The sequence below is a fragment of the Lissotriton helveticus genome, chromosome 12, assembly GCF_964261635.1.
Source record: "Lissotriton helveticus chromosome 12, aLisHel1.1, whole genome shotgun sequence".
In the NCBI taxonomy this organism is placed as follows: Eukaryota; Metazoa; Chordata; class Amphibia; order Caudata; family Salamandridae; genus Lissotriton; species Lissotriton helveticus.
Genome location: NC_136073.1, coordinates 494,324,223 through 494,900,938, shown reverse-complemented (window position 1 = coordinate 494,900,938; position 576,716 = coordinate 494,324,223). Strand labels below are relative to the sequence as shown.

Sequence of the window (576,716 nt, the reverse complement as noted above, 5' to 3'; positions counted from 1 at the left end):
GTATCAACCACTTAAAACTGAACCCCAACAAAACTGAACTACTACTTTTCTCCCCGAAAAAGAACCTGCCACCAATCCAAGATTGGCTCAAGAATTTGGATGCTCTAAACTGTTCTCTAACACTGTCCAACACCGTTAAGTCCTTAGGTATCCCTCTGGACAGAAACATGCTTTTGAAAGCCCACATCAATAACTCAACCAAAGGAGCACTGCTCACACTAAAACACCTCAAGAAAATCCAACCTTTCATCCCCTCTGAAGAGTTTTAGACAGTAGTGTAATCACTAGTCCTCTCAAAACTGGATTAATGGTAATGCCATCTTCACAGGAACTCCGATAACTCACCTGGCCCCTTAAGTTCAGTTCTGAACATGGTAGCCCAGCAAATAACAGGTTGCAATCGGTTCGAGCAAATCACTCCGGCCCTCAAGAGCCTCAATTGGCTCCCAATCTAAGGAAGATGTTTCTACAAGACTGCTTTCATCACCCACAAAGCCCTTCACACACATTACCCCAACTATCTGGAGAACAAACTTTCGAAAGCTGGAAGAGCCAGATCTCTAAGGAGCTCCAATGCACTTCTTCTCAAACCTCCCAAACTGAAAAAGAAATCCTCCCAGACAGGTTCTTTCTCTGGAAATGCTCCCATGATATGGAACTCACTCCCTAGTGACCTGCGCTGCAACACCTAATTTTCATGTTTCAAACAGGACCTTAAACACCTACTGCTCAACAAATACTTTAACACACACCCGAACTGAGCTATGTTCCCAAAGCTCATACACGCTCTGCTTTGACCAGTTGTAGTGGTTAAATTAGGGTTTCAGCGGACCACTATGTCTTGTACATCTTTTAGCTCAAGTGATTCCTATGTCTGCATATTGTAACTACTGCTGCGGCCAAACGATTTTCTTTATCTGGTTTTTTGCATGTACTTAAATCTAATCATCTCGCATTATATGTAAAGCGCTCTGATACCTTCGGGTATAGCTAGCACTATAAAAAACGTATAAATAAATCAAATATAATATATAAATATCTAGGTGAAACCATAATGGAGCTAGCAAACGAGGTCTGCCCCAGTGGAAGTCCTGAATTATCCTACGGACCACTTATCACTTATAGATTTTTTTGATAGTAAAGACACTATGGAGACATATAGGCTTGCACTTACATCTCTACACTCTTAATATACTGCACCCTGCCTCCTGGGCACAGGAGGCCTTCTCAATGCATGACTGATATATACTGAAAGCAGTGCATTTGACTGAGCTACACATGGTGAGGGCACTGCTCCTGCAGTCTACACTGGCAGGCCTGTTGTCAGTAGTTTGCTGGGTTGCCCAGGGTAGAAAAAAAACATGCTGCAGCCCTGGGGACACCTTTACCACCTATGCCCTGGATACCCAATGTACCATATACTAGGGTCTTATAAGCAGGTAAGGTTTCTGTCAATTGGGATTGCCAATTCACGCAAGGCAGAGTAAAAAAAGTAGCATGTAGTAGTCCAAATGGGGCCCAAAACCCCTGTTTTCCTACAAACAACAAATGGAGTATCCTTTGTCATACAAGAACAGTTCATTCACCATGTGGGAACCCAGTCGGAGTTTAGTGAAGCTGGGGAAATCACTTTCTTTTTTTAGTATGACCCTCACCCACTCAAATAGTGGCATGCTTCATTATTGGGTCCATCCTGGCCACTAATAGCCTGGATGGGCTCAACCATATTCCAGACTGCTCTTTTGATATTGTTTCTACCTAAGAGACTATAAACAAGTAAAAATACCTCAAAAAGACTTAGGTATCTCTTTATTGTTGATCCAAATGGGTATGAGTTAAATAATTATCTTTTAGTGGGGTTCTTAGGATATAATGGTCCCATGAACCTGCAGCTGCCACTTGCCCGTGGGCCCTGTGATATAGCAACCAAGGGGTGGAGCTCAGGTTAATTTAGTGACTTTGAGCTTCTCCCTGACATTTAGTGATATCATTCCTTGAGGTGAGTCATCTCTTATCCTAAATAATATTTTACTTTATTGTGGGACACAATTGGACAGTTTTAATCTGTAGTAATTAACTGTAGAATAAAAAGTGGATGATGCAGTCCACAAACAAGGCTTCAGCCTTAGAAAATCAACAACCGATTTTCCAGAAAGAGTTATTTTACAATGATGGCCATACTTTCATATTAAGAGCATTGTCTGTGCAGGGGTACCAGATCCAAAGTTTTACAAACAGCTACCATTCATAATAAAATGAGGTTTACAACAGAAGGACAAATAAACCTGCAAAAGTGATTTACCCAAGCTCCTGTGCACATCATGTTACTCTTTTCTCGCTAAAATGAAGCATTAGATGGCTATGTTTGTTGCTTTATTATATATTAGTAAAGATGGAAGGTGTGGCGCACAGCAGTTTTTAGAAGGAGTTTTTTTGTGCGTTTTGGCAATGTTGTTAAGTTATGGGTGCTCCAACAAGTGGCGTAACCGTCCGGGTACGTCGTAGTGGATTACTGGTTGAGTACGTTACAGGGAGTGTAAACGTATCCTTGAGATTGGGCACTCCAATCGGGTTCGTCAAAAAAAGACAGACTCCTTTATGATGATCAATTATTTATTCCAAGATTTCATTTCCTTGGTTCACAAAAGTTCAAACAAATCGGATATTTCAAATGTACTTCATTGGACCATATGGAGGTCATTGTTGGTAGGTTTCAAAAGTGTGCTCCGATGCATTTCGGGCGAAAGAATGCCCTTTGTCAAGGAGCTCTGAAAACACAAATAGAACGCTTTTACGATGCTGAACGGAGCTCATAAACAGAATAACATTGGGGTAGATTGTATTAACCGAGGTATGCGGGGGCATGCACGGATGGTGTAAGGTGCCACAGTGTTTTAAGTACCTTATAAACCATAAAGGGTATTGGCAAAAAAAATGCAGGGGCCTGCAAGGATAATGTTGGGTGCCACAGTGTTTTAAGTACCTTATAAACCGTAAAGGGTGTTATTAAGCGAGCAGGTGAGTTGGAAAGGCGGGGTGATGAAAGGAACGTACTTACAGATCTTTTTCGTAAACCCACAGACCGAAACAACACTGTACATCATACTAGTTTTCACCAAAACTCTCTCAAAAGAAACTTGCCATTCAGTCAGATGTTACGGGTAAAACGGATTGTATCAGACCCCGAAGCTTGCAAAAACCAAATGGAAAAAATTGCCATAAGGTTCTCCAACAGAGGTTATCCACCAGAGATCATAAGAGAAGCCATGCAAAAAATATCAACCATTTCACGACAGGAAGCCCTCAAAGGATCCACGAAAAAAGTTGAAAATCGAATAGTTTTGGCTTCTAGATACTCCACCTCTAGCAACACATACAAGAGCATAATTCTCAAACACTGGCACATACTGTCATCTGAACCGGATTTTGGCAACCTTTTTGAAAATTCACCAATCTTTGCATACACTATGGGGCCGATTCCGATCCGGTAAAATCCCCGTCCGTACGAATCGTATCCGGAGCCGTTTCCGTACGACTCGTACGGACGCCGTACGACCGGACGATTCCGATCCCGATCGGCCGACCAGGACGCGATTCGTACGGTACACGTCGATTCGTACGGAAAAGCGCACGATCACCTACACACCGTACGGCGCGTACCCCCCATGATCACAGGGGTACGTGCTGTACCCCTGTGATCATGCGGGGTATGTGCCGTACACCCAGCGTACATGGGGTACGTGCCGTACACCCACCGTACATGGGGTACTGTGCGTACCCCATGTACGCTGGGTGTACGGCACGTACCCCGCATGATCACAGGGGTACGGCGCGTACCCCTGCGATCATGGGGGGTACATGCCGTACCCGGGGGGGGGCGTTCCGTACCTTTTTCGGCGCGAACTCTGCGTTTACGACTGTTTTCAGCTCCCGTAGGAAAAGGGTCGTACTGTGCGTACCCGACACGAATCGTACTTGCTGGGTCGTAAAAACCAGCCGCGAACCGTAGTGATGTCGCGTACAGCGGGTTCCGAGTGAGACTCGTACGGAGATTTGATTCGTACAGAGTCCTGTACGACTCGTACGGAGTTCGGCTCCTGGTACGGATCGTACTTCGTCGTACGTACGGGACGTTTACGGGTACGATTCGTACGGGGAAAAAACGCTCCGTACGACGATTCGGAGCGCATTTTACCGGATCGGAATCGGCCCCCAGGTGTGCAAATCTGAAAGAAATCCTGTCAAAGAAACCCATTGAACAAACCTCTCACACCGGAACACGTCCGTGCCACAACTGCAACAGTTGTAACAACGTCATCAAAGGCAACAGCATAAGTCACCCCATGAGAGGATTCCCAATTAAACTACAAGTCAAGTAGATGCAACTTGCGATTCTACCAACTTGATATATCTATTGAAATGCCCTTGTGGCATGATATATGTGGGTAAAACCACCAGAAAAATCAAAGTTCGCCTAAATGAACATAAATCAAACATCCGTACCAGTAATCAGAAATCAAGCATTGCAATGCATTTCAATGAACTTCAACACAACGTGGCCCAATTTAAGTTTTTGGTGCTAGAAATCATTCGCAAAACGGAAGGCAGAGATAACAACAAAGTACTCCTTCAACGTGAGACAGCTTGGATTTACAGACTCCAGGCGATGAAGCCATATGGTCTTAATGACCGAATCGAACTTAGTTGTTTCTTGTAGTACCTCCCTTGGTACATATGTGTTTCACACTGTATCTTTTGTTTATATATTTTGCATATATAGCTTGAGCATCTACATTGTACATTATTTCATCCTCCCCCAACCAGCTCGCACCCATTCTCTCACACCATCTCAATATGGCCGACACGCTCACAATCCTCATCTAGTCCTTCTTCTGTTACCATTAACCCAACACGTGATCCCCACTTCGCGAGGTGTTTTCTCCACCAACTCCGCTGTACTCCGCTACTTTCCCGCCAGTCTACCAGCCACTTCACTGAGGTTTCCTGTACCTATCGTCCACTACTAACCAAGTAAGTTGTACGCCCTGATCCACAGCCCAATTTAACCCGATCGCCTCGGGTCTCACACTCCTCTTTACACGCTCTTCCGCGTTTTCGTTTCAGAGGCTAAATGACATTCTATTACCATGGAATGTAAGTACGTTCCTTTCATCACCCGCCTTTCCAACTCACCTACTCGCTTAATAACACCCTTTACGGTTTATAAGGTACTTAAAACACTGTGGCACCCAACATTATCCTTGCATGCCCCCGCATTTTTTTTGCCAATACCCTTTATGGTTTATAAGGTACTTAAAACACTGTGGCACCTTACACCATCCTTGCATGCCCCCGCATACCTCGGTTAATACAATCTACCCCAATGTTATTCTGTTTATGAGCTCCGTTCAGCATCGTAAAAGCGTTCTATTTGTGTTTTCAGAGCTCCTTGACAAAGGGCATTCTTTCGCCCAAAATGCATCGGAGCACACTTTTGAAACCTACCAACAATGACCTCCATATGGTCCAATGAAGTACATTTGAAATATCCGATTTGTTTGAACTTTTGTGAACCAAGGAAATGAAATCTTGGAATAAATAATTGATCATCATAAAGGAGTCTGTCTTTTTTTGACGAACCCGATTGGAGTGCCCAATCTCAAGGATACGTTTACACTCCCTGTAACGTACTCAACCAGTTATTATATATTAGAACATTGGAATTTTGGGTGCTCCATTGAAGACAATGGAGTGCTCTTGCCTTCTAACGGCTGGTAGAAGTCCAGAGCATCAACATTCCAATGTTTGTTCAGAGTTGTTTCTGTGAACAAAGGCCTCAGGGTTCCCGAGGGGATTTCAACCCCCTTGGGCTTTGATAGGCCTTTGTTTTACAAATTAGAACATTCGACCCTCTAGGGGCATAATATTCTAATAGCCTTAGAGTCCTCTGTAAGGGGCTTTACCAGCCATTAAAGGACTGTTCCCTTGTTAAATGATGTTGCGGGCCTTTAATGGCGGGTAGAACCTGCTACGTTTGAAGAGCAGTAATACCACAAAATGTCTCTTGGTGCTATTGAGAAGGAAAATGAGTAGCAGAAGACTTCTAACCTAAACATTTCAGCAACTGTTCATAGTGAATTGCTGCAAAATGTAAACAGATTGCCTTGTTAACTTACATGTTAAATAATTGAGTGTGTGCTGCATAAATACTGTCCCCAGCCATAACACATACACTATGTATGTATCCTCTCCAGCTAAATGACTGAGACCTGTTTGTTTTCTTATCCACTTTGCAGTGTGAGATCGACAGACACGCATTGTTAGAGGTGTCCGCTTAGAATCCCCAATGTCTCAGGTCTCCCAGCCTATGTACATATATTTGTATCCATAGAGTTTCCTTTCTATTTCATCTCTTGCATCAGCTTAGCACCCCATGTTTACATGTTCCATTTTGCGCATTAGGCTAGACACCTTCCCTATGATTGATCCTTGGCTGGTTGATACCTGGCATCTCTGAAACGTTAGTCTCATTACTTTTGCCCTATCGTTTTTAAATGCTGCCATTTCTTTTTTCGACTTATGAGCTGCCCATCTGGGCGATTCCCTTTTCCTATTCTCGAGATAGGCCACATTTGTATAGTATCTGTGTTTGTTTATTTATCTCCTTAGATGTAGACCGGATTGGCTTGAATATGCGCCATTGAGCACCTTGTCCACGTAGACTGGACACTCAGATCAATTGGATCATCTTGCATTTTAAATTCCCCCGTCTCTTAGCCTGAAGAGCCCTCTTCTACGGTATCCATAATAAGCTATTGGTAAGCCCTTTTCCTCTGCACGGGATCGCTGAACGGGCTCTTGTATTTCCCAGATCCTTTATACTTTTTTACCTCCCATTTTTTTGTTTGGATCATCATCCCAGATCCTGTTTGCTCTTTCAGATCCTGCTTGTTGAGCTGGTCTCAACTAACTTTTTCTACTGCAGTTTATTTATCTGAAGGCCACTTATCAAGGTATATTGTGCATATGTTTGTGTATTAACCTTCTGGGCTAATATTTGTCACTATATTCACACTTTTAAACTTCACGCGAACTTGGGTGAGTCTCTCTCAGTCTTCTGTCCTATTCCTGTGTGCGCATTTCTCCCATTGATTTATCCATATCTGTTCATGACCAGATGAATATTTTCCTTTTTCCTCCGCTACTACGGCTTAATTTCCCCTGTTAAAATACGTTGCTTACGTTGGAATTGTATTCCTCTGACTTATGTAAACTTTATTCATGTGGGATGATACCTATTGTCTTACACTACTCCATTATCTCCGCAGGCGCATCTTTCTCTGTATCCCACATTTCACCCGGTCGCCCTGATGAAAATGTGACCCACATTGGTTTGGACACCGAAACATGCGTTCGCGCTGAAAATCCTCGTGCCTCCGCATATGTTCATTGCCCACAACTAGAGGACGCACAAGATTTACTTATGTGTCGACCTTTTTCATGACCTTGAATTGAGTTGGATCTTTGACCACATTACTAATGATGAATTGCTCTTGAGTGTTTAGAGTGTATGAGTATCCATGTATTTGTAGTTGTGAGTATGTTCTTTGAGTGTGTGAATGTGGGACTCCCTTTATATGTTTTGTCTGCATCAATTAAATGATGTTTTATGTTATTTTTGCAAACCTTAACAAAACACTGTAAATGATAAAAAATACAATCTCTCTTATCTAATTCGAGGAATTGTCCTGTTAGTTAAGCGATGGTCTAAGATATTAGTGATTTTACAAGCACCCCAACATCATTTCCAGGCAGGTTTGGGTCTCTCTTGACTGTTGGTTTGGCCCTCCATGAAATGGACCAACAAATCTCAGAAATAAATAATATTGTGAAGATGACAAAGTCAAGAAGAAGTGGAAAACAAGATAAAGTCTTGTGTAAACGGTCTTTAACATTACCCAGACTCACCTACTTACAGATAATAGGAGTACAAAATGTACTACAAAATCCTATTATAAAACCATGGTGCAGAGTTTACACCTCCATCTCTCCTCTACCTATATGTGTGTAGATCTCTGCCCCAACTGAGGAGTCTCTGCACATGTAGATATATGATTTAGTAGTAAATGTGGGAGGACACATGGGAGTAACTAGTGAATAGAGTACTGTAAGAAATAAACTGGAGGTTTAAGGGAGGAGTAAAGCATGTCTTAGGGATGATCAGGAAGGTTAATGGAGGGGTTAAGGGAGTGACATCAATGCCCCTGCAAAAGAGTAAGCCCAGAGCTGTTCACAAACTGCACTTCTGTAATCACTACAGCTATAAAGGGATCCACAAAAGTAATAAAGGGCACCTTCGCCGTCCCGGAGTGAGCCTATAACTACTAGTATTGTAAATCCCTCCTATAGAAAATAATAGACTAATGAACTCGAAACAAAACCCCATAGAGAATAATTTTAAATTAAACTAAATTGTTTAAAATAGTCAAACACATATAAAAGTTAATGTAACAGTACAAGTTATTTAAATATAATGATATTAATTCTAAATTGCATACATCACTTTTAATAATTATTAATACATAATAAAAATAAATATTTTTTATTTAGGTGGGAATATATTTTTCAATTAATATAAACTTCAGAAAAAATATTTTAATTTAATTTAATATAATTCCTTTAATTAAATACTTAATTGAACAGTTATCAATATCATTAAAATATTGCATTTGTTTTCAAGTGTAATACACCTTTAAACATTTCCCTATACTTTTCCACGGGGAGACTCCGCATTTGGGCCAGAGACCCGAGCAATTATTGTAATAAAATAAATGTTATGAATAAAAATTTTTAAAAAAACAGAATTTTAAATTAGTGATAAACTTAAAAACCCTGACCTAGACTTACTAGTATTTGGCATAATGCAAAGCAATAAGGCACAACACAAACAACATGGGACTAAGTTACAAAGAATTGAGTATACTTGTGTGAATTTTTAGAGTCCTTGATGAGCACAATCCACCATAGGGTTCCGGAGATACAGATTTTTAAAGTTTTATCAATTTTAATTTACCCACATACAAGCATTTGTGAATTCAAAGTGTGCAAACATTTGAAAAGTTTGTAACAGTTAGTTCAACTACTCCGGCCTGGCTTAGATGACCAAGTCTGCCAGGTAGAAGGTTGGGGGGCCACTGCGGTAAAGTTGGACATTTATCTGGCCACCAGAGCATTTTCCAGGCCAGGTCCAGCCTTTACAACACAACCACCATTGACAATAATTGAGTGGTCTTGATGTTGAGGATACAGGATGACAAGATACTTAATGATGCTCCGATTGCTGGGTGCCTTTGTGGTGATTCCTCGTGCCACAGGTCATGTGGGGCGACTATGGCCACAGAGGTCGAGGTCCCACGAAGCTGCAACTTGTGGTTGTTAAGGAATCTGCAAAAAGCCTGTTTCCTCACACAATGTATCAAATTAATGATGTTATTAGACTCAGCCTGATGCCCGGGTCGAAGTTAATGTCACTTCTAAAATAAAGCAACTTTTAAAAATGTGCCACTCTGTGATCCAGATGGTGCCGTTGTCTCCCACAGGCACTGGCCCACAGACAGCTTTCTGACCAACTAGGGAGTAGTGGGAAAAAATCACAGGCTTAGAAACAATATCAGCCCACTGTAGAGAGAGTTGTCATATCCCCTTGCAGGAAGCAACTCAGGGTGTTAGGCCAAAACACAGGCTTCAAAGGCAAAGTCACCTTTGGTAGGCAAATGGGGATAACACTACCAAGGGGCTGCACTTTATTCAGGCAGACAGGGAAGACCAGTGCCCAAACTGATTTTGTTATGGATGTGTAGCCCCCAGGAAGCAACACCTCTAAGGTGGACTACCAAGCTCCTCACAGACGAGGAAGGTTGCCGACATCTTAGGAGGAGCAGAATAGTGAACTCTGGGATTGTTGTTTAGGTGCTGTGCATTACCAGAAAGTCATCACGAAGAAGGAGGGGCCCTGGTAGCCTATTGGTTAGTGACTGTGTTGTCCCCTCAAGGCACTTTCCCGGATCACATCAGAACTGGAACAAAGACTGAATAAGTAATGCCCTGCTCCCCCCTAGATTGCACAAAGAGACGTTGCAACTTTTGTTGGATAGCACCTGTTGAACCTTGGGCTAGTGAAGTTAGGACTGTGCCTGTTGCTCCTGGCTTGGGGAAAATACACCCCCCCCCAGCCCCAGACCAAAGCACTGGCACCAAGGTACATTTGGCTGCCCCCTGGGAACAGCACCAGGGGCACTAAAGCTGAAAAATCCCAAAACTGCAAGTTGGTAGGAACTTCAGAAGAATCTGTGCTGACTGCCTCTGGGCATCCCAGGAGGCCAGTAATCACTGGTTTTATCTTAAACCTAAGTCCGCTGGATCAGGGAGTATCGTCAGAGTACAGATTAGCGACACAAGAGGGACACTAGCCTTCACTAAAGGATTTTGCTTTGTCTATTATTTTCATAGAATTATAGCTCAGCTGCAGCTGGTCTTCTACAGTCTCAAATAGGACTTCATGGGACCCCAAACTATGTGGCCAAAGCGCCCTACACGACCCGTGGATTGGGAAATTAACAAAATTACCCTCCCCCACTGATTGCATAGCAACAAGAGCATCCTAGAGCAGCTTCTAATCCTGTATCCTCAGCATCAGGACCACTCTATTAACTTATTTGGGGGTCATGTTGCACAGGCAGGACCTGGTCAGGAAAACACTCTGGTGGCTGAGTATCTGTCCAAATCTACCCCATTGCCCACCAGACCTTCTCCCTGTCATCATCATCATTAGTTTATTATTGATCAAAAATACCTTCTCCCTGTCTGATTTGCTTGCCAAAGCCAGGCCGGAGTAGATGAAATACTGTTGTGTAGGTCCTAGGACCCCCCAGGACCTGCGCGTTTTGGATGACCTAAACTGAGGGCTTGGTGTGCAGACAGACTCTGGACACCCCACAGGATGAGTCAGCTGTTAGACCAGCTAGCTCTACTGTGCCACTACCATCCCCCTGTATTCCCCAGTGGTGTAGGTAGTTTCTGGCAACCATTAACATGACAACCCTGATCCCTCAGGTATCATGGAAACAATGCGGTATCTTTCGCTCAGTCACTCGTGCTTACTTTTCTCAGAATACACATAGAATGATGATTGGAATTGTTTCAATAATTATTTATTGGTCAAGCGTCAGTCTAGTGTGAAAGATATGTGCTTAGGGGGACCAACCATCCGTTATTTTAGTATGATGTCTATAAGGGGTACATAATTTGGACTCCCCAAATTAAAAATGCCTTACAGACACCATACTAAAATCAAATTGAGGAATTTCAGGAAGGTATGCTGTTCCCTTGCAAGAGGCCCCCTGAGTTTAAAAATTTCCACTCAGGTCCTCTCGCACTTATCTTTTAATCAGTAGATTGAGCCTGCCTGCAGCGGCCCCTCCTGGACCTTGCAAAGACTATGGACTGGCCCATTGTCATTCTCAGACTGCAGCCGATTATCAGAGATAGAATGACAATGGACCCTATTATAGTGACAGCATGTGGCGTGCCTTCTCCTGCACAAATCTTGATTGCAGAAAGGGCCTGATGTCGCTTTGCCAAGGTGGCGCACATACTGAAAAACTGTGAGGTGCACGGTTGTTTCAACCTTATATAAACCTTTTTTGACTTGTACTTATTTTGGTTGTCTATTTACTTATATACTATTGTGCGACCTCCTCTGATGTGTCTGTAAAATGGATGTATGACATTACAACGCATGCTTTTACCACGCATGCCTTTACAACGCAGTTTTTACAACGCATCCCTTTACAACGCATAGCGCTTAGGGGTGCTGGATAGTGAATAGTTTAATTTACTATTCCAACTCCAGTCCCCGTGGATAGTAGGGAAGGTGTTGGATAGTAAATTAAATGTATTCCCTATCCTAGAGCGCCCCCAGTGCTATGCGTTGTAATGAAATGCGTTGTAATAGGTGCGTCGTAAAGGCACTGCGTAGTAAAAGTTGCGTTGTAAAGGATGTTTCCCCTGTAAAACGTATGTTTTTGTCCTGAATTTTGACCTTCTGTCCTGAATTTTGGTCCTGAATTTTGACCCTTTTTCCTGAATTTTTACCCTGACCGTCCTGAATTTGCATCCATGCCAGTTGGTCACCCTATATTTGCTGCGACAATCAAAACACAGGAGCAGACAAATGTGATCACTAACACCAACATCGTAAATAGTAAATGCATTTCTACCATAGTGCTAGTAAGATTAATAAAAGCAGATTATATAAAACAATAGCATTTGTGTACTCCTACGTTCTTTACCCTACCTAAATGGACCTAGTCTAGATATGTAGGTGAAGCCTGTGTATGTAAATGTCAGGATAGGTCCCAATGGAGCCAAGAATCTCCGGGGGAAGTACTAACCCCTCCCCTGAAGGTTTTGAATGAAGGACCCCGTCTCTGTGTCGAGGATGGCACCATGCAAAGGATGTCAGGTCTCTGCCAGTCGAAGGAACAGCCTACAGAGTCTAGCTTGGAAGGAATTCGCCTCTCTCTCTGTAACGGGTAGAGAGGGTCTTTTATACTAAAGTGGTCACTCCAGGGTTTCTTCTAGAATCAATATGTTTTAAATACATTCACTAATCCTCTGCTAATCCTTTTCTAAACAAACATGATGATGCACAGCTGGCTTTTGACGACGGATGAAAAAAGTGGTGACTCTTAAACAGAATAATTCTGCCGTGCTTGGGGACATGTTTATGTACGTCAGGTACATGGATTAGGATAGGGTACCAATAGCCTCATGTCGGAGAGACAGAAGTAAGCTACTAGGTAATAGGTCGCCTGTGTTAGGACCGTTATGTTGTGTGGATGGGATAAAATGTATGTAATTGGTATGTACATGATGGGACTATCCTAAAGGACATGACACTAGTATTTTCCAAAGTTTGCAATAGTTTGCAAACTTTTGATTGACCAATGGTTGTTTGTGGTTGAATTAACAAGTGATAAAACCTTTAAAAACAGTATCTTTTAAACCCTTCATTGATTTTGCTTGACAAGGGCTCTAAAAATTCATACAGATATAATCTATTGTTATACATTAGTGTCATGTTTCTCTTGTGTTGTGTGTCTTTCTTATTTTGTTATTTGGTACTGTTAAATGCTTTGTACTAAGTGCCTTTGTGCTTGCCTTGCTGCTCGAAGCCATAGCTACCCATGGTTGAGCTTAAGCTTGTGCAAACGAGCCTGGCTGAACGTAAGACAGTTTTTGCAAGTGTATTCCATGATAAGACTACACAGCCACACCATATACTACACCCAAATCCTCACAGCTTTCAACACCGAGTTAGGAAGTTCCATTCAGTAGTTAGCAAGGCAAAGGTGCCAGCCGATAACCCTGTGTTAGCCAATGGGGCTACTACCTTTTCCACAGCAAAATTACAACTTTAAGGGTTTTGCTGCTAAGACGCATATAAACATACATGTCCTACTTAATAATATACAGCTCTCTGCCTTGGGGCTCTTTAGGTCTTCCTTAGGGGACATTTACGTATATTGTTGAGGGATTGGCCATTAGTTTAAATGCCAAGGTTGAATTATCAGTGTTACCACTGCCCTTCCAGTCTGAAGTGGCAGGCTGTGAGACAGTTTGCACATTGTCACACACAGGGTGGCAAACAGTGCAGCAGCCCTGGGTAGACACTCTGCCTTCCATGCCCTAGGTACCCTGACTACAATATACTTATAAGTAAGTCAGTACTTGCCAATTGAAGATAGCCAATTCAACGTACACCTTGTAATGGGTTAGAACATTGCCACTGAGATCTGGTTTGGCAGACCTCAGGGCACTCTAAGAGTCAAAAGACCAGAAGCTAGTAGTCCAAATGAAGACAAAATGTTGGTGGAGCTGAAAAAAGCAAGTTTATTTACAGTCACACACAGGTCGCACAATCAGTGCTGCTGCCCTGAGGGGACACTCTGTCTTACATTCCTTGGGTACCATATACTAGGAATGTATAAGTTAGTCAGTCTTTGCCAATTGGTGGTAGCCAACTCAACATGCACTTCCTAAGGGGTTAGAATACTGCCACTGAGGTCTGATTAGCAGGCCTCGGTACACTCTCAGAGTTAAATAAACAACAGCTATTAGTTCAAAGGGGCAGAAATTGGTGGTGAGACCTGCAAAAAGTGTATTTCCTTATAAAAGCTACCCCAGCGAATATATCCAGGAGAACTCAGCCCCACTGTTAGTGAGAATCCTTGACTATTCAGCCAGGAAGGATATAGAGAAATTGGATGGCCATTGCAGGGCCTACACTGCCTCACATCCTTCTGCCAGGGTCAATTCCTCTAGGGAGCTGACCCACCCATACTATGACAAGCCCCAACCTAAACTGGACCTAGCTGAGATTCTGCCTTCACTATCCTTATCTCTTCCCTCTGCTTGGGAGTGGGACGTACCTACTCCACCTAACTCCAAAATAGCTAGGGCAACACCTAACCCGTAAGTATGATCTACTGATAAAGGAGGAATCCCAAAACAGTGGTATCTAGAGATACAATTTTGAAAGACGCCACTAGCTGAAAGATAATATGAACTTTGTGTGAAAAACTCAACTACAACTAGCAAGACTCTATGGGGTAATGGTGCTGTTACATGCAAGCAGTGCGTTCCTGCACACATTCACTGATAAAAGGCTCTTGTGAACCCCCTAAGCTGACGAGCTTGGATTGCCTGCATGCTATGAGCGGGATTATACCTTAGAAAATTGGCAGCATGTCCAGCAACCTGTAAATATATTCTCTACGGATGAGGAAGGAATCCCGAAACACTAGTGTATAGAAATGTGACATCGAAAGACGCACTAGCTGAAAAATAATATGAACTTTATGTGAAAAACTGAACTACAACTACCAAGATGCTGTGGGGTAATGGCACTGTTACATGGAAGCAGTGTGTTCCTACCCACTTTCACTGATAAAATGCTCTTGTGAACTACCCCGAAGCTGACGAGCTTTCAAACACATGCACGCTATGAGTGGGATTATGCCTGAGAATATTTACAGCATGTCCAACCACCCATAAATATTCTCTACTGATGAGGGAGGAATCCTGAAACATTGGTGTCTAGAGATGTGATTTTGAAAGACTCATTAGCCAGAAAATGTTATGAACTTTTTGTGAAAAACTCAACTAGAACTTCCAAGACGCTATGAGGTAATGGTGCTGTTCCATGCCAGCAGGGCGTCACTGCCCACATTCACTGATAAAAGGCTCTTGTAAACCACCCTAAGCCGATGAGCTTTGGATCGGCTGCACGCTATGAGTGGGATTATAGCTGAGAAAATTGGCAGCATGTCCAGCAACCTGTAAATATTCTATAATGATGAGTAAGGAATCCCGAAACACTAGTGTTTAGAGATACATTTTTGAAAGACTGCATTAGCTGACAAATAATATGAACTTTGTGTGAAAAACTCAACTACAACTACCAATACGCTATGGGATAATGGCGCTGTTACACGCAAGTAGTGTGTTCCTACCCACACTCAGTGATAAAACGCTCTTGTAAGCCATCCCTAAGCTGACAAGCTTTGGAACGCCTGCGCAATATGAGTGGCATTACACCTGAGAAAATTGGCAGCATATTCAACAACGCGTAAATATTCTCTGCTGATGAGGTAGGAATCCTGAAACACTGGTGTCTAGAGATGTGATTTTAAAAGACTGCATTAGCTGAGAAAGTATATGAACTGTGTGTGAAAAACAGAACTACATCTACCAAGATGCTATTAGGTAATGACACTGCTACATGAAAGCGGTGTGTTTCTACCAACTTTCACTGATAAAAGGCTTTTGTAAACTCTCTCTAAACTGACGAGCTTTGGAACACCTGAAAACTATGAGGGTGTTTAAACCTGCGAAAATTGGCAGCATGTCCAACAACCCATAAATATTCTCTACTGATGTGGTGGAATCCAAACATTCTGGTGTCTAGAGATGTGATTACGAAAGACAGCATTAGCTGAAAAATAATACACACAAATCCTCACACCTTTCAATACCCAGTAAGGTAGTTCCATTCAGTAGTTAGCCAGGCTAAGGGGCCAGCGGGTAACCGTGTTAAACCGGTCCTAGGATGCTTGTTTCCGGTCCAGGGAGGACCTGGCTTGGCAGTTCGGGCTGGACTGTTCACATGAGGCACAGGGTCAAGACTGATTTGCATATGGCCAGGTCTAAACTAGGATGGCTTGGTGAGCAAAAGAATGATGGATTTAACCCAGATCATTTGACTCGGGGAGAATGTTTTGATTTGTCCTGCATTCCGTCCATCAATTGTGTGTCTTTTGCTTTCTCGCCCTAAATGTGCTGGGTATGCCTAGAGGCAGGTCCCGGGCTCACTGTGCCACTGGATTCAAGCTATCCTAGCTGAAGAGGGGTGAAACCCCGAAACCGGTCCCAGCATGCTTGTTTACGGTCCAGAGAGGACCTGGCTTCGCAGTTCGGGCTGGACTGTTCCCATGAGGCACAGGGTCAAGACTGATTTGCATATGGCCAGGTCTAAACTGGGGTGGCATGGCGAGCAAAAGAATGATGGATTTAACCCAGATCTTTTGACTGGAGGAGAAAATTCTGATTTGTTCTGCATTCCGTCCATCAATTGTGTGTCTTTTGCTTTCTCGCCCTAGGTATTTATCTATGTCTTCCTTTCTACATACTTAAGAACAGTACCCTTGGGCAACCTGGAATCCTAGGAAAGCCCTGAATTTACTTCTGGTTCCTTGTTGCTGCCAACATGTCCTTGGTGTTTCAACCCTAGCTTGACCCTTTTCTCCTCTATGGCCAGTTTACTTTCTTACAAAGGCAGCTTCATCTCCCGGATCTCTAAGAGGCTTAGCTGGGCTTCTAAGTCCTTGGGCTTCCTTACGGAAGTGGAACTCTTTACACTCCCGATGTGGACTCATACCCCGCTTGAATTGTGGGGCCCACACTGTCATTTTCCCCCTCTGTTTCAAGGAGACTTCTGCCATCTTCTTCATCCCTACTGTCAGGGGTGATCTCATCTGCTAGTTAGGTTTGAGCTCCTCTGGCTTCCTCCGAGGCTCTCAGGGCCTTCTTGCGGTCCTCTTTCTTGGCAGTGATACCAGGGTTGTCTTTTCTATCCCTGCACAGTAGCCTCAAATCATTGATCCTCAGTGTAGGCAGGATGGCCACTTTGATTTCATTGTTTTCCATCTTTGAAGACTTTGCAACACTTTATGCCACTTTGTGAACATTTGTGTTTGACTTTTAGCTTCTGGAAAACTGAGTCTTGGATATGCAGAACTTATTTTAAAAACTTTTTCTCAGTGTCGACTTGGTGAATCCTTTCGGTGGTTGCTAACTTATTATTTGTCAAGTACATCAAAACACAAGTTCTGGATACCACTGCTAGGCATTATTTTGAGAATTTGAGTGTATTAAATGGCATGGCTGGATGTCCTTACTGTGCAATGCACTCACAAAAATTGTCTTGAGTGCAGTCAGACTTGTTTGTAAAACCTTAACCTCAATCCGGGGTGGCTACAGCTGCGAGAAGCAAGGTTTAAGCATAGGAACTAGTGTAAATCATTTAACAATACCAAATTACAATGTAAGAAAGCCACATAATACAAAATAAATCCAAATAGATTACATTTTAATGGATTTTTAAAGTCTAATATTAGAAGAATCCACCAGAGGGTTCCAGAGATACAAACTTAAATGTCAGTTTTGATCACAAACAAGCACTGGTAAAAGTAAAAATTCTAAACTTTTGAAACGTCTGTAAGTGTTGAGTTTGACTACTACGGCCCGGCTTGGGTGACAAAATCCAACAGGTAGAAGGTCTGGGAGGCCAGTAAGGAGCATTTGTATAGTGACATGGCCATTAATGTGTTTTCCAGCCCAGTTCCATTATTTACAGCACAACCACCTTAGGCTTCAATGGAGTGCTCCTGACGCTGCAGATGTAGGATATGGAAGATGCTCAAGGATGCCCTGAGTGGTGTGTGATCGACAGGGATGCATTTTCGGTTATTCCATGGTACACGGGTCAGGTGGGGCAATGTCTTTTCTTCTATGTGTGGCATATAGCAATGCCAGAGTGCATTATTTTGCTTCCTTTCAAGTTTTTGGGAGCCTTCCTTGGACGTTATGATCTTGGTAGCCCATCCTAGAAGTGTGGCTACCTGCGGCCTACATGTCCACAGGAAAACCGGCTTGGGCACTGGTCTCCCCTCTGTTCGCACTGCCAGTCTGTCATCCTGAACAAAGGGCAGCCCTTCAAGAGTTTGATTGCAATTTGCCCACCAAGGGCCGATTCGCCTTTGAAGCTCCCTTTTTGGGCTAACATCCTAAGCGGCTTCCTTCGATGAAGAGGTAACACCTCACCCAGTAGCACGTTCCTATTGTTCTTAAGCTTGAGATTCATTTACACTACTCTCCAGGAGGGCGAAAAGCTGCCTGTTGGCCAGTGACCTTGTGAGGCCACAGGTCGGACTGTCTCACAATGTGACAAAGTTGTAAGAGTTGCATTTATTTAACAGTGACATTACATTTGACGTACGAATCAAGTTGGATTTAATGCCAAAATTACTTTGACACCTTACAGTACACAGTTAGGTAGTTTCTTTCAGAAGTTAGCCGGGCTGGGTTACCAGCCTGCAACCCCGTTTTAGCCAATGGGGTCACTAACATCTTGGAAGGTGACAGTCCCTGACTGAAATGCTGCGTGCTAGTTGTGCTCGCACGAGCTTTACGCTAGATTTTTAATGACAAATATCGTGTTGCTGCTAAAATAGTACTGTTACCATTAGGGACAGGATTTTAAAATTTACAGGAGGAAATTGAGTATTGTGTTTGTTTTAATATAAAATACTTTCTGTGTCTGGTAGAACTTACGCCCTCTCACCCGCACTATAAAAGCACTTAAAACGCACTCCGCTGCTTTAGCGGGATTCGGGACTCGGGGAAAACTATTTACCACTGCGCCATCTTTGTTAGCGCTCTAGTGGTTGGCCTGCCTGCAACTGCCTGTCTATTTAGGGAGGGCAGTGCCGGCACGCGATCATCTTGGAAGGTGACAGTCCCTGACTGAAACGCTGCGGGCTAGTTGTGCTCGCCGAGCTTTACGCTAGATTTTTAATGACAAATATCTTGTTGCTGCTAAAATAGTACTTTTACCATTAGGGACAGGATTTTAAAATTTACAGGAGGAAATTGAGTATTGTGTTTGTTTTAATATAAAATACTTTCTGTGTCTGGTAAAACTTACGCCCTCTCACCCGCACTATAAAATCACTTAAAACGCACTCCGCTGCTTTAGCGGGATTCGGGACTCGGGACTCGGGGAAAACTATTTACCACTGCGCCATCTTTGTTAGCGCTCTAGTGGTTGGCCTGCCTGCAACTGCCTGTCTATTTAACAGACCAATGCAGACGCGAATGCGCGCAGCGAGTGCGCGCAGCGAAGCGCTGGAGATGCGCCAGAGATAAGCCTGTCTGCGCCCGTCCGCGTATCGGACGCGCTCAGCGCTAAGAATGCTGCCGGTGTAATGTATTCCAGGGAGTCCCTGCTGAGTATAGGAGAGAGGATAAAGGGTGGGCCTCAAAAAGATGGGCCACAGCCCTCCGTTACCCTAGGGTGTGGGCTAATTAATAGCCGATCCCTGGTTAAACACCACCAGGAGGTGGCAAACCTATTAGAAAACATGGATTTAGACGTCCTTTTTATCACAGAGACATGGACGAGTGTGAACTCTTCGGTGGAGCTGGGCCTTGCTTGCCGCGACGGGTATAAGATGTTTCACAAACCCAGGTCCCAGGGAAGAGGAGGAGGGGTTGGGGTGATATTCAAGGATAAGTGGGACCTTTCCCCCCTACAGGTTGATGATGTTGTAGGGATAGAACTACTGGGCTTCTCCCTACAAGCACCTAAAGGAAGGATGCTTACTGGCATGATCTGCTATAGGCCACCAGGCCTGGATACACAGTACCAAGCACTCTATGACACTATCGCCGCCCTCGCGCTGACCCACTCTGGATTGCTGCTCCTAGGGGATTTTAACCTATGGGACAATGGGCCCCTAGGGAATCACCTGAAGGATTTACAGCATATATGTGGGAACTGGGGCCTAGACCAGCTGATACTGGAACCAACTCACTCAGGTGGACATGTACTGGATTTGGTATTCGCAAACCAGACGGAGACTAAGGTGATTGATACCTTACCTCAATGCTGGACCGACCACTTCCTGATCCATTTTCAGATCACTGTACCTATTCAAGGGAATGGAAACACCTGCCCTGTAACCTATCGCAAGGGACGGGACTGGTCTAAACTATCTATAAATAAAATAAATCCCACTTTTACCAGTAAAACTCTCTTTGACTCCAAGGGTTCTGTGGACCAGAACTATCAGGTCTACTGCAATCATATCATAGACACTCTGGATAAGATTGCTCCTCTGAAAAACATAAAGAACAGAAGGAAACCTTCAGCCCCCCTGGTTTAGCAAGGAGCTGAAAACCCTGCGCAATCGGTGCAGACAGGCAGAAAGGAAGTGGCGAAGACTCTACCTAGAGTCTGATAAATGGCTGCTAAAGATAGAGCAGGCTATATATAAAGGGGCCATTGCTAAAACAAAGGCGCTCTTCTATGCCACTACCATACTCCAATCACCTAATGGCACCAAAACGCTCTTTAACATCATAAGAGACCTGTCTAACCCGGCCTGCATGAGCAATGAGGTGGTTGCAACTCAAAAACTGTGCGACGAAATCGCCGTCTTCTTTGAAGAAAAGATTGCTAAAATTGTGGGGGGACTTGCCCAGGGTAAGGCTAGCAGCCACGATTTATCACCTCAGATGGTTGAGGAGGAACCACGGGTAGTACCATCTATGGAGAGCTTTCCATCTCTTACAGAGGAGCTCTTCACTAGCTTGGTGCTTGGTATATCCTCAGGATCCCCGCTAGATCCGCTTCCTCATAGGATCTTGAAGGAGTATGGCCCGGAACTCTTCCCTTGGTTGCATTTGATCTGCCGCCAATCCCTGGAGGAAGGAGTAGTACCAGAGATATGGAAACAGGCAGTGGTAACCCCCCTACTAAAGAAGCTCTCGCTGGATCCAACAATCCCGGCCCACTTTAGGCCCATATCTCTTCTGCCCTATCCCATAAAAATTTTGGAAAAGGCTGTCAGTATGTCTCTGTCAAGTTGTCTAGAAGATAACTGCCTACTGGATAAGGACCAGTTTGGATTCCGCCCCGGCCATGGGACAGAAACTGCATTGGCAACCATGTTGGACACCCTGAGAATGCGAGCCGACTGTGGCAATTCATCAGTACTAGTACTGCTGGATATGTCGGCCGCATTCGACACGGTTAGCCATGCAGTTTTGCTAAGGAGGTTAGAGAATCTGGGCGTGAAAGGTAAGGCCCAGAAATGGCTACAATCCTACCTGCTGGGCAGACAACAGGTAGTGACTTTGGCTCCGTTTGCTTCCCCTAAATCCCAGGCTCACCATGGAGTGCCACAGGGCTCGTCGATCAGCCCAATCCTTTTTAATATGTATCTCCAGCCCCTGATCCCCATTATAAAATCGTAAGGGAACGATTTAATCAACTATGCTGATGACACCCAGTTGGTGTTCTCCCTGGAAGGGAAGCATGCGGTGACCATAGATACTCTCCAGCGACGCATGGGAAAGGTCTCTGGCTGGCTTAATGCAAAATCCCTCCAATTCAACGAGGGGAAAACGGAGGTAGTCTACTGCTCGCCGGCCAAATTGAGTCAGCAACTACCTTGTGAGATCAGGCTCTCGCCGGGAGCCGACCCCTGCATCCCAGTTAAGACTGTGCGGAACCTGGGTGTATTGTTTGGCGAAAACCTCCAATTGGTATCGCAAACTAATAAGATAATTAGTGTCTGCTTTGGCCTGCTAAAAGCGCTCAGACAGATTCTCCCTCTTCTGCCTGAAGAGACCCGACCTCTGGTGGTAAGGAGTGTAATCTTGGCTAGACTCGATTACTGTAACTCGTAATACCTGGGTGCCCCTTTATACATCTTGCAGAGGCTCCAGAGAGTCCAGTCGTTTGCGGCCAAGTTGGCACTCAACAGACCTCGTGGCTCTTCTTCCACAATGGCGTTGAGAGATCTACACTGGCTGCCAATAAGAGACAGAGTCACATTCAAATCTTTATGTATTGTCTATAGAGCGCTACATAGCATGGGTCCTCTTCCATTGGAGGAAAGACTCACATGGTATAAGCCCACTAGGTCTCTGCGCTCCTCCAGTCTAAGCCTGGCAGCCACCACCAGAGTCAGACGTTCCAGGATGGGAGGCAGAGCTTTCTGTACAGTAGCGTCCCGACTATGGAATGAGCTGCCCCAGAACATTAGGCAAGCCGACTCCTTGACAGGCTTCAGGAAGAGCCTAAAGATGTGGCTATTTGCCAAAGTCTGAAATCCCGGCGTCTATCATCCAGCTTTCTAATCTGTTAATTCCATCTGACTAGTTTTCTCTTCCAAAGCGCCAGGATACCCGCAGGGTGACAGTTGCACTATGTAAGAACAACATACAATACAATACAATACAACATTTCCACAGCAAAACAACAATTTAAGGGGATGTGCTGCAAGGTCATATATACACATACCAATATACAGTACCTTGCCATAGGGCTCTCTAGGCCTTCCTTAGGGAAGACTTACACATATTGTTAAGAGAAATGGTGGCTTTGCCATTGACTGGAATGGCAAAGTCAAACAGGCAGTGTAAACACTGCCCTTTCAGTTTGAAGTGGCTTACTGGTAGCTTTTTTGTATCTTGTCACACAGAGAGTGGCATAATCAGTCCTGGAGTCCTGTGTGGACACTCTGCCTTACACGCATGAGTACCCTGGATACCATATACTAGGGACTCATAAGCAATTAGGGGTGGCAAATTTGACATATAATTTGTAAGAGGCTTAGAACACTGACATTGAAGTCTGGTTAACAGGCCTCAGTGCACTATTAGAGTCGAAAAACCAGCAGCCTCAGTCCAAAAATGTATGTGGGGGATGAACATGGAAAAAAAGGAATTTCCCTAAAAGTATTAATTTCAAGATGTTTATTTTAAATTATAAATGTGCGATTTTGTGTTGTAAATTACCAATAATGCATAGGAAAGGTGAAAATAGACATTAGAATCCTTATATGTATAAAAATGAATGCGAGGTAAAAGCTTTCAAATGCCTTATATTATATTTGAGGGAAACAATGGAGCATTGAGCAAATGTCTTCTTGGAAGGGAAGACGATATAAGTTTACCCGTGCAAAGAAGCTTGGCCTATGGCAGATGCAGGTGGAGACCATCAAAAGCTCGTATTCTGCCCTGGAAATGAGCCTTCCAGCAAAGACTCTTTGAATGCGGTCATGCTGAATCCAAGAAATATTGGCAGATCATTTCATAAAAAAATCATTAATTTATTATCCTTCCTGTGCAAAATTAAAGCACAGTGCGCCAGATATATGAACGCATTTTCTGGACGCAAACCTCGGTAAATCGCAGGGGTTACAAGGAGAAAATGTGTTTTTCAAATGTATTTATCGATTAAGTAACATTATTTGGTCACCAAAGCGCTAAATGGATTTAGCAAAAGGTTACGAATCACTATCTGGAAGGGCATGATTAGGGTGTCCCTTTCAAATAGTGATTTCTTATGGTGTGTATGTTATGTGACTGAAATCCGGTTGCAAAGTTTAAATATTTTATCAACTACTAACCCATTCACAAACGAGAAGAGGTCCCCAAGGCTTCGCTTCCCCTTTGTGAATGGTCAAAACATTTTTTTAGAGGAGGCAGAGGTTCAAAACACTTTTTTTTAAAATGCATCCCATGTTCCTTTAAGGAAATGGGCTGCATTTAAAAAATAATTGCTTTATTTAAAGAAGCAAAGATCAGTAGGAGTCTAAAAAAATGGTGCACTAATTTGCCATCACTTTCTGTAAATTCTATCGTAGCACATCTTGCCCAGTGTTGCAAGTCAAGCGATAAACATTGGAACATTTTTTTATGAGAACTTCAAAAAAATAACTCCCTCTTTCTAATCTCGAGGAATGCCCAAAGCGAGGTATAGAGGTTTTGGGGTGGTCCTTGCCCCAAACAATAACTGCAGCATATAAGGGGTCTCGGGGTGAACACGTATGTAGCTCCCCGAACAGTATCTTTGAACAAAGGCACAGTGTAGTGAAATTTCATAGGAAGCAACACATTGGGGGTCATGTTTTAAGTATTTTACCTTGATTACTTTTTCTGTTAGGTGATATTACATTTTGCGATTAAGAGCACAATTAGAAAGGAATGAGATTTTTTCAAGCAATATAAGTCAAATAGTTTTTGAAAGTGCTATAAAATTGATGAAACTGAATGTAATATGCAGGTTTAAACCTAAGGCAAAACCTCCTGGTGGAGGGTGCACACACAAAAAATGATCCAATGATTACGCACGCACGTGTATTTAAGCGGGGACACAGTATATACCGCTCAAAGAAAGTTTCCAACATACACGTGTATGAGGATCATATTTTGGGAGATACCACCCCCTCGACCTGCAAAACCAGGGTTTAAGCAGGACAAGTGATCCTTTCCCCTTCCTGATTATAAGTATATACAACGGAGACTGAAAGGATTCTCACTCTGCCTCCCCCACCCTTATGATTATTCGCATTCCCAGATTCACCATGAGCTGTGATCTGAGAATGCTTCAAAATACTACACCTTCCCAGGGGAGGTATAACAAGGTGAAATATCTTTATTTCTCCTCGTTTTTATCTCTTTCTACATGTGCAGCATTCTGCACCACACATTGAAATAGGAAAACACATCTAAGTATTGTTTTGTGCAGGAAGGTGTCCCTTTCTGCATATAAAAAATCCTGCCTACAATGCAGGCACCCTTGTACCATGGTGCAAGGGGGCCTGCGTTGGCACTAGGCAGCCAAAGTGCACCAGTGCAAGCAGAGAAAAGGCATGCGCCATATCTTGATAGATATGGTGCATTCCTACCACTTCCCTTTCACGCAGTGCATGTTTTGTAAAACAATGATAAATATGGACCATTATTTTCATCATTAGACTTTGACCCAGACCAAAGAGAGGAAGGGATACCAAAGCTCAAAGAGAAAGATAGGGAAACAGTAATAAACGGAGATAGCAGGAACGAAAATTAAACTGAAAGATTAAGAAAAATATACAGGAAGAATTAAGTGGTAAAAGAAAGAGGCATGGGGTTGTATATTCAAAAGTAGACAGTCTTGATATTTGACAGGTATGCATTCAGTAATGCTATGACAGCCTCTTAAGAAACACCTTCGATTCTGCACTAATATCTTTACAACTATATAAGGCTTGGACCCCTTACCAGTGACAGGGAGTGGAAGCTATACATTTTGGGTCATGACCATTACTTTGTGCAGGCCATTTTCTGGTTAGGTGACTGCTTGTAAAGTGTTTACAAACTGAGTGGACATGTGAAAGGCAGTTCAATTCAAATCGTGAATGTTAGACCTGGTATCATTGGCGTGAGTCTCCCTTCCATTTTTTACTGATTGCCTTCTCTGTTTTTGATCTGTTTTGCTGGTTAGATGCTTTGGGCACTGTGCCACTGCTATTCCGTGCCCCAGTGCAAATGCTCCCGATGTTAAATTGATGGATTGATTAGTGACTCCATGATTGGGTTATTTGATTTACTTGTCAGACCCTCGTACAGTGCACCAGGTTTGCCTAGGGCAAATGCTGCTGGTGGGCTTGCAGCACTGGTTGTGCCACCCACAGAAGCAGCTTGTAAAGTGTGTCTGGCCTGCCATTGCAGAGCCTGTGTGCAGTCTAGTACTGCCATGTCGACTTGGTAAGTGCACTCACTTACCAGTCCCTAAACCTTCCCTTTTCTTCATATCAGACACACCTAAGGTAGGCCCAAGGGCAGGGTGCATTGTAAGTATAAGGTAGGACATGCCCTGGTGTGTGTGGCATGTCCTAATAGGGAATTACAACCATTTTCGTGTTTCACTATTGCAAGGCTACCTGTTCCCAATAGGGCAGAATGGGCAGTTTGTTTATAACATCTTATAATCCTAACTGACCCAGAGAACATGGTAGAAATTCGAATTGAGTATGCCTGAACTTTTAGTGAAGTTGGTTTTACCATTCTGTGTTTGAAAATACCACTTTTAGAAAGTAGGTATTTTCTTGCCTTACCGCCCAGCCTGCCTCTGCTAGCTTGTGTATTATGTGTCTGGTTTTATGAGGGACAGGGGTTCGGGGACTCCAGGAGACAAGATTAGTCAGCACAAAGCTGAATAGACCTATCTGCATGCAGATGGGTGGGAGGAGTTGCACCTGGGTCTAAATGGGGCTGTGCCTGCTTTCCACAATGCTGGCTCTACCTCCTGTGGTATGTCTGATGACCCTGGCCCACCCAGCCAAAGGAAAGTAGGAGTCATGTAAACAAAGTGCTCCAGGACTGCACAGAACTGGTTCGGACTAGGTACAGTCCCCTCTGCCTTCAGAGGACAAAGGATTTTGCAGTATAAATATTGAAGCCCAGACCCCAAGACTTTATATCACTTCTGGAACAACAAGACAAACCTCTGCCAAGGAGAAGAACCAAGATAGCTGTAGGAGTTGGACTGTCCCCCTGCCAGTGTGCTGTGTTGCTGGGTTGGCCTACAGTGGTGTCTTCAGTGCCGTGGAGAGGAGAAGGAACTTTCAAAGAACTTTTATCATCTTGCAGAATATTACTCCAAGGGCTTGATTTGAGCTTGTCTCCTGCCAGAAGTCTCAGGTATACCAGACTTCACCCCTTCTGTTTGCCTGCATCTGGAACTTGCTGTTCTAGCTGCTACAAAAGGAAACACCGACGCCGGCGAGCGACGCCATCATCTGCATAGAGGCCGTGAGCGCTGCTTCAACTTGAAACGTAGACCCGACGCCGACCGCCGCGCCACACCGATGCCAGAGAACGACATCGTAAGCCTGCCGTAGCCGTGAGCACTGCTCAGACTTGTGACGTAGGCCTGACGCCTGCTGCTGTGCCACATCGACTCTGAAGCCAACATCATAGCGGAGCCGATTGTCGACGTGGATGGTCAAGAATCCATCAACATCGTGACATCGTATGGAACCGTGGTTTTGGCGCCATCGTGACGTCACCTCCTCTCCGGTCAGGAACTGACGCCTCCCCTGCCTGCACAAGCATCCAGTACACCAACGCATCATCTCCCCCAAAGCAAGAAACCGACACTGCAAAGTGCCAAAGACTCCGCACCTCTCCGACGCCGTGAGCTGTCCTTGTTTTCGCTTTTCCAAGGTACTGTTCTCTGTGGGTCTGTTTTGACTCCGGGACCCACTCCGCGCCCTCACGGTCGGTGCCGTACTTTGGTATTTCTTTGACCTTGATGCCGTGATAGCTCCAGTTGGGGTTATCTGTTGCTAGTGACTGCTTTTAAGTAAATAACCTATTTTTTAACTAATACTACCATCTTGAAGAATTATTATTGAGTACAGTATTTTGGATTTTTGTTGATTATTGTCTTGTGATAAGTCTATATTTGTGGTGTCCATCTGTACTGTTTTCACTGTATTACTGAATGTGTTCACAAATGCTTAACACACTGCCTCTGAGATAAGCCTGTCTGCTCGTGCCAAACTACCAAGGGGGTGAGCAGGGGCTATCCAGTAGTGTAATCCCCTTACCCTGACTTAGAAGCAAGGGTCCCTATTTGGTCAAAGATGTATACCATTGCCAACTAGAGACCCCCAGTTCTAACAGTGAAGAAGTCTGAATCAAAAAGGGAAAGAAGGGTCCCTCTTTTTGGCTTCATATGCTGCATGACTAGAATGATTAAAACCACCCTGTCTTTACAGTGACAAAAGGCATGTCGACTTCTCACAGTTCTGAAAACTAAAAAGGTGCGTCTGGGAACTAACATTTGCTGAGGTATAATTCTGGTAATGTTGGTCCAAATCGCGGTTGGCCTGAACTTGTTAGTTTGCCTCGGTCCAGCACGCCCAGATATCCGTAGTTGGCGCTATGTGCTTTTTGATGCTATTTATTACTAAACAAATTAAATGTAATCACTATGGTTCTACTGATTGGATTTCTGTCATTTTTGTGCAAAATAATTTATTACATTGGTTTGGGATTTGTCTTGTTTTGTGTATTCACTTAATTTCTGTTTGTGTGCTGCACAATTACTTTACCCATTGTCTTGCTGCTTTTTGTTCCAAGGTGTCCAGGACTAAACACAAATTAATTTAGTGACTTTTTTTTGCTTCACTCTGCAAGGAATTGTGGCTGTTGCTTTACCAGGGCTCACACCCCAGTCAACCAGCAACCCACTCTCTAACATTGCAATTGCCCTATTCTCGTAGTCTGCATAACATATTACATTCTGTAATTGTTAAGAATCCAAAGGAAAACATTTTGATATGAATAATTTGTACAATTTGGCTATGTGATATCAACTTTACTCTGTCTCAAATGTATGACACGGAGTAGTTCACCCATTATGTCAGGGATCTACAGTATTTGTTTGTATATGGATGCCTGCTTCGAGTGATTGAATGCTTCCTGCTATGTCCTTGTTATCTATCACTTCTGTGCTAATTGTATTAACTCCCAACCCTCAACTGCATACATTGCAAGGCAAAGCATGGATGATAAAATGGTCTGCTTGAACAGCCATTCTTTCAGATTGACCACTACCACCTACAGGGCCATATCTGTGGAAATAAAAGAGAGAAGCAATCATGTTGGAACATGCAGGATCACAACAAAACAATGCAAAAAGAGCTGCCATATAATAAATACATTATAATACAATCAGCCTGTGCAATGTGACCTATCTTCATCGAGAGAACACAAGAAAACCTCAGCCAGTTATATCCTATTTAGGCCTTGTCAGTTAGACACAGTTTGAGTCCTGTTGCACAATGAATATTAGACCCATATCTAGGCTTACCTGTCATTCTTAGGGCATAGAAAAATATGAAGGGGATGTGTGGAATGCTTGCATATAGTCTCAGGAGATGGTAATCTCCACTTAAGCTACCGCTCAGAAGAACACAAAGCAACAGCTTAACTCTAATTACCTACTAGCACTGCTTTGTAAGGGGTTAGAACACTGTCACTGAGGTTTGGTTAGTACGTTAAACAGACAAAATATCGATTTCAAAATATCGAATGGACAAAATATCGACTTCAAAATATAGAATGGACAAAATATCGAATGGACAGAATATAGTCATCAAAAATATCGTTTTTAAGGTAAGTACTGTAATATCGAATTTTAAAAACTATAGAAAGTCAAAATATCGAAGGATATATTATAGGTTATTAAAATTATCGAATTTTTAATAATATCGAATTTTTTATAGTGTTTTTATGTTATTATATGTGTGAAAGGTGTGTATTTATGTTATAATTTATTTTAATTAATGAATTTTATGTTATTTAATTTTTGCGTAATTTAATTCTGTAGCGGGTTGTGGGTTTATAGGGGAATAGGGAGGGAAGTAATTTAATTATAATTAATTAAATATGTACATTTATTTATTGGTATTTATTTCGAGTTAATTGTTAATTAATTTTATTTGGTAATTAATTACATTTTAATTGCCAACTACTTTTATTTAATTGATTAATTGATAATTATGTTAATTTTACTAATTTATTTTCTGTAGCGGGTTGTGGGTTTATAGGGGAATAGGGTGGGAAGTAATTTAATTATAATTAATTAAATATGTAAATGTATTTATTGGTATTTATTTTGAATTAATTGCTAATTAAGTTTTTATTGCTAATTAATTAATTGTTAATTTGTATTAATAGGTAACTAATTGTAATAATTTATTTTAATTTGTATTTTTAATTGATTAATTATTATATTATATTAAATTGGTAATTATTTTTAATTAATTTTTTATAGATATTAATATATCTATTTTTTTAAATAATATATGAAGTATTTACTTTCCCTACTGTTGCACTCACTGGAGTGGGAATAGTAATTTTTACCCCTACGCTATCCAACACTTTCCCTACTGTTGCACTCTCTGGAGTGGGAATAGTAATTTTTACCCCTACGCTATCCAACGCTTTCCCTACTGTTGCACTCTCTGGAGTGGGAATAGTAATTTTTACCCCTACGCTATCCAACGCTTTCTCTACTGTTGCACTCATTGGAGTGGGAATAGTAATTTTTACCCCTACGCTATCCAACGCTTTCTCTACTGTTGCACTCTTTGGAGTGGGAATAGTAATTTTTACCCCTACGCTATCCAACTCTTTCCCTACTGTTGCACTCTTTGGAGTGGGAATAGTAATTTTAACCCTACGCTATCCAACGCTTTCCTTACTGTTGCACTCTCTGGAGTGGGAATAGTAATTTTTACACTTCCGCTATCCTACGGTAATATTATTGCATATTTTTTATATATAATATGTTACTATATATATGTTTTAATAAATATGATTGTATTTTTTTATATAACTTTAATTAATTATTTAATAAGTTTAATGTAATTTAAGTATTTTTAAGTGTATTTTAGTTATTAATTTTGAATATTTTTTTAATTTAACATTGTTTTTAAGATATTCGAGATTTTTCCAAACTATGGGGCATATTACCAACGTTAAGCGATATTTATCGCTAACGATGCTTAGCAACGAATTTTATAACGCTAAGCATCGTCAGAAATTATCGCAGATAAACCTTGCTATTATTAAGGTTTATCGCAAATGCGATATAAAACGGCCGCAATGCATGAATATCGCTGAAAAGTCAGCGATATTCATGCATTACCGAGCTAATGCTCTTAGCCATGTTATCCACCTCCCATTGGATAACATGGCTAAGAACTGCTCAGGGCAGGTGTTAGTTTTTGGAGATATTCGCGCTTAGCGCGAATATCTCCAAAAGTTGGTAATAGGAGATAGCGATGTTAGCGACTGTTTCCAGTCGCTAACATCTTGGCACGCCCACTTTGCATGTCATTAGTGATAAATATCACTGACATGCAAAGTGGGGCCCAAGATGGTCGCTATCTCCTACTAGCTGTCGCTAACTGGTGTTAGCGACAGCTAGGTAATAGGGAGATCATTTTATCTCCGCTTTCTTGGCTTTTAAAGCCAAAAAAGCGGAGATAAACCCCCTTGATAATATGCCCCTATATTTTTTTAAACAATATTTTTGACTCAATATTTTAGTACTTACCTGTTTGTAGATAGAAACTCGAGATTTTGTCTGTCGATATTTTGTCGTCGATATTTTTGGTAGTCGATATTATGTCCGTCAATATTATGTCAGTGATCCTGTTAGTACGCCTCCGTTGACTCCTAGAGTTGAAAAACCAGCAGTATGAGTGCAAACATGTGGGGGTGAGCATGCAAAAAGAGGTATTTCTTTACACGGCCCCCTCCAGATGAAAGGTGATGAGCACCAACCCTTGTCCTGGTGGTTCTAATCACCAAAGTGGAAAAACCTTGAAAACCCGACTGCATTGGCATGGCTAGTCATAGGTCTGTGTTCCACTGTAAAGCACATATCCTGCAGGGAGATGGACTCTAATAGTTTGGGGTTTTCTCCTTCTATTCGCATCAACCATCTCAGAGGTCTGGGGTCAGTTTGAACTCTGAAGTGAGTCCCAAACAGGTAGGGACTCAGCTTCTTCAGTGACCATACAACAACAAATGTTTCACTCTCAATGGCACTCTAATGCTGCTCTCTAGGTAGGAGTCACCCGCTGATAAAGACAACTGTTTGGCCTTGACCCTGGTCATTTAGCTATGACAACACTGTCCTAGTTCCATGTTCTGAAGCCTTAATTTGGACAACAAATTCCTTGTTAAAGTCAGCTGCCTTCATGACAGGTGCTGAGGACAAAGCCTCCCTAAAGGTGTGAAAAGCCTTTTGACACCGTCAGTCCTTATGACCTTCCTTAGCTCTTTCTTGGAGGTTAACTCTGTTAAGGGTGTCACAATAGTACTATACCCTTTCACATTCTCCTGTAATACCCAGTCAGGCCAATAAAGGCTCGGACTTGGGACTGTGTTTTAGGAGCCTCCCAAGCCAGAATAGTATACATTTTGGGTTGGGAAGGTTTTCCTTGACCTCCGCCTACGTGGTGGCCCAAGTACACTACAGACCCTTTCACTGTCTGCACTTACTGGCCTTGATAGTCTGCTCTGCCTGTTGAAGGGCTTGAAGTACGTCTTTCAGGTGTGCCAGGTGATCCTCCCAGGTGGAACTAAAGACAGCAATATCATGCAGATATGCTGGATTAAAGCTTTCCAAGCCTGAAAGTACTCTGTTCACCAACCTCTGGAAGGTGGCAGGTGTATTTTGCAAACCAAAGGGTATCACTTTAAACAAAGTGGCCTTCAGGCATTGAAAAGGCAGGCCTCCCCTTGACTCCTTGTTTGTGGGTTATCTGCCAAAAACTTGAAGTCAGTTCTAAGATGCTCAGATATTTTGGAGCCCCATACTTGTCTATGAGCTCATCAGTTCCTGGTATGGGGTGGGCATCAGTCTTGATGACTGCATTGAAGCTTATGTAGTTCACACAAAATCTCATGTCTGGTTTTCCACTCTTGGGATTTGGCTTGGTAACCTGTACTACTTCGCTAGCCCATGTACTATTAGAGGACTGATTCACCCCCAGTTCTAGCATCTTTGCAACCTCAGCTTTAATCCTAGGGTTGCCCTGGTCTGACAACCAATATATTTTGCTTTTGATAGGTAAACTGCCACCAGTATACCCATCTTTGGTGCAGCATGTTGTCAACTCTTAGGGTCAAGGAAATAATTTCAGCAAACTGATGGACCAGGTTGTAGCAGTCTTTTTGCTGTTGCTGGGACTGAATGGAAGATAGGGCTATTCCATCCACTGACCCATCTTTGACATTGGTTGACAGTAGGTTTGGCAGAGGTTCACTCTCCTCCTCTTCTCCACCATCTGTCACCATGAGCATTGTGGTATCTGCTTTGTCGTGATGAAGCTTGAGCCTGTTTACATGTAACACTCTGTTAAGATTCCTGGCAGTTAACAAATCTACCAGGTATGTGCCTTCAATCAGTCAAATAACTTTATTTGGTTTAAAAAACCATAAAAGTAAGACATTCGTATACAATATATACAAATATTTAATGTCAAATTAATAAAATAAAATGTTATTTGACTCAAATAAACCACAATTTCTCATAAAATTATTAGAATACAGAACTCTAAAGTTCTACAAATATAAATGGGAGACTTCAGTTTTGATTCATACTGTTTCCTTATTATGAAAGCATTCCTGATAAAATGTATTACTACAGTGCGAATTGTTTCATTCGATACGGATAATAAAAGATTAAAACCCTCCTGGTAGTTACAAGGACGAGCTTTTTTAAAAAAAGGAATAAGGAACCGGGCCCTTGGATCCCTATAAAGTGCACAGAATAGAATAAGGTGCAAGGTGCTTTGTTTTGTTTAATTGCCGCACGGACAAGGAGAGAGGTTATTGCACCAACCGGCCTGTTTGGGGAAGGCCATTAGAAAGTGTAAAGCCGAAATCTAGTCAAGAAAAATCTAAAATGTGTGTTAGTGGTGAAAGACAGTTAAAATTGGGGATGCAAAAGGCGCTGGTTAATGTATGGTTGCAGCCCAACTATACTCCTGGGTTTATCATGCTTATTGCGAAATGCATTTTTAATGGTTTGCTTCACGTTTGAGTCTATGCTGTCCGGATTGTCATAATAATGCCCAAGGCCTATTTCTTTGAACTTTCCCTTTACATACCTGAGCCATGGAATGGCCTCGGCATTGTCCTACATCATGCATTCCCTGACAATCTCTTTTATTAGCGTTAAGTCTTCTGACAGCCAAACTTTCGCCCAGAGGATTAATGGGGCAATATTAATCCGATCCGCAATAAAATCAACCCCTAGCTCAGTATGACAAAATGCTGAAGGGGCACTTTGGGGAATCATCGGTAGTCCCTTTAGGAACTTATTCTCTAATATCTGGAGTTTTGTGCTTTGACAGTATCCCCATACTCCCGGACCATAAGTGGCAATAGACAAACGTTTTGATCTATATAAAGTTATCAGTTCCACTACCGGCTTATGGCCCAATTTACTCGCAAAGCGGAAGAGACCCTCCACTGCACAGCTAGTGTTCTGTACTCTGGATGTAATAAGCTGTTCCCAATTCAACTTTTCATTAAAGAAATTCCCCAAATAGTTAAAATTTGAAACCTTGTCAATTTTCTTATCATGTGCCTTCACTCATCCTTCCCAAGAGAGGGTAAGACCCAGTCAATTTATTTTGGAGGGTTCTGGGTGATACAGGCTCTAACACCCTCACCAACTGCCAGCCACATACTCACCCATGAAAGACTTCTCATTATACCAGCGCTTGCTTAACAAGCTCTTGGCTGGCCTCCAAGTCCCTGTTTGCATTCTTCATGTATTCATCCATTTTTGAGTGAAGGTCTAACACATAGTCCAGTATGTCCTGTTTGTGCTCTTTGAGAGGCCTCTCCCAATCTTCTGTAACCAAATTTAAAAGACCTCTTACAGGGTGTCCATGGAGTAGCTCAAATGGGCTAAAACCTACTGATGGACCTCCCTGTAGGCAAACAGTAGGCATGGCAGGAGAATATTCCATCTCCTTCTGAGTTTTGTCAGGTAAACCCATGGCCATGCCTTTCATGGTCATGTTAAATCTTTCTACAAAGCAATTGCCTTGGGGATGGTAAGGAGTAGTGAACTTGTAGGTCCCTTCACACTTATCCCATATAGCTTTCAGATAGGCAGACATAACCTTGGTGCTCCTATCTTATATGACCTCCTTATGGAACCTCACCCTGCTAAAGATGCCAAGTCGGGCTGTAGCCACTACAGGGGCAGTGACTGTTCTAAGGGGAATTACTTCTGATGATTTGGTGGGATGGTACACTATCACCAAGATCAACCTATTTCCAGAGGCTGAAGGTGGGTAAAGGGGACCAACAACATCAATCCCCACCCTCTCAAAGGGAGTCCCCATCACAGGCAGTAGTCTAGGTGAGCCTTTGGTTTGCTACCTGCCTTGCCACTGAACTGACAGGTAATACAGGAGCATCCAAAGTCCTTTACCTTTTCTGACATCTGAGGCCAGTAGAAATGATTGACCAGCTTGTCCCAGGCCTTGCTCTGACCCAGATATCCAGCTAAGGGGATGTCATGGGGTAGGTTAAGGGGGAGTTATCTGTACTGTTGGAGTACCACCACTCTCCTGGTTACCCTTAGTTTGGCCTTCCTTGCCTCACTGTACATGATTCCGTCCTCCTGGTACACCTTATGGGTACCACTGATATATCCTTCTTCCTGTTTGACAGCAAAGTATCTCAGGCCCTCAAAGTGGAACAAATATTTTGTCCCTACCTCAAGTCCTCTCTGGAGGGACCACTTTCTCCCTGGAGTTCTGCCAGATCAGGCAACTCTTACAAGGAGTGGAAGTAGCCTTGCTAGACTTCCTACCTTTCCTCTTGGTACCAGGGCTTTGGCCGGTTTTTCTAGGTTCCAGAGTCACTTGTTTTTTCCTCAAGGCCCTTTGTGCTCTAGTGGATACACACACCTACTCATGGAGACCCAGAATTGCTGCATGTGTCCTTCTCTCCACCTCTTCCCATGCAAACGTTTTAAGGTCATTGCCCAGCAGACATTCCACTGGCATGGCAGGGGACACAGTTACTTTCCTATGGCCAGTAACCACACCCCACTCAAAGTCTACCACAGCTATGGGATGTGCCTTTCTACATTGACAGCATTGAGTACCTGATACACCTCATCAGTGATGATTTGACCAGGTGAAACCAGCTTAGCCATAACAATGTTAATGCTGGCACCCGTGTCCCTCAAGGCCTGGACTTCAATACCATTGATTCTTGGCCACTCTCTATACTTTTTCCATTCTGGCAGGCAGTGAGTCAAGGTTTGAATTTCCTCCCCACCCAAGAAGACTAAGATTGTTTCAGTGTAAACTCTGCAATGCCCTTGGGATTGTTACCAGTGGGTGACTTCTTGGTGCATTCAGAATCACCCATCTTGTGCCCTAGCTGTTGACAGTCATAGCATACCACAGTCTTTGTTGGGTCATAATGCTTTCCCGGGTACCCTCTCCCCTCTTACTGGGATGTGGCTCTGGGCGCCTCTTCTTGGGTATTTTCTGGGGTCTCTTTGGGCTTCTCTGACTTTTTTAACTTGGTCTTATCCTTACCCTGAAGGGGGGGAATCCCCTTTTTTTCTGTTCACCACCCTGGGACGTTTTGGACACCACAGTGCAAATCTGTTCATCAGCCATCTTCCCCAGTTCTCTAGGGCTAGATAGCTTATAATCTACAGTATCTGCTCTTTTACCAGCAAATTGAAGAGCCCCTCTTAGGTCTCTACCCTGTTACCATTAATTCAGCCTTCCAGTGCCTTCACAGGGGTATCTACAAAATCCACCCAGGTCTGGGTTGCTCCCCTTGGGAGTGTTCCTCACCTTAACACCTTGGCTGCTGGAGCGATACCCCTGCTATGCTGGGCCATAATAAAAACGGGTGTGGTCATGGCGAGCTGAGCTCGTCATGAGCACCTGAGAGGTATATGCCATGACGAGCTGAGCTCGTCATGAGCACCGAAGGGGTTAAGTCTGTACGCCTCCCGTGTGAGACCAAATAATTTGATGAGTATCCCCTTCATGTGGGTGTAAGACTGCCACCTCATCCTCCAGGGTCAGCAGTGTGCCTCTCCCTACTGTTGGTATGATTTCCCACAATAAGGACTCTCAATGTTGTGCACCTACCCTTCTTATCCTAAGAGCTCTCTCATGGAATGCCAGCCACTTGTCTACGCAGTCCCCTTCTACATACTTATGAACAAACCCTTTTGGCAACCCAGGATCATAGGCACCCTCTGTAGTCACATCTGGTTCCTTGCAGATGCTATCATGTCCTTGGGGTTTCATCCCCAGCTTAGCCTTCTTCTCCTCCAGGGACAAACGTCCTCCTTCTAGAGCCAGCTTCCTCTCCCGAATCTCCAAAAGGCCGAGTTGGGCTTCTAAGTTCTTAAGTGTCCTCAATGAGCTTGATCACCTTTCAATCACTGACAGAGAGTTATTACTTGAATTAATTGTGGGAATCAAACTATCCTGGTCCCATTCTGCTTCAAAAGGATTACTGCCACCCTCCTCATCCCCACTCCCAGGGGTGATCTCTTCTTCCAGCTGGTACTGAGCTCTCCTTGATTCTTCCTAGGGTCTGAGGGCTTCCTAAAGTACCTCCTTTTTTGCAGTGATTCCTGGAAAAAAATGGTGCAAATTCTATCCATGCACAGCATCCTTAGGTCATTTATCTTTAGTGTTTGCATGGTGGCCATGTCGATACCCTAATTCTCCATCTTTGAAGTTTTTGCAGACTTTGCAACTTTTTAACTTCTAGAAAATGGTGCCTTTGGTATTACAGAACTTGGCAATTGAGAAAGTTTTTGCTGAATGTCGGCTTGGCAAGTTTTCTCGGTAGTTGCTAACTTATTAATTGTCTGGTATAGCGAAACAGAAGCTCTGAATATCACAACTAGGCACCAATGTGAGGATTTGGGTGCATTATATGATATGGTTAAGTAACCTTATCATGGAATACACTCACAAAAACTGTTGTGGGTACATTCAGGCTCATTTAAACAACATTAAGCTAAAGACTGGTTAGCTATGGCTTTCGAGCAGCAATGCTTGTGCAAAGAAATGTAGTGTAAATCATTTAACAGTACTAAACAATGAAATAAGAAAGCCATACACCACAAAAGAAATGCAACATCAATTTATAAAAATAGAGTATATTTGAATGCATTTTTTGAGTTCTAGATGGGCAAAATCAACCAGAGGGATCCAGAGAAACAGGTTTTTATAGATTTGATCAATTTTAATATCAACCACAAATAAGCATTGGTCAATAAAAAGTTTGGAAACTTTTGAAAAGTTTGCAAAAGATAGTTCAGCTACACTGGTACAGCTTGGGCAGCTAAATCTAACATGATGGAGGTCTGGTGGGCCAATGGGGTATTTTTGAACAGTTACCTGGCCACCAGAGTGATTTCAGTCTAGTTCCAGCCTTTACAGCACAACGGCCATAAACGATAATGGAGTGGTCCTGATGCTGGGGATGCAGGATGGAAAGATGGTCAAAGGTTGCTCCAGTGATGGTGCGGTCAATGGGGCAGACCTTGTGGTGATATCTCGGTCAAGAGGTGATGTGGGGCGACTTTTGCCATAGAGGTTGGGGTCACACAACACCCTCTTCAAGACAGTAGAAGACCAGCAGCTGCTAGACTACCGGTCTCTGAATAGAGCGATTGGAGCAAAATTCTTTGGAGAAAGATATTGTCCCTCTTGGGTGACCAATCCGGACTCTGACAGCACTCCCTGGTCCGGCTGAGTCGGGTGCAACTTTCGGCCATCGAGTGTCGGTTTCATGGCATGCCCAGTGGCGGCTAGCGGCAAATCTTTTCCATGGCTACCAACTTGCTGGATTGGGCTTCTTCAGCTCTTTTGTCCCTAGAGATAGTTCCAAGGGATCAGCAGTCAATCATTTGAGTCACTCTCTTGGTCTGGGGATCAAACTTTCCTTGAGCTAGGAGCCGCACGCAAAGTCCAAACTTTGCTACCCCAAAGTGCAGAAGGTGCAGTCCAACAGAAGATGCAGCCTCTCTTTGTTTGGTTCCAAGGGCAGCAGGGCAGTCCTCATTAGTCTACTTCCCAAATCCAATGTGATCTGACGTTCAGGGTAACAGGGGTGCCATATTTATCCAAGGAGAGTGCCCAGAGGGAGCCATGTGGTCACTAGCCAATTGGCTACTAGGTCCCCTCCCTTCTGGTGATGATTTTCTGGCAATGTGTGCCACCTAAGAATCCCAGAATGCACTATTATGCCCACTCCATGGTGTTGGCATCCTTCCTTGGCTGTTAAGAGCTTAGTAGGTCATCCTAGAGGTGTGGCTACCAGGGGAAAACACACCCACGGGAAACCGGTTTGGGCACTCAGCCTCCCTTTCTGGATCTGTCTCCAGCCAGTCTACAGGAACAAAAGGCTGGGAGTTATATCGCCATTTGCCCATCAAAGGTGGCTTTACCTTTGAAGTTTGCCTTTTGGACAAATAGTCCGAGTGGCTTCCTGCAAAGGGGGGGCAATAACTTACCCTGCGGCAGGCTGTGTTTGTTCCTATGTTAAAGAGTTGTTCACATGACTTCCAAGGTGGGTAGGAAGCTGTCTGTTAGTTATAGCCCGTGTGAGGCTACAGAAACACAAGGGGCGCAGAATGGCAACTTTCTAAAAATTGCCTTACTTTAATAGTGACATTAAATCCAACCTGGGCATCAGGTCGTGTTCAATGCCATTAATAATTTGATACCTTACATACCCAGTTTGGTAGTCCCATTCAGAAGTTAGCCAGGCCAGGGTGCCAGCCTTCAGCCCTATTTTCACCAATGGTGCTACTAACTTCCACAGCAAAATGACAATTTGAGGGGTTTGCTGCAAGGATATATACATATATATACATACACACATACATATCCCTCCTACCAATATACAGCTCCCTACCATAGGGTTCTCTATGCCTTCCTCAGGGGAGACTTACATGTATTACTAAGGGAAGTGGTGCCTTTGCCATTGATTTGACTGGCAAAGTAAAACAGGCAGTGAAAACACTGCCCTTTCAGTCTGCAGTGGCAGGCTGCAAGCTATTTGGTACCTTATCACACACAGGGTGGCCCAATCAGTGCTGCAACCTTGTGTGGACACTCTGGCTTACATGCCCTTGGGACCCTGCCACCATATACTAGGGACTTATAAGTCAGTACTTGACAATTCAGGATAGCCAATTCGACATACACTTTGAAAGGGGTTAGAACACTGGCAGTGAGGTCTGGTTAGCAGAACTAAAACAGTAACTGAATCTGAAAGTAATACCTGGGATTGAGTCGAGGGAAGGTGACAAATAATTTAAGGGAAGAAGTAACTGTTCAAGCCAACTGCTTTTGCTGCATGGCCCCTCTCAAGGACTATGATTTTCATTTCACAGTCAAAGGGCCTGCTTTAGAAGTTGGGGGATTCAGTCATTTCCATCAGGATGGAAGAGGACATTAACTCTGGCTTTCTGAGGGTACTATGTCTGCCAAATATTCAGATGACCGCCGCCTTGCAATCATCTCTGTACCTTTAAGTGAACCACTATCATGGCGCTTCCTTTAAATGTACTAAAAGTTTGGTGTATGGCTTCCTTCAGCTTTGATCGACATGAAACAAACTTTTGACATTTATTTATTTATTTATTTTTTAAACTCACAAAGTGAGAGTTGGTATTTGAAAATAAAAAAAATGAATGACTCCCATTTCATGGATTGGGGGGTGTCATTCAGTTCGGTTCAATAGGCTTTATTTGACAATTTGCCATAAAAGCGAATAAAATGTAACAACACAGCCATAAAAAAATTGAGATATAAAAATAATTGCAATCCAATATGAGAACTGAGGTAGCGCAGCACACCAGAATAAAAATTCTTAACCATCAAAACAACAGGTTTGGTCCTCCTGGAGGATGAAGAATAAAAATGGGTGCATACATGAGCTTAAAAAGCCATGGGGCATATTAGCAACAGACAGCGATAAATATTGCAAAGCGCGCTTAGCGCTTTTATATTTATCGCCGTCTATCGCTGGAATATATCCCCTCGTGAGCGCGTTATCAACAACGCGTTACTCCAGGGCGATAACATTCCAGCGATATCCAGGGAAATGGGCCAACATTGCTGGAAAACCAGCGATGTTGCTCTCAAAACGGCTATAGACTTCCCATGTTAGGTATGCCTTAGTGAGGAATTTAACAGACGTTAAATTCCTGCGTTAAAGCATAGTTATCGCGAAGCTGCCTTAGCTATAATTTCCCATGTAGTATTCCAAGCCACGCCTACTTTGCATCTCATTTGCGATCTTTATCGCTGGGATGCCAGCATTGGGAATTCAGACAGATTTATTTTTGGATTTTTGATCCCACCCAGCCAATTAGTTCTGGAGGGTCATCTATTTTATTTTAGTTTTTTTATATTTTACACCATTTCATTTATATATGTCATCAAATAGACAGTCAATGAACAGTGAAAAAATACATATGAACAAGTGAAATGTGCAATAATATACAAGTGCTGTACAAGTGCTCAAAAATCAATACAGTCAGTTCATACAGGCAACACCAAAAGCAATAAATCAAATACCTAACACTAAATTCACATTAGGAACCAGTCCTTTATATTAGGTACAAAAAGACAGGCGGACAAACAGTTCAAAAGCACTGCCTGCCTGTCTAACTAAGCCAAGGATAGGAAAATAAATTGAGGGGTTACAAAGCTAGGGATAACACTGTATAGGTTTAAACAGCCCTAGTGGCACCCTTATTCTGTTTCCAAGGCTCAGGGTCAACGCTTTTGGAACCACAACTTTAGTAAGGGTTCTGCTCAGGACACGGAATGGATGGAGCCGAAACTGGGAATGATAATAATGAAGGAGAATGGTGTGAGGTTTGTGCACCGCTATCAAAATGAGTTAAAAGCTCAGACTCAAGACTGAGAGGAAAAATGTAAAAAGGTACCTGGGGATGACAGGTCAATGTCACTCATAAGTAGTTGCAGTGTAATGGAAGGCCTCACGTGTACCGCGGTTCTGTAACTGGATAGGAATATAAATCAGAACAACTCTATGCGACAGATGTCAAAACATTTTGATCGATAGGTAGAGCATAGACAGAGGCCTACCTGTGTAGAAGAGCGTTATTTACGCAAGTAAGTGGAGGAGTATCAAGAGGGTCCGTGATTTGTAGGCGGATTCCGGCAGGAGCCAACCTGAAGGGAAGTGGAAGGTGTTTTTGTATATTCCCACTCATTCTGGCTACATCAATAAACAATGGAGTTTTTAACTAATACCGGCGTAGCACTCACTGTTTTGAGGACGACCGGCGCCGTGACTCAGGGATCTCCCATGCGTATTCAATTGCGTCTCAGTTCGTCAACATTGTTCAGCGCGGATTCGCCTAAAAAATGCCCAAATCTGAGTTTTAGATACACCTGCGCTTCCTTGCTTATTAAAATAAACGCGCATCGGCAATGTGAACAGGAATCGTACTCACTGTATGGTGTAGGCAGGTCTGCTCTCTTCACTCGCGGGCGGCGTTTGGCATTAGCTCGCCGCGGGTGTGGGATACTGAGTTAAAGGAGCCGCTAGAGGTCGCGTGTTTAGCTGGGGATGATGGGACATGTAGTCTACATAACCGGCAGACTTCTTCAGTCGATGCCACTTAGAAATCCTGAGAAGGCCTAGACATACACTGCAACATTTTACTTAAGACATAACGAAACATGCTGGAACCGAAACCACAACGGACGGGTATATCATAGAATAAAACATTGTGCAAAGGCTACAGGGTGTCGATGAATAGAAACGGGGGTAGCTCACAGATTATTTATTTCAGACAGATCATTGAGTCCGGAGTTGGCTGTATCAAATTTCAGTATAAGGTATGCTTCCCTCTGAGATAGTTGTATTTCTGGGTCACCGCCTCCACCTACTTTAATAACTGACAGCACAGTCCATTTCAGTTCCTCCACCTTGTGATTCTTCTGTAGGAAATGCGCCACCAGCGGGGCAGTGAGGATTTTATTGTTAATTCTGGACCGATGTTGGATAATCCTTTGTCTGACTTCCTGTGTTGTTTTGCCAATATACACCTTTTGGCATGGACATTGAATGGCGTATACCACATACTTTGTTTTGCAATTGGTATGTTCCTCGTGCTGCCAAAATTTCTTTCCATCTGTAAATAGAGAACCCTCCACTGTAAGGTTACACACCGAACAAGTGCCACATTTTCGGTGACCCTTCACTGGATTCACGCCAAATATTGAGCTCTGGGTGTCACGCTTCTTTTGGGGTCGTGTTGATGTGATCTGTTCCCCTATACTGCGATTCTTTTTAAGTGCGCATAGGGGTGATCCAACGTCAGGGAGGACCTCTTCGACTAGATGCCAAGAATTGCGAATGATTTTCTGAAGGGGGTGTGTGTGGGGTCCGAATGTTGATACACACACCATGCGCTGCGTTGGTGGTCTGAGTCTCTTCTCAAGCAGATGCTCTCTGGGTGTCCACCTTGCTCTCTTCGTGGAATGCTTGAGAAGCTTCCTTGGATAGCCTCTGTCCTGTAGTTTTTTAGCCAGTGCTTGACCATGAATATCAAAATCTTGAATTCATGAACAATTTCTTCTTACCCCAAGAAATTGTCCATAGGGAAGATTGTTCTTAAGACTTCGAGGGTGGTAACTTTTGAAGTGTAGGGCGTTGTTTTTATCCGTCTTCTTTTGGTACAGGGAGCAGGCCAACCCGTCCGTTGTTGCCTTGACTTCCGCATCTAGAAATGGTAATGATTTGGAGTCGTAAGTGAGGCTGAACTTGATGTCGGGGCTGCGGTTGTTGAGCCAAATATGGAATGACTCCAACGATTGAATAGTTCCGTTTCAGACGCACCACACGTCATCTATATATCGCAGCCACTGCTGGATATGTGCCTTGTACGGATTGCTGTTATAAATGAATTTCTCCTCATATTGCCCCATGTAAAGAATAGCCATTTCAGGGGCAAAAGGACAGCCCATCGCTGAGCCTTTGACTTGTAAAATCAGGTCGTACTCAAATGAGAAGTAATTTCTTTTCAATGCTAGTCTGGCAAAGGCTAAGATTAGCTCAGTTGGAACCCGATGTGTGCGCGGCCTTTTTTCCAGATATATTTCAAGGACATCCAGTCCGTCTTGTTGGGGGAATTGCGTATACAGTGACGCGACATCCATTGTCACCATCAATTGCTTGGTGGGGTCGAACTGTAGCATTTCCACTTTGTTGATGAAGTCCATTGTGTCACGAAGATACGATGGTACTTGGACTACTAAAGGTTTGAGGAAGACATCAACGAACTGGGAAATTGGCTCTAAGACGGAGTCACACCCAGACACTATGGGCCGACCAGGAGGTGTCGTGGCGTCTTTATGGACTTTGGGCAGGAAGTATAGATGGGGTACCCGAGGATATTTCTTGATCAGATACTCTGATTCTTTAGGGCCTAATATTCCTTTTTCTTTTGCATCATTGACCAGTAGCTTAACTTCCTGTGATATTTGGCTTGTGGGGTCCTGTGAAATCTGGCGATACCAATCCTTGTTGTATACGTGGCTTCTTCCTTCCGCTTTGTAGAGCTCCTTAGACCAAAGGACAAATTTAAAAGATTAAAAAGAATCGCAGTATAGGGGAACAGATCACATCAACACGACCCCAAAAGAAGCGTGACACCCAGAGCACAATATTTGGCGTGAATCCAGTGAAGGGTCACCGAAAATCTGGCACTTGTTCGGTGTGTAACCTTACAGTGGAGGGTTTTCTATTTACAGATGGAAAGAAATTTTGGTGGCACGAGGAACATACCAATTGCAAAACAAAGTATGTGGTATATGCCATTCAAGGTCCATGCCAAAAGGTGTATATTGGCAAAACAACACAGGAAGTCAGACAAAGGATTATCCAACATCGGTCCAGAATTAACAATAAAATCCTCACTGCCCCGCTGGTGGCGCATTTCCTACAGAAGAATCACAAGGTGGAGGAACTGAAATGGACTGTGCTGTCAGTTATTAAAGTAGGTGGAGGCGGTGACCCGGAAATACGACTATCTCAGAGGGAAGCATACCTTATACTGAAATTAGATACAGCCAACTCCGGACTCAATGATCTGTCCGAAATAAATAATCTGTGAGCTACCCCCGTTTCTATTCATCGACACCCTGTAGCCTTTGCACTATGATATACCCGTCCGTTGTGGTTTCGGTTCCAGCATGTTTCGTTATGTCTTAAGTAAAATGTTGCAGTGTATGTCTTGGCCTTCTCAGGATTTCTAAGCGGCATCGACTGAAGAAGTCTGCCGGTTATGTGGACTACATGTCCCATCATCCCCAGCTAAACACGCGACCTCTAGGGGCTCCTTTAACTCAGTATCCCACGCCCGCGGCGTGCTAATGCCCGCGAGTGAAGAGAGCAGACCGCCTACACCGTACAGTGAGTACAATTCCTGTTCACATTGCCGATGCGCGTTTTTTTTAATAAGCAAGGAAGCGCAGGTGTATCTAAAACTCAGATTTGCGCATTTTTTAGGCGAATCCGCGCTGAACAATGTTGACGAACTGAGACGCAATTGAATGCGCATGGGAGATCCCTGAGTTACGGCGCCGGTCGTCTTCAAAACAGTGAGTGCTACGCCGGTATTAGTTAAAAACTCCATTGTTTATTGATGTAGCCAGAATGAGTGGGAATATACAAAAACACCTTCCACTTCCCTTCAGGTTGGCTCCTGCCGGAATCTGCCTACAAATCACGGACCCTCTTGATACTCCTCCACTTACTTGCGTAAATAACGCTCTTCTACACAGGTAGGCCTCTGTCTATGCTCTACCTATCGATCAAAATGTTTTGACATCTGTCGCATAGAGTTGTTCTGATTTATATTCCTTTCCGGTTACAGAACCGCGGTACATGTGAGGCCTTCCATTACACTGCAACTACTTATGAATGACACTGACCTGTCATCCCCAGGTACCTTTTTACATTTTTCCTCTGAGTCTTGAGTCTGAGCTTTTAACTCATTTTAATAGCGGTGCACAAACCTCACACCATTCTCCTTCATTATTATCATTCCCAGTTTCGACTCCATCCAGTCTGTGTCCTGAGGAGAACCCTTACTAACGTCGTGGTTCGAAACGCGTTGACCCTGAGCCTTGAAAACAGAATAAGGGTGCCACTAGGGCTGTTTAAACCTATACAGTGTTATCCCTAGCTTTGTAACCCCTCAATGTATTTTCCTATCCTTGGCTTAGTTAGAAAGGCAGGCATTGCTTTTGAACTGTTTGTCCGCCTGTCTTTTTGTACCTAATATAAAGGACTGGTTCCTAATGTGAATTAGTGTTAGGTATTTGATTTATTGCTTTTGGTGTTGCCTGTATGAACTGACTGTATTGATTTTTGAGCACTTGTACAGCACTTGTATATTATTGCACATTTCACTTGTTCATATGTATTTTTTCACTGTTCGTTGACTGTCTATTTGATGACATATATAAATGAAATGGTGTAAAATATAAAAAAACTAAAATAAAATAGATGACCCTCCAGAACTAATTGGCTGGGTGGGATCAAAAATCCCAAAATAAATCTGTCTGACTTTTCTGTTCGTTTAGTATATTTGAGTGGTCCAAGCCAGTCCAGACATAGGACCCAAACCTTTGTTCTTGCCCAGCATTGGGAATTCGGCAGCTAAAATGTGCTAATGCATGTTAGCCCCGCCTGGTTGATAGGGCGTCAAAATTATCGCCGCTTTAGCGGCAAAAAGTGCTGCTTAATAAAATGCCCCCACAAGGGAAGTACTAGATTACACTATTATTTTTCCATGTCCCCCGCCTCCAGGTTTTTCCGGGAGGTGACGAAAAGGAAAAAAGGCATTACAACTTCCACACCAAATAGTTCTGTAATTTTAGGCCCACATGCATCATTGTGTATTTTTGCATTTCTTAATTTGCGAAAAATAAGGAATCGCAAATTAAGAAATGCAAAATGATATGCATCAATATTTTCGGTATTCTTTTGGGATTCGGTAAAAATCGCAATTTTTACCGAATCCCAAAGAAATACCGATTTCTTAACTTAATTTTCGCAATTTCCATTGATTCCTATGGGCCAAAAGGCCCATAGGAGTCAATGGAAATTGCGAGTGGCACTTAGAAAATTTCATGGGTGCAGGGGGGGGGTCCAAAGGACCCCCCCATGCACCCCTGAAATGTATTGTTGGCATCATGTTGCACACACACATGTCCTAAGGACATGTGTGTCCGTAACATGAATGTTGAAAAAAAAACATTTTACACATTTTACACACTTTTTCCAAATTTACCGAGTGGTTCAACCACTCGGTAAATTTGGCACCCTATTTGCGAATTTTCTCTTTTTAAAACAATGATGCATTGCTTTTAAGAAATCGCACATCTGCGACTTCTTAAAAGCACCCGCAATTTTAGAATTCGCACACATGTTACGAATTCTAAAATTGCTTCATGCATCCCAAAAAGCACTTTTGCATTCGCAAACGGCCGATTTTAAGGAATCGCACCGTTTGCGAATACAAAAATGCTTGATGCATGTGGGCCTTAGTTCCTGGGATTCAGAAGACATTTTCCAAGAACTCTGTATTTGTCTTTGTGTTTATTAAGTGCATAAGGGTCATCCCCTCACAAAACAATAACCTGATGTCCACCTTATACGGTTAAATGTAATATACTCTAATGAAGGGCAGTTATGAATATAGTTAACAAAAGTAATGCAATACAAAATAAAATTACAATCAATTTATGAAGTCATGACACTCTTTCTCATTTCTAATTATTCATGGAATACATCCAAACCATATATAGAAAGCTATTTGTAAAGGGAGACCAGAGGGAATATTTTGTATAAAAAGGATCTGACTAAGAATCTTGCTTCCTATCAATTTTGGGATTAAAAATAAACTTCTGCCTAGTGCATTAAACAATAATATTTTGTTATTGTTCTGGTTAATACAAATTGATTGCATTACTATAGAATTAATCTGCTATCTTATTCTTAGCTGGAAGATTTCCAATGTTTAAAATATACCCCCAAATAAAATGTTACAACATCGAAAGTAAACTAGATTTAATATATAAATAACTTTATTCCAATGTAACAACTAAAAAGTTTTTATAGCCGAGAACAAAATAAATGACAACAGGCCCAATGTAGACTTTACTTGGCCTGGAAGCATTAATCCACTGCATAGGATAAGCTATAAGGAAGCTCCTATTAAGGAAACATAAAGTGTTTGTGTTGAACTCACAAATCTGGAAGCAGTAAAACCGTTGTCACAAATAGCATTTCATAAACCGATTGTCAATACCATTCTATTTAGCTGTTGACTATAAAAGATTACTTTAATGATGCTCATAGCAGTGGACAATGATTTGTTAAGCATAGACGGAGGGCCAATGACAAACAAGAAGTAGAAGCAGTTGAACATTAAAATGAGGCTCTGTGGTGTTGATGTCACATATACCTGTTTATGTTACTGTAAAAAAACATGGCTCTTAGCAGATGCCTCCCCACCACTATTTGCCTCCATGTGGACTACTAAATGTGGGTTTTCGACTCTTACAGTACACTGAAGCATGCTACCCAGGCTCCAGTGCCAGTGCTCTCTCTCGAAAACTGTTATGTGTGAATTATCAATGCTAATTGACAAGGACTCTGCCCCCTTATAAGTTCTAGTATATGGTAACAGTGGTACACAGGGCTTGAGTGGTAATGGGGTCCCCAGGGCTACAGAACAGTTTTGTGCTATCCTAAGTGACACAAATAAACTACTGACAGAAATCCTGCTAATGCAGACTGCAGGAACAGTGCAAGCTGCTTGAACCTGACTGTGACTTCACCATGTGTGGCACAGTCAAAACACTGTTTTAATCATGTCAAACGCCCCTAAGAAGGCCTCCTGAGCCCAGGAAGCAGGGTGCATTATATTAAAGGTGAGGACATATAAGTGCAGTCATATATGTCCCTATAATGGCGTTCCCCATTGGAAACTACCATAAGTGATAGCAGTCCAAAGGATAACATGGGCTGCCACCCGGGCATTCTCGAAGTTGGCAGCTGCCAAATATGTCATGTTGGTATTTAATGATGTGCCTTCTTACCCCTGACACTAATCTCTTGCCTTGGGTAACAAGGGATGCACCCAGGTGGCTACCTGAATGGTTGCTCACTTGGTTGCTGCGGCTTCTCTGTGCTCTGGATGGCAAGCCTGTATTTTCCTGTGCATGCTGCCACCAAGCAAGCTAGTCTCTTGGTCCGAAACAGTAGAACATTGGGGAGTTGTGCAAATTATGCAATTGCATGTAAAATAGTGGTTGCATGTAAAATAGTTCCTTGTAAAATAGACAATTAAGGTACAAACTGAGTCTTTGTAAGAGTTTAAGTTTGTATTGTGTCCGGGTAAAGTCAAGTTCATTTATTAGATGATATTGGCAGTGCATTTCAGTGTGTTCTTCAATTGCTTTTATAGTTTCAGCCTTTTTTCTACTACGCTAGGGAACCTTACTAGAAGGCAACTCAGTTTTATGTGCTCTCCAGAAATGCATGCTTTTACCGCTTGTCTACATGTGTGTATTCTTCTATGGTTGAAAAGTGGCCTCAGCATTGCCCTGCCTTCGCATAGTAGTTCCCTGCATATGCACAACAGATGTATAATGGCTTGCCTTTCCTCCCCACATAGTTGGCAGCAAGTGGGTAATGAGAGAAGTTGCCAGGGTGGTAAATGAAAAACGGAATGTAATAAGCCTGGACCATACCGCAGGTATGTTTCCTTGGAAAGTTTTGTAAAGTCGGTGTCTAGGTAAGCTTGAGGAGTTGGTTTTGTGCTTCTTTATCTTCTAACAAGGAGACTCACCTTACAGTTTTGTTAACCAGTTTTAAAAAACTTTCAAGTGTCCCCAAAGACTCCCAAAGGCTCCCGAACACCAATCAGATTGTACCTAGTGGTTTTTCCCATTGACCGGAATGTTACATTTTCACAATTATTATGGATTTATTTTCTAATTCTTCTAAAATCTATAATTCCATTTATTTTGGTGTCTAAATTAAGGAAAAAATAAACATTAGCTTTATAAATTGGTTTTGGGTTTCTCTTGAGTCATGTCCGTTGCTTATGGTCCATGTTGGTACTCTGAAATGCTTAACATATGTTCCTCTAGTGACGCCTGACTGCTCTTTGCCCCACACCCATAATTGAGCTAAGGATTTCTTAGTGTGAATTCAAAGACGATCTTTCAGGTAGTGTTATAGTATTACCTGGTGAGGTCAAACCCCCACACCACATGATACTCCACTTTTCTACGGGAAACAGCCTTTACAACGAAACTTTTACAACAAACTACCATTACAACGCAACTTTTACAACGCAAACTATTACAACGCATTGCTCTGGGGGGCGCTCTAGGATAGGGAATAGGTTAATTTACTATCCAATAACCTTCCCTACTATCCACGGGGACTGGAGTTGGAATAGTAAATTAAACTATTCACTATCCAGCGCCTAAAAACATTATGCGTTGTAATGGTATGCGTGGTAAAAACCGCGTTGTAAAGGTAGGCGTTGTAAAAGTATGCGTTGTAACGTCATACATCCCTTTTCTACAGTTGCTAATTATGTATTCTTTAATATCTGTTGGCTTTTGTACTTTCTTTTGGATTTGAGATAGAGGTGTTGGATTGGAACAGTGCTTTACCTGTTTGAATAGTGCTTTAGATTTGTTTTTCACTTTGAGAATGGTTTTAAGAAAGCCATCGTTGTTGTCACTAATAATGCTATTTTTGTCTGTTTTGTGATCTGCAATGGGATTTAAGAGAGTGGTACAGATTTTGATTGTATCACATCTTTTAAACTTTTGTCAGGATCTCGTTTCAACAGTTAGCTTCTGTGTGTAAAGGGGTTTGATTTACCCTTGCTCTTGGTAGATCCTTCCCTTGAAGGGATTGACAGAAAAGTCAGCCAGGCCTTCAACAATAATTTTAATAGTTGTGATAAGAGAACCGGGTAAGCAGAAACATGACCTTGCTTTGTGTTGCTGTTTTTATGTGACAGTGTTACAGATTTGTGATGAAAACAGTAATGATGTGCTAGTCAGACTAGTTTAGTCAGGATATGTTCAAGGCCTACCAGAGTTGGCTGTTTACATTTTTTATACTTTGTATACACGTGTGTTACAATATGCAAGGTGCGTTTGAGTGCAGTGATGATGTATGAGAAAGAGTTCTTACGATCTATTATAAAATGGATGCCTAAGAGGTTAAATTCAATGAGGTAGTGTGTGGGCAATGGTAGAAAATGAATTCGAAATTTCAGAGACAAAGGGCCCAATTATGATGTAGGCTGTATTGCCACTGACAGGCCGTTGGTTCATCTGACATCTCAGGCTGTGGTCCAACCTCTGCACAGTGATGCATTCAGTCCGAGAGTAGCGGGTCATTAGTCAGTGCATTATCCCCACAATGGGGGTGGTGCCTCTTCCCTCTACCTTCAGGAGGTGGTCTGACCGCCTTGTGAAGGCAGAGAGAATGGGACTTTGGAGGCCCATAGCAGGGCCCTCGTCCCCCATGGCCTAAGATATGGGCCCAGGGGGGCACATGGGATGCCTCACCAAACATACATGCACTGTGTGCCGGGCACCACATGGTACATGGCGCATGGTGCATGTATGTCTGAAAACTGCCCATTCCCACTGTGGCTTGTGCTGTGGGATTTTTCTAGGGCTGCAGCACAAGCCACAATGGAAAAGAGCAGTTTCCGACCACCTGAACGGCCACCGCATTGCAATCTGACAGGTGGAACTGCTGACATATAGTTGTTCGGCCACTGCCCAAAACAATGGCAGTCGGATTCTTGTCCGACCACCAACATGATGAGGCCCAAAGTGTTTGCTATGGATTGGGGAGCCATAGAAAATGGAATGTGTTGGAATGCTTAACAAGCACAGTATCCAGTATTTTCACGTTTTCAACAGATTAAACATTCAAAACTCTCCTAAGGCCCTCACTGGCCTCGCCCTATAGATTTGTAAAGTTCAGTTTGAGTGTTGAGGTACTTCCATGAATTTGAGGTTTTGTGTAAGTACTGACTGAGTTGGTTTACATTATTGGTTGGTTGCATTAAGTGGACAATTGATGATTCATATCTTCATATATGGCTCTCCAAGTTTAAAAGGTTCACACAGTATACTGTAGAACTCCCTTGTGAAACGGCAAAGAAAGATGACCCTCATGCATTTCTTTGAAAACGAACATATGTATGGTATCTGAGGGCACTTCTTCAGGCATTATCCTGTCCGGTGATAATACTTGCCCTTTTTGGTACTGCCAAGTTTGATGGTATATTTTGTAGTGATTATGTTCGTACACTGTCAGTGCTTTATTTTATTAGCTAATATACTTATGCTGTGCTCCTAAATATTACATTTTCAGATTTCTACTGTAACATGCCCTTTGTAGTCATATAAACAGTTTTACAAGTTTAATACATATATAACGTAGATTTTTTATTTTAAAAATAGCAATTAGGGTGGAACACTTAGAAAAAAATACAAAAACATTCTTATCAAATTACAAATTTTATGATGAAATAGAGGTAATCTAATTAATATTTCACTGTTTCATAATTGTAAGGAAATTACCTTTTTTGAATGATTACCTTCAACATTTTGGACTGATGCTACCTAAAAGAGACCTCCGCTCCACTGACCTCACCCTAGCAGAGACCCCGCTCATCTGCAGAACCAGAGCAGGTGAAAGAACCTTCTCCTACATCGCGGCCAAGGCCTGGAACGAGCTTCCAGGAAACATCAGATGCTCCCCTACCTTGCACACTTTCAGGAAGAGCCTCAAGACCAGGCTTTTCGGCTGAACAGGAGCTTCACCCCCCCACCCCCAGCACTTTGAGACCCTCACGGGTCAGGGGTGTAGGGTGAGTAGCGCACTTTAATAGACCCTGTTTGATAGATTCATTGATTGATGCTGCTGGTTTTTCGATTCTGAGAGTGAGCTGAGGCTTGTTAACCAAACCACAGTGCTAGTGTTCTTACTCCTTACACAATGCATGATGAATTGGCTATACTCAATTGGCATAAGCTGACTTACTTATATGCTCCTAGTATATGGTACAAAGGGTACCCAAGACATGTAAGTTAGAGTGTCTATCTAGGGCAGCAGCACTGGTTGTGCCACCCTGCGTGTAGCAAAGAACAAAATGTCTCCCAGGCTGCCACTGCAGCTTGGAAGAACAGTTTTAAAACTGCTAGTTTGACGTTGCCGTTTAAACCAATGGAAAAGTCCCCGCTGTCCTTAACAATGTACATAAGTCACCCCAAAGTAAGGCATATAGAGCCCTAAGGCTGGAAGCTGTATATTATTAAGTCGTACTTATAATTTAAGATGTCCTTACAGAAAAACATGAAAATTGTTGGTTTACTGTGGAAAAGCTAGCATCCCCTTTGGCTAGTAAAGAGTTACAGGCTTACAGGTAATTCCTGTAACTTCTGAATGAGACAACTTAAATGGGTCCTTCAAGGTATCCAAATAATTATGGCATTAAACTCGGCTTGATGCACAAGTCAAATTTAATGTCACTTTTAAGTGAAAAGCAACTTTTGGAAAGTTGCTACTCTGTTACCCAGTTTATTTGCTAGCCTATTGCAGTTGCTGTCCACCAGACAGTTTTGTGCACCCCCTTGGGAGTCGTGTGACCGATTTCCAGGTTTAAAAACAATAGAGGCCCCTACAGAAGGAGGAGTTATCTCCCCCTTGAAGGAAGACACAGAGGGTGTTGGTTCAAAAGGAGATCTTCAAAGGGGAAGACACCTTTGTTGGGCAAATGGCAATCACACTCGAGTAGGGCTGCCTTTGTTCAGGTAGACGGGCTGGCGGCAGGAACAAAAAGAGGAAACCAGTTCTCAAACCATTTTTTCCATGAGCTTGTAACCCACATCTAGTCACAACTCTGTGGTGGACTGCTAAGCTTCTAGCATCCAATGAACGGTTCAGACATCTTGAGAGTATGCAGAATAATGCACTCTGGGATTGCCTGATGACACACATAGCAGGAAGTCATCTTGGGGTAGGAGGGATCCCGGTAGCCCATTGGCTAGTCACCCCATCATTCTCCAAGTGCAACTTCTGGGCATATATCTGGACACTTGGCTGTCTGAGCCGCAGATGACATCTGGAGAGAGGACTGAATATGGATTACCCCATTGACCCCTTGGCAAGGAAGGCTACAACAACCACTGAATTGCACCTGCTGCTCTTTGAGATAGCAAAGAGAGGACTGTGTCTGTGGTGCTTGCTCATGAAAAAAAAAAAACCTGAGTCCCAAACCGTAAGTAATGACACCAAGTGTCTATTGGCTGACCCACTATTCCAGCACCAGGGCCATAAAAACAGAAATTGCCCATTCTGGCTGGTCAGGAGCCACTCTTAAGGAATTGCAGCTGATCACCAGTGTGCAGCTAAGAAGATCTGCACTCCAGACTCAAAAGTTGTACCTGTGTCTGCCAGACCTGAGAGAGGCACCAGAGTGTGAATTGTTCACCAAAGACAGACACTAGCCCTCACCAAAGTACACCACTGGACCTACTGTGACCTGATATCTATAGCCCAGCCACTGAAGCACTTCTACTGGCTGAAGGAGAACTTTGAGGGACTCCGACCCCTATGGCCAAAGTTTCACCCCCTTATGCGTTGACCAAGGAATAACCCCAGGAAGACTACATCAACAACACAGCACCCGGAGTATCTTTCAGTATCCTCAGCATCCTATATCCCCAGCATCAAGACCACTCCATTGAAGTCCATGGTGTTTTGATGTAAAGTGTGGAACTGGACACAAGACTTCTTTGGTGGCCAGTTAACTGCTGAAATACTCCTTCCTGGCCCCCCTAACCTTTTTCCTCTTGAAATAGGATGCCCAGTCTGGGCTGGAGTAGCCGAAGTCAACAGTTTCAAACCTTTCAAAAGTTTGCAAACTTTACGGTTACCAATGTTTGTATGTGCTTTGAACTAGAAAGGTGATATTTACGTTTTACTTAAATATCTAAATCTCCGGAACCCTCTGGTGGATATTGCTCATCTACGTGTCTAAAAATGAATACAAATAAAGTGGTGGTAACTTTCCTATTTTGTTGTTTGGTGTGTCTAAATGCTTTACATTAGTTCCTTTGTTTAAGCCTTGGTGCTCAAAGCCATAGCTCCCCACGGTTGAACAAGAAGTTTTACAAATAAGCATGACTGTACCCAAGACAATTTTGTGAGTGTATTAGACGGTGAGTTTGCACAACCATACCATATAATACAGTGCAATCCTCATATTGGTGCTTAGTGGTGGGCTCTACTGTTTAGCTGTACCATACTATTAATAAGTTAGTAACCACCGAAAACCACCAAGCTGATACTGAGAAAATGTTTCCAAAGACTTTTGCGAAGATCTGAGCATCCAAGGCACCATTTTCCAAGAGTTTGCTGACTTGCAGAAAAGTTCACAAGAGTTAGACAAAGTTACAAAAGGTTTGGTAAAGGTTTTTGCTGAGTCTCCAAAGAATGTAAAACATGGAACTCGACTTGGCCATCCTACCCACACTCAAAATCATTGATGTGAGGATGCTGTTCAGGGACAGGAAGCTAAATCTGGGGATCACTGCCAAGAAAGAGGACCTGAAAAAATACCTCAGAGCCTTTTGAGGACGCTAGGAGAGCTCAAGGCCAACTTACAGAGGAGATTTGCTTTGACAGTGGGGATGAGGATGATGGCAAAGATTTCTATAATGGTGAAGGAAAGGGGGACAGAAGTGTTGCCCCCACAGTTCGTTCAAGGCATGCCTCCACATTTAGGTGTGAGAAGAGCTCCACTTCAGTGAGGGGGGCACAAGGACATAGAGACCAGGATAGTCTCATGGAGCTCCAAGAGAGGGGACTGGCCATAGAAGAAAGAAAAAAGGCCCTGGGGGAGAGAAGGGTCAAGCAGGGACTGAAGTCCCAAGGACATGGTAGTAACAACAAAAACACAGAGGTGAATGCAGGGGGTGCCTATGACCCTAGGTTGCTTAAGGGTATTGTGCCAAGGTATGTAGAGGGGGTATATGAACAAATATCTAGCATCTTGTGAGAGGGCTCTCTGAATAGGAAGGGTAGGTGTCCACCACTTGGGATCCTTGCTATGGGAACTGGTTTCAACAATGGAGAGGGATAAACTACTGACACTGGAAGATTATGTTGTAGAGTAATATTCACAAATGGAGGGCACACTCATTGAACTGTTTGGCCTAACACTTGAGGAATACAGCCAAAAATTAAGAAAAACATAAAAGGGGTCTACTCAGACATGGTGTTAGACCTGGCTTTTTGATCGGGTTTTATCCCCAGATTGTTTGCTATTTGGCCTCCTATTTTTAGCCTGCTTTTGTTGGCTCCAACAAAACAGGTCTCCAGGCACTTTACCACTGCTAATCAGTGCTAAAGTGCATATGCTCTCCGTGTAAAATGTGTTTGTGGATTAGTATTTCCCTGATTGGTTTAATTTACTGATAAGACCATAGTACAGTACACTGTGTGTGCCCAGGGCCTGTAAATCAAATGCTTCTAGTGGGCCTGCAGCACTGATTGTGCCACCCAAACACACATCCTTTGAAAGGTGTCTCAAAACTGCCACTGCAGTGTCTGCGTGCAGTTTTTGTCTGCCATGTTGCCTTGGCAAGTTCAGCCGCTTGCCAGGCCCCAACCTTCCCTTTTCCTACAAGTTAGTCACCCCTAAGGTATGCCCAAAGTACCCCCGTAAGTTGGGTGCGGTGAATGTGAAAGGTAGGACATGTCCTGGGTGTGTGACATTTCCTGATAGTGAAATACTGTATATTTCATTTTTCACTATTGCAAGGCTATCTGTTCCATAGATTAACATGGTAGTTTAATTGTAACATCTTACAGGAATAACTTTCAATTGTGACACGATGAAGAAATGGAGTTTAGGCTCTCTGAACTCTGAATTTAATAACACATCTTTTAGCAAAAATGGTTTTTAATTTGTGTGTTTGAAAATGCCACTTTAAGAAAGTGAGCATTTTCTTGCTTAGCCATCCTATGTGCCTCTGCTGGGTTAAGTATTGCATGTCTGGTTTTTAAGTGGCAGCGGCTGGGGCTGTGCATTCATTGTAGACAGCCACTGAGGTGGTTGAGGTGTGTACTACCTTCCTGGATGAGTCAGGGCTATGATGAATCGACCTGGGCTGCATTAAAGAGTAGTGGGAGGATATTTCCTTGCACCTGAATAGACCAGATCTGCCTCCACCTCCTGCCAGAAACTGGACCACAGAGGACAGAACTGGTTTGGACTGAGCTGAGAGACACTCTGCCACAAGAGAACAAAGAAAAATGTGGTATAAATATTGGGGCCCAGACCCCAGAACTGTAGATTACTTCTGGACTCAAGAGGAACCTCTGTCAAGTAGAAAAGCTGGAGAAACTGAAGGAGAATTACTGTCCCTGTGCTGTGTGCTCTGTGGGTTGGCCTGCAGTGGCTGTTTCTGCCACTGAGAGGGCAAAGAATGAACTGTGGTGTATATCCTGTTTGAAGAAGATCTCCAAGGGCTTGGTGTAGAGCTTGCCTCCTCTTCTGGAGTCTCAGGGACACAAAGACTTTGTTTCCTCTGTCTTCCTGCACCTGCAACTACTGCTTCAGTTGCCACAGAGGGAAATAACAACATCGATGCCAGCGAGCGATGCCTGTAATATAACTGTGATTCAGAAAAGGGGGTGGTGATGAACAGAGTGTCTGAATTAAGCAGACCACTCTTACCCAGTCCAAAGATCAGGGCTTGATCCATCACCGTTATTTATCTCACTGCCCCATCCCAGCTCAGAACCTGGCTATATGCAAATTAGTCTGTCCCTGGCCCAGTGCATCATGGGAACAGAGCAGACCAAACTACCAAGCCAATTCTTCACCAGAAAGGAGACAAGCTACCGGGGACCGGTTTCTGGCATTCCAGCCTCTTCGGCCCGGCTTGCTTGAATCCTGATGGTGCAGTGAGCAAGGGACTCACATCTGAGCATACCCTTCCACACTTGTGGTGGCCATCACCACCCCTTGTTGTAAATAATTTTGTCCACCCTAAGCGTGGAAGGGTATACTCAGATGTGAGTCCCTTGCTCATTGCACCATCAGGATTCAAGCAAGCCGGGCCGAAGACGCCTGAAATGGCAGAAACCGGTCCCCGGAAGCTTGTTTCCTTCCCAGTGTAAGAATTGGCTTTTGTAGTCTGGTCTGCCCTGTTCCCATGATGCACTGGGCCAGGGACAGACTAATTTGCATACAGCCAGGTTCTGAAACTGGGATGGTGCAATGAGCTAAAAAACGGTGTTGGATCTAGCCCTGATCTCTTGACTGGGTGAGAGTACTCTGCTTAATTCAGAGACTCTGTCCATCACCACCCCTTGTTGTAAATAATTTTGTCCACCCTAAGCGTGGAAGGGTATACTCAGATGTGAGTCCCTTGCTCATTGCACCATCAGGATTCAAGCAAGCCGGGCCGAAGACGCCTGAAATGGCAGAAACCGGTCCCCGGAAGCTTGTTTCCTTCCCAGTGTAAGAATTGGCTTTTGTAGTCTGGTCTGCCCTGTTCCCATGATGCACTGGGCCAGGGACAGACTAATTTGCATACAGCCAGGTTCTGAAACTGGGATGGTGCAATGAGCTAAAAAACGGTGTTGGATCTAGCCTTGATCTCTTGACTGGGTGAGAGTACTCTGCTTAATTCAGAGACTCTGTCCATCACCACCCCTTGTTGTAAATAATTTTGTCCATCCTAAGCGTGGAAGGGTATACTCAGATGTGAGTCCCTTGCTCATTGCACCATCAGGATTCAAGCAAGCCGGGCCGAAGACGCCTGAAATGGCAGAAACCGGTCCCCGGAAGCTTGTTTCCTTCCCAGTGTAAGAATTGGCTTTTGTAGTCTGGTCTGCCCTGTTCCCATGATGCACTGGGCCAGGGACAGACTAATTTGCATACAGCCAGGTTCTGAAACTGGGATGGTGCAATGAGCTAAAAAACGGTGTTGGATCTAGCCCTGATCTCTTGACTGGGTGAGAGTACTCTGCTTAATTCAGAGACTCTGTCCATCACCACCCCTTGTTGTAAATAATTTTGTCCACCCTAAGCGTGGAAGGGTATACTCAGATGTGAGTCCCTTGCTCATTGCACCATCAGGATTCAAGCAAGCCGGGCCGAAGACGCCTGAAATGGCAGAAACCGGTCCCCGGAAGCTTGTTTCCTTCCCAGTGTAAGAATTGGCTTTTGTAGTCTGGTCTGCCCTGTTCCCATGATGCACTGGGCCAGGGACAGACTAATTTGCATACAGCCAGGTTCTGAAACTGGGATGGTGCAATGAGCTAAAAAACGGTGTTGGATCTAGCCCTGATCTCTTGACTGGGTGAGAGTACTCTGCTTAATTCAGAGACTCTGTCCATCACCACCCCTTGTTGTAAATAATTTTGTCCACCCTAAGCGTGGAAGGGTATACTCAGATGTGAGTCCCTTGCTCATTGCACCATCAGGATTCAAGCAAGCCGGGCCGAAGACGCCTGAAATGGCAGAAACCGGTCCCCGGAAGCTTGTTTCCTTCCCAGTGTAAGAATTGGCTTTTGTAGTCTGGTCTGCCCTGTTCCCATGATGCACTGGGCCAGGGACAGACTAATTTGCATACAGCCAGGTTCTGAAACTGGGATGGTGCAATGAGCTAAAAAACGGTGTTGGATCTAGCCCTGATCTCTTGACTGGGTGAGAGTACTCTGCTTAATTCAGAGACTCTGTCCATCACCACCCCTTGTTGTAAATAATTTTGTCCACCCTAAGCGTGGAAGGGTATACTCAGATGTGAGTCCCTTGCTCATTGCACCATCAGGATTCAAGCAAGCCGGGCCGAAGACGCCTGAAATGGCAGAAACCGGTCCCCGGAAGCTTGTTTCCTTCCCAGTGTAAGAATTGGCTTTTGTAGTCTGGTCTGCCCTGTTCCCATGATGCACTGGGCCAGGGACAGACTAATTTGCATACAGCCAGGTTCTGAAACTGGGATGGTGCAATGAGCTAAAAAACGGTGTTGGATCTAGCCCTGATCTCTTGACTGGGTGAGAGTACTCTGCTTAATTCAGAGACTCTGTCCATCACCACCCCTTGTTGTAAATAATTTTGTCCACCCTAAGCGTGGAAGGGTATACTCAGATGTGAGTCCCTTGCTCATTGCACCATCAGGATTCAAGCAAGCCGGGCCGAAGACGCCTGAAATGGCAGAAACCGGTCCCCGGAAGCTTGTTTCCTTCCCAGTGTAAGAATTGGCTTTTGTAGTCTGGTCTGCCCTGTTCCCATGATGCACTGGGCCAGGGACAGACTAATTTGCATACAGCCAGGTTCTGAAACTGGGATGGTGCAATGAGCTAAAAAACGGTGTTGGATCTAGCCCTGATCTCTTGACTGGGTGAGAGTACTCTGCTTAATTCAGAGACTCTGTCCATCACCACCCCTTGTTGTAAATAATTTTGTCCACCCTAAGCGTGGAAGGGTATACTCAGATGTGAGTCCCTTGCTCATTGCACCATCAGGATTCAAGCAAGCCGGGCCGAAGACGCCTGAAATGGCAGAAACCGGTCCCCGGAAGCTTGTTTCCTTCCCAGTGTAAGAATTGGCTTTTGTAGTCTGGTCTGCCCTGTTCCCATGATGCACTGGGCCAGGGACAGACTAATTTGCATACAGCCAGGTTCTGAAACTGGGATGGTGCAATGAGCTAAAAAACGGTGTTGGATCTAGCCCTGATCTCTTGACTGGGTGAGAGTACTCTGCTGAATTCAGAGACTCTGTCCATCACCACCCCTTGTTGTAATATAACTGTGGGCACTGTTCATGAAGTGCACAACAAATTACCCTGACTTTCACCGCAACCTCAACTCCTGCCGACGCTGCACCGTACTGACTCTGATGTCATCGCCGAGGCCGCTGCTTGTACCAGAGCCAAGGGCACTACTTGTGATGCTTACGATGCACCGCTCCAACTCGAACCACAGCCGGGAACTCACCGACGCTGGTGATTCATCATCGCGGAGCAGATACCTGACGTGGGTGACATCCATATCCCTTGACCCCTCAATACCACTGTGATGTCACCTTCCCGGTAACAGTATGGAACCGACGCCTCACCTTCACTACATCACAGTAAGGAATTGATGCCTCACCTCCCCTGTAGTTGAAAGGATCCAATGCTGTCCGGCGCCAACGAAGCATTACCTACTGCAACATGCACCATCTTTGTTTTCCTCATTTGCCAAGGTACCGTTCTTTGGTGTCCGTGTGATTTTGAGCCAGACGGCACGCACCTCATGATTGGTGCCATACTTTGGGATTTTCATCTGTCACGACTTCGAATAGCCCCAGGGTGCGCTATTTGTTGCTACAAGCTTTATTATATAACCTATTTTTGATGATCTCTTCACACAAGTATGGTGGGTTTTTGTGGTGTTTGGTCTTGTTATGTTTGGATAAAGATTTCCTATTTTTCTAAACTGGTGTGGTGTCCATTTGTAGTGTTTTCACTGTATTACTGTATATGTGCACAAATGCTTTACACACTGCCGCTGAGATTAGCCTGTCTGCTCGTGCCAAGCACCAAGGGGGTGAGCAGGGGGTGTCTAAGGGGGTAACCCTCTTACCCGGCCTAGAAGCAAGGGTCCCTTCTTGGACAAAGGTGCAAACCATTTCCAACTTGAGACCCCCATTTCTAACACTGGTGGTCAGCGGTGAGTATTAGGACTTGCATTTGTGCCTAACATACAATGATTGGTGCCCAATCCTAGTATAGTGCAGACCATTACGCAACCACATACTGTTTTTTCTGTTTCTTTTGTCCTCCTGAAGGTATCTTTGATACTGAAACTCTGATTAGTCGTTGCACCTTTGAAGTTTTAACAAAATGGAAATCATCTTTTGCCACCTGTACACCTACAGGATGGAGATAAAAGCCTTTTGCAAGGAGATGGGGCTGTCTGTGGAGAGAGGATCCACAAGAAGAGATCTTGAGGCACACCTGTATTCTTATGAGGTCACACTCTAGGAAGTAACACTACCAGATGGTTCTGAGGAGGGGGACTTTTCTGACAGTGAGGGAGAAACAGATAAAAATGAGTGGCTTCTAGCTATTGAGCAGAGGCTGAGAGAGTTCAATCAGGAACTCAAGAGGGCTGAGTCCAAGAGAGCCTTAGCCCAAGAAAAGGAAGTGTGTGTAGCTCAAAAACTGAGCTTGGCTGGGCTAGAGTTGGAGTCCAGCTCAGATGGTGGCAGCCAGAAGGTCTTATTTAGTGCTGAGGGAGAGGTACACAAACAATTAGATGTGGCTCATGCCTTGAAGAAGGGGGTTGACATGCACCAGTGTGGTTCAGGTTTATGAGGTAGCTCCAGTGGTGCACAGTGCTCCTGAGGTGGATTTGGGAACTGGCACAGGGGATCATAATCCTAGTAGAGGGAGGGACACTCTACTGACTCTAGATGGGAGGTGAAGGGAGAGGGGTTCCCATATATTAAAAGCCTTGGTATGTGAGTATGGAGATCACCCAGAACAGTGTGGGTTGAAAGACAGAAACAGTCAGACACTGTTTTGCCAATCTCAGGAGTGTAACATGGAGTACTTGTTTAAGGCACTGGATGGTGAGGCAAAGAGTAGCTTGGTTAACACTTGTGCAGGGCTGGCTGTGTGATTCCATTGTTGGAGAGCATGTTTTAAGTCCTTGTTTTCCAGAGCAGTGCCAACAACCGGTGGAGTGCGCCTTGAGACCCTCACGGGTGAGTAGCGCGCTCTACAAATGTTTCTGATTGATTGATTGATTGGGATGGGTGAGTAGCCCTGTGTCCTGTCCCTGAGTAGAAGGAGGTGGGGGTGGGCTGGGTCCCAATGTGTCCAAACCTAAGGGTGGGTGTAGTGCTCCGCTCCGTCCACGGAGTGTGCATAGTGTTGCCTACTTCACGATTCACAAAGTAGGTGTAGTAGACAACACTACGCACACGCCATGGCGGAGCGAAGTTGCCTGCCACCCGCCTCCCTCCCGCCCTCTTCTAAATGCCCAAAATCATTTAAAACATTGTAAAGCTAATTAAAACTACTTACTTGAGATGTGGTGTCCCAGAGCTCCCTTTTCCTGGTTTCTTGCCGACTTCTTCCTGACAAGTGCAAATGCGCGGGCGCCCGCGCATGCGCATTTCTTGCGAGAAATGCACCTGTGCGGGCATCTGCTCATGCGCATTTGTCAGGAAGAAGTCGGCGAGAAACTAGGAAGAGGGAGCCCCGGGACGCCGAATCTCAGGTAAGTCGAATTAATTAGTTTTACAATGTTTTAAATGATATGAAGGTCATTTTAGAAGAGGGCGGGAGGGAGGCGGGTGGCAAGTAGTGGGGCTACGCGAAGTGTGTGGGTGGGCGTAGATTTCCCCCACTTCGTGGTGCTTCGCGTTGCCCCACTACGCCCACTACGCCCAGGGTTATCCAAAACCCAGTCCCAGAGCTTGGTTGATTCCATGAGTGAACACTAGGAGGAGGGCCTAGTCTCTACTGGGAGGCCATCCCCTGAGGGCTAATCCCAAGGTGTCAGGTGAGCAGAGGAAGACTCCTGTAGGAAACGCTCTACCAGTATTGGTGTCTGGCAGCACCACCCTAGGTGGGGGTGTGCATGAGTCCAGCGAAAGGGATAAGGGGGGAGATAGTCCTCAGTGGAAGGACCAGTGGGTCAGGGGTTGCCAGCTCAGAGGTCAGAGCTCCCCACAACTGCCTGTGGTGAGGCCACTTCTGGCCTGGAGGGTGTTTATGCCCTGTCAAGTGGACAGGAAGCTGGAGACCTGTGCTAGGCAAACTCTCGCACTACTCAAGTGGAGTGTGGTTCCCTTGGGGGGATGGATATTCTCCCCTGGAAGTCCTGGTGTACAAGACAAAGGTCCAGCCTAAGGGTACAGACCCTTGGTTGGAGGGGCAGGTCCAGGCTGTCCCCCTTACCTCGAGGAAGGGGCAACTGCTAAAAGTGCCCCTACAGGTTTGTTTTCTGGGGTATTGCTCCAGGTGGGAGGGTGCACAGCCCCAGGGAGCAGGCCAGAGTGTGGGGGAGCCCACTCCAGTCCCTTGTTCAGCCTCAGGGTACAGACCCTAGGCTGGTGTACCAGTTTCAGGATATCACCCGAGAACTGGTCAGCGAATTGTGCAGGACACCTTCCACTGGTGCCCTGGCAATTCTGGATTCTGGGTATACCGCTTCCAGTGAGAGTGTGTAGAGCCCCCAGGAGGAGGCCAGGCTGCGGGAGAGCCCACATCATTGCTTTGTCCAGCTTCTTGATACAGACCCTAGGCTGGCAAACCAGTTGTAGGATAGCACAACTGAACTGGTAAAGGAACTGTGCAGGCCACTTGCCACAGGTGCCCTGACAGTTCTGCAGTCTGCGGGTACCTGTCCACAGTGGAGGGTTCAGGACCCTGGAAAGGAGGGCAGGGTGCGGGAGAGCCCACCCCAGCTTCCTGGCCGGCTGCAGGGTACAGACCCTAGCCTAGTGGGTCAGTGTCAGGATGTCATCCCCAATCTGGCAGCGTGGAGACTGGACAAAGGGTGCCAGGCACCTGGGCTACTGCCCTCCCACTCGCTAATGCCACAGAGGTTAGAGAGCCCTGAGAGTCATGAGGCCTGGCTCTTGTCACTGACAGCTGTCAGTGGGCACTGTGGCTTGCTGTCCTGATGAACAGTGGTGCCCCCTGGAGGAGGGCAGGAGTCAAACCCAAGGGGTGGACTGGGCCACACTACTGTGCTGGTCATATGGGTACTGTCTGCCTACTGGGAGACATCTGTGAGTAAAGTAAGATGAGGTGCTGTACAGATTGGGTCCACAGGTGAGGAGGAGCCTTCCCCAAGGGTTAGCTTAGTGGGCCCCGAGAGTATGGCCGGTGAGATCCAACTGGGTTCAGCCAGGCATAGAACTGGAATGTGCCCTCGTTGTTGTTGGCCAGTTCTGTGTTCTATCACCCCAAGATGGGAAGTCCATCAAGGGATTGATTAGTCTTCCCTGGCTTTAGACTGGGAGGGAGTTGGGTTGGACCTGGCATTTTCAGCAGGTTTATCCACAGACCTTTTGCTTCACGGCCTCCTATTTTTGTACGCCCTTTTGTTGGCTCTAGGACTCTGGGCACTCTGCCACTGCTAATCAGTGCTAAACTGCATATGCACTCTGTGTAAAATGTGAACCAATGCCTCAATGCCAAAGACGCATCACCTTCCCCAAGCCAAGCACCATCTTTGTTTTCCTCATTTGCCAAAGTACTGTTCTTTGGTTTCCTTGTGACTCTGGGCCTGACACCATGCACCTTGTGGTGGGAGCTATACTTTGGGATTTTCATCTGTCACAACGTCGTAATAGCTCCAGGTGGAACTATTTGTTGCAACGACCTTTTTGTTTTGTGAATAACCTATTTTGATGGTTTCTTCACATATGTAAGGTGGTTCTTTTTGTGTTGGTCTTGTTGGGTTTAGATAAAGATTTCCTATTTTTCTAAACTGGTGTGGTGTCCTTTGTAGTGTAACACTATAGTGTTTTACTTTATGTGTGCACAGGGAAAAACAAGTTTGTTTACAATTAATGACTTTGATGCTAACAGATTACCTTAAATCCAAGGTTATCCCAGTAGGTTTGCAGGTCAGGAACGTCCCTGGAATCTTCACTGACAACCCCAATTACATAACAGTCTTTAGCTACATTGGCACAACCTTCTCCAGGCACTGGTGTGTGCTTGGGATAGACACTGCAACAGAAACCCTTAAATCTTTGGAAACTGAAATCCTGGAGATTGAAAAACAGTTACAAGATTCCAACCCTACATGAAAGTAAGAAACGGTTAGAACAAGTTGAGAAAACAATCACTGAATTCCACCGGTTGGAACAAAATAAAAAATCAAACAAGATTAAGAAAGATATCAAGGCTTATCAAGTGGAGAACACCTACCCATATTTACAAAAAGATTTTTATCACAACAGATATTACTCAAACCCACAAAACTCTAGACCCTGGGGACGTTTTAACAGGCATCAAAACCTAGTTAGTTTTTCAGATACCTCTGCCGGCTCCTCAGACACATCCGACGCAGGGGAACGCCGAAGCTCATCAAACCGAGGTGGTAGCATTAGCAGTAATTTTTTTTCCAGAGGTCATCAAGACACGGCCCGGGGTGGTCGGGGCGGCCGAGGGAAGCGGACACAACGTTGGTACAACCAACCGGGGGAACAACAAACACGACAAAAGTTATACCAGTGGTAAATACAGACGATAACACCATGTTTTACTCAGAGATCATCCCTATCTTTAATCTATCCAAGTACCAATTAGCTAACCCCGAACTCTCGCTCCTTAGAACGGACTTTCATTTGTACCTTGAATTCCACCTAATTTCTTGGAACTACAGACAGAACTACTCCGTTTTTCAGACGGATACGCTTACAAGCGTTTTTTCAACAGAACTCCACACCTTCACCAGTTTCAAACACCCCATTCAGGCCTCCCTCATCGTTCTCACCCACTTCAGGTACGATTCCTGCTGAGATTCTCCATTTGAGAAAATGGTCCTCAAGGATTTAGCCACTTTACAACATGCAAAACGGTTTATCCCTTAAAATCTATCTCTAGGGGAGAAACAAGCTATCAGCACACTGAAAAGTAATGATAGCCTGGTAATCAAAAGTGCAGATAAAGGCGGTGGTATAGTCCTACAGGATAGAAATGCCTACTGAGAGGAAATCCTATGCCAATTATCTAATACTGAGCACTACCAGAGACTCCCTGGCAACCCTGCCAAGGAAATCCAGGAATTGATTTCTAAAATAACTAAAGATGCTGTGAATGAAGGTTTTTTGACCAAGAAGGAATTTTATTTCCTTAATGTAAAATCACCCAGGACCCCGGTGATTTATACTTTACCGAAAGTCCACAAAAATGCCATTACCCCACCAGGCCGACCTATAATGTCCGCTTGTAGGTCAGTTCTTGAACCCTTGGGAACATATGTAGATTTCTTTATTAAAGATTTCGTGCCTGACACAACGTGCTATGTTAGAGACAGTATGGCTATGATAAACTTGGTCGAACATCACCCATATAACCCTGACATTGACTCACTTTGCACCATGGACGTAGAATCCCTTTATACTAATATTCCTCAAACTGCAGCTTTACTGGTCATCTAAAAAATACTTGACAAAAGCCCTCGCCCCCATGCTGTCCAAACCCTATTCATTCTTCAATTACTTGAACTTTGTTTAACAAGAAACTTCTTCTCTTTTGAAAGTAGCTTTTTCCAACAAATCAAAGGCACTTCTATGGGCGTGATTATTGCTCCAAATTTGGCAATTTTGTCTATGGATCATTTAGAAACATCATCTATCCTAACAGCCTTTCATCCCTTTTACCATGTGGCGAAGATACATTGATGATATCTTTGTCATATGGCGACACAACACAGATTGTCTACACCATTTCTTACATTGGCTGAATAACAACTGTGCAGGACTCTCTTTCACAATAACTGTTGAAAAGTACTCCATTGTATTCCTAGACCTTAACATTTTCCACTCTGAAGGTGAATTGCTCACCCGCTTGTACAGGAAGACAACAGAACGAAATACCCTTGTTAGTTACTCCAGCAACCACCCAAGGGCCCTAAGGGATTCCCTCCCTTATTCGCAATTTTTGAGAATAAGGCGTAATTGCTCTAATAAAGAGTATTATTTTAGAGAGGCTACTACTCTTGCCACCAAATTAAAAAATCTTTGTTACCCGAAGAGAATAGCCAGGAGTGCTTCAAAGAGAGCATGGTACTGCCCGAGAGAAACTCTTCTCTCCCCGAAACCCAAAAGAAACACTGAAAGAATTGCATGTGTCACCACATTCTCACTCATTTCTAATAAAATTAGGAAATCAATACTGCAGCATTGGCCAATAATAAATGCAGGTACTTTAAACATTGAGAGACCACTTTTTGTATTTCGAAAAAGCCGTAATCTTAAAGATCGTTTACTACGTGCTTCACTCACTGCCCCAATCACTTCAACAACAATTAACTCTCTATGAGGTGCTTCCCCTTTAGTTGGCCACTCGAAAAGCGGCTGTTGTAACGTCTGTGAATTCACAATGGAAGGGAAATCCTTCACTTTCAACAACATTACCGTAAACAGCCGAGCTTTCTCAAATTGTAACACGTGCAATGTGGTGTACTTGATTCAATGTCCCTGTTTGTTACTGTATGTTGGACAGACAACCCAGAAAATAAAAACAAGAATCTGCCAACACCGCAGCAGGATAAGGTGTAAGACACAGAATGCCCCTCTTGTGGAACACTTTACATCATCAAATCACTCGGAAAATGATAACAGGTGGACAGTCCTGAAAGTACTGAAACTCCCAACCAGAGGGGGCAACATGGCTGCACTACTGAACAGAGAGGAGCTGAAGTCAATAATCCTGTTCGACACGATTAGAAGTGGACTGAACAGAAATGAGGACTGGGCAACATTGCTCTAACTTGATCTTTCACGATTATCACACTGTGACCTCAAGTCCTGAAATGTCACTCCCTCCAGGGACTCTGTACTTCATGTTAGTTTCCGAAGTAATTTTCCATGCCATAGTAAACTAATATGATTTTACTTAAATCCAAATTATTGAGTGCGAGTTTTTACGAGCCTTCCTATCTCTAAATGTGGTTTTCTAGGCTTCTTAATATGTAACATAGTGTAATTTTTGTGCTGGTGAAATTGTCCCACCCTTACTCATGATCGCTTTCACTTTCATTAGCGGCTGTATTAATAATTATCATGTTAACTATCTCACTAGACTGAAATCCTTTTGTTTTTATGTACCAGCAGTTTTTTCTTGATAGGTGGGTATCGAGGATGTGGATTATTGCACGTACTTTATTAATTTCGCGATTGCAATTGTCGTTCGTCTCATCAACGTTTTTTTGCAATATATATTATGCTTAATTCTTCATTGTAATGTGCACGTAATTGTTTTAGATGACCACACTTTTACTACATCTGTCCATACTACCGCCTACCTACAGTCCGACATTAACCAGACTATACGACCGGCCCTGCTCATACAAACACGATCTATGCCTCGTCACCAGTCTTTCTTCCATATCCACTCAACCACTCACCCAAGATGGCGCCTTCCAGCCCCTTATACCTCACGCCTCGGTTCACACCCTCAGTTCCTGCCACCTTGCAAGGAACCCTAGATGCACCGTCGTCACCGCAGCTGACGGTAAGCGGATCACTTCTCACAGCGATAGATCTAACCCCACCACCCCCTCAACAATCCCTAATCCGCCCCTTTTCTTCTCCCCATAGCGGACTCCAAACATATGCCGATCGCGGCAATCTGGGACCATTGTGTTCCCCCGAGCCTCTAAGGAAACATCCTGTAATCCTCCTAGGTTCTTCCTTCATTGCATATGGTAATCCATTTTTAACCTTACAACCTTTACACTTCATGCCTATCCGCACTTGCTTAAATACCCATTCCTTTTACAGCTCCGATTTATCGCTGGATATCTAACCGCTATACCGTTCTCTACTTGAGGGGACCTCATCGCAGCCCTCAAAGTAAAAATCGCCTCAGCATGCTTGACATCCCCCAATCAGCATGCTTCACCGCTCTTATGTTCGCAATATGATGCACAGCTTAGCAATTTGCCATCAACACACCTGTATTTCGCGCTTTCTCGCCGCCACACTCTTCCATTGGTTAGAAGTGCAGTGATTGTCATCCACGCAGCGGAGGTTTTCCATTCATATGTTTGTAGATCCACGCTCACAGCTTCCCTTTAGTGTAAACGCCGTCTCACCTTGTCTACCATCTTACACCCGCAAATTTGAGGCACTCCCCGCAGGTCCATGCAAATTAGTGGCCATGCTAGCCACCTATGCACGCTGCCTCGCCATCGCAACGGGTTCACCGATAATATATCACGACCGGTTAGGGCATGTTTTTAAACAATCCTCAGCAGCATCTTGATGTCAATGTTAACCAAACCACTGATTGCTATGTTAGTCACAACTAAATGGTGCCCATGTTCTCAATATGCTGGCAAATGTATTCTATAACTGTTCCTGACAGGTTCCTCTGTTTTTCTTTCCCTGGTCTCTATCCCAACAGGCAATCTTTTGTTCATATTACCAGGCAAATCTATTGTTTTAGTCCTGATGATGATCCCTATTATTTTTGAGCTTGGGATCGAAGCGCCGTCGACATACTGATTAGTGCCATTAATATCTATTCTACATATAATTAATGTGGTTACTATGTGGGTTAGCTTACTTCATTGTATGACCAAATTAAGCTCCCATTGCTCAAACTGTTGTCTGTGTCCTTTTGTATTGTATGCTTATTGTTTACTGTCCCCTTGTCTTCTAAATATCGGGTGCAGGACTGTGTTCCGTTATATTGTTTGTGATCTTATTGTAACAAAATGTATCTTATTTTGAAAATTAAAATTCTTTGTCCAGCTGGGCATTGAAACACTATAGTACCCATTAAGGCCTATATTGTATCTGTTTTCATTTATACATGTTCTACTAAGGACCATTGTTCCAAAAAATAATCGATTGTCTAAAGGCTTAACTCCCTTGCCCTGACTAGAAGCAAGGGTCTCTACTTGGACAAAGGTGCAAACCATTACCAACTAGAGACCCCCATTTCTAACACATGGGTAGGCGTTGTGGATGTTTCTGTGAAGTTACAGGAAGGCTGGATCAAAGGTGATCAGTCAAGAATTGTACCTCAGAGAAGTTATCAGCTTCTGGAATATTCTAAGATATCAAGCCCTAGAGAGCTGGGGAAGATAGCTGGTGAATGGGTATGCACTGGAGAACCCAAGAAGTCCCAAAGTGGTCATCCCACAAAAGGAGGATACCCCCCCTTGTTTGTTAAAATAGAGTAGTAAATAGCAACAGTGACGCTAGCGAGCGATGCTGCGACCTGCAACAAAACCGTGGGCACTGATTGTGAAGTGCACGAAGCACCGCCTGACTTGCACTGCAGCTAGACACCTGCCGACGCTGCTCCGTACCGACTCTGATGCCATCACCAAGGCCACTGCCTGCACCAGATGCTTGTGATGCTCACAACGCACCACTCTGGCTTGCACCGCAGCCCTAACCTCACCGACACTGGTTCTTCAACATTATGGAGCCGATACCTGACCTGGGTGACATCCCGACTTCATTGACCCTACATCGTTGTAAGGAACCGACGCCTCAATGCTACTGCAATGTCACCTCCCAAGCAACAGTAAGGTGCTGACTTCCTCACCTCCCCTGCATCCCAGTAAGGAACCAACGCTTCACCTCCCCTGTGGTTGTAAGGAACCAACACCACTCAACTCCAACGAAGCATTACCTCACTGACGCCGGGCACCGCCTTTGTTTTCCTCTTTTGCCAGGGTACTGTTCGTTGTGGTCCTCGCAGTTTGCTCCGTACTTTGGGAATTTCATCTGTCACAACATTGTAATAGGTGGGGCTATTTGTTGCTACAAGCTTTATTTTTGTGAATAACCTATTTTGGATGATATATTGTCATATGTGTGGTGGATTTTTGTCATTTTGGTCTTGGTGGGTTTAAATAAAGATTACCTATTTTTCTAAACTGGTGTCCATTTGTCGTGTTTTCACTGCACTACTGTATGTGTACACAAATGCTTTCATACTGCGTCTAAGATAAGTCTGTCTGCTCATGCCAAGCTACCAAGGGGGTGAGCAGGAGTTGTCTAAAGGCGTAACTCCCTTGCCCTGACTAGAAGCAAGGGTCTCTACTTGGACAAAGGTGCAAACCATGGCCAACTAGAGACCCCCATTTCTAACACATGGGTAGGCGTTGTGGATGTTTCTGTGAAGTTACAGGAAGGCTGGATCAAAGGTGATCAGTCAAGAATTGTACCTCAGAGAAGTTATCAGCTTCTGGAATATTCTAAGATATTGAGCCCTAGAGAGCTGGGGAAGATAGCTGGTGAATGGGTATGCACTGGAGAACCCAAGAAGTCCCAAAGTGGTCATCCCACAAAAGGAGGATACCCCCCCTCTTCAGGGGAAATGTGAGGCAAACAATAAATAGACAGAAATTCCCAAAGAGTCTCCAAAAGATGCCCAGGTATGACAGAGCCACATCCCATTCAAAGGGGAGGGGGTACCTAGTCAAGGAATTTGATCCTGCAAAGGATGGGTTGTTTTATGACTATAAACAGCCAGGGCACAAGAGGGGAGATACTGTCTGCATCAAGAAATACCCCACTGGTAACCATCCCAAGGTCAATGCAAGTGTAGGGATGAGGATAGAATGTGTCCCTAGGAACTGCAAGGGGTACACTGAAGTCACTTTAGTCTCCATGGGTGTGGGGCGCATTGAGCCCTTAGCTCAATGGCCTGTCAGTATGGAAAAGTACAGACAGAGGCCAAGAATCAATGGGGTTGAGGTCCAGGCACAGAAGGATACAGATGCCAGCATCACCATGGTCATGGACAAACTGGTTTCCCCAGGGCAGATCATACCTGATAAAGTATACCAGATAGTCAACTCTGACAATGTTACAAAGTCCCATCCTATAGGTGTGATAGACTTTGAAAGTGGATGGACTACTGCCCTAAGAAAGTAACTGTGTCCTCATCTATCCCAGTGAAGTGTTTTCTGGGCAATGACCTTGAAACAGCTGCCTGGGCAGAGGTGGAAAGAAGGACTCATTCAGCAATGCTGGCTTTCCTTGAGTAGATATGGGTCTCTACCAGGGTACAATATGCCTCAAGGGAAAGTCAATGGACCCTGTAACCTCAAAAAATGGCCCAAGGACCTAGTAGCAAGAGGAAGGATAAAAAGTCTGACAAGACCACTTCCAAGAGTCCACAAGCCCAGAAGGAGCCTAGCCCCAAGGGGAAAGTTCTGGTGCCTAAACAGGAGGCTGCTTCCTTGAGAGTTTTCCCTGACCTGGCAGAGCTCCAATAAGCAGGTGGATCCTCCAGAGACTTGAGCAAGGGACAAAATACGCGTACCACTCTTCGGGGCTTGAGACAGCTTGCTGTCAAACAGGAGGAAGGAGAAGTCATTGAAACCTGTAAGGTGTACAGGGAGGAGGGAATCCTGTACAGTAAGGCAAAGGACACCAAACCAGGGGCAACCAGGAGAGGGGTGGTACATCAACAGCATTGAGAATTCCTACTTAACCTGGCTATGTCATTCTCCTACCTGGACAACTGGGGCAGAGCAAGACATGGGAAAGGTTGGTTAATCACTACTATTGACCTCAAATGTCTGAGAAGGGGTTTTGTATCCCCCTGTGTCATCTACCAAGCCATATGTAAGACAGGTGGCAAACCAAAGGCTCCCCTCATAAAAATGCCTGTAATGAGGACTTCTTTGAGAGGGCGGGTATTTATATTATTGGTTCCCAAGACCCACCTACTGCGTCTGGCAATAGGTTGATCCTGGTAGTAGTGGACCATGCCACCAGTTACACTGACTCAATTCCCCTTAAGAGGGTTTCTGCCCCTGCAGTAGCTAGAGCCCTACTTGGTATCTTCCCCATGGGTGGGTTTTTTAAGGAAGTCATCTCAGTGAGGGGCATTCATTTCTTTTTTGCCTATCTGAAAGCCATGTGGGATGAGTGAGCATTGACTTATGAATTTACTACCCCTTACCATCCCCAAAGTAATGGACTTTTAGAGAGTTTCAACAAGACCATGACGGGAATGATTAGGGTTTACCAGAGAAACTCAGAAGGAGATGGGATATTTTCCTGTCATGCCTTCTGTTTGCATGCATACAGGGAGGTTCTACAAAAAGGAGTTGGTTCATCCCTTCTGAAGTGCTCTTTGGACACCCTATGTGATGTCTCTTAGGCTCTTGAGAGACAGTTGGGAGAGACCTCTCAAAGAGCCCAAACAAGATATATTGAACTATGTGCTGGGCCTTCGCTCCAGGATGGCTGAGTATATGAAGACAGCAAACAGAATATTGGAGGCTGGCCAGGAGATTGTAAAGTACTGGTATGACCAGAAGTCCTCCTTGTTTGAGTACCTAGCTGAACAGTCGGTGTGGGGCTTAGGGCCTCAAGTCCCTAGGTATCTCCAAGACAAATGGACTGGCCCATACCCTACCTTGGAAAAGAAGGGCAACGTCACATATCTGGTGGGTTTAGGGAAACCCATACAACCCCAGAGTGATACATGTGAAAAGGCTTTACCTCCACCATGACAAAGAAGATATTACAATGCTCATGGTGACAGATGGAGGGGAGGAAGAGGAAAGTGAGCCTATCCCTGACCTCTTGTTGACCAATGTAAAAGATGGTTCAGTGGAGGGAGTAATTCCCTCATCCACTTTAACAGAGCAACACCAGACAGACTGTTACAGCTTGCTCAGTCACTTTGCTAATCTGTTCTCCTTGACCCCAGTTCTGACAACTTGGAAAAACCCATGATGTGGACATAGGAGACAGCTTGTTTGTCAAAAGTCAAATTTATAGACTGTCAGACTAGATCAAAGCTATTATCAAAACTGATGTTGCAAATTGCTAGAGTTGGGGGTGAATGAGCCCTCTAGTTGTCCATGGGTCAGCCCAGCGTCTCTGGTTCCCAAGCCACACTTAAAGGGAGGAACACCAGAGATGAGATTATGTTTGAACTTCAGAGGCATAAGTGCAGCTGCCCCTACTGATGCCCATCCCATACCATAAGCTGATGTGCTCATTGACAGACTGGAAACTCCAAAATATCTGGGCACCTTTCATCTGACTTCAGGTTATTGGCAGAAAACCCTCACACTAGGAGCCAAGGATAGGTCTGCTTTTTCAATGCCTGAAGGCCACTTTCATTTCAAAGTTACCCTCACAGTAGGAGCCAAGGATAGGTCTGCTTTTTCAACACCTGAAGGCCACTTTCAATTCATAGTGATACGTTGTGGACTGTAAAATGCACCTGCCACCTTCCAGAGGTTGGTGAACAGAGAATTTTCAGGTTTGGAGGACTTTAGTGAAGCTTATCTGCATGATATTGTTCTGTTTAGTTCCACCTGGAGGTTCACCTGGTCCAACTCAAGGAATGCTTCAAGCTTGTCAAAAGTTATAGTAAAAGAGTGGCACCTTTTACAGAGCTAGCCTCCAAGAAACAGCCCAGAAAAGTTATCTTAACACACCAATGTCAACATGCCTTTGACATCCTAAATGAACCTTTGTCCTCAACACCTGTCCTAAAGTCACCTGATTTTAGCAAGAAGTTTGTTGTCCAAACTGATGTTTCAGAACCTGAGAATGGGCAGTGTTGTCCCAACTGAATGACCAGGATCAGGATCAGGATCAGGATCAAGCAGTATTCTTTATCAGAAGCGATCCCCTGCCCTGATGAAACTGTGACCCTACCTTTTTGGGGCTCAGTGTAGAGGTCCGACTGAATCACAGATCTGTCAGGTGGGTGATCCAAATGAGAGGAGAGAATCCAAAACTGTTGATGTGGTCCATTTGGCTATATATTATGGACTTTGCAGTGGAACACAGACCTGTGATGGATTGGACCTGGAAGGGCCAATGCAGATGGCCCTTCCAGGTTCTTAGATGATGAGAATTACAAGGGTCGGTTGCTTATCACCTTTCATCTAAAGGGTAGCTAAATAAGAAAATGCCTCTTTTTGAATAATCAATGCCAATTCTTTTGGCTGATGATGCTTTTTGACCCTTAAAGTTCACTGAGGCCTGCTAACCTGGACTCAGTGTCAGTGTTTTAACCCCTTACAAAATGTGTGGTGAATTGGCTATCCCTAATTGGTATAAGCTGACTTACTTATAAGTCCCTAGTATATGGTACCAAGGGTACCCAGGGCATGTACGTCAGAGGGTACACCCAGGGCTGAAGCACTGATTGTTCCAACTTGCGTGTGACAAAGAACAACATGGCTTCCAGCCTGCCACGGCTGGCTGGAAGAATAGTTTTAAAACTGCTAGTTCGGATTTGCCATTTAAACCAATGGCAAGGCCCATGCTGCCCTTAACAATATACATAAGTGTCCCCTACGTAATGCAAATAGAGCTCTAATGCAATGAGCTGTATATTATTAGGTGGTACTTCTAGTTTAAGATGTGCTAACAGTAAAACTTCCCCCAATGAGCAGCCAAGAGGATCTCCACTCCAGACTCTAAAGTTGCACCCATGTCTGCAGAACCTGGGAGAGTCATCATAGTGTGAATTGGTCACCAAAGTTGGACACTGGCCCTCACTAAAGGATACTGCTGTACCTGCTGTGACCAGAGATCGATAGACCAGCTACTGCTAGACTTCTGCTGGCTCAAAGAGGACTTCGAGGGATTCTGACCCCTGTGGCCAAAGTCGCCCAACCTTATCTTTGGACCGAGCAATAACCCCAGGAAAGATCCCATCGACCACACAGCACCCAGGGCATCTTTCAGCATCCTCAGTATCCTAGATCGCCAACATCAGGACCACTCCATTGAAGTCTTTAGTGGTTTGATGTAAAGTGTGGACCTGGGCTCAAGACAGCTTTGGTGACCAGGTAACTGTTGAAATACTCCTTACTGCCCCCTCTGACTGGAATTAGTTGCCCATTCTGGGCTGGAGTAGCCAAACACAACGTTTTCAATCTTTTCAGTTGTTTACAAACTTTATGGTCACCTATGCTTGTTTGCACTTTGGACTCAAAAGCTTTGGTTTATGTTTTACTTAAAAATATATATCTCCAGAACCCTGAACCCTAAGGTGGTTTTTGCTCATCTTGGTGTCTCAAATTCATAAAAATATAATCTATTGTTTAAAACTGGCATTGGAATTCGTTTGTGTTGTGTGAATGTATTATGTGGTTGTTTGGAGCGTCTAAATGCTTTACACTAATTCCATTGTCGTAGCCTCACTGCTTGAAGCCGCAACTACCTAGGGTTAAACAAGAGGATTCACATACGAGCCTGACTGGACACAATGCGGTTTTGTTTGTGTTTTACACAGTGAGGTTGCACAATCACACCATGTAATACACTGTACACCTTATAATATAAATAATAATAACTATAGATTATTATTACTATTATTATCATTGTTTGTTATTAATAATATATTATTATTAGTAGCACTAGTAGTAGTATTTTTGTTTTCTTGTTCTTATTATCATCACTATTTACACATATAACCATATCAATATTGTTTATATATAAAAAGGCACAAATTCAAATGCATCTTGATGACAAATATTCGATGTTATCACTGGCCAACATAATTGCACTCATTATATCGACCTCTTAAGCTTGAAAGATTGAGGTGACCCTGATTGGTTATGAAAATGAGATAAATAAGTTCTACCTATCTGTCAAGTGAGTTTGTTCACTCTCTTGCTATTGTGAGTACAGTGGGGTGGCACTCAACTTGGATACGAGGGTGTAACTTTGTCGACTAGCTCATGGTTATGTATTTTGTGGTCATGTGACATCAGTACTTGCTAAGTGATGAGGAACCAAATGATAATGTGTGAGCCAAAGGTGAAACACAGATGAATTTCTTGAACAGAGAGCTCATTGAGTCTGCTTTCTAATATCACAAACTCACAAGAGCCTATCATTCTTGGCATTCACATGCTTGAGATGCATTAGACATAAGATATCACTTTCTTTAGTTTATATTGTCCCCGGGTCACCATTATTATTTTCATAATGATGAGGAATCAACGGTGCGTTTCAGGCAGATTTAGAAGGCAGGTGTCAAGTGTCTAGCTAAATAAATTGAGACAGTCAGATGTGTATCCAAATGCTTTAAAAGAATTTGCAGCCGTTTTAACATGATACTTTTATATAGATGAACTAATGTATTAATGTTTCAACTGCATTTGAGTTTGTTGTTGAAAATCCTCCTGTTTAAATAAATCCAAAAGATCACTCACGTATCAAATATCCTCATGCAGAACTCCGTCTCGTCTAAAATATGATGTGTGTATGTGTGTGTGTGTATGTGTGCGCACTCATGTGTATGCATGAGAGAGTTTGTGTGTTTGCCTGTGTGTGGGCAGGCGTGTGTATGCATTTCTCATGCATCTTCTTCTCCTCACAAAGTTGATAAGAGGGCAATGACTTCTATGCTCATCACTGTGTTTGCAATTTAGGTAAGGTCAGCTTGGTCTTCCTTCATTCCAAACTCAATAAATGGTGTAACACTAAAGGTCAGATGTGCTAGGCATTTTGATATTTGTTTGTTGCCATTTTAATGTTCAAAGGGCTCCAAGTCAGTGTTTGAGATAGTTAAAAACGTTTTCTTATTTACAAATCGCTTTTTAGGATTCTGAAATGTTTCTCTGACTCCTAAAATGGGCTTGTGGATAAATACAGATTTGGTATCTGGAAGGGGTCCGTTGTAGGCACACCATCCAAATACTGAATCGGTATCTAATGTATCATTGTTTTGCAACTGAAATCCAGTTGCAAAATATTGATATTTTACAGAAACCTCAAAAGAGGTAGTAATGCATTCACAAAAGGGAAGGGGTCTGTGAAGAAATAGGTCATCAGTTATGTGGCCTGAACAAGTAATAGGTCCACATTCTTCCTCATATGGGAACCAAATATCCCATTACAGTGCTTGACTCTCTCAAGGTAGCAGAGCAGAGCTGTACAAGGCATACTCAAGGGAGGTGGTGTAGACTAGCAATCATCATTCACTGGCAAGCAATAATAACACTTAATAAATAATTGTCTAGTCTGTGCTTTTTCTTAAAAAAAGAAAATCTACATTTATTACGACACACTACTCAACACTAAAAAGTAATTTACAAATATAAATAAGGCTTGTGGAAATAACTTTAGTAACAATGCATTTGACCCCTAAAGAGTCATGACCTCAAAATTCACAGTACATCCCGTTCACGTACAATACAGCACATAACCATATAAGGAGGCGTCAGTTTACATTAGGTCAATGATGTCCTATTACAAGATTGGTATCATATGTTATGGTAACTCTTCATTCCATCACTGACTTCAGTAACCACAGCCCCTCTGCACTTATGAATTGTCAAGCACTGCAATCATGTGTCCACATTATCTGCAATAAGGCATGCTATCTCGGCATTATCTGTAATAAAGCATGATTTCCCTTTCTGTACTTAAGATGAGTAATCAGGCATTGGAATAAGGTGCTCACTTCATCATTAACAAAACATGGCAGCCTCATAGGGAATATGAATTGCTGTAGGCGTTAACGGCCTTTAAAGTAAAGCATTGTTGACATCTTTGAATAATGCAGTATTTAAGACCATACAGCATACCACTGTTAAATAAAGAATTTTCCAATAGACCATGTCTGTGTCTTTCTTGACAACGTTTAAGCCACAGAGCTTGCAGCCATAAACTAAGTCCCTAGAGGGTGCTACACTCACTGCTGTAGAGCTCCAGGTCCAGCCTGGGAGTGATTTAAAAAGAAAGGGAATACTGGTGTGTGCAATCTTTTCTAGACTCCTAAAAGTTAGGGTCAGTACCTTTATTAAAATCATTAGGGGGATGCTACAGAAATCCTGCAGCACCCAGCTAGTTGTTTTGGCTATGGTGGTGCCCTTGAAAAAACTAGATCACTGCAGTGTCCTAGAAACAGCAGGTACATTGGTGCCCAGAGGCTTCCATGCACACCATTTTTGTATTTGAAATTTTTTAAGCAACTTTTAAAAGTCCAAAAACAATGAACAGTGTTTTACGATGCAAACTGTAATTTATTAAATTGCTTCTAGAGTTGATATTAAGTTCACAAATCATACATCACATTTGCTGACGATGAAAATATGGCGTCCTTAACATAAATAGAATTTCCGTCAATGTTGGTCAAAAACCCAATTTATTTTGGGTGGGAATCACCATTCATCGGGCGTAACTACAAATTAAGGGAAATTGCTGATTACATATATAAAATCACTTTATAGGTTCAACTTAATTGCCAGACAGGACAATGAAAGAAAAATACATCACATCTCATATTTCAATGTGAACAGGACCTTAACAATGCGTCCTAGGTGCACTGGTGACAGAGATATATGAAAATAGTGTCACAACTTCAAACGTAATACATACTGTGGTGTGAATGTATTACATATACACTTTCTGAAAGAAAACTAAAGGGTATATGTACAAGAACTGCTGCTAACTAACACTAACACTAACTCTAATACTGATTAGCGGCAGTTTTCTGAACGCAGCCTGTCACCAAAAACTATCGCCGTGTTAGTGATGTATTTACAATATGTCTCTATATGGCAATAGTTCCAGGTAGCTGCGGGGAAAACTGCAGTTAAAAATAGCGTGAAGGCGATACAAATTTCTGGCGTTACCAGGCAAAAATTGATGAAAGGACAATTGCAGGCAAAAAACTCACGTAAGTCAGCCTAACATGAGTTTTTGCCTCTAGAGGCAAAAATAGCCTATAAGTCCATTCCCAATGAAAAATAGGAAACAAAACCAATGGAATGCAGATTGGAGCAGCCAGGGCCAAGTGCTGCAAAGATCAACAACCCCCCCACCCCCCCAACAGCCAGGTGGACCAGCCAGATTCCCAGGGGAAGAGGAAATCCAGGGCTACAATCATGAAAAGAGGCGCATCACTGGCCAAAACCAGTGATGCAACACTTATCATTGTGCACTCCTTACAACACCATGGCATCCAAAACCTTGAAAGTGCGTACAGTCGCCAGGGCCCGAAGGCCTCGCTGGGCCTGGGTCCCGGAGTGGGATGTGGGGGTGGTGTGGAGTTGCTGACACGTGGTGGTAGACATTGAGGCATTATTGATCACCTTTACCTGGTGGAGAAGTCTGCCAGGTCACATGGAGACACGTTGCTGACCTGTGTGAGAAGACTGCTAGTGCCACTTGGAGCTGTGAACAGTAGAGGCGCTCCTGCAAAACCAACTAAGGGAGGTCTGTATCGCATACCACGCACCACCACTACACCGGGGTGCACGGAGGAGATAACCAATGGTGGGCCACGCCTCTCTGCATCACAGGCCGGAGGATGTTACGCTGGCCGGACACTGTGGAGGGTGAGGCTCCTTGCTGCGCTGAACTTTTATGGCACAAGCGCTGCAACTTCACACCTGAGGGGGCCCTGTTGCATCACCTACATCCGGAGGTTCCCCAGCGGACTAGGCATTGACTGCTGTACCCTGGCTTGTCACAGATTTGGAGAGAGGGCAGCAGATTGCACCACTATATCAATGCCCAGGTGAGGAGAAGGTGGGATGCGTAGCGGAGGAGGCCCTCGAGTCGAGTCGAGCCCAGGCCTAGCACCTGTGGGTGACGCACCCCCAGTGGCTGCTTATTCACTGTGGCAGAATATCATCGCCCCACTGCTTTCAAGCAATGCAAGAAGAGGAAACATAACATAAAGATAACTTACTAATGTACTCATGCTATGTTTCCTTTGCGGGCGAGGGGTGGTGGGGCTGCACGACCCACAAAGCAGGGCCGGGATGGAGTGGTATGCCCACTCAAATGTGTAGTGACTGGTATGGCCTCTCAGGCCACCCAAAGCAGTTATGTGCACATACCTGTTTGCAATGAAGGCTGCTTTAGAGCCTGCATCGACAACATACCCACCCCTCCAGCTCCTGGCTTAATGCCTCTGCACGGCACTCAAGGACAACCACAACGCTGCATTGCAGTGTTTTGATTGGCTTAGGGGAGGGAGCCTGGCTACCTGCTCCCTGTTCCTGGAAGCAGACTCAGGAGATCAGGAGCACAGAAGATGCGGGACCAGGCCTCGAGGTAAGAATTAAGAAAATATATATTTACAATCACTGCTCCCCACTGTCCAGTACCTCATGCAGCACTACATAATGGCAGCCGCTGTGTGGCTATGCACAAACAACAATTGATGGACAGAATGCAGAACAATGTAATACATTCACCCCAGTACAGAGATCTGAGCCTAAATCCATCGTTTTTTTGCTCACCATGCCATTCCAGTTTGGACCCAGTCATATGCATATCAGTCTTGACCCTGCACCCAATAAGAACAGTCCAGCCCAAAGTGCTAGGCCAAGTCCTCCCTGGACAGGAAACAAGCATCCTAGGACCAGTTTCGGGCTTTCAGCCCCCATCATCCAGAATAGCATAACTCCAGTGGCATGGAGAGTACGGGACCCAGGTCTAGGCATACCCGTCCCACTCGCGGTGACAAATGCAAAAACAACAATTGATGGACAGAATGCAGAACAATGTTATACATTTACCCCAGTAAAGAGATCTGGTCCTAAATCCATCATTTTTTTGCTCACCATGCCATTCCAGTTTGGACCCAGCCATATGCAAATCAGTCTTGACCCTGCGCCCAATGGGAACAGTCCAGCCCGAACTGCCAGGCCAGGTTCTCCCTGGACTAGAAACAAGCATCCTAGGACCAGTTTTGGGCTTTCAGCCCTCATCAGCCAGGATAGCTTGACTCCAGTGACATGGAGAGCAAGGGACCCACGTCTAGGCATACCCGTCCCACTTGGGGTGACAAATACAAAAACAACAATTGATGGACAGAATGCAGAGCAATGTCATACATTCACCCCAGTACAGACATCTGGGCCTAAATCCATCGTTTTTTTTCTCGCCATGCCATTCGTTTGGACCCAGCCATATGCAAATCGGTCTTGGCAAGCCCATCTGTGTCTGGCCGCCCCTGGACCACAGCCAGCTCCAAGGACCCTTCATCTCGAACACACCACCACTACGACGCAAGCGCCCTCCTCACCTTCAACCATTGACGCCACACCGTCTGCCATCTAGCAACACTGTAGAATTCTCTTGCACACTGCGCCTTTTGAAACTGCAAATGCACCTTCTGCGACATCAGTACAGCAGCGCCTCCTGCTGCCAAGCTGAACAACAGTGCAGCAGACCGGACCAATTGCATCCTCCTCATCGTGCAGTCCCTCCACACACATGCAACAAAAATCTGGGACCTCCTGCACGCCACCTTTTCAGATCTCGCCTTCTTCAATCAAACCTGTACCAATCTCTGCTACGGACCGGACATCGCCATCACCATCCATGACGGCTACAAATTTACTCGCACGGACCACCCCGATCGGCCAGTAGGAGGCATTGCCATTGTCTGAAAAAGTCCCACTCCGGCTGACCACGCACTCTAATGACCTGATGGGGACCATGGAACACCTCGGCTTCCAGTTAAGGACCAACCCCAACACCACCGTCCCCGGCACCCTCATCTACATGCCCCCCTGGCCATGAACCCCCATTCACCGATGCCATTATGGACCTTATCACACCCCAGGCTCTCCCATCCACTGACTACAACCTACTCTGAGACCTCAAGTTCCAACTGGACAACCCCAGTGACCAGAACACCACACCCCTCCTGGGGAACCTTGCCAAAATCGGACTCAAGCAGCTAGTCACTGCAGCAATCCACATAACCTGACACAAGTTCAAGCCTGTCTTCTCCACCAGGGGGAACTTCAACTACAGTCTCACCTCAGGACTCTCCTGTACCGACCATAATTGTCTACAATATGCCTTCACCACGCCCACCGTACACCATCCCCATCATTGACCCCCCTGTCACGGCTGGATCAAGGCCACCAAATAACTATCCAACGCTTACAGATGCCAACAACGCAGCATGCAACCTCCACTGATGGATCTCCAACTGCGCCAACACCCTGACACCCCTCAAGAATAGACATAGTAAACAACACTCCAAGAAAGCCATCTGGTTGACTCCTGCCCTCTAGAGATGGAGCCACAACATCAATCAACTGCGCAACACAGTCAGCCATGCACTGTGGTGCAAGGGTGTTTGCGTTGGCGCATGGCAGCCATTGTGCATCAACTTAGGGCAAAGACCGGATACCGGTGCGTCATTTCCTTGATATTCTTGCAGCACTATTCTTGCACCATGTTGCGCCATATTTGCAAAGTGACACATCTAGGCATATGCGTGACCTTGTAAGCCCTGTGCCACATTATACCTGCATCAGGTATGATGTATGCAGGGTGGGCGCTCCCTCGCAGCAAAGCCTCATAGGAGTGGCGCGGTGAAATCCATCAGATTTCACTGCAACAATTGTAGGATGCCACTGTATCAATACCTTACGCCTGCCTCATGGCAGGCATAAGGGTGACACAGTGCCACAGGGATAGGCTGGCCCCATGCATTGTTGGAATTGCGTCATGCTTGTGCCACAACTGCAGCAATGCACGACTTTTGCGCTTTGTTAAAGCGATGCAACACTTTTCATGAATGAGGCCCAGGAATGTGCCCTATCTTATTGATGGTGCACATTCCAGTCCTGTAGTTTTGTCGCTGGGCAGCGCAGCAGCATTCCTTGCAGCGCTCTCCAGCACCAGAATCTTCTGAAATGAGGCCCAAGTGTTTGCACTATTTTTAAGACAGGCTATTTTCTGCCTCTAACTGCACATGTTCAGGAAGGACCTCAAGACCTGGCTCTTCGACTGATACGGAGCCGCTCCCCCGCCCTCTAGCGCCTTGAGAACATCACGGCTGAGTAGCGCGCTATACAAACCCCTGATTGATTGATTGAGCTGCAGTTAGAGGCAGTTTTTGGGGTTTTGCACCATACAAGGAATTCCTTGTAAATATCGTGAAGTGGGGTTAGCGGCAGTTTTTACACGGGTGCGCCTACATTGCATCTAATTTTTGTTAACTCCTGCTAACAGAAGTGTCAATCTTAAAAATCCACGTTTACGCTAGAAAACTGCCGCTAACCAAGGTTAGGGGCAACTTGTAAATAAGGTGATAAAAAAAGCTGCAGTAACGTCAAAAAATTTACGGTACGGCGGCGTTAACTTCTTGAACATATGCCCCTAAATGTGCTAGTAATGATTAGGCTTTCCTGTTTTCAGTTTCTATTTTTGGTAAATTCTGGTGGGGTTTTTTCAGTGTTTTCAATATCTTAAAAAACAGTTGTTATCAGTGGTTACACATTTTCGCGCCACTAAAAATAACAGTAAAAGTGTTTTTCCGGTGTTTATGGAACGTTTTACTTTTATTATTGCTTGCTTTCTGCACTGAAAGAACATGGTATATAGACAGTGTACTTGTAGTATATATGAGGTCCAAATAGATTTTTGCAAATGATTCTTATTGTAGTACACCATACAATACTTCTTCAGTGAGTCTTTGGGTCATGTGCGCTCGCTTATTCCTTCCCAAGTAAACTTCTGTGAAAAGGCCCTCTCAGCATTCATAGCCCCTTGGGCTGATAACCGTCAGCTAAGGGACACAGTTGGGATGACTCTTTCTTTGATGCCACATAAAGCACGAAATGATAAATATTTGCGTTGTAGTTCCTGTGCATTAGAAACCAGTGCACCAGAATGGACTAAAAAGTCAATAGCATCCTTCATTAACTCTTAAGATTGTAAAGATGCTTCAGCATACCATCTAACAAGTGGCAAGGATCTACTACAGGGAATCACTTCAGCTCTGGTATCAATTTTGACAGATCATCACACAACATTTTTATATACGTAGCTGAATCACTGCAAATACAAACAATATCACTCCAATCTTTGTTGAACTTGGAAAGAACCTTTTTTGAAGAGCATTACAAGTGACACTGCGTTCCATGTTTTCCAAAAGTCTGGTGTCATGTTTTCACCACTATCCCAGATGCTTGGTGATATATATACTTGCCACTATACCTTGCATTGAATGTTTAAAGCCTGAGGTGTTGGCAATTCACCTACTATCAATACTGACCCACTAGATACTATGGTCTGATGTATTAAGGGTTTTTACCCATTCTCTGTGGGTAAATGTGATGAAACATATTAGGAAAGATTTTTATGAAACCAGCCATTTTACCTATCGGTGAAATAATCAAATGCAGCCAAAATATCAAATATGAGTTTGATATTTCCCGATTCTCTATAGTTTATAAAATATTTAAACTAGACCTAAAACATGAAACTAAACCCTGCATCTTTAGACCAAAGGTCACAAAACTGAAAAAGTAAAAGGAAGAAGAAACAATATTTTAGTGGCATCCCTAAAGAACAAAACTTAAGCAGAATAATGTTAGCCAGTCTTTCTTACTGCTACTTGTATAACAAAGTTACATTGTATTGACCCCTTCAGGAAGAAAACAATGACTTTCACTCACTTTTTCCGTTCTTTGAATGGCATTTCGTTTGTGGTTGTCCAGGTGTTTTTTCAGTGTTTATATGTTTTCACCGGTGAGGGCTATTTTTGTTTCAGTGGGGTTTTATCATTTATTATAGGTTTAAACCTAAAACCCCACAGCCTAGTAATGATGTATGCAGGATAGAACTCATGGAAAAACCTAGAAGTTCCAGTATGCATTATAATTGGTAATTAGTGTCGGCAGACCGAAAAGTAAAACGTGCTTGCAACACCTAGGGGCCGATTATGATGGCGGACGGACCTGAGTCCGTCCGCCACCATAGAGTAGGAGGGACCGTCCGCAGGGGCAGCGGCGGTCCCTCTGTGCAGATTAGGATGTGACCGCCAGGGTGGCGGTCACATCCTCTGTCTTTAATATTGCGGCGGGTGCAGCTTCAAGCTGCACCCGCCGCAATGTTAAAAATGCATGCACGGCATTTGCGTGCACAAAGCAGCAGGCACCGCGCGGTGCCTGCCGCTTTGTTCACGCAAATGCAGGGGGTTACCATAGGTACCCCCCATGTGCACCCCCCACCCCCCCTTCACCCAGGGGGCCTGCAACGGGCCCCCGAAGTGAAGGTCGGTATCTTTTCCACGGCGGAAAAGCCGCCGTGGGAAAGCATACTTTCTACTCCATCCTAATATGGCTGGCGGTGTCTGATAGACACCGCCAGCCATGTTAATGCTTTTCCGCTGCGGTCGGAAGGCGACCGCGACGGAAAAGCGGAGGACAGATTGCAAGACCCACCAGCCATCCTAATTTGGCGGTGGGTCTTTCAAGCCTCCGCGGCGGTTTTCCCGCATCCTCCGGGCCGGCGGTGGCTTCCGCCGGCCCGGAGGATACGGGAAATCCGCAATCGTAATTGGCCCCCAAGTTCGAGAAAAGCTGAGCCCACGAGATACCACATCTGTGGCAGACGTCGATGTAACTCAGCGACCATGCTCTGCGGATATGGCAGATGTGGGGAGGGAAGAAAGCCATAGTTGGTGCCCGAACACCATGGGAAATAGTGTGACACTATGCATTCTCACAACAGCTATGAATAGGAGTGCGAGGAGTCATACCTTGGAAAAATGGGAGCTGTGCTCCAACTCGTTAATTTCGTGTGAACCGACCAAATAAAATAACTGCAAAACAGGAAACACTACAAACACTGGTAATGAGGAGCCGTGTGAAAGTGGATTGAGATAATACCTGGAACGTAAGTTCAAGAACCACCCAGTGATTCTATTAATTATAACAAACAATAGAAAAGTAGGGCTTACGACTAGGCAGACTCCGACAATAACTGAACAATGTAACAAACCAAACTCACCGACACCTCGCAAAGAAATCAGATAGAATCTCCTGTGAAATTGGTCTAAAAATGAGCATAACAAACTTGTGTATATTGAAGCCTTACGGCACTGAAGTGCATGCTGTTTCTAGGACACTATGGTGATCTAGTTTTTTTCAAGTTATTACATGGGATCGGGCAGGGCCCTCTTCAGCAGTGCATGCTAAAGTTTGAACAAACTTGTATAAACCAGTTAAAATTGTTCATTTGAGTGCATCACAACCACTATACTTTTTACAATTTGCTCCTCTTCTTAGCTCCCTTGACATGCATAGTGTCGCACGATTTATCGTGGTGTTCGGGCACCAACTATGGCTTTCTTTAATCCCCATAACTGCCAGATCCGCAGGGCCCTATCAGTGAGTTGCATCAACGCCTGTCACAGGTATGGTATCTCGTGGGCTCAGCTATTTTTGCACTTGGTGGTGCAAGCACCAGCCTACTCACTCAAATTATTAATACTAATGCATGCTGGAACTTATAGTTTGTTCACCAGTTCTTTCTTACATACATCATTACGAACACATTTAGTTTCCTTTCAGCAAGAGTACATTTAATGCATCCAAACCACAGTATGTATTAAATTTGAAGTTGGAACAATTGTTCATATATCTCTGTCGCCAGCAAACCTAAGACACAATGTTAAGGTCCTGTTCATGTTGAAATATGAGATGTAATGTATTTTCCTTTCGCTTTCATGTCTGCCTATTGTGCTGATCCTATGAAGTGATTTCATGAATATAATCAGCATATTTTCTTAATTTGTAGTTACCCCTGATGATGGATGATTCCCACCCAAAATGCAATGGGTTTTTGACCAACATTGACAGAAATTCTCCTTTTGTTAAGGATGCTGTATTTCATAGTTGCACAAAGAAATAAAGAAGAAGCTCTAGCAAGATAGATATATTACATTCCACAGAGAAGCAAACGTGTTATTTGTAGCTTCACTGGCACTGGAATCACCCTTTAAGGATAAATCCTATGTATTCAATAACAAAATGTATTAATCATAAGAGGCATTGTTGTGCCACAAACAAGGAAGGTAATGACAATAGACTTGCATTCACATAAACAGTTTTACTTATTTGATGTTATTTGTATACTTTACAAAAATGGTTTTCAAATGTAATTACCACTATACATCAAAAGTAATTAGTGTCACAGAGAAACATTTAAGTACAGATGAGCATTGGCACCGCAATGACGGACAATGCACCATTGTTGAAAGGCGACAAAAAACTGCCATCTTTAGGTATAATGCCAAATGACTATAGACCTGCTCAAAAAGTGCGCAAAACAATTGTATATAACTATAACTCAAATGCTGGCCTATAACATCCTTTGATTGCCCTGTTGTTTCTTCCTGCTTAGCCTAAATTCCTAGGGGTTTGGGTCAACGTGTTTCGGCCTTATTATTAATGGCCTCTTCAGGACTAGGCGGAACAAATGTCACCCAAACACTTTGATTCGAGCAGCCCAGTAGGCCCAATAGGGGTCTGTTGACAAGACAGTGTCATATATATGCTGTCAGGGCTCTTGAGGGGAAGCTGTAGGCACCTTGAATGCAATCAATAATGTACCGTTAAAAATCAAAGCATACGAAAATGTAAAAAACGGTGTCACAGAGGCAGGACCACTAGTCACCCTGCCTTAGTAGAACTGGCAGTCAGAATCCAGCGATGTGATTTTAGGGCTGTCGGAAATATGGTTTGGGTCACAATAGCGATTCACAAACCGGCATATGTAATGTAGCATTTGTTAAACATCAACTCAAAACAACTTAATAAGTTACAGTCTACATCATAAAACACTGTTGATTGTTTTTAGACTTTTGTGGAAATTGCTTAAAAAATTGCACATAAAAATAGTGTACATGGAAGCCTTAGGGAAATGGTGTGCGTGCTGTTTCTAGGATACTGTGCTGATCTAGTTTTTTTTCAAGTTATTACATGGGTTTCGGATGGGGCCCTCTTCAGCACTGCATGCTGAGATTGAACAAACTTGTATAAAGCAGTTAAAATTGTTCATGCAAGGTTATTTGAGTGCATCACAGCCAATGTACTTATTACAATTGTGGTGCTCTGCCATCCTGAGTCCACCACATCCATGAGTCTTTAAGCCAAACACAAGTCCCACAAGCCACTCTCTTAGAAGTGCTGCACGGCCTCGCACAGCACAGCTTGCTTTTCCTTTTTCTTTATTTTTTTCTCTGGGGGTGTCCGGTCCAACCCAGGAACTCCATGTGCCTCCAAATACTGGGGGCAGCCCAGGGAACCAACTCCAGATGGCCTCGTTGGTGCCCCATGTTGCCCGCACTTCTGTGTTTCGACAACAGGAGCCAGCAATTTCTCCTTTCCTGCCTGCTCCTGCATACAGGGATATATTGCTTGTGAGCACCACCTGCTCCTACCAGACATGGGAATTAGGGGCAGACCCGGTCCGCCACAGCTCCTGGGAGACATGGACCCTCAGGTCAGATCCCTGGACCCATTCTATACTTTGCAGGAGCACAAAGACGCTCTTGCCTTCCTCTTGGTGGTGGTGGGCCCAGAGTTGGGGGTTCTGGGCTCCCACTGCAACAATCTGGCCCAGTGTCATCTTATCTTTGGGGAGGGGGACCCAAGCATGATCCCTCCCAGATACAATTATACGGTTTACTCCTAGCGGTGACTGCAAGGACATGGCCAACCCTGGGTTTGTAGCAGCCAGGCAGCAGCAGTCAACATGCTCCATGTTATTGCTGGAGGTTGAAGATCAAATCCTTATCCTGCTGATATCTCAGGTCCTGTATTGGCTATTTACATGATTTTGGGTTCATTGTGCACCTGGTGGCAAGCCCTAGCCATATGGAGCACTGTTCACATGCCTCGTGGCCTCCAGGTTGTTGGGCTTTGCTAGGGAGCTAGTTCTACTGGCTCCCTGTTCCAGCCTTCCTGCGCATTCTGCTCTGGTGCTTCTCTCCTCCTTGGCAAAGAAGCCCAGTTCTTCCCCCAACTAGTAGTCCTCAAGGGGTGTAAGGGGACCAGCTTCCCTCTTCCTGAGGAGAGCCTCACTGGTCCTGGGGTCAACTGTTCCTCTTCCCAGTTGTCCAAGGTTGCCTCCTCCAGTCCCAGTGTCCAGCAGAAAATCACAACCAAGAGAGAGAGAGCTCTTGTGCAAGGCCTTTCAAGTGGGGGTGGAAGGTTCTGGAAGTAAGGCACATCTGTCCTGACCTGGGGTGCCACATGATCTCTCTGCTCCTGTCTCTACCCTCCTACACAGCCTGCTGGGATTATTCAAAATGGTGTCACCCAGGAGTCACTGGCTACATCTCCTCTTGGGGCCTCAGCTCCTCCGCTCACTGACATCAGTACTGGAAGATCTTTTAATAAATTGGAAGGACCAAGACGTAATAATCGCGGGGGATTTCAATCGCAGAGGCCTGGGTTTAATCTCTGGGACACCATCAAGCAAGAAGTCAGCCCTACTGACTGAATTTCTCACACATTTTAAGCTGCACTCGACCCACAGAATACAAAAAAGGACCCAACCCGAATGGACCACTATCCCGACCTTTAGAAATGTCTCTACTATAGACTACATCTTTATCACCGAAGGGCTTGCCCACAATCTTTGCAACTTTACAGTGGATGACAGAGAGGAAAGCGATCATAGGCCCCTCCCCGCCTCATTCAATCTGGCGCGTGTACAAGCAGAATTACAAGTAGTTATTGGAACCACTACGGGGGAGGAACATCACAAAGTGCTTAAAAGAATAAAATGGTCAACCAATCTTAGTCATAGCCTGCTAGATTATGTAGCTAGAAGGGAGGACGAACTTAACCCAGATCAATCTAAGAACATCATCTACCTCTGGGAAACTCTGACCTCCGACTTATTGAATTGTCTAGGCAATAACCACCATTCAAGAAGTCGCCAATTTCACTCTGAGCCTCGCCGTGCAAATTCATGGAGCCTGTCACAGAGCAAGCGTGCTCTTAATAAGGCAATCAGGGCACAAAAGAAAGGCACTCATTTGTCAGGGAGATACTCCATAGCTGCTCTGCGAACTGACTATAAAAAGAAAGTCTGGGCCCACAAAAAACTGCAGACCGAACAGAACTGGTTGACCGTGTTCTCCTTCATTAAAGGAAATGACAACAGCAAGCTTTGGCGTTTCATTAACAGTCTGACCCCCAGAGGAGCCCAAAAGGAAAACAGCGTTGCAGGGAAAGTATGGGAACAGTATGCTAAGGGACTGTACACCTGCGAGACAAACCAGCCCACTGCAGGAAGCCTTGTATGGTCCAAGGTGTAAACTCGACCTCCATCGGATCGTTCACAGAGATGGAGGTATTAAAGTGCCTCAAGGCCATTAGAACTGATGGTGCTCCAGGCCCAAATGGGATTCAGGCCCAGGTTCTGAAAACTGTCTCAGCCTTTTTTGCATCTAGACTCACCCCTTTATTTAACCATTCTTTTGCCACTGCAATTTTGCCATCCTCCTGGAAAGGTTCCATTCTATTCCCTATCCACAAAAAGGGGGACCACACGAACCCGGCCAATTACAGGCTCATAGCCCTCCTCGACATAGAAGCAAAGTTATATGCCCGCTTTCTTCTCAGGGACTTGGAGGACTGGGTGGCCAAGAACGACATTCTTCCGCCCACACAGACCGGCTTCAGGGCTCACAGCTCCACTCTCGACAACATCTTAGCCCTTTCCTACCTCACGAAGAAGGCTAATAAGAGGAATAAGCCGCCCCTGTTCTGCTGTTTCATAGACTACTCCACAGCCTTTGACCGAGTGAAAGGGGCCGGCTCTGGGCAAAACTTGATTCCTAGGGGCTACCACAGGCTCTGCTAAAACCTATAAAAGAGCTCTATGAGGGCACCTGGGTTAAGGTGAAGCTAAGCCCCACAATAACAACTGCAAGAATTGACACCAACTCGGGCCTCAAGCAGGGGTGCGTGTTGGCCCCCATGCTCTTCAACTTGTATACTGCGGACATGGGGTCAGCCCTGAAAGATGCCAACTTAGCACCTCCAAAACTGGGGAAGCTCGTCCTGGGAACACTCCAGTATGCAGAGGACACGGTGATCTTGGACCACACTAGGGTGGGGCTCCAAAGAGCATTAAGCAGTTTGGCCTTATACAATAAGTCAAATGACTTACGGATCAACGTGGGCAAGACCAAAATCGTCATTTTTGGCAAATACCCCCACAAAAAAGAAGCCTCATGGTCACTGGGAGAGCACCGTATCGTCACTGCCCCATCCTATAACTATCTGGGCACCTGGGTCTCTGAGAGTGCCTCTGCAGTTAAACATCTGAAGGAGCTTAAACCCAAAATTGACAAAACCATTCTGTCGCTAAGACGCCTAAGCCATCGCTTGGACAGTCCCTCAGCAGATCCAATGCTGACAGTGCTTAGGGCAAAACTGATCCCTGCCATTGCATATGGGCACATAGCCTACCCAGGTGCATTCGACAAAGTGGTCAACGCGGCCCAGGCGAAAGCCTATAAGATGGTGCTACAGGCCCCTAGATCCGAAAGGAACAACAGATTAAGGCTTGAAATAGGCCTTAAGCGACCTGAGCTGGCATTACTGGGGGACCTTTTAAAACTCTATCTTAGGGTATTGAAAGCGCCAGAACATTCCTTAAAGCACTCCCTAAAATCAATCTTTGAGGAGGTGGGCTCTCCCTGGCACTCAAAGGTAGGACAAGCCATTGCAGCATTGAAAATCGAAAGAAGGAGTTTGCCTCTGCACGAAATTCCATTCTCAGCCTGGGCCCAAGCCGTTAAGCGCCAAGTCCGGACCATTTCCTTTGGACTTGATCTTGCATCTCTTCGGCAAAATCCACTAACTCAGGCCCTGGACAAATCATATATTCCAGGTAAACCCCAACCTTACCTGCAAGACCCAGTATCTACTCACGCGAGAAAGAAAATTTTGTACTTTCGCCTTTTGGCCCTCAGGATCACGGACTTCAACCCCCAATGGGCTCGTACGGATGGCACCATAGCCTGTCGTCTATGCAACTATCGTAGAGAATCCTGGCTACACTTGTTGTGCTGTTGCACAAAGCTGGCCAATGACCGCCATCGCTTGCTGCTTCCGATTTTACGGAACACGGACTATAGAACTTGTAGAGAGGCTTCGAACTGGTGCCTCTCAGTCTCCACGACCTGTCTGATAGCCAGAGTTGGGAAGTTTATACATCAGGTAAAAATGGCACTCGACTCCCACATAACGGCATTGCCTGCAAAGTAACTGGAAGCCCTGGGCCCCAGTCATCCAACCTGGGCTGGTTTAAAGATCCACGAGGAATCCATCCATCGTCTACTGCCCTTGGTGCATGAATTGACTCTACCGAACTTTCACGGGCCTCCTTTTATCAGCTGGGAAACATTGGTGCAACCTATACTTCACTCTTTTTAAAAGAACTCTGTTTTGGACAGCTAATCAGGACCAACATGTTAGTATTTTAACTCAAAGTGAGATTCACTTCTATGTGTCTATCTTTCTTTTTATCTTATACTGTAAAGATTTTAAGTAATCATGCAGTTTATTAATAAAATTGTCAAAATTGACATCAGTACTATGTCATTTCCCACCAAATCTTCAAAGGGAAGCCCCCTTTTGTGTTGGCTCCAGACATCTGGTCTCTCTCCTTTGTTCAAGGGGCTTGGACTGGACCTTCCCGGGTACAATGTGACAGCTGATTGACTGATGCAGGTCCTTCATTTCCACCAATTTCCGCTGAATGAAGCACTGTAAATTGCTCCCTTTGTATGGGGAGGCCCTTGTTCCTGCTGCTGGAGATAAATGTAATTATCTTCGTACAGGATGGCGACAAAACACCTGGATTATCTATAAGTTGTACAGTTATCATCTTTGAACTCTTAGATTTGGGTTTGGAAGGCAAGTTCCATCCTATTTAGATACATCACTGGTCTCTGTTGGCCAAAAGGAATCATATTTGTACTCTAATGTAGTCTTTCCAATAGGTGTAAATGGAATCGCACTGCAGACTAGACAGTAAACCACACTAATGTTACCTATGTGAGTTCACTTGAGGTATGAGGCCTACACCAGGCCAATACCCACACCAGCAGAGTTCTCTCTGTTTCAGGCTACCCTTGCACAGTTACCAGGCTGCTCACGATGGGAGTCTCACATGCATAGCCCTCACATGTGTGCACATGCTTGTGCACATGTGTAACCAGTCAGGTCCCGCTTACCATTAGTGCGCCTCAGTGATCTTATCTTAAAAAGCAGACACTGGTGGTAAACGTGCAATTAATTTACAGTGCATTGACCGTGGGTGAGTCACCAGTTAGTAGGCCCACCCACATAAAAAAGGTAAAAAACCATGTGATCAAAAAGCAAAAAATCCAGGTGGATTTGATGAGCAGAACTCTTTCCTTACAGGGTTTCCTTGAACCCCTTCTCCTTTTTAAATGTAGACAAATGTTTGATTAATGTAGGAAAGTGCCCTTCTTGTATGGTCACCCCCTACTTTTTGCTCCAAAAACCCTAACCCTTATTGGGCTCAACGTAACTTGTTCTGCAAGTGACCGATAGTCACAAGTGCTTTTCCCATTAATGGCAATGATTTAATTTGGCTTCTAAAATACACAACTCTGGTTATACTTATCTGCATGACTTCATTTGGGTGTTTAAATGTATATAAAGATCTGCTTTATTTTTATAAATTGGAGTTGGATTTCTTTCTATTCTTGTCAATTACTTATAGTCGATGTTGTTTCTCTGAAATGCTTAAGACTTATTCCTCTAGTAAAGACTGACTGCTCTTTGTCACTCTACCAAATCTGAGCTAAATATTTATTAGTGTGAATTCAAGGACCATATGTGGGGTATTGTGAGAGTATTGCATGGTGAAACCTATCCAGCATCACCACATAATACTGCACCTTCCTACATCTACCTATTGCCCAATTGTCGATATAGATGGAATCAATTAGGTTATTTAAAACCTCTGTAATAAAAATTATTTCTGCTGATTGATCTGTCAGGAAACTGCAATTTACCATCTTTAAACCCAGCAGCGGTCCGTGCAGTTTAGAGCAGTGGGGCAGTGGGGCTGGGTTGGGGGGGGGGGGATTTTGACAGATGATGATGATGAGGGGAAATTAATTAATTATTTGTATTTCCCTCATCTTTGTCCGTTGAAATTCCAACCCCCCAACTGGCACCCCCGCCCCACTACTCATGCCTTCACAGGCAGTGGCTTTTTAAACCTTGATTATGTAAACTACTTTCTATAGTTAAACCCCTCTCAAGTCAAGTCTGTCACTAGTAGCAGCTACAGCCATCATGACAAACCAAATCAAAATGATAATAGGTTTTCTCGTGTACTGCTCTTTGCAGCAAATCACTATACAGAGGTTCACTGACACAGATAGGTAAACCTAATGTATAACTTTTGTAAATAAAATATACAATTCGTAACCTATTGGTTTGTAGAAATCATCTAGCATGTGCTACCACCATGAAATATTTAACACTAAGGGCCCCATTACGATGGCGGATGGACTTTGTCCACCCGCCATCGTAACAATAAACGGGACCGACCGCCAGAGGTGTGGCGGTCCCGCCTGGCCCATTAGAATGCTTCTGCCACCCTGGCAGTCGCATCCCGCATATTTTACATTGCGGCAGGCTGTGCTGTAAGCAGCACCCGCCGCAATGTCAAATATGCATGTTGTGCAGAGGCATGCACAACGTGACAGGCACCGCGTGGTGCCTACCACCTTGTGAATGCCAATGAAGGGGGTACGGGCCCCCAATCCCAAAGACATTGCAGCCATGCAAAGGCCTTTTTACACATATATCATAAAATGGATGGCGGTGCATGCAAGGCGACGCCACCATATTATCTGCCTTTTCCGCCCTGCCGGTGATCCGACCAGCGGAAAAGCGGCAGCTGGTCTTTACATCCGCCGCGGTGCCCCTCGCCATAGTAATATGGCAGGGATGTCACAGGGACATTTGGGGGGTGGATTGCCAAACTGGGCCGGCGGTGGACACCGCCGGCCCGGTGGTGGCGATCCGCCCGTGATCATAATAGGCCCCTAAGTTATGTATCTGAAGCAGTATCCACTTGCAAACCAGTAAATGTAGAAATGTAATCTTGCTCTGCGGCACCCAATCACAATTTTATATCTGTTCTGGCGCAAGTGGGTTCCCTTGGAAAAAGATCCAGGTGGTAGTTGACATGACAGGAATCTAAAAAAAATATAATAAACTTAATCATTTGTCCCTCTGTGGATGGAGGTGCAGTGCATAATTTGTGCCAATGGTTGAAAAAAAAGTCCGGATGCCAACAAAGATTGCCGGTGGCCACCAGCACGACACTCAGTTCTGGGTATACAGACTATTCCTTCATCATCAGACATTGACCCCGCACTTGAAAGATATTGCCAGAAAAGGGATGATAAAGGAAGAAGAGGCAGATTAACTGAGAAACAGGGATGGAAAAGAACATGTAATAGTGACAAACAGAGAGAGGAAGTGCAGAATTGTGGAAGAAAGAGACAGGGAATTAAATCCAATATTGGTGTTAACACCAATATTCCCATGCACTGGCAAAGGGCTCCAACGAAAACCACTGGCCACCTTCACTTTGTATTATTTAAATCAAAGTAAGCACTGACGATGGGTACAGGTAAACCGATATAAAGCGTTTGCTCAATCCTGCTGTGTTTTCCAAAAGATTGGGCCTTTGGTATAAAATCATACAGATCGATACCTAGCCAGGTGTAGGCTAGAGGATAGGGAAGATGTGCTTGTGGCAAATACATGGCTTTTTCATAGCTTTACATTGTTTAACACTAGCAGCTGTAGTTTACAGCAGTTAGAAATGAGAAAAAACTGTAGCAATGAGAACAGTATGATAACGGGTTATTAAGATTATTATTATGACTGACCTCTGAAGGACAACCTTATTGAAAAACTATCACACAAAACCATGCACCTGGAAAAGCTCCAGAATTTGTAGGAATGTGTGAAATGTTCAGTGAATTTTACAGCTTCAAAATGTCACTCACTTTTATTCCTCCGGAGACTGGTTTCAGCAGAAAATATCTCTGTGCAGCCGGAAATGTGTCCTTAAACCAGTTTCCTTGCTGGTATATTTAATGTGAGATATATTTTCGAATTCAGTTTACATGATAGATGTGAACTAAATTGTAAATCCTCCAACTGTGGCAAAATAGGGTGACCCTTGTAACCCTTCATGTGTTATGCAGAGTAACTGAAAATCAAAAGAATAATCATCTGAACTCTATAAACCTTTGCACGGCCCATTCAAAAGTATTTTCTCTACATTACCTTAGCAATCTAGGGGCATATTTACAATAAAGTGGTGAAGCGTGTCGTTAAGCCAAAAAGGCTAACGACATGCTACGTCACTTTAGAAACGCTGTACTACACCATATTGACAAGAATATGGTGCAGCCCTGTGTTTACCCCTGCTCTGGTGCAATGTTTAGCTGCCTAGCGCCAATGCAAGCACCCTTGCTCTCGATTGATTATGTGCAGGAAGGTCCCCCTTCCTGCACATAAACAATCTTTAAATGCCATTTTGTAACTTCTATGTGTGTTGCTTAATGCAAAGCCCCGTAGACCCCTGGTATTAGATTTACAGTTTACATATTCCCTTCATAAAAGTAAAGGAAGCTTTGTTTGCCTACAGGGACAAGATGAACCTTAATGGATGCCTCCAGCGTACGTCTTACCAATTGAAAAAGCTTGGGTAGAATAAATGAAAGAATTTTGGGGGCTAAAGTAGTCAGGAACAGCGCTAGAGGAATTTATTAAAAAGGTAAGCTACACAAAATCGAAGTGCTCACACTTCTGAGACCTTTTTACAAGCATTATTCTGCCTTTTTTATACTGCCAACGTTTGAATTACTTTCTTCAGAAGCCCAGCATGCTTAATTCCAGCATCAATAATGGCTTCAGCCTCCCTTACGAATCAAAATGATGATAGTTGTCTCATGCTCAGCTCTTTTGAAGCAAATCACTGCACAGAGGTTCATTGGCAAGAACTGATAAACATGGTGCATAGTGTTTCTCTAACATATGACACAATGTGGTATCTAACCTGCTAGTACAATAATGAGTGGTCTGAGAGTTTGTAGAAATCACTAGCTAGTCCTATATCTGTGGACTATTTACCATTAATATTTACCAATAGGTTATGGCTAGTTAGGAAGCTAAAAAATAAAAAGATCCTCTAAAATTGCCATTCCTCTACAGAAGGTAAGGGCAATCTGGCAGTACCTCAAGGTCCGGACTCACAGCTGTTTTTGTCACTGTTTGTGGGCCTGTTTAATGGTCTGCTGGGCCAGTTTTTACTGTTGTTTTCCCTGATTTTGCCACAAAAATTGCCTACAGCAAGTACAAATGTATGTGGCCTTCCATAACTTGCAAAACACCTACACAGTTTTTGTATGAATGTTAAACTGCCATGATTTTCAGGTTTGACACATTTTAGTTATCAGGGTCAATATTACAGAATATGGCGTGTTCTCTTTGCTTTCGCCGGGCGCACCTTTCAAAAGTTGCCTCCTGCGCAAACAAGGCGAGTGTGCCGCATTATATTAAATATGGTGGCCCCAGGGCTGCCGTGAAGTTGTGCTGCCCTGCGAGCAGCCCATTCAAGTGAAATACTGAGTGGCTTTGAAGCAGCTGCTCTGTGTTTCACTGTGCAGGCTGCAATCCACCTGCACTTTTAAGGGGCATTAGAGAGCCCCTTGCAGGCGGGTGCAGTGATGACTGCACCCACCTGCATGGGGATTTCTAGGGGGTTCATAGGACTCCATTTCCCTCCTCCAGAGGGCTGCTATGATGAGGCGCACGCCTGGCACCTTCTTTGCCGCTGTACCCTTGTCTATAATACAACATAGGCACAGAGGCAAAGGGATGCCCTCATTTACATGGCATTACGCCCCATGCAAATGAGGGAACACCCTCTCTAATACCAAAGTGCCCCGGAGGCCCTCAAAGCAAGCGCACTTGTCCATTGCGTCCCTGGGGCACTTTCTATAATACTGCCACTGTTTCGCTAATGTGAGCCACTTTTCACTAGATTGGCTGGGCTTGAACTCTGTCTCAGTCTGACCCTGACTGATTTTGTTACAATGGTTGAAAAACAAAATTCTGGACCCCAAAAATGAGTTCTACCGGCACCGGTAGACTTTTTTTCCACCATCATCCATTGATCTTGAGCAAGAGAAAACCAGAAAATGGATAACAGGAGGAAGAAATATGGAAAATAATTACAAGGAGATGAATGGATGAAAAAATGCTAGAGTGACATACAGAGATGGGATGTGCAGGGTAGGGCAATAAGATCCAGGAAATGGAATCGCGACAAGGAACCTTGGTATCCGGCGATTCCAACAAGAGCTGCACTGGCATGGGCTCCTACGAACACCATAGGACACTTCCTTTTCTATTGTTTAAAAAAAACTAAGCATTGAAGAGATGTACAAATAAATCAGTATAAAGCTTCAGGTCAATTCTGCATTGTTTTCCAAAAGTTTGGGGCCTTTGGTTTAATATTACTTAGGATGATATCTAACCAGATGTAAACTAAACAAGTGACTCAATAACTAAAAATAAAGTGCTGATTGCAATGTCATGGCTTTTTCATAGCTTCACATTGGTTAATTGTAGCAGCTGTTATTTACAACACTTAAAAACAGAAAAACGGTTGCATTGACCATTACATAAAACCCAGCGACTGCATCAGGTCATTCTGATTCTGAAACTGAGCTCAGAGCCTTGCAGAATTTGTAGGACTGTGCGATTTTTATGCTTGCAAAATCCACACAATTTAGAGATTTATGCAGCGTCAAAATTGTACACAACACTACTCCACAGGAGACAGGGTAGAGCAGAAAATATCTCGATACACCAGAAACTGTTTTAAGAGATATTTTCTCCTAAAACGTGCCTCTTTGCTGGTATTTGCGATGATTTTTGAACGTCAGATATGCATTTGAGTTTCATTTTTATGTGAGACACAGCAAAATTATTTTTACAACATTTCTCAACATTTCTTGCTACCATATTTCGTATTTTCATGGGGGCATATAACTCATCCATCACAGAAAGTCTTTTCCCGATAATCATGATAGGCTTTTGATTTAGTTTCGATCTCTGCATGGTTTGGAAAAATATTTACGTTGCAAGTTCTGAACTGCAACGGTAGAAGGTTGCAAACATAGTTTAATGGGGGATAGTCAATGTGTAATGCCAAAAGAATAGAATATTTCCTTGGAAATCTAACATTAATCGAAGCGACTGAAGGTGGAACGTAAATATGACGAAATATCAGAAAAACTGCTAAGAATTTAAAAGAAAACTGTATGGAGTTAACTAGATAACCAACCAAGATGTGTGTTCCCAATTTTACCTTCCTTCAAAAGTTCGTGCATTGTTGTTTTCGGAAAGCTGCAATCTTTTCTCAAATTGTACAGCAGGAAACAACCAGGATCACATTAGTTAGCTGTTGAGCACATGGGCCAAATAGATTGCAGATTTTCTTTTTTTTATCGTGAGACCAGTCCCATAGATACTTCCCTTGTGGGCCCAAAAAAAAGTGACGAAAAAACATTTTTCTTTCTGAGTGAGACCACAATACTCTTGATCTAGAACAGGAATTTGTATTTCTTTTTGGGATCTAACAAACAGAACCCACACAATCTGAATATCGAAAAAACAAAATTATTTTTTTGTAAACTGAAACGAATTTGCATTTTTAAACATTAATAAGAGAAAATCAGAATGTGCTACATATGTGCCTTTAAACCTGTATCAGCATCAGGAAATATGTATGAACTCGTGGCTTTGACAAACCGTATTTTTGACAAACAGTCTGCGAAAGAAAAAACAGGCAATTCATATCCTATTGAAGAATGTCAAGTACGCCTGGTTTAACTCAGTAGAGTCGTGAGAATTCAGTAAGGCTACACCTTTTCTTGACTATGTTGAGGCTTATGTTTGGAGGTGTTATATAATTGATAGTCCATGTATTTGAAAACACCTGCTTCTAAAAAACTATATTTTAGGTTTGCTGGCTACATTCTGCCTTTTGTCCCTTTAGGACAAAGTATTGCAATAAAATATTCTCAGGTGTGCAAAACATAAACGCAAGTCTTATCATTAAAGTTAGGAATTATTTGCAAGATCCAAAGTATAGTGAGCCCACCATCTCCCAGCAAATTAAGAGGCTCATTTAGAGACTGGTGGGATTCCTGTTCACTGGGGTAGCAAAGGCCCCCGGCCTGCTAGCACCTGGGAGCCTGCTAGCAATATACCAAGTGCCCAGTCACTTTAGTTAGACATATTCAGAGTGTTGCTATTAACAAGGCTGGAGCACTTATAGTGAGAATTCCATGCCGGGCTGCTCCTTGTTTCTTTCCATTTTTGTTTGCTGAAACAATACCCCAAATTGAGGTTTTCTTTACTCAAACCCCAAAAATCGAGGACTATGACACATTTGGAGTTTTACTGTTCATACCAGCCATGTGAGCAGCAAGAAATGTACAGGAAGACCTGCACTAAATAGACTCGGCCTTCTTATGACTTGGGGGTGGTGTCCCAGTGGTGGACCACCCCCAATGAGTTTCCAACAGTGAAGTCATATGGGTTCGGGTGTCTGGACCTAAGAATTCGCCTCACCTTTAAAAGAGGTGGGGGGACCCCAACATTGTCAGAGCCGGATATCTGCCGTTGATAGCTCATCTTCTGCATTCATCAAGTTTCATGTAACTCCTGAAGTTATTTGTATATTCTTTTTTTAGCTTTTGACTATGTAGTGTGCAGTAGATTGTTTAAAGAGTTGAAGAAACAGTCCCCCCAAAGTGCTACTCGAGTCATGTTAACATTTCAAAAGTATTACAATCAATGCACTGAAACGTTATGGTACAATCCTAATAGCTATAAATAAATTAGAGACATTTCTTAAAACTAGAAGATTATTTGTGCTTTGTTATTTACTTACACTAAGCATTTAATAGCGAAAAAGGCCAGAACAGCTGCAACGAAGTCCAAGACAGCAATCCCAACTAATAATGGATAAGCGTAGGAAGGTGGAGTATTATGTAGTGATGCTGGTCAGGCTTCATTACGCAGTACTCTCACAATACCCCAAAGATGGTCCTCGATTCACAATAACAAATGCTTAGCTCAGTCCAGGTAGAGTCCCAAAAGATCCATCAGGCTTTCAGAGTACCAACATGGATGATAAGTAATTAACTTAACTCCAAAGAAATCCGACACCAATTTATAAAAATAAAACAGATTTGTATTTAAATTTAGACACCAAAACAAAGTCAATAGGATAAGATTAATGGGAGCAGGTTTTACCGCTTACACTGTGCTGCAGAGGAAATAAGTGCAAAAAGTCGACAACAAAGTCACCATTAGTGTCGATGACTGTTTAGCAGTTTTCCCTCGAGATGCAGTGTCGAATAATGGTGGCAGTTGCCGGACTGGCCACCAACAAACATTGACAGTGCTAAGGTCAGTGGAAAGTTAAATTGACATCCGGAGTTCAGGGGGAAAATGGTAGCCGCCTGCAACTTGTTGGAGGTCAAGACTACGTTTTCCATAATGCACTGGACCATCTAATTTTGAGTAATCCCTCAGAGGTCCGGATGGCCACAGATTCTTTGGTTCTGGTTTGTTGTTTTTACTTAGGGTGTGCAGAGGACTAGTGCCACTAGTCAAAGGGAGTCTTGAAGTGCCTTTGGCTCTCAAAGGAGTCCCTCATTCTTGGGAAACAAGTCTTTGGTCTGGGACGAGTCATAGTCATGCAGTTCAAAGAAGGTTGCTGTGGGTGCACGGTATCACGCCTCTGGTTTGTGCAGCTTCTGTTGTTGCAGACTCGGGTCTCTTCTGTGTCCTTTGTTGTAAGTGGTGCAGCACAAAGTTGTCCATTCTTTACATGTCACAAAACAAGACAGACAGTGTTCACCGGCAGCCTTGGTCAGCTAGGTAATTCGTCAATGCTCCGTAACATGGCCGAATTGAAGGGAAATATTTGATAAGCAATGTTCTGAGGTTTTTTAATTGGAAGGCCCAACAGTATAGCAGGTATAGCAGCTGGTAAAGCAAGTCCACTTTCTATCTTTTTTTTGCATAGCTTTTTCCTTGTGATTCTAGGATTCTTGCTGGCCCAGATAAAACTTGTCAAATCACCTTGTAGTTTCTTGAACCACTTTGTCTCGAAATGCAATGGTAGGGCATTAAAAATAAAGGTAAACTTTGGGAGGATCATCCTCTTTCACAAGTTTACCCTACCAATAATCGATAAAGGTAGGGAAGACCACATTTGCAAAAGCCTTTTGGTTTCTTTCATAAGCTTCAAAAGGTATATCTGGGCCATTTCTGCCAGACTTTTGACCACCTGAACTCCTAAATATCTTATCTCCCTTTTCACCTTTTTTTCCAGGGTGGCACCACGTTGTACATTTCAGGCCAGTATCTCAGTTTGTTCTTTGTTGCCTTAGTATCCTGCTACCTTACCGAAATCTTTTAATATGTGTATTATGATTGGGAATGATTCTATGGGATTTTGTGTATATATCATTAAATCATCAGCATAGAGAGCCACTTTCTTAGCCCAGTCTTGATTTAAAAAAAGGCCGAATCCTCAGGTCTCCCCTAATCCTCCTAGATAGGGGTTTGATATATAGATTATACAGAAGAGGGGCAAGGGGACAACCTTGCTTCATGCCTCTACCTATCCTAAATTGTTGAGTAGGGGACCATTAATTACAATCCTTGCTGAGGGACATGTGTATATGTTTTTAGGCATTCTGAAATTTACCCCTAACCCATTGTGACCCATCACAGCGTACAGAAAAGGCCAACTGACCCTATCAAATGCCTTGGCGGCACCAACATTCAAAACAGCTAATGGGAGATTTCTATCTGTGGCCAGATCTATGGCGCACACCAAGTCATGCATAAGATCATTTAACTGTCTCCCTTTCAAAAACACTTCTTGAGAGGTCCCGATTAGGTCTCCTCTCACTTTATCTAATCGTTTAGCCTGTATACTTGTGAATAGTTTATAATCATTGTTTAATAAGGATATCGGCCTGTAAGACACGCATTTTTGGGGATTTGTGTTAGGTTTCAGAAAGAGAGTAATTGTGACTTCATTCCAGGCGTCTGGGACCGCCTCTTCCTGTATATATACTGAGTTGAACAATGAGGTTAATGAGGGGATGATTTCATCTTCCAAGACCTTATAACCTTCGCAAGGGATTCCATCTGGCCCTGGGGCTTTCCCATTTTTTAGGTTTCTTATTGCTAGGGATACCTCTTCAGATGTTATCGGGCTGTTAAGGAGAGATTCCTTATCCTGCATGAGTTAAGTAGAGGGTCAACTAGGAGCCAGGTGGATAACTGCTTCTTAGACAATAATGTTTCTTCCTTATCCAAATTTTGAGAAAAAAAGCAGTGAAGGCACTCCCAATATCTTGATCATCATAGCAGCTTTCACCTGACCCCTCCAAAACTAGTTCTCTTATTGTATTCCATACTAATTCCCCTCTGGTCTTCCGTGTCAATAATTTTCCACATCCCTCACCATACTCATAATGCGCAAGCTTACTGGTGAGTCATTTTTTCTTCACTATGCCTTCTAGCTGCTCCACTAATTCTTTTTTTCCCCTATCAATTTGTTCTAGTATCTTATTTATTGCTTCAGGGTCATCTGCGTCATAGATATCTTTTTGCCTAGCGGTTATTGTCTTCTCTATCCCCTCAATTTTATTATCATTTTCTCTCGTCCTATATGGGGCACATTAAATAATTTTCCCTCTAATGTATGCTTTATACACATCCCAGATAACCTGTGAGGAAGAGGAACCTGTGTTTATTTCAAAGTATTCTTAGGTGTCTCGTTTCAAATTTATTTGTATTTCCTATTCGCCATTGAGGGACCTATCCACTGGCCATCTAGATTTAGGGACCTTGCTCTGCACAAGTAGTTGAAGCCTGACAGCAGAGTGATCGGATATATGGGCCGGTTGATGTAAAACCGCCTTAACCTTTTTGCTGAGTCTGGAGTCAATTAAAAAATAATCTGTCCAGGAGGCATGACCATATTTCTTATTTTGGTGTGTGAACTCTACCAGCTCTCTGTCTCCAGGGGTCTATCACCCCCAGGCTCTGCATGATATTCTGTATACAAGCCTGCATTTTTGGGGCATTGTCTGTCGGCCTGGGGGTAGATTTATCTAATTCGGGATCAAGCAAAGTGTTGAAATCCTCTGCCATTATAATGGGATTATCATCGTTATGCCATGATCCCTGAATGTAGCATTTACCCATTTTCCTTTAGGGTATGAAACTACTTTAACTATTTTTGAAAGTGCCGAGTTCTTTATCAAGATTCCTACCTCTTTAATGCTGCAGTTCCTTTTTGTTCAAATTCGGATATCCTAAATATTTTAAAAAGGTCTGCGTAAAGGTTTTGAGCGCGGCGTGTAAGCGTTGGAGCCAGGTCCAGAGAATATTGAACTTATCCTACTAAAGTCAACAGGCACCAATTTGGAAATCACCCAGGACCTTTTATGCTTACAAGACTCATTATCCACACCATTCATGGGTGCCACAATCTAGAAATGGGGCCATCTAATGGACAAGCAGAACACAATTATTTGGGACCACCTATCAAAGAAAACCAACAATCAGCTGTCTAGATTTAAATTCCTACATTTAACAAACTGGGCCCAAAACCAAGCATCCGTAGGAGTCCTGAACAAGTGGGAGACAGTGCTATGTTGCAACCTTCCTCAGACAAAAGAGATGGCCAAATGGTATTGGATGTTGGTACAGGTGGAAGATCTCCATAATACTCCACTGGAGGAAAAGTGGAAAGATGCCCTACCTAACGCTGACTTAACAACCCTTTGGCAACAATCTAATAATGCATTTTGCTCATTTGTTAAATATGCCCCATTAAAGAAGAATCATTTATTCAGTCTACATAGGGTATATTGGTCCCCCAAGAAACTGTCCAGAATAGGAGAGGAAACCAGGTGCTGCCCGAAGTGCGGATTGGCAAAAGAAGATGATGTACACATGTTCTGGAAATGCCCTGGAGTATATACTTAATGGCTAGATGTGGGTAAAGTATTAACAGCTGTTTTTAAAAGGAAAATAGAGGTAAGCTTATCTCTGATCATTTTTGGGATTTTGGCTAATATTAGCTTTATTGGGAGGAATAGAAAATCACTAGAGCAGCTGTTGTTAATCTTGATCAGTATTGCCTGCAGGGAAATATGCATTAACTGGACTTCTAGTAGTCCGTCCTTTTATGCAGCTTGGTTAAACGCGGCTAGGCAATTTTGTAGGTTAGACTGCGTAAACGGTTCAGAGAAGAGAATCAGCACTTGGGAACTCCTTGTACTTCACAATTCAAATTCTACTCAGCAATAGACGTCTAAGTGGTCCAAGGATTAGGACACTCTAATCCACAGGGAGGTGAGTGGGGCAACCTCACTGCCTCGAAGCAAAGGTTAAACATAGGTGTAGTAGGGACAGGAAAACATCCTACAGGATTTGGGCTCAAGCTTCAATTCCAGCCCCTGAATGCACCATAATAAACACATTTCACTGGATTGTCGCATATGAGGACTATCAAAAAATAAAAAATAAAAATAAAGTGTTCACGGGGATGTGACGTGAAGGTGCAGTTTGCACATGTTTATTACTTAATTCTGTAATTTAGTCAGTCATATTTCTTTATTCGGTTGCCATACTTTTTTAGGAATCATAAAAGTACATAAAACGTTTCATAAAATAGATATTAAAAACATATACAAAAGAGAGCGGGATTAGCTATAAATTCGTACAATCATTGGTACAAAAAGGGAATATTCAGGGCGAGAGAATGCTTTGAATCTAGATAAAGTGCTAGTGCATCAACAGTTAATCAAGTTTACGGCGATATTTTATACAATCCTTTAGAAAACAAGCAATACATTTGGCGCTAAATTCAGATTCTAAAAGTTGTAATACAAGAAAAGCAGGGCGGCAACTTCGCAGGCCCATAGATATCAATATGGGAGTAAGCCATCGCTTACGTGGGGAGTCATAGTATCTACAAAATAGAGCTGTATGGAATGTAGATTGTACCGAAGTTCCATCGCACGGACACACAATAAGTGATTTTGACCAGTCATGCTGCTTTGGGAAAGTTATAAAACGAAAAAAGTATTAAAACGAAACCAGGTCAATAGATATTTTTCATATGTGTTCAGATGGTACAATAGAAACAGGAAACACAGAACCGCAATTCCCTGACATTGCGGAGGAAGAAATAACAAACCCAAAAATGAATGCCAAACAAAGACGAGCAAAAAAACGCAAAGGCAGGAAACAGAAAATCGATTCTCAACGTAATGGTTTTCTACAACTCTTTGGGAACACTCCGAACATGGAACAAAGCACAGCACATCCCGAGGGTGCCACGTATCTATCAGAATCCGATGAAGTCATCGGCACACCTGAGACCTCGACCAAGGCAACAGTCATCAAAGGGCTGGAGCGCAACAGCAAAATAAAAACAATCCTGGAACCACACAACATCCGCACACAAAAAGAGCCCGGGAGAGGAAAACGAAATTCAAGCCTCCAACTCGATGAAACCAGCAATATAACCCCTGCCTCCTGCGGGAAACAAGCTCAAAAAAACAGCATGCAGTCCAGTTCGGTCCACCAGCAAACAAAAAATCATGGACCCAATAGGGGAACAAAGTCTGGGACCAACCAAGGACCGGCCATCGCAGTGATAGGTAAACGGCTGCCAGAAAGCTACCCAGCAATGACTATGGAAGGTGCATTGTCTGCAAGGAGAGAAGCAGACTCAGCTATCATGGGGACACCGGGCCTCACGTGCAACATCTCTAGACCTTGCGAAAACCCCGATCTAGCCGGGTCACCATTAAGGAACAATCACACCTCTGGCCAAGAACTAAGAATAACCACAAGTAGTACAAAGTACGTTAAAACCACTGTAGCACGACCTCGGCCCCATGGTTCTCGACTGAGCTATTGGCTGAAAAAAGTCATTGCAAAAAACTAGAGCGTCTCTGGCGGATAAATTATTCCACATCAGCAAAAATTTGCTATAAAGAAGCCCTGCGTGTTTTCCACAAATCCATAAAAAAAGCAAAACAATTGTTCTTTGCGACCTCCATTCAGCAAGCTGAACAATCCAGCAAGGAAGTTTTTAAAATTGTTCAATCCTTTTTTAAACCTCGGGCAATTGAAACTGAAGTGACTCCGTCGGAGAAACTCTGCGAGGACATCTCGGTCTTTTTTGATAAAAAGATCGAGAAAGTCTACGACACCTTCACCAGTCCCGAGCCCACAATTATGTCCGACACAAATGATAATGTGGCTTCCCTCCCCGCCTTAGCTCAATTTCATCCTATCTCCCTCGCCGAGGCTAAAAGGGAACTACAAAAATGTAAATCAGGGGCTCCTGATGACCCATGCCCGCCCAAGCTATGGAAAATGATGTCGGACTCAATTGCCACTTCATTGCTACATATCTGGAATACATCTATCAAAACTGGTCTATTCCCTGATTGCTGGAAACATGCCACACTCCTGCCTTTAAAAAAGAAACCAAACGGTGCCCCGGATGATTTGAGCAATCTCCGGCCAATCTCCCTGTTAGCAGCCCCTGGCAAAATGTTTGAAAAACTGATACAGCGCCAACTGAACAGGTTCATAGAAGAAAGAGACACACTACATGAAACCCAGTCGGGTTTCAGGGCGGGTTTTAGCACTGAGACCGCTCTGATAGAAGTGGCTGAGTCGGTCAGGTGGTCTTTAGATTCAGGAGCATCGGCTATGTTGGTGCTCCTGGATCTATCTGCCGCTTTTGATACTGTGGACCATGTGAGGCTACTGTCAAGGCTAAAAAACACAGGCCTGGAAGATAAGGCTCTGGGCTGGCTACAGTCCTATCTCACGGATCGTACCCAGAAAGTAGCCTTGGGCCCCCTTTCCTCAAAACCTAAACCCCTCTGGTGTGGTGTCCCTCAGGGCTCGGCCCTCAGTCCACTACTTTTTAATATTTATCTGGCTCCTCTCTTCTCCCTTATTGCTAATTGGGGTGTCAAGGCGATTTCATACGCCGACGACACACAATTAATTTTCCCCTTCTCGGACGTCTCAGAGGCAGCCTTCAGCAATATGAAGGGATGCTTGCGAGATGTTGCCAAATGGATGAATGCAAACAAACTTAAATTGAATGCAAGCAAGACGGAAGTCATCTTCTTTGGCAAACATACTCGGCCCCCCCCAAGTCTGTGGTGGCCCTCCGAAATGGGTATCCCTCCTCTACCCAGCACCAATGCGAAAAATCTGGGAGTAAGATGGGATGAGAGTCTCTCCTTTTCTTCACATATACAGCAGGTCTCTGCGTGCTGTCTCCATAAACTAAGAAACCTTCGCAAATTTCTGTCCCTCCTGCCTGAAGACTGTCGCAAGTCGGTGGTCCATGCTACAGTCACTTCCAGACTGGACTACGCAAACGGCCTCTACCTCGGCCTACCCAAATATCTGGTGCAACGACTGCAGATCGTGCAGAACGCGGCTGCGAGACTGCTAAAAAACATCCCTTTTAAACAGCATGTCTCTCCGTACTTGCGCGATCTGCATTGGCTCCCTGTAGCCTGCAGAATCAAGTTTAAAGCTCTAACTCTGGCGTTTAGAGCCCAAAAGGGGACCTGCCCCTCCTATTTAAAGCTTAGACTCCCCAGATACTATCAGGAGAGATGCTTGCGCTCTAATTCACGAAACCTGCTCTCCATCCCCCGCGCCAAGAGAGCCAGACTCGGAGGCAGATCTTTCTCTGCCTGCACGGCGACACTCTGGAACGCCCTACCGGTCAACATCCAACTGGCTCCAACGGAAGCCAGTTTTAAGAGGCAGCTAAAGACCTGGCTCTTTTCCCAGAATAACTAAACACTCTCTCCCCTTTCTCCGCCCATTCCTACCTGGAAAAACGATCACTCAGCGCCGGGACACCTCCTTGTGAGGTAGCTGTTCGCGCTTTATAAATGCCGGTATTATTATTAGAGGTTAAGCGACGGTCAGACGAACGACCACACGCTGAACCGTATGTACCAAATGAACATATACTTGGCCGACGGCTAAGAGTTACTGCCCCCATCTCTAGCCAACCGGAAACAACTTCAACGCGACGAGTAGAGGTTATGGGATCTAGTCAATCAACAACAGAGAGTGCAATAGGGGAAGAACAAAAAAAACCAACAGGCACCGTCTGGTTCAACCCGGACTACTTGTCGCAAGGAAGACATGACACTCTCAACAGAGGTAACATCTTAAGGCTGCTATCCCATATTCCATCCTTGACAGAATTAAAAAGCTCCGACCTGGTATCCATCGAATTTGTAGCCGATGAGGATACAGGCAAAGAAAAAACAAAAGCAACTTGGAGAACCCCTTGGAGAACCCTGGAAATTTCACAAAATTAATTGCTGAAGCTGATATCTTTAAAAGTTGGGGGATCACAATAAAACCTTATGTCAAGACAGTGTACCCAGACATTCTTGTCCCGGGCGAAAAAGCGGTAGCTCCACCTATCACGAAAACCCAAAAAAACTCGGTCCTCAGAGGAGCGGTAGGACCAGGGAGCAATAAATCTGCTGTACGCACCATTAGCACCGGAGTAACGGCAGATGAACACACACAAATACCTGGAATGTTTGACTCAGGATGGATAGCTAGAACTCTAAACAACAACGAATGACAAATCGGCCACAAGCCAAAGGAAGACGTATACGATTCACTAAAAATATGCTCATGGAACATCAACGGCCTGACTTCCAAAATAACTGACTTAGATTTCATGAATTACATCAGAAAATTTGACATTGTGGCACTCCAAGAGACATGGCTCGCAGACCCGCCCAACATCCATGGTTACGTACGTTTTTACTCAGCTGCAAACAGGACGGGAAAATATGGGCATTCCAAAGGCGGCCTAGTAACCTAGATATTGGTTACAAGTGTACTGACGGCAAAAGAAGACGGGCCATCCTCCACAGCCGCCCTGGCTGTAAATATCTGCTTGCCACAACTCAAACAAGGCATCACTGAAACCGACTTCCTTCTAATAAATGCCTACATTAAACCAAGAAGGAAAGGGAAAGCAGCTAAAGACCTTTGTAGCTTCATGGAGACACATATAAGGGAAAGACCTACACCAAATGTTGTTCTTACTGGGGACTTCAACCTTAACCTCATGGGTGCGACGCAGGATGACATACAACTAATCCAAAATGCAATTTGGGAAATCCCAACACAAGCAATCTCACAGATATCCCAAAAAACTAAACTAGGCAACAGGACACTAGAAGATCTGGAATACTTTAACATCAGGGCCCTCAATGGCAGGACCTCTGGAGATAATCCTCCAGCCGCAACCTTTCACACAACAAAAACAAGTAGCATTCTAGACTATACTTTTATATCATTACCCTTTTTTCAGTTTTTAAAATCATACCAGATCGGCTGCAGTGGGGATAGCGATCACTGCCCCCAAGAAATTATCATCAAGACCATAAAGCCCAACTTTGAGCAATAAAAAGTGCCAAAAGAGTCAATCCAAACCATCAACTTTAAAAAAATCAAATATTCATCAGCAACAGATGGAACGTTAGTGGAAAGGGCAAAACAGCACTTTGAGAGCCGCTCCGGGCATAGTGAAATTACGAAATGGGAACACTTTACAAGTACTATGTCTATGTATGCTACAAGATCCAAGCCTCAGCCACATTTGGGGGGGTGTAAGTTTCTGCAAACTCTCTCGAGAAGACAAAAGAAAAATTAAAGACATAAAGACTTCAATTTACTGTACAAAGAGGGAACTCCAACGGAAACCCATGGACATCGTAAAGCAAGATCATTTACGAAAACTAAAATTAACACTAAAAAAACTAAAATGGGAAGCAAACAAATCAGCTGAGGACAATTTATGGGCGAGACTTCACTCCGATATCAAACGGAATGATGGAGCAAGGTTTTGGAAATCAATAAATGCACTCATAAGACCTGCGCACCACGGGGTCTCATCAAACATCTCAGAGGACATCTGGGCAAGCTTTCTCTGCACCCATTTCAGCCAGTCTGAAGGAAATAACCAGCACCACGAGCCTGCCATTTATAAAAATCATACAACAACTAACGACACAAGACCCACAGAATGGTATACTCCAAATGATATCAAGAAATTGTCGAACTTACAAAGCTCCATCCAACGCCAAATCAAAAAAGGAAGAAAGGAGGGAGCGCCAGGGCCAAACGGCATACCTCCTATTCTTTATAAACAAGATGTGCCAGGCTGGGCAGCAGCCCTGGAACCCCTCTTTTTGGAAATAAGACAATTCAATACCATACCAAGATCCTGGAGGGGCTCTATCATCTCCCCAATTTACAAGGCAGGAGATAAGGCTTCCCCACTTAACTATCGACTGGTGGCATTAATTGATAACGAGGCAAAATACTTTACAGGTATCCTACTCGAAGAGCTGACGGCCTGGGCAACAGAGAGATCTTTAATTCCAGTCAACCAGACAGGCTTTATTAAGTCAGTAGGCACGATGACGAACATCTTGAGCATGGGCATGCTCATAGACAAAGCAGAATCTAACAAAATGCCCATTCATTTCTGCTTCATCGACTACAAGGCCGCTTTTGATAACATAAACCGGAAGCTTTTGTGGTCTAAACTGAATGACTGGGGGATCTTGAAACCCCTGTTGGATTTGCTCATTAACCTGCACACAGAGACCTGGGTACAGATAAAAATAGGGGACGGGTCCACCTTGTCAAGGCCATACAGACCTATAGGGGCCTAAAGCAAGGCTGCGTCCTGGCCCCCACGCTTTTCAACCAGTTCCTAGACGACCTTGTCCCAATTCTAAATGGTTGTAACTCCCACGCCCCTAAACTAGGAGGGCTCCAGCTACCTTGTCTACTATACGCAGACGACATCGTCCTAATAAGCCACACTAAGGTAGGACTTCAACATCTTTTGGATGCAACACATAAGTATTCAAGTAAGAACGATCTTACAATAAACCTGGAGAAAACCCAAACAATGACCATTAGCAAGAAAAAAAGGAAACCAACATCATGGCATTGGAATACGACAAGAATTGAAGACACCTCAACATACAAATACCTAGGAGTGAAGATCGACAACGGTGGGCAGTTCTCGGTCCAGAGAACAAGTATACGAGGGAGAGGACTTTCGCTGGCGATTTCATTGAAGTCGCTAAATCACAAACTTTCCGGCCCCTCTCTCCTACCCTTGACTCAAGTAATTCGTTCTAAACTTCTCCCAACAATTACTTACGGGAGTGAGGCACTCAGAGGAAGGGATGCCAAGACCCTTGACAATACTATAATAGCTGCATATAGAATCATTTTTAGCCTACCCAGGCAAACTTCACCCGCTCAAATCAGGCTCGAATTCGGCATCGACCAACAGCTCCTGGCAAGGCACGGAGCCTATATGATAGCCTGGGACAAAGTGAGGAAATCAAAACAAGGAACTCTGAACGAACACCTGTGGAAGGAGTTAGAACAGCATCCTTCATCAGCAGCAGCTAAGTACCTCATGGGCAGCCTGACGAATACAGGTCTAGAACAGCTCTGGGACACCCTAACAAACCACACAACATTTAAAAAATTGGTTAAAAAATCAGTCAAATTACAATCATGGTTGCAAGACAAAGAAGTCTTATCGAAAAGAACACATGGCTGGCTAACCCTCAATTCGTACACAACTAAAGCACAACAGTGCTACCTGGCAGAGGGATACTCCAAAAGTGTCAAGATGTGCTTTCTAAGGCACAGGTTGGGCCTGCTACCTTGTACTCAAAATCTCCCACGCTGGCTCAAAATCAAAGCTGACCCCCTATGTCGGCTATGCGGCTTGGCACAAGAGGACATGCTGCATTTGATATGCTCTTGTGAAAAACTACGGGACGAACGGAAACGCTGGTTAAAGCACCACTTTAATCGACAAGGGATCCGTACAAGAAGGACGGCGGTCCTTGCTTGCTTTCATCCTAATGACCCTGGCTTGAATTGCAGCTTTGTAAAATTTCTGAGGGCAGTTGAAAAGAAGATGCCAAAAAAATTAACCCATAACTGTCCCAGTTCAACTGATTTGACATCACTCTGCTGACTGTTTCACCGACTTCATGAGTTCATGAGAACACTGAGCAACACCTTACAAATACGAAGTCCAAATATTTCTTTTAAAATTTTATCAAATGTGAATATTCTAACTACTAATTCTTTTAAAACTGCAGTTTTATCTTCATTGTTCTTAATCCATTTTATATTGCAATGGTTTTAAGTAACTATGCCAAATAAAGATTACTTACTTACTGTTACTGATATGTGTTCAGATGGTACAATAGATACAGTTGAATTCCTGGTGCGGTCTGAATAATTAGAATCTGGCTATTCGAGATTTTAGTAATTTCCTGAGTTAGACGTAAGTCTCTTAGATGGGATAGACAAATAGTTTTCAAATTTTTCCTTGATGTGCTCACTAAGGATAGTGGTTGTGAAAAATAAGATGGTAAATTTAAGTCCTTCAGGAAATTACACACATATGCCAACCACGGAATTTTTCCCCAGTGTACCAACCCAATGCAATTCATTATAAGAGAGCGTGTTAGTTTACATTGGTCGGTTGTCCAAACCCGGTGCCATAGGAGGATAGGCTGGATTCTTATGTTATCAGTAATATCATCCATACCTAATTCAATATGGCAGCCATAGGTCGGAGGACTCTGTGGGACTGCCAACAGATATCTTATGAAGCCGTTCTCTACCTTGAGGAGGGAATCTGCGGCTACATGACCCCACACCCCTGCACCATATGTTACAACGCTGAGGCATTTTGCCTGGTATATTTTAATCAGTTCTTGAGGGGGACGCTTCCCTAACTTTTGAGCAAATGCTACCAGAGCAGATGTAGCTCTTAAAAATAATAATTTTCTGGCATTAATGGGCTGTCGCCAACAGGATTTGTTATCGATTAGAATACCCAGATATGGATAAACATTGGTATGTTCCAATTTACTGTTATCGATGAAAATAGATTTTGTCTTCTTTACCCTGATGCCTAGGTGCATTACAAAGGTCTTCTTAATGATCACCATTAAGTCCAGAGAAGCCATAAATTTGCTGTATCTATTGAGAAGATGTTGTAGTTGGAGGGGTGTTCTAGCCATGATCATAAAGTAGTGTTGGAATTGGACGACGATCAATTGCGGGAAGGTCCTGGCTCCCTTCTAACATTGCTGGTTCTAGATCATTAGTGTAGAGATTAAAAAGAAAGGGAGCCAGAACACAACCCTGTCTGACTCCCTTGGTCACAGGAAATGGATCAGTGAGCTCACCTTCAACACCATATCTAACTCTAGCTGATGCGTCAGAATAAAGTTCACGTAAGAAAACAACCAACGGAGGATCTACACCCATTTTCAGAAGGATTGACCACAGTTTTGAGTGTGAAACACAATGAAATGCTGCGGACAAGTCCACAAACACCAAATGTAATTGACCGCCCTTAGCCCCAACGTATTTCCCAATTAAAAGGGAGAGATTTAGTGCTTGCTCAACCGTTCCCAATCCCTCCCGGAACCCATATTGTAAGTCTGATACTATTTGGTTGTCGTTGGCCCAGTCCTTCAAGCACTATACGACCGGCCACTTTACCAAGGGAGTCCAGGAGGGAGATGGGCCTGCAGCAAGCTGGATTGTCACGGTCGCCCTTTTTGAAAATGGGAAGCAACGTTGAGGTAGACCAAGATCTAATAAGTCCAATCGATGTTGCCGCTTCAAGGCCCCGATTTAAAATTGGTGATCAAAGGTCCAGGTTATGGGTAAATATGACCACCGGTACCCCATCTGGGCCGGGGGCTTTACCAGCCTTAGAGGCTATCAGGGCGTTGATTACTTCATTATGATCAAAGGCTAATTGTATCGGGTATATTCGTTGGTCAGGGGAAACATCCTCCCCGTTGTCTTCATTTTGAAACTGATTTGCACCAGAGTTAGAGTAAAAGATTTTTGAAAAGTGATTAGCCCAAGCTTCTGCGTCCACCGCAACTTCTATTCTTAGAACACAATTTGGCTCTGATAAAAATGGGGTTTTAACTACTCGCCAAAAGGTAGAGCTATCATTCGTTCGACAGCTCATGTGGAGTTGTTCCCAAAGGCTCATTTTAATTTCCGCCCTACACTTTTTTATTGGCAAATTATAATCTTTTCTTAATTTTCTAATTTCTTCTTTCTCTCTCTCTTAGCTTTATGAAGAGCAGTTTTAAGGCGCGAGTAAGCCTTTGTGCATTCTGGGTTAAACCAACCCTTTTTTTTCTTAGTATTAGCCTTCAATTTACGGAATAACTCTTCTCTTATAATATTGAGAATATCTAAAAAACTGGACAAAATCAGCTCGTGGGGAGACTCCAAATTTAGGCAGATTTCTAATAAGGGAAGGGCTCGACTTACCACTTTAGCTGTAATTAAATTAGGGTCTACTTTTGCCCACTTTATAGAATACCCATTAATCTTATCCAAACTCAATGCTTGTTGATTTAATAGACTGGGTAAACTACTTTTTCTGGGGGCAGTCGGGACTGAAAAAATAAGACTATTAGGGAAGTGGTCACTACTAACATTATCTCCGGTTTTGAAGTTACACAAGTGGTCCTTCAAGTCGTGAGAAATTAATATAAAATAAATTAAACTAGAGAAACCCCTTCCATGAAAGGTAGGGGAGAACTCTACAGCTGGTGCTACGAATTCATTGGCAAACCCCAGCTCAAGGGTAAAGAACAGGTCGTTGAGACAATTACCTTTGGATGTATGTAAAAAATGGATTACAGGACACCAGCATTCATCCTGAATTCCACATTTAATAGTTTTAAAATCTTTACAGAGTGAGATATTAAAATTTCCACCCCAAATCAAGTTAAATGACGTCTTCATGTATTTATTCCGCATCTCCATTAAAAAATGAAACATTTCACTTAAGACATTGACTGAGTCCTGTGTGGACAAATTATAAAAAAATTAACTAAAAAATAGGGGGGCAAGTTATTCACCACTATTTTAAGGATTTGATAATTCTCTTTCGACTTCAACTCGACCATCTCTTTGGCTGGGAGGTCATTTGATATATACACTGCCAAACCTCCTTTGGGTCTCCCCGAAGTAGAGGGACGAGCACTTGAATTATAAGACTTATACCCCTGAAGGTGAATTGGGGAGGTTAACCAAGTCTCTTGGAGGCACACGATATTGTGTTTCCTGATCATTTTTAACCAAAAGTATATCTCTATTTTTGTGCGAAGCCCTGCTACATTCCAAAATATCGCCATACGTTTTAGGTTACGATCTTTTGGAACATCTGGTGCTAATTGGTCAGGGAGAACATTCAGGGCTATGCCATGGGTCGAAGACAATACAGAGGGAAGCAACTCTACTGAAGATGAAATGGATCGCCAACCGCTGCTGATCCATCTACGTTTAGAGGTTGGGGGATTCTATATGGCTTTACAGAGGCGAGATTATCATTAAGAATTGTCGTTACAGGGTGAGAACTAACCCCACCAATTGAAGATTGAGGGGAAGGAACTGACAGGGTAACTGTACGTTTCAGTCATTCATTATCGTCCAACCCTGATAGTGCATTAAATCTATTCTGGGTAAAAATCTGTTGGGGTTGAATTTAGGGACCTTGTTGGTTCCTCCAAAGATCGGTATTCGGATTCTTCCTCGTCAGGGGATAGAAGAAACGTAATGGTAAAATATTAATCCCATGGGGATCCAGGGAATGATTTGCCCCTACTCTCAGGATTTCATTAACTAGGAGAGGAGAGGCAAAGGTCATGACTATACAATCACCCCTAAATGATGTCTCCCTAGATCCCACCCATTTCACTCGCCTAACCATCTTGAGTTCTTGAAATAGATATTTACTCAGGCCTACCCTTGAGCTCAGCCAGTGTAATGATTTATTTTTTAGCGCAGTCCAGCTTTCATCCACTGGACTGGATAGTTGGGGTACATTGGCCAGTACTATGATGTAAGGAGTAGTTTCTGGGGGCAGGTCTAGGTGTTGATCTATTATGAAAGGTTTTCCCGGCAGGGAAGTACCTTGGGGAAGATGATGAACTAAGCCCGGAGGGATCATAGGATTATGAGAGGGACCAAGTTGGATATTTGATAGCCTGCCAACTGGATTATCAACCATAAAATCTGACTGCTGAGTCGACTGTTTATGAGAAATTGTGGTTAAAGGCTTATAGTTATGGAAGCTGCCATTAGTTGTAACGTCTTGATTGGATAGGTTTTGCCCTAGATTCTTCCGTATAGGAGGATGTAAAGTACCTATGCTAGTACTCTTAACGGTTGTAGAAGGGAAACTACCCTTTGTGCTATCACTGACCTTGATGGGATTAAGTAACTTCTCAGTGAGAAGTTCCTCGATCTTCGTCATCTTTAGCGTTAATTGGTCCAATCTAACCCTGACGTAAAGATCCAAGCGTTCAACAAGTGAAACCAAGCTCTTTATGTCCATTTGCTCATTATCGTTACCACTAAGAGAGTGGTTTCTATTCAGATGCGTTTTTTTCTGGCCTATTCTCTTCTTAATTTTTGAAGAGGATAAAGCTGCTCTGTTTCGTTTTGGCTGGGGATGGACAATAATTTGAGTCACATTTTTATCCTTCTCCACATGTGTACGTTCCACCAAAGTGGGATTTTTTAAACGTTTTTGAGGAGGTTGTGATGGGGAGTCGTTTTCTAAAGAGATAGTCTCTTCAGAACTAAATTGTATGCAACGATTTTGGAGTTGATCTGGTGCATTCCCTTTTTTTACGATGTCACTGTCATGTAAGGGAGAAGAGTTATGGCTTAATCTTGAGGTTGTTCCCTCAATAGATTCCTCTACCGTAAGAATTTGTTTACCAAGTACACCCACTGCCCCAAATAAGTAATTCAATAGGGTCTGTTGGGAGTTACTAATGACCCCTTTACCTTTAGATGGCTTGGGATTTACATGTTTCCTTTTCCCCATAATGAGGAACAATAATGAATCACGATTAGGTGTTAGAACCAAAAGGGAATAGAATAGTAGAGAGATATCAGATAATACACTTTGAAATTATAACCACAATAAATGGGCTCTTACAATTATGTCAAGGTAAATGGTACACCAATAAGTCTCTAGCTGATCCCTGGAATTACCACTTCATTCAAGTCTACACGACCCTTCCAAAATTAGTGTCCAGGCGATATGACAAGCCCTATAGATGGCAGGAACACAGCAAAGATGTTACATTGAGGTGGCAAAATGAACAATAGGTGAAATTAGCCCCAAAACCCAATCAGAATAACAAAAGGGTTTGAGTTAAAATTGCCATATGTAGTGGTCCATGTGATCAGGTCAATACAGTTCTTACCGGGCTTACGAACAAAGTACCTGGCCCTGCCCAGCCTCTGAGGGCCTCTGAGGGCCACAGAGGGCCCGCCCTTTGCCCGGGCTTAGCCCGGCTTACACCCGCGCGCGTCTCGTGCCGCGGGAGTTGGGGTGTTCTTTAAAGCGCCGCATGGCGCGAAAACAACGTGAGCGTCTTCCCGCCGCTGGAGCACCTGGGAGATGTAGCCCCCCCCCTCGGCGGCCGCGCTCTGGATTGACACTAGGCAGCGGCGGCGGGGGGGACCGATGACAGGCAGTCAGGAAGCCCAGGGATGGTTGAAAGGTGCTGGTAAATGTCCCACCAACAGAGTATCAGGTCGAAATTATTCCTCCCTAGGATCAGCGCGGCTCCCGCTCTGCCGCAGCTGAGGTGTTCTTTAAAGCGCCGCCTGGCTCGAAAACAACGTGAGCGTCTTCCCGCCGCTGGGGCACCTGGGGGATGTAGTACCCCCCCTCGGCGGCCGCGCTCTGGATTGACACTCTGCTACTTTGTTTCCAGGCACGATAAGGAAAGGACTTCTTCTTTCGGATGCTTCAACGGTACGCGGCTGTTTGATTCCCGCTCCGGTTCCCGGATTTCTCCGTGGACCGGCCGTTCCCTTAAGAGTGCAATTTGGGTGCAGTTTTGCCACCTAGCCCATTCAAATAAGAAAACCACCATGTGAGTCGCCCCCACAATCAACCGCGCACCGCGTTGAGGGCGCCCTGCATCCAGACACCTCTGCTTTTGCATACAGAATACTTACTCGACGCTCTGTCTACTTTCCCCTGTGCAGCCCTTGGGCTGGCTGATAAGATAAACTTCTATCCAGTCCCTGTCCTGAGGAGAACCTATATTCATCACGGTTCGAAACGCGTTGACCCCCAGCCTGTGTCAAGAAAGAAGGGTGCAGCTAGGGACTAACTAACACCACTTTTGTGGGCCCTTGCTGTCAATCTAAAAAATACTCTATCACAGGTGCTGTGAGACAGGCAGGCTAACCCATTCCATCTTCAGATCCGCCTGTCCACTGGTTTTTTAGTCATAGGACTGGTCTTTTCCACTTGTAAATGGTGCCTTTCGTGTAAAGGCTGTTTATGTTGTTATTATATTGCTATGTAATTTGTTTCAAGTTTGTTGTTGGTGTCGTCTAATCTTGAGTATTCACCTTAAATGTTTGTATATTTGTATATATTGTACATATAACTGCATGTTTTTGAACTGACTGTTTTGATAGGAAGTTCCTTTGATGCCATGTTTTTGATGAACTAATGCAAATTGATCTCAAATGACAATAAATTTGTTTGGAATATATAACCTCTAGCTACGCAGCACGCTTTGGCTGTGTGGATCTCAAATTGTCTTGAAATAATCCTGATCAGCCACCTTGTTCTGTTTATCAATTGTTGAGATCCCGGCTGGTCAGTAGTAGGATCCAACACCTTCATTTGTATACAGGCTGGATTGACACTAGGCAGCGGCGGCGGGGGGGACCGATGACAGGCAGTCAGGAAGCCCAGGGATGGTTGAAAGGTGCTGGTAAATGGCCCGGCAACAGAGTATCAGGTCGAAATTATTCCGCCCAAGGATCAGCACGGCTCCCACTCTGCCGCAGCTGAGGTGTTCTTTGAAGCGCCACCTGGCGCACAAACAACGTGAGCGTCTTCCCGCCGCTGGGGCACCTGGGGGATGTAGTCCCCCCCTCGGCGGCAGCGCTCTGGATTGACACTAGGCTGCGGCGGCGGGGGGGGGGGAACGATGACAGGCAGTCAGGAAGCCCAGGGATGGTTGAAAGGTGCTGGTAAATGGCCCACCAACAGAGTATCAGGTCTAAATTATTCCCCCCAAGGATCAGCGCGGCTCCTCAGTGATTCATGAGAATAGCTAAACTCAACATCATTAGGAGAGTGTATTTTTTGTAGAATTGGAGAATTTACTCAGGAGAATATGTTTAACCATGCTGATTAAGATGTTTTAATAAAGTATGGACAATATGGGAACCATCGTTGTTTGAATCTAATGTGCTTTCTCTGATAAAGAAACCTGACTTTCCTACTAAACATGTGATACAATGTCTGTGTAACCTATAGTAACCACATTATTCATTCTCAACCATCCTTACATGTGTAAAATACTACTGCAAGCTTACTGATAATAAAAATGCAATGTATGCACTATTGCTCCAAGTACATACTTTAAAAACGTAGTTCCCAGTCATATTTGCTGTTGATTCATTTGAATTGTTTACAGCATGGTTTATGCAATATGAACTAAAATGTATTAATTAACTTATGTTTGTTTATGTTAATTTGTGCACATGTATATTAAATGTGCACCATACAGTTTAATGGTTAACTTGACATTATAGTTTACACCTGTATTTCTACATGCTGCATTTCCTAAATATCTGTGTCCCTACTTCTGCAAATTCGACATTTCTTGCAGGTATTCACATACATTGTTAGTTTAAAGTAGATACATTTATGTACTAGAGATATATACATTGCTTTAGAAACAGACCTTAACAATGAGTACATGGGGAACTTACAGGTGAATTAAAAGACTGTTCTTTAAGGGCCTGAATGTGAGATGGAGATGTTGTTCCCATGTCTAGTGTGGGATTTTGCCTGGATGTTGCATTCTGTAATGTGGAGAATGAAACAAAGACAATGTATATTTGTCGATGACGTGACCAAAGGGGTGTCATCTACGAACTCTAGGACTAAGATATACCACACATTTCCTGGCTGACTGGAGAGATGGCTCTGGACTTTCCTTGAGGACTTTTGAATAGACTTGTTTGCTGAACTCCTTTCTGCAGACTCTATGCAGAACCTTCCTTGGACTCCTTGCTTACCGTTTCATGATTCCGAACTGCCTCTTGAATGGACTTTGATGAGTTTAAACTTTTATGTTTCTTTTGACTACTGCCCTAAGTGTGGCTTAGACTGACACTTATTACTGACCTACCGAAGACTCTTGACCGAGCTTCTGAGATGCTAATGCTTGTTCTACTTATAGTCTCATGCCTTGTACCTATTTCTTAGATATTGAACCATTCCTGTGATTTAGGCTGTGCTTGGAAGACTTAGATTACTAATGTATAGAAAAGCCAAACTGAGATTGTTTTCTGAGCATCAGATTTTAATGTTATTGTTCGGCATTGCAACTACAGAGTTGCTTGGCTGTTTAATTCTGGTCTGCATCAATTTCCTCGGAAGGCAAGGATTACCCAATGTAATTTTGTATTTTTATAATCTTTACAGTATGGTCTTAAGAGTGATCTATTTGAACCTGATTACTAATTTGTAATACACATTCTTAAACTTGACAACAGATATCTGATCCTCATTGCGTAGCCAAATGGGTTGCACTGTTAAATATTGAGTAGATTTGACGTGGAATGCTAACTCTCTGTCCCCTTAGAGCAAAAGATCTATTGGAGGACCAATATAGAAAGTAAGTAAGAAATGAGATACAAAGTTGTGGGCCCAGAAGCTATGGATCACAAGTCAGATCAGAGCTCAGGCTTGGATGTCGGGTGTATCCCTTAAATCTTAGATCTAGGGGTGTGGGTGCAAGTGGCCAATGGGCTACTAACCCCAGGGACTAATCCACCCCTGATGTGACCACATTTGGGGGTGGGGGCCACCTTTTCCACCCAGAACTGTCGATTTGGCCACTTTTATCAATGGCAGAAGCCTTCCTTAGTTGCACAGATTAAGTATCATAACTTAGAGTTGTACCTCCAGAACACCTGAGTGAAAATGTGCCTGGGGGTGAGGGGAAGGCTGTTTTCTTCTTTGGGAAGCAGCCTGTTTGCATATCACCTGCAGTGAAGGCTTTGAAGCTGACTGCCTTGATGTGCCGCTTCACTAGCCATACTGTCAAGGAGGAAGGTGTGACCTTGTTCCCACCCAAGGCCATTGTTTCTGACTCCTGGGAGAGTTTACAACTCTTGGCAGAGGGTGAGATTCCTGAGTTGGTGGCAGCAGATGCTGGCTACAGCCAGAGCACAGAAATGGCAGGTTCAACCGGATGTATGACGTTTCAATGCATGCTTTTACTGTGCATGCCTTTACAACGCAGGTTTTACAACGCAAGTCGTTACAACGACTTGCGTTGGGGGGCGCTGGATAGTGAATAGTTTAATTTACTATTCCAACTCCAGTCCCTGTGGATAGTAGGGAAGGTGTTGGATAGTAAATTAAACTATTCCCTATCCTAGAGCGCCCCCAGCGCCATGCGTTGTAATAACTTGCGTTGTAAAAGTTGCGTCGTAATGGTAGTGCGTGGTAAAAGTTGCGTTGTAAAGGATGATCCCCGGTTCAACCATGTGAGCAATCTCTGAGGTAGCCACCTGTTTTTGTGTCACATCGTCCTCAGCACGAGATTTGGGTCAGGGTTTGACGAGGCATGCTGTTTGATACCAAACATGACATATTGTGGCAGTTCCATAATGGAGCTCCTGCAGTCTGTAAAGGCAGGACTGCTGTCCTCGGTTTACTTGTTTTTTTTTTGTTTTTTTTATGTGGAGCTTACTAAGCGCTCGAATGCCGAGGCGTCTTGTCGCTGATGTGTTTAGGCAGAAGCAGGGTCTGTGCTAGATCTACACGGGAGTAAACAGCAGGGTTTTCAAGGCTTTCCTAAAAGATAAATGGTTGGGTTGTAGTCTCAGTGCCACTGGCAGGTTATTCCACAGTTTTGCCGCACAGATGGACAGGGATCGGCTGCCCCATCTGGCCATTCGGAACTTGGGGGTACAGATCAGGCCAAGACTGGCAGATCGTAGGTTTCGAGAAGGAATATAGGGCCTGAACATAACATTTCCTGACACTCACCCGAGCCCCCCGTATTGTGCCTTGTGCACCAGGCAGAGTGCCTTAAATTCAATTCTCTGCCTCACGAGGAGCCAATGTAGTGCTCTTATTCCATGTGATGTAGGGTGACCCTTAGGGAGCTTTAGAATTAATTGTGCCGCCGCCAAAAACATTTCATTGCAATAGTCCAATTTGGAGAAACAAAAGGGCCACCATTACCGTCTTTTTTTAGTTTGGGGGGGGTGAAAGGGAAGAGTTTGTGAAGGGTCTTTAGCAGGAAAAAACTGGCAAACGTTAAACTGTTGACCTGTGCCGACATGTTAAGTTTATCATCGAAAATAATTCCGAGAGTCCTGACCTTCCTGACAAGATGCGGGCATTCCCCAGCCTCTAGCGGCCACCAGAACTTATTCCATTAGGATGACGTCCTATTTGCGAACTCGATCACTTCAGTCTTTCCTGTGTTTATCTTCAAAAAACTCAGACTCATCCAATTCATGATGTCCTTTAGGCAGGAGTGAAAACTGGCAGCTGTTATCTCAGTCCTATCTGACAGGGATATCACCAATTGAGAGTAGTCGGCATACGACACAAATGTGAAACCATGTTTCCTAACCAGTGTTGCTAGTGGTTTCACATAAACGTTAAACAACGTCGGGGACAGAGCTGACCCCTGCGGAACACCACAGGGCAGATTAAAACTGTCTGATTCTAAGCCGTCCCACCTCAAACTCTGTTTCCTGTCCTGTAAAAAGGAGGAAAGGAGGGCCAGAGCCGAATCCTCAATTCCTACCTCCCGTAGTTGCCACACCAACACCGTGTGATTCACGGTGTTGAATGCGGCCGACAAATCGAGGAGAACGAGAATTGCCCTGCCCCCACCATCCACCACTCTCCGAATCCCCTCGGAGACCACAATCAGGTCGGACTCAGTAGAGTGTCTTGGCCAAAAAACTTGTGGAGTGGGATCCAATAGCCTTTTGCTCTCTAAATATTCTGTCAGTGTCTTGTTGACAGATGTTTCAAGGACTTTAGCTACAAATGGTAGACCCGAGATCAGACGATAGTTCTTAAGTTCAGTAGGCTCTAATGTGATCTTCTTCAAAATTGGCCTAATACATGCGGTCTTCCAGGCCTTGGGGCAGATCCCTGATGCCAGGATTTGGTTGATCAGGGGGATGAGAGTCTCACTGTTCCTCTCGGCAGCCAGATGCATAATAGCAGGAAGGTAGGGGTCATTCGGAGATCCAGATTTTATCGATTTTAAAAGGTTAGTTACATCGACATCAAGAAGGGGTCTAAAACAAGTTAACTTAGACTGCGCTGTCTCTACCATGGAGGGAGATCGGTAGTTGGCAGCCTGAACATTTCATGAATTGGCAAGCCTGTCATATATCAACTTGCACCTTGTTCTGGAAGAAGGCAGCCAACTGGCTACAGAAAGCCTGATCAGGTTTAAACGAATTTGCCTTCTGCGGTTTAGCTAAAAAGGTCACAGAGTAAAAAAGTTATTTGGCTGAGTTTCCTGCCTCTTGAATCTTAGCTGTAAAGTATAGTTGTTTGGCTTCCAGAATGGCCTCCTTGTACTGTTTGAGAGCCTCGTTGGAAGCATCTTTGCTCTGTCTATTGTAATCTACTCTACAGAGACGCTCAAACCTCCTGCATTCCACCTTTAGCCCTTTAAGTTCAGGGCCATACCAAGGTGTCACCGCCGGACGCTTCTTAGCTGTTCCGTTATGTTCAGGGGCAACGCAGTTTGTCACATTCAGGATCCACTCATTGAACTGGGAGGATGGAACTTCATTGTCGTCACTCAGGGGGGCACAAATAATGCTTCAGGCACTGGTGATCCCTTGAAATCTATAGGTAAAATTGATCAAGATCATGGACTGCACTTGTTTGTCTGCTTCGTCAATTCCCTAATCGTTATACTTATTTTTCACATCTACTATTTATTTATTGGAAACACTCCAGTGTTGCATAGACAAGCTGTTATCTTTCCACAAAATTATGACTGAACTACTCTGTTACCAGCATGTAGAGACCGATTTATGGCCTCCTGATTATTAGCTCCTAGAGATGGTAGCAAACAAACTTTTTCAAACACACCACTGCAATATTCTTGCATCTATCAGTCCCTGGCATAGTGTGGAAACAGCATGTTAAACTTGGCATCTTTTGGCGTGTTTCCCCAGACTTTTTGCTTTCTGACCTCCCAGTTTTGACTCTGTTTTTGTGCTGGTGTAATGATTCTGCGCACTTTCCTCACTGCTGATCAGTTGTGGAGTGCAAGTGCTCCTGTTGTAAAATGTGTTATGGATTGGTATTTCCATGATTGGCTTATTTGATTCATATGTCAGTCCCTAGTAAAGTGCACCGTGAGTGCCAAGGCCTATAACTCAAATGCTGTTGGTGGGATGTGGCACTGGATTGTGCAACCCATGCAAACAGCCCGTAAAGAGTAACTCTGGCCTGCCTTTGCAGAGCCAGTGTGCAGCCTGGGGCTGCCATGTCGACTTGGCAAGTGCACACACTGTGGTCCTTCCCTTTTCTACATGTGAGTCACCCCTAAGGTAGGCCCAAGGTACCTCCATGGGCAGGGTGCATTGTATGTGAAAGGTAGGACATGCCGTGGTGTGCATGGCATATCCTTATAGTGAATTACAGCCTCCTTCGTTTTTTTTTACTATTGCAAGGATACCTGTTCCCCGTAGGCCAGTATGGGCAGTTTGATTATAAAATCCTATAATCCTAACAGACCCAGGGAACATGGTTAAATGTCGAGTTTAGTATGCCTGAACTCAGAATGATTAAATGCATCTTTTTGTGAAGTTGGTTTTAACATTCTGTGTTGGAAAATACCACTTTTAGAAAGTAGGTATTTTCTGACCTAACCATCCAGCCTGCCTCTGCTAGCTTATGTATTGTCTGTCTGGTTTGTGAGTGACAGGGCCTGGGGGAGACTCCAGGAGACAGGGTGAGTCAGCACAGGGCTGAATAGACACATCTACACATAGAGCCACCAGAGCCCGTTTCCCCAGTGTCAGTGCTCTATTTCTAAAAGGGATATGTGTGAATTGGTAACCCCAATTGGCGAAGGACTATACAAGTCCCTAGGATATGATACCAGTGGTTCCCAGTGCAGGGGTGGTAAAGGGGGCCCCGGAGATTGCAGCACTTTTTGTGCCACCCTGGGTAACCAAAATAAACTACTGACAGCAGGCCTGCCATTGCACACTGCAAGATCTTTGTAAGCTTTGTAAGTCACAGCACTATCCCTGATATATGCCAGTCATCCCTAAATATGGCCTTGTAAGTTCAAGGAGGCAGGTTGCAATATATCAAAGGTGTGGGCATGTATTGGCAAGTTTATATGATCCTATAGTGCACGTTAACATTAAAGGACACTATATATAGGATAACATGGGCTGATAACTGGGCAAAACCGATATTGGCAGCTCCATTATGGTGACACCTAAACCTGTAGTTTTTGGTATCAAACAACATGCCTTCTTACCCCTGAAAAACATTTTGTGTCACAGGCGCTGAGCCATGCACCCTGGTAGCTTCCTTATAGGTTGCCCACCTGGTTGCCCCAGCTTCTCTGTGCGTTGGCAGGCTTCCCGTGCTTGCTGCCACCAAGACAGGATTCTCACCTCCTGCCAGGCAGTGTGATGACTCCCAGGAGTCGGGAACAAAGTGATGGTCAGGAAGAAGGTCACATCTCCTCCTTCCCTGGCAGGCCAGGGAAGTGGCACATTATAGGCGGTGAGCTTCAAAGGCTGCACTGCCTCTGATGTGCATCAGGGCTGACTCCCAGTGGAGGAAACAGCCCTCCCCCAACGTCAGGCCCATTTGCACCAGGGCAGGTGAGGAACATAGATAGTCAAGGATCTGTACACCCCACAAGGAAAGCCACACTTCCAAGTTGAGCAGCCTCGTCTGTACACTGGAAGAAGGGTTCTGCCATTTTTTGAAGTGGCAGAATAGAGTGTTCTGGGTAGAAAAGATGACCCACTCCTCTGGATGTGGTCATCCGACTGGCTACTTGCTCCTCTAAATAAAGGATTTAAGGGTCACTCCTGACACTATAACCTTAGTTCTGAACAACCAGCATCAAAGAGGACAGATGAAGAGACCCTTGTGGCTACAGCAGGACTTGCACGAAGCAAAAGAGGGATACCCTACACCTTCCGAAACACTACTGGAACTGCCTGATCAGGACTCGTACTGGGCTATCTCTCGGCTTTCTCATACAGAGGGGCCCCTGTGGAAGTGTGAAGCTCCCTCAGGCTCTCCTGACCTAGGGGCACTAGTCCCCTGCAAATTGCAGGTAAAACAACACTCTGGATCCGAAGAATTACTGGTCATCATGCCCTTTGAGGTCTCTCCTAAATCCGAATGGTCTAGTGCATTGTGGGAACTGTAGTCCTGCCGTCCACAAAGTTACAGGCAGCTACCGAGTTCCCCTGATCCATCGGATATCAAAGTAACATTCTGCTGCACTTACCACTGCCAAGGCTTGTTGGTCACAAGTCCAGCAACCGGCCCCCTCACTCGACACTGTACCTAGAGGAAACTCCATCCAACCTTCGTCCAATGTCAGCAACCACTCCATTGTCGTGTTTTTACAACTTTTTCCCTCGCAGCACCTTTTCAGCTGTAAAAGCACCTCTACCTCAGCTCCCATTCAGTACCTGGGAGAGCCAGGACAATTCTGCATGCCCCCGGGCTCCACAGGCCAGGTAAAATTGAACCGACTGTCGCAGCTTGATCCTTGGACCCACGTCACCTTTACCCTGCAAGGATAGCACGCAGATCGACCTGCAAGAGACCGATTGTCACTAGTGTTTTTTTTTCCATTGACAACAATAACATTTCACTGTATAATTTTTCACTGATTTTATTTTGCCCCAAAAATCTATAACTCTGGTTATATGTATGCTTTTCAGTTCATTTTGGTGTTTAAATTAAGATTAAAAAAATACCCACTATTTTTATAAATTTGTGTTGGATTTCTCTTGAGTCATGCCAGTTACTTATCATCCATGTTGGCACTCTGAAATGGTTAACATATGTTCCTCTAGTAAACCCAGACTGCTCTTTGCCACTCTACCAGGAATGAGGTAAGGATTTATTAGTGTGAATCCAAGGGCCATCTTTGGGGTTTGTGACAGTATTGCATTGTGAAGACCAACCAGCATCTCCACATAATCCTCACCTTTCTTCAGGGCTCCCTTTCAAGATTTGGTGGGAAAGATCTTGACAGTGATGCCAGCAAGGGGTGCACCTGAGGCCACCAGAGAAGAGGTGACTAATGACATCCAGACAATGCCATTTTGAAATGTCCCAACAGGCTGAGGGTTGGGACAGGGGCAGAGATGTGATGTTTCACCCCATGATACGCCAGAGGTGCCTCACTTCTGGAGCCTACCACCCCCACTTAAAAAATCTTGCAAATGGGTACAGCTTTCCCTAGGTTGTGATTTTTTGATGGACACTGGGACTAGAGGCGGCCACCATGGACAACTGCAAGGAGGAACCCCCTGATATCCTTCTGGACTCTGAATGTAGTTGCCACAGGACCCGTGGGGCTCTCCCCAGGATCAGGGAAGCAGGTTCTCTTATATCCCCTGAGGATTAGCTGGGGGAAGACTGGGCTTCTGCACCAAGGAAGAAAGACGCACCAAAGGATAAAGAGCAGGAAGGCTGGTGCAGGGAGCCATGGAACCAGCTCCCTGTAAATCTCACCACCGTGGAAGCCAGGATGTCGGAGGAAAGTGCTCCAGGTGTCAAGGGCTCTCCACCAGGAGAAAAATGAGCCCTAGAACAAGAAAAACTACGCAATGGAGTCCGAGATACATGGAGAAAAAAGATTTAACCTTTGATCCCTCCAGTGAGGTGACCTGTGGTCTCCTTTAGGAGTACTTTTGAGCCCTGGGAGTTGGCGTCAATGGGGCCTACTCCCCAGAGCTCCAAAGGCACGGGGATCTCAACATTCAGGCTAGGCTTTTATCATTAGGGGCCAGGAAACCCAATTCCATGTACCTGTCAACAGAAGAAGGCAGGGAGTGCCCTACCCCCCCCCCCCTGCGCAAGTAAAGTCAGGGGCCCGATACCCTCAACTCCAGGCCTCACAGAAGAAGTTTCCAGGGAGACCCGCTGCGCCCCTGTGTCATGGTGGACCTACCCTGCTCCCCGTGTCCATGTATGGGGGAGCGAGCAGCCTCCATGGAGTTCAGCACCCTGCCTGCAAGAGCGGCAAGGAAGAGAGAAGCTGCAGGCCTCACTTTTTTAATGTTCTCCTGGCGAAGATGAACTCTCAACATCTTTTGTTAATGTGAGCCCCACCTCTCTAATTTTCACTCTTTCTTATTACTCTAGGTATCTCTTTGTTTCCATCTCTCCTTCTGTCTGTCCATCTTTCTGTCTTATTCCATCCATTTTTGTCTTTTCCCCTCCTTTCGTTCGTTCATTCATTCAACTATCATCCATCCTTTTCTTTTCTACATCCATCCATCTTTCCTTGCTTTTCTACATCCATTCAGCTGACTCGCAATCCTTGGCAATAGCTAGATGGCCACCCATCTCTTTAATCTAATCTCTAACCATTCATCCATCCACCCTTCACTCCAACTACTGCCTATCTTTCATTCTTCTCTGCACCCATCCTTCTACCCATCAATACCGCCATACCCCTCTCTGTCCCTCTTTTACTTTGTGCTGTCTAGTTCCGTCTATTTGTTCAACCTCGATCCTATAGCTCCATCATACTATTCATTTGCAGCCATTTATGAACTTCTGTTTGGAGTCCTGCACCTTCAATTAAGGTTAAAGGAACAGTAAACACATATTTCAATGCTTTGTTGCCAGCTCTTAATTTCAGTCAATGATTTCTGGTGCTCAGCACCGGCACTTATTTGGTTTCCGGTGTTCGGCACCTGCACTTAATTGTCAACACCGCACTTAGGACAGTCTGCCACATAGCAGCGCTGCTCATCTAATTTAGAACTGATCAGAACAAGCTTGTTTATGAATATAATATACATTGCAATTGCTCATACCTTCCTTCCCCCCCAGCCATTCATTTAGTTTTGGGGATCTGTTATAATCTGAACTGTCGCACGTGCAGGCGAGAGAAATGGTGAGTAGTTGTTTTGGCAGCAATGACAGGGGCGATGAGAGGTGCAAGCTGCAGTGACCTCCTGGTCAGGGCCCTGTCACTTATTATTTTACAAAGTAAGCACTGTTCGTTGCACAGAACTGTACACGAAATCCCCCCCCCCGCCGCCCCCCCTCCCCAGTGCTAAAGGGTGGGGAGCTGATGATGCACCTCGATGCCCCATCAATGTATATAATATGCACTCTGTAGTGCTAGTTAGTATTCACATTTTGTGTTGTGGAACAAATCTCTACAGTGTGCAAGTGGCCTTTAAGCTGCAGGGCAGGTTGGTATAAAGCATATGAAGTTTGTGCTTTAGGTTAGACACACGACTATGCACGGCATTCTACATGCACACTTTGAGGCTTGCTTAGCCCATACAGTTATCAATGCACATCATTCTGTGCTCCATTATGCACGTCACCCTGTGCCTCATGTTGAACAAGGTTTTGTAAAACTGTTAATCTGTGTGCATTGCTGCCTTTGGAGGCCTGCTTGGCTGAAAGTAAAGAAAACACAAGCGCTATGGTGTGGGCAGCACTTATCACATCATAGCCCTATTTTGTATCAGTAATGCTCCACAGCAGTGAAGCTGCTGTACAACATGGCTAAAAATAATGACAAATTCAATAGATCGTGCATAGATGCGACCCACTGGCTTTGCCAATGCTTATTTGATATCCAGCCACATCACATGATTTTGACCTCTCAAATCAACAGGGTTGCCACGTGAGTGAAGAACTGCACGAAAACTGTGAAAGGATAGAGAAACTTTTTATTGAAAAACTTATAAAATAATTAAATATTACACATATATTTTGCTATCTTACAACATAGTCCGCATTTATTTTTACTATCATTTGCCTCATGGGAAGTAATAAAGTACAAGGAAACGCTATGACTTAATAAATATATTTATACATCAAATACAATGACACGATTTTCAAAATAGAACATTGCACTTTTCCTAGAAAAGGCTAGAATGAGGCCTCAATTCGAAGACAATTTATGACTAGGCAGAAAAAGCGGCTCCACCCGGATGTTTCCAGTCAGCAGTTCTTAAAATATAAAGGAATACGCATTCGGATTTTTTAAACCTTTACAATCGAAACTGCTAATTTTCACTGACCATTGCCTAGCATTAGTGCTCAGAAGAGTAATGGTAGATTCAAATTATACTCTCAAAAGCTGCAATATTGTGCTCGGGTGGAATTGGAAAAATATGTCTTTGAAGGCCACTCCCCAGAAAATTGCAGTAGGGCCTGCCCTGCCTCGGGTTTGGCAAATACGTTTGACGGTTTTCTTCCTTTTCAGCATTATTTTGAAAGTTTTCACTCAAAAGCCCTCAGTAGACAGTGTGGTGGTTATGCAATGTACAGAGACAACGTGGATTGCCACGGATCTTTTTAAGTTTTCAGCAAACTGTTATAACATGCCTCAGAAAAGAAAGCATGTGCCTTCATGTAGGAGGAAGTACACATTCACTGAATACGTGGGCTGATTTTTAAAAGATAAAACATCAATTTCAGCTGTTTTATTGTGTAGCTAGTTAAACTTTGTATCAGTTAGAGCTTTGTATATTGCAATGAAGTTGGACTCGTGTTTTGACGAACACCTCGAAATGCTGCAACATTAACCAGTTAGAAAAAGACACAATACACTCGTCCAAGTGTCTGTGTATTGGTAAAAGTTTATGATTTAGGATTTATATACAGATTGGTGGAGTGATAGTCTTGTATTATAAATGACAGGGCTCCAATTCCACAAAGTCTGCAGTTTGTCCTCCTATTTTAGAGGTCCACTGTGGCAGAACCTTGTTCTGAATGACCATTCAGCTCAGAACCATTGGGTCCATCATTTGCAAGCTCCATCCTTTTCCATAGGGGGGACTTCCAATGCGTATTTTTCTAGCCTGTGGCCAGCATAAGAAGCATAATGGTCCATGCAGTTAAAATTGTCAATGAGCCCACGCTCAGGGGGAGAAAATTCACTATCTGGCGAAGTAATTGATGTGTTTTTACATCAAGGCTTGAAATGGAATATAAGTGCCGGTACCCTGTAACAGATTACCTGCTTGCCTCTGAGAAGTCACAGTACTCTCTAATTAAAAGTATCATGTCACCCTTGGGAAGTGCAGGTACTCTCCCTCTCTTAAAATTAAAAAAAGTACTGGTACTCAGTACTGGACACTACCCGCCCATTTAAAGCTCTGTGTTAGCTAAATAAAGCCCTTCTTGTGTTGTTTCCGCATAGCAAAAAATGATGATGCCCAGCCGCCGTGCCATTGTGGCCTCCTGGCATGTAAGTGCTGACAAAAGGACGTATACTGCATCTGCAGAAGCACTTTTGCCAACACAATCCTCACTGTTTGCAGGGATCTGTAAAAGTATCTAAACTCAAAAATAGTGTTCCTAGCTGCTATGGGCCCCTACTTCATTAGAATCATCGCATATGAGGACCTGACCGGCTTCAGAGGCACTGTCATTAATAATCAGAGAGAGAAGTGCTGTCTTCATCTGCATGCAACACCACTGCATGGAAGGATTAGATTAACACAGCCAAAACCAAAAGCAACCGAAATGTATTGCAGGTGAATTATGTGTTTCTGATGTTTACATCTGTTGCTTTCAGTAGTATTTATAACTAATCTTCCAGATAAAAACTAGGGAGTATATTTACTAAGATTTGCACAGGCACTCGTGCAGCACAACACACATTTGTACTGTGCTTGTGGGCCTTTGTAATACAGAGTAAATATGCACTACCCTTTGCCTCACATTTTGCCATGCAAGCACTCACAAAGAAATGTAATAATTGTACCTCCTATTCTTCCTCCTGAAGAGCAATGTCAAGGTGTGAGATATCCAAAAGGGAAGTACTGTGTGCGGAGCAATAAATGGTGGAACATAGACTCACAAATTAATTGACAACATTATGTTGAGGAATGTGGCAAGTTGAGGTTTTAAACAGCTGTTTTAGTTTTCCAAGAATTGCTAACAATTTCCAAGAACACATATTATACAGATAATTATGATTTTTTTAAATTTGAAAAGAAGTAAAAATAAGTTCTTCATAAAAATGACAAAGCACAAAATTGAAAACTTGCTTTTCCAGCAGCAAGTACAATGAGCACCATTTTCTTGGTAAAGTATTTGACCCCTTGAGGAGGTGTATTTTTCAAATAATAAAGTCATTTGAAATATTGTCTCTGAAGAATGACAAATAATAAAGAGGCAGGCTCATGAATCCTCTCTGTTAATATGGATAACGACAATAAAGCAGTGTCTGGGCAGATGTGAAGCTGTAAACCTCTGAAGAAAGTGTAGTCTCCTTGTCTAATGTTCCTTGGCACAAGTCTGCAGACATTCAGTTCTTGGCAGGTTAGTACTGTTCCTTACTAGTTAGCACCCTTGTGAGTGAATGATGAATTGTTGTCACGAAGTGTCTGGATATGAACATTTCTATTCCTTTGATTCCAATCAAAAGTTGACGACAACGAAAAAGAACAGAGGCAGAACCCTTAAATATCTTATTGGTAAAATGTTCAGCCTTCGCTGGGTGATGAAAGCCTGGGTGTAAACCGGCTGATCAGAGTTTTCCTGATCAGACATTCCATAATCATGCCCCTCCCTCAGAATGTAGACCCTGTCATGGAAAATATTTAAATTCATATCACTGGGAAGAAAAAGCAAGGTTCAAATGTCAATCCTCCAATAATATTCCAGCAGCTGCATTAAGCAGTTGACAAAAACAGATGTGTAACTCTCAATTGTCCCCTGTTTAAAGGTGCTAAGAACCTATAGACATTTAATATTAAACCTGGAATCGGAAAGGCAGTTGATATGGATTTCAAAGCACATTATCAATTACAGAGTCTGCAGCAGTTTGATAGCAATAGACATAGCATCAAGTCTAGCATGAAACCTGGAGGTTGTTCAGTGCAGGTAGCAGGTAGAAAATTACACTGGAAGAAACAAAGTCTCTCCCCACTAAAAAATTATGCATGATGAGCATTTTTTAGAAATTGTAAAATTAGTCTGAAGCTATTTAGTTGAAATGCACAAAGTTAGAAAATTACCTTTCATATGAGTCAGCAAACAGGTTTGATTTGAAGTTTACACAAAATGTCTAAACCTGTGATATCTAGGTGGAAGCTGAATTGTTTTGTACATGTATGTTAGTGAGTGTGAATGTTAAGTGGTGCAGGTTAAAGAATTGTGTTTGCCCATGTGTTCGTTAGTAGCCCAGAAACAACACATACACAAAAATTGAAAGCAGAGAATGGTGGGGAAAATATTTTGTACTAGATAAAGAGATTAATCTTGGACTCTACTCCAAGGCTATCAATGTATATATACCACCATCTTTTCAATAGGGGGCATAACTAATGAGCATTGTGTTTTTATTAGTAGAACATTGGAATGTTGGGATCTCCATTAAAGACAATGGAGAGCTCCGGGCTTATAATGAGTGGTATAAACCTTCTGCTTCAACAATCCAATATTTGTCTTTCTGTTTCTCCTTTTTTAATTTACAACATTCTACCCTCAGTGGGTGTAATGTTCTAATAGCCATATAGCCCTTCTGCCTTGGGCTGTACCAGTTGTTAAAGGCCTTCTCCCTTGTTATAGGCCTTCGCCTGCTTCTCTGGCCTATAACGCGGACTCAGGGTTTTTAACAGCCGCTATAGCCCTCAGCAGTGGGCCATAAGGCATATTAAAGAAACAGCAAGATCACAAAATGCATTATCCCAACTGTAATTTGAAAATCATGAAACCTTCTCATGCCAAGTGATTGAGGTGATTATGAGTGATTGATTGTGTTTGTATCAGAAAGAGAGGCTATGTAAAATGGAGGGACCCATTTAAGGGAAAAGTGACCTTCATCACCAATATTACATCTCTTTATATCAAACCTAGTAATTGTGTTTTTAGAACCCATTTGCAAAATATGTTTGCAGTGCACAAACCTGATGAATAATTTGGGTTTTGAACTTCTGAAAGTGCAAATAATACATTTACATGACCATGGTTACTTTCACCTAACTTTTCAAGTGCTCATTTTTAACCTTGAGCATCATGAGTAAACACGTTTTCAAGCACATTGTGACTCGAGTCACTGTCCCTTTGCGCCAGGCACCTAGAAAGGCAGCATAACCAATTGTCTCTTACAGGGTAACCTGAGGACGGTATTTCCACTGGAAATATCAGCATTTAGGCTCCACAAGGCATACTTTTTCAGAATGTCCCAATGTGAAAGCTTTCATCCAACACAGCTGGTCAGAGTGCTTGAGGAGTACCACCGCAGAACTTTCTTTCAGAACTGTCCACTATGGGCTGGCTCTTCATACACTTGTATGTATTCCATGACATACTGTTCTGCTTTCAGACATTATCTCTAGCAAAATGTGAAAACATCACATCACTTAAAGGGCAAAATGTGATACTGCTAGAGGTTTTTCTTTGTGCATGATTTACAGCACTGCGTGCCATAAAATTTGTGATTGCAAACACCATGTTGAGGGACCAAATGACACCAGCTGAATAAATCCACACAGGACGGATCATCTGAAACAGAAAGAGAGCGAATTGCGTTTAGATTTTTAATGCTGATCAATATTCAATAAATATTTGCAGTAGCTACTATTTTTCAGGACCAACATTTTTTCAAAGAATAATTTGTGTAATTTTCCATTCACTAACTTCTAAGGTTTTATACTCAGCAGCAGCACTTACTTACAATGAACTTCAACTTGTTTTCCTCTCTATTGTCAGTTAACATTACCATTCGAATGTGACATACAAAATTATGTGAAAAGGAAGCAAATATTATTAAGATAATTATAGAGAAAGCAAAACCAAGAAAGCCTATTAAATATTAGAAACTTGTTCAGGGTTATGTTCTAATTTAGTATTTCAGTTATAGTTGGCATTAGGGGTAGGTTTAGGATTATGTTCAAGGTTAGTATTATTTTAATGCTCATAGTTAGGTTTAGGATTGGAGTGTGTGTTAGCACTCAAGTTATTTGTATGCTTATGGATGGGCTAAAGTATACACATATATGTGGTAGGGTCTTTGCATACTACCTATTACACTTACAGCCTGATGAGGGAAATATAATTATGGCTTTTCCAATTGTGGACAAAATGGATATTTGAACCTCTCTTCATGAAACAAATATTTTTCATCCCAAAGAAATATTTTTAGGGATAATGTCAATGTAGCTGAGTTAACATTTCAGGCCACCCCGATGCATGCAAAAAACCAAAGCTGGGTGGCTATATCATATTAGCATTGGGGCATGTCCTATTGTGTACAGTTTCCTATCTTTCAGGCACCTCTTCCAGTAATTCACTATCATCCTAAGGCATGACAAAGTTCATGAGCGATTGTAGACAGACCAGCGAAGCACTCACAGTCCTGCCTTAAAATCATACCGCATAGCCCAAGCACACAGAAATGCTCACACAGATAAATGTAGGCTCAGGCATACACACACATACTTGTACTCCATCAGTCTACTATCAGTACACTAAAGTAATTCTTCACTTCAGTTTTGCTGAAAATGCTGTGAACTGCAGCCAATGTCTATTCAAACTCACATCCTGCCACGTCTCGACACTCATCTTGTTTGGTCTGACAAAAAAGTCTGAGAATTTTCTAAGAGAATATATAGATTAACTAGATGCAGAGTTTCCACATTAGAAAATATGTAATACTAAATATCCATCATAATTCACTTTGCTTGTTTTTTGATAAAGGTGACATGGGTTTCCAGGCCCTCTTGGACCCATCTACACCGCTGATTAATGTGCATAGTAAGGTTTACCAGGCAGTTTCCAAGCATTTGGAGACAATTGTCTTTATTTCTTTCAAACAGAAGTCAGAGGATAAAGCAAGGACAATTAATTCATGACAAAATAGCTTAAGTTTGTGTGTTTTTTAGGGTCTATAAATCTGTTTTAACATTGGCAAGTCTTAGTTTTTCTCTGAGTCGGTATAAGTCTATGCAGCTGGTTCCAATGCCCACATTGACTACATAATTATTAATGACGTATTAATACTCCATGTTTGCTCTAAACAATTATCTCTTCTAATCTATTTTAAGACACACTTACTAGGTTTATATTTTAAAATTCAGACTATTTCCTTTGCAACTAATCCAATCCTTAGTTTTGGAGTTTCTCAATGTACATGTAGGAGTTGCAGCTAGCCAGTTGCTGTACTGACAGGTCCTGGCTGCATCTGATCCTAAAAAAACTACCTCCAATGTTGATATTAGTACTTTGGATGTTCCAATGAAGGCTCTGTGATGCAGTGCTATTGTAGTGGTAAGACATGCACATGCACTGCAAACAGAAAATGTCGCCCCCCCTATAAAAACATTTACTTTGCCAAATTATTATGCTTCTAATGGTTCATAATTCAGCATTACATTCACTAGTCTCTTACTTCGACTCAGATGCGGGTTTCTTCTTTGAACCTTTATTCTCTCATAATGCATGAGAAATGTGTCTGTGGTATAGATGCCATGCTCAGTTTAGAAAAGCACTTAAATCTCTGTGTGGAATCTGTGTTTAGTGGTTTCATGCTTTTATTTTTATAGCAGACAGCAGCTGTCAATGATAAAAGTTCTCATTGGTGGTTACTGCCTTTCTGGAGCAGCTGCCAACCTCTGGATGAATGTTTCAGAGGTACTCGTGCCTTCCTGCTCAGCTCAGAGTACACAGAAATGTGACATTTGGATTAATCCAGGATTCTTTCTGTTGATTTGAGCAAGCTTATCGTGGTAATGTGTTGTTCCTCGGGTCATCAATTCTGCAGATTCTGAAACGTACTTACACCCTGAAACTGTTGCCTATGCCCTGGTCGCAATTGTGCTCTGGGAATACACTGACAGCAGCAGTGTAAAGTAAATGTTTTTTCATGCCATTACTTTATTGGGAGTAAGCACAAGTTTACACTATAGCATTATCCAGGCATTTTTTGCTCCTTCAAATGTCTCGGAATTTAGTTAAGGTCCCTATTCCAACATACCCTCATCTGAGCCAAATGATTTTTTTTAATTTTTTTACTTAAAGTACAGTTTTTTGCCTTTTTTTCTGCTTTGCCCTGTTACTATATTATATAAATGTGCTCTTTGATCTACAAATAAAAAGACATTTTCTCGGGTAACTCTGTCCAGCCATTTCTTTAGGTTCCCCTTCGGCAACCAGAAGTCAAGTTTAACTTTCTGAAATTGAAGAGATTATGTTAATAGCAGACCATAGGCCGTTCGTGGTGCCAAGAGCAGTCTATTTTTCCTTTTTTGTTTGCAGTATTCCGCTATCAGTAAAGAGTGAGCTGTTTTGCATTTATTAGGCTGTCTGGCTGTTTCCAAAACTACTGAGGGCCTAATTACGAGTTCCTCTGAATATTTTGACCCAGGCGTAGACTCCTGTTTACACATGGGTCGGAATTGCGAATTTGGAAGTATTTAACGCGTCTGATAAACATCAGGGGCCATATGTATCATAGTCCCGTTTTGCGAATTCCAAATAGCGAATTTTAAGGAATCGCTATTTGGAATTCGCAAAACGGTATGTATGTACAAAATCGCTTTTTAATAGCGATTCCTTACCATTCCTAATTTGCGATTAGCAAATTGCTAATCGCAAATTACCCATTCATTTCTATGGGCCAGGAGGCCCATAGGAATGAAGGGGCAATTTGCGATTAGCAATTTGCTAATCGCAAATTAGGAATTCTTTCAAGGGTGCAGGGGTGTCTCAAGAACACCCTGCTGCACCCCTGAAAAAGAAATTTGGGGCCATATGGCGCACATACATGCCCTAAGGGCATGTATGGGCGTCATATGGCACCTTTGGTTTTTTGGAAAAAAGCTTTTTGAAAAGAATTCGCAACTTACCACCAACTAGAAGTTGGTGGTAATTTGCGAATCCGTAATGGCATTTTTTGAATATTTTTTGTTTGATACATTGCATTTGAGGAATCGCAAAATTTGTGATTCCTTAAGTGCAATCGCAAAATAAGGAATAGCAAATTTTGCTATTCCTTATTTTGCATTAAACATGTTTGATACATACCATTTAGCTAATTAGCTTGATACATATGGCCCCAGATGCGCTAAATAACTCAGCCTTTGCTAAATTAATCCAGGTGAAATTTACCGAATTTTAACAGGTGAAACCATACAGTTTTCACCGTATCATGCAGATTTTGCTGCGTTAAACACAAAAATCTGCATGTTATTTGCCATGAACTTGTAAGAGATGTTATTGATCACACCCAATAAATAACGTACCCTGTGATATTGTTATTTGTCATGTGCGGGGCCACTGGAATTAAGTGATTGTGTGGCAGCAGCAATTTTTGCATGAATAGAAATTTGCAGCATTTGCCACATAATCCATCCATCTGTCCCATGATCTGCAGATTCTAACAAAAATTTGCTAAATATTCAGCAACACATGTTGCTGCGCTGTGGATGGCCCTTTGCAAAGCTGGACTGGTCACCTTTGTTGCTTATTGCTATATTTGGGCGTTAAGCTGGTACTATTGAGGTGCAACCAGTGCCAATACAGTGTTACCAAGTAAAAAAAAATGAAATGATGAAGTGATACTATTACAAAGTGTGCCACATTATGCCACATAATTTGTTTTTCATTTATGCATACTTTACTCAACACTGCCACATAATTTGGCCCTTTCCTGCCACATAATTCGAGAGGCCCGATCATGTGCAATATATAGTGCCTTTGCTTGTAATCAGGCCCTTAGATTCTATATTTAGATTTGATGTAATGCTACAAATACTATCAAATTCTTTGAAAACCGTTGAGATTGTGAGAATTATAAAGGGCCCCTTGGCTCTATACACTTTAACTAATCTACATAAACAAAACAAAACATTTAGAAAGGTATTTTCAGCCACAAATGTATGTTAACATCTCATAAATGTCTACATTTACACCTGGCAGGAATTCATAAAAGGAATCCTGGTAGGAGAGTTATTTCAGACCATTTCTCTACTACAACTACAACTGCAAGAAATAGACAATAACATCTCACAATTAAGGGGGAAGAGGTTGGAACAAGGTGTGCATAGTCTTTTAAGTTTTTGAACTCCAACAAATTGGTTTGTTTGTGGAAATTCACAAACTCTGATCTGACTCTTTCAATCAAAAGAATTAGCTGGAGATCTTTACAATCAAAGAACTGGAGTAACTCTCCTTCAAAGAAGGGAAGAGGAATGGATCACCTCCAAACCTGGAAGAGATGTAGGGAAAGGAGGTCCTATGGTGGGAGGAGGGAGACCTGTTCCGCATGGAGAAAAAGTAAAATGTGCATTTTGCACTTGAGGCTTAGTTCCCCACTGCCTGAGTCTATACGATGTACAATAATTGTAAGAAAAAAGGGCTTTCTGCAGATGCCCCCCACTTTTTGCTTAATTTGGACTATTAGATGCTGGTTTTGACTCTGACAATGCACTGGAGCCAGCTTACCAGGCCCACGTGCCAGGGCTATTCCCCCAAAACTGATATGTGTAAGTTGTTAACCCTAATTGGTAAGGACTCTTACCCCTTACAAGTGCCTAGTACATGGTACCAGTGGAACCCAAACCATGGGTGGTAAAGGAGTCCCCTAGGCTTGCAGCACTGTTTGTGCCACCCTGAGTGACCCAAAGAAACTACAGACATTAGGCCTGTCAATGCACCATCTTTGATATATGCCGGGCACCCCTATGGAGACCCTCCTAAAGCCCAGGAGGCAGGGTGTAATATATCAAAGGTGTGGACATGTAAGTGCATGCTGATATGTTCCTATAGAGTACTTTACCATTAAAAAGCACTATAAGTGATAGATGTTCCATGGAATAGCATGGGCTGGCACCCGGACAAACCAAAGGTTGGCAGCTCCATTATGGTACTGCCTAAATATGTCATGTTTGGTATCAAACAACATGCCTTCTCACCCCTGACATGATTCTTGTGCCCTGGGTGATGTGGCATGCACCCAGGAGGCTACCTTTGATGTTGCATATCTGGTTTCCCCAGCCTCCCTGTGCTCCGGCTGCAAAGCCCGCGCTCCCCACGTTTGCTGCTGCCAAGACAGGATTCTGACCTTCTGCCAGTCAGTGTGATCACTCCCAGGAATCAGGATCAAAGGTTCAGGCAAGAAGGAGGTCACACCTCCCTCCTCCCAAACAGACTAGTGAAGTGGCACATGAAGGTTGCAAGCTTCAAAGACTACAATGTCTCTGCTATGTATCAGGGCTGCCTCACAGTTAATGAAACATCCCTCCCTCTGCATCAGGCCCATTGTCAGCTAGGCAGACAGGAACTTAGTTATGCAGGTGGTGTACACCCTGAGAAAGCTAGCCACACCTCTTGGGTGAGCAGCCTGGTCTGTACAATACAATTAGATTTCTGCCATCTTTAGAAGTGGCAGAATAGAGGGTTCTGGGTGGAAAAGATGACCCACACCCCGGATGTGGTCACCTTACAAGCAGGCTGCTGCCAGGACTAGCTACTCATTGGCTACTAGCTCCCACACCCCATAACTCCATTTAATCTAGGATTTAAGTGAGCTCTCCATGACACCCAAAACTCAGTTCTGAACTTCCTGCATCAAAGAGGACAGAAAGATGACCCACTCCCCTGGGCGTGATCACCTTAGGGGCAGGCTGCTGCCTGGACTAGCTACTCATTGCCTAATAGCTCCCACAACCCACAACTCCATTTAATCTAGGATTTAAGTGACCCCTACACGACACCAGAACCTCAGTTCTGAACTACTTGCATCAAAGAGGACAGAAGAAGAGACCCACACCAGCGACAAGACTTGCCCAAAGCAAAAAAGGTATACCCTGCACCTGTGGCAACACTCTTAGAACTGACTGAGCAAGACTTGTTCTGGGCTAACTCTTGGTTTGCTGAGACAGAGGGACCCCAGTGGAAGCTTGAAGCACCATCAGACTCTATTGAACTAGTGGCACTAGTACTCTGCAAACTGCAGGTAAAATAATGCTCCAGATGCGAAGAATGGATGGCCATTGGGCCCTCAGAGGGATAGCCCAAATCCAGATGGCCTAGTGCATTTTGGGAGCTGTAGTCCTGCCTTTCACAAAGGTACAGGCAGCTACTGCATTTCCCTAGACCACCGGATGTCAAGTTACTGTCTGCTCTACTTTCTTCTGCCGAGGCTTGTTGGCTGTCAGTCCAGTAGTGGACACCTTCATTCGGTGCTACCTTAAGAGAGAACACCATCCATCTTGCGACCGATGTCAGCAACCACTGTGCCGTTGTCTTTTTGTATATTTTTCATCCACAGCACAGTCTCAGCATTAAAAGCAGCTCTCCCATTGCTCCTGTTCAGCACCAGGGACAGCCAGGACAACTCTGCACCCCGGCTCCATAGGCCAGGTACAATGTAACTGACTGTTGATGCTTGGTCCTGGGACCCACATCACCTTTACCCTGCAAGGGTACAAGGCAATTCGACCTGCAGGTGACCGATTGTAACTAGTGTTTTTCCCTTTGACTGCAATGTTAAATGTTCTCTGTATTATTTGGCATTGCCTTTCTATCACTTCTAAAAACTATAATTCCGGTAGTATATATGCAATTCACTTTGTTTTGGTGTCTAAATTGAGATACAAATACATTTGTGTTTTATAAATTGGTATTGGATTTCTCTTGAGTCCTGACAGCTACTTAGCATCCATGTTGTTTCACTGAAATGCTGAACACATGTTCCTCTAGTAAAGCCTGACTGTTCTTGCCACTCTACCAGGACTGAGCTAAGGATTCATCAGTGTGAATCCAAGGACCAATTTTGGGGTATTGTGATAATGTTACGTGGTGAGGACTAACTCCTACACTCCATAATATTCCACTTTAGTACAATAATGAATTGGGGAAGTGAGAGCCTGTGAAATATATCCATTGACATTCCAAGTTAACCACCTGGCAACCTTACCTAGACACTGTGTTTTAAGCATACTACCAGGAATGTTTGTAAATTCCAAAACAATGTACATCTGCACTAATTCAGATAAGTATTATTTTAGAATGAGAATTAGTACTTTCTTTGGAAACTGCTTCATTTTTATGCCTAATGCATATAATATACCTGTTCAATGCTTTTCATTCTGATATTTTAATGGTTAGTTCTTCTAAGTTAATCCAGGTAGGACATAATTATTATTCATTTTAAGACAATTCGTTTTTTCATTAAGCTCATTCAGCTTTTCTTTACCCTATTATTTAAGTGCTGACATTGCTACAGTTTTATATTTTTTTGCTTTTATGATATTTGTTATGGGGTCACTAGTTGGCAGTGGTTTGAACCCTGTCCAAGTAGGGACCCTTATTCTAGTCAGGGTAACGGAGTAACACAGCGAAGATAACCCCTGCTCACCCCACTTGGTAGCATGGCATGAGCAGTCAGGGGGTAAGGGAGTAACACAGCGAAGATAACCCCTGCTCACCCCACTTGGTAGCATGGCATGAGCAGTCAGGCTTATCTCAGACGCAATGTTTAAAGAATTTGTACATACACATACAGTAACACAGTGAAAACACTGCAAAAGGCCACCACACCAGATTAGAAAAATAACTAATAGTTATCTGAATAAAACAAGCCCAAAATGACAAAAATCCAACATACACAAGTAAAGATATCACTTTCAAAAGATTCAAAATAGTTCAGTCCATAAGAAACTATGGATGCGCCACTTTTAGCAAAAAGTACCTAGGATGTGTCAAAATCCAAGATGAAAGATGCAGGGGAAGTGAGGCACCGGAAAAGCAAAGCGCTGCATCAGTTCCTTACTCCCTGGAGAGGTGATGTGGTGGTTCCTTACTGCCGGGCAGGGGAGGTGATCAGTTGGTTCCTTACTGTGAGGGGAGGAGAGGCTTCAATCTCTCGACATGTGGCCTCAGTTCCTTACTGCTTGGCAATGTCGATGAAGAACTTGGCGCCCAGGGATGATGAGTCAAAAATCCAGACGCGCTGTGTCTATGTGTCGTAACAGGTACTGTGTCGATTTCATGGCCACAAAGCAAGGGATATATGACGTTACCACGCGGTCTTTTACCACGCAGACCATTACCACGCATTTTTTACAACGCAGGATCCTTTACCACGCAGACCATTACAACGCTGGTATTTACAACGCAGGTACTATTACAACGCATACCATTAGAACGTAATTATAGGTAAGTAAATAATATGGTAAAATAATTTAATTATGAATAATATTTTTTTAAATTAATAAATTATTATTTTAATATTTAATATTTTAATTATTTATATTAATATTTATTTATTAATTTTTAAATATATATGTTAAAAATACCCCTGTACCCCAAAACCCAAACCCAGCCCTAAAACCTAAAAATACCCCTGAACCCCAAAACCCAAACCCAGCCCTGAACCCTAAAAATACCCCTGTACCCCAAAAACTGAAAACTGACCCTGAACCCTAAAAATACCCCTGCACCCCAAAAACTGAAAACTGACCCTGAACCCTAAAAATACCCCTGTACCCCAAAAACTGAAAACTGACCCTGAACCCTAAAAATACCCCTGTACCCCAAAAACTGAAAACTGACCCTGAACCCTAAAAATACCCCTGTACCCCAAAAACTGAAAACTGACCCTGAACCCTAAAAATACCCCTGCACCCAAAAACTGAAAACTGACCCTGAACCCTAAAAATACCCCTGCACCCAAAAACTGAAAACTGACCCTAAACCCTAAAAATACCCATTTACCCAAAAACTGAAAACTGACCCTGAACCCTAAAAATACCCATTTACCCAAAACCCAAACCTAAAATATTTTAAATAAAATTATATACTTACCAATACTTACGTTGTAATGGTATGCGTTGTAAAGGTACCTGCGTTGTAAATACCAGCGTTGTAATGGTATGCGTGGTAAAGGGTCCTACGTTGTAAAAGTTGCGTGGTAAAGGTAGGTCGTGGTAAAAGTTGCGTGGTAAAGGTTGTATACCCGAAGCAAGTGATGCATAGATTCATCAACCGTGCAGCAGGGCCTGTGCCAGAGTCAGAGCTTGAGCCACGGACATCAGTGACACAGTGCTTGGGACTCAGGTTATGGTGATCTTTCAGCCAAACGGCAAGCGCTGCATCAATTCTTCAGCCACACAGTGGGGGTGCATTGTTTGTTCAACCAGCATGGCATTCCTGTGTCAGAAAAACAGGTGCTGAAAGTTGATGCGGGGATTTTATTCTCAGATTAGCAGATTCTACTTCAAGGGCCGAGGAACTGGATTTGGCACCATTTGCAAGTCAGGGCTATCAGCAGAAGAGACCAGGAACTGGTAGGTGAAGTTTTTTATGGCCCTGAGACTTCTTAACACGAGGCAAGTACGCACAAGCCCTTGGAGAACCTGTCAAAACAGGTTGTAGAAAGCAAAGTCCAGTCCTTTTACTCCCAGGACAGAAGCAGTAAGTAGCAGGCCAGCACAACAAAGCGGTACAAAAGGGGGTGGTGATGGACGGAGCATCAGAACCAATCAAACACTCACACCCAGTCAAAAGATCTGGGTTTGATCCTTCACCGTTCTTTAGCCCACTCTGCCACCCCAGTTCAGACATGGCTATATGCAAATCAGTCTGACCCTGTGCCTCATGGGAACAGTCCAGCCCGAACTGCCAAGCCATGCCTTCCCTGGACCGGAAACAAGCTTCCGAGGACCGGTTTCTGGCATTCTAGCCGTCTTCAGCCCGGCTTGCTTGAATCCAGTGGCAAAGTGAGCAAGGGACTCACGTCTGAGCATACCCTGCCACACTTATGGCGGCCAAAAGCGGTACAAAAGGGGGTGGTGATGGACGGAGCATCAGAACCAATCAAACACTCACACCCAGTCAAAAGATGTGGGTTTGATCCATCACCGTTCTTTAGCCCACTCTGCCACCCCAGTTCAGACATGGCTATATGCAAATCAGTCTTTTGTACAGCACAACAAAGCAGCAAGCAGAGCCGATTCCCTCCTTAAGCATTGAACTCTTCTTCCTGGCAGAATGTCCTCTTAGTCATGAAGTGTTCTCAAGTTATGGTTTCACAGCTCCAGTACTTATACTACCTTCAGCTTCCGAAGTAGGGTCATTTTAAAGGAAAGTCTTTGTAGTACACAAGACCCTGCCTTTCCCTGCCCTGGCTCCAGACACACTTCAGAGGGGTGGAGGCAGTGTTGTGTGAGGAGAGGCACAGCCCTATTCAGGTATCAGTGGCAACTTCTCCTACCACTCTAGCCCAGGAGGACCCATCAACCTGGTGATGGGCCATCAGGATATGCAGGACACACCTTAGCTCCCTTTGAGTGACTGTCTAGAGTGAATACACAATCAGCCCAACTGTCACCCTCCCTCAGACTTGGATTCCACAGGCAGGCAGAGACACAGAATGGTGAAGCGAGAAAATGCCCACTTTCTTTTACCATTGAGGATCTTTTAAATTATGAACATAAGCAGCCTTGAGGGTCACTTTGTAATATGTTCCCATAGTTGGCTTTGCTTCTGAAAATTCTTTATCCAAATGGGCTGCATCATAACAAACAGAACTATATAAATCATATGAATTAAGATTACTCCATGTATGTACTTTCTAAAAAAAAGTCTGACTGGTGTTCAATTCAGATTGTTTTATTATTGTTTTTGTGTATTTAATGTACTGCCGTTTACTTTATGTCCAATCAATATAAAGTAGTGTGTTAAAACAGAAAGCGTTATCTTAATTTTAGACGTTCATGATATTGAAAAACTAGAAACAAGTGAAACAAGTGGTTAAATAACTTACCAGGACCAATGAATCAATGTTGGGTCCTTTGTCTGATTAAATAGATGACAACATTGAATCTGGTGGCTACTTTTCTTATTGTGCACTTTCTAAAAGTAGCATTTTCAAACACACCATCTAAAAACAAATGTCACTTAAAGATGTAGTTTTTTTAAATGTGAGGTAAGGGACCCCGAACTCCAAATCTCTAATTCTTCCCAATCTGAAGTTAAACTTGCAAGATGTGCAAGGCAGCTCCAATGATAACCTCTGGGAGAGATAGTCCTTGCAATAGTGAAAATCAAAATTAGCCGTATTTCACTATCAGGGCCTGTAAAACGCACCAGTTAATTTCCTACCTTTTAAATACACTATACCCTGCCCAAGGGACTACCTTGGGAATACCTTAGTGGTCTCCTACATGTAGTAAAAGGGAGTGTTTGGGCCTGGTAAGTGAGTGCACTTGTCAGGTCGACATGGCAGTACAAAACTGCACACCCCACACCCAAACATGCAGTGGCAGGTCTGAGACCTGGTTGCAGGTCTACTCATGTGGGAGGCACAATCAGTGCTGCAGGTCCACTGATAGCATTTGATTTAAAGGCCCTGGGCACATACAGTGCACTTCACTAGGGACTTACCAGTAAATCAAATATGCAAATCATAGATAAACCAATAAGGAAGACAATTTACACAGTGAACAACTGCACTTTAGCACTGATCATCAGTGGTAAAGTGTCCAGAGTCCTAAAACCAGTAAAAACGAAATGCAGTACACAGTCAAAAACAGGAGGTCATAAGCAAAAACGACAGGGGGAAAACATGCCAAAGGTGCCAGGTCTAACAATATTTCATATGAGTTGAGGCACAATCTAGTTTAAAATGTAAAATTCCTATTCTGTGTCTTTATGCTACTGTTTCTTAGCCATGACATAGATTATGCTGCACATTGGAAGAGGAACCTGTTGCAACATTGTGTAAGATTTGAAATGTTGTGTTTTCGTTTTGAAAAGGAGATAAAATCTACCTTCAGGAAGGTATGATTTCCCTTTGAGACACATTATACTTTGTTCTAGAATTCAGCTACAGAATACATTTATAAACGTTTGTTCAGGGAATGTTTTGTTAAAGTTTACATATGGTAAGGAAACCATAATGCATCATAAAGTCATAGCTGCTTTTCCTTAAATAAATAGTCCGGACATTTCAGTGCTTCCTACAATTAATTATGGATAGTTTGTATAGAGAAATGTTGCTATCCTGACCTTCCTATTTAAAAGTTCGTAGATTATTGTTGTGTCACCTAACAGTGCTCCATTCCTATCTGGTTTCAAGTGGAAGATAATTCTAAAATCCTAAAAGTAATATAATTTGTAGTTTTCCAATGCATGGTAATCGTGTGCAAACATTAGCACTGACAATGGAGCTGGTACAACACGGCTAGGAAAAGAGATTATCTCAGATGAGAGAGGTGTGGTGCAGCGGCCAGTGCAGCTAACTTCAAAGCACAGGGCTTATGGTTTGATCCTCGACTCAGCACCATGTGACTCTGGGCAAATAGCTCACTTAATTTCCATGACGGCCCCCATCACCTTGAGACCCGTAAGGGTGAGTAGTTGGCGCTTTACAGATGCAGATTTTTACATTTACAGATGCAAATCCAATAACTGTTATGCACCCTATTTACCAAATTTATCAATAATTAAACTTTTTATTACTGTAAAACGTTCAGCATTGACAGTCAGAGTGGGTACATGAGAATTGTTGTTGTTTTATGCTGTACCTTTAATTTGAACCACAGGGCAGAAGTTAGTATTGCAGGCTTTTGATGAACTAGGCATCTGAGCAGGCAAACAACCAGCTGATGGTCTTCCATGTCGTAGACACTGAACAGTTCGTGTCTGTATGCCCCCTCCACAGGACACTGTACACTGCCAAAAAGAAAGCAAAACATTCATACTTTACTCCACAACTTCAGATCTGCACATGACATGTAGTTAGTGGCGAGTGATCAGAAAACTGAAAATGTAATGTTTCAGCATGCATTACAGTGTGAATATCAATTACAGATGCATATGTACGTTTTTGAGATAATGATCACAACAATTTTCGCATGCACCTTTCCCGTATACAAAATGTAGCTAATTACATCATTTGTCCAAAACCTATAACGCTAGGTGCATAGAATAGTGGCCGATATCTAATTAAGAGATACCTCCTGCTCAAACCAAAGAAAGAGATATGACATTAAACATGAAAAACAAAATAAATTGCTATCAAATAGTTCTATGCTGACAATTTGTAGCATGATATTGATTTAACATCTGCTGATGTAGAGTCAAGTTAAAAAATACAGCAATATTTGTAATGTAGCAAATAATAAATAATGAATATATTAACCAGTAAATGTTGCCTCCCTGTGGAGTGCGCCACAGAAAAACACTGCATAAATATAGGAAACATATAAACACTGGTTTAATTACTACTGTTCTCTGAGCCATCTTACGAAATGATGTAAACACCAGTGGTTTCAAGGGCATTTGCAAAGGTTTGTCGTTAGGTTCTGTAGAGAACATTCTAGGAGAGATTGAAGATGGATGTGGAAAACAAAATGCATTTTGAGAAAGGAGTGCGTGAGCAGCTTTACTCTCCTGTCCATTTTCTGTAGCTTAGAGGGGCAGGAAGTATAACCACCAAATATTATTTGGACTCATGGTGAAATAAGAAAGACTGTGAGTAATTTTTAAATATTTCATTAAAAGTGGCCATGTTTGTAAACAGAAATGTCTCAGTTAATAGAGGAGATGCCTATCTATCAGAACATTCTAAATATATCATTCAAACAATACTTTTAGAATGTGTTTTAGAAAGTCACTCCTAGGTGGTTATAGCAAATATGATATATCACCTGTTGCCATGGTGAAGAATACCATCTTGACAGGCTGCTGTATCCTGTTTGAGTTGGACAGGCTCCGACATTACAGGCTTGCTCAAGTTCTATCACCAGTTTCTCTACATTTCTGCATCTTCGATGAGGGAATGCAATGAGTTTGCCATGAATTCCCTTCTCACTACACTTCAGTTCACGCCGTTGTACTCCCGGACCACACGTTGTTGAGCACTAGAAACAGAAAATGCAATGACACAAGTTGAAAAGAAAAAAGGTATGATGTATATTTTATTCATAATTTGCAGACATGGATAAATTCTAGCCTGCCTAATACTGGTAGGAAATATGTATCCATTACAGTAACTCGCAATCTGCTCAAGAGATAATTAAGCACAGATACAAGTGTGGCAAGCTTCTTATTGAACGTGAAAAGGAAAAAAGAGAATTTGATTGAATAACAAAACCTCGAGTTTTAAAGTCGGATCACTCATCGGTTGGGAGCAAATGCTTACTTTTATGTGATTCTAAAGGCTCACTGTGGTGAGACATTATTTTTTCAGCATGGGCTAAAAAGGAGGCCAAACTCTAGGCAATAGTCTTACAGCGGTCAATGAACAACTACAATTTTACCATCAAACCCACCATTTCGGACAAGTCCTGAAGTAAACATAAGAGCTACAAGCATGCAATCAGGATTGCCCTAACATCTGCCTTTAATCTGTTTGTTTGAAAGGGTGGCCACCCTTTCTAGCTGACAGAAAGGGTGCCCTTGTTAGGACAGTTATAATTGGCTGGTATCCAGCAATCATAATCATTGTGGGGAGCCCACACTTTTTTTCCTGGACAACGCTTAGTGTTGAGAGAAGTGAGGACACCACGAACACAGATCGTTTTCTCTTTTGGGATGCATAATCCAACGATTTCTTTAGTTTCCCATTTCAAATTCTGATCCTTTTTTTTAACCCAATGTCAGTCCAAGGACAGGGTATAAAATGACAGATTCTCACCAATTCACTTTTGACACCTGTTTCACCTGCTCCTGCTCCTGCTCAAATGCATACAACTAAGGAATGCAGATCCTAAATCAGTTTGTAGATATGTGACACAAATACTCATTTGCACATTTAAGTTGCTTGGTGCTAACCTGCTTTTGCAGCTACGCCCACACATACATGTCTACAAACCTGTCGCTGTCAATACATTTGTGAATGTGTGAATTCAACCACACTGCCCAGAATGTCAACATTCAAAAATCCATCTCAGTCGTGTTAAATTCCATCAGTCCTGATTCTGTGACTCAGTCTTTGGATTTTATATGCTAAAGTGCACATTTTGAAAATCTGGAATCAGCTTGGGAATGCACCATGCCATGTGAATACGAACACATTTTCCTAATCAGAGTTTTATCTTATTCTGTTAACCCCTTCGACGCTCATGACGAGCTCAGCTCGTCATGAAGTACACCTCTTGTACGCTCATGATGAGCTGAGAACTGCGGGATTTTGCATTTCTCAGCGCACAGCGGGAAAATGCGCCGCATCGATGCGGTTAACATACCCCCTTATATGTGTCTTATGATTTAGTCAGGTTTTTGTGAATGTTGAGTGATTGAATATGGATGCAACCTGGCAATATCTTCTACCTACTTAGGTGATGAACTCACACGTGAACCTGTCTCGAACTTTAACACATAAAATATATGTCACAAAGGATCAATCTAGTATATTTATAGTCTATGTGCAGAATCAGAGCATAACGTGCCACTCATTGCCATTGTTAAGTTGGTGCCAATTCTTTTCAACATCTCTGTGGACAGATACCTGTGTTCTGCAACATCTTACTCACTCAACCGCTGCCACATTGCAACGTGACTGTGTGTGCAGGCAGAATGTGTGCCCTTTGCAGACATAGATTGCAGCTGTACCACTTTTCCATTTTGAACTAGTGCAACTGTTTTTTTCTGTGCGATTTCAGGACGTGAGTTAATTGCAAATGCTTCTAGTTCAACTAGCAGCTACTTTACTTTGCCCTGCAGCAGTCCTTTTATTTATTGCAGCACAACCAGCTGTCCTTGCTTGCTGTTCCCTTTCTCTATTTTCCTTTCATGACTCCGGTGTGTGCTTCCAAACTTCCACTTTGATGGTTTTCTAAGCTTGTCTGCAAGGTTCCCTAGCACATCAATTACTGGAGCATATAATTTGTGGACCACTCCAGTTTGTGTACCTGTCTCCACGAGGAGTGCATACCGTTGAAATTGTATATTGGCGCTCCCACTTTAAATTGACGCCATTACGCCATATTGGAACAGACGCCTAAGCACTACCTTCTTTTTTCCCTTCCAGGTCCCATTGAATTTCTGGACCTAATGCTGACCTTAATATCGAAATTTGCAAATGTGCATGTGAACTTTTTTCCAACCAAGTCTGAATAGCAACTACTTAATTTTCCACACTACAACCCAAGAAATGTTTCCATAGTCATGTGTTCTCCTGACCTCCTTTTTAGGTCGAGCCTGGGCAGGGTATGTGCTGCTCTGCGAGGCATGCTGTATTCAGGTAGGGACTTAAAGCTCAACCCATATTTCTCGTTGGCTTGTGTCGTTTTCCACTGTAAACTGTGGCTGTTCATTGGTCAATAGCTTAGTAGTCTTTTTTTAGTAATGCTTTGTCTCATTTTTGTAACCTCCCGTGGCGAAACCCTGTTACGTGTGTTGTTACTCAGTAGGCTTTAATTACAGCCTCTGAGCACTATTTCCTCAAATAGCTTTGTCCTGTCTGATGTGGCAGGCAGGACACGCTCTCTCCTAATGATTTTTTTAAAATATTATAGCATGGGCGCTGGGATTTGCAATGCAATAGGTCCCGCATTTACGAGAGTTTAAGCTATTGGTATGGTAAATGACAATGCCTTTTATTTATCTGTTTTAAACACAACAAATAAATAAAAGGCATTGTCATTTACAATGCCAATAGCTCAAACTCTCGTAAATGCAAGAGTTATTGCATTGCAAATGCTTGCTCAAATTGGTTACTCTGTAATTGTTTTGAGTCAATCTCCTGAATATCGTGCATGTTTGTTCACATTGCCCTGTGTCAGGTAAACTATCTTTATGTCAGGGTATGAACATATAGACAGAGCACAACAATAGATATTTCAAAGCTGGTTGAGCCCAACCAGGTAAATTGTTTAATACAACATTCTTCTAGTACAGACTGTTCAGCAAACAAAGTTCTTGGCAGATGTTTTGTAGTTATGATATTAATGCAGCCTCAGCCGACATGTGTTTCGTCGCGTTTTTGCGACTTTCTCAAGGCTCTAAACGAAACATTATCATTCGTCCGGCAAGATCAAGCGTCTGAAATAGTAGATCAGATACGTAATACCCGGGAGTGTCAATCCAGAAGACAGAACATGAATTCTCCCGTCAGAAAAAGTTAACTCTTCAAAGTTTTCTGTAAATGCATGGGTAGAAGTGATTTTTATGAAGTCAAGGCCGAGGACCCCCGATACTTGAGAACAGGTTACTGGATAAATCCTCGGTTTTGCTCCTATACGTTTGGAAGGTGTAGTATTCCTTCCAAACGTATAGGATCAAAAAGTCCAGTGTGATTAGCACACAAAGAAATAATTCGCAAAACACACGAAGAGTTTTGTAAAATGATCAATGATGAAGACAGAATATGACCTCCAAACCAGAACCAGCCATGGACAAACAAAATCCAAGAAGCATACACATCTGATATGCCATTCTTTGGTCAATGGGATGCTGAAAAATGTGGTAATAAAACTCTACCTAGCTAGCAACAAATAGGGACAATATTAAAGAATGTGTGTTCCTGTGGAAACAGCAATTTGTGCATAAGTTCTAGATTAAATAATTTCAAAATAGACAGACTCAGATCAAGAGGCCGCTCATTCCATATAAGGCATTCCCATTTGAATTGGAGGATGTCCATGCAAATTAGAAAAATCCCTTACTCCTGTGGTTCTTGCAGAGTGACGGAATGCACCGTGGTAAAGATGATCCTTATGAACTTGCTGAATAGACATTATGATTCACAAAGGTAAACTTACACTTTTGTATAAGTTTACGACTGTTTGCTATCAACAAGGTATTTTAATAGTAGCATCTTTACGACTGCGGAGTCTCCACACATATAAAGATCTGACTCTCTTTTCTTTTTATGTTCAGAGACTCCACAGTCTGAAAAAAAATACTACTTGTAAAATATCTTTGTGAAAGGAAACACTTGTAAACTTACACAAAAGTGCAAGTTTACCTTTTCTGAATTAGGCCCTTAGTGCATATTCTCTGTGGGCTATGACACAAGTATCTATTCATTCAAACTAAATAGCCAAACTACAAGCCAACGTTTACATTTTTGCTTCAGAATACATTTACAGGGCTTCTTCTCTTCACAAACATTCACAGGTATATGCCTGGAAATTTGCATATGGCAAAGGCTTACAGGCATACATATTGGAACTGTACTACTTTCCTGGGGACCCATCGTCCTGATACAGAATTTTACAGAATGCTGCACTGAGGGAATTTAGTCTTCTGTGTAAACACATACAGATGTTTTATTTTCTCTATGGGTGAAACATTTTCCCCACCCACCAACAAAACTCTTCCTCTACACCCCACCAAATAGGGGTGATCCGTTCCACTTCCCATCCTGCTCGGTGTAGCCTCGTGCGAGTTAGCAATGATGGAACCCTTGTGACGCAAATGTTAGAGCATAGCGAAGTGAATGCTGGTTTAGAATGTTTGGATTGTGATTATGCTCAGAAAAATAAAGACCTGTTATACTAAACTCCATCTGTGGCATAGTAATTAGTGGGTACCGAGGCTGGGAAGGGCGCTGCACAAGGGGAGTTACCTCAACCCTTGACTGAAGTATCTTTATGACCATTTCATGGTGGGAAAGGGAAAAATCAGAGAATAATAATGCCCTTAAATGTCTGTTTTCAGGTATTCTTCAACTACCAATACTAGCTAGGCCTTGGAAAGCCCCACTCTCTAACCAATGAGTGGGACTTATGACTGCAGATTTTCTGCACTTCTGACAGAGAAATCTGCAGTAGCAAATCCACTTACGCTTTCTATGAAACCTTTTGTGAATTGCTGGCAGATATAAATGGAGATATTTTCAGATGTAAACATAATTTTTCGGGCTGATAATAGATTTGTAAGTAGGGCACACAGACTGCCATTGCCTTTGAAATCTGGTGCCATAAATAGATCCAACTGGGAGCGTGGCCAAGGAGGCAATGGAGTGAGACATGTCTCTCTCATTCTCCATCCTCCTAGGACCCATTGCATACTGTCTATTGCCGAGGGCTACCTGCTGCTGCTCCAGGGAGGTCCTGACCGGTGCACAGACATAATATCGACTCCAAAATATCGTTTGGACAGAATATCGAGTTTAAAATATCGTTTGGACAAAATATCGACAGGACAGAATATAGACAGCCAAAATATCGTTTTTAAGGTAAGTGAAGTAATATCGACTGTAAATAATATAGAAAGTGAAAATATGTAAGTATATAATATAGATAGTAAAAAAATTCGTTTTTATTTTTAGGGTTCAGGGTCAGTTTTGGGTTTTTGGGTAAAGGGGTATTTTTAGGGTTCAGGGTCAGTTTTCAGTTTTTGGGTAAAGGGGTATTTTTAGGGTTCAGGGTCAGTTTTCAGTTTTTGGGTAAAGGGGTATTTTTAGGGTTCAGGGTCAGTTTTCAGTTTTTGGGTAAAGGGGTATTTTTAGGGTTCAGGGTCAGTTTTCAGTTTTGGGGTAAAGGGGTATTTTTAGGGTTCAGGGTCAGTTTTGGGTTTTTGGGTAAAGGGGTATTTTTAGGGTTCAGGGTCAGTTTTCAGTTTTTGGGTATTTTATTATATTTTGTTACTATATATATATGTTTTAATAAATATGAAATAAAAAAATATTTATTTAACTTTCATTAATTATTTAATTATTATAAGTTAATTTAAGTAATTTTAAGTATATTTTAGTAATTAATTATTAATATTAATTTAATTTAACACTGTTTTTAGTAAATACGATATTTTTTACAACTATATTTTTGTAAACGATATTTTTAACTCGATATTTTTGTACTTACCTGTTTGTAGATAGAAACTCGATATTTTGTCTCTCGATATTTTGTCAACGATATTTTTGATGGTCGATATTCTGTCCCTCGATATTATTTCAGTGATCCGTCCTGACCACCCTCAGCAACTGGTGGCAGAGGATAAAGCTAGCTACAGCCTGTATTGCAGAGGCTGGCGCCACCAGACAGCCGGAGCTAGAAGCGACAATCGACGGGTGTCATTTTCTCACCAGAGGCTGCTGTGCACCCACCGCGCGGCACAGAGGAGCCCGTGAAATTTCGTGGGTGCTGTGTGAGCACAAACATCACCCCCTAGGGACGCCTGCCTCTGCGGTTGACTGGGCCTGCACCTGATCCTGCGGTGGCTGCCTTGCGACGGAGGAGGCGATGATCACACCACACCGCTGGGCGGCCCAGAATTAGACCCCAGCACTAATGACCCCTGACTGGCACAGCCAGGAACACCTGTGCGTCCTGGGGACTCAGGGCCCATCGTCGGAACCGACAGAAATACCCTGGCTGCTGGTGCAGCCAGACGGGATGGTCTGAGGGTCCCCCTCTGCGAGCCATCCTGTGCTGGCATTGCTGAGACTGGAGGGGAGGGGAGGGCCTGGCCCTTTTCAGACATAGAGGCCTGGTCTGCAGTCAGGCTGAGTGCAGCTGGCGCTAGAAGCTGACGAGCAGAGCCCGTCCTGTCCCTCACTGGAGCGAGCCCTCAGAGTTGTGGACCCGGTGAGTGGGAGATTATAGCTGTTGTTGGGCAAAGCCCATGGAAAGGGAGCCAACATGGGCCGGTCGGGCCCTGCGATGCCCTGCTTGATCCTGACAGACGGCGGGGACACTGCCTGGGGGTGCCCCATAATGGAGCCCCACCGTAACAGTGCTGAGGGTATGCAATTAAACACAGAAAGAACTCTGTGAGGGCCCAGAAGCTGTGTCAGAGGCCCCTGGAGGCGAACTGCAGAGGAGGCCTATTGGAGCTGGTGGGTTGGAGGGCAGCGCCGTTTCATGAGCAGTGGCCCCAACAGCATCATAAACTTGGTCCGGGGACTCGTAGACCTGGGCTAGTAAGCCTGGAGCTGGGGCACAGAATTAAGTTTTGCATCCCACAAGCAGCAGACTGAGGCGAGCGAGCAGATAGCTATGACCCCTGCCGGAGGTGATCTTTCAACGCCGGCCACACTTGCTGGTGGGGCCCCTTCCCTGATGGTTCTGATCCCCCATAAGTGATGTGCGCTGGAACAGTGCCCCCTTGCAGGGAACAATTTAGCTATCCTTTCTACTCCTTTCTACTTGGCAGGATTCAGAGGGAGCCGGCCGCAGCAGCCAGGGGAACACCGGAGAAGGAGACACTCTTCCCGACTGGCTGTCTGGGGCAGCCCCTAAGTGTCCCGAGTGAACGAAGGGATTGGTGGTGGTGCCGGTCGAGGGAGTGTCCCGTGAGGCTATCCCCACTGGTGTAGGCCTGCATACTCATAAGCTGCGCTGGGGAATAGCACCCTCTGGTGATCCCAGTGGCTCTCATCTTGCTATGCCACATTCTAAGGCGGTCAAAGCTACCTCGGTAGTCTCCCTGGAACAAGAATTCACAGCATGAGACGGTGTTGCTCCCCCCACCCCATTGCCTGCAGCATTGGGGGGAGAACCTTCAGCCCGATCACCCAAGGATAAATAGACCGCTTCATACAAGAGATACGAACTGTTATGTCATCACTCAAAGAAGAACTCAAATCGGTCCTCCGTGACATCCGGAGAGAGGTGTCAGAAATCAGAGACAGAGTGGATTACCTGGAGTGAATAGATGACGCTCAATCAGAGGAGCAGGAGATGCTGTGGAGGCACATTAACACTCTGGAAGATCAACACATCGAGCTGCAAACAAAGCAGACAGACTTTGAAAATAGAAGCTGCCATAACAACATCCTGTTCTTTTTGCACCAGGGCGGAGGGCATGGACATCATGACCTTTACAGCAGAGCTCTTCAGGCGGCCCAAGGCAATGATGACGCAATCCCACTTGCCCTGGATCGGGTCCACTGAGTTTCTCCGAGGATGGGGCGAGCAGACAGCAGACCAGATATTTTAACCAGGGTACATTCCTTCACAGAAAAGGAGGCGATCATGCTGGCAGCAAGGGGCAAGGCAGAACTTACTTTCCAAGGCTACATGATACAACTTTATCAAGATCTTTCCGCAGTCAACTTCCGAACTTGCCACAACTTCAAGCCTATCACGGATAGGCTGCTCACCCAGGGCATCCGCTACTAGTGGGGCCATTCCTTGACACTCCGGTTCCAGTGGGAGGGTAGATGCTGCTCACTGCAGTCATTGATGGAGGCCAGGGCGCTGCTGGGGTTGCTGGAAGACCCTCTGACCGGGGACGGGCCGCCCAGCCTGGCCCCTCGGGACGTGATCTCAAACCCAAGTGGGCTACAGTTTCTCAGCATCGCTCCAACAGGCAACACGCAAAATATCCTCTCAGGACGCCAAGAAGGACATAATCAATCATCTCCGGATGCTCTGCAGAGGACCCACCCCTGACCACTCGACTGCTGACTCTGTCTGATTACATGGTGACATAAAGGCTGACACTAACTCAATGTTTTACCACATGCCCATCATATTGAACTATTGGTGACGAAGATGGGCCCTGGTGGAGACGGGGAACCTTGATGCTCGGATCCTGTAGTTCCTTCTGCATTGCTGATGGCCGCCCCCATAGACTTTCTATTCCAGAGGGTGACTCCTCCAGCGGGATTGGAGTGCTTCGGTGCTGATCACCGCATACAGAAGTAGTCCTAGTTAGACCCGGTTGGTCTCCTGTTATTATCTGTTGTATTTTGTTTTTTCTATTGATCTATGAGGCTGGGAAGGGATGGTGTGGGAAATAGCAGATACAACATGGTCCTTAGAGGGGCCAAACACAGGGCCAGCCTCAAGCAGGGTAAATGTGCAGGGATTCATCTCAACAAGGACAGAGGGTGTGGGAAGCAGGGCTAGACTCTCTCTCCCTGAACAATATAAGTACTTCTGTCCCGCTGCCAGTCCACCCAAACACCCTCCCCTGTAAGCCCATTGACCACTCACTTGCCTTTGGGGACCTCAAACTGCTTTCCCTAAATGTTCAGGCCTAAACTCCCTTAAGAAATGGAAACAAATTTGGTGATATGTGTTTCAGCATGACCCAAATGTCCTACTGCTTCAAGAGACTCACCTGGTAAGCCTTCACCTTCACTGCATGACACACCCGAAATATCACAGGCGGCACTGGGCATACACCACCTCCAAAACACTAGGTGTGGATATCCTTTGCAAAGCTAGCTTTTACACCTCTTAGAGAGACCGGGGGCAGGGAGGAACGTTACCTGTCTCTTCAGCTACTCCGGAGTCAACGGACATTGAAGCTCCTCAATTTATATGCTCTGAGGACACAAACAATAAATTCATCTTGCAGGAGCAGCTGGGGGGAGTGGAGGTTGACTTCATAGTCTGTGGGGACTTCAATTTTGTCTGGGCCTCTCCCTAGACAGTAGTTATATGACATACCAGAGCACCGGCGCTATGTCTGCGATTCTTAAAATAGATATTGAAGACTGCGGGTTGATTGACGCATTGTGGTATAAACACCCCGGCATGAGGGATTACTCCTTCTACTCACATGTGCATGCCTCCTATTCACGCATAGACTATGCCTTTGTCACACCCTCTATCCTGTGCCACCCTCACATGGTAGAGCTCTGAGAGATCTCTATATCTGACCACACCCACTTAGCACTCACCTGGGATGCTGGTGCAACCCGGCCTGAGCACACCCTGGGCTTGCGCCTTCCTTCGCACCTTCTGCACGATCCAGGGGACATCGAAGAGATACTCAAGGGCATTGTAAATTATTTTCACTTCAGTACACTGCCTGAGAACTCACTGCATATTGTTTGGGATGGTTTTAAAGCAGCCATTAGGGGCACAATAACAACAATTGTAATAGTATGAGGGTGAGGGCGATAGGTGAAACTGGTAGAATCCAAACCAATGGTGGAGATTGAGCAGCTGGAGAGCCTGGACAAGGCAGCTCCCACTCAACTGGCCTTACTGCATGGCCAATTGTGTGCCCATTGCACAGGTAAAGCCGAGCGTGCCCTTGCGTCAGAGATACTATTAGGTTGGCGACAAAGCGGGGAAACACTTGGCTTGTAAGTTACATCACCTACGTGCTAAATCACATATCGCTAAGCGGCAAGTAGGTAACACGGGTGGGCGACTGTGAAGAGTGATAAATTAGAGGCTTTCTAGAACTATTATCAGCAACTGTACTCCGGTGAAGACCCCTCCCCATATGGCTTCACGCATTTCTTTCCGATTGTGACTGGGAGCCATTACCCTCGCAACATTCAACCCTCTTTGATAATCCTATTGCGGCAGACAAACTGCATGATGCAGTTGGTGCCCTTCCCCTAGGCAAGACTACAGAGCCCGTGCTCTTCTGTCACCTGTTCCTCCCCCACCTGCAGGAAAACCTCCTACGCTTGATCAACTTTTTTTCGCAAGACACAGGACTTACCTCACAATGGCAATGGTGGAAATTTCTCTTTGACCCAAGGTGGGGAAAGATCCTGCACAATGCACTTCGTACCACCCATTAGCCCTCCTTAATATGGACGCCAAGTTTTTCACTAAAATCCTTGCTACACAAGTCGACCCTCTACCAGGCCTCATTAACCCTGACCAACTGAGGTTTATACACCAGGGTATACAACCTTTACCACGCAACTTTTACCACGACCTACCTTTACCACGCAACTTTTACAACGCAGGACCCTTTACCACGCATACCATTACAACGCAGGTATTTACAACGCAGATACCTTTACAACGCATACCATTACAACGTAAGTATTGGTAAGTATATTATTTTATTTAAAATATTTTAGGTTTGGGTTTTGGGTAAATGGGTATTTTTAGGGTTCAGGGTCAGTTTTCAGTTTTTGGGTAAAGGGGTATTTTTAGGGTTCAGGGTCAGTTTTCAGTTTTGGGTAAAGGGGTATTTTTAGGGTTCAGGGTCAGTTTTCAGTTTTTGGGTAAAGGGGTATTTTTAGGGTTCAGGGTCAGTTTTCAGTTTTTGGGGTACAGGGGTATTTTTAGGGTTCAGGGCTGGGTTTGGGTTTTGGGGTACAGGGGTATTTTTAAGTTTCAGGGTTGGGTTTGGGTTTTGGGGTACAGGGGTATTTTTAGGTTTCAGGGCTGGGTTTGGGTTTTGGGGTTCAGGGGTATTTTTAGGTTTCAGGGCTGGATTTGGGTTTTGGGGTACAGGGGTATTTTTAACATATATATTTAAAAATTAATAAATAAATAATAATATAAATAATTAAAATATTAAATATTAAAATAATAATTTATTAATTAAAAAAAATATTATTAATAATTACATTATTTTACCATATTATTTACTTACCTATACTTACGTTGTAATGGTATGCGTTGTAATAGTACCTGCGTTGTAGTGTAATGCGTTGTAAAGGTATTCGTGGTAAAGGGTCCTGCGTTGTAAAAAATGCGTGGTAATGGTCTGCGTGGTAAAAGAACGCGTGGTAACGTCATATATCCTACACCAGCGACAAGGGGCTGATAACATACGGCTCATAGCCCATTTAGTAGAAAAACCACGCAGACTTGATATACACCTGTCTTCTCTTCTCTCGCTTGACATGAAGAAGGCATTCGACAGGGTGAACTGGACATATCTCCGAGCAGTATTACATAAAATAGGTCTGGGGCACGCCTTTATTTCCAAAATCATGGCATCTTACATAGCCCCAACAGGTTATGTCTGAGTGAACAGGGGGCTAAGAGCTTGATCTCACTACACCATGTCACAGGACAGGGATGCCCGCTCTCACCCCTGCTCTCTGCACTGGCAGAAGAGCTCCTACCTATCTGCGTGCGGGGATCGGAATGGATCAAAGGCATATCCTTTGGCGGCCAGGAGCATAAGATCAATCTCTTCGTGGACAACCTCCTCCTTACTCTTACGCAGCCACCCATCTCACTCTCTAGTGTTATAGAAAAGTTGCAGACCTTTGCAGCCATCTCTGACTTTAAGATCAATATGACCAAGTTGTTCATCCTTAATCGTAACTTTCCAGTCCCAGAGGTAAAAGCACTGCAGAGCGTAACTCCCTTTCAGTGGTTGTCAAACTCCATCAAGTACTTGGGTCTCCAAATCACCCCCGACCTTTCAACATGGTCCCGGACTAACTGGTCCTCCATTGGTCTCTTGTTCCTGATGGGCCTACAGCAGTGGAAACCCTGCTACATCTCCTGGCTAGGGCATATCATCGCTATTAAATTGAACATACTCCCATGGGTTCTGTACATCTTGCAGACACTGCCTACATCGATCCTACAGGAGGATATCCAACACCTTCAGAGGGATCTGCGCACTTTCATTTGGAATGGGAAGCCAACTTGCATAGCTCACTCACTATTGATGCGGACGCGTGATGGGGGGTCTGGCTTGTCCAAATTTGTTGGAATACTACTGAGCGGTGCATTTGAGGTACATTTCGGCGTGGGTGGTGTGCAAAATTGAAAAGGATTGGTTCCACATGGACCAAGCAGTAGCATGCCCGCCCTTATGGTACCTTGCCTTGCTGCCCAAATGAGCCTGCCCGCCCAGAGCCTATGTTGCAGCCCTGATCAGGACAGTACTAGACATCTGGGACAAAAATGCCGGGAAGAAGGGGCTCACCGGATGTATGACATCACAACGCATGCTTTTACATCGCATGCTTTTACATCGCAAGTTTTACAACGCATGCCTTTACAACGCATAGTGTTGAGGGGTGCTGGATAGTGAATAGTTTAATTTACTATTCCAACTCCAGTCCCCGTGGATAGTAGGGAAGGTGTTGGATAGTAAATTAAATCTATTCCCTATCCTAGAGCGCCCCCCAGCGCAATGCGTTGTAATGGTTTGCATTGTAAAAGTTGCGATGTAAAAGCACTGCGTGGTAAAAGTTGCGTTGTAAAGGATGTTTCACCTCATTTCCATTCTTCAATACTCCCATAACACGCAACCCTGACTTTCCCCCGGGTCTGTCGACACACACATTCCGTAACTGGGCAGATGGAGACTACAAGACTCACAAGGACCTATTTGTGGGAGGCACCATGAAGTCCTTTGAGGACTGTCGGGCTGAATTTTCACCCCCAGCCACTGCACAGCTCCAGTACCTCCAGTTGCGTCATTAGGCAATGCATCCTGGGGTGCACGCGGCATCTACTCGCCCCCTCATCCCTTTTGAGAAGCTAGTATGTGTCTTCGATTGCACTAGAGAGTTGATCTCCAAAACCTACCAGGTATTGCAACATTTGGTCCCTGACCGCACACATAAGTACCAAACCGCCTGGCACTACGCTACTCCCGGGGAGATAACCACTAAACAATTGGGTGCACTATGGGGTGATATCCCTAAAACCTATTGCAGTCTCTCCGTGCGCGAGACTGCGTACAAACTGATGTTCCAATGGTATCCTACGCCTGCCCGTTTAGCAGCTATTTACCGCACTCTCCCTAGTATATGCTGGCGCTGTGGAAAGGAAGAAGACACTCTTTGCCACATTTGGGGGTCATGCAAAGTGATTACTACCTACTCGAAGGAGGTCCTGGGACATGTCAAGGTCATTTTAGGCTTCCCATTCCACACTTACACCACATAATCATCTTAGGCATACGCGCCCCCAGCATCGCTGCTATGACACACGCTGATTGGGCGCTGATGAGCCACCTGCTGTTGGCTGTGCAGCAGCTCATAGGCTGTGCTTGGAAGCAAACGTCACCCCCCTCTGTGGCACAGTGGTTTGCTAGGGTGTGGCACCTGTGGGCGCTGGAAAGGCTGTCTCATAGCTAAGCCAACACAGACAAGAAGTTCCAACCTATATGGCAGCAACGGATAAACTATCTTACACGCATAGAATTCACATGTTTTAACCCCCCAAAATTCAGGGCCCTCCAGCTTTTTGGTCCGAGCGGCCCGCAGCTTCCCCTAGCTGTTCCTGAGCCATTCACGTGCAGTGAGAATCCGGCTACCACCCCTCCTGCGGCAACCTACACCCTGTTAACATATTATACCTGGAATCCTTTCTGACCGGCATGAATCTTGTTGGTTTGATGCTTTTAGTTTGTCACATGAGGTTATCCTGATTCTAGAAGCCACCACACACCAGACTGCTCTGCATCATCAACATAAAATCCAATAACACTCCCATAGCTGGGTGATAGGTGAAGACACAGCTCCTGGGGCTTACCGCACAGGCTGGACCTATTTTTACTGCTATATGCTTAAGGGGAACCATGTTCACGTATTTAGCTTTATATCTATCGAGGCGATGGAGCACTAAGAGTAATATGTACACGGATCTCCCCTTGCAACGCTTGATATAGCAAAATAACGCAGCCGGACCGATGTGGTTGCAGGCGATTCGCTGTGTAATTGCTATATGCAATGTTTTCTTTGTTCCATTTGACACGGATCTGCAGCCGGCACGACCAGGGTTGTAGGCGACGCAATGCGTTTCACACAGATTGTTTTAATGATAACAATAAAACTTTAAAAAAGAAAGAAAAAGATCCAACTGTAATATATCTGTTCTTGGTGAGGAAATTGATATATTTATTTTACTTAATAGTTAATTTATGAGCACAATAAGTGACCTTGAACTAGGAAAATGTTTAACGTTAGATGACAAAAATGTACTATAAGGCACGGGTATATTGATTGATTTGCAATTCCTACTCCAGGGCGTACAGTGAGTTTTGCCTAGCAGTAATGTCCTGGAAATGTGGAAGCTCCCACAAACATTAGCGTTACAGGGTATTAAGAAAATTTCATCTGACCCTTTCTGTCTCTAGAAATGGTAAGATATATTTTTGTTACAGACAGGAGTAAATCATTTTTGCAGTATGGGAAGGGAAGTGGCCCAAAATGAAACGGGGGTGCAGTGACAGATTTCTCCCCACCATAAAGAAAAATATTATTTTTCAAGTGTAGTAAAAAAGATGTGCAATGCCACTGTGTGATGACATTTCGCATGGGGCAAGTGGATGCCTCAGTTACTCAAGTGAACAGACCTTCACATAATCATAAATCAGCATTCACCCATCTTTTCAAGGGTAAACTTGAAAACCTGTAACTATAGCATGTTTCCAGGAGTTCTCTTCGAAGCACCTACGAATACATGGTATTCCTAAATATACGTCAATGTGGAGTGGTACATCTCTGGAGACAGATTTATGAATATTTGTATATGTTCATTTCTCTGTATTTTCAGATGAGTTAAAGTCAATGAAAACCCGGTTCTCCATACCTCACTCCAAGAAGATATTGCCCACTGTAGTCTTTCATTCCGAGGACACCGCGTTGTGACACAGTTCTTTTGCGTTTCCGGCTTCAGTGCTTTGTCACACATTTCTTCTGATATGGTTTTGGACATAACAAAGCTACTACTTTTACAGTTAACGTCACGGATTTGGATTCCTCTTCCGCAGGTTTTAGAGCACTACAATAAGAAGAACAATCTTTGCTTATCCTGTAAAGTCTAAAAAAAAATGTTCATTGTCGAATGACAGGCAAAATGCTTCCTTTCCCAGTAAGGATGGCTGTATGGATGGCAGGATGGTCGGCTGGATGGATGGATGGGTGGATGGGTGGATGGGTGGGTGGATGGATTGATGGATGGATGGGTGGATGGATGGATGGATGGCTTGCTGGATGGATGGATGCATGGATGGATGAATATATGGCTGGATGGGTGGGTGGGTTGACGGATGGATAGATGGGTGGATGGATTGATGCATGGATGGATGGATGGATGGGTGGGTGATGGAAGGGTGGATTGATGGATGGATGAATGCCTGGATGAATAGATGTCTAGGTGAGTGGGTGGTTGAAGGATCGATGGATGGATTGATGGATGGATGTATTTATTTCAATCAATAATAATCTTTATCGATCTTTAAAAAAAATCATAAAAGCACATAATAAAAAACACAGCAATACATTAAAGCTATAAAACAATTATCATGAATAACATATCTTCCATCAAATGAAATTCACATTCCAGCCATAATAAAACCATTACAATTAAAAATAAAACATCCCATTATTCATATCGTATTAAAAAGAATATAGACATTCCCCTTATTATCAATGTATTTATAGAGGGCATAAGTATTCTCGAAATGCACTGAGATAACTTATGAAACTGAAGTAGTTGCATACATGTAAAGACAGCCATAGATGTGTAACTACATTTGAAAAAATTAAATTCAATAACATGAAAACGACAGAGGCTGTTAAGTTAAAGAGATTTTAAGTTATTATCTCTGAATTGAAAATGATGATAGCAAGCGCCTGTTTATGAAATATGAAGGCATCAAAGAATTAGTGGAGAGACGTGATGTTCTAAAAAGTTGCATTGATTTATCTGGAGAACATATAGATGTATGCAAGAGTAACCAGTAAGAGAAAAGAAGGTACATAAAGCGTGTAATGAAATCAATGTTTGACATAAACTATGAAATAGGGGGAAGGTAACAGTTTAAACATAAGTATCTCGAACCATAGATACACAATGTTCTACAATTGTATGCAACCTGACAAATGCTTATGATAGACTTATGAACATATTTTTGAATTGGATCTAGTTATACAATTAGTAATTTAAACTGCACTCCAAAGACAGTGTAATTTATCTGAGCAGACATTGATAGGAAGAGGACTAGATTCAGCTTATAAATGGTTCCACTTATAAGTCCAATTTCAATCCTGAAAGCACAGGGACCTAGATTGTTATTTGTGGAGGGATTTATTCATGTTTAGTGCTGCCCTGGTCTGCTGTAATATTACACATAAGTAAATCCTCTCGAAGTGGCGTGAAGAGGCTCTTTCTTGGGTGTGCCTTGGATTGCCTGTGCACAATCAACATTTCACAAATCTTTTCACTGCCTAAGTTCATCCTGAATAATAGTTGGAGAATTACCCCTATCAAGGGCTAAAGGAAATCCATTTCCAATGTAAGATTTGAAGATGTGCCTGATGTTTTTAAAGATGTAAGGAAGCGATTTTCATATGCAAAACAATTTCAATTAAATGAAAAACGAAATGAAAAATAAAGGCACTTTGGCTGATACAAAGACACTTTCATATGTGCAAATAAACAGTACGGCCGTGTTTATGAGTTGAGTATAGCAAAATGTCTGAGGCAGGGCGGCTACTCCATTGAAGCAGAGATGGGGCACCCCACTGAAATGTCCCCCAAACAAAGCCTTAGAGAAGTAAAAATTGAAATATTAGCTATTCCCATTTTATTTTTCATCCACCCGTCCCGAACAGAGCATCAGGATAGGATGGGCCTGCTGAATAACATTAGCTGGGAGGAGGGTGGGTTGCCTCAGCACTTTGTGTGCATGTCTCTTTGGCCTGCCATCTTGTGATGGCCAGCAGACATATGCACTTTAAACCTCTCAACCCAGCTGTCTTCGGACAGCTGGGGCAAGAGCAATTGCAGGCCTCCAGTGTACCGTGGAGCACCCAGTTCCTGTTCAGTGGGCGAAAGAAGAGGTCCAACACGGAGGAGGTCGTGTTGAAGGTAAGTGTTTAATATTTTAATTATATTTGCCCATGCACCTGCCCCCCCCCTTCCTGTAGATACCAGCCATGACTGGTCTGGAAGGAAAATCCACTCCACTCAATCACGAGTGGTCTGTTGTTTGCATTGCAGTCAATACTTATTACATGGCCCTCACCACATCCTCAGACAAGTCACAGAGGAGGGTTAATGCTTTCCCCTGCCAACCAACAAGGTTGTGGTATACAATTGATGGAGTGAAAGCATCAGGCTTGTGGTTGTGTCCCTGACTATGGTTTCAGCACAATAAAAATCATATATTATTTAAAATCAAATAGATTCCTAGGCCCCATTGAGCAGTGGATACTGACCATCCAAAGAACAAAATGGAACTTCCACTGAATTTTCTAGGGATATAACAAATTGCTCACGTCCCAAGACTGATGTCAATTAATATGACTTGTATACCAAACCTACCCCAACCCAGAGTGTAACCAGTTTATTTATTCTCTGTTTCTTTGAGCATGCATGCCCTTTTCACTGTCCTTGTAACAATGAGTTTCTTGTTCAAGACCCAAGATGAAGGAGTTTTAGCTGCTCTCATGTAATACTGTCGCCCTCTCCAGTGTCATACCTTGTCCTTTTCCGTGTGTGTGTGTGTGTGTGGGAGAGAGAGAGAGAGAGAGAATATATATGTGTGAATTCTTGTCCTTTTTTATTGCTTGCTAAACCCTGTAACCCTGTCCAGTAGCGCAGCTATGTCCTGCAACAAAATGGAAATAAATAATGCAAATAGAATGAAGACAAATTATTTAAATGAGGCAGACGTATTTGAGATTCTTCTGGCACCAGCACATAGTTCTCGAAAAATATCAACATCTATTATTTCCATAGTCACTTTACAATTCAATGTTTCACCAAAATATCATGTCTCCAGATTTCTGTTGATTGGAAGGATGGCAATGATACTGCAGCCATTTTGCACTGGCAACGGTGAAAATGTAAATGTGGGATACTTGTAAAGCGCACTGTTACTCTAACCGAGTGTCCTGGCTCTGTAGACCTCTGGGGAACCCGTCCTGGTTTTCCCTGTGAGTTGGTCCCTTTCTGGGTATCTCCAGGGTGAAACCAGGCATCCCCAGTGGGCCGTTGTAGAGATGAGGCAAGCTTAATGCCCAGAGTTGCCGAGTGTGTTCCCTGCTTAGAGTAGGCACTGAGGCGAGAATTATCGAGTCCGTTGACCCTGGTCCAAGATCCTGCCGCGTCGGGAATTGAACCCTGGTCCCGGGCCATTCTCTGCTTACAGGTCTGCTGCCTCTAACCAGTGAGCCACACCACTCCACAAAAAAGAAGTGATGTTGCTAAAGTGGGCCAGACTGAGAATTGTTATACCTTAATACAAGGAGATATATAATAAGTTAGTAAAACTAAAATAATGGCAAAAAAGTAACAGGACTAGGTGCAAACAGACATGGGTTTTCTGGGTGGCAAGCTGATTTCCCCTGTGAGAAAAGACATTATCATACTCAGAATTCCTGTTGTAAAAAACATGGTTTCTGGAATGCGCCTGTGGCATTTGACTCATAAATGTAAGCTGGCTTTGGTTACATTTTGCTTAAATTCAACATCGTCTACTGGGACATCATAGTCTGAAACTGCAATGTAATGGTGAGTTTATTTGGGGATTGTGTTTCTATATCTCTTTCTATAGAAAGATCAAAGGTGCAAATTGTGGTATCACGCACTGTCTGCGCTTGACAAAAGTAAAAGGGTGCTGCTGGAACACCTCAAGAGTAGCAATATTTGCTTTGTTAAGATAACTGGTGAATAATGAGCCCCACCAGAGAGCTCAGAGGAGTGCACTATGATGCAGATTGATTGCACTTACTGTTCAACACTTGGTTGCCTGTCAGATCATGTCCTTTTCTGACCTTAGAATAGCCTGTCCTGTTTCCAGTGCTTAATTTGTGCTGGTGCTTTCCAGTGCTCAGCACCAGCACTTAATTGCCCGCACCGGAGCTAATGACTGTCTGCCATATGGTAGTGGTGTCTGCCAATGTAGGTACGAGAACAACAACTTCTGCTTAATATTTCAATTTCTAGTTATTAGTATTTGCCTCCAAAGCCATTCATATAGCTTTGGGAGCCTGTAATTGTATGAATTATTACACTTTTAAGAGTGTGATGATTAGTAGTGTGATGCTGCTGTCATTGGCAGTGCTGCCAGAGGCAATGGATGGTGCAAGCTATAGTGTCCGCCTGTCGAAGGCCCCAGCACTACTTTTTTTACAAATTAAGCACTGCCTATTTCACCCATAGTCTGTCCTTACTTTCTATCAGCCTTTCGCTCAATGATCTCTATGACGTATACCCAGTGTGACAATCTTTTTCATATCCTACTCATACATTTCATGCTGCAATAAAGAGGGTTAATTCAGAAGAGTGCAACAGGAGCTGTTTGTTGTGCTACGCATAGTACTTTAGTCTGTTGTTACTTTCTATCAGCATTTCCCACTACGATCTCTATAACGGACATGCGGTGTTGCAATTCTTTTCATATCCTTCTCATATTATTCCTCCTGAGAGAAAGAGGGTTATTTCAGCAGAGTGCAACATGAGTTGTTTGTTGTGTAATGTATAGTACTTTATACTTTATACTAGGAAAAACAGCATAATTTTACAAATTTCTAATGTCCCTTCTCCAACCACAGTAATTCTCGTTTCTTTCTATTTCCTTTTGTGTCTGTGACATTTCTTATTTTTTTTAGAAAGCATAAAATCCTTAACGTGGAATACCTGTGACCAGGGTCCAGCACTCCATTCTGGCGGGCAGTCTTGACTGTTGCAAGGCTGTATTTGGGTTGGTGTGCTCAGTGGGCACAGGGAATGTGGCACAGCCTCCTCCCTCTGGAATGTTTTTCTCTGAATACACTGTATCTGGCGGGATTGCTGCCCTCCACCACAAGACGTGCTGCATATGCTCCATTCACCTGTTGTCCAGCTGGAGGAATACAAAAACCAATATTAATTCACACAATAACTGGCAACATAAGCAATGATTAAGAAATCTGTCTGAGTCTCACATTGGTTTTTAAGAACCAAGAAGTACCTGTACTATAGAAATCACTCAGCGGTTCTAAGATGTAATAAATTCATATTTACTAATCTACCTTGGGTTCTGGAGTAGCGCGCTATACTTGCTGAAAAGGGCTTCAATGCTTCATCAGAGATAGTAAACACTATATAAATACAATTACAATATTAACATCTGACTCCGAGTTAGCCCTTGAGAAATGGGGAATGAAGGTCACAGTGTTATATTAAATGATAAGCTCAAAAAAGTTACGTTTTCCATTATAGAGATGGATCGACTTTCAGTATTTGCAGGTCCCCATTATGGTTTATGTTCAGAAGGCAAGTAAAGCCTTTTTTTGCAAATCGTTTAGAAAATCATTTCCCAATCTTGGGATGAAAGAGATATTGTAAACACTTCCTGACACATTATGCTGAAAAAGGTATGGATCCTGAATATCGACAATAATATCGAGGACAGAATATTGAGGGGCAAAATATCAAAAGGTGAGTATCTATAGATTTTCAATACTAAGCTCCACATACATATACCTTGATGATATATATATTCAAGGTACATAAATGTGGAATTAAGAATAGTAACTCTATACTTCCTTATATATATACTTACCTTTCGAAAATGTGTCCCTCAATTTTTTATCCATAATAATAATGTACCACAATATTCTTTTACTTGATATGCCATGGTACAGTCTTATAAAAATGATTGGAACATATACCTATAAATATGTTTTTGCTCCATATGAATGTTCATACTCAGGGGCTTATTTACGAGCCCCTTGTGCTTCTGGAGCATCACTTTTTGTGACGCTCCTGCAGCGCAAATTACAAATTCATATCTATGAGGCAATGCTCAGCCACTATGCATGGCTTTGGAACATAGGTATGGAGTAGAGAAAGGCAGTATAAATTGCTGCATTGCCTTATTCTGTGCGGATGTCACAGTGGGTTTTCCCATGCAACACCCATGAATGTTGACGCTGTCCAAGATTTACAAGATCATGTAAACCTGTGGAAGTGCCAAATTATTATGCCACCCGGGGGGAGACATAACGTGGAGAAATATTTGTCCCCCACTCTATGTGTGCTGCATTCTGCATGTATATAGATATAATCGTTAAGCACCTTCAAATAAGATATATAGCAATACACAATTAATAGAGATCCTTTCTTTAAGTTTTTGTTAATATTCATTATTTTAGGAGTCGCAGATAGTGCTATACAAGTTGGTATTCAGCTATTTCAGAGCCCTTTGTTAGGGAAGTCAAGGACAGATGTTGAGAGTCAGTATATTGGGCTAAAGAGACGTCCATTGGAGGAGTCGGACCGTAGGGGCTGCAGGGGCTATTATTGGGCAACTGTTATAAATATGTTCCTAGAGTACGGGGGTCTTTTGGCTGGTCTGAATGCAAGTCGGATATAAGTCAAAGACGGGTGGTAAGTTCGCCGGATTTTCTTGCACCTTATAAGCTTGTGACATAAGGGATTCAGAAAAGGGGGTGGTGATGAACAGAGTGCCTGAATTAAGCAGATCACTCTTACCCAGTCCAAAGATCAGGGCTTGATCCATCACCGTTTTTTAGCTCACTGCACCATCCCAGCTCAGAACTTGGCTATATGCAAATTAGTCTGTTCCTGTCCCAGTGCATGATGGGAACAGGGCAAACCAAACTACCAAGCCAATTCTTGTACTGGGAAGGAAACAAGCTTCCGGGGACCGGTTTCTGCCATTTCAGACGTCGTCGGCCCGGCTTGCTTGAATCCTGATGGTGCAATGAGCAAGGGACTCACATCTGAGTATACCCTTCCACGCTTATGGTGGACAAAATGATTCAGAAAAGGGGGTGGTGATGAACAGAGTGCCTGAATTAAGCAGACCACTCTTACCCAGTCCAAAGATCAGGGCTTGATCCATCACCGTTTTTTAGCTCACTGCACCATCCCAGCTCAGAACTTGGCTATATGCAAATTAGTCTGTTCCTGTCCCAGTGCATGATGGGAACAGGGCAAACCAAACTACCAAGCCAATTCTTGTACTGGGAAGGAAACAAGCTTCCGGGGACCGGTTTCTGCCATTTCAGGCGTCGTCGGCCCGGCTTGCTTGAATCCTGATGGTGCAATGAGCAAGGGACTCACATCTGAGTATACCCTTCCACGCTTATGGTGGACAAAATGATTCAGAAAAGGGGGTGGTGATGAACAGAGTGCCTGAATTAAGCAGACCACTCTTACCCAGTCCAAAGATCAGGGCTTGATCCATCACCGTTTTTTAGCTCACTGCACCATCCCAGCTCAGAACTTGGCTATATGCAAATTAGTCTGTTCCTGTCCCAGTGCATGATGGGAACAGGGCAAACCAAACTAGCAAGCCAATTCTTGTACTGGGAAGGAAACAAGCTTCCGGGGACCGGTTTCTGCCATTTCAGGCGTCGTCGGCCCGGCTTGCTTGAATCCTGATGGTGCAATGAGCAAGGGACTCACATCTGAGTATACCCTTCCACGCTTATGGTGGACAAAATGATTCAGAAAAGGGGGTGGTGATGAACAGAGTGCCTGAATTAAGCAGACCACTCTTACCCAGTCCAAAGATCAGGGCTTGATCCATCACCGTTTTTTAGCTCACTGCACCATCCCAGCTCAGAACTTGGCTATGAGCAAATTAGTCTGTTCCTGTCCCAGTGCATGATGGGAACAGGGCAAACCGAACTACCAAGCCAATTCTTGTACTGGGACGGAAACAAGCTTCCGGGGACCGGTTTCTGCCATTTCAGGCGTCGTCGGCCCGGCTTGCTTGAATCCTGATGGTGCAATGAGCAAGGGACTCACATCTGAGTATACCCTTCCACGCTTATGGTGGACAAAATGATTCAGAAAAGGGGGTGGTGATGAACAGAGTGCCTGAATTAAGCAGACCACTCTTACGCAGTCCAAAGATCAGGGCATGATCCATCACCGTTTTTTAGCTCACTGCACCATCCCAGCTCAGAACTTGGCTATAAGCAAATTAGTCTGTTCCTGTCCGAGTGCATGATGGGAACAGGGCAAACCAAACTACCAAGCCAATTCTTGTACTGGGAAGGAAATAAGCTTCCGGGGACCGGTTTCTGCCATTTCAGGCGTCGTCGGCCCGGCTTGCTTGAATCCTGATGGTGCAATGAGCAAGGGACTCACATCTGAGTATACGCTTCCACGCTTATGGTGGACAAAATGATTCAGAAAAGGGGGTGGTGATGAACAGAGTGCCTGAATTAAGCAGACCACTCTTACCCAGTCCAAAGATCAGGGCTTGATCCATCACCGTTTTTTAGCTCACTGCACCATCCCAGCTCAGAACTTGGCTATATGCAAATTAGTCTGTTCCTGTCCCAGTGCATGATGGGAACAGGGCAAACCAAACTACCAAGCCAATTCTTGTACTGGGAAGGAAACAAGCTTCCGGGGACCGGTTTCTGCCATTTCAGGCGTCGTCGGCCCGGCTTGCTTGAATCCTGATGGTGCAATGAGCAAAGGACTCACATCTGAGTATACCCTTCCACGCTTATGGTGGACAAAATGATTCAGAAAAGGGGGTGGTGATGAACAGAGTGCCTGAATTAAGCAGACCACTCTTACCCAGTCCAAAGATCAGGGCTTGATCCATCACCGTTTTTTAGCTCACTGCACCATCCCAGCTCAGAAATTGGCTATATGCAAATTAGTCTGTTCCTGTCCCAGTGCATGATGGGAACAGGGCAAACCAAACTACCAAGCCAATTCTTGTACTGGGAAGGAAACAAGCTTCCGGGGACCGGTTTCTGCCATTTCAGGCGTCGTCGGCCCGGCTTGCTTGAATCCTGATGGTGCAATGAGCAAGGGACTCACATCTGAGTATACCCTTCCACGCTTATGGTGGACAAAATGATTCAGAAAAGGGGGTGGTGATGAACAGAGTGCCTGAATTAAGCAGACCACTCTTACCCAGTCCAAAGATCAGGGCTTGATCCATCACCGTTTTTTAGCTCACTGCACCATCCCAGCTCAGAACTTGGCTATATGCAAATTAGTCTGTTCCTGTCCCAGTGCATGATGGGAACAGGGCAAACCAAACTACCAAGCCAATTCTTGTACTGGGACGGAAACAAGCTTCCGGGGACCGGTTTCTGCCATTTCAGGCGTCGTCGGCCCGGCTTGCTTGAATCCTGATGGTGCAATGAGCAAGGGACTCACATCTGAGTATACCCTTCCACGCTTATGGTGGACAAAATGATTCAGAAAAGGGGGTGGTGATGAACAGAGTGCCTGAATTAAGCAGACCACTCTTACCCAGTCCAAAGATCAGGGCATGATCCATCACCGTTTTTTAGCTCACTGCACCATCCCAGCTCAGAACTTGGCTATATGCAAATTAGTCTGTTCCTGTCCCAGTGCATGATGGGAACAGGGCAAACCAAACTACCAAGCCAATTCTTGTACTGGGAAGGAAACAAGTTTCCGGAGACCGGTTTCTGCCATTTCAGGCGTCGTCGGCCCGGCTTGCTTGAATCCTGATGGTGCAATGAGCAAGGGACTCACATCTGAGTATACGCTTCCACGCTTATAGTGGACAAAATGATTCAGAAAAGGGGGTGGTGATGAACAGAGTGCCTGAATTAAGCAGACCACTCTTACCCAGTCCAAAGATCAGAGCTTGATCCATCACCGTTTTTTAGCTCACTGCACCATCCCAGCTCAGAACTTGGCTATATGCAAATTAGTCTGTTCCTGTCCCAGTGCATGATGGGAACAGGGCAAACCAAACTACCAAGCCAATTCTTGTACTGGGAAGGAAACAAGCTTCCGGGGACCGGTTTCTGCCATTTCAGGCGTCGTCGGCCCGGCTTGCTTGAATCCTGATGGTGCAATGAGCAAAGGACTCACATCTGAGTATACCCTTCCACGCTTATGGTGGACAAAATGATTCAGAAAAGGGGGTGGTGATGAACAGAGTGCCTGAATTAAGCAGACCACTCTTACCCAGTCTAAAGATCAGGGCTTGATCCATCACCGTTTTTTAGCTCACTGCACCATCCCAGCTCAGAAATTGGCTATATGCAAAATAGTCTGTTCCTGTCCCAGTGCATGATGGGAACAGGGCAAACCAAACTACCAAGCCAATTCTTGTACTGGGAAGGAAACAAGCTTACGGGGACCGGTTTCTGCCATTTCAGGCGTCGTCGGCCCGGCTTGCTTGAATCCTGATGGTGCAATGAGCAAGGGACTCACATCTGAGTATACCCTTCCACGCTTATGGTGGACAAAATGATTCAGAAAAGGGGGTGGTGATGAACAGAGTGCCTGAATTAAGCAGACCACTCTTACCCAGTCCAAAGATCAGGGCTTGATCCATCACCGTTTTTTAGCTCACTGCACCATCCCAGCTCAGAACTTGGCTATATGCAAATTAGTCTGTTAATGTCCCAGTGCATGATGGGAACAGGGCAAACCAAACTACCAAGCCAATTCTTGTACTGGGAAGGAAACAAGCTTCCGGGGACCGGTTTCTGCCATTTCAGGCGTCATCGTCCCGGCTTGCTTGAATCCTGATGGTGCAATGAGCAAGGGACTCACATCTGAGTATACCCTTCCACGCTTATGGTGGACAAAATGATTCAGAAAAGGGGGTGGTGATGAACAGAGTGCCTGAATTAAGCAGACCACTCTTACCCAGTCCAAAGATCAGGGCTTGATCCATCACCGTTTTTTAGCTCACTGCACCATCCCAGCTCAGAACTTGGCTATATGCAAATTAGTCTGTTCCTGTCCCAGTGCATGATGGGAACAGGGCAAACCAAACTACCAAGCCAATTCTTGTACTGGGAAGGAAACAAGCTTCCGGGGACCGGTTTCTGCCATTTCAGGCGTCATCGGCCCGGCTTGCTTGAATCCTGATGGTGCAATGAGCAAGGGACTCACATCTGAGTATACCCTTCCACGCTTATGGTGGACAAAATGATTCAGAAAAGGGGGTGGTGATGAACAGAGTGCCTGAATTAAGCAGACCACTCTTACCCAGTCCAAAGATCAGGGCTTGATCCATCACCGTTTTTTAGCTCACTGCACCATCCCAGCTCAGAACTTAATTCAGACACTCTGTTCATCACCACCCCCTTTTCTGAATCGTTTTTGGCCACTATAGGTGTGGCAGGGTATACTCAGACATGAGTCCCTTGCTCACTGCTCCATCAGGATTCAAGCAAGCCGGGCCGACGACGGCTGTAATGCCAGAAACCGGTCCCCGGAAGCTTGTCTCCTTTCTGGTGAAGAATTGGCTTGGTAGTTTGGTCTGCCCTGTTCCCATGATGCACTGGGCCAGGGACAGACTAATTTGCATATAGCCAGGTTCTGAGCTGGGATGGGGCAGTGAGCTAAATAACGGTGATGGATCAAGCCCTGATCTTTGGACTGGGTAAGAGTGGTCTGCTCAATTCAGACACTCTGTTCATCACCACCCCCTTTTCTGAATCGTTTTTGGCCACTATAGGTGTGGCAGGGTATACTCAGACATGAGTCCCTTACTCACTGCTCCATCAGGATTCAAGCAAGCCGGGCCGACGACGGCTGTAATGCCAGAAACCGGTCCCCGGAAGCTTGTCTCCTTTCTGGTGAAGAATTGGCTTGGTAGTTTGGTCTGCCCTGTTCCCATGATGCACTGGGCCAGGGACAGACTAATTTGCATATAGCCAGGTTCTGAGCTGGGATGGGGCAGTGAGCTAAATAACGGTGATGGATCAAGCCCTGATCTTTGGACTGGGTAAGAGTGGTCTGCTTAATTCAGACACTCTGTTCATCACCACCCCCTTTTCTGTGACATAAGGGGGCATATTATCAAGACTGGAGATAAAATGATCGCCGCTTTATCGGCAGAAAACTGCCGATAAAGCGGCAAAAATGGGCTTGATAATATGCTCTATGGAATTCCAATCGAAGCCCATGTTAGATGTCTTCACATCTAACATGGACTTCGATTGGAATTCCATAGAGCATATTATCAAGTCCATTATCGCCTCTTTATCGGCAGTTTTCTGCCGATAAAGCGGCGATAATTTTATCTCCAGTCTTGATAATATGCCCCAGAATGCGTAAATCCAGAGAATCGTGGAATAGGAAGAGGCTGTGTGTGTGTCACACACAAATCAGATGACCCTGGAGGCTAGTACACAAATAAAACAGTGTAGTATTTTACAGACAATTGAAGTAATCAGAGAAAATTGCAAATCTTTCTGAAACGTACTATGCTGGGCACGGGTTAGTGTTGCACATCTTGTGTTCAGTGGGGGGCTTCGTCCTTGGATCACAAAACGACATATTCACTTCACTGTGATGGTCTTGCATACAAACTGCTTTTTTGGTAAGATGCCCTGGAAAAAAAACACAAGTTACAATACAGTACTGTCTACCCATAAATGAACGAGACGTTTAAATACACGAGGGAATAAACAATTCTGTACTTGAATCTACAGAACTGATGGTGATTATCCCAAAGCCACTACTGTTGCATAGAATTGAAACGCTCTAACTTATAATCATAGCTAAACTGATAAACTGATTTTTTTCAAAATAACCAGGTAACTTTCTTGCTGGGAATGTTTACTTTATTTTGAGTCGTGCTGTAGTTACCTCACATGGAATGCGCACAAATTTGGCGCAAGAGAGACTTTGGTAAGGGTACTTAACAGAGTTACTGGATACCACATAATCATGCCATTCCAGAGGTTTGTGATAAGTACATTGTAATATTGAATCAATGACGAAAATGGAACAAAGGCCATTTGCATAATGTTTTGAAAACAAAAACCTCGAATAACAGAGAGCAGAAACTGTCCAGCACTCAGCGCTACAGTCATTGGGCACATATGGTAGTTAGTCTGAAAAATAATTGGTATGCTCTCTCCCAATGTCTATGATTAGTGGTGTCATGAGAGATTGTATGCTGTCTATATACTTCACCCCTGAGGGTATAGAAATATTCACAGGCGGCATCAAGAGACTAGTGTACGCACTCTGCTATAAATCAAGACAAAGAAAAACAGGCTAATTGGGGAGAGGATGTGGCCTAACGGCTAGGATGGTCGACCTACAAGCTGAGAAACATGCTTCGAGTCTTGCCAGGGACATCCTTCATCCTGTGATGCTGAGCAAATCACTTTATCTCCCCGTGCCTAACCAAAATGAATATGTCCGTCTGTAACGCAGCTGGTGCTCATATAAAACAAATGTTAATTGACGCCTTGGAAAACATTTTCTACATCATGAAATTAAAAGAAACATTTAAAAATGTGTGTCAAGCAGTAGATGCCATTTTAGTGAAGAAAATAAGTTGTGTATCAACCAGAGAGCAAACGGGTAATTTAGACAATGCACATACTATATTTAATTGTGACCATTTTTACAGCATTTAGGAAAAAACTGATTTTATAGTTTCTGTACCCACCACCAGCACAAGACGCTGAGCAGCTAAGCTCTACTGTAAACCAGGTGTAGTTGTATCTCTTCTGGATTGTATTTTCTGGCCAACTCTTCTGTAAGGCATATTCCCATGCAATTCCTGGATTATTGCCTTGTAGTAGGATCTAAAAGATACATCAGGTTCTCATTAAAGTTGTGACTTAAAAAAAAATTCTTTGTGTGATATTTTGTAATATAACACTCAATACAATCACTCAATTTTCATTTGTATTGACCTATGGAAAGCAAAAAATCCTAAAATATTTGTCCAAACTCTGCAATGCAAAAGTAAAGATCTATAATTCATTGTTAAAATCAAATCAATTTAAAATAAATACTGTTCAGGAAATACCTTGGGTAATGATTTCAGTGTGCATTGGATCATACATTGCTCGTTTTATGTGGCCTGTTTGTTCCTGGCCCACTGTCTTCTTAGCCCAGAATGTCATACAACTATATACTGTGGGCCTCTTTTACTAGAATTTGACGCAGGGCAGTGCAGCAAGTCACTTTGTTACGCTGTCCTGCGTCTATTAAATACGGTGCATTCCTGTCCTTTCTGCCTGTGCTGGCACACAAATTGGTGCCTAGAGCCAATGCAGGCTTGGTGCAAGGGTATATGCGTTGTTAGCACAATTGTTTTTGTGCAGGAAGGGATACCATGCAGTTTCCTCTTTCTATGTGTGCTGCAGTTGTGCACTGGAGTCTTTTGTCTAGACCCCAGTGCCCGTGCTCTCTCCCAAAACTGTTATGTTCAACATGGTAATCCAAATTGGCAAAGACATTTCCCCTTATATGTCCCTAGCACATGGTACCAGGGGTACTCCGGGCATAGGTGGTAAAAGGGTCCCCAGTGCTGCAGCACGGTTATGTGTCACCTTGGGTGACACACGCAAACTACTGACAGCAGGCCTACCATTGCAGACTGTAGGAGCATGGCAAACCTCTCTAATTCGACTGCACCATCACTGTGTGTGGCACAGTCCAATACACTAGCTTTAATATATGTCAGGCTCCCCTAATTTAGGCTTCCTCAGCCTAGGAGGCAGGGTGCAGTATAATAAAGGTGAGGTCATATAAGCGTAGCCCCTTTATGTCCATATAGTGGCATTTTCCATTGGAAACAACTGAGTGTTAGAGGTTCATAGAATATAATGGGCTGCAACCCAGGCATTCTCAAGGCTGGCAGCTCAATTAAGGTACCACCAAAATATTTCATGTGCATTATCAAACAACAGACCTGCTCACCCCTGAAATGAATCTCATGCCCTGTTTGATGCACCTAGGTGGCGACCTTAGAGGTTGCCCAGCTGGTTGCCCCAGCTTCAGTGCGATATGGCTGACCAGCCCATGCATTACCGTGCTTGCTGCTACCAAGACATGATTCTGATCTGCCAGGCGGTGTAATCACTCTCAGGAGTCTGGAACGAATGCATGAGTAGGAAGGAGGTCACACATCCCTCTTCCCAAGCAGGCTAGTGAAGTGGCACATCAAGGCAGTGACCTTCAAAGGATAAACCAACTCTGTTATGCATCAGGGCTGACTCCCAATGGAGGAAACATCCCTGCCCCTGCCCCAGGGACGTTTGCACTGGGGAGGTTGGAAATTAGCTATGCAGGGAGATATAAACCCCCAGAAGGCTTGTCATACATCCAGTGTGAGCAGCCTAGTCTGTACCCCACAATTTGATTTCTGCCATCTTTAATAAGGACAGACTAGAGGGTTCCGGGTAGAAAAGGTGAATTACATCCCCGAATGTGGTCACCTCAGGGGCGGCCACGCTGCAACAACTAGCTACCCATTAGCTATTAGCTCCTACACCCAAACTCTCCTAAATCTATGATTTAAGGGACCCCTTGATAAAATATGTACAACTACCAATTGAAACACAAAAAAACAGAAAGATTTAACCAACCATTAAAAAATGGGAAAACAGGCACAAAAATGTGCATATGCTCTCTATTGCCTTTTTGCGAATATACTATTTTCTCTTTAATTCTGTATCTCGCTTTCTGAACTTAATAATAATAATAATAATAATAATAATAATAATAATAAATGTTCTCATGTTGTTAGATATTAGGATCAAACCATATAATTAAAATAAAAGAATGATGACTGGCCTGAAAGCAATAGTGTTAAGTACAATTACAGCGCACAAAATGCCCACATCGTCCATAATAATGTCAAAAGGGTAAGACATAAATATTTTTTTTAATCTCATGTATTATGTTAGAACATGGAGTTCTGAAATGATTATTCAGGTGTATGTTACTGCATAATACCAAATCTAACCAGATTTAAAATAGTTTACTTGTAAACACTCTTTATCAGCAATGTGATTTGAGAAATTGTTGCAACAAGGTACACCTTTCATTAAACTGGTTTAAGTTCTAAGTAGTCCTGGGTGACTTTTTTTCTTTGATTGAACTGCTGTGTAATTGCAGAATGTTAGGTTTCTCGTATGCCATGTGATTTCTGGTGTGTTATGCTATCCAGATTTGCAGAACGCACCATTACTCAGGCAGGCATCCTGGCACTGAATCTAGCCAAACCTAAGGCCTAGTGGGACTACTTGAAAAGCCAGTTCTTGAGCTTCTTGTGAAATTGAAGTACTAAGAAGGAGGCTCTTATCTGTAGCATCAGGTTATTTCACGCTTTAGGAGTTATGTAGGAAAAGGCTCAGCCACTGGATTTGGATTTCTGTATGCAAGGTATGTATGCAAATAGAAGTCCAGATAAGTGAAGATGTCTAGATGATTGTGAATGCAGATGTTGTTGTTGAGGTAGGTTGGACCAGGGTTATGTAGTGCCTTGAAAGTGTAGGCGAGGAGTCTGAATTGTGATTATTTGTGTTTGGGGAATCAGTGGAGCTCTTTCAGTTGTGGTGTGATGCGAGTGTGGCATGGGACATTGAGAATTAATTTGACCACTGAGATCTGAATGGTCTACGGCCTTCTGGTGAGATTTGTGTTGATCCTGGCACAGAGGTATCCACAAAGCTGTGCTTTTTAACATCATTTTCAGCCACAAAAGACTGCTTTAAGCAGAAAATGTCTAGCAGGCACTGTGAAACTGATGTGTGCTGCGACTTTTAGACATTCTCGATCTGGCTAATTTCCCACAAAGGTCTTAAATGCTTTTTCTACAAGATGTATGCCCTCACGTACAAACTTTATGCAGGGAATAAACAAAATGTATTTTGTGCAACAAGGAGGTTTAAAAAAATATATAAATATTACATTAAAAAATGAGAAACCACAGCTCTTGCTGAACACTCTAATGCAATATGTGGCAATAAGCAATCCTTCTGTGACTGAGATTTTTTTGAACTGAAATTAATCTTTAGAGTGGAAATATTGTTGTACTCTTAACTATGAACTGAAATAAATAGATGGGATTTTAAACTCCCAACAAAAAGGGCTAAGGTCAGAGATGTTTTGACTAGTACAAAGAGGCACTAAAGAACCCTGAGGGTATACGCACTGATGGACATTCCATCAGCACCTGCTTTTGACTGGTTACGTCAATGCTAGGTCCAAGAAACATTCAACTGCTTTTTGCAATAGACAGTTGCATTCCAGGCCAAAATAATGATATTTGTATGTATTTACACTCATCATGCTCTATGAAAAATGTGAATACCACCTTTCTAAGACTGTAATAGATTGACTTATTTCTGAGTAAAATATAAAGCATAATTTGTATTTAAAAATATAACATTGTTCCTGTGCTCATTTTTTTTAAATGTTGTTATATTTATGGTAATATTGCCTTAGTCAAACCAACTACTGTGTCAGTGTTCATTAATGTTCTTGATGGAAGATATCCATTTAGTGTTCTTCATTCTATGTATCTGCCTGTAACAAATTAGCAGTTCCAGTAATTCATAGGTAACATTTCATCCTTTTAATTACAATGATTATACTTGGCCTCTGTGTACCCTCCCAATCTGTCTACTATCTAGGAAACATGCATGGACCTCGTGGCACTACTTGCATTGATTCTCCTATACCTATACCTCACCAACTGCTGCCATTTCATCCAGATTGGAACCTCAAGACCCAGCAATCCATCCTTTTCCCCATCATCATTAATCTCTACCTAGATTCACTTGGCATTCCATACTCATTGACAACAGTTTAAAGATTCATCACTATGCCAACAATGATCACCTCAACTTCAGAATCTCCTTGACACATTACATCCTCTTACTTAAAACCTTCCTTGATCAAATTCATTAATGGATGACAAGAACCTACAACAATCTCAGCATGACTAAAACAGAATTCATCTTAATCAAAATAACCAAGTAACCACAGAGTCAAGCTCGGCTATCTCACATGAACCAAGAAAGCTTCAATCCAATACAGTCAGCAAATAGTATATCACCTGGATTCTGCTTTGGCACAAATAACTTCTGCAAATTACAGATCAGCAAGAAACTAAAAACAACATATGTTATTAAAATCTCCCTCCTAAAAAAGTGAATACCGACCTACCTGAAATGGACACCAGCCTTGATTTTCACTTGTGTGTATGGATACAACACCCTGCACTAAGGCCTCCATGACACCACCCATGTACATCTGAATCAATTCAACAGCATTGCTCCAACATTGAAAGAACTGCATCGTGTTTCCTCATCTAAGAATGTGTTATCCACAGTACTAGCACTATCACCTACAAGGCCTTCAGAAATTGTACCCCTGCATACCTGTATGAGAAAATACTCACCTCTGTCTCACAGAGTCAAACCGGACCCAGGCTATCTTCAGATTGAGATGAAATAGAAGCACAAGAAGGAAACGCCCATATTGCAAACTTTCTACATTTACACACCCGGGATCTGGAAGATCTTTCCTAACAGCATGAGTAGTACCTATTCCTGTGTAATTCAGGAAACAACTGAAGACCCATCTCCCAAAGAGCACAATTTCCCCATCTACTAGGTTTTGACTCCTAATATGCCTCTTACAAGCAGTCATGCATCACACCAAAGCTCACATCAGTTCCTCAGAGTGTGATTGCTTACCAGCAAGATGTATTGTATACAAGTACCTCTGCATACTCTTACACATAATGCTGATTCTGTCCATTCTTTTGCTGAAAGTCTATTTGTACGAAGAATTGCACCCTTGCAACACTACACATACAGTAGTCAAAGATTGTTATTCAAGTGTACACAGAAAATTGATGCATCTCTCACTAGGCGCTCATATGATGCACCATCGCAAATGGCTATAAAGCAGAAGCTTGGCAGTTCGGGCTGGACTGTTCCCAGGAGGCACAGGGTCAAGACTGATTTGCAAATAGCTGTGTCTGAACTGGGGTGGCAAAGTGAGCTAAAGAATGATGATGGATTCAACCCAGATCTGTGACTGGGGGTGAGTGTTTGAAAAGTTTCAGCATCCCGTCCATCATCTCCTTGTGTTTGCTTCATAAATCACAAGCTCCATCATTATTGTTTAGGAAATCCATTAAGATATTCCAGCAAACGCGTGGGGTTGCCACAGTCTGGTTGTTATATCAGATATGCTAGAAAAATACTATTTCGACAACAGCATATTAAGAAATATGTTCAGAAACATATTTCATACGCCTACTTTTTGATGACAAAGAACCCAATTGCACAAACGCTATGGAAAGATTATGTCAGCCAAAAAGAAAGTAGCATTCAGATATTGTTCTTTGAGCCAGGTTACAATTCTTTAAAGAATGGCTAATATATTTACTAACCTCGAAATAGAAATAATGATAGCACCTTGTCCGTTCAAGTTCACATTACTCTAAATGAATTAAAATATATTTTAAAAAGAATGTACACACTATGGGTTGGCTGAGAGCAGGGGGCTATTTTAGGTTACTTCTTTTGAGGTGGGAGGTTCACTTTTTTTTCATAATTGCTCAATGTTCAATAAAAATCATTTCCGAACAACCCGGTATTAAACGTCTACGTGTGCAGCCAAAACATTTAAACCTACACATTTGGAAAGACCTCCAGAGCTGTAGTCTACTTCACTGGCCACATTCCAAGATATTTCCAGCCAACTGGCATGTGTTTCCAAGGACTACAGCTGGCCAGCAACCCTCTTAAACATTTGCAGGTTTCAGAAGAACTATTTAATGTCTACCTTGAACAAAGCACCACCTGACTTCAGACACAACACACTTCAGCTCTGACTGCAGGGCACACAGTTTAAAATTTACAGCCTCTGAAGTTTTGAAAACCACAGACTCTCTGCCTGGAATCTGCCAGATATTCGCAAGTAAACCTGAATATAACTATACCTTTTGGTTAGGGCAGAAAAGTGGCGGCTTTCCATAAAATATGCCTCATTTCTATTGCCGTTAAAGTGCGCTTTAAAGCCAACACAATATATCCAAACTGCCTTGCATAGTGACTGTTTGTACATTTGGGAATACCTATCCTTTCATTATTATTATTTTAATAAAAGGCTATCATTTATTGGTCAGACGAACTTTAAAGAGTGCTAACAGTAACACGATCTGAAATATAGGAATTAGCCCAATGATAACATTAAAATAATGTCTTTCACTTCCACTCGGCATGAATGGAAGTTGTTAAACGAATTATAGAAAACACCTGGTTCATAAATGAAATGTTATGTTATCTTTCTGATTTATGGTTAAAAGTAAAATGTCACAATGTCCACACAATCTCACAGGGGCATGCTAAGGATGCTTTTCAGGATATCCATGTACATCTGTTTTCTTTATTCTGCATTCTTACTTTTATGCTTACGTTTTAGTGTTCTCTTTTTATTTTCAATGGAATATTATCTAGGTATACTTCTACCATTTGAACTGACTATCACCTGAATGGCTCAAAAACATGCAGCATTTTTCTTGATTTTTAATTTTTCATCTGAAATCAAGCTAGACAGACAAACAGGTGGGGACACTGCGGGCGCAACTTTCCCAGATATTCCTTGGCTCTGTGCCAATTGATACTCCTATTATCAGCAAGCCTTTAATTCAGATTGAAATCTGGCTCACAATTAATACAAAGACATTGCCACATTCTGGAAGTAGCAAGTGGCATCTTTAACACTTTGTGGAACACAAATGATCACGTGACCCAACAAAAAGCGTACTCTTCCAAAGATTACTCTGTCGAGCTTACACTCAGCAATTGATGGCCCTTGACGGTAGCATGTTATCTCATGTATCTCAAAGAGATTACAAAGTTAAACACTCAGTACCATCCCGCACTGACCAGGAGGAAAGCAATCAGAGGTTCTACCAACCAAATGCCCTCACTTTTCTGTGACATATCCTGGATGCTAGATGAAGGCTGTTTCTTGGTTAGGCTAAGGGCAGTTGTTAGAGTAAATATTGTGTTTGCGACTGGTTATGGTTATGGGTATTTCAAAGTTTTAAGTTTGGTTAGATTTATAGAATGGATTAGAGCTGTCTGCGGGTAATGACTGGTGTCAGGATTGCAGTGAATGGTAAGGACATTCTTACAGAAATGTTTAGTGGGATAGTTGTTATCAATTAATTTCCTCTTTTTGGTATTCATTATAATGTTTTGTTAATAAATGTCAATGAAAAATGGAAAAATACAATTTGAACTCTGAATTATAGATCCAGTACTGACTGTGTGCCTGTCCTTTCCAGTATTACTCCACTACATGCACATCTTATCTCAAGCCCTATATAGAGGATGGAATCTCTTTCTATATCACAGCCATTACTAAAAATTAAAAATCAATTAATGACAAAGGTACAGACTGATACCACCAAAAAAGGTTTTTAAACTCCATTGATAACCTGAGAATATCTGCTCCTTATTTACAGATTTCAAAGTGCCCTCATTCAGTAAAAAATACCTCATAAACAATATGAACATTGAGGGGTGGCTTTCATCTCTCGTCTTATGTTTATTCGTTCTCTGCAGCATCTCCTCAGTACAATCCTTTTGATAGGCTATCTTGTTTGCTTCTACGTTTAGCGAACTACCTTTTGTTTAGTCAGCACTCCATTAGAGTGCATGTGTTTTCATACTCTGTCCCTAATGTTCTGTCCCCCCTACAAATGCATAGAAGCATTTGGTAAATAAAGGCTTCTATGTTGTTGAAGGAAAGGCCATCTGCAGCACCTAATCAGCTGGGGTCTCAAGCTCAAGGTATACTTAGACTATAAATCAGCTTCCTTGGCTACTGCAGAGGATGAAATGGTTCAATCTTGTAGAATTTAATTTAGGTCTTAGAAAGCGTTTCCCTTTACATTTTGACACTCCATTTTTGGTAAGGAATTAGTTATTTTTCTTTTACGCTTTTTAAACAATATTTTATAGAAATACATTGGCAAGCTAGGAGCTCGGAATTGTATTATAAAAGCACAACCTACAGGCTTTGGCAAAGCTTGTTCATTTAGCTTTTTCCCGTTTGTGCAGGTAGGCAAGTTAATGTATAGTTTTTGCTATATAACTGATGCATATGATCTTAAAGTAGATTCTCCAGCAGTAGACTCTTTTAATGTGAGAAGAAATTGAAAACAGTGACCAAATGGCATAATCCTCTACTTAAATGGTAAAATGCAAAGCTAGTTTCTTTTTGCTGATGTTGGTTGTCTTACTGTTGGTGTTAGCGCTGGTTGTGCATTAGGGATGGAGTAAAATACTAATCAATGAATACCATTATAAAAGCAAGGAAGAGGGGTTTAGAACGGCTGTTGAGTCACGGAAAGAAGTGTTATTATTCTTCGGAAAGATAAATTGGCAGACTGGTAAACCACATGTTCATTTTCTGTCATCAAACTTATTTTTGTGTTATTTGTACACATTGGTCTTATTTTCATGGTATTTGTAGGCATCATTTGGTGAGTTCCAGTTATTTGCATGGCACCATTGTGTTTCATGTGCAGGATGCATTAATACTGATTCTCATATGTGGAAACATTTTGGAAGTTAATCCTGAAAAGCACTAGGGAGCATATTTATCTAAAAGTGATGCAGTGCAGCAAGTCACCTTGCAGAGAAAGGGCAGTATTGGGCAGTATTGTGCCGCATTTAGCACAATATGGCGCATTCCTGTCCTTTTCCCAGAGCTGGCAAACAATGGGCTGCCTAGCGAAAACACATGCATTCTTGCGCCATGTTGCAAGGGTGCCTGCGCTGCATGCAGGATTGTTTAAGTTCAGGAAGGGGCATCTGCCTGCACAAAACAATCTCCTGAGGCATATTCTTCTATCTATGTGTGCTGCCTTCACAGCAAACATAGAAAGAGGAAGTAGCAAGGAGAAATAAAGATATTTCCTCTTGAAAGGCACATCAGTAATGGTAAATCTAGTAATGCATAAAAATCCATGGGGGTTGCATGGGAACACCCAAACAATGCCCATGGAATGCCTTCCCGGGCAGCAATTTGTGCTGCTTTGCATTACTCCTGATTTATGAAGCCACTCAGGCCCACGCAAAGTGGCCTTGCGTGGCTTGATAAATCACATTTTGGGGTTGGGTCGTGCATGCACAATGTTGCCTGGTGCATAGGCAATGCAACCCCCTTCATAAATAGTGCCAGATTGCATTTAATCTGCAACTGCAATGGTTATACGGAATGGAATGGATATAGTTCGACGTGTTGATCCCACTTACTGAACAGGACGGTGAAGATGGTTTTGGTAGTCAGGCACTGCAGTTGAACGATATTAATATTTATACATCTCTAACGCTGCTCTCTCGGGGTAGTTCTGAGAAAGCAATGATTCAGAATATTTTGGATAACGAAAAATAATATACATTTGTTTGAAAAAGATAACCATAAAAGAATTAACCTGAGAATAATATAATGACAGTTCAAACCACCTTATTGCATATTAATTATACTATGATTCTTTTATATTTTTATAACCTCTGTTTTATGGTTAATCCTGAAACTTGTCTCCTGCAGGTTCATGATGTATTTGAGGAATATCTTGCACAGACCTGATGTGCTGCCGACTAGGTTTATAATAAGTGTAATCATATCCTATAATTAGTTTTTATAGCCCTTTTTAGGAGGCATAACCTTATTCAGCAAATACTATGGAACAATTGTGAGATTAAATAAACTCTGTTAATAGCTTACCTTTTGTCAATTTCTCATTATTACTTGAAATTAAATACTTCCACAACTTCCGACAATGAGACACAGACTATAATAGTTCTGTACCCTCTTCATGGTAATTTTTCAAAACACCATTGACGGATTATTCCTTAGTACACATTCACTGCCATGGGAATTATTCCAGAGAAAACTAGTGAATGAACACAAAGTGTAGTATTGTTTTCTGAATTAAAGTTGCAGACATACCTAATGAGGCTGTGAGACCTATAGCAGCCTGTTGCAGCTAGGGTGGCCCTCTTTCCAATAGTTCATTGTGGGATACTCACATGCACCAAGCAATAACTCTTTTCAATGTTTACTTATTTTACAAATGTCTACTGTATTTTCAGTTATTGAGTATTAGTTAGCCACTCTAGATTGAAGAATTGCTAGAGAAGGAGAGGGTTTTAAGAAGAAAGGAGGGACTGGCTTTGAGTCAGAGTACCTGACGGTGAGGTATAAAAGTGGGAAACATATAACCTACGACAAGGCATTACCATCTATTGATGAATTAGTTAGAGGTGGTTGAGACACACATTGTCAAAACCCAAAAATCTGACTTTAAGGAGCTAGGACATACAAACAATGTTTTATTTTTGCATAATCATGTACTTGTTCACAAAAGCCAAAACTATTGGCTTTGGTTGTAATAGTGGTGACAGTAGTTGTGGTTATAGTGCTGATTGTAAAGGTATTAGCGGTAGGCCTGATTGTGAAATTCTGCTCCGCTTGTGGACTTTTTAGAGTATCTCTCACGCTCATTCCGTGTAGCTTGTGAAATTCTGAAAACCTCAGCAGTGCGGAATCTTAACCTCGCTCACCAACATTAAGTTGGTGTGAGCGAGGAAAATCTTACTCCAGACAACCATCCGTTAAGATTTCTCAACATGGGTGGTTGTGGATGGTCTCTACCGCTCGGTTTGCAAAAACTTCTGTTCACGTTGAGGAAGCTGCTGCTCGAGTAGAACATCTCCTGGAGCGGGAAAAAGAAGCAGCATCCTCGTGTACTGCACGTGGTAGAGTTTGCACTGATTTTACAGTGCGGGACAAACACCCAGCACTATAAATCCGCAATGTATTGCACTCCGCCGCTTGCAGAACTTTGTGTAGCGCAGCGCTCCACGAGCTCCACCCAGGCCTAAACAGCAATAGTGATGATGGTAATACCTATGTAATGATAGTGATAGTAAATTCTACTGTGTGTGTGTTTTTGCCCAGTTACAAAACATATATAATGTATCTCTATGCTTGTTGATTTCAGTTCCCTTCTGCAGCACTCCTAGCGACTGGGCAGATGGGGCTCTGCTCTGAGTGTATATGAATAAACTGTTATTGGTTTGCATTCTCTACTGTCTGACCGACTCTTCATTTGTTACGGAAGGCTGAGAGGTGGTCATTAGTTACCCGGGTGACCCTAAACAGGTTACTTCCTTCAGACTAACTATTCATGGCAGTGTTGGTAATGATGGTAATAATGCTGTGGGGGAAACATCCTTTACAACGCAACTTTTACCACGCAGTGCCTTTACGACGCAACTATTACAACGCATGTCATTACAACGCATAGCGCTGGGGGGCGCTCTAGGATAGGGAATAGATTTAATTTACTATCCAACACCTTCCCTACTATCCACGGGGACTGGAGTTGGAATAGTAAATTAAACTATTCACTATCCAGCACCCCTAAGCGATATGCGTTGTAAAGGCATGCGTTGTAAAAACTGCGTTGTAAAGGCATGCGTGGTAAAAGCATGCATTGTAATGTCATACATCCATGCTGTGGTAATGGCAATGGAGGGTGTTATGGTGGTGATAATATTGGTGGTGGTATGTCTCATAATCAGAATGTGGTATTAGTAAAAGTGATCATGGTAGTAATGGTAATATGGTGATTTTAGTGTGAATCGTGAAGGAGCCAAGTGAGGGGTCAAAACCAGAAAACTAGCAGGGGTGTCTGGCAGCAGGCGACCCATCCAGCATGAGCAGAAGCTAAGTTACTGGGCTGGGAACTACCCTCTGTACATTAGTACTTGTTAGGAGCACTGTCTGAAATCCCAGTACAGATGTGTGCGAGCAGCTAAAGAGCTGCTGGTCTGGATGTTGTAATTTATAAGCAATTGCCAAGTGGAACCTCAGAGGCTGAGCACTTTGGAATAGCCACACAAAAGCAGTAGAGCCACATTAACAAGAATGGTGGGGCTGCATTGAAGCTGTAATCTCAAAAGATGAGACAACTAATTTGAGGTCCGATAATCCTATTGTGTGATCATGAAAAAGAATTTGGCAACTATCTTCGTGTCAGGCTTGCACTTGAGTCCTATGAAAAAGTTACCAAAATCCTGCTGTAGTAACAGCTATAACGAAAAGAATTGCTTTTTGCAAACAGAATATGCATAAAGGCATTTTTCATCTCCTGGAACGGAAGAAAGAAGCAGCAAACTCGTGCACTGCACGTGGTAAAGTTTGCACTGATTTTACAGTGCGGGAGAAACACCCAACACTATAAAACTGCATGTACAGCACAATGTATTGCACTCCGCCGTGTACCCCTTGTATTGCAATGCAAGCACTCCATATGAGAAAGAATGAAACGTCAAAGCGCTAATAAAATTAGATGAGAGAATAATACTCCACTGGGTGGGGACAACACCAATATAGTTCAGTTGTTGTATGGGATGGTCTGAGATCTATGATTGACGGCCACACTCTTGGTTATACAAGACAGCGTGATAAGGCTGAGAACATTTTGAAATCAAAGCTTTATACTAATCTTTTCCAATTGGAAGTGGAATATTCTTATCAGATGTGTAAAAGTCAATTGGAAAGTGCTGAGTTAACCATCTAAAGATCTTCTGCAATGCCCAAGGTTAAAATCACTAAATTAATATGAGAGGTTGTCCCCCAAGAAGGAATAATACCATGTTGCATGGGATCTACTAAGGTAGAGTTAAAAGAGGCAAGGTGATGTGACATGTTCCAAGAGTACAATTTAGTGTCTGAATTCATCAGCGAGAAGGGCTGATAAGACCACAAATCAGAGAATCTCTCTCCTTTTTTAGAAACACTGCAATATGTGCTTTCCGCCAAGAAGTGGGTACCAAGCGCCAGAAAGAAGAACTCTTAATTAGCTCATTAAAAATTAGCTACAATAATTTCTAAAAATGCTGTATAAAATTGATTTCGAATAGATTCTAGACCAGAAGCTTTGTCCAAAGCCATTTGAAAAATAGTTTTCCTAATCTCTGTTACGCCTACCGATGTATTCAGATTTGCAAGCTGGTTAGTTGTTAGCTGAGGTAGACAAACTGCCTGAAGCTAACCCTCAATCAGCTCTTGTGCAGGTGAAAACTCTTTGAAGTATGTAGGACTGAATATAAGTATGGAAAGTATACAAAATACCTAAAGTGCCTGTCATTCGCTGGTCCGACACAGTTTGGATACTAGAAATTAAAGTTTTATATATTCCCTATTTCTGAGCTGAAATTATTACAGATGTGCTATTTCTTCCATAAAAACCATATACCTGTTTAGTCCACCACTTTCGATATGCCTGGTCCCAAATCATTAAAAACACAAACAAAAACTAAATTGTTTCGAAATTCTTCAAGTGCAATTTTATAAAGTGCAAATTCGTATAGTCACCACTATATTTCAAAACAGTGATTTCCTATGCAAATTGGTATAATTTTTTTATATTCACTTCATTATTTCGAACAACAAACATTACAGATTTGAAAAGTGTCACATTAAAAACTAGACAATTGTCAATGACAATGTTTCTGTTTTTAATGTGACACCTTTTAAATCTGTAATTTGTGTTGTGTTTTTATAAGGGTTTTAAATTAATAATTGATACTTGAGTACATTATTGATCATTGAGTAATTATTTTTACACATCACAGCAACTTGTAATTTAATTTTAAAAGTTTTTGTCTTTCTCTCTATAGTGAGAATATTAGGAGTTTTGGCTTGTGACACAACAAGTACCTATACCACATGATCAAACTTTGGGTGGGTTTCGACATCTACTTGCATATCCATCTTGTTTATATTTGATCTCTTTGAAATGGGATTTTTTTTTTTGTGTTTCACGGACCCGTCCTTTTTCCTACCATCAAGGTACCTTCCTTTTATTGTTGAATATATTTCTATAATGGTCATTCATATCTTAAAGTACTACAGGTCATAATCACGCATAGCTGCAGAACACTTGGACAGATCAGCACAGCAGTGGATGAACCTTTCAAATGGTAGTCTGGAATTTCTGAAGCTACCCTAGAGCTCCTAGGCAGAGGCTTTATTGTCTGTGCTTCCAGAGCCTGGAATGATCTGTCTTTCATGCTTAGAAACGCTCCGGACTTCCTGTCTTTTCATAAAGGTTTGAAAACTTTGCTCTTTTCTCAATAATACAAATCCTGCTTCCCAGGCAATCAGCATTTAGCGCCAGGACACCCCAGGGTAACCGTGTGCTCCATAAGAATAAATAACATAACATAATATCACAAAAATATGAATACCAAACCCCTACACTATTAGAGCTTATGGGGTGCAGTAAGTATTGCATACTCCTCCTCATAATGACCACCCTATTAGGAAGGCACGAGGATGTGTCTCTTGAAAAAATAGTTAAAAGATTACAATTCAGTTTTCCTTATGGCATAGATAGCCAAACTTCAACATCTAAGGTGTCCTTATGAGAAGGAAATACAGGGATATGAACATATATTAACTATCGCAGCTATGTGCAAAGTTACCGTAGCCCCATTCCAATCAGGGCAGCCAAGAACTTCTCATCATATTGTGCAGAATAGACAGTGTCAAGTGAAACCAGTCTGCTAAAATCATTTATTTATTCTGAGAAAATCACCTAAGTAAATGCACGCACACAGGGCTTCATGGACTGCCTCAGATGTAGGGGTGTTATTTCCGCATCACAGGAGTTAACAATACCTGGGATCCTGTTAACACTGGAGGTACAGAATTAAATGGGATTTCCACCCGAGCCCTGAGAATCGCCTGAGAGATTTCCCATAGTAATGTTTCATTCTGCCCTGAACTTTCATCTGGGCTTTAGCATCCGAAATCTCTGCTAAACTAAACATATCCACAAGGGTTGATTTACTAAAAACTCTCTACATTGCACGAGAGGGTGAGATGGGGAGAGCAGCATATCTCCTTAGATATGGCACTATGCTCCTGTATCCTTAGTGCTAGCACACAATCAGGCTTCCTAGCACAACTTTGCACCAAAGTGCACAGGTATCTGCCTCATGTCTCGCTGAACGCCGGCAAGCTTTGGAATGCCCTCCCCCTTGCTCTTCGATCCACACCCGACCTGCTCTCATTCCGCAGGAAACTTAAAACAATACTATTCGTGAAGTCCCTTTAGTTCCTCCTGTGCTCCGTCACGTCTTTGTCTAAACTCAGCGCTTGGACGCCCCTGGGCAGCAACTGCGCTTAATAAATCGATAAATAAATATAAATAAAAATGTCTACAAAAACATATCAATGTTTTATGTCACCCTTGCACCAAGCAAGGTAATCAAAGGATGACGCAAAACCTAGATGAGATTTACCAAGCCACGCAAGGCCACCTTGCATGGCCCTGCATGGCTTAGGAAATCTGGAGTAATGCAGGGCAATGCAGTCGCTGTCTTGCATTACTCTGCCCCAGGGAGACATTCCATGGGTAGAGCATGGGTCTTCACGTACATCCACCCATGGATTTTGAAGCATTCCCAAACTTACCAATAATAGTAGACCTGGGAATGTTTCAGAATGCTATGCATTCCCAAGAGGAGACCTAGGGCCATATGTATCAAGCTAATTAGCATTCGCAAAGGCCGAAATTCTGCGAATTTCGGCCTTTGCGAATGCTAATTAGACAAATGGTATGTATCAAACATGTTTGATGCAAAATAAGGAATAGCAAAATTTGCTATTCCTTATTTTGCGATTGCACTTAAGGAATCGCAAATTTTGCGATTCCTTAAATGCAATGTATCAAACAAAAAATATGCAAAAAATGCCATTAAGGATTAGCAAATTACCACCAACTTCTAGTTGGTGGTAATTTGCGAATTCTTTTCAAAAAGTTTTTTTCCAAAAAACAAAAGGTGCCATATGACGCCCATACATGCCCTTAGGGCATGTATGTGCGCCATATGCCCCCAAATGTCTTTTTCAGGGGTGCAGCAGGGTGTTCTTGAGACACCCCTGCACCCTTGGAAAAATTCCTAATTTGCGATTAGCAAATTGCTAATCGCAAATTGCACTTTCATTCCTATGGGCCTCCTGGCCCATGGAAATGAATGGCTAATTTGCGATTAGCAATTTGCTAATCGCAAATTAGGAATGCTAAGGAATCACTATTGAAAAGCGATTTTGTACATACATACCGTTTTGCATTTCCTAAATAGCGATTCCTTAAAATTCGCTATATAGGAAATGCAAAATAGTTTGATGATACATATGGCCCCTAAGGAGGAGAAATCTTTGTTTCTCCTAATATTTTCCTCTTTCTACATGTGCTGCAGAAAAGCAAAAAGCCTAAAAGGATTGGTTTTTGTGCAGGAACGTGTCCCTTCCTGCACAAAAACAACCCTGCCTGGAATGCAGGCAGCCTGGCACCATGGTGCAAGAGTTCCTGCATTGGTACTAGGCAGCAGTTTGTGCCCCAGCCCAGGCAGAGAGCAGCAATGCGCCATAACTTGATTGATGTGGAGCATTTCTGCCTTCTCCCATTCATGAAGTGCAGCAGCAAGTGTTGCAATGAGTGAAATAATTATACATATGGCTTATGCTGTACATTGTAGCAGACACGCAAATTCAGAAAAGTTTGGAAAAGTTAAAATATTTCTCCTTTTCAACGTCTTCCTCAAAGAGATGTTATTGTTTGAGTGCACAACCCTGTCTACTACTGTTAGTAAATAGAGATTTGAATCAAAATCCTTGTGTTGTTGCATGGTAGCGTCTATGTACCACCCGCTAAATGCTCCCTGGCACAAAGTATGAAAAGCAGCTCAAAGTGCTTCTAGGAGTTACTTTTGGGCAACTTTCCAGTGCAAAAAAAGTTTCGGTCTGGAAAGTAACTATCAAATAAACATTTCACGCTGTTTGATGCAAACCTGTCTCAAATTGTTAGTAAATCTGCCATGGATCTCATAATTCTTGTGTGGCAGGAAACTGCTTTTACCGGCCACATGAGAGTTAAAAGGGAACCTCTTAATGAAGCCTTTAGTGCTTCTTCTGCACTGCGCAGTGTGATAGTTTACACACGTTGAGACGTGCAGGTATGACAGGAAAAGAGACAGGAGTCCAATATTCCTGCATACCTCTAACTTGCTACGTGAAAAGACAATATGTGCCCTATGCAGTAAAAGCATGTCCGTAGTTCTTTATCTAGCATAAATCCTTTCAGCAAATAGCGTCCCATTGTGTGCTATAATCCCTTAATAGATTTATATTTAAAAGAGTTAGCCTCAACCAATGTGTGCACACTGATACCCAAGGCAATTATATCTTTCAGCATGTCGAAAGAAAAAAAACAGCAGGAAGCACCGCACAGAAGTCTGTTTCTGTCAACTCTTAATCCTTCTCTTCTAGTTGCTGTTTTTTTTACCCACAGGCAAAAACAGAAAAAAAGAAAAGATTGCACATTTTTCGATCTTGGAAAACCAAGCTGTTTCCTTGAACAGACAGCATAACACTCCAGCTCCAGGTCATTATGCCTGGATAACATTGATTTATGCCCCATTTGACGAGAGTCTTACTGCTGCATTGAAAATCTGATTAATTACTATGTGCCTCACAAGAACTCCCTAAACTTGTCACTAATTAGTGTAAGGGAATATCTCCGGTTATACAACCAAAAAGATCGGGCTCCGGTGACATTTGTATGCATGAGAAATCTCACAAAAGTTTGAATGAATTTCCCCCATAGGAGACTAGTTTCTGCAGAAAATATCTAACGGGCTGTTTCTTCTTGAGTCAGTCTGTTACCGGTACCTCGTGAGGTGTGTACTCATATTCACTTTTCGCACAAGATTTTGTAAAAATTAAAAAAATGTCGTCCACAACAACGAAAAATGTTTTGTCCACCTTAAAAAAACATGAGCATATGCAATGCCCTATAATTGGGAGTTGTGATGCCCTGAAAGATTTTTCATAATGGAAAGGCATCACCAAACTTGGATATGAGCATGAGATCGCAGAATACAGAAGAGTATTCAGGTTAGGACTGGGACTTATAATCATACCCTTTTTAGATTGAGCCTAGACAGCGCTTGAGCTATCGCTTAGCTACCTCTTTGTGGGGTTCAAATCTACCCATTGTTTTTCATTTTTCTATGTCAGTGTCCTTTAAAAATCCTTGCTTGTTATTGGTCAGTCCTGCCTCTTTATCCCTCCTTTTTCTCTTCCGTTCCTCCCTCGTAGCAGGGACTAAGGGGCATATTACCAACCAATAGAGATAATTTTTGTCTCTAACTTGTTTAGAGACAAAAATTATCGCCGCACATCGGCGATTTTTATCTCAGATAAACCTTGCTATTATCAAGGTTTATCGCAAATGCGATAAAAAACGGCCGCAATGCATGAATATCGCTGAAAAGTCAGCGATATTCATGCATTATCGAGCAAATGCTCTTAGCCATTTTATCCACCTCCCATTGGTTAACATGGCTAAGAACTGCTCAGGGCAGGTGTTAGCTTTTGGAGATATTCGCGCTTAGCGCGAATATCTCCAAAAGTTGGTAATAGGAGATAGCGATGTTAGCGACTGTTACCAGTCGCTAACATCTTGGCACGCCCACTTTGCATGTCATTAGTGATAAATATCACTGACATGCAAAGCGGGGCCCAAGATGGTCGCTATCTCCTATTAGCTGTCGCTAACTGGTGTTAGCGACAGCTTGGTAATAGGGAGATAATTTTATCTCCGCTTTCTTGGCTTTTAAAGCCAAAAAAGCGGAGATAAACCCCCTTGATAATATGCCCCTAAGTGCTCTATCATTACACTATGGTGGACTATTTTGGGAGACTAGTTTTTTTCTTGGTTTCCTGCTCTGTTACTATTTGTCTGAGTTCAGCGATGGTGCCATAGCTGCTTACATTTTAATATAGCATTTCTCCCTACCACCTCCTCTTAATGCCACAGTTGTGTTAGTGCTGCCTTCTGCTCAGTTGTTTGTACTTTTTTTGCAGTTTTGGATGTCGACTGTCAGTTGCGCTTCTTTTGGTAAGATATTTGTTTGGTTTAGGCTTTCTTTCAGGGCGTATTGGGCTTGTTTTTAGTCTTTTTTTTGCTTTTGGATGTTACCTTATTGAGCTTCTCTTTGGTAAAATATTCATTTAGGGCTTCCTTTTGAGGAGAATTTGTCTTGTGTTGCCCTTCTTATCACATGTGCCACTGAAACTTGGTTCCTGCTCTGGCCACTCGGCTCTTAACACATGTTCATTGTCTTCCGTCTGCTGTATTATTATTCTTGAGGTGTGTTTCACGGTACGTGTCAGGCTCTGGTCAAGAATGTGTCAATCCGCAGTCCCCTGACACTGCTATCGATTGCCGGTGAAAGCATTCGCCCTGAATAAACTGCTCCTTTTAATGAGACACAATGTTTTATTTTATAAATGTGTTAAGGATTGGCAACCCATCCTTTTCTATTTGCTGTTTTAACCTACGGGAGCTTGTTGCTTGGACAGTGATTGGTTGAGGTGGCAGAGGGTCACCCTGGCTGGTGGTTTGTTGGATGCAATTGCTTCTTGAAGGAGGCGTACAAGTTGAAGGAGGAGCAGTGGTTGACCAGGAAGGTGAAACTGAATATTGCTGCAGTACTGCAGAGGCTAAATCCATGCATTATAGTGTTGGTAAGGAATTCATGTTTGTAAACACTGGGTTCGGATCCCCGCCGATGGCCTTTTGAAGTCTAGGAAGGAGGATGCACACTGGTGTGTGTGTGTTTGTGGGGGGCAGGAAGGAAGAGGGGCAATGGCACGGAGCAAGAACTTGTGTCCTTTTATTTAAAAGAGCATGCCTGCCTTTCTACTTTGGTCAACTTCAGCACAAAGAGAAGCCCGGAGTTCAGTTGCTACACGCTCTTGTGGGAGGTGGGACTTGGGTGGTTAAATCTGCTTGTGTTTGTGCACATTTACATTTAGCATGCTGATACCACATCACGCCTTGAACGTTTCTGAACCCAAGCAAAGCAATCGGTAAGTCGTGGCTGCAGACGCACACGGTTGTGAGGTGCTGCCACTGGTCACGCTGCCTCCCCAAGATGTACAATTGTCCCCGAAGATGAATCTCAGATCACCTGGATATGTTTTGACATGCGTTTCAGTAGTTGCGGTGTAGTGCTTTGATGCAGGAGAAGCTGCTGCCTGCATCAAAGCATTCTCTTTCTGTATTGGTAAATGTAGCTGTTTAATAAAAGTTAGTTAATTTTGAGTTTAAATGGGCGAGAGAGGTCTTCCTGTCACATTAATTGTTTTTCTTCCTAATAAGCGCCACTCTTTTTTTTCTTTTTGAATTATGTGCTTGTTTTGGAAAGTACTGCTTGTTCTACCCTGACAATAACACAATTGTTTACTGGGATTGTCTGAATGGTTTTCCTATGGTAGAGTCTTTGAGTTGTGTATATTTTGCATACTCATCTTCCTTGTTTTCTTTCTGCTTGTCTTTCCCTTCTCCCTGCATGTCTCCTGCTCCTCTCTGCCCCGATCCGTCCACCAGCGTCCCTCTTCTGTGCCGTCTCCTCATCAATACCTCTCTTTATTCACTGCCATTCTATCTGCCGGTATCTCTTTCCCTCTGTTCCTGACTGTTCTTTGCCTGTTCACACTCTGCCTTTCTGTAAACCCCCTTGCTATCAGCATGTGTGCGCCTCTCTTTGAATTTAAGCCTGTCTCACTTTGCCCTTGTATGACTACATGCCTCTCTCAAAACCCTCCCTCCCGCTCCCTCTCACTCTCTGTACACACTTCTCTCTGTACCTGTCAATCCCATCTATGCCTGTCAGGATTCACCCTCTGCCTCCCACGAGCATGCCTTTCCCTTTATCCTCTTCTCTGCTGGCTCACTCTCTCACTTGTCTCTCCTCTGATCTGGCCCATCCCTTTCAGTGACTGTTGTGGCCCACGTCCCTGCCTGTCTCTCCCTTCACTGCCAGCCAGGCTTTCTCTCACTCTAGGTGTGCATGGTTCCCTTCCTGCCTGTGCCTTTTCCTCCATGACACTCCTTTCTGTATATTTAGTTAGGCTTTCCCCACCCCCTGTGTGCCTGTCACCTTTGCTACTCATTTTTCTTTTCTGAATGGCTTAATCCCATCTAGGTCTCTCCTTAAGTGCCTTTGCGAGAAACTACTAATCTAGCCCCCAGATTCATCAATGACCTGTTTTGCGAGTCCTTAATAGCGATTATTAAGGAATCGCTATTAAAGACTCGCAAAACGGGATGCATGTACAAATCGCAATATTTCTTGCGATTTCTACTGCTTCCTTATTTGCGATTCGCTAATTGCTAATCGCAAATAAGGAATGGCTTTCCCATTCATTCCAAGGGGCCTCAAGGCCCATAGGAATGAATGAGGAGTCAGTCCTTATTTGCGATTAGCAATTAGCGAATCGCAAATAAGGAAGCGATTTCAAGGGTACCAAAGGACACCCTGTAGCACCCCTGAAATGGTAATGTACACTGGTGTTGCGCACATACATGTCCAAAGGACATGTGTGTGTGTAACATACAACTTAGAAAAATGCACTAAAGTGCATTTTTCTACGTTTTCGCTATTTACCACGTAGTTAGACTGCGCGGTAAATAGCGGCCCCATATTGCGAATTCGCAATTTTAAAAAGGTTCATGAATTGCATTTAAGGAATCTCTAATTGAGATTCCTTAAATGCAATTCTTCGCAATTTAGCGATTTATAGAATTTGCGATTGGGATGATGAATCCCAAATGCAAAAATAGCGCTTGCAAAGGGCCAGATTCTCAGAATCTGGCCCTTTGCGAGCCGATTTCGGCTTGATGAATCTACCTGTAGGTTCCCACTGTCTATCCATCATTGTGTCTGTATCCTCCCTCATACCTTTCTCTACATGCACCCTACCTCCACGTCCCTCCATTTTCTGCTGACCTCTTCTTCTCCCCTTGCTCTACCTGCAAAAACACATCGTCAAAGCTAGGGTAACTCTCTCTTTCTTACTGTTTGTCTACAATGTGCCTATTTCTCTCCCTCCCAAACGGTATTCCTCGGCCTTTATTGCTCTCTCACCTCTCTCAACCCACCTCTCACACACTTTACCTTTTATGCTCTACCTTTTTTCCTGCTTATCTCGACTCACTCATCTGTGCTTGTTTCTGTTCTCTCTCTGCCTGTTTCTGTCTCCCCTCAGCAATCTCTCCACCTCATCTCTTTGCCTCTCCCTGTTCCTCAACATTCTTTGCTACCATCTCCCCTCTATTCCCACCAGTCTCTGTCCCCAGCACCTTTGGTGCCCTTCTCCTTGTGTTCCTCTTCAGGTAAGCAGCAGTCTGTCTTGCCTGCTGATAATCTATCAGGAGAGACAGGCCTGCCTCTCCTGGTGTGCATCTGCCTGCACAGAGTAATTTTGGCAAAAACTCATATGCTTAGTCTGTAGAAACTGGGACCTGCTGGGCAAAGCAGAATGAGTATATATATGAAAAGTAACAACCTAGGCAATTAACACTGGCTTGTCATAGATATTAATTGAGAGGAAAAGAACTAATCATAATCACAGTCTCATGTTTATTAACATAATCAGAAAAAGTACATTTTTCATCAAAATTGAATAGTTAAAACCGTTCACATGAATAATGAACAAGCAACATGACATATACATAAAAATTGGCAAAATAAACAGTATCGACGCGCGTTTCGGCGACCAGCGCCTTCTTCAGGAGTAGCCACGTACTGCCTTTTTCTAGCGATCAACAGCAGAGTAATCCGTCCACATAGAATTTACGACTGTTTCAATAATTGGCGTTTGATCATCAAAGACTTATTTTCATGATAACAGTGTAAATATGTCCATCGAGACTTGATTAGAAATGATAAAAAATCTGAAATATTACAGTAACGTAGCTCACCTCCTGGTTAGTCTAATGAGGGTCGTCTCCTTTTTTCCAATCCAAGAATAACGTTGGATGCCGCCCCTGGTCAGCGCAAACTGCTCATGGAAATAGCAGCGCATATCTGAAAAACTTTCCTCACATCAGGAGGACCTTTTTATCAGACTACTAGCGTGCAGAGCGCCTTGTTTCTCACTAGACTAACCAGGAGGCGAGCTGGAAATATGATGGATCCACTCATTTTCCCCATGATTTATTTTCTAAAATGGGCCCATTATTTTTCAGAGTATATTTACATGCTACGTTATTTGGCTATATTTTGTTTTAAACTGTCACCCCTCAAGAGCTTCCAACTTCCACTGTTTGATTCTCTAGTGGATGGGATTTAAGCACTGTAACACCTATATTAATTTTGAGCTACAGTATTTCGTGGCACACGCACATGGACAAAATGCAGTCCACACCTTTTATAATAAACAGAGCATTTATTTAATATCTCTTCATGGCACTGAAGCCTTTTCATAACTTTTAGTTTTTTTAACTCAGATTTCTGAGTTGTTTCATTTCAGCCATCTGTCTACAAATCTTAAGAGGCAGTTACTAAATTAACTTTATAGTGAACGTGAAGTGTTTCTTTTCAACCAGTGTTTAGTGACTCTTTAAACCTTGACATCTCTACTTTTGGAGCCGAGGCTCTCCATTCTATGTGTCAGTCTACCTTTTTTTTGGTCCTAAATTTCACTTTACTCTAGTTCCATTGTAAACTGTACAGCTATCAAACTCGCTTTCATAATTCTTCCACATACATGTATAGAGCAAAAGCCTTGCCCTTTTTGGTACCTTCATTTTTAGCTACTCTTAATCCCTTCTCTTGAGATCACTGCCGCACAATAAATAAAAGTGTTCTTTTCGACGTTATTTTACATCTTTAATGCCCAACATCTTATTAGCAATATGCGATGTTTCACGGCTCAATTTTGGTTTCATGAGCTTCACGGCACTGGCGCTTACAGCTTTCCTCTTTAACGTGTTTTTATATAGCTGGCGTGAACGAACATGTTAGAAATTGAGTCCACTTAAAGTAAAGTGTCACTTTTCCTTTACATTGGCACATATGCTGGTACCTTACACCCGTACTGGCGCTAGAAAATGTAGTCATTGCCACGCTTGATGTAGATGCCAACCGAAGAGGTCACATATGCATATTAATCACGGGACACATACATTTTACAATCTATTACCGGGTGTGGGCTTTTCCACCTTTGGAAGTGAAAGTCTGCTTTCTTCACTGCTTTCATTGAAACAACTTGCCTTTCCGTGCTGCATTAGAACATTGCAATATATAAGTATTTGTGAAATGAACGTTACCCTGGAAGGCGGTTGTGGCGCTGAGTACCATATGTTAATTCTTACCAAACTCAAGGATACTCTATTTGTTGACCATGAGCTAATCAGTACTAAAGTGCATATGATCTCCCTATGGTAAATTGATGTATGGATTAGTGACTCCATGATTGGCTGGCTTGGTTTACTAGTCAGACCCTAGTACAGTGCATTGAGTGTGCCCAGGGCTTGTAAATCAAATGCTGCTGGTGGGCTTGCAGCACTGGTTGTGCCACCCATAGAAGCAGCCTGTAAAAGTGTGTCTAAGGCTTGCCATTGCAGAGCCTGTGTGCAGTCTGGTACTGCCATGCTGACTGGGCAAGTGCACCCACTTGCCAGTCCGCAAACCTTCCGTTTTCTTCATATCAGACACCCCTATGGTAGGCCAAAGGACAGGGTGCATTGTAAGTATAAGGTAGGACATTCCCTGGTGTATGTGGCATGTCCTAATAGTGAATTACAGCCATTTTCGTTTTTCACTATTGCAAGGCTACCTGTTCCCCATAGGCCAGAATGGGCAGTTTGATTCTTACATCTTATAATCCTAACTGACTCAGGGAACCAAGTAGAAATTCGAGTTTAGGATGCCTGAACTCAGAATGATAAAATACATATTTTAGTGAAGTTGGTTTTAACATTCTCTGTTTGAAAATACCACTTTTAGAAAGTAGGTATTTTCTTGTCTAACTATCCCAGCCTGCCTCTGCTAGGTTGTGTATTCCTTGTCTGGAGTTTGAGTGACAGGGGCTGGGGGGTTCCAGCAGACTGGGTGAGTCAGCACAGGGCTGAATAGAGAGATCTGCATGCAGATGGGAGGGAGGAGTTGCACCTGGGAGCTGAATAGGGCTGGGCCTTCCCTCTACAATGCTGGCTCCACCTCCTGTGGTGAGTCTGATGTCCCTGCCCTGTGAAAGGAAAGAAGTAGTTATGTAAACAGAGTGCTCCAGGATTGACCAGAACTGGTTTGGGCTAGGCAAAGGCCTCTCTGCCTTCAGAGGACGAAGAGAAACTGTGTATAAAAGAGGGGACCCAGACCCCAGAACTTTAGATCACTTTTACGAAACAAGAAGAAACGTTTGCTGAGGAGAGGAACCAGAGAGACTATCCCTAAGCTGAAGTGCTGCTTGGGGGATTGGCCTTCAGTAGTTGTCTGACTGCCAAAGAAAGGAGAGAGGAACTTTGTGTGTACTTTCATCAACTCAAAAAGTTATCATGCGGAATATGGTAAAAAGAGAGGTTCCCATGTTTAAGTGTGCACATTTCACTAACATTGGAATCTGATGCATATCAGTTTACTGACTGCAGTGGGTGCTACGTAATTCTGTGCACCACTGCCCAGAACATGTTAGTCTTGTCCAACTATATATGTTGTGGTAAGTATAACTATTGCTAAGGGATTTGAAGGTATATACATAAGGCCCTCCCTGCTTTCCTCTTGTCGCATAGAACTGCAAGTGCAGCTTAAGAAGGGAGGATAGAAATGGTTTGTTCGTGCTGCTGCTCACAGTAGTCCAGCTCTGAACAAAAGGGGATCAACCTTCCACAGTACTTCTACCACCCCATTAGCATTTCTTGCAAGATAACAGAGTTGCCAGGGGCCAGGTTAAGCACGTTAGTTTCATACGGCCAATATTGAAACTCGCACTCTCTTTCATTATAAAGTATCTATCACCTTACACATCAACGTGTAAAAAACCTAGATTTTCATTTCTAGTTGTGAGTTTCAATCATTTAAGACAGCAGGTGCCTCCTCCAACTGGTATAAGGGCATATTCCCAGTGTCTATGCCCTTAGACCTGAGACCAGGCATGAATCTCATTCAACAACATAGTAAGGTATAGTGAGTTAACTCACATGCAGATATCAGCTTCCTGTGAATAGTTTACAAAAGCTGAGCATTTTGAGGGACAGAATTGTCACTGTCCTGTGTAAGAAGAATTTCAAGACATAAAATACACCCATTACACATTTAATAACGAGACATTTGTTTGGAAGCATTTGCAGGAATACCATTAGCTCCCAAATGATGGTAATAAATCCTATGGGAATTCCAAATAGCAGTAATACATATAAATATTCCCGTTAGGTAAACATGTTTGTAATCTTGTGTTAGTATTTTGGGTAAGATCAGATCACAGTAGCAGCCATACGGTGGAATAAAAACCTGACTTTTATGGCGGACTGTATGCTACATACATTTTCAATAATACCAAAGCCAACTCTTGCAACCATATAATTATAAATGTTGTTTCTTTCGTTTTTTTCAGTATGACTGCATAATAGATACAGTTTTATACTTATCACACTGCCGGTCTTTCACAAATATGCTTTCCTTCATAGATAATATAGATTTTCTTCCAATGTACTTAATCAAACTGTCATTTTATTCTTACACTGGACAGGCTGGGTTGTGAACGGAAAGAATTGTACAAAGCTCTTCCGGGGAAACATCTGCTTGCAAAATACTCATGATACAGCGTTGTTGCATTTCCTTGCGTCGCCTCTCATTCAAAATATGGGACAGCCCTTTATGTTTTGAACCTGGAGTTTTAAAGCATTATAAACTTTTTCAGAATGGCGCTGTGACTAAACCCTGCTCTCTTAAGTCCCCTGTTTGTGTGGGAGCCGTGGTGCTGTGCTAGGCTGTCATAATTAATTCAGTAATACACATCAACCACCCAACAGAGATGAGAAGGCTTACTTCAAAGACGAGCGTCTCATTAGTCGGTCCAGTTGCAAACAGGCTTTCTGGTTGGTTGAAAGAACGCTGGTAATCAAAGACGGTGCCCGCAAAGGAGAACTTTCTGGGCCAATCAATGGTCCAGTCACCAGTGAGGTAATACTTTTTGTTCAGGTTACGCACGGCGAGGTAACTGGTGGAGATTTGAAGCTCGTGGATTTGAATGCTGCGGGCTCCGGCTGGGATTGTCACGACTGGGTAATACTCTGAAACACGAATGGTGCAACAAGGTCAACCGAAAATATGTTCTGGAAAACATGAAAAGCAAAATACAGCAGTATGAAAGACACAGTGCCCAGTGCTCCAAATATTGATTATGATAAGCAATTATTTTTGAAGTTTTTTATGCTGAGGACTAGAGTGCCGATCTGTGGCAAATGAGTAAAATGTTTATTCAAATAATTGAGGGTGTTACTAATTTATAGAGGAATAGAAGATACAGCATCCCTCGGTGGTGGGTGAATAGAAGCACAGAACACTGCCCAAGGACGCACAACTACCTGTGAGCTGTACATTTCTAGCTTTGGTAAATGGCGATGAACAGGAAGTGAATGGAGTCTCACTGCATTAGGTAAAGTAGATATATATTCGCCAAGGGAGATTATCATACGCTGCCACGGTGATTAGGGGTGAGAAAAAAGTTAAATCAGTGGATCGTTTTTAGCAGGGCAATAACAGGTCATCACAAATGACCAGGATGGCAGTATGTTTCACTCTGTGACTAGTTTGAGGTCTCTTTGACACTTAGTCGCCAGAGGGGCCATGTGCACCTCGGGTGACCGTGTAGCCCAAAGCTTGATATTTTCAGGCACAGAATGTCCTTATTATACAATACCTTGATTTGATCCTCACATCACTCCTGGATTGACCCTATAGGGAATGCTCCTGGCCTGTCTCTAGAGGCTGCATGCCCATGAGTCACTATCCTCTCTCCTCTCTCTCTCTCCTGAGTGGATCTTGTAAAGCTTGCAATCTGGTTGCCTGTAAGCAGTGTGATTGACTCATCAGTTGCTCTGGAGTACTCCTTACAGTGCGCTGGCAACGACTGCATTCTCCTTTGCATACCTGTGGCTTGCTGCTTATTACTCCTGGATAGACTCTTAAGATCATTAACATGACTGCATGCGTCACCCAATGCTTAATTTGCAAAGAAATGTGTGCCAGATCCCAAGTTAGTCCTCATGGGGCAACTGTGTTGGTGCACCCCACATGCCACTTTAAACTTTAGGTTTAAGTCCAAGTTTTATAATTTTTTAACCCCTTCCATGCGTTTGTCGGCCACCGGCCGTCACAAGCACTACCTCTGTAGTGCTGCGCACATCCGTTGGCCGACGCGTCCCCGCCCACTCCGCCAATCAGCTGCACCACGGCGGAATTGCCGCAGCAGTTAAGCGGTTAAAGGTAAATTAAACAACTAAATGCTCCACTAATGTACTTTGTTTATAAATTGCACACACAGCGCCACCATGTGGTCAAATCTCATTAGTAGGTACTGGTGTTTACAAATGAGTACAGGTGCTGAGCACCAGAAATCATAGGCACAAATTAAGCACTGGTGCTAACTGTCACTTCAAGGTGGATGATACAGAGCATTTGCCACAATTACCTATATCTAGTGCTTGTCATGTGCTACCGTTCCTGGGCAGAGGTTTTTTATAACCTGTTCAATCTAGCACAACAATCAAAAAGGGATTTGATCTATCTCTCACTCCTCTTCCTGATGTATGAAGCCTAGGGGAAGCGACATAAGACAGGATAAATTGACACATGCACAATGCCAACATGCTTTCCACATGGGTCGCTTTGCAATTCACCGCTGGTCTACTCATTGAGTTCTTCACATTGTAGCATGCTTCCATTCCCCCTAATACTTTTTCATGTGTATAAAGCACTAAATAAATGCAATTACAAATCAACATATTCATCAATTTCCTAGTACACACACAAAGTAAATAAATCAGTAAGTGTAGCCTAAGTTACAAATAGAAGGCAGATAAAGCATTGTAGTGGTGTAATTGTGGTATAAGAGTATCAAGAGCAATGACAAAAGCAGAAACATTCAATATATTGTCCGTAAACGTTTCAAGATGGTCACCATTATTTTCAGCACATTCATCTTTTTCTCAGATAACCAACAAAGACATCAGTTAGACTAGAGCAATAACTCATTGAGATAAAAAGGCACTCCGAAGCTACATGTACAATTGGCAAGGGTGCATATTGACAAAAAGAGCAGCTTTGTAATGGCCGAGACTACAGCATTTGCAAGTAGGATTTATGGTACAAGGAAGTTCACGGTGGCTGAGCTATTAATAAATGGAAATCAAAATCAATGGGTTGAGATCCGTATTTATTAAGCCTGGGTGAGATTTTAATCATGCCAGAGTAATCAGAGTAATTTTGATAATTTTGCATTACTCTTATGATGAAAAATTACTAAAAATCACTTAATAACAAGTAATTTGACACACACAGGAGCACAGGAACAATGAGCTTAACAAGTGTGAGCTGCTGATGGCTGATGCTGTTTGTGTTCTATTACATTAAGCGCTATTTTCTTAGTGCAAAATGCATTATTTGGTTCACTTTGGACGCGAGTGTGCACGTTATGCTAAGTAAATAGCATTAAGTGCTGGGTTACCCCTTTGCATAATTGTTTGGGGCATATTCACAAGGAGTTAACTCCGATTTATCTCCACCTTAACGCAGCAAAAGTGGAGATAGATTTAGCACCTCATTCGCAAGCTGGTTCAAACAGCAGACATCGTCAGAATTCCTGCAATAACAGCCGCAAAACCCAACACCCCGGCGGACACCACCAAGTAACACTAATGAGATGCTGAGTAGGCGTTCCCGTGCAGAAACACACAGAAAAACAACACCACCACTTTCACAACGAATTGATAGATCTGTGAAGCAAACCGAAAACATGCAATAAGGTGTGGTAGCTGTAGCTATTTAACACCTGCCTCAAGCAGGTGTAAAGACGGACGACTACCTGCAGTAGGCAATGGAGCCCAGCACACAGCCACACTCAAAGAACAAATGACACCATGGAGCTACAAATCATTCAGCTATCAGCCCCAACAGGACCACAACACCCACTGCCACCACCCCCTGGACCCGGACCAGCTCCCAGCCCCCACCCCCGGCGGACCACCACTGAGGCAGCACAGAGTAAGACACCGAAAACACACCACTCTTGTAGACCTAACGCCCGAGGAAGTTATTGCCCACTACAGGCTCAAAAGGACAACCATTCACCGCATCATGACACACATCGCCCACAGGCTGACGGTCCCAACACAGCAGAGATCCAATATCCATCCGCAGACAAAACTGCTGGCTGAGCTGCACCTGTTGGCCTCTGATATCTTCCAACTAACAACTGCCAGAGTCGGAGGGGTCTCACAGCCAGCTATATCAAAATCCTTCACACCTGTCCTGGATGCGATCCTCAGCTTCATAGCCCTGTACCTTCACTTTCCCAACACTGCGAAGGAACAGCTGGAGACAAAGCAAGGCTTCTACGCCAAAGCCAGATTCCCGGCCATGTTCGGGGCAATCAACTGCACACATATCCCACTTGTGCCCCCTGCGGATACTGCACACCACTACCGCAACAGAAAGCACACGCATTCCCTCAATGTGAAGGCAATAGTGGACCACCGGGGACTTTTCACCAATGTCGTCGCCAACTACCCAGGCAGGGTGCATGATTCCTTCATCTATCTTCCGACAGTACATCATCAACCAGCGCTTCCAGGATGGCACATATGGGATGGGACTGCTCGTTGGTAAGTACCAAGTCTACTCCCCACACATCACAATGCCTCCAAAGCACAATTCACAACTGTGGGGATGCACACGTGACCAAACCACAATCAACATGTCAAACTACACAACCACCTACCAGACACAACAACACCACTCCATGGTCATCCTGGCCTACCCCTGCACCCAATACAGACATTTCATGGGACCACAGCCACACAACAGATGAACTTGTGGAGATGCGGAATGCAGCCATGACACATTTGAAGCACTGCTCTGCCCACATGACCCTACCCCAGTCCCAAAAAAGGGCAGCGTCCTGTGGCAGTGGGCCCATGTGGCCCTCAGTGCATCTGGGGCCACTAGTCCTGTGCGACTCGTGTCATCCCCCCTCGTAATTCTGACATTGTATGTCTGAGTGCCTGATGACTGGTGGTGTAGTTGCCAGCATCAGCTACTCCCCGCTGGCTGGCTAACACTCACCCCACACACAGCCAGCACAGGTGTCACTTGATTGGTGGACCTGCCATCACATTCTGCCAAACCAAATATTGACTCTTTTCTCCTTGCCCTGATACAGGTGATCAAGGATATGCACTCTGCCCTCGGATGATGACAACCCTCCGAGACCCGGCCACACCCACCCAGAGGAAGTACACAGCAGCCCCCATAAGCACCAGGGACATTGTTGAATGCACATTTGGCATGTTCAAGGTACGTTTCAGGTATCTGGACGGCACAGGTGGGAAGCTCCTGTACAGCCTGGACATCGTGTGCAAGCTGATCGTTGCATGTCGTGTGTTGCACAACATCCGTGTTCGCACCAGGGCCCCATGGATCCCAGTTCCAGAGGTACCGGCCAATGATGGTGGCGATGGGGCAGGTGGCCCACATCCTACTGCAGCAGCAGAAGGAATGGCCCGTAGGAATAACATAATTGACACTTACTTCTCATGAGCACATCATATTGTGACCGTCCATTGCAATCAAGCGACAGTAGAAAATGTCCAAATGCACTGCATGTGTGAATAAAACATATTTGCAGGTTTCAGCTTGTACTTGTACATTTTAATGTTACTTTTCCCTGCGATTGCAGATGTGATTTGGCAAGTTGTGCACATTTGCTGAACCAGTTGTGTCCTATGTTTAAATGTGGTGGGGGTGCCTCAATTGAAATAAAATTCCATCAGGGTGAAAAGTGTGCCGGCACCCCCGCGTGGATGTCCTAACGCTGTAGAGGAATTCCCTGGTGTTTGTATTTCAAGCACCGTTGTGGGCCTTGAACTTCAGGAAGACTTTGGACGCATTGACGGGGTGCCGGCATGCTTTTCACCCTGATGGAATTTTATTTTAATTGAGGCAGAAGCGAGCAAGCCACTTGGTGAGAGAACAAGTAAAGTATTTGGTGGCAGTATTTGGACTACATTAACCACAATGCCAGTGACGACGCCCACTGGGGTGGGACTTTGAATTAAAAGTATGTTCTGCCAAGTCCGCTTCTTGCCTCATTTCCTGCAGTGATCAAGAGCTCAAGAAGCTCGAAACGCGTATGGCTCCGTGAATGCGTGGGGCATTCTGTCGATGTTGCCGCCTGTGGTGCAGTGTGCGGATACCCTGAGGTGCGCGACATTTTAAAGGGCAACCTTGTGGCATGAAAAAAAAAAAATATATATATATATATATATATATATATATATGTACCAAAAAATGCCCAGCATTTGAGGCCGCACAACACTGCGATGAAGGAAACATCCTTATTTAAAAGAAACAGGCAGCTTCCGATTCCGTGATACATCCTGTGGCCTGACGCGTTTCGATGGACTTTCACCATCTCTTCAGAGGCCTCGTGAGCAGGAAACAAAAATGACGTGCATGACTCGCCGCCCATTATATTAATTGGCTTCCCGTATGCCGAGTTTGTTGCATTGTGGGCAGCGTAGTCCATTTAAGCACTATTTCGGAAGCCAATTAATAAAATGGGCGGCGAGTCATGCACGTCATTTTTTCCTGCTCACGAGGCCTCTGAAGAGATGGTGAAAGTCCATCGAAACGCGTCAGGCCACAGGATGTATTACGGAATCGGAAGCTGCCTGTTTCTTCTAATTAAGGATGTTTCCTTCATCGCAGTGTTGTGCGGCCTCAAATGCTGGGCATTTTTTGGTACATATTTATACGGCTGCTCCACGCCGTAGAGGGATCGCACCATCTGAAGAACTTCATGGATGCGGACAGGGGGAACCCCTCCCCCTGTAAATGGTACTGTGATTTGTAATTTAACAGGCAAAGTCCGATTCGGGAAGCCTAATGGAGGGCTTGAAAAACATTTATCCTGCATTCAATCGTGGGCATGTTACCCACTGGAGGGGATAAATAGTGCTTAAATGGACTACGCTGCCCAAAATGCAACAAATTCGGCATTCGGAAGCCAATTAATAAAATGGGCGGCGAGTCATGCACGTCATTTTTTCCTGCTCACGAGGCCTCTGAAGAGATGGTGAAAGTCCATCGAAACGCGTCAGGCCACAGGATGTATTACGGAATCGGAAGCTGCCTGTTTCTTCTAATTAAGGATGTTTCCTTCATCGCAGTGTTGTGCGGCCTCAAATGCTGGGCATTTTGTGGTACATATTTATACGGCTGCTCCACGCCGTAGAGGGATCGCACCATCTGAAGAACTTCATGGATGCGGACAGGGGGAACCCCTCCCCCTGTAAATGGTACTGTGATTTGTAATTTAACAGGCAAAGTCCGATTCGGGAAGCCTAATGGAGGGCTTGAAAAACATTTATCCTGCAATCAATCGTGGGCATGTTACCCACTGGAGGGGATAAATAGTGCTTAAATGGACTACGCTGCCCAAAATGCAACAAATTCGGCATTCGGAAGCCAATTAATAAAATGGGCGGCGAGTCATGCACGTCATTTTTTCCTGCTCACGAGGCCTCTGAAGAGATGGTGAAAGTCCATCGAAACGCGTCAGGCCACAGGATGTATTACGGAATCGGAAGCTGCCTGTTTCTTCTAATTAAGGATGTTTCCTTCATCGCAGTGTTGTGCGGCCTCAAATGCTGGGCATTTTTTGGTACATATTTATACGGCTGCTCCACGCCGTAGAGGGATCGCACCATCTGAAGAACTTCATGGATGCGGACAGGGGGAACCCCTCCCCCTGTAAATGGTACTGTGATTTGTAATTTAACAGGCAAAGTCCGATTCGGGAAGCCTAATGGAGGGCTTGAAAAACATTTATCCTGCAATCAATCGTGGGCATGTTACCCACTGGAGGGGATAAATAGTGCTTAAATGGACTACGCTGCCCAAAATGCAACAAATTCGGCATTCGGAAGCCAATTAATAAAATGGGCGGCGAGTCATGCACGTCATTTTTTCCTGCTCACGAGGCCTCTGAAGAGATGGTGAAAGTCCATCGAAACGCGTCAGGCCACAGGATGTATTACGGAATCGGAAGCTGCCTGTTTCTTCTAATTAAGGATGTTTCCTTCATCGCAGTGTTGTGCGGCCTCAAATGCTGGGCATTTTTTGGTACATATTTATACGGCTGCTCCACGCCGTAGAGGGATCGCACCATCTGAAGAACTTCATGGATGCGGACAGGGGGAACCCCTCCCCCTGTAAATGGTACTGTGATTTGTAATTTAACAGGCAAAGTCCGATTCGGGAAGCCTAATGGAGGGCTTGAAAAACATTTATCCTGCAATCAATCGTGGGCATGTTACCCACTGGAGGGGATAAATAGTGCTTAAATGGACTACGCTGCCCAAAATGCAACAAATTCGGCATTCGGAAGCCAATTAATAAAATGGGCGGCGAGTCATGCACGTCATTTTTTCCTGCTCACGAGGCCTCTGAAGAGATGGTGAATGTCCATCGAAACGCGTCAGGCCACAGGATGTATTACGGAATCGGAAGCTGCCTGTTTCTTCTAATTAAGGATGTTTCCTTCATCGCAGTGTTGTGCGGCCTCAAATGCTGGGCATTTTCTGGTACATATTTATACGGCTGCTCCACGCCGTAGAGGGATCGCACCATCTGAAGAACTTCATGGATGCGGACAGGGGGAACCCCTCCTCCTGTAAATGGTACTGTGATTTGTAATTTAACAGGCAAAGTCCGATTCGGGAAGCCTAATGGAGGGCTTGAAAAACATTTATCCTGCAATCAATCGTGGGCATGTTACCCACTGGAGGGGATAAATAGTGCTTAAATGGACTACGCTGCCCAAAATGCAACAAATTCGGCATTCGGAAGCCAATTAATAAAATGGGCGGCGAGTCATGCACGTCATTTTTTCCTGCTCACGAGGCCTCTGAAGAGATGGTGAAAGTCCATCGAAACGCGTCAGGCCACAGGATGTATTACGGAATCGGAAGCTGCCTGTTTCTTCTAATTAAGGATGTTTCCTTCATCGCAGTGTTGTGCGGCCTCAAATGCTGGGCATTTTTTGGTACATATTTATACGGCTGCTCCACGCCGTAGAGGGATCGCACCATCTGAAGAACTTCATGGATGCGGACAGGGGGAACCCCTCCCCCTGTAAATGGTACTGTGATTTGTAATTTAACAGGCAAAGTCCGATTCGGGAAGCCTAATGGAGGGCTTGAAAAACATTTATCCTGCAATCAATCGTGGGCATGTTACCCACTGGAGGGGATAAATAGTGCTTAAATGGACTACGCTGCCCAAAATGCAACAAATTCGGCATTCGGAAGCCAATTAATAAAATGGGCGGCGAGTCATGCACGTCATTTTTTCCTGCTCACGAGGCCTCTGAAGAGATGGTGAAAGTCCATCGAAACGCGTCAGGCCCCTGGATGTATTACGGAATCGGAAGCTGCCTGTTTCTCCTAATTAAGGATGTTTCCTTCATCGCAGTGTTGTGCGGCCTCAAATGCTGGGCATTTTTTGGTACATATTTATACGGCTGCTCCACGCCATAGAGGGATCGCACCATCTGAAGAACTTCATGGATGCGGACAGGGGGAACCCCTCCCCCTGTAAATGGTACTGTGATTTGTAATTTAACAGGCAAAGTCCGATTCGGGAAGCCTAATGGAGGGCTTGAAAAACATTTATCCTGCAATCAATCGTGGGCATGTTACCCACTGGAGGGGATAAATAGTGCTTAAATGGACTACGCTGCCCAAAATGCAACAAATTCGGCATTCGGAAGCCAATTAATAAAATGGGCGGCGAGTCATGCACGTCATTTTTTCCTGCTCACGAGGCCTCTGAAGAGATGGTGAAAGTCCATCGAAACGCGTCAGGCCACAGGATGTATTACGGAATCGGAAGCTGCCTGTTTCTTCTAATTAAGGATGTTTCCTTCATCGCAGTGTTGTGCGGCCTCAAATGCTGGGCATTTTTTGGTACATATTTATACGGCTGCTCCACGCCGTAGAGGGATCGCACCATCTGAAGAACTTCATGGATGCGGACAGAGGGAACCCCTCCCCCTGTAAATGGTACTGTGATTTGTAATTTAACAGGCAAAGTCCGATTCGGGAAGCCTAATGGAGGGCTTGAAAAACATTTATCCTGCAATCAATCGTGGGCATGTTACCCACTGGAGGGGATAAATAGTGCTTAAATGGACTACGCTGCCCAAAATGCAACAAATTCGGCATTCGGAAGCCAATTAATAAAATGGATGGCGAGTCATGCACGTCATTTTTTCCTGCTCACGAGGCCTCTGAAGAGATGGTGAAAGTCCATCGAAACGCGTCAGGCCACAGGATGTATTACGGAATCGGAAGCTGCCTGTTTCTTCTAATTAAGGATGTTTCCTTCATCGCAGTGTTGTGCGGCCTCAAATGCTGGGCATTTTTTGGTACATATTTATACGGCTGCTCCACGCTGTAGAGGGATCGCACCATCTGAAGAACTTCATGGATGCGGACAGGGGGAACCCCTCCCCCTGTAAATGGTACTGTGATTTGTAATTTAACAGGCAAAGTCCGATTCGGGAAGCCTAATGGAGGGCTTGAAAAACATTTATCCTGCAATCAATCGTGGGCATGTTACCCACTGGAGGGGATAAATAGTGCTTAAATGGACTACGCTGCCCAAAATGCAACAAATTCGGCATTCGGAAGCCAATTAATAAAATGGGCGGCGAGTCATGCACGTAATTTTTTCCTGCTCACGAGGCCTCTGAAGAGATGGTGAAAGTCCATCGAAACGCGTCAGGCCACAGGATGTATTACGGAATCGGAAGCTGCCTGTTTCTTCTAATTAAGGATGTTTCCTTCATCGCAGTGTTGTGCGGCCTCAAATGCTGGGCATTTTTTGGTACATATTTATACGGCTGCTCCACGCCGTAGAGGGATCGCACCATCTGAAGAACTTCATGGATGCGGACAGGGGGAACCCCTCCCCCTGTTAATGGTACTGTGATTTGTAATTTAACAGGCAAAGTCCGATTCGGGAAGCCTAATGGAGGGCTTGAAAAACATTTATCCTGCAATCAATCGTGGGCATGTTACCCACTGGAGGGGATAAATAGTGCTTAAATGGACTACGCTGCCCAAAATGCAACAAATTCGGCATTCGGAAGCCAATTATTAAAATGGGCGGCGAGTCATGCACGTCATTTTTTCCTGCTCACGAGGCCTCTGAAGAGATGGTGAAAGTCCATCGAAACGCGTCAGGCCACAGGATGTATTACGGAATCGGAAGCTGCCTGTTTCTTCTAATTAAGGATGTTTCCTTCATCGCAGTGTTGTGCGGCCTCAAATGCTGGGCATTTTTTGGTACATATTTATACGGCTGCTCCACGCCGTAGAGGGATCGCACCATCTGAAGAACTTCATGGATGCGGACAGGGGGAACCCCTCCCCCTGTAAATGGTACTGTGATTTGTAATTTAACAGGCAAAGTCCGATTCGGGAAGCCTAATGGAGGGCTTGAAAAACATTTATCCTGCAATCAATCGTGGGCATGTTACCCACTGGAGGGGATAAATAGTGCTTAAATGGACTACGCTGCCCAAAATGCAACAAATTCGGCATTCGGAAGCCAATTAATAAAATGGGCGGCGAGTCATGCACGTCATTTTTTCCTGCTCACGAGGCCTCTGAAGAGATGGTGAAAGTCCATCGAAACGCGTCAGGCCACAGGATGTATTACGGAATCGGAAGCTGCCTGTTTCTTCTAATTAAGGATGTTTCCTTCATCGCAGTGTTGTGCGGCCTCAAATGCTGGGCATTTTTTGGTACATATTTATACGGCTGCTCCACACCGTAGAGGGATCGCACCATCTGAAGAACTTCATGGATGCGGACAGGGGGAACCCCTCCCCCTGTAAATGGTACTGTGATTTGTAATTTAACAGGCAAAGTCCGATTCGGGAAGCCTAATGGAGGGCTTGAAAAACATTTATCCTGCAATCAATCGTGGGCATGTTACCCACTGGAGGGGATAAATAGTGCTTAAATGGACTACGCTGCCCAAAATGCAACAAATTCGGCATTCGGAAGCCAATTAATAAAATGGGCGGCGAGTCATGCACGTCATTTTTTCCTGCTCACGAGGCCTCTGAAGAGATGGTGAAAGTCCATCGAAACGCGTCAGGCCACAGGATGTATTACGGAATCGGAAGCTGCCTGTTTCTTCTAATTAAGGATGTTTCCTTCATCGCAGTGTTGTGCGGCCTCAAATGCTGGGCATTTTTTGGTACATATTTATACGGCTGCTCCACGCCATAGAGGGATCGCACCATCTGAAGAACTTCATGGATGCGGACAGGGGGAACCCCTCCCCCTGTAAATGGTACTGTGATTTGTAATTTAACAGGCAAAGTCCGATTCGGGAAGCCTAATGGAGGGCTTGAAAAACATTTATCCTGCAATCAATCGTGGGCATGTTACCCACTGGAGGGGATAAATAGTGCTTAAATGGACTACGCTGCCCAAAATGCAACAAATTCGGCATTCGGAAGCCAATTAATAAAATGGGCGGCGAGTCATGCACGTCATTTTTTCCTGCTCACGAGGCCTCTGAAGAGATGGTGAAAGTCCATCGAAACGCGTCAGGCCACAGGATGTATTACGGAATCGGAAGCTGCCTGTTTCTTCTAATTAAGGATGTTTCCTTCATCGCAGTGTTGTGCGGCCTCAAATGCTGGGCATTTTTTGGTACATATTTATACGGCTGCTCCACGCCGTAGAGGGATCGCACCATCTGAAGAACTTCATGGATGCGGACAGGGGGAACCCCTCCCCCTGTAAATGGTACTGTGATTTGTAATTTAACAGGCAAAGTCCGATTCGGGAAGCCTAATGGAGGGCTTGAAAAACATTTATCCTGCAATCAATCGTGGGCATGTTACCCACTGGAGGGGATAAATAGTGCTTAAATGGACTACGCTGCCCAAAATGCAACAAATTCGGCATTCGGAAGCCAATTAATAAAATGGGTGGCGAGTCATGCATGTCATTTTTTCCTGCTCACGAGGCCTCTGAAGAGATGGTGAAAGTCCATCGAAACGCGTCAGGCCACAGGATGTATTACGGAATCGGAAGCTGCCTGTTTCTTCTAATTAAGGATGTTTCCTTCATCGCAGTGTTGTGCGGCCTCAAATGCTGGGCATTTTTTGGTACATATTTATACGGCTGCTCCACGCCGTAGAGGGATCGCACCATCTGAAGAACTTCATGGATGCGGACAGGGGGAACCCCTCCCCCTGAAAATGGTACTGTGATTTGTAATTTAACAGGCAAAGTCCGATTCGGGAAGCCTAATGTAGGGCTTGAAAAACATTTATCCTGCAATCAATCGTGGGCATGTTACCCACTGGAGGGGATAAATAGTGCTTAAATGGACTACGCTGCCCAAAATGCAACAAATTCGGCATTCGGAAGCCAATTAATAAAATGGGTGGCGAGTCATGCACGTAATTTTTTCCTGCTCACGAGGCCTCTGAAGAGATGGTGAAAGTCCATCGAAACGCGTCAGGCCACAGGATGTATTACGGAATCGGAAGCTGCCTGTTTCTTCTAATTAAGGATGTTTCCTTCATCGCAGTGTTGTGCGGCCTCAAATGCTGGGCATTTTTTGGTACATATTTATACGGCTGCTCCACGCCGTAGAGGGATCGCACCATCTGAAGAACTTCATGGATGCGGACAGGGGGAACCCCTCCCCCTGTAAATGGTACTGTGATTTGTAATTTAACAGGCAAAGTCCGATTCGGGAAGCCTAATGGAGGGCTTGAAAAACATTTATCCTGCAATCAATCGTGGGCATGTTACCCACTGGAGGGGATAAATAGTGCTTAAATGGACTACGCTGCCCAAAATGCAACAAATTCGGCATTCGGAAGCCAATTATTAAAATGGGCGGCGAGTCATGCACGTCATTTTTTCCTGCTCACGAGGCCTCTGAAGAGATGGTGAAAGTCCATCGAAACGCGTCAGGCCACAGGATGTGTTACGGAATCGGAAGCTGCCTGTTTCTTCTAATTAAGGATGTTTCCTTCATCGCAGTGTTGTGCGGCCTCAAATGCTGGGCATTTTTTGGTACATATTTATACGGCTGCTCCACGCCGTAGAGGGATCGCACCATCTGAAGAACTTCATGGATGCGGACAGGGGTAACCCCTCCCCCTGTAAATGGTACTGTGATTTGTAATTTAACAGGCAAAGTCCGATTCGGGAAGCCTAATGGAGGGCTTGAAAAACATTTATCCTGCAATCAATCGTGGGCATGTTACCCACTGGAGGGGATAAATAGTGCTTAAATGGACTACGCTGCCCAAAATGCAACAAATTCGGCATTCGGAAGCCAATTATTAAAATGGGCGGCGAGTCATGCACGTCATTTTTTCCTGCTCACGAGGCCTCTGAAGAGATGGTGAAAGTCCATCGAAACGCGTCAGGCCACAGGATGTGTTACGGAATCGGAAGCTGCCTGTTTCTTCTAATTAAGGATGTTTCCTTCATCGCAGTGTTGTGCGGCCTCAAATGCTGGGCATTTTTTGGTACATATTTATACGGCTGCTCCACGCCGTAGAGGGATCGCACCATCTGAAGAACTTCATGGATGCGGACAGGGGGAACCCCTCCCCCTGTAAATGGTACTGTGATTTGTAATTTAACAGGCAAAGTCCGATTCGGGAAGCCTAATGGAGGGCTTGAAAAACATTTATCCTGCAATCAATCGTGGGCATGTTACCCACTGGAGGGGATAAATAGTGCTTAAATGGACTACGCTGCCCAAAATGCAACAAATTCGGCATTCGGAAGCCAATTAATAAAATGGGCGGCGAGTCATGCACGTCATTTTTTCCTGCTCACGAGGCCTCTGAAGAGATGGTGAAAGTCCATCGAAACGCGTCAGGCCACAGGATGTATTACGGAATCGGAAGCTGCCTGTTTCTTCTAATTAAGGATGTTTCCTTCATCGCAGTGTTGTGCGGCCTCAAATGCTGGGCATTTTTTGGTACATATTTATACGGCTGCTCCACGCCATAGAGGGATCGCACCATCTGAAGAACTTCATGGATGCGGACAGGGGGAACCCCTCCCCCTGTAAATGGTACTGTGATTTGTAATTTAACAGGCAAAGTCCGATTCGGGAAGCCTAATGGAGGGCTTGAAAAACATTTATCCTGCAATCAATCGTGGGCATGTTACCCACTGGAGGGGATAAATAGTGCTTAAATGGACTACGCTGCCCAAAATGCAACAAATTCGGCATTCGGAAGCCAATTAATAAAATGGGCGGCGAGTCATGCACGTCATTTTTTCCTGCTCACGAGGCCTCTGAAGAGATGGTGAAAGTCCATCGAAACGCGTCAGGCCACAGGATGTATTACGGAATCGGAAGCTGCCTGTTTCTTCTAATTAAGGATGTTTCCTTCATCGCAGTGTTGTGCGGCCTCAAATGCTGGGCATTTTTTGGTACATATTTATACGGCTGCTCCACGCCGTAGAGGGATCGCACCATCTGAAGAACTTCATGGATGCGGACAGGGGGAACCCCTCCCCCTGTAAATGGTACTGTGATTTGTAATTTAACAGGCAAAGTCCGATTCGGGAAGCCTAATGGAGGGCTTGAAAAACATTTATCCTGCAATCAATCGTGGGCATGTTACCCACTGGAGGGGATAAATAGTGCTTAAATGGACTACGCTGCCCAAAATGCAACAAATTCGGCATTCGGAAGCCAATTAATAAAATGGGCGGCGAGTCATGCACGTCATTTTTTCCTGCTCACGAGGCCTCTGAAGAGATGGTGAAAGTCCATCGAAATGCGTCAGGCCACAGGATGTATTACGGAATCGGAAGCTGCCTGTTTCTTCTAATTAAGGATGTTTCCTTCAGCGCAGTGTTGTGCGGCCTCAAATGCTGGGCATTTTTGGGTATATATATATATATATATATATATATATATATATATATCACTATATATATATCACTATATATCACTCACCTGTACAGGAACACACACACCTGCTGACTCATCCATACAGACACTCATACACCCCCTCACTTACCCATACAGTCACTCATACATCCACTCAGTCACCCATACAATCACAATACACCCAATCACTCTTCCATGTAACCACTGACACACGCAATCACTTACCCATACAGTTACAAACACATCCATTCACTCACTTAAACAGTCACTCTTACTCACATCTAGTCACATATACAGCTACTAACACAGCCAGTCATTCTCCCATACAGCTAGTAACACATACACACACTCTGTCTCTCATACAGTCACTGACATAGTCACCCACTCAGACATACAGACACTCACACACCCACTCAATAACCCATAGTCACTCAACTATGCACTCAGTTACCCATTCATTCACTAACACACTAGTCACTCCATGTAACCACTGACACACCCAATCACTCAACCATACAGCTACTAACACACCCACTCATTCATACAGACATTCATATACACACTCCGTCACCCATACAATCATTAATACACCCAATCCACTCCCACATCTAACCTCGGACGCGCCTAATCACTCGCCTATACTGCTACTAATTCACTCACTCACTCATGCAGTTAATGACACAGCCAGTCACTCACCTATACAGCCACTAACAGTCATTCAGTCACCCATACAGCTACTGACACACACACTCAGTCTCTCAGACAGTCACTGATATAGTCCCTCACCCATGTAGCCATTGGCACTGCCACTCACTCATCCATACAGACATTCATGCATCTACTAACTCACCCATTCACCTACTCATACACCCTCTCATTCATTATTTATATCCACTCACACACTCATTTACTCACCATAAAACCACTCGCACACCCACGCATGCACTCATATACCCACTCACACACCCAGCCATTCACCCATACAGGCACTCATGTACTTACTAACTTACTCATACAGGCCCTCATACACCCACTCACTCACCAATATTGCCACTCACGGAGATAGTCACTCATAGATACAGCTCTCACACAGCTACACCCTCACCAATATTGCCACTCATGTGCCCACTCACTAACCAATACAGCCACTCACTCACCCATACACCTACGCACACATCCACTCACTCACCCATCAAATCACTTGCACTCCCACTTCTACAGTCACTGACACAGACTGCCACTCACCTATACAGCTGCTAACACAGCAACTGATATACACACTCTATCTCTCATACAGTCACTAATGCAATTACTCACTCACCCTTGCAGCCACTCACACACCCAGTCACTGACCCATACAGCCAATCATGGACCCACTTACTTTCCTGAACAGGCACTCACATACCCACTCATTCACCAATACTACCACTCACAGAGATAGTCACTAATCCATGCAGCCATCATGCAGCCACTCCTTCACTGATACAATTACCAACAAACCCAGTCACTCTAACAGGTGCACACCAAGAGAGAGCCTGCTACAGCCACTGAAGTATCTGCGCACAGCTATACAATCACTAACGCATCTAGTCTCTCTACAATGTAACTCCTGACATACCCAATCACTGACCCATACAGTCACAAACACATCCACTCTCTTACCCAGTTATTCATACATCCAGTAAGTCACCTATACAGCTAGTACACACACTCAGTCTCTCATACAATCACTCGCTCACTCATACAGGCACTCACACACACTGACTCAACCAGAAAGACCCTTACACACCCTCTCACTTGCCTATACAGGGACTAATACATCCACTCAGTCACCCATACAATCACTAACACACATGGTCACTCTCCCATGTAACCATTGACACATGCAATCACTCACCCTTACAGCTACTAACACACCCACTCACTCATTCATACAGCCACTCATATACCTACTCAGTTACCCATACAATTACTAACACAACCAGGTACTATCCCATGTAACCACTGACACACTCAATCACTCACCCATACAGCTACTAACACACCCACTCACTCATTCATACAACGACTCATATACTTACTCAGTCACCCATGCATTTACTAACACAATCAGGCACTCTCTCATGTAACCACTGACACACTCAATCACTCACCCATACAGCTACTAACACATCCACTCACTCACTCATACAGCCACTCATATACCCACTCTGTCACCCATACAGTTACAAACATACCCGGTCACTCGCTCATCTAACCACTGGCACACCCAATTACTCACCCATACAGATACTCACACAACCCTTCACTCACCCATACTCCCACTCATGTACCTTCTCATACACCATTTACAGCCACTCACAAACCCACTCACTTACCTATACAAACACGCACATGCTCATTCAAAAGCCCATAAAGTCACTATCTCACCCACTCACTCTCTCACATTCCCACTGATGCAAACACTTACACATTCAGTTACTCACTCCTACAGCCACTGACTCACTAACACAGAAACTCATTCACTCATACTCTTTCTTATACATACATACACATACAGTGTATCCTGCTTTTTAAACCAAGAATAGTGGTTCTAACAAGAACTTGTTTTTTCTGTTTTATAACATTTTGTATTATTTGGGTGATTTTTTTTGGGAAATAAAATGACAACTGGAAAAAGTATTACCTGAAAAAACAAAAAACTGTGGATGCAAAAAAAATAACAGTTGTGGTGTTTTGATAACTCCAGAACTGCGGTTACCGATTGTTCCCCTACAGTGAGTAATTTTGCAGTCCAAACAAAATGTTCCGACCCTTGGGAGTGCTGTGGACTTCTCAGGGAGACGTTGCAGAACCTCAGTAGGTATGGGGTCCCTGGTGAAATGGGTATTGCACCTGAAATTGATGCACCTGCTGCACTGCACTCCCTCTGGGCTCTGGCCGAGTGGTTGGAATGGTACATCTTCAGATGGGTCAACATAATTGTTGTGCTACACAAATATTTCTTTGACGTATACCTGGAGAAGGTCTTCACACACAAAGAGCACTTCATGTGCTTTGTCACCTTCTCCTTCTCCCCGGAGGGGATGGGGATAGATTGGTGCTTCACTGTGGGTTCCTCCTCCAAATAACTGTCTTCATCAGAGTGTAATAATGTGGTAAAGGTACCTTCAAGGGATTTTGTTGAAAAATATTTTGTGTTTATTAAAGAAAACTTAATTCACGACCCCAATGTATAGTGGTCTATGTTCAACAAAGTAACATTCTGTTATTCATTCAATTTGACAAGTGTTAATAATCACTTTAAATGATCAAAAAAAACAAAATCAAAAAAAGATAAAATCAAAAAAAGGGAGCAGAAATAGCGGGTGTATACAGAAAATATTCTTTATATAATATTCAATCAAAGATAGGGTACTTTATAGTATTTACAATGTTACAAGAAGTAAATGATACAGAAAAAACAACTCCACTGTACCAGTTGTATACGATTTTCTTCCTTGTTGCACTAAATACGTGATAATCAAAAAGAAAACGCATTTGTCGACGTTTCGGTCTCTAGAATTTGATTGCTGAGACCATCTTCAGGATAAGCGAAAATATACAAGTTGACCCCTTTATAAGATGCAGGGTTAGCGTTATTTATAATAGTCTGTCAGTGGAAATTCCAAAGGATGACAATGCATTCACAATTGGTCCCAAATCTTTCTCTAGATGCGAAGCAATACTAGAGTATGTAGAGAATCCTGTCTTCAATGGTGATTGTTATAGAGCGTCTTTATTTAGAAACTGATACTTGTAGCCTTCACACAATGTGGCAGTAGGTCTATGAACCTCTATTATTCGAGCGTAGCGTTCGTAGCCTCCGAGTATTTTGAAAGCTGCATCAGAGTGTGGCTGCTGATCTTCTGTGCCACAAGATGCCATGTTATTTTGAAACATTTTCAAAAAAACTACAACATTAATTTAAAAAAAATAAAAGCAGGTGCTGAAATAAGAACCTCCAATATCAGCAATGGAAGTGTGAAGAAAAGAAAACTGGGTGGGGACTTCCTTTCTAGAATAATGAAAAGTGTTTTGTTCAATGGAATCTCTTTATTCCATAGTCATGTGATATTCCCAAATGCAGACATATTCACAAACGTTGACGTATTCATTTGCGATTATGGGAAATAGAATAAAACAGTGTTGAACCATAAAATTGCTTGTGAAAATCTCACTTTATATTTCATATTAGTAAACTACTTCTCACAAAAATTTATTACAATGTGTGTTGATATGATTTTTAGACTTTCAAAACGTCACGCCGATTTCGCGAATATTCGAGGTACAGCAATATACGTATCTCAACTTTTTGTGATGAATTCACCAATATAAAAAAGTGTTAAGAAAAATCTGCTTCTTGATGCAGAAGAAAATTATGCTGCATTCTTGAAGCCCAATAAAATGAGGAGATCTCCAACAAAGAAGCTCTTGCTTCATATAGTTAGGAGAAAATACCCATGTTTGATAGAGATTTACCTCTTTGGAGTGTTGTTGTCTTCTCTGTAGGAGGATTCATGTTATCCCCGATTTCTGGATGAAAGCACGAGGAACAATCACATTGCAAAAATCCACATACGGTCACTGGCAATATCTCCGTATTATCCATTATGCAGTTATAGTGTGGAATACACACCTAACTTTTACCAAATGAGGTGGCACCTACTAATTAACCAGTATATACTAGTCCAGCTGAATAGAAATGTTGTGCCAAACTATGGACTTGCTGGATTAATGGGCAGGTGATGTTCTGGACCTCATGCTCATTTTGCAAAAAATGTATCCTCAATGGGAACCACTTACAAATATAAACATAGCGGGTGCCTCAGTTCAAACTCCATTTCAGTAAATCACAAACAATACTAAATTCGTGTGAGTCTGTTTATTCTAGAATTCCACGTTGAAAAACGTTATGAAATCCTAACGAAAGTGAATGCATCGTCTATTGGAGTGCAAACTCTTCTGGAGTGACTGTGATGAGTGGTTTCTTTCTTGCCATCTCCTGGTTAGTGCAGAGTTCATAGCTCTACCTTTGAAATACCCTAACTATGCAAATGCCCAAAATCCTTAGCACCACTCACACATCCACTCACAGACACACACAGGCACTCACACACCCACAAAGATACTGACACAACCACTCACAGACCAGCTCTGACACTCACACGCCCATTCAGGCACTCATGTGCTCACTCACAGACCCACACAGACTCATGTAATCACTCACAGACCCACTCAGACACTCATACACCAGCTTAGAGACCCACAGTCACTGATGCACCCACTCCCAGACCCACTCATGCACCCACTCATAGACCTACGCAGATACTCATGCACCCACTCACAGACCCTCTCAGACACTCACACACCCACTTACAGACCTATACAGCCACTCAAACACCCACTCTCAAAGGGGACAGGTTGCAGTTAGGAAATAAAATTCAAAAAATCTTTGAAATTCACAAAAAAAAGATTGCAGGGACTTTGTTTTTAGGAAATAACATAAAAAAGTAGAAATTCACTGAAAAAAAACAAAGGTACAGGGAATTTACAGTTAGGAAATAGAATAAAACACCTCATAGAAATTCACCAAAGACAAATAAAGGTTACAGTGGTATTACAGCTAGGCTCAGATTTCACTCGTACAGAACCATTGAAATTCAGCAGTTATAGTTACTTGATCTATACAACTCACATACACAAGCACACACAGATATAACCACTTACACACTGACTTACAGGCCCAAACAGCCACTCACACACCCATTTACTCACCCACATAACCACTAATAAACCCACTTGCACACCCATATAACCACTCACACACCCACTAACATACCCATACGACCACTCACATACCCACTCATACCCGCACAACCACTCACACACCCATACAACTACTCAAACACCCACTGACACGTTTACACCTACTCTCACTCCCGTACAACCTTACACCCATACAACCACTCACACACCCACTTGCACATCCATACAACCATTTACTCAGCCATTCACACACTCATAAAACCACTCTCAAACCCATTCACTGACTCATACAGCCACTCTCATACTCACCAACAGACCTAAACAGCCACTCACACACCCACTGACAGATCCATACTGCCATTCACACATCCATTCACGTAACCATATAGCCACTCAGACACCCCCTCACACACAGAAACAGTCACACAGCCACTCCAATTAAATATGTTAGAAATAGTATTATTCATAAGTAGTACAGATAGAATAGTACTTTGACTTAAGAAGTAGCTTAGTATTTATCTTTAAGTCTCAGAAATGATTACAAAACACATACACTCATGGGATGATGTCATCAGTGATGTAAATTGAAATGTTATCAGTCATGTCATCAGTGATGTCACTGACCATGTCATGAGTTATGTAATATATGAGGTCAAAAGCAGTACATTGTGGCTGTGTAAGTTATTAAGCTATAGTTAGCTCCGGTAACTATAACTGCAGAATTTCTATGGTTTTATTTATGTGAAATTTGAGCTATAACATCCCTGTAACCTTTCTTTTTTCAGTGAATATATATACATATATGTATATAATATATATATATATATATATATATATATATATATATATATATATATATATATATATATATATATATATGTATCCAACTCCAAAATGCCTCGTAAGGAGCCCACAACCTTGATTGGGCTGCCTATGCTCAGGAACGAGGCTTCCTGAATATAAACACCAGCAGTTCCTCCTTTCACTTAAACAGAAGTTCACCGGCACTGGTTGTTTCATTTTAAACTTTGTTTAATTCATGGAACTTCACAACAACAAGAGGCACACAATTCCAACGTTTCTGCTCACCAGAGCCTTGATTACGGGAAATCGCTCTGATTTTCGAATTACCCACGTGAGTTCTTTTAAAGCGCAGGCCATACATGCATGCAGCGGGGCACACTACACATTGACGCTAAGGGAATAACATGCAAGGGAAGAAAGATTATTTAGCGCTGAACATTTATGAAATTGCGCTATTCTCCATGCATTTCAAGTTGGTTATTGAATTCCCTTGCGCACTCTGAAAAAGAATACGGCTTGCGGTTTAATAGACATCATGTAGGAAATTCGAAAATCACAGAGGTTTCCCACGATCAAGGCCCTGGTGAGCAGAAACATTGGTATTGTGTGCCTCTTGCTGTTTTGAAGTTCCATGAATTAAACCAATTTAAAACGACACAACCAGTGCCGGTGCACTGATAGAACCAATAGTTGAAAATGTTCACAGGTCCGGCCCAGCACCGGGGGTAAGGAGGCACACAAGCAGGCAGATGTAAAGCTTAAACCATTAGCTTTATTTTTCGCTCATTCGTCATTAGCCCGAAGCGTTTCTCCTTCAGCCGAAGGCTTGATCAAGGCTAACGGACCTGTGAACATATATATATATATATATATATATATATATATATATATATATATATATATATATATATATATATATATATATATGTGTGTGAAAATGTTATGGTGATATATTTACATTTGCTAAAGTGTGAAAGGAGGCACAGGATTGTCGCACACTTTAGCAGCATTTTTCCACTGCCTAGCAAACCTGCTTTTTAACTATTAACCAACTAGCAGTTGAACAGCAAAAGCACAGAATTGCAATAGTTTATATTAATCTAGTTATTCTTCCTCAAAAATATTGTGTGAAAAACTGTCCCCGGCATTTCGTCATAAACCTTAAAGATCATAATTTTAATGATAAAACAGAAAAGCTTGTGCTAGCTATGTGACATTGCTTAAGTAGTTAAACCTAGTGCTGGATGAAAAACGGTAGCAAGAATAGTGATGTAAGTGCCATAGAAAAAAATCTAAAGCCATTCTTACCATTAGCTCTGTGTTGGTTCAAATATTGCCCTCTAAAAAACTTGCACGTAGAATTATCACCATTACAAACTCCACAGGCATCGAAAGCAGCATTGGAGCCAAGTGCATGATCACATCCCACCAGCTGCAATAAAGGGAAAAAAGAAATAATAAGCAACACTTGTCGAAATTGATGCTAATATGAACAAGTACTGTTAGAAATGGGGTTACTGGTTGACTGGGATATGAGTCCTGGTCAAGCAGCAACCACAATCCTAGTTAGGGTAAGGCAGAAGGAAACCCCATATTAACCTAAGCTCAACACCCTGCTAGCTTGGTACAGAGCAGTTAGGCTTAACTTAGATGCATAGGTAAAGTACTTGTGCAACACTTCAAACAGTAAAACAGTGAAAACACTGCACAAAAAGATCCCACACCAAAATAAAACAACAGAGACTTAATTTAATAAATAAAACAAGATTCTTTAAAGAATAAAGTGTAAAAATTGTGCCTAAAAGCAGAAAGCGACAACCGCAGCTATGTGTTTGCACTGGACCATGTGAAAGTCAAAAATTCAGGCCAATCACGAGGGAGTGCAGGTCGAATACATTCCCAGATAAGTCCCACTGAAGTTTTACCTTCTCATGTTTTGTGCCAAGAGTCCTGTTTGCATTGGACACAAATTCAGGGAGCAGAGAGAGCATTGCTGGTGTAGGGCAATGTGGTGAGAAGAGCAGGCTGGGCATCCCGGTTGAGTGAGCTGGAGCTTCGCGGTGGCAGTCCTCTGCAGTAGATTGATTCTTGCTGTTCAAATAGACAGCCAGACAGCCGCTTGCGCTTACCTTCGGTGCGAGTGGTGGGGTTCCGCTGTAAATAGCCCTGTTTGCAGTCGCAAAGAGACCAAAATCTTGATTTAGAGAGTCTGTGAGCCACACCAAGGGTTCAGGACCTGAGAGGCACCACTTGGGGATCATAAACATGCTGTAGCTGGTCCAGAAGCTGGTTGGGGACCCTTTTATGTCCTTAAGGCTCAAATCAAGAGACCAGCAGACTGGCCCTTTGAGTCACTCTTTAGTCCTGGGTTGAAGATGAATTTGCAGATCCTGTTTTTCTTCCCCAGGCAAGAGGGCAGCAGGTCAGCACAACAGGGCAACAGTTCTTTTAGAGCAGCAGTCAAGCAGAGTGGCAATCCTTGTAGCAGCAAAGCAGTCTTTCTTTTTGGCATAGTATCCAGAGGTCCAGATGTGTACTGAAGAGTTGGTTTCTGAGATCCTTGTTTTATACCCTGGTGCCTGGTTCTGGAAGGTAGGAAAAGTGCCAAGGCGGGGTTATTATGTCCTTTGTGTAAATGCAGAGGACAGGCTATTCAGTTGTAAGTGGGGATTTTCTCAGCTCCCTCCCCCCCACCATTCTGCCAGCAAATAGCCCTTCCAGGCACACCTAATCCCTCTATTGTGTGACTGCCTTTGAGGAATTCACAAAGTCTAATTTTCAGTTACACCCAGTCATGAGACCCAGGCCACGCTATTGGCCAAAAAAGGCTAAGTGTAGAAAAATGCCAACTTTCCAAAAATGTTACATTTGCGCTGAAAAAACAGACTGCACCACAAAATATAACTTTTCGCCCCAATACCAAAGCCATCAATCATGAACCCATTTGGAAAGTACACTTGTAAGGTAACTTCAATGTTATCCTACGGGAGAAATAGGTCTTACAGTAATGAAAAATGAATTTAGGAATTTTTCACTACCAGGACATATAAACTTAAAAGTACAGGTCCAACCTTTTAAACACACTGAACCCTGGCCTTTGGACTGTCGAGGGGTCTACCTTAGGGGTGACTTACATGTTGTAAAATGGAAGGTTTGTGCCTGCAAAAGGTTGGCTCCACCCTTTTGACCAATTGTATCAGCCTGCAAGTAACTGTATGAACTTCTCGAAAGATACTTGGATACTTTTCTCCAGCCTTAGGTCCAAAAATGGAGGTCCTACAAAGAGGATACTTCTGCTTTCTTGAATCGCCTGATCCAAATACCAACAACAGACATCAAAACATGGTGGTCGTGCACCATTGATGTAATTGCTCTTTATACGTCAATCCACCACAATGAAGGCATAGAAGTAGTTGAATGGGCATTACTGCAGGAAGAACATGTTGGAGCCAACAACGTTTTCCTATTGGAACTTTTACATGTTTGTTTATACCACAGCTATTTTTCCTGAATGGTGAATTTTATTTACAGAAGAATGGAGCCCCCATGAGTTTTGCAGGAGCACCAAGCTACCTGAACATCTTGGCCAAATTTGAAGAACAATATATCTTCAACGCCAGGTATGGCAATGACACACAGTTTTATATATCCGATGCATCAATGATATGTTCCTTATTTGGAAGGGGTGTAAGGAAGACCCTGAAAATAACATCTTCACATTAAACCAAACAAATCTGTGGATTCAATTTATTTATGCCATCAGCAATCAAGTCATTACATTTCTGGATGTATTGATCAAACTAACTTCAGTAGGCATCAGCAAGTGTTTATAAAACCAACAACTGATAGCAACAATTATTTGCTTTTCCACAGTTTCCACCGCCAGAACTTATAACAACATATATTACTTTCACAGTTCCTTTGGATAAAGAGAACCACATCAGAAAACAAAGAGTGTTCATCAAAATTAGAGGAATACAAATTTCAATTTATGGTCAGAGGGTACCCAGTTGACATACTCAACACAGCTGCACAACTGAAATCTCTAGATCGAACAAGCACAACAAAAAAACATTGTACATGGTGTTCATTTAAATATATTCCATGAAGTCCTATGTCATCAAATGCATTATTCACTGCCGATGGGAGCAATTAAATACTGGACCAGACTTTAAATGATTGTTTGCCTATGAACCTATCTTTGTATACCAGCGCCCAAGAAATCTGAAAGAAACATTCGCATAATAAAATCTGTCAACCAGGAAACATACACAGGCATAAACAAATTCAAAATTGCATCCATTGCAAAAATATGATCTTTGGAAACACAGCAGGCCATCCAGAAACAGGTCAAATTGTCAAACTTCGACATTCATCAGATTGCAACACCAACCATGTCATTTACAGCATAAAATGCCCTTGTGGCCTAGCATGTGTAGGAAAGACGGAGCTAAAGATAAAGATACGCTTAACGGAACACAAAAGCATGACACACAATAACAATAGAAACTCCAGTCTAAGAGCACATTGGCTTGATAGAAAGCATAGCATAGCTCATTTCAGATTCCAAATCACAGAAGTTATCAGATTTAACCCTGAAATCAACATCCATAAAATTCTTTGGCAAAGGGAAAGCATTTGGATTAGGAAATATTATACTCTTTTCCCTAAGGCGTTAAACGATAAAATAGAGATGTTATGCAATCTGTAATTGCCTACAATAAGGTACATGTCTAGCTTCTGGCAATGGACATTTCACTCATTTGCAGCAATAGGTTTTCTACATTGTTATTCTGATAATGTAAGGGTTTCTCCTATGTAATGTCCCATACTTTATTTTAACAGTTGTTTTCATGAGTTATATATATACTTTTGATTGTGATTAAAGTGTATTAGGCAACTGTTAGTGCCATATCTTTTTTCTCATTGTACCAGTTCCTCTTATGTACTGTCTAATCACTATTGCAACATGTTCATATTTTATGGTAAACCAGTTTATAAAAAAGCAACATATATGTTTCTATGGCAACATGCATAATAAAACAGATGGTATTATCAATCCTTCATCGCTCATGACACATTTTGACTTTGGAATGTTGCTTCTGAAATTGTATACATCTATTTTTCCACATCTTCTTTTCGGTCAGTTTTCAAGCTTGGTGACCACAATTTGATTAATTACGGCATGCGCCAAATCACTGACACTCGGGTGTTTCACTTTGATTAATTTTAATGTTCATTGTGTATAGGATGACATTAGGATGTAATTTATTTTCACTACACTTATGGGTCAGTTCCGGGTTACGCCGCACCAACCAGCTTCACAACTCATTTAAAAGGCACTTCAGACACCTGAATTTGGTCATGGAGTATTCGCTGGAGGGGTCGTTTGGTTTGTGATTAGACCGACTTCACCAGGTAAATGGCTCATGTGGCAGCTACTTTTCTATTGTTGAACAGAAACTTTTGGCAGCAGTTTAGTCACTGCATCTTTCACTTATTAGCATTTTGACAGTTACTTGAGGTTCCAGCGGTCGGGTAAACTTGGCTCTTTATCTGCATATGTGGTTGGTGCATTGGTTCTCCCATGCATCGGCAAAGAAAAACTTTTGATTCACTGAAGGCCAGCACTCACTACTTTTAATACAATTAACACATTGGCAACCAATATTGTTTTTCACAGATTTAGATCGTACAGTGAATGCATTGTGAGTTCACTGTTTGGTTTCATACACATGAGTGTATTTTCTCCTATTACGTTTTTGTTGCAGAGCAGAAACAAGTTTGGAGAAGCATCCGGTATGAACTTTGAATACTAGAATTGTCACGTCTTCAATAAGGTATCTTGAAGTTTTGGAAATCACTGTTTACTTCGATTAATTGCACCTGGTTGCACCAGGTTGTGCACTCTGGGCCTGGTTTACCACTTTGTTACCAGCTATTGACAAAGGTTTATTTGCCAACTCGAAATGGCAGTTTAAAAGTGCACATACAGACTCTGCACTAGCAGGACTGAGAGGTTTAAATTGCTACTTAAGTGGGTGGCACAACCAATGCTGCAGGCCCACAAGTAACATTTAATTTACAGGCCCTGGCCACCCGTAGTGCCACTTTACTATGGACTAAGTAAATTAAACTAGGGGAGCTAATCAAACTGTCCAGAACCCTACCTGACTGCGCCTGAGCGAGGGAGCGCTCGGAGAGTGAGAGTCTTTGCGCCAGCTACCAGCAGCTACCAGCACCGGAATCCCGCCACCAGTCGCGCCACCGCCTTGGGACTACGTTTCCCATCAGGCTCAGCGGCGGCGCGTTCCCCGACGCGGCACAAGCGCCGGGAGGGGCAGTACAAAGCTGTCTGCCCTCGGTGGAGCGGGGGGGAGCTAATCAAACTGTCCAGAACCCTACCTGACTGCGCCTGAGCGAGGGAGCGCTCGGAGAGTGAGAGTCTTTGCGCCAGCTACCAGCAGCTACCAGCACCGGAATCCCGCCACCAGTCGCGCCGCCGCCTTGGGACTACGTTTCCCATCAGGCTCAGCGGCGGCGCGTTCCCCGACGCGGCACAAGCGCCGGGAGGGGCAGTACAAAGCTGTCTGCCCTCAGCGTCGCGGGACGCGAGCGGGACGCCCGGGGCTAAGCCCGGGCAAAGGGCGGGCCCTCTTAGGCCCTCAGAGGCACGAGAAGGCCAGGCAAGGCCAGTTCCCTGACATCTAACTCGTGAATACCAAGGTACTGTGCATTTGTTTTGATATTGGGCATAGCCTATTGTATAGAGACCTCCCTTTGTCATTTTTCATCATAGTTGTATGACTTACATTGCATAGTGCTATCGCCATCTTTTGATAGTCCTCCTAAGGTACAGTTCATAGCATGGGGAAAAAACTGGTACCTGCCCCAGTTGAAGCCGTGAACACTTTAGACTCGTATCTTGTTCAAGTCGTCAGTAGTATTAATAATAAGCGTAGACAATCTCTGGGGTTGAGTCAATCACCGGTGTTGCCCGAAGCAAGTCCATCAATAGACGCTGCTAGCACCTCAATGTCTGACCAATTGTTAGCCAATTCTTCGCTTATTATGGCTGATCCTGATTCTTCAGAAAATGTCATTGAGGCCACCGATGATTTGGAGTCCTCGTTGGGTAGAAACGATTTGATAGATCTGTCAGACAATACCCTCATAGACTCAAACAGTCAGACAACCACCCAGAATGAAGACCAACAATCTCCGCAGCTAAAAACACGCGCGGTCAGAGCGTGTAGAAAGCTACCTACTAAACGAGGGGGAAAGCATCTAGGCAAGAAAAAGCCCGCAACACCTCCCCTTAGGAGGGCGGCCAAACACACTGCTGTCGAGGTGGATTCCGAGTCGAAACGAATAAGCAATGATTTTCTTTTCAATCGGATCCAAGATATGATCGACATCAAAATCAGGTCTATAATCAAACCTCTGATTGGGAAAGTGGACAAATTGACTGCAGAAGTGAAGAAGTTGAGTGGGGTACAGAATGTTTTGGTTAAAGAGGTAGAGAATCTCTCTTCCCTCGTAACAGACCTAATATCTACGGACGAAGAGGACTCCCCCACCGAAAGTAATTTACAGCCCACTCAGAATATTCAACAAGGGCTGGTTCCTTCTCCCTCATTGCTTTCACCACATGTCATGGATCAGAATGCTGAAACCGGAGCCCCTCAAATTAGCATAATCGATGCAACAGTGGTTGCGCACCAAGAGGCTCCCGCAGCAGAATTTATTGTGGAAGCCTCTCCGGTAGTTTTGGTGTTGGCCAATGTTCCAGTCCTTGTTCAAGACAAAATTGAGTCTAATCAGGGTTTAAAAGACAAAGCCCTACACTGGCTCTCCAATAACATGCACATGGCTGAAGGAGGGCTAGATAAACTGGCTGGGGACTTAGTTTTCACCAGGAGGGTATCTTGGATTGGCAGTAAGCCCAAAAAGTTTAAAGGCGACTGTGTTATTTTAAATTTTGCAAATGCCGAAGTCCTCCCAGACATTTTAAATAATGTGTTTCCACCACAACGCCGCAGTGGTTCTATAATCCCACTGACTCTCAAGTTCTTTTATGATAAGATTCAGCCAGCCACTGTGCCAAATACCATCAGGCAACACAAGTCTATTAGTATTGGTAGCTGGGGGAGGGCTACTAGCCTACAACATCCAACTGAGTGGTTCCAACCGATGGTACATCGGGACGTAGGTAGACCTAGTTACCCGTACAAGCAAAATCATCAGTTTGATCAGCAGCAGGATCTAAGAACAAACGGGTGGGGGCCAGGTCCTTTGGGATATAATCACAACGAGTGGGGCTTTAGGCCCACACTGTGGCAGAGATCGGACCCTTTTTCGAACCACTCAAATAGTTTATATCCAAGTTGGAACGCAGCTTATAACGGCTATAACCAGCCATCTAATCCATCCGTGTGGGGTATCCCCACAGGAAATAGATTTGGCCCCTTAGCTGACCTAAATACCTGCGACTGACTTGCAACAAGAGCAGATCAGCGGGGGCCCAGCAACCAAAAAACTAGTAGCAATGATATCATAACAGAGAAATACTCTAGTTCGCAAACCTGTAAGGCGGTGGCTGAGTCTAACCCATCTATAAATCTCACCAAGCAACTAACTTTATCTGGGCTTGTGGTCAGTGAGAAACTGGGTGTTAATGGAGAAAACACACAGTGTCGTGGTCAGGGGGAAACTAGAGAGGCATTTCCTTCACCAGTTACATCGCAAGGAGACCGTGAGGGCGGAAACAAGCCAGGCGAAACTATTGATTCATGTAAGGTCATAAGCTGGAATGTAGCAGGACTAAATTCTAAAAATCAGGACCCAGTCTGGCGGAGCTTCATCGTTGAACATCACATTATCGCTCTGCAAGAAACCTGGGTCACATCCAGCGATATCTGGTGGGACGGGTTTACTAGTTTCATACAACCTGCAGTTCCAGGTAGAACGGGCAGGGCTAAAGGGGGCCTGGCGCTCTTTTTTGCTCTGAACTTAAAAGGAAGCTACAGGCAGATCACCACTGATTCCGACAATATCTTAATAGTAGAAAGGGTGATCAGCAAAACCAGCAGGACCTTATACGTCAATTTTTACAATTCTGGGAATAGCGATTACGCCGGCCGTAACATTGCCAGTCTGGACAGTATTTTAAACAGAGTCTTACAGAATATCGTATCCGCTTCTGAGTTTATTTTAGTAGGTGATTTTAACATTCATTTGTGTAACCTAGATTGTAAGGGATTGGAAGTTGATGAAATGGATGATGTGGTACCATTAGGTCCTCACTTTGTACATTCTACAGAGGGTCAGGAGCTTGAAGACCTACTTGCCACCTATAATCTATTTGAACCCGACTTTGGTTTGAGAACTCCAACTTTTGTGGGTGGCAATCATGGAACGGTGATAGATTACATTTTCGTCTCAATGGGTATTCTCAACCGAACTATTGCTTATCGCACCGTAGAAACCCACTATAGCGATCACAACCCAGTATTATTGGAAGTGGCATGGGGAGCCGAGATGGGCGTCTCACCATCAATTGTAAAAGCTTCACACCCCCTGAGGACCACTGACCAAGACAGAAGGTTGAAGTGGGCAAAAGTGATCCCGGACAATTTCTACAAAAAATGTTTCCCTAAGATAAAAGAACAGGTGGAGCTTTGTCAGAATCCGGATGCCCAGGGGAAACAGATTGTAGAGGCTTTTGAGGAGATATGTGTCCAGGTCTCTAGTGACTTGTTAGCTAAACCGATTCAGGGACCTAAAGGACACAAGCGTTGGTTCGACACAGCATGCTCGAAGGCCCACAGAGACCTGATGGTGGCATTAAAAATTGTACCGAGGGCAACAGATAAAATCGCGAGGCTAAGGAAAGTTTATAAGTCAGCAATAAAAAATTGTAAAGACTCCATCAAACATGAAACATGGGAAAACCTCCAGTCAGCGGCAGTATTGAAGGATAGTAGGAGGTTCTGGGAGATTATCAAGCAGCCTTTATTCTCCGAAGATAAAAATGAACCCATGGACTGTGTGATTGCTGATGATAAATGGCTGTCTTTCTTTAAAAGTGTATATGAGGCCGACGAGGGGGATGGGGGCAACAAGGGTTTATTGTACAATGGACCCGCTCACCCTATCATCTTTAACCCACAAGAAGTTGAAAATGCACTTAAGGAAACTACAAAACATAAGGCACCCGGTCCGGATGGAGTCCCGGCTGACTTCTTTATGTATTCACCCAAACTATGGTCGACCGTTTTGTGTAATGTGTTTAACGCTGTCACTGATAACCCAGCACCCGCATCATGGGCAATATCTACCATCGTCCCTATTTATAAAAACAAAGGTCAGCGGGACGACCCAGCATTCTATAGACCTATTTCACTTTTGGACTCAACTGTAAAAGTTTTGGGAAGAGTCCTTTTGCATAGATTAAGGGAGAATGTGGAGGGCTGTGGTGGGCTCTCAGAACTGCAATATGGTTTCAGAGAAAAAAAAGGCACAATCGAGCAATGCATTAATTTGCATTTACTCATTTCAAAGTACACAGTGGCCAAGGAGGGGTCCGTGTATTTAGCTTTTATGGACCTCTCCTCGGCTTTTGACCTTGTCAATAGGTCCAAATTATGGTTGATCCTACTGGAACTAGGCATAGACAAAGCATTGGTCACATTTATGGCCACTTTGCACCAGGAACTTTTTGCAGCTGTCCGAGTGTCTAACAATGGAAGGTGTACCCCTTTATTTAAATCTTTAAAGGGGGTTCGGCAAGGCTGCATTTTGGCCCCCACGCTTTTTACGATCTATATTAACGGCCTGGGGGCATACCTGCGAGGCAGGGGCACGGACGTACCACGTGCAGGAGATACCCAAATTCCGGCACTCCTGTATGCGGACGATGCCGTGCTGATCGCCCGCACTGGTATCGGTCTTCAGGTTCTCCTGAATGCCTTTGGTTCCTTCATGGAGAAATTGGACCTTAAGATTAACGTGTCTAAATCGCACACTATGGTCATGGGTCGGGATTGTGCAACAAAGAGCCATAAATCCTTTTTTTGCAGTGGGGCTCAAGTCTCCAAGGTCACCACATTTCCCTATCTGGGCGTCTTGTTTGACCACAAAGGGACGTGGGGTCCACAGATAAGCGCAAAGCGCTTGGCGGTTACTAGATCAGCCTCAGCTCTCTTAGGTTTTGCAAGTAAGTTGGGAGCAAGACCCATGGAAGCCTTGTTAAAAATCTACAAGTGCAAACCTGTGGCCATTGCCTTATACGGTTCGCCCTTGTGGGGACATGTAAATCTTGACCCCATCCAGAGAGCCGAGAACAGATTCATTAGATCACTTTTATCTGTACCTCAGTCAACTCCAACCTATTCTATCCATAAGGAGGTGGGTTTAGCGTACTTATCAGACCTATTGAGTTTAGCGCCCCTGACCATGTGGATGAAAATGTGGTTAAATGAAGATCTTTCATTGAACCACAGTATCTTGAAGGACGTTCTATCTTTAGACAAATACAGGAAAATCCCATGGCTGGAGTATTTGATTAAATCCTTCACGAACTTGGGTCGCTCAGAACTTTTCTTTTGTCCAGAAAAAATCAGGGCTCAAGACATAGGTCTAATTAAAACGCTATTTTATGAACGGAAGGAAGCCTGCCGTGAGGTAGCTGAACTGAAGAAGCCAGCAGTCAGAGCACACTACCTTTTGGTTAGCGAACCCCATCTCGCACCTTATCTCAGCTACGTCACAATCCCTTATCATAGGTTTTTATTAATTAAATTTAGGTTTAACCTTTTACACTTTCACCTTGGTTCTTTTAACGGCTGGCAGAAGCCGGAACAAGCTGCTCCTTGCAGCTGCGACAATTTTTCGGTGCAGGACACAATGCATTTTGTCATGTTTTGTAGTCTGTTTCACGAGCAGAGAAAAAAATACTTGCTCCCCATCTTGAAAGAAGCAGGGTTCACACAGGTGCGCCCTGCTCTGCTCTTCTTACAGCTTTTGACAAATCCTAGCACTACTTTTAGCGTTGCAAAATTTTTAGTGGCAGCTGCAAGGGCTAAAGCTAAAGCCATTGGCAATTCTTTTTCTTAAAAATGCCCCCATTCAGGGGAAACAAAAATGCATCTTCTTATATAAAATGAATTCTTAAATTTGTACATAGTATTTAATATGTGTTTGTTTTTTTAGGCAGATGCTTTTTAGGAATATTGTATGTTTAAGTATGTTTCTTATGTAATTATCATATGATTGTTTTGTCTGAATGTGTTTTTTCTTTTGCGTCTCTTTGTATGACTTGGAATAAGTCGAATAAAGATATTCTGACTGACTGACTAAGTAAATTAAATATGCCAATTGGATATAAGCCAAGTCTACCATGTTTTAAGGAGAGAGCACAAGCATTTTAGCACTGGTTAGCAGTGGTAAAGTGCAGAGAGTCCTAAAGCCAACAAAAACAAATTCAACAAAAAGGTAAAGGCAAAAGGTTTTGGGGTGACCCTGTAGAGAAGGATAGGTATCACAAATACACTTAAACTGCCTATGCACATGTATGACAAAAGAAAACACTTACTTCACACCGCCCATCAATACAGATGTTATAACTGCTCTCAGAGCATGGTGTGCCGTCTTTCACCTTGTTGGACATGGCGAAGAAAAAGTCAAAGTCTTCGGCAGCGCAGTACAGTTTGCATTTATCGTCATCTGTCATAAAGTAAAAATTATTTTATTATTTCACTTGTCTGGGTGAAGCTCTGCGTTGCAAAATGAGCAATGCGTTTGTCAGTAGCCCCAGGCCTACCTAAAGTACATATAAACCCATATGATAAAATAGCGAATTAATTTAAAACACACAGATATAGAACATTGAGCCACATACTAAAAGCAAATACATTGTTCTTTGCAGTCTTATGAGTTTAGAGGGCACACTTCGTAATGTCAATTAGACAAGAACAACAGCACTGATAGCCATGGGTCATTAAGCATCTCTCTTCACTAAGATCACACTCGAAAACTAAAGAGAATTTAAAGTGTACACGGACTTTAACTCTGTGTAAGAAAATAGGAACTATGATATAATCACCACAATGTTCCTCATGATCAAATTAAGTGGGTAACACATTGTGAGGATTATTTACCCCTTTGTAGTCTATATTCCATTCTGTCAGAGCAGCAGAGGAATGTACTCTGCTACTCCAGCAGTCTATGGCCCGCCTTGTTCAGAAATCACCACCTGTATGGTGGCGATCTCTGTGCCTTCAGAAGAGCCCTAACCAGATTACCTACTCTAGAGGGACTGGAACTTTGCTGTATGGGCACCCGAGTACCCTAGGGCGTCCACCTAAAATAGGGTGGATGGACTGTGATTCTTTCAACAACGGCCCAATTTCAGTCAGCCTTCAGTCAAACGTTTCCAACCATATGAGGCAGAGACATTTTCGCTCACCCAAATCCAAACAGGGAGGGTGGACTTGGAGTTCATCCGGCAGGGTGCACTGCCGCAGAGTAAGCTGTCTGCCAAACTGTAACTAAGACCCTAATGTTCATATTATCATACAATACAAAACAGTTTCAGAGTCCTGATGAAGTGCCCATTGTTGGCATTAGAAAGGTTGCCCTCATTGTCCACAAAAAATAGGAGCACCGCTTTGGGCAACACGATGAGAAACACAGAGATGAGACAGTTCTGGTCACAGTTCACTGTTACCAAAACATTGTTCTTTGTGCTTTGTAATTCCTTAATAGTTAAACTGTAAGCATAATAATAAGGCTTGAACAATGTATCATACATGTTTTTGTTATATGCAACATGTTTTAATGCGAGGCTGTCTAGAAGTGACACTTCTACTATCTATTAAATGAAGATATTGTTTTCTTCAGTTGCTCCAAAATTATTAATGTTAAGTACTTCTAATGTTATTTAAACTAGGGATTACACAACCCCAAAGCACCCATACCTTATACCTCATCGTTCTCCATAGTTTCGTATATAGATATTAGCTTCTCTAGAGCTTTTAGCTGCTGAAATTAATGAGTCAGCAAACTTCAAATGTGCTTCAATTCCTCTCTAAGGTTATGTTACCATCTTTGGGTTTACTATTGCATCTTCTTGGTCCCATAGAGATTACATTGTGCATACTTTATAATATTAAAAACTATTTTTTTCCTTCTGACAATCTGTTTTCTATCTAAAGCGTTTTCAAATCTTCTTCAATATTGCATCCGAGTCCATGCACAAGGAAGCCTGTCCAGTTGAACCAACCAAAGGTATCTGAACAAGAACACAACTCTTGATATTTTGTGTAAAGACAAGATTTCCGGCGCTTTGTGTGGTTCTTGGTACAACACTTTTGCATCCGCTGGTGGCTTTCTTATGCAACAGGAATTGTCCTGACTCCTGAAGGGCAGCAGCTGGCCAAATCGTTGGCCTGTTGTCATGGATTTAAGCATCTTCCTCTTCAAATGCTTTCCAACTGTTTTATATCAAAACATTGACCACCTGTAATTTATACTAAGGCTAGTCGGTTCACAGTAATAGTATACCACTGAACCCAACGAAGATCGTTAAATAAGAACATACCTCTTGAAACTCTGCCTGAGGCATGATTCTAAGGTCTCCATTGGGGTCTTTGTGAATGCCACAGGCCTCCTCCCTCCTCCTGTTTGTAAGGCTGTACCTCAGTTGTGGATCATCCTCTTTAAAAAATAGTTCACAGGATGACAACAACCACATTTAACCATTTGTTTTAGCAGGTTAAACATCAAGTTCCATTTTACAAAGATTTACTTCAGTTTAAATTTAAAACACAGGATCTTTTCTGCCTTGCATTGCTTACAGAAGCATAGCCCACAATTGGCTTTTCTCAACTCATGGAAAACATAATTCAGTGAAGTACTATGAGATTAGAGGGCTCTCTTCCCCAAGCGTTGGCCTGTTTTCTTGGGTACTGCCTCCTTGAGACATATTCTCAAAGTCTATAAAATTGGAGTGATATTCTAAATAAATATATTTATTTAATTATGGCTATTTATAAATTACCACATTCACACGGCAGGAAGATCTAGCTGCTATCCAGGACTTCATAGAGTTATTCAAAGACAATATAGGAAGATTGAAGGCCTAAAAAATCTGCAAATCATTAATAGATTGATTTAGAGAATTGCCATGCAGCCCATAGACACAGGTCTCAGTAAGGTAATGCTTGTTTATGTGGAGAATATCCAAGATTTCAGCTTTTTGCTAAACTTGAGTAAAGTTGTTTAAATTCACATAATTAGGAGATGGCTGGTTTCATGGCTTGGTTGCTGCCACTCTGCAAGCTCTCCCACATAATTTTCTAATTTGGTTTACAAGATGGCAAGGAAAGTATGGGATTGCAGACACTAGAGTAACGGGAGGGTAATGTTTAACATGCTTTTTTTTACTTAGGACAGAGTGGCAATGGTTGTTGTAGATCTCGTAAGTCATACATGCAGCTTTAAATTGAACCTGCAAGGAAACTGGCGGTAGTGTAGCTGTTTAATATATTATCCCTTGTTCTCTGAAATGCACAATGCTTTAAACTTACTCTCTTCAAAGTTCATACAATTAAAATGTGCTACTTCCGGTGAACACAAAAGAAATCACAAAGTGAATAGCAAGTTGTGCAGCAATGTGCATAAACACAAATTAAAAATCTAAACTTAATAACAGACTTCCATGTGATTTTATTTCCTTACCTTCAACTTTGGTATATGGTTTCCACCTGTAGTACCAGCCACGGAATGGCTTACTGTTGTATTCAGCACATTGTTGTGCACGAAAGTCCACACTATTAGCTGGGCATGACTGAATATTGCAAAGTTGATAAATACGACTCGACCCCTGACAGAACTTGCCACCATATTGTGGTCTAGGGAAAAAAATAAATGTTGACAAATACATAAATGCATATAAAGTTAATCTATATATCAACTCACTTTAACTGCTGGTGGGCATAAGTCATAAAAAGCACATTGATTTATTGTGCAACAGAAATATAAACATAGCCACACAGCTAGAACTTCGCATTTTGGATAACTGCCCATGATGCATATCGTAAAAAAATATGTTCTCCTTCAAAAGAAGCCCAACTCGATCACTTAGAGAAGCTATTTCTCTAATGTATTGACACATACGGAAAAACGCATTGAATATCCTACCTATATGTGACTTCTAGATCCTATAGAATCACAGTGATAGAGCTTTTTTAGTTCAAACTTGCATAATTTATTTGATGTGACTAAGATCTCTCCAGGGAATAAACAACAAGCATTGGCAGAGGCAGCAGGCCTGGGCTTAATCTGGTATGCATGAAGGGTAACCAAATTGAAGCTAGCAAAAGCATATTGACTGAACTCTAGTTTTAAAGAAGTCCCTTGTACAGGTCAATGAAAGCAGTAGTGCAGAGGTGGAAAGATACACCAAATAGCCAATGCCATAAGGTGAGAAATGATTTCTTCTCTGGGCTGAGTCAAGAAGTGATTGCCAAAATCTCAAGCTAATGGTTGAATGAGAGTGGCTGAAGAAAGCCAATGCTTGACCCAACATCCCACTCTCTGTATATTATAAGCAATAGCTGTGCTTGAGAACTATACTTTTAAAATGTAGACTTAAAAATGTACAATGTTTATTCCCAACTATGCAAAGAGACGGCTGATAAACTCTGATTCTGTATTTCCAAGAAGGAAATGTAGTCTATGCAGAGATTAGTAACTTTTGTACCATATTGGCTGGGTAAAACTTTTTTGCATTTGTCCATTTATTTAGAAATCTATTTGGCTTAATTCGGAAAGGTTCCAGCTTGAATATTTACTGCAGGTAAACCCCTCCAGGTGGTTAAAGAGAACATGCTTATTGTAATCTAAGGTGTGTAAGGATATTACTATATAATTACCACTGAATAGAATGCTAGTTTCCATTTCATATATGCTAGTATAACAGATCGACTTCTATGGCAATAGTAACACTCGATTGGCAGAACTCTCCATCAAGTTAATGTTTGCTTACAGCAACCTAATTCACATTGGTTTATGCCCTAGGAAACTATCCCTTCCACTGTCAGCACTGTCCTCACACAGACACAATCAATTTTATTTTGTGACATAGTGCACATGCCTCAGGCAACATCATATATGTGTTAAATCTTGGCTGGCAGGGAACACATCAGTGCATCCCTGAGGCTATTGAGGCTTCGAAAGAGTGCAGCAGCTGCAGGATCCCAAAAACGCTGTCCCAGCTTCTGATAGGGCAATGCCTCTAGTCCTATAAAGAAGCTGGGTGAGGGATTGATGTGGGTCTTCCTCTTTATGTGCTTGGCCTTGCTGCTCTGTCTGGCTCCACGCTTGGAATTATGCTTTGCTGGTTTCGATGTTCAGCTCCGGATTCCTTCTCTGCTGCTACCAAGAAGATGCCAGCAAAGGAAGAAATATAAGTGAAAACACACTCCAGTGTTATTTCTCATTCCTGTGTTAGTGAGTGTGTGTTTGTAAGTGACTGAGAGTAAATGTGATTGAGTGAGTGTAAGTGTGTTAGTTTAGTCTGTTTCAGCGAGTCAATACTAGTGAGAGAAAATCAATGAGAGATTTTATGAGTGGGAATGAATATTTGAAAGTGCATGTGAGGGAGCAAGGAGTGTGAGTGGTTTGGAATGAGTGAGGCGGACATTGTGTAAGGGAGTGAATGAAATGGTGCAGCAGATGCCGTTGCTCCAGTGCTCGGAGGACTGAGGGGCCTACTGAATAGTTACTATTTTATTTGTTAAAGCAGATCACCTGTAAACTTGGAGTTCAAAGCAGAGCACCTTGTAATCCAACAGTGATGAGTGAGGGGGACTGAGTGTGGGTAAGAACATGTATGAGTGAAAGTGTGAATCACTGAGTGTGCATGTGTGGGTACATTTGTGTGTGGGTGTTTGAGTGGGAGTGAGATAAGTCAGAATGAGTGAGTGAGAGAGAGAGTGGAAGTGAGATAGAGTGAGTGAGGGAGAGTGAGCGAATGATACAGGGAGTGAGTATGAATGAAATTGTGTGACAGAGTGGAAGTGAGTAAGAGTGTGTTTAATAGTGTTATTTATGCCTGTGAGTCTACCGCTGGACATGGCATATGTGAGATAATTCTTGCTTTATGGAGGCACCGAAGGTAACTTGATGTCACAAGCATATTAGAGCTAACACTTGACATAAGGGATGGGACCCATTGCAAAATGCAAGCCATGGCATACTGGAAGTCATTTTTGTCATCTGGGGGGCATCTATATCACACTTCTGGTGCTGGCATACTAGAGGTACTTCTTGGCTATCATGGCATATTGGGGGTCGGAGATTGTGTTGGGTGAAGCAAACCATTCGAAAATATTGGCTCTGACAAACTGGAGGTCATTTTTGGCATATGGGTCACACATGGTATATGGGCACTATGAAAGGCAAGCTCCTGGTACCGGCACATTTTATATAATTCTTGGCATAAGAGGGCACCCATGACAAAATACTGGAGGTAATTCCTAACATTCAGGTAGCGCCCAAGGCAAATCCAGAAGAAAATGACCCCCTGGCAAGTAATTCGTCGAACGACTTTCAGACATCACCAGCTGCCACTGCTGTACTGACTGAACTATTACAAGGCGAACGCCCACTATTCCAGCTCAAGAGTGGATCTTTGTTTTCACTAGAAAGATTATTTAGAATGTTCCTAAATGTGTCTAGGGTGAATCATGTGCTAAAGAGCTCCAAGGTAGCAAGTACTAGTGGATAACCACTTCCACTATTTCAGGCAACCTATTAAAGTACGCCAAACCATTTAAACAAGTGGTATTAAAGGACAGATACACGTATTTATTGTATTTCTACACCATCTCCAAGCACTGTAGAGGTATTCAAAATTTTCTTCACCACTGCCAATCTGCATGTGTTGTGCCCCATGCACGTTCTAATTCCCTTTCCCCAGTAACCAGACAGAGCCTTGATTAAATTAGACAGCCACATGGGGGAACGTTTGCTGTCAAATTAGGAAAATCATTGTTTTAAATGTGGTAGTACTATCCAAAGTCCCAGGTCCTGATGGTTTTTCAGTAGAATTATTTTCAGCTTTTTCTTCAATTTTTGCTCCTAAATTACTGGAACTATATCATTAATCAATTATGACTGTAACATTTTTGCTAAGATTTTAGCATCCAGGTTGGAGAATGTTATTCCTATTCTTATTAATCCAGATCAAACTGGTTTTGTCAAAGGTCGTTTAGCCTCTGATAATGCCAGAATGTTTTCTAATATTCTCACTCTCAGCAAAAAATACCCTTCCTCATTAGCAGCTCTATCATTAGATGCTGAAAAAGCGTTTGACTGGATTAATTGGGATTTTATGATTCATACTTTACAATGGTTTGGTTTTGGTCCCTAGTGTATTTCATATTTTAAATTGCTATACACAGATCCGATAGCATGTGTATTTGTTAATGGTCTCTTCTCCCCTTATTTTTGTCTGCAAAGAGGTACACGCCAAGGTTGCCCACTTTCCCCTTTACTCTTTTTGTTATGTCTGGAACCTTTTCTTCAACGACTCAGAAATAACTCTCAGATTTCTAGTTTTAAACTAAAATCCCATCACATCAAACTATCTGCTTATGCAGACGATATTCTTATTTACATGTCTAACTCTATTTCCTCTCTACCACATTTTCTACAAGAAATTTCATAATTTTCTCAAGTTTCCAGATACAAATTAAATGTCTCCAAAACTGAGATTTTACCAATAAATGACTCATGTTATCAACATATGTTTGATTCTACTAATTTTACATGGTGACCCAAAAAATGTAATATTTAGGAATTTGGTGTTCCTCTAATATCCGTGATACATTATCCAATACTTTTACTGCCTGAAACTCAAAGTCACCAAATTTCTATCCTCTTGGTCTCCCTTAATTTTGTCTTGGTGGTGTAGACTTGATACAATTAAAAGATGATTGTCCCCCAGGTATTATTTATTTTGTCAATGCTACCTTTTAAAATTCTTAATTATTATTTATCCCAGATTAATTCTATTTGTACTAAGTTTCTTTGGAAAAACAAAGGTGCTCGTATTGCACTATCCAAATTATCCCATCCCAAATCTGAAGGAGGTGTCCGATTTCCTGATTTTAGATTGTATCACAATGCATTTCTGATTCGCCAATTTCATGCTTTGTCTAAAGATTATCAAGTTGTATCTAAACCTTCTTGGGTTTCTGTTGAAAGTTCGCTGTTAAATTATTTTTCTTTTCAGGGTGTGATATTTATGACCAATTGTACTTTTATTTCTCAATATCCAATTTTGAAATATTCTCATCACCTATTACATATACTTTTCTTTAATCCTTTTGACGAACATCAATCTTTCCTAGCTTCCTCATTATGGTTTAACAGACACATTACATTTTGTCACAAATGATTTTATTACAAACATTGGAAAGAAAAGGGCATTTTTTATGTTTATCAAATATTTGCCAATGATTTGATTCTGCCTTTTCGTCAAATGCAAGAGATTTTTAATCTACCTGATTCATGTATTCAACAATATAATGTTTTAGTTACATCTCTTCAAAATTGCCTACAGAAGTTCAATTCTCAACCTTTCCCAGTCTCATTTTCACCTGACACTCCTCTATATGATGTTTCCTCTAACATTATACCTAGCGCCTCATTCATATATAAAGCCTTATCTAATGTATCATGCCCTCACAATAAGTCTAAGGTTGAACTTGAATGGGAACAAGACTTATCCCAAATATTGACTATTCATCGATGGGACAAAGTATGGCAGAAACTCTTTAAAACCTCCAAGGCTGCAAACATAACACAATCTCTATATTTTCTTTACAATAGAGTTGTTATTACTCCTTCTCTTCTTCACAAATTCAACCACTCAGTTTCGTCCTCTTGTTGGTCCTGTCTTAATGCTGAAGGTTCGTTAATACTTTTACTTTTTTACAGCCCTCCGGTTATTGCTTTTTGGAAAAATATCTGGTCAAAATGTTTATTGATTTTTTCATATAATCTTCCCTTTAGTATCCATAATAAATTTTTAGGCACTTTGTCTCCAGATTTTGACCAGATTCCCTCCAAATCTATTTTATTTGACTTGCTTATTGCTGTCGCATTTAAGGTTATATTATTTTTCTGGAAAGACAATTCTAAGTTATCCTTCTTATATTGGTGGAATTTCATTTGTGATGAACACAGAATTGCTTCAGTTTCTTATGTCTCAAATCACATATAAATCAAATCTGATTTATTATGGTTACCGTTCACTACTTATTTATCTTCTATCTTGCCTCTTCCATAATTTCCTTTTTCCTATTCATTTCTCTTTTCTTCTCCTTCTCTTCTTCTCCTTGTCTCTTTCTTCTCCGATTTTTTCCTACTTCTCCCCATTTCTTTCTTTCTCTTTTTCGCTTTTTATAATAAAAAATTCTTACTGTACTTTCTTATGCTCCAGTTTTTACACAGATATGTTCTACTTAATTTTCTTAATGCTCAACTTTTCCTTGTTATTAGTTGTTTTATTATAACCATTTTGCACAAGTTCATGTAATCTTCTGCTATCTTTGTCTTAATTGCAACATTTTCATATGTATTAATTGTAAGATCTCTTACTTACTTTACTACTTGAACATGCTAGTTTTTGTACTTTCTCTGATTTCTTCCTTAATAAAAATGATTTAACAAAAAAAGAAAAATGTGGTAGTGCTCGGAATATGTGCATTGTTAGTAAAGACGCATTATGGTTCAGGCCCTTTCTGCCCTGGCATTCAACAGCAATTCCTAAAGGTCACAGAAGGTCAGTAAAACATTTGGGACCTGCCATAAACTTGAGTGAAGGAAGTTGGACCCAAGGAGTACGCGATCACAGTTTCAACCCATTTTCAGTAAAACACACCCTAAGCTACCAGTCCTGATTCTGCACATTGTACAGGTGTGACAAGATTGGAGAAACAATTTCATATCCAGGAAGGGGTACAACCTGTGCTTGTGCAATACAGAACGACCAACATCTACCAATATATGGATCTAAATTTCTTTTTAAACTAAAAAATCAAAGCCAAAAAAAAATACTGCCTTTGTCTTGCAGTCTCTCTAAACAAAAAAGAAAACACTGAACAGAGTTTCTATGATTCTTTAAATGAACAGAGCAAGATTAATTTAGTAACTTACATGAGGTATTCAGGGTCAAAAAGTGTCTAAATATACCGGGGAAGATTTACAAGAAACTGACGCATCTGCATAGATGCGTCAGTTTCCCGGCGTCAGCGCCTAATGTGATGCAAAAGTGCAAAAGTGATGCATTGCTGGAGTTGCTCATTAAAGGAACACAACTCCAGAAATGCGCCACAATAGATGTGTGAGTCCCCTTCAAAAAGCCCTGCATCATTCCTTACGCCTGGTCTGAGCAGGAGTAGGGATTTTGATGCAATGAAAGCGTAGAGTGACGCAGTGAAATCCTGTAGATTTCACTGCATCAATTCTACATGGCTTTTTGCGTGGGAACACCCACCCTGCATACATTATACCTGCCGCAGTTATAATGTGACGCAGGGCTTTACAACGTGACACCGCTCCATAGAAGTGTCACATTGTAAATGGGCCCTAACATTTACGCCACGGCTGCATCACAAAGGGTCGCAACGGCGGTGCAAAAGACTTGTAAATCTGCCCCACCATTTCCAAATGCAGATATACGCCACAATTACAAGTTGCACTGAACAAATGGGGTGTTAAATTCACACCGATAAAAACGCCCATGGAGTAACACTCTTCCTCTACCTTGCAATTACAAGATAATCTCCATGGGATGGGGAGTAACCACGCCAACCCTGTTTTACCTGTTAAAATTTTACACGGTATTCCCTTTTCAATGGGGATTGTCTTCACACTTACCACATGCTCAGAGCAGGTGCTAAATGTAAGTGGGACTACTGCAAGTTGGGAGCAGGGGGAATGATGGTGTGGAGGGTGGGGGTGGGCAGGGGAGGCTGTGATCCAGCAGAGGGAAGAATTGCATACTACCCCTGTGCCATGGCTGAGGGTTGAGCAGAGGCAGTGCCCAGTCTACAATGTACTACATTAGAACAATGGTCCCAGTACACAATTGTATAAAAGAACCACAAAGTTACTTTGAGTTAAACAAAAATTAAACGAAACATCGTATTCCTGATGTACAGTGTTGTTTAATCACACTGAACAGCAAGTAGTTCCTTTCATTGGCTGACACTTTTTAAAGCAGTGCCCCAAGGAGGAATGGTGAGGGTATGGTGAATGAAGTGAGGATAAGGAAGTGAGTGAAACAGTGTACAATTCACGTAATCAATTATTTTACAAAACACAAAGGGTCTCATACAAGAGCCTAGTAATTCACATTGGGTACAAATGTTAGATAGCCATGGTTACAGACAGAGTCACTGTGATGAATCGCTGTTTGTCAAACTGGCTAGTGTGGTAGATGTTGACGTTTCGATAGTGGTAGGTAAGTGTGTCCCTTACATCGGGGTCTTCCTCAGGACAGGAGTGTGGAAGGGGAGTGGGGGGCGGGTTACCATCAGTGGCCCATTCGTTGGGCCTGAGGGGCAGGAGGGCGCGTGGGCTCCAAACTGTAGTAGGTGAGAGCAGTAACTTCTGCTGGTACTCAACATGGACTGCATTTTGGGTGGGCCACACAGGGTTAATCTGCTGCACCTGGAAAGAATACCTATGAAGTCAATGCATAGGGCAAGAATGCGCCAAACTCAGTTGTTCCGTAACTGCAGGAAACGTCTCGGTCCGTCAGAGGGAGTCTACAATGCAGCAGGTTCTCAAAACGAATTTAATAGCTAATCCTCTCTCATACCAAGGAGCCAGCCACCGCCAAATCCAACCCCCATGGGGGAATGAAGGCCATCGCAGACTGGATGAAGACTAGCTGACTGAAACTGAACTCGGACACAACGGAGGTCCTCGGCTCCACCCCCTCCACATGGGATGACTCCTGGTGGCCGGCAGCTTTGGGAGCTGCCCCGTCACCCACCAACCACGCGTGCAACCTGGGTTTCATCCTGGACGCAACGCTCTCTATGACCCAGAAAGTCAACGCTGTCTCCTCCTCCTGCTTCAACACCCTCCGCATGCTCTGCAAGATCCACAGATGGATCCCCACCGACACCAGGAGGGCGGACACCCAAGCCCTATTCAGCAGCAGGCTGGACTACGGCAACACTGGAACCATGGCCAAACTCCAGTAAAGACTCCAACGCATACAAAACACCTCGCACGTCTCATCCTCGGAATCCCCCGCCACAGCCACATCACCGTCCAACTGAGAGACCTGCACTGGCTCCTGATCAACAAGAGGATCACCTTCAAGCTCCTCACCCATGCCCACAAAGCACTCCACAATGCTAGACCGGCATACCTCAACAAACAACTCACCTTTTACACCCTGAACTGCCATCTTTGCTCCGCGGACCTCGCCCTCGCCACTATCCCACGCATCCGCCGAACGACCACCGGCGGCAGATCATTCTCCCACTTCGCCACCAAGACCTGGAACACCCTCCCCATCCACCTGCGACAGACCCAGGACCTGCTGACCTTCAGGAGACTCCTCAAGACCTGACTGTTTAATAAGTAGCTGCTTCATTCCTCCTTCTTCTAGCGCCTTGAGACCCTCACAGGTGTAGCGTGCTCTATAAATGTTCAGATGGATTGATTGAATGGCCGAATTATCAGGCTGGTAAACCTGGGTCAGTTATAAGTTAAAGCTGCTGACTCATGAATGAGCTGTTGAGCCATCCATACAGGAATGCTGCTCTGCTCAATTCATAATGGTGGCCCTGGTGTTTTGTACTTTCCAAGCAAGTGAAAGTTCTCTTCAAAATATGCCTAATTTCATAAACTGTGATTGTGAATGCATTAAAGCTATGGCTGAAAAAATGTACTCAGATAAAAAGTTTCCACTATGAAAGTTTGAAATATGGTGAAAGAGAAATGTTGTTTGCACTTTAAATGTTCCGTTCATTGAAATTCACAATATTGCAGTGTCCAGCTTCCTCATAAAGCTGCAGCCTCAAGGGATTATATATTCTGTACTATATAATGGAGTATGAAATAAATAGATGCAACCGGTTCCTGCTCCCAGACAAATTCAATGCCTCAAATGCAGGAATTCAGAACTGGAAGCGAACGTGAAGTTGAGACATCACTTAAATCGTTCATCTAATATGAACTAACTAGAGCAACCACAAGGAACACTCTTTGCCCATGGCAATTTAATCAAGCATTTGCAATGCAATCGGTCTCGCCTTTGGGACCTTATATGTATTTAGCTGTGCAGCACATTAGCCTGGGTGCTGAAACATCTACTGTTCTTTTACATGGAGGGAAAGTAAGCATCAAACACGTGACACACCAGGTATGGGAAAACATGGAGAGAAATATTGCCTTTCAGCGGGGAAATAGTATAGTCCAAAGCTCTGTTTTTAATATAAAGTCAGGACCTTCGGTGGTCATATCACTGAAAATACAAGATTTAAATAAAATATTATTGTCTATGGATGCTTGTGGAGGATAATTTCTATGGACTGGAATCTAGAGAATGCTACAGTGATTTTTGTATTTTACAGGCCTCTGCTGGTCGTTTTCTATCAAGAAAGGTAAATAGAGGCAGTTGCCTGAAAAATAAAAAAAAGAAAGTCCCTCAGCAGACAGCAGTTCTGGTATTTTCCTGACCTCTGCTGGTTGTTTTCTATCAAGACAGTTAAATAGAGTTGAATAGAAAAAAAGTCCCTACGCAGAAGCAGACAAGTCCTAGGGCTGTTCTCCAGAGCCCACAAAGTACATACACATATAAGAATATAATAAGTGTATACTAAAGTATATACAAGAGGTCTTGAATGCTCAACCTAATAATTGTTGGGCTGAAATTAGCCTCTAAGCCAGAGCTTTCCAAACTTTTCATGTTGGTAACACACTTTTTTGACAGTTCGCATCACGGTAATCCAGTTTTAATCGCAAACCGGAGGTTAAATTAACTGCATTTTTAGACATGCATCATTTCGCGGCACGATAATTCAGTTTTACTAGCAAAGCAGAGGTTAAATTAACTGCATATAAGGGATAAAGACAAATACATATGTCATAGAAATTGCAAATAACAAAGTGTATTGGGACGCAACCTATCTCACTAAAACCTTTCATTGATATTTTTAAAAATATATGATTTGCAAGATAACTCACATACATTTCCAAAACATTTTGCCCTTTATGAGTGAGTGTTGTGGTTACCAGATCCCAGGGTTGGCCACCAAATGTTGAGGACGCCCCTTTTCTGCTGGTGATAGATACTGAATTTCAGGGGTGGCCACATTCTAGCAGGATTAATCACAAAATGTCAGCAAAGGTCGCATTGTGCTGAGGACGGGGACCCTATGCTAGGCTTCTCTGCCGGGTTCAACTGAGAGCAAATTTACAGCTTGAATGGTCTCTCTATGCCAGTGGTTTGTTACAACAAGATTCCTGGGGTTGCCAAGGTGTGCTGGTTTTGCACCTCTGCCTAAGAAGGATGGTCTATCTATGGCTGCCATGAAGGTTGATCTTATGCCTGATGTGACCCAAATGAACGGTAAGGCCACCAGAGCCGTGAGTAGCTTCAAATGCAATTGGGGATCTAATATGCCAGAGAAAGACACTATACAACAGGTAGTGACACCATAAACAGGAGGGGGACTCAACAGCAGGAAATGTCTCTGTCCGACACACACACACAAACAAAGCAAAAAACAAGCATGGGCACACACCTGACCACCAGCAAACACAGAAATATGTACCGAGGCAGAAACATGCAAACAACGGAACATTCATGTACCACTTGACTACTCCCTTACCAGTTAGTTCCACTTTGGAGCTGAGTTCCTCACTTTTTCCTCCACTCCAAACAGCATGGATAATGTTCACAAGCTACCTTGTCAGTCTCTGCAGCAGAGCCCTGGTCAATCACGTGCTAAGTGTGCTAGGCTGCAGCACCCTGGTATCGCCACTGTTCAGGCCCGCTCCCTGCACAGCATTAAACCAGCTGCCATTCTATAAAAGTCAGGCCGTTGGTTCGTTGCAGCTCTGGTGCCCCACAGGGCTCTCCTAGGGGGTCTTCTCCCCAGCTCCCGTTCTCATGGCCGACTCTCCTGCAGCCTGGGCCACAGATCTCAACAGCAGCAGTGCAGCCACATCCCTACTCCCTCACAGTGAGGTGCCCTGTGCATGTGGCAGCTGCCAGCTGATTGCGCCCACACCCCCATACACCACAAGGTGCCGTTATGCAATGCTCTTCCTCTTCCACAGAAACAGGTACTGCGTCACTAACATGCACAGTACCGTCCTGCATGATAAAAAGATCGTCGTCGTATTTTTAAATAATACAAAAAAATAGACACACATGCAACACACCCACACATGGCAAGCAACACATTGGTGTGTCGCCACACATAGTTTGGAAAGCACTGCTCTAGGCTAACAGTGCCCCATGAGCTTGTCCATCTGGAATAATGGGCAGTCATCCGTCATAATAATAATAATATTAATAAACTGTTTATTTTAATCCAGATTGTATATCCAGAGTATTTGATCTGCCCGCAAAACCTGTCACTTTTGATCAATTTTTCAAAGAAATGTCATCGAAAGTGCAGCATTTGAACCAATATTATGTGCCCAATTTCGTCTTGTTAGTTTTAAAACTTTCTTCCTCTACACTAGTGGTTGGTCTGGCATGCTTGCTTTGCTCTCCCTGTTCCATTTGGACAGTAATTTATGCCTCACCATTTTGAAACCTCACCAACTGCCACTTTAACTGAGTGGAAATGTCCACCAACTTGATGCAAAAGGATCTTGAGGAAATAGAAACTGTCTAGAGTATGCTAATTTCACTAGGATGCCTAAACTTTTGCTCCTTTGCAAAACCAGTTCTCCATTTACCGGTATAAAATGAAATGTCTATCTATGTTTTACTTCTTTCTATAATTTATTTGTTTAAAATATATGTTATGTCTATTTGTAAAGTGCACTATCACCTGTAATAGTTTCCTGTAGCTGAGCAGGTGTGTTTGCCCAGCTATGTTTATGGTACGTTGGTTAATTGAAAAGCCAGGTCTTCAGCTTCCTGTGGAGTTCTAGAAGAGAGGGGGAGGCTCTATCTCGAGTGGGAGGTCATTCCTCACTTTAGAAGCAATATAATAGAAAGCGTGTCCTCCTGATCTACTTCTGTGTAGGCATGGGATGTGTGTGAGTAGAAATCCTGCAGAGTAAATGTGTCTGGTTGGTTGATGGAAGGAGAGGTGGGGTCTGAGTTGTGTAAAGCCTTGTATGTGTGTGTGAGGAGTTTAAGTCGAGAACATTTGTGTATCAGGAGCTAGTGTAGTTCCCTGAGCTGTGGAGTGATGTGAGTTCTGTGTGGGAGGTTGAGGACGAATCTGTCTGCCGAGCTCTGGATGGTTGGTAACCTTTTAGTGAGTTTCTTGGTCAGTCCGGCATAGAGGGTGTTCCCGTTGTCTAACCTGGTGGTCACTAGGGAGTGAGAGACAGTTTTTCTAGTGTTGCTTGTGAGCCATTTGAAGATCTTCCTCAGTATCTTCAGGGTGTGGAAGAAGAATGCAGCGACAATGTTGACTTGTGGTGTGGGTATGTCCAGGTTGCCGTCAATGTTTATTCCGAACTTCCTTTCATCAGCTCTATATGTGGGTCCACATTTATCCACCTACCATTTGGAATCCCATCGTGACACACTTTTGCCAAAGATCACTGCTTCGGTCTTGTTGATGTTGAACTTGAGACAGCTGGCTTTCATCCAGTTAGCAAATTCTGTCGTGCAAGCAGTGAACTTGGTTCTTGTGTTGAGGTCTTGCCTGAGAAGGAGAGTATGAGTTGTATGTCGTCTGTGTAGGAGAGGATGTTGATGTTGTGCAAACAGATGGCATTGACCAGAGTGATCATATATGCATTGGCATGAGGATGGGGATGAGCGATGAACCTTGAAGCACTCTGCAGATGAGTTTGTGGGCTGCTAAGGAGTAGGGTGTCAGACTGACAGCTTGTGTTCTATCTGTTAAGAATGAGCAGATGAGCAGGTCCAACAGAGAGCTTGTCCTTGGATGCCAAACTCGTGCAGGCGCCTGTGAGGATGAGGTGTGAGACCATATCAAATGCTGCAGAGAGGTCAAGGAGAATGAGAGCTGCAATTTCTCCCTGGTCAAGGCTATTGCAGATGTCATCTGTGGCTGTGCTGTTTCTGTACTGTGGTTGGGTCTGAACCCAGACTGTATGGTGTAGAGGAGCCGGTGGTTGCGGATGTTGTCAGTGAGGTGTTGCTTAATTAGTTTCCATAAGAAATTTGCCAGGTGGGAGATGAGACTGTAGTTGGAAAGTGTGATTGGATTAGAAGATGGTTTCTTGAGCGGAGGCATGATGCTGGTATGTTTCCTATGTGTCCAAGAACGTGGCTCAGTTGAATGAGGAGTTGTAGATTGGTCTTAGTGCTTCTCCGATTGGTAGGAGTCCTTTGGTGAAGGTGTGGCGGGGGCAAGGGTCAGATGGAACCTCCAAGAAAATGGACTTCATGGTATAAGCAATTTCAAAAGTGGTGATAGCAGGCCTCAAGGTCAGGGTTCTTTCACCCGCCATGATGGGACGTTGAGTTGCAATGGTAACGAGATCTGGTTGAGGGTTGAGGTTGCTGTATATGGAGGTAATTTTGTTACAGAAGAATTCTGAGAGCTTGTTGCAAAGTCCTTGTGATGGGGTGATTTTGCTGTAGGCAGTAGGAGGCATGGTGAAATCTTTGATGATGGTTGAAGATTTACTTGCATTCTGGAGTTGATGTGGTGGTTTATTAACATGCTGAGTGAGGGTAAGTTTTCTGAGGATTTCTAGAAGGGCCTTAGAGTTTGAGTCGGTGTGGTCTTCTAGGTTACAATTGAGGTTCTCCAAGGAGGATGAAAGTGCTGGCTTTGATGAGGAGGGGAGAGAAAAAGTCCATGGTGTTGCAGGTGAAATTGGTGTGGGACATCTAACGCTTAGAATATAGGTGTAGGTAGGTGGTAAATAGTCTTTTGTTCATACAACCCATAAGGTTCTCAAAAGGAGCATCTGGCTATCATAAATAGCTTTTAGTTTTTTACATGAAAGAATGCCTCTGCTCACTTACAATTTACTAATAATATATTATACCTAGGGACATCGTTTTTAGTTTTGCCTCAGTAGTTTGTGTGTTTATTTTTAGTAGGCTTGTTTCACTTTTTCGGACCGTGTTCTTTGAATTCTTCGACACTGCATTTCTCCTGTGTGAAATACAAAAGCAGTATTGAATGTTTAATTAGTAATATCCAGTATCTCTTGTTTCTTAAATGGAGTCAAATATTCATTTACCTGGGGACCTAAGTCTCTGGTAGCATCTACCTGTTGTCTTAGGTGTCTGGCAGCACCAAGGAGTAACATTCAATTAGCTGTTGGCATGGTGTTTGGTAGCATCACAGATTTAATCTGCTTCCATAACACTATTCTCTTTGGGTGGCACCACATCTGGTACTGTATTTCAAATGTACCCAAGCCTATAGAGGGCATTGGCACGTGTTTTGTGTACCATATAGTCACTTTGGTACCAAAAAGAATCTGTAGACCCTTTTGTCACCCCATCCCTTATATGTATCGAGCTGGCTCACATTTGCACTTGTTTCCAGCTTTGAATAGGGACATGGCCTAGTCAGATAAGGGAATACATTTTCTCCTTACGTTCGCTCTATATAACAAATGCACATATGAAATGGTGCACAACAGGAGCGGCCCGTGCAGGTGAGAGCAGTGGGGCTGGGTTGGGGGGAATTCAATAGATGAACACTAGGGAAAATTAAATAAATAATTAATTTTCCTTGTCTTTCGAAATCCCACCCCACCCGGCTCCACCGCTGATGGTGCCCTTTAAAACCGAGCACAAAAGATCTCAGGAACGACCCAGGCAGTTACCCGCAGGTGGGTGCATTCATACATTGCACCCACTGGTAAGGGGCGCACTACAAAAACCATTATGTTCCCTAGATTTAAAGGTGTACCAGGGGTTTCAAACTGCCACACCGTCTTTCAAAGCAGCACTGTCCCAGTGGAGATGTTAGTTTGCACGTACACTGGGGACAACACTATTGAGGACGATGTAAAAATGACCAGTTTGTGCAGTGTGCAGATGCACACAACAATGTGGGACTGTGCATCATAATACTGTAATTTTGTCTCTGTGTTGCAATGTTGTTCAGTGAAAATGTTGATAGCAACCATAAAACAGCCATAATTTTGCCCATGCTAATAGCGTTTTAATTAAAAGTCTGTGTTGAAATCCGCATTTTGCCAAAGGAAATATTTAATTAAGTAACATTAGAAGGTCAATCAATGCAATTTCCTGGCAAGTTAAAGAACATTTTCACACCTAATAGTCAGGCCTTTCTTTTTTTTATTAAGGAAATCAGTTAGTGACACATTACAGTTCGTGGAACTTTTAAATTTAAATTTCACTGGCTGGTGAAATGGGTTCCTTATGAGGACGGTATTTCACACTACCTATCAGAATTAAGAACGAAGGATGTTATAAAGGATTCTTGTGGGACATGTGTTTACTTCTACGTTTCTGATTTACCTTTATTATTTTTTCCTTTACTGTAGGTGCTGTAAAGTGCAGGGTGTTGCCAGACAGTGGAGGTCGAAGCAAAGTCATGAGATGACAACATTCCGCAAATTCTCTATTCTATACTTAATTTGAAGAAGTTTGCAACTGTAAAGTCATAAGCAATCAAAGAAATATATATCACCAATTTATTTGAGAATAAAATAGGAAACATCCTTTCAGACCCGCCGTACTCTCTCTTCCTCCTCTTTTTACATTACGCCTGGTTGTGATGAGATTTATTTGCTCAAATTAATTTAAAATCACAATATCAAAGCCAAATAACATGACAATGACACAGTGCTTATTTAGACCTCCTCAGGATTTCCCAGTGGCCAAAGAAATTGATTTCACAGTTGAATGAGCCAGCTGTGCTTTGGCTCATGTCCCAACTTGGATGATTGTGACCCAATTATGAACTTTGTCTGGCTCTCAGACCAGCATTAATTATAAGCCTCATTGTTCAAAATAGTGTCTTAAATGTAGGAATGCGACTAGCAGTACACACTCATGGGTTTTGAAGTGCATAGGTTACAATGGCCTGGGATACAGTAATAAACAGAATATGTGAAATTTCCTCTTGATTATAATAGAGGCTGATTTAGTGTACAGGACGCTCACTATGGGCCAGATGTACGACCATTGGCAATTGCCCCAAATTGCGAGTTGCAATTTGAGAGTTGTAGTTGCCAATGAACAACAGTGTCTGAGACACTGTTTGTGATTTCCAATGGGGTCGCAAATTGCATGCCTCGTGCATATTAATTAGGCTGTCGCAATTTGCGCCCTATTGGGAATGGCTGGCACTTCCAGGGGTCAGCAGACCTCCATGTCTACGACTGCTTTTAAATAAAGCACATTTTTTTCTGAAAATGCAGCCCCTTTTCCTTAAGGGAAAACGGGATGCATTCAAAAAAAGAACTTCACTTTTTTGTTTCATTTTTTTAAGGGCAGGTAGTGGTCCCTGGGACCACTGCCTGCTCTGGAAAAATGTTTGCGCACCCATTCACAAAGGGGAAGCGGTCCCCTGGGGGCCCCTTCCCGTTTGCGGATGGTTTACCACCCTCTTGAAGAGGGTGGTAAACTGAAAGTGATTTGCGACCGCAATTGCGGTTGCAAAACATTCTTACATAGGGTTCAGACTTGCTATGAGGAAAGGACGCCTTCGGAACGCCCCTTCCTAATAGCGAGTCACCAACCCTATTTTGTGAGTTGCTATTTAATTAGCGACTCGCAAAATAGGGTTAGTACATGGCCCACAGGTTTTTTGCATGCGCAAACGAGTCTAAAACCCATTTGTACATTCCAAGAATCCATCGTACATCTGGCCCTTTGACACAAGTTTTCTTTTACTCAGAATTCCAAATGAGGAAATACAACTGTGATTTTACTCCGACATGATAGCATATTGTATTGAATTTCACCTTATATTTGGTATGCATCATAGACAGTCATAGAAAGGAAACATGTAAAATGTGATATAGGAAACAGTGTGAGAAAAAGGGGCTAAGTATGATAAACTGTGTTCATGATTGTCCCTGTCCCTCTGCATGGTCCTCAGAAGGATGTGAGATCCTGATTGTGACCTCGCAGCCTCCACCAATCTATACCATATGGTGCAAAGAGTGAAAACTTTGAAATGCTTAATGCGAAATGAGCATGAAAGGAGGAAGGAAACCTAAACTTAGTATGTCTGGAAAGGCTTACGATGTACTCCACAGCCACATTTAATATCTGAACACAATAAGATCACCATCGCCATTCTGTGATCCAGGGATAATATCACAAATACCCATTCTCAACTCTAATGAAACACAAGATTATCTAACCCTTAAAATGTTGTGGGGTTTGGACTTACAGGCGAAATCTCTAATTATAAATATTGGAGATGCAGTCATTTGTATGTGCAAATGAGCAGTAGATTCCAGAAATGCCAGAAAAGTGACACACTTGTTCCTGCTATGTTTCTGATATTGCAAAAAAGAAGGTAGCAGGAGGTTTAGGGTAGTCCTAAGCCTTCTTGGCCATCTATGCCTGCCACTCTAAAGGACTGCAATGCTACTATGTGACTGTTTTCCCTGGTGTAGAGTCCAGGAAACCAGTAGCAAGTGGTTTCCATTGAATCCAAGTGATGATGATCTGACTACACAAGTAGTCCGTTGAAACATGAATTTGCCATCAGGTGGATCCAATGGAAAACACTATTAAAGTTTATGCAGTCTCCAATTTGATACTGGCTACTTGTGATTTTCTATTTTTGGGTTTGCAACTTGTATAGCTTATAGAACATAGCTGATTTCTTATTTTGGCCTCTAAAGCCAATATCGTAAACCAATATGATGCAACATAATCCAATAGAACCAATTAGTATTAGGTTGTGTGAATTTCCATCCAACGCATCTGCCTTGCAACCATGACATGAAGTCATTCACACTTAAAACAGCGGAAACAGTGAATTATTCTGAAAACATGTGCAAAACTATTTCAACGATTTTAAGGCATGCAGTGTAAAGTGCATTTCATGTGCTGTATAATGTGAGTACCCCAAAGATTTGAATTTTAACTTCTATACATATAATTGTTTTCCGTGTAATGTTGTTTTTATTATCAATGCTGCAGATTATTACGGTCATATGCAGATACATCTGCACTGGGCTTTGTGTGCAAAAAGTAGATCTCATTTGCTATCCAACTTACAGGAAAACATAGGCCCTCATTATGATGTCGATCAGACCAAAACGGATTGCCTGTCGGATGCGGTCGAACTGACATCTAGTGCTACGGTTCAACCACCGCATTAAGATGCATGGCAGTCGGAGGCAGCATGCGGAGGGACCAACCGACAATTCCAATGGGCTCAAGGAGCCCGTTCGACAGTCGGTAGTAAAGTGATCCCCACTATGGGGCGGTGCCTGCCGGTGGGATTATGATGTCCCTTTCAGGCAGCCTTTCAATGCCGGTTGGACCGCCATTGAAAGGCAGTCAGAAATTTACTTTGGGGGCCCCTGTCCCTCTGCGGCCTCTGCTATGAGTCCTGGAGTGCACCTGTGGCAGCCCCCTAAACATCCACACCCCACATGCCAGGCACCGTACATGGTGCATGGATGTTTGCAAACATCCATGTTTCCAATGCGGCTTGTGCCGCAGCCCTTTTTAAGCCACTTCCCAAGTTGCAACGGAAAAATGGATGCTTCCAACCCCCTCATGGGTGGTTGCAACCGAATTCATCAGATGGAACCGCCGACTACTAGTCGGTCGGTTCCCATTCTGTCACGATGCCGGTTGGACGTTTGTCCGACCAGCATCAAAATCGGGGCCATAGTTTTGTCTTGTTTGGCATTACATTTGTATACGTTCCAAATATAGAAAACTAGCGCAAAGTGGCAGAAAAATGATGAGTGTGTAGTAGCAAACACATTCTAAAAAGTATAAAAAGCATAAAAAGTACTAAAAATTAAAAATACTTAAAACACAGTTATAAATAACCTTTGACATAAACTCGAGTAATATATTCCATTTTCTTTACATTTTCAATCTGCACACGCTCATCTCCATAAGGCACTTCAATATAACACATTTCCTACATTCAGCACACAAACAGAAGGTGTGGCTATCATGTTTTCACCCAAGGAATGCAAGCTGTGCCTCAGCTTCATTATTCCAAGGAAAAGCAAAGCTCTTCATATGCAAAAATGTCATATTAAAACAGCCATGCATTTTTTTAAACCAAAAATGCTATTACTTTATGCTACCTTCTGCCAGAAGAAAAACATTTCTACCAAGTATCTTCTTTTTAACATGTTTGAAGCATGCTTTGGATGTCCTTGCTCTTGCGAACTGTCCTCAGCCTTTGAAAAGGACGTAACATCATAGATGGACGGGAAGTGTGGCATTAAGCCCAATTCAGCTGCACTAAGGGGAAGTTAAACGAGGTAATGTTCTTGTTCTTTCCACCACAAGAGCATGGAACCCTTTACTTTGCACTTTTTCTACTGTCAAGGGTCTACAAATTGCACTTCCTGCACAACTCTTGTACTTGTTTTCGTTAAAGGATGAAGGCAGTTCACAATATGGAGCGATCTTTTGTTTAGTTTGCGAGTTTTATAGAGCACAATCTTTAACCGAAGCTATTGAAGTGCTTTACATGAGCACCAGTTACATTACACAATGTTACATTTTTTAAGGCACAGGAAGATTAAGTGATCTGCCCAGATTCACATGATACTGAGCGGGCGCTGATGATTTCAAAAGTTCGGTAAGAAAATCATGTTAAAAGATTTGACTTGGGAAATCTGGCATACGTTGCACATGTAACGAGCGTATGTGCTTTTTTAATGCATATAGATAAACATTTTCAGACAATGGTTTTACAATTGAGTTGTTAAGTGTGTGTGTGTGTGTGTGGTGTCCAGCTCGTCATAGCAATACTTATTTCTACTGCACACCCAAGGTTATGTTGGTCTCATTTTCATTTAACTCACCATAATATTGAAGCCTAATCTATTCTTCATTAAAGGTAACCCAATTCAGTGCAAACTTGGCTTCGGTTCAACATTTCATTCAGATGAACACATATCATGTTAAACTGAAAATGGAATATTTGAGCCTTTATATGATGACAATCTTTCAGTGCTTCCCGAGTCCTACAGGGACATCAGGTTGGCAAAGGTTAAATAAAAAACACCAGTAGGTGTGATATCATTCCTAATGTAAGTGCCAACATGGCAATCCCGAGTAAACATCTGTCTTTCTGTAATGAATATTACACATAGCAACATAACAGTAAAATGTACAAGGCGGTAATTGCTTTCAAAATGACATTTTAAACCATGGTACAGAGCTTTATGTGTGGTTTCTTGTAAAATGGGATTAGAGTTGCTCATTTTCTCCTTAAACACGATCATAAATCAATTTCACAATTCAGTGTTACTTCCTGGCTCACATTCACATTCCACAATCGCTTCCAGAATCTATGTAGGGAGCTAGGTAGTGGGCAATGTGTTTCACTTTAATTAAGACGCAAAGCCACAGTTTCTACATGTTAACCAGCTGCATAGTAACTATCACACAGTTCTGTGTAAGTGTTCCTATCAAATATATATAAATGGGTATTTATAAATATAAGCAATATATGTATCATTAAAAGACGGTCATATTCTGAGTAAGAACATATATACATACATTATGCAGGAGGCTGTATTGCCTGTATAAATTCACGCCCGTAATTTTCTAAAGATAGTGGAGTTGAGATCACTATTCACTTGTAATATGAACATTACATAGATATCCTAAACATTTACTACAGGTGAGTATTTAAGCGACAGTTGCTTACCATTACAGGGCTAGCAGCAAGGTCAAAACTGCCTTACAAGTTTAATACCAAATGGCACGTGGATATATATGTAAATGGACGATTTCTTATAGGTCAATTTTAATATAAGCATTCTTTATGCTTAGATTCCAGTGATTGACTGAAAAGTTATATTAAATTCTAATTATGGAAACTTCTACTAGAGTTTAACATTCGCATTCTTACACCTATCTTTGTGTTACTCCATAGCTTGAATGTAACCAGACAGCGGGCAAGGAAACAGATAAATGCTCTGCTTCCAGCAAGCAAGAGCATTTTCACTGCTCTCACTTGCTGGAAGCAGAGATTTTGCTGGGGCTAGGCAAGAGCGGTTAAACCTCCAGCTAAGCCACAGCAAATAGCTGTGTCCCGGGGTGGGCACCCCAGGACATAGCAGGAGCCAGCCTAATTTCATGTTTAGCCCCTTGGGAGGCGGCCATCCCTGGGGGCACATTTAGGTCCAGAGGGTCCGCCCGCATATATTATAAGCAGTGCCCCAGGGAGGAGGCTGTCCCCAGGGCTGCAGGTGGGCGTGCAGGCCCCCATATTCCTTTGATTACTTTTGCCCCAGGGAGGAGGCAGTCCCATGTCCCCCATCCTATTCTTGAGATATGCCCCCGGGACCTGGCCCACCCAGTGGATTAATAAACAAGCGCTGGAGCCCACGCTTTATTTCTTCCTGCAAATTCCCAAATATCACGAATTCAATGCAAATTTTGTTGAAAAAATGCTTTTTTCACTGGACCCCAGGACCAACTTTAAGGGGTCAGAGTATTTCTACCCTGCCCCCTTTTCTTTCTTTAACATTGTTTTGTGGGACTCAGCTGAAACAAGTCCGAAGATGACTGCCAACACCTCCTGGTTGAAGTGATGGCACCCAATCACAGGTCTGCATTTCGACGCACAAGCTCGTCATTGTTTGTGGAGTCCTCGCAGCCACAGATATCACTATCTTTTTTTCTTAAATTTCTCAACAACTACGAAACGGATTTACACCAATTAACAAAAACCACAATCTGCATAACCAAGTCTACCTTTCTCACAAATTTCGTGTAATTCCATCCAGTGGTTCAGGCTGTAGACATGTTCAAAATTCCTATGGGAATTAACATGGCAAACACTTTTTTGACACCCCCATTTTCTTGGTCTCCGCTTGACGATTCGCCTCAAAACTTTCGATGCGCTCCAAGAATCACCTATACACTTTTGGGGAAAATTTTGTGAAGAGATACAGGCAAGTTAAAAAAACACTTTACCTATGAACCCATGGTCTTAACTGTAACTACCTATGGGCGATCGCCAGTAGGTAAGAATCAAATACTATAAAATTAAAATTATAAAGAAATATAAAAAAAATATTTTTCAATATTAGGAAATGTATTGGAGTCTGGGAATAAAAGATGTACTATTACCACTCCAGTTTATGCAACACGAGGGTAAGCGTTGGACTTAAGAGGGGATACATTTACTATTTCCACTATAGTCTGTGGAACAGTAGGAAAGCGTTGGACATCGGAGGCGTTAAATTTACTATTCCCACTCCTGTCTGTGCAACAGTACAAAAAGGGTTGGACTTTGGAGGGATTACATTTACTGTTTCCATTCTAGTCTATGCAATAGTAAGGAAAACGCTTCACTTCGGAAGGGGTACTTTTACTATTCCCACTCAAGTCTGTGCAACAGTAGGGAAAGCGTTCGACTTTGGAGGAGTAAGATTTACTATTCCCACTCCAGTCTGTGCAACAATAGGAAAGCATTGGGCTTCAGAAGGGTTACATTTACTATTCCCACTCCAGTGTGCAACAGTAAGGAAAGCTTTGGACTTCGGAAGGTTACATTTACTTTATTGATCACCCCAGTCTAGACAACAGTAGGTAAACTACTTTACTTCAAACACATTATATATTTGAATAACCGTATTAATTTTAAAAAGTATATAAAACTCTAAATATAAACATTATTACTTAACGTAAAATATATAGAAAAATAAAAAAAATTATTAGCCAATTTAAAAAAATTCGTAAACAATGTAATATTTAAATTTAAATTAATTTAAATTAAGTAGTAATAGTTATTTAAATATTACTTAATTAAATGTCCACCCTATGACCCTACAAACCTATCAACCCACATCTAAAATATAATTTAAAAAAACGAAATCTAACACAATTCACATAATTGATTATCAATTACATAATTAACTATTTATGGTTGATTGTTAATTATTACTTAATTAACTTTCCATCCTACAACCTTTAAAAACAGCACCTCACACCTAAAATACAACTAAAATATATCATTATTACACAATATACATAATTAATAATAGTAATAATAATAATCATTATTATTTTATTAACTTCCCACCCTATACGCCTACAAACCTAGCATCCTGCAATTAAAATATAACTAAAATAAATTAGTATTACACAATTTGCATAATTATTAATCAACTAACTAATTAATAATACATCATTTATTTAATTATTATTAATTAATACATAACGAACTTCCCACCTTAAAGCCCTACAAATGTAGCAATCCGTATCTAAAATTACAAGTATAATAAATCAATATTCTATAATATACATAATACATATCAATTGTATACTTACTTAAAAATGATGAATTGATAATTAATTATTACTTAACTAACTTCCCATGTTATCCCGCTACAAACCCAACAAATCGCTACAACACTATAAATTACTAATAACAATTAAATAAAAAATTCTAAATTAATTAAAATTACAAACTATATTAAAACATGTATAACATTTAAACAAAAAATACCAATACGTAAACTAATATATAAACTAAACTACATTAAATAATAAAAAACAATATTCTTTACAACTATATGATTGGAAACGATATTTACAACAATGTTATTACTTACCTGCCAACGATATTTCTGTTCTTGCCAGCGATATTTCTGTATCACAATATTTTTTATCACAATATTTTTTTCCCAATATTTCTGTCTCATGATATTAACAATTTATTATTTATTTAGAAGTTTTGCATAGCAATAGCTTGACCCAAGGGTATCAGAGCGCTTTACAGCAGCTACAGTTATGAGCAATTTTTTTGGGGCAAAGACAAACATCTGCAGGTTACCAACTTAAGAGCATTCAAAAACAAAGTTACAATACAGATCTTCAGGCTGAGGGGTATCAGGAAGAGGAGTTGGTTGTCTTTCGTAAAGTCAGTTGTGGAATTCACGTTGCGATCAAGAGCGCTCAAGGAAGAGGGCTTTGAGAAGAATCTTGAATTTCGGGAAGGAGGTGGTCGTTCTGATGTGGGGAGGGATGGAGTTCCAGATCTTAGGTGCATTTCCCGCAAAGGATTTATTTGCGGTTTTGTGTTTCCGTGATTTCAGTGGGTTGAGTAGAAGCGTTTTGGAGCTTCTGAGGTTCCAGGACTGGCCAGCCCTTTTGAGTTTGGCGGCCAGGTATTCTGGTTTACCAGTGTGCAGAGCTTTGTGGGTGAGACAGGCTGTACAGAAGCTGGCTCGTTGATCAATAGGGAGCCACTACAGTTCCTTGAGTGCCGGAGAAATGTCTTCGAATTTCTTAGTTCCTGTGACCATTCTTGCTGCGGCATTGAGGGTGGTGGTGAGGGGACCTAGGTGGGATTTTGCTCACCCGGTCAGGGTTGCGATTCCGTAATTAATTCTGGAGAGCACCAGTGCCTGGGTGGCTTGTTTAAGAACTTTCGGGGGAGGAAGGGTTTTATTTTGTATAGCAGTTTCAGATTTAGGAACACACTTTTGGCGGCTTTTGAGATGTGTTTTTTCATGTCCAGTTTGGGGTCAAGGGTAATACCTAGGGATTTCACCGAATCCTTTGGTGCAAAGGCACCATTGAGGGCATCAATGGTTTCGAGCCATTCTTCGATTTGGGGGGTTTCATCTCTGTTAGAAATTAGGAGAACTAGTAGAATTAGTTTTCTCTTGGTTGAGTTTAAGGTGGTTCGCTGAGAGCCAATGTTGGACCTCTTTGAGCATGACATTTAGTCTTTGTATGTCTTTGATCGAGGTGGTTTCCAGAGAAAGTTGTGTGTCGTCTACATAGAGGTGGAAGGGGATGTTAGAGTTCCTAAGAAGTGTGGTGAGGGGTTCCAAGTAGATGTTGAAAAGTTGGGGAGAGAGTACTGACCCTTGTGGAACTCCTCTGTTGACGAGAAGGGAAGGGGGTCTGACTCCGAGTTATTGATTTTTATTCTTTGCATGCGGTTGAGAAGAAAGGAGGAGAACCAGTTTAGTACTGTCAATTCGGTGCCCGCTCTTTCATGGAGGACTTTGAGGAGCAGGTTGTGATCAACAGTGTTGAACACAGCCGATAAATCTAGGAGAATGAGGAGGCTGCATTGGTCTGAGTCAAGTGGAGATCGTCTAAGACATTTAAGATTGCGGTCTCTGTACTGCATCCCTTTCTGAATCCTGATTGAAGAGGGTTTAGTAGCTTGATATTCTCTAGGTGTTGGGTTAGCTGTGGAAGAACACATCTTTCAAGAGTTTTGGATAAAAGAGGAAGGTTCGATACCGGTCTGAAGTTGTTCATGTCCTCCGAGTCTAGCCGGGTTTTTTTAGTAGCGGCGTGACTTGGCCTACTTTGAGGCAGTCTGGAATGATTCCCGAGCTCAGTGAGCTATTGATGATCTTGCACCAAATAGGGGCTAGGGTAAGCTTTAGCGCTTTAGCCAGGCTCAAGGGCTCAAGGGCTGCTGATCTAGGGAGTGGGATGAGGGTTTAGCAGTGGCGATCAGATTGACTATTTCTTCTACCTGGATGGGGCGGAAGGAGGTCCAGTGAGTAGGTGTGCTCCCTGGTATGTTGCCGTGTGTTGTTGGTCTCAGGTTCTCCATGGGAGTGGCGGGAAATGTGTTGAGAGAGAGATCAATATTGACGATTTTTTCACTGAAAAAGTTGGCGAAATTGTCGCAGTGATCTTTGGACGCCACTATGTTGGATGGTGTTGGTTTGAATGTTTGGTTCCTAATGATGTTAAAGAGTTCCTTGGGGTGGTTTTTTGCATTGTCTAAGGCGGAGCAGAAGAAAGTTGTCTTTTTGTTCCTAATGTGTTTATTGTAGTTTCTACGTGCTTCCTTGAGTTGATCGCGGTGGAGGGAGGAGGGCTTGTTCCTCCACATTCTTTCTAATGATCTGAGGTGTCTTCTTTCGTCATTGATCTCTGTGGTGAACCAGGACCTGAAGGGGGTGTTTCTTGGTCTTTTTAGTTTCAGGGGTGCCAGAAGGTCCAAGGTGAGCGTCATGTTGGAATGGTAGAGAGAGGTGAGTTCGGTGGTTGAGAGGTGTTCCGTCCTGCTTGGGAGGAGCGTGCTTAGCCCGTCTTCTAGTGCACCCCGGGGGACTCGAGCTGTGTTCCTGACCCATTTGGGAGGGGCCTGCATAGGGGGTTGAGATACGGCCGGTTGGTTGATGTGGAAAAGAATAATGTGGTGGTCCGACCAGTACACGGGAATGATATAATCTATAGTGATTGTGGTTCTGTCCGAGATGATTGCGTCTAGGATCGCTCTTCTACGGTGTGTTTCTTCTGAGCAGTGTTGGGTCATACCGCTATCCAGCAGGAGATTGGTGAGAGATTGGATGAGCGGGTTTTTTGTTTCGTTCCAACGTAGGTTGAAGTCGCCCAGAACTATACTATTGTCGTTGCTGAGTGCGCATTGGGTGATCAGGTCAGAGAGCTGTGTTCCAAATCGTTGGAGTTGCCTGGAGGATGGTACAGGGGATGGCAACGAAGCGACCTGTTCGTGAGCGATTTGATGTTGACCGACAGGCACTCGAAGGTTTTATAAAGGCACGAGGAGCATTCTGAGATGGAGTGATCACTTCTGTGAATGATTGCTAAGCCACCTCCTCTATGTTCATGTCTATCTTTGTGGATTATTGAGAACCCGGGTGGCACCAGCATGTCCATGTTGGGGTAGGACAACGTGTTGAGCCACGTTTCCGTGATGAAGGCTACATCTAGGTCATGGGAGAGGATGGCTTCTGCTATTTCAGTTGCATGTTTGGAAGCAGATCTGCTGTTGATGAGCATGCAATTAATGGAAGGTTCTTCGAGTTTTGAATTGCTGGGTTGGGCTCTAGGTATGGAGGATAGGTGCGCTGGGGGTCTGGTGTCTCTCCGTGGGGGATGGTCCCTACCCACTCCAGTGATGACTTGGATCGAGGATTTAGGAGAGGAGTTCATCTGCGGGACCTGTGCTAGGATGTGTGGAATCACATTCTGGGAGCGTAGTGCGAACTTAGGGTGGGGGTATGTGGGTTGGTTGTATGATGCGGCGAGTGTGGTCGCTTCCTGAGGGGAGAGGTCAGGGTTAGATCTTCTAGGCCTATCTGCTCGTGACTCAATCCTTGATTTGGAGGGTGACGGGCGAGATCTGTGGGGGGCAGGGGTTCGGTTGGGGGGTGGTGATTCAATCCTACTAGGTTGAGATGGGGAGGGGGCATCTACAGGCTGTTGGGTGGGTAGACAGATTTTTGCTAGGGAGGATAAGGTTTCATTCAGGCCACAGACTACGATTTCGAGTTGCGCTCCATAAGGGTGAGGTGTTGCGTCATGTTATTAGAGGAGAGAGGAGGGGAGGATGGGAGGAGCTGGGTTCTGGGGGAGAGGGGCTGCTCGATATATTGCTTCTAGAGGGGTTCCGGGGAAGCGGGGTTGCTGACTCAGGATTATTGTCCCTCAGCGATATGGCTGAAGGTGGAGGGGGGTTGTGTTCCCATTGTGGTTGGGAGTAGTGTTCTTCTCTGGGCGGGTGGCATTGCTCTAGTTACGTTGAGGTTGACGGTGAGGGGGCTGTGAATCGGTTTTGCTTGGGAGTTGGACTTCTCTTTGAGGGGATGACTGTGCACTGGGTGCGATTGTGTTGGTGTGGGAGGTGGGGCTGTGGGTCCGATGTGGATGGGAGTGAGGCTTGTCTCTGGGCGGCTGGCTGAGATGGGTCGGGGGTAGGGTTGGATGATAGGAGAAGCCATAGTTGAGGAGGACGCAGGGCAGGTGGAGTCACGGTCTGGTGGGAAAAAGGTTCGGGGAGAGGGCGTGGGCGTGATCTGGTGACTAGATGATTGTTCGAAGTCTCCCGTGGGGTGGGGTCCGTGAATGGTGTGTGTTGTGGGGTGAGGCCTTCTTAAGTGAGGGGAAAAGGGAAAATTAGAGAGGGAGAGACGGTAGTGGTGTATCCAAAAGGAAAGAACCGCACATTCACTATTAACAATGAGATATACAATAAGTACTGGAAATGTAACAAATCTTCAGTTGCGAAGACAGAGTGCTGCACAGACCACTATCCCCCACTACCAAGAGAGATTAAATGACAATCAAAGATTGGCAAAATACAAATGAAGCAAGAGGGTCCAATCTAGCACATTCCTAACATCCAAATATACAAGGGCAAACTATTAAGCCTCCTGATCATTTTTTGATAAGCAAAAAGTTTTCCAATAACAGTGACGGTTGCACATCATAAATGGACAAAAAAGTTCAGTTTCTCATGTTCTTTATTCAAAATTCCATAGAAGTATGCTTGACCAAAAAGAACAGCCGACACGTGTTTCGTCAGTACTAGGAGTAAGTACTAAAGACTTTTTCAAGGCTAGGCAAGACGAAAAATAACGTTGTGTGTCACACTGGGGTTTGTCCAGACATGGCGATTTAAAATGTGGAACCATATACAAAGAAAATCCGGAACGTCAAGTCACAGTCCACGTATTGAAGAATATGGAATCAAAGCATCCTGGTCTGGGCCTGCATACATGAAACGCAGGACTCCCTCACACGTGTGTTGTAACCAAGTATGCTCAATCAAGACGAAAGAATAATCGTTGTCTTAACTAGAATGTTCCAGTAGTAGAGAGTGAGATTATCAGGGTGTAATCCGGTGCTCACATGTGAGTGTGTGAGCTTACAAAATGAGCGTCAATGGAAGAGTAATCCAATATGCTGCAGCCAAACCCCACTGCAGCGGAGATCGTAAGTAGTCGAGTCCATTTAGTAGCGGAGTCAGTAAAGCGGAACATGAGAAACTGAACTTTTTTGTCCATTTATGATGTCCAACCGTCACTGTTATTGGAAAACTTTTTGCTTATCAAAAAATGATCAGGAGGCTTAATAGTTTGCCCTTGTATATTTGGATGTTAGGAATGTGCTAGATTGGACCCTCTTGCTTCATGAGGGGAAAAGGGAGTCGAAGAACTCGAGGTTCTCTTTTTTACCTGAATTAGGATGGTGCCGTTTTCAAAAATGGTGATGGAGATGCATCCGGTTAAGGTCTGGTGTTCCAAGAGAGAGATTGTCAGTTTACGGCTGTGGGCTGTGATGGTGGTTTTGGAGACGATGAGGTGAGAGTTGAAGATGGTGGCCCAGGCTTCGAGCCTGTCAGTATGGAAGATTAAGTCCATTTTACACTGCCCTCAAGATGGGCAGTGGTATGTGTCTAAAACTAGCGTTTCGGGATGTTGTCTGATTATTCTGTGTATAAGGTGTTTTTTTGCTTTGAAGGAGAGTCTGGGGGGAAGTTATCGCAAAGGCATTCTGTCCATGGGTTGTAAGGTAGTTAGGTGTAGGACTCGGATATGGGTCCAATTTTATGGCCGGGGGCATCTTCGTTGAGCGGAAGGGGGGTAGTTCCTCTCGCGCGAGAAAGGGGGAGGGTGTCGCTTCGGGTGGAGGGTGAGCTGCTTGACTTGATGTGTAGTGGGGCAGTAGGCAGTGAAGTCTCTCAAGTGGGGTGGCCTATTGGCTAGGCGACAAGGGGTCTACAGGTGTGGCCCATTTGTGCGAAGGGGGAGAGTGTTGTGCTGGGGGGAGGGGGGAGTTGATTGACGGGGTGGAGTGTGGGGGCGCTAGAGGTGGGGACTGGAGACCTCTCTGGTGGTGGGGGGTTGGTGTGCCTAGGGTGAAAAAAAAGTCTTGGTTTCCCTTGGTTGTGGGAGGATGGTGTGAATAGGGTGAAAAGCCTTTCGTTCGGTTGTGGCTGCGAAGCAGATTGAGGGACGCTACTAACCTGGTGTTGCTGGTTCGACGGGAGACTGTTCGGCTTGGGTAATCCCGGTCAATAGCAGTGCTTCCAGGTCGTGGGCTCGGCCAGGCGACTCCTTTTTTTTGCGCCCCTATAGTTTACCGCAGTAGGGGGCACCAGTGAGCCCAGTAGCTTGCCTCCTGGATTTAGGAGATGCTGATTTTGAATTTGAGAGGCGACCATTGTAGGCGAGTCTTATTTATAGCGCCCCTCTCGTTCTTCGTTGGGGGGTGGTCGCTCCAGCCCCTGGGGGGAGGGTCGCTCCGGTACCTTGATGTTGGGGTGGGGCACCAGTGCACCTCCAACCCGGTCTCTATGAATGCAGAGTTAGAGACTCTGAGTGGCGGCCATTTTGGGGTCAGGCGGCCCCTTCACAGAAGTGTGAGTTGGGGTTAGAAGGCTTTGTGAGTCAGTTGTTTTGGGCTCTCTACTAGGTCGCCGCAGGGGTCACCTCATCTCCACCCGAAGCTGGCATCAATTTGGGCCGTTTCTGCATGTGTGTTGTTTAATTAAGCTGGTTGGGATTAGTGGGCAACCATGTTGGGAGCAGGCAGCTCCGGAACGAAGGAGCGTGGTGCTGATCGTTATTTTTGGGGTGGGGCACCAGTGCACCTCCAACTCGGTCTCTTTGAGTGCAGAGTTAGAGACTCTGAGTGGCGGCCATATTGGGGTCAGGCGACTCCCACGTAAAAGTATGATCTGAGGCTGGAAGTCTTATTCAGTTTCTTGATTTGGGCGCCCAGCTAGGTCGCCTCATGGGTCAGCTAACCTCGACCCGAAGCTGGCGTCAAATTAGGCCTTTTCAGCCTGTGTGACGAGTATTATGGCTGGATGTGACTAGCGGGCGGCCATGTTGGGGGCAGGCAGCTCTGGAGCAGTAGAGCGTGACGACAAGCCGTCGCAGCGGTTAGCGCTTGCCTGAATATGTGGCTCCACATCCGATTCCGATGTTCCTCAAGGTCGGCGCTTCAGCTGCGATGGTCCGCTGGTCTCAATAGGGACTTCTCAAGTGGGTTTTGATTATCCGCAGCAGCTCACGATGTCTTAGGTACTGCGGACCCCTCCGCCGCCGCCCTGGGTCACCTCTCCTGGCTTACCGGCTCAGGTGAGTGGAGGCCTTGGTGTTCGCTTTTTTTGGTTGAGGATGGGGGTCGCTCCGGTCACCTTGCGGAGGGGGGGGTTCTGGCGGGCATGGGACCCGGTCTCCCAAACTGGTTGAGCCATCTTCAGTGTCGATTTCAGTGGATCCAGGGTCCAGGAATCAGTCACTTATATCCGTGGGTATTGTAGCTCATTGTTTGCTTTGGCGTTCCTAGGGGGGAGTTCGGGGGGGTCACTCCGGAGTGGGATTTACACTGAATGTGATCCCTAGACCCAGAGCTCAGCCCAGCAGCTCCCTCCTTACGGTATTATGTCCAACTACCTGGTCGAAGGCTTCAAAGGGAGTTAGTGTGGGGAGGAGAGGCTTAGAACTCACACAGTGAACCAATAAACCCCATAATTAACTCACTTCTAGCCCACTCTAGAAAATGTAAGTAATGTAATACAACAACAAATCAAACTAATGTACCTCTAGATTGGGGTAAAGTTACAAGCTATACTATCTCACAAACAGGCACTTGATCAAGCACTACACCCTTTTGAAGTGTCCGCTCGTACTGTAGGACAATATCCAACTGTTCTTGGTAAGTTTTTATAGATATTGATTACGCAAAGATTAGGCCAAGTTCGGGTTCACAAATCAGTGACCAAATGGGAACTTTCCAGGTCAGTTCAAATAGTTCTTGAATGAAAGAGATGACAAAAACAAAAGGCTAACTTTCTATTAGCAGGATCATTCTTGTGGATTCAAGAGACTGTCTCTCGCTCCTTTAAGCTCAGGTCTCGAGTTATGTGCTCAATGGAGAAGTGACTGATGGGTGGTGCACTGATCAGGATTGCACAGTTGGTGTCCTCTCTGGTGTTACAGGACAGTGGATGGCAGCGTCACTCCTCACTTGGGCTACTGATGTGATCAGCATGACAAGCCTATTCAGTGAGTGCACAATATAGGAAGTTGCAGCTTCCAGACCATGGAACAGTTCTATCACCTTAGGAATGAGGATGACTCCTGTACAGTGTCAGCTTCATTCCTCACTTGGACCAATGATATGATCAGCATGGCAGGCCTGATCAGTAAGTACTCGTCTCTGGCAGTTTTGGCATCCTGGTCATGGGGCATTTCATTTCTTTTCCTTCAGCAGCGATGACAGTTTTTTGCAGCATCAGTTCATTTTCCAAGGCAGCTCCCTTTCAAATGTAATTTTGACTGTGTGTTGCTTATTGCTGTATTTGTGTTAAACCGGTATTAATGAGAGGAAAACTTTGCTTAAGACATTTTTAACTTGTGTTAAAATGACAAAATAATGAAGCAATACTTTCACAAAATGTACCGCATTACGTCACATAATTTGTTTTTCCCTGTCTCATAATTTAGTCAAACCTGCCAAACGTTTTGGACCTCCCTGTGGCACAATTACAGTGGTCCTGGCAATACTTGTATGCTCACCTTGGGTTATCATACATATCAGTATTAGTGAAGCTCTGTACCAACTCAATGGCGATGGCTAATATGTGCTGCTGGTACACTTATTGATCACAATAGTAAACATTCAGATTAACAAAGAGGAAGTACAGAACCTCAATGATGGAGTGATGTTGCTTAATAAAGTAACCTATTGGTTGATTGAACCTACAGAATTATGAACATAGAGACAACAGTATCTATGTCCACGGTTCTGAAGAGGCTTTGCAGCATGCAAGGTTGTTTTTGTACCATATTACTCTAATATTAAACAATTTGTTCTGCAAGCAATAATAATATTCATGCGCTTCAATAGTTGACAGTTTAAGAAACAGTTTATCAAATCATTGCCTACTTTGGGTTGCTGCATTGTCGCTCCTGATATGTTACTCCGCCTCCACAGTTTCGAGAGCACTCCGACCATTTAGACCAATCTGACCAGCCACCATTTATAGGTCGGGGTCCAAAGTCTCCATATTTTATGCATTGACCTCTCCGACACCACTGAAAAGAAATTAAATGAATCAGTAAAGGTTGCAGTGTATTGTGATGGACATATGAAGACACATCAACCAACTCAGACTTGTAGCCTGTGTAGCCAAGAACTGATGATTCTGCTTTGCCACCTAATTATCACCATCCATATTTCAGAAAGGCTCCAATTGCGAAATCAGTTTTTTTCTAGTATCAATGAGAGAACCAGTGGATTTGTCCAGCTTTAGGAAATGTCTAACTCAGCACTCATTCAGCACTGATTCACCTCATGGGGACTGAGTCCCCATGTCTTGTAATGGTGGCCTCAATATTTCTTGTAATGTTGCGGCCAGCAACTCAGAGCTAAAGCTCTTGCAGAACACAAGGGAGATGCTTGCCCCAATAGAGCTAGGTGTTCAGCAGGAAAAAAGCCACCTTAGCCAATGAGATCACTCTACTATTTGAGGCTGTGTGCCAGCTTGCCATCAAAACACTACTGTAAATTCCTAGAGCTAAGAGTTAGTTAATGCGACACTGGGCACTATGCCAATGAACACCCTCACTCACCAATTAAACGTGCATTCAGATCTTAGTTTCAATGTTCAATAAATGTATTTGTGTGATGGGAGCAGAAACAGACCTTCACCATGCCACTTGTAATACAAGTTTATATACTGAACATCTAATTTTACATTTTTTGTAATTTAGAATCATATTTGACACATTATTGTCATATTTCTGTTTCAAATTGGGAGAAAGACAACATTTGTGCATGATAAAAATATGCCATCTGCTCTTGTAAAAACAAGTCTGTAACATATGTTACAATGAAAGGACGATCTGTTTTTAAATGTGTTTATTTACTCACATTGTCTTACAACTTTCTTATATAGAACCAGACACAAGTATAGCTGCATTGCATTTAGCACATGAAAGGGCCTCTGTGTATGATGTTTGTAGGATAGCCACAAGCAATCAGAACTAGAAACAACGCGCTCGCCTGTCTCTTTGGAAAAATAATTGCAGAGAAGAAAAGTCATGGTGGTGGATCAAACGTCAAGACCACAAAAACAAAGAAAACAAACTGTACGTGATCAGAAATGCTTTGGTTTTTTGATTTAGAAGTTGATAAGTGATTTCAGAAGTACTAATTACACAAGGGCCTCTGTTATTGTAGACCCTATGCAGGCCCTGTGGCTTTCATTTTTCTCTACAAAGGGCAAGTAGGGAAACACACCGGGAGATAAGCATCTCCTGGTTATAAGGGTAAGCATCCCATTTAACATGAGATGTAGTCCTACAATGTGTGTCACGATGTTGCAGGCAGTCCTGCCCTCAGAAATTGTGTTGATCTAAGTTCAATCTGATGTATTAATACCACACTCTGGGATGCACTGCTCCTGAATGTGGATGGTATTTATTTTCTTTTTAATATGGAAGACTTTGCTTGTGTGCAACCCAACTATACATATATTAAGATCTAGTCACCATAGTAAATGCATTTTTTTGTTTGCAAATAACTTTGAATTTATTTGATGAATCTTCAAGAAATGTCCCCCAAAAAGTGTTCATCCACCTCATCTCCTTCCTGGAAAGTTTCAGGGTGATGTAGCAAGTGGGACTAAGAAAAAAGGGTTGGGCGGGGGCGAAACACAATTTCCTCATGTAATAGCTATTGGGATTTCGAAACAGTGCTGCAGCAAATACAGCAGAACAGAATCACACCAGATTTTGCAGAAAACTAGAACTTTTCCAGAAAGTGTGCTTCCTATGATTTAGTGTACATCCATTCAGTAGTTTTTGAGGAATTAAGGTTCAAAATGTATGCCTATCTGGACTATTGAATACACGGGCAAGTAACTCCAAATAATAGAGTGATCTCATTGGCTAATGTGTCTTTTTTTCCTGCTGGCCACCATGCTCTAGACAGAGCTTTCCAAAATCTGTGTCCCGACACGGTAATGTGTCGCCTGCAAATGGTGGGTGTGTCGCGGGATGACTGTGCAGTTACTATGCTAGACGTATGCGGAGAAAGGAGAGGGTGAGCGTGTGCTTGCGCGGCACATGCACAGTTCGCTCCGCAGTGCCATTCCCGGCAGGAGTGTTAGACTGGGGAGGAGGAGGAAACGGCAGTCTGGTGAACAATCCGGTGGCCGCCAGGCTCCACTGTCTGTCTGAGCCCCCGCACTATGAACATCGAGCCTCCGGCTGGCCTGGCCTACCTGCTGCACACTTCATTCTGACACCGTAAGTAAGGCCTTGACATTCAGCATCTTCTCACAAGTACGGGTGTTCAAGTAGGTAGACAGGGCATAGACCGCACCTTTCTGCCTGATGTATTGGTTGAATTTTCGCTGGTTCTATAAACGGTTGGCCTGGAGGATGGGTGATGTGAGGTGGGTGGAGCAGGGCTGGATGGATGAATGCTCGAAGAGTAGAATAGACGGATTTAAAGGTCAAAAGGAGACTCACTGGCATCATTCACTCGCTCACTGCCATTTGGGCTATGGTTCGAATACTCCCTTCTTTTGCACTGCCAGGTTAGGAGAGGCATGGCCCGACCTATGCTGGCTGTGCATCAGGAAGAACTGGAGCAGGCAGGCACTATACAAAGCACCGCATGCACAGCCTCAGGCGCGCAGGCACTCTACACAGCGCCGTATGGACAGCCTCAGGCGCACAGGCACTCACCACTCACTGTGTTCACAACCTTCTTGGGTTAGGAGAGGACTGATCCGGCCCAGGAAGTCTGTGCAGTAAGAAGGCCCGGAGCAGACACTATAGAAGCGCAGCATGCGCAGTCTCAGGCGCACAGGCCCTCGCCGTTCACTGAAGTCATCACCTTCTTGTGACAGGGCGATAATGAACATGCTACCTTCACTAAACAGTGCACCAACGAGAGAAGCGGCCCCCCAAAACAAAGAAGAGATAAGGGGGGGAGGGGCCCAGGAGACGGAGTCTGGGTTTTTAAGGTTAAACAAAGCACGGCACCCTTGTAAACCTGCTGGCCCTCCTGTACAATCGAACATCAAGTTCAGGGAGGCCAGATTGGGTAATTCGGCCCTAGGGACTCCCGTGGCAAACAGAATGATGGGAGTATTTTTATTTAACTTACAGCACTTAGTAGCGATGATTATCATTTATATCTCATGCCTCCTACCACTGATGTTCAGCTTGCTTCCAAACACTCCCACTTTTGGCAGATAAGAAACGTGAGGCATGAAGATTTAATGACTTGCACAGTATGACTCTATTTTATTTGTAGTCCCCGGGAATATAACTCCACTGGCCTGAGAGCTGACTGCCAACCCAACAGAAAAGCATGAGAATTCATCAAGCAAGTATTTGGAAAACATAAACCTGTTCTGACAGTAAAACAAATTTAAGCTTTACTGAAACAGTGAGTGTCTTCTAGTGCCTTCTTGAAAGGACAGAGCTGGTGTGCCTTTCACAAGTCGCCCGGAAGAGTATTTGATAGCAAGCTGGCGATAACTAGAAAAGGCTTAACCTCAGCCTTTTTCCGATGGTTGGGGGGCGCCGTAGTGGTTAATGCAAATAGTGTTTTTTTGGTGTGTTGAGCAACTAGCCTCGCAGTAGGGACATATTCACAGCTTGGTGGTATATTTCATGAAGTCTTTCTTTTTGCGTGCCTAGGATGTCAGCAGAACAAGTGATAGACAGTTTTGCCAGTCACTGTCTTTCTTAGAACAGATTCACAATTGCTTTATTAACCTTCCTCCTTTCTCAAATTTGCTTGAAAATGCACCATTTGCCCACTTTTTTATTTGCTCGTAGGTGGTTCGGGCTCACTCACTATGCTCGCTCGCATTACCGTGTCGCGAAATGATGCATGTCCAAAAAGCGTGTCACCAACATGAAAAGTTTGGAAAAGCTGTGCTCTAGAGGGAGCAAGAATCTCCCTGATGTTTTGCAAGAGCTCGAGATCTGATTTGCTGGCCGCAACATAACAAGCAATATTAAGGCCATCATTACAAGAGATGACGACTCAGTCCCCATGGGCGGTAAGTAAAAAACACAAGTCATAAGAGGGCAGGGTAGGGCTAGCCTTGTGGGGAATCTCACCAGCCCAGCCAAATAAAAATAATAAATACCTGGGGTGCCACAACCCCACATGACTCTCGCAGGAGCCAATGTGACCCCCTTACTCATGTAAGAGTCCAGTGGGATCGAAAAAGAATTAAAAACAATAAGTGCTGTGGGTGTCCTTTAAGGCAGACCAGGTCTTGTAGGTTACTCCATGCTATGCACAGTGGAAGGTTGCACACAGCAGGGGTTAGCTGCCCATTGGGGGGTTGGGTGTAGGGCCTGAAGTAACTATAAAATACGCCTTTACCCTGCACTGCTTTAGACTTCACGTATTACATCACTCATAACATGTTCTGTGACATTATTGATAACATCACTGATGACATCTTAAATAAATCATTGCTACCATCACTGTACATGGCAGTGGAGCGAGTTATAGTTACTCCAGTAAACAAGAGATGGTGAATTTCAGTGTTTTTGTGTGTTTTTTCAAATAGATAGTAAGATATTATACAAGGGGTGATAAATGTTTCTCCATTTTATAACAACATGAAAATTGCCCATCCAATTAATTTATAGCCTGCATCCTGCAGATAGTTTCATAAAACTACAAGGGATGTTGCCACTATTGCTCACCTTAAATCTCCATTCATTTGTGTCCTACCAGTTCAAATCATTCCTCATGAAGTGAGTCTCATGATAACATATAGTAATCTCTCTTTCCAAATATTTTGTATAAACCAAGGTATACATGCATGGTGGTACTTTGCAGTGACATGCACCATAAGCTGATTGCGAAAGGCATCAGATGTGTGGTTTACAGTGAGTTTTCTGCCTGTACGAAGAAACATCAGAACATGGGATTTCTGAAGTGATTTAAAGCTGATGAGTGATTTGGGGTACCCACTGAAGGAATCTGCATTATAGAGCATGGCCAAGTGCTCAAATAACGGCAATTTTATTTTGGAAATGGGGGACATCAGTATTTTTTTTATTTAGGGGAGCTATGTTTCTAATGTGTTAAGGTTACAACGAACAATTGATCTTCTCCTAAAAACAGACTAAATTCACTGGGCCCACAAACAATAACGGGCAATGTACATTGGTCAACCATGCATAGCTCAATGTAACAGCAGCAATATGCGCCAGACCCTGGAGACCTTGACCACAATATCTGACATACTTGCACCTGAGAAACAGGGCACATTTTACAGCAATTGTAAGGCCCATCTAACAGATGTGCCACCATGAAAAAATGTAGGTAGCCAGAGAAACCCAGGCACCTAGGCCCCTAAAGATGTTGCTTAAAATGCATATCAGATGCATTTTAATGTGTCCATTTGGTAAAAAAACGATTGAATTGCAACCCGGTTCCCTTACATATGCAAACTTCACATTTAAAATTGTGAAGTAAATTAATTGCACTGAGTTTGAATTTTTATCAATTATTGTTGGACCTGACCCTGTTTTCAGGGTTATCCGCCAACTTTCTGCTTTCCTCTGCCTATTTTTCTGACCTTAATTCTGTTGGTTTTAGGACTCTGGGCACGTTACCACTGCTGGCCAGTGCTAAAGTGGATGTGCTCTATTTGATATGCTAATAAGTCCGTAGTACAGTGCACTGTGTGTGCCCAAGGACTGTAAATCAAATGTTAATAGTGGGCCTGCAGCACTGATTGTGCCACCCAAATGAGTAGCCCTCCCAAACATTCCTTAGGTCAGCCACTGCAGAGCCTTGTGTGAAGTTTTAAACTACCATGTCGACTTGGCAAGTTCCTCTACTTACAAGACCCAAACCTTCCCTTTTATTACATGTAAGGCACCTCTAAGGTAGGACCTAGGAAGCCCCATGGACAGGGTGCAGGTTATTTAAAAGGTAGGACATGTGTTTTTAAGTTTTATATGTCCTGGTTCTGAGAAACTGCTAAATTCATTTTTCACTACAGCAAGGCCTATCTCTACCATAGGTTAGCATTGGAGCTGCCTTGTAACATTTTACACGTGTATCTTCCAATTGGGAGCAGACTGAAATATGAAGTTTGGTGTCTCTGGACTCACGATTTAAAAACACATATTTTAGTGAAATTGGTTTTAAAATTGCGGGACCGAAAATGTCACTTTTAGAAAATTTGCATTTTCTTACTTAAACATTCTGTGCCTCTGCCTGTCCCTAGAATACAAGTCTGGTTAAGATGACAGTTGGGTTTTGTGAATTCACTCTAGACCAGGGGTACTCATAGTACGGCCCGCGGGCCGCTTGCGGCCCGGCAAGCCTTCCTTGGCGGCCCGCGGACCTTACAGACATGTACCAGTTTTAAAAAAAAAATTCTCGAGTGTCAGTAAACACTGCCGGTTGCAGCAGCCTGGACTCGGAGAGGCTCTGCTCTCTGGGGGGTGAGAGATTCCAGCCATAGAGTGGAGCTGCAGGGGCCTCAGAAGAGGTGAAACAGAACAAAGCCTCATTAAAAAGTTAATGGTCTTTAAAGACGTGTGAAATGCTCCGGCACGGCTGTGCGCGCGCCAGGCAAGCTGTCTCATCCCGGGCTGACAAGGGGGTGGCAGGGGCGTAACACAGGCCCCCCCCGCGCAGCCCCCGCATTGCGGGGTGGCCCTGCGCTCCAGGGGCCCCATCAGTGAGCCAGCAGGCACCACACACCTGTCAGGTATTATTTAAGAATTAAAAGGTTATGCACATCGCCGTCGTTCTTTTCACCAGCTAGTTTCAGAGCTGCCTGCACCCAGGTATACTCGTGTCCGCTCAGTCATGTACACCCTGCTTGGCACTACGATGTGGTAGGAGGAGCTCCATTCAAGAAAACAGTGCGAGTCTGGTGCACAGAGTTATTGTTTTTTAATGACATGTCATAATCATTTCGTGGCGCTGGCAAGGTAACGGCGTGTTTTAGCTTTTTTTCCAGGCTCTCTGGTGGAAAACCTTGACAGACACTTGTGCTTGTTCCCAAAAGCAGTTTACGGCAGCACGTCCAATGAGGCGTCTTCCAGTCTGCCACAATTTCCTTTCTATTACGGTACTTTTGTTAAGAACTTCAGTGTATGTCGTCTTTAACCAGCAAATGTTAAACTTTGTGCCAAGTAAATCTGCACTTGAAAGAATTACTTAAATAACGTGCTTCACAACAGGATCCAAACTGCCAACTACAACTCTGAACACTCTTTTTCTTATCACGGTGCTGGACACAGGCACGGGGAAAGTGGGGGGCCGGAGTGTGTGTGTGCTGCTGACCAGCCATTACATGGCTGTCAGAGCGCGACTTGCAGAGTTGCTAAAATGCATATTTTTAATTTTACCAGCCTTGCTGCCCTTTGCCCCCAAGAAGGCATTGCTGGGGCTTGGCGGGCTCCTGGGAGGGAAAGTCAGGGGAGGGAGAGAGAGGGAGAGACAGGGGAGGGAGAGAGAGGGATAGTCAGGGGAGGGAAAGAGAGGGATAGTCAGGGGAGGGCGATGGAGGGAGAGAGAGGGAGAGTCAGGGGAGGGCGATGGAGGGAGAGAGAGGGGGAGTCAGGGGAGGGCGATGGAGGGAGAGAGAGGGGGAGTCAGGGGAGGGCGATGGAGGGAAAGAGAGAGGGAGTCAGGGGAGGGTGAGGGAGGGGGAGAGAGGGAGAATCAGGGGAGGGCGAGGTAGGAAGAGAGTCAGGGGAGGGCGAGGGAGGGAGAGACAGGGAGGGAGAGACAGGGAGGGAGAGACAGGGAGGGAGAGTCAGGAGAGGGCGAGGGTGGGAGAGCGAGGCTGGAGGGAGAGTGAGGGAGAGCCAAGGCGAGGGAGGGAGAGCCAGGGCGAGGGAGGGAGAGAGAGGGAGAGCCAGGGCAGGGCGAGGGAGGGATGGAGAGTGAGGGGAGGGCAAAGAAGGGAGAGAGAGGGAGGGAGGGAGTCAAGGGACGGAGAGAGTCGGGGGTGTGAGAGAGGGAGAGTCAGGGGAGGGAGAGAGGGAGAGAAGGGGGACGGAGGGAGGGAGAAGTAGGGATGGGGAGAGAGGTAGGGAGACAGGGGGAGGGAGCGAGGGAGAGAGGGAGGGAGACAGAAAGAGATGGAGGGAGACAGAAAGAGAGAGGGAGGGAGACAGTGAGAGAGAGGGAGGGAGACAGGGGGAGGGAGCGAGGGAGAGAGGGAGGGAGACAGAAAGAGATGGAGGGAGACAGCGAGAGAGAGGGAGGGAGACAGCGAGAGAGAGGGAGACAGAGAGAGGGAGACAGCGAGAGAGGGAGGGAGGGATGGAGGGAAGGAGAAGGAGGGAGGGAGGGAGACAGAAAGGGAGGAAGACAGAGAGCAGGAGGGAGGGAGACAGAGGGAGGGAGACAGAGAGAGAGAGGGAGGGATGCAGAGGGAGGGAGACAGAGAGAGAAAGACAGAGAGAGGGGAGGGGGAGGGAGACAGAGGGAGGAAGAGGGAGGGATGGAGACAGGGATGAAGACAGAGGGAGGGAGACAGAGGGAGGGATGGAGACAGAGGGTGAGACGGAGGGTGAGAAGGAGCGAGATCGTGGGTGTGAAGGAGGGAGACAGAGGGTGTGAAGGAGGGAGACAAAGGAAGAGGGAGGGCGACAGAGGGAGGGAGGGAGACAGCGAGCGAGGTATGGGGGGAGGGAGACAGGGGGGAGGGATAGAGGGAGGGAGACAGGGAGGGAGGGAGACAGAGAGAGGGAGGGAGAGGGAGGGAGGGAGAGGGAGGGAGAGGGAGGGAGGGAGAGAGAGGGAGGGAGAGGGAGAGGGAAGGAGAGGGAGGGAGGGAGAGGGAGAGGGAAGGAGAGGGAGATGGAGGGGGAGAAAGAGAGGGAGGGAGACAGAGAAGGAGGGAGACAGAGGGAGGGAGACAGAGGGAGGGAGGGAGACAGAGAGAGAGAGGGAGGGAGGCAGGGAGGAAGGGAGACAGGGAGGGAGACAGGGAGGGAGGGAGACAGGGGAGAAGGGAGAGGGAGGGAAGGAGACAGGGAAGAAGGGAGAGAGAGGGAGGGAGACAGAGAGAGGGAGGGAGACATAGAGGGAGGGAGACAGAGAGGGAGGGAGGGAGACAGGGAGACATGGAGGGAGGGAGACATGGAGGGAGGCAGAAAGGGAAGGAGGGAGACAGATAGGGAAGGAGGGAGACAGAGAGGGAAGGAGACAGAGAGGGAGGGAGACAGAGAGGGAGGTATGGAGGTAGGGAGACGGGGAGGGAGGGAGACAGAGAGGGAGGGAGACAGAGAGGGAGAGGGAGGGAGACAGAGAGGGAGGGAGACAGAGGGTGGGAGACAGAGAGGGAGGGAGACAGACAGAGAGAGAGAGGGAGGGAGGGAGACAGGGAGGGAGACAGGGAGGGAGGGAGACAGAGGGAGGGAGACAGAGAGAGGGAGACAGAGAGAGGGAGAGAGACAGAGACAGAGAGAGAGAGGGAGGGAGGCAGGGAGGGAGGGAGGGAGACAGGGAGGGAGGGAGGGAGACAGGGAGGGAGACAGGGAGGGAGGCAGGGAGGGAGACAGGGAGGGAGACAGGGAGGGAGGCAGGGAGGGAGACAGGGAAGAAGGGAGAGAGAGGGAGGGAGGGAGAAAGAGGGAGGGAGACAGAGAGAGGGAGTGAGACTTAGAGGGAGGGAGGGAGGGAGACATGGAGGGAGGGAGACGGAGAGGGAGGGAGACAGAGAGGGAGGGAGACAGAGAGGGATGGAGACAGACAGGGAGGGAGACAGAGAGAGGGAGAGAGACAGAGGGAGGGAGACAGAGAGGGAGAGAGGGGGGAGGGAGAGAAAGATAGGGAGGGAGGGAGAGGGAGAGAGAGAGAGATAGAGAGAGAGATATGCGTGTATGCTGGATCTGGTGGGTCAGTGGACGAAGACGTCTGCTGCAGGGGCCTGTGTTCAACCTCATGGTCAAAGGTTTTTTTTGTTGCTCTAGCCCCGCCCCCTCTCTCACTGACCCCGCCCCCACCGGTGCGGCCCTCGGCCACAAACCACACTGTAAATTTGGCCCCTGAGAGAAAGTTTGTGAGTACCCATGCTCTAGACAGTCACACAGTAAGGGATCTGAGGTGTTTCCCGCTTTTCCTGATGGCCCTTCACCAGGCTGATAGGTCTTCCTGAGCTACAGTGGTGGGAGGAGCTGACCATATATATTTGAGATTTATTTTTTGTAGAGCTCAACAAATGCCAGGGAGTGTCTCTGCGCTCCAGTCTGAAATGAAGAAATGCTGCAAGTGAAGACAATATCTATGATTACAAGGGAAGAGAGAAGAGTCATGTTTTAAGGAGCTTCCTGAAAGTCATCTGATTAGTCTGGCTCCTCATGTGCTAGGGAAGTTGATTCCAGAGCTTGCAGGTGGAGTGGACAAAGCTTCTGCCTCCCTAGGAGGCAGTGTAATTTCTGGGCACCCTGATTGTTTTGAATGATGCAGATAGAAGGCATCTTAAGGGGGAATATCAAGAAAATTAGTTTTTTTCAATAAGCCTGGCCATTGAAATGGAGGGATCTGTGTACTGTGTACAGTGCTTTTAAAAGGCACTCTCTTTTTAATTGGGAGCCAATGCAGTTCCTCTAGGTCTTGTGAGACAAAGTAAACTTTCTCGATGTTTTTAATGGCTTGTGCAGCTGCATCTGTCATCTCTGTAGTTTTTTTAGGGAGCCTAGCTTCATTCCCATATATAGGGCATTATAAAGCATTACAGTGATCCAGTTGTGATAAGACTAAGGCAATGATGACAGTTTTCTGCAAATCTGGTGTAAGGAAAGGTAGAATTTTTCTTTGGGTTTTCAACTGACTACACCCCTGTAATGTGTCTGGAGCCAGGGGCAGGAAGGGCACAATCTTGTGTACTACAAATTCCTTTCTTTGAACTTTCCCTACTTCAAGGGCTACAATGGGTATATGTACTGGATCTGTGACACTATATACTCGGGGCACTTCTGGACTGAGGACATTCTGCCAGAAAGAAGAGCTGATGTACTGCCATGAGGGACTGCCACTTTGCTGATTTCTCTGCTGTATTGGCCTGATGTCTGCTGCTTCGTGCATAGTAGTGAGAGGGCTGGACTTTGCTGTCTGCATCCTGCTTCCAAAGTTTTTCCAAGTGCTTGAGTTGAGCTTGCCTACTGTTGGAAGTCTCAGGGCCATAAAAGACTTTACCTGCAGCACCTTGGTTCCCTAGGCTGAGATCACTACTCTGCCAAGTGGTGTGAAATCGAGTTCCTGCACCCTTGGAAGTGAGTTTGCTATGCTAAACAAAAATAAACTACCACCTCAACTTAGAGTGTGACTTCGGAGCCAGCGCTTCTCTTCGACACTATGCCGCTGCCTGCACCGGAGCTGTGGTGCCCATTCAACACAATGACCATGACTTGCAACAAAGGCCCTGATGGTTGTATGATGTTACAACGCATGCCATTACAATACGTGCCATTACAATGCATACCTTAACCCCGACTTGCTGTCGGGGTGCGCTGGAAGTTGGAATAGTATAATTTACTATTACAACACTAGTGTGTGCAACAGTAGGGAAGTTTTGGGATTTTAACTCCAACACATTCTACCCACTGCAACAAGCCTTTCGCGTTGTAACGACTTGAGTTGTAATAGCATGCGTTGTAACGCTTCCATTGTAAAGGCTGTTTCCCGGCCCTGACTCCTCTGCAGCACCTCCAAAGATCTGCCGCAGCCTGAGTCTCAAGCACTGTGTCACCAAAGGTCGTGACGCTCAACTTCACAGCAGCACTTGCGGCCCCGTGGTGTGACATCTACACCGAGAAGTCTTGCCTCGTTGCTTGATCCTCGAAGCTTCATCAACCCCGCACTGCCAGCAGAACCAATGCCTCGCTACCAACTCTGCATCTCCTCTCCTATGCCTTGCAAAGTCACAGGACATAAACGGCTCAACGACTCTGCACCACCTTCAGAAACAGATGCCTCACTTGCTTCAGTGATGCCTCACCTCCGTTGTCCAATGCACCATCCGAGGTGCCAGCGACCTGCACCAGCAGTAAGGAACCGATGCCGCACTAGCCTCAACTCTCCAGCACCTCGCAACGTCTTGGTTTTGTAATTGTTTCAAAGGTACTGTACCCGGGGTCTGTACGACACTGTAATCGGCCTGCGGTCCATCGCGGTCGGCCCTGAACTTTTGGAGTCAATTTCATCAAGCACGTTAGTATAGAGCCCCTGCTGTAGATATTGTGTTTTACACGCTATAACTGCATTTACGATTGATAAATGTGTTACAGCAACAAAAGGGAACAAGACAACCGTACACTCACAACCAAGTGTGTGTGACACACCTCTCCCTAGGCACTACCTGCCTGCCATTCAAAGTTTGACTGATGTGCGAGCTATTGGCTCTCTTGGTGTGCACTTCCACTACCCCCGCTGTTCCCAAGGGGCGATTCCAATGATCAGCATAGACTTCCATCCACTATGGATTGCACCACCGAGTATCGATGTCCAACACAGTACATAGATGAATGTCCATCCAATAGTTGTATATTTTCAAATGTTCTTTATTCTTCTTTATCTTGTGAAAAAACACCAGGCAGCCAACCCGTTTTGTTCTTTTAAAAAGAACTTCATCAGGGCTTGGATTATAGCTTCCTTTAGGGATGGAGATATGAACTTTGAAAAAATGGGAAAAAAATGAAATAAAATGTATTTATCAATGTTTAGAGAGAAAGGCTATATGCCCAGGTGCTTGATGTTTTCACTCGCACATGAAATTGGATATGTATTAGGGAAAATTCATATGCGTGGGAGATATTGTAGAATCTCTCCTGTTTTGATGTATCATATATTGTATTATTGTTTATCAATATATCTTATATTGTATTATTTAGTCTCATGAACAAGGTCTCTGCGAGACCAAAACGTGTAGAGAAGTGCTGCTGGTTAAGCTGTTATGAAAATAAAATAACGTGCACTGCAGTGGATTGCTGGTCGTCATTGAAAGAAAGCTGGGAGTGCGCGAGAAAATGCCTTTGGCAAAAACGAATGTGTGTATTATATATGTATATATCTTTTTTTTATGTTTTTACAGCCCTGATGAAGTTCTTTTTACAAGAACGAAACGCGTTGGCTGCCTGGTGTTTTTTCACAAAATAAAGAAGAATAAAGAAAATGTGAAAATATACAACTATTGGATGGACATTCATCTATGTACTGCGTTGGACATTGATACTAGGTGGTGCAATCCATAGTGGGTGGAAAACTATTGATAAATGTGTATCCTAATTTCTGCATGTTGGATTTTTGTTGCTTTGGTCTTGTTTTATTCAGATAAATAGTGGCTACTTTTCTAAACTAGTGCAGTATTTTCACTGCATTACTGTGTGTATGTGTGTGTGTGTGCACAAATACGTTACACATTGCCTTCTTAGTTTAGCCTGACTGCTCTGAGCAAAGTTACTAGAGGGTGTGCACAGGCAAACTTAGTGTGTACTACATTTACCCTTGACTATAGTGTGGGACCATACTTAGACAGGCTGCATACCACTGCCAACTAGAGACCCCACATCTAACAATTATGAATGCAGGTAGGAATAGAGGTTTCACTGTTGTGCATCCTTTACAGAAAGTGTACCTCGATCTAACTCTGCGTATGGCATATAAGACCAGTCATTCATATTTTTCTTCCATCCACTACTGCATACTGCATGGGGCAATGGTTCATCCACTGGCTAACTTCACTGTCAGTGACATTCTGCTCTTTCACAAGGAGCACATTCACATTCAAAACTGTTCCCATGTGTGCCAGGAACTGTTATGGCAAACTGATATTTTAGAACAGAAAACCTTTAGTCAATGAGTCTTTTTTTATATTGGTATGAGCCTAGCAGATTACCATCAGTAAAGTTTTGAAAAAATGATGTAAACCCAAAACAAGCATTGACAAAGCGAAAAGGCAAGCAGTCAATGTCATACCTATTGACTTTGCCATCTCTTGTTTACCTTGAAGCCAATTTTCAATGCTGTTTATTGTCCATTCTCGCCCAAATGCACCTTCACATGTGAAAACATATCCAATAATAAGAGCTCTCATAATACCCAAAGCAGGGCTCCGATTGAATTAGAGCAAAGAAAGAGCACCAGGAAATTATATTATCACCAGAAGAACTAGTGAAGAAACCAATATGAAAATATTGAGAATAATGCTTAGGATTTCATTACATAAGGAACGTCTATTAGAACACTTGTGATTTGACAATATGTTGACTAGCACGTGGAGTGAAACTGAAACACTAGTCTTGCCTCATATTTTAAATAGTGGTGATTTCAGAGAGGCTAATGAATAAACCAGTGGGCCCATATAATAGCAGTTACATATCAAGGGTCAGATCTGACAAAGAAATCGTTCAGCGTTCAGTGCGTGTCCTGAAAATTACCTTAATAATCATTGAAGTGATAGAAATCTCCAGTCAGATGAAGCCAACTATTCATGCACCAAAGGACATGGAACCGATCCATCCCCATTGTACGTTGTCATGCAGAAACTGACATATTTTTGGGTACGATAGGCAGCCTCTTCACTTTGAGTTTTGAGATTGCTGATGAGACTATTAGTCGACTTGGCTCATATAGTCCACAAATTGAAACTGCCAGTTGTGTGGAGAACACGACTTCCGCATTCACTGACTACCGCATCGCGTGGGATTCTTTGGCTACCTGCTGTGCACATCTGTCAAGCAATAAATCATCACTCAAGGAGAAAAAGCGAGTGATGAGAAAAGAATGCAGAATTCAAATCTGTTTGTGTGTCCAGGCACCACGGAGACGAGAATGTTAATGCCCTAAACTCTCTTGCAGGAGGATGTGAGATGTGTGACAGATGGGTTTAAAAAAAGTGGAAAATGTTTGCCGTTTCACATGATTTCCAAAACCAAGACTTAAGTGTGATAGAGTAAGTATGTCACTACCTTAACGCTGCCTGCTAAGTTCAAAGGGTCCAATTTACAGAGCTAGTTGCACACCTAAATATACCTCAGGTGTGCAAAAAGCAGCATTTTTTTTAGGACTAATCATCACATTCCTGATTCAAGGAATTAGGAAAGGTGGATTTGTCCTTCTAATTCGATTTTCCCACAGGGCCAGTGGAGTGAGCATCTCTGGGTGGAAATGCATGCAAGAGGCGTGAAAACCACGAATATGCAAGTTTTTTAATAGTCACAAACTTTCTGCAAGTATCTTTGCAATTATGTTTGTAACCTGAAAATAGACAGTAGATAGCGGCAGATTAGCCCAGCACCATGTGACTCTGGGCAATAGCTCGCTTAATCTTCCCGACGGCCCCCAGCGCCTAGAGACCCTTACGGGTGATTGTGCGCTTTACAAATGTGGACTTTTATAGCTACATTTCAGCACGCATAAATGCGTCCTCCTTCACTCACTTCTGGAAATCTACCAGAGTCACAGATTTGAAGGTTGCTCCTGGAATTATATGATCGCTCCAAGAAAGTATGGCATTTGCCCCAAACACAGGAGTGACCCAGCAGGAGCAACTTTCTGTGTTAGCAGTCCCTCTGTGAATCACACCACAGAGAGGGGGTATTATGTTATAGCCATGGGTGCAAATTATCCTCAGTAATATGCTTCAACTCTGTTCGTATGTGTGTGTAAATCTCTCTGAGTAGGCTGGAAATGGCAAGTTCTCATACATTCATGGAACTTCCAGATTTGCTATGAATCCGTTTCTGAGTGGTTAGAAGTGATTTGGTTTGCAGAGTGTGCTATATTGAAAAGTGCAATGATGTATGTACTGCATGTCACAAATAAGGTGTACTTATAAGTTCCATTCTACAGACATTTGCTGTCAAAAACCACAGTCCAATATTGCCTCAATTAGATTGAAGTAAGTGAGGCAAATCATGTAGTATCTGCTCTTTGCAACATTTTCCACCTATTCTACAACTTGTGTGGATAAGCAAGACGTTAATACTCAGTAAAAAAGATCATGATACCAAAGAAAGGCAGTTGTTGTATAGGGTTAGTTTTTAAACACGTTCTCAGATGAAGGTTTAAAAATAAATCATCCTTGTAGGTGGGTGCTAATAAAATGTGTAATTAGGGCATTACTATTGTTCTTTTAGAATTCATGTGATCTCTATTTAGCGCCTTAAAAACTGAAGTAGTTGTCCAAGCACTGAACGCTTGCGAGGTTGATGAACTTTATGAAAAGTGGCTAATTCATTTTCGATTTCTGGTATGCCAAACTGTAATCTTATGTAGAGTATGAATATTGGCCCAAATATAATTCTGTTGTTTCCCAAGTCTTAAGTAGATTGCATAAAATATACGTTTTAAGGGTAAACAATAAGAATTGTAAAGTACATATTTGCCTACAGATGGTTGTTCAGCTTCAAACAGGCATTTGCTAACTCACCATGTTCAGACCACACACTGTACCTTCTGCAGCAGGCATGAACTTTGTTTCACATCTGTGGCCGACTCTATGACACCAGAGCGATTTGCATATGTCCTGGAAAATAAATATGCTGTTTGAACTTACAGTGACTGTTTGTATATATTCACTTTTTTTTATATCTTACAGATTTATTCAGAACATGACTAGAAAGCCAGCAGTGATGTACATTACAAGAGTACACAGTAGTATGCATCTGTGATGTGTAGATTTTTTGGGGGGCTGCAAAACTGATTCCCCGTATCCTGGGTGGCACACAAAAAGCCAACGTTATTTTTTGCTGAAGACACCCTACTCGTATCAAAAACTCCACATGGAATTGAGACCCTTCTTACCAGGTTTAACCTATTTTACTTTAATCATGGCTTAGTCGTGAACTCAAATAAAATGTAATTCATGACAATAAACCCCCATAAACATGTTAGAGGGTCCCCAAATCTGGATGGAATAAGATTGGAAAGGGTCTCGGAATTTGACTACCTGGGAGTTGGCCTTTCAAGCAGTAACTCTTGGGCTAGTCAAATCTTTCAGAGTACGTTCCTGCTCAACCACAGGGCGGGAGTCCCATTACATTTTGCAACAAATACTTTATCTTACCCAGTATCCCCTCTACTAGAGAGCTTGAGAACTCAATCATGGCTGCACCCCACATATGGCTAAGAACTATGAGACCAGAGTAATGTAAAACCAATTGGGGTTGCTGAGAACAAATTTTTAAGGTATGCACTGAGACTCCCCCAAGGTACTCCACTAGTTTGTTTTAGATTGGACCTGGCCATCGATAACTGCTAAAATCAGTCTCAAACCCATCTATTACTAATTTCCCCATCGAAATGGTGAAGTTGACCTTTTGAGAAAATGAAAGTGCAAAAATAATCTAATTAATACACCATAGAAGATTGACTGCATTGAATAGGGGGATGCATTGATTAAATTGATCCCCCTTCACTAGATCCCTCTATATAAGACTTGGGCTAGGGAAATTATCACTAGCAAAGTTCACCAATAAATGGATGCTTCCTCCAGAAGGTTGTGCCCTCTGCCTTATGTACAGCGAGCCCGAGGAAACAGAGGAATATCTCTTGTTTATTTGTCCTGCCTACATCAGACAATGCAGGCATTGGAATGTGCTGTTTTGCAGATTCCTGAGAGTTCGTCAGCATAAGACGGCTCTGAAAATTCGCAGATTTGATGCAAGACTGTGTATAGTCTTCTCTATTGTGAAATATCTTTGAGCCCATATGGCATATTAGAACCAAGAGCGTGACCCTGTTAGCATCTAACTTCGATCTACCCTAGAAGTATCATTGGCTAATAGACCGATTCAGTGTATACTGACAAGATTTCATCAACAGAGATGGCATGTACCGTATAATGTGTTGGAAGGCACTATAGCACTTTATTGCTGAGATAGTGTCTTTGACTCCAGAAGCTTAAGCCATTGGCTTAGCATGTTGTCAATCACAACTTGGAACAGATCACATTATTTTAAGCTCAATGTTTATTGATTATTTAAGCATATCCTTCCCTCTCCATTGGGGTGAATAAGGGACTTTTTACACCTGAGAAATATGCTCATCAGACATTCAACAGACCGATGTCATGATATTTTACCCTATAATTTATTATTACTATGAGTATGGCTAAAGTCCATACACAAGAATTCCATTATCAACAGTGTTACAGAGTGCTGCCAACAGCTTCACTTTGAATGTCACACTACAAATTATATAGTGAACTGCCACTGAATTGCATACATTGCATAGTAATTTTAAAGGTCATTGTGTGGGTTGGAGCAGGGACGTTTTTGAGGGGTCACCAGGGGTTGCAGCGGTGACCCCTGGCTTTCACTTTTCAATCCATGGCACTGCCTTTGCGACCCCTGGCTTCAGAGGTGGCATATTTAGTGCCAGGAACACAGGGGCAGCTTGTCCTTATGGACACCGTTTGGGGCTCTACTTTCCTTGATTTCAGTCAGTTGTTTTCTTACACTAATAGAGAATAATATAGCCAGCCGTAGAGGGCTAAACTGGCTATTAAAGGCCCACTCCAGCATTAAAGGCCCGAGCTGAAGGCACGGCGCCTTTTACAAGGGAGAGGGACTTTAATAGCCGGTGTAGCCGAGCTACGAAGGGCTATAAGGCTATTAGAACATTCTGCCATTAGAGGGCAGAATGTTCTAACAAAAAAGAACAAAGCCTTATGGGAGCGTGAGGGGAATGGAATCCCCTCAGGCTCCTTGAAGCCTTTGTTCACAGCCAGAGCTGTGAACAAAGAAACATTGGAATGTTGGAGCTCCAGGCTTATACCAGCCATTATAAGCCCGGAGCACGGCATTGTTTTCAATGGGGCTCCCAACATTCCAATGTTCTAATATCATAATATTCACTATTAATGTAATTAGAAAATGGAGTACACTTAGCTGGGATATAACCCTATCTGACAGCTGAGGTAAGTAAAATATGTTTTTAAATGTATCCTGTGTGCATACTTTGCCGGTTAGTGTGTGCTTATGTAAGAGAAAATGTGTGTATGAGTGAATGTGTGTGTGAATGTAAATATATGTGTGTGAGTGAAAGTAAAAGTCAAATGGCGTGTGATGTTGCTTCCTCTACCCCAGGCATTTCTATGAATTGATGTCCATGAGTTGCAGCCTCCTATCTTGTTTCATACTTTGATTTAGGGGAGGCCAGTACGAGATCACGCTGATCTTTGAGGCAATGCACTGCTGATCAAAATCATTCAATCTCAAATAAAGGTAGCACACTAAAGCAGCTATCTATTTAATTCATAAACAACTCTGAGACTATTATCTGCCCAAACCCATTTTTTCACCTTGGAATTCAGACTGCTCAGAACAAGAGATGCAAAAGGCAAACAAAGACAAAGCCATTAGGCTGGTATTATAACTGTGCAATAAGCAATGGCATGAATATTCAGCAGTGCATGCACTCAAGAAGACAGACAATACACCTTAAAGCATCCACGTACACAAATGTCGACATTCATAGTGTCCAACAGTAACATAGATGGAGCCATCAGTTCATATTGACAAACAAACTGGCACACATGCACTTGCATACTACATGCAGTTAGGAAGTCTTGTACACAGACACCACAGAGCGGAACACATGAAATACACATGCAGGCACAGTCACAGACTACTGGCATACACAGAGGTGGACTAATTTATTCACATCTTATCCTACTTCACATTTTTCTACTTCTTTACTCATTTCTCCTTCATTCCTTTCCTTTTCCGTCTTTTCTTTATCCCTCAAATATCTTTAAATCCTTTCCACTACTTTTTTCTCTCCCTACCTTATCATAGAAACCTCAAAACTACTCGTTTTACCGATCCAAATTTTTGGTAGATGGAAAAGTAGTAGAGTGTTGTTATGTTATGTTATGTTATGTTATATTTCTTTTGTATAGCGCGCGGCGACTCAAAAAGAGTATCCCGGCGCTTTAACAGCGAGACCTACGGCAGAATAACATAACACGACAATAAAAACAGAGAGGGAGTGAAATAAAAAGAGGGAAAGAAAGGCCTAAAGAGTAAACAACCAAGTCTTTAGACCCTTCCTAAAAGCCAACAGGCTGGTAGCGCTCCGGAGTGTCAGCGGCAAAGAGTTCCACAACTGGGGTGCCCGCAAACCAAAGGAGCGACCACCGATACGAGCTCTTGCCACGCGAGGCACCACAGCCAGAAACTGTGACTCCGATCTAAGCGCCCGGGCCGGATGGTAAAAGGACAGTCTCCTTTGGAGGTACTTTGCGCCTCCAGAGTGAAGGGCCTTATAGGCCAAAGTCAGCGTCTTAAAAATAATACGCTTGCGGATAGGCAGCCAGTGTAGGGCCTGCAAGAGGCCCGCCACACTTGCTCGCCTATTTAAGCCATAAATGGCTCTTGCCGCAGCGTTCTGCGTCACCTGGAGGCGCTGTAGTAGATACTCCGGCAGGCCCAGGTAAAGGACGTTGGCATAGTCCAGCCTGGACCCGATCAGAGCCTGCACAGTCAGTTCCGGTGTTCTTCCGACAGAAGGGGTAGAAACTTCCTTAGTACCTTAAGGAGACCGAAGCAGGTGCCCGTCACTCCCAGAATCTGGGCTCTCATCGACAAGCCCTTGTCCATCTTAACCCCCAGATTCTTGGCAACTAAAGATGGGGAGGAAGGTGGAAACATGTTGATAGGCCACCAGCCAAGCCGGTCAGGGTCCGACGTACACCCAAAGAAGAGCACCTCAGACTTCTCCGAATTGCACTTGAGGCCATTCAAGTGAAACCATCTGAAAACAGCCCCAAGGCAATCCCGGATGCTCTCCCCGTTGAAATCTCCTCCCCTCTCACAGGAGAAGAGGAGCTGTGTGTCGTCGGCATAGGACACGATCCGGGCCCCGAAAGACTCCGCCAGTGCCGCCAAAGGGGTCATAAAGATGTTAAAAAGGGTCGGGCTCAGAATAGAGCCCTGAGGGACCCCAACACCCAGTGGCGGCATCACAGTAGAGTCCGGGGGGGTCCAGACCGTTTGTCGGCGGTCGGCTAGAAATGAAGAAAACCAGCTGAGCACCGTCCCCCTGAGGCCTATCTCGTGGAGTCTCGAGAGAAGGCCATCATGGGGGACGGTGTCAAACGCCGCCGACAGGTCCAACATGACCAGCATGGCCTTGCCTCCGGAGTCCAGAACTCCTTTGATGTCTTCCGACACCTCCAGGAGTGCTGTCTCAGTACTGAGATTGGGGCGGAAGCCCGATTGGGAGGCATGCAAAAGCTCATGCGATTCCAAGAAGTTGGAGAGCACCATGTGAATGTGCTTCTCCAAAATTTTCATCAGGGCAGGCAAGAGAGAAATTGGTCTATAATTGACCAGCGCCTCAGGATCGAGGCCAGGCTTCTTCAGCAGGGGGATCACCATAGCCGGTTTCCACGCTCGTGGGACCAAACCCTGGCTCAGTGATAGATTTAAAAGAGGGTTGACCAGGGGATTTAAGACTTCCGCCATTCTAGATAGAAACTTTGCCGGGCAGGGGTCCAGGGGCGAACCGGATTTAAGCGCGCCCATAAGTCCTAGCGACTCAGCGGCTGAAAGAAGGGGGAAGACTGCCAGCGACGGGCCTGGTGAAACTGCCAGGTGCGGGTTCTCCTCTGTACAAGTTACACCAGCAGGCATCGCCAGATGGAAAGAGTCCTGGATAAGCTTTATCTTGTCAGTAAAAAACTTAGCAAGATCCGCGGCCCAGGACTTAAGGGGCATATCGTGGGAAACATTCGAGCGCGGAGCTGTAAATTCCCTCACAATGGAAAAGATTTCCTTGCAGGAGTTAGAGGCAGCCTCTATTCTCCCAGCAAGGTAAACCCTTTTCCCAAGACGAATGTCCCGCTGATATGCCTTAACCGCAGTCTTATAAAGCAGCTTTGCCTCAGGGTCATATTGGGCACGCCAAGCTCTTTCCGCCACCCTGCAAGACTGTCGGGCGATTGCCAGTGTCGCCGTGAACCACGGGGCCGAAACCCGTTTTGGTGTAGAACGGGGGGCCATCACTGGGGCAAGATCGTTAAGTCTGTCCAGTAACCAGCCCTGCACTGCTTCCAAGTCCTTCTCAAGATCCCCAGTAAGGGGGCACGGATGATCAAGAGCTGCCTGCGCGAGCATTGCCGGAGTTACAGAGTGATAAGCCCGGTGGGCGCGACGCTGTTGCAGGGACCCAGTGTTGACAGGTCTCATCGTGCCTTTGACCAAAAATTTGGCCAGCCGATGGTCCGACCAAAGCACCGGAATTATCTCCTTCGAAAAAACCTGGTCCAGGGTGTGCCCCTTCACATGGGTGGGTCCCAAGAGAAACGGAGTCAGGCCCAAGGGGGCGGTGGCCTCCAAGAGTTTGATGGTATCCGAATCTGATGGGTCATCCATGTGGAGGTTGAAGTCTCCAGCGACAATACACTGATCCGCTTTCAGAACCAGCCCAGATAGGACGGACTCAAAATCTTCGAAAAAGGTACCCAAAGGGCCAGGTGGTCTGTAAACCAACAGACCCTTGAAGGATTGGTGAGGTGCCAGGGTGATGGAAAAAGCAAGGGACTCAGAGCCCCGGATGTCATCAACCGGCAGAATGGAACAAGCCACCCTCTCCTGCACCACCAAAGCCACTCCTCCACCACCCCTGCCCTTGAGTCTGTCCTGCCTATAGATGTTGTAGCCAGGAGGAATAGCCACTGCCACATCAGGGTTGGAGAAATCCCCCAACCAGGTCTCAGTTAACATGAGACAGAGGGGCTTTTCCAGATCTAAAAGGTCATGGATATCCTGCGCATGCCTAGCCAGAGATCTGGTATTAAGCAGCATGCAGAGATGGCCAACATGCTCGATCAGTTTATTCGGAGAAAGGAACACGGTACAACTCGGACGCCAACCACATCCGGGGCAGCAACACTTACCCCTAAACCGACCGGGGAAAACGGTACGGCAATCTCCCAAAGGAGGGGGGGAAGGGCGAAGTGAGCGCAGCTCACAAGGTGTATAACGGAGCCAGGAAGACCCCACGGTGGAATCGGACGATGGTGGAGCCCAGCCCGCCGCCCCGCCCGCCTCCGGGACGCTGACGGGCGCAGACGGGCTGGACTCTGGCGTGACTCCGGCGTGAATCCGGCGCATCCGCTGCGCGTGACTGCTGCGCGTAAGCATGACTCCCTGATAAGCAGTCTGTCGCCTGCGCCACTAGACCGCACCGCCCGCGCCCCTCACCCAATATGGCCGCCACCGAAGCACAGGGCTCCTACAGCCAGCCCACAGGAGACCGGGACCCGCAAAACGCGGTGAGTCACACTATTATGGTGCAAGTGAGGGCGCTAACAATTTAAAAACAGGGGATACCAAATTTAAACAAAAAAGCAAATGTCAGAACAGGTATTTAAAACACGCTGCCAGATCGCGTGTCAGGTTAGCACAGCGCCAGGAAGCGCTCCGGTAGGTCTCGCGCCCGCTCGTAGATCAGCGGGACCAAGAATGACAAGGGCGAGCCTCCTGAGTTACCTCCCTGATAAGCAGTCCGTCGCCTGCGCCACTAGACCGCACCGCCCGCGCCCCTCACCCAATATGGCCGCCACCGAAGCACAGGGCTCCTACAGCTAGCCCACAGGAGACCGGGACCCGCAAATTGCGGTGAGTCACACTATTATGGTGCAAGTGAGGGCGCTAACAATTTAAAAACAGGGGATACCAAAATTAAACAACAAAGCATATGTCAGAACAGGTATTTAAAACACGCTGCCAAATCGCGCGTCAAGTTAGCACAGCGCCAGGTAGCGCTCCGGTAGGTCTCGCGCCCGCTCGTAGATCAGCGGGACCGAGAATGACAAGGGCGAGCCTCCTGAGTTACCTCCCTGATAAGCAGTCCGTCGCCTGCGCCACTAGACCGCACCGCCCGCGCCCCTCACCCAATATGGCCGCCACCGAAGCACAGGGCTCCTACAGCCAGCCCACAGGAGACCGGGACCCGCAAAACGCGGTGAGTCACACTATTATGGTGCAAGTGAGGGCGCTAACAATTTAAAAACAGGGGATACCAAAATTAAACAACAAAGCAAATGTCAGAACAGGTATTTAAAACACGCTGCCAAATCGCGCGTCAGGTTAGCACAGCGCCAGAAAGCGCTCCGGTAGGTCTCGCGCCCGCTCGTAGATCAGCGGGACCAAGAATGACAAGGGCGAGCCTCCTGAGTTACCTCCCTGATAAGCAGTCCGTCGCCTGCGCCACTAGACCGCACCGCCCGCGCCCCTCACCCAATATGGCCGCCACCGAAGCACAGGGCTCCTACAGCCAGCCCACAGGAGACCGGGACCCGCAAAACGCGGTGAGTCACACTATTATGGTGCAAGTGAGGGCGCTAACAATTTAAAAACAGGGGATACCAAAATTAAACAACAAAGCAAATGTCAGAACAGGTATTTAAAACATGCTGCCAAATCGCGCGTCAGGTTAGCACAGCGCCAGGAAGCACTCCGGTAGGTCTCGCGCCCGCTCGTAGATCAGCGGGACCAAGAATGACAAGCTGTTGTGGAATGTTGTGAAGGGAGTAGAGCGTCGTAGAGTGTCATAGAGTTAAGTAAAGTTGAGTGGTGTACAGTGGAGTAGATTGTCAGAGGGGAGTAGATTGTCATAGAGTGGAGTAGAGTGTCAGAGGGGAGTAGAGTGTTGTAGAGTGGACTGGCATAGAGTGTCGCAGAGTGGTGTAGAGCACAATGGAGTGGCATGGACGGTGTTGCATAGAGTGTAGTAGAGTGTTATAGAGTAGAGTGGTGTCAAGTGGAGTAGATTGCCATAGAGTGGAGTGGCATTGAGTGGAGTCGTATAAGAGAGTGGAATGGCATAGAGTGGAATGGCACAGAGTGGATTAGAGTGTTGTAGAATTGAATGGCATAGGGTAGAGTGTCATAAAGTGTCGTAGAGTAGAGTGGAGTGAAGGGGAGTTGAGTGGAGTGGAGCAGCATAGAGTGGACTAGTGAAGTGCAGTAGAGTAGAGTAGTGTGTTGTAGAATAGAGTAGAGCAAAGTAGCATTTAGTGGCATAGAGGGAGTTGCATAGAGCATCCTAGAGTGGAGTAGTGTTGTAGAGTGACATACAGTAGAGTGTTTTAGAGTGGGGTGGCATAGAGTGGAGCAGAATGTCATAGAGTGGAGTTTAATGGAGTAGAGAGCTATAGAGTGGAGTATCATAGAGTGGAGTGTCATAGAGTAGAGTGGTCTAAAGTGGCCTAGAGTGAAGTGGCATAAAGTACAGTTGTGCAGAGTAGATTGGCATAGAGTGCAGTGGCATAAAGTGCATTTGTTTTAAGTAAAGTTGTGTAGAATGCATTGGCATGGAGTGCAGTGATGTAGAGTGGGGCAGAGTGCAATGCCAAAGAGTTGAGTGGTGCAGAGCAGATTGCAGTGGCCTAGAGTGCAGTGGCATGGAGTAGAGCGTTTCAGGGCAGAGTGAAGTGGCTAGAGTGGAGTGGTGCAGGTTAGATTGGACGGGTACGGAGGTGAGTGCAGTTGCATAGAGCAGTGGCATAGAGCACAGTGGTGTAGAGAAGAGTGTAGTAGAGTACAGTAGGGTAGTGTACATTGGTGTTGAGTGCAGAGGCATAGATTGCACTGTTTCAGAGCAGAATGGCGTGGAGTGCCTGTAAAGTAGAGTGGTGCAGAGTAGTGTTGAGTGGCCTAGTTTGGAGTGGTGTATAGTGCAATGGCGATGATGCAGTGGTCGATAGTAGAGTGGATTAGGGTGCACTGGTATAGAGCAGAGTGGTGCAGAGAAGAAAGGTTTAGAGAGAAGTGATATAGAGTGCAGTGTCATAGAGTGCAGTGATGCTCTATAGAGTACAATGATTCAGAAAAGGGGGTGGTGATGAACAGAGTGTCTGAATTAAGCACACCACTCTAACCCAGTCCAAAGATCAGGGCTTGATCCATCACCGTTATTTAGCTCACTGCCCCATCCCAGCTCAGAACCTGGCTATATGCAAATTAGTCTGTCCCTGGCCCAGTGCATCATGGGAACAGGGCAGACCAAACTACCAAGCCAATTCTTCACCAGAAAGGATACAAGCTTCCGGGGACCGGTTTCTGGCATTTCAGCCTCGTCGGCCCGGCTTGCTTGAATCCTGATGGAGCAGTGAGCAAGGGACTCATGTCTGAGTATACCCTGCCACACCTATAGTGGCCAAAAACGATTCAGAAAAGGGGGTGGTGATGAACAGAGTGTCTGAATTAAGCAGACCACTCTTACCCAGTCCAAAGATCAGGGCTTGATCCATCACCGTTATTTAGCTCACTGCCCCATCCCAGCTCAGAACCTGGCTGTATGCAAATTAGTCTGTCCCTGGCCCAGTGCATCATGGGAACAGGGCAGACCAAACTACCAAGCCAATTCTTCACCAGAAAGGATACAAGCTTCCGGGGACCGGTTTCTGGCATTTCAGCCTCGTCGGCCCGGCTTGCTTGAATCCTGATGGAGCAGTGAGCAAGGGACTCATGTCTGAGTATACCCTGCCACACCTATAGTGGCCAAAAACGATTCAGAAAAGGGGGTGGTGATGAACAGAGTGTCTGAATTAAGCAGACCACTCTTACCCAGTCCAAAGATCAGGGCTTGATCCATCACCGTTATTTAGCTCACTGCCCCATCCCAGCTCAGAACCTGGCTATATGCAAATTAGTCTGTCCCTGGCCCAGTGCATCATGGGAACAGGGCAGACCAAACTACCAAGCCAATTCTTCACCAGAAAGGATACAAGCTTCCGTGGACCGGTTTCTGGCATTTCAGCCTCGTCGGCCCGGCTTGCTTGAATCCTGATGGAGCAGTGAGCAAGGGACTCATGTCTGAGTATACCCTGCCACGCCTATAGTGGCCAAAAATGATTCAGAAAAGGGGGTGGTGATGAACAGAGTGTCTGAATTAAGCAGACCACTCTTACCCAGTCCAAAGATCAGGGCTTGATCCATCACCGTTATTTAGCTCACTGCCCCATCCCAGCTCAGAACCTGGCTATATGCAAATTAGTCTGTCCCTGGCCCAGTGCATCATGGGAACAGGGCAGACCAAACTACCAAGCCAATTCTTCACCAGAAAGGATACAAGCTTCCGGGGACCGGTTTCTGGCATTTCAGCCTCGTCGGCCCGGCTTGCTTGAATCCTGATGGAGCAGTGAGCAAGGGACTCATGTCTGAGTATACCCTGCCACACCTATAGTGGCCAAAAACGATTCAGAAAAGGGGGTGGTGATGAACAGAGTGTCTGAATTAAGCAGACCACTCTTACCCAGTCCAAAGATCAGGGCTTGATCCATCACCGTTATTTAGCTCACTGCCCCATCCCAGCTCAGAACCTGGCTATATGCAAATTAGTCTGTCCCTGGCCCAGTGCATCATGGGAACAGGGCAGACCAAACTACCAAGCCAATTCTTCACCAGAAAGGATACAAGCTTCCGGGGACCGGTTTCTGGCATTTCAGCCTCGTCGGCCCGGCTTGCTTGAATCCTGATGGAGCAGTGAGCAAGGGACTCATGTCTGAGTATACCCTGCCACACCTATAGTGGCCAAAAACGATTCAGAAAAGGGGGTGGTGATGAACAGAGTGTCTGAATTAAGCAGACCACTCTTACCCAGTCCAAAGATTAGGGCTTGATCCATCACCATTATTTAGCTCACTGCCCCATCCCAGCTCAGAACCTGGCTATATGCAAATTAGTCTGTCCCTGGCCCAGTGCATCATGGGAACAGGGCAGACCAAACTACCAAGCCAATTCTTCACCAGAAAGGATACAAGCTTCCGGGGACCGGTTTCTGGCATTTCAGCCTCGTCGGCCCGGCTTGCTTGAATCCTGATGGAGCAGTGAGCAAGGGACTCATGTCTGAGTATACCCTGCCACACCTATAGTGGCCAAAAACGATTCAGAAAAGGGGGTGGTGATGAACAGAGTGTCTGAATTTAGCAGACCACTCTTACCCAATCCAAAGATCAGGGCTTGATCCATCACCGTTATTTAGCTCACTGCCCCATCCCAGCTCAGAACCTGGCTATATGCAAATTAGTCTGTCCCTGGCCCAGTGCATCATGGGAACAGGGCAGACCAAACTACCAAGCCAATTTTTCACCAGAAAGGATACAAGCTTCCGGGGACCGGTTTCTGGCATTTCAGCCTCGTCGGCCCGGCGTGCTTGAATCCTGATGGAGCAGTGAGCAAGGGACTCATGTCTGAGTATACCCTGCCACACCTATAGTGGCCAAAAACGATTCAGAAAAGGGGGTGGTGATGAACAGAGTGTCTGAATTAAGCAGACCACTCTTACCCAGTCCAAAGATCAGGGCTTGATCCATCACCGTTATTTAGCTCACTGCCCCATCCCAGCTCAGAACCTGGCTATATGCAAATTAGTCTGTCCCTGGCCCAGTGCATCATGGGAACAGGGCAGACCAAACTACCAAGCCAATTCTTCACCAGAAAGGATACAAGCTTCCGGGGACCGGTTTCTGGCATTTCAGCCTCGTCGGCCCGGCTTGCTTGAATCCTGATGGAGCAGTGAGCAAGGGACTCATGTCTGAGTATACCCTGCCACACCTATAGTGGCCAAAAACGATTCAGAAAAGGGGGTGGTGATGAACAGAGTGTCTGAATTAAGCAGACCACTCTTACCCAGTCCAAAGATCAGGGCTTGATCCATCACCGTTATTTAGCTCACTGCCCCATCCCAGCTCAGAACCTGGCTATATGCAAATTAGTCTGTCCCTGGCCCAGTGCATCATGGGAACAGGGCAGACCAAACTACCAAGCCAATTCTTCACCAGAAAGGATACAAGCTTCCGGGGACCGGTTTCTGGCATTTCAGCCTCGTCGGCCCGGCTTGCTGGAATCCTGATGGAGCAGTGAGCAAGGGACTCATGTCTGAGTATACCCTGCCACACCTATAGTGGCCAAAAACGATTCAGAAAAGGGGGTGGTGATGAACAGAGTGTCTGAATTAAGCAGACCACTCTTACCCAGTCCAAAGATCAGGGCTTGATCCATCACCGTTATTTAGCTCACTGCCCCATCCCAGCTCAGAACCTGGCTATATGCAAATTAGTCTGTCCCTGGCCCAGTGCATCATGGGAACAGGGCAGACCAAACTACCAAGCCAATTCTTCACCAGAAAGGATACAAGCTTCCGGGGACCGGTTTCTGGCATTTCAGCCTCGTCGGCCCGGCTTGCTTGAATCCTGATGGAGCAGTGAGCAAGGGACTCATGTCTGAGTATACCCTGCCACACCTATAGTGGCCAAAAACGATTCAGAAAAGGGGGTGGTGATGAACAGAGTGTCTGAATTAAGCAGACCACTCTTACCCAGTCCAAAGATCAGGGCTTGATCCATCACAGTTATTTAGCTCACTGCCCCATCCCAGCTCAGAACCTGGCTATATGCAAATTAGTCTGTCCCTGGCCCAGTGCATCATGGGAACAGGGCAGACCAAACTACCAAGCCAATTCTTCACCAGAAAGGATACAAGCTTCCGGGGACCGGTTTCTGGCATTTCAGCCTCGTCGGCCCGGCTTGCTTGAATCCTGATGGAGCAGTGAGCAAGGGACTCATGTCTGAGTATACCCTGCCACACCTATAGTGGCCAAAAACGATTCAGAAAAGGGGGTGGTGATGAACAGAGTGTCTGAATTAAGCAGACCACTCTTACCCAGTCCAAAGATCAGGGCTTGATCCATCACCGTTATTTAGCTCACTGCCCCATCCCAGCTCAGAACCTGGCTATATGCAAATTAGTCTGTCCCTGGCCCAGTGCATCATGGGAACAGGGCAGACCAAACTACCAAGCCAATTCTTCACCAGAAAGGATACAAGCTTCCGGGGACCGGTTTCTGGCATTTCAGTCTCGTCGGCCCGGCTTGCTTGAATCCTGATGGAGCAGTGAGCAAGGGACTCATGTCTGAGTATACCCTGCCACACCTATAGTGGCCAAAAACGATTCAGAAAAGGGGGTGGTGATGAACAGAGTGTCTGAATTAAGCAGACCACTCTTACCCAGTCCAAAGATCAGGGCTTGATCCATCACCGTTATTTAGCTCACTGCCCCATCCCAGCTCAGAACCTGGCTATATGCAAATTAGTCTGTCCCTGGCCCAGTGCATCATGGGAACAGGGCAGACCAAACTACCAAGCCAATTCTTCTCCAGAAAGGATACAAGCTTCCGGGGACCGGTTTCTGGCATTTCAGCCTCGTCGGCCCGGCTTGCTTGAATCCTGATGGAGCAGTGAGCAAGGGACTCATGTCTGAGTATACCCTGCCACACCTATAGTGGCCAAAAACGATTCAGAAAAGGGGGTGGTGATGAACAGAGTGTCTGAATTAAGCAGACCACTCTTACCCAGTCCAAAGATCAGGGCTTGATCCATCACCATTATTTAGCTCACTGCCCCATCCCAGCTCAGAACCTGGCTATATGCAAATTAGTCTGTCCCTGGCCCAGTGCATCATGGGAACAGGGCAGACCAAACTACCAAGCCAATTCTTCACCAGAAAGGATACAAGCTTCCGGGGACCGGTTTCTGGCATTTCAGCCTCGTCGGCCCTGCTTGCTTGAATCCTGATGGAGCAGTGAGCAAGGGACTCATGTCTGAGTATACCCTGCCACACCTATAGTGGCCAAAAACGATTCAGAAAAGGGGGTGGTGATGAACAGAGTGTCTGAATTAAGCAGACCACTCTTACCCAGTCCAAAGATCAGGGCTTGATCCATCACCGTTATTTAGCTCACTGCCCCATCCCAGCTCAGAACCTGGCTATATGCAAATTAGTCTGTCCCTGGCCCAGTGCATCATGGGAACAGGGCAGACCAAACTACCAAGCCAATTCTTCACCAGAAAGGATACAAGCTTCCGGGGACCGGTTTCTGGCATTTCAGCCTCGTCGGCCCGGCTTGCTTGAATCCTGATGGAGCAGTGAGCAAGGGACTCATGTCTGAGTATACCCTGCCACACCTATAGTGGCCAAAAACGATTCAGAAAAGGGGGTGGTGATGAACAGAGTGTCTGAATTAAGCAGACCACTCTTACCCAGTCCAAAGATCAGGGCTTGATCCATCACCGTTATTTAGCTCACTGCCCCATCCCAGCTCAGAACCTGGCTATATGCAAATTAGTCTGTCCCTGGCCCAGTGCATCATGGGAACAGGGCAGACCAAACTACCAAGCCAATTCTTCACCAGAAAGGATACAAGCTTCCGGGGACCGGTTTCAGGCATTTCAGCCTCGTCGGCCCGGCTTGCTTGAATCCTGATAGAGCAGTGAGCAAGGGACTCATGTCTGAGTATACCCTGCCACACCTATAGTGGCCAAAAACGATTCAGAAAAGGGGGTGGTGATGAACAGAGTGTCTGAATTAAGCAGACCACTCTTACCCAGTCCAAAGATCAGGGCTTGATCCATCACCGTTATTTAGCTCACTGCCCCATCCCAGCTCAGAACCTGGCTATATGCAAATTAGTCTGTCCCTGGCCCAGTGCATCATGGGAACAGGGCAGACCAAACTACCAAGCCAATTCTTCACCAGAAAGGATACAAGCTTCCGGGGACCGGTTTCTGGCATTTCAGCCTCGTCGGCCCGGCTTGCTTGAATCCTGATGGAGCAGTGAGCAAGGGACTCATGTCTGAGTATACCCTGCCACACCTATAGTGGCCAAAAACGATTCAGAAAAGGGGGTGGTGATGAACAGAGTGTCTGAATTAAGCAGACCACTCTTACCCAGTCCAAAGATCAGGGCTTGATCCATCACCGTTATTTAGCTCACTGCCCCATCCCAGCTCAGAACCTGGCTATATGCAAATTAGTCTGTCCCTGGCCCAGTGCATCATGGGAACAGGGCAGACCAAACTACCAAGCCAATTCTTCACCAGAAAGGATACAAGCTTCCGGGGACCGGTTTCTGGTCATCTGGGATGGTGCAATGAGCTAAAAAACGGTGTTGGATCTAGCCCTGATCTCTTGACTGGGTGAGAGTATTCTGCTTAATTCAGAGACTCTGTCCATCACCACCCCTTGTTGTAAATATTTTTGTCCACCCTAAGCGTGGAAGGGTATACTCAGATGTGAGTCCCTTGCTCATTGTACCATCAGGATTCAAGCAAGCCGGGCCGAAGACGGCTGAAATGCCAGAAACCGGTCCCCGGAAGCTTGTTTCCTTCCCAGTGTAAGAATTGGCTTTTGTAGTCTGGTCTGCCCTGTTCCCATGATGCACTGGGCCAGGGACAGACTAATTTGCATACAGCCAGGATCTGAAACTGGGATGGTGCAATGAGCTAAAAAACGGTGTTGGATCTAGCCCTGATCTCTTGACTGGGTGAGAGTATTCTGCTTAATTCAGAGACTCTGTCCATCACCACCCCTTGTTGTAAATATTTTTGTCCACCCTAAGCGTGGAAGGGTATACTCAGATGTGAGTCCCTTGCTCATTGCACCATCAGGATTCAAGCAAGCCGGGCCGAAGACGGCTGAAATGCCAGAAACCGGTCCCCGGAAGCTTGTTTCCTTCCCAGTGTAAGAATTGGCTTTTGTAGTCTGGTCTGCCCTGTTCCCATGATGCACTGGGCCAGGGACAGACTAATTTGCATACAGCCAGGTTCTGAAACTGGGATGGTGCAATGAGCTAAAAAACGGTGTTGGATCTAGCCCTGATCTCTTGACTGGGTGAGAGTATTCTGCTTAATTCAGAGACTCTGTCCATCACCACCCCTTGTTGTAAATATTTTTGTCCACCCTAAGCGTGGAAGGGTATACTCAGATGTGAGTCCCTTGCTCATTGCACCATCAGGATTCAAGCAAGCCGGGCCGAAGACGGCTGAAATGCCAGAAACCGGTCCCCGGAAGCTTGTTTCCTTCCCAGTGTAAGAATTGGCGTTTGTAGTCTGGTCTGCCCTGTTCCCATGATGCACTGGGCCAGGGACAGACTAATTTGCATACAGCCAGGTTCTGAAACTGGGATGGTGCAATGAGCTAAAAAACGGTGTTGGATCTAGCCCTGATTTCTTGACTGGGTGAGAGTATTCTGCTTAATTCAGAGACTCTGTCCATCACCACCCCTTGTTGTAAATATTTTTGTCCACCCTAAGCGTGGAAGGGTATACTCAGATGTGAGTCCCTTGCTCATTGCACCATCAGGATTCAAGCAAGCCGGGCCGAAGACGGCTGAAATGCCAGAAACCGGTCCCCGGAAGCTTGTTTCCTTCCCAGTGTAAGAATTGGCTTTTGTAGTCTGGTCTGCCCTGTTCCCATGATGCACTGGGCCAGGGACAGACTAATTTGCATACAGCCAGGTTCTGAAACTGGGATGGTGCAATGAGCTAAAAAACAGTGTTGGATCTAGCCCTGATCTCTTGACTGGGTGAGAGTATTCTGCTTAATTCAGAGACCCTGTCCATCACCACCCCTTGTTGTAAATACTATAGAGTACAATGGCATAGAGTGCAGTGGCAAAGAGTGCACTTGGGTAGTATGCAATAGAATGGAGTAGAGTTGAGTGGTGCAGAGTAGAGTGCAGTAGTACAGAGTGCAATGTCACAGAGTAGAGTAATACAGAGAACAGTGGTATAGAGTTCAGTGGAGAAGAGTGCAGTGTTGCAGAGTAGATTGTTGTAGAGTGCAGTGTAGAGTAGAGTGGTGTGCAGTGGCATAGATCGCATTGGTGTAGGGTGCAGTAGTGTATAGTGCTGCAGAGTAAAGTCACATAAAGTGCAATGAGGTAGTGGAGTGAGGTGGCAAAGAGTAGAGTGTTGCAGAGTAGAGTGGCATACATTGCAGTGAAGCAGAGTGGTTTAGCATGGAGTGCATCGGTGTAGAGTGTATTGGTGTTGAGGATTGTGGTATAATCAATCAATCAATCAATTAGTCATTTGTTAAGCACACTACATACCCGGGAGGGTCTCAAGGTGCTGGGGGGGGGGCACTACTGATCGAACAGCCAGGTCTTGAGCATCCCCCTGAAGTTCAGCAGGTCTTGCATCTGTCATATGCTCAGTGGGAGGGTGTTCCATGTCTTGACGGCGAGGTGGGAGAAGGATCTCCCGCTGGTGGTTGTTGTTCGGATGTGCGCGACGGTGGCAAGTGAGAGGTCGGGGTCATGCCGAGGTGTTTTGGATGCGTTGTAGTCGTTTGGTGAGCTTGGTCGGGGCTCCCACGTAGAGAGCGTTTCCGTAGTCGAGTCTGCTGCTGACGAGGGCCTGGGTGACTGTCTTTCTTGTGTCTGTCGGGATCCATCTGTAGATCTTGCGGAGCATGCAGAGGGTGTTGAAGCAGGAGGATGATACGGTGTTGACCTGCTTGGCCATTGACAGCGTTGAGTCGAGGATGATTCCCAGGTTGCATGCGTGGTCGGTGGGTGTCGGGGCTGCTCCCAGTGCCGTCGGCCACCAGGAGTCGTCCCAGGCTGAAGGGTTGGTGCCGAGGATGAGGACCTCCATTTTGTCCGAGTTCAGCTTCAGATGGCTGGTCTTCATCCAGTCAGCGACAGCCTTCATTCCTTCGTGGAGGTTGGCTATGGTGGTGATGGGGTATTTGGTGAGGGAGAGGATCAGTTGAGTGTCGTCGGCGTAGGAGATTATGTTGAGGTCGTGCTGTCGGCCGACTTGTGCGAGCGGGGCCATGTAAATGTTGAACAGTGTCGGGCTGAGGAAGGATCCTTGGGGTACGCCGCAAATGATCTTGGAGGCTTTGGACCAGAAAGAGGGAAGGTAAATGCTCTGGGTTCTGCCGGAGAGGAAGGAGGTGGTCCATTCCAGAGCCTTGGCTCGGATCCCTGCGGCGTGGAGGCGTGCGCGTAGTGTGCGGTGGCAGACGGTGTCAAAGGTGGCGGAGAGGTCAAGGAGGATGAGTGCTGCAGTCTCGCCGTTGTCAAGCAGGGTCCTGATGTCGTCAGTGGTGGCTATGAGGGCAGTCTCGTTGCTGTGGTTGCTGTCGAACCCTGACTGGGAAGGGTCCAGGATTCTGTTTTCTTCGAGGTATCGGGTTAGCTGTCTGTTGACGATTTTCTCGATGACCTTGGCTGGGAAGGGGAGCAGAGAGATTGGCCGGAAGGTCTTGAGGTCTCTTGGGTCTGCCTTGGTTTTTTCAGTAGGGCTTTGATCTCGGCGTGTTTCCAGCTGTCTGGGAAGGTCGCGGTCTCGAGGGAGAGATTGATGACGTTGCGCAGGTGGGATGCGATGGAGATGCTTGCTTTGTTGAAGACGTGGTGCGGGAAGGGATCTGACGGAGAGCCGGAGTAGATTGTGCTCATGGTCTTGATGGTGTCATCAATGCTCAAGCTGGCCCAGGCTAGCAGGGGGTCGTGGTCGATGGTGTGCGGAGTGTCTGTTGTGTTGCTATCTGTTGGGGCTGTCTGGGTGTTGAAGCTGTTGTGGATGACTGCTATCTTGCAGTGGAAGAAGGTGGCGAAGGAGTCGCACAGGGCTTGTGACGGCGGGATGTCGTTGGTGTTGGAGCTGCATTGACGTTGAGTGCAGTAGCATTTAGTGCAGCACCATAACACAAAATAGCATGGAGTGCAGTGGCACAGTGTAGATTGCTGTGGAGTGGTGAAGAGTGGTATGGTGTCTAGTGGGATAGAGTGCAGTGGCATAGAGCAGATTGTTTCAATGAGAGTGCACTGGCATAGAATGCAGTGTCAAAGAGTGCAGTGGTGCAGAGTAGAGTAGCTTAGAGTAGATTGGCGTAGAGTGTAGTGGCATAGAGTGGAGCAAGGCAGAGTAGAGTGGTGTAGAGTGCAGTGGAATAGAGTGCAGTATTGCAGAGTAGATTGGTTTAGATTGAAATGGATGAGTGTGGAGTGGTGTAGAATAGAATGGAGTGGTGCAGAGTAGAGTGCAGTGGCATAGAGTTGAGGGATGCGAGTGTAATGGTGTTGAGTGAGATAGAGTTGAGTGGTGCAGAGTAAAGTGCAGTGGCGTAGAGTGCAGTGGCATAGAGTACAGTGGTGAGGCATGAATAGAGTGGCCTAGAGTGCAAGGAAGAAGAATACAATGGAAGAGTGCAGTGGCATATAGTGAAGTGGCATAAGGTGTTGCAGAGTAGAGTGTAGTGGCATAGAGTGCAGTGGCGTAGAGGCCATTCGTTTTGGGTAAAGTGGTGTAGAGTACATTGGTGTAGTGTGCACTGATGCAGAATACAGTACAAAGTAGAGTGGAGTGGACTGATTCAGACTGGAGTGGCACAGAGTGAAGTGGTGCTGAGGGGAGTAACACAAGTGGAGTGGCACCGAGTGGAGTGGTGCAGAATGGAGTGGTGCTGAGCGCAGTGGCATAGAGTAGATTGTTTCAGAGTTGAGTGGAGTGGTGCACAGTAGAGTACAGTGGCATAGAGTAGAGCGGCATACAGGTCATAGTAGATTAGAGTGGCCTAGAGAGAATTAGCATAGAGTGTACTGGTGCAGAGTGGAGTGGTACGGAGTAGAGTGTATTGGTGTAGAGTTTAGAGTTGCAGAGTAGTGTTGTAGACCAGTGTGGCACAGAGTGGACTGGTGCAGAGTGAAGTGGTGTAGAGGTGTAGAGTGCAGTGGCAAAAGTTGCAGTGGTGCTTAGTAGAGTACCATGGGTTAGAATGCCTTGGCATAGAGTACAGTGGTGTGGAGTAGAGATGCATAGAGTGAAGTGGTGTAGAGTGCAATGGTGCAGAGTAGATTGCAGCAATGCAGTGTGGGGTGGCATGGAGTGGAGTGGCATAGTGTGGATTGGAACCGAGTAGACTGCAGTGGCATGGAGTGGTGCAGAGGAGAGTGGAGTGGGGTAATGGGAGGTATGCATGGTGTGGTAGCATACTACCATCACAGGCAACATATCTTCAATTGAAATGACCATTACATATGCACAGACATGCAGTTTATTGATAAAAGTATAAAGCACACATATTATAATGTGTGGAAAAGCCATCACCTAATGTATTGATATGGTTTTATCATATTAACATGTTTGTTTTGACAAAACTTCAAAATGACCAACAAAAATGTGCTACATTTGTGCTTTTCTAATTCGTATATATTCAGAAATATCTGCACAGTGCATTAGCAGACATTTAAATGTTGTTGTGTGCTGGAAACAAAATATAACATTGTGCAGCCTCCCTCAAGCACACCCCCAGTAGCCAGCATGATTGCCACATAAAACCTCTCACTTTGAAGTCAAATAAAAAAAAAGTAAACACCAAGCTGTCTGGAAGACAGAGCCTAACATTTGACCTCTGTCTTTGAATGAACAGCAAATGTGAAAAGATAAGAACAACAGTTAAAGGCCTGTTTACAGATATCTACTACTGGTGGAAAAATACAATAGATTGGGTTTTGGGCAACGGAAGGAACAAACACAAGATGGACAGCCTAAAACAGATACAGTCAGCAAACAGAAAACAAGCAAATGTGAGTACAAACCACAAAGCCAATGGTAAGCATTGGGTGGAAAGCATTCCCAGGGAAGCTTTAAGAATGTCCCAAAGATGTCATTAGCAAAGCAGACAGCTGCGCTGTCAGGTAGGCTTCAACCTAATGTGTGCTTGTGTAATGCAACTGGTGCTCATGTAAAGCACTCCAGTACCTGCGGGTCGAGTTTGTGCTGCATAAAACTGCAAATAAAAATCTAAAAGAAGTATTTTGAATCAGATTTAAACCTCACTTAATCAATTCATTAGTTTCTAGTTGAAATTCTATATTGCATTTCACTATTAGGCAAATGTCTTGTTTAAGGTGTCAACATCAAGTAAGAAAGAGAAAGTGCAGACAATAGTCCGCTAAATTTATATTGAAAGCAAAAAGAATGCTTCTGGACACATTAAAGACAGAATATGCCTTCAAATTTATTAGGGGTGCAAAATTATTATCAGAATATATTTTGGTCAGGAAAGCTTTCAAAGAAATTGTCAAAACTTTTAAAAACATTTTAGTATAATGTATTTGTAATTGAATTTACTGTATATAGAAGGTTAGTTCACCACAGAATCATCCAGGAAATGGTACATAATGTCTACCAAAGTGACCTCAAATTCAATAATGATTGCTTAATCAATCCCCATATGAAGGAGTAGATACATTTTTGTCTACAATATATCTTTCGGTATTTTTACCACAGGGGCCGGGTAGCCATTGAACAATTTTCTAAAATGATCGACCTTTATGATCAATATGTTAATCATACCTTCACAAAACTGAGACTGCATACTTTAGCTTTGGATCCAAACTGCCATTTACATTGTGTGTCAGCATCATAAATCTGTCCAGGTAGTTTATCAGGATACTTATAATGCCCAGTCTGTTTAGGTTCATCAACAAGACAAGATGCTTGAGCTGTACTGTAAAGGAAAGGTATAAATATTTCTTACAGTTTCTTCAGGCGTACATTTGAGTATGCATGCAATGAATAACCATTAGAATACATGAGTAATAACCAATTGCCTTAGATTATCTATAGAGCATTCGCATCTTGCCTTCTAGTCAATACAAACTGCTTCTGCACCAGGGGGATATAGATCTTTCTGAATCATTGTTCTGGTGCAGTTTATGTCACTGCTTGCCAAGCACATATGGATTTGAGTAATGGTCCAGTTCCTCAGTAAGTGGGGGTTGGAATTATAAGAGTTTCTTGTAGTACGTCTCTAGATGCTAAAATGGGGGAAGGTCATAAGTTTAGTTGGACCCTCTAGAAGCCGTAGTGACTTGATTGAGCCTGAGGAACCATAGCCAATTTCTTCCAGAGTAAAATACCTAAAAGATTTGTTGAAAAGACTTCTCTCCTCCGTATACAAACCCTTTGATCATGTTAAGACCTCTCAATCATGTTTCTGGAGTTTTGGAGTGCTAGACCAACAGTCATTTATTGAATTGGCTTGAAAATTTTACTATCTAAGTCACTTCAGGACCTCGTACCAGTGGAACAATGAACATTTTTAAGATCCTGCTGAAAAATCATGGATACGAGTCAGATTTGCAAAGCAGTGCCCCACCAAATACAGGTCTGCTTATAAAATATGACACTAGTTAATACAAGTCATACAATTACAACAAAGCATCTTGCCTGTTGTGGTGCAAGATCATAAACACATCTTTAATCTGTGAAATGTATTTCAGGAAACATGGTAGGGTTCCGTTGTTGGATATGAATGTTATTGGAGTTAACTCCATATAAAATTATAAGAATTTGTACAATTAAGTAGTCTGTAACTAGTCTACAAGCAGCCTTTTATCCAATATGTTTACCGAGTTAGTAGTGCTGGTTTTCATTGGTGAGTTGTGACTAGGGGTCAGGGTCTAAAAAGTTTCAGCACTCCGTCCATCATCTCCTTGTGTTTGAATTGAGACTCTGTACATGTCTTCTGGACTTATCTGAAGCTTTTTACACTGCTGACCATCACCTTTTGCTCACTCAACTCCACAAGTTGGTATTTGGGACTGCACACTTCCTTGATTCAATATTTCCTACCTGACCATACAGAGGAGGTTGTTTTTCCCCTTTTACTTCATCAAGTTGACCCCTTCTTTGCAGATCTCCCTAAGCTTTGTATTTTCCAAGAATCCATATAAACTTTACGTAATTGATTCTTTTGTGTTCTTTAGCTTTATTTACACTGATGTCATTCAACTGTTTTTGATGGTGGGCACACAATCAGAATGTCAAGAGCAATTTCCTGGATTTTATTCAAGACATCACTGCTTATGTCATAACTGTTTAAAGTTAAATGGCATTAAAAGGGATATCTTATTTCCACATAATCAATCCCCCATTGGGCCCTCCACCAATTCCTGTCATGAAGAATTTAGAAGTAAATATAGATTTTGAGTTATCTTTTCCCCCTTTGATCAACTTGATGACTCAATCTTGTTTCTAGCATCTGCACATCTTAAAGAGCCATTGTCACTACTTTGCTTTTCCCTGTGATGTCACCACTGCAAATGTGTTTGTTTCACGATGACAAAATTGCAGTAACGGTTTTTACCCAAAGCTTCTTACTTTAAACTAGAGCTTAAGATTTGGGGTTATGTTATGTCTTTTCTGTCCCTAATTGGCTCCTAGTTGAATACCATTTAAACACAGATCACAGTGTCATAAAGCTCTTCACAATAAAATACATTTACTTCTGACAACCATTTAAGCATTATGGCCTTTTTACTAGCTTGTGGTCCTCAGATATCCACTAATTCCTGCAATAAAATGATACCACCTTAACAGAATTGGGTTTGATCACAGCTGCACCCATCTAGACTCTCCATCAGATGAGCTGTGGATGGTCCAAATCCTGATGACATTTTAGATGAAGTTAAAGAAACAGGTTATATATCTACCAAACTGCCTTTGTTTTTCCATATTAGTGCACTGATTTCAAATGTTGCAAGACAAAAGAATGGCCACATTTTCTCTCATACACTGCATACTAGTGATATTACTGTACAGGCTAGATTAATAGCTCCATGTACATAATGTACCTGAGAAATTTGTTGAGATATTGCCGGCTGCATGCAGACCATGAAAATATTCCATTGTTTCCTGTTAGTGTAGGAGACATAATATTGCCTTCTGCTTTTCTACATAGATTTCCTTCTCCATCATGAACCATGCCAAAGCTACAAAAAAATTGTAGAACATAAAAAATGTCAAAGATATTTTAAATATGTTGATGAGGAAAATTGCAGTTGTGTGACAGGAATTTGTAATGCATATAACTAAAATAGTTACACATTTAGGGCCAGATGTACGACCATTCTGTTTTGTGGGTCCAAATTGCGATTTTTGTGATTTGTGAAACGGAATGTACTAATGTGTCTCAGACACTTTTAGCGAATCCCACTGGGGTTGAAAAGGACCTACCTCATCAATATTCATGAGGCAGGTCATAATTTGGGACCCTATGGGAATGGCCAGCACTCACAGGGATGGTGGTCTCCTGGGTCAGCAGACCACCATGTCTGTGACTGCTTTTTTTAAAAAGAAGTTTTTATAAAAATGCAGCTCATTTTCCTTAAAGGAAAAAGGATGCATTTAAAAAAGAAAAATGAGACATTTTTCTTTCATTTTTTAAGAGTAGGCAGTGGTCCAAAGGACCACTGCCTGCTCTTAAAACATAATTATGCTGCCCAACACAAAGGGAAAGTGGTCCCCTGGGGACCCCTCCTGTTTGCAACTGGCTTACGACTTACTTGAAGTAGGTGGTAATTGTGACTGTTTTGCGTTTGTATTTGCTGTTGCAAAACAATCGTCCATACCAGTGTGACTCGCTTTTAGTTACGGATGCTCTTGGCTCCCCCTTCCTAATAGAGACTCGCAAGCCATATTTTGCGAGTCAGTAATAGGCTACCGACTCAAAAAATAGGAGTGTAAATACCACAAGCCTATTTAGAGTCGCACACAGGCAGAGTTTCCATTTGTGACCACTAAAAATGGTCGTAAATCTGGCCCTTCCATACAATACACACATAAATTAGCAACATTTTATATATGGTCATTCCATTTAAAGTCTCATGGTGCAAAAAACATAGCTTACTTGTGTCCTGATTCGTGGGCAATGGTGAAAGCCAAACCTAGGCCTGAATCTTCATTGATGGTACAACTGCGATATTTACTGCACATTCCACTTATTGGAGCAAATCCTACAAAAAGTTAAAATAAAAAAGTGATGGTTATGTGTTGTTCCAAAATATGCATTCATAAAAGACCCTTCAGTGATTGCAACCCTAAGCAATATTGAGAGCTCAATTTTTCTAATAGGAAAGAAATGGTGTCTGATTGCACTTAGTGTGTGAGAAGGGGAGGAGTTAGCTTTGGGCCACATGTCTCTTACAACCACTGTGTAGTGCAGAAAACCATAAGGTATCTAGGAAACTGGTCTTCTGGCAGATACATTTTTGAAATGTTCATCTACACTCAGATTTTTTATTAATATGAGTAAACATTTCATGATTTATTTTATAAGTGCTTCTGAAGAGGTCAGACCCTTCCCCATGACAGTCAAATGATGTTTTTCCCAAGGAGGCACATGAACAGTGGCATGCTGAGTTCAGAGCACAGTGTTCTCAATCCTGGCTTCTCATGCTGATGCTCAATATTTGTCAATGGTCATCAAATCTGACGATATTATTCATCTGAAAGGCATAGAACAAGCAATAAATCTGTGATATATCCATGTCACTTGATGATAAGTCATATACTCTCCTGTGGTGCCAAAGCATATCTGTGTAGGTTTCAGTGGTTGTTTGCAAAACAGTACATCAGGCCGCACGCCTGTACACATTTTCATCTCAGCCCTTTCAAAGGCCCTAAAACATGTTTCAGGTATCCTAAAGACAAAGTTAAAGAGATTTGATTTGGTGAATAATGTTTCATCATAGAAATCTTACTGAACTGTTTTTTGCATAAATCCAGCAATTAGTTTGACTTAATAATGCTTTACTGAAGTGGACCTCTACAGCAGTGATGGTCTGCTATCTGATTCTGTCTAAACATGTCTATTAGTAACTACACTATTTTCTTTTTGCCAGTTCTAGCAGATGCACTACCACCAATGGTTCAGTCATCTAGTTGCAGATGATGTTCAGGTACTGGCAGAAGACTTGGCTAATTTGCAGCAGGCATTATGAGAACTTTTCAAAATTATCACCACATTGCCTGTTGAGACCTGGCTGGTCTCCTATAACATGCTTGTCTACCTACTGTGCCAACCCCCACTTATGTGAGGCATAAACAATATGTTTTCATTTCCTGGTTGTAGTCTGCATATGTATACCTTGCCAAAGTCATAAGCCACCTTTCCCTGAGGGAACAGAAGACTTCTGAGAAAGTGTGGAATGTCGGCTCACAACAAAAACAGGTACATAAGCCAGTGGGAAGGCATAGGGCACCCCATGACATTTTTAGAACTTGCTGGATGGCAATTTCACTGCAAGGAGCTCACCAGCAGGCTACATGCTCCCGTGGCTACCAGGGAACAAAAATATCAAAAGCGCAACAGGCATTTCCAATGCAGGTTAGTAATATTTAAAGACTCTTTGCTGTTTACCACCTTGGCAGCACACCTCAAGATCTGTAATAACCAGCACTGTAAAGGCAACGGAAAATGTATCACTGCTGCTACCATGACCCTACCATATACTACTATGCTTTTTTTACTACATTGATGGCCAGTAATGGATTATAGCTACTTACTCTTGTTGTTTAGACTGAATTGCAGTTGCCCTGTTAGACCACAAAGGCGTATTATATGGTACTATAATGTTATAATGGCATTTGAGGTGGTAGTGGAGTACTGGGAGATGCATAGTGACCCCCATCTTCCTTACATATTCATTAGAACTGCAAAACTTGCCTTCCCAATTTTAAAATAAAATGCTGTTTTAGGAAGTTACTAGAATATCTTTAAGAAAAGCACATACAGCATGTCAGTATATATAATAGCTAGTCCTGAAAGTGTCACTAAGAACATGACTTACGTCCATCACTTTAGTTTTCTCGATGTGTGTGAAGTAATGAAAAACAAAAACTGAGAAACCACATTTGGAAAACCAATTTTAAGGAAAGACAGCTTTAAAATCGAAAATTAAAGAAAACATTTTAAAGGAAATGTAATTTTAAGGAAAAATCCAAAATTACATTAAACTTGGGGAAGTTTATGACAACTGTGGGTTTTTTGGATTCAGGGAGGGGTAATGTTTAGGGTGATTAGCGGTCTTTAGGGGGTCAGTTATAACTGGATTTATTGGCATAGAAAGGGGGTTTAGGGTACAGAGATAGGTGGAATGTAAGGGTGGTGAGGGTTTTTTAGGGTTCATTGATGAGTGGTGTTTAGGTGTGTGAGGTGTTTTTATGGTTCAGGGATCGGTACAGTGTAAGGGTGTTGAGAGGTTTTAGGGTTCACAGATGGGCTGAGTTTAGGGCTGGTGAGGGTTTTTAAGGTTCAATTATGGGTAATGGCTGGGGTGGTGAAGATTTTTTGGGGTAGAGGATGTCATAGAGTTTAGGGCGGTGATGGGTTTTAAGGATTCAGGGATAGGTGGAGTGTAGACGTAGAAAGGTTTTTTTAGGGTTCAGGGATAAGTAGTTTAGGGAGATGAGGACTCTTATTGGTCATGAATGGCTGGTATTTAAGGGAGGTGATTTTTAGCTTTCAAGGAAGGGTGGAGTTTGGGTGTGCCGTGGGGTTTTGAGAGGTTTGGGATGGACGGGGTTTAGGCGTAGAAAGGGATCTTAAGGGTTCCGAAATGGATAGAGTTAGGGGTAGTGATTGATTTTATGGTTCAGAGATGGTGGATATTTGGGGTGAAAGGACTTTTAGGCTTCAGGGATGAGTGCTGTTTATATGTGTGGAAGGGTTTTAGGGGGTAGGGGATTGATGGTGTTAAGGGGTTGTGAGGGATCAATGATGGTTAGTGTTTATGGGTGGTGCTGGGTCAGCGGACTAAAAGCATCCGAGGTAATTGACAATGTAAAATACATGAATATGAAATAATGTCCCGTGAAGTAAAGCACTGAAATAAATATTTCAGACAAAAGTGTTTCTGAAAATAATACCTGCAACCCTTGTATTTTCACTTAAGAAATAAGCATTCAAAAAACAATTTTGGCCAAAAAGACTTCTATGAATTGGTTTCCATAAAAGGTAAAGGCAGTTCATTCATCTCCATTAAACAGTTTAGTTGAAATGGTTTCTCAGTAATGGTATTTCATGAAATTGCTTTTCTATAAAATCAAATACAACCTACTTTCAATACAATAAATATACATCTGCTTAAAGTATCACCTTTATCTTTTCTGTAGTGTCAACAAAATTGTGGGGCTACAATCAGATCTAAGGGAACCAAACAATAGAAAATCTAGTTGTTCGATGTGTCCCTTGAAACTCATAGAATACATATCTCCCGATGGTTAGCACTCTATGCACGATAACCATTTCCTAGACCTCAATCATTTTATATTAAAATGTTTCCTTTTTCAGCAACATATTGGCATCTCAGATGGGGTGACCAGCGTTCAGGAGTTCCCCGGACAGTCCCATTTCAGAGGACTGTCCCAGTGTCCCAACGCTTTCTTTCATTTTTAAAGGTATATGTCCCAGTTTTTTATATATGTACACATTTAAGAGCCTTTTATGTGACATATATTTGTGTGTGTGGACATATAATTACAAGGCTACACAAATAATGGGACAGGCCAGATATACGCTTTCTTTCATTTTTAAAGGTACATGTCCCAGTTTATTTATATATGTACACATTTAAGAGCCTTGTATGTGACATATATTTGTGTGTGTGGACTTATAATTACAAGGCTACACAAATAATGGGACAGGCCAGATATAGAAGTAAGCCTGAAGGCTTTAGTCCTACCTTTTAAGTGTATCCCGTCCCTGTTTTGCTTCTCAAAATCTGGTCACCCTAATCTTAGAGTCCAACCAGACATCCAAGATCTCCCAACCAAAATGACTCTACTCTACCCAATGAGATACAAAAGTGTGCAAACAGAAAAATATTGAGTACTAGGTTCCTTCCTTTGTAATGAATGTCCTTTACCTCTTTGCCTCTAAACAGGCTTTCTGAAATTAAGAAAACAAAAAAATGCATTAACATAAGTAACATTTTTGGAAGCTTAAGATTTGCTACCACTGTATTCTTACTGATATTGGGTTATATCTTGTTTGGGGAGGCGGGTAACTTGCTTCTCCTGATCAAGTAGTTTAATAAATTGTCAGTTTAATTTTTGGCACTATCAAGTAAATGTTTTTCAATGTAATTTGACCCCATTAAGTTTCCCCAGATACATTGAGGTTGGTATTTATGAATTTTAATTTACATCTTGCATCAGCATCACCTAAATGAAAATGATACTTAAATTAGTTTATATGCAGTCTGTGTTACCCTGGAGTAAAGCAAGAAAAGGATAGTCAGAATTTCATTCTGCTATGTTTGTGCTTTGCCTCATAAATAGCAAAACTACTAAAGAGGGAACAAGAATATTAAATTGAAAGTATTACATGACAATCTTAATATGAGAAAAGGAATAGAATTTCTTGTAAAAGATTCTGCCTTAATTGGATCTGGAATTACATTTTAGATGTTATTTTCTCAGCTACAGCAAACATGATTTTGGAAATAAAAAGTACTAGCCTAGTTTTATATGTTGTCATTTTTTTTAACTTTAGAGATTTACACATAACATATTATCTTTCAAATATGTAAATAGATACTTAACAGCCATAGATTTTACTCAGTAGCAGCCAAAAATTTTTTTAATGAGACAAATATAAGATTTTGTGCATTGGGACATCTTTTAGTAAGATTTGCTGCCAAGTCAAGGGACATGTTTTCAATTGTCTTACTAGGAATTAACCTGAGAATTATGTAGGTAGCAAACAATCTAGGGAAGATGAACCAAAGTAAGCTTATGACCTGATTTAGAGTTTAGCAGACAGTTAACTCTGTAACTAGCAAGACAAATATCCCTCCCTCTGTATTACAAGTGCCACAGGATATAAAATACTTGTAGTAAAGGAGTGGGGTATCTGTCACATTTGTGAAGGAGTAAACCCTCTGCCAATCTCCATATCAGTCCCTTATTATGAAACTTATACTACTGGATTAGGATGGTGTGCTGGTCTTTTTCATGAGATCCATAATAATCTTCATCTGCAATACAAATAAATGTGCCAATGTATAGTTGTAGGAATTATGTTAACATTCAGGAGATGTAAATATGGATAAAAAACAGATCCCTTGATGATTTAGCAATTTGCGCCATTAGAAGGCAGCAAGTAATTATGTAAACTTGTGTAAAAACTGAAGATTAGTTTAGTATATTGTAAGGTGAGAAGGATATTATTTGTGTATTGTGCATCATACATGTGTCTTATATCTACTTAAAGGTAGACCCATGGGGTGATGAGTGTAGTGAGGATAAAAACACCTCCATTATTCTTAAAATAGATAATTTTAAAATTGATTTTCAATTCGATCAGTAGCCAATGGAGCACTTTTTTAGGGTAGGTTTTATGTGGTCTTGTTTCCAAAGATTTTAACATAGCTTCACTGCCTTGTTCAGCATTCTTTGAATCCTGTAATGTAATTTCTTTATTGGGAAGCCCAGTCAAGACCATTGTACAGTGGTCAAACCAAAATATATGATCACCAGGGATCTCATTACCTCCACGCGATCAAGGAGTTAATACATAATTTGATGAGCTAGCATGTGTCCAATGTAAGAGAATGAAAGTATCATGTTTAATGTTGTAAAATAAAACATCAACTTTTGTGGTGTAGTTTGGGGCTATCACAGCCGCCTACATTATATATCATTCAGCACTTTCCTGCATATGTACGTAGGATAGCTGACACATTTTGTTATTTAAATTAAAGTAAGATGGTATTGCTTACTAGACATACATTGCATTATATCTTCTTATTCAAATTCCATCTCTACAGCAAGTATTTGTTCTTAGCAAAAGATTTTTATTTTAATAATGTATTTATTTTTCATTAACAACAAACCCTCCATTATTGGCACCACACTTTCAAAATGCCTTTTTTACCTAGCGTGTCACAGGGTTCATTTTTCCAAGAACAGATATCCAAGCCAGTCACTAAGATGGCATGGTCATGCCGCCTGCCATTCTTTCCCATGAGTGCGGACTGCCACTGGCAAAAATTGTTGAGCGATTGGTCGGCATGATGATTGATATTGAGTCCCACCTGTAAAGGGAAAAAGTTTCAAAGTATCAAATTCTGCAGACTGATTGTTTTCAATTAATGAAATATAGCAATCTTTGAACATCACACACTGTGAGGTGCGAACGTTGACTGGAGTTATAGAATTCTGCAGCATTGGTGTTTTATGCATCATTATTGATTCATCACACAAGACACTTAACTTGCAGATTTCCACAAAAAAAAGGTTTCCAGCTCAAATGGATCAGAATTTGCTTACAAAAACATACATTTTTGCTGGCACCGGCAGAATAGCTCCAAACGTTTTTAGGATAACATTCAATTGATGATTATTCAGGTGTTCAACTGGTACTAATGAGGTCAACTCTAGCCAAATCTCTATTCATTTACATAAAAATGTCAAAACAGAGAAATAATCTTGTCACACAATGTGCCTAATTATCAATCATATCATGCATTTTCTTTCTGCATAATTTTGTCAAAGCTACCAGATACTTTGGCCCTCTATTACCACATGAATAGAGTGGCCATGGTCTATATCTCATGCCTGCTATTTAGAATGTCATGATAAAGTGAACATCAAAATTAAGAAGAAGAAAGCTCTGTTTTACAAGTCCACAAAACATAAGCTAAATCTTTATTATAGAGAGGGGTCCAAAACACCCCTTCAGAAGGTTAGTAACTGTTTCAATATACATTATTTGTGCATAATCAGGAATGTGTGCACTACTTACTGGTTCCTGTTCCAGAAGTAAAAGGCTCACAACTATAACACTGATGTCTGTTCCGATGGTACCATCCTTAAATAAACTGGAAACCTAAATATGAATTTAGAGGCAAAGGGAGTTATCAGTTATGACTCAAAAATGTGAACACATTGCTGGGGAAAGAACACCGGGGTACAGATGCAGACACTGGGTTCAGGATATTGGGACATCCATATAAAGTTAGTGAATAGTACATGGCAAATTCAACTTCTATACAGGAAAAAGGGGCACTTACCATTTTACCAAGTAAGGGCACTCCAAAATTAAGATGGATTCTGACTCAAGGACACATAGACATACTCATGAGCCCTGTGACAAGGGAATATACTTTGAGAAGAACATTTCGATATCCATCAGAACCTCCATTACACTTTTTCAATTTGGGAAAACTGAAAATGCTCATATTTAAAGAGCATCATCTCATGACACAGCAAATAGTGTATCTCTGTCAGAACCCTTAACCTCCTCCCTTAGATTCCCTCTCTGATTGTAGGTATACCGTTAATCATGTTGATCACTCCGCTGTATATATATATATATATATATATATATATATATATATATATAAAGATATATATATACTTTTATCGAATAACTCTAGTCCTGTTAACTTAGAATATAATAATGGTGGGATATTTCTATGCATATGTTTGAATTACCTTTAGTTATACAAACGTTAAGTTCAGGGTTCCACAATGGTATTTTACCGTAATTTAGCACCCCGAAACTCTGATTCACTAAACTGCCTTCGTTATGATTTTGAAGGACAGACTGGTATAATTAGTATTTTCACTATATTCACTATGACACAATTGTATCCTCTCATGTGACGAGTATTATCCAATCACTGGCAGTATATAATGGTGTGTTCTGCAATGGAACATTGTCATGTGAATAAGGCTCTTGCGAACCGAAACGTCATGGGACTTCTCCTGCACCTTTAAATAAAATTGGAGCACTATAAATGGTCCGTGTCCGTTGGTCTTTTTCCTGGCTGGACGGATTCCAGAGCGCGAACAAGTGACGGTGTGTTTGATATATATATATATATATATAAATCAATACCAAGGAATTAAATCGCGGCACACTTCTTGGTTGTTTAGCAGTTATTTATTTCCAAACGTGACAACTCCTACGCGTTTTGAACCGTAGTTCCTGTTCACGGCAGTGTTTGGTCCAAACACTGCCGTGAACAGGAACTACGGTTCGAAACGCGTAGGAGTTGTCACGTTTGGAAATAAATAACTGCTAAACAACCAAGAAGTGTGCCGCGATTTAATTCCTTGGTATTGATTTAATCCGAGACACTGCCCTGGTCTCACCGCAGGCACCCACTGGATTGTGCTCCCGCTGCGACAGGACAAGTTGCTTCCACAATATATATATATATATATATATATATATATATATATATATATATATATATATATAAAACCTATTGGCATTCACCAGTAGGTAGCTAAAGTTAGGACCTATATTCCATAGGAACATTTTTTTTGTTTTGCTAATAACTTTGGCGCCGTTTGACAAATCCTCACAAAAGTTTTATTGTCACTCACTTCTGCTGTTGTTTAGAAAATTTTGGGGCGATTTGTCAAGTGGGGGCTGAAAAAAAGGGGAGTTCCAAAACGTTTTCCTCATGCACTTTCCCATTGGGATTTTAGCCTCAGTTGCAGCCTTAACCACTCAACGGAATTACACCAAATTTAGCAGAAAGCTAAAAAGAGTGTGTTTTGTAATTTGCTGTAAATCTGTTCAGCCATTTTGGAGTTCTTAAAGAAAAAGATTTATGTATGCTAGAGACGAAGATCCACCACGATGGATCAGCGAGTCCAAGTGCCAACTGCAATGCTGTTACTCGCTGTCACCACTTTAACCATGAAGTGGTGGCAGCCATCTTGTGACTCTGGACTCGGCCCGAGTCCCAGGAATTTGGCAAATAGAAACACAAGGGGGCAGGTTAGGAATACACTGACCCCCTATGCCGGGTGGCTTATGCCATTATTGTATCTAGCTGATGGTGCCTATCAATTTTTTTATTGATGTTATTCTACGCGTAAGCACTATATATTAGCTGTGGACTAGTTTGTTTGTGCTATTTTTCAATTTGTATGTCTTCTTACTGTCCCCTTGACCTGCCCTAAATTTAGTTATATGTGAGGGCAGTGCCAGGTCTTCATTACCACTAACACAATGGAACATTATATAGGTTTTTGTTTTTAGATTTAGTGCCCCTATCCTCATACTTTTATGTTTAGCTATTGAGCTTGGGTATCGAGACTTGTGATTTTGTTTTCAATTTCAATGTTAATATATTAGCTGTGCGGTATTCATTTTGCACGCTGTTTTAAATGTATTGTTAATATATTAACTAAGCTGTTTCTACTGTGTACTTTTATGGTTTTCCTAGTGGAATCTGATTAAAGAATAATGATTCAGATTCAGAATATGGCTGGGCACCGGGAGATGGGGTCCCCAGAGGCGAAATTGTCATGGGAGGTGGACTGCCTGCCCCTCCCACTTTTTATTAAAAGGCTGGGACCTAAAGTACAGGGTGCTGAGGAGGGAGGCTGCCTGCCCCTCCCCATTTATATAGGTGCTGGGCCCTGGGGTTGAGCAAAATGGCCTGGGTAGGTGAGTAGTGTACGTCGCTCCCACTTGTGCCCCCCCCCCCCAAACTTTGTGCTAGGTCCCGGGGATGGGGTCCCCAGGCTGAGATGGGCACAGTGAGGGGGGCATGAGCCCTCCTCACCATTAAATATGGTGCCAGGATCAGAGATAGTTGGTCCTTGGGGCCAGAAGTGGCCTGTGGAGGGGGGACACATGCCCCCTCACCATGAAATATGTTGCCAGTGTATGGGGTCCCTAAAAGAGGAGGTTCCCAAGGGTTGGCTGCAAGTGAGGGGTTGGCCACAAGGCCTGGCCACACCCTAGACCCTGCAACCAATCCCCCCATTCACAGCCAAAGGCCCCGCACAGTGTGGGGTTGGCAGCATGCAGGGATTACAAAGGCCTGGCCATACGGCCAACCCCCTACCATGCACAGTCAAAGGCCGTCCATGGCAGTATTTGGATTAACACATGTAATTAAATATTAGTTTACATTTTTTAAAAACTAGAAATTCACTGAAAAAAATAAAGGTTACAGGGACATTACAAATAGGATATAGCATTAAGAAGCATAGAAATTCACTGAACAAAATCAAAGCTTACAGGGATGCTATAGTTGTGAAATATAATTAAAAGACATTAGAAATTCCGTACAAAAAAACAAAGGTTACAGGGATGTTATTGTTAAGTTCAGATTTAACACACAACAAAACCACAGAAATTAACCAGTTAAGGTTATCTCAAGTCGCATCTATAACTCATGCACTAAGGTAACTCTAACTTACTTCCCCACCATGCATAGTTTTCTCATCAATAATTTCGTTACAAATGTTGCAGTGATATTATCAATGATGTTATAGAAGATGCCATGAGTGATGTACAATGTGGGGTAATTTGCAGTGCATGGTGGATATAGACATGAATATTTTTTGCATACTCATTTGTTTAATTTCACAACTGCCTACTTTCCTGATAATCATCTCATGCTTAGACTTGAAAAAAATAATATGCCTATCTTTTCCATTCTGGCTCACAAAAACAAAATTAGAATGTATAATTCCTTCTCGTCATGTGATACCTATTGACAACTTACTTGGTTGCTAAGGTTTGACCCAGCTATTTATATCTGAACGTTAGTTAAATTTTCTTAGCAGGGTTCATTATTAGTAAAACAATCCTTATGTAGCTGCTCCTTATGCTATGTAAGAGGCATACTTTAACTCAGATTTGTCAGTCCTTAATGTGACCTTCATGTGTTCACAAGAGGTTAAGAATTGTGAGATTTTGTATCAAGCTTTCCCTTCCTATAATGAATTCTCACAACTGGTCCTTTGATTTCATTTTGCCGAAGCTAAATAATTGATTTGCCCTATAGAAATAGCACTACCGATGTCATTTTCTATTATCAAAGTGTGTTTTTCTAATTGATGTTAACACACTGTTTTAATGCCTTACAATAACCTAAGTCCTCTTAGATGCTCAGAAGACCTTTTAGTAAGAAGATATTGTTTACCACTGTACAAGAACTTACCATGTTCATAACTGTTAAGATATAGGTGGTTACATTCTCTTTACCATGCTTATCAACCATTTTCTTATCTGCTACAACTAGAGTTTCAACATTTAGGCTTCCAGTACTTTGTGATTTGGCAGCTGATCGTCTAATCCTTGGAGACTTTCTGTATTCATCAGAGCGGATGTAAATGTCCTTTCTGGGGGGTTTAGGTGTATCTGAAAATAAATAGAATCCATTTTCAAAAAGATGTAGCTATACTACTATTTTAGGCAAATTGCTTTCTATCAGGATATTTCCAACAATAATGTATAGGTCTAAAATAATAACATTTACATTTTGAAATACTGCACATTGTTATTCAATGAACATCTTTTTGAATACATTTACAAAGTTGAATGGGGCCAAATCTGAAACAGCTTTCTGTGAATAACGATGACTTACTTTGGACCTAATTGCATCTTACTCATGAATACACCCTAGTAAGTCATACCCACACTAGGGTAAAGTCTCAACCCAGACCATAATGTGTATATTTTAAATAAAGTACAATGTCCATGAAGCTCTCAATTTGTATATTGCTAGACCTAGGTGATTTCTTAGTGTGATCAAATTAAGTGTAAACCAACCATGTTGCATCATTACCAAATTTGTTCAAAAAAAGAAAATGATGAAGATGTTTCTTTATGCCCCTAAACATCTCAATCATAAATAAATCTAGCCTTGTTGTAGGTACCGGACAACTGCCCTCGGTCAGTGCGGTATTTGTGCAGGTAGCTGGCCTCCACTCACTTGAGCGGAGGCCAGCTACCTGCACAAATACCGCACTGACCGAGGGCAGTTGTCCGGTACCTACAACAAGGCTACAGGCACCGGGCTGGGTGATTCTTCTACGGGGGCGCTGGTAAATAAGCATCTAGCTGCTACCTGGTACAATAAATGAAGAATTGATGTGCAGAGAACGCGAAGACCCAAAACCCTGACGAAATTGCCGACAAATTTATTACGGCAATGAAACATGTTGGTTTGGTTTTAATAGAGCGGGCACACAGCACTGAATAAAAGTAATTTAGCTAGTGGAGCTCTGCTCTTTTTAAACGGTGGTGGAGTCACACTTTGAGATCAGAGTGGTCGCACCTTATTGGGTCACTGACACAGAGCACATTTTTGGTTTATGTTGTCTGCACCGTTTGTTATCCTTTTCTTTGTTACAGTTGGCAGTTGCTGATGATGATAACGTGAGGACACAGACGAATACCAGTCTGTTTATTCCTCCGCGGGTGTTGCTCCCGTGAGGCACTGCCAACTCCCCCTCCCCCGTTTCTTTTTTTTAAATTATTTTCTTTAGAAGGTGCGGTGAGGGTGTGTTGTTGGCTTTAGTGCCACACACAGTTTTACACACCATTTTTAAGTTGAAACTCATGACCACAAGGGAATAATTAAGCAGTAGGGCAAGATTCACTCACGGCTTATTGACACCCTAAGAAGGGGATTTGCTAAGATTTATGGGATACAATTGTATCTACATAATATAGGGACAGGTCTTGTGTTGTTGATACTCTACATTCAAAACAACAATCAAACAGTATACCCATTGAAGAAAACTAAATGCACATAGCCAGATTTGCCACACATGGATATAAAAGAAACATGTTTTCAATCTAGAATTGCATATCCTTCACTTATGTTTCAATTCTTTTTTATAAGGTCCGGCAAGGTCACAAGTAATGCTACAAAATCTGAAATCTGTCTACAATATCCAAATCAATATCTAAAATCTTATAAAGCTTCAGTTTAAATTTACTGTTTAACATATTTTAGAAATATATACTCAATTAATAGCAAATATCCAAGTATACTTATCAATATATACTTCCATGTAGTTACTTCAGGCATTTACTTGCATTACCAACCTCATGATTCCAAATCTGAGATACGATGAGAGTGCTTGAGTCATAGAGAAATAAACCACTTTGTTGCAAATTACTAAACATACAGGAATATTGACAGTGATATCTCTAATATGTATCATTTACTAGTAAAGATTAGCAAATATACGAAGGCTGCCCACTTTAAAACAAAGCTTTTATCAAAGTTGTATGGAAGTTCAAAATGGCAACTGTTGCTATTCTGAATACCACCATTGAATACATATTCTTCTGGTTTATGTTAGTCATAATGATTTTGCAAGCTAGACCAGTGACAAGCAATTTTAATTAAGTAATAACATTTGTTTAACTATATCTAATATATTAATACTGGATTGGTGAGCACAGTAACTATCAAAACCATAATATCGATTGCACAGAATATAGAGGACAATTATTTACTCATAACACCTCAACTTCTGATGAAAGTTAAATAAATTTGTCATTGATTGTGTCTGTCCGCAAAATCTTTCAACACTGAAGTGATCTCTAATGGGTAGGACAGCAAGAATTATAAATGCCAAGTTTCCACAATCTTTGTAATTTTAGAATCAAAGGTCTGTATACTATGCTGTAAATGATAAGGAACAATAAATTCCTATGAGTCTATTACCAAATGTAAATAATGCAACTATTCAAGTATCGCATATGTGCACAGTTTTAAGGAAAGTATGTAAAGGAAAAAATAATTCGAATAAATTACCCCCAAAAAATATTTCAAAATATTTTGTCAGAAATCACTGTATGTCATATGCATTATGATCCATTCTTAATTATGTTCTAGAATATTCTGCAGTTTTAGCATGTAAAAAAAATTCATAAATACATCCTTTACGAATAAATAAGAGGCATCAAAAATTCCACATAATAGGTTCATTTAACCAAAGAGGGCAGAATTCATTGTGATGTGTGATGTGTGAATATTTGTCTTACTTTCATTATGGACTAATACTAATTGAAAATGTTTTATTGGGTACCTCTAAAAGATAAACCTTCTTTGAGATGCAAAATCATTCTTAAAAATCAGAAATAACATTCAATCAGAATCCCATTTCTTACATAATACATTTTCTAAAGTCCTACGTATGCCCCCCCCCCCCGCCCCCACACACTTCTATGTACACTGGAAGGCAAACATTCAAGATAGCATTTCAACCATAAAATTAAAATGATTAATAAAATATTTCAATATTTCCCATGACATAAACAGCAACATGAAAATGCATTCACATTTTGAACATGGAAAGTTTGATTATTTAGGGGTAAGAAGATAACATGATATAATTAGATTTATATTGCAGGACATGTTTAATCAAAAGGTTTAAAAGGTCTGTATTTCTTAATGCTCAAGTCAAACTACACATCAATATTAATTGACTATTTTTAATATTGGAAGTGAAGATCCAATGATTCTGACAGCAATAGCCTTGTTTTTATAAAACAATGCAAGTGAGCTAAAGCTTTAAATTACAGAGGTTTATCAGGGAAAATCTAGACTGGAGCTCAGTTAGCACTGATGACATGGAGTAATCAGTTAACCCGAACCATTACGACCTTCTAAATGGGGTTAACTTCCACCTATCCTTGCAGGAATATGTGAGTCCTTTTACGGAAAAGGTTTAGAAGATGTGCTTAAATCTGAAAAAAACCTTTTGTTTGGAAACTAATCTGGAGAGAGCATTTTCTCAGAATCTTAAACATTTATATGGACATATATAATTTACTGGTTGGGTGAACAGTTTTCTGAGAATACAGCAGCGGGCAGAATTACCTGCCACCCATAAATGGATAGTTGTACATTATGTTATGTTCTGTCATGTCATGTCACATCACATCACACCACGCCACGCAATGCCATTCCATGCCATTCCATGCCATGTCATATCATGTGATGTTATTATGCAGTGATAAAATGGGTCTCTTGATGTTGGACTAAGCATATGGCAATTGCATTTCTTCAACATTAGAATGGTTTGTAAAGAATGATTGAAATGTTGTCCCCCAAGATTGGTACTTTATTCAAAGTCACAGTTAGCAATTGTTCCTGCACAATTAATTTTAGAGATGTGAACACCTCACATTATGAGAATATATTCCATTATTTTCCCTTGTATCCTTTTCATAATGGTTATCTGACTTACTTTCTGTGTTGGTACATGAAGCATTGTTAGGGTACTCCTTTAACCCAAACATCGTAATTACTAAGTGAACCTTCGTCCTTCTGAAGGAGAAAGCAAAGTATGCAGAAACCAGTAGTGCACAGGGAATATCCAGGTTTCTGCAATAAGCCCCACTGGATTCAAGAATTATGTGAATGGCAGGTCTCTCTTTCACACCTCACACTTCTGTGTCAACATGGTATCACTAGCTGGGTGAAATGTTTGCAACCACAGTTGATAAGGTCACATTGCCATCTCAGCTGACCCCAGATAGTGCATAAATCATCCTTATCTGTGCAATATCTTGCTAAATACAAGCAAACAACAAAATAATAAGTTCAAGTAGAATAGAAAGTTTCCTTACATACATTTCTTGCGTCGTCCACAAAAATGCTGCTTTCGAATTGTCCGAGCTTGATAATCATTCGCCCGATTATGATACTTGCGGTCTTTCCCAATCAACAAGTCCTTGTAAGAATATTCCACTTTATTCTGTCTTATTTTATGCTCAGCTGTTCGTTTGTAAAGTACATGGGGATGATGTCCAGTGGGTGATGTATAGTTATGCTCTTCTGCCAGGTGATGTGGTAATGGAGATATCAGAAACTCCTTTTGCTGTAGTCTGATTAAACCTGACTAAAGAAAAATAAGAAATATCCTTAATGTGATTTCTAGATGATAATTTTATACAATGTTTTACTTTTGGCTGCCCCCACATTAATCAAAAAATACTTACTTAGTATACTTATGTTTATAGCCTAACTTATATGATGCATAGAAATAGAAGGGATCACCTTGTCTCTTCATACTGTGAGGCCTATAAAAACGAATATACTTAAATTCCAAGATTGAAGAATGTAAAGGTTTCTTTAATAAATAACTGTGAAGGTTTCAAGTAACATTCAGTTGTTTCTGAAATTTGACTAGCTGATTGAAGACTGCTTGCACTATTGTTGGTAAACTTTAGAGTTCCTGCTATCAATGGTGGCATAGAGCTGCCTTTCAAAGTTGCATATTTTATTTTAAGACTTAACATTTCACATTGTAATCCTTTGCTTTTTGTGTTTTTCTAAGACATCATCAACTCACTGAACTATTTTATAGGTTTAATCTCTGAATCTTAAAACAAAATCAAATCTACTTTCATCCATGACATTACTAAGGGCCTGATTACAATGGCTGGGAGACCACCACCGACAGGCTGTCAGTGGCGGTCTCCCCGCATCCAAACCAAATTTACCACCCACCGCATTTGGATGGGGGGGTGCTATGTGGCAGTCGGACCACACGCCATGGTTCCCATGGGCTCAAGGAGCAAGTCGGTTCATAGGAGGCTGAAAAATGCCTATAATTGTGGCGGTGCCTACCAGGCACTGCTGTAGGCAGTACAATGTTCCTTCCTACTGGCCCTTTGATGGCGGTGAACCTGTGATGAAAAGGTTGGAGGAAAGGGACATTGGGGGCCCCTAGCGAGCCCCCCTTACCCCAGGCCCACTGACATAGGACCTGGTGGCACCTATGGTGCCCCCTACAGATCCCTGCACCATGTAGCAGGCACTGCATGGTGCCTGCCACGTAGTGCAGGGGTATATGTGGGGTGTTTTTTTTGTACTGCAGTGGGTGCTGCAGAGCCCAGCACCCGCCGCAATACAAAACATAGGCAATGCATCCTAATTTGCCCTGTGGGACTGCCGCCTTGTAGATGGGCGGTCACAAAAACGAAATGATGGCGGAAGGACTGAGGCCAGTCCACCATTGTAATCGGGCCCTAAGTTCTCCAAGTTACAATAATTAATACTAACATAGCATTCTGTTCCACTTCCAGGTGTAACAAAACTCTTATTGAAAATAAATTAGTGTTTTGCAGTTGGTCAAATGCCACAGAAACTAGATGCCATCAAGTGTTTGCTGAGGCAAAACACAACCTTAAAGGCACATTTATGACTTGCAGTGTAAATTAAGAGCATGTTTAGGGAAAATCTTAATTACATTGTTGAAACCCAGCATATGTGATTTAGTTCTTACTAGTATACAGTATACAATGTTCATGAATACCTTTCATTCAAAGCCGTCTTCTAACATCCAGTAGACATTATAACAGATTAACAAAATCATAGCATTGTTCATATTTACAACCAAATATTTAGCAGTACATACTACAACACTGGACTCCTTAATAATGAGAATGTAATACTACTCCCCTTCAACAATGTAGACTATGGTTGTAGGCCACATTGGACATGACCAGTTGAGCTCCTGTATTGAGGTATTCGCTGGCTAAGATGCCAACTACATTGAAGAAACAATGTTGTAATTGGGCAGACAGCTTCATAGGATAGACTGGTATATAACCTCAACCACCTCTGACAGCAGTGAACTATGACCAGCCCTGTGCCACCTCTATTTTGCCTGTGTGTTTCTCAACACTATTTTTCCAATAGTTATGGACAATTGTCAAGTTTACCAAAAGAAGCTGGATCCATTAAGAGTCGCAGACCACCCACTCGCTTACCAGAAAGAGAGAGACAAGAGAAGAAAAGGGTAGGAACAGATAATAAAGAGTCAATCGTAGGCATGAGCAGGTTCAGCCTTGACACATGTGGCCTTCAGGATCTTGATTAGCACATTGAACAAAAGGTACCACATGCAAGGAATCAATAGGAGTTATATGTACATTATGTGAGAGATGGAGATTCCTGAATTGCCAAACTCTGGGGCAAATGTAGGACTGATCAACTCTTGACCAAAAAGAAACTAGTGGAGAAAATCAAATGTAGCAAAGTGCAATCAGCAGGAACAACAAACAAACACACAAACAGAGACTCCTGATTATCTAATCCAAATGACCCAAAGAATCAAAAGTGAAGTGAAACAAAGTGAACAGTCAAGACTCTGAGCGATAATCTAATCGGCAAGCGGTTAAGACCTACAACTAACCAAATCATTGACAGGAAGCTTACTATTGGGCTCAGGGGGGTTAGATTATTGCAATGCCGAAGTCTAAGAGGAAGTGATCCCTCAACCTTGAAGTGAGTATCTCCAAGCTGGATACCAGTCTAATCTATCTTTACCGATTTTCACTGATCTTCAAATTTTTTCCCCAAGACGAAAATGTGATTATATGCAAACCAGTAAAGGAAGCACAACAAAGATTGTTTTTGGTCCTGACAACTTTGGGGCATATTCACGAATGTAAACTTAAATAACAGACACTTTACTCTTACTTTTTTGTGTAACTTTACAACTTTTGGTTATTCACGAGTAATTTCTACACCTCCATGCCCTGAAACTGGGGATGGGAATAATTTACAAATGTATATTTACTACGGCCAAAAAGCAATAGTAGTAAGTCGAGCATTATACATGGACAGTCACTGATACCGCAGCACCCTTCCATGGAAAATAATGGAGACAGGAACTTGAAATCAAATGCATCGGAAATAATGTTAAAATAAAATATTTAATTTTGACTTTATAACATATGTACAAATCAAATGTTAAAAAATGATATATGTTTATAACTAAATATACTTTAATGATATTATATTGTAATACATTTTCCCTAGTATAAAAAACATGTATTTTTCTCACTTACTTAAAAACATACCTTTTTGTATGTTTAAGTGCCTAATAAGTTAATGCAAACAATTTGCTTTTGGTGGAATTTTAATACAGTAAACACAAGGAAGTGATGGACGGAGCGCTGAAACTTTTCAGACACTCACCCCCAGTCAAAAATCTGGGTTGAATCCATCATTGTTCTTTAGCTCACTTTGCCACCCCAGTTCAGAACCATTTATAGGCAAATCAGTCCTGCCCTGTGCCTCATGGGAACAGTCCAGCCTGGACGGAGCACTGAAACTCTTCAGACACTTACCCCAAGTCACAGATCTGGGTTAAATCCATCATCGTTCTTGAGCTCACTTCGCCACCCCAGTTCAGATCCAGCTATATGCAAATGTTAATACATCCTTAACACAATTTTATATTTGATTTCATGTTTTTAAATTCATTTAATAAATAGTAAAAAAAAGTTAATATTTTAAAGTTACTACTAACAACTTTTCACCTGTAGGTGGAGGTCTCCATCACCTGGTTGGAAAAAGTCTGTTTGGTAGAGTATAGGGAAAAGTGTAATATGTTATTAAACTTAAAAAAAAGAAAGAATAGATAATGTAAAATACTAATGTTAACTGCATTTATACGTTCATTGTAATTGTTGATTGAAATCAAAAGAGTGTTACAGCAAAAATAACTTCATTTATATTTACACTGTAATTATTTTGTATTTAATACATTATATTAGAAATAAATCTGAAGCTTAAATGCATAACCCCATATAAAGTAAAAAATATATTATGTATTAGATTTATTAATAAGTGTAGAAAACTAATGTAAGCATTAAATACAATGTAATTATGTTTTGAGCTACTTTAACACATTTATTTTAATGCAGCATTATTTCCTACTTGGTTTTATATTAAGTGCCTACCTCTATTATTGTCTATGGGAGGGTGTTGCTAAACCACTGCTTTTTCATGTGCAGTGCAGGACTTACTTCAGGTCTGAGGTGGAGTACATTTACAACTGCTTTGGGTCCTTTTTTGGCTGTAGGAAATTTAGAATGCAATTTGTGAATAGGAATTGACGTACTGTTTTGTGGGTGAATGCGAGTCAGTCCCTGAACCTCTCATTACTCCTCCCATAACAACCCTTATTTAGCAGTAAGTATAATCAAATTCCCAGCCACTCTGCTCTGTTCCTCTCACGTTTGCTAATAAAATGTGTACTTACATGTGTGGAGACTATTCAGTCAGGGCGGAGATATCCACAATGAAAAAGATAGAAGAGGCAGAGGCAAAACCTTTGCATGCTAGTTTGTAAATAGCATTTTGTAGTATGTTAGTAGTAGTATTATTGTACTACCGAAAATACTAGAAAATGTAGTTTGTGAATAGGCCCCTATCAGTTTAAAGGGCACTATATAAAAAATGATTCAAATTGACTATTTAATTGTATGCAAAATCAAAGATTCTTATTTAAGTACTTAGCTGTAAAAAATAAAGAGGTCATATTACAAATTGATGTTCTGTGCGTAATGTATTTTGCAATCAAGGATGGCTTCATGAGGGCATGATAATTCATCAATTAAAAGTAGAAGTTTGAGGATTCACTCCTAGTTGTCAAAGATCACAGTAACCCTAGCTTCAGTTCAATTTGCTTATTGTTATGAAACGATCTGGCAACTCTCTTCTCCTGCTACTTTCATACCGAGGTCCTTGTGTGTTATTGTGTTGCTCTCTTTTTGCTTGATATATGCAGTCGGACCACTGCAGAGACATCAACAGAGTGGTAAGTCCTGGCACCCATATCTCCCTTGCACATTCACTTCCACCTGACCTGCACCTAGAGAGATCAATCATAGGAAAATGTCAGTGAAGGAGTCTGGATTTGACAGTCGAATAGGGATTTAGAAGAAAATGCATGGGGTGCCCTCTCTGTCATGATCACTTCCACCAGCCCTCAAAAGCATGACTAAAAAAGGTTTGCAAATCAAACTTGTAGGTATAAGTAGGGGTGGCAAACTTTTGTGTTTGGTGCATTTTAACTACCACAGTTTCGTAAAATGTTCTGTGGATTGCTCACAGCTTGGTTGTAATATGATTTGCCAATTTAATTTGTTATTTGTTTAGATCTGCACTCATGCAAAATACATAGATAATAATTTTACAAAATTGAATCAAAATATACTCTTGCAATTATTAAGTAGATTACTATGGTGTTATATCATGTAATCACTGTAGTTTGGCAACATATAATGATGATTAGTTGATTTATTATAAATGAAAAAATCAACCGCTGATGAAGGATTCTGTTACAACTAGATTTTGTCAAAGTGTCACTCTTCATTAAAGATCACGAGGGATGTGTTAAACCCTCTGCCTTCTAACAAAACCATGTGGCTCCACATTAAATCTGACTCTGCTACATATTTATTTCGATGGTTCACAAAAAGAAAATATATAAATACATAACCCACCCTTCTTTATGAGTAGCCTTGCACAGACAGGGTTTCTGTGATATGATTTTATTCTCATATGTTGAAAAAAAAGGAAACATAGCAAATCTGTTCCCATTTTAGAGGTTTCCACATCTGAAATTATTCACAGAGGGCCCACTTTTTTTTTAAAATAATTGAGGCCATATGGAAGAAGGGAATTCCACATTTTTCCTTCTAAGAACCTGTCCCTGGTGAACACTAACTTTATATTACCAAATATAATTTCTATATTCGACAGCACATAGGTAGGAAAGCTGGAATTCATATGTATGTTAAATATGGCAAATGTTAGTCAATGAAAGAAAATAACACTGAGCACGTTTTTCTTCTATTGCCTTCACAAACTCAAATATTGGTTTAAAGAAGGAGCACATGCGCCAAATTTAATTAAACAAGCAAAAGCTATGTAAACTGAATGTGTTGTTAGAAATCCAATCTCCACAATTCAGCCACACAGGGACATATTTATGAGGGCTTTGCGTCATGCTTGTACCACGCACCATGGTGCATTCATGATGCAAACTTCTCAGACATATTTATGATGCCATGCAAAGCCACTTTATATGGCTTCACAAATAAAGAGCAATGCAATGTAGCGCAAATCGCTGCGTTGCTTTACTCTGTGCAAGGGAGATGTTCCATGGGTGTTCAGGCGGGTATTCCACGCAACTTCCATGGTTTTTGATGCAACCCCAGATTTGGATCAGGACTAGAAACCTGGGAATTTATCAAACTCTTACACCCCCCTCACGTGAGGCAAAATGAGGAGAAATATCTTTATTTCTTCTCGTTTTTTCCTCTATGTATGCTCTATTCTGCAGCACACATAGAAAGAGGAAAACACCTCTATGGATTGTTTTTGTGCAGGAATCTGGATCTTTCTGCACAAAAACAATCCTGCCTGTAACGCAGGTGTCCTTGCACCATGGTGCAAGCACAGGGGGCAATGATAGGAATGAACCCTAATGATTAAATACTATGCATTCCTGCCCTTTCCTTGTTAACATGCTGCACTGCCGTGTGCCACAATTCCTGTAAATATGCGCCTGAGTTTCAGGACTGTGATTCTCATATTCACAATATCGTGCCTTTGTGGTCGGAAAAAAACGATAAACCAGTATTGCCATGTTGGCTACTCTATATTCCTATGTAAACTGGGTCATCAAATGAGGCACAGCCTGTTGACAATGAAGAAAATGAGAACTTATTATTTTAACAGGAAGACTCAGAGGATCAAAAATATATTTTATATTCTCATACAACTCTTTGTGCCCAATGCTCATAACCATTTGTCTCTAAATCTATGTTAACAGAGGAAATCGGGTCTATTTACATCTGACATCTACACACACAGACACATGTCAGTTATAAATGGTTTTAGTGTTACATAATTGTATATGTAGTATTACACAGTAGTACATGCCATGCAAGAGGTGGAGAGTCAGAAGTTCTAGCATGGTTTGCATTGAAAGTTTGGATATAGCTCAAACATGTGAGTTTCTGGGCATCCAAAACCTGTTGTCATATCCCTTCACACCCTGGAAACAGTCAGCGATGTACTCCAGCAAAGGGAGTACTAATTTCCTTTCAATGGCGAAAAGTGGAAAAGAGCAACCTCACACGTTGCGAGGATGTAGAGAAAGAGGTTTCTCTATGCAAAAAAAAGTGCATTTGTACATCGGGCGGCTCTTCCACATGACATAATTGTACACATAGGTGTCATAACAGCCTTTACGAAAAATCACGACTCACTCTATAGTAATTCTGGTGCATTTTTCATGGTGACTTTTGAAATATTAATAATTCTTCTCCTGTGAGGAATAGCTCTATTACAAGGGCTGATTTACAATACTGAAAGTCGGGTCCAATGTGTCGAGGTACTTTGCTTTTTGGAGCAGATAGAAAATAAATGTGCTTTTAGTGAGAAACTACAATATGGCATTTATTTATTTATTTATGTTAGCAACTATGTTCTAGAATTTAAATTATATAAGGTTACCAGTTGGCTCCAAAATTCCAGGCACACCATTGTCCAGTACTGGGCTTTCATCTTACAGCTCACTGTTTTGGGTATACAAATCCCCCTCATTTCTCCCTAAACAGCAATTGAATTAAGAAATATTTGATTATTCCGCCGGAGCAAAAACTGGAATCTCACAGTCATCTGGAGGCCCATACACGTTTTAGATAGGGGATAGTTATTTAATTCTCCAGTGCATAACTTCCATTCCCACTCTGATTTATTACTCTGCACAACAGACTTAGCATGTGTTGATGAGGCTGAGTATCAGATCAAAATCCATTAATTTTACATGTGTTACGGGGTATCCACTGAACATATGCCCTTGAGGAGATGGTGGTCAAAGACTCTTATGGATGATGCATTTAAAGGCGATGAAAACATGTATTTTTACTAATTATTTCTCCTACAACCAGGAAACCAAAGATGGCATGTTGGTAGAATGGAAAGCATTCAAAATATTTGTGAGAGGAATATGCAATAAATGAACCTATGGTGTTAAATCATTTCTTAAGAGGGTGAATACTGCCATAGAAGACAATGTGAAGATGCATGAATGGGGGAGACAAAAAAAAAAAGCATAATGTGACAGAGCTAACCCAAGTGCATGCTCCACATTCAGAGAAAAAAGACTCACCCAGGCCAATTAACTACCAAGAACACCTGATGAGACAACACAGAGAGTTTAACAAAGTCAGCCTACTTCAGGCCTGGTTAATAAAGAATGCTTTCATCTCCATATAGCAACCATATGACATAGAAAACTGAAGGGAAGTGCCCATGAACTGAAATAAACTGTCTGTAAATATGGAAGAAACACTAAAGGCCATTTTTTTATAGTGAGAGAATATCAGTATCTTTAAACCATTGCAAAGCACAATTATAACGTTTTCATATTACCAGATATAAACATTTAAAGTGTATTATATAAGCCTGACATTTTTACTATGTATTCAGAATGCAAATAAAATAAATGAAGATTGATTTGAATATTTAAAAGACACATAGCCTAATATTAAATGTCATCAGCTACATAATACTTGTGTATAGAAAATACAAGTATCTAAATCAGTTTGTTTTTAAAAGCATAGCCAGTTACATGTTCTATGATAAACGGACGGTTGAGAGAAATTTCCAGTCTGACTTCAAAACGACTATAAAATTATTGTAGCTAAAACATTTCTTGAAGTAAAAAGTAGTTTCCAAGTAAAGCCTAATTTAAGTGTGTGAAGCAGTAATCAGAATGTTTTAAGAATTAAATGCATTCAAGTAGAACAGTGATGTCATCAGCATATAAATTATGGTACTGTGGACCACGCCCATTTCCTGAATTAGATTTTTTTATAGTTGAATCTTTAGTGCATTTTCTGACACTTTGTCCTCAGTATTTCGATTTAGAGGGAATTGGTTATCAAAAGCAAGCACCCATGTACAGTCCAATCTGTACTTAATTGCATCAGTGTTGCGGCACATTGTAGAAATGTGTCGTTGAGGACACCACACTACAAGAAATGAGCAGGGCCTGACTGAGAACCAAAACCAGCCCTGGCAAAGTGCTCGGCTGGTTTTCGGACGATTTTGTTACAGGGCCGTTTTTGCAGCAACCGGCCAAAACCGGCCCCCACCCTTGCGGTGCACTGGGGGATTGCCCGGTGCCCGCAACGGCCAGTCCGGGCCTGGAAATGAGAGACAGGCTCGGGAAAAACTAGCAGCGTCATGGATATCTCTAACTATATGAGTCTCAATAGCTAAGGTTTAGTAAACTAAATATGTGTAAACTGAAGAAAAAGAGGAAAAGGGTCAACATGATAGACAAATAGAGGTATTTGTTTCCCAAACTGAAAAACACATTGCAGGGATCAAATGTTTGGAGGAAAAATACTACTAATAAATGCATTGACATATAAGGGCAGGGGTAGTATGAAGAGCATTTTAACAGTACAATTGGACAACACTAGATGGACTGAATAAGAAGTGTTGAGGCAAAAGGCTCATGAACATAAAAGAAGTAAAAATATCTCACAAAGATGTCATGGAATCAATATTTTTCCACTAAGTTTTCAGAACCTGTTTTCATGGTGAAATATGATTTTTTATAACTTAAGTGGGAAAGTAATTTTACAAAAATGTACTCAGCCTAAATTGGATTAGATCCACTCACGCCATTCCCCTCACCTGCAGAGTGTCAATACCATTACTGGCTGGAGTTAATGACCCTGATCTCCAGCTTTGCCTCTGAGCCCAGGAAGGAGAGGGGTTGTAACCAACTGTCCACTTCTCATGAATTAACCATCTCAGAGAGGGATAAGAACACTTGGCAGAACCCCTTCACACATAGGCCAGATGTACGACCAATGAACTTTGCAACTCGCAAACTGTGGCAAATTGCGAGTCACAATTTGCGAGTCACAAAATTCAATGTACAACACTGCCTGAGACACTGTTTGCGATTCCCAATGGGGTTGGAAATTGCTTACCTCATGAATAATAATGAGGCTGTCACAATATGCGACCCCATTGGGAATGGTTGGCACTCCCAGGGATGGTGGCCTGCTGGGGTCAGCAGACCACCATATCAGGGACTGCTTTTAAATAAAGCATTTTTTTTTCAAATGCAGGAAAACAGGATGCATTTAAAAAATAAAAATGAAATTTTCCGTTTTATTTTTTAAAGGCAGGCAGTTGGTTCATGGGACCACTGCCTGCCCTTAAAAAATATTTGTGCATGCATTCACAAAGGAGAAGGGGTACCCTGGGGACCCCTTCCCGTTTGTGAGTGCTTTACCACCCTCTGAGAAGGGTTGTAAACTGCGAGGGTTTTGCAACTGCAATTGAAGTCGCAAAACATTCATACATTGTTTTTGGAGTCGCTATTAGGAAGGGATGCTTTTGGAACGCCCCTTCCTAATAGCGAGTCGCTAAACCTATTTTGCGAGTCGCCGATTCTTGGTGACTTGCTAAATAAGGTTTGTACATGGCCCCCATCATTTTTTGCCATCGCAAACGGGCCTCAAACCGCTTTGCGACCGCAAAAAACGGTTGTACATCTGGTCCTGACTCTTTTGACTTGGCAATCCCAAATGAGGATGACACGATTTGCTCCCCTTCATTTGCAGGGGCCTCACAAAAATTATGGCAGGAGTGGGGAGCCAGTTCTTGCCCTGAGAGAGATAAATGATCTCATCTTGGATAGCGATTTCCTCCTGAGGCGAAAAGCCGGGAGTAGGCCTGTCTGTTTGTTGTGCTTTTTTTTAAACATTTGAGAGTCACTTACTTGTTATTGCTGTTTTTAAAACGCCCACTCCCCACTTGTCTAGGGCACATTTACGCCCTCAATTCACCGCGTAGCGGAGTCTATCGCTGCCGCGGGACCTGGAAATTGCCGCCATCAGCGCCGCCCACTTAGGCCACGCCCCTCGCTCGAGAGGCCACGCCCCCTACCACCACTATATCTGGCGCTGATTTCAAGCGTCCAGACGATAGCGATTTCCTCCTGAGGCGAAAAGCCGGGAGTAGGCCTGTCTGTTTGTTGTGCTTTTTTTTAAACATTTGAGAGTCACTTACTTGTTATTGCTGTTTTTAAAACGCCCACTCCCCACTTGCCTAGGGCGCATTTACGCCCTCAAGTCACCGCGCAGCGGAGTCTATCGCTGCCGCGGGACCTGGAAATTGCCGCCATCAGCGACGCCCACTTAGGCCACGCCCCTCCCTCGAGAGGCCATGCCCCCTACCACCACTATATCTGGCGCTGATTACAAGCGTCCAGACGATAGCGATTTCCTCCTGAGGCGAAAAGCCGGGAGTAGGCCTGTCTGTTTGTTGTGCTTTTTTTTAAACATTTGAGAGTCACTTACTTGTTATTGCTGTTTTTAAAACGCCCACTCCCCACTTGACTAGGGCGCATTTACGCCCTCAATTCACCGCGCAGCAGAGTCTATCGCTGCCGCGGGACCTGGAAATTGCCGCCATCAGCGACGCCCACTGAGGCCACGCCCCTCGCTCGAGAGGCCACGCCCCCTACCACCACTATATCTGCCGCTGATTTCAAGCGTCCAGACGATAGCGATTTCCTCCTGAGGCGAAAAGCCGGGAGTAGGCCTGTCTGTTTGTTGTGCTTTTTTTTAAACATTTGAGAGTCACTTACTTGTTATTGCTGTTTTTAAAACGCCCACTCCCCACTTGACTAGGGCGCATTTACGCCCTCAATTCACCGCGCAGCGGAGTCTATCGCTGCCGCGGGACCTGGAAATTGCCGCCATCAGCGACGCCCACTTAGGCCACGCCCCTCGCTCGAGAGGCCACGCCCCCTACCACCACTATATCTGGCGCTGATTACAAGCGTCCAGACGATAGCGATTTCCTCCTGAGGCGAAAAGCCGGGAGTAGGCCTGTCTGTTTGTTGTGCTTTTTTTTAAACATTTGAGAGTCACTTACTTGTTATTGCTGTTTTTAAAACGCCCACTCCCCACTTGACTAGGGCGCTTTTACGCCCTCAATTCACAGCGCAGCAGAGTCTATCGCTGCCGCGGGACCTGGAAATAGCCGCCATCAGCGACGCCCACTTAGGCCACGCCCCTCGCTCGAGATGCCACGCCCCCTACCACCACTATATCTGGCGCTGATTTCAAGCGTCCAGACGATAGCGATTTCCTCCTGAGGCGAAAAGCCGGGAGTAGGCCTGTCTGTTTGTTGTGCTTTTTTTTAAACATTTGAGAGTCACTTACTTGCTATTGCTGTTTTTAAAACGCCCACTCCCCACTTGACTAGGGTGCATTTACGCCCTCAATTCACCGCGCAGCGGAGTCTATCGCTGCCGCGGGACCTGGAAATTGCCGCCATCAGCGACGCCCACTTAGGCCACGCCCCTCGCTCGAGAGGCCACGCACCCTACCACCACTATATCTGGCGCTGATTTCAAGCGTCCAGACGATAGCGATTTCCTCCTGAGGCGAAAAGCCGGGATTAGGCCTGTCTGTTTGTTGTGCTTTTTTTTTAAACATTTGAGAGTCACTTACTTGTTATTGCTGTTTTTAAAACGCCCACTCCCCACTTGACTAGGGCGCATTTACGCCCTCAATTCACCGCGCAGCGGAGTCTATCGCTGCCGCGGGACCTGGAAACTGCCGCCATCAGCGACGCCCACTTAGGCTACGCCCCTCGCTCGAGAGGCCACGCCCCCTACCACCACTTTCTGTCCCCTATAAAATGTGTAATTCCTGTACGCGCAGCAGACGCGCCGATTGCGTGCCGAAGGCGCGCCTAAGGCAAGCCCGTCTGCGCCCGTCCACGCCAGGACGGGCCACGGGACACGACACTCTGGGCTATCCCTCTCATATACTTCAGACCAGCTGCGCTCGTTGAATGCTAATTGGCAACTGAACCAAGCTACTAGGTTATACACCCATAAATTGGGTATTGCAGTACCTGGCACTATCTCACAACCCCTACCTTCCCCTATCACTACTACTACTGCCCTTCTCCTTAACACAAGATCGGCCGTTAGGCACCAGATTGAACTTTATGATCTTTTGGACTCAAAATCACCAGATCTTCTGTTCCTTACAGAAACCTGGTATAAACCTGACTCGCTACCTAGCGTCCTTGCCGCTCTCCCACCTGAATACTCTATGCTCCGTGCTGATCGACCTGGAAACAGAGCAGGAGGCGGCGTAGCTTTGATCACCCGCAAGGAGTTCCATTTTCAGATTCTGGCTTCGCCCACGCTACAAGCCGCGGACTGCCTTGTCACGCGATCCACCTACCTCAAGACCCCTCTTACATGCATACTAACGTATCGGTCCCTCAGTCGTCTCCTGATTTCCTCCTCGCCTTTCAGAACCTTCTGGCCACTCTGGTAATTAATAACGCCTCTGTTTTGGTTCTGGACGATTTTAATTATTGGCCCACCGACCCTGCCGAAGATTCTATGTCCAAAGACTTCACTCAATCACTCCTTAGTTTTAATTTCACCCAGCATGTTCAAAGCCCTACTCACATCGGCGGCCATATCTTGGACCAAATTTGGACACTCAACATACCTACCTTCCCCCCCCCAGTCTCGCCTTGTCCCTGGTCGGATCATTCTTTACTTGCTTTCTCCATGGACTTGAACCTAAAAACACCCCCTCCCATTCCCAAAAACATTTGGGCTAGGAATTGGAATAAAGTAGATATCACCTCCCTCTGCAATTCGTTAGCAGCCACCTGTCCTGATATCACGGGGTCAGACCCTCATTCCCAGATAGCCACACTTGATCGTTGGCTTACCACTACCTGTGACCCTGTAGTCCCCCTGAAGTGTATGGCTACCAACCGCTCCCATAAGGCCAACAGATGGTTCATTCCTGATCTTAAAGCCAAAAAATAAGAGGTTAGACAGGCTGAGCGAGCCTGGCGTCGTGCCTACTCACCCATCTGCCGGCAACACTTTGTCACTGTACTTAATGAGTATAAAATCTCCATACTCACAGCTAAGACCGAGTATTTTTCCGGACGCATTCTTGCGGCAGAATGCCAATCCCGTGAGATTTTCTGTACAGTACACGAGCTAGCTTCGTCGGACAGAGCTTCACCCAGAATCCCCCCTTCTCAGGCCTTATGTGAATCACTCAATGATTTCTTCATTGATAAGATAACTCTTTTCAAAGCCAATATTCCTCTCCCTTCCCCCACTTTCATTCCCCCCCAACCACCTGAAAATCACCGCTTCCTCACCTCCATTCCTTCACTTGCCAGAGAATCGCTGCTTTCCCTACTCAACCGAGTTAAGTCGGGCTCCCCGGCCGACATTGCCCCGGCGCGCATCCTCAGCCAGTTTTTCATGGCATGCCCCTCACCAGTCTTGGCCTTTTTGAACAGTTGCTTTACGTCTGGTCATGCCCCGGCTTCCCTTAAGACCGCTATAATTCTCCCAATATTAAAAAAAACCTGGAGCGGATCCCTCTTCCCCCGCAAATTATCGCCCCATATCCCTCCTCCCTTATTTGGGAAAAATAGCAGAGTCCCATGCCACCCAGGTGCTTAGCTCCTTTATTGAAAGTAGCAGCTACCTTGCACCCTGCCAGGCGGGCTTTCGCCCCCGGCATTCCACCGAGAAGGTGGTAATCTCAGTTATGGACCAACTTAGGGAGGGCCTAGACACCAACACCCCCCAAGCCCTGGTCCTTTTGGACCTTTCCGCCGCCTTTGACACGGTAGATCATTCCATTCTTTTGTCCCGTGTCAAGGCGGCGGGCATAGGGGGCCAGGCCCTTGCCTGGATAGGCTCCTTCTTGAAGGGACGTACTCAGGCGGTCCACTTGGCCGAATTCTCAGCCTCACCAAGCAAGGTGAACAGCGGGGTCCCCCAGGGCTCTTCCCTTTCCCCTCTTTTGTTTAATCTTTATATCTTCCCTCTTATTTTTGCACTCCAACAAATGGAGGTCACAGTCTATAATTATGCTGATGACCTCCAGCTTATTTTTAATTTTTCCGCTTCTTCACCCGCTGCCTCTAACTTCCAGTCGGTCCTTCTGTTTATCCGAGGTTGGATGAATGCAAACCATCTTAAACTCAACCCGGATAAGACAGAACTGATCCTGACTGGGGGCAGTGGCAACCCTTGGTCACCATCCTTTTGGCCTGTCTCCTTTGGCCCCCCTCCCACTCCCTCTCACTCTGTTAAAACCCTTGGGATTATGCTTAATAACCAGCTGACACTTCACACCCACATTAGTTCTGTTATTTCCTCTTCCTTTTTCACTTTACGCATTATTAGAAAAGTATCTCGTTTTTTTTCTCCCTCTGCACTGAAAATGATCGTTATGGCCATGATTCTATCCAAAATCGATTATGGCAACATCATTAACAATGGCGCCCCGGCCTATGCACTTCAACGCCTTCAGCTGGTGCAGAACCAGGCAGCACGCCTGGTACATGGCCTCTCAAAATCCCACCATTCCTTCCCTCTTCCTATTGCCCTTCACTGGCTCCCAATAAAGCAAAGAGCCCTTTTTAAACTTGGCTGCCTCACTTTTCAAGCTCGGGCTGGCACTGCCCCCGCTTTCATTAATGCGGCTATAACCAACTACATCCCCGCCAGAGATTTGCGCTCCTCCTCCAAATCTCTGTTAGTCATTCCTCGGTTCAAGAAGAGCCGCTCTGGCGGCCAGAAATTCTCGGTGCTGGCCCCTGCTTTCTGGAACTCTCTTCCCTCTTCTCTTAGATCTTTGTCCTCTTACATTGAATTCCGCAAAAATCTTAAGACTTTGCTGTTCCAGCAAGCGTTCAGTCCATAAACCTCCTTCCTCCCCTCAGTTGAAATCCTATAGCGCCAAGAAACTGCCAGTGAATGTGCGCTTTACAAACAACTCAAATTCAATTCAATCTAAACAGGGAGCTGGCTTAAGGAGAGCTGATGCAAAGCTATTTTAAATACAGGACGTGTGGGAATTTTTCCATTAAAGCAAAAAGGAAGCTGCAAAAGGAGACAGGCATAAGGTGAATAGGAATAGTTCTCCAATCACTGCTGAATTCACAGGATAAGACTTGCCCCACACTGCCACTTCCTAAGAACATCCCTGACATCAGAAGACTGGGCTTGAAGTAGAAGACCCAATTGGATGAAAGAAGGCTCAAGGATTCCTGCTTCATCCTGGCCTCTGGAACTGGAACTGTTCCCCACAAGACAGGTAGCTAACCTCCTGTTTGCCTGCTCCTAGGTCATAACAAACACAAGGCTCCTGACTCCAAGAGGGTCTGTCTGACCAAAGAACTTGAACCTGGCTGGATAGAGACCCAGTGCCTTGAAGGATTGACCAGGAGTAGCTGTCCCAGATTTAGAAGAAAAGTACAACTTATTACTTTTTCCTCCTCTGCTGGACCAGTGTAAGGGGCTGAGCTTTGTCAAGGGTGGATATGCGCAGTGGACACGAAAAACAGGTTTGTCATGCTCAGAGATTTTTGCCAGGCTGTAAACAGATTTGGTGGTAAACAATGCAGAAAAGTAATCCATTGTTGAGATCCTTTCCCTGACTATGGTAGCCACCCTTGCCCCGCTTGAGGATTTTGAGAATAAAAAATATGACTAAGCCTAAAGGTGAAACTTTGGGCTGGAGTAAGGCAGCAAATCTATTCGTTGGTGGCTATGCAATCGAGTTCAGATTTACCATAATTGGTAGACCTGGGAATGTGTCAAAATTGCTACGTATCCCCAGGGAAGGCGTAACAAAGAGAAATATGTTTACTTCTTCTCATTTATTCCACTTTCTTTGTGTTCTGCTTTCTGGAGCATACATAAAATGAGAAAATTGCCTCAGGAGATTGTTTTTGTGCAGGAAGAGGTTCCTTCCTGCACAAAAAAACAATTCTGTTTATAATACAGATACCCTTGCACCATGGTGCAAGGGTGGCTGCATTGGCGCTAGGCAGCACATTGAGTGAAAAGACAGGAATGCTCTGTATTATATTAAATATGATGCATTTCTGTCCTTTCCCTGTCATGTCGCACAGCAAAACGACTGGCTGGGCTGGGCTGCCTGACTTGTTGGTAAATATGCCACATAGTCTGCTACTCTTTCTTTTTAAAGACACCCTATGTTTGCTGGTATGTAGAAAAGATGTGTATGCTATACTGTAAACATGTATATGCAAATAAGCAGTTTTTAATGTAGTGTAAACACAATTGTGGAGCACTTTAATGTAAGTGACTTTAAAAATAGGCTCAAATGCTTGGTATCCTGCAAATATGTGCCTGTTTTATTATAATAAACTTCAGCATTCAGTAGATGGATCTATTACCACAAAACCCTGCTTATATGCTAATGGAAGTAAATCTCCAGAAATCCATTTCAGAAAAAGAGCTGTGAAGTTAGTTATACATTTATATGTTTAAACATGAGTTGCAGTTCTGCTCATTAACCTTCCACTGTCTGTAACAGTGGGCTTCATACCAAGCTTTAAATAATAAATAAAGATGGCAGATTGTTGGGGGACCACCCCCTTAGATGTTTTAAGACAAGACTGTCTTGCATCCATTGGTGAGAAACTCACCCAAGCCAAGATAGTCCTCTAGATTACACCTTCCACTACAGTGCTGCATGAGAAGAAGCTTAAGGATGGTGTCCAAAGTAATAGAGTGATCCAGCTGTATCAGGACTCTGGAACAGCTAGGGCGGTCAACCTCGAATCTGGGTAACTGGGTTCGAGTCTCTGCAATGACGCTGAACATCCTGTGATTCCGGGCAAATCACTTAATCTCCCTGTGCCTAACAAAAATGAATTTGTCCTCTTGTAATGCAACTGGTGCTATGTAAAGCGCTCTGATACCCGATTCGGGTCAAGTTCGCACTATATAAAACTCTGTAAAAAAAAAAAAAAGGATAAAACAAGCAATTACATGCTGCAACCAGTGTGAAAGCCCATAGTAGATTAATCTAGAAGTTTGAAGCTTCAGTTTAGTACTGAAATTGAGAACATACCACTTTCTCCAGAAAAATCAAGTAAAGAAATGAGCTGTGAGTTGGTTGAGACTGCAGGACCATCCTTGAAGGAAATTTTAACAATTAAAAAACATCTGAGGCATTGGGACAGCCACACACTTCTTCCAAAAAAACTGAAAAGAAACAGATAGAGCATGGATGTGAATTGGCAACTAAACTATTAAACATGACTAGGACACTTGATGGAGCTAAATGCCCTCCATGTGGCAAATAATTCTAAGAAATCACTTTCAGGCACTAGCTGAAAAACAGTCAACGGAAGTTAAGCCTGGTGAAAGATCAGTCACTTTCCCTACTTACCGATTATTGGACAAATTGATGTGTTCACAGGGACAGGGGATGTCAGATGTAGAAATCGAAGCACTCTACGACTCATGTTTATTTATAAGTGCCAATTGCTCAAAGAGCCCTCTTGCAAAACAGCATTTTTACCTTTATCTGATCATTACTTTAATCCCAATGCAAATTGTTTAGAAATGTTTGTGATATCGCTATATGTGATTGAAAACTTAAACTTTAATTTTTTTCACAGTGCAACACAGGATTCAATCAAAATAATTCTTAATTTTTTGATTTAAGACAAGACAATATTAAAAAGTCAACCTCCTAAGGTACAAAGAAAACAGAGACATAAGTTGAAAGAATAGTGCGTAAAGGGTTAATACAAGTTGGTATAGTCTCTTTAAGTGGAGGCAATAACAAGCTTGTTTAAGTTTCTCTTAAGTAAAGCCTTTTCCATGGCCAAACTCAGAAGAAAAATAGTTACAAAATGTATTCTCATAGGGTGGTTGGGAATGACAAAGGTTAAGGTCAACTTGCTGCCCACACAGAATAGGTATATCTCACCTATTGCATGAACCAGAGCTTAAAAAAGATTTAAGATATGGTTAATGGAGACAAAGATCTGACTCAAACTTTGATCAAATTTAAAGCTGTTATATAATCTACAAAAGGGGTTCTGACCCAGAGACCGATTTCCAGGAAATCACGAAATGGTCAAATTTTACTTGGAATTGACATGGGTCCTAAAAAAAGGAGGAATGAGGAGAATAGGAGTATTCACTGTCCTTTATATGACTGGTACACTAAGAGTAACGAATGTAAAAATAGTGCAGGACACTGGCAATATCTCCATGGTCAATATCCAAGGACAGTTATTGTCCTTACATTTGTAATTACTTTCAATAATAAAGCCAACCACTCAGCTACCTGTGATTGGATGATACTAGGTTTGAGCTATGTTTCTGATGTACAAAAAACAACAAAATTCAGGTCTACAGTCAAGCCAGTACTTTGTATTTTATTTATTAGTGTGAAGTACATACAACAAATGTACTTTTAGATTAAGGTTGCTTATTGCACTGATAAAAAGTAAAGAACTGAATAATATCTTTTTACATGATTAATAATTAACAACAACATTTCTTTGTTTCTATTTAACAAACCATAAAAGAAGCGACCGTACAGATCATGAATGGCATTTGGAATACAAAGAGCATTTCGGAACACAATGTGCAAATAAGAAATAAAAACGCTCAAGTTTGAATTAAAAGGATATTAGCATCATATGAATAAAACAGTATCCACAGAGTCCATGACTTGGGTCTCACTAACATAATTATGTGGCGCAAGTGATTCATTCATATTTATACAACTCAATTTCTAGGTTAATACCCCATGCATTAAACCCTTAAGCAAAGGGGCAAGGTGCCAAGACTTATCACAGAAACCTGAATAAAATACATAAAATAGAATCGTAAAACAATTTTAAGGATTTTAAAAGCAGCATTACTTAGTCAGAACAAACTTGACTAGTCAGCACAACCTATTTTATCTATTCATGCCAGTTAGCCTTATGGGTTGTGCCCACCTTCTGATCGCCCAAAAGTGGCCTAAACATTTCGCAGTGGCACAGGCAAAAAGAGGTCTGGCATCTCATTTTAGTATCCGTAGGGCATCCGTAGAGCTTCAGGTCCGTAATTGTCTACACACAGAAACTAGCCATTTGTTCTTGGCTTTGCGTATGCTTTGCAGGCAAAAAGTACATGACCAATAGATTCAAATGAAATGCAGAAGAAAGGCAGCCCTTGGGATGAGATCTGTTATTCTGCCAGTAGCTAGTAAAAGCATTAATTGGTAAGCTGCCATGCCTAAACAGTGTGTACAACTTTCTGTCAGCTGGGACCTTATTAATATCAAAGTAGCTTTCTAGATGACAATTAGGTTTCCGATCGGTGAAAGCATATGTAGGCTGCCAAAAGGGTTTTTCCAAAAGTTGTTCTCATCGACCCAAGCCCAATACAAAAGTTTAACTTGACTTCTTGGGTATGAAGATGGTTGGCTAATGGCCTGGGTTGACAAGCCAATGTTAGACAGTAAAACATTTACTTGCTAAATCCAGGTAATTTTATTTGCGTTGTCCAAATTTGAGATCTCGCAAAAAAGAGCTGCATAGTGTGCCAAATCAGTGGTAGAGGCAATTTATGCCAAAACAACAGTGGGCGAAGCCTTGCAAGATCGTTGATGGACTTAATACCCAGATCAAGCTTCAGAGGGAGAAGAGGTGTGCTTAAAGGAAGGGATATCAGGTTCCTAAGGAACTTGTTTTCCACAGCTGCAAGTTCGTTAGAGGATGCTCTGCCCCACAGCTCTGCCCCATAAAGGACACTGGTCACAGTCTTGCAGTTGTACAATTTGAGAGCAGGGGCAACGGGCCTGGTATACGACAAGCAATGCTCCCTACTCAGTGCACCAGTGAGCTGAGTTAGGTTCAAGCAGACCTTCTCTAAATGCCTCTTTCACGTCATTCCCTCCGATAATCTAATACCCAAGTAATCAAATAAACTAACCCTCTCCAGCAGGACATTATCCAGGAGTATATTTCCCTTAAAAGATTTGTGCGGGTTGAACATTATTAGCTTGCTTTTAGAGGAGTTAATAACCTAGTCCCTCTCATTACAGAATGCCTTATAATGATTTAAAAGTTTTTGGAGACCCATGGATGTTTTGGAGATCAATAGGGTATCGTCAGTGAATAGCAGTGTGGCGATTTTGTGGTTCACCAGAAATGGTGCATTAGCTGGCAAAGAACACACAAGATCTGCCACCTGATTGATGTAAAGGGAAAAAGGGTTGGAGCTAACATGCATCCCTGGCGAACCTCCTGCTGGATCTTAATGGGCTCGGTAAGTTGTCCCTGGTTTCCCCATCTCACCCAGGCGTAATTCCCATCATGTAACCTAACTAATATTTCCAGGATCTACAAGGGCATTCCCATATCCCTAAGCACCTGCCATAATGAGTCCCTGGGCACAAGGTTGAATGCTGTTTTTAAGTCAATGAAGGCAAGGTATAGGCTTCCCTTGCCCAAAACCACAACCTTCCAATATAACATCACTAAAGGAAATACTTGATCCATTGTGCTGGTCTTACGCTGAAATCCTGCTTGGAGTGGAGAGGGGATGCCATTCTCATTCATCCAGTCCTGGATTTTGGCCAGGACGGAACGGCAGAAGACCTTTTGCGCACAATCGATCAAACTGATCGGGCGGTAGTTGGAAGGCATCAACCCTTTCCCCTTTCTTGAAAATGTGTACTACTTCAGCCCCTTTCCATGAATCGGGGATCCTCCCGCCACCGTCTATATCGTTAGCCAACTTCATAAAATATATAGCCCAGTTTTCCCTTTCTGCACGAAAAAGGTCACCTGGAATACCATCCGTGTCAGGGGCTTTCGCAGGTACAATTGCATCCAGCCAAGATAAAATGTCCTCTCTGGAAAAAGAGAGGGTACATGCTGGATAGCTTATGTCCTGGAACAACTGATTTCCGTCATATGTTCCCTTGAGAGAATAGAGGTCACTGAAGTGTTTATGCCACTCTAGGACTGGGATGGTATTGACCAGTACTTTGTATTTTATTTATTAAAGTGTGGAGTACATACAACAAATGTACTTTTATATTAAGGTTGCTTATGGCACTGATAAAAAGTAAAGAACTGAATAAGATCTGTTTACATGATTACTAATCATGGAGATAGTCTTTACAAAGTGTTTAAATCTTGCATTTGTTAGTTAATTCATTATATAAAATATATTAACAACATGGATTGGAAACATTAAATATGATATGTTTCATACGAATGAAAGTTACAAATCAATTGTGTGTTGACTGTTTATGTTTCTAAAAATGTAGGCAAACATGACATCAACTTTACAGCCTTGATGATGTGTCCTGTGTAATCTTAGTTGCCGAAGAATATGACCACTTGTATCATCTGTACACGCTCGACCTATTCTTTATTTAAAAAAGATGAGCTTGGCAAAGGCATAAAGAAGCTACTTTAACTTCGTTTGAGGTAAATAAGGAAGTGAAAAAGGTACAAATACACAATTGTTAGAACGTGATATAGAGAGTTATGTCTTCCTAGTAGAGCAAGTTAAAACGTGGTAGAGCTTATGCATTCATCATTACTAACAAATGTGGGCTTAGTGGGGTATATTATTACTTTTACTAGTGTGAGACAAGGTGGACATGGGAGCCTTCTAAAGGTCATTTTCTGTTTTCTTCCTTTATAAAATAAATTCCAATCCATTGTTCCAGTCAGCACTAAGCACTCAATGATATCACCTGGTTTGGTCTTTACAAGACAGTTTACATGAGAATTAATTCAAGAGTATGATAGAGTACAATGAATGCTGGAGGGCACTATGGGATGACACTGTTCAAACAGAATTTCAAATTGAGTTTTCAGGAAATTTTCCTGCTCTGCATCTATTTTCTTTATTTTTTTCCTGTTTTTTGCTGCTTGGATATATCTTGTTTTGATTCATCTGACGTTGAATCACAGCTAACAACTGATGTTTTGTAATTATGTGCCTATATATGATTATCTCTACTTTTGAAGTAGTTCCTGCTCCTTCAGAGAGGCACCTTCATTTTGTATTCCACAACTCACTGGCAATATGTTCTCACTTCTCTAAAGCAATTAGTATGTTCATATGCATGTTCTCCTAATCTTTAAATGTGTAGTTTGTTTTTTTACTTCATTTTTGCTACATCTTTATTTTATGTCTACTTTTAAACCCTCTGAAATGACGACCATGTCCAGGTTTTCTTTACTGAATATTTTCTGATATCTATGTTACCAGGAACCTCATTTAAAGTGCAGTGAAGTGGTTACCATGAAGGGAAACCTGGGTGTTCTCTTGATTTTGTACCCACTGGGCACAGTATAAATGCAATACAAATAAGGCTACCTAGATTGTATTATCTAATAAGTTTTTCTATTAGCTAAAAACTGGTTGCACCCTTTATGTCTCGTATTTTACTATTTACTGTAAACTCCAGTTAAAAAACTTAGTATGATCCCAAGTACAAACGTTGTTAGTGTAGGTCTGTTATAGTGACTGAATTGGAATCTCAAGTCAGATATATAAAAAGACTGGTCGCAAAAAGTGGTTGCAAATTGCACATTGACTTTTCTGATGTCTTTAGGATGCAACTAATGTTCTAAATTGTAGCAACACAAAATCTCCATTCACAAGAGGTTGCACAACAACTTACATAATTAATATACACTCAATTATTAAACAAAACTTTATTTGGTTTTTACAAAGAAAACATAAAAGTCAAGCAAACACAGTTAAAAATTAGTATCACAGGCTAAAAAGAGGCAATACTGTGTATCCATCATATCCCCAAAACGTATATCTAAAAGGTAAGCAAATCCAGAAATAAAATGACACCTTCACAGCCCGAAAAAAGTGGAATAACCAAAATATTTTATTGAACGCAGTAAAACTATTCATTAAGCCCCCCAAAAATACAAGATGGATTACAGGGACTATGTTAAAAACAGTCTCATCAAAATGATAAAACCATCCATCAAGGTCCCATAAGATACAAAATAAATAATTAAGAGATCTCATGCTACAACCATCCATCCTGGCCTCGTAAAAAGCAAGATAAATGACAAGTGCTCTATTAAGAAAGATTTCAAAACAACACTGTGCCGAGATTTGTCCATGAAGAGCTAGTCACTGCTGGACCTGAGCCTGATTGCGGCCCTTAAAAAGCTAAGAACATCTAATACAGTATTGTTTGAAAGTAATTGTAAAAAGATAAAAGTGGGTCTAACCTGCTTAAAATTAGCTTTTTTAAGAATAGGATTTATAAAAGACTTTCTTGGTACCTCTTAAAAACTACAGAACATACAAAAATGCATCATATCCTGTGGAGACTTTCCGTCGTGGCCGCAAGGTGGGAGGCACTGCCCTTTATGTACTCCACGAGGATGGGCCAGAAGATAGCAAAAGAGGTCCAAACAAAATCTCGTAAATAGAAAATGGTTGTCGCTGCTTTTGAAACATAAAAGATAGGGCTTCGTTAAAGTCACAGTTTTCAATAAGGAATATGCTCCGACACTGCAGCTCCCTCTTGCAAATTTTCTCAGGGTTCTCAATAGATCAAACTTTCCCAAGCTTGTAAAACTTTTTCTGACATACTTGAGCCAGAAAATGAGGTTGGAATAATCAAAGACAGTCCTTCAAGATATCCTTACTAAGGGCAGTTCCCTTCTTGAGACAGATTTTCAACCACAGCGATAAGAATCAAAAAGCCAACGTGTCGGAGAGAAAGGCCAGACCTAATTCTTCGTGGGCTACAAAGGTTGATATACCGTGTGGTAAGCAGAGAAAATATCTGAAAAAAAGTGTTTTCAACAACTTGCAACGCATCATACTTGATATATCCCCAGATCTCACTACCATAAATAATCTTGGAGATACATTTAGCTTTATAAGTTTGCAGAAGGGCCCCTATGGGCTTACTAGGCGGAATTAAAAACAGTGGCAATGGCCCTAACAAAGTCCCTTGTCCTATGACTTATCAGGGGGCCCACATTGCACAATGACTTTTCTGAAGTCTTTGTGATGCAATCAATCTTCTAAATGGAAGCAACACAAAATCTCCAAGCACAGGAGGTTGCACAACAACGTACATAATTATTATTAATTCCTCACTTAGCGATTTGTGACTCCTTGTGGCACAGGGATGTTGGCCTGCAAAGAACACCAGACCATCATCCCTGTGTTTACATTCCCAAACAGGAAAAAAAATCTTAATGCAGCCTGTGTTTTAAAAACAAACGTATGCTACTTTAAAAAAAAACTATTTGCAAACACATTAAAGAAATGTCAGTGGTCTCCTCAACCACTTCCTGCTCACCCCAAGGTTGCCCAGTGAATTTCCAAAGAGCAGGGTATCTCATGGGGACAGCTTTCCCTCTGTGAATCTGTTAACTCCTTTTGAACAGTCAGCAACTTTTCTATGGCTTGTGGCTTTTAAATTCCAATTAGTTAAGCACTCATCTTTGATATTCCCTCCTCAGTGCTATTGGAATTGGCTGGAATACGTAATCTTGACTCAATTAGAGCCAGATGTATTAGCATTAGGAATTGCAATTTTCAAATTGCGATTGTTAGAAATATAATTGGAAAATTCAATTTCTAAAACAGCAATTCCTAGTGGGTCACAATTCGATCTAGCTCATAAATAATTATGAGGTAAGTCACAATTTGCCAGCCACTAGGAATCGCAGCCACTACAGGGATGGTGGCCAGCTGGGGTCAGCAGACCACCATATATTTGATTGCTTTTAATAAAGCAATCTATTTTTTTTTTAAAGGCAGCTCCTTTTTTTAAAGGAAAACAGGGTGCGTTTCAAAAAGAAAATGAAACATTTCAGTTTTTTTTTTTAAGATTAGGCAGTGGTCCATGGGCCCAATTCCTGCTCTTAAAAAATATTTTGTTTAAAATTCTCCCAGGGGTCCCATGGGGACCCCTTCCCATTTACGAATGACTTATCATTAATATTTAATTGATGGTAAAGTATTATTATTTTGCGACCAGAATTTGATTACAAAACATGAATACACACCATTCAGTTTTCGGTATTTGGAAGGGAAGCCCCTTCCAAATACTGAATCGCTAATCGGTATTTGGTAACAAACGCTAATTTTGATTCGGTAATGTGTTACTGATTGTGGCATCGCTCTAGTGTTTGGGCCGGGTGCCGGAACCGGAAGTGTAACCCCGGAACCGGAAGTCGGCCATTTTGTGTGGTGCCGGCGTATGGAGCGAATAAGACGTGCGATCCCGGCGCTCCGGGAAATAAAGGCTTACATAACCTACAGCCTGACTCTGTGCCTTCATGATACTAATACACCATCTTACAATGGCGACTAGGCGGGATACGATCCAGCTGTAGCTACGCTGGCCCCGCAGGAAAAAAAAAAGAAGAAAGAAGCATCGGTCTGCCCCACAACAGGCAGGGAAGATCCCAGTACCCACGAGGCACTGCACAGAGCCTCAGTAGGCAACCCGGAGCGCGGCAGAGGCGACGGTGAGCGTGTATGTCACCACCCCACCACGCAGCACACACAACCCAGCCCACCTGCAACAATGATGTCACCGCCATTTAGAAGGTGACCAGGAGTCTCCAGCACAAGCGGATCACCACCAACGAGGAGGTGGGTGACCACGCGGGTATCCACTGCTTTGGCAACCAGGGAAAGTAGCATCCCCTGAGTACAACCGCCCGCACCGGGCATGCTGGCGGACCAGCAGGTGAGAAGTGAGGCGACAGGCAGCACAGACAGAGGTAGACCACGTTCAAGCAACGGCGTAGAGGGAGCGACCGGTGGCGCTGACAGCAAGGAGAACGACGAAGAAGGCAGCGAGACCAGACAGGCGCCCGGCAGCCCGCCCACCCACGCGATTCCCGCCCAGGCGATCCAAGGAGGTGGCGGCAGGATGGCGGCACCATCCACCTCCCTCACCCACATGGTCCCTTTCCTCCCGAAGAGAGGAGAGCCCACGATGCCGTGGGAAGACTGGAAACGTTACTTCCTCAACTACCTGGAGGCCTTGGAGGACGAAGGTGACACCGCCTACACGAGCCAAAGGAAGATACTACTACACAATTTAGGCCCAGAGGGGTTACGAGTTTACGACATCATTGTCAAAGGCACCAGGGCCGCGACCGACCCAGACGTGTTCCAACATGCCATAGATGACCTGGACGCACACTACAGACCGGTGGTATGTGTGGCCATTGATAGACATACCTTCTTCCACAGGAAACAGGAGGGCGGAGAGACAGTAGATGAATATGTGACGGCCCTGCAGAAACTGGCCTTCACATGTAAATTTGGAGCCTTGCACGACGACCTAATACGTGATCAAATTATAATGCACACGACGAGCACGCACATGCAGGAAAAGCTGTGGTTGAACGGAGATGCTCCCTTGAAGGAGGTGTGGGCCATGGTGAAGAAGGCGGAGATGTCCAAACGATGCGCACAGGCAGCCAGAAAGGACGGAGGAGGAACACAAACGGTCTGCAGAGTCATGGTTCACAACAAGGGAGACAAACCCAAACAACGAGAACCTACAAGAGAGCCGGAAAGCAGAAGAAACCAACAAACTGGTGGAGAACACCCGAAGGCAAGCAGAGGTGGAAGACCAAGCTGCAACAGGTGTGCAAGCATGTCTCACCTGGGCAACGACAAGGTTTGCCCAGCGTTCAGGGCGAAGTGTTCGTTCTGCAACATATATGGACATTATGAAAAAGTATGTCGTAGGAAATCAAAAAAGCCCACCGTCAAATACATTGACCAAGGGAACCGGGAACAGGAAGAAATACAAGAAGAGGAAGAGGACCAGGAGGAACTCCTTTACATCTACGTCCAAGTCCTGGAAATGGGAGGCAAGGAGTCGGATAAGCCCAGACTAAACATGCACATGGGAGGGGTGCCGATCGAAATGATTGCTGACTCAGGTGCCCCTATCACAATTGTCCAGAAACGAGTGTGGGAAGAGAAGTTTATGGACGTACGACCGGTCACGTACACCGGACAGAGGATACCCATGCTAGGGTACTGCCCGCTACTGTTCGAATTCAAGGGGAGGCAAGCCAACTGCAAACTATATGTAGCAGAAAAGGGGCCCCCGGTACTCAGCTGGAAAGATCAAGGCGCCCTAGGTACACCATCTTACACTGATTTGCAATTTGCTGTTTGTACATGCCAAAAAGCTTTTGGGCTGTCACAAATAGCCTGATTCTAAATGGTCAGATTCTACAAATTAGGCTGTTTGCGACCTCAAAAAAGCTTTGCACATATCGGTCTATATGGCTTTGGTATTTAACAACAAGCCGTTTTTTGCTCACAACTCCTGTGATTTTGTGAATCGTAGGGGTTGCAACTGTAAAATGGCATTTTACATCTATCCCTTACCTCAAATGATACCAATCACCAGCATCGGCATCAATTCACCAAAATGCCAGGGATTGCGGAAGTGACATCACACCCTCCCCTCATCTGTTTGTTAACTGTCTCACTTTTTTATCTGTCATATCTGTCTCACCTGTTGCTGACTGTTTCTCACCTCTTCTTTCTATCTTAACTGTGTTTTCCTACTGATCTCCTTATAATACGTCTTCCTCTAGTTCACCTGACTTTATCACCTGTTATGTCTCTTTTTTCACTCTATTTCACCTTTCTCCCATCTCTCATACTCCCTTATCTGTCCTTTCTCACCTGTCTATGTCACAGTATTATTGATTTCTTTTCATCCCACTTTGTCTCTATCAAACACACATCCTCCTGTCTTTGTCATTTGATCTTTCACCCTTATCTCTGTAGTATCTTCTTCTTTTTATTATTCTACTCTCATTTCACCTCGGAACCTTTTACCTAGCAGGAGGCATAGATGCGATCCATACCACTTGCAACAGTAAATTATTATTTTCCAAGTTAGCTACTGTCCTCTTAGTTTAGGGGGTCGCAGGCAGAGTGCTAGGGGTCGCCCTTTCGAACAAAAAAATTGAATTCATTTTCTGTGCAGCTGCTTGCCATGAGACTTCAAGATTAAGCAACTAATACTCAGAAACAGTGCAAATGATATTCCATACAACTTTAGCGATTGCACACACAGAGGGTTCAGGGTGAGATTTCCTTCCGGAGCAAACATCTTCAATGTGCGCTGTCAGCATTGGACAGCCTTCAAAATCTAGATTGTAAACAATGAGCGGTATCTCTAAATCATTCTCATTAACTAGCGCACTAGCCTGAAGTGGGAGTCAGTCCAAACTGTGATACCTTCTTTATCCGGTGTGCTTTGACGCTGTTGATAGAGAGGATCTCTTAACAAAACATTATGTTATTCTTCACAAATTACGGTTCTTCGTTTAATGGATACTTTAAACATCCGCTTTGGACTCCAGTCACAAACCTGTTCATTTAGATTTCGTATACAAAAGAGGTTCTATTCTGAATGTGAAGCTATTGTTGAGACAAGTCTGCAGGATTACGTCCTGGTAATTGCCAGTGCACTGAAAGCAGTCAAGTTAATTGCACTGGAGTCGGTGTTTAAAAAAAAAAAATATATATATATATATATATTATATATATATAATATATATATATGTAGATATGTATATGAGAACTGGTTTCGATATCAGAAACCGGATTTAAAAATAATAGCATTTTAAATAATTACAGTAAACATTTTTTACAGTATCTGTAAAAGTTTACACTTTATTTGTATCACATCACTTAAGGGACTCATGGCTTGTTTTTTGAAAATTATACTTTTCCATATCTGTAAATTCTCCAGATATTCTGAGAACAGTGCTAAAAAAAAATACACACGCTCTCTGTTTTGGGGCCGCAATCATTTAAGTAGTACATGCTACAACCTGATGATACTTGTGAAGCATACTTTGTCAGAATGCACTGACAGATTACCCTGTGATGAAAGCACCTGAAAAAAGGTGTTTTTTACAGGTGGAAATGCTATTTCTTGTGCCTCAGGTCTGACTAAACGCTGGGTATTTTAAGTAATTTCAACAGGTATATTTCAGCACATGCTCTTGCACAATGCTTATCAAATAGAAATCTTGTTTTTAAGTTTGCTTCAGGTAAATCGATCAAGAAGGAGAGGGGAGAGGGGTTGGCCTAACGGCTAAGGCGTTCGACTCGACTCGACTGGGGAACTTGGTTCGAGTCTCGGTAACGACGCCAAAAACCCCCTGTGATTCTGGGCAAATCAAAAATCTCCCCGTGCCTAAAATGAAAGTGTGTCCTCATGTAACGTAACTGGTGCTATGTAAAGCGCTCTGATAACTGATTCGGTTCGGTTCAAGTTCGCGCTATATAAAACTCTGCAAAAAAAAAAGAAGGGGAGAACTGCTAATATGCAACATCTATCACAAAACTGAAAATCTAAGGAACGTGAAATTATTGATAATGAAAATCTAAGAAACGTGAAATTATTGATAATGAAAATCTAAGAAACGTGAAATTATGGATAATGAAAACCTAAGGAAATTGAAATTAGTGACACGCATATTGAGACTACCTGAACAGTCTCAATAATCGAATGTTCTGAAAAACCATAGAGTAATCCAGTGTTCTCCTTCCCACTCCCTTATTTAACTAAAGCTGTAGAGTTCACTATCAGTTATGGCTTTACTGTGATCTCTGCACTGACCAGAAACATAAATAAGCCAGTAGGCATAGTTACTGCACCTAAAGAGCTAAAACTGTTGACCGACAGGACTAGGCCAAAGTGTTCCATTTGGGGTATCTTCTCCTTCAGGTTAAGGGTGGGAGGCAAACAGGGGGGTGCCCCTCCTAGTACACACCATGGATATCCCTGAAGAGCACATGGTCACACTGCCAGAACCTGCCTACACAAAGGGATGAAAGCCGAGTGGATGAAGGACAGCCGCCTGAAACTGAGCTCGGACAAGATGGAAGTCCTCATCCTGGGATCTTCGCCCTCCGCCTGGGACGACTCCTGGTGGCCCCCAGCCCTGGGCACCGCACCCAAGCCAACCGACCACGCACGCAACCTGGGCTTCATCCTGGGCCCCTCCCTCTCGATGACCAGACAAGTCAACGCCGTCTCCTCATCGTGCTTCAACACCCTGCGTATGCTTCGCAAGATCTTCCGCTGGATCCCGACCGAGACCAGGAAGACTGTCACCCAGCCGACTGGACTACGGAAATGCCCTCTACGCCGGAACCACAGCCAAGCTACATAAAAGACTCCAGCGCATCCAGAACGCCTCCGCCCGACTCATCCTGGATGTCCCCCGACGCAGCCACATCTCCAGCCACCTGAGGAACCTGCACTGGCTCCCCGTCGACAAGAGGATCACGTTCCGGCTCCTCACCCACGCACACAAGTCTCTCCACGACCTGGGCCCCAAGTACCCTTCTACACGCCCACCCGCCAGCTACGGTCCACCAGCCTCGCCCTCGCAGCCGTACCACGCATCCGAAGAGCCACCGCCGGAGGAAGATCCTTCTCTTACCTGGCTGCCAAGACTTGGAACTCCCTCCTCATCCACCTTCGGCTGACCCAGGACCATCTCGCCTTCAGGAAACAACTCAAGACCTGGCTGTTCGAGCAGTAGCATACCCCTCCCCCCAAGCGCCTTGAGACCCTCCCGGGTGAGTAGTGCGCTATACAAATGGCATGATTGATTGATTGATTGATTGGTCTTTAGTTCAAAAGGTTCATTGGAATGAAGGACGAATCAAACTGTAAATATATTGTGGAGAAAGGCAGGGGAACCTCAGGACAAAATACTGGCAAAGGCAATTGCTGTCGCGCTTTGGCTTGGCAATGCAGACCTATTGGCTCTGCCATTGGCATTCACCAGTGCTATTCCACAAAGAAAAACATGATTGTTAATTATATGAAAATGGGAAGTTCAGCAAGGAACAGCCCATACAATCGTAGTTGCTCCATAGAACTCCTGCTGCGCCCCTCATGCCCTTTAACCTGCTTGATTCCACTTGGCATATGGAGCAACTACGATTGTATTGACTATTTCACCACCCACTGGGGTTCTATTTTTAATACAACCATGGCAGGCACCACTCACTGAAGAGACATTGACTACAATGACCCGCAGGCAGTGGTTCTGTCTACGCCCACTGGGGCGGGTCATTAGGATTTAAAAATGCTGAAAGGTGATGCAAGTGTTACTCGAGAGCCCATGAATAAGCGCAGGTGTGCGCGAAACGCGTCGGGCCAGGCTTAAGAACTGCTGTGAAGAGACCTGCCATCCTAGCTGCTGCTCTTGCAATAAAGCGCTGATTTAAACTTCCCTCATTGCATGTTTGGCTTCCTTTGAGGGGACACCCTTTTTGTGATGGAATATATATATATATATATATATATATATATATATATATATATATATATATATATACATACATACATATATATATATATATATACAAATCCTCTACCTCCGTTTCACCGGGACCTTTCACTGCGGTGCAAGCCAGGGGCGGGGGTCGCCCTGTAATTAATGTCTCTCACCAAACACAGCGGCCGCTGTGTCAATGCACTCCAAACCAGTTTCTCTCGGACAAATTTCCAAAACGAGATAGCGTGAGTGTTCAAATGTAGTTTATTTCTTCATTTCAATTCCAGCATATGGTATATGGAAGACATGGAACCAAAAAACCCAACGCGTTTCGGCGATTTAGTCTCGCCTTGCTCACGGGTAACTTGTATACCAAAATGAAGATGGAAAAATATGTTGCGAATGGGGGTTTGAATTTATTGAAAAAATTGTAATTATGTGAGTAATTTAAATATGATGGTAATATTTAATACAATATATTCCTATGCAATGGGAGTGCTTTATAAATTTACCCCTACAACCAAGTGTGTAAAGACTAGCCCAAGATGGCCGCCACTGTCACAAGCCACTAGTCCTTTGTCTATTTTTTCACCAATCACATGTGCACTTTGAAAAAAACTTTATTTAAAAGCTTAATTTTGGTATACAAGTTACCCGTGAGCAAGGCGAGACTAAATCGCCGAAACGCGTTGGGTTTTTTGGTTCCATGTCTTCCATATACCATATGCTGGAATTGAAATGAAGAAATAAACTACATTTGAACACTCACGCTATCTCGTTTTGGAAATTTGTCCGAGAGAAACTGGTTTGGAGTGCATTGACACAGCGGCCGCTGTGTTTGGTGAGAGACATATATATATATATATATATATATATATGGATAACTCCGTCAATCCTGTGCCTTGCTCGTTGTCCTCAGCACAAAGGTACGGACACGGCCCAAAGTTTCAAAATGCAATTACTTTATTTGAGCAATTCCTGTCGCCATAACGTTTCAGCCTTGATCACATGACGTGTGAACATAAACCACCCATTTTTAAAGTGCTCGTGCATACACAATCATAGGACACATGACATAGACACTGAAAACAGAATAAATACTGGTCAGCATTAAAGCTCAATGTATATGTACAGATATAATATATATATATATATATATATATATATATATATATATATATATATATATATATATATAAGCAGGTCAAGATAGTTGGCTAAAAACATCATTGATATCAAGCTAAAATCAGTATTTACAGATTTATAAAGTACAAAATTAGCCAAAAAAACATTATTTCCCGTGCAAAATTGTATTCGCTTACATCATGACCATCCTAGGTTGTGGGCCGGTTTGGGGCCCCTGGAGGCCGTTTTTGTTACAGGGCCGTTTTTGCAAAATCGTCCCTGTAACAAAATCGGCCGAAACCGGCCCTGGCAAAGAGCTCGGCGGCACCCACAACCCCCCGGGGGTGGGGGGGGGGCGGGGGGAAGGGGCGGCTAAGCACTTTGCCAGGGCCTGTTTTGGTTCCCAGTCCGGCCCTGGATACATATCTTCCCATTAACAGTTACAATGCTTAAATTCATTGCGGTTTGAGAGAAGGTTGCCAAATCCACTCACCTTCCTTGAAACCTATCGCCTTAGACCAACTGCAGGAGACATAGCATAATTTCAACAGTTGGCAGCATAATTACCAGGAGCTTTATAGTGCATCTAACTGAACCTAGAAATTGTGTCATTTATCATTTCATGAGAGATGTAATATGTTGGATCACAGCCACTGTATGATGGAGGCACATGTAATAGTAGGTGACTAAATTATAACTTGTGAATTTCAATGGTTTTTCAGGTTTCAAATCTATAATGTTATTTTAATGTTTGTTTATATACCTTTTTTCTGTGAATTACTGGAGATTTTATTTTACAGTACATAAAGATCTTCTTATTATACATAACATTAGTGCCACTTTAACCCTTGATTTTCAATGAATTTCCTACGTTTTTAGATCTTTTTCTAGATTTAGTGTAAGACCTCCAGGCGGGCAACCTGAGTGTGCATGGCCTTTGAACCTTACACAGTGGAGGCCGGGTGCAGGCCTGGCTGCAACCTGCTGGGGCTCAGCATATTCTTGCTGCTCACCGCTTTTGAGCATGTACAGGAGAAGATGGCAACAGGGCCTGGCCTGTGACCAGGCCCTGTGCCCATTCCACTAAAGGGCAACCAAACACTTGGGGTAGCCATCCTCCACAGTGCATGGCCTTTGGCCATGCAAAGCGAGGGATGATTGAAAGGCCTGGCCTTCGGCCTGCCACTATCCTCAGTGCCTCGCCAGGCAACCATCCCTGCCTCACATTTCACAACCCACCACAAGGTGGTCAACTTCTTTTTCTTTTGGAGGGGGGCTGCAAAACTGCTGTGATACTATAGTACCACAGTAGTCCTGGGAATCACATAGGGACTCACTAGGTATTGTGGTAACACTGAGGGACCTGTAACAAAAACTATTTACATATTTAAATCATAGAGAGATCCCTGTGGGTCTCCCCCACATGGGCCTTGGGGATCAGGGTGTAACCCCTGGCCATCATATACCCTATTTTACTATTTTCTAGTACTCTGGGACCCAGGGCCAGCTTTAGCGATATTGGCACCCGGTGTGACATTCATTTTTGACGTCCCTAAGCGCCATGACAGCCTCCTCAGATTCTCTCACTACCACCAGGCAAAACTGCCCCTCATCTCTCCAATCATAAGTTATTGCTTAACACAGCGTTTCCTCCACAAGTCAGCGCCCAGTATGACCGCACCAGTCGCACTGCCCTAAAGCCGGCCCTGCTGGGACCCAATTCCGGAGTCCTGTAGTGTGGCTACAATATGTTGTCTTAAAGTTCTGACCAGTCAATCAGAACCTTGGGACTATGGTCCCAATCTCCCTTTTCCAAACATATTTGAGATTTATTATTTTTTGCATTTTGGAACCACAGGAGTACCACAATACTTCTGCAAATTGACTGTTCAGATATCTCTAACATTTTCTGAAGTTTAACGCCCTTCATGCCCAACCTGGGCCCTCTTTAAAGGCTAATTGCTTGAAAATGGCTGAAAGGATGTACACCAAATCACAAAAACAGGCTTTCTGAATAAGGGTTTATTTGGTGTAATTCCACTGTGTTGAGCAGCAAACTTCCGTACAGGAATGAAAAAGGGAAATCACAATTTTGGACCCCCACCGTTTTTCTCGGTTTCCTCTTGACGATCATCACAAACGATTGCTTGAAATCGCCACGTGGAGTAACTTGTTTTTGGGAAAGCTTCATGCATATTCTGAAATACTTGGTTAAAATGGCTTACATATTCAGCTTATGTGAGTGGATGTAACACTCTGAGATTGCATGTTTGATTAAAAAAAAAGCAAACTCTTTGTCATTTGAATGCAATCTTGGTTTTGAGTAGATGCACAAAAAGGCAGGATGTGGTGATTTTGCTTGGCTTGTTTAAATGACCCTGTCAAATAGTTGTAAAACCATTGAATTGTCAGTTGCTAATTCTCATGTCTCTTTCATCTTGCATATTTGCCTCTGATGTGTAGGCTGTGAGCTCGAGCAGGTGGCTGAGAACAGGTATTTTTCAGTCCTGGAGTGCAGGATCAGCCACATTGGATGGTTTTAGGTTAATCTGCAGCAGTTTAAATTTTGTGTGAATATTTCCTCTGCACTTCCGAATCACCAAGCAGTGCTATTCCCTTTTTCTCCTAAGCCCATTTACTTAGATGTCTGACTTCTTAACTTGAGCAAGGGAATATGCATTCATTTTATTAAAAGGTTATTCGAAAGTCAGTCCTGGGCACACTTTTTCTCAGTTTAATGAAAACACTACTATCATATTCCTAATCACAGAGAAAGAGTAAGGCAGCAAAAAAATATTTCATCACTTAAAATATTATTGCTGATTAGGGCACACAAACCATGAAAGCACGAAATATATACAGCCTAACTAAAAAATAAAACCCTCCTGTGGACAATTTTGTTGCTGACTCTTACTCTGATTTAGCCATAGCATTACTCGTCTCCTACAATTCTCTAGTACTATGATGCAAATTCATGGCGTGCAAACACAGAACATATACTGTTACTCTCCTAATAGTCTAGATTTCATAAACTGGTTCTGAAACACGAGCAGTGTTATGTGGCGTTTGTCAGATGTGAGTATGTCATGTGTGTTAGTACATTGAACTGAAAGAAGAGCTATGAAAAGGGATCGCAGAGCCCCTACCGATGGACAGGTTGCCCGAAATGCATTGCGTGATGTTGAAGGACTAACAATTACATGTGGTTATGAAATTAAAAACGGCTGATATATAACTGATGTATTAAACTTAAAAGGATAAGGTAGTCTTCATTGCATGAGTGCAGTTCGCCACAAGGGTGATGAAACCAAGGGAAGTTGGAGGGCAGAAAATGCATGTCACCAATAAAATCAATGGCTTCATTTCATTCAGTATCAATGCAATGGCGCATGCTGACATATTTTTCCAATGTTAAAGTGCTTTTTCAAAGGGGTAGAAGAACAAGCATTGGCAAAGCCAATAAGTATTGTATTTGTGACCTAATGACTTTACCAGTGCTTTTTGTCAATGCTGTACAGCATCAACAAGATGCTGTTCAACAATGCGAAAAGAAAATAATAATAAATATTTAAAGGTGCAATGATGCCTCATTTGGTAAGCCATTTTCATCACTGATCCAAGAGGGACCAGTAAAAAAAAAAAGCGAAATGAAAATAAAGTAGTGGAAATGCTCTTTTTAATGTGGATGGGCCTCCAACTAAAATATGTAAAGGATAAAGTTAGTGGCGGCTGCCACCGAGAAGTATGGATGGGGTGGGGGTGGGCCAGATAGAAAAAGAATTGACAAATTACTTACCGTGCTGCCGGCCGCCGCCTCTCCTCCACCCTCTTCTTTTTCTGCTGAAAGCGGGAATCACACACAGGCCCCCCTAAGCCAATCACGACCCTGCTGTCACCATGACAGCAAGCAGCATCACGATTGGTCTCAGCACTGTGGTTTGGCGCTCAGACAGGGTCTCTGAGCTTGTGCATGTTCTCCAGCCAGTGTAATACAGCCTGGTTGAGAACATGCAAGGGTGCGCATGACCAGCTCATGACGGCTGGCCAAACCGTCATGCGCACATAAGTGCCCCGACCACTCCCCTCCCACAGCCCTGTCCCGCCCCGTAAACCTGCCTGACAACAGAAAAATAAAATGTTAATAACATAGTATTATTATCATTCCATTTTTCCTTTTTCCACTGCTCAAAGAGCAATGGGCCGGTGCTCCTCCGCATTAGCGGAGGAGCCGCCTCTGGATAAAGTACTCCCTGAAATACATTATAAGAATATTGCAAGTCACTTAGGAGTTGCATAACCATATAGAGGAACGAGATCGAAGGCTGAGTTGTATGATAAGGTCATGGAACTTGCAATATCCTTAACATGTATGGCAGGGGGTACTTTATCCAATATAATACATGGTCACACCATCACCTTTACCACAAACTACTTAAAACCTTGGTACATAGTTCTTTCAGAGAGAGCCCATGTTTGCAAACAAGAAGAATAAAAATAGTCCATTTAGTGTAAAATTAAACACATCAAAACCTGTTAGATATTTGTTGACAAATTATATTAGAAATAGTTCACTACAAATCCGTTTTTTTAAAAAGCTGCAGCAACTCAAAATGTGTAGAAACATGAAGAAAGATTCTAACTTCTATAATTATTTAAGCAATGCAAAAAATAATCATGATCTTTCTGCTTGTCACTGTAAGCTAGAAAAAATAGAGCAGAAGAAAGAAAAGCAACATTTAATTTGTATTGCTTTAAACAGCTGCCCCATGACCTGACCTGTCTTTCACCTTGGCTGCTGGCAGCAGGCATTGTGATGTCAGAACAAGACTGCAATAACCTATTGCAGTCGAGTTCTGATGTCTTTCTTTTATAATTGGCAAGAGAGTGCGTCACTAGGGGCTCATTATAAAGATATTAGAGATGTTCATTTATACAGGGATTGCATAATACCATGTGTTATATATGTTTATTGAGGGTGGGAGAATGAACAGGAAGAGGGTGAGGTTGGGAAGCAACATGTAGGGGATGGGTGTGAAGCAACGAGGACTGTGTGGTTCAAGGGCAAAAGTAAGACGCAAGAGAGAAGCTACACGGAAGGTGGGAAGATGCACATGAGGAAGAAAACAACAGGGAGCATGGTGGAGTTTGGCAAGGGGATTGCAAGTACATCCGTATTCTGAATTTCATAGGGTTCATTGATCTTACAGAAATTGGTAATCCAAAGTAGAAGATGGGAACTAATCTTACAGCTCAGATGAGTGGTGCAGAGTCAGAGGAATGTACAACTGCATGGAGCGACAGCCGCGGTTGGTAGGGGAGTACCTGCCGGGGCGGTGACGTGGGGAGGGGAAGGGGCAGGGTGGGGGTTAGTAATATATGGATAATGGAGGTTTGCAGCTAAGTAAACATATAAATAAATCAAACGAATTTCGTTGCGTGCACTGCATCCCCAAATGCAATGCAACGCAATGAAATTCGTTACCGACCACGGCTGTGGAGCGATTATTCAGAGGAATTGGGTCCGTAAACTTCATAATCTCCAGCAAAGTGCAAGATTCCTTTTTTCTGTCTCCTTCTCCATAGATCGATCAACACCTGCAATGATTCCTTTGTATATACCAATCATGTCGAGATTTTTGACACTTTATATTGGACAACCGGGGGGAACAAAAAAGATGTATGCTTTTTGAATTATAGTCCGTCTTTAGATGCCACCTTGCCATATGAAGAAGAATGCTATATTGACACTTTATTTTAAGGTATTCTAACAAAAATGTATTAACACCCAAAATGTTTAGCACTGTATATAAGACCTCCGCCGTACCATTTATTGTTAAAAAAATAATATTGATCAAAACCCCACCATGTGCAATGCATTCCATTCAGTCTCTTTATCAATCCCACATAGGTTAACCTAACTAAAATACTGCCCATGTCGTCTACTGTATTTCAAGAGATTGAGAGATAGTCATGAACTGTGTTCAATTAAAAGTATGCTGTATTTTCTGGGCAAACAGGGTTGCATTATGTGATTTCTTTAATAGTCAAAAGTGTAATAAATTCTGAAATAATCCTCATTTGTACGTTTTCCTCTTGTATCTTGTCTTGACTCACATTCCTACTGATTCATGAGACAGATGTCTTTATCCAAAGGATATCCCAGGAAGAAAGCACAAAGCAAACAGCTGACACCAGCATGCAAACGAAAGATGGAAAGCAGGATACTACAGTTAGGAAGATTCTGCTCTTTTTTTTATTTCTTTGGGCTCCTAGCCCCAAAGGAATATTCGAATTTTCCAGGGCATCAATCAGTCCCTGGCAGGCCTTTGTTGTTGCATCCGTATTATTGATTACATATCATATCCTGTTGAATCAAAGGATAAGAGAGGATGTGGTATGTTTGCTGTCTGTCATTGCGGGTACGTAAGCATGATGCATTGTTAGAGAAGTTAAATAGTAGCAGTGCCATACTTGTAATTGGAAGCAGGTCTGTTGTATAACATGTGTTTTCTTACTGTAGGTCTCATCTCAGTGGCAAAATACATAATTCAATATTGCAAATGTATTCAAAACTTATGTCACCAAATTGTCAAACTTTATTGTATCAAATTATAAATTGACACGGTTTCACATAACATTTTAAAATATAAATTAGCAATTGAAATATTGCACAGTGATGACCAAGTTATACAGGTTGTTTGATGTGCCAACAATATACACACAAGTAGTTAACCCTCTGAATTGTTTGTCTTAAGCGGATGCCCTACTCACTCACAGCACCAATGAGGGGCCTAGAAAAACTAATGAGCTGTAGGCAAAGGTTGATCTGACTGGCTGGGTGGACCATGGCAAACCCTAGTGGGAGACATATGCAGTGAAGATAGGCTGTATATGTTGGATGAATTATAGCAAGCAGGGTTGTCCACACTTGTCACTTCCTATTGTTTATTAGATTCTCAAGAGCAGTGAGCAACACCTGACAAGTATTCCTTGGTAAACCTTTGGAATTGAGACTGTGAATGAAATAGTGGCATTGGATGAGGAGGTACCTCTAGCTGCAATACACAAAGCTCTGTTGAGAGTTAAATCCACCATAGGAGTTCAACAAATGTGTCAGAGAGGGTGGTGGAGCACCTGTGGTTAGCAGAGGCATAGCTCTATACTGAGCCTCCACCATCTACCTGCTAATGGAACATTGTGGAATACTGAGTGGTGAGCCTGGGCACCACACTGGCTAAATGGAGAGCAGTTGTTCACCAGATGCAGGAGTGGGGCTCTATCTTCAACTTGTGGTGCAGGGACCTTACTGAATGGATGATAAGAGAGGAGATACACAAGTCTATTGTAAGAAAATATAATAAATTGACAGATGACCTGGTACGTTCAAGGGAATTGTTTGCCATAGTAAACGGCCACACCACAAAACTAAGTGGACACTAGAGCATTCCCAGCCTTTTCATGCACCCTGTTCCCTTGTGCCTCAGTGCCCTGTGTCTGGATTAGAAGTCACCCTATTTCTGTAATACCCAGTGAGTAACCCGCCAACAGCTTAAAAGGTGTATTTATCATATGTGGCACAAATACTACTTACAGGGAAAATAATGCTGGCTTTTTTCCTCCACTCTACTAATACCCCCTGCTGCTTACAGTCTCTTTTAGATTCTCCCTTACACAGTATAAATGCATCTAAGTGTTGAACTATTTTATGTTTGTTACAATGAGTAATGACAAATAAAACAATATTTTTTCTTTAACTGATTCTTACTAACTGGTAAATGTACAATATTTTCAACAAACAATATATCTCTAAGAGCCAAGTGCTGTGAAAAACCTGTAACCCTTTTCCAGACATTCTGACACAATCTAAGGTATATATTTTGGTGACAAATCCAAATCACTTAAACCTCTCCCAGTGGCTGTATGTTACCTGCCCAACATTGAACCTGCCTACTACTGAGCTCCTGTGCTACCTGTCTACCCCTGAACATGTGCTATCTCCCCACGCTTGAGCATGCATACTTAGGCATAGATTTACAAGGATTTTGCATCAGGCTTGCATTACTTTTTTAATACACAAAAAAAAAGCAAATGACTATTGTGCTCCTTTGCATTAATTTGCATCAGGGATGCATTCCGTGGGCGTTTTATGGGCGTTCCTGTGCATTCACCCATTGATGTTGATGCAAACCCATGTCTACAAGGACTTCCGAACATGGATTTGCACCACAATCCTGTGTCTTCCAAAAGCTGGTGTAAGGAGGAGAAACATCTTTCTTTCTCTTCTTTATTCCCTCTTTGCATGTGTGTTGCATTCTGAAGCATACATACAAAGAGGAAATAGCCTCAAACAATAGTAATAGTTTTTGTGCAGGAAGGAACCCCTGTCTGCACAAAAAACTGTCCTAACCAAAATGCAGACACCTTTGCACTATGGCAAAAGGGTGCCTGTGTTGCCGTAAGACATCAAAAAGTACACTAAAGCGTGGAGAGTGCAGAATTAGCATTCTTTGAACAAGTGACACAGCTCTGCTCTGCCCAGGTGATGCAACACAGTGCAACAACTTTGCATGCTGTGCTCCATTACACCACTTCATTTTAAATCCGGGCCTAATTGCCCAATCCTTAGCCCCTCTGCTTAGCACCCCGAGCCTGTGCGCCACTTGTCCACTACTGGGCCTTAATGCACCCTGTCCACCCTAAGCCTGTGCAACATTTGCCCCTCCCTGAGTCTGTGGGCTGCCTTTATACTCCTCAGCAGGATAAAAAGTGCCCATTTTTAGAGAATTGGAGCTACCCGCAGACTCCGACTCCATGTGCTACACTTAACAGTTCCCAGTGACCATTACAATTACGTTTTTGTGCATTTTATATAGTGGTTGAGAACATTGTAATGTATATTCCAATTGCTTGTTCCCCCTATGTAAAATGCATGTTACAGAAAAGTAATAAAACGACCTAAAGGAAGCTGATGGTAGCTATTTTTCAAGCACTGTCCTGTTTGATGAACAGGTTTAGTGTTTCTCATTGGGGTGTCATTTATCCTCATATGATGCCACTGAGTGCAACACATACATGTGTTGACCTCCTGATATCTGGGGAAGTGCTGAAGAAGGTTTCATCAGACACATACAGGGGAATTCATGATGTGAACGTCCAGCAAATGAACCAAAATGAAGCTTGATCTTTGAAAGCCAATTACTTTTCTGACACTCTGGCGTATATCTAAGATGTATCTAGCAAAGCTTCAGCGTCAATTTTGTACATTTCTTGTTGAGAGAAATGTGTTACATTCATGCAATTTCATATTGTGCAATGTCGAGGCCTTTTTTGCTCGCAAGAGCCTGGTTTGGGCAAATAACTTCTCACTGATATACATTTTCTGAACTGATCAGTATTCTGCCTGCATCTCTTGTTACTTTTTTACACAAGATACCAGCAAATAACAAAAAGTTCACATAATTTTCCATAATTTACTATGATTTTCTTGAAATTTCACCGAACAAAAGTGTCTATTTTTCACATTCATTGCTGCACAGGTATAAAGTAAAACTGTGACACATGGCACAAACAGGTAAAATATATCTGACAAAGTGCCTTCAACTATGGAGGAAGCAAGGCGTAGTATCAGCATGATGGCGATATTTTGAAAATCAACTGCATTTTTAGACCAATTAAAAAAGTAACAAAACTTCCAATTTACCATTAAAGAACATAGGGCCTGATTTAGAGTTCAGCGAACATGTAACTCTTTCATACATTTGACTGATATCCCGTCTGCTGTATTACAAGTGACATAGAGTATAATGCACTTGTAATACGGCGGACGGGATATATGTCACGTTTGTGATAGAGTAACACGTCCTTCGAACTCTAAATCTAGCCCATAGTCCCCTGACCTCAAAGCTGCCTTCAATGTCCGTCTTGCATACCTCTAATATTTTTGGATCATAGTAATTAACATACGACGAAATATAAACCATGTGTGAAACAGTGGTGCAACATTAGCCCCCACAGTGTGGGGGGCCCTGAGCTCCAGGGGGTGCTTCCTGGGACTGTTTCACAGACAGCGGGATACTGACCTGAGAGATCTTGACTGGGTTCTAGGGGATGAGGGGTTCCCCCCATGTACTTTTGAAAGGGGTCCCCTCAAGTTTCGTTACACCACTGGTGTGAAATGCATCATCCAAAATATGTCTGCAATGTCTTATGACAAGACAGAGTAACTAACATCTTCATGTACAAATAAAATGTTAGTTATGACCGATTCAGTTTGCGTTTGCCGGTAGATTGTGAGGATCTGGTTATTTTTAGTATCAGGGACTGCATAGACAGCTCACTGCTGAAACTTTCCCTCATATGTTTTTTGCAGAGAGTGTCTTGTCATTGTCTCTTCAAGGCAGTGATCTACTGGAACTCTTACATCTGTGAGGGGCAGTCCAGTCTCGTCATACCCTTGTCCTCACTTTTTGGGTACCCCCCCCAAATGCCAAGCTGCCTGAGGGGCTGTGAGGAGGTGGCCAGGAGCTGTGCGCTCTAGCCCTCAAGCTGGTGTGTACATTCTCTGGTTGGCTCAGGACTGCTGGACCCTACCCTTGGTACTGTCCTAGGAGTCTGATTTGGTGGACCCCATGCTAACTAGGGGTGAGTTTAGGATTCTAGATCCCCTGCCTAAACATAGGGTTGGGTGGGAGGGAAAATTGCCACCAATCCGCCTCACGCCGCCACAATGCTCTGCTTCTAAAAGGCAGAGACCAGGGGCCGGGTACCCTTTATACCCCCTGGCCATCGCGGCAGGTGGAAGTGATGCGTATTCCCAACGACCTTGCTGCTTCCAACCACCCCCACATCTTGTGAGGTGACCAGAAGTTGTCACTGCCCGCCATATAGCTGGATCAGGGAAGGCCCCAGGCTACGGTGACCCCGGGTCCTAAATGCCACTGTCCAAAGTTTTCTTAGCGAGTAAACACCCTTACAGAGTTACTTGCGATACCAGTCAAATCAAATTTACTTTGAGTAATAAGCATAATTGTGTATTAATTATGCGTATTTTGCGAAAAATGCACATTTTTCAGATCCCTATTTTGAGTGATTAATCCAATATGTTTGTGTGACCTGAATACAAGATTAAAGTATACAAAAAAGTGAAGGATGGAATGGTTGATTTAACCTCTAGACAGTTTCAGGTGTGTGCAAGCTCGAGAAAAGCCCGGACAATATGGGGAGAAGCGTTTGTTGCACCTTTGAGTAGGATTTTCAAACCGGACTTTCTTGTGGTTAGCTAGCTGTGTGTGTTTTTTAATCTCTGAGCTCTTTGCTCAGGCTGTGAAAGGTTAACTAACAGCTCTCTCCAGCTGTGGCACTTCACAGCTTGAATCCGCGGGGTTTTCATGTGTCAGAATGGGGATTTGACCATTAACCTAATCCATCTGGATCATCTGTCATTACGGCTCCGTTTCTTCCTCCCAGGTGGCAATGAAAACAGACAGGGATCTGGAAGCCCCGCTCGGTGTGCAACATTTCCTCCCCTTCCACCTCGCAACACTGCACCGCTGCCTCACAAAATAAATCAGCAGGGTTAATGGCCTATGCAAGTAAATTAGCTATAAAAACCATTCACAGGGTTTGATATGTGTCAGACGGCCCCGTGTAATCAGGAGGCCTCTGTCATCACACGGCTTCAGAGGCAGCAACAGGTAGGCAGGCCCCTCCCTGCTGCGGGCCTGCGCGAGCGCCTCTCTTGGACGTGCTTCACTAAATCCGAATTCGCCTCTCTAACAGAGCGCTACTTTTGCTGAGGTGATTTCCGCCAAGTCTCTGAACGCCCCTATGAAATGTCCTGGGCATAGCTAAGCACCTTTCCCTCCTTTGTCAATGTTTCTGTTTGAAATGGAGGCGCACTGGTGGAGGAGACTGAAATTCACTTATGTTTTGTCTCATGCAGGTGCGCTAAAAACACAGTACGACTTTCTGAAATGGGGGCTCTAAAAGTGTTCCCTGGGCTAACAAAGGGCCTTACATCCGAGTTCTTTGTTGTGGCCAACAATCAAATAAGCACATCAGAACGGTTAGGTTGTGCTGAACAAGCGTGCCCATTGTTACTCAGAATTAAGCCAATGTAAAAAAAGTAAAACATTTAAAGTGTTAAAACAAAAGTAAAAAGAACACTTCGAAGAAGAACTGCTAACTCGCAGCTTTTATCGAAGCTTGTCTTCCTTGGCAAAACAGAACATTATGGTTTACTTGCAATTCATTCTTGTCAATAATTTCCGATAGAAAAGACGTTCCAGTATATAAACAGTAGAACAACACAGCAGTGAAAAACCACCACAGCTAGAGCCTCATTTACAAGAATTTGGCGCAGGGTAGTGCTGCACGTCACTTTGCAGTGCTGCCCTGTGTCAAAAGAAAAGGACAGTAATGTGCCTTATTGTGTCCTCTTCTACTGCACTGACACACAAATGACTGCCTTTCACCAACGCAGGCACCCTTGCACCATGGTGCAAGGGTGTCCGCGTTGTAGGGTCACCTTCCTGCACAGAAACAATCAATGGAGGCTTTTTCATCTTTCTATGTGTGCTGCAGAATGCAACACAAAATCAAAGAGGACAAAAAACAAGGAGAAATAAAGATATATCACTTGGCTATGCCATGCGTGGGAAGGCGCACAGTTCTGACGCATTCCCAGATTTACGCTGTGTTGTAAATCCACAAATGTGTCAAATACCGTGGACGTTAAATGGGAACACCCACCGCATCACCCATGTCACGCTTCCCAGATGCAGTGTGAGACAACGCAGCGACTTGCGTTGCGTTGTCTAACACTATATCTACCAGGCCATGAAATGCCATGCAAGGTGGCTTTTTGTGACCTCGCAAATATGGCACTGCACTCTGCACAACCGGAATGTCAAAAAAGTGATGTTCTGGAGGCATATGAGGCTTGTAAATAAGCCCCCTAGTTTAAATAATCACTCAATATGGCAAACTAATCTGATGTTTGGTTCATTTGTGCCACAATGTTTTTTTTCTCAGTACGATTCTCAAGTTAGTTTTAGGTTAAAAGGGAAATTAGCTCAAAATTGAGCACCTTTTCCTTACAATGAGTCTGACATTTCCTAATATTGAGTGATAGGCAGACTCCCTGGTGAACTCCCTCGTATAGGCATATTTAAGAACTCTGAAATTTAAAATGCTGATCAAACATCATTTGGTAGGGTAGTACTTCTTTCTGTAGAAAGACTTTGGGGCCTAATAAAAAAAGTAATTTTGGAGAACTTGAAGTAGTGCTAAATTTGGCAATATGGCACACAGGAAATGCAGCAAAAGTGGGTAGGGTCACCCCTGGGAACTTTGACACCATTGGTTTGGGAGTGGCCATGAATTTCCACTACCCACCCACAGGCTGATGCAAGGCATAAATGTGGCATCCACATTTTCCTCCTCAGGTCATTTTCTGGACCCGAGAAAGAACAGAAAAGAACTGGACCTGCTGTCTGTGATGAGCACTAAAGGCTGGCCTGTTTTCCTTTTGTACCCAGGACAAATATGTGTACCCCAAGAGTTATAAGTCTGACCTCCTGTTCAAGCTACAAGAGGTCTTTTCTGCAACTGTTTAGCTGAAGAATGTGAACAGGACCTGCCCTGGAACTTGCTGCTGGTCCCTGCTGGAGTGAGACTTGCCCCCTTTGTGCATTGAAGGTGCTGCACCACTGGCTGCTGTCAAAGTGTTCTTCTTCTAAAGTATCCTGAAACCAGATACTTTTAAAAACGTTTGCCTCCAATGACATACAGACAACCAATACTAGCCTGCCAAGCTGATCCAACAAAGATGCATTGCTGCTGGGCCGAAAATTCAGGTTGCTCCCACTCAGAGTTTTTCTACCAAACTAAACCAATTTAATAGGACCTTGCAGAGAAGGTATCTGGCCTTGTGGTGCCTTCTTCTGCTAGAGCCTACACCATTGCCTCACTGGAAGAATCTGAGCTCCCAAAAAGGGATAACGTCCGAAGGTAAAAATCTTCAGCAGGTGAAGGCATGAAAAGTATCAGGCCAGCAAGGGACCTTCTCTGGGGTACACATTTCAAATTTCACACTTGGAGCTTTCACACCGAAAGTTAACTTTTTTCACCAAGCCCTCATTCATTGGCTATCCCATGATGTGGAGCCCTCTTCAGCCTCTTCCTGCAGCCTTGCCCTGCAGAGAATACTTTACTTCCATTTCAGAGACTGAGGGCCATGGGAGGTGAAATTCAGACACAAACACTGGGTGGCACGACGGTATGGGGAGGGCGAGCGACCTGGGAAGGCTCTGGCCACTAGAGTTAAACTTATGCGCTCGCCCACTATCATACTTGAGTTAGAGACTGCTGAAGGGTTGTTACTTAGGGATTCCACGCAAATACTTAATGAATTTGTAAGACACTATAGTGCACTTTACACCTCAACCAGAACGGAGGAGCTGACGCTGGAAGACTACCTGGCAGATGTATCGTTGGGGTGGCTGAGCGACTCCCAACGGACGTTCTTAAGTGCCCCATTTGAACTTGATGAAGTCAGGGAAGCCATCATGCACAAGAAATCGGGCACAGCCACTGGGCTAGATGGCATCCCCATAGAATTTTATAAGACGTATGTAGACTTCATGGCGCCGGTCCTGCGTGAAGTATATGAGGATGCGTTGGAGGTTGGTCACCTCCCCGCTTCCATGAGAACTGCTCTCATCACATCCCTGCTTAAGCCTGGGAAGCCCGCTATAGACCCTTGTCATTATTGACTTGCGACGTGAAGATCCTCGCTAAATTGATTGCGGCGCGCATTAGTCTCCTCCTACCAGACCTCATACTTCCCGATCAGGCTGGGTTTGTCCCAGGCAGAGCGACGTCACACAACCTCGGCACCTTCTTCTCGGTCTATGATTCTGTCCATGAGGACTTGCCAATGGCGGTCATCTTCTTGGATGCCACTAAGGCATTTGACTCCCTCGAGTGGGATTATGTATTCCGTGTGCTTGAGCGTATGGGCTTCCCTACTATTTTCATCTCCTGGATCAGATTGCTATATACACGTCCTGTAGCCAGAGTACTTATTAACGGGCAGCTATCCCCAGAATTCCCTGTCTCCAGGGGGACTAGGCAGGGTTGCCCCCTGTCCCCGCTCCTGTTTGCCATAGCCACGGAACCCCTAGCTGCTAAACTTCGTCAACATCATCGGGATCGTGCTCTGCAGTGCTTTCAAAGGCAGATCCTCATCTCAATGTATGTGGATGATATTACACTCTATGTTCGCCGCCCGGATGAGAATCTACACCCCATGCTCAGAGAGTTCATCCGATTTGGGGCCCTCTCTGGAGTGCAGATTAACTGGAACAAGTCGTGCATCTTTCCACTCACTGCCTCTACACGTAAATTCCCATTGGAATATCCACTTACCTGGTGCGAGTGGGATTTCAAATACCTGGGTATACATGTAGAAAAAGATAGGGAGGCGCTCATTCGTGCCAACTATGGCACGGTGATGGATAAAATCAGTGATAACATTTCCCGGTGGATATCCCTTCCCCTGTCCATGGCCGGGAGGGTCTCACTAGTCAAGATGGTAATACTCCCTCAACTTCTGTATTTATTTCTGAACATACCATTTCACCCCGGTGTGTACTTTTTTAAGCTGCTGCGCTCGGAATTGCTCAGGCTGGTCTGGGGTGGGAAAACGCCCAGGCTTAAATGGGAGGTCCTTACCAGGCCTTACTCGCAGGGTGGTTTCGGGGTTCCGGATTTCGAGCTCTATTACCGAACTGCCCAGGCCCACTTCGGAGCGCTTTACTCCCCAGTAGAGGGTAGAGACAAGACCCCAAACACAGTCCTCAGTACAGTGACGGCGTGGAATCATATTAGCTCGAAACTTGATTTACAGCTGCTATACGCCCCCCTTCTGCCCTTGATGTACCACCCACAACTGCCACTACTACAGGAAGCTGGCTTTCAAAGGTTATTGACAAAAATCCATGTTCAAACATGGGGTGATTTGTACAGAGACTGCACTTTCCGCACCAAAGACCAACTCTATGAAGGGATACAACCGACGCCACTAGAGGTCTTTTACTATATACGGCTCCGACATGGTTTGCAGGCTATTACACCTGATTTCCCACACGAGCCTCCTGTACTACTCCCTTTACAACACATACTTCAACTTGATAACCCCAACAGGCTTGTCTCCATGCTTTATAGATCGATCCGTGCCAATGTGGAATACGCTGCGTTGCCTGCTAGGGAGCGGTGGGACCAGGAACTGTCCGTACCCCTTACTGATAAACAATGGACATTTTGTCTGCAGCAAACAGAACGCATTTCCTCCAGCAGTAGATACAGGATTATACACTATAAATTCGTTCACAGATTGTATTATACACCTGCGCGTCTGCACAGATTTCAGCTGCGGTCTACTGACACTTGTGACAGGTGCGGGGCTCCGGGGGCAGATTTCCTGCACCTTGCGTGGGGCTGTGCTCAAGTACACCACTATTGGGATCAGGTCTTTCAGGCACTCTCCAAGATGATAGATATGACAGTGGAGCCGTCTCCGGTGTTGGCTCTGCTGGGCTATGTCGAACCACTCCAGGCGGCCCACCGCAAATATGTGGCGATGGCCCTGTTATTGGCCAAACGTAGAGTAGCCTGCAGGTGGGGAAGGGGAAGGGCACCCAAATTCAAGGAGTGGATGCGGGACATGGTGTACTGCCAGGAACAATTACATACTTACGCTGAACTGTTGCCCCCCACCTCCAGACCCACTGACATATGGGCCCCATTACACTGCTATTTGATAACGGAATCCCCGCTGGCTGATGATGATTAAGGTTTGAATGCTGGGAAGTTGCTTTGATGTTCACTAAACATGGGGGGATGTGGGGATATATCAAGTAGCTGTGAGTTCCGTTGCTGCTGTCGTGCCCCCCTCCCCCCCTTCCCCCCCCTCGCCCCGTGCCCCCCAATCATTGTGCCCCTCCATTGCCCCACTTGTTGCACCACCTAGGTGGGTGGCGTTATAGTGTTAACTGCCCTTTGCCTTAGCCGTAGGGGTTCCGCTGGTCAGCTCGCAAGACATGATGACTTAGAACGGCCTACTTGTGTACCTCATTTCATGTACTGCACGGTATTATTTTGCTTCTCCTTTTCTCAATCTCATGTCATGCTGACGGTGGATGTAGTCACGCCATCCGGCTGGCGCACATGCCTCTCTCTTTATGGGACTAGGTTATCGCACATGTTTAAGTTACTAAAAAATGTGTAAAAAATGCAAGACGAATTGATATGCTTATGATACGTTTGTACTTGTCAATGGGTTGATGTGCTATCTATATAGAACTGCTTATGCTGATTTTTGATTGTCCTTACTTTTTCGGCTGATTTGCACCGATAGCGGCCAGCGTCCGGGTTGTGGGCATCGCGCTGTGTATCCTTGACAGTACTCAATAAACGTCTTGTACCAAAAAAAAAAAAAAAGAGACTGAGGGCCGTATCTATCAAAGTTTAGCATCGCCCTCACATCACGCAAGGGGGATGTATGACGGTACAACGCGTACCGTCACAACGCGTGCTGTTACAACGCGTCCCTTACAACGCAAGTCGTTACCACGACTTGCGTTGGGGGCGCGGATGTCGAATAGTATAATTTACTATTCTAACACCAGTCCCCGTGGACACTAGGGAAGGTGTTGGAATAGTAAATTTACTATTTTTAATCTTCTAGCGCCCTCCAGCGCAAGTCGTGGTAACGACTTGCGTTGTTACGGACGCGTCGTAACAGCACCGTGGGGAAACATCCGCGTTGTAACGGATGTTTCCCCGCAAGGGCGATGCATAGCCTAGATATTTACCACCTTGTGTGGCCCTTCGGTTCTCAGTAAATCTGAAGCAAGGCAGTGCAAGTCGCTTCCCTGCATTGCTCTGCCCCAGGGAGGCATTCCATGGATGGAGTGTGGGTGTTCCCACGGATCCACCCATGGACTTTGATGCATTACCAGATTTACCTTGAGTGATAGATCTGGGAATTTGTGAAAATGCTACGTCTACCCACCGGAAGCATAACAAGGAGAAATAGCTTTATTTCTCCTTGTTTTGTGTCTTTCAAGGTGTGCTACATTCTGCAGCATATAAAGGAAGAGGAAACAGCCTGAAAGGATCGGTTTTGTGAAGGATAGTGCCCCTTACAGCACAAAAACGATCTTGCCTGCAACACAGTCACCCTTGTACAATGGTGGAAGGTGCGTGTGTTGGCACTAGGCAGCATATAGTGCGCCACCACAAGGAGAGGGCAGGAATGAGCCATATAATATTAAACATGGTGCATTCCTGCCCTTTCTCTGTCACACAACGCAGCTCAGCAAGGTGTCTTGCTGCGCTGGTTTGAATGACATTTTGATAAGTATGCCCCTAAGTCAGAAGGGAAATCTTCCAACCAGGTTGAACCTGGTTTCTGTAACTGACCCACGCTCCATCATGGTCGGTCTTAACTTGTTCCAAGGTACCAGTCAAGTATATCCAGATGACTGCAGTTGGCACTTAATGCTTTTTGTCACTATTTTCACATTTCACATTTAAAAATTCATAACTCCAGTTTCCCTTCTAGGATTTTGTCATTTTTGTACAATTCTATGGATTACAATTTACTCTATTTCCCTAATTAGTTTGGAATTTTTCTTGTTTTGTGTTTTGACATTATGATTGTTTTCACACTGCATTAATACTTTACACATTTCCTCTACGTTAAGCCTGTCTGCTCTGTGCCATAGTTACCAAAGGGTTGAGTTCAGGCTAATTTTGTGACAATTAGGGATTACCCTGACAAGGATTTGCGGCTATTATTTGAGGTGGGCACTCAGCCCCTTCAACTAATACCCCAATTTCTCACACTGCCCCAGTAAAAAGAGGCATCAGCCTATCCACAATGTCGAAAAATACTTATTCTAAATTAAAACAAATCATATTGTAACATGTGACAGGCCGAACATTTAACAGATGCTTCGAAATCTGACTTTCCATATTCCAAAGGGAGTCAAAAGCTTTGCTCTCCATGGGTTCTTCACCATGTATTAGGACTTGTGTATAATAGGATGAACTTATTCCAAATTGTTAGTGGAAGAATCAGAGACCTACTGAATATATATGTCTGACCTGCTAATAGGATTCTGCTTTGGCTGTTTCGGAACCAAACTTAAACTGAAGGCAAAGCGGGAAAGGCCTCACGTAGTGTATGCAGACTATTTTCTGCTGTTGCAAGAAGAATCACACTATTTGCACAATTCACACGTTGGAACTCTTTCTATCCTCACTTGAACCATATTGATTGACAAATTACCCAAGTTTCCCCCCACTCTACTGAAGAGGTGAAGATGCCAGGGCGTAGCCCTGAAAAACCATAATGATGTAGTAAGATTAGATTTAGGCCACATATCAATGTGAAATTATTGTCTGTATAGAAAATAGCCTTTGCCCTGACTAGGTTAAGACTCTGCCAATTCATTAATCAGACGGTTCCAGAACTTTGAGAATCCTTATGGCCATGAAGCCCATCAGGAGGCACTGTTTTTGGATGAATACCCACTGAAATGCCAAGCTGTGCCAGCTGAAGGTCAGTTAAATTGTTCTTGTCTAATCTTACATCTTAGACTTTTGACACAATGCTGTTCCAAGACAGGTTTATTAGACTCTGGCCAGGATTCGGTTGCTAGAAAGCTTTGTAAATGTAAAGTAGCAAAAATTGTTTATAAAGTGCTCGTTTGAAAAACTGCGACAATCAAATGAACTTCCAAGAAGATGGAATCATGTCAATGCTCCCAGCCTCATTACATACCACCAGAAAGCTTCACTACAAGTGTTAATATACCTTAGGAAGGTATATGGCAATGATGTCTGACCCAGGGGCCTCTTGATGTGAGTAACAGGTGCGAACCCAGTTTGTCAGAGTAACTCCACCCACACAGAATCATTCAATGCCACACACAAGCACAAACAACAAGAAGCATAAGCAGGCATGCACAGAAACATACATTTATACACATGCCAACTGGCACACATTGGAGCAAAGAACAGATACCTAAAGGTAAACACAGACATGCATAGCTATAAGCACACAGAGGCACATATCAGTTCACCTCACACACACACACACACTCATGGCACCCACATAGCTAGTAACATACTTTGTGCTGATACACCTTTCTAAACCCCTTTCTTCACTTGTTTCATGGTTGAGAACGTTTGTCAAAATTTGAAAAGGATACAGTTTCACACCTAGTGAAGGTTATCATTATACTGGTTTATGTTTTGTGATCATTCTTTGCGATATATTCTTTTGCAGTGCTCTTGGGGTCCAAAGAATCATCATCTTTGGGTGTATTGATAGTTAAGAATGTGTAGGAGGGACAACATACACACCCACAGAAGCATGCACTTGTTTTAAACTACAGTTGATTAAGCTAAACATAGAGTGCATGATAACTTATCGAAGGTATCACAGGGCTGTGTTCCATGACGACTCTTGGATTTCTCTGCACCAAGACACACACCCTGGAATGGCAGTTTGATTGGTCTTGGTGAGGGGTCTCTGGGGCGCACAATTCTTGCTGCCCAGTGGATAATCTTCAGTACCCATGCCCTAGGTACCAGGGGTACAATTTAGTAGGGACTTACAAGGGTGGCTGAAGGTGTGCAAATTGTGGTACAATTTTGGGAAATATATCAGGCACTGGGAACCTAGTTAGCAGGGACCAGTACACTTACAGTTCAAAATCACATGAGGCATCAAGCAAAAAGTGGGGGCTAACCATATTTAAAGAGGAATTTTATTACACACATCCATATAACCAGTCACATAGCCAGTCACAAACCTATACAGCCACTCACATGCCCACTCACTGACCTATACAGCCACTAACACACCCACACACACACATATACAGTCACTCACACACCCACTTTGAAAAGTTACAGGTTACAATTAGGAAATAAACTTAAAAATACTTTTGACATTTACAGAAAATACCAAAGGTTACAGGGGCATTACAATTAGGAAATACAATTTAAAAAATACTTACAAATTCACTGAAAAAAACAAAGGTGAAAGTGATGTTATATTTAGGCTCACATCACTTGTATAAAACCATAGAAATTCAGCAGTTATAGTACCTTGAGCTAACTATAACTTACGTCCCCGCAAAGCACTGCTTACGACCTCACATATTACATCACTTATGAAATAGTCAGTGACATCCCTGCTGACATCACTCTTGACATCTCAAATGACATCACTCATGCCATCACTGATATAATTATCCACACCCACTCACATCCACATGCAGCCTCTCATGCACTCACTCACATTCCCAAACCACTCACATATCCATTCACCGACTTATACAACTATTCACACAACCACTCACTCATCCATAGAGCTATTGACACACAGAGCCACTCACACACCCACTCACTCACTCATAGAGACACTCACAGAACCACTCAATCACCCATACAGCCACTCACACAGCAACACACTCACCATACAGCTACACACACACCCACGTATTCACCTATGTACCCACTCACACAATCACTCATACAGCTACTGACACATCCACTTATTCACCTCAACAACCACTCAGACACCCACTCACTCACCCATACAGCCTCTCAACACAGCCACTCACTCACCTATACAGCCACTCACACACTCACTCACACATCCACACAACCACTTACACACCCATTCAAACAGCCATACAAGTACTCGCACATTTGCTCACTCACCCATACAACCATACACACAGAAACTCACTCTCCAATACAGCTACTCACACACCAACTCACTTAAACAAACACCCACTCAATCAGTAACTCACTCCTCCATATAGCCACTTACACACCCTGTACTCACTCATACAGTTACTCATACAGCCAGTCACTCACCGATATAGCCACTGATAAACCCACTCACTCACCAATACAGCCACTTACACAGTCACTCACTCACCTACACAGCTACTCACACACCCACTTATGCACCCATGTAGCCACTTACACACTCATACAGCCACTCAGAAATCCTATCACACACAGATACACATAGTGACACAGCCACTCATATAATATGTGTCAGAAATAGTATCACTCATTAGTAGTACACAAAATATACTAATTTAACTTTTGTGGTACCTTAGTATATATGTCTAATTTTAAACAACACTAACATTAACTGGATGATGTCATCAGGGATGTCACTGACCATGTCATGAGTGAAGCAATATGTGAGGTCATAAGCAGTGTATTGGTTTTTTTTCTGTGAATTTCTAAGGTTTTTTAAATTCTATTTCGTAACTATAACATTCCTTTAAACTTTGTGTTTTGCAGTGAATTTCTACATTGTTTTAATGTTATTTCCGAACTATAATGCCCCTGTAACCTTTGGCTTTTTTAGTGATTTGTGAAGGTTTTTTAAAATTTTATTTCATAACTGTAACAAGTAACATTTAGGAGAGTGGGTGGGTGACTGGCTTATTGGTGAGTGGATGGGTGTATGAGTGGCTGTATGGGTCTATGAGTGGGTGTTTGAGTGGTTTTGTGGGTGTGTGAGTGGCTTCATCAAAGTGAGCATGCCTTTTTCTCCTTTATGGTGTGAGACGTTGATGGATATCTACAGGCCTCACACCAGTGCATGTGGCTCCGCTTTTGAGAATCGAAAAGTTTCTTAACTGGATTCTGGATATATATATATATATTTTTTTTTAAGAAGAGTTATGAAGAGTGAATCCATACACATACCACTTCAATATTTTGTCACTCAATATTCTGATCACAATATTGTGACCTTTCAATATTCTGCCTTTGATATTCACTGCTACAATCGGTGTTATCCTACAATTGGCACAAGAAGATCCTGAAACATATTCAAACTAATTATTGAGTAGAGCTGACAAGAGCCCCAAATATGGGATGTCTGGAGTCCTGTAAATTGGTCTGGACTTAAAAAAAAAACTCATACAGAAAATGTGAGGGATACATAACAATATAACCAAACTTTGCCTCAGTCTCCTCAAGCATGACCAAGCAAAGCCTGGCTTGAAAGTCTTTCACTAGCTCCAAGACGAATTGTGAATTAAATTTGAACTCCTATGCACCAGCTATAAGACTTAATGGATCAAATGACCCAGCTACGTTCAAGCCCCAAATTACATTCAAGCGAGTAGCCTTTGATTCTGGATATATATATATATATATTTTTTTTTTAAGAAGAGTTATGAAGAGTGAATCCATACACATACCACTTCAATATTTTGTCACTCAATATTCTGATCACAATATTGTGACCTTTCAATATTCTGCCTTTGATATTCACTGCTACAATCGGTGTTATCCTACAATTGGCATAAGAAGATCCTGAAACATATTCAAACTAATTATTGAGTAGAGCTGACAAGAGCCCCAAATATGGGATGTCTGGAGTCCTGTAAATTGGTCTGGACTTTAAAAAAAAACTCATACAGAAAATGTGAGGGATACATAACAATATAACCAAACTTTGCCTCAGTCTCCTCAAGCATGACCAAGCAAAGCCTGGCTTGAAAGTCTTTCACTAGCTCCAAGACGAATTGTGAATTAAATTTGAACTCCTATGCACCAGCTATAAGACTTAATGGATCAAATGACCCAGCTACGTTCAAGCCCCAAATTACATTCAAGCGAGTAGCCTTTGATTCTGGATATATATATATATATTTTTTTTTTAAGAAGAGTTATGAAGAGTGAATCCATACACATACCACTTCAATATTTTGTCACTCAATATTCTGATCACAATATTGTGACCTTTCAATATTCTGCCTTTGATATTCACTGCTACAATCGGTGTTATCCTACAATTGGCACAAGAAGATCCTGAAACATATTCAAACTAATTATTGAGTAGAGCTGACAAGAGCCCCAAATATGGGATGTCTGGAGTCCTGTAAATTGGTCTGGACTTAAAAAAAAAACTCATACAGAAAATGTGAGGGATACATAACAATATAACCAAACTTTGCCTCAGTCTCCTCAAGCATGACCAAGCAAAGCCTGGCTTGAAAGTCTTTCACTAGCTCCAAGACGAATTGTGAATTAAATTTGAACTCCTATGCACCAGCTATAAGACTTAATGGATCAAATGACCCAGCTACGTTCAAGCCCCAAATTACATTCAAGCGAGTAGCCTTTGATTCTGGATATATATATATATATTTTTTTTTTAAGAAGAGTTATGAAGAGTGAATCCATACACATACCACTTCAATATTTTGTCACTCAATATTCTGATCACAATATTGTGACCTTTCAATATTCTGCCTTTGATATTCACTGCTACAATCGGTGTTATCCTACAATTGGCACAAGAAGATCCTGAAACATATTCAAACTAATTATTGAGTAGAGCTGACAAGAGCCCCAAATATGGGATGTCTGGAGTCCTGTAAATTGGTCTGGACTTAAAAAAAAAACTCATACAGAAAATGTGAGGGATACATAACAATATAACCAAACGTTGCCTCAGTCTCCTCAAGCATGACCAAGCAAAGCCTGGCTTGAAAGTCTTTCACTAGCTCCAAGACGAATTGTGAATTAAATTTGAACTCCTATGCACCAGCTATAAGACTTAATGGATCAAATGACCCAGCTACGTTCAAGCCCCAAATTACATTCAAGCGAGTAGCCTTTGATTGACAACTCTGTAATTTGAAAAGTAGCAATGTTTCAAAGGACAAAAACATGGAGGCAGGTCCAAGAGCATCTAGGGCCCATACCCTAGAATGGCTTGAAACCCAAGCAGAAAGCAGAGCCTAACCATCACATGTTCAAAAACGTTTTTAAGGCACATACCTTCCTTCAGCATCCACATACGTAGTGGGAGAAGAATCCTGAACAGGGGGCCTCACCTAAAATTCAGTTGAACTCCACTTCCTTTCTCAATTCCACTGTGGACTCATACTCTCACTTTCAGCACTTTATAGTACCATAAGGCATTGGTCTTCAAAGTGTCGGGCATGCCCCCCGGGGGGGGGGGGGCGGCATCACGTCTGGGGGGGCACGCACTCCACTCCACCATTTCACCTTCCATTGGTGCTTCCCACGCCGAAAGTAAGTTTGCTGCCTGTGTTGCATACCCCCATCTGGATTTAGGGATCTCTTATTGGAGTAGTCATTGAGTACAGCCAATCAGCATGTAGTTCCTTCAACACTGACATCAGCACTGTTGTTCCTCAAATGAAAGGAACAGCAGCAGAGATGCCAAGAAGTGTAGCAAATGTTGCATACGTTAAGCTTTAAAATGCTTCCAATTGCTGATAAAGCAGCGCTTCTTCACTGCTGCCTTTTGCCTCATGCTTGCTGAATTTCACATCTGGTTGCTGCCCTTTGCCTCTATGTTGAAACCTTTCCCTCGAGGTTATCCTGGTCCTAGTTTGTAACCTCGCCCCTAGTGCCTTTCAGTCCAAGGATTTTACAACAGATGCATCCTTCCTGAAGATTCCATTCTCTGGCAGGTATGTGTGAAGAGTTTGATAGTGTCAGAAAGAATATTTTGCGGGACCCGTTTTCCTGATATCTTATCCAGAGGTGAGAATGTGGGATAAAAGTCAGAGCTGCTGACTTTGGAGCTGGGGAACCAATTTCAATTCTCAGAGTCTGCTCAACATCCTGTGATTCTAGGCAAACCATTTAATATCCCCGTGCTTACAAAATATGAATGTGTCCTTGAATAATGTAAAAGATTCTCCTGTAAAACACTTCAATACCTTTGGGTTATGTCCGCGCCATAGAAAACTGCAAAAAGTATATTACAAAATTTTTGAGCACTCCAGTTTCTTTGCTGTTTTCTCAGTGAAATAGGTAAATTACAAACTGGTTTATTAAAAGCCTGCTGTGGGTCTTGTCCTTCTGCTCACCATCCTCTAATGTTTCGTTTGCTTAATTATCTTGCTGATCCAGTTGCCTAAATAGAATTTACGATGCTGCCACTATCTGTGATATATCTGTCTGCGAGATGTATTCATGCAGATTTCATCAGGTCACCAACTAGACCCTTGGCAATAGATGTAACACTCACACCCCATTAAATGGCACATCTTTAAGGTATTCAATTGGTTTTTCTATCCTTTCCACCACTGCCATACATATCAAGCTTTCCTCAACCATAGACACAGGATTCGTTGAGGTTTGATTGCTCGGTTAAGTTTCATGTACTGACATGAAGGTAGAGGTCAGTTCCTGCCTATACTTTAAGCAGTGCTGATTCCACTCTTCCACTCGCTGGATCCCTACATGTTGAAATTCAGTGGCCAGGGGTTCTATCTACTTGATCGTTATGTGCATCATCAGATGGGCTGTGCTCTCCTCTTGCACTGGGTATTGTTACTTTGGCATAAGCCTGGTCAGCAGTCTTGTCCATGTCTTTCCATTCTTGAAGAATGCTTGAGTAACTTATGAATTGGCATCCCTTTCTGGTCTGATAACTGGCACTGCCATGGAATTATCCTTGATGATGTCCTCTGGGTTACAGGCACAGGAGTTCATCTCCATACAACTGTGGGCATGACATTTCAGCCATGAAGTTGCTCTCCATGCCCAGGTGGGGTTGCTCAATTCTCCCTGCAGAGTTCCGTTTCTTTTTCAGGAATCTGGTCTGTGATTCACTTTTCTAAGCACTTCATCGCTGTAGACGTAACTTTAATTGATGCCCCAAGTCTCCTCAAGCTCAACTCACTGGGTTGTTGCAGAACTTTGTTAGGTTTATGACCTTAGAAGCGGGACGACTGCCCTGAAACTTAACATTCTTCCCCAGTCCATTGCTGTGGACTGCTTGGCACAGCCAGTTTCTAGAACACTTATTTTAGGGAGATCATTCTATATTTATCCTAGGATGGCAGGCTAAAATATGAATCCCAAATTCTCTGCCTATTGTGGGATATGCCTAGCTTCAGGGTAGTGTATTTCACTTCACACTAACTACTCAGCCAATGATCTTTGTTCTGCTTATTTTGCAGCAAAGAGTGTGGCCAAGAGTGTTACCTGATAGGAGCTTGTGAGAACAAAGACACAAAAGATGCTAGTGTTTCCTCACCTTGACAATACCCAGAGGCTGGACCCACCCATGGGAAACAATGAAGCAGAAAGGGAACAGACAACTCCAGATAAGCCCCGAAAGGTAACCTGTCCTTTTTGTAACCTCTCACTTCATAGAGTAAATAGAATCACTTTCTACGAGGATCAGGGCCCTGGTTATGTTGTCTAGTGGCTCAGTTGCCCAATTTACAAATCATAGTCATGTGGGAGAAAGATCAATTGTGGCATCGAATACTAAGGGCTTGATTATGAGTTTGGTGGACAGGGTTACTCCGTCACAAACATGACAGAAATCCCGTCCACCAAATTAAATTTGTAATATATCCTATGGATCTTGTATTATGGCGGTGGGATATTTTTTATGTTTCTGATGAAGTATCCCATCCACCAAACTCGTAATCAGGCCCTAAGTACTGCTCAAGACTGGAAGTGGAGCACAACCTCAGGATGACAGCAGCAAGAATCCTTCCACAGATTGAACTTTTCTGTGGTGAAAAACAGGCACACCCCTCATATTAGTTGTGAAAGTGTTTTTATTAATCTATGTAAAATGTTGTGTTTTGTGTGAAAAATGAGGCACAATTGCAATGTTTGTTGTGCAAAATTTTTCTCGAAGACTTTTCATTTGAACTATGTAATAAGCATATGTCACCAAACCACAGCCACTACAAAAACTTTAGTTTATTAAACACTCTTACTTTATTTAATACTATTTGCCATATACAATCTGGACTCTGCGGGTGGGAATGGCTATCAATGTTGCAGAGTAGCATCTTCCAGAATTACTTTTTAGGTGGTGTGGGTGAAGGAGAGATCATCATTTAAGAAAGTTTAGATGGGGTGCTCAGCCAAAGCACTTTCAGTTAGGGGAACTGATCTGACTCCAATCTAGTTTTATCCATCATGTGACTTCAGCAGGATACTTGCTGTATAATCATTGTACTGGATGCAGCAAATTCCATATGCAGAGCCACTGAAATTTATGGAACAGGGGAGGACCTAATTATGCAGCAGGGTTTACTAAATTATGCAGCAATATAAGGCAAATTATGTAGCATAATGTAACACATTTAGTAAAAGTATTACTTCATTCTTTTGTCATTTTTACTCTTGTTAACACTGTCTGGACATATGTTTCACCTCATCAGTACCTTTATAACACCCAAATACAGCAATAAGCAACAGAATGGTCACCAGTCAACCTTGGCAAAAGGCCTTTCGCTCTGCGGCAACATTTACTACTGCAGTTTTAGTAACTTTGATCCATTTGAGCTGGAAACATTTTTTTGTTACAATCATTGGATTATGCACCAGATGATGGATTATGTGGCAAATGTGGCAAATCCAAAAATATGTGGAAAATGCAACAGTTGCAAAATCCTATAATGCCTGTGGCCTTGCGTATAAGCCACATATTTGCGCTCCTCACTGTAAGGTCTCACATTATTTGCATGCATACTTGACATAGACTCCATGGTGAAAAATCCACAGACTTCCATGTACAAATAAGTATTTAGTGAAATTCTAGGACTCCATCTTGGAATGGATAAATATTTACATAATGTGCTGTCCCTCTTTTTTACATGTGAAGTAAGGCATTTATGTAGGGCATATCCGTCCTAAGTAGGAACAACCTTTTGTACCTGGGCAGCGCATGCTAAAAGTGAACATCCAGTCAAACCTCATGTGAAACAATCAATGCTAGCTTTGTGTCCATTTTCCATCTTCTGAAAGATCCAATTCAAGATGCACTGTTCCTTTATCCTGTGCCCACTCAGCTACCCTTTGCCAATTAATAATTATGTGGACGTACTGCTTAGTAAGCCCATGTGTTTATGTCATGCTTTTTGAATTATGTCCCAAGTGTTAGCTGAATGAAAACTATTGTGTTAGTTAATTACAGCTCTTAACTTACATTTCCGTAATCAGACAATAGACACTTCACTTGATATAATGAGTTGCAGTTGCTTAGAAAAGTCTCCGTTTGTAAGAAAGCGGGTCTCTGTCCCTGCTGCAGCGCTTGCTCTTTGAAACGTGATTGATTACCTAGGACTCTCCCCAACAGCTGTAAGCAAGGAAAGGAAATATGTCATTCGTGAGTAATTGACAGGCACTAGACACCCCACTATTTGATGGTAGGACAGTAGATGGATCTCCCTGTGCTGCGACAGCTCATTCCCTCTTTTGGTGCGGCTGACACTGCAACATGTTTCAGTTTGCGCAGTGAAACATAAATTGTTTCAGTAACTAGTTCAGTGCTTCTTTGATTTAAAAAAAAAAATACATATTAGAGTCCGAACTTTTGCGAGAAACTCGTTGGAGGCAGATATCCGGGTTGTGGAATTCCATGGTAGTAGAATCTTGATTTCACTACATGCCTCTTTCTTCCACCACCATACTCTCCTTGTCTTTATCTCACTCTTTTAGGTTCCTTTTCATCACTGCTTTATCCCTTTACCACTGTTTTTCTATCTTTCCCTTTCTCCTCCTTTCCCAATTGGCTGTCTTTCTCCCTTTAGGTGTGGGCAACTGTTTAATGATTAAAAATAAATACCAGTTCCCTAAAAGGAGTGCCTTGGAACGCACCTACCACCACTGGCTCAAATTAAGCACTACAAGCTTCACTCGACATCACTCCTGCATACCTAGACACGATTGGAGTCTGCACATCAAAGAATGAAAAGTAGTCAGTAAATATTCAGTGGGAGAATTATTCTAGCACCCAGTGCTGGTATGGCCTATACGCTCGTGCCAGAAGGGCAAAGACATATGTACCCACCTTCATTTTTGGAATACATGGTCTCATATTGAAGAATAACATTGTGTGGCAAGAGGCTTACTGTGTCATTCATGTAATCATTTGTGCATTCTGCATTCATTGCCAAACCTAGCATTGTATGCAAACCAAAAACGTCAAACAAAACCAATCCCTTAAAATTAGAGTGCACATAAGGCTGGAATGCATTGTCTTACCTACTAAGCATTCTGAGAAAAGGAGGGAGATCAGAGAAACTGCTGCTATTCATAAAGTGCAATTGAGGAACTTTGTTATTCAATGCTGCATCGTGCTTGTGTGTGCCTCATTCAAGTTATAAGCCTTTTAAATTGCTACCTTTTTTTATTTTCAGAGGGCAAAGGAGGAAAAACACAGCCACTTAATAGCTACTGTCCATCTCCTTGCTCTTACAGGAGTTCAATGAGCAGAACTGCAATAGAAGGGGACTTGCTTCTTTTGTACTGCAGACATTGATTTAGGTCACACAGGTGTGAAAACTCAGCTGACCATCACTTATTCTGACATATCAATAATGCTTGCAGGGTACCACCTGTCACTCCTTCTATATGTGTGATGGCTCCATGTTTATGGGCTCTAGTAAACCATAGAGGGATTCAGTTTCTCCTCCCTAGGTGAAGGCCCTGCTCAAATGAATCCTCACCCACACACTACTTCTCCAGAGTATTTCCCCAGCTAACCTCTTTGAAGCAATTCCAAAAGGCAAGTGTTGGTGGGAAACGGTCAGCTAGAGAAGCACACGGGGTTGTTCTTCTACCCAATGCCATCCTTACTGTGATGTTAGTGCATCCACTAAAACGGCAGCAATTTTATCAAAATGTTTACTGTTTTCTACTTTTCACTTAATGAAGTAAGAAGATAGTGAATATGAGGTCATTGAAATCACACATTGCCCATGTAAAGATGCTTTGCTAATTGATTTAGTACAATACTGGAAATAGATGGTAGTAAAGGGCAATGTAAACTATTGTTTCCATAAGTTAGGCAAGCATCTAGAGAATCACTTTAGCTGCTCCTGCAATGTATACAGTCCTCAACCAATACATCGACCAGGCTCAAATTGAATGCAAATTTTAGAAAACATCATGATGTCAGAACATTGTGACTTACTTACAGTCTTACCAAAATATTGTGTCCTAAATATCGTTTACAAAAATATTACCACATTGGAGACTATTTTAGAAAATCTACACCCAATGTAGAGATATTTTTGCAAATAATATTTAGGCTATAATCCTGATTGCTTAAAATTAAATTAATCTGGGTGACATTCATACTAAATTGATTTAGTTGGGTGACAATATTTAAATACATTGCCCAGATTCTTTGCCTTGTATCTCCACTTTACTTGATGGTTATATAAACTGTTTCAAAGTTCGTTTTTTTTCTTTATCTGACTGGCGACCAGTGCAAGGCCTCATATTCTGAGCAGACACATTCTAAGTCTTTGGAACCCATAATCAAAAGAATCACCCTATATTGGACTTTTTACAGTCGATAGCTAGAATGCACGGGACTCTGAAACACATCAACAACCAGTACAAAGGATATTAAAGGACACGAAAATAGATTATGAAGGAGAATGTCAGATCTTAGGATGGGAGAACGTGCACAGCTCTGAAGCAGAAGAGAAAATTACTCAAAACAAACTAATAATGATATTCTGAACTTACCTATGAAGTACATTGTTATGTAATACAATCATCAGTTGATCTAAAATAAACACAATATTTCATTTAGTTTGCCAATACAATAGTGAAAGAAAACTCTGGGACTAATAATGTGAAGATATTTAAAACACTTTCCACCCAGATGGTTTTGTTTTCTATTGTATTGAGCACAGAGATCCTTATTTTGGCTGAACCTGTGATTCCGGTGATCTGATATATAGCTGGCAATTCTTTCAGAAACATGCTTTTTTGCTAAAAGTCACTTTGAAAGATGTGATGAGAAACTCAAAGTGTTCATCAAGAGCACTTCTGGATCCAAATAACGATAGAGAGGCATCTCAATCAGGACGGAAACCCAAACTTGCTGCTGTGTCAGCCACTGAGGAAGGGTCCTTGATAAAGTGTTTCGTATTTGGGGTCTACTTCATTGAGAGTTCTGGTCACTTCAAAATAGTGCGCTCATTGAGGTTTGTAGGGTCACAGCAAACTAGGCAAAGCTTTTCTCACACAACATAGAAGGGCATGGAGACAAGTACATTTTTCAAGGCAAAATATATCGAAGGTCCTCATTTTCCAATGGAACGTCTGGCGCAGAGTACTTTGCACACTACAGGAGGTTTAATCCCTGCTTTGCATCTAAGCTGACCTAGAAGGGGACGCCCCCCCCCCCATGGCTGCACAGACCGGAGAGGAAGACATTGGGCCTGGAATTGCACACACCAACCCGGAACTGCAAACATGGACAAAAAGGTCCTGAAGCAACAGAGGATACTAAAGCAGCTTTAATTTCCCTATACAACAAATGGATGGCTGTTCGCTCCCTCAAGAGCTCTCCAAGCCACAGCCCCCATCTCCCAAAGATGCTTGAACTCCCGAACCAAGGCTGCTTTTCACCTTGGAAGCTGTACAAGTCTGGCGGGAGCTGAGTGGAGCGTCATCGTAGCCCCCACCTAATACTTTTACCACCAAGGGATACTCGAATGGATCGTGGCTAGTGGCCACTATATTGCCCTTTCCTGGGAAGGGGATTGCACTCCATGTGTACTGGAGCTGAGTGCCCACACCCTGGACATGGATTTAGACCTGTTACTTGTTAAGCACTGTTGGCCCCTTCTGCTTTTGATTTCCCTCCCCCCTCTACTCCCAATCTCCCATGGAGGGGTGTGACACACAGGACACCAAAGCTCTCGGGGAACATGGGGAGGTTACCGTAGCTCTTTAAGGCACTCATCCTATTGTTTAAACTTCTCTATTTCAATTTGTGTAGCCTAAAGTCCCCCAACAAATGCAAAACAGACATGGTGATATCTAGCCTAGCATGGCCCAGATATCATCTTCCTACAAGAAACCCACCTGTTACGCCAAGACCATTTCCGAAAGCGTCTACACAGCTAGCCCCTCAAATTCTGTGTTCCTCCTACTTCTAAAACAGTAGGAGTGGCAATGCTTTGCAAACCACATGTAGGCATGGTCCCCTTCCTTTGTGACATGTGACCCAGAGGGCAGATACGCGAAGGCCACTATCCGTAAACGGACAAAATCGCTCACAGTGCTTAACATATATGTCCCTACCTCGTCGCAAGACTTGTTTATCCACACCATGTTTAAGCAGCACCTGTGGGAGGCCTCTGGGGACATCATATTGGGGGGTGAATGCAACCTCGCCTGGGACCCGAACAGTGACTGTAAGACCAGTTCCTACCAAGGGACAGGAGCAATGTCAGCCTTACTAAAAAGGAACTAGAATAACTGGGGCTTCTGGATGCCTGGCACTATCTTCTACCTGGCACCCGAGACTACTCCTTCTACTCAAATGTTCATGTTTCCTATTCCTGCATTGACTACTGTATGAAAATTGGTCAATACTAGCTGTGGGCCTGCACAAGTAATGGGTCGACATTTCTCCTCCAATGGGATCCAAATAACCCATCATAGCACTTGACTCTCTCAAGGTAGTGAAGCAAGGCAGTCCAAGGCCTACTTAAGGGACATGGTGTGGGCTAGCAATCACCATTCACAGATATATAATAATAACACTCAATAAATGATTGTGCAGTCTGTGCATTTTGTTTTGAAAAAGTACATTTATTCCATGCACACTACTCAATACTGTGCAGAAATTTACAGATAAACATCAGTGAATGGAAATACTTCTTAGTGACGTTGCATAATCACTTCCCCTTCCAAAGAGGGATCTAGATCAACAAATCACATGCAGAAGCATTCACTTATATTAAAATACAAGTTGAATGAACACACTTAATACTTGCAATAAAGCAGGCATACTGTTGAACATGAGTGTATGTCAGCTTCATTACTTCATTAAAACAAGAGAAAATGTCTATGAGCGTCTGAGCGTCTGGGTGATTTGTGTACTGAGCATAACTTTTAGCATGAATAATGCAATTAAAACATAGCCTCTAAAGGGCAGTACATTTATAATCTCAACACTATTAAATTGCAAACTTTCACCACTAAATAGTGTCGCGCAGCATGAAAAATCAGGTTGAACACCTTCAGGCCACAAAAAGACTACAGCCATAGATATTGCCCATAGAGAGAACAACACTCCCATCTGAAGAGTACATGCTCCAGCCGAAGGAGTGCTTGAATTACCAAGAAAGTCCTGGCAGGTTACGTTTTAAAGGTTCCACATAACCTAGGGTGCGGGGAGGTTGTGCCACTCTTGCAGCTGCCCCTACCCCTTTGACGACAATTGGTGGCATCCTCTTGGGGCACCACAAGAAAGAAACGAGTGATCCTCTTGTAAAATCAAGTGACCCCTCTGGAGCCTCGTCCATTTTTCAATAGCGCCTCTCCGATTGTGATGGGAAGCAGTGCGACTTCTTTGATCCTTTATTTTCCTTTTGTTGTTGATGGTCAGAAGATGTGTAAATGTTTTGGGTCATGCATTTGTAGCAAAAGATCCAATTGAATTTGGTTGGGACGATATTGATGGGGTGTTGAAACCTATGAAATATCTAAAGCCTCTTCTCACAGAACGTACACGTACATGTACTTGCAAAACCTGTGCTACAAAAACATGGCCCTGTCAATATGCCCTTCTCAAATGTGTAAATGTACCATGAGCGATTGCTGAAACAAATAAATAAAGTGAACTATGAAAATGTGGTAAAACAGGAGTGCCAAACATTATTTTTATTCATGCAAACAACTAGGAGGTTTTTATCTGTTCCAGAGTATAAAGGCGCACAACCTGGGTAACCGCAAGGTGGTGGTGACAGTAAGTGATCAGTATAGGCAATGAGGCGAACGGTAACCCTCACAACCGCTCTGTAAAAGGACCCCGTGGGATCCCCAAAGTAATAGCAAACAGCAAAACCCCTGCACTATACAGTTACAATTAATACTTAGTAATAGTGGTATCGAAAGCAGGTAGTGAAAAATAATTTGAGCACATCAATCAGAAATCTTGGACTTCGAGAATAGGTAAGCATTAGTTTAACATAAATCAGTACAGAAACGTTCTTTTCTTGTTTGAAGTATTCTTGTTTAATGTTCCTTTGTATGGGCCAACACGTGTTTCATCGCAGGGAACAGACTGCGAATCTTCAGGGCTGAATGTGAATACATAAAAAACACATATGTGTTCATGTTCTACTATAGAACATATTACAATAGTGACTTGGGTGTGAGAGAACCCAGGTGACAAAACGACATGCCGTTGAGTGACTCAGTGTCAATGTGAATCCATATCACTGATTGTGTGACATTTCTGTGTTGTGAGTGATAAAAAAGGGAGAGAATTCATATGAAGCGAACGATAAACATAACAGCACGTGAATACTGACCGGAAATAGGGTGAAGGAAAAAGACAATGGTGAGGAAAGTGATGTGTGTCTGACAGGGCGATATCCCAAGTGACTGGTGAAAATAATAAAGCTAAAATCTAAACATATTTCCTAATTTTATTGGACATCCTACGACAGAGTCTGGCAAAATATGTATGCCATTCATCGTTATAATTTCTAAGTGTGTTCATAATTTCAGTGCACTCCTGTTACACATGCTATCGGCCTGATTTGTGATCGGGGCACGATAAAGGTATTCAAAAAGGAGGTAGAATGAAAAATAATGATAGTAGATATATATATTTAATGTTTAGACGGTGTATCACTCCATTTGTACTGTGTCAGATAGGAGGTCTAGGGAAAGAATTCGAGTTCCGGTCAGTACGTAGATTCTGGTAGTGAGTCTACAGGGGGAATATACACTCCTCTTATGTAGCATGACAAGGAAGACAATAAAAAGGGAAGCAAAGAAAAAACAAAGAAAAAACAAAACAAAGGGACAGTATGGAATCTCTTGAGAAAAGGTATAAATATATTGTATGTAATACCAATTTTAAAATTGTTGGGTATATAACGACCGAGAATAGGGTGCAGAAATCACATGCTCTTTCTGGCGTGTTACCCAAAAGCTGGAAGTAGGTCCTATAGCTCTTTACTAATAGCGACCCCGGCAAGCAGTCTATGAAATGCTGGCAAAGTAACATTGAAAAGTAGGTAGTGCATTTAAACGTTAGGATAAAAGGTCTTACCCTCATATGTGAAAGATCAATTGTCGTCAAAAGAAAGCACCCGGTGTGGGTATTTACTGGATAACGGTATTGGGCGTTTCCAGCGGTCTGAATTCCAATTATACGAAATTTTGGTAAATCTAAAATGTGAGTATTGAAAATCATATTTCAATTCTTATCGTAACCCGTTGCATGTCAACCCGAAAAACGACAAAAAGGAAAAGGCACTCATAGTAGAGAAAGCGACCTACCAAAAGTGTAGAGCATTCACGTAGTCACCGGGAGGAGAATTAAGTAGTGGTACCGATTCGTAGGCGGATACACCTAGATCGGCAAACGACAAAAAGGTAAACCATGACAGTGTTACAAAAGTGGCCGAAGCATGTAACGTTTGGTATAATGAGTTTACACAAAGACACTCGGTAACTGCCTCACCTAACTGGTACCGGTCTCCCTATTGTGGTTCCCGGCGCCGTACACCAAGGACGGTCATGTGACAGGAAGTCAGAGTGAATTAAGTACCGGTGTCGCGCTTTCAAGAAAAAGAAAGCTAGACCGTCGATTGCCTCCAAAAATTGGCAATAAAGAGAAGAGTTACGTAGACAGTCATGTGAAGAGAAGAAATGTCGAGTGTTTTCTCTATATTAGTAGCCTCGTGTTTATTCCTTTGTGAAATCCATTTAGGATGCAATGCTCGCGAGTAAGAGCAAGGTTTAAAACATGCACGAGAATTTAAAATACCATCAGGGAATTCAAGTCGAGTTGTGTACTCGCTATGTTGCGTTATACAAATATTTCAGCTAAATTCAAACAAGCAACGTGCTTTGGGAAACGAAAGTACAACACCTACGCTATTTATTTAGGGGTGTGTATTTCAATTAAATATTTAGATCATGGGAATACTCAGTAGAGCATGTTGAGGAGTATAGCATTTATAAGAAGAGTACACTGGCACTTGTAACACACCCTAAAAAAATATATGTATATACAGACTAGGGGTACAGGTGCTAGACACCAATTGAGTGGTACTCTCTCATTAACATTTTTCCTCATATTGAGGCTGAATAGAACATAACTCAAAAGGTATAGTCTTGGTATGTCTCTATAATCGTACGAATCGAACATATAAGAAAGAGTTGTTCACGTGTGTGAAAATACTAGAGCCTATTTATTTGGAAGACTGGACCAAAACCTGGTGAAACAAAAATAAAACATAAAAAATAAAAACAAGGTGAAGTTTTTTGCGCTCTTAGTCTTTGTTTGTTTTTATTCTTTGGGGATTAAGGGTCTAGTTACCCAGAAAGAATTGTAATTCTGGGTCATAATTTAATCCATGTTCTATACTTTGAAGACGCATGATCCAAGTAGCTTCTTTGCGTCTAAGGGTTAGTTCCCGGTTGCCACCTCTTACATGAACGGGCACAGTCTCGATTCCAAAGAAGGATACTGCGAAATCCTCTGTGTTTTCTTGGCATTTGGCTACATGTAGTGCCACTGGATATTTAGGATCTTGTTTCTGGATGGCCCTCATATGTTCTGATATCCTCTCCTTTAATGTTCTTATGGTACTTCCAACATATCTTTTACCACACCGGCATTCAATTATGTATATTACATATTTTGTGGTGCAGTTGATGTTTACTCTAATGTCATATATTTCTTTGTTTGGTCCGTCAAATTGTTTGGTTTTGTGTTTCGCCCATTTGCACATCGTACAAAAACCGCATTTGTAGAACCCGTTATTGCGTTGTGTTAGCCAATTCGGGGTCATGTCAATGCGTGGGACTGTAGGACTAAGTCTGTTCCTCAATGTTCTCCCTTTGCGGAAAGTGATTTGGGGGGACATAGGAATAATGTCTTTCAGTATTGAGTCTGCTCTTAGCAGACCCCAGTGTTTGGTCAAACTGTTCCTGATTGAATGGTGTAGGGCATTAAACTCTGTGATCATTCTCACACTGGTCTCTTTCGCCTTGTTGGAAACTTTGGTCTTCAAGGTGTCTGTTCTTTTGATTTTGCTGAGTTTCTTTTTTGCCTCTGATAGAATTGTTTTTGGGTAGCCCCGTTTCCTAAATCTTGTTTCCATATCTTGTATTGTTGAATTGAGATCTTTGTCATCGGTACAATTTCGTCTTGCACGGAGAAATTCTCCAAACGGTATGGATCTAATCTGGTGTAATGGGTGAAAACTATCAGCTCGCAGAATAGCATTACAAGAAGTTGGTTTTCTGTACAGTTTGCTGTGTAGCACATTGTTTATGATATAGAATTCCAGATCCAGAAATTCTATGCGGGACTTACTGGATTTCATGGTGAAGCTTAGTTCCCAGTTGTTGTGATTGAGGTAATCAAAAAAACTCTGTAGCAATTCATCTGTGCCAGTCCAAAGTAAAATGCAGTCGTCTATATAACGACCCCAAAAAAGAATAGAGTCAGTGTATGTGCTGCCCTGGGTACCCCAAATATGGTCAGCTTCGAAAGCACCCATGAAAAGATTAGCGAAAGATGGCGAGAACTTGGAGCCCATGGCTACCCCTCTTTTTTGTCGGTACCACTGTTTATGAAAGATAAAAAAGTTATTGTGCAGGATTAGGTTCATCATAGAGATTAGCATTTGTGTATGTGCCCAAAGAGAAGCTGGTCGATTGGATAAAACTTTGGTGATCGCTTCTATGCCCAGTGTTGGATTAATACTGGTGTAGAGTGCGACAACGTCCATGGTGACTAGGGTGGTGTGAGGTTGCCATTCTAGGTCTCCCAGCAGACTGAGTATATGCTTGGAGTCCTGAATATATGAGGGCAGATTCTTGACCAGAGGGCCTAGGAATAGATCTACATATTCTGCTAGTCTTTCAGTTGGTCCCCCAATTCCCGAGACAATCGGTCTACCTGGTGGGAAGGGGAGATCTTTGTGGATTTTTGGAAGGGTGTAAAGCCATGGGAAAGTAGGTTTGAGTACTTTGAGATAAAGGTATTCGTCTTCATTCAGGAGACCATCTTCTTTCCATTTCTGTAGATGGTCATTGATAGTGTTTGTCAGTGTAACCATTGGGTTATTAAAAATTTGTACATAACAAGATTGGTCTGCTAGTTGATTCAATATCTCATTGTTATAGTCGTCGATGTTCATAACTACAATGTTGCCTCCCTTGTCTGCCTCACGAATAATAATAGTGGGAATCTGGGTAAGAGTGGTGAGGGCGAGACGCTCTCCTTTGGTTAGATTGTCTTTAAATGTGAAGGTTTCATTTAGTTTCTTGGTGTTGATTTTATTAAGGTCTTCAAGAACCCGTTTATGAAAATTGTCAATGTTATTACCACCTGGTAGTGTAGGCGTCCATGTGGATTTACCCTTGAGACCACTTGCAACCCCAAGATCCATATCGATGTTTAGTTCATTCAGGAGTTGCCCCATTTCCATAGGGCTATCTTCCCGTTCAGTAATGGACAACAGTAAATGAACAGCTTGTATGTCTTTTATTGTGTGTACATCATTCATCAAAGAATCAGGAATATTCTTAACATTCTTATTGCTGGGTGTTTTTCCTGCAAAATATTTTTTCAGTTTCAAGCCCCGGACAAATTTAAACAGGTCAATTTTAGTCTGGCAGATGTCCCCAGTAGAATAAGGATTGAAATTAAGGCCTTTTGAAAGAAGATTGGTCATGTCAGGGGTTAGTGAAAAAGAGGAAAGATTGATTACTTTTACCTCTTTGCTCACGTCGTCTATTTCCTCGTTGTTCCTGATCTTAGTTTTTTGCGATAGTCTTCGCTTGCCACCCCTGCTACCTCTGTGGGTTTTGGATTTGGTGCTGTTCTTTGGGGACGAGCTCTGTATCCTTTGCGTATGCGCTCCATTTCCACTAAAAAAGGATTGCTGTTGGCATCTGTGGTATCAGCTGTTTCTGCATCTGGTTCGCTAGTACCCGCAGAATTAAGCGATGTGTTGCTGGATGAAATGGAGCTAGGGGCAGATGTGTTGACCCCGGGTTTTTTCAGGTTATGGGATCTGATCATTGCATCATATTTCCGATCATAAGTGAAGATTCTACCGTTGCGGTAGTCTTCATCATCCCTTTTAATTTGTCTGGCTTTTCTATTTTTTATTTCTTCCTGATGTTTTAGTAAGACCTCATCTAGGATGGTGTAATTTTTTACTGTGGGTTCTGGCAAATTAAGGTCTTTGATTTCTTGTTCAAGGATCGCAATTTCCCCCAGCAGTTTTATGGATTTGCGATCTGCGCTTTCTATTAAAATATCCATAAGTACAAAAGAATTGTTGGTTACAGAATCTTCCCATTTCTTTAGAAGATCCATATCCAGATCGTCATACGTGGGAAAGATGTGAGAGCGTAGACCTCTGGGTGTTTGTTTTAAGCGCATGTATTGCTTAAGTGTGGTGGCATCCCACCATCGTGAGTTTTCTCGTATCTTAAGTTTCTCAAGTTTCTTAAATTTTTCTTTTAAACCCTCCACTCGAGGGGGACCAGAATTGGCCGAGGCAGTGTGTGTGGGCATGCCTTTGGCTAAATTCTTGAAAAGATCCGCCGCTATTTTATCTCTATCCATGTCGAGGTAGAGATATTGTAGTTGGTAAGCTATTTTTATTCATATTCAGATCACAAACATTGTTTGGTATATACGTAAAAGGATTAAAACCATTACTATTTGTTTAAAATCCATACATGTCTCTTCTTCCTATACTATAGCCACCATTTTGGAAAAAGGGGGAATGGTTGCTCTGAGGAGTTATTTTTTGTCTCTCTAAGACTACTTGACCACCAAAACCTATGTTTTGACACCAAAGTATGTAGGTCTCATGATTCCTGAAATATTCCATCATCACTGCAACACATCTGCCATTTTTAAAACTGTTGTCCAGAAAAATTTGGCCCGGAACAGCAATAGTCTACCCAAGCTAAATTACTTCCCTAATGATCCAAAAACACAATTCAAAAATGAAAAGCGCTTTACAGGGCCAGGATATTATGCAGATGAAGGGGAAATGGATGAACAAAAATTGTCTTAGACTCAACTAAGTAAAGACAGAGATCCTTCTAGTTGGCCACAGATCATCATTTTGGTCTCCCATGTAGAGCCTCAAGATCTACGAAACTTGCCCTGTCCGATCAGGCAAGTTAAAAATCTTGGAGTCTATTTTGACAAGAAATTTACCTTTGCATCCCACATTAGTCATGTCACTTCGACATGGTTCTATTTGTTTAAAACTGTGAGGAACATTTTCTACTTCATCACTTTTGAACTCAGAAAATGGTAACTGTTGCCCCTTGACTATCTAGAGTTAATTACTTTAACGCTTTATATATGAGCTTACAACAGCACATGTTGAACAAACTTCAGATTTTACAAAATGTCACTGCTGGCTGCTATTAAACATTTCCATATTTCGGTTCACCTCTCAGACAATTGTTGATTTACACTAGCTGTCACTTTCAAGGCTCTATGTGTGGCTCATAAAGCTTTACATGACTCTGGACTGGAATATTTAAAGTGTGATGTATTCCTATAGGTTCTGTATCGATCCCCCTATTCCTGACCCTATTCTGGTTAGCAAACTAACAAGTTAACTAGCAGTCATCCCATGAGGCAGAAAACCCCCATGATGCAGGAACCGTTATCTGATAAAGCCACACTACGGCACAGGAACGTGTTATCTGATTAGGTCATAACGCTTGCCATCTAATTAGACAAGCGATATTCCTCCAGCCCCTGATAAGGCATACGGAGTTCTCATAACAAATCAAACCTATGACAGACCTGGGAAAAACCCTGCGGCCATTGTTTTGATTTCACCGAGAACTTCAGCAAAAGAATGTGCTAACGACCTGGTCGTATGACATCCTTATTGACGTATCTATGTCCATCCTTACGTCAATCTCGGCACCTTAAAGGTATAAATATTACCGATATTGCCCTATGCAAACACACGCGGTGGTGACGAGATGGAGCAGCCAGACTTGCCGAAGCCCAGAGCAGAGCAGACCCCGCTGGCGCAGCCCCGCCTTCCTGACACGCTGAGAACGAGACGCGCTGCTTTCTCCTGCCGAGAAGTCCAGCACCGGCGTTTCTGGGTAGCCCTCGCAGGCAGCCTAGAATATCGAGACCAGAGACGAGAGATACCATCCCCCATCCATCCTAGATTCCAGGTACAGAACTGAATAACCCCTCGCAGAGAATTCTTTAGTCAGTCACTTGGCAAAAACAAACTTAACTTAAACTGTAACTTTCTATTCCCGCCCACGTATTAGGCTTAGGTCAGGTACACGGGGTAGGCGTATTTAGAAACACCAGTTGAGTACGTTTAGTCAAATGTATATGTGTATGTAATATATTTTATCCATTTTAAAACATCATATGGCTTAGAAACCATATCAATGTTTTTACAGTATTATTTTATACTTCTGCTTTTAATGTATGCACTTTACTTAACTATAAGTATTGCAATAATATCGATCCATTTCTCTTGTATGAGAAAAGAGACTGATCAATAAATAACACCTTTTTATTGAACACGCCCGTCTCTTCCTTTTCTCTACAATCTGATGAGACTAAGAATGCACGTACTGACTGAGTAAAATAAATTGCCTTTTGTTCACACGACTCTCGAGATACACTCTTGATTAGGGGAGAGCAAAGTTGTCATGTTCTATGGTTGTCAGAAACTAAATCCCTTCTTGTCTAATCAGGGAAGTTAATTCCTTCCTGAACATTCGAGAAAGTTTCTAGTGAACTCTGAGCTAGCTGGCAAACCCAAAACTTTAAGTCTAATATCGACAGTAGTAGACCTAGTTAACGTCTGGTCTAGGCCTATACTATTGAAGGTATTATTCCAATGCGCAGAGCCTATTGGGATAATAGGAACTACACTACATGGCGCCCAACGCGTTTGGAAAGGGCGATAAAACTAACGTAAGACATTTAGAGTAACTCAGTCGTGCTTTCTCACTCAGACCCCTTTCTCCCATAATACTCCAAAGACGTCTGGAGTGGGTAAAAGGTAATATCCGCCAAACCTCGCAGGAGGAAACTCCTATGTATGGTTCTTGGTTTAGTCAACGTTGAAGGATACACTGTTCCAAAATATTGTGCATCTAATCTTTGTTTCCATAAGAAATCTGATCTGCAAACAAACAAAATAACCTTCCTGTCGGTAAAATGGTAGACAGTGATGAGGAAAGAGAGGCAGTTAGATTAGCAACTGAACTCGCAGCAGCTGATGCTGCTATACAAGATGCAGACCAGGATATAATACTCATCCCGGTCATCAAAAGGAAATCTATAACCTTAAAACTTATAGAAAACGGACTGACACCTAGAGGTGGCACAGTCATATTCGTAATTGAGGCACACGAATATCGGCAGACAGAGGTATACTATTAATGGATAAATTTTCCAGCAGCAAATGCTGTAACAAAGTACTTCCACTATTACAAAATAGAGGAACCTCCTGAAACGTACACTCCTTTCGAGGAGGTGGAAGTACCACTCAAATTTCAAGAGCACCTGCTCTTATTTGATGGCGCCCTAAACCATAATAATCACATCACCAGGCTCGGTCCTTTAGGTAGACCAGGAGCAAGGTGGCCGGTCCTAGCCGGATACACACCACATCCAGACATCAATGGGATGTCTGTAGCAAACCTTTTAACACAGCTAAAACAATTAATAAAAATACATAGACAATTAGTCCAATATGTGATGCGGACTTCAACAATTCAGCCAGCGATTAAAATTCCACAGCTGACCCCGCACCAGGGGAACACAAATAAAATTACACCACAGAACATACAGTCCTGCCTAGGTAAAGTACCGGCTAAACGGGAACAAATACCATTCTGGTTGGCACAGAAAATCACCCAAATAGAGGCGGTGTTTCCAGACACCACCCCGCTAGAAAAACACAGGATTCTGACTATCTGTCTTCCAATGGGAATCGCACCACACATTGAGGACTGTGACACTTGGGGTACAGTCTTTGCTTCCATCTACACAAAAACGCACGGTGTTCCATCCATTTCGGTAATACCAGATGTGCTAAAACAAATTCAAGATGAATATGGTCCGGAACCCGCTTTAACTCTTGGTATGAAATTACTAAAAGACTTCAAGCAGGTCTCGGCTATATTACTAGCCAACATAAAGGGAGAAGCAGCATACGTGGTGATCCGCCAGAGGTTAAAGGAGACAGATATAGCAGACCAACCAGCTGAAATTGCCAGAATCATAGAAAAATCCTATGAGGAACTAGGTAGAGATAGTTTAGGTGGAATACCAGTAAAACCACAACTGATTGAAAATCCTGAAAAAATATTTTTTAATAATAATTCAACATCACAGAAAAAGAGCTGGGATGGAAACAAACAATCCAATCCCAAAGAAAAGAAATTCCAGTCCAGAGGAAGGTCTCCTAGGCGAAGAGAGAAATCTCCGAACCAAAGACACAGGTCACCCCAGAGTGACCCCTCTGGGAAAAGATATAACCTTAGAAATAGGGATAATATAAAAAAGCCTGATAGATATCAAGACATTGATACACGTCCCTCTCAATCTTTTCAGACTTCCTCGCAGAAATCGGAAAGAAGAGGACGATCAGAACAAAGAGAAGAGCACGCCAAGTCCAAAGACAAGGAACCTGCTCAGCTAAAAAAGAAATTACAATTTCCAAAAAAGAAGGTAGCCAGCATTAAAATAGTTAACAATGCCGAGAATACTGAGGACACAACTGAAAAACGGAGAATGGGCTCAGACAATGCTAGACAGCGCAGCAGAAGTGAGCATAGCTCGCAAAGTCCTTATGAATCATCTGGAGACAGTGGACACGAATGAATATCTTCAAGTGGAAACTGCAGACACCAGAGTTAGCAAACCTCACAAAATATACGAAATAACATTACGTATAGAGGGGGATAAGACTAGAAAAATAAGGGGACTATTTTGGGATAATCTCTCCAAGGGCTATGACATCCTTCTAGCTGAAAAAGTCTGGCCACCAGAGTTAGTCAGGGAGTGCCCTCATGGCGAAGAAATAATTATGCCTGCCTTCTCAAATCATATCCCAATTCATAAAAAATATACACTTGCTAGAAAGTGGGCAGTAGCTCTAGCTCCTGCTTTATATAAAAATCACGTAGGATGGGACGAGGACTCTCCTCCTCACAAAATCCAGTTAAAATCACAACCTACTGCACAAAGGCAGTACCCAATTAAGCAAGAAGCTAAAAAACAGGTAAAAGAAATTCTAGACCAGCTAGAATACCAGGGGGTGATTAAAACTTGCACCTCACAAATGAACAACCCTTTGTTTCCGGTCTCCAAACCAGACAATTCATATCGTCTAGTTTTGGATTACCGACACCTTAACTCATGTTGCAAAACTTTTGCAGTGCAAAACTCGCATAGTGCTGCACTAATGAATAACATAGTGCGCAAAAAATACAAAACAACCTTAGACATCTCTAATGGATTCTTTTGTCAAAACATAGCACCAGAGAGCAGATATTTGTCTGCATTCTCAATAAATGGCACTCAAAAACAATTCTGTCGGTTAGCCCAGGGGTACAAGAACAGCCCGGGAGTATTCTCAGCGAGAGTAACAGAATTACTACAAATATATGATGATGAAGCATTATCTTATGTCGACGACATTTACTTAACAGATGATGACTTGGAGACTCACTTGAAGAGAGTGAACACCATAATACTTGGGTTCGCAGCAGAGGGTTACAAATTCAACTTTAAAAAATCCAGAATTGCCCATCTGACAGTCCTATTCGTAGGATATGAATTATCAAGTGTAGCCTGGCTGACAATTTTCTAGAAAAATGTGCCGTACTCCAAGCACCTAGAACACTAAAAAATCTAGAATATGAAAGAACATTCCCTCTGCCAATCGACATTCTGCCCTTGCGACACTACGCTTGTGTAATCTATACAAACGGACATGCTCGACCCTCCGTTTGGGGAGAACAAGCATACAACCCCACATGTGAGATTACAAAAGAAGTGTGGCGCGGAGGTAAACTAAAACCTCTATTAACAAAAACACACTCAGTAGAAACTAATTCAGAACAACAGACTGAAATAATAGCATTGAAAATGGCGCTAGATAATGCGGATCGCGAATTCCCGACACTTATAGTGTCAGATTCATATTACTGCGTCAAATCATATAACAAGGATTTGCAGACATGGATTCAAAACGGTTACAAAGATGACACAGATGCACCAATAAAGCAGAAAATGCTCTGGGAACAAATAGCTCTTTTACAAAAAGAACTACCAAAGACTCACGTGACACATTCACTGAGTCATCAGCGTGATGGCGTTCACGTTGCAGGGAATTCATTGGCTGACACAGCCACAGCGGTAGCAACCAAATCGGCTTCCGTAGTTCGAAAAAAGCGTACAGTGAAGTATATTGACGGTGAAACAGTGCTGGCGGTGAAAACGTCATTAAAAGGCAACTGCTCAGCGCTACCGATCAACTATCCACTCAATTATACATACATAATCGATGCAAACTCCGTCCCTTTTGCTCGAATCCCTGGAGTGGGGGAAAGAGTGATTCCAAACATGGACAGGAGAAACTTGTTAATCGCAGACGCGCATATGGGCGAGGGTCTCAGACACCTCAAACTAAAAGATTCTCTGGAAGAATTACAATCACGGTACTGGTGGCCAGGCATGAGCCTGCATCACACCATGTTTGTAAAAAACTGCCCAAACTGCAACAGAAATCGCAGTGGGGAGAGAAACAGTGTAATACCTCGTAGTTTTACTCCAGAAAGAATCAACAATAAAAAAGAAGGGCTTGCGATTAACATATACAGGCTAGTTTCCACTTATAATGTAGATCACCAGCACTCGGCTGACGTCTGGACTGTTATACAAAGATTTGCGAGTCTAAATGGCATATACGCTAAGAGCATGCTACGTTTGACCATTGTTTTCATTCTAGCCCTCCAGCCTGAGGGGAAACATGGCCAAATGAGCATAGCACAGCGGGAATCTTCTCACTTCCTTCCTGAGGGATACGGGATGGTGTAAAGAAAAAACCAAGGCATAAAGCAATCTATAACGGAAAGGATATTAGGTTCGGGAGCTGGGTGGGTCAAACATCTAATAAGTGTCCAACGTAGTCTAAATAACTTGCCAAGAAATTCTCTGAAGGGATTCAGTCCGTACGAATTATTATTTGGAACTAGGATGTTAATCTCTGACCTTGATAGTCAGACTTCAGTGGTGAAGGGAAAAAGCTTTGATATCAAAGACCGTTTGGCTATTTTACAGGACTTAAATGAAACAAGAAAAGACCTGAGCAACATAAAGTTGAAACAACAGCCAACAACCACTGAAGAACCACCACCTGTCCCAGCAAGACCTGTCTGGATTCCAAAAGTCGGGGATCTAGTCAGAGAAAAGATCGCGGTAAAGAAGGAATTTGGGCCTTCTTACAGAAAAGCAGTTCCTGTCTTGTCTGTCAACGGGACAAGATCAGTTGTACTACCGCCGCTTGCTGGTAAAAAGGAGAACCGAGTTGTATCCATCGACCTGGTAAAACCACAATCATGTGGCCGATAACAAATAGTAGGCCAAGTGGACTCCCAATAAGTAGCAGAACACCAAGGTTTGCCACCAGTACAGAGGTCCTAACAAAGAGGCTCATCACATTCGAAACGCCTACAGAAGAACAACAAGGACTATGCAACAATGCAATGGAACTTAGACCTCTGAAAACCCAAATAAAAACATTTAGCAGAGACACACCAATCTATAATGAAGTACCAAGTGAAAATGCAAGAAAAAGAAATCCTGAACCAATTGGAACAATTGACAGAACTGCATCCGGCTACTTCATAAACTTCGATGATTCCTCTGAAGGCTTCAGTGAATCAAAGACACAGCCATCATCAAAAACCTTTAAAGACAAGACTAAAGAACTTTTGAAACAACTGAAAGAAAGATATCTGATTTCCCCATGAATTGAATTTTGGGTGGGTTTTGGTGCATTTATCCTCATACTTTGGCTCATCATGATACTAACATTGGGACGCTTCATTGAGGGAAAATATGCTAAAATGGACACAGCAAGTCAGAAAATCAACTTGATCCTCAAACCACACACATCTTCACACGTCGAGAAAAGAGAACTTTCTTCAGTCAACTTCGCAGCCAATCCTATACCGGGTGGGGTAGCATGGGACAACACTGACTACGAAATCTATGGTCCGGTCGAAATCCTGAAATATCCACACCAAATTAAGATCTCATTGAGTGACTTTGTAAAACCAAGCTCATTTGCTGATGATTGGGACTTCGAAAGCATTAATAATATGATGTCTGACTTAGTAATGACTGCTAAATTTACCAAACATGATTATTTGCAGGGTTCTACAAATTATGATAGTATGTCCTGTTATAACCACTATGGTAACCATTTTCTACATAGATCTGCACAACCTAGAAATGTTTTAAATTATAATCAATGGGAACATTGTGCAACACCTCCAAAAGGAAGCTCAAGAACCGTTTACGACAAATATTCATATTTTTCAGGTTTTAACATAAGTAATGCTGAAACATTTTATTTCAAATTGTCAAATAAGACAGGGACAAAGAACATGATAACAAACACAAAATTGATATATTCAGACTCATTCTTTGAACAAATGAATACTTTTGGTTTTGATTATTGGGACACAAATGTTGAATTGAAAAGTGTTTGGGGCACAAAAGAATGGCAAGTACAGGGTATAGAATCTTTGTTTAGAGCCTGCATGATCCCAGAACAAATTATATTTTTAAATGACACTGTTCAACAAACTACCTGTCTTGGCTTAGCCAAAATCAAAGACTTAAATAAACCGTCTATTCCAAAGCCAACAATGTACAGCAATACCTCTACAGATGAGGAGATAGACGTAAATTATGTATTAAACCAAAACAGAACACATCCAGATTGGAAACAGTGGTTGATCTGGCCCACAGATACTAATAACTGTCAAGACAGATTCCTGAACAAAACACAGGGGTTCAAAATGACCAGGCCAGACCCTAGATATCCTCAAAGACAACACCCAGGGATAATAACCACCTACAGTGTGGGCAAATTATGCCTTCAATGGCTACAAACTTCCACACTGGCAGAAATTAAGCAACACCTAACTTTACTTACTGATGGTGCTGACTTGCGTGATTTCACTATGGGACCACGCAAACAGCGTCAAAAGTGTTTCATAGCAGCCTCTGTATATGCAGCATACAATGAGGCCTGGAAGGTTACTCAAATTGAGACAGCAGAAAGAATACGGGAAATTGACCGTATTAATTTGGAAAAATCACTTTCTGTAGTGGACAATGGGTTAATGACTCTGTCCTACAGAATTTTTTCTTTGGACAGCATTGTGTCTTCAGCAATCGACATATTATCGCAAGACTTACTGTTATTACAACACGGTCAGTCCCAATTGCGTTCTATTGTACAGCTTGGCTGGACGTTACAAAATCTGCGTTCAGGCTATGTGCCTTGGCGTTTAATCAACACAACGTCACTATTCTATATCTTTAACCTTACTGATAGACAAATCAGTATGGCCCAGAATGGTGCTGATTATACAATCCTGAGCATTGAGAAACTTGAGAGATTACCAGTGACAATGTCAGAACGACCTGTCAGTGAATGGATAATACATGGGATAATAAATATTCCAATATCAACCTTCAGGTTTCTATACTGCCAAAAATATATACAGGCTGGCATGTACGAAAAATTGGGAAAAGGGTACATAAAAACAACATGGAACCTGCCCTATTCACATGCATGTGTCAGTAATAAAGGACAGAAAGTGTTTCTTAGTGGCAATAATTGTGCAATGTCACTAAGCGGTACACTTCTGTGTAACGGAATTAGTTTGCATGGAGCCTGTGAAGGGAACTCAAATAACCTTTCATGTCACCAGCAAGGCGCACCTGCAACAGAGATTGAACCATTCTTTCAAAGACTCTATAATGGGAGTTACATTCTAATTGTAGATCGCAGATGTTGTAGTCTTATGCCCGGGACTCCTTATCTTGTAACTACGACTGTGAAGGTCAAGTGCTGTGGACACTCATTGTTCCCCAGCTCCTTTCCAGACAGGGAGGCAAGGGCATGGCCCAACTTGAAAATTACTTCTATTCGAATAGATACTTTAAGCAGAATGAAAACAGTGCTTCTTCAGACGCCTACTAGGCTCACGTCATCAAAAGAAACGTATGATCTACAAGTCGCAAGGTCGACTGCAGAGATACATTCATTGTTATCAACTAATTCCCCCATACATTTCGCAGAAATCCTGAATGAAATCTTAAATATTTCTGATACCAGTGGGGTCTCACAAGTATTTAAGACAGTATTTTCGATGGCATTAACACCATTCAAAGCCATACTGGGTATTTTTCCAGATTTCGTCCACTCGATTTTTGGCGGACTTCCCCTCATTTTGGGACTGATTGCAGGAATCCTATTCCTAGTCCTTATATTTCGTTATGGCAAACCATGTCACAGACAGAACACCTGCGACAAGGGAAGAAACAATCCTAGCCATTGGATACCGGGACCGGATATCAAAAATCCTGGGACTATCCCGGCTTAGAGACCTGAACATGACTTGGTTTCTATCATTTCGACCAATGTGGCAACGATGTGTTTTACCTGTATTAAGGTGCCTGCTATGCGGAGAAGAATGCGTGTTAGACACCTGTCTGACGCTACAATCGGATGCGCCAATGGATGCAGAAACATTGTTGAGTCCAATCAAGGCTCACGCTTTGTGCTGCCCTCAAAGGCTACCAATCCTGATGACGGCATTCGTGGAAGCTTCACCACTACGATTAAGGGGTAGTGAAGTACAAGATGAAAGCAGCATCGATCAGGTACGACCTTCTGTCAGCAATCCAAATCAGAATGTCAATGGAGACAATCATGCGCACGAATGCATGGTTACACCTATTTCTGAGTTAGTGGAACTTTCCCAGGAAGCTGTTGACAGCTTTTTCGAAAGCCTAAATGATATGATGTTCTCACCAGAGCAGAAATAGAGACTTTTGAGCAAGCTCGCACATGGCGTTCCCTGAATTTGGCCTTCAACTTTAATAATAGAGTCACATGAACATTTTTCCCTCCAGTTCACGGACAACAACTTTTTCAGCAGCCCCATAATATTTTTGCATATTTTTCGGGACACTTATCTTCTGCTTAAAGTAAGAACTATTCTTAGAGAACTAAGATTTCTTAATTTAGATAGCTTATAGACGTTAGCTGCCCGCAGGCATGTTCATGAATATTTTATTCTGTGATGAAGTGGTCTCGAACTTTTTTTCTGTATTTAGAGCCATTTCATGTGTAAATTTTCATATACAAAATAGCAATAATGTATACAAATGCGTGATTACTTTAGCATTATTCTACAGCTTGAGTGCATACTATACATATGACTGCATTTTTTCCGTATATTTGATAATTTCAAAATGCATTTATGTATTTTGGGGTGGTAAGGTATACACAATACTCTACAGTATGTTGTACTATGCATAGATTAGTAAATATGACCATAGTTAGCGTGGAGTGGGTGTGATGTATTCCTATAGGTTCTGTATCGATCCCCCTATTCCTGACCCTATTCTGGTTAGCAAACTAACAAGTTAACTAGCAGTCATCCCATGAGGCAGAAAACCCCCATGATGCAGGAACCGTTATCTGATAAAGCCACACTACGGCACAGGAACGTGTTATCTGATTAGGTCATAACGCTTGCCATCTAATTAGACAAGCGATATTCCTCCAGCCCCTGATAAGGCATACGGAGTTCTCATAACAAATCAAACCTATGACAGACCTGGGAAAAACCCTGCGGCCATTGTTTTGATTTCACCGAGAACTTCAGCAAAAGAATGTGCCAACGACCTGGTCGTATGACATCCTTATTGACGTATCTATGTCCATCCTTACGTCAATCTCGGCACCTTAAAGGTATAAATATTACCGATATTGCCCTATGCAAACACACGCGGTGGTGACGAGACGGAGCAGCCAGACTTGCCGAAGCCCAGAGCAGAGCAGACCCCGCTGGCGCAGCCCCGCCTTCCTGACGCGCTGAGAACGAGACGCGCTGCTTTCTCCTGCCGAGAAATCCAGCACCGGCGTTTCTGGGTAGCCCTCGCAGGCAGCCTAGAATATCGAGACCAGAGACGAGAGATACCATCCCTCATCCATCCTAGATTCCAGGTACAGAACTGAATAACCCCTCGCAGAGAATTCTTTAGTCAGTCACTTGGCAAAAACAAACTTAACTTAAACTGTAACTTTCTATTCCCGCCCACGTATTAGGCTTAGGTCAGGTACACGGGGTAGGCGTATTTAGAAACACCAGTTGAGTACGTTTAGTCAAATGTATATGTGTATGTAATATATTTTATCCATTTTAAAACATCATATGGCTTAGAAACCATATCAATGTTTTTACAGTATTATTTTATACTTCTGCTTTTAATGTATGCACTTTACTTAACTATAAGTATTGCAATAATATCGATCCATTTCTCTTGTATGAGAAAAGAGACTGATCAATAAATAACACCTTTTTATTGAACACGCCCGTCTCTTCCTTTTCTCTACAATCTGATGAGACTAAGAATGCACGTACTGACTGAGTAAAATAAATTGCCTTTTGTTCACACGACTCTCGAGATACACTCTTGATTAGGGGAGAGCAAAGTTGTCATGTTCTATGGTTGTCAGAAACTAAATCCCTTCTTGTCTAATCAGGGAAGTTAATTCCTTCCTGAACATTCGAGAAAGTTTCTAGTGAACTCTGAGCTAGCTGGAAAACCCAAAACTTTAAGTCTAATATCGACAGTAGTAGACCTAGTTAACGTCTGGTCTAGGCCTATACTATTGAAGGTATTATTCCAATGCGCAGAGCCTATTGGGATAATAGGAACTACACTACAAAAGTCTAGGTTCTGCTGGTATGTTCCTAACAGTACACTACGCTCTGCCTTTTCCAAGAATATACGCGTCCCCATGTTCAAAAATGTTCTTTGGAGTGTTAAGAGCTTTTTTATTGTCTATTAGAAAAGCATGGAACAAGCTACCCATGCATTTAAAAACTCAGTTTAACTTGCTCCTCTTTAGGAAACGGCTTGAAACCTGGATATTTTTCAAATTAACAGGTTTAAATGTTTTTTTGTTTCTGACAGTTTGCTAGCACCAAGACACCTTTGGGCATTCACACACTTTATAAAACTAAACTTAAACATGATTGGTACATTTAATGTACCTGCAGGTCCCTAGTATATGGTACTACATGTGCCCAGGGCCTGTAAAATAAATGCTACTATTGTGTCTTTTAAAATATGCCTCAGACCTGCCACTGCAGCCTGTAGTGCAGTTTTAAATTGCCATTTCGCCGTGGCAAAATAAGGTTTTTGCAAGGCCTAAATCTTCCTTTTTAATATTTATAAGTCTCCCCTAAGGTAGGCCTTAAAGGCTCAAAGGACAGGATGTGTTGTATTTAAAAAGTAGGACAGGAGTACTTAAGCTTTTTGTCACCGCTAGACAGTGTGAAGCCTTGACAGCGGAAGGAGAAGAACTTTCCAGCACCACATGTGGGGGTGGGACTGGGAATCGCCCACACAAAGGCTGGCACCAAGTATAAATAGTTGGCCTCCAGAGCTGTCCATCAGAACTTTCCTGGGCCTGTGGAAGTTACAGATGAAGGACTGTGCTGCTGCTGAAGCACTGTCTTGCTGTCTGAGAAGGAAGATTGGACCAGCTTGCCTTCTTCCCATGCTACCCAGAGTGACTCCAAGGGTCAGTTGGCTGACCGCTTGTGTGAGCTACAGCAATAAAACAAGCCTCAGTGGCATCCCTGCAACTGTCCAGCTGACCTGCTGTACTGGTCCTGCCTTGACCTGCAACTAGACCTGCCTGAGACCTGCTGACCTGTGCTAGAACCGAGTCTTGATCCACCAGAGATCTCCCTCTAGGTTCTGGACCCTTGGCTGGCATCAGAGTGCACTCATCCCTGCCTAACAGTGGGTTCTATCAAATACGACAAAGTGCAATGCCGTTTGACACAGGACTACGCATCACAGCCCCTCACGGCTCTTGATCGGCAGCATCATCTGAATCTATGAAAAATGCAACTTGACGCAGGATTTCACTTGCATTCCCCTCATGTAACCCAATTTCATACTGCTGGTCTCTGTACAGACTGTCAGGGTGGGCAAAAAACAGGAGCGTTGCCCCAATCGATTAGCAGTAGCTGAGATTAATTCAAGCATTTAAGAGTTAAGCTTAAGTGAAATATCAATATAAAGGCAATGGTAATGTGATGCTGGCAATGTGGTGGTAACGTGCCGTGTACTGGTTGCATGCATGTTAGATAGAATGCTTTAAGCAGACACTGACACTCCAACGTCTAACGTTTTTACTATCACAGCTTCTACAAAACCAGTTGTTCGCTGTATTCTTGACAAAACATGGCTGTCTTCTTTAAAATACCATGAGCAAACACCAACAACAACAATATTTTCATTCTTCTACATTCAGCATGGAAACTGCAGTCCTATTTCCTGCACGGCCCTCTCCTGATTTTCTTCACTCAATATTCTGTCCACCTAGGTCGACCATACACTACAACTTGAGACAGGCATTTCCTACTGATTCACTTGACGGAGGTAAAATCCCTACCAGTTTTCGCGATACAGTTGTGAGCCAACGGTATACAGCCTTTACAACGAAACTTTTACAACGAACTACCATTACAACGCAACTTTTACAACGCAAACCATTACAACGCATAGCGCTGGGGGGCTCTAGGATAGGGAATAGGTTTAATGTACTATCCAACACCTTCCCTAATATCCACGGGGACTGGAGTTGGAATAGTAAATTAAACTATTCACTATCCAGCGCCCAAAAGCATTATGCGTTGTAATGGTATGCGTTGTAAAACTTGCGATGTAAAGGTAGGCCTTGTAAAAGTATGCGTTGTAACGTCATACATCCTGAGCCAACATATTTCTGTTTTAGCAATGAATTGCATGGTAGCAGATTGGAAAATTGCCCCAAAAGTGAATGATCACAACAAATGATACAAGAGGAATGCTGAACTCACTGTCGGAATAGGAGCAATCAGTTTAAATGATCCGTGGGCATTTTCAGAAAAACTGACCAATAGACAAAGACCTTATTTAGAGCCTGGTGGATAGATACTGCGTCACAAATGAGGAAGACTTCCATCAAATTTTGACGAAGTATCTTGTCTTCCAAACTGTAAATGAGACCCAATATGAGGAATCACTGTATTTGCTTCGCTGTAATTATTTCAAGACTTACTCTCAGCAGCACGTAAGAAAGCAATGCAATAAATGAACCGCATCCAAGAACTAGGCAACAAAGTAAGGAAATGCTCTTCCTCTGCACCATAAAAGACTAAACACTTCTTGAATGATTGCAACTCCTATGGTTGACAGACAAATATATTTTGATTCAATTTAAATTTCTAGCTTGCATTCACCAAACAGCACGTACAAACTACTTGTGATCACTCTTCCATTTTCATAATAGCTTGGAAGGATGACCTCAAGGATTTTCCATTCACGCATTTAAATATTTGATTCATTAGATAGAGGCCTATGCCGAAATCCCATTTCACATGGACGTGACCGCTTTGAAACGCAAATTTATGTCACTGCAATCAATGCAATAATTTTAGAGGGTTATATAGAGTTTGGTGGATGTGGGACATCTGCTACAAATTGGCAGATGTCCCGCCCTTCCAGTTCATAGTGCAAAACTTTCTATACACTCTAAATAAGGCACACGGAACATTCTAACAATGTTTGCTGCATGTCGTGCGCTAACAAAACTCTAAATACTCCACTTTGAAACTAGAACATACTTGTCTTGTTATTGAATAGCTAGTGATAATATTGAGTTAACTGTGCATTGCTGTACTCAGCTGATCAAAAGTATTGGCGATATTGCTATTTGTAAGCTAGTTTCTCAAGATTTCATATTCTTGGTTTGTGTTCAATTTTGATATATTCTTAATCTATTTGATAAGCTAGTTTGTACTACAGAAGATATGCCAGAGGGAGACAGTGTTTGTTAAATTGTTGCGAGTGTCCTTTGTAAATTCAGTTTGAAACCTTATGATAGGCTATTACCTTCTTCAGTACTAAATGTTCTTGTGTTCATATTTTTTACATTACATCAAGGATTTATTTGTTTTGTGTTATATTAAATATGACTTATCATGGTTAGGGATCTGATTACAGCAATACATTAAAAAAAGAAACACAAGACTTACAGACATGACTCATTTTGCCAGAAAAAATTGCTGAAATCATGAAAGTAACAGGTGAATTGGTGTTATATCTGTTAAAGGTAATTGGGAACATGTCAAGAGATGTTCAGTGTTGAAACACATGCCATAGAGCTAAAGGCAAGTATTTAAGACAAATTCAGGTAATTTAAAATTACATGAAGCAAGTCAAATGAGGTCTTGCATATGGTCTCTGCCCAATATGCATTAGGTAGAACTGTTTTTAAAGCTGTGAGTGATCTGAGTTGTATTATGAAATAATTGATATTTTAAAGAGTCCGAAGACAGAAATGAATTAAGGAGCATGAGTAGAATTCCTCAATCTGCCCACACTTGCTTGATCTTAAAATGGTGCAGACTTTAGCTTAGCACCAATACTTTGCAATTCATGTCTGTGACTTTACTTCACTATATCAACAAAACATTATATAGTGTCAACATTTACATTTATATTCGCATAGTCGAACAACAAACGGTAATACATACTTTAAACATGTTTTACTATCACATGATAACCATTACACAGTCAATGCTTTTATGTCATCAGCTCTCCAACATTAACTTTAATCTTAACTCTAAAGCTAATGCTAAAGTTATGCCTGAACCAAACCCCATTTCCAGCCCTTACTTTAACACTAACCCATACCACTAAGCACAATGCTGCCCTTAACGCTAGCCACAACCCTTAACCCAGACTCAACCATTAGTGCTAAACTTAAACTCTCATCTTAAACAATAATGTTAAGAGGAAAATAATTTGATAGGATAATAATGTAACTTTTAACAATGTAAATGTTGATTAGGTAAATTCACCTGACAATGTAAATGTGATAATCTAAATGTTTGACAATTTAATTGGGATTATATAAGGGGAGCACTACCTATTGCAGTTATGTCAAATCAACGAGTGTGGGCACTTTAACCAATTCCTCATGGAGCATTGGAGCATCTAGTGGCACCTCAGAGCATTGTGAATGCAAATCAGAACTGGGTGTAGAAATCAAGCCTAACAACTGATAATTGAATGCCATTCACTAATGAAGGGTGAAATGTGAAGATGTAGAGTTTTTGTTTTATTCCTAGCATGAATAGTCAAATGTAATGCATCTAAAAGACAATGGACAAAGAGCATGTGTAAAAATATTTCTCTGAAGACACTAGACAGCAATGAAGATCCTGTGAATCTTGGTACATTTAGTCCCAGCTCTAAATCCCATTTAAGTATTAGTAGTAGTGCTTATGATGAGAAGCACTATTTTCTAACATTTTCCACCTTTTAGGTTGCCCTGGATTGGTAGAGTTATAGAAGTACAGTTCCTCTATTCTGTTAGTAGAATCAGGCCACTGAGGCCCTTTTGTCATGCTTTAACAACGGTTTAGTGACTGTGATTGATGCACCTTCTGGGCTGATAGAACATATCTATCACAGTAGGTAAGTAGTAGATAGGTTTCAACTTCAGGATTAGTTAATCTCACAAAGATCCTTCAAACCAATGAAGGGTAAAAGCACCATAAGCCTACAAATGTTCATCTAAAACACTGTTAGCAATAAGACATTCCAACAATCAGTTTATCTCTGGAGCGACTACACCACCCTAGATGTTTTTTTCTGATCTGGTGGAAAATAAGAGCAATTAAAGGGAGAGGTTGATGTTTACCTTTTGATTCGTGTGCATGGGGTTGCTGATCGAGAAAACAGCACTTCAAAATCACAGAAAATGGTTCCTGAACAACCTAAAAACACTTAAACTTAAAGTAGGGCAAGCAGATCAATTTTGACACAAGAACTACTGAATTGAGGAAAAATCACCTCACTCAATTAGGATCGTTAAGAAAAAATACTTTACAGAGTGACTATTGGGAGTGCTTATTGGGGAAAAATCCTTTACCACACAGTCTTTACAACAAATAGCCTTTAAAACAAGGTTGGTACCAAGCGATGTTACCAAGCATTAATTATCAAGTAAGTCGTTACAACGACTTGCTGTAGGGGCACATTGTTGGACTGGTGTTGGATTTTTAAGTACAACACCTTCTTTACTGTTAGGTAGACTGGAGCTGGAATAGTAATTTGTACTATTCCAAAGTCCAGCACCCCCTAAAGCAAGTCATTGTAAAGACATGCATGCTAAAGTAACACATTGTAAAGTCGCACGCGCGAAACTGACTGCGTTCTAAAGGCGTTGGGGGTAAATGCCTGCCGGGATCCATCATACATCTGCCTATTGGTTCTAAAGATCATTTGAAGGTTATGTCACACCTTAATGATTCAGGAGCCTTGTGTGATAATCTCATTCAGTCATGCATATTGTGCAAGCAAAATTCCTACATTCTCTGATGAGGTTTGGCATGGAGATAGAAGCACATCAAGAGCTACTGAATGGCTGAAAAAGTTTTTGAGTAAGACACTCTGTCCCCAATGACATAAATGGAACCATACACACATCAAGGCAAAGTGTCTGTGCACATTTTAGGATATTCCATTCCTTCACAGGGATGCCACCAAATGATTGGCCAATTTGCAAGGCACTGAATGCCACTGTTTAACAATATGTCGGCTCTGAATACCACTTTTTCTCAAATTATCTATGCACTGTGAGCCAGGTACTGACATTCACCTTTAAATTTTAAGGTGCCTTATGCAACAACACAGAGGAAAGAACACAACCAGAGGAAGGAAACATAATTGCCTCTATCAAGAGAGTAGGGCTATACTCTGACACTGGAGAAAATACCTGCTATCACTACAACCAGAAGGAAAAGAACAGAAGACTAATTTGTATGTGGAGGATGTAGCTCAATCAATGTCAAAATTGCAGGCTCAGCTCTGAAATCGCTGCTTTTAGGACTCACTGCCTAATGCTTAAGAGCTGCCCGAGATAAGAGTATGACCTCTGTCTCCAACCAGAGCAATATCAAAAACACATACTACCAGCAACAACATTCACCCTATCCGGTGAGGAAAAAGCATTGGAAAAGCCAATAACTCTTGCCTTTTGGACCAATTTGTTTTACAGATGTTGTTTACTGAAGATGTGTACCATCTGGAAAAAACAAAACACTTTCTCCTGATGCTATGCAGCATTGGGGGACAAACCCAGCAACGACATGGTGTAGGAAAGTTGAATATTATGTGGTGAGGCTGGGTAGTCTCACCATGTAATTTTATTGCAATATTTAAAACATGGTCTTTGGATTCACACTAATAGATCCATAGCTCAGTCCTGGTAGAGTGGCAACAAGCGGTCAGGCTTTACGAGAGGAACATGTGATAAGCATTTCAGAATACCAACATGGAAAATAAGTATTTGACACTGCTCGAGAGAAGTTCTACACCAATTTACAGAAATAAAGTGTCTTGTCATCTTCATTTATGCAACAAAACGAATAGAACAGCATACATATAATTAGAATCATAGATGTTTGAAGTAATAGAAAATCAATGCAAAATAATATAGTGAAATTTTAACATTGCGATCAAAGGGGAAAAACCACTAGTGACAATCAGTCACTTGCGGGTCAGTTGCATTGTACCCTTGCAGGGCAAAGATGATGCGGCCCCAGGACCAAGCCAAGTCAGCCAATTACATTTTTCCTGGCATTTGGAGCCCGAGTGCAGAGTTGTCCTGGGTGTCCCTGGTGCTGAACGGGAGCCACGGGAGAGCTACTTTTTACAGCTGAAACTGTGTTGCAGGGGAAATAGATACAAAAAGACAAGAATGGAGTGGTTGCTGATGTTGGTTGAAAGTTAGATGGAATTCCCTCTTAATGCAGCATAAAGTAAAGGGGTCAGTTGCTGGATTGGCAATCAAACAAGCCTCGCAGAAAATAACTTCCGGTGGCCCAGGGGAACAGGAAAGCTGTCTGCAACATCGTGGAAGCCAGGACTACAGTTCCCACAATGCATTTGGCAATCTCTTGGAGGACCCAATTGCTGGTGATTCTTCAGGTCCATAGTGTTATTTTACCTACAGTTTGAACAATGTCTGGGGCGAGACTTGATCAAACAGTTCCAAGAGGGTTATGTAAGGGTCTCTTCAGAGATTTCTCTTTGTAAAGTTTCGTGGAAAATTATTTGTGGCCCTCAACAGCTATTTTCAGTCAATTTCATGTTTTCACACTGGCGTACTAATAACCGAAAGCGTCATCTTCGGGTCTTTACTGTTTTTCCAGACAAAGAGACGATGTGGGATCCATATCAAATAAATGTGAAATTCAATTTTCTCTTTACCTATAACCACTAGAATTTATTAAAACTTGGGTGGGAGAAAGACTAAAAACAAGGCAAAGATGTGTTCAGCGATGAATAAGATGTCCCTCACATCAAAGATAAATTCTCAATCATATTTTCTAATTCTCAGACATAATGTGGCCAGCTACTCTGGGCCCTGCTCCTTACCCGAAGACCGAGATAAAGAGCCTGGGTATCTGGCTAGATCTGGACCTTTGCTTTAAAGATCAGGCCAGGAAAGTTGTAGCCTCTTGCTATGGCATCCTTAGGATGCTTCACAAAGTGCTCCCCCTTCTACCCATCCAGGCCAAAAAGCTGATGATCCAGGCACTCATCCTATCTTGGAAAGGTTACGGCAACACCTTATACCTAGGTGTGCCGAGCTCAGTAATTGCGAAACTCCAGATCGTGCAAAACTGCGAAGCAAGGATGCTCATGGGGATCTCAAATCGTCACTCTGCGAGGCCTGCTCTGCAGTCCCTCCATTGGATCCCTATTCAGGAGAGAATCAGCTTCAAGGCCCTGTGCATTACCCATAAGTCGCTGGAAGGGAATGGCCCACCAATCAATTATTCTATGGTTCAGCCCTACCGGGCGAACAGGCAGTTGCGCTCAGGTGAGCTCCATTTGGCAGTTGTACCCAGGATCAAGAAGGCCAGAAATGGCGGCCGGCTCTTTTCTTATAATGCCGCCAGATTATGGAACTCCCTTCCTCTGTATTTACGAAAGGAACCTCACCATCTGGCCTCCCCTAAACAGTTAAAGACATGGCTTTTTCCCTAAGTGTTTTCTTCTGCCTCAGTGATCTGCTTTAGCGCTAGGATGCCTCAGGGTAGCTACGTGCCATAGAAATGCTGTTTTATTAATTCATTCATTCAATCAAAATGCATAACACACCTTCTAAGTTGGAACCACACATGCATCCACAACGTACTCCTGCTGAGAGGGGCTTCTTGTCCAAATTGAAAGAAACATTTATAAAGAGTATGTTATACAAATGCTGATTAAATTAACAACTAAAATAATAATACCACTGCGTGTTGGCTTTTGTATAATGTAAAGGACAGTGCTGATAGTTCACCTACCACATTCACACAGAGGTACTGTGCATGGTGGTTGGACAGTTAGGGTGATGAAAGGCTCCTTAGCCGGGGTTTTAATTTGCCACTTCGTGTTCATATAAGAGCAGAGACATAAGTCACCTCATGGCAAACGTTCTCTGTTAAATGAAGGCAAAATCCAGAATAAGCAGCGTATTTCTACAAGTGTCCAGTAACATTTTCTACATTCACAATATAGACCCACTGTTGTAATTGGGACGAAATATTCTCTGTTCCTTAACTTTCACTATAGTCTGATTTGATGCAGGTCAAAGCATTTGGTGGGGTTCTACAATTGCAACACAGTCTGTTGCCATTGGCCACTCTCATGAGAATGCAGCATTTTAAGCCACAGATGGCATTTTAGGATTCTCAAAGATGTGCTTTGTCAGTTCTTCACATCTAAATTGTCTCAGCTGGTAAATTCATGTGCAAATTTGCTTGAGTGGGACAAATTGTGAAAAATGGGCACCATGAGTCATTATGTTCTGTGGTGATTCATTTACCTACAAATTTGTACATATTAAATGGTACGTAGGTCAGAATGCAACAAAGTAGAAATGTGATTGCACTGCCTACTCTATCTGATCACATAATAAAGTGCATGAGAAATGATCTGGTTAGTTATATAGCTTAGAACAATATCAATTCCCCAGAGGCAAATCATTAAATCTGCAATCCTCTTTTTTATCTGTAGAAGGAGTTGGATTACAAAGATTAATGCCTGGAGCCAATATGGCATGTCAGTTAATCTATCTGTGCCTGGATGTGCCACCTCTCTCTGATCATTTATATTTCATACATTTTTCTGGAGGGCTGGGTAGGATCATTCCATGACTAATGTCCCTGCAGCAGTTATACAAAACTCCATTGAGATGTTTAAGAAACAAAACAAAATGTAGCATGTCTTGTGTGAGTGTGAATTCTCTCTAATAATGAAGTTAAATGAATTTCCTATAGGGTAGGGCTTGTGATAACTTACTTTAACCGCTTCTAGGTAGTCCATTATGACAAATTAAACCCAAGGAAAAAAGGTTGCAATCAGCAGAAATGATAGTTGAAGTTTATGTGTGTTAGTGTATGTGCTTGCATATAGGATGTAGGTTATAGGGTTTATATCTAGTGAAAACATGCCAACCTCTCCTCCTTTTGATATGGATATAATATATATGAGTGAGTTGTGTAATAGGCACACTTGAAGCCAAATTGTAAATTATGGGACCTGGGTCAGTAGCAGCTGTTGCATTTGCAGTACTGGACCTTCATGTTGGTTTTATAGAATTGGCTACAAAGCAGCTTGTGTAATAACCAAGGTGTGAGGGCGGTTCAAGACCTCATGTATTCAGATGTGAGCTTTACCTCATCTTCAATGGGCGCATTACCCAAGCAAACAAGGGAATCCTCTTTGCCACTGCATATGTTCCTTGGGAAGGAACAAACATGCCACTAGGGCTGGGTTCACGTTTTCCTCACTCATGGGGTGGTAGACATTTGTTGTCCCTCTTCTAAGAGGGATTTGTGAGGCAACAAGGATGGGTCAAACAAGTATCCAGAGACCATCCATTAAGAAGGCACATGAGGCAGTTCATTTGCAATCTTGGGCACGATTGTCCTTTGAAATTTCCAAAGCTATGTAGTTATTCTATGGTGCAAAGTCAAGGAGTGAAGAAAAAGCTGGCTAACTCTGCCTGTTCTTGAATTTCGGGCTAGGGTCTTACTTCAATGTTGGCTGCCTCAGAACAGGGATGGTGGTGCACGGGGGATGAAAAAAAATAAAATAAAGGTAACTTCACCGCTACAAACCTCTCTTCCGTCCTCCGCTGCACTCCTCTCCTCCGTCCTCACTTTGCTGCACAACGGAAGCACCCAGGCTCCCGGACTCTCCCAGCCAATCACGATGCTGCATCAGCAGCATTATGATTTGTCTGAGTGGCCTGTTTGGCCACTTAGGCAGGGCCTGGGAGACTGGACATGTTCTCCACCGGGCTGTGCAATACAGCCAGGTGGAGAACATGCTAAGTTCGAATGACTGGCCGGCCCAAGTCGGCCGGCCAAATAGTCATGTGCACTGAGGAAGTGCAAACCTCTCCTGCTCCCTGTGACGGCGGTGAGCCCTGCCCGCTCTAACATTGCTTTGAGTGGCACAGAAAAAGAAAATTATATTAACGTCTTGTTATTATCATTTTCTTTTTCTTTTTTTGCACTGCTCAAAGAGCAGTGGGGCGACGGTCCTCCGCCTTAGCAGAGGAACCGCCACTGTCTTCCTTTGAAGGGTGTAGGGGCTGCAGACCATCGCGGAGCAGTGAGGAGGTCTCCACCACTGTCATAGCATGCATAGCACAGAGCTGTCCAGGCTCACACATAAACATTGCAAGTCTGCACAGTGGTTGAGGGTGCAGCATATGCAAAATGATGATTTGTAGGATAGGATGGTCCTAGGAAGATTTGTTGCAGGCACAATAGAAACCTGTGATTTCACAGAACAATTGCTGTCATAATGCTGCCACTACTGAGATAGCAAGAACATTACAAACAGTGTCAAAGCCAATCAGTCTTATCTGTAATAACCAAGTGTAGGAAATCCGCAACATTCTATATCCATTTAGACACTTATTTTCCCATTTATTCTTCCATCGACCTTTAGTTATACATATATAAAAAAAATATATTTTTCAGAAAGACACACATTCACTGGATGATGTCATCAGTGATGTCATTTGAGATGTCATCAGTGATGTCACGAGTGATGTCACTGACCATGTCATGAGTGATGTAATATGTGAGATCATCAGCAGTGCATTGCGGGCCCGCAAGTTATAGTTAGCTGAACTAACTATAACGGGAGAATTTCAAGGGTTTTGTATGAGTGAAATGTCCAGCTAACTATAACATCTCCGAAACCTATGGTTTTTTCTGTGAATTTCTAAGGTTTTTTAAATGCTAATTCCTAACTATAATGTAGCTAAAACTTTTGGTTTTCTTCAGCGAATTTCTAAGGTTTTTTAAATGCTAATTCCTAACTATAACGTGGCTGAAACCTATGGTTTTTTTCAGTGAATTTCAAAGGTTTTGTAAATGATCATTTTTAATTGTATTGTTATATTTTTTTATACTGATTTACTACATTGTTTTAAAATATTTATTTTTAGATTTTTTTTAATTACATTACATATTTTTAATATAAATTGAAAAATAATGTTTTTAAAAATATTGAAATTGTAATATTTCTTTTTTTAATTTTAAATATTTTTTAATGTATATATATTTGATATAGCAGGCAATGATATCCTATGGAAGGAAATTCAAGTTACTGGTAAGTACGGTTACAATTACTTTTTAGGATCAGTACTGGGCTTAAAGATGCAGCAATGAGGTCTCTCCTGATAACAGATGAGTAAATCGGAATTCGTAGTTCGGCTGATTTTAGAGGAATATTTTAAAGTTCCAAAACTCCACACTTAGAAGAATTTCCAAGTGAAACCAGTCAATGTTACCCTATGGAAGGAATTTCGCTTAGCAGGTAAGTAGTGTTATCATTACTTTTTCTAACTCAGTTGTGAATCCTGGATCCAGCACTGGTGCATCTCCTGTAAACTGTTGAAAGAATGCGTTTAAGTCATACAGGCAATTTTTAAGGAATATTTTTAGTTTGTGAAAATAGACACTTAGAAACTTTTCTGGTGAAAACCAGACAATGGATTCCTATGGAAGGAAATACAAGTTACTGGTAAGTACGGTTAGAATTACTTTTCAGGGTCAGTGCTGGGCTAAAAGATGCAGCACTGGGTTCTCTCCTGATAACAGGTGAGTAAATCGGAATTCGTTGTTAGGTGAATATTTTAAAGTTCCAAAACTCCACACTTAGAAGAATTTCCAGGGGGCGCGTTTGCAGAGAGTTGCAGTGAGGGGCGTGGCCTCCCCTCCGGTCCTGTTTTTTAAAATTTACTTTCAAAAAGGAGGGCTGTGTAGCCCCCCTTCTTTTTCTTTTTTTTTGGCCATAGGGACCCCATCCCCCAGGGCCTAACTCCAAGTGTAAAACATTTTTTTAAAAATTTGGGAACCGGACCGTGTGGCCCCCCTCCCGAGGCTTTTTTCGGCCCCGGGGACCCCATTCCCCGCTCCATGGCTTTTTTTTAAAAATAAAAATTATCTTTTGGAGGGGGGCTGCCTTGCCCCCCTCCTGTGGCCTCTTATGGCCCCGGGGACCCCATCCGCCAGGCCGTTTTAATTTATTTTCAATTTATTTTTTATTTTGTGGCCAATACTAGCCCCGGGGATCCCATCCCCCGGGGCTGGCCCTCCTCGTTGGGGGCCGTGGAGGGGTCCCCAATCCCCCCACGGTCCCAGCCGGCTCCCCGCATCCTGCAGGAGCCGGCATTGCTTTTCCACATGGGGAGCAGCTAACATGCTGCTCCCCATGTGGAAAAGCAATCTGCTTACCTATTTGAAAGAGAGAGCAGATTTCCTGCTCCCTCTTCCAAATAGGAAAGCAGTTTGTAATGACAGGGCGGGAGCCGCGAGGCTCCCACCCTGTAATTGCAAACGGCAGTGTCCCGGGGGTGGGCACCCCGGGACACTGCAGTAGCCGGCCCTGGGAGGTGGAGGTCCCCAGTGCCTACAGAAGGCTCCAGGAGGGGGGCCACGCAGCCTCCTCCCACATCAATTTCAAGCCCCGGGGGAGTGGCGGTCCCCATGGCTGGTGAGGACTCAGTGCCCCCCAACCCAAATTTAAATAGCCCCAGGGGGTGGCAGTCCCCAGGGTTCGGGGGCCTGATAGCCCCCGCACCCAATTTCATTAAGCCCCGGGGGTGGTGGTCCCCGGGGCTGGAGGGGGCTCATCCAAAGCCCCGGGGGTGGCGGTCCCCGGGGATGGGGTCCCCCAATATCATTTATTCATTGCCCTGGGATTTGCTCCCCCCCCCCCCGGGGGCTTAAAAAAACTAAAAAATCTTTTTTCTTTTTTTTATCGGCAGGCTGCGTGCATCCTATGCGCAACCCACGATTTAAAAAAAAAAAGATATTGGGGGTACTTGTGGGACCCCCTGAGCAGGCCTAGGTGGTCAGGGTGTTTCTACCCTGCCCCCTTCTCGCATTTTGTGAGGTTTTATTTTAGGTTTCTTGTGCCTCGGGTCTACCGAAACACAAGATGGCTGCCAAAACGTCCTGGTTTGGAGTGTTGACAGACAGTTGACAGCCAATTAGCATGCAGCTCGTGCTCGTAAGGGTACGCGTATGATCCTGGGAGGATACGCGTACCCTACTTCGTCCATAGATATATCTATGATTTTACTTTTGATTTTCTCAGGAACTACTGCACGGATTTACACCATTTAACAAACAGCCTGATTTGTGAACCAAACTCTACCTTGTTGCCAAATTTGGTGTAATTCCGTTCAGCTGTTTGGCTGTAGACGTGTCTAAAGGTCCCTATGGAAAATTGCATGGGGAAAACACGTTTTGTGACCCCCTTTTTTTCTCTTCCCCCGCTTGACGAATCACCCCGAAACTTTCAGTATAGAAGCGGAGCGGAGCGCCCTATCTTCTTGGAGAACTTCACAAAGATTCGTCAACCGGTGCCAGAGTTATTCCAAATAGAAGGTTGCTGATTTCCTATGGAAACTAGGTCCTAACTATAACTACCTACTGGCAACCGGCAGTAGGTAATATATATATATATTATATATATATATATATATATTAACAAGGGAACTTGACTCCCGAAACGTGTTGATGTTAAACTTGTCATGAATACGTTTTTCCTGTCTTGGAGTGCCGGATGATTTCCTATGGTTGTGCTGTGGGTAAGCATATATATATATATATATATATATATATATATATATATATATATATATATATATATATATATATATATATATATATATATATATATATATATATATATATATATATATATATATATATATATATATATATATATATATATATATATATATATATATATATATATATATATATATATATATATATATATATATATATATATATATATATATATATATATATATATAGTTTTTTTTTACCACCAAAGTAAACCCGTTACCGAGGGCACACTTTTCACCGCTGGTGCGAGAGTCAGGGACGGGTGTTCCCTGTCATTAATTATCCACCAAACACAATTATACTCGCACTCCACCAGGATGTTTCTTTAAAGCAGGTTTAATGTTAACCAACGCGTTTCAATCTTTCGATCTTGCTCACGGTTACAAACATTTGTCCCTTCTTAGTTTCCATATTTATACCAGGAAATCATGCTTGCATTTCAATGATGCATTCTGGTTCTGGTAGTTATGTTATAACTTTTTACAATTTTCTATACCAGGAAATTCATACTAGCATTATTACGATGCATTATGGTTCTGGTAGTTATATTTACAGTTTCATTTATATCACATTATCGGCAAAGACATGGTTGATAGCAAGTTATTAATATTGGTCAATATGTGCGTATGCAAGTTTTTCATGTACAAATTGCGCTTATTAACCCCATAGTTGTGTGGTCTCTAAGTGAGATACATTTTGTTTTATACTGTTTTTATACAATTATAAGTATGATTGTATAATCTACATCGGGCTTAATGGACTTTACATTTGTAAGTATTGCGCAATACCTAATTTTGTAGGGACTAAGTGCCCTGGTTCAAAAAACATATTCATATCTTCCACATATTTGACCTTTCTCTATCTAGTTCCCGTTCAGATTGTCTGTTCGGGTATGGAGATTCATTAAAGGTGCACATGAAGTTCTTCATCGCCATTTAGTCCTCCAGGAATTTTTGTCTTAAATCGAATGATTAGTCTTGACTCTAATCTACGTAGGGTCATCAGTCTATTCCCCCCTCTTTCTTTCATTGGAATTGTTGCTAGTCCAGAATATGTGATGTCCTTCCATGTTTTTTTCTCTTTTGCATGTGTTAACATATGTTTGGCCATAGCATAGCTCGAGTCATGATTTTCTATGGCTCGGATATGTTCCAAGATCCTTTTGTGTAAGGGACAGATGGTACTCCCGATGTACCTTTTTCCACAAAAACATTGTAATAAGTACACCACATGTGTTGTTTTACATGTGATTTTGCTTTCTACTACAAAGATTTTGCCTTTTGGATCCTGTATTTTGGACAGATTTCGTCCCACCTGGCAGGCTTTGCATTGCATGTATTTTGTAAAGCCTTGACGGTTCCCATCTAGCCAGTTTTTGATCTTTTTCTTTTCTTCAAAGTGGCTGTTGACCAGTTTGTCATGTAATGATGGTGCCTTTCTAAATGTCATTTTCGGAAACTGGCCAAGTTCTTTTCCTATGTCAGGATCTTTTTGCAGGACATGCCAATATTTCTGTAGTGTTTTACGTATTTTTTGACTTTCTTTTGAGTAGGTCAATATCATTCTAATTGGTTCCTTTCGGTCTTTTTCAGTTTTACTTTCTTGTTGCGGTATCAATGTTTCAATTCGATCCTTTTTTCTTGCTCTTAGTTCTCCTCGATCTATATCACCTTTTTTGTATCCTCTGTTGCTGAATCTTTTGGCAGTTTCTTTAAATTTCTTATTCATTTCAATCTGATTGGAACAATTCCTCTTCATCCTAATGAATTCACCATATGGTATATTCTTTTTTAGTACTTCAGGATGAAAACTTTGTCCATGTAACATGCTGTTCGTAGCAGTTGTCTTTCTGTAGACAGTAGTTTCCAATTGACCATTGTGGACATAGACCTTGGTGTCCAAGAATACCACTTCCTTTGTACTTATGTTATGAGTGAATTTCAAACCAATTTCGTTCTCATTCAGGATTTCCATGTAGGTCAGGAATTCATCATTAGGTCCATTCCATATCAGGAATAGGTCATCAATAAATCGCAGCCAGAGAACTACTCTGGCTGTGAATTGATCGTTGCCCTCTCTCCAAGCTACCAATTTCTCCCACCATCCCATTACTAAGTTGGCGTAGCTTGGAGAGAAGGAAACTCCCATGGCTGTTCCACAGATCTGGGTATAGTGTACCTTGTTAAATAGAAATACGTTGTTGGTAAGGCACATTTCTACCATTTCAATCAGCATGTTACAATGTTTTAGTTGATCTAGAGGTTTTTGTTTAAAAAAATATTGTACTGCTGTCAGCCCCAGTTTGTGATTGATGGAGGTGTAGAGCGATACAACATCTATGGTTACCAGCCGGTAACCATCCATCCATTCAATGTTCATCAAGTTTCTGAGGAAGTCCCCCGTGTCTTTTATATATGATGGTAAGGTGGGCACAATGGGGGCTAAAAAATGGTCAACGTAGATGGCAACATTCTCATACAGAGACCCACAACTGGAGATGATCGGTCTCCCAGGGGGTTTATTTAATGTCTTATGGACTTTCGGGAGAAAGTATATTGTTGGGGTTATTGGGGTTTGATTGTTGAGGAACTGCACTTCATTGTCATTCAATAGACCCAAATCCTGCCAGTGTTTCAATCGGATTTCTAAGTCTCTTGTCATTTCATTCATTGGATTCTCTTTCAGCCTTTTATAGTTCTTGGTATCCATTAATTGGCGCATTGCCTCCTTGATGTAGTCAGATTTGTTTTGGATTACTATGTTCCCGCCTTTGTCGGCGGGTTTGATTTCAAGGTTTTCATCTGCCATCAGACTTAACAACGCTTTTTGTTCTTCAATTGTTAGATTTTCTTTTTGTTTCTTGTTGTTATTACTCATTTTGTCCAATTCCTCATTTACCAGATCATAAAAAGTGTCAATTTTGTTTCCAGGATATAAAATGGGACAACATTTTGATTGCTTCTTGAAGGTTGTACATGGGTGACTGCTAATTGTTTGTCCCATTTCATTCAATATTTGCGTCCCCAAAACATTCTCTTCCGTTATTTCATGTGCTAATTCGTGGGCGATTATTAGTGCTGGTGCATCTTGTATGCTCCATCCTGAATGTTCATTACTTGTAGTGTTATCAGTTGTAGGGTCTGTGTTCTGTGTTCTGTTGCCCTCGCTTTTTGAAATATTTAGCCAATTTGATCTTTCTCACATACTTATAAAAATCGGTCGTAGTCTTCATGGGCTGCACCGTAATCAGCCCCTTAGTGTCCTAGAATTTTTTTATTTCAGAAAAATCCTCACTAAAACATTTAAATAAAATATGTTTCACTCCTGGAATCTAAACATTTCTTTCTCCCCCCCTTTCGAAAGCCACATATGTGCTCATCCCTCCTCATGCTTTGTGAATGCTCCACAATTCAGCACGAATATGGGTGCCCTTGCTCTCAACAAGTTTGGCAACCTGCAGTGTTGCAGGGTCCAGCAGGGGTGGCACCATGCAAAATGAAATCGCTCGCACCATCTTCGCTAGCTTGACCTGTAGGAAAGTGCCCCTCCCCCCCCCCCCCCCCCCCAGTTTTTGCTCCAATGCTGATGGTTATGACTGATAGTGCACTGAAGGTTGCTGGCCAGGTCCCAGTGCCATTTCTCTCAACCTAAAATTGTTATGTATGAATTGGCAACCCAATTGACAAGTACTTTTCCCCCCTTATAAGTCCATAGTATATGGTACCAGGAGTACCTAGGGTGTGGGTAGTAAAGCGGTCCTCAAGGCTTACAGCACTGTTTGTGCCACCCTGAGTCACTCAAATAAACTACAGACAGCAGGCCTGCAAACTGCTCCAACTCAACTTCACCCTCATTTTGTATGGCAAAGTGAATGCATTATCTTTGATATATGCAATTCCCCTCTAAGAAAGGCATCCTAAAGCCCAGGAGGCAGGGTGCACTATATCAAAGGTGTGGACATGTAAGTGCAAGCTTATATGAGCCACTAGTGTCCTTTACCATTAAAGGACACTATAAGTGATAGACAGTCCATAGGATAACATGGGTTGGTACACGGGCAAACTCGAAGTTGGTAGCTCCATTATGATACCACCTTAATATGTCATGTTTGGATTCAAACATTGTGTCTTCTCACCCCTGACATGAATCTCGAGTCAAGGGTGATGTGGCATGCACCCAAGGGGCTACCATAGAGGTTGCCCACCTGGTTGTCCCAGCTTTCCTGTGCTGTGGCTGACAAGCCTGCACTTCCTGGGCTTACTGCCACCAAGACAGAATGTTGACCTCTTGCCAGGCATTAGGATCACTCAGAGTAGTCAGGAACAAAAGCCTGGGCAGGAAGGAGGTTACACCTCTTCCCTCCCAGGCTGGCTAGTGAAGTGGCACATTATGATGGTGAACTTCAAAGGCTGCACCGCCTATGATATAAATCAGTGCTGACTCCCAAGGAGGAAACAGCCCTCCGCTGCCCCAGGCACATTTGAAATTGGGCAGGTGGGAAATTAGATACTCAAGGAGGTTTAGAGTCTCAGAAGCTAGCCACACCTCCAGGCTAGGCAGTCCGGTCTGTACATTGGAAGAAGGGTTTCCTCAATTTTTATAAGTGGCAAAATAGATGGTTCTGAGTAGAAAACGTGACCCGCACCCCTGGATGTGGTCATCTCAGGGGCAGACTAGCTGTAGCAACTAGCAATTCATTGGCTACTTGCTACCACAATCCAAACTCCCCTAAACCAAGGAATTAATGGACACCCCTGACACCAGAACCTTAGTTCAGAACAACCTGCATTGGAAAGGACATCAGAAAAGACCTGTGTCGGTGACAACAAAACTTGCACAAGGTAAAAGAGGGACACTCTGCACCTGTGACAACGTTCCTGGAACTGCCTGAAGACTCGTCCTAGGCTATCTCTTGATTCCACCTGACAGAGGGGCCCCTGTGGAAGCCTGACACCCTTATACTCCTCTGGACTAGTGGCACTAGTCCCTTGCAATCGACAAGAAAAAAAACTATCAAGATCCAAAGAATCGCTGGCCATCGGGTCCTCTGAGGGATCGCCCAAATCCAGATTGTCTAGTACATTGTGGGATCTCCGGTCCTACATTCCACGTAGTTACAGGCAGCTACTGCATTCTCCAGGACCACTGGATGAGTAACTTGCTGCTCCACCTACTGCTGCAAAGCATCTTAGTCGCCGGTACGGCAACAGACCCTTTCACTCAATGCTGCATTTAGAGGGGACTCCATCTGATCTTCGACTGATATAACCAAACAACCCATTGTGTTTTGGCATGCTTTTCCCGGTGCAGCACCATTTCAGCAGTGAAAGCAGATCTTCTGCAGCTCACATTCAGCACCAGAGCCAGCCAAAGCAACTTCACTCCCAGGCTCCAGGGACCATGTAAAATGGAACTGACTGTTGTGGCTTGATCCTGGGACCCGCATTAAATTTACCCTGCAAGGGTACCTCGCAACTTGACCTGAAAGTGACTGATTGTCACTAGTGATGTTTCCTATTGACCACAATGTGAACTCTTCATTTTATTATATATCGCACTTATTTTATATGGATCAAAAGTCTATAACTCCGGTTATATGTATGCCATTCCATTAATTTGGGTGTCTAAATTACGATAATAATATACTCTATTTTTATAAATTGGTGTTGGATTTCCCTCAAGTGTTGTCAGTTAATTATTGTCCATGTTGGTACTCTGAAATCCTTTACACATGTTCCTCTAGTAAGGATTTGTAAAGCACAGCTAATCACCCACGATGTTATCCAGGCGCAAGGTTTTTTCTTGGATCCATTGAAGAGCCAGGTATTAAGTCCCTTTCTGAGAAGCGGGAGCGAGGATCCTATTCGGAGGTGAAGGGGAAGGTTGATCCAGGACTTGGCGGTGAGGTAGGAGAAGGATTGTCCTCCACTGTGGCTTTGTCAGATGAAGGGATTGTGTGCGAGGAAAGTAGAGCACAAATGTCTGGATGGTTGGTTTGTGAAAGGTGAAGCAGTGGTTGATGTATGCTGGTCCTTGGTTGTGTAGGGCCTTGTAGGTGTAGGTCAGCATCTTGCATTGAATCTTATCTGGATAGGGAGTCAGTATAGGTTCCCAAAGTGGGGGGAGATGTGGGTCCATCTGGTCATCGATTAGTCTGGCCACTAAGTTCTGTTTCGTCTGGAGTCTCTTCAGGAAATGGGTGGTGATCCCTGCGTAGAGTGCATTGCAGTAGTCCAGCCAGCTGGTAACTAGGGTATGAGTGACAGTTTTCCTGGTGTTGCCAGGGAGCCATCTGAAGATCTTTCAGAGCTTGCTGAGTCTGTGAGAGTAGTCAAAGGAGACTACATTGATCTGGCACTTCATGGTGAGTTTGCTGTTCAGGATGATGCTACGGTTGCAGGAGTGGTCTGTCAGGGTGGGTCCGAGTTTCAAGGGCCACTAGGCATTGTTCCACGGGAGGCGTTTCTCCCAAAAGTCAGCACTTTCGGCTTGTCAGTGTTAAGCTTCAGGCAGTTGGTCTTCATCTTGTTGGTTACCCTCGTCATGCAGATGTGGAAGGAGGTCCAGGTGGTGGAGGGTACTTCTGAGAGCAAGAGGATGCTCTGGGTGCCGTCTGCGTATGGTATGATGTTGACTGCTCTTCTTCACATTATCAGGACTGAGCTAAGGATTTATTCATGTGAATTCAAGGTCCATCTTTGGGGTTTGTGACCATATTGCATGATGAAGCCTTACCAGCATCACCACATAATACTCCACCTTCCTAAAGGACCCTCACATCAATTTTACGAAAATGTGGTGTATGCATTGGAACCCTCCCCTTAGCTTTTTGCATGTGATGCCAATTTCATCTTAATTTAGAGAGGGAGACTATTAAACTCTCATTGTGGGAAGTGGTTTATGAGAAAAGCTTTCTTCTACAACTACTGAACAGATACATTCACAGTCAATACGTGGCTGTCATGATGACATGTCCTTTTTATTAGCTCAGGCAGACTTGAAGATGTACTCTTGAGCTTTCCAATCCACTCAGAGAGCAGCACAACCACCTCAAAGGAATGGAGCTGCTGGAGAGCCTGAATCCTCGGTGAGGTTGCACAGATGCAAATATACACATGGCAGTGATGGCAAGAAAACAGCCAGGCCCAGAACTACACTTTTTTGTTACCTACTATCTCACAGAAAAAGGGTACGGTGTGCAATGCACACAAGTAATGAGTATCTTACAATGTGTTGTTGACAAACAGTACTATTTTGAATAGAAGACCTCTTTTGTAGAGTTTTGCATTAAAAAATAATACAGATTCCAATTACCAAAGCAGGATTCACTATTTTAGAGAACTGAGCAGAAAAAACAATCTGTTACCTAAAACAAACAATTTCCAATTGCTGATTAAAGATTTTAAATATGCATCTACAGGGAATGCAGAGTTCTGACAAGGAATCACAGTTTCTATGTTATATAAATTAGGCCAAAGTAGTTGTATTTCCCAGTCAGTGTTTTGTACATAATACTGTCAAACAACTCATTATGGAATAAGCAGCTGCTGACGTGCACAATACTGACATAAACAGCATATAATTGTATATGGTCTAATATGCAATACTATCCAAATGTATGAAATCCAAGTCTCTCAGGGGATTACAAAAATGTTCATTTCCAATTTGAAAAGGGACTGTTGAGTCTCAGATGGATCTGACTGAGACATATTCCAGCCACATTCTAATTTGCTGATTTGGATAATCTGTAACTGTTTTTTCAAAATCGTGATATTTGTGCATCCTCTGTGTACTTTTAAGATACTTAAACCTCACATATGTTTTTTCTTCTCATGCATCTAAAACGAAGCCAACATCTATAAGGTATTTATAAAGTGAAACACAGTCGCAAAAGATTTCTTCAAAAATGTTCAATTCCAAATTTGTGTTTTGGCTTCATAAATTGCATCACGTATTTCACTATTTTCCTTATTATTCAGCACCTGGTCTGGCTAATTTCTAGATTAAGCAGGAAATGTACTGTGGTCACCCTTGTATGTGCCGAAGTTTTACAACCAGTTCATTTTGTCACCATGGCAACACCGGGCCTAACGCAGGCTTTTTAATCTGTTTTAATGTTTGGGTCAAGTGCTTAAAAATGCATGGCACTAAATCTTTGGTCTGTCTGGGATAAGCTTTCTAGTCACTTAAAATGTGTTGGTAAAGTTGTAGTGAATTGCAACCTAAGCACCTCAGAGACATCAACATTAGAAACTGACAAATGTATATAGGAGACTGATCAATCCAAAGACCTTCGGTCACTCTTGATCATTCTGTTGCCCATACGGTGTGTCTGAACCTCTTTAGCAGGGTTCTCCAAAGTCGGTCCTGGAGGGCTGCATCCATGACAGATTTCTAGTATGTTCCCATTAAGGTAAATGTAGTTATATTAAAAATCTGGCATGGATCCGGCCCTCCACGACTGACTTTGGATAACCCTGCTCTATAGTTACTTAAAACTTGAGATCACATTAAATAGTCTATCATTCATCTTTTATTTCAAGCTCAGTTTCATCACCCACGTCACCCATGAGGACTCCCTGATTGACTTCTTGTGTATATGACTTGTGGAATTATGTGATCGTTTTTCACAAAACCGTTAAGAAATGTCATTGAAATGCAGGTATCTCACATGACTTTTTTAAGGTGATGACCTACTCCGTTTTGAGCGGAAAATGTGTTTCTACAAGATATTTTCTGTATGGCGTAGTTTCTTGTATGTGAAAAGTATGTGAAGAGGCGTAATGAGAAATGTTGTGAGTTTCACCTAATACTTCAGGAATGCTGTAAATTTCGTTGGCATAATTTAAAGGTCAGCCAGGTATATTCTCAACACCTTCCCCAATGTTCATCACCGCTCAGTTCCCACAGTAGGTGCCCATATTACTTCGAAAATCTGATGAAGGCAAGCTCCTTGTGATACCCACTTACAAAAGCCATCAAAGTTCAGTATAGTTGAAAGGTCTGGTGAAAAAAGTTTGTAAATCTTTCCCCTTATGTATCTGCTGAATTTATACCCACTTGGATCTCTGAATACCTGCCACATCCTACAGCAAGATCACACCTGCACTGCTTACTTCTGGGTGTTCTAGCACCTTGAGGCCACTTTAATCACATTAGTGTGCTGATAATAAAATCTTCTCTAAACTAGGCTAAACTATTTTATCAAACGCAAAACTTAAAATGCAAACACTTAGATAAGACAACCAATAGACAGACTAGGCACATTGGTACCCAGTGAGCCACACACTGCATGTTCCTTTAACTGGACTAGATCTTGAGCTAGTGTTGAATGAGTTTCTGCCCTGTTCCAGCTATTACTTGCTTATTACTTGCTGCCTATACCGCTGCTGCCCACTTTCCACCTTCCCTGTTCCTGCTATTTTCAAGCCCTGTCCACCCCAGGACCTACTCAATGCAGGCCACAACACGACCACACTGAGTAGGCACCACAGCACCCAGTGAGCTACACCTTGCCTGCCCTTTGCCTGGACTAGTTCCTGGCTAGCGTAGTCAAGTTTCAGCCTGGTTCTAGCTGTTCATCTGCTTGCTTGCAGCCTGCACCACCGCTGTCCATTTCTCGCCTTCACCATTTCCCGCCGATTCGAAGCTCCAGCCACCCCAAGACCTACTTAATGCACGCAGCAGCATGACTGTGCCCCGAACGCGCCCAGCACCAAAAACCCGGTCCTTTGGAAGGTCACAGATACTCCTCCGAGGTACTCCTTCATCTCAACCACAGACACGACCAAGACCACTGCTGCCTCGCTGTACCCCACTCCATGGCCTGTTCTTTCACATGCTTACACTGCTGCTTCACCTGTCGCCGCACTTTTGCACCATCCAGCCACATCTATTCACCACACATGACTTCACCACCCACACTTTGCACATCGCTTTATACGCTTATGAACAATCACTCACATGCATGCTCCTCAACACCTACTCTCAGCAAGAATGTAATTGGGGTCTGGGACCTCATCCACTCCCACTCCCACTCCCACGCACTAGACCGCAACATACTCACCAAGACCTGGGGCAAACCTTCTTCTGCCCGTCATTGCCAACACCCTCCCACCAGTATACAAGATCCTGCACCAGGACGAACCACAAAACCAGGTGGTGGCATCGCCATCATCCACAGAGACACCATCAAATGCACCGCCACCACCAACCCGAAAACGAGTTTCTTAGAACACCTGTATTTCAAGCTCTAGAGGGACAGCAAATCCACCACCAGGGAATCCTTCCATACCATCCCCAGGGATCCTGGAGCAACTTCAGCAACCTCCTTAACGACCTTGTCACCCCATTCACCATAAACTCCAAAGACGTCTTACTCCTTGTCGACCTCAACTTCCATCTCGATGAAACCGCAGATTCAGACATCACAGACCTACTAGATCTCCTACAAAACATTGGACCCGCTAAGCTCGTAAAAGGGCTCATGCACACTGCAGGACACACCCAGGGTCCCATCTTCACCTCCAGTGATAAAATCAAGGTCAGCCACATCTCCCCACTCACTTGGACAAACCACTTCATCATAGACTTCAACAACTCAACCGTACCCAGCACACTGACAGAGAAGCTATGTACCCCCAACCGCAGCTGGAAGTAGGTGACCAAAGTCACATGGCTCAATACCTTCCATCTCCACCCACCTTCTCTGATGACACTAACAGAAACACAGACAGTTTCTATACCTGGATGTCTACTAGCGCCAACATACTGCACTTCTCATGAATGCCAACCCAAAGAGGACAAACAAACATGTGAGTTGGTACACCAAAGTACTCAGTGAGTCCAATAGGTGATGCAATCAGTTAGAAAGAAAAGGAAGATCATCACAGGAACCCACCTCCAGAAAACCTTACAAGACCTCCTACAGGAGAACCCACAATGAACTGAAACAAACAAAGAAGAAAGCCCTGACCCAGAGGATTGAAGCCAGCAACAACAATACAAAGCTCCATTGTTAAGGAATTCACCCATCTGGCAGTGAACTCCAACTCCATCACCCCATCACAAGGACTCTGCAACCAACTCTCTGACTTCTTCCATGATAAGATATCTAAAATCTACAGGAACTTTGACTCCCAACCACACCCTACCTCACCTCCGACTTCCAACGGCTATAATGGTATCCATCTACTCTGGAGCCCTTATAAACCCATGTTCCCACTGCTTCCCCAACCTAGGAAAACCCTTGTTAGACATGGCACTCACAACTGTCATCAACACCTCCATCTCTAAAGCCACTTTCCCAGTTGTAAACATGTAGAAGTCACCTCACTCCTGAAGAAACCATTGTGGGCCTGAAGTACTCAGCAACTACTGACCCTACTCCCTACTCCCCTTCCCAGCCAAAGTCATAAAAAGGTCAACATTCATTAGCTCTCTCACTACCTTGAAAATCATTAAATCCTGGACAACTTGCAATCAAGTTTCTGCAGCAACCACAGCACCGAGACGGCCCTCATTGCAGACTTCTCTGCCACCTTCCACACAGTCTCTCACAACACACTCAACTCAAGACTTCCCGAAACCGGAATCGAAACTCAAGCTCTCAAGTGGATAGCCTCCTTCCTGATTGGAAGAACACAATGGGTCAACCTACAGCCTCTCCATCACATCAGTTCACCGCAGAACCCAAGGACCTCATCTGTGGAGTCCTGCAGGCTCTTCATTCATCCTCATCCTCTTCAAAGCATACATGACTCCTCTTCAAACCTTATTCGGACCCATGAACTCAATATCATCTCTCATGCCGACGACACCCAACTCAAACTATTCCCCTCACACGATACCAACACCACCAAAAGCAATTTCAAAATGTGCAAGAACAGTGTGGCCGACTAGATGAGAGACAACTAGCTCAAACATAATGTTGACAAGATGGAAGTTCTGATATTCTGCAACATTAACTCAGCCTGGGACTCCACATGGGGTCCCCAGAACTGGGCCCACCTCCTCATCCTTGGACCACACCAGAAACCTGAGCATAATTCTGAATACCAACCTCACCATGAGACATCAATTTGATGCTGTCACCTCCGCCTGCTTTCACATACTTCGCATGCTCAGACAAACCTTCACATGGCTGCCCCCTGACACCAGAAAGACAGTCACCCAGGCCCTCATCACAAATAAACTGGACTACAGCAATGCCCTCTACTACGGCATCTCTGCAGGCTGGGTCTGGTGGCTCAGTGGATTAATCGTCCACTGTAGGGGTCTGTGTTCAATCTCATGGTCACAGGTTCGAATCCCGGTGGATCCTCTCAGCCTTTGATCCATCTGAGGTAGATACAATTACCAGCTCTGAGTTGGGTAACAATACACATCTGTTATCCAGCACAGGATACCCTTGGGTGACACGTGCGCTTTACAAATACACATGTTATGTTATGGTACACAAGCTGCAAACCCTCCAAAATGCTGCAGTCAGATCAATCGTCACCCTTTCTCACCGCACGCACCTCACCTTCAAAAACTAATTGGCTCCCCATTGAGAAACACTGCCAGTTCAGGATGCTCGCCCACGCCTACAAGATATTTCACAATCAGGGTCCAGCCCATCTCAACCACCATCTACACTTCCACGAAACAATCAGAAACCACTGCTCTGCATCAATCATGCTCTCCCACAACCCCTATAGGTATAGATGCATACCAGGATGTAGGAACTTCTCTTACCTGGAAGTCAAATTTTCGAACGGCCTCTCCATCACATCAGGACAGCTTATGGTTTCCGCTAAAGAAACTATAAACCTGGCTCTTTGACTGATCCTGCTGGCAGAGCCCGCACCTACTCAGTGCCTCGATACCCTCAAAGGGGACAAGTTTGGAATTTTGGGAATTTGGAAAAGGATTTGTAGAGCGCATAGCTACCCTTGGGCATCCCAGCGCTGCAAATCCACATTGCATTACATTACAGCTCAACCAGATATTCTTCTAGACATGCAATGTAGATTACGATAAAGTATTAACTCATTCTGCTATTAACCCTTATGTCACAGCAGTGAAGTACAATTTATCTCCGCAATCCTTAGGACTAAATTGGCATTGCACTTCTCTATTCCTTTCCCTATACTTCTTTGGCAATCTCTCATCCTCTACACATGTACTGTTTACCTGCTTGGGTTAAATTATTTCTCATTATGCACTTGTTCCCTTTGCAGAACTTCCATTAGCACTCTGCTGTCCTGAATAGCCCCATGTAAAAAATGTTTGGTTTTCCTTCCTTTAATCAAAGTTGTTTCCTTATTTATTCCTAGATTTATTGGAAACTTTTCCGAAACTTTTCATATATTTGCATTTCACTTTCCTTTTCCGTCACACTTCTGAAACTTGCCCCCGTATTTTTCATTGTTTAATGCTTTTCTGTACATTTTCTAATGTTCCATTTTCTTCATCTACCATAATTTCATCTTTTAATAGCTTATTTGGGTACATAACATCAGCTTCTTAAAAACCTTATTATTACTGTGCACTACTAATTGTTTAACTGCCCCATGAATGTCTCAAATCAGCAAATATTTGCCAAAGTTCACAAAATCGAGACACAATCATCTGTACATTTCTTAGGCTGTTGAAGTGTAGAGTAAGGTCATTTCACTTAACTGTCATGTCAACAGTAGGTAATAAATACGTATACAGCATTTTATTGCAGTAGTGCACATGTTGATATACTCATTAAAATACATAGGATACTGGAATCCCCATATGAAAGCCCAGCTCTAATTTCCTAATTACAGGCGGTTTGTGACACATGTAGTCACTTGTAATAAGAAATGGTATAAAAATGACAAACTAATAAATGACGTAGCTGCTCAACTGTAATACTTTTTAGAGCTAAGTTCTGATGGCACAATGCATGCTGCCAGTCCCAAAAGCAAACATGAAAAAGCAAAGCAGGTCACAGGAGCCACAATTTAACCTGTTGCGTGCGGCCGTTTTTCCCGCCGTGTGCGGCATTTTCATAAATACCATGTTACATGACGGGCTCACCTTGTCATCCGCACAGGGTAGGTAATGCTGATGACGAGCTGAGCTCGTCATCAGCATGGAAGGGGTTAAACAAGGCAAACAGGCACTAGCTTTTCTTTCTTCTGATGTGTTGTTCTAAAGTGAAAAGCGTTAATCAGAAAGGAGATATTATTATACTGTTCTGAGGAAGGAGCACCCCATAATGCTCTATGTAATTTTAATATACAATAGGTGTATGCTTGTGGTGCCCCGAGCAGAGGCAGGGGCACCGCCAAGCATTTTTCATGTTGTGGGAGGTTGCTAGGCATTTAATGTTGGTTTCATTTAAAAAAAAAATTATCTTTGAGATTTCTTCTACACTGATTAACCCACAAAACGGAATAATATTACAATTTTAAAAGACTCAAAGACATGTTGATTTCTTTGTTTATAAAAACCTTATTTAACATTTTTTAAATAATCATTATAATTAAACATTGTATTGTGTGTATTACTGTGATATACATTTGATAAAAAATATTGTGGCGTGAGTTACAGTTAATTTAGGGCATGAGTTACCAGGATTAACTATAACTGGTGAATTTCAGTGTTTTTTTATTTACAACATTATATACACATTCACTGCAAAAAACAAACATTAGAGTGATGTTATGGTTAGGAAATAGAATTTTTTTAAACTTAGAAATTCACAAAAAAAACAAAGGTAACAGGGACATTATAGATAGGTTGAGATTTTACACACAAAAAAATAGAAATTCAGCCGTTTAGTTAGAGTTGTTTCAAGTAAGTGAGACTTTTAGTTGTCTTTAGTGATGTCATAAATGATGTCATAGAACATGTGACAAGTGATGTCACATGTGCAGTCATAAGCAGTGCATGGCGGGGTCACAAGTTATAGTTTGCACTGCTAAATATAACTAGTGAATTTCTGTGTTTTTTTTAGTTCAAAACGTTAATGTTTATACTGACAAATTCACCTAACTATAATGTTACTTTAACCTTAGTTTTTCAGTGAATTTCTAAGCTTTTTAAAAAAATGAAATCAGATGCTTTAATTACACCTAAATATAGCGCTACTTTAACATTCTTTTTTAGTGAATTTCTAGTTTTTTTTATAATAAATTAATTCTTTTTGTGAGTGTATGTATGGTAGAATGACTTTATATTATATGTTGTGTTCTGACAATATTTTAGTAAAATAATGTTTTTTTACTGTAACAAAACAGGATATGGTTCAGAGTTTGCAAACTCTGCAAAATATGCGTGAGTATTTTGAAATTGTTTATTTGCTCAGTTATTGTAAATTGTACATGTTATTAGCAATGTTTTCTTGATGTGGCAGTACTCTCATAATGATGGGTCTGCATAGTAGTGTGTGTAGACCTCAAGATCAACAGCTCATTTAGCTGCCATGAAAAAAAGAGCAGGTGCAATAACATACTCCCTGACTCGTTTGAATCAGTCTCTGAGCAGCCCCTCTGCAGAACCTATCTTGAAAGTGATCAAAGCCACACTACTCCCCGCCTTGAACTATGGACATCAGGCCTTTCCCGGTGCATGCTGTGTCAGCCTTGACCATGCCCAAGTTTCCATTTACAAAAAAATCTTTCATCTCCCGCAATTCATTCAGAGAACAAGACTACGTCTGGAGCTGGGACTACAAAGGCAGTCCACCTACCGCGAGGCAGATACATTGAAATATTTTATACGGTCATCAAAAGCAGCAGATACCACCCTAAAATTCTATTCTGCCTAAAAGAGATCTTTACCAGCCCTGGAAACCCATGGAACCGTCAAATGACAAAGGCCATTAAATCATTAGAGATTGACAGCTCCCTGCTAATCTCAGACACAATTCCATACTCAGTGTGGAAAAAGTCATAAATAAGCAGGTGAAACTAATTTCCCATCGGTTGGACCTTCAGGCTTTAAACACACCAACTGTCTTGCTTCCCTTGAATGTCTCATACCAGCCTGGGGTACCGCAATTCTACCTACTGGAAAACCTGAACGCAGTGGCACGGAAGAACATATTGTCTAAGCGTCTTCTAGGCCTGTGCTCTACGGCGTCCTACAGATGGGCTCCTTCAAAGGAGGGGGGGCCCTGCAGACTGTGCTCATATCACAAAAAATCATGGCCGCACCTACTGTGTTGTTGCCCCGCTATGGATGGCCCCAGAAGGAATTTATTAAAACCTTTATTTTTAAAATGGGGCACTAGGTCATGCTGGGAGGCGACGGCTCTGTGTTTTACCTCCACAGATATTCAAGCGCTTGCCAGGGCTGGAATGTTTGTGAGACTCTTGGCAAACTTCTTTTCACCCTCTTCGGCTCCTACGCTTCCTGCCCCCCCCCCAAAAAAAACGTATTACTGTCTTTTTTCGTCCCCTTGTCTAGCACCTCTTGTTCTAATCTTTTCACTTTTTGGACTTCAATAGTAACTTAACACTGGTAGTTTTAAAATTGTTTTTAAATGTATCGATTTTTTAAAAAGGACAGTGCATTTCTTCAGATTTGTTTCTTGATGTGATAATTGTGCTAATATGGATATTTCACAGCAATGGTTTTAATTAACTGTGCTAAACAAATAAACTAAACTAAACTAGTAGTGTGTGTAGAGGGACTGGCCACTCTGCTGAGACCTCTCTCTGTAATGATGGCCGTGCGTAATAGGGTGTGAAGAGGGACTGTCCTCTCCTTTGAGACCTCTCTTTCAGATTACAAATGTGTATAGTTGGGTGTGGGAAAGGACTGCTCTCTCCTTTTAGACCTCTCTCTCAGATAATGGGTGTGTGCAGGACGATGTGGGGGGGGGGGCTGCCTCCTTCTTTTAAACCTCTCTCTCAGTTGATGGGTGCGCACAGTACGGTGTGTGGAGGGACTGTTCTCTCCTTTCATACCTTCCTCTCAGTTGATGGCTGTGAGTAGTAGGGTGTGTGGAGGGACTGACCTCTCTGGTGAGACCTCTCTCTGTAATGATGGATGTGCGTAGTCGGGTGTGTGGTTGAGCCTTAATTCTACTCACAACTCTTCTCAAACCAATGAGCTTAAATTGTAGAGCCTGATAAATACGAGCTTCAGTAGACTCCTTTAAACAGTAAGACGTGTGAATGGGAGAATGTATTCAAACATCACCTACTGCTTCCTTCTTTTCACGATCCGGCAAGTTAAGCAGTGGCCTCAGGCTCAACTGCTCTTTGTCACGGAGGCCCAACAGGGTCCTAGAATGTAGCCCATCTCTGTGGCCTCTCACGTGCCCTTGTGACTTGCTTCTAAGGATCATTCCATCAGCTACCAACTTATGACAAAGAGCAGTTAAGCCTGAGGCCACTGCTTATTAGGCTTTACTGTGTAACATTTATGTCAATAGGATCCTTTCTGCCAGATGTAGTAAATATCGACACTGAGTGCATTTTCTCTGACTTATGCAGCGGAGACTTATTATCCATCGGGTATTACCTTGAACATTGATTTTAAGAAATAAGGACCTCACCCTCTTGAAATAATATAAGGAAGAAAATTGTGGGTGGTCTAAATCTAATTTCCTCTTTTTAACACCACAAAGCGGCACATCAATTATATTTGATTTATCTGTACGTAATTTTTTCTGAAAGGGAGGTTGTCAATCCCTCATAGACTTCGTTGTCCTGAAGAAGGTGGGGATTATAAGTCCATGACCACTGAAATGCGTCGACGCTGTTCTTTACACTGAATCCAACCACGAGAGAGAGAGTATCACTAATTAACCTAAAAGGACTGATAGTAAATACAAGAACTCTACGTATAAAGTTGTATTGGGTTGAGTAACAGTATTTTGTACTGTGCAATACGGCCTCCCTGTAAGTAAATGTTGTTTTTTTAGTAATATATGTTTTTTATGTATTATGTGATGTCATTATTAGCAGACTTTTTGATTCACACATTTATTTTATAATAATAATCAATGTATTGCATTGCATTGCTGGATTGTGAATGAACTGTTTTTAATATATTTGCTCTCTTTGTTTAGGAAGCATTGAATTGTGTTTTTTTATTGTAATTGGAAATGTTTCAAAACCATGTTTTTTTTATGTCTATGAATAAAGCTCTGTGGAATTGCACTCTTGGGTCTGGTGGATTTTAAGTAAAATAACGAGGGTTTTGTGGATGAATTGCAGAGTGAAAGTGAATTGAAAACTGAATTTGGTTCTGTGGAGATTTGAATCATGTTTTCTTGACCTTGGGACGATACATTTTTTTACACTGCTATGCTTATTACGTGTCTCAAGACCGACAGCGGTGTCATGGAGGTCTTTCCTCCATGAAAAATCTGGCGGCCCTGAAAAAAAGGAGGCCCTACTGAGTCCCTTGTTGCCCATGTGCATGTGGATGCATTCAGGGGGGCACAGCATGTACTCCCCCGTGTGTATGCACCCTAGTTCCTGCATGGCATGGACTTTACAGTCCATGCAGTGCAGGAACATTTTAGGGCATTTCCATTGTGGTGACCATTTTCAGGGTAAGCACCATGGGATAGCCCAAAAAAGTCTACCAGACATGAGAAAACTCATAATCTGGCAGGCGGTGTGGTGTGCACACGGATTTGGCAGTGCAACAGTGGGCCGCTGGCATGGCGGTCCGCTCCCACACTGCCAAACTCATAATCTGGACTTCAGTGTCCCTGCAGACCAGCTCCAAGTACACTTGATTCGTCACATATTCTGTATTTCTTTGCAGCAAAAGAATAAGGGCATAACAACCTGTATGATTATCAGAGTTTTTGTTAATGTACGCAATTGCCCAAAAGGGCCAAATTGACTTGCACATGTGAATATTGGTACCTAGGAGGGTCATTTGAGCTACAATTATCAAATATAACTCATATTTAAGACAGTAGTTTCATGAGGTTTGGGCAGCTAGATTTAGGTCTGATATAGATAGCTTTAACTGTTAAGTAGAGCTTATATTTTTCATACAAAGAAAGATGGGCAAAAGCTTTATCTCTCAGTCATTTGTTTTGTTAAGTTTAGTTCAGGTGTCACTCAGCCTACACATCAGTGGCCCTAGGAAGTCATGAAGTTTTATGGGCAGTTACAGGAATTCTTAGAATTCTCTGTAGACACATGTCATGATGGCTGCTGCTTTTGGTACAATTCAGACGTTAGTGTTATAGTGATCATACTTTGCACATTATTGGCTACTCTTGGCAAAATGTAGACATCAATTGTGTCAAGGGGCCAACCATTGCACAATAGTGGCTGTGTCATACTGGTGGCATAATCTGAACAGCTATAGCATCATCAAACTCAAATCTGATTATTGCTGGCCCTGACATATTGATTGCCCTTCTTGATATGACTGAATGGTGGTGCCTTCCCTTTGCACAATGCTGACCCCGGCACCGCTGGCATGTCCAGCTGGGGGCCCTGTGCATTACCACCATCACTTTTCTGGTTGCTACATTAGAAGCCCTAAGTGTGAAATGTATACCCAGGCATCTATTGTGTGCTCACTGTGTTAGTTCTCAAATTACACCTCACTGGTCGGACTTTCGTAGTCCAAGCTCTATCTGGAGTTGCTTATGCTCCCACTTGGAGGATGCCTAACCTGAAAGTTTTAGTTAGACTATTCCCTTTTTAAGGTGGACCAAGACAGATTTGCATATGGTCAATCTCTGTCTAGAGTGGTATAGTGGGCAAAAACAATGGTCTGGAATGTGGTTCTGAGCGATCACCCATATTGGAGATTAATTCAAGAATTCCTTCCATCACTTTGTTTCAATAGATGCCCAAAATGAGTGGGGTAAGCAGAGACCTGGGTCCCATGCTCACGGTGACACCGAACTCCAGCTATAAATCATTAACAAACCCTAAGTAGGTTAATACCTGTCTGGGGTTTCTTGTGTTTCCGTTTGAAGGGGACCCGGTCAAACAGTTTAATTTGGGCTGTTCTAATTAGAGTAAAGCTAAAATGGATTCCAATATGTCCAACCTCTGTCTAGTGCGCATAGTAGGAAACAAAAGATAGTCTGAAGTGCAGCCCCAAGAGATCTGCAGTACGTGAAATGAATGCATACATTCCTTCCATCACTTTACAGTTTGTTACATCAAATGCCCTAAGTACATTAGGTATGCACAGACAGGGGTCTTTGTCGCAGGACTCAAACTGCACCTCACTGACGAGGCCTTAGTAGATCCAAACCATTCTGGGGTTGCTTAAATTTCCATCTGAAGGACTCCTAGTTGAGCAATTTAGACTGTTCTTTTGAGCAAGACCAATACTGACTTGCATATGACTGGTCTGTGTTTAGGCGGGCATAATAGGCACAACTGATTATTTGGCATGTGGCTCTGAGTGATCTCTAGTGTCTGAAATTATTGCAAGCATTACTTCCATCACTGTGTTTTGGTGGACGCCCTAAGTGATACCGGTATGTCCAAATGTGGGTACTGTGTTCAATATGTCGCAGGACTGAAAATATTCCTCACAAATGTGAAGGTTGCTTGTGTTTCCCTTTAAAGGGGAACTATTTTGTCAGTGCAGACAGGACTGTTCCTAGTGAAGCAGGACAACAACTAATTTGACTGCAGACAGTTTCTCACTAACTTAGGTTAAAGGGCAAAACGTGATGGTCTGGAATGTGGCTTTGAGCTCTTGCCAGTGGCTCATATTAATTTGAGCATTCCTTTCATCTTTCCATGGCAATCATGGCAATACGGTGCCAACTTCTGCCATAATGCTGGTCCTGGTATGGTTGTGGCTTTGTGGCATATTGTGAGCATCCATGTGCCTGCATGTTTATAAAACTGTCGATGGTAGAGCAAAATTATATTTTACAGTTTGAAGAACAGAGGCCTTTTGCATCTTATTCTGTTGATGTCAACTCACATCCCTGTGGGCTGCCACAGCAGGTTTTCCTTAAAACAGCCTGCCTCCCGCTAGTCAATTTTCTACATTCATGGTGCAATTAACAGGGAACTCAGACTAGCATGAGAGACAGGGAGGAGGAGGGGTACATGCAGCAGTCTGCACTGTAGAGAAACGAATTGCTTTTCTTCTCCTCACCTCCACATTGGAATTGACCACGTTAAATGTGGCATGCCAATGTCATTACTATGACCATCTTGACATTAAATTAATCACTCTGTTTCTGCCTTATAAAAAAAGAAAAGTTTCTCCTACCAAGCATAAGGGTGGCTCGATCTGGCATGACCACAAAGATCCTGGTAATAGCCTCTGTGTTATGTATGCTGCTCACAAATGGCTCTTCAATGCACACCATGATCACAAGGTTCATGAAGTCAACATGGTTATTGCCTCACCACCAACCAACCCCTCAGGTGTCACTTGCCACACTGTTACAAAGTGACAGATATATTTTTATTGGGACCTGCACACCAATGTGCGTCCCAAGGGTCAGTTGAATTATTTTGTATAACAAGCATATATTGGCAATTAATCTATTATAAAGCACATTCATTTTTATTTTACTTGTTTGTTTTTTGGAAAATTGGTGACACCACCATGAAGTGGCTCCTGACTAAAAGGAATGATCAATACAAATCCTACACCTACATAACTAGGATATAAACTTTAGTCAATGACCACAATAAAATCATGTGTATACTAATGCAAAATTATGTAAAATGTGGAAAGACCTGCAGAATTATACTTCAAGCTCATTTTTGATAGGAGGTGGCTTTTTAAAGTATGTGCATTGCAAAACAAGATACATTGTCATGTATTATGAACAACAGTTAGTACACAATAAGGAAAGATAACGTTCAGATAATTGATGCTCGTACCTCTCCTGTATCTTTCACAAATCTACCCACATACTTCATGCACTAATAGTGAGAATGAGTCAGCAGAATTTCTACCATATAGCGTGGTGCTCCTGCAAAGGATCCAATATTTTAGCATTTGTAAATGGACAGCCATTGGCCTTGTACATGGGTGCCTCCAAAACTATGGACTAATTCATACTTCTTTTCCAACCTTACACCACTTTAGACACCTTCCATTTTCACATATTATCTCCTTCAGCGAGCTCCAGGTTTAGATGAAGGAGGATATTTGGCATATATTTGATGTCTAGATGTTCCATTGTGGTGTCTAGGTTTTCTAAGATGTACGGCTGAGCTATTTTATGGTGAGGTAGACTAGCCAGCCAGTGATTGTCAAGAGTCCCCAGCCAATTTACCCCCACAACTTATGAATGATGTTGCACCCCCCTAATGTGTGAATAAATTTCCCTTTTAATGTATGGCACCTTATGCCCATAGTTGAGGAATCCCTGTCAACATCAAGCTTCTGCTATTCTCACTTAGGCTATTAAACTGACGTTAAAGGTACACTGTTTGTTCCTAAATGCTTGCCAGCTATGCTTCAAGTATTAATCAAAGGTCCACATCTGTGTTTGCTCCTGACTATCAGTATGTCTCTTAGGTTGCAAAATTCCAAAAGAATATCCGAAGGGCTCATTTTCTCTCTCGAAAAGATATATCGGTCATGAGCAATCTTTTAGATTCTTCCAAAAATAAAATTGTTATCATATCCTTTAAGTTACTTACTAGGCTCTGGTATAGGATTGCTGCCATGTCATACTTTGAGTTGTGGCTTAGCATCTTCCCACACTACAAATATCCAAACATTTCTAAGCCACCTGTAAACTTTTTGCACATATATGTTCGGGTATGTTTTTGTATAGTTGAAACATGGCTGATGAATCTGAAAAACACATATTTCTACAGAAGAACACAGAGAGGCCCACTTTTTGTTTAGAGAATGTTCCAGCAGAGAAAAGTATTTATGGGAGAATAACACCCAATTATGTTTTTTTTATTTGTTTGCTATAACATGACTACCATGTCAAGGCCGGAAAAGTACACAAACTTTGCATCTTTGTGAAGTTAATAAGTTGGATCGCTCAAGCGTTTTGTTTGATCTTGATTAAGTAATGTGGCAAACAAATCTTATTTGAAACACAAAGGAGCAGTTAGATGTCCTAAACTATCTAGGTCAGTCAAATATTTAAAGTTTACACAACCATTGACCAAATCTTAAATTTGGGTTAAAAGACAGTGAAAGAAAGGGAAATCAGAAGTCAAGGGAAAGGAAAGGAAATGTATGTTTTATGATACACTGAAATGCAAGACAGAAAGAAACAAGCATTAGAAATGCAATCGGGCTCGGATTTATTTGAGTTTGAGCTAATGGCATTGTAAATGCCAATGTCTTTTTGCCATGTGTTATGGAGTGTGTGCATGTGGTGTGTAGTGGAAGAATGTTAGTTGAATTGTAATTTTACCAATGGTGGCATGCTGTGCTTTATATGAATATGTTTAAAAGTAAAGTGTACCATACTGCGATTGCTTGGTGGAAAAGTGCACTGCTGGCTGGAGGTGTGTGTGCCTGGTGGAAGGGTGCACTGACGGCTGGTGGGTGTGTGCTTGGTAAAAGCGTGCACAGATGGATGATGGCTGTTGGTGTTTGTGCATGGTGAAAGCATTCATTGACGGCTGGGGGTGTGTTGTTGTGTGTGTTGTTTTCTGTGTGCTGGTGAGTGTGTGCTGGTGAGTCTGTGGGGGTGAGCCTGGGGAGTGAGTGTGGTGGTGAGTGTGTTGTGTTGAGTGCTGACAAGTGTGTGGTGTTGAGAGACTGAGGTGTGTGGTTTGTGTGTGCATTATGTGTGTGTGGTGTATGTGTGTGTGGTGTTTTCTGCACACTCACACACTGCCCCGTAACATTCACACACTGCTCACCCGCACACTCCCAATGTCACCCTGCATAGTCACACACTGTCACATAGTCACACACTCAGCAGCACACAGCACTCAACAGCACTCTGCCCTCAACAGCACTCTGCCCTCAACAGCACTCTGCCCTCAACAGCACTCAACAGCACTCTGCCCTCAACAGTACACAGCACTCTGCCCTCAACAGCACACAGCACTCTGCCCTCAAAAGCACACAGCACTCTGCCCTCAACAGCACACAGCACTCTGCCCTCAACAGCACACATCACTCTGCCCTCAACAGCACACAGCACTCAACAACACACAGCACTGCACTCAACAGCACTCTGCCCTCAACAGCACTCTGTCCGCAACAGCACTCTGCCCTCAACAGCATTCTGCACTCTGCACTCAACAGCACTCTGCACTCAACAGCACTCTGCACTCAACAGCATTCTGCACTCAACAGCACTCTGCACTCAACAGCACTCTGCACTCAACAGCACTCTGCACTCAACAGCACTCTGCACTCAACAGCACTCTGCACTCTGCACTCAACAGCACTCTGCCCCCAACTGCACTCTGCCCCCAAAAACACTCTGCTCCCAACAGCACTCTGCACTCAACAGCACTCTGCACTCAACATCATTCTGCACTCTGCACTCAACAGCACTCTGCACTCAACAGCACTCTGCACTCAACAGCACTCTGCACTCAACAGCACTCTGCACTCAACAGCACTCTGCAATCAACTGCACTCTGCACTCAACAGCACTCTGCACTCAACAGCACTCTGCACTCAACAGCACTCTGCACTCAACAGCACTCTGCACTCAACAGCACTCTGCACTCTGCACTCAACAGCACTCTGCCCCCAACTGCACTCTGCACTCAACAGCACTCTGCCCCCAACTGCACTCTGCCCCCAAAAACACTCTGCTCCCAAAAACACTCTGCACTCAACAGCACTCTGCACTCAACAGCATTCTGCACTCTGCACTCAACAGCACTCTGCACTCAACAGCACTCTGCCCTCAACAGCACTCTGTCCGCAACAGCACTCTGCCCTCAACAGCATTCTGCACTCTGCACTCAACAGCACTCTGCACTCAACAGCACTCTGCACTCAACAGCATTCTGCACTCAACAGCACTCTGCACTCAACAGCACTCTGCACTCAACAGCACTCTGCACTCAACAGCACTCTGCACTCAACAGCACTCTGCACTCTGCCCTCAACAGCACTCTGCCCCCAACTGCACTCTGCCCCCAAAAACACTCTGCTCCCAACAGCACTCTGCACTCAACAGCACTCTGCACTCAACATCATTCTGCACTCTGCACTCAACAGCACTCTGCACTCAACAGCACTCTGCACTCAACAGCACTCTGCAATCAACTGCACTCTGCACTCAACAGCACTCTGCACTCAACAGCACTCTGCACTCAACAGCACTCTGCACTCAACAGCACTCTGCACTCAACAGCACTCTGCACTCAACAGCACTCTGCACTCTGCACTCAACAGCACTCTGCCCCCAACTGCACTCTGCACTCAACAGCACTCTGCCCCCAACTGCACTCTGCCCCCAAAAACACTCTGCTCCCAAAAACACTCTGCACTCAACAGCACTCTGCACTCAACAGCATTCTGCACTCTGCACTCAACAGCACTCTGCACTAAACAGCACTCTGCACTCAACAGCACTCTGCACTCAACAGCATTCTGCACTCTGCACTCAACAGCACTCTGCACTCAACAGCACTCTGCACTAAACAGCACTCTGCACTCAACAGCACTCTGCACTCTGCACTCAACAGCACTCTGCACTCAACAGCACTCTGCACTCAACAGCACTCTGCACCCAACAGCACTCTGCCCCCAATAGCACTCTGCCCCCAACAGCACTCTGCCCCCAACAGCACTCTGCCCCCAACAGCACTCTGCCCCCAACAGCACTCTGCCCCCAACAGCACTCTGCCCTCAACTCAACTCAAATAAATCCGAGCCCGATTGCATTTCTAATGCTTGTCTTTAAGAGGAGTTGTCTAATGTAGCAAGTTTAGAGTTTGGGTGGGAATGCGAGACCTATTGCATTTCCAATGCTTGTTCTTGTTTAGTCCTACTTATCCTAATGCAGGGTGTGAGAGCACTTTACATCAGACGCGCATATTACATATACAATAAACTATATACGTATGTAAATTAATGTGCAGGATGTGGTACATAAATCTAGGGGATTGCAAGGTGTAGAAGTCACAAATCATCTTCTATAGCTCACTGTGCAATTATCCTCGCAATGCGCTCAAACGTACACATGCTAGACCTGCTAAACATATATGTAAGGGCTTTAGATCTGATGTCACTTCTTGTGATGCCACTTCCTGTAACGTCAGGGCTTTTGATGCCACTTTCTGTGATGCTACAATTCCTGTGATGCCATGTGCCGTGATGTTGTGCACCGTGATGTCGTACACCATGATGATATTCGCCGTGATGTCACTTGCATACTGCCTAACTAGGTTACTCCCCCCAATTCTTTCTTTAGGACTTATGCCCTGTGGTCACACCATCACACTTCCCACGAACCGCTTATATTTTAGTGTCTTGCTTTTTCATATTCTTTGCAGAAAAGAATACAAATAGAATCTGGTACTGAGAAATTAAATGCACCAAAAAGAAGTTAGTAACTTTCAAATATTAAAATCTGTTTAATGCCAGTCAGTATAATAGAAAATGCTGTTGCTCAGACTGAAGAAATATGGATTCAGTCTTTCTTTCAATGACCTCCAAGTGATAAAAAAATTAACTAATAATGCCTTATTTCTGCTGAACACTTTTTGTCTTCAGAGAAATATAGCAGCTGAAAGAAAATCTGGTTCCTAAACTGTAGCTGCAATTCTGCGCTGTGACCTGCCGTTCACCTCGGCTGGCGGTAGGCGGTGTGACATCAGAATTCAAACGTAATAAATTGTTACAGTGATGAACTATGCCAGTTAGTTATTACAGCCGACTAGAGATGTCAAACGTTGCATGTAATAAGAAAACTCCAAGTAGGCTTTTCTATCCGGCTTGCAGGCTCCCACGCGTTAACCTACTTTTGGCGGAACGGTAGGTGCCCCTGACAGGAATGCCAATTGCGGGGCTGACGGAACTGCCGGAGGCGATTGGTTTCTGCTCCAAATGTCCTTAAGTAGGCCTCGCATGGCGGAGAGGGTTCTCCTGCGAGGGGTAGAGCGTCCACAATCACGGGACATGCCAGAGATCACAGGGGCGGCGGCTCTCGGTAGACAGACCTGCCGGCGCTCTGGCCTGCGGGAGGCGGTAATGCGTGCTCCCTTCCAAGCGTCCAGAAGGGGGTCCCCTGGGGCCTCTGCCGCTCGCACGCAATGAAAGCAGCGGCACTTCAAAGCGCCTTGACACACCGTTGCAGACTGAGGAGGTGCTGCAAAACGTTCCTGTCGGCTGTGGGACCCGCAGCCGGAGAGACGACGGTGAATCACTTAATCTCACCGTGCCTAACAAAACAAGGAAGCTGCGCGCTGAGCGCTGCAGAATTGTGAACGCGCCCGGCCATCTGCAATCACTAACGGAGGCACCCTGACAGCTCCTAATTACAATTTATGTACTTCTTTGCGCAAGCACGCACGAAATATGCCTCAAAATGGCGGAACAAAACTACATTTACCCTATCACTTCAAGCCTATTAAAACAAAAACACAAGGAAGACGAATCACTGGCCAGATGACAGAAAACGCTAAAGAATGTCTGGAATTTCTCTCTCCAAGGCCCTCTTCTTCTTTTTTTTCTCCTTTAACATTAGTTCTCTAACTCCTCCCCTTTCAGGGGGAGGAGTCCGAGCCCTAAAAAAGGGTGATTGGAAAGTGACAAACACCCTAATCACCCCTGCTTCACACTCCTCTATACACCACCATCTACACATAGACATTTTCTATCTGATGGGGGAGGATGGAATTGTTGGTCTAAGGTCTTTAATAAAAATACAAATCCTAGAGTTTTCTTAGTTAAAACCCAAAGAGAACATGTACTTTGAGTCTTCCAAACATTGCAGCATAAAGCTACTGGTTGAATGGAATTATATTTCTTCATGTTTATTATTTAAACTTGATGTTTTATTACATTTATATACTGAGGAAAAAATCAAATGTGTGGATGAGACATGCAGGGAATGATTAGAGAAAAATGATGGGGCTTGCAAGAGAAGTGGTGCAAATTCTACATTTGCTACATAGTTCTGTTTTAGATATATAGGTAAACGTTTGTTGATTATCTGAGATTAACCTCGTAGACCAGATGAAGAGTGTATTCCAGAAATATTGGATAGGTGGATTAAAAGGCAGATACATGCTTAAGGGAATGTTGCTAGCAGGGAGGAAGAAATGAGGGTGATGGGATTTGATATTATAATGAAGATTGATAGCTGGTGCAGAGAATATACAGTGCATGACGCGTAAATATCAAATGTTTGGAGGTACTATTTTGCAGAACATATTATCCAAAGATTGATAGTGAAGCATATGGTATGTAAATACGTGATCAATGTACTAAATAGTGCAATCAAAAAGGCAATTACATTCTCCAAGTTAGCAGAGTGAATGAAAGTTGGAAGGATAATTGCAAGGTAGACATTACAAATTAGTGTCGCTTGAGGTCAGCAGGTATAACTGACGTTGATGCAGAGCATAACATGATTCACACCAAACAAGAAATTGAACAGACAGAAGAGATTAACAGGCTCAAGTGCTTCAAGATTCTAAATATGGCAGCAAGGGGCAGAGTGTTTGGTAAGGACTGCTTTCTGGAGTGGGTAACATTCAGATATAAATATGATCAATGAATATTGAAGAACATTAATTGTGATTTCAAGATCAATCATTGAAGCAGTTTTGAGAGAAAAAAGTGGAATAGAATAAATGTTATATAAGGTCAAGAAATGTTTAAAAATAGGGTGAACGTAGCTTGTTAAAATAAATTCAAATACACTTTGAATTGGTCATGGGAAAGATTTGAGAGATTTGTGTACTTAAATGAACCACAGAAGCTGCAGACATGGAGATGTGAGCCAACAACATTGGAAAGCAGCACACGAGAAAACACTCTGCCACAAGTTGGCTGGGTCTTCCCGGAACTCCCCCTTCAAACTTAGTTCAGAGTGGGCAAAACTCCACAAAGTGGAGAATATTGCCCACCCCTACACAACACCCAGCTCTAGGATCCCCACTGGAAGAATGTCTAGCCCACAAAGCATGTATGCCAACTGTGGCAGAGATGAATAGAGAGGGCCTAAGTCACAAAGGTAACTTACAGTTTTGAGTAAGTTTACTATTTTTCGGTATTCACAAACTCTAAATATAAATAACCCCTGAGTTATAGCAATTGGATTACTTTTGTGTGGGTGAGACATATTCCCCCCTAAACCCCTCCCAAACTCTCCCGTAAGCTCTCTGACACCTTCCTAATTGAATCCCTTTTTGGTGTAAGTCTGCCCCTTTAAAAAGCCACTTTCCTGTGTCCCACCCGTATTTTACTACCTAAACAGATGCTTAAATGTGCAGATATTCCGCAGCCAGGGTGGTGAATTCTGCACACTTGGGTATAGGTAATGCAGAAGCATGAATGCTGCACACAATTTGTGAATAGCACTTTGCAGTATGTTTTGTAGGGCTACATAACATACTACAAAGTGCAGTCATGAATCAAGCCCGGTGTATACAACATTTCACAGTAGAATGTTGGTTGTGGGTGTTGTGACAATCTTGTACATATTTCATTCAGAAAGTTATTAGAGGCTATGTTCTTGGAAGCTTATGAGAAGTATGACAGATTGACAATGATGCATGCAGCTTCAGAGGAATAATCTATGTTACTGTAGTACACATTTTCAGGCATACTTGAATTGATTGAGATTTGATGAGTCCTTTTGTCAGGCTTGTAGGTATGGTGGGTGTGGGTGTAAGTGAATATAGGAGGGGAGTCGTTGAGTTGAGTAGGGGCCTCAAGTGCTTAGTGCTGCTCAATAAATGACCTAAATCCATTAAAGGTTGGTTTTGATAAAAATAAATGCCCGGCCATACTTAGTCACAACAAAAATAAGATCATATCAAGATACACACATATATTGTAATGAATACATTCCATCTCTATATTTTCATTCTTTATAACTGGAGGTGGGTAGAACTCGCAGAGTTTCAATCTGCGGAATTCCACTGAGTTACATGAAAACTCTGTGAGATTCTGCAGAGTTCCGCGAATGGGCTGAATTATGCACTTTGCGCTGCCCGTGTTCATTTTCAGCTGCGGGAGTTTGCTCCACAATGAAAAATCTGCACGAATTACACCATGCAGTGTGTCAAAGTGCGCTGCTTTTCAAATTGATTTTGCTGCCGCTTGAGTAAATTTTATACTCGAGCGGCAGCTTTCTGACTATGAACAGTTGCGACCGCCCACGTAGGGGAAATCTCCCCGGGTGCCCTCCTAGCAAATGAAAGTCACGCTGGGGATGCCAAATTTCGCTTGTGCTCACTAACTTACCATTGGCGAGCTGTGTGTGAGAAAAATCCTTGCCACATGGAGGCTGGTGGAATTCAGCCAAAACTCCATGCTGCATGCATAACGCAGAATGCTCAAAACTCTGTCAACTCCACCGGTGGAGCAGAATGTATTGCCCACCCCTATTTATAACACCTTGCTCTTACTGTGTACAGAAAACAAAACAAAGACTTCCCTAACACTTAAACCTTCCACATACGTACTTGGGCCTGTCGACCAACCAGCTCTCCCTTCATCTCATAGCATCAAACAAGCAAGCTGTCAAAAAATGACCTCCACTATAGCCTAAGCCAATCTGTGCCTATGGATTAAACAAAATTGCCTTGCAAATGCCTTTACCTCCATCCCTGACTGTCACCAGGGCTGCATGTGTGCCCTTGGACTGGAAAAATAAACTACCCCAATGGCTGTAACTGTGCCTGTCCATGGTAAAGTGTTTAGTACTGTTTAGAATGTTGATATCTGCCTGGAGCTCTCGTGAGGAAACGTTCTACAGGTTGGCAGTTGGAGCACTTCCTCTGAGGGCGGCAGTGATGGCTCCTGTAGTGGCTACATTCAAAAACTACAGTTGGTACCTATCTGGTCTCAGCATCCACTACAACGTGCTATCACAGGAAGTCATCCTTAAATTTCCCATGAACAAAACCTCCCTGAACCCCCCCCCCCCACCCGCCCCACAGGACTGACCACATCACAACTGGTTTGAGGCAAACACATTATATTTCTCAGGGAGTCCGGAATGCCCGACTGCCCTCAGCAACAATAGGGCAAGAACTCAAAATTCTAGTCAGGATAAGAAGAGTAGTGAGGGCCAGTAGTCATCGCTGATCCAGCTGCAAGTAAGGAAGCTGCGCACAGAGAGAGGCAGACCCCGAGCAGCGAGGGCAGCAGCAGAGCAAGACTTGAGGACAGTCCAGCATGGCAAGAGAGTAGCTCAAACTTCTCACAGAAGACAGTCCACTGTGGCATGAATCATAAGAGGGTCTAGTAGAAAGCGAGAGGATACTTCCATCCAGACCCACCTAAAATGTTCACACAGAAACACCTCTTCACCACCTCTGGCCAATCACGAGTCCCAACTGACCTTTACAGTTTTTGGGGTGAAAGTTGTCTTTTTGTGGGCCACAAAAGCCCACAACTAAAAAGTATACTGGCCGTTGCCATTGGGATAACTCCCATCTTCCGACAGGCCCACTCCTAAGCCCAGTGCACTTCAACTTGGATTGGACTTCTGGACACTGTTGGTGCTTTGTATAGTTCATCTTGGCTTACATTGGGACTGACTGAATGTTAAGGTATAGCAGTAAAGAAATAGTTGAAGAAATGGCTATTTGAAATATATATTGGTACTGTGTATCACTTTGCAAATTTGCACCATTCTGTCCTCTTGTCTACATAAAGCAAATGATGATAGTATAAAATATTGCAGTGTTTCATAGGCCTCACTTGCAACTCACACATTAATTCACTTGTAAGACCATTACAGTGGCTGAATAAGTGCAGTAATTCAGATCTGGATGTCTCAAGTGCAGTTAAGAGACTTTCACAAAGTTCCCAATGGCATGAAGACATAGGGGTGGATTCCGATCCGGTAAAATCCCCGTCCGTACGATTCGTATCCGGAGCCGTTTCCGTACGACTCGTACGGACGCCGTACGACCGGACGATTCCGATCCCGATCGTCCGACCCGGTCGCGATTCGTACGGTACACGTCGATTCGTACGGAAAAGCGCACGATCACCTACACACCGTACGGCGCGTACCCCCCATGATCGCTGGGGTACGCGCCGTACCCCTGTGATCATGCGGGGTACGTGCCGTACACCCAGCGTACATGGGGTACGTGCCGTACACCCACCGTACATGGGGTACGGTGCGTACCCCATGTACGCTGGGTGTACGGCACGTACCCCGCATGATCACAGGGGTACGGCGCGTACACCTGCGATCATGCGGGGTACGTGCCGTACCCGGGGGGGGGCGTTCCGTACCTGTTTCGGCGCAAACTCTGCGTTTACGACTGTTTTCGGCTCCCGTAGGAAAAGGGTCGTACGGTGCGTACCCGACACGAATCGTACTTGCTGGGTCGTAAAAACCAGCCGCGAACAGTAGTGATGTCGTGTACAGCGGGTTCCGAGTGATACTCGTACGGAGATTTGAGTCGTACGGAGTCCTGTACGACTCGTACGGAGTTCGGCTCCTGGTACGGATCGTACTTCGTCGTACGTACGGGACGTTTACGGGTACGATTCGTACGGGGAAAAAACGCTCCGTACGACGATTCGGAGCGCATTTTACCGGATCGGAATCGACCCCATAGTGTTCCAGTGTGCAAAGGCTATAGGGATGAGCTTATGGTGCAGGTCGAAATGTATGAATACTTAAGGGTTCCATGATATCATGTTCTTATTAACCTGAACATATTATGAGCATCTTCTTCTCAGAATTGCTGCTTAGCACAAACATAATCTGCTATCTTGAATCAGTTCGTTCTATTGTGTTTACCAGCTTATTTGAAAGTCCTAAAAAGCAGCTTTTTCATTTAAGAGTGCTCTGCGGCAGTGTAAAGATGTATCAATGCTTTGACAAAAGCAAGATTCAAACTGCTACTTTAAGTGATCATCATAGGGAATATGTGGGGAGTGTTATATGGAATATGTAGGGAGTGACCTGAGACATGCTTCCTGGGCTACTGAGAAGCACACCATACTCTGTCTGTTCACCGAATATCTGGGTTCTGATAACACTCTCATGGGAGGAATCTCTTTAGTTTGATGGTCTTGTGCAGAGTGCAGCAAACTGTCCATGGTTTGAACCTTTCCTAGATTCCTCCCTGGACATCAGGCATTCCCTTTTCTTAAAAGACAAGATTACAAAGGGTAGGGGTGTCGCACATAGGTCCAGGATCATTACATATTTCTAGGATAAGAAGTATGTACAATGAGTCAAGCTGGAACCTAATAACTTGTCAGGGACTTGTTGGAAGTGTGCTTGGATCTACACATACCTCTTACATATGGCCTTAAAAGCCTGCCCAATAGCCCAGATGGATCTGGGTCTGCAAGCAGAAGGTTCACATGGTGGAATTGTGTATGTGCTCTCCTCTGTGCAGACAGAAAGGGACCTCGGCTGTTTTCAATGTGCAGTGTTTCCTTTGAAAAATAAAATACTATTTTAGATCTATTTGGTCCAGGGCCGATAGGCCTTTCTTTAATTCAATTGCACTTTCCCAGGAGGGCTGGAGCCAATGGAGGCCAGTTTCGAAAGTACAAGGCCGCTGCTGGTACCTGTCACTTTCCCCAGCTTCCTGAGGGTAACTCCAGCAGAGAGTGACTTCAAGAGAGAGACAAAGAGGGAGATGTATGGAGTTGGAGAGAAAGATCAGAGACAGAGAAGAGAGAGAGGAGAAATGGAAATAAACAGAGAGAGAGAGACGGGCGGGCCCAGAGCAGCTTTTGGTTCCCACTATGGGTCCTATTAGTACACTTTTTAATAACAGCGCTGTTAGGCCATTCTAATTGCAAAACAGTGTTTTGTAAAACTTTAATAACACAATATATGAACAAAGCCACTCTTGAAAACAGAATATCGAGTTATTAAAAAAGAAAACAGGAACTGAGATTTCCACGGCAAAATAAAGTTTAAAACACCATGTGAAAACATGCGCGGACAGCAGCAGCCAATCCTGTGAGTTCCTTGTGTACCGTCGACGTTCCCCTCTGGAGACTCCTAGTAGGAAAGGTTTCCACAAAATCGAAATATCTTTGTTTCGTCTCTTCGAGGCAACCAAGTCAATCAACCCTGCAAGCTATTCCAAAGGAAGCTCTTTATTCTCGAGGCAGCTCTAGGGGCAGGGGCAGATAACGCACAACTGAGTGACTGAGTCCCCGGGCCATCCGAAGAAGAGATCAAAGCGCCCCTCTGGTCTATTGAAATGCAATTGCTTCCTAATCACATTGTGGGGGCCCGGGCTTGCAAGAATGGGTTATGCGGGCCCTTTATAGGGAAGCTACCGCTAGTGAAAGGGACAATGGGGAGATTAGCGCTGCCAGCCATATAGGAGCAACAGCTCTTTCCGCCTAATTGCAGAGAAGAAAGCAAACAGGAAAGCAGGGCACCCAATGGCAAAAATAGTTGGTGCAAAGAGAATATGCCGGCCATTCAGCGCTCACCCTTGATCACGGTACAACATCCAGGCTGAAATCATGATTGCTGGTGAAGGATTACACTCGGAGAGACAATGGTTCCATTTTTAGACCCAAAACAGACTAATAGTGTACTATCCTAATTATCTGCATTCGCAGATACACCGAGGAGCCTGTCTTTGATCTAACTAACAGAATGAGCTGCTCCCAAAATTAATTTTGACAACTGAGCGCATTTAGAAAAGCAACTCAAAGGTTGTCGGCGCTATATGATGCCTTCCTTTTACCTTTTGATTTTAAATTATTAATTTCATACTTCGAAATATTAACAGCCTTTACTTCATTTCGTTTGACTCTGTGCATAGGAAGGCTTGCGGCATTTAAATGGCCATATGCATAATTGACATTGTTAAATATCCAGAGAGGTGAATGAAAACCGCACTGCCCAAATGGGGAGCAGTGCACAGTAGACAGAGTGCGGGGGACTGACACCCCGTTTCCCTGGCCACATAAGCCCGGTCTCCTTTGCAGGATGGCCAATACCTTCATGGGGAGCGACGACAGAGATGTTACTTCCCTTGTGCTACCAACCAACCTACTACAAAGTAAGTGTTTCGGATTGTTTCTTAGATGGCCGCAGGGGTCTATAAATGCCCCACAGAGTGTATGAGAGCTCTCTTTGTCCTGCTGCCACGTACCTAATCAGACCCTCAGTACGCATCTTGGTTAGAATCTCAGCCTCCACCACGAGACTATTTTTTCATCTCAGAAAATCTGAACAATCATGCTAAGAATTGTGTACTATAATTTCCCCCATTTTTTTGCTGCTGGTTGCGCCTGGGGTGGCAAATCGATTACACTGGCACTGGTGCCCTGGCCACTCGCCATCAATCTAAAGAGCGAGGAGGCAAGGCTTCAGGGAAGGATGTTAGAAGGCCCTGGAAAACTGCTCGATGGAGAAATTTGGTATGGGCTACAGGCCAGGACCTTTGAAAGCCCAGGACCATTCTACAATGGGTACAGAGCATCATAGGAGGCTCTCGAAAAAGGACCACTCTGGCACAAAAGTTGAATTTGCTACTGGTCTCAGTAAAATCTTTGGCACATACAAGTGATGAATATTATTTTAAACAGATGTGAAACGCCTTGGTATATTTATTTACAAATATGTCATAAGTGTAGCTTTTTGTTTCAAAAATTTTAATGGCTCCTTTGGAGGGATTGCTGCTCCGAGCTTCAGCTGCCTCTCGAAGAGGGCACTTATGCAGGCAAGACAGTTGCTTTTTTAATTTATCATTGGAAGATATAAGACAAAAAACATAATTTGATATACAAGCTCCATTTTTAGAGGCATAAGCCCTAATGCAAGCAAGGAAAATATGTGTTTGCTCTTTGATCCCCATTTTTGTAATAAGAGGCATCCATTATTTGGGTGCAGGCAGCCAGTCCCTTCTGTGGGCCTCTTAACCACTGAACTTGCTTCAATAAAGACAGCTATGGCGCTGTGTATGCTGAAGGCAGCACGATATTTACTGAGATACTAAATAAATAAAGGGCCAGCTGCAAAGCTGGATGAAAATTACTTCTTCACTTTAGGAAAATGCCCTTTTTGTATGGTCAGCCCTCTCCACCTTTTGCTCCAATGCTGATGGTTATGCAGAGGTGGGTCTTCCACTATGGCGGAGGAGCGTAGCCCCCCTGCTGAGTGCCAGACAGCAGACAGAAACGGGAAAAATAAAATGATAATAAAACTAAAACTATATATATATATATATAAATAAAACTAGTTCAGTATAATTTTATTTTTCTTTCTGCTGCAGGCAGCCAAGTCTGGGTGGGATGGGGCCATGACGACTGCAGGGGGAGTAGTAGTGCACACTGTAAAGTGCGCATGATGGTTTGGACGTCTAACAGAGGCTCTCCTCACCTAAGGAGAGCCGTCAAATTTGCCCGGGAGCCGGGGTCCAGCGGGACATATGGGGCGTGGCCACCTTGTCCTGCTGGCAAGAGATTTCATGGATTAGTCTGGGCGCCCACTGCCCCTTAAGCAATAAAATGCTCCCAGGGCAGTGGCTCTTTATCCAACCCCTATTTAAGTGACTGTGCTGTAGCAAGCAAAGCTCTTTTATCCTTCTCACAGCCAGACCCGGTCGCCTTTCTGGATGCCGCCATCACCCCCTGAAGCCACGTGCTGTTGGGGCAGGTTTTGGGCCCCCTCTCCTAGCATTGCCTTACCAGGAGCCCCGCGGGCTCCAGCTAGGTCGGAGAGACTTGTTTGAATTGATTGTTTCTGAAATGTGTTGGCTCTCAAAAATATTCCTGGAGGCCACAATTGCATGGTCCAATATTGTCCCAAGGTTGAGTTGGAGATTTGGTAAGTCGGTAAGAGCCCTAAATGAGTCAGTAAAAAGGTTGAACCGTAAAGTGGGAAAGTTGTTCGGGCAGATCGGTTGTCAGCCATACCTCATGGGTGCATCAAAGGGGAACGTTTTCTATTGCAGGATGGACTGCTCCTGTCTAAAGAAGGTACTGCAATGGTTTTGGAAAATTTGCCGGCCAGGCTAGGCCAGCCTGCATAGTTTGTCAGGGGAGCAGATAGTCGGTGAACTAAGCTGGCCTGTGGCGGTGAGGTCAAGATTGGGGGGGCACTTTGGGCCCTTTACGGCATCCCGGTTTACGAAATTTAACATCTGCATCCATGGACCCTCCAAGGGGTGCTGCCACCAGGTCGGAAGGAGGTGGCAGAGGCATGGGGGGGTTCTGGGTGGTTGCCGACATGTGGTCCTTAACTATCAACCACAATGCACAGGCGCATTTGAGCACAACCTCTCACTGACCCTTGGGGGACAACAAACCTGGGTGTAGGGGTGACCGGGGAAGGTATCCTAAGGTCAGCCGGGCACCATGCACAAGAACTTTCAGAGGCCTCTCCGTAGGGAGGGGAGAAGGAAGGTGGGCTCATCCCATAGTGAGGGCCCCTGAAGGGGTAAAAGAAGGGGTAGAGCCAGTCTTGATCTCACTCGTAATGGTTATGGAATATTTTTTGGGGGTTACACAGGAACAGACTAGCTATCGTTAAGTGTTTCCTGTGTACTAGAGTCTCTGGCTAGGTCACAATTGTAAACTGAAATGTAAATAATGTGGTTACTGTGTGAAAAAGGTTATACATTGTGTGAGAAATAATAATAAATATGGCTTCGGGTCTTAAGACCCCTATCCCAAAGAAATAAGAAATGAGTTTGCTGCATTGTTTTGTCATGGGGTTTGGATAGTGGTATGTATTCATATTCATGGGACATCAGTGACTACCTGGCCATATGTCTAAGGCCGTTCAAACCATCATGCCCACTTTGATCTCTCTCCACCCGAGCTGTGTTGTACAGCTGGGTGGTGTAGGGGTACAGGCTCCTAGAACCTGAGCGAGCATTAAACAAGCCCACTGAGATCAATCATGGCACTGCTATCATGAGAGCTGCATCATGATTGGCGTCCAGAAGCTACACAGTATGCAGGGGCCCTGAGCAGAAGACTCCCGAGACAACGGCCGGTAGCCCAGCAGCAGGCAAGTGTTAATTTTTTTAAGTTATGATATTCCCCCTACCTGTCCCACCTTCCCTTTCCCCCACCCCACCACTTGTTATGAAAGGGAGCCACACCTGTGGTGATGACTCTTACAGTGCATTGGAGCCTTCTGCCCAGGCCCTAGTGCCAGTGCTCGTTCCATAAAATGGATAATGTGTGTTGGCAACCCCAATAGGCAAAAACATTAACTTAGTGGTTCTCAATGTACAACCCTGGACATCTGGCAGCCCAGCAAACCTTTATTTACAGCTCGCAGACTTTTCTCTGGAAAAATGTAAAAACAGCAGTTTGGTGATTTTTGGCTTTTTGTCTACAGGTAGTTCAACTTGTTTTATGAGCAGGGCTGCCCTGCTCATAAAACAAGCTGAAATGACTATAGATACAACCCAGTATCAAAAAACAAAGAAAACAATGCTGAGGGGTACATTTGTTTGTACTCTTCTGGTTGTGGACTTTCTTTCTATAGCCAACTAAGCTTGTACTGTCATTAAATCACGTCTGCTCATAAGTGAAAGCTGAGTTGAGTGAACTGTGGAAGGGCATGGAAAAAGTATGTGAACTGTGAATAGAAGCATAACGATTAGTGAGTGTGAGCAGGTCCATTCCATGCTTTTTATTTGCAGTCTGCTACCTGCAATCTTCTTTATTTTATTATAAATGCAGGACTACAGGCAAGAGAGTCCAAAGATATGTCCTGTTGTGGGTGAACTTCTCACACATGGCTATGGTAAACCTGGGAGTTTTGGGGCAGTCAGTTAGCTTCATGTGAACTTTTCTGGCATCATTTTAATGCTGGGTATGTTGCAGGTACTGCATGCTGGGTATGTTGCTGGTACTGCATGCAACAATTATAATGCTTGAATGTAATTGAATATACTACTGAAGGTAATACTTTTTGCTTCTATGGCTGTGTCTCTGCTTGGGGTCAATAAATGTTATGATGAGGTGAAATTTCATATGTAGGCACAATGCAAAAACGGGAATGGTACACATAAACAGGCTGAAAACTGGAAAATATGGAAATGCATTGTTTAGGTGGAAAAGATCAGTTTTTTCTCTACAGACTTCAGATGTCTGTGTGTACCTGGAGGGTCACTGTCTTAAATCCTGGTTGTTGCACTTTGGCAAAGTGATGCATATTTATAAAGCTATTGGATCGCATCTTGTAACAGTATGCACTGTGAATATGTTGTTTATAAATCTTTTACCCACAGGATAACAGTGGCTAATTTTTTTTACAAATGTATAGGTCACATGTAGTTTAGCCTATAGCCTGTAGGTTGCTGTAAAATGTGCAAAACGATTTGAAAGAATACATTTTCTCAAAATCTTTGGAAAAGAAGTGTGTTTCTTTTCCGTCCCCATAAATCCCCACTCCACTCTGTCTAGGGGGATTGCTGCATCATCGATGTGGCAATCGGCACACCACACACTGTATTTTTTGGCTCTTGAGAAAATGTTTTTGAGTACCCATGACTTTAACCCCCTTAGAAGTCCCTAGTATATGGTAAAGTGGCTCCCAGGGCATGGGTGTTAAAGGGGTCATCAGGTCTTGAAACACCGTTTGTGCCACCCTGAGTGTCCCAAGTAAATTGATGACAGCATGCCCGCCATTGCAGACTGCAGGAGCAGTGCAAACTGCTAGAACTCGAATTTGCCCTCACCATGTAGGGCAGTCAATGCACTATTTTCTATATATGCCAGTCATTCCTAAGGAAGCCCTCCTGAGCCCAAGAGGAAGGGTTTATTTTATTAAAGGTGAGGACATATCGGTGCACGTTAATATGCTCTGGAGTGCCCTTTACCATTAAAGGCAGATATAAGTGATAAACGGTCCATAGGAGAACATGGGCTGGCACCCGGGCAAAATTGAGGTAGACAGCTCCATTATGGTACCACCAAATCATGACATGTTTGGTATCAAGCAACGTGCCCCATCAGACCTGTCACCTATCTCGTGTTGTGGACCCAGGTGGCTACCTTAGAGGTTATCAATGCCTTTCCTGTGGTCTGTCTGCATGTTTGCAGCTGCTGCCGCCCAGACAGGAATCTGACCCCCTGCCAGGTCGTGTGATCTCTACCAGTACTCAGAAAAATGGCCTGGATGGGAAGGAGGTTACACTTCCCTCCCTGACAGGATGGCTAGTGTAGTGGCACAAGAAGGCGGTGAGCTTAAAAACCTTCACTGCCTGAGATATGCAACTAGGCTGCCTCATCCAAGGAGGAAACAACCTGCCCCCAGGTACATTTGCACATGAGTATGCAAGAAAATTAGGTATTCCTGAGGTGTACACCCCCAGAAGGCTAGCCACACCTTTCGGGTAGGCTACCTGGTCTGTACAGCCTAGAAATTTCCTGCCATTTAAAAAAGTGGCAGAATAGAGGGTTCTGGGCATAAAAGGTGACACACACACCCGGATGTGGTCACTTCAGGAGCCGTTTAGCCACTAGAGTTAGTAGCTCATTGGCCACTTGCACCCCCACCCTAAGGCCCCAAATTCTAAGATTCAAGGGCCACCCCTAACACACAAAGCTCAGTTCTCATCTGACTTGCAACAAAGAGAAGACCCATGTCTTCGACAACTGGAGCTGCACAAATCAAAGGTGTGATACTCTGCACCTGTGGCAACCTTCTTGGAGCTGCATGACTGTGACTCGTCCTGAACCAAAGCTCATTTTCCACATGGAGGGACCCCTTTGAGAACCAAAGGCAACTCCAGATTACACTTGACTAGTGGCACTAGTCCAATGTACACGCAGGTAAAAAATAACTTACCGGAACCACAGAATTGCTGGCCATGGGGCGCTAGGAGGGGTTGCCAAAAGTAGACGGCCCAGGGCATTATGGGAAACCAGCAAGTTTCCCACCATGCACTGCACAGCAAGTTTCAGGTGACTACCATTTTCCGGGGACATTTGGATGTAGAAATAACTTTCTACTGAGCTTACCGCTGCCACAGCTTTTTGGTGTACAGTACTTTTACTTGAGACTGCACCTCAAGGGAGCATTGCAAAATCTTCATCCAATGTCAAGAGTGGCTTTGTTGTCGCCTTTTGCACCCATTTCCTCCCCAGCACCCTGTAACCAGTAAAACCAGCTCCCCTACGGCTCCCACTTCAGTATCAAGGAAAGACAGGACAACTCTGCACCCGGGATTCTCGAGCCAGGTAAAATCAAACTAACTCACTGTAGTGCCTCGGTCTCGAGACATGCATCACCTTTACTCTCCTTGGGTTCTATGCAACTCGACCTGCAAGTGACCGATTGTCACTAGTGTTTTTTTCCATTTACTGCAATCGTAAAGTTTTGCAGTATTGTTTTGCACTGATTTAATTTTGCTTCTAGAATTCATAACTTCAGATATACGTATCCAATTAACTTCATTTTGGTATCTGAATTTATATAAAACGCTGCTTTATTTTTATATATTGGGGTCAGATTTCTTTCAAGTAGTGTCAATTACTAATCATCTGTGTTGGTACTCTGAAATGCTTAGCACATGTTCCTCTAGTAAAGCCGGACTACTCTTTGCCACTCTACCAGGACAGAGATATGGATTTATTATTGTGAATCCAAGGACCATTCTTGGGTATTGTGAGAGCATTGCATTTTTAAGCCTAACCAGCATCACCACATAATATTCCACCTTCCCACAATTACTTTATATGATTAAAACAGCCAGATTAATTAACAACTCCCAACAGATACTCGAAAGCACAATTTAGCTGGGTAGTAACTGAAAAGAAGAGTGGAACTTGTTTTGGAAGCTTGCCTGTACCTAAAGCAGGATTGACTCTGTATCAGCATTGCAGTTAGTTGTAGTTACTTCACAACAAGACACTAAAAATTGGATCACACTTTCTTGTTTTCCTTCATTGCAAAAGTGATAGAATGCTAATAAAATGGCATCATAACAAATAAAATGATATACTTTCTACACACCCATTGGCGGATTCCCTGATTAATATTCAAAAAGTATGTGTTTACCATCATATTTAGTCAAAGTCGATGTGCATTTGTTACTCTTCAAATTAAAAGTCGTTTACCCGAGAAGATGTGTTAAGTCCCATGTCATTATCAGCTGCCCTTTGCTGTACTTGGCAGCATAACCCAGAGTCCAGTCTCACGCCATAGTTTTATTATCAATTTCACACTAAAGTACATATTTGGGTATGTGAGTAAAAAAAGAGAGAACATCCTTTTTTGGTTCTTGTACAAAATAGTAATTACTGCATGCATCTTCTTTGGCAGAGGCCCAGACATAACATTAATGATATTGCTGGTTGTAAATGTGATTTAATGTGTTAAGTGGGGGGTGGAGGGCAAATAAGCTTAAATAAACAGCATGGACTGATTTTATTTGCTAATATTGAAAAATATGATTACAATACATTGTGTCCTCGTAATTCTCATGGTAATAAGTGTCTGTTATCTTCGAAAGATTTGAAATTTTCGGTATGTAAAATGCAAGTAGACAAGTCTCTCTGTATGCCTTCCTTTCTCTCTCTCTCTTACTCTTTCCCTTTATTTCTCTCATTCAGGGGCATATCAGCCAGGCCAGGCGATAATTATCGCTAAGCGCACTTAGCTCTAGGATAATTATCGCTGGCTAACGCTGGTTCCTATCGTGGAGATAGCGTGCTGTCAGCAACGCATATCTCCAATGCGATAGGAATCCAAGCATTAGCTGGAAAACAGTGTAATTATCGCTAGAAATCCAGCGATAATCGCACTGCGACCAGCGATACCTTGCTGACAGGGTAGGGTGATTTTAGCCATGTAATCCACCTCTCATTGGATTACATGTCTAAGTCAGATTAAAAGCAATCGTAAGGAAAGTAGCAATAACCATGGTTAGCGCTACTTTTCTTATCGCTCTGCCTGTTTGCGCGCAGCTTGATAATTGGAGAAATGTCGGTTAGCGACGTTGCAACAGTTATTTCGGGGAGGAACACCCACTTTGCATCTCATTAGAGATGGGCGTTGTTGTCACTGGCGCTAAATCAGCAAAACACGCGATAGAGTGTCTTTGCTGATAAGGCGATGAAATTATCGCCGCTTTTCACCCAAAACGGGCGCAAAAGCGGCGATAATTTCATAGGCCGCCTTGCTGATATGCCCCTTAGTCTTTCTCTTCTCTCCAAATGTCTCTCTCATTCTCAAACTCTATTCTCCTTTCTCTCGTTCATGTTCTCAATGTTCCACCCCTTCTTTCTAATCCTCTCTCTCCCACTTCATCTTTATCATTCCTTCCCACATGTCTCTTTCACACACCTATTCTATTACAATTTCTCTTGTTCTTTCTCTGCTCCTCTTTACACTTTCATGCTCTCTGCTTCTCTGTCTCTCACTCACACAGACACACTCTGTCTCTTGCTCTTTCTTGCATCACTCTCTGTTGTGTATCTGCCTACCTTTTTGCCTCTCACTCTGCGTCTCTGTCTGTTTCCTTTTTCAATGTCTTATTGACTTTCCTCTCTACTTCTTGTCTTTCACTCTCAGTCCCTAACACTTGAGGATTGGTGAATATGGAGCTTACATCTATCATGCCCAATATATTGTATTGTATAATTACGTTGAAGTGCTTTGACTCAGCTTCCTTTTGCCATTGGTACATTTTGCTTGAGATTCTTCAGGCACTGGCTTGAGAAATTGTCAGACTTATCTTGGGTAGGCCCACATTAATATTTTAGTATGATTTTGTGTTGCCCGTTTCAGTGTGCCCTTTTGTTTTCACTGGCATGCAGGAGGTACTATTTTGCACCAGTAATCAACTGGTAAGCAATCTGCTTCCACTGGAAAGCAGGCACTTGGAAAAGCATCTGAAAATTGGATACTTCAGAAAGAAAAATTGGCAAAGCCAATAGGTTTGTTATTTCTTTTCTTAAACACACACAATAGTAATTAAAAGTGTAAAAGTAACAACATGTAAAATCAAAGCTGTACAAATGTGGTGTGCATAAGTTTGCAAGAAAAATAATTAATATATTAACCACCATAAAAATGTATAAATTAAAGCAGAGAGTGGCCCACTAAGAACTGGACTAACATGGGCTACTTATTAGGCAGATGTGGATAAGAAATAAACGCAATCACTCAGAGTATCGACAGCCAATTTGTGAAATAGGCTATCCTTTGCCTCATGCTGTAAGATATGGCACAAGGAGGCAAAATGTGAATGACACTTGAACAGACCAGTGGCTGAATCCTAGAAGAACTGACAATGGTAAAGTTCCGCAGAATAGTTTTGGGGCTTTCATTAAGATGAAAATGTTTTAAATATTTCCATACTTAACAGTTCCTTGTGAAATAACGCTACATTTGCGTAATAAAAGCACCAAAACATGAAATATGTGTTTGTGTATGTGCGTATTTTTATTATGACTTTTTGAAAACATGAGTGGTAAAAAGGATAAAGCTATCTCTAGGCCATGCCTAAAAAGACTCACTTTTCTGTGGCTTTTATATTTCTGATGCTTTTGTCAACACTTAAGCCCCAGTACCAGCCCACTAACTGATGACTTATTACAAACTTGGGGCCATCTTGGAACGGTACTATACATACACTATCATTGTTTTGCTGTTCCAAAATGGACACTGCATTTCTATAAAGTTGGCGGGGCTATGCAGCACTTGGGAGCAAGCACTGACAAAAGTATCTGAAAATGGATGCTAAAGAAAGCAACACTTTTAAGATCTGGCAAGCAGGGCCGGACTGTCCGTAGCAAGCATCAGGCATTTCCCCAGGAGGCTGGAAGGGTGGGGGCTGGTTTTGCACCTGTGGGGCTAGTTTTGTTACAGGGGGATGGTTTTGCAGTGGTGCTGCAATATCGGCCTCCAGTCGCTAAAGCAGCGAGCAAGCATTTCCAGGCTCCTAGGTCCAGGCAGTTGTTCCCCAAGAACTGGTGAGAGAAAATTGCCTGGGCTGCTTTGGGTTCCCAGTCTGGCCCTGCTGGCAAGAGACACAGACTATTCTAAAGACAGCTTCAGCTGTTCTGTAAATAATTTATACTAAAAATACATTCACATACGTACATGCAGGAATTGGTTCTGCACTCTTGAACAATTGGCTGTTTTGTACCATGAGTGACAGCATTTTTTTGATCAGATGTGCAAAGCCAACTGAAAAGTAATGCAAGTCAGTCTCAGGGCTGGTATTAATGGGATATCGGCCACTTCATTTTATTTTTTTGCATTTTTTATATTGGTATCAAAGCTTTAAGGAAAATTAAAGCTTTGATACCAATATAAAAAAAAAATGATCGGTGGGAGGCCAGCAAACTTAAGAACTTTGAGTACGGAGAGAAATGTGGTGCACTCTTGTCGTGGAAAGCCAGATCTGATAGGACTAGAAACAACATTAACACCCTGTCCCAACGGAGTTCGGGAAAGCTGTTGACTGAAGAAGAAGAGATCAGGGCAGAAGCCAGGGGTTTCATGGCTGAGTTATATCAGGAGAGCATAGGTGGGGGAACTGAAGATCTGGAGAAGTGGTGGAACTGGAGGACACTACCTCAATTGAGTGAGGCAGATAAAAAGACTCTATCGGGCGAGATTACTGAAGGGGAAATCAGGGTACAGCTAAAGAAGATGAGCAGAAATAAGGCCCCTGGCCCGGATGGCTTACCAACAGAAGTCTATAAGGACAACTTAGAAGAGATACTCCCCCACTTGCTATCTCTTTTCAACAACATATACCAGCAAAGAGGAGGTATCCCACCCTCATGGTCAGAGGCTACTATTATCTTAATAGCCAAACCCAATAAGGATCCTATGAAAATAGAGTCTTACAGACCTATTTCACTTCTGAATTCTGACCTTAAAATATTTTCTGGAATTCTAGCTGGGAGATTAGCAAAAGTCATTAAAACTATTATACACCCGGACCAGAGGGGCTTTGTGCCAGGTCGGCAATTAAACGAGCTGACATTTCAGGCCATTGGAGCAATAGATTTTGCGGAAGAAAAGAGACTACCACTGACCATCGCGGCAATTGATGCCGCGAAGGCCTTCGATCAGGTTAATTGGTCTTTCCTTTGGGACACTATGATTAGGTTTGGTTTTCCACCCCCCTTTATTCGGGCTGTTAAAAAACTGTATGGGAACCCACGGGCGAAAGTCTTGTTTAATGGCTGTCTGACTGATTGGTTTGCGATTTCGAGGGGGACGAGACAGGGTTGCCCCCTGTCTCCTCTCCTTTTCGATCTATATCGAACCTTTTGTCTCTGTGGTGAGATTGGATCCAACAATCATCCCCTTTAAAATGGGAGGTCTGGAGCTTAAGACCGCATTATATGCGGATGACTTATTGCTCTATACCACTAATCCACTAGAAGCCATCTCAAAGTTATTTCAATTAGCGGAAGAATATGGTGCAGTCTCAGGATATAGCATTAACAAAAGTAAAACAGACATAATGAGTTGGAACAGTCTTGTTGCTATACCTGAGGCCAAAAGTAAAATTAGATACCTGGGTATCTATTTAACGCAAAAGTTAATCGATATCCCCAGAATAAGTTGGCAAATAGTGGTTAAGGAGATAAGCAAACTTTTACTTAGATGGGCTGGGTTGCCTCTTAGTATATATGGCAGAGTCAATTTAATAAAAATGGTAGTACTGCCTAAAGTAACTTTTTTATTTAATAGTATTCCATTGACTTTCCACAATAAAGATATCTCCAGCCTCCAGGGCAAGATAGGCTCGTTTATCTGGGCTACTAAGTCACCAAGAATTGCTTGGAGGAAGTTGAGAAGGGGCTTAAAAATAGGTGGCCTAGCCCTCCCGGACTTACTTTTATACTGTTATGCGTTTCAGTTAAAGAACTTTAGGCTCCTGGCCAATAAGTTGGACTCATCCTCGCATGGTCGTCTATTCCAGGCGATGTTATCCGATCTACCCCAGGGCCTTGAATTTTTTTTGTTTAAATTTGGTGCCCAGAAATTTTACAAGAAAGTTCGCTTAAAAATTCTACTTACAGCACTTAAGTTGTGGCAAGCAGTCTGCAAAATATGGAGAATCTCCTACTACAACCCCCTAGCCCCAATCTGGGATTCCCCAGGAACACCGGAATGTTTATTAGATTGTCTATCATCCCCTCTGAGGGACGCAGGTTTTATAAGATGGGGTGACCTGAATAACAACCTAGGGCTCCTTGATTGGACATCCTTATCTAATATAACTGGAGGGTCCCTCAAAAGGTTTAAATTTTATCAACTATCATCCTGGTGGGGAAGTCAACACTGGGAGCTGGAAGAAGAGGGATTGGGGTTCTTGGAACTAGTTAGTAGACAGGAAGGTTGGAAGGGGGAGGTTTCTTCCTGGTATACTTTACTAATTGGGGCAAAAGATCATCAGGAGGAAGAAATTTCTAAACTTTGGGGTGACTTTTTGGCAGATAGTCCGGTAAGGAGGCTAGAGGTTTGGGCAGACTCATTTATAATATCTCAAAAGACAATAAAGCCTGCCAATATTAGAAGGAACCATCTCTACACAGCGTATAGGGCCTATTGGACTCCCTCAAAACTGACAAAAATCTCCGGAGAATCTTATCACTGTCCAAGATGTAAGCTCCGAGCAGCAGATGACTTGCATATTTTCGCAGAGTGCACAGAAATTAAAAATTATTGGCAGCAGGTTTGCAGTTTTTTAGAGGATGTATTGTTAAGACCAGTAATTTGTAGTACAAGATTGATCCTTTTTGGTCTGCCATACGAATATGACATCAGAGATAGTATGTTTCAGTTTATATTTTATGTTGTTGCTATTGCAAGGAGGGAGGTGTGTAGAGAATGGAAATCTTCGATCCCCCCAAGGTTTGTTGACTGTTTAAGAAATATCATGGCTGTAAGTAAATTAGATCTGTTGTGTGGTGGAGAGGGTGCAGCTAAGGTATGGGCCCCTCTGGTAAAATGGTCGGAAAGATAAATGACGAAAAGTCCAATGATTATGCCAGGGGTTTGTGGTCTGGTCCTCCCTTGGGGTCGGTGTCGAGAATGGGAGTTGGACTAGTAGACAGCCTACCTCTGGGTGATCTTTAACCGCCATGCACAAATCCTGGGGCGGCTAGTAACAACTTGTGCTGACGGTTCGAGAGATCCCATCTAGAGTCATAACATCAGGTGGCATATATGAGGACAAAAAAAAAAAAAAAAAAAAAAGCTTTAAGGAAAATTGCATATCTTTGTAAGTTAAAGAAAGACACGCTTGCCAAGGCAGATGTATTGGTTTTGCCAATCCCTGTTCCTGTAGTATCCAATTTTCAAATGCTTTTTTTGTGCACTGAATATCCAGTAAACAAACAAGCACTTGCAAAGGCACTAGGTTTGATGTTTGTATGACATACGCACAATCAATACAAACGTCAAATTTTGCAATGCGTGTGCTGTATTAATTTCTCACTCCCATTCTTCTATCTATCTATCTATCTATCTATCTATCTATCTATCTATCTATCTATCTATCTATCCATCTATCTATCTATCTATCTATCTATCTATCTATCTATCTATCTATCTATCTATCTATCTATCTATCTATCTATCTATCTATCTATCTATCTATCTATCTATATATCTGTCTATCTCCCACCACAATTAAAATCTCCGTCATGTTTATTAAGAAATAAAAATGTGGAGGCACTGGATTATCTATATCAGACATGGACACAAACAAGTCTGAAGATGGAATTCAGAGCAGAAGAAGACAATGAAACATACACCGGGTCCCTACGCTGACCCAAATTTCAAGGCATTGAATACATTTCTTTCTTAGTAAAATACAGATGCCTTCCAAATTCTCTTACCACAAGGACCAATTTTATTTGGTAGCTAACAACCGTGGTGCCCTCATTGCCTCTTGACACCACCAATTGGCCCATCCATCGAGGTAAGAAACTGTTAGCATTTCAAGTATGCCCACACATGCAAGGGTTAAGCCCTATATTTCACCCAGGCCAACTAGACATTGACCTGGAGCTGCTCAAATGAATAGAGGGGGGTAATCAAGGCTTGGGCTTGGCTCAAGGGGAATATCTAGTTCTGGCTCAACCTATGAGCCATGGAGACCTGCAAGCCTAATAGATATTAGCCATACTTCTCATGCACTGTCCTTTTCTCTCCCTAATGCAGTTCTAAAAGCCAAAATCACTAAATGGAGTGCCACTGAGCATGTGTTATATAGGATGTATGACAGTACAACGCATGCTTTTACCACGCATGCCTTTACAACGCGGTATTTACAACACATGCCTTTACAACGCATAGCGCTTTGGGGTGCTGGATAGTGAATAGTTTAATTTACTATTCCAGCTCCAGTCCCTGTGGATAGTAGGGAAGGTGTTGGATAGTAAATTAAATCTATTCCCTATCCTAGAGCACCCCCCAGCGCAATGCGTTGTAATGGTTTGTGTTGTAAAAGTTGCGTCGTAAAGGCACTGCGTGGTAAAAGTTGCATTGTAAAGGATGTTTCCCATTATATAAAAAGGTATGTGTGCCTCACTAGTTGGGCTGCAATTACCCTGTGTTTCATTATGGGCCTGCAACATGTGAGCTACATCTGCAGGATGTCTGAGTCCTTTTTTAACAAATAGATGGAATTGCTGTCATTGGACTGTTGACCATCCCACTCTTTACTGTTTATTCAGTGAGGGAAAGGTAGTGATATTAACATACATATAGCCTCTTGTCTTCCATTGCACTTACCTCTGTACTTTTTTTAGAAAAGGATTTTTTTCACATGTTATGCGTGCTAATGTGTCAGATTGAATTACCTTGTGATACTTGTATTTATTGAACTTAATATTCTAATTTAGATCATGAACTATTTTAACACAAAGAACTACCTTTCAATAATAGAGGGAGAGAGGATATGTCCATGGTGTGGTTGAACTGCGCAATGTGTAGTTAAGAACCCTGGGTTCAAATACCAGCTTCTCCACTTGGCTAAAATGTGTGCTGTCATGCAAGCCTGCTCACACTGCTGTGCCTCCTTTTGATTGATATCAAAATCTGAGAGAACCTTGAATGAATTCATTTCAGGATGAACTCTATATAGCAATCTGACTAGTGGATGGTTTAAGAGACAATAATCTTGCACCACATACATCAACAATATAGCCTTGCATGACACTATTTAAGACAATTACCAATGACCTAGTATGCATGTGAACAAGGCCAGTGTTGTGGCTGAAACGCATCATGGTGGAATATTGTGCAAAAAAAAAATCTTTAGGCAAGGAATTGGTGTCTGCACTTGGTCCATAAGGATTGTACTCAAGAGACTGGGAGTGGAGATAACAATATTGGTTATACATTATTGCAATTGAGAAACCTAGGTCCCTGATGCTTTCTCATGGCAGTGTCCAAAAAGAATGAAGAAAAGGGCCTCCGGTACCGAAAGGGCGAGGGGCGAGTTAGCAGTCATCAGGGGCAGCCAGGCAGGTAAGTGGCTATCAGGTACACTTTCCCATTATGAAACCTCTCCTGCTGCCCCTGACAATTGTCCAGGTGACCCCACCGATCCCGCGGCCCCCAATGGTTGCTGACAGCTGGGGACCGCAAAATTCAAAACAGGGCAACCATTGGCCACTGCCCCTAACCGGCCCGATCCGGACTGCACCTGTCTCCGGGCCTGCAATCATGTGCCTTGGCCCTTGTCCAATGTACTAAATTGAAGTGAATAAATACCTTCTTTTTAATTTGAAAGAGACGTTTTCGTTGAGGTTTTCTAGCCCATTTGTATGCCAAATCTTTTGATGGCTCAGTTTGTGCCTTGGCTCAGAGATCCAAGCCAAACGCCTGCTTCGAATCTGTCTAGGCTCATTATATTAATCTCATGCCTTGAACACTTCTACAAGCCCAGATGACATACATAACCCTAGCTCAGATTATCTAATATTTTGCCAGTGTTATATATTTGCAATGATAAAGCAGTGAAAAAAATTCTCGTTTGCCCCGCTCGTTTGGTTAAAATGCTTTTTGTTGTACCAGCCAGTCGTACCAATGATCATCCTGTACCGGTCAAGTGGTGCAAGTTTTAGTACAAACTTGCAGTACAGTAGTTTAAAGTTTATATACTTTTGTGCTTAACACATAAAAACAGAGAGAGTCCACTGCCTATTTGGGAAGGCTGTAATCTAACACAGCAAAAATACAGACAACAGCATTGGAAAACCAGTAGATCTGAGTATAAAGTTCCAAAAAATGACTCATTCACACTTTAAATACAGAGAAGAAACAATAGCAGGATTACATTGAGGCTGCCTTGCCTTCATTGATGTCCCTATAGATGTTTCCACTAAGGATAGCTGCTGTAGAGTAGTCTCTCGTGCAATCCCTGCAAGCACTCAACTGAAGGCAGAGGATCTCCCCAAACAGTAAAGAGCAGGAGGTGAGAGAGGAAAGTTCCACTGTTCTGAACCAAGACATGACTGACAAAGTCTTTATCCAAAGGCTGAAAGAGGCTGGTCGAAGAAACCCAGTGGGAGAAAGGTGGGACCTAAATCAAACTCTAAATCTGCTGTAAGCAGTCAATCAGGTTGACAACTGAGCTGTCTGTCAAACTCCAGACCTAAAAAGTCTCAATCAAATGAAACTTATAAATTCACCGAAAAATATTGCAAATATCAACAAAGACAGAACGTGGACACAACTTTAATCTGTTAAAGAAACAACATGACTTACCAAACCCAAGCATGTAGATATGGCCACTGAAGAGCTGGTATAGTTTCTTATAAATCCATGGTAGAAACAGGGTTCGATTTCTTGCTGATGAGACCGGATCCCATCCTTTCCTGCTATCTGGATGTGAAAGCCTTCGCTTAATATGACCGAAGGTTTCAGTTCTAAGTGCAGGTCCTGTCCAAATGCTGAAACTCGGTAGTGCAAAGAACTGTCTGAACTGGGCGCTGATCGCTTCTTTCTGCTGTTATGTAAAACTTCATGTGAAATGTATGTTCCGCTGGCATCCACTTCAACAGGTGTCACAAATACATAATCTGTAAAGATAAAATGCCAGCTATGAACATTCCACGCCATGACACATCTGTATAATACCTAGCAGTACACACTGTGATAGACAAGAGCCCTTTCCTATGTGCTAACTTTACTGTAAAGTAATCAAAGGCCTGTGGCTAGAGACATATCCACTTTTTGTTGCTTTGGAGATGTGCAATGCCGCAAGTAAGTGTTACTATCCAGGAGGCCAAGGTGAGAAGAGCAAAAGGGAAAGCTGGACGCTTTTGAGGACCTTGTGCCACTGTACTGTTTCCAGACCCAAGAGAGACGTCATTTGCATCTCATCACTTCCACGCACTATAGCAGAGACCCGGAAGAAGTTGCTTCTTGTGTGAAGTGTCTGTAATCCCCATAAGGGTTTTAATAAGGTTTTTAAAATAAATGATGAAATTATTGAAGAAGTCCCCAATTTTAAATACCTGGGTATCATTTTAGATAGTAAATTAACATGGAAAACACAACTTGAAAATGCTAAATTGAGGCTGACCCAAAATCAGTTTCCGATTGTAAAAAAACATAGGAACAGTCACTTTAAAGCCGTCTCTCCGGCCATTGAACTGTTCAAAGGCAAAGTACAATCATCTTGTCTGTACGGGGCGGACCTTTGGGGCTATGCACTGAAGGATACTTTTCTAGTACGCGAGAACTCCTTCATTAGACAGCTCCTAGGTGTACCGGGCTCCACACCACTGACTCCCGCTTTGTGGGACCTAAATTTTTGACGCACCGATGACTATGCCTCCCTTCGCCCGCTGCTCTATTGGGTTCGTTTGTGGTCCACAGAGGAGCTGGTGGATTATAGAGAAGCATTGAGGGAGATAATGGCTATAAAAAATATTACCTATTTGCCATGGTTAGTGTACGTCGAAAAATGGTTTGGGAAATTGGGCCTGAGTAATTTTTGGTTTGACCCTGAATCGCTAACCAATTCTTCAAAAAAACTCCTGAAACAAAGGTATTGGGAGTTTATAAATGATTCCGTGTTAACCAAACCCAACATAGGAACTTTGACCTCAAAATTTTTTGAAATAAAAATGACTATGCAATAGGAGCCTTTTTTGGATGAAATTTATCCCCCGCTTGCCAAGAGTTTATATCTAAAATTCAGGCATGGCATTTTACAAACGAGGGCCATGACAGCCAAATGGCATTGTATTAAGAGTGTAAACGAGAATATTGACTCTAACTTATGTGAGCTCTGTGAAATGGGGTTGAAAGAGGATGAATCCCATGTATTATTTATATGCCCTGCTTATTCTAGCGCAAGGAAAAAATGGCTAAAACCTATATGTAAACTGTTAGGCTTTCGCCAAGTTGAGGTTGGGCTTAGAGTATTCAAGGGTGATACCTCACAACCAATAGTGTTTAGCTTGAGCCGTTTCCTCTTATGTGTAGCCCTGATTAGAAAGAGAAAAGGTTTTAAAATCTAATTCTACTTACCCTCACATGGATTACTGGTGGCTAGAATAGTATCCGCATGTTAAGCACAGAGGGAAATAGAATTGGTCTTACATTATACGCTAAAGTACTGCTGTTTTTAGTGATCCTGGTGCTTCTTTTAAACTGTATTTATTCCATTGTGTTATACTTTTTACTCAATAAGTGATCTCGCTAGATGAGACAGGCCGACTGTAATGTATTGTCTTCCATTTGAAAAACATCCTTGGGACATGTAAATACTTTTTCTTCTTTTCGTGTTACAAGAATCATGTGCTGCTATTTGTCTTCAAATCTAACTGTGACTTTGCATTTGTTGTATTTTTTTTTTAATGTATTGTATCTTATAAGGTTTTTAACCGAATAAAGATTGAAATTGAATTGAATTGAATTGAAGTGTCTGTAAAATAGCAACATCCAGCCCTGGTCCAGGGAACCCCGGGCAGTATGGGATCCCATCACCATGCCAAGTCGAATTTGCACTTCTTCTTAACTGGGCAGCATGCCTCCATTATTATATACATTTGTTTCGGTTTTCAGTGTCAGTGCTACAGGTAGCTCCAAAATACATTTCTCCTGTTTTTTATACTCCCTTGGTGTGCTTCGATTATTAGAATAGTAGACATTTAGATATGATGTGATATGTATGAGAATACATCTGATTTTGTGTGATTTCATTTGAACTGTTGTAGGTCACATTGGCCAATTCACCTCGGTTTCTACAGTTCCAATCATCATCTTCCACTAAAGACTGGTTCTCATCAATTAAGCAATCACAAGACTTACTTAGTGAATTCAGTGATTTGTTCAGGGATAAGAAAGCTTCAAAGTTCTTCTAGAATCAACCACCTGTTTGCTTAGAGGCCGTGTGTAGGTACCTTCACAAAGGTGTCTCTGGCCTGCGCTTGAACACTGGGATATCTCATTGGCCAGGTGTCTCAGAATACCAACAAGTGTTCAAACTAAAAGCAACAATTTCTAAAGTGGTCTTGTGCCATCTGTGCAGATCATCAGCTCTTTTCAGATTGTGCAGAACACCAGCTCAATCCAGATTGGCAACAATTTAACTTCCAGATGGCAACAGCTTTTAGATCAGTAACAAGCTTGTCGGATTTCAATGCATGAGCCAGAGAGATAGTCCTCAGTGCTTTGCCATATTACTGATTGCTTTTGCCTTCCACTGTCCATATGCAATTATTCTCTAAATAATCTCTTACAAGGGCACTGCGTGATTGACTCTTAGATCAATCTCTAATTATAGAACATAGATTTCAATGTTCTTTTCATTAATATACTGAAGAAAGCTACATATAAAATCATATTTATTATAAAGTCTTTTTTCTATAGCACTTCATGTCACATACCTACCACTTCAAAGCATTGTAAATAACTATAGTTTCTATTACACAATTAAATGGTACCCAAATTACTTCCAGCAGAAGGATGACAGTCAGTGTTTGTGACTTCGGTGTATCACAGCAATTGTGTTCTCTGAAAAGCTTTTTAAAGGGCCTTGCCTCATATGAAAAACTATAAATTGTATTGCAATTGCATTTTATTGTAATTGCATTTCTATCACAACATCTACTCCCGACAAGGTGTTAAAGCACTTTATGTCAGGGAGCACGCCGCTCTGGAACTCAAGGTTAGTGCTTAACTCAGTGGTTATTTTGCAGATTTGCTCATTAGTCTTATGGAAAATGTTTTATTTTTCTTGCAAAATTTGTGTACACGCCATTGTATGTAAGCATACAAGCCAATACCAGTGTGGCTGAATAAAAATTGTGGGCTCACAAAAAAAAGTGCAGGGCGGTGCAGTGCCATAATGATGGCTGAAGGTACTATACAAATGTTTATTACAAATCATGCACAAGAATGTGAAATGTAAGTGCTATAAATATTATCATCAAGGCACAATGTTTTTGTGACTCAGGACCACACATACAGAAAATCAATGCCACATATGAAGTAAAATGTTGGAAGATCATACTCCTGTTAAAACCATGCACCAGAATTAACCCTCGAGTTGGGACCTTGTATGGATTCAAGGAGCATAGGGCCCGAACTCCTCAGCATGACCCCCGCCCCAACCTCATGCATGCCCACAAACAACCAACCAGTAAAGAGTGTGGGTGCAAGTGGCCATGTTTAATCTTCCAAAACATTCATAAACATGACAAGATCATACTTAAAATTCACCTTCCAGAATTCAAATATTTACACTTTTAATATGTACAAGTATGCTAATTCGTTCAAACCACTGGTTATGTAATAACTACTTCCTCCAGCACCAAGGGGCCCTCTGGCTCGCATCTCCAAAATGAGAATCACGCAAGGCGCAACCCACCTGCATCCTTGAGCGGTGAGCCCACCAGCCCACGATCCTTGTCCGTCATATCCAGGGGGCCACCCCTCTACCACCAGACTGCCAAGGAGGCTTTTGTGACCTGGCGCCCTTGCCTCCCCCACTGGTGTCCCAATTCTCCCTGCGGAGAGCTTACTGTCTCTCCCCTCAGTGCTGGCTTCGGGAGTATGTAAGCGGGCCTCCTGTTACCCCCCCCTGCAAATCAATGTTCTGTGGCCTCTTTTCCGCCAATGCCCACTACCCCTCCTAGAACCACTAATTTCAGGGACGGGTGGGTGGGAGATTAAAAGATATTCCCGGTCAGATGTCCAGGGCAGGAAAAAGAGGGCGAGCAGGAGTGTACCTGGGGCTAAATAGCCCTGTTTGGCTCCACCCTCCCCACCCGTGGAATCCCGCCAGAAGCGCGTCATTCGCTGACCCGGAAGGACTTCATGTCCAGTAGCCAACCGGCTACTGGACAGACTATGGGGGTGTGGCGGGGATCCGGGGGGCCGGGCCCTAAGTGCGCGCTTGTCTAGATCTCGTGCTTTTTCACAGTCTGATGGTGGAAACTCCACCTGCCAGACAAAAACAAGAATTGTCAGTGTCAATAGGTTTCTCCTTTGAGGCCTACTGGCTTTGCTTGTGCTATTTGGCAAAGCTGAGTAGCATCTTTAATAAGTGATGCTTTTTTGACGATGCTGTCTATATTGGTAAAAAAAAGTTGCATTGATGACGCCACTGCTGGTGCTATTATCATCAATTGTGCACGCCCATGCGTCACCACTCATGCACATGCCTACGGAATAATGCTGGCATGATTTCCTTTATATTTTACTAACTGTTCCAAGATATTGGTGGTCATATCATTCTGGAGGCTTAAGCAGGCTTCACTACGGTTATATGATGGAACAACGAGTTTCACAACCCTGCATTCCTAAACCACGCGGTCTGAATAACAACTGTGTCTTAACCATGCATTGCTGTACCACGCATGCCTTTACCATGAATTTTTGTGGTAAAGGCATGCATGGTAAAGGGGTATGCATGACTAAGGTCGCCACTCCCTCCCCAATGCCCTAGGGTACAACTTCCCCCACCCCCCTGCTGCCCTCAGGTGCAACTAGCCCTACTCTCTCACAACCCCTACGCTGTGTCCTACCCCTGCCCTAATGCCTTAAAGCCTGTCCCTTATCACTGTACTTTAACATGACCCTGGCCCAGCCCTAAAAACTGTCTGTCTTTGCTAAGCCCTAAAAACTACCCAGACTACTCATTCCCCTCCCTCTGCTCTGAGTCCTAATACCTTAACCCCCAATTTAAAAACCTACCACAACACTCCCCCAGCCCTAAAAACTACTCAGACCCCCAGCCCTAAAAACTACTCCTGACACCCCAACCCTGAAAATTAGCCCCACCCCTAGCCCTGAAAACTAGCCCCAATCCCCCAGCCCTGAAAACTACCAAAAGTAGCTCCAACCCCAAGCCCTAAAAACTACCTCCAACCCCCCTGCCTTGAAAACTGGTCCTGATTTCCCCAGCCCAAAACACTACCGATACCCACCCCCAGCCACAAAACAACCCCCTGACCAACCCCCAGCCTACAAAAGTACTCCCGACCCTAGCCCACAAAAGTACCCCGCCCCACTCAAAACAACCCCGACCCAACCCCAGCCCACAAAACAGCCCGACCCCCTAGCCCACTTAAAATAACCCCGACCCATCCCCCATTCCACAAAACAACCCCCAACACCCCAGCCAACCAAAGTACCCTGACTCATCTCCCAGCCCCACTTACCTCACCACGATTTCTTCCTGCTTCCGTCGGTGTGCAAGCCCTACCGCGCATTGCCTTAATCATGCTCATGCGTGGTAAAGGCATATGTGTGGTTAAGGCATGCGTAGTAGGGCTTGCAGAGTTGGAACACTCGTGGGTCAGACCGCGGTATTCCAACTGCTACCCTTCACCACCCATGCAGGCACCGCCAGACGACCATTTTCCTTTAGAATTTATTGACCGATCGAAGATGGTGGTAGTCACTCAGATCGGTCAATAAAAAAAATTTAATTGTAAGTGTGCAAAAGTGCTTCTGCGGTTGGTCAGCACCAATTTACTGCTTGGGCCTCCAAAAAATATAAATTTTAAAAAACTGCTGGGATAAGGAAGCAACTGTGAAGCAGGTGGGGGAGTGAGTTGAGGGAAGCTATAGGGAGTGAATTGTGGGCATGAGGGAGACAGCAACACCATGGTGTGAGAGGAGAAGCACATGAGGAAGAAAGAAACATGGGCAGGGAAAGTAGGAAATGAGGAAGGCAGCAATACAGAGTGCAGGGTGGCAAAGTACGCAGAGAAAGCAGCCAAGAGGGAGAGAGCAAACACAGAGGACGGGTGGGTATTTTGGGTGGGGGATATATAAGATAGAGAGAGTTGTAAAACACACATGCACTCTGAGTACTTAACCAGAAAGAAAAAAGTAGCTCATAAAAAGTGAGGAGTGGAATGACATGTCCGTCAATCAAGAGAATGGTAAAGAGGCTATGATCCATGGGAGAGACATGCACAAGGGGGGCATGGAAAGTCAACAAATAAGAATGAAGGAAATTAGAGTGACAATAAAGTAGGGTGACCAGGCACCCCGGATTTGCCCTGACAGTCCCGGGTTTTCACCAGCTGTCCCGGCAGATTTCAGCAAATTTGCTCATGTCCCAGTTTTTACAGGGGAGCAACTGAAACCAGTGAGAGGCACTTATTGGGTGTTCTAAAGTTGTGCTAGTTAGCAGCTGTTATAAGTAAGCAACTTAATTTACAAGTATGATGCTGGTTTTAGAAATTGCATTTTATTTATTTTCTTAGTGCTTCGTCTGTGTTCCTATGTTGATAAGAGTTATCATTCTGCGCAGCACCATTGATGTAAAATTGTAGTCCTTCTTCTATTTTTGCAAAATGTCCCGGTTTTTGGTTCTCAAGATCTGGTCACCCTACAATAACGTAATATATTTGTGTGTGCACTGATATTGTATTTTCAAACTTTTTGCCTCCATTATGGCCTAATGGTTATTTTGATAATCGTTATAAACTCTGAGACACAAGGTCTTTTGACTCAAACGCTGAGTCGCTGCCACATAGCAGATACTAGGTGGGACTTCTCGTTGTTGTACACCCTACAATAAAGCCAACCAATGGTAAGCAAGGGTAGGATGTAATCCCCTGTACATTCTTAGTAAGCCTACAATATGTCTTTTGCACCAAGACAGCTTGCACTGTCTGGTTGTCTCTACCTAAAAAGAGGAAGAGGCTTGGCTGCTACTGCCAAAGCCTCATGTGATCATTAGACAAAGCCTCATGTGATCATTCCAGGCAGAATTACTGCCCGGTAAACTCAATTCCAGTGTTCCAGCACCTAGGGCAAACTGACAGCAGGAACACTGGCCCATTAAGAATCAACCAGAGTGGAATCCTTTATGGAAATTTCGCTCCACCTGACTCATAATCATAGAGTTTTGGCTTGCAATCATAGAGTGCATCTATGTGTGCAGACCTGGAACGAGCTACCGGCAGACATCAGACGCGCCCCATTCCTGAACACCTTCAGGAAGACCCTCAAGACCTGGCTCTTCAGGTAAACAGATCTGTGGGGGGGTGAACTTCAGATTTTCCGACAATCACGCTAGGATGTCATTTTAATTATTATAGGATAAGCAGCACTTGAGGGGGGCTTAAGGGCCAATGGAAAGGGAAAAAAGTGCTCATTGTGAGGGGTACTTAAAATGCAGTATTTTGTAGAATACACGTTTTAAGACCCTCAAAAAAGAAGTGTGTGGGTTTTTGTCTGAGTAAGTATTTAACATCCCCAGGTGAAATCCGACCGACACCTTCCCATCCCCGACTGAAAGCTCCTGTACCCAACTATTTACTAAATAATGCATTTATTAGGAGGGTATAACACCGCAAACATCCTCCCCCGCTGAAGCCACGCTCCTGTGCTCATGAAAATTATAACACAATTTAACTCCATGTTTTTGATGTATATTGCATGTACGTTTACAACTCGAGGCACACAACATGATTTGTCCAGAATTGCACTTTTTTCGGTCTTGTACCGAATTCCACCTCGGACCCCATGTTAAGAGATCCGCAGCTTTGCTAACAAACCACCCAGTCATAAAAAAAAACATGTCAATACTATGTTGCAGGCAAGATTGTCTATATCCTATGATGTACGAGTGGCCGTGTCATGTGCCCTCAGAAAAAGTGCTGAACAGAACGCAGATTCTAAATTGTGTAAATATGTGGCTGGGTGCATGAATGCAGAACGTTAAATATACCTAGACTTTGTATTGGAAATCGGGACTTTTACTTAGAAGCAGCACAAAGGCAGTGTTTCAAGGAATTCCTTCTGCTGTCATGGCGTTGTGCTCCTTCAGATTTCAAAGCAGTGTTTGAGGTACGTGTTGTCTGCTCTCTGGTGACCCCCGCTGAGAGGGGCAGATAAGCTGAGCTGTGAAGTTTCCCACAGCCATTCACGTCAAGGCGTTTGTCATCACGGCGAGGCCTAATGGCTTTCCCACCTCGAGCAGTAATTGCTGTCAAATGGGAAGGTGTTTTGTTTCCAGGGAGAAGCTGATACTGTAATTGTGGCTTTATTGCTCCAACTCAAACCTACTAAAGAGGAGATTTGTCCAATCGCACGCCCCCCTAAGCCACATTAAAGGCTCACCGCGCGAGGGGTTTACCAGATGTTGGTGTCAAGTTACGGGCACCTCAAATAGCAGACATTAAAATGCAAATGACCAGCATTCAAAATAAGAGGTGCTACATAGAGGACTTTTAAATTAACAATGGGCCCACAACTTCATCTTCAAACATTGGGACAGGTAATCGGTTATAAGTGGCAAAGAAGGTGTGTCATGTGTATTTGTGGTGTAGTGTTTATATATGCAGCGATCTTTACCCCTGACGAGGCGCTAAACCGCATTCATTTGCGTCTGGAGTTTGTTCAATGTGGTTAATTCGCGGTTTCTGGATAAGGTGGTTAGTCCGAAAGGGGGTATAACAGCGAGATCAGCTTCCTCCGTGGGAAAAAAAATCCAGATTTGACAAAAAATAGAATCTGAATCCTGTCCGTTTTTAGCCCCATCACAGACTTTAAACTTGAGTGCGAGTAAAGCGTTGGCAGCCCCCGATAAACTGCGCGTTATATCAATAAAGCATCATTGAATTGAACTGTGGTAAACTCGAAGACCCATCTCTTATCAATTCCTCCTATTTTCATTTCTGTCACTCAAACATTTCTTCAGTTAATATTAGCCATCTACTGAGCGGGATGTATGCGGGGATATGCCATACACATGCACTAACTAAAACACCTATGAAATGATGTGTATATGTTAAGTGCGAGGGCGGACAGAGCCAGCACGTGGCATTCACAGGCGAATGCTCTTCTTTCTTTTGTCTGTGGCAATATGGCTAGAGTGGTAAAGTGAAGTGCAATCTAAAGGGCAGCTCAATTAGGAGACATACAGATTGATGGGTGGGTGGGTGATGGATGGACGGACAGGCGGGCGGGAGGATGGATAGATATTTAACCATAACCAGAGCACAAGGAGTTAAAGCCAAGTAGTAATATACAATCATAATAACTAGTCCGTATGAGCACAGTCCCAATTTGTTTCTTCTTTAAACTGAATCTAGAGTGGAATATCTAAGCCAATAGGCAGTGCTTTTCTCAAGACGGTTAAGGAGTGCTGTGGTAATAATATGACATTTGTCCTGCAAATCACTACCCAATTAGCCCAAGTGAATGAACGCAGCTCTTGGCAAATCCCGGTCCTATCCTCCTTTCATCCAGTGCCTGCTCTGTGCGGAGAAATTCTGCAGCGCGTTCCCAAACCCTACAATTCCCAACTTGAAATAAACCCCACTTAAAGCGGAGGAATGTCTGCGCTGTTCGGCAGCAGATGTTGCGAACGCCATCAATCTTCCGGTCGTGAAGAGGTTTGCATCCGAGCCAATGATAAATCGCCGCGCCGCAGATGACTGGAAAGAACACATCAAGGGCTTTCCACTCTGCTGCGTGGTGTAAATCAAGGCCAGGGACTCTCGGACCTCATGGGCAGCAGGCAGCTGCTTCAGGGGGAATCCCTCGCGGAGCATGCCAGCCGGCAGCCTCTGTGCCCGTCCCCCTGCACTAGAACTGCCCTCAGCAGAAACACCTGGCCGCCGAGGCTGGGCAGCCTTCCTTTCTACCGAACACGCATGCACCACTCCTCACTCCGTTTAACAGCATTTTAACACTCATTCCATATTCCAACATTCGCGTCATTCTTTTCTGTGGAAACTTTTCTCTTACGTTGTCCACGCTGGGCTCACCTGTACGCGGCTGCACGCGCGAGCACTTACGCGCGCTGCAGCGGCTGTACGCGTGCGTGGTGATGTCTTAAAGCTTGCGTCTGATCTCCACTTCCACAATGTTTTGTTAAAGCACGCGCATGCAATGGAATAACGTAATACGCACCGTGGTTCAATCCACTGCTGCTGCCATCGCTAGTTAAAGCTGCTGTAAACGACGCGTAACACAGACAGCACATCTGGAGGCTCTGAAAGAGAACAGACAGCATTTGCAGTGAGACGCTTCACCATCAAGCTGACAAGCCAGCTGCCAACATCACACCTTGTCCGTAACGAGCGAGTAAAAAATATATGCCTCAACCTGCCTGCACAAAACTCCCAAGCCACAGGACCGTCAAGTGCTGCATCGAGCTGCTGTGAGGAACCGTCACAAGCGAAGTCCACACCAGCAGCAGTAGGTAATCCATGCTCTTCTGTCCGAGAGCGGTGTTACCTGCAGCTCGGCAGACACAGAAAGTGTGCACGCGCCGGCGGCATTGTCAAGAGTGCGCCAAGTGATAGTGGTGGGGTACTCGGTCTCCTCTTTTTGCACCACCAGCATGCACAGGGAGGCCTCGGTCTCCAGCAGACACAGGCATATGCAGCAGGTTTGCAGGTGAGCAGGCAGCAGGCGCACTGCTAGGTGACTATCTCCGCCAGGACAGGCAGCGTGCGGATACTGCAGCCCAGCTGCTTGCAGGAGAGGGGGGCGCACACTGAGACGGGAGGGGCTCGAGTTTCAGGCAAGCTCACTGACAGAATGTGGAAGGAGGGGGCATGCTGTTTGTAGGTGGAGAGAAAGGAAGGGAGGACGTGTAGATAATTGCACATGAAAAGGGGAGGGGGTTGGGTGGTGGTTTTGCAGAAAGGGAGCATATTGTCGTGCACTGTTTGCAGTTTGTCGGAAATTACATAGAGTCAGAAGCCTCTGGCAGAAAGTAAAACACAGTTTCAACAGATGGGAGCCCGAAGAGTGGCTTTTGTCATCACATTGTCCTACGGACATGCATGGCTTATTTGCAGGTGTTATACTGCATGCGAGAAATTATCCAAGGAGGTGTATACTTAGCATAAATATGGAACGAGTAAAAAAATAAATTCTAGCATTTTTTTCTTCACAGTTTGCACCCTTTACTTGGGCGAACACGTGAACTGTGACTTTCAATCGAAACGAAAGAAATAAAACAGATTCTTATGAAATACGCCTTGACAGCATTTAGAGAGAACCATTTTCCCTGAATTAATAGAGTTGATTGCTTCTTCGGTATTAGGTGTCAGTCTGCTTTTAACACGCTGGGGATGAAGTATATTTTTAGGGGGTATGACCCACAGCAATGACCAAACATTAAAGCTGTGCTATATAGGTGCATTATTTACAAAATACTGTTTGCAACACTAAATATCAACCCCCAGAATATCATGGTATAAGAATATCCAGGCCAGAACATTGAAAGGTAAGTATATATAGGGAAGTATACATTTACTATTCCTGAATCCACATCTACATACCTTGAGGATGTATGTATCGCATAGGTATATATGTGGACTAAGGTATAGAAAATCTATACTTTTAGATTTGTTGCTTTGTCCTCAGTACTCCATGCCTTTGATATTCAGGTGCACACTGTGTGATTGATTCTGTGTGAGAGAATGCATGGCTTTTTGTAAGGTACATATTAAAGCATACTCAATCAACTTTTCACAATCCAACTTAAAGTTTTATCAGTTAGGTGGGATGTAAAGTAGAAGGGTGTAGTAAACTTATAAAGCAGGCTGACTAGCAACGTTTTGTATTTTCTAAACTGTTAAAGCTTTGTGCATCGCACAGCTTATCAAGTTCTGTAAAAAAAAACCTGTCCTCAGCTCAGATCCCTGCCTTCCACACCTCTTGTGGTAGATCCAGCCTCCACATTCAATTTGCTTTGCTGGAGGATGTCCTACTAGGGATATTCTACATTAGGAAATCATCACACCTGGAAGGCCCAGATGATACGCCTTATTTCACGTCCTTATCTCACGTAAATCTAGGAAATTTAATCTGATTTGTAAAGTGTGGAATTTCCTAATTCTGAACCAATTCTGAAGTGAAGTTTTATTTTAACTAACTTTTCAGAGAGCTTGGAGCATATCCATCAAGAGCAATTTGGGACATTACTGCCAAACAGTGTGTTTTAGACATTGTAGGGTAGCAAATATGGTGAAAAGGTCGAGAACGGCAGAGACCGGGCCCGGGCCACCCCCTTTGCACTCTCTTAAACTATCCTTGCCACTCACCAATTTGGAAATCATGGCCACGAGAGAGACAAGGAGCAAGAGCACGCCAGCGGCTTGGACCTCAAAAGGTACTTTGGACACTTATTTTGCAAAGGCGGGGTCTCTCCTCATAGATGAAATAACGATTCTGGAAAGGTGAATATCGCAAGAAATAGATTGGGTGAGGCGATCATCCATGGGCACAATAGCGCAGGCCAGGACCCCGGAAAAGAGACTGGATCGTATAGAGTCTGACACCGGGGTGATTGGAGCTAGCGGAGTGCTAGATACACCTGACGCAACCATTTCCACCCTATTAACCAACGATATCGACACTAGTGCACCTCTAGAGCTAAGCTTACTACCCCTACCACAGCCCCTGCCTCCCCCTATTAATGTTATTGTCAGTTTGGCTAACACGGACGACACTACTGACAAAATTAACGGCCCTACGCAGGGAGAAAGAGAAGGAGCCATTCCAAAAAGGAAAAGAGGGCAGCAAAATCCAGGGGGACGTAAGGCTAAGGTAGCAAAGCAAAACCCAACAGCGGAGGGAAACTACCCGGGAATTGGTAGCAAGGGACACACACCGCTGAGAAGTAAGACGCCTTTACCCCCTCTACCCCCGCCAAATCCCCTCCCTCCAACACCTCTTCAGACACTTAGCTGTAATGTAACTTCATGTGACGAAGACATCACCCTTTCTGACATCGGCGCTCTTCTGAAGTCACTATTAAGCACCTAACAAAGATCGAATCTAGATTAGTGTCAATTGAAAAAGCCACAACCCTAATAGCAGACACCTCCAAAAAAGATAGTATTGCTGCCATAGGTGGGGGGGGGCCCAGGAACAGGAAGCCTGTACCCACCCCACCAGCAAAGGAGGCGGTGAAGGAGGCGGCTCTGGCCTCCAAGCACTTACATTCCCAACAGCCCGCACCACACATAGTGGCACCTCAGCTGACTGACTGTGTCTCATCTTCATGCCCCCCTGAAAGGCCAGCTGCAGATGTACAGGGAGAACATGGCACTAACAAAAAACACAGGGTAGTAAATTTACCGCCGGAGGTGAGCCCATAAACAGTTATCCTAGCGGGGGTTCCAGAGCTAAAACCATCCACAAAAGAACATGTTATGGCACTCAAAAATAAGGTGATCAGCTGGCTTTCCATCAACAGGCCCCTCCCCCAGGGAATAACGAGTGATATCCTTATGGTGAGGAGAGTCCCATGGCTAGGCAATACACGAAAATCGATCAATGGGGATTGTGTCCTTATTAATTTCAGGGACCCCTCGACCGTCGCACACATTTGCAGATGGTCTTACCCTGACCTTGGGACATCTATTCAGTCCCTACCTCTATCTTTTTTTTACCCACCAACGACCCACATGAGAGAGGAGGAGCAATGAGAGATTATCCATAGGAGGCAGGGAAGCTGGGGTGACAGAGGGAGAGGAGCCACATTTCGTCCTGTTCCCCATTATCCGGTCCATATTCCAACCTTTAATAGGTACAGTACTCTGAATTTAGTCGACTGACAGAGTGGGACCGTGAGGGAGGAGGTAGCAGAGCGATCCAGGGGCATCATGGAAAGGGGAGCTACTTCCACTAAAATTTGTTCTAATATCTCCCGTGGGTCAGCTCGTTGTGAGGTGCAACATTCCATCAGTGAGGTTTACACAGATATAGCCGGGATCATCCCCAGTGTTAAACCTGAGTCGGGTCGGGGACAATCGGTATTTGCCCGGCGGTATTGCCTCTGTGGCCCTCTAGTTATTTAATCAATGAAGAGGCAGGCGCTGGAGACTGGAAGGCAGGAAACAAGGTTTTTATTCTCTCCGGAGGAGAACACCACAAAACGGGCAGAAGGTATCGTCCTGAGGTGCTCTACCTACATTTCTGAGGCCTGGCCTCTTATACACTGTTTTATGACTTTATTGCAGATTACATATTCATGTTAAAGCTTTGATGTATGGAAAAGACATTCCCGGAACTCCCCTTTGGGCCCGTTCCCACACACATTTACAGTTGAAGTCCCCACCCTAGTCGCAACAGGTGATGAGTATCGCGCAGCTGGATATTCCGCCGATTCACGGAATGTGGGGGGTTTGATCGGATCTCATGGAGTGGGGGCTTTGATCAACCCGGGGATCCTTTGATGGGGGGAGGTTTTCTATTGTACGGGGAGGGGCAAGGAAAGGTATCGGCAGAGCTGGGTGTCGGCCTGGGAACGGGGAAGACAAACGGGCACACGGGGAGAAAAGGGGTTTGCATCTAAGGGCCGGGGATCATAAAAGGGAAGAAGGGAGGTGTCGCGCTGGGAACAGGATGAGGGCCTGGGGCAGAGCAACGCCGAAGAGGGGTTTATGGTTCAAGGCAGGTGCAAGCAGGGGGTTGGTCAGCGTGCAGGCTTAGTGAGGGCGAAGGGCTATATCAGGGGCCAGCGGCATGCAAAAGGGTTCGCTCTGATCAGGGTATCTTAAAATGGCGGGTGCGCACGACAAAAGTGTGGCATCAGGGGAAGAGGCAAGATGGCGCAGATAATGTTCACCAAACCGTACTAATTTTCAACAGTCCTCCCTTTAACATATTCAAGACATCTTGCTGGTTCATTTTCTACTCGGTTCTATTGTGGTGGGCATGAGAAAGAAAACGGTAGGAACCCTAGATGGAAAGAGTTGTAAACAATACAATTTAACATTTCTAGTTTTAGGAGGTGGACCTATTTGATAAACTTTGATCAATTTGCTTAGCAGGAAAGTCATAGGAATGCAATACAAAAACGATTCTGTAGCGAGAGCATAAATGACCGATGACGGGCCTGTTGGAGGTACTATGGCTTTCCTTCATAATTATTTATTACAGTTTCGACAGTTTATCTGATGGAGACCCACCTTCGTAAGACGGGCTTGACAAAGATATGCCGTTTTCTAGGGCTTTATATTTACCAAGGGTACTGTGTGCTATCGACATGGTACTAAACAGATATTTTGCTGAGGGACGAACATAGGCTAAACAGTTCTTTTTATCAATGCGTCCTGTTTTTCAACTAAACATTTTTCACTTTCGGCAGGGTTCATTTCAACGATTTCTTCACTTTGGTCTAGTCTTTTAACCTTGTAAAACATCATTCTGGTTCCTACGTAGCTTCCTACGGCCTGAGTACTTAATCAGAAAAGACAGGGGTTTTATGGGAAACAACTAGGGTCATAGAAACTTGTGGTAAGGGCGTAAATCGACCCATTCCTCACAACCGGGAATGAGGGGTAGTTTCATAACTCCATTTTGGAGCGGCTGATACAGGGGATGTAACAGGGGTGATCATTTTTCCTGTTTGGGTATTGCGACAATTCGGGGCGGGGAGGGTCGCGTATTCTGAGGTCCTTGTTTTATACCATAGGAGCCGTTGACATGTAGTTCCCTTATTACGGGCCAGATTAGGGGACCTCTGTCGTCTTACCTGTCCTTTCCCTTACGGCCCAACCTCGGCTCATTGACTTCTAGCGGAAAAGGAGAGGTAATGACACGGTCTCAGGGTGATTGTATTAAAGACAAGTTTTTGTGCAACTACTGACGGTATTTGAAGCCAATTAGGTGGTGCGCTAGGGGTGGCAGTCTGCCAATTTCGGGGCTAATCGCTCGGAAGAGTGGGAGTGCAAAAATAGAGAGAGAGAGAGAGAGAGAGAGAGAGAGAGAGAGAGAGAGAGAGAGAGAGAGAGAGAGAGAGAGAGAGAGTGCAACGGCAGGCTAAATAGTACACGTGCAATCAGAGAGGGTGGCAGTGTATTCAAGAAAGGCTATTTAGTGCATTACACAGTAAAGGACATTCACGGGTCTGCGTTAGAATCTTGTAATCATGCAGTTTGAGCATTAGACAGGGTAGAGGGGACGTGCTTTGAGAAAGGGAAAGAAGAAAGGAGGTACCATTTTGTTGCACTTTCTCGCATTCTCGGTCCTTCGACCAGTTGGGTCAGCGCCTCGGTCACACACACACATTCTCTCATAGTTTCGCATCATACGTGACATGGGTTCATTCGTCCGGTCTGGTTTAAGGGTGATCACTTTTTATCGGGTCGTGCTAATTTTTCGGGTTTGTTCGATACGTGAGTAGCTTGCAGGCGTGCTTAGGCACCACCTTGCGGCGCTAGTCTGCTTCATGTATTAGACATGGCAAGGCTTCAGATCTTCGCCACACCTCGGCTGTAATCTCTGATGTAACCTGCAGAGGGAGGGAAAAAAAAGGGGGAGGGGAGGGAACAGCATTCGCGCATATTTAAATACATGTATTCAAGAGTCCTTTACTCACCTCTTACTCGTCTTCCCTCCTCGGGGCAGAGTCCCCGGGGATATGGTTTCTGGAGTCGGGGGGGGGGGCAGTGTGTCCATATAGGTCGTGTGCGGGGAAACGTGAAAAGGAAACCAGAGATGCCTAGTGCGAGGTATCTAGTCAAAAGGATGTATCTCACTATCGGGATCCTTAAACCTCCTTCAACGCTGTGGCGTTCTAAGGTTCTTCGGTTCTTGGGTCAGCCCCGTTCCCTGATACCTTGGAACGTTGTACTTTATAACATTTACATCATTTCATTTCACCCTCCTTTTACATTCCCTCATTTACACCGTTCGTTTTACCCATCCTTGGAAGTCAAGGTCTTCCTCCACGCGAGAGTTCATGAGTCAGTCGCGTACTTTGAAGGCAGAGTGTCGTGTTGTCGATCCGATCCGTCCTCCAGGGCTGGGCAACCATCTTCTTTCAACCTTAAAGAGAGAGCAGAGTAGGGTGCACAGAAAAGAACTTTCCCACCGATCCCACATTTTTAAAATAAAGCATGCAATACCCGTCCATAGTTTCGAAAACCTTTATTTCTCAGAATCATTTCAGTACGTGGATGATGAGGGTGCAGTCGTATTTGGTCGGACATGGCAATGGCTAAAGCGCGTACAGTGGGAGTGTCGTCTTGCGGCAATAAATACATTGGAAAGTTTTATTCATTCATTTGTAAGAAACTAAAACGTCTATTAATTGGCTGGGGGTTCGGGGGCATTTATTTTCATAATTTAGAAGCATAATCATAATAGTTGCAATCAGATTTCCTATATGCATACCGTATGTGTGCGTCGTAAATGAGGTTATACATCAGCTATAAAAAAATATAATACCGTACATTTGCAAATCAACATTTTTAACGGGACCCTTTCACACTGTTCGTCGAGTGAGCTCTCCTTGTCTTTTCTAGCCAAGTGTACAAAGGATCATATAAAGTCTCAGAACATCAAGTTTATATTAGTGCGAAGGAACACCACTAGGTGTTCGCAAGTCCCTCTTGATACCGGCGCCATTTTGGGCGGGGCCGGCTCAGTCCGGAAGTAACATCAGGGGGAAATGTTTCCCATTGCTGGCAGTTGGACCAGAGTCCTTTTCGGCAGTTCTAGAATTCATGCTAACAGAAGGAGTGGCAATGTCATGTTTGTTTCGTTGGCGGTCAAGGCAGCCGTCCCTTACCGGAAACCTGCAGAGGCCGAAGGTTCCGCCGGGGACCTTTGTAGGATCTTCAAGGCTGCGGAGATGCTGTCGGAGATGGGGGCTCGTGCCCCAGTGGGCAAATGTCCGAGTTATATTGTTGGTCAAAGTTACTCTAGTGGCCGGGGCCCGCCTTCCAGCGGACCCAGACGCCGTTTTGAGGCCCTACAGGGGCCACTCTCGTCGAGTTTGCAAGAGTGGAAGAGATCCTTCGGAGTGAAAGGAAGAGGTCTCTGTTGTGTGAAGGCGGGACGTTCGGCTGGGGTGCAGCTGTGATGCCCCCACCTGGGGGGGCGAGGGAGACTCGTTCGCGCCGTCTCCTTCTCCCGGTGCACTCCATGCTGCTCTTTTTCATCGCCCCGCATGAAGGTCTCTCCACATCCGGTGTTCCCCAAGTCTTGTGCTCAGTGCTGTGGGAGTATGGCCACCTGTGGCGCGCATTCGGCGCGGCACGAGTATCGGTGCAGTCATTGCAGGTTCGGTGTTCCGAAAATATGGCCACCATTGCACGTTCGGTGCTGCGCAAATACTGGGGTGCCACCATGGTGTGTTCGGTGCTGTGCAAGTATTGGCACCATCGCCTGACTGGGGGTGTTCGGCGTTGGGCCGGGGGCTGGGAGACCTCCTATCGGTGGAGGTGGGAGAGGTTCGTCCGCGTCGCCTCTCCATCCCAGCCCGACCTGGACGCATTCCTGCAGGGGTATGGACAGGGCATCTGCCGCCCAGAGCTGCTGCGGCTGTCGCGGAGGAGAAAAGGAAGAGGTGCCTCGCTCTTCTCTGGACATGTGGCGGAACTACTTAAGTCTATCCAGGCCCGTTGCGGCTGGGTCGAGGAGGCATGTGGCGGGACTACCGGCAACTACCCAGGGCCGTTGCGGCTGGACTCCGCTGGCCCCTGCCTCTCCTCCGGCTTCCCCATATGTTAAGATTTCCTGACCAAGAGTTGGCAGCGGGGCCCGCCTTATATGGGTTGCCGCTGGTTGGGCGTAGCCGTAACCCTGCCCTACTTTGGAAGGTTCCAGAATGGGGGGGGGGCGAATGTTCTGTTTGACTTTCATTTTCTACAGTTTACCGTTATTATTTCTTGTTTGCTGTGTTAAATTAAAAGTTCAAGTTCATCAATGGTCTACGGATTTTGTTGTACCATTTCTTTCGTTCCAGGTTGCTTTTATGCTAAGTTTCTGCTTAACAGAGGTTGAGTAACACGGAAACATGTGTAGAGGGATGACGCAGATTCGTACATTACATACACACAAACTCAGACGGGGGGGGACAGTACAAGTACGACATACAAAGACCCAAGACGAATATAAAACAGTTATTGGTCATAATTATCTCTTTCCGTCTGTGAATTTTAAAGCGAGGCTGGGTTCCCGTCTTGACGTTGCCCGACCTAGGAGAACTTGAGCATGCCGCTGAAATTGTCCTGGCGAAATCTGTGCCATCGGGCATAATCAAACGTGGTGGTTCTATCTGGTCTGTCTATGTAAGTCGGGTTCTTCTTTGTCTCGCGCTTTTTCTCATACTGCCGATCTGTCGTTCCTGTCGGCCCTTTGCCTTTACTCATGCTCAGTAGAGTCGGGCATTGGGCTTTCCAGTGTCCGACATATCTACAAAAAGCGCATTGGTCTGGCCCTAAGTCTGGTCGTCTTTTGCGTAGTGTCGGGGGATAACTTGTGGGTAGCGGTGTCCTGGGGTTGTCCTGTCGGTATATTTCTCTACTTGGTTTGTCCTCGTCTTTTCTCTGTCGTTGCATAGCCTCTCTGCGCCACATACCGAGACTGTCGAGCATAATAGGCGTTGTCTTATTATTTCGAAGGGCTATTTCTAACGTTTCTATTTTATCAAGGTCAAAGGATCCTGCCAGTGGCCACTGTTTGTCTTGACTTTCTTTGGTATACCTGTGCCACAATTTATTATAGGCTATGGTAACTAATCCATAGTTTATGAACATGTCCTTATTAGGGGTGCCTTCTAGTGGAGCTATATGGTCCACCTCTAATACACGGTCCGGGCTGAACCAATTATCAATCAATGGGGAGAAGACAGACATGACGGCTCGTAACGAGGGACTAATAAGTCAGCAGTGCCTATCTTATCACTAGGTGCAAAGACTAGACAGAATATTCCTATTCTACGTTGTTTGCAGGCAGTGAATACCTCATGAACAAAAAAATAAAAAAAAGAGTAACCAAGAACGCGGAACAATCAAGCAATTAATAAATAAATAAATAGGATAGAAAAAGGACAATGGGGAGAGTAAGTAGGGCGCAAAAGTCTGCGTCCTCTACCCTTTCACTAACCGCAAAGAGGAAGCTGTTGTTTCCGGTTTGCAGACAGAGAATCTCCAGAAGACAATCTGTGACCAGTAGTTCGGGGTTAAAGAACCCAGTTAATCAGTGAGGGAGTGGGGAGTCTCCCAAAAACCGTTAAGAAATAATAGTCAGTGGGGGAGAAAGATAGGCGCGACGGTTACGTTACCTATCCTTCACCGTTTGCAAAAGAGAAGGAGCCTACTGTTTCTCCGTGTGCAGACAGTGAATCTCCAAATAGGTCAAACAAAGAGTAATACTAGTATTTTATAAATAATCAAGCAATCAAACAATCAAGCAATCATTTCGCAACTTGTCGTGATTACACGACCTTACCCGGACCATGTGGACAGTTTCTTGTCTTCCGAATCCAGCGCCCGTTCGTCCTCTTTTTCTCGTATTTCTCACGGCACTCCTAATGGTTCCCAGTCAGGACCGTAGATCACTCGAGAGAGGTCTGTTCGGAACTAGTGAAGTTCGGATGATCGGCTGCCAGACGAGGGTCTATTGGGCAAGAGCTCTCCCGATCGTTGCAGTCGTTCACTCTGTCGTCGGGACCTCTCCCACTGGATCCACGAGTCGCTGATGGGCCCCACGTTGGGCGCCAATTGTTAAACCTGAGTCGGGTCGGGGACAATCGGTATTTGCCCGGCGGTATTGCCTCTGTGGCCCTCTAGTTATTTAATCAATGAAGAGGCAGGCGCTGGAGACTGGAAGGCAGGAAACAAGGTTTTTATTCTCTCCGGAGGAGAACACCACAAAACGGGCAGAAGGTATCGTCCTGAGGTGCTCTACCTACATTTCTGAGGCCTGGCCTCTTATACACTGTTTTATGACTTTATTGCAGATTACATATTCATGTTAAAGCTTTGATGTATGGAAAAGACATTCCCGGAACTCCCCTTTGGGCCCGTTCCCACACACATTTACAGTTGAAGTCCCCACCCTAGTCGCAACAGGTGATGAGTATCGCGCAGCTGGATATTCCGCCGATTCACGGAATGTGGGGGGTTTGATCGGATCTCATGGAGTGGGGGCTTTGATCAACCCGGGGATCCTTTGATGGGGGGAAGTTTTCTATTGTACGGGGAGGGGCAAGGAAAGGTATCGGCAGAGCTGGGTGTCGGCCTGGGAACGGGGAAGACAAACGGGCACACGGGGAGAAAAGGGGTTTGCATCTAAGGGCCGGGGATCATAAAAGGGAAGAAGGGAGGTGTCGCGCTGGGAACAGGATGAGGGCCTGGGGCAGAGCAGCGCCGAAGAGGGGTTTATGGTTCAAGGCAGTTGCAAGCAGGGGGTTGGTCAGCGTGCAGGCTTAGTGAGGGCGAAGGGCTATATCAGGGGCCAGCGGCATGCAAAAGGGTTCGCTCTGATCAGGGCATCTTAAAATGGCGGGTGCGCACGACAAAAGTGTGGCATCAGGGGAAGAGGCAAGATGGCGCAGATAATGTTCACCAAACCATACTAATTTTCAACACCAGTTTGAGTGAAACCATACATGAACAAGGGGAAAGTCTCTCTAGTAATACGTCTTTAATGAACCCCCCAGATATGGGTACTCCTCCCCTCCAGACCCCGAACCTCAGACCGCCCATTCTAAACATACTATCTTGGAATGTGGCTGGCCTGGGGAACAAAATAAATTCCCCGGATTGGAGCTTATTTATCGAGGGCAGGGACATATGTATGTTCCAAGAAACCTGGACGAGAGAGGCAGTATCCCGTACAGGTTTTGCATCTTATTTTGTCCCTGCAAAGTGGGGGGGGGGGGGTAGGGGGCGCCCTTCAGGCGGCCTTGTGATCTGGGTGGCGGCTGACCTGGGATGCACGGTTGCCGTGCTTCCACTAGCCACAGAGGATATTCTTGGTCTCTTGTTAGAGTGGCCGAATTTGAGTAGACTTGTGGTGTTAAATGTCTATTCCAGGCCGGTTGGCATCACTCAGGAGTCACGTACCATCGATGACCTCTCGGTCGCCCTTAGTGACATTTCCCAGGGCACCCCCCTCTTGATTGGTGGGGATCTAAACTGCCACTTTGAACCCCTCCTGGGCTTAGTGGATGGACTTTCCCATGAGGAGGATGCACTATGGTTTGTACCGCCAACGGCAGCACCTGCACCCAGAGCCTGGACTCCGTTGGCCGTTCAAATCACTGGTCTGACTCTCAAACACGGTGTGCGGGCCTGCTATGGACGCACAAATTCCGACATCCCCCCCAAATGCACTTATAATAGGATAGGTAGGGAGTCGAGATTGGACTATATTCTAGTTCCAATTTCGTTGTGGTCCCATATCAATGACTTTCGGGTGATACCCAGGGATGATAGTGACCACAACGCATTGGAGCTGAAATATGCCCATCCAGGCATTGACGACAGAGGGCAGGTGACGGACGTCCCTGGAAATGGGTTAGTACTGACGAATAACAGACGGAGAGTTAGGTGGGAGAAGCTTGCCTCTAATCCAGAGAAGGTATCAGGGCTTTATGCCCGGGTTATTCCCACACTTGAAAAGGTTTGCACACTAATGGAGCAACGTAGCACACGGGTACTAACGAGCAGCTGTGGCTGTTGCGCGAGGACATGGTTAAGTCTGTGGCTGATGTCTTCTTTTCAACAGGAAAGAGTGGTGGTGGTCACCACAACCGCTCTTCTTGGTATAACGCTGAATGCCGCAAGGCTAAATCTGACCTGCTGACCTCGATCAAGGAAGGCAGAGACAGATCTGTGATCAGGGCCAGGAGAAGGGCGTATAAGTCCCTGATTTCACATGCCAAAAGTGAATGGGAGCAGGAGAAATGGGAAAATCTCACAATTTCATTATCCTGTAGGGACTCACGCAAATTCTGGCGCATTGTAAATACGGGGTCTGAGGAGCTAGCCTCGGCAATCGAACCCAACATTTCACCCAAGGTTTGGCAAAATCACTTTCAGTCTCTCTACGGGGTTGATGAGGGCGCCCTTGCCAAACCCTCACCGATCATTAGCACGGTACTAGAGGGGGACCTCTTTACTGAAAAGGAGGTGCGAATAGCCATTGCAAGGCTGACACCTGGCAAAGCGCCTGGTTTGGATGACTTACCGGGTGACCTATTCAAACAAGAGCCCGATGTATGGGCACCATACCTAGTGACGTTATTTAACGCTGTTATAAGGGGTATGGATATACCGGGCACTTGGCTGGGCGCAGAGATTGTCCCTATTTACAAGAAGGGGTCTCCTCTGCTCCCAGCCAACTACAGGCCTATCAGCCTCATTGATGTTACTCAAATTATTTTTTGGCAGGCTGATATTTGATCGCCTCCAAAACTGGATAGAGGAACTTGCTATTCTAAGTCCTTATCAGGCCGGGTTCAGAAGAGGGGTTTCTACAACGGACCAAATCTTTCGTTTGAACCTTTTGTTTTGGAAGACCGTGACAATCGAGGGCGGCAGTTTGTACACGGTCTTCGTGGACCTGCGAGCAGCATTCGATTTAGTGCCGAGAGACAGATTATGGATTGTTCTGGCGGAGCTAGGGATCCCGGTGGATATTTTGTCAATTTTGATGAGACTACACCAGGGGAATTTCGCCCGGGTCAGGTGTGGCAGAGGTGGGGCACTCTCGGGTAGCTTCCCCGTTGGCAGAGGGGTAAGACAGGGCTGTGTGCTAGCTCCGACCCTGTTCTGCCTCTTTGTCAACGGGGTGATCGACCACTTGAATAAGTTGGCTGATACTGACGCTCCCTAGCTTAGTGGCAGCAGTGTGCCTGCTATCATGTTTGTGGACGACACCCTGCTGCTATCTAAGACTCCCATGGGTATACAACGGGTTTTGGACGGGTTTTCGACCTTTTGTGTGGAGTGGGGGGCTGGAGATCAATGCCATGAAAACTAAATTTATGATCTTCAACCCTCCCTCCTCGACTCGCCCATACCCTTCCATAGGGCCGCTAAGATTAGAGAGGGTCCTCACCTTTGAATACCTGGGGCTAACCATTAACCAGAATATGACTTGGGACTCACACTGCACCAAGGCCACTATGAAACTGGTCCAGCTAATGGGTGGCATTTGTAGGATGGCAAGCAGGTCAACTTTTAAGCCATTTGGTCCCCTTATTCACATCTATAAAATGCAGGCAAGAGGGGCTGTTACCTACGGTGGAGAACTGTGGGGCCATGCAATCGCCAAGAAATTACAGATCAGCGAGAACAACTTCATAAGGCAGCTGGCAGCCCTACCACCTGGCACCCCCCTCCTTCCACTCAGATTAGATTTGGGTCTTAGACCCATTACTGAAGAATTGGGACTGAAACCTTTAACTTTTTGGCACAGAATTTGGAGCTCCCCTGAACTATCAAGCTACAGGGTCGAGCTCATGGAGATCCTACGCCTACCTAATGCCACCCTGATACCTTGGCTGAGATATATCAGGCAAACATGCGAGTCACTGGGAAGGCCGGAACTATGGCTTGACCCGGGTAATGCTTGTGGCAGGACCCCATGCAAACTTCTCTCGAGAGAATTTTACGAACACAAGTTGCTAGTCAAAACTTCATGGAATTGAAGCAGTCTCTGACACTGGCATACACCCTCATAGAAAGAGAGAAACCTTTATTCTGACCTATATTTCTTTTCACATGAGCATTAAAGTTTCAACGATATTACATACAGGATGCTACACGAAACAAGAAGTCATTCACATAGACTTAGTATTTGTATTTTATTTCTTTCATTTATTTTCTATCTCTTTCTTCACACTTTTGTTTTTCTCATTTATTAGTGAATATTTCATCAAAATTACAATACAGTGACATGGTAACATATGTACAAATCAGTTTAAAATGCAAGGTTAAATCGTGTCTTGACAGAAACCCCAAAACAGTGCATATACAGTTACTCTCACTCGTATCTACATTCACACATGCTCAATCTTTCATACTGATTGTCCTGACATTACTAACACAACGAACAACAGTGAACAAAAGTGATAAACAAATAATGTGTCCTCTAGTGGACTCCTCAAGATGTTGCTACAACCCGTAGTATTTAAGTCTTCCTTTTTATTGTAAGGGTTAATAGTCTTTAGTGATCCTTTCCTTTCTTTCTCCAGGGTGTGATTTAATTTTTATATGAGGGTCTCTGGTGCGTACGGCCTACGTACGTTTCGGTGATGTCATTACTTTGCTTCACCTTCTTCAGGGCCAACATGAAACTGGACAACAGACAGGTTCATACATACTATTAAAACCAGGGGGTTCTCATTATCTGTAATAAGAGCATATGTACCATCATTAGTTTCTGAGCATCTAAGATTCAATATGTTATTCGAGTGTTTAAATGAACTGTACATGCCAAGGGCTAACCTGTGCCAGAGTCAAAAAATAGTCTGGTGGAAAGGGTGCACTAAGCACCTCAGTACCTTAAATCCCAAAATAAGAAAAAAGAAAAAGGTTTGTGAAGGTATAGAAAAGTCCTGTGAGTTAAAGGATTTTTAGAAAATTGGTAGGAAGAGAATGGTTTGTATCCAAGCTGGCCTGATGGCGTGTGTATACATGCATAACGTGCAGGGTGTTCTAGTGTCTACCATCTAAAGGTAAATTGAAACGAGTAGCAACTACCTGTGTCTTTGAGGAAACCTTATAGACACTAGTAGCGGGATAGATCAGCTGGGCGCTAGTATTCTGGCTCTATAATCGGATATATGATCCTACAGGTGGAATGCAAATTGACCTGATAAGTTACTCTGCGTATTTTTAGCTCAGTCGAATATGGGACTATACACGACTGGAGTATTACCTAAGAGAAGTTGGTTCACGATATGCTTCAATAATGGCACACCGCCCGCAACGCCTGCCACCCGTTTTGCACCTAGCATCTCCTGCTACCGGTAGCGGGCGGTGTGCCATTGTTGCTTTCCCCCCCTCCTGAGACCCCTGGGGTGTGGATCTTGTGCATTACAAACAGTACAGGGACCTCAAATTGAAGGTTTCCCATCACTTTTGTTTGTTTTTTGCACTTTATTTTACACACTTGTTTTTAACTTTCACGTCCTCTGGAAAGGGTGGGCCTTAGCGTGCCCATACTGCCGAGGTACACCACCTGACGGTCCTGATGAAAGCCCAGTAAATGACACATAGACGGGCAGAAACATGTTGACCCCACTTTAAGTGGAAACAACCGAGTCATTAACTGGTAAGTTTCCCACACATATTTTACTTATGTCAAACTGACCATTGAATACATTTTTTTCCGTATGGTACAGTTTCTGACATTTTTAATTCACATTTCTTTTTGACACTTTTGCCACAAAGAACCTGCTCCGCAGTAATCTGGCGTTGTAGCACACCAGGGAGGCATTCGGCTTCTCCTGGTGGGCCCGATGATGAAGCATGTCACCACCCAGGGTGGTGAGTGAGGGCTTTCTAAAAAAAAACCCGCTGATTTCCACTGTGACTTCTTCAGGGAGATTTCTTCTCTGTGTCTAGTGTACACACTTCTCCCACGACACTCTTTTGTTGTTTTAAAAGAGATAGTGTCAGCACTTCTTTACCAAGAGTATTTCGTTACAAATAACAAGGGGGTGCCATTGTTTATCAATTTACAAAAAGAAATGTGGATCAAGTAACAAGGGTTAACCTTTATTAGGATTTTTAAGACGAAAAGGCAAGGTAACTTTTTGAATCTTACACTAAGATCCCTTCAAAAAAATAAAAGTCAGAAGTGTGCTTGAAAGTCACATTGAGACAGGTGAATTGGCCAAAAAACATTAAGCTATCAAATGCACTTACAATCTCCAATCACCATTTCTCTTTGTGTACCTAGCTCTCATTTTGCTTCGTTAGGCTCTCACTTACTTTCTCTATTCTGTCCCCAATCTCTGTCCCAATCGCCTCTCTCAATCTTTTCCCCATTGCCTCTTTCTGTTTGCTGCTGCATATATCTTCCCATTTCCATATGTCATTCTCTCTCTTGCTTTTCTATTTACTCCACTTTCTTTCTCTCAATCTTCTCTCCTTTTATAGAACCTCTTCTATGTATCTTTTTTCTATCTTATTTGTACTTCACAATATTTGTTATTCTCTCTCCATCCATTTTCTCCCTGGACCATGTATGGCAACTGGAACATTCTATTGGCTGTGCATGGCCTGTAGCAGCACATGCTTCCTTTCTTTGACCACGGTGCTTTTCACTGTTCCTCAGTCCAAGAAGCCTATGATCCTGGGGGCCTCATGGAACTAGAGAAGCCCCATACAATCATGGAACAAAGAAGATAGTTGTTAGAAATGGGGGTCTCTAGTTGGCAAGGGCTTGCACCTTTGTCCAAATAGGGACCCTTCTTCCTAGTCAGGAAAAGGGAGTTACACTGCTAAAATAACCCCTGCTCACCCCCTTGGTAGCTTGGCACAAGCAGTCAGGTTTATCTGAGAGGCAGTATGTAAAGCATTTGCACATAACCAACAGTAATACAGTGTAAGCACTACAAAAGGACACTTCACCAGTTTAGAAAAATATCTAATATTTATATACCAGACAAAAAACGATAAAAATCCACAATACAGTACTTCGGCAGTTATCAAAATACACTTTAAAAACAGCTCCTTGATGTCAATAGCTCTGTCCAGGGCTATTGCGGCGTCGTGGGGAAACAAATCCAAATAGTTCTGGCTGACCGCGGTGTCGCGGGCCAGCTACAGTGTTGGGAAGACCTACAAACAGTACCTTTTAGAAATGCAGGGCGCCGGCGACCTCTCGTGGAGTTTCTGAAAACACAGCGTCCTCAGGCGTCGGTTCCGGAGATCGGTGCAGGAGTCGTCGGAGCCCTCAAAGTCACACGCATTGCAGGTCGATTTGCTCTCTGTGGAAGTCAGGAGCGCTGGGGTCGGCATGCATCGGGTGCTCCGGTGCGAAGTGCAGCAGTGCGGTGTGTGGTTCTCTCAGGCCCTGGAGCGAGCAGCAGCTCGGTGGCAGCATCAGCAGGCGTCGTTGGTGAAACCAGGGTCACGGTGCGGTATTGCGGCAGTGCCCTCTGCGGTGCCAAGGCGTCATCGTGAAGCGAGGCGGTGCGGAGGGCGGTGCCCATAGTTCGCAATGCGAGCAGCGGCTCAGTAGTGGTATCAGCAGGCGCAGATGCATCTTTAGATTCTGAGTTTAGGCATACTAAATTTGTTTTTCTACCATGTTTCCTGGGTCAGTTAGGTTTATAAGATGTTATAACGAAACTGCCCATTCTGTGCTATGGGGAACAGGTAGCTTTGCAATAGTGAAAAACGAAATGGCTGTAATTCACTATCAGGACATGCCACACACACCAGGGCATGTCCTACCTTTCACATACACTGCACCCTGCCCTCTGGGGTACATTGGACCTACCTTAGAGGTGCCTGATATGTAAGAAAAGGGAAGGTTAGGGACTGGCAAGTGTGTGCACTGGCCGGGTCGAAATGGCAGTTACAAATTGTGCGCAGACTCTACAATGACAGGTCTGAGGTACCTTTTTAAGGAAACGTACATGGGTGGCACAATCAGTGCTGCAAGCCCACTAGTAGCAGTTGATTTACAGGCCCTGGCACACACAGTACACTTTACTAGGGACTAACCAGTAATTCAAATACCCAATCATGGAAACACAAATCCATAACATAATTTACCACAGGAGCACTTGCCTTTTGCCACTGATAAGCAGTGAGAAAAGTGTGCAGAAACACTACGCCAGCAAAAACAGAGTCAAAACCGGGAGTGCACAAAGCAAAAACTCAGAGGCAAAAGGTCCAAAAGATGCCAAGTCTAACACATGTCCCCTCCAGCTGAAAGTAGGAATAACTACCCAACCTCCTGGGAGTTCTCTTCACTAAGGCCGAAGAACCTGGACAGACCATCTGCATTGGCATGTTCCGTGTTTTGGATTCTCATCCCTCATTTGCATTAACCACCTGAGGGGCCTGTGGTCTGTCTGAACCCGGAAGTGAGTCCCAAACAGATAGGGCCTCAGCTACTTCAGGACCCAGACCACAGCGAAAGCTTCCCTTTCTATGGCACTCCTCCTCTGTTCCCTGGGGAGTAGTCTCCTGCTAAGGAAGACTACAGGCTGGTCTAGGCCCTATTTGTTCAGCTGTGAGATCACCGCTTCCACACCATGCTCTCAAGCGTCAGTCTGCACAACTAATTTCCTAGAGTAGTCGGGTGCCTTGAGCAAAGGTGCCATGTACATGGTGGCCTTCAGGGCATCAAAAGACTTCTGGCAGGACTCAGTCCAGATCACCTTCTTGGGCTGCTTCCTGGAAGTTAGCTTGGTTAAGGAGGCAACAATGGTGCCATAACCCTTAACGAATCTCCGGTAGTACCCGGTGTATCATAAAAATGCGCTCACCCCTGTCTGGGTCTTGAGGGGCTCCCAAGCCAGAATGGTGTCAATCTTGGGTTATAGGGGTGCCACTTGGCCCCTTCCCATCTGGTATCCCACGTACACCACACAAGCCTGCCCGATCTGGCACTTACTGGCCGTGATCGTGAGGCCTGCTCTCTGCAGCACCTTCAACACTTCACCGAGGTGCTGCAAGTGTTCTTCCCGGCTGGAACTGAACATTGTAATGTCATCCAGGTAGGCGGCACTGAAATTCTCCAGCCCCGCCAACACCTAGTTGACCAACCTATGGAAGGTGGCAGGGGCATTCTTCAACCCGAAGGGCATCACCCGGAACTGGTAATGTCCTTCTGGGGTTGAAAATGCTGACCTCTCCTTGGCCCCATTTGTTTGGGCAATCTGCCAGTACCCCGACATTAAATCAAACATGCTGAGGAACTTGGAAGCTCCCAACCGATCAATGAGCTCATCAGTTCTGGGGATGGGGTGGGCATCAGTCCTGGTGAGGGCACCGAGCCTATGGTAGCCCACACAAAACTGCAGTACCGGAGTGACACTGGGTGCAGCAGCCTATGGAACCAAGACCAATGGGCTGGCCCAAGGACTGCTGGAAGGCTCAACCACCCCTACCACCAACATCTTAGAGACTTCCTCTTTGATGCTGGCCTTGGCCCGGTCAGTCAACCTGTAAATCTGTGCTTCACAGGAGGGCTGTCACTGGTGTCCACGTCATGGGTACACCAGTGAGTAACACCAGGGGTCAGGGAGAACAGTTGGGAAAACTGTCCCAACAACCGGTGACAGTCGCTCTGTGGTCAGTGTAGGGGAGAGGATCACACCTTCCACTGACCCATCACCTTCCTTGGCAGACAGGAGGTTAGGGAGAGGCTCACTCTCCTCTTCCACCCCACCATTTGTCACCAAGAGAATGCTCACTTCGGACCTCTCAAAGTGGGGTTTGAGACGGTTCACGTGGAGGACCCTCAAAGGGTTCCTAGGAGCCTGCAAATCCACCAGGTAGGTGACATCACTTTTGCGCTCCACCACCTCAAATGGCCCAGTCCACTTGTCCTGCAAGGCACAAGGTTCCACTGGGGCCACGACCCATACTATCGTCCAGGTTGAAATTTGACCAGGGTGGCATTCTGGTCATACCACTTCTTCATTTCTTCCTGGCTTGCTTCCAGGTTCCCCTGAGCGAGTTTCCTGAAGTGGGAAGTTTGGTTTCGCAAGTTTTCCTGGGAGCTGCCTCCCAGCCTTCCTTCACCAGACTTAGAGGTCTTCTCACAGGGTGACCATACAGGAGCTCAAAGGGGCTGAACTCAAGAGACTTCTGTGGTACCTCCCTGTATGCAAAGAGAAGGCACGGCAAGGGGACGTCGTACTTATGCCTCATGGGTTCTGTTAGACCCTTAATCATGCCCTTCAAGGTCTGGTTGAATCTCTCTACCAGACCTTTACCTTGTGGGTGGTAAGGAGTGGTGATCTTGTAAGTCACACCACACTCCTTCCACAGGGATGTCATATACTTAGATATGAAGTTGGTCCCCCTGTCAGAAACCGCCTCTCTGGGAAACCCCACTCAGGAAAAGATCCCCATTAATGCCCGGCCTACCACTGGCGCCGTTGCTGTCCTGAAATGGATCGCCTCTGGGTACTGGGTGGCATGGTCCACCAAAACCAGGATGGACCTGTTGACCATGGCGGTCTTGGCATCCAATGGCCCAAAAATGTCCATCCCTACCCTTTCAAAGGGTCTTCCAACAACTGGAAATGGTTGGAGAGGAGCTTTGACCTTGCTCCCACTCTTACCACTTGCCTGGCAAGTTTGGCAAGACCGGCAAGGTCCATCTGACTGCCTTCGCATTTGGGGTCAGAAGAAGTGCGTGACAGGCCTGTCAAAGGTCTTGTCCTGCCCCAAATGAGCTGCCTAAGGCACAACTTGAGCCAGACCCAGTAGGAAGGTCCTGAAATGCTGGGGTACCACCAGCACAAAAGGCTGACCCAGGCTCAGCGACCTTAGGCTCACTATGCAGGAGATCATTCTCCCAGTGGATCCAATGTGATCCGGACTGATCACCAGCTGCCTGGTCTGCAGCCTGCCTCCGCAGACACTCTAGAGAAGGGCACTCTTTCTGCTCCTTGCAGAATTCCTCCCTGGTGGGACCTCCTTCTTGCTGCCAATGGGTCAGCTCAGAGATGTACTCAAGTTCAGCTACCTGCTCCCCTGTAGGCACCGGGGCGTCCCCCTCAAGGTCCGCCTCCTTCCTGTCAGTGGGAACTTCGGGGGCCGGTTTCCCGTGGCCCTTGCCCTTTCTCTTGTCAGGGACCTAGGCCACTGTTTCAGGCTCCAAGTCCTTTTGACCACCCTCTCTGGCCGCCATAGACCGAGTGGACACACATGCCCACTCTGGCAACCCCAGCATCTCCAAGTGAGACTTGAGCTCAACATCCTTCCACAAGGACTGCTCCATTACCTAGCAGACAATCTACAGGCATGGAAGGGCTCACAACCACCCTCAAGGGACCTGAGACCCCCCCACTCAAAGGGAACCTGCGCTACCAGACACTGGAGCTCTGAATTGTCTACCGCAATTACTTGGTGGAATGTCCCTGGGACTATCTGTTTCTCAGAGACCAGGTGACAGCAGACTGAGGTCACACTGGCTCCTGTATCTCTGAGATCCTCTACCCTTTTCCCATTGATGGTCACCCAGGTGCTGTATTTCTTTGTGTTAAGGGGCACCTGGTTTCCTGGGACCATCTCACTGTCCCGTAGTGAGACAAGGGTGATTTCTGCGGGGTCCCCACCCTCCTGTGGGTTCTCCTCCTTCTCCCCAAGCGCTCCACTAGCCAACAGTTTGGACTGCCCACTGGTGGGTTGCTGAGCACCCTTTGAGTACCTGGGATCCCCTCTTCATGTGCCCCACCTGGTCACATGCAAAACACTTGCAGGGGCTGTTCTCAGCAGGCCTTACTGACAAGACCCCTTGTTTCTTATCTCTGGGGGGATGGGAACCTTTACCCTGGGTGTTAGTTTGGGTCCCTTTAGAGAACTCCTTTGATTTACCCCCCACTTTTCTGCTGGGGACCCTGCCCACCGTTGGCTGAGTCTCCCCCAAATGCTTTCTTGTAGACCCTGGTACTCACCCAACGGTACGCCTCCATAGCAAGCTTCCTTGGGTCAGTCAGCTTACTATCAACTAGGTGCTAGCACAGATCTGCAAATCATAGACTAGACAAGTTCTCCTATGCAATCAAATTGTAGGGCCCCTGAAAATCTGTCACACTACTGCCCTTAAACCAGCCATCCATTGACCGGCAAAACACATTCACACATTCCAACCAATTGTTGGCATCAATATTCTTACTGGACCTGAACTGATCCCTGTATTTTTCAGGAGTAAGACCATACTTAGTGAGAAGGGCGTCCTTCATGTCTGGAGAGGTGAGGTGATACCCCTTACCCAAAGCTATTACAGTATTAAAGGTTGCTTCTTCTGGGAATAGAGGTCACAGCCCTGCTCTCCAATTCTCCTCAGGGACCTCATTCATGTGGATTGCTGGCTCTTACCCCCGTAACCACCTATGTATGTCATCCCCCCTTCTCGAATTCCTTGCCTACATTCTTTCGGATGTGCACAATTCTGTCTGCCTGTCTTGACGGGTTACTGCCACCATCTGAGCTGGCTCCACTCCTCTTATCCAGCTCTTTTATCCTGATCTCGTGATCAAACATCATTCTTTTCTCTTCCATGGCTATCTTAAGCTTCTCCAGTTCTACTGCCTCTCTCCTTGCATCCTGCCTGTCCTCCAGCTCCTCTAGGGACATGCCACTGCTGCCTTGCCTGGGGGGTTACCACTTCCCAAAAGCACATCCACTCTAGAAATAGGCTCCTCGGCCTCTCCACAGAGATCACCAGACTACTTGCTGGCATGTTTGGCTGTTTTAATTATCGTGCCAGACATTTTCAGCCTCGGCCCCCTGTTGGTGGAGAATACTTCACCTAGGAACTGCGTACTCTTCTTTGTTACACTGCATCTAGGGCATGTACGTTGGACCTAACGAAAGCCCATTAACAATTCCCTCCTTTTGATAACATGTCTGGCTGCTACCCAGGCCCTCAGCGCCTTTTGTAGCTTGTCCTTCCTGGTGAAGCCTCTGACTTGGACTTTTAGGTTTTTACAAATTGATTTAAATTCCTTAACATTGTAGGTTTCCAACCTATCCTCCTCAAAGGCAATTTACAGGGATGCAACGTGCTCTTGATTCTGGCATGATTAAGTAGCTAAGTTGGCAAGATCAAAAATAGGGCAAAAATAAAAAGAACTATTATGTGGCACGTAATGGTCTGCGATATGGTAGTAGTGTACACCAATCACTGTAAGTCAAGTGCAAACGCAAGTCCTATCCTCATCGCTGACAATCAATGTTAGAAATGGGGGTCTCTAGTTGGCAAGGGCTTGCACCTTTGTCCAAATAGGGACCCTCCTTCCTAGTCAGAATAAGGGAGTTACACTCGTAAAATAACCCCTACTCACCCCCTGGGTAGCTTGGCATGAGCAGTCAGGCTTATCTTAGAGGCAGTGTGTAAAGCAATTGCACATAACCAACAGTAATACAGTGTAAGCAATACAAAAGAACACCACACCAATTTAGAAAAATATCCAATATTTATATACAAGACCAAACATGATAAAAATCCACAATACAGTACTTAAAAATCGGCAGTTATCAAAATACACTTTAAAAACAGTTCCTTGATGTTGATAGCTCCGTCCGGGGCTATCGCGGCGTCGTGAGCAAACAAATCTAAACAGTTCTGGCTGACCGCGGCTACGGTGTTGTGAAGACCCGCAAACAGTACCGTTTAGAAATGCAGGGCGCCGGAGACCTCTCGTGGAGTTTCTGAAAACACGGTGTCCACAGGCGTCGGTTCCGGTGGTCCGTCCAGGAGTCATCGGAGCTCTCGAAGTCACACGTGTTGAAGATTGATCTCCTCTCTGTTGAAGTCAGGAGCGCTGGCGTCAGCAGCCGCCGGGTGCTGCGGTGCGATGTGCAGCGGTGTGGCGTGCGGTACTCTCAGGTTGCTGTGTGAGCAGTGGAGGTGTCAGATAGCATCATCAGTGACACCAGGGTCGCAATGTGAGATGAAGACGGTGCTCTTCATGGTGCAAGCAGGTCACGAAGTAAGCAGCGTCGTCGTCGTTGCTGAAACGCTGTCGTCGGCTGATGAACTGGAGTCGATGGCGCCGGCGTCGGTAGGCCAAGGCTGCGGTGCAGGATGAGGGCAGTGTGTCATGTAACATTAAGAGCAATGCCCTCAAACCACGGTGCAAGCAGCAGCATCGATTTCGGCGGGGAGCGGCATCATCGGGGATACCAAGGCATCGTCGTAAAGCCAGGCAGTGCGGAGTGCGGGGCCCACAAGTGGCAGTGCGAGCAACAGCTCGGTGGCGGCATCAGCAGGCATCATCTGTGAGACCAGGGTCGCATTGCGGTGGTGCCCTTTGCTGTGCCAAGGCGTTGTCTTGAAGTGAGGCGTTGCGGAGTGCGGTGCCCACAGGTCGCAGTGCAGTCAGCGACTCAGTGGCAGGGTCAGCAGGCATCATCAGTGAGACCAGGGTCACAGTGTGGCGTTGGGGCGGTGCCCTCTGCGGTGCCTTCAGGACACAGAGTCGGCAATGGTGTCGTAGACGTCATCGGGTTGCTTCTCTTCTGTTGCAGCACAAAACACACAGTTCTAGTGCTGAGGGCAGAAAAGCTTGAAGTCTTTGCTGTTCCTGAGACTTTTTGAACAGGGGGAAAGTTATACCTCAAGCTCTTGGAGAAAATCACAAAAGTAGTTTGCAGAAAGTCCAGTCCAGTCCTTTTACTGCCCAAGACAGAAGCAGCCACTGCAGGCCAGACCAGCAAGCACACCGCTGAGAAGTAAGATGCCTTTACCCCCTCTACCCCCGCCAAATCCCCTCCCTCCAACACCTCTTCAGACACTTAGCTGTAATGTAACTTCATGTGACGAAGACATCACCCTTTCTGACATCGGCGCTCTTCTGAAGTCACTATTAAGCCCCTTGGGCCCGGGCCACCCCCTTTGCACTCTCTTAAACTATCCTTGCCACTCACCAATTTGGAAATCATGGCCACGAGAGAGACAAGGGGAAAGTCTCTCTAGTAATACGTCTTTAATGAACCCCCCAGATATGGGTACTCCTCCCCTCCAGACCCCGAACATCAGACCGCCCATTCTAAACATACTATCTTGGAATGTGGCTGGCCTGGGGAACAAAATAAATTCCCCGGATTGGAGCTTATTTATCGAGGGCAGGGATATATGTATGTTCCAAGAAACCTGGACGAGAGAGGAAGTATCCCGTACAGGTTTTGCATCTTGTTTTGTCCCTGCAAAGTGGGGGGGGGCTAGGGGGCGCCCTTCAGGCGGCCTTGTGATCTGGGTGGCGGCCGACCTGGGATGCACGGTTGCCGTGCTTCCACTAGCCACAGAGGATATTCTTGGTCTCTTGTTAGAGTGGCCGAATTTGAGTAGACTTGTGGTGTTAAATGTCTATTCCAGGCCGGTTGGCATCACTCAGGAGTCACGTACCATCGATGACCTCTCGGTCGCCCTTAGGGACATTTCCCAGGGCAACCCCCTCTTGATTGGTGGGGATCTAAACTGCCACTTTGAACACCTCCTGGGCTTAGTGGATGGACTTTCCCATGAGGAGGATGCACTATGGTTTGTACCTCCAACGGCAGCACCTGCACCCAGAGCCTGGACTCCGTTGGCCATTCAAATCATCGGTCTGACTCTCAAACACGGTGTGCGGGCCTGCAACGGATGCACCAATTCCGACATCCCCCCCAAATGCACTTATAATAGAATAGGTAGGGAGTCGAGATTGGACTATATTCTAGTTCCAATTTCGTTGTGGTCCCATATCAATGACGTCCGGGTGATACCTAGGGAGGATAGTGACCACAACGTATTGGAGCTGGAATATGCCCATCCAGGCATTGAAGACAGAGGGCAGGTGACGGACGTCCCTGGAAATGGGTTAGTACTGACGAATAACAGACGGAGAGTTAGGTGGGAGAAGCTTGCCTCTAATCCAGAGAAGGTATAAGGGCTTTATGCCCGGGTTATTCCCACACTTGAAAAGGTTTGCACACTAATGGAGCAACCTAGCACACCGGGTACTAACGAGCAGCTGTGGCTGTTGCACTAGGACATGGTTAAGTCTGTGGCTGATGTCTTCTTTTGGAAAGGAAAGAGTGGTGGTGGTCACCACAACCGCTCTTCTTGGTATAACGCTGCATGCCGTAAGGCTAAATCTGACCTGCTGACCTCGATCAAGGAAGGCAGAGGCAGATCTGTCATCAGGGCCAGGAGAAGGGCGTATAAGTCCCTGATTTCACATGCCAAAAGTGAATGGGAGCAGGGGAAATGGGAAAATCTCACAATTTCATTATCCTGTAGGGACTCACGCAAATTCTGGCGCATTGTAAATACGGGGTCTGAGGAGCTAGCCTCGGCAATCGAACCCAACATTTTGCCCAAGGTTTGGCAAAATCACTTTCAGTCTCTTTACGGGGTTGATGAGGGCGCCCTTGCCAAACCCTCACCGATCATTAGCACGGTACTAGAGGGGGACCTCTTTACTGAAAAGGAGGTGCGAATAGCCATTGCAAGGCTGACACCTGGCAAAGCGCCTGGTTTGGATGGCTTACCGGGTGACCTATTCAAACAAGCGCCCGATGTATGGGCACCATACCTAGTGACGTTATTTAACGCTGTTATAAGGGGTATGGATATCCCGGGCACTTGGCTGGGCGCAGAGATTGTCCCTATTTACAAGAAGGGGTCTCCTCTGCTCCCAGCCAACTACAGGCCTATCAGCCTCATTGATGTTACTCAAACATTTTTTGGCAGGCTGATATTTGATCGCCTCCAAAACTGGATAGAGGAACTTGCTATTCTAAGTCCTTATCAGGCTGGGTTCAGAAGAGGGGTTTCTACAACGGACCAAATCTTTCGTTTGAACCTTTCGTTTTGGAAGACCGTGACAATCGAGGGCGGCAGTTTGTACACGGTCTTCGTGGCCTGCGAGCAGCATTCGATTTAGTGCCGAGAGACAGATTATGGATTGTTCTGGCGGAGCTAGGGATCCCGGTGGATATTTTGTCAATTTTGATGAGACTACACCAGGAGAATTTCGCCCGGGTCAGGTGTGGCAGAGGTGGGGCAGTCTCGGGTAGCTTCCCCGTTGGCAGAGGGGTAAGACAGGGCTGTGTGCTAGCTCCGACCCTGTTCTGCCTCTTTGTCAACGGGGTGATCGACCACTTGAATAAGTTGGCTGATACTGACGCTCCCTAGCTTAGTGGCAGCAGGGTGCCTGCTATCATGTTTGCGGACGACACCCTGCTGCTATCTAAGACTCCCATGGGTATACAACGGGTTTTGGACGGGTTTTTGACCTTTTGTGTGGAGCGGGGGCTGGAGATCAATGCCATGAAAACAAAATTTATGATCTTCAACCCTCCCTCCTCGACTCGCCCAAACCCTTCCATAGAGCCGCTGAGATTAGAGAGGGTCCTCACCTTTGAATACCTGGGGCTAACCATTAACCAGAATATGACTTGGGACTCACACTGCACCAAGGCCACTATGAAACTGCTCCAGCTAACGGGTGGCATTTGTAGGATGGCAAGCAGGTCAACTTTTAAGCCATTTGGTCCCCTTATTCACATCTATAAAATGCAGGCAAGAGGGGCTGTTACCTACGGTGGAGAACTGTGGGGCCATGCAATCGCCAAGAAATTACAGATCAGCGAGAACAACTTCATAAGGCAGCTGGCAGCCCTACCACCTGGCACCCCCCTCCTCCCACTCAGATTAGATTTGGGTCTTAGACCCATTACTGAAGAATTGGGACTGAAACCTTTAACTTTTTGGCACAGAATTTGGAGCTCCCCTGAACTATCAAGCTACAGGGTCGAGCTCATGGAGATCCTACGCCTACCTAATGCCACCCTGATACCTTGGCTGAGATATATCAGGCAAACATGCAAGTCACTGGGAAGGCCAGAACTATGGCTTGACCCGGGTAATGCTTGTGGCAGGACCCCATGCAAACTTCTCTCGAGAGAACTTTACGAACACAAGTTGCTTGTCTTGATTGAGAGTACACACGAGGGGTCTTTAACTAATCTGTTTACCATGTCCAAGGATTCATACCTCCTATAGCCTGTTTTAGATGGAATTAGTCCCGTCCTGACAAGGAAATTATTCATGCAGTGGCACTACGGCACTCTCCCTCTCGGGGCCTTTACGGATCGCTGGGGCAAGTCCCAGCCCTCTACACAGTGCCCAGGTTGCCAACATCTTCATGAAAATGATTTGCACATTTCACTTTATTGCAAGCTTATCAAAGACCCAGGAAATACTGGCTTGTTCCCCTATTAAAAAACCTTGGCTTCAGGCACTACCTCCCAGCCTTCAGAATATTAAAGACAGATCTATCCCCTCCTATTGTGTTTGCAGTGGCAACATTTTTAACAGCTATGTGGTACATTCGTAACCGATGTATTAAGCTAAATAATGACAAAAGCATTGTTTGATGATTTTCAAAAATGTAATGCACTGCAATTGTTCCTTTTTGCCTTTACAATCTTTTAATCTCTGTCTACTAGTACTGATTTTACTTATTTCTTTAAAAAAAAAAATGTGTCACCTTTTAATCATGTATAATTGTTGCAACCTTTTATGATCTATACTGATCGAAATAAAGACTGTATAATAATAATATGGTGAAAACTAAATAGAATTAATTGTCATTTTACATGGGATGTTGGGAAAGTCCCACAATGAATTTCACTATAAGGTGGTGACATGTTTTGGCTGGTTTAATTATATTGATTTAAAGCACTAGTCAAAACTTCATGGAATTGAAGCAGTCTCTGACACTGGCATACACCCTCATAGAAAGAGAGAAACCTCTATTCTGACCTATATTTCTTTACACATGAGCATTAAAGTTTCAACGATATTACATACAGGATGCTACACGAAACAAGAAGTCATTCACATAGACTTAGTATTTGTATTTTATTTCTTTCATTTATTTTCTATCTCTTTCTTCACACTTTTGTTTTTCTCATTTGTTAGTGAATATTTCATCAAAATGACAATACAGTGACATGGTAACATATGTACAAATCAGTTTAAAATGCAAGGTTAAATCGTGTCTTGACAGAAACCCAAAACAGTGCATATACAGTTACTCTCACTCGTATCTACATTCACACATGCTCAATCTTTCATACTGATTGTCCTGACATTACTAACACAACGAACAACAGTGAACAAAAGTGATAAACAAATAATGTGTCCTCTAGTGGACTCCTCAAGATGTTGCTACAACCCGTATTATTTAAGTCTTCCTTTTTATTGTAAGGGTTAATAGTCTTTAGTGATCCTTTCCTTTCTTTCTCCAGGGTGTGATTTAATTTTTATATGAGGGTCTCTGGTGCGTACGGCCTACGTACGTTTCGGTGATGTCATTACTTTGCTTCACCTTCTTCAGGGCCAACATGAAACTGGACAACAGACAGGTTCATACATACTATTAAAACCAGGGGGTTCTCATTATCTGTAATAAGAGCATATGTACCATCATTAGTTTCTGAGCATCTAAGATTCAATACGTTATTCGAGTGTTTAAATGAACTGTACATGCCTAGGGCTAACCTGTGCCAGAGTCAAAAAATAGTCTGGTGGAAAGGGTGCACTAAGCACCTCAGTACCTTAAATCCCAAAATAAGAAAAAAGAAAAAGGTTTGTGAAGGTATAGAAAAGTCCTGTGAGTTAAAGGATTTTTAGAAAATTGGTAGGAAGAGAATGGTTTGTATCCAAGCTGGCCTGATGGCGTGTGTATACATGCATAACGTGCAGGGTGTTCTAGTGTCTACCATCTAAAGGTAAATTGAAATGAGTAGCAACTACCTGTGTCTTTGAGGAAACCTTATAGACACTAGTAGCGGGATAGATCAGCTGGGCGCTAGTATTCTGGCTCTATAATCGGATATATGATCCTACAGGTGGAATGCAAATTGACCTGATAAGTTACTCTGAGTATTTTTAGCTCATTCGAATATGGGACTATACACGACTGGAGTATTACCTAAGAGAAGTTGGTTCACGATATGCTTCAATAATGGCACACCGCCCGCAACGCCTGCCACCCGTTTTGCACCTAGCGTCTCCTGCTACCGGTAGCGGGCGGTGTGCCATTGTTGCTTTCCCCCCCCTCCCGAGACCGATGGGGTGTGGATCTTGTGCATTACAAACAGTACAGGGACCTCAAATTGAAGGTTTCCCATCACTTTTGTTTGGTTTTTGTACTTTATTTTACACACTTGTTTTTAACTTTCACGTCCTCTGGAAAGGGTGGGCCTTAGCGTGCCCGAGGTACACCACCTGACGGTCCTGATGAAAGCCCAGTAAATGACACATAGACGGGCAGAAACATGTTGACCCCACTTTAAGTGGAAACAACCGAGTCATTAACTGGTAAGTTTCCCACACATATTTTACTTATGTCAAACTGACCATTGAATACATGTTTTTCCGTATGGTACAGTTTCTGACATTTTTAATTCACATTTCTTTTTGACACTTTTGCCACAAAGAACCTGCTCCGCAGTAATCTGGCGTTGTAGCACACCAGGGAGGCATTCGGCTTCTCCTGGTGGGCCCGATGATGAAGCATGTCACCACCCAGGGTGGTGAGTGAGGGATTCTTAAAAAAAAAACGCTGATTTCCACTGTGACTTCTTCAGGGAGATTTCTTCTCTGTGTCTAGTGGTTACACACTTCTCCCACGACACTCTTTTGTTGTTTTAAAAGAGAAAGTGTCAGCACTTCTTTACCAAGAGTGTTTCGTTACAAGTAACAAGGGGGTGCCATTGTTTATCAATTTACAAAAAGAAATGTGGATCAAGTAACAAGGGTTAACCTTTATTAGGATTTTTAAGACCAAAAGGCAAGGTAACTTTTTGAATCTTACACTAAGATCCCTTCAAAAAAATAAAAGTCAGAAGTGTGCTTGAAAGTCACATTGAGACAGGTGAATTGGCCAAAAAACATTAAGCTATCAAATGCACTTACAATCTCCAATCACCATTTCTCTTTGTGTACCTAGCTCTCATTTTGCTTCGTTAGGCTCTCACTTACTTTCTCTATTCTGTCCCCAATCTCTGTCCCAATCGCCTCTCTCAATCTTTTCCCCATTGCCTCTTTCTGTTTGCTGCTGCATATATCTTCCCAGTTCCATATGTCATTCTCTCTCTTGCTTTTCTATTTACTCCACTTTCTTTCTCTCAATCTTCTCTCCTTTTATAGAACCTCTTCTATATATCTTTTTTCTATCTTATTTGTACTTCACAATATTTGTTATTCTCTCTCCATCCATTTTCTCCCTGGACCATGTATGGCAACTGGAACATTCTATTGGCTGTGCATGGCCTGTAGCAGCACATGCTTCCTTTATTTGACCACGGTGCTTTTCACTGTTCCTCGGTCCAAGAAGCCTATCATCCTGGGGGCCTCATGGAACTAGAGAAGCCCCATACAATCATGGAACAAAGAAGATAGTTGTTAGAAATGGGGGTCTCTAGTTGGCAAGGGCTTGCACCTTTGTCCAAATAGGGACCCTTCTTCCTAGTCAGGAAAAGGGAGTTACACTGCTAAAATAACCCCTGCTCACCCCCTTGGTAGCTTGGCACAAGCAGTCAGGTTTATCTTAGAGGCAGTATGTAAAGCATTTGCACATAACCAACAGTAATACACTGTAAGCACTACAAAAGGACACTTCACCAGCTTAGAAAAATATCTAATATTTATATACCAGATCAAAAACGATAAAAATCCACAATACAGTACTTCGGCAGTTATCAAAATACACTTTAAAAAAAGCTCCTTGATGTCAATTGCTCTGTCCAGGGCTATTGCGGCGTTGTGGGGAAACAAATCCAAATAATTCTGGCTGACCGCGGTGTCGCGGGCCAGCTACAGTGTTGGGAAGACCTACAAACAGTACCTTTTAGAAATGCAGGGCGCCGGCGACCTCTCGTGGCGTTTCTGAAAACACGGCGTCCTCAGGCGTCGGTTCCGGAGATCGGTGCAGGAGTCGTCGGAGCCCTCAAAGTCACACGCATTGCAGGTCGATTTGCTCTCTGTGGAAGTCAGGAGCGCTGGGGTCGGCATGCATCGGGTGCTCCGGTGCGAAGTGCAGCAGTGCGGTGTGTGGTTCTCTCAGGCCCTGGAGTGAGCAGCAGCTCGGTGGCAGCGTCAGCAGGCGTCGTTGGTGAAACCAGGGTCACGGTGCGGCATTGCGGCAGTGCCCTCTGCGGTGCCAAGGCGTCATCGTGAAGCAAGGCGGTGCGGAGGGCGGTGCCCATAGGTTGCAATGCGAGCAGCGGCTCAGTGGTGGTATCAGCAGGCGTTGTCGGTGAAATCAGGTTGGTGGTGTGGCGGTGCCCTCTGCTGCGGCATCGTAGACATCGTTGGGTTGCTTCTCTTCTGTTGCAGTACAAAACACACAGTCCCCAGTGCTGAGGGCAGAAGAGCTTGAAGTCTTTGCTGTTCCTGAGACTTCTTGAACAGGGGGCAAGTTCTACCTCAAGCACTTGGAGAAACACACAAAAGTAGATTGCAGAAAGTCCAGTCAAGTACTTTCACTGCCCAAGACAGAAGCAGCCACTGCAGGCCAGCCCTGCAAAGCACTCAGCAAAGCGGTCGTTCCTCCTTACAGCTTGTCCGGCTCTTATTCTTGGCAGTCTTCTTGATCCAGATGAGTTCTAAAGTAAGGGGTCTGGGCCAGGGCCGGACTAGCCGTAACAGGCACCGGGCAATTCCCCGGTGAACTGCACGGGTGGGGGGGCTTATTTGGGGCCCCGGGGGCCGTTTTTGTTACAGGGCCGTTTTTGCAGCATAGCTGCAAAATCGCCCCTGTTACAAAAATGGCCAAAAAACGGCCCTGGCAAAGAGCTCGGTGGCACCCACAAGCCCCTTGGGGGCGGGGGGAGGGGCGGCCGAGCACTTTGCCAGGGCCGGTTTTGGTTCCCAGTCCGGCCCTTCTCTGGACTCCAGTAGTTGTACACAAAAATCCTTTGATCTGGCAGGCAGAGGGTGTCTGTGCCTGGCCAAAACCAGTTTGGCCTTCTCTGGTGTGATTTCCTGGCAGGAGGTGGAGACAGCATTGTCAGAGGCAGACCAGGCTCTTTGAGGTGCAAGGAAATCTCCCCCCTCTCTCCCCCCATCGCAGCCCAGGTCTATTCAGTCCCTATCCTGACCTACCTAGACTACCTGGAGCCCCTCTGGCTTCTCAGCCTTCTGTCATCCAAAACCCAGACAGGCAATCCACATTCCAAGAGAGGCACACGGGATGATGGAGCAAGAAAATACCTCCTTTCTAAAAGTGGTATTTTCAAACCCAGAATGTAAAAAACACATTCACTAAAAGATGCATCTTTAGATTCTGAGTTTAGGCATACTAAATTTGTTTTTCTACCATGTTTCCTGGGTCAGTTAGGTTTATAAGCTGTTATAACGAAACTGCCCATTCTGTGCTATGGGGAACAGGTAGCTTTGCAATAGTGAAAAACGAAATGGGCTGTAATTCACTATCAGGACATGCCACACACACCAGGGCATGTCCTACCTTTCACATACACTGCACCCTGCCCTATGGGGTACATTGGGCCTACCTTAGAGGTGCCTGATATGTAAGAAAAGGGAAGGTTAGGGACTGGCAAGTGTGTGCACTGGCCGGGTCGAAATGGCAGTTACAAATTGTGCGCAGACTCTACAATGACAGGTCTGAGGTACCTTTTTAAGGAAACGTACATGGGTGGCACAATCAGTGCTGCAAGCCCACTAGTAGCAGTTGATTTACAGGCCCTGGCACACTCAGTAAACTTTACTAGGGACTAACAAGTAACTCAAATACCCAATCATGGAAACACAAATCCATAACATAATTTACCACAGGAGCACTTGCATTTTGCCACTGATAAGCAGTGAGAAAAGTGTGCAGAAACACTACGCCAGCAAAAACAGAGTCAAAACCGGGAGTGCACAAAGCAAAAACTCAGAGGCAAAAGGTCCAAAAGATGCCAAGTCTAACACATGTCCCCTCCAGCTGAAAGTAGGAATAACTACCCAACCTCCTGGGAGTTCTCTTCACTAAGGCCGAAGAACCTGGACAGACCATCTGCATTGGCATGTTCCGTGTTTTGGATTCTCATCCCTCATTTGCATTAACCACCTGAGGGGCCTGTGGTCTGTCTGAACCCGGAAGTGAGAACCAAACAGATAGGGCCTCAGCTTCTTCAGGACCCAGACCACAGCGAAAGCTTCCCTTTCTATGGCACTCCTCCTCTGTTCCCTGGGGAGTAGTCTCCTGCTAAGGAAGACTACAGGCTGGTCTAGGCCGTATTTGTTCAGCTGTGAGATCACCGCTTCCACACCATGCTCTCAAGCGTCAGTCTGCACAACTAATTTCCTAGAGTAGTCGGGTGCCTTGAGCACAGGAGCCATGTACATGGTGGCCTTCAGGGCATCAAAAGACTTCTGGCAGGACTCAGTCCAGATCACCTTCTTGGGCTGTTTCCTGGAAGTTAGCTTGGTTAAGGAGGCAACAATGGTGCCATAACCCTTAACGAATCTCCGGTAGTACCCGGCGTATCATAAAAATGCCCTCACCTCTGTCTGGGTCTTGAGGGGCTCCCAAGCCAGAATGGTGTCAATCTTGGGTTATAGGGGTGCCACTTGGCCGCTTCCCATCTGGTGTCCCACGTACACCACACAAGCCTGCCCGATCTGGCACTTACTGGCCGTGATCGTGAGGCCTGCTCTCTGCAGCACCTTCAACACTTCACCGAGGTGCTGCAAGTGTTCTTCCCGGCTGGAACTGAACATTGCAATGTCATCCAGGTAGGCGGCACTGAAATTCTCCAGCCCCGCCAAACACCTAGTTGACCAACCTCTGGAAGGTGGCAGGGGCATTCTTCAACCCGAAGGGCATCACCCGGAACTGGTAATGTCCTTCTGGGGTTGAAAATGCTGACCTCTCCTTGGCCCCATTTGTTTGGGCATTCTGCCAGTACCCCAACATTAAATCAAACATGCTGAGGAACTTGGAAGCTCCCAACCGATCAATGAGCTCATCAGTTCTGGGGATGGGGTGTGCATCACCGAGGGCACCGAGCCTATGGTAGCCCACACAAAACTGCAGTACCGGAGTGACACTGGGTGCAGCAGCCTATGGAACCAAGACCAATGGGCTGGCCCAAGGACTGCTGGAAGGCTCAACCACCCCTACCACCAACATCTTAGAGACTTCCTCTTTGATGCTGGCCTTGGCCCGGTCAGTCAACCTGTAAATCTGTGCTTCACATGCGGGCTGTCACTGGTGTCCACGTCATGGGTACACCAGTGAGTAACACCAGGGGTCAGGGAGAACAGTGGGGAAAACTGTCCCAACAACCGGTGACAGTCGCTCTGCCGTCAGTGTAGGGGAGAGGATCACACCTTCCACTGACCCATCACCTTCCTTGGCAGATAGGAGGTCAGGGAGAGGCTCACTCTCCTCTTCCACCCCACCATCTGTCACCAAGAGAGTGCTCACTTCGGACCTCTCAAAGTGGGGTTTGAGACGGTTCACGTGGAGGACCCTCAAAGGGTTCCAAGGAGCCTGCAAATCCACCAGGTAGGTGTCATCACTTTTGCGCTCCACCACCTCAAATGGCCCAGTCCACTTGTCCTGCAAGGCACAAGGTTCCACTGGGGCCATGACCCATACTTTCGTCCAGGTTGAAATTTGACCAGGGTGGCATTCTGGTCATACCACTTCTTCATTTCTTCCTGGCTTGCTTCCAGTTTCCCCTGAGTGAGTTTCCTGAAGTGGGAAGTTTGGTTTCGGAAGTTTTCCTGGGAGCTGCCTCCCAGCCTTCCTTCACCAGACTTAGAGGTCTTCTCACAGGGTGACCATACAGGAGCTCAAAGGGGCTGAACTCAAGAGACTTCTGTGGTACCTCCCTGTATGCAAAGAGAAGGCACGGCAAGAGGACGTCGTACTTATGCCTCATGGGTGCTGTTAGACCCTTAATCATGCCCTTCAAGGTCTGGTTGAATCTCTCTACCAGACCTTTACCTGGTGGGTGGTAAGGAGTGGTGATCTTGTAAGTCACACCACACTCCTTCCACAGGGATGTCATATACCTAGATATGAAGTTGGTCCCCCTGTCAGAAACCACCTCTCTGGGAAACTCCACTCAGGAAAAGATCCCCATTAATGCCCGGCCTACCACTGGCGTCCTGAAATGGATCGCCTCTGGGTACTGGGTGGCATGGTCCACCAAAACCAGGATGGACCTATTGACCATGGCGGTCTTGGCATTCAATGGCCCAAAAATGTCCATCCCTACCCTTTCAAAGGGTCTTCCAACAACTGGAAATGGTTGGAGAGGAGCTTTGACCTTGCTCCCACTCTTACCACTTGCCTGGCAAGTTTGGCAAGACCGGCAAGGTCCATCTGACTGCCTTCGCATTTGGGGTCAGAAGAAGTGCGTGACAGGCCTGTCAAAGGTCTTGTCCTGCCCCAAATGTCCTGCCTAAGGCACAACTTGAGCCAGACCCAGTAGGAAGGTCCTGAAATGCTGGGGTACCACCAGCACAAAAGGCTGACCCAGGCTCAGCGACCTTAGGCTCACTATGCAGGAGATCATTCTCCCAGTGGATCCAATGTGATCCGGACTGATCACCAGCTGCCTGGTCTGCAGCCTGCCTCCGCAGACACTCTAGAGAAGGGCACTCTTTCTGCTCCTTGCAGAATTCCTCCCTGGTAGGACCCCCTTCTTGCTGCCAATGGGTCAGCTCAGAGATGTACTCAAGTTCAGCTACCTGCTCCCCTGTAGGCACCGGGGCGTCCCCCTCAAGGTCCGCCTCCTTCCTGTCAGTGGGAACTTCGGGGGCCGGTCTCCCGTGGCCCTTGCCCTTTCTCTTGTCAGGGACCTAGGCCACTGTTTCAGGCTCCAAGTCCTCTTGACCACCCTCTCTGGCCGCCATTGACCTAGTGGACACGCATGCCCACTCTGGCAACCCCAGCATCTCCAAGTGAGACTTGAGCTCAACATCCTTCCACAAGGACTGCTCCATTACCTAGCAGACAATCTACAGGCATGGAAGGGCTCACAACCACCCTCAAGGGACCTGAGACCCCCCCACTCAAAGGGAACCTGCACTACCAGACACTGGAGCTCTGAATTGTCTACCGCAATTACTTGGTGGAATGCCCCTGGGACTGTCTGTTTCTCAGAGACCAGGTGACAGCAGACTGAGGTCACACTGGCTCCTGTATCTCTGAGATCCTTTACCCTTTTCCCATTGATGGTCACCCAGGTGCTGTATTTCTTTGTGTTAAGGGGCACCTGGTTTCTTGGGACCATCTCACTGTCCCCTAGTGAGACAAGGGTAATTTCTGCGGGGTCCCCACCCTCCTGTGGGTTCTCCTCCTTCTCCCCAAGCGCTCCACTAGCCAACACTTTGGACTGCCCACTGGTGGGTTGCTGAGCACCCTTTGAGCACCTGGGATCCCCTCTTCATGTGCCCCACCTGGTCACATGCAAAACACTTGCAGGGGCTGTTCTCAGCAGGCCTTACTGACAAGACCCCTTGTTTCTTATCTCTGGGGGGATGGGAACCTTTACCCTGGGTGTTAGTTTGGGTCCCTTTAGAGAACTCCTTTGATTTACCCCCCACTTTTCTGCTGGGGACCCTGCCCACCTTTGGCTGAGTCTCCCCCAAATGCTTTCTTTGGACCCTGGTACTCACCCAACGGTACGCCTCCATAGCAAGCTTCCTAGGGTCAGTCAGCTTACTATCAACTAGGTGCTAGCACAGATCTGCAAATCATAGACTAGACAAGTTCTCCTATGCAATCAAATTGTAGGGCCCCATAAAATCTGTCACACTACTGCCCTTAAACCAGCCATCCATTGACCGGCAAAACACATTCACACATTCCAACCAATTGTTGGTATCAATATTCTTACTGGACCTGAACTGATCCCTGTATTTTTCAGGAGTAAGACCATACTTAGTGAGAAGGGCGTCCTTCATGTCTGGAGAGGTGAGGTGATACCCCTTGCCCAAAGCTATTATAGTATTAAAGGTTGCTTCTTCTGGGAATAGAGGTCACAGCCCTGCTCCCCAATTCTCCTCAGGGACCTCATTCATGTGGATTGCTGGCTCTTACCCCCGTAACCACCTATGTATGTCATCCCCCCTTCTTGAATTCCTTGCCTACATTCGTTCGGATGTGCACAATTCTGTCTGCCTGTCTTGACGGGTTACTGCCACCATCTGAGCTGGCTCCACTCCTCTTATCCAGCTCTTTTATCCTGATCTCGTGATCAAACATCATTCTTTTCTCTTCCATGGCTATCTTAAGCTTCTCCAGTTCTACTGCCTCTCTCCTTGCATCCTGCCTGTCCTCCAGCTCCTCTAGGGACATGCCACTGCTGCCTTGCCTGGAGGGTTCCCACTTCCCAAAAGCACATCCACTCTAGAAATAGGCTCCTCAGCTTCTCCACAGAGATCACCAGACTACTTGCTGGCATGTCTGGCTGTTTTAATTATCGTGCCAGACATTTTCAGCCTCGGCCCCCTGTTGGTGGAGAATACTTCACCTAGGAACTGTGTACTCTTCTTTGTTACACTGCATCTAGGGCATGTATGTTGGACCTAACGAAAGCCCATTAACAATTCCCTCCTTTTGATAACATGTCTGGCTGCTACCCAGGCCCTCAGCGCCTTTTGTAGCTTGTCCTTCCTGGTGAAGCCTCTGACTTGGACTTTTAGGTTTTTACAAATTGATTTAAATTCCTTAACATTGTAGGTTTCCAACCTATCCTCCTCAAAGGCAATTTACAGGGATGCAACATGCTCTTGATTCTTGCATGATGAAGTAGCTAAGTTGGCAAGATCAAAAATAGGGCAAAAATAAAAAGAACTATTATGTGGCACGTAATGGTCTGCGATATGGTAGTAGTGCACACCAATCACTGTAAGTCAAGTGCAAACGCAAGTCCTATCCTCATCGCTGACAATCAATGTTAGAAATGGGGGTCTCTAGTTGGCAAGGGCTTGCACCTTTGCCCAAATAGGGACCCTTCTTCCTAGTCAGAATAAGGGAGTTACACTCCTAAAATAACCCCTACTCACCCCCTGGGTAGCTTGGCATGAGCAGTCAGGCTTATCTTAGAGGCAGTGTGTAAAGCAATTGCACATAACCAACAGTAATACAGTGTAAGCAATACAAAAGAACACCACACCAATTTAGAAAAATATCCAATATTTATATACAAGACCAAACATGATAAAAATCCACAATACAGTACTTAAAAACCGGCAGTTATCAAAATACACTTTAAAAACAGTTCCTTGATGTTGATAGCTCCGTCCGGGGCTATCGCGGCGTCGTGAGCAAACAAATCTAAACAGTTCTGGCTGACCGTGGCGTTACGGATGAGCTACGGTGTTGGGAAGACCCGCAAACAGTACCGTTTAGAAATGCAGGGCGCCGGAGACCTCTCGTGGAGTTTCTGAAAACACGGTGTCCACAGGCGTCGGTTCCGGTGGTCCGTCCAGGAGTCATCGGAGCTCTCGAATTCACACGTGTTGAAGATTGATCTCCTCTCTGTTGAAGTCAGGAGCGCTGGCGTCGGCAGGCGCCGGGTGCTGCGGTGCGAAGTGCAGCGGTGTGGCGTGCGGTACTCTCAGGTTGCTGTGTGAGCAGTGGAGGTGTCAGATGGCATCATCAGTGACACCAGGGTCGCAATGTGAGATGAAGGCGGTGCTCTTCATGGTGCTAGCAGGTCACGGAGTAAGCAGCGTCGTCGTCGTTGCTGAAACGCTGTCGTCGGCTGATAAACTGGAGTCGATGGCGCCGGCGTCGGTAGGCCAAGGCTGCGGTGCAGGATGAGGGCGGTGCGTCATGTAACATTAAGAGCGATGCCCTCAAACCACGGTGCAAGCAGCAGCATCGATTTCGGCGGGGAGCGGCATCATCGGGGATACCAAGGCATCGTCGTAAAGCCAGGCAGTGCGGAGTGCGGGGCCCACAAGTGGCAGTGCGAGCAACAGCTCGGTGGCGGCATCAGCAGGCATCATCTGTGAGACCAGGGTCGCATTGCGGTGGTGCCCTTTGCTGTGCCAAGGCGTTGTCTTGAAGTGAGGCGTTGCGGAGTGCGGTGCCCACAGGTCGCAGTGCAGTCAGCGACTCAGTGGCAGGGTCAGCAGGCATCATCAGTGAGACCAGGGTCACAGTGTGGCGTTGGGGCGGTGCCCTCTGCGGTGCCTTCAGGACACAGAGTCGGCAATGGTGTCGTAGACGTCATCGGGTTGCTTCTCTTCTGTTGCAGCACAAAACACACAGTTCTAGTGCTGAGGGCAGAAAAGCTTGAAGTCTTTGCTGTTCCTGAGGCTTTTTGAACAGGGGGAAAGTTATACCTCAAGCTCTTGGAGAAAATCACAAAAGTAGTTTGCAGAAAGTCCAGTCCAGTCCTTTTACTGCCCAAGACAGAAGCAGCCACTGAAGGCCAGACCAGCAAAGCGGTCGTTCCTCCTTACAGCTTGTCCGGCTCTTCTTCTTGGCAGTCTTCTTGATCCAGATGAGTTCTAAAGTTCAGGAGTCTGGGCCCCAGTAGTTGTACACAAAAATCCTTTGATCTGGCAGGCAGAGGGTGTCTGTGCCCGGCCAGAACCAGTTCGGCCTTCCCTAGTGTGATTTCCTGGCAGCAGGTGGAGACAGCATTGTTAGAGGCAGACAAGGCCCTTTGAGGTGCAAGGAAATCTCCCCCCCCCTCCCCCTTCGCAGCCCAGGTCTATTCAGCCCTTTCCTGACCTATCTAGACTATCTGGAGTCTCTCTTGCTCCCCAGCCTTCTGTCATCCGAAACACAGACAGGCAATCCACATTCCAAGAGAGGCACACGGGATACCAGAGCAAGAAAAGACCTCCTTTCTACAGGTGGTATTTTCAAACCCAGAATTTAAAAATCACATTGACTAAAAGATGCATCTTTAGATTCTGAGTTCAGGCATACTAGATTCGTTTTTCTACCATGTTTCCTGGGTCAGTTAGAATTATAGGATGTTATAACCAAACTTCCCTTGGGCCCACCTTAGGGGCGCCTGACATGTAAGAAAAGGGGAGGTTAGGGACTGGCAAGTGTGTGCACTGGCCAAGTCGACATGGCAGTTACACACGGCGCGCAGACTCTGCAATGGCAGGTCTTAGGTACCTTTTTAAGGCTACTTACGTGGGTGGCACAATCATTTCTGCAGGCCCACTAGTAGCAGTTGATTTACAGGCCCTGGCACACTCAGTGCACTTTACTAGGGACTAACAAGTAACTCAAATACCCAATCATGGAAACACATATCCATAACACAATTTACCAAAGGAGCACTTGCACTTTACCACTGATCAGCAGTGAGAAAAGTACGCAGAGACACTACGCCAGAAAAACAGAGTCAAACCAGGAGGGCAGAAAGCAAAAACTCAGGGGAAACACGCCAAAAGATGCCAAGTTTAACAATAGTGCAATGTGGCCATCATATCCATGCACCTCATTGTCAATTCCTGTTAGACCGGATATCAGACTGCATGGATTTGGTGGGTTTTAACTGCTTTAGGACAGACAACGACCCATTGACGTACACCACATTACATTCACAGTGAGATGGACTTCAACAAGTCATCCACAGTACTGGAAAGTAAAATGTTTCTGATAAAAACAGCAGATTTGTTTTTTTCTAAAATCAAAGTCAACATGCAAAGGGAAATGCTTCCCACAAGTCCTGAGTTGGATTTTTTGTTTTGCTGTTTTGCATAGCAAGCTGTACACACTGATGTTACACAGCAAAATAATAAGGGGAGCAGACTGCACTAATGAAATATGGAGGGATCCACAAGTGTCTTACCACACCTACACTTCTCCCAATAACAATAGTACCCCACTTTTGTGACTGAGCTATCACTCATGAAAAGAGAGGCTCTCAAAGTGTCCTAAGACACAAATAAACATTCAGAATTTGTCTTGAATATTGACAAATTTTGGTATTGTATTGTATTGTAATTGCATTTATATAGTGCTTACTACCCCTGATGAGGTGTCAAATCGCTTTTTCGGCGAGTAGCATGCTACTCCGGGACCCATAAAGGATTAGCATTGAATTAGTATAGTGAAAAATGAAAGTAATTAAAGTGGTGGATAGGTTAGTCAGTTAATTGGATTCGGAAGGATAGCGAAAGGATAGAAGAGGAAAAAAGGTTTGTATTTATATAGCGTTTGTTACCCCTGATGGGGTGTTGAAGCGCCTTAAAAAAAATGTGGGCAGTAGCACGCTACTCTGGAAATCCATAAAGTATTAGTAGAAAAATAGTATGGTGAAATATGAAAGTAATTTGAGTGGTGGATTTTAGTCAGGTATTTTGAGTGAGACGGATAGCGGAGGGATAGAAGGAGGAGAAACGGTTTGCATTCATGTAGAGCTTCGTACCCCTGAAGGGGTGTTAAAGCGCCTTTAAGGACAGTAGCACGCTCCTCCAGAACCTTTAAAGGATTAGTGTTGAAAATTAGTATAGTGACATATGAAGTAATTTGAGGGGTGGATATGTTATTCAGTTATTTGGATAGAGAATGGTAGCAGCAGGATAGAAGAGGGATAGAGGTTTCTATTTATATAGCGCTTGCTACCCCTGATGAGGTTTGAAGCACTTTTTTTGGTGAGTAGCATGCTACTCTGGAACCCATAAGGATTAGTGTTGAATTAGTATAGTGACATATGAAAGTAATTTGAGTGGTGGATCTGTTAGTCAGTTATTTGGATTGAGAAGGGTGGGGAGGGGAAGAAAAGGGAAAAGGTTTGCATTTATATTGCACTTGTAACCCTTATGGATTGTTGAAGCACTTTATTGGCGAGTAGCACGCTAATCCGGAACCCATAAAGGATTAGTGTTGAAAATTAGTATAGAGAATTATGAAAGTAGTTTCAGTGGTGGATGTGTTATTTAGTTGGATAGAGAAAGGTAGCGGAGGGATAGAAGAGGGAAAAAGGTTTGCATTTATGTAATGCTTGCTTACCTCTGATGAGGGGTTGAAGCGCTTTTTAGCGAGTAGTATGCTACTCTGGGTCCGATAAAGGATTAGTGGTGAATTAGTATTGTGGAATATGAAATTTGAGAAGTAAACATGTTAGTCTGTTATTTTGATTGAAAAGGATAGTGGAGGGATATGAGAGTGAAGGATTTAGATTTTTATTTTTGGTCATAGCAGTAGGAGGAGGCTTTTTGGTGAGTAAAAATGAGTTGTGGAGGGTAAGAGTCAGAGGGAAGAGTTTAGAAAGGTTTGCTTTGGGGATCGGTATAGTAAAAGAGGTGTCAGATGATGCAAGGAGGGGTAGAGTAAGAGAGTGTCTAGAATGGTTATTTTGGGGATCGTAGTATTGGTATGGGGTTTGGGATAAATGACAGAGTGGGTGTAGAATATATAATGATGTATAGGGTGAGAAATCGGGTAGTGCATTGGAAAGAGTAGTAGAAAGAAGTTTGAGATGAGTCAGAAAGTTGGGTTAGAAGATATATTGAGAGAAGTATAGGGTGAGAAATAGGGTAGTGCGTTGAATATGCTGAATTAGAAGAAAGTGATAAATATATTGATCCATAAGTACATTGAAAGTATATAGATGCATAAAGAAAGGAGATATATGTAGATTAAAGATATTGATAGAGGAACAGGATGAGAAATAGGGCAGTGCATTTGAAATGCTTTTCAGGAGGAAAGTAACAAACACAGAGCTCCAAGTACATGGAAGGTACATAAATGCACAATGGAAGAAGTATATGTAGACCAAAGATGCACCAGATAAACTCCGGTTTTCAAGTGTTATTGTACTTGAATTTATATTATTTTATTTTTTAACATAATTATTCTCCATGTTTATACAAAGCAATACACAAAGATAAGTACATGTCTATAGTAGAAGTAAATGATTGCATACAGAGGGATATGCTGTAAATTTCTGTTTGCGTATGGTGCTTAAGTGGGGAAGAGCCAATTCTTGAGCAATTTTCTGAAGATAAATTGGCTGTCTGTGGATCTTATGTTTGGGGGTAAAGAGTTCCATAGTTTGGCTGCTTGAACAGAGAAGGATGTGCCACCGATTGTTTTTTTCTTGTATCTTGGGATTTTGAGGCAAGGTGCCATTCTAGAGCAGAGGTTTCTTTGTTGAATGTGTTTGGTGATTTTTTTTTTAGAGAGTTTTATAGAGCGCAAACTTAACCCGAATCGGGTATCAGAGTGCTTTACATAGCATCAGTTGCATTACATGAGGACACATTCATTTTTGTTAGGCACTGGGAGATTATGTGATTTGCCCAGAATCACAGGATGTTAAGCGTCATTGCCGAGACTCAAACCCAGTGCCCCAGATTCGAGTTTGGATGCCCTAGCTGTTAGGCAAACTCCTCTTCCCTTATTCCTGATGAAGAGTGGTCCCATTCCATGTATTGCTTTGTGGGCGATGCAAAGCAGCTTGAAGGTGGATCTTCTGGCAACCGGTAACCAATGCATGGCTTTTAAGGCAGGTGAGATGTGGTTTCGCGGTTTGAAATGCAAGAGTAGTCTGGAAGCCGAGTTCTGAATCCATTGTACTCTTTTCATGGTCATTAGAGGTGATCCATGCTAGAGGCTATTGGTGTAATCGAGTTTGGACAGAACAAGGGAGATGGTAGCTTGGACGTTGTGTGGAAATCCCAAATGAGGTAAAGTTCGTCACAGCGTTTTTATAGTGATAAAGCTTGATCTTGCTAATTTGTCCACTTGGGCATTCATCGACGGCTCAGAGTCCATGGTCATTCCGAGGTTTCTTGCTTCCTTCAATACTTTAGGTGGTGATCCCAGTTCATCAGGCCAGGCTGCAAGCGGGTCATAATGTTTTCAATCGCCACACGCGAGTATTTCCATTTTGGAAGCATTTAATTTGAGGTGGCTCCAAATCATCCACTGATCCACGGCCCTGAGACAACTGACAATTGGGAAGTTTCCAATGTCTTTAGGGCATTCCAGTTGAAAGCGTATTTGTGTGTCATCTGCATAGTTATAGCATGTGAGGTGAAATTGATTGATCAGTACCGGCAATGACTTAATGTAGATGTTGAAAAGCATGGGTGAGATGATAGAGCCTTGAGGGACCCTTACTTTTGTGGAGTATGGTTTGGATAAGAAAGGTGGGGTATGGGTGACATTAGTTCTATTTGAAGGTAGGGCGTGATCCAGTCTAGAGCAGTCCCCTCTATGCCAGCTTCATAGAGTCTTTGTTTCAGAGTGTCATGGTCAACCATGTCAAAGGCAGCCAAGAGGTCCAAGAGGAGAAGCGCAGCAACCTCCTACGGAAACCTGTTTGGAAGTCTGAAAGTATGCCTTCTCTTCAATACATTGTGACATCTGGGCGAACGCTGCTCTTTCTATCAGTTTGCCCAGGAAAGGTCCATCTGTAATGGGTGTGTAGTTGTCAGGGTTCAGCGGGTCCAAGTATGTTTTCTTCAGTAAAGGGCGTATGTATGACTTTTTGAGTACTTCTGGAAATATTCTGGTAGTTAAGGAATCGTTGATGATTCTTCTTACTGGAGTGGCAGTAGAGGTTGTTAAAAGAATTGCCTTGAAAGTTTGTGGTGGACACGGGTCAGAGGGGCTGCTGGCAGGCCTACTTGCTTTGACCAGGTCCATAAATTCATCGTGTGAGATGTGTTGGAAGGAACGGAGAGGCTGGGTTAGAGTATACTTGGATTGTTGTTTTGTCAAAGGGTTAGTGCTGGTGCTTTGTCTCTGTTTTAAGTATGAGTCCAACGTGTCGGCTTTGTCAGTGTAATGATTTGCCAGTTTGTCTTGAGTAACAGGATGAGTTCTATCTCGGCAATTTGGTTTGCGAAATTCTTTGAGTATTTGATAGAATTCTCTATTTGCACATTTAGCATTTTGAATTCTGTCTGAATAGTACCTTTTCTTAGCTGTTTTGATAGCTGACTTGTATAATCTCAATTTTCTGTAGGTGAAGTTTCTCTTGTTTGGCGTTTGTTTTGAGCCAGGTACGTTGCAGCTTTCTAATTAGTTATTTTTTTGTCTTGTATATCTATGTTTCTCCAATGCGCTTTTTTTCTTTTGATCTGTTGTGTGGTTTTGAGTGATATCAGGATGTCAAAAGCTTCCTGTAGCCACTCATATAGTTTTTGAACAGAATTTATTGTTTCCGGATTTGTTCTGGATGTTAGTTGAGTTTCTAAGTGTTCCAAATTGAGTTTGTTCCACAGTCGATAGGTGGATGGATGTAAGGTAATTTTAGGTGAGTTGCTTAGTGTTGTTTTATGTTGGAAAGCAAGCAAGAGGTGGTCTGACTATGTGACTGGAGTTATAGTTTGAAAGGTAACTAGTTCGGTATTGGCAAAAATGACATCTAGGATATGTCCAGCGATGTGTGTGATTTTGTGGACTATCTGATGCAGCTTTAGTGCATCTAGGTCAGTGATTATTGTTTTTGGATGGGTCATATTGGGTTTGTCAAACCAAATGTTGAGGTCACCCAGAACGCATAGGTTGGAGTGTATTGTTATCAGGTTTGAAACTGTGTCTAAAAGTGCATCTGGGAATGTCACCTTGCTAGGTGGAGGTCTGTAAAGGAGCAGGAAATTACAGGAGGAAGACTGTGTAGGATTGCATCTGGTGAGAAGAGCCTCACAATTCTTTATGGTGATGCCGCCAACTTTAGTGATATGTAATGTTTGCCTAAACACAACATCTAGACCACCTCTTTTTTTGCCTATACGATTGTGGGTGATCGTTTGATAGCCTTGAGGAACGGCTTCATGCAGGACTGGAGTCATAATATCTCTCTACCATGATTCAGGTATGAATAGTATGTCTGGTTTTGCATCGGTAAGAAAGACGTAGATGTGATGTTTGTTTTAGGGAGGGATTGAGCATTTATTAGTATACAGTTTAGAGAATGGGCTTTGGTGATAGTGAGACTTTGTTTTGTAGAAGAGTGATTAGTATTGTGAGAGTTTGTAGCAGGTGTGTTTTTAGTGATGGTATTAGATGTGTTAGGATAGCAATTGTGAAGCTGTGCTGTATCATGCTCCTCATCTAGCATGCTAAGTAGGCATTTTGATGGGTCAGCATGTGTAGGTGGTTGAAACGGTGTTTGAGAGTGAGTTGGTGTGCTGTGTTGTTTTTGCGGTGTAACATTGTTGTGCAGTAGACATGGGGAAGCGAAGGTGGTATTGTGGACAGCTGAGGTATTTAGGCCAGGGCTCGTTCGGCATTCAGGGAAACCTGCCAGGCCCACACCTTTATGAAAACAAGGTATCTAGGGTAAACATGAGGATGTTTAGCATGCATAGATCCCAATACCTTTTCTTACAGCTGATTCCTTGCAAACACCAAACTTTGGCTAAATCATACATTTTCCTCTTAATTTTGTGAAGGAAAATTCCAGAATATGCAGGGATTCATAAAATTCCTATCACCCAGCATTCCACACTCTTCCCATTAAAAATGCTACCCCACATGTTAACCAAATATTGTGCATTTAGTACATTACTTTTATAGGACATTATAAGAGCAATCTTTGGGCTATAACCATACATTAGATGAAGGTAAAGCAGAATTTCAAAGGAGGCAATACACTTTAAAAAGCAGATTCACACTACACAAATTCTAAATTACAATATACAAAACTCACAAAATGTTAGTCGATGTTCTGCTGAGATGTGTAGAGAGGTCATATAGTCAGCTATTGCCGAGTTCCAGCCCCTTAACCTGTTAGCAGACCACCTACCAAAATCCACCTCCCATCGCCCATTCTGTGGCAGAGACTCACACCACACATTTCTTTCAGAAAACTTTGAGTTAGGGTTTGTAAAACCCCGGACATATTTATCACACATAAATCATAATGAAAGCTTCAAATATCATTTTACAAATTAATGCGCACAAACTCCAAAACAGTATTATTATCACATTTTTATGACTAACCTTAATAGAGACTCTAATACATAGCCATTCCTAACCATAAACTAGTCATTGTCCCTGCATATCCTGCTTTGCGCCTACAAGTGAGATAATTACTGGTTCACTTTTGAGGTCTCCTGTAGTGATCTTCTGCAGGGAGCCTCTCTGCCCACAAAGGTTACCTACCTCGGGCACCCCCTATACCCTCAAGTACCCTACCCTCCCCCCAAGGGGCTGTGCTGTTAACTTAGCATCCATACAAGAAGGGTACTAGCCTACTTCTACCGACATGGGGTGGAGGTAGCCTAACTTCAAGAAACTCATCTTACCAACTCTTCAGAATTGGGAGAGGGTGCCCGTTGATTGTCAAATCGGATAGCATCCCCCTACTCTACATATGCTGTGGAGTGATCATACTTGTCAGGCGCGGCATCCCATGCACATTGCAGCACTCGCTCACGGATAACCAGGGCAGCTACATTATAGTCCAAGGGAATTTTGGAGGCACTATATTAACTCTAGTTAATACATACAGACTGAACACTGATGACCCAGCCTTTTTTGCGCAAGTCTGGGCAAAACTACGGATTCTGGGGCAGCAGAAATAATTTGGGGAGGAGACTTTAATACATGCCTAGATCCAGCAATGGACAAGTCCACATGTAATGACAAATATGGCAAACAAGCAACCAAGGTGCTCAGAGACGGTATGGAGGAATGGGGGATGGTAGACCTATGGCGGGTGCGGAACCCAGGGCACAGCGAGGGAGCCTGTACCTCCACAACCCATAAAACATGGTCTAGAATAGACTACTGGATAGCAACTCGCGCAGTTAGCACGTGGACAAGGTCCATAGACCATATGCCCAAGACACTATCTGATCATGCATCTGTTCGTCTGGTGCTAGCATTCCCCATACAGACTCCCACACAGCTTGTGTGGCACCTCCAGGCATCCGCAATACTAGACCAGGTGTTTAAAATGGAGCTAAGACAGGCAATAACAGAGTACTTTGTACATAATACTGGGATAGTCAATAGCACCCAATCACTTTGGAAGGCCTTTAAGGTGCCTATCCGGTGGTCTTGAATAGGCAAACACGAGGGGATACTGAAGGACATACAGCAGCAACTTAACAGAGTTGAGAAGGATATTAAAATGCTAGAAAATGTATATGTGCAAACTCTGAACCCTACAATGCTTGCAGAAATCAGAATTAAAATGAACATATACCAAGAGTTTGCAGACAGTGAGGTGAAATACCTATCACATAGGCACACAGCGCGTAACTATGGGGAGAGAGGACTCCCGCGCCATACGCTAGCAGGTAGGATGCAAACATCACGCTCTCCCTCACATTTTACATGGATCACGGATGCGCGAGGCACACCACGCTACGACATACCTTCTATTACAGACAGATTCTTGGACTATTATGCTCAATTATATTCCACATAACTGTCCACTTCTGAGGATGAAATAAACAAACACCTAAAAGATATAGCCCTAGCTTGACTCTCTGATGAGCATAGGGAATACTTCAGGCATCCGATAACTGAAGATGAGATAAAAGAAGCCAGTAGGTCTCTCCCTAATAAAAAATTCCCAGGGACAGACGGACTTCCTGGTGAATTCTAAAAAGAATATAGGGACTTGTTCATCACCCATCTGACAGCTATGTACTCAGAAGCATATGAAAAGGGAGCTCTACCACCATCTCTAAAAGAGGCGTGACTAATCACACTACTCAAACCGGAGAAAGACTTGACTCAGTGTGACTCCTACCGTCCCTTGTCCCTTATCAACTCAAATGCCAAAACACCAGCAAAAATAATAACCTTGCGACTACAATCGCTAATGAAAAAGTTAGTGTTACCAGACCAATATGGATTGATTCCAACACGTTCAACGACATATACCCTGCGAACCATCTTTGTGCTATTCCACCAATTACAACCAGACCTGTCAGCAGCTGCTGCCCTTAATAATAATAATATGAATACTGATACTTATAAAGCGCGAACAGCTACCTCACCTGGAGGTGTCCCGGCGCTATGTGAGCAGCTTAGCAGCACAAGTAGCAGAATGAGGTTTAGATTTTCTGCGTAAAGAGGCAAGTTTTTAATTGCCTCTTAAATCCAGATTCTGACACTGCAGACTGGATAGAGGACGGTAAGGTGTTCCACAATTTCACTGTGCCTGCAGAAAAGGACCTGCCTCCAAGTCGGGCCTTTCTAACTCGTGAGGCGTGTAACTGGAGCAGGGAGTTTGAGCGCAAGAGCCTCGCTTGGTGGTAGCGGGGGAGTCTCAATTTTAAATATTTTGGGCAGGTACCCCGAAGTGCCCTAAAAGCCAGGGTCAGAACTTTAAATTTGATTCTGCTTGCCACTGGAAGCCAGTGCAGCTCGCGCAGATGCGGAGAGATATGCTGTCTGAAAGGGATATGCTTTATTAGCCTCGCAGCCGCATTCTGCACGGTCTGCAATCGTTGAATCAAATATTTTGGTAAGCCAAGGTAGAGGCCATTCGCGTAGTCCAGCCTAGATGTAACAGTCGCATGGACTACTGTCTTGCGGCAATCTACTGGCAATAAAGAGAGAAACTTACGGAGATTCCTGAGTTTATGTAGACATCCTGCTGTAACCTGTTGAATGTGGGAAGAGAAGGAGAGGCTATCATCCCATCTCACCCCCAGATTCTTTGCATTAGTGCTGGGGATCGGCGGGGGGGCCTTCTGGATGCAGCCAAGGCATTTGATTCAGTGGAATGGCTGTTCATGTTCTCTGTCCTACGAAGAATGGGATTCCCACACCCGTTCCTGTTCTGGATCAAACCGCTCTACACAGATCCATGTGCAAGGCTCAGGATTAAAGGCATAATAGCAGCTCCCTTACACATCTATAGAGGAACATGGCAGGGGTGCCCACTATCCCCACTATTATTTACCTTGGCACTTGAACCATTGGCATATAGAATCCGGCAAAAACACGCAAACACATCGCTGCAGTTTCACCAGCGGCCTGTTAGCATATCGCTCTATGCAGACTGTGAGAAGTTGGCCTGGAATATGCTGTCCACTAATTAAAGTGGGCACCCTGTACCAGTCCAAACAACCCTTATGATGATTTAAGAGGTCAAAGATACACTTAGAAAGCTATCCAAGTGGTAGCTGTGGAGAGCAGCCTTCAGGCTTAGTCTTGAAGGAATGTTAAGCTGCTTGTTTTACCAGAATGCAACCTTATAGCATTGGTTAAATGAAAGGTGAACCACACAGTAGTTATAAAAATATGTATTTATTGACATAACACCCTGTAAGTATGGCACAGTACCCTCTACATGAAGATACTCAAAAACCACACAATACTGTAGCACAGAAACAATAGTAAATAGAACTAATACACAGTGGGCTCCGGGGGAGACCACACCATATAATAATATAGTGGTAGATGAACCACAACTCGATTCAAGATGGTGTCTAAAGGATGTAGAATCGTTGAGACCCCAAGGCCCCACCTAAGGTGAGTAAGTAGGGACCCCATGGAGGATGGGTGCAGTGTGGGACCATGACCACGTGCTACGTACAATTCTATGGGAGAGTTGTGATTGAAATTTTAAAGTTTAAGGACCCTTCTAAATGAACTTTGAAGAAACCCCGTGGAAGTTAGGAGGTTGGAGAGCCACCTCACCCGTGGATACCGTAGTACCAGAGATACCTATCCCATGGAAGCCGGGTGCATAAGTCTGAAGTGGCATCGGAAACCACCGTCGATCTCTAAAGAGGACTTCGAAGAAGAGCCACTGCTAGGAAGAAGTGTGATGTATTCCTATAGGTTCTGAATCGATCCCCCTATTCCTGACCCTATTCTGGTTAAACAAACCAACAAGTTAACTAACAGTCAGCCCATGAGGCAGAAAACCCCCATGATGCAGATACCGTTATCTGACGCAGTCACACTACGGCACAGGAACGTGTTATCTGATTAGGTCATAACGCTTGCGATCTAATTAGACAAGCGATATTCCTCCAGCCCCTGATAAGGCATACGGAGTTCTCATAACAAATCAAACCTATGACAACCTGGGCAAAACCCTGCGGCCATTGTTTTGATTTCACCGAGAACTTCAGCAAAAGAATGTGCTAACGAGCAAGTCGTATGACATCCTTATTGACGTATCTATGTCCATCCTTACGTCAATCTCGGCACCTTAAAGGTATAAATATTACCGATATTGCCCTATGCAAACACACGCGGTGGTGACGAGACGGAGCAGCCATACTTGCCGAAGCCCAGAGCAGAGCAGACCCCGCTGGCGCAGCCCCGCCTTCCTGACGCGCTGAGAGAAGCTGCTTTCTCCTGCCGAGAAATCCAGCACCGGCGTTTCTGGGTAGCCCTCGCAGGCAGCCTGGAATATCGAGACCAGAGAGAGAGATACCATCCCTCATTCAACCTAGATTCCAGGTACAGAACTGAATAACCCCTCACAGAGAATTCTTTAGTTATTCACTTGGCAAAAACAAACTTAACTTAAACTGTAACTTTCTATTCCCGCCCACGTATTAGGCTTAGGTCAGGTACACGGGGTAGGCGTATTTAGAAACACCAGTTGAGCACGTTTAGTCAAATGTATATGTGTATGTAATATATTTTATTCATTTTAAAACATCTTATGGCTTAGAAACCATATCAATGTTTTTACAGTATTATTTTATACTATTGCTTTTAATGTATGCACTTTACTTAGCTATAAGTATTGCAATAATATCGATCCATTTCTCTTGTATGAGAAAAGAGACTGATCAATAAATAACACCTTTTTATTGAACACGCCCGTCTCTTCCTTTTCTCTACAATCTGATGAGACTAAGAATACACGTACTGACTGAGTAAAATAAATTGCCTTTTGTTCACACGACTCTCGAGATATACTCTTGATTAGGGGAGAGCAATGTTGTCATGTTCTATGGTTGTCAGAAACTAAATCCCTTCTTGTCTAATCAGGGAAGTTAAGTCCTTCCTGAACATTCGAGAAAGTTTCTAGTGAACTCTGAGCTAGCTGGCAAAACCCAAAACTTTAAGTCTAGTATCGACAGTAGTAGACCTAGTTAACGTCTGGCCTAGGCCTTTACTGCTGTAGGTATTATTCCAATGCGCAGAGCCTATTGGGATGATAGGAACTACACTACATGGCGCCCAACGCGTTTGGAAAGGGCGATAAAACTAACGTAAGACATTTAGAGTAACTCAGTCGTGCTTTCTCACTCAGACCCCTTTTCCCATAATACTCCAAAGACGTCTGGAGTGGGTGAAAGGTTATATCCGCCAGACCTCGCAGGAGGGAACTCCTATGTATGGTTCTTGGTATAGTCAACGTTGAAGGATACACTGTTCCAAAATATTGTGCATCTAATCTTTGTTTCCATAAGAAACCTGATCTGCAAACAAACAAAAAAATAACCATCCTGTCAGTAAAATGGGAGACAGTGATGAAGAAAGAGAGGCAGTTAGATTAGCAACTGAACTCGCAGCAGCTGATGCTACCATGCAAGACGCAGACCCGGATATAATACTCATCCCGGTCATCAAAAGGAAATCTATAACCATAAAACTTATAGAAAATGGACTGACACCTAGAGGTGGTACAGTCATATTCGTAATAGAGGCACACGAATATCGGCAGACAGAGGTATACTATTCATGGATAAATTTTCCAGCAGCAAATCCTGTAACAAAGTACTTCCACTATTACAAAATAGAGGAACCTCCTGAAAATTACACTCCTTTCGAGGAGGTGGAAGTACCACTCAAATTTCAAGAGCATTTGCTCTTATTTGATGGCGCCCTAAAACATAATAATCACATCACCAGGCTCGGTCCTTTAGGTAGACCAGGAGCAACGTGGCCGGTCCTAGCCGGATACACACCACATCCAGACATCGACGGGATGTCTGCAGCTAACCTGTTAACACAGCTAAAACAATTAATAAAAATACATAGACAATTAGTCCAGTATGTGATGCGGACTTCAACAATTCAGCCAGCGATTAAACTCCCACAGCTGACCCCTCACCAGGGGAACACAAATAAAATTACACCACAGAACATCCAGTCCTGCCTAGGTAAAGTACCGGCTAAACGGGAACAAATACCATTCTGGCTAGCGCAGAAAATCACCCAAATAGAGGCGGTGTTTCCAGACACTACCCCGCTAGAAAAGCACAGGATTCTGACTATCTGTCTTCCAATGGGAATCGCACCACACATTGAGGACTGTGACACTTGGGGTACAGTCTTTGCTTCCATCTACACAAAAACGCACGGTGTTCCATCCATTTCGGTAATACCAGATGTGCTAAAACAAATTCAAGATGAATATGGTCCAGAATCCGCTTTAACTCTTGGTATGAAATTACTGAAAGACTTCAAGCAGGTCTCGGCTATATTATTAGCCAACATAAAAGGTGAAGCAGCAAACGTGGCGATCCGCCAGAGGTTAAAAGAGACAGATATAGCAGACCAACCAGCTGAAATTGCCAGAATCATAGAAAAATCCTATGAGGAACTAGGTAGAGATAGTTTAGGTGGAATACCAGTAAAACCGCAACTAATTGAAAGTCCTGAAAAAATATTTTTTATTAATAATTCAACATCACAGAAAAAGAGCTGGGATGGAAACAAACAATCCAATCCCAAAGAAAAGAAATTCCAGTCCAGAGGAAGGTCTCCTAGGCGAAGAGAGAAATCTCCGAACCAAAGACACAGGTCACCCCAGAGTGACCCCTCTGGGAAAAGATATAACCTTAGAAATAGGGATAATATAAAAAAGCCTGATAGATATCAAGACATTGATACACGTCCCTCTCAATCTTTTCAGACTTCCTCGCAGAAATCGGAAAGAAGAGGACGATCAGAACAAAGAGAAGAGCACGCCAAGTCCAAAGACAAGGAACCTGCTCAGCTAAAAAAGAAATTACAATTTCCAAAAAAGAAGGTAGCCAGTATCAAGGTAGTTAACAATGCCGAGAATACTGAGGACACAACTGAAAAACGGAGAATGGGCTCAGACAATGCTAGACAGTGCAGCAGAAGTGAGCATAGCTCGCAAAGTCCTTATGAATCATCTGGAGACAGTGGACACGAATGAATATCTTCAAGTGGAAACTGCGGACACCAGAGTTAGCAAACCTCACAAAATATACGAAATAACATTGCGTATAGAGGGGGATAAGACTAGAAAAATAAGGGGACTATTTTGGGATAATCTCTCCAAGGGCTATGATATCCTTCTAGCTGAAAAAGACTGGCCACCAGAGTTTGTCAGGGAGTGCCCTCATGGCGAAGAAATAATTATGCCTGCCTTCTCAAATCAAATTCCTATTCATAAAAAATACACACTTGCTAGAAAGTGGGCAGTGGCTCTAGCTCCTGCTTTATATAAAAATCACGTGGGATGGGATGAGGACTCTCCTCCTCACAAAATCCAGTTAAAATCACAACCAACTGCACAAAGGCAGTACCCAATTAAGCAAGAAGCTAAAAAACAGGTAAATGAAATACTAGATCAGCTAGAATACCAGGGGGTGATTGAAACTTGCACCTCACAAATGAACAACCCTTTGTTTCCGGTCTCCAAACCAGACAATTCATACCGTCTAGTTTTGGATTACCGACACCTTAACACATGTTGCAAAACTTTTGCAGTGCAAAACTCACATAGTGCTGCACTAATGAATAACATAGTGCGCAAAAAATACAAAACAACATTAGACATTTCTAATGGATTCTTTTGTCAAAACATAGCACCAGAGAGCAGATATTTAACTGCATTCTCAATAAATGGCACTCAAAAACAATTCTGTCGGTTAGCCCAGGGGTACAAGAACAGCCCGGGGGTATTCTCAGCGAGAGTAACAGAATTGCTACAAATATATGATGATGAAGCATTATCTTATGTCGACGACATTTACTTAACAGATGATGACTTGGAGACTCACTTGAAGAGAGTGAACACCATAATACTTGGGTTCGCAGCAGAGGGTTACAAATTCAACTTTAAAAAATCCAGAATTGCCCATCTGACAGTCCTGTTCTTAGGATATGAATTATCAAGTATAGCCTGGCTGACAATTTTCTAGAAAAATGTGCCGTACTCCAGAACTAGAAGAATTAAAAAATCTAGAATATGAAGAAACATACCCTCTGCCAATCGACATTCTGCCTTTACGACATTACGCCTGTGTAATTTATACAGACGGACATGCTCAACCCCCCGTTTGGGGAGAACAGGCATACAACCCCACATGTGGGATTACAAAAGAAGTGTGGCGCGGAGGTAAACTAAAACCTCTATTAACAAAAACACACTCAGTAGAAACTAATTCAGAACAACAGACTGAAATAATGGCATTGAAAATGGCGCTAGATAATGCGGATCGCGAATTCCCGACACTTATAGTGTCAGATTCCTATTACTGCGTCAAATCATATAACAAGGATTTGCAGACATGGATTCAAAACGGTTACAAAGATGACACAGATGCAACAATAAAGCAGAAAATGCTTTGGGAACAAATAGCTCTTTTACAAAAAGAGCTACCAAAGACTCACGTGACACACTCACTGAGTCATACCCGTGATGGCGTTCACGTTGCAGGGAATTCATTGGCTGAGACAGCCACAGCGGCAGCCACTAAATTGGCTCCCGTAGTTCGAAAAAAGCGTACATTAAAATACATTGACGGTGAAACAATGCTGGCGGTGAAAACGTCATCAAAAGGCGACTGCTCAGCGCTACCGATCAACTATCCACTCAATTATACATACAAAATCGATGCAAACTCCGTCCCTTTTGCTCGAATCCCTGGAGTGGGGGATAGGGTGATTCCAAACATGGACAGGAGAAACTTGTTAATCGCAGACGCACATATGGGCGAGGGTCTCAGACACCTAAAACTAAAAGATTCTCTGGAAGAATTACAATCACGGTACTGGTGGCCAGGCATGAGCCTGCATCACACCATGTTTGTAAAAAACTGCCCAAACTGCAACAGAGATCGCAGTGGGGAGAGAAACAGTTTAATACCTCGTCGTTTTACTCCAGAAAAAATCAAGAGTAAAAAGGAAGGCTTGCGATTAACATATACAGGCTAGTTTCCACTTATAATGTAGATCTCGGCTGACGTCTGGACTGTTATACAAAGATTTGCGAGTCTAAATGGCATATACGCTAAGAGCATGCTACGTTTGACCATTGTTTTCACTCTAGCCCTCCAGCCTGATGGGAAACATGGCCAAATGAGCATAGCACAGCGGGAATCTTCTCACTTCCTTCCTGAGGGATACGGGATGGTGTAAAGAAAAAACCAAGGCATAAAGCAATCTATAACGGAAAGGATATTAGGTTCGGGAGCTGGGTGGGTCAAACATCTAATAAGTGTCCAACGTAGTCTAAATAACTTGCCAAGAAATTCTCTGAAGGGATTCAGTGCGTACAAATTATTATTTGGAACTAGGATGTTGATCTCTGACATTGATAGTCAGACTTCAGTGGTGAAAGAAAAAAGCTTTGATATCAAAGACCGTTTGGCTATTTTGCAGGACTTAAACAAAACAAGAAAAGACCTGAGCAACATAAAATTGAAACAACAGCCAACAACCACTGAAGAACCACCACCTGTCCCAGCAAGACCTGTCTGGATTCCAAAAGTCGGGGATCTAGTCAGGGAAAAGATCGCGGTAAAGAAGGAATTTGGGCCTTCTTACAGAAAAGCAGTTCCTGTCTTGTCTGTCAACGGGACAAGATCAGTTGTACTACCGCCACTTGCTGGAAAAAAGGAGAACAGAGTTGTATCCATCGACCTGGTAAAACCACAACATGTGGCCGATAACAAACAGTAGGCCAAGTGGACTCCCAATAAGTAGCAGAACACCAAGGTTTGCTACCAGTACAGAGGTCCTAACGAAGAGGCTCATCACATTCGAAACGCCTACAGAAGAACAACAAGGACTATGCAACAATGCAATAGAACTCAGACCTCTGAAAACCCAAATAAAAACATTTAGCAGAGACACACCAATCTATAATGAAGTACCAAGTGAAAATGCAACCAATGAACCAATTGGAACAATTGACAGAACTGCATCCGGCTACTTCATAAACTTCGATGATTCCTCTGAAGGCTTCAGTGAATCAAAGACACAGACATCATCAAAAACCTTTAAAGATAAAGCTAAAGAACTTTTGAAACAACTGAAAGAAACATATCTGATTTCTCCATGGATTGAATTTTGGGTGGGTTTTGGTGCATTTATCCTCATACTTTGGCTCATCATGATACTAACTTTGGGACGCTTCATTGAGGGAAAATATGCAAAAATGGACACAGCAAGTCAGAAAATCAACTTGATCCTCAAACCACACACATCTTCACACATCGAGAAAAGAGAACTTTCTTCAGTCAACTTCACAGCCAATCCGATACCTGGTGGGGTAGCATGGGACAACACAGACTATGAAATTTATGGTCCGGTCGAAATCCTGAAATATCCACACCAAATTAAGATCTCATTGAGTGACTTTGTAAAACCGAGCTCATTTGCTGATGATTGGGACTTCGAAAGCATTAATAATATGATGTCTGACTTAGTAATGTCTGCTAAATTTACCAAACATGATTATTTGCAGGGTTCTACAAATTATGATAGTATGTACTGTTATAACCACTATGGTAACCATTTTTTACATAGATCTGCACAACCTAGAAATGTTTTAAATTATAATCAATGGGAACATTGTGCAACCCCTCCAAAAGGAAGCTCAAGGACCTTCTATGACAAATATTCATACTTTTCAGGTTTTAACACAAGTAATGCTGAAGCATTCTATTTTAAATTGTCAAACAAGACAGGGACAAAGACCATGATAACCAACACAAAATTGATATATTCAGACTCATTCTTTGAAAAAATGAATACTTTTGGTTTTGATTATTGGGACAAGAATGTTGAATTGAAAAGTGTTTGGGGTACAAAAGAATGGCAAGTGCAGGGCATAGAATCTATGTTTAGAGCCTGCATGATCCCAGAACAAATGATATTTTTAAATGACACTGTTCAACAAACCACCTGTTTTGGCCTAGCCAAAATCAAAGACTTAAATAAACCGTCTATTCCAAAGCCAACAATGTTCAGCAATAGCTCTACAGATGAAGAGATAGACGTAAATTATATATTAAACCAAAACAGAACACATCCTGATTGGAAACAGTGGTTGATCTGGCCCACAGATACAAATAACTGTCAAGATAGATTCCTGAACAAAACACAGGGGTTCAAAATGACCAGGCCAGACCCTAGATATTCCCAAAGACATCACCCAGGGATGATAACCACCTACAGTGTGGGCAAATTATGCCTTCAATGGCTACAAACTTCCACACTGGCAGAAATTAAACAACACCTAACTTTACTTACTGATGGTGCTGACTTGCGTGATTTCATTATGGGACCGCGCAAACAGCGTCAAAAACGTTTCATAGCAGCCTCTGTATATGCAGCATACAATGAGGCCTGGAAGGTTACTCAAATTGAAACAGCAGAGAGAATACGGGAAATTGACCGTATTAATTTGGAAAAATCACTTTCTGTAGTGGACAATGGGTTAATGACTCTGTCCACCAGAATTTTTTCTTTGGACAGCATTGTGTCTTCAGCAATCGACATATTGTCGCAAGACTTACTGTTATTACAACACGGTCAGTCCCAATTGCGCTCTATTGTACAGCTTGGCTGGACGTTACAAAATCTGCGTTCAGGCTATGTGCCTTGGCGTTTAATCAACACAACGTCACTATTCCAAATCTTTAACCTTACTGATAGACAAATCAGTATGGCACAAAAGGGTGCTGATTATACAATCTTGAGCATTGAAAAACTCGAAAGATTACCAGTGAAAATGTCAGAACGACCTGTCAGTGAATGGATAATACATGGGATAATAAATATTCCAATCTCAACCTTCAGGTTTCAATACTGCCAAAAATATATACAGGCTGGCATGTACGAGAAATTGGGAAAGGGGTACATTAAAACATCATGGAACCTGCCCTATTCACATGCATGTGTCGGTAATAAAGGACAGAGAGTGTTTCTTAGTGGCAATAATTGTGCGATGTCACTAAGCGGCACGCTTCTGTGTAACGGAATTAGTTTGCATGGAGCCTGTGAAGGGAATTCATACAACCTTTCATGTCACCAGCAAGGCGCACCTGCAACAGAAATAGAACCATTCTTTCAAAGACTCTATAATGGGAGTTACATTCTAATTGTAGACCGCAGATGTTGTAGTCTTATGCCCGGGACTCCTTATCTAGTCACTACGACTGCGAAGGTCAAGTGCTGTGGACGCTCATTGTTCCCCAGCTCCTTTCCAGACAGGGAGGCAAGGGCATGGCCCAATTTGAAAATTACTTCTATTCGAATAGATACTTTAAGCAGAATGAAAACAGTGCTTCTTCAGACGCCTACAAGGCTCACGTCATCAAAAGAAACGTATGATCTACAAGTCGCAAGGACGACAGCAGAGATACATTCATTGTTATCAACTAATTCCCCCATACATTTCGCAGAAATACTAAACGAAATCTTAAATATTTCTGATACCAATGGGGTCTCAAAGGTATTTAAGACAGTATTTTCGATGGCATTAACACCATTCAAAGCCATACTGGGTATTTTTCCAGATTTCGTCCATTCGATTTTTGGCGGACTTCCCCTGATCTTGGGACTAATTGCAGGAATCCTATTCTTGGTCCTTATTTTTCGGTATGGCAACCCATGTCACAGACAAAACTCTTGCGACAAGGGAGGAAACACTCCTAGCCATTGGATACCGGGACCGGATATCAAAAATCCTAGGACTCTCCCGGCTTAGAGACCTGAACATGACTTGGTTTCTATCATTTCGACCAATGTGGCAAAGATGTGTTTTACCTGTATTAAGGTGTCTGCTATGCGGAGAAGAATGCGTGTTAGACACCTGTCTGACGCTACAATCGGATGCGCCAATGGATGCAGAAACATTGTTGAGCCCGATCAAGGTTCATGCTTTGTGCTGCCCTCAAAGGCTACCAATCCTGATGACGGCATTCGTGGAAGCTTCACCACTACGATTGATGGGTAGTGAAGTTCAAGATGAAAGCAGCATCGATCAGGTACGACCTTCTGTCAGCAATGCAAATCAGAATGTCAATGGAAACAATCATGCGCACGAATGCATGATTACACCTATTTCCGAGTTAGTGGAACTTTCCCAGGAAGCTGTTGACAGTTTTTTCGAAAGCCTAAATGATATGATGTTCTCACCAGAGCAGAAATAGAGACTTTTGAACAAGCTCGCACACGGCGTTCCCTGAATTCGGCCTTCAACTTTAAAAATAAAGTCACATGAACAATTTTTCCTCCAGTTCACGGACAGCAATTTTTCAGCAGCCCCAAAATATTTTTTCATATTTTTCGGGACACTATCTTCTGCTTAAAGTAAGAACTATTCTTAAAGAACTAAGGTTTCTAAATTTTAGATAGCTTATAGACATAGCTTATAGACATTAGCTGCCCGCTGGTATGTTCATAAATATTTTAAATATTTTATTCTGTGATGGAATGGTCTCGAACTTTTTTTCTGTATTAAGAGCCATTTCATGTGTAAATTCTCATATACCAAATAAGCAATAATGTATACAAATGCGTGATTACCTTAGCATTATTATACAGCTTGAGTGCATACAATACATATGATTGCAACTTTTCCGTATATTTGAAAATTTCAAAATGCATTTATGTATTTTGGGGTGGTAAGGTATACACAATACTCTATAGTATGTTGTACTATGTTTTACTATGCATAGATTAGTAAATATGACCATAGTTAGCGTGGAGTGGGTGTGATGTATTCCTATAGGTTCTGAATCGATCCCCCTATTCCTGACCCTATTCTGGTTAAACAAACCAACAAGTTAACTAACAGTCAGCCCATGAGGCAGAAAACCCCCATGATGCAGATACCGTTATCTGACGCAGTCACACTACGGCACAGGAACGTGTTATCTGATTAGGTCATAACGCTTGCGATCTAATTAGACAAGCGATATTCCTCCAGCCCCTGATAAGGCATACGGAGTTCTCATAACAAATCAAACCTATGACAACCTGGGCAAAACCCTGCGGCCATTGTTTTGATTTCACCGAGAACTTCAGCAAAAGAATGTGCTAACGAGCAAGTCGTATGACATCCTTATTGACGTATCTATGTCCATCCTTACGTCAATCTCGGCACCTTAAAGGTATAAATATTACCGATATTGCCCTATGCAAACACACGCGGTGGTGACGAGACGGAGCAGCCATACTTGCCGAAGCCCAGAGCAGAGCAGACCCCGCTGGCGCAGCCCCGCCTTCCTGACGCGCTGAGAGAAGCTGCTTTCTCCTGCCGAGAAATCCAGCACCGGCGTTTCTGGGTAGCCCTCGCAGGCAGCCTGGAATATCGAGACCAGAGAGAGAGATACCATCCCTCATTCAACCTAGATTCCAGGTACAGAACTGAATAACCCCTCACAGAGAATTCTTTAGTTATTCACTTGGCAAAAACAAACTTAACTTAAACTGTAACTTTCTATTCCCGCCCACGTATTAGGCTTAGGTCAGGTACACGGGGTAGGCGTATTTAGAAACACCAGTTGAGCACGTTTAGTCAAATGTATATGTGTATGTAATATATTTTATTCATTTTAAAACATCTTATGGCTTAGAAACCATATCAATGTTTTTACAGTATTATTTTATACTATTGCTTTTAATGTATGCACTTTACTTAGCTATAAGTATTGCAATAATATCGATCCATTTCTCTTGTATGAGAAAAGAGACTGATCAATAAATAACACCTTTTTATTGAACACGCCTGTCTCTTCCTTTTCTCTACAATCTGATGAGACTAAGAATGCACGTACTGACTGAGTAAAATAAATTGCCTTTTGTTCACACGACTCTCGAGATATACTCTTGATTAGGGGAGAGCAAAGTTGTCATGTTCTATGGTTGTCAGAAACTAAATCCCTTCTTGTCTAATCAGGGAAGTTAAGTCCTTCCTGAACATTCGAGAAAGTTTCAAGTGAACTCTGAGCTAGCTGGCAAAACCCAAAACTTTAAGTCTAGTATCGACAGTAGTAGACCTAGTTAACGTCTGGCCTAGGCCTTTACTGCTGTAGGTATTATTCCAATGCGCAGAGCCTATTGGGATGATAGGAACTACACTACAGAAGAAAAGTGTCTGAGTACCTGAAAGCAGAGGGGACAGAGTCTGGGTCACTCAGGAGTGATCAGGGGCTCAGTAGACGAATGCCCACCGATGTCTGGTGCTTCAGGTATGTTGAGAGTAGTTCTTGACTCTGCAGCCACCGGGACCAGGAGACGTCGAGGACAACCAGGAGCCAGATACGAGCTGTCCCACAAAGGATGTCGAGTACTGATGGGTCGGTGTCCGGCTGGAGCACCAACAAGCCTTGACAATGGCAACCCACGCAGAAGGACAGAGAAGGTTACAGTTTTGAGCAGCAAGGTCCAAGAGACTCACTAAACACAGGGGAGTCAGGGCAAGCATGCAGTAACCAGAGGAGCCCAAGAAAAGCAAAGTTGATCCTCAAGAGGACCCACAGACCAAAGGCACAGGAGTCGCAAGGGGACCTTGAGCAGTTTCACAAAGCAACAGACCACGGAGCACTCAGTCAATTGACATGTGGTGACTGGGGTTGCAGAGGAATGACGTCTTTACTCCAAGGGAAATGTCTTGAGTTGTCCTTGATGCTCCATAGGTCCTATTCAGAGCCTGTGTGGTGCACGGACACAGATGATGCTTAGGACCGAGAGGGAGACAAAGTCGAGCCCAAATGAAGTCCAGCGAAGTCCAGCATGTCCAGATTGTCAAAGGTCATTGGTTTCCTGATCAGAATCTTCTACACATCTAATCTAGGGTCCTACAGCCAGGTAAGCCCTTTCGTACCCACAGGAGAGGGTTGGACAGAATCAGGGGACCCTCCCAGGAGAGGGTCTGGACAGTGGGGAGGTTACTCCCATGTTCTTTGTCCAGTTTGCACCAGAGCAGGAGCCAATGGCTCCTAGGACTGCTTTGAACTGAACTATGCACAGGGACACCAAATGTGCCCCTCATGCAGACTTTCGGTTGCTGGCAAGCGCACCCACCCACGCCTAATACACTAAATCCCATCTGTGAGGTGGTCACACCTCCCCGTGTCAGTTGGATCCCAGTCAGACTAGTCAAAAACAGTGTCACAGGAAGCAAAGAGTGGGGGTAACCACAAGAAGCAGTTCCTACTTTTCTACACAGACGGTATGGTCCTATATACACGCCACCCAGAAGATAACCTAACTCCACTAATAAGAGAATATACACGATTTGAACACCACTCGGGACTGAGTATAAATTGGACTAAATCAACCGCGATTCCACTGACACCTGCTACAGAACAACCCCCAATAGACTTTCCTCTACAGTGGCGAACAGAGCCCGTCGAATACTTAGGAGTTTGGATACACCAAGACCCTAAACTGGTAATACGTGAAAATTATGGCACTGCCCTCATAAAACTGGAAGAAAAAGTTGCCAGATGGATTCAATTGCCACTCTCAATAGCTGACAAACTTGCCATACAGAAAATGGTGGTGTTGCCCCACTTCCTTTACCTATTCACAAACATAACCGTTGCGCTCACACAACAGTTTTTCACGAGACTGTGCACATGTATGACCACGCTTACGTGGGCAGGTAAACAGCCTAGGGTGGGATGAAAGGAACTCACTCGGCCATACACACAAGAAGGGTTCGGGGCCCCAGACTTGCAGCTCTATTATTATTGCGGTCAAGCACAGCATGTTTATTATTGGATACACATGTATGCATATCTGCCGCCTGTGGCGGTAGAGAACGATAGTGCTCATCTAACACCCCATGCCACTTTTTTATCGGAGCCGCAGCAGTACACTCCCTGCGCCAAAATTAACCCAGTACGCAACACAGTTGCTGCATAATACGCACTGACAAGACGAGTCAACAAACTCCTGGTGAATGCCCTGGCCCTGCCATTACGACACCATCCTCAGATAACAGTAACGCAGAAGAACATCAAAAATGCAAACACTCCTAGGCGATGTGGGAATGCGTACAATGGTTGATATATTTCCCAATGGCCAATTCATATCACAATCAGACGTGATGTTGGCTGCTAACGGCACACCGCTAATGCTATTTACCTACCTCAGACTACGAGCAGCACTGAGAGATATCTATCCCCGATTTCCTCCTGTGCCCCCAACACACACGCCCTACAAACATTTCTCACATCACCCACACGTCATCGTCTCATAACTAGGCTCTATAATGCAGCCCAACGGGAGCAATTCCGAGAACATGAGCAGGCTCTAGAAAGATGGAAAACACACTAGACTGTCCACTATCTGAAGAAGACTGGGGATATTACTGTGCACTCATGCAGGCATGTATACCTAACTGTAATCTCAGGATTATTCATTTTAAATTTCTGCAGCAGATATATTATACATAGGGCTTCCGGTTTTATGGTATTTATTTTTTAACATTTCCGTCTGTATTTATCCATATTTATGTTTTGGGCATTTTTTCTGTATTAATCCATATTTATTTTATGTTTTGCGTATAAATGTAGTTATAAAACTGTACATTCCGTATTTATTTATATGATAGACGTGCACTCATACTTTGATTTCTGTCGTGTTTTAGCTATTTAAGTTGCAAAATATTACATAGAAGTACATTTTCTGGCTAGTATTAGAATTATACCACAAATATAAGTTGATACATGCAGTTATTTAAAGAAATTTCATACTGGTTTTTCATTTCCCATGCTGTCCATCTGCTCAGCTGTTGGGCTATATTTCATGAAAGACAGCAGGAAGAGTACCTTAAAAGAACCACATTTTCTGTATTTATCCACTTATAAAAATAAATGCAGACAGAAAACACATTGTTTTCTGTCTGTATTTATCTGCAAAAACCGGTAAAAATGGAAAAAAAGGGAGCCTTAATTATACACCAGCACAACTATATTCTTTTTACTAAATTTACAGGTCGTAAGTGTTGTTCTAAGTTTAAAGATATGTGAATGTAAAGAGCTCTGATACCCTTTTTTAGGGTCATGTCCACTATATATAAAACACCAAATAAATAAATAAAACAAATAAATACATATAAATATGGCCTCTGTGAGAATGATAGATGCTCACACTGCATCGCTACACAGGCAGACTTCATACACGTCGCCTGGGCATGCCCACAAATACAAACCTACTGGCAGAAAGTGACAAACGTCTTGAGAATAATGCTAGCAGAACCTATACCCAATGCACCACCATCTGCCTATCCCTCCAATCAGGGATAGGGCTGGTGCCCACCCTCCACGAGGGGTGAGCACCCTAAGGGCGTAGTCACCCAAAGGACAGTAGCCCATTGGCTACTACTTCAAAACTCCTAAAATGCTACCTAAATACAGTATTTAGGGTGCAGCACTGAACTCAGACTTCAGATTGGACTCAACCAGAAGCAGAAGGAATGAAGGGTCAGATGCATCAAGCTAAAAACCGGTCGCAAAGGGGCAGATTCTCAGAATCTGCTATTTTGCGACCGGTATTTTTGCATTTGGGATGCATCATCCCAAATCAAAAATCGCTAATAGAGAATTCGCTAAATTGCGATAGTTTGCATTTAAGGAATCTAAAATTGAGATTCCTTAGATGCAATGCATGAAAGTTTCAAAAATAGTGAATTCGCTAATAGGGCACGCAAATTACCACGAAGTACAACTTCGTGGTAATTTGCAAAAACTTAGAAAAATGCACTTTTGTGCATATTTTAAAGTTTCATGTTGCGCACACACATGCCCTAAGGGCATGTGTGTGCGCAACATATGTGCACAGATCAAAATCAGGGGTGCAACAGGGTGTCCTTTGGACACCCCTGCACCCTTGAACTCGCAATCTCAATTTGCGAATCGCTAATTGCGATTCGCAAATTGTGATTGTCTTCCCATTCATTCCTATGGGCCTCTGGGCCCATAGGAATGAATGGGGAGGTATTCAATAATTGCGACTCGCAATTTGCGAGTCGCAATTAAGGAATTCTAAGGAATCGCTATTTATGTAGTGATTGCTTGATGCATTCCATTTTGCTATTCCTTATTAGTGATTCCTTATTTTTCGCTAATAAGGAATCGCAAAATGGATGCTTGATGCATCTGGCCCGAAGAGCCTTCCTTCCGCAGAAGAGGACTACAACAACTGCTTTGGCCCCAACCCTACCGGCCTGTCTCCAGTTCCGGAACACCTGCAAGCTAAAACTGATGTTTCCATCTAAGCTAGGACTCCGGAATCCAGCTTGAAGCGCGGGTCCCCACCACTCTGCACCTGACACCCACGGCCCGAGTCCGAGTGGTCCAACACCCCAGCAAAGTTCCTCCAGCAATCCTGACCTGAGATCCAGCATTGAACAACCTCCTCCGATCTTCTCCTAGATGCCTACAGCCTCATCCTGAAGGGTCTCCGTGACCACGACCACGATCTTTATTAGTCATTTTACATAATAAATTACAAAAACTGTAGCATAAACCATAGACTTATAATGAATAAATAGGTACTGTATCTTGTATGTGGTAAACAAAGAGAAAATTCATTTTGATACAGATTAAAGAGAGCGATAAATGGGAAGTATATGTGATATGATTAATCTAACATTTTCCAGAAGCTGAAGATGCTATATAAAGTAGATATAAACAATCAATATTTAAGTATATTCTTACATAAATTAGAGCTGATAAAACTTAGTATTCAAAGATGACCATTAATAAACATGAGAAGAGAATTCCCCTGACTTAGGGATTTATACATAGATTGATAAAACATAAATAATACAATTAGGAAAAGAAATTTCAATACTATGAATAGAATTCATCCTTGAAGATTAGTTTACACCTTCAGAACATGTTTTTCAATTCATTCAACCATCTTTAATGTATAATGGCTTTTACTGCAAATTCATATCTGAAAAGGGATATAAAATAGATAGATGCAGATGCAGAAATCAGAAGCAGAACAATAACAACACATACGAGTAAAAAAAAATAAAAAAATTATGTTATACAGTTGAGGATCTCCAATCCTAGTCTTGTCTATGTTAGTAATTTTCCAAACGTAGGAAAGGATCCCAATCCCCGACTTTCAGAAATAAATCCATGTGATCTTGAATGTTGTAAAAGATTCTCTCATGGGAGGCAGTGTGTATCATGGCTACTATCCAGGCCTCTTGTGGTGGTGGGACTGGTGGCTTCCATTGTCGTAATGTACAAATTTTGGCTGTGGCTAACGCAGTGTGCATAAGACTGCTCTGTGGTTTTGAGGAATTTGGGGAATCTCAAAAATTATGCAAGAGGATGGTGGCATTTGTAAGTGGGAAACGTAAGGAATTGTTTTATGTAAGACCTGACCTATATAGGACCAATAGGATTGAATCTTAGGACAATTACATATAATGTGAGTCAGATCACAGCCAGCTGTGGCACATCTCCAGCAATTGGTGTGTGGAAGTAATCCTGCACTATGCAATTTTACCGGTGACCAATGCCAGTCGTGAATAATTTTAAATAGACAAAATTTCGAACTAGGCACCTCTAATTGAGTTATTTAATATTTCCATCCATTGTCCATCTTCGTAAGAAACCGATAAACACGTTTGCCACTTAATACGAAGATCTCTTGATAAAGGTTGTGAAAACAGATGTTATGTAAGAGTCTTGTATAAGCCAGACGCGTCTCCTTTATGCTTCCCCAAAGTCTGCAAATATGATACTACTGGTGAGTTTTGTAGTAACCAGGGAGTTGGTCCTAAACTATTATTGAGGCAATTGCTAAGTTGTGTATAACTTTTAGCTTGCTGCATCGGAAGGTCAAACTCTTCTGTTAATTGCACAAAAGATTTGAGGCTGCCATCATGAAGAAGTTGGTCTATTGTGAGAACACTCACTGCTTTCAACTGGGGCCAGGGCAGTCTATTTCCTTTAATGCTTATACCTGTATTATTCCACACAGGGGCTTTCTCATGTACACGTGGATTAAAACCCAACAAACGATGCACCCTTTGCCAAGTTTTACACATTGCAGATAGTAATTGATTCGTAGGATCAAGGCGGCTAGTTCCTGATCCATATAAGGCTGAAAGACCTGCTTCTGTAGATAGCAGGTACCTTTCTATTTGTACCCATTGTGGTGTATCATGAGTATCCAATAGCATATATGCCATTTGAGATAATTGCAATGCAAGGGTAAAGTGTTCTATCGATGGGAGACTCAGACCTCTATTAGAGTGATATGCTTTCAACTTTGTCACAGCTAAACGGGGTCTTGCTGATCCCCATACAAAAGATTTATTCTTAGAATCTATAACGTGTAATGTGGATAAAGGAATCTGAAGAGGGAGCATACCAAGGGTATAAATAAAATGTGGAAGGGTGACCATTCTCCCAGCTTGTACCCTACCCCACATGGATAAACCCAGTATCTTCCATTTTTCAAAGTTGCGTTGCATCTGGTGTATTTAAGAACTTAAATTATCTGCAATCATTCCTTCAGTTCCCTTAAATACCAGAATACCTCAGTATTTTAGACGTGAAGGTTGCCAGTGAAAGGGATATCCCTGTATAGTTGCTATTTTGGTCCCATATGATATGGGAAGGGCTTCACTTTTGTCCTAATTTATTTTGTATCCAGAAAAATTTGAGAATTCATGTATGATTTTGAGCAATGACGGTAGAGTACGGGGCAGGTCAGCAATAGTGAGCAGATTATCATCAGCATATAGATAAAGTTTAGATTCCCCCAACGGAAGAAAAATGCTCACAACATTGGTTGATTGGCAAATTGTGGTCGCCAGAGGCTCTATAGTCAAGAGAAATAAAAGAGGGGGGGAAAGGGGACACCCCTGATGAGTCCCTCTGTGTATTGGGAATGAGTCTGAAATAAAGCCTCCAAAATTGACCTGTGCTGTGGGGTTTTCATATGATAGTCATACCTATGCTACGAACTGGTCTCCCAAGCCGAATCTTTTCAAAACTTTGAAAAGATATTCCCATTCAATGGGGTCAAATGCCATTTCTGCGTCAAGTGATAATGCCAGAGCATCTTCCTGAAGGGATCTGGCAGACCAAAGTGCATGAGCCAAAGTGCGCAAATGATTTTTAGAGGAACACCCCGGGACAAATCCCACTTGTGCATGATGAATTAATGAGGGTAAGACTTTGCGAAGTCAAGACACTAGAATACTAGCTAGTATTTTGATGTCACAATTTAGGAGCGAAATGGGATGATAACTGCTGCAAAATAATGGATTTTTGCCAGGCTTAGGTGAAGCTGCAGTTACTGCATTATTAAAAAGGCACCCTAAGGAGGTTTCACAATCCGCTTCTTGAAAAGCGGCATGTAAAGAGTCTATTATCCCTTCACCTGACCAGCAATAAAAATCAGCTGGAAAGCCGTCTTCACCTGGAGTTTTGTGATATCGAAGTTTGGCTATCGCTTGTGTGATTTCTTCTTTGCTGATATCTCCCTCAAGCAATTTTCTTCCTTCATCTGAGAGGTGAGGCAACTCTACTCCTGCTAAAAAAGAGATCATCTTATTCCAGTCCACCTGAGTCCCTGGTGTACATAGGGATTTGTAGTAAGAAGCAAATTTATTAACAATATCATAGGGTCTAGTCAACATGACTCTTCCAGCTGATTCTATAGCCGGTATAGCCATCACAGCCTCTCTTTGTCGTAACTGCTGCCTGAAGTCTTTCTGCCTTTCCCCCCTGTTCATAGTGTCTCCCTTTCATTTATTTTTAAAGCATACTGTACCATAGATGTAAAAAGACTATAGAATGCCATACGGACTTGCTCTAAAGACTTGTGATGCTGTATAGTTGGCTAGCGGTGTATAAACAGTTATACGACTCAATTTCCAGTTCAAGCTCTTTTTGTCGAGCTGCGTTTTATCTATTGGCTTGTGCTGCACCTCTCATAAGTTGGCCCGTGTGGTAGCCTTGGCTGCCACCCAGAGAGTCCTACCAGAGCTGACAGATCATTGATTGGTGGAGAGATAATCCTGAATATGATCATGTAGCTGATGGAATTGAATATTCATACAAAAAAGCACACAAGATGATGGACGGAATGTTGCACATTGGCAAAACATTCACCCCCAGTCACTGATCTGGGTTTAATCCATTGTTATTTTGCTCACCAAGCCACCCCAGTTCAGACATGGCCATATGCAAATCAGCCTTGACTCTGTGCCTCATGGGAAGAGTCCAGCCCGAACTGCCAAGCCATGTCTTACCTGGACTGGAATCCAGCATCCTAGGACTGGTTTCTGGCTATCAGCCGTCATCAGCCAGGATAGCTTGACTCCAGTGGCTTAGTGAGCACGGGACCCACGTCTGGGCATACCCTTCCAACATAGGGCGAACAGCAAAACACACAAGATGATGGACGGAATGTTGCACATTGGCAAAACAATTCATACACACCAACCTAGTTGGTGGCATGCTTCATCATCGCGCCCACCCAGTGACACAGAATGTGGGACAAGGCCTGGATACAGCGGAGCAGGTATGTTACTGAGTGTGCAGTGTGGTGACGTGAAAGTGAGTTAAAAGCTATAAAGCGGTCCCAGTACCCGAGGGTGAATTAAACTTTAATAACTTGGCCTCCGTTAGCATTAAAAAAGTCTGGTGGATGTGGTAGGAGTATCAATTAGGGCCTCCTGCATCCAGGTGTGGTCTACTTGTTTCAGCCAGGCCTTTATGATTAAAACGGGCTTTCCTCAGGACCAATAAATAAGTGAAAGTGCAATCTTAATTTAAGTGAGTGTGTAATTTAAAAAATGTGAAGCACTTGCTAAGGTGCTCTATGTGTGCGAGGGGGATTCCCTCTTAATGCTTCACTGGACATACAACATGTATGACAATACAAATATACTGGTAGAGAGTCTTGGCATGGTGGCTTATATTCACAATACAATGTAGATGTTGATTTCTATTGTGCTGTGTAGACGATAAAAAAGCGGCAAAGGGTGTAACCATATTGATGGTATGGTTAATGTGAAGATTATCAAGGTATGCATAAACTATTTGTGGTGGGCTAGACAGCGTAAGCATCACACACAAATAGGGTGCTAGGTGCATGAAGGGAAAATTATCCTCACATTGCCCCATGGAGTCGTCCGGCAGAGGTTTTGACCTTAGAAATATAAAGGGCCCCTGAATGGTTAGCGACCTGCAAAGGAAAGAGCTTACCCAGGCCGTTGCTGAAGTGCATATTACTCACGATAATTTCAATCGAGACCTGTGATGAACCTGTTGCTCTGTCGTGGACCTCCGTAAGTATGCCATGAGATATGCTGCAGCCTTAAGTATTGTCCGGTTGTATTCAGTTCACCTGTGAATGCGAGGACATAAAGGAGAGACTACCCTCGCTGAGTCATGCCTGTACTGCGTGTATGCGGAAGGAAGGTGTCTCCTTGTTTGCGCATGCGCAGTACTGCTAGGCGGCACCTGCGCATTGGGGGCATGGCTCGTGAAACTATACCGGAATGTGCAAAAACTGGTCATTTGTAATATTAAAAGGAACCCACTGTTGGTGGGAGGGAAATGAGCCAGAGACACTGCAACTGGCCACTACAGTGTTGATGGAACAACTGTTAAAACGGAGAGAGGGGGATCAAAGGGTATATCATGTCATACATAGGTAATGTCTTACAATGGCACTATCATGGTTTTAGGGAACTCCAAGGTATGGAGTCATTTAGGCCAAGATGCTGTGTCGAAAGGCGGTAGATCCATCTTTGTTCTTTGGTTAACAGAATCCGGTCATTATCGGGTTGGTCGGTGTCAAACTGCTCAATGACTGTCCAGATCATGTCATTGGGAGTGTGGTGATTAGATAGAAAATGTTCTGTCAGTTTGCTGATGTTTTTTCCACACCTAATCATGCTCCTGTGCTCGACCACTCTAGTCCTGACTTTTTGGGTCGTCATGCTCACATAGCAGAGCCTGCAGAGGCAGGTGATGAGATACACCAGGTTACTGGAATTACAGTTAGTGTGTTGGCGTTGTGTCCATGTTTTGCCGGGTTCAAGGTTAAGTGTTTTTGTTTGTTTCGTAAGGTGGCACACACTCCAATTGTTGCATGGGTAATGGCCAGTGACCTTAGGTAGTCCCCAGGAATTGAGGATAGTGTTGTCCGTGGGTTTGGGACTGGCTCATGGCCGTGTGGACGCCAAATGGTCTCTGAAGTTATTAGCTCATTTGAATGCAAAACATGGGGTCTCCCAGTCTCTGGTTCCTGAATTGATTATTCTCCAATGTTTACTGGTAATGCTTGAGACCTGATTTGAAGCTGTGTTGTATGTGGTCACACAAGTCATGGGTTGGGATTCGGGGTCTTTTATCACTGTTTTCAGAAGAGACTCTCTGTTCTGGTTGTGGGCCCTCTTGCTAGTTTTGGAAATAATGGCTTTAGGATATCCGCGTTCCTGTAGTTTGTGTGATAGAGCACGGGATTGCTTTTTGTAGTATGTTAATTGGCTACAGTTCCTGCGGATTTGCAGGAACTGCCCGAATGGGAGGTTCTCTCTCAGCAGTCTGGGATGGAAGTTGTCGAACGCAGTAATGAGTTCCTAGCTGTAGGTTTGTAGTAGGTGGTAGTACGCAGGGTCCCATGTTCTGCTGTGATGCTGAGGTCCAGAAATGCCAAATCGGTGGCACTGGAGGTGCAAGTGAACCTCAGATATGGGTCACGGCTGTTAAGCCAAGTGATAAATGTGTTTCAATGTGTACTGTGTGCCCTCCCAGATCACAAAGATGTCATCTATTGTAAAGTGGTTCCAATAGTGAGTTGATCCCTGATACGATGGGTCTTCCAGGGGGTGGTATTGTGCCCTTGTGTACTTTGGGTACAGTGTAGAAATATGCAACTTTCGCATTTCTGGTACATAGGTATTCTGCTTCTTGAGTTGAGATATGCTCTGCGTCACTGGCTCTTTTAACCAAGGTGTGTATAGTGGTCTGCAGGTCCGCTGTGGGGTCTCTGTCCAGGCGTTATAGTTGCGGGTGTCACTGAGAAGTCTGCGACCTTCTTTATCGTAATCAGTTTTGTCTAAGAAAAAGATCCCTCCCCCTTATCAGCTGGTTTGATGATCAAGGTGGGGTTGTTCTGCAGGCGTTTAATGACATCACAGTCTTGTTTAGACAGATTATTGAAGGTTCCTTTGGGATTCAGTTTCTCTATGTCAGTGTAGACCGCTTGCTTAAAGGTAGAGATTTCTGCAGGTACACTGTTGGGCGGTGGCACGAAAGTGGACTTCAATCTTAGACCTGTCTAATTGGGATTGGTGTTGATGGCTTCCTCATCTGATGTGACTTTTTCAAAGAAGGCCTTTAGTTTGAGTTTTCTGAAAAACTCAGCCAGTTCAACATGGAGTTTAAATTTATCTAGTTTTGTGGTTGTAACGAAGGAGAGGCCTTTGTTGAGGACCGCTGTTTCTCTTTCTGTCACAGGCGTGCTTGATAGATTAAATACCAGTGACATGGGTGTTTCAATGGTCACTGCTTGCTCGTCCCTGGTTGCTCCTGGGATTTGTTGTGTGTATTCGCACTCACTGGGTCCTCCTCTTCCGCCCAATGGACTTGCTGGTGGTTTATTTTTCTGCCGCGTGATCTTCGGCCCTGTCCTAAAAAAGGATGTCTTTGGATCCCTTGGTAGAAAGGCATTGGGCCTGGTGGGTATAATGGTGGGAACCCATAGAATGTGTGCTGCATTTGTCAGAATGGAGGTGGGCAAAAGGTGTTTGTTTGTTGTGGTCCCTGCCAGGTTTGTGGCCAGCGTTGGCCCCGGCGTCCTCTGCCGTGCTGTTTGTTAGAACCGGTGCTGGAGTCGCTTAATATAGAGGTATTATCTCCTGAACTGTCACTGGATCCGTCTGCCTTGTTGGGGGGTACATAGTCATCATCAGCGTATGGGTATATCTTGGAGAAGCTGAAGTTTTTGAGGTCTTTCTGGAATTTATTAATTTTGGCTTGAGTCAGGTAGTCTTTATATTCAGCCATCTCTTTGTTTTGATCGTCTAGTTTCTTTTTGTATGATGTTATCATGGTTTTGAAGTGACTCTCCGTGGCTTGGTTGTCAATCATTATGGCTTCAGAGAGGCATTTGGCTGTTTTAATAATAACTTATTGGTCCTGAGGAAAGCCAGTTTTAATCATAAAGGCCTGGCTGAAACATGTAGACCACACCTGGATGCAGGAGACCCTAATTGATACTCCTACCACATCCACCAGTCTTTTTTAATGCTAAGGGAGGCCCAGTTATTAAAGTTTAATTTACCCTCGGGTACTGGAACCCCTGTATAGCTTTTAACTCTCACTTTCACGTCACCACACTGCACACTCAGTAACATACCACTGTAGCCAGGCGTTGAAGCACACCCGGGACACATTCGGTGTCACTGGGTGGGCGCAATGATGAAGCATGCCACCAACTAGGTTGGTGGGTGAGGGCTTCATGAACAAACAGAATGGTTTGTACCTTGCCATACAGCTTTGAGTCAAATGAAACACTACACAAATAGGCTAGTCCTTATTGATTAAACATATAAACCCTGGGGATACGGACTAGCTATCTAGTTCTCTCTCTCTCCTTTGATAACAGCAAAACAATTCATACGCCATGGCTTACGTCCCGGTTGGGGCAATCCTGTTTGCAGAGATAGTAGGACAGGGGAGTGATCAGAGATTGACACTTCTAAAATACGGGGTTCCAGTACTAATTAGACAAACTTTGGGAAATTAAAATGTAATCCACTCAAGAGAGAGTTCCATGAGTAGGGGAAGAAAATGCTTTATTTAGTGTCAGCAGGATGAGAAAGATGCCAACGATCTATTAGGCCATTGTCTTCAGGTATATCACCCATCAAGGCTCTGTCCGCAGAATTATTCTTGTCAAAGGGACCGGTTCTGTTCAGGAATGGATTTCTTACTAAATTCTAGTCCCCTCCTATAAGGTATTGAATGGCACCTATTTCTGTCAGCACACGGTTCAGTTGCAGAAAGAAGGATTTTTTTTACATATAGGGGCATAAACTGAACCTACACATATACAAACAAGTGTCACCTATTCACAGTTTGGCAACTATGTATCACCCATTTGTATCTGCCCATGTCTTTGATACCACACCTGGAAGAGATTTACGGATAAGAATCTGCTACACCACATTTACGAACAGGACCTGCATCTGCGTATCCCCCCTTTTGTATACGGCTGTGAAATACCTTT

The 576,716-nt window shown here is 43.5% G+C and overlaps 1 protein-coding gene across 1 annotated transcript; it reads right to left on the bottom strand.

The window, feature by feature from the left end:
* Window positions 1-136,611: 136,611 nt before the first annotated feature.
* ADAMTS18 (ADAM metallopeptidase with thrombospondin type 1 motif 18) lies at window positions 136,612-522,951 on the bottom strand. The gene is made up of 23 exons (XM_078668828.1): window positions 522,745-522,951; window positions 493,669-493,882; window positions 489,191-489,504; window positions 336,205-336,472; window positions 331,768-331,967; window positions 327,594-327,677; window positions 326,724-326,883; window positions 320,694-320,799; window positions 319,639-319,776; window positions 317,357-317,510; window positions 295,622-295,717; window positions 279,112-279,260; window positions 245,796-245,968; window positions 242,650-242,780; window positions 231,363-231,486; window positions 208,245-208,489; window positions 180,944-181,082; window positions 179,744-179,870; window positions 172,198-172,402; window positions 167,140-167,331; window positions 151,681-151,893; window positions 150,556-150,703; window positions 136,612-137,530 (listed from the first exon to the last, which is right to left on the bottom strand). Exons 1-23 carry the CDS (start codon window positions 522,949-522,951, stop codon window positions 137,412-137,414), a joined length of 3,906 nt encoding a protein of 1,301 aa, XP_078524954.1. The 3' UTR covers window positions 136,612-137,411.
* Between the last annotated feature and the right edge of the window lie 53,765 nt (window positions 522,952-576,716).

Excerpts from the sequence above, each read along its gene's own strand:
- ADAMTS18 (XM_078668828.1), bottom strand. The coding sequence starts at position 522,951 with ATGTCCCTAGAGGAGCTGGAGGACAGGCAGGATGCAAGGAGAGAGGCA. Across the intron at positions 295,718-317,356 it reads GCAGTCTCAGTTTTGTGAAG|GACATATGCAAATCGCTCTG; the intron begins GTATGATTAACA and ends TTTATTTTCCAG. Across the intron at positions 181,083-208,244 it reads ATGAGACGCTCGTCTTTGAA|ATCCTACTACAAGGCAATAA; the intron begins GTAAGCCTTCTC and ends TGTATCTTTTAG.